The 576,716-nt window shown below is 39.1% G+C and overlaps 15 protein-coding genes and 2 long non-coding RNA genes across 41 annotated transcripts; 12 read left to right on the top strand and 5 right to left on the bottom strand.

The window, feature by feature from the left end:
• Positions 1-18,275: 18,275 nt before the first annotated feature.
• Positions 18,276-30,768, bottom strand: LOC310895533. Of its 2 annotated transcripts, none has more exons than XR_014580766.1 (4): positions 30,375-30,768; positions 20,269-21,945; positions 19,855-19,924; positions 18,276-19,436 (listed from the first exon to the last, which is right to left on the bottom strand). It is a non-coding gene; the product is annotated as an uncharacterized lncRNA (long non-coding RNA). The 2 variants fall into 2 exon arrangements; XR_014580767.1 differs by lacking the exon at positions 30,375-30,768 and adding an exon at positions 26,145-26,495.
• A 16,777-nt stretch (positions 30,769-47,545) lies between these two features.
• CDK6 (cyclin dependent kinase 6) lies at positions 47,546-190,748 on the top strand. 2 transcript variants are annotated; one of them, XM_083826929.1, is made up of 8 exons: positions 47,546-48,440; positions 50,331-50,822; positions 77,721-77,856; positions 103,490-103,657; positions 146,074-146,183; positions 170,278-170,328; positions 174,258-174,393; positions 176,908-190,748. In XM_083826929.1, the coding sequence occupies exons 2-8, from the start codon at positions 50,590-50,592 to the stop codon at positions 177,052-177,054; spliced, it is 981 nt and encodes a 326-aa protein (XP_083683055.1). In that variant the 5' UTR covers positions 47,546-48,440; positions 50,331-50,589; the 3' UTR covers positions 177,055-190,748. The 2 variants fall into 2 exon arrangements, with proteins under 2 accessions (XP_083683055.1, XP_083683056.1); XM_083826930.1 differs by lacking the exon at positions 47,546-48,440 and adding an exon at positions 48,462-48,570.
• Positions 190,749-195,985: 5,237 nt separating this feature from the next.
• Positions 195,986-212,234, top strand: FAM133B (family with sequence similarity 133 member B). The gene is made up of 11 exons (XM_083826934.1): positions 195,986-196,169; positions 199,643-199,740; positions 200,442-200,520; positions 203,409-203,483; positions 203,651-203,683; positions 204,097-204,165; positions 205,629-205,724; positions 206,352-206,399; positions 208,168-208,263; positions 209,018-209,065; positions 209,981-212,234. The coding sequence occupies exons 1-11, from the start codon at positions 196,146-196,148 to the stop codon at positions 210,065-210,067; spliced, it is 753 nt and encodes a 250-aa protein (XP_083683060.1). The 5' UTR covers positions 195,986-196,145; the 3' UTR covers positions 210,068-212,234.
• A 146-nt stretch (positions 212,235-212,380) lies between these two features.
• On the top strand, positions 212,381-220,087 carry CLXN (calaxin). Of its 2 annotated transcripts, XM_083826932.1 has the most exons (6): positions 212,381-213,123; positions 213,404-213,559; positions 215,035-215,139; positions 216,636-216,787; positions 218,451-218,555; positions 219,897-220,087. In XM_083826932.1, exons 1-6 carry the CDS (start codon positions 213,066-213,068, stop codon positions 219,945-219,947), a joined length of 627 nt encoding a protein of 208 aa, XP_083683058.1. In that variant the 5' UTR covers positions 212,381-213,065; the 3' UTR covers positions 219,948-220,087. The 2 variants fall into 2 exon arrangements, with proteins under 2 accessions (XP_083683058.1, XP_083683059.1); XM_083826933.1 differs by lacking the exon at positions 215,035-215,139.
• On the bottom strand, positions 220,036-223,384 carry RBM48 (RNA binding motif protein 48). 2 transcript variants are annotated; one of them, XM_083826926.1, is made up of 6 exons: positions 223,073-223,384; positions 222,408-222,598; positions 222,147-222,292; positions 221,069-221,395; positions 220,869-220,980; positions 220,083-220,389 (listed from the first exon to the last, which is right to left on the bottom strand). In XM_083826926.1, exons 1-5 carry the CDS (start codon positions 223,241-223,243, stop codon positions 220,907-220,909), a joined length of 909 nt encoding a protein of 302 aa, XP_083683052.1. In that variant the 5' UTR covers positions 223,244-223,384; the 3' UTR covers positions 220,083-220,389; positions 220,869-220,906. The 2 variants fall into 2 exon arrangements, with proteins under 2 accessions (XP_083683051.1, XP_083683052.1); XM_083826925.1 differs by having other exon boundaries at positions 220,036-220,389; positions 220,869-221,395.
• A 28-nt stretch (positions 223,385-223,412) lies between these two features.
• Positions 223,413-247,746, top strand: PEX1 (peroxisomal biogenesis factor 1). Of its 2 annotated transcripts, none has more exons than XM_083826923.1 (24): positions 223,413-223,680; positions 224,768-224,911; positions 226,747-226,830; positions 227,070-227,184; positions 227,274-228,046; positions 229,302-229,421; positions 230,876-230,999; positions 231,271-231,380; positions 232,399-232,499; positions 234,006-234,138; positions 234,853-234,949; positions 236,128-236,298; positions 236,790-236,944; positions 237,961-238,150; positions 238,370-238,539; positions 239,377-239,511; positions 240,027-240,091; positions 240,833-240,975; positions 241,054-241,157; positions 242,184-242,360; positions 244,055-244,285; positions 245,704-245,904; positions 246,196-246,326; positions 247,293-247,746. In XM_083826923.1, the coding sequence occupies exons 1-24, from the start codon at positions 223,552-223,554 to the stop codon at positions 247,375-247,377; spliced, it is 3,888 nt and encodes a 1,295-aa protein (XP_083683049.1). In that variant the 5' UTR covers positions 223,413-223,551; the 3' UTR covers positions 247,378-247,746. The 2 variants fall into 2 exon arrangements, with proteins under 2 accessions (XP_083683049.1, XP_083683050.1); XM_083826924.1 differs by having other exon boundaries at positions 238,373-238,539.
• Positions 247,747-252,323: 4,577 nt separating this feature from the next.
• On the top strand, positions 252,324-270,899 carry LOC310895555 (1-aminocyclopropane-1-carboxylate synthase-like protein 1; the record flags this gene model as incomplete). The annotated part of the gene is made up of 17 exons (XM_083827024.1): positions 252,324-252,335; positions 253,777-254,220; positions 254,292-254,411; positions 255,290-255,360; positions 256,185-256,254; positions 256,537-256,603; positions 258,015-258,112; positions 258,850-258,927; positions 261,740-261,840; positions 263,302-263,388; positions 264,583-264,628; positions 265,744-265,885; positions 265,984-266,126; positions 266,287-266,440; positions 267,183-269,043; positions 269,352-269,579; positions 270,354-270,899. 15 exons carry the CDS (start codon positions 252,324-252,326, stop codon positions 267,299-267,301), a joined length of 1,752 nt encoding a protein of 583 aa, XP_083683150.1. The 3' UTR covers positions 267,302-269,043; positions 269,352-269,579; positions 270,354-270,899.
• Positions 270,900-273,110: 2,211 nt separating this feature from the next.
• On the top strand, positions 273,111-282,787 carry LOC310895487 (uncharacterized protein). The gene is made up of 11 exons (XM_083826927.1): positions 273,111-273,315; positions 273,608-273,831; positions 274,192-274,482; positions 276,030-276,096; positions 277,091-277,144; positions 278,212-278,290; positions 279,201-279,238; positions 279,322-279,409; positions 280,349-280,435; positions 281,022-281,069; positions 282,163-282,787. Exons 2-11 carry the CDS (start codon positions 273,645-273,647, stop codon positions 282,343-282,345), a joined length of 1,122 nt encoding a protein of 373 aa, XP_083683053.1. The 5' UTR covers positions 273,111-273,315; positions 273,608-273,644; the 3' UTR covers positions 282,346-282,787.
• Positions 282,788-285,228: 2,441 nt separating this feature from the next.
• On the bottom strand, positions 285,229-289,333 carry GATAD1 (GATA zinc finger domain containing 1). The gene is made up of 5 exons (XM_083826931.1): positions 288,974-289,333; positions 288,762-288,887; positions 288,308-288,367; positions 286,243-286,426; positions 285,229-285,523 (listed from the first exon to the last, which is right to left on the bottom strand). Exons 1-5 carry the CDS (start codon positions 289,199-289,201, stop codon positions 285,333-285,335), a joined length of 789 nt encoding a protein of 262 aa, XP_083683057.1. The 5' UTR covers positions 289,202-289,333; the 3' UTR covers positions 285,229-285,332.
• A 534-nt stretch (positions 289,334-289,867) lies between these two features.
• LOC310895500 lies at positions 289,868-301,113 on the top strand. The gene is made up of 3 exons (XR_014580732.1): positions 289,868-290,152; positions 297,651-297,840; positions 298,242-301,113. It is a non-coding gene; the product is annotated as an uncharacterized lncRNA (long non-coding RNA).
• Positions 290,235-296,590, top strand: ERVW-1 (endogenous retrovirus group W member 1, envelope). Of its 2 annotated transcripts, XM_083826966.1 has the most exons (3): positions 290,235-290,986; positions 294,401-294,508; positions 295,344-296,590. In XM_083826966.1, exon 3 carries the CDS (start codon positions 295,469-295,471, stop codon positions 296,543-296,545), a length of 1,077 nt encoding a protein of 358 aa, XP_083683092.1. In that variant the 5' UTR covers positions 290,235-290,986; positions 294,401-294,508; positions 295,344-295,468; the 3' UTR covers positions 296,546-296,590. The 2 variants fall into 2 exon arrangements, with proteins under 2 accessions (XP_083683092.1, XP_083683091.1); XM_083826965.1 differs by having other exon boundaries at positions 294,401-296,590.
• Positions 301,114-302,189: 1,076 nt separating the features above from the next.
• ANKIB1 (ankyrin repeat and IBR domain containing 1) lies at positions 302,190-397,913 on the bottom strand. 5 transcript variants are annotated; one of them, XM_083826956.1, is made up of 21 exons: positions 397,598-397,913; positions 397,115-397,311; positions 367,227-367,492; positions 349,383-349,683; positions 341,158-341,340; positions 333,764-333,881; positions 330,561-330,769; positions 328,212-328,300; positions 326,634-326,778; positions 324,691-324,857; positions 320,562-320,650; positions 319,447-319,577; positions 314,532-314,666; positions 313,873-313,959; positions 313,713-313,779; positions 313,172-313,317; positions 311,359-311,537; positions 310,052-310,103; positions 306,868-306,979; positions 305,721-305,854; positions 302,190-305,390 (listed from the first exon to the last, which is right to left on the bottom strand). In XM_083826956.1, the coding sequence occupies exons 3-21, from the start codon at positions 367,412-367,414 to the stop codon at positions 304,638-304,640; spliced, it is 3,285 nt and encodes a 1,094-aa protein (XP_083683082.1). In that variant the 5' UTR covers positions 367,415-367,492; positions 397,115-397,311; positions 397,598-397,913; the 3' UTR covers positions 302,190-304,637. The 5 variants fall into 5 exon arrangements, with proteins under 5 accessions (XP_083683082.1, XP_083683083.1, XP_083683080.1 ...); XM_083826957.1 differs by lacking the exon at positions 397,115-397,311 and having other exon boundaries at positions 306,868-306,961; XM_083826954.1 differs by lacking the exon at positions 397,115-397,311 and having other exon boundaries at positions 397,598-397,912.
• LOC310895556 (uncharacterized protein) lies at positions 396,088-399,747 on the top strand (the record flags this gene model as incomplete). Its single annotated transcript, XM_083827025.1, has 4 exons — positions 396,088-396,120; positions 396,799-396,887; positions 397,302-398,054; positions 399,673-399,747. 4 exons carry the CDS (start codon positions 396,088-396,090, stop codon positions 399,704-399,706), a joined length of 909 nt encoding a protein of 302 aa, XP_083683151.1. The 3' UTR covers positions 399,707-399,747.
• Positions 398,065-420,296, top strand: KRIT1 (KRIT1 ankyrin repeat containing). Of its 3 annotated transcripts, none has more exons than XM_083826963.1 (18): positions 398,065-398,178; positions 399,675-399,746; positions 400,682-400,811; positions 401,266-401,425; positions 402,757-402,849; positions 403,730-403,859; positions 405,830-406,073; positions 406,372-406,487; positions 406,873-407,016; positions 408,063-408,219; positions 408,491-408,598; positions 410,274-410,430; positions 412,579-412,730; positions 413,382-413,548; positions 415,174-415,261; positions 416,977-417,183; positions 417,519-417,635; positions 420,163-420,296. In XM_083826963.1, exons 3-18 carry the CDS (start codon positions 400,710-400,712, stop codon positions 420,199-420,201), a joined length of 2,181 nt encoding a protein of 726 aa, XP_083683089.1. In that variant the 5' UTR covers positions 398,065-398,178; positions 399,675-399,746; positions 400,682-400,709; the 3' UTR covers positions 420,202-420,296. The 3 variants fall into 3 exon arrangements, with proteins under 3 accessions (XP_083683089.1, XP_083683087.1, XP_083683088.1); XM_083826961.1 differs by lacking the exon at positions 420,163-420,296 and adding an exon at positions 418,306-420,056 and having other exon boundaries at positions 398,067-398,178; XM_083826962.1 differs by lacking the exons at positions 398,065-398,178; positions 420,163-420,296 and adding exons at positions 398,571-398,643; positions 418,306-420,056.
• A 3,234-nt stretch (positions 420,297-423,530) lies between these two features.
• Positions 423,531-431,897, top strand: LRRD1 (leucine rich repeats and death domain containing 1; the record flags this gene model as incomplete). Of its 2 annotated transcripts, XM_083826959.1 has the most annotated exons (5): positions 423,531-425,327; positions 426,725-426,923; positions 428,351-428,512; positions 431,176-431,296; positions 431,518-431,897. In XM_083826959.1, the coding sequence occupies 5 exons, from the start codon at positions 423,531-423,533 to the stop codon at positions 431,696-431,698; spliced, it is 2,460 nt and encodes an 819-aa protein (XP_083683085.1). In that variant the 3' UTR covers positions 431,699-431,897. The 2 variants fall into 2 exon arrangements, with proteins under 2 accessions (XP_083683085.1, XP_083683086.1); XM_083826960.1 differs by lacking the exon at positions 431,518-431,897 and having other exon boundaries at positions 428,351-428,552.
• Positions 431,898-433,638: 1,741 nt separating this feature from the next.
• On the top strand, positions 433,639-443,922 carry CYP51A1 (cytochrome P450 family 51 subfamily A member 1). Its single transcript, XM_083826964.1, has 10 exons — positions 433,639-433,961; positions 434,183-434,281; positions 435,168-435,344; positions 437,768-437,894; positions 438,858-439,032; positions 439,174-439,293; positions 439,736-439,931; positions 440,490-440,585; positions 442,002-442,170; positions 442,836-443,922. The coding sequence occupies exons 1-10, from the start codon at positions 433,809-433,811 to the stop codon at positions 443,012-443,014; spliced, it is 1,491 nt and encodes a 496-aa protein (XP_083683090.1). The 5' UTR covers positions 433,639-433,808; the 3' UTR covers positions 443,015-443,922.
• Positions 443,923-444,352: 430 nt separating this feature from the next.
• AKAP9 (A-kinase anchoring protein 9) lies at positions 444,353-554,555 on the bottom strand. Of its 12 annotated transcripts, none has more exons than XM_083826935.1 (52): positions 554,451-554,555; positions 554,054-554,106; positions 531,262-531,516; positions 524,720-524,764; positions 517,705-517,758; positions 517,127-517,297; positions 514,483-514,638; positions 513,493-513,690; positions 510,297-512,729; positions 508,596-508,809; positions 507,683-507,762; positions 505,914-506,052; positions 505,405-505,502; positions 502,625-502,736; positions 501,946-502,144; positions 499,737-499,833; positions 498,981-499,073; positions 496,867-497,235; positions 495,686-495,910; positions 494,408-494,548; positions 493,747-493,850; positions 492,744-492,949; positions 485,020-485,231; positions 479,471-479,633; positions 476,502-476,714; positions 475,245-475,283; positions 473,812-474,044; positions 471,899-472,018; positions 468,785-468,961; positions 468,552-468,656; positions 467,973-468,125; positions 467,527-467,706; positions 464,044-465,132; positions 462,872-463,018; positions 461,984-462,484; positions 461,486-461,549; positions 460,597-460,715; positions 459,680-459,871; positions 458,581-458,772; positions 457,783-457,939; positions 456,812-457,031; positions 455,609-455,759; positions 454,028-454,696; positions 452,252-452,463; positions 451,245-451,353; positions 450,136-450,321; positions 449,395-449,595; positions 448,781-449,013; positions 447,664-447,749; positions 446,861-446,981; positions 445,570-445,709; positions 444,353-444,896 (listed from the first exon to the last, which is right to left on the bottom strand). In XM_083826935.1, the coding sequence occupies exons 2-52, from the start codon at positions 554,099-554,101 to the stop codon at positions 444,853-444,855; spliced, it is 11,865 nt and encodes a 3,954-aa protein (XP_083683061.1). In that variant the 5' UTR covers positions 554,102-554,106; positions 554,451-554,555; the 3' UTR covers positions 444,353-444,852. The 12 variants fall into 12 exon arrangements, with proteins under 12 accessions (XP_083683061.1, XP_083683065.1, XP_083683064.1 ...); XM_083826939.1 differs by lacking the exon at positions 554,451-554,555 and adding an exon at positions 554,223-554,241; XM_083826938.1 differs by lacking the exon at positions 554,451-554,555 and having other exon boundaries at positions 554,054-554,368.
• Positions 554,556-576,716: the final 22,161 nt, after the last annotated feature.

Consider the following 576,716-nt stretch of genomic DNA (forward strand, 5'->3'; position numbering starts at 1 on the left):
TCAAGATTTCTACCAAGATGGCCCAGGTTCTAATTATTTGTTGTAATTATTGTCCGAGAATCTCAGTCACTTGCTGGTGGAAAGATCATTTCCTCTCCAAAAACAGTTCCTTCTGCAATGATCTGCTCAGCTGCAGAGGACGATCTGCCAGCTGAAGTTCAGATTTTATTCATATGTGACACTGAGTAATTCTGAGCCCAGTTAAGTGATTGAACCAGTGGTTTAAGATTACTAATAAACGAGTAATAGGACATGAGTCACTTAGCATTGAGATAGGGACTAGAGAGAAAAAAAACACTGGGCAATAACATGTAAATATAATTCCAAACCACAAAGTGGGGAGATGGCACCTTTCTACCCTCCCACAAAATCCAACATCTGTTTTTCAGACTCTGCCCTCTGAAACTGCTGGGTCTGATTCCCTGAGTTGTTTATTCTAGCAGATAAATAGAAAGAATACAAGTTTGTAATTAAAATTTAATTTATATTCAAATGCATATCTGCTATTTGTGTACAGGTTTTCAACCAAAAAGCCGAAATGTGCATTTACTGCCACCATATGCAGTCCTAGTCACTGGATTCTTCTTAAATCACGGAGCAAAAAATTAAGTGGTTATTGTTGGATTCTCTGCAGTACAATGTGTCCAAAACTGCACTGAGATGATGTCAGAAAATGCTACATTTTTTCCCAATTATGAAATGAATTATGGGCAGCTAGCTCACTACAGACAATATTGTTAAAACAGCTATTTTGGCTGAGATGCTGTTGTCCAGCCAGAAAACACAGGTGCTTTGTTTTTAAGTATTTTTTTTCAAATGTTTCAAGGTTACATTGACCATCTCTTTCTCACTCTCTTCAGAATTTAAACAGTAAAAGTCCCATATGTTGAGAAATCTCTGAAGAATTCAAACTTCTGCTATTTCTCTTTTAAAAACAGATTAAAAGGAAATCTACAATGCTCAAACAACTGATAATATCCATGAGGACATGGGCGAATTTCCATCTGTTTAGAAAAATAGAACAGTGTTATTTAATCATTTTTGATTATTCCACTCTTTTTAGTGAGAAATTCGGGTCTATTTCACTCCGTTTTATTCACAAGCTCCTTAGGTGGGTGATACCAGTTTGTCAAAGCCTCCTTAGCTCTGTTCAGGCCACTGTCAAAGAGAAGGAGAGCAGAAGTTAGAGTTTTGACAGAGATGAACTCAATACTTACTCAAATGGTTTCAGGTCTGCAAACTCAACCAGGTTCCTAAAGTATCCTGTGCAGCCTTATTAAGTAAATTCAACTCAACAGAATTTCTTGTTATTTTTATTTTACATTATAAAAAAATCCTCAATTCACTTTCTGATAGCTTCAAATCGTCCTTAAATGGCACGGCTGACTTAGGCTGAGCAATTTGGGGAGTTCAGTTATCTCATCCAGTTATGTCATCCTGAATCATGTATTAGTAGAGTATTCAGGGAATAGAATTATTTTGTCTTCAACAGAGTCAAGTGCCCCCTGGTATCTCGCTAGGTAAGGAACACTGGGCCAAGTCCTCTGCTATTATTAAATCAGCACTGACCAGAATTTATTCTATGTCTCTGACCTGTCCCTGCTTATCATTAGCAATCACACCAACTATCAGAAGAAGAATGCAGGCAGAGATTTTCTTCTCTCTATTAGCAGATGGTGACAGCGGTAGATGTAGGCTACAGTCTGAGACAACATTCTCCTGCCTCACAGGGAACAAGAGACTAACACCTGCAGGGACAATAAAGGAAAAACAACTTCCAATTTCAGTGCTCTTCTGTCTTTTCTTTAATCCCTATTTAAAACATAAAGATTTCCAAAAAGTGCTCTATGACCCACAAGTGCTCCTCCAAAGAAAATGATGTCCTCGTTGCTGAATAATGCACAGGATTGAATTCCACTGCACCTGGCAAAAAGACTGTTCTGATCAATTAAGAGATACTGAACAGAAATGAGGCTGATTTTTGGTTGTCTTCTGCAGCCTTGCTTTAAAACAAATAAATAAATAAATAAATAAATAAATAAATTTAGTGAATTGTCTGGGTTTTCTTTCATAGCGTTGTTTTGCTTTGTTTTGTTTTGTTTCCCTTGATTCCAAGTTGTCTTTATATTTCCATAAAATTGTACTGTTAATAAAAATAACATTTAAAACTTCAGGTCATCCTCTCTCCATCTACCCATCCACCCAAACCTTACTGATTCCCATTTAATTCCTTGCAAGCAGCAACCCCCCCACTGTACTTACCACAGCTCATCCATCCCATTACAGTCACAAGTGAAGTCCAGCATCAGCCATGTAACCAACAAATATATGAAGGGAGGGGAACAACTTCTAATCTGAATTTTGCGCTAACAGTGAAATCCCAATCTTAGTAACATCTATGAGAGCTGGGGTCTAAAGCTGTGAATTTGCATAGTAAATGAATATATCAGATCTCAGTTTGTAGATAAATGCAGGACATTTTTCACATTTGCTCCAAACATGTAAACATGTTAAAAAAAAAAAAAATGTAAATCTCCTTTTAAAATAAGGACTTGGGTATCTGAATCCTACCCCCTGTATTTTTCCTGTTCTGAACATACCATATATTGTTCTAACTGACTAATAATGCAGTCAGCGATGGAATGAATGAATATTGGAGAGCTTTCAGATCCCACCCTGAAAATATGATGGCTGAAATAGATAGTCACTGGCAATGTTCCTCAAGGGGGCATTCTAATACATTATTTATACTCTTCACACAGGGTAAGAAATCCACTAGGGTATCAGTTCAAATATTCAAAGATCTTGTTTAAATGCAGAGTAATTTTTTGTTTACAAACAAAGTAAATTAGTGGGGAAAGAAAAAAAAAAAGAATAAACTGAAATTTTTAAATCCTTCAATAAAATACTTCTAAATACATAGAACCCGTACAATCAAAGCCCTAATACAGAAATTGTATTACTAGAAATTCATTCTCTTCAGACTTTGACAAAAAGAAAAACTGTGTGGCTTACTGGAATATAGATGTATCTCTAATGAGACTGAGTTGATTACAGATAAGGAAACAAACTGATACTTAGGGCATTATCTCTGGAGTTATACGGAAGAATAATTCTAAGGTACAGAAGATTACAGTGTTTATTTAAATTTGGTAGAATTTTCATGTCTAAAAAGAGATTAAAAATAAATTCAGAATGAGAGCATACCATAGAAAATAAGGGATGAAATTAAATCCAAGACAATCAGGAAAACTTCAGATTATATAGGATCACAGAAAATTATTAGCTGTACAAACTGGTGCTAATGGTTGTTCTTAAACAAATAAACAAACCAATGTTTGATGATGCATGTTTACAAGCTAAAATAAGAGTAGTTCTTTTTGAAGTAATTCTAAATACTGAAGATATATATGAGATATTTGCTTAAGTGAATATCCAGTGCCATTAATAAATGCAGACTCTGAACTACGGGTAAATAATCTGACAGTTTTGAAATGGTCCTCTTGAGCTTTTTTCATCTCAACCAAGTAGAATTAAATAACAGTTCTGTGAAATCGTGAAACAGATGTAAATATAATCGTTATAGGCAAAAATAAGGCACAACCCCTAACTGTTGGCTCTTTAGATCCTGAAGAGGCATTTTAATGAGTCAGCTAAAAGTTTGTCTTCTACATTTTGGAGTGGATACAGCATCTCATGGTGACTAGTTTCTCACAAGAGCTTCTTTCATAGGATCGGACTTCTATATAAACAGCATATTCATGTGTATCTATAAAGGGGATAACACTGAACCCTTTAGTCCATATAGAAGAACATGCCAAGAATATCACTTCCTCATTATCTTATTTTATATAACCATCTTTTACATATGCATTGAAATTAACTACAGGAAGTCAGCAATACACTTACAGCTGTAACCAAAAAGTGAACGTAGGATAAAAAGTGAATGGAGGCTAACAATCCTTGAGAAAGTAGAACAAACATTTCCCACAGAACTGGCTGGTTACAAATGAATTAGGCTGGACTGGACATTTTAGTAGTCTCCAGTACTTAAAGACATGAATTTCATCTAATCTTGAAGTAGTTTCTTGAAGGTATCTGGTTTTAAATTATTTTCTCAAAAATGATGAACAATTACTAAACTAAGTTGTCTTTACAGGAATGTAGTAAAAATAACAGGAACTGAGGAGGCAAAATGTATAGAGAGGTATCACCCACTTCTTAGAGGGATGAGCTCTCTCTTTCCATTTTATGGGACTGATTCCATTTTGCAAGAGATCTGTGCCTGTCTGATTTATATTATCCCAATGAAGCTTGTACTCATTTCAGAGCCTCATCATTGATTATCCTAAATGGAGAAATAGCATAAAACAGTTGAGGAGTCTTCTTGGGTGTTTGCACTAGACAGTGTGAATTACAGTGATAGGTTGCGTGCAAGAGAGAACTTCACCCTCTCTGATGCAGTAACAGTCTTCCAGGTGTGAAATATCAATGATGACTTCATATCGCATGAGTTGGAGATGCCAATGGGATGAGGTTCAACATGGCTAAGTGCTGGGTACTGCACTTTGGCCACAACAACCCCATGCAATGCTATAGGCCTGGGGCAGAGTGGCTCAAAAGCTGTGCAGTGGAAAAGGGGGTGTTGGCCAATGAACATGAGCCAGCAGTGTGCCCAGGTGGTCAAGAAGGCCAACAGCATCCTGGTTTGTACCAGGAACAGTGCAGCCAGCAGGACCAGGGAGCTGATTGTCCCCCTGTACTCAGCTCTGGTGAGGCCACACCTCGAGTCCTGTTTTCAGCTTTGGGCTCCTCACTACAAGAAGGACATCGAGGCCCTGGAGCGTGTCCAGAGAAGGGCTACGAAGCTGGTGAAGGGCCTGGAGCACAAGTCCTGTGAGGAGCGGCTGAGGGAACTGGGGTTGTTAGTCTGGAGAAGAGGAGGCTCGGGGTAGACCTCATTGCTCTCTACAACTGCCTGAAAGGAAGATGTGGGGAGCTGGGGGTCGGCCTCTTCTCACAGGTAGTTAGCGATATGACTAGAGGGAATGGCCTCAAGTTGCATCAGGGGAGGTTTAGTTTGTAAATGAGGAGACATTTCTTCTCAGAAAGAGCAGTCAGGCATTGGGACGGGTTGCCCAGGGAGGTGGTGGAGTCACCGTCCCTGGGGGTGTTCAAGGAAAGGTTGGATGTGGTGCTTAGGGACACGGTTTAGTGGGTGACATTCGTGATAGGGGGATGGTTGGATCAGATGATATTGGAGGCATTTTACAACCCTAATGATTCTATGATTTGATGCTTTTGCTTTATGTTTCTTTAACAAATTACCTTAGAGCGAAAATTTTCAGCAAAAGTAAAGTAGAATTTGTAAGACAGAAACCAAGTTCAGAAGCAGGCTTTTTAAGTTGAAACATGAGTCAGAACTGACCTAGTAACAAGACCCAAAGCTGTCATAGCCCCATTTACAGCTATCAAGGCACTCTGGCTGCCGAGATGAAAAAGTGACACTGCTCTACTTGCAAAAGGCAGAAATAACAATGAGTTACTTCTCATCTCTATCTTGTATATCTCTGTCTAGCATACCTCAGCATTTGCAGTTCTTATAGAATGAAACAAATAAGTTTATCTCCTTGCCTGCACTTAGGAAATTGTTATGAAGACTGAAATAATGAAAAGAGAGCTTAAAAGAAATAAAGTCTGGGGAAAACAGAGCTGGCTTTAGTCAGGATTTTTTTTAGCTTGCCCCTGAATTTGTCACCACATATGTGGTTAAAGAACATGAGCAGAGCAAACTGTCACTTCCCTCCTACCCACGTGTTGATGTCCTTTGCCTAGAAAGGGAAGGCTGGTGCTTTTCTGTGTCTTGCCCTAAAACAGCTTTAGTGCACAATTACATCATACACTCATACACTCAAAATGAAGAATGCAGAAGAACTCTAAGATCCTCTGCTAGACATAGCCATAGTACTATTGGAGAAGAAGCTTGTTCCTTTTTTTTTTTTTTTTTTTGGAATGTGCCAGGGCATACAATTTAGGCTAAAGTTCATTTTATTTAATATTAACCCAACTAAAAACTCATCCAAACTAGTTATCAAGCATGATTGTTCCCACATGCTTGAGACATCATACTGAAGTAGAGGAATTTCCTTGTGAAGGTGGTCACTTTTCTCCAGGGAGTCAAATGGTGCTTTGAATGCCCTCTTAAAACAGGCACATCACTTTAGATAGCCAAAATCAGATTAAATAAAACCTACCCACGATGCTTGAGACACAGACCAGCGAATCCAATAGAAACATTGAGGAAAACCAATAAAGTCAGCAGCACTGCTTAAATTTAAGCATCTGGCATAAGTTTCCATGGTTAATTTTAAAGGCAAGGCTGTTCAGCATCTTGCAGAACCATTCCTTGTTTTACACCTAAATCATATGTAAAAATGTAAGTACATGAATATTTATGTGCTGAAGAGAGATCAGGTCATAAAGACTTACGAGAATAAGTGCTGGAGCCCAGCTGTCAGAAACTCCTGCCGAGCAAACCATCTGTCTATAATCACATGTCTATCAGTTTTCTGTCTGTAATTGCATGTATCTGTCAGTGCCCCCCTCATCCTGAATGCAGACTTCAAAGCATTCAGGTTTTTTCCTGAAAAAAAGTTATCTTTTTCACCTTCCTCATTCTCTTCTTTTCCCCTCCTCATGTAACTGTCTACCTACCTTGATTACACTGGTTATGCACATAAACGGAGAATCTGCATTTATTCTAAGGAAAGAGTCTTTTGAAGATGACAAGACAACATTTATTGGTAGTGTGACATTTTTATGAACCAAATTGGACTTTCCTTCTGCTTACAAGGAAACTACTGAATGTCAGGTTCTAAGTGATTCTCTAGTATTCTGTTATCATTTTAATACTGCTTTATGGGTTCTCGGATTTACTTAAGTAAAATTGGGAAGGTACTAAATTAGTGCAACATAAAGGTGATCTAGGACATCTACAGTTGGTAGTAATTCATGTAATATACACCATTCCACTGCTGATGGGGGGCGGGGGAGGGGGGTGGTTACCTTATATAATTAGTATTAAGAGAAAACATGAAATGTAATCAAGTAAAATCCAACATATGCTGATTTATTGTAACTTAAAATATGCAATATGGAAGCAGGATCTTCCAAAGCCTTTTTCTTTTCGATCTAGTGATCTCTACCTTCCTCAATGAGAGCAGGCTGCATGCCTCTCCAGTACATCATTAATACAGCTGCCAGGGCCACAGAAAAAGCTGAGCTTGCACTATCTAGCATGTTTTCTCATTTTCTTGCCCAGTAGTAAGAAAGTGAGCTCAGTACTCACTTTCAGATCTCCCATGAGACTCATGCTGGCTTGCCCAACATCTCCTGGCTCTTAAAAGAAACTGAATTAAGCTCAGTTTCCTAATGATTTGTACTGAATTCATGCAGAGAAATCCCAGTATCTGCCACTTTAATTGGTTGCACCTTCCAAGAAACACAAAAAATGCCCTTCCTTCCTCTGATATAGATCTATGGCCTTGATAAGCTTTTTTAGTGACCTCCATAAGCCCATGAATGAAATAGCTAAAAATATTATTCTGTCTTTCTCAAGTAATATCTTCAACTTGGGCTTTTCCTCCTTGTTAGGGTAATGTGTCAACACTTCTAAGAGACATATGCTGAGAAGCCCAAGAATTGTGAAATATGAAAAAAAAAATTTGAAGATAAATCTAGTTCATGGGTGGAATAGCATTTAGCAGTGAAGCATAAGAAGGCAAATGAAAACTATAGTTATAGAATATTTTGTTTACAATGAAAAGCTGGAGGAAGTAGAGATCGGAGTTTTGAAATGTGGTAGTATGCTGAAAAATAGTTTTGTTAAAATGTTATATAGGGTTCATTCACTCTTGGAGCTGCACAACTCTACAGTCCTCCATGGGAAATCTCGGGCATGAGTTTTTGTTTTGTGCAATTAGAAAAGATTCCTGTCTTTCTACTCATTTATTCTAGAGAGAGAAGGAGGAGAGAAGATATTGTTTCATTCTTTACTTGGAGCTAGTCTTCAACAATTTGAACAGGGAAGTGAGTGCACTTGTTCCAAGTGATTTGCACGTTTACCCCACTTAAGTATTAAAAATAACGTTTTTAGAGCTAAGCATTGAAATACCAATCTGTGTGTTGAAAATCTTACAACCTCATGTAGGAGTGACAATGTAGACTTTACAGCTGAGTAAAAATTTTGTTGTTTTGTGATGAAGCTACAAAACCTGTCCCTGATTCTCTTTAAAAAAGAAAAAGAAAAAAAAAAAAAGGAAATGTCGATGAAAACACTTTATATGAGTTCCTGCAGCAGGAGCTTTTGGTTCCTGGAGCACACCTTCACCCTTGTAATGATAAAAATGTTAGGAATTAGAAAATGATAGACATGAATAAAATCTCAATTCTAAAAACTTTTGTTTGTCTGTTTGTTTGTTTTTTCCAAGAAGGCAATGGATGATGTCCTGAAGATCCTACGTATTAAACGTCTCAGAGAGCGGAATTGTGATGTAATTAACAACTTAGATAAAGAAGTCATTCATTTGTGTGTAAATGCATTCACAAATTGCCAAAAGATATGCTTGCTATCACTCCCCAGAGAATAATAACAGGGGATATTAATAAACCTATTCATGAATTTTCCATGTTGACTGTCTGAAAAATCATCTGTCAAAGTACCAAAATGGTCACATTGACCCCAGAGTACTACTTTAGATTTGGGTTGCATCAAAGGTTTTTAGTCAGAAATATAGTAAGTGGAAGTTGCTCATTTGAGTACATTGGTCTGGGTTGGTAGGACTCATCCTATCTTCATTCTACCACTTAAAAGCTAAGTGTCTAGTCTAAGCTCATCCTCAACACTTTCTCTACAGTGAGTGGAGGGAAACAAGCTTTTTGAATTGACTATAGATGCATGGCTGAGGCTAGACATAGCTCTGAAATGACTGAAGTTAGATATGATAAATTTAATCAGCTTATGCATGAGAGTTTCTTTTTCATGAGAGTTTTTTTTATTACTGCTACTCAGTGAGAAGAGGATCGCTTCATGTTTAGCAGTTTTATCTTATGAAGATTAGCCATTTTCACCCCATTCCTCCTACCCAGAAGAAAAACAGACAAAACCCTCAAAAGTGCCTGAGTAGCAGTATGAATAAAGAAGTATTCAGAATGTAAGGGGCTGTGCACAAATACTCCTTGCAGTATTCACTAGGCTCTGCTAATGTCTATGTGTACATAAACTGACTGCACTAGTCAGACTTTTCCATATTATGTTGTTAAAGTCCCTCAAGCCTCAAAGGTTGGGCTATCTCTGAGAAGCAAAAACATAGCTAAATTTCCATGCCTGTTTTTCAAGTTCTAATGCAGAGAAGATTGCCAGTGAATGTGTGGTAGCTGTGGTTTTTGTGATGTGGACACCTGCCCACTAGACCCTGAGCTGACACCCATCTTTCATTTTGCTGTTGTGTACTCCATAGATAGCTATCACTTTCAGTCAATGTTGCACTGTCCTATATACAAGTCTGTAACCTGGACCAGGAAGTCTTCACAGTCCTTTACATGTTCTCAGAGTGATAACTTCTTCCAGTCCATGAACACTTATAATAGCAAAGTGTTGTTCTGGGCGCTAAATGGATCTTAGGAAACTGAAAAACTGTATGTGCTCATTTGCAAAAGCATGTGTCTTAATTTAATTGTATTACTATTGTTTTGGCATTAAACCAAATTCTTAGTCTTTGTCTAGCCAGCAATCTGTATTTTTGTTACAAATAGATGGAAAATGCAAACCACATGAAATGAGATTCTGACAATCTTTATCTCTATTTTCAGATTAAACAGAGTAAATGTGCTTTGTCACTTACAAATTACATTGCAGTTCAGTTTAGGTTAGTGGAGAAACTATTATTTGCCAAAAGAGTGAAGGAAGATGACTAACACCCCACAAGCATGATATTTTTATTAATTGGACACTTTCTTCAAACAGTTTGCTTTTCTGAACCCTGGTGGTCCCAGATCTCCTTTGCATGTCCCCTTATTCCTTGCCCTCTCCATCCATGGAAAAACCTCAGAGTTTTTAAATGAGCTGCTTCAAATACTTCATGCTCAAATAGCTGGGTGGAAAAAAATGAGCCACTCTGAAGTGCTCTGAGAGCTGTGCTGCTCTAGGAGCAGCTGATTTAATATCTGCAGCTGCCACTAACAAACTGAAAACCGGCCTCCTTTGTAACTTCATTTTACTGTATGTTAAACCTCAACTGCAAATATGTGCATTTTAAATAATGTAAGTGCAATCTGATATGGCTGAGCAGCAGCATTTTATTGCCACTTTATCAGCCACAGTTCCTTTGAAGAGATTCTGGTAACCAAGAATATTTGCCATGTGAAAATGGCTATAATTGTTCACTTATTTAATCAAATACCAAAACAATGCATGTAATTGTATTGCCAGCGATATATTATTAACAAAACATTTTGTTGCTATGCAGTTCTTCCTGCCTTATTGATGGTTCTTTTCTATCTCAGATTAGCAGGAAGCCACACAAGCATACCTTATGTGTAGGGATCAACAAATTTAAAACCATAAATCGCCTAATTTCTTTATTAGAAATAGTGAATCTACTAGACAGACACATCTTCCTTACTATTATGTATTTCTTATTGACAGTCTTTTTCAGGGTGGCCTCTCAGGCATCATATTATACTGCAGGTAGGTCATCATGGGCTTTTGCAAAAGGTTCCAGACAGGAATGGATATTGTGTTTTCACTTCCCCCCATGATTTGACCATCATACTGAGGGGTTTCTATTGTAAACATCACAAGGGTAAAAGTGCATGTTTCTCTCAAATCTGGAACTATTGAGATAATTAAAAGAAAAATCCAGCCACACGGAGTATGGTCAGAAATCCCAAAGCCCAGTTTGAGCAGTCTCACCTCCAGCACAGCTGTCCAGTCTTATTCTCATAGAATCATAGAATCATAGAATATCCTGAGTTGGAAGGGACCCATAAGGATCATCAAGTTCAACTCCTGCCTCCACACAGGTCTACCCAAAAATTCAGACCATGTGACTAAGTGCACAGTCCAAACACTTCTTAAACTCCGACAGGCTTGGTGCAGTGACTACGTCCCTGGGGATCCTGTTCCAGTGTGCGACCACCTTCTCATTGAAGAACCTCTTCCTGATATCCAGCCTGAACCTCCCCTGCCTCAGCTTGACACCATTCCCGTGGGTCCTATCACTGGTGACTAAAGAGAATAGATTGGCGCCTGCTCCTCCACTCCCCCTCGTGAGGAAGCTGTAGACCATGATGAGGTCTCCCCTCAGCCTCCTCTTTTCCAGGCTCAACAGGCCAAGTGACCTCAGCCTCTCCTCATACGTCTTCTCCTCTAGGCCCTTCGCCATCTTCATAGCCCTCCTCTAGACACTCTCCAATGTCCTTTTTGTACTGTGGTGCCCAGAACTGCACACAGTACTCGAGATGAGGCCACACCAGTGCATAGCAGAGTGGGACAATCACTTCCCTCGACTGACTAGCAAACCCCAGGATACGGTTGGCCCTCCTGGTTGCCAGGGCACATATTCGCCACATTTTCAAATAACATTCCCTAGCACTTCAGGGAACGGAGAAGTAGCCCATAACCATATAAATGAAACATTTATTTTTCGTTACTCCTGTCACTGGAAAGTGACAACAATAATTGAGGGATTTACAGAGAAGGACCTTGTCCTGAGTAGACAGCAGACTGGAGTAGGTGTTCGTGTATGCTGGAGACTACATGCTAACAAGGCACATGAACATGGACTCGCCAGAAGAGGGAGAGTTGATTTTGTGGTCATTACCTTTCCGTTGTTACAGTTAACAGATAATTTCATCTCGTTTGTGGTAGTTTGTCATGAGAACATGTAGGCTGGCATGGGGAAGGCCTCTGCTCAGGCTAAGTTTTAGGGAAGGTTTAGGAATGAAGAACTGCTGGTACCCCATGGATTTTGAGAAGGAAGGTTGAATTCTATTCTAGATAAAACCAGGACAAAAGGACTGACAGAGATCTGACAAACTTTCTGACAACAAAGTAGGAAATCACTAGCATGGAGTGTGCTGGGAAGTGTGGAATTCCTCTTGGTGAAGGAAATAGCAGGTTAGACAACATCTTGCAGTGATGACACAAGTCTATCTGATACTGTTTTGAGGATTTTTTCTTTTTATAATTAATTAATAAATATTTTCCCAACAATAAAGAAAGCTGAATGTGAGGCTGTTTCCAGTCTGGATCCACCTCCGTCCTGTCTATGTAAGAAAAGAAGTTAGTGAAAGGGTGGGTTTTTTTGTACTTAATTCAAAGATATATCTTATTCTACAACAGTCAAGTGTTGATTGTAAGAAATCAAATATAAGGAAATAAGATTATTTTGGAGATTCATAAATGCATGTGATCCAAGAGACTGCCCACTCTTAAGCACAAATTTGAACTGTGTACAAATGTTTGGTTATATCCACTTCTGACTCTGTTATGACCTGCTTTCATATTACTTTGGAAGAGGCATACATTAGAAAGTAGGCAGAATATTTTTCTGACTTCTCTGTGGTATGGCTTTGTTTTTGGTCTGCCTAGAGAAGGACATACACATCATGAGTGTCTAGAACTCTGTACAGTGTTGGGAAAATGGGAAGAACCAGTTCACTGTTCAGATTTATTCTGAAAGTTCATTCTGTGTGCTCAGTTGGGCGTGTTTATTACTGCCTAATATCTGCCTGTGATTTCAAGTCATTGCTTCTGAGTGATGCTCATCACTGAATTTTGAATCCTATACAAAGACAACAAAGTAGACTGTCAATTCTTATTATGATTCATGTCACTCTAACTGAATAATTCAGTGAAACATAGCATAATCACATGAGGCAAGACATATGTCAGCAGAATGACATTTGTGAAAAACACAGGACAGACCCAGCTTTACCCTATTTTGGATCAGAGTGCTGGGGAAGCTTCCCTAGTTCCCTTAGTTTCCTGGTCCTCTTTCCCCAAGATAGAAAGCAAATTTGATTCATCACTCTCACCTGAGAGATGAGTTTAACAAGAGCCTGCAAATTTGCTTTTAGTTGTCTTTACCATTTTCTTGAGGCAGGCATGCGGCACACCTTTTCTTAAAGCTAACTTTGAACAGTGATAAAAGCAAAGAGGTCTCAGCAGCTTTCTTCCCTGTTTGTCTTTCCTTCCTGCCCACGGGTCACTCAGGGAAGATGTCAAAGGTGACAGCTTATACCAGTTGCTACTGGAATTTTGCAATTAAATATTTATAACATAGGTGATCATCTCTTTCATTTCCAAAATAGAAAATTACCATTCTGTTCCAAATTTCAGGACTCAAAAACTGGTGGGAGAATACTGCTGCCTGATTATTTTTGAATTGTGCAAGGGAACATATTTATATTTTAAAACATTTGTTTTATTATGAGCTGATGGCCTCTGTCTATGGTAGACATCCATCACAACTAAACATGAGGGTTGAGTATTTGTTTCCTAAGAGAAAATATGACTAAAGTGCAGGGTTTACTGATAAGAAATATATTGAGTCATTTGGAGTTATTTTCAATCTTTCATCTACCTCCCCCTTAGATGTATTTTTGATTTTTAAAAGGAAAAAATAGTTGGTATGTTAACACTAACAGGAAGTACTTAGGAAAACAGAGACTACAAGGGAGAAATTTGTAACTGAGAAAAAGTAGAGAAGTAAGGGTATTTGAAGTAATATAAAAGGCACAGTACCAAAGTCAGTCAAATAATACCATGAAGCCTCATGCATTTTTTATCTTCAACAGAATAAAAGAGAAAGGTGGGTAGATTTTTTCTTCCGTATCTTCACTGATTGAAACACACTCAAAATACAGAGCTGTTTTGGATATAGAAAAAAAAATACATGTTAAATTATTAAATGTTTAAATTAAATGTTAAAAGTATCAAATGGGCATAAAATTATAATGAGAATTTTTAAAATGTAAAGACAAAGCTCAAGTGACATATGGGGTGTAATTTCCACTAATGTTCAGTGGCTGACAGGTACCTACCTAGTATCTGTGCCTTCAGAAACATTCCATTAGTCCAATTTTTAATAGCACAAAGGGCAAAGGCAAAAGTCCACTGGGACACTGTGTTTGCACATTTATCTGCACAGTGTTCCCTGTTCATGGACACAACTATTTTCAATTTAAACTTCTTATGGGACTCTAGGTGAACTTGTAATTTAACTGCTCAGAATCTAGAAGCTTCCAACTAGACCTTTTGGTGACCTCTGCTTTCAAAATTTTATTCCCTAATTGAGGAAATTAATTAGACTACATTCAGTTTTGGAATTTAACAGCTTTTAAAAGCTACAAAAAGAAACTTGATTTCTTCACTTTAGCCAGCCTTCAGAAGCATTTATGTTTTAACATGTAGTTGTAGGGAGAGATAGTAGCTCCATGTTTGGTCAGGTTTTCATGTATGTAAGACTGTAGAGTTTAGTTTTGTGAAAGATGAATTCACTGTTTAAACTCTAGTCTATTAAGTTATAATATATTTTATAGCCTACCAGTTGAAAATTATAGCTGAAAAGAAATCCACATATTTCAAATATGGATCTCAGCTAATTTCAAGCCTTACAATATTAGAAAAGCAACTTGGGTGCTTCCTGCTGAGGTGCTGGGCTTTGTGGCAATAGATTAATCTCAACATCAATATAACAAGGAAAAGCAGAAAATAAAGTTTCAGTGCACAGCACTGCATACAATAAAGGAAAGAAGGGGTTGATTTATGAGGGAAAATTCCTGAATAAATAGAACAGGAAGGATGGACTTCATGTAAACCAAATGTAATCAGACTGCTGACACTAAAAGTAAAGAAGGTCAAATGGATTTTTTTTTAAGTTTAGATTGAAGGAAAGCTGGCAGGTGAGGAAGATCTTGGGATGCTGCATCCTCTAGATGTGAAGATATAAAACCCTGTATCCTTGAATAAAAGCTAGAACACAAGTTGATACAACGGAAGAAGGAAACAGTGAAGAACAAGTCTTGTTTAATCAGAGGATATAAAAACAGACAAGCAGGCTAACAAGAAATGTATGTTTGACATAAATGCTACAAGTCTAAAAATAACATAATTAACTGGAATAGCAAGTGATATGTGAGGATATTGAAATAACAGGTAATAGCCAGAAATGGGTGAAAATGATAAGATAGTGAAATATTGAGGGTGTAAGATAAGGTCTACCCCACCAGTCATCCAGCCCAGAGAGTGACAGTGGCTGTGACATGCCTTGTTAAAATGAAATTAAAATTGTAATCTAAAAGGGTACAATGTTTACATGTGTCATGGAGATTCTTTACTGGCCTCATATTGTAAGCTCAAGGTGAATGAATAATATCAATCCAAAGAGACTTTTAAACAGTCACATAAAAAACTCCACCCACACCCCAAAATGGTCCTATTTAAACAGACTATTAGAGATTTAAAGAGAGTAGTTGGTCCTTCAAAAAGTGTTCAGGTAAGAAAAATCTTCAAGTATGTAAGTTTCAACAAGTTAACTGCAAAGCTATAATAAGGCAGGCCAGATAATATTCTGAGGAATAACTGCAAGGTATAAGAACTACTAATATAAACTTTCTCAAACATATCAGAAAGAGGAAGCCTGTCAGATTTTGCCAATAGGTGTTAACAATTTAAAAGAAATGCTTGAGAAAGATTCATTGAGAAAGAGTCATTGCAAAGTTGCTAAATGAGTTATTGCATCGATATTCATCACAAAGATCTGTAAAGAGACTACACACAGCCTTTCTTTAGAAGTGAGTGAAGAGTCTGAGGCACTGTATCAAACTGATGTGTCAGCAGAGGAGGTTTCGAAGAAGTCTATCCAATAAACAGGAAAAAGACACCAGAAGCAGATGTTCTAAAGGAACTCAGATTTGAAGCTGCCAAGCTACGAGGCTTGCTATCTAGCTATGTCGTCATTCAAACAATACCAAAGGAACTAAAGTTGATCAATACTTTAATTTCTTAAGGGGGGTTACTAAATATTTGAACAACTGTTACTTCTATACCAGAAAAATGTTAAAAATCTATAAAAATATTGAATTAAAATATACTAGAAGAGATTAGAAAAGGTGTTAACATACATTTTGCAGGAAACATCATGCTACTCCAGGCTTTTGAAGATTTTTGTGTAACTCCATTTTAGGGAAGCACTGATGATTTGTACAGCCTCAATTTCCAAAAAGTTTTTGACAATATACCTCAATAGAAATGATTATAAATAACACTGGGAGGTCATTCCATCGATAAAAATGTAGTTAACAACCAAGGGACAAAGGTATGAGTAAGTAATTGGTTCTCACTACTTACAGAGTCTCTAGGCAGCTTGTGCTATGAAGAAGAAAAAAAGACAGCTCTCATTATATCAGTTAGTAAAGTAACTATGCACTAAAAACGTTACTAAAAAAGAGAAATCTTAGTTAATTTTGGATAGTTCCCTGAAGATATTGTTTCCATGCCTAACACTGCCCAAAGAGAAAGAGAGAGGGGGGGGGGAGAGAGAGAGAGAGAGTGCATGTTGGGAAAGAAAGCAAAAATAAAGCAGAAAACAACATTATGCTACTATATTATCATTTTGTGCCAAAACTGAGTATTGTTTGCAGTTCTGGAAAGCCTTTCCTAAAAGCGTGTGAAAGAGCAGCTAGAAGAGGCACAGGGATACATAACTAATGATCAGAGGTACAGAGGATTTCTGTACATGGAAGAATTGAACAGGTAAATATTTCTAGACCCAGAAAAGAACAATTTATGGAAGACAGAGTAGAAATTCAGAGGGTTGTAAAAGGAGAGGATGACTAGAAGTAATTGCTCACTATTTTATACCTCTCTCAAGAACAAAAAAACACCATATAAAATTATCAGACTAAAGGTTTAAAACAAACATCACACAGTTGATTGTCCAAGGACCCTTTAAGTAACAAAACTCTAAATGGTTTCAAAAAAGATTTACAGAAAATCTATGATGAAAAGACATTATGTGGCTCAGGAATTCCCCAAAACAGATTTCCAAAAGCAGTACTGCTGTGGATATTTTCCCATATTCGCTCATTTTTCTAATATTTCCCACATTTACCTTGGACCATAGGATTAGTGAGAACCAAAGTCCATATGTTTTGCCTTCAGGTTCTCCACACACCAGACCTGAGGTGTATATCCTTCATTGCCTCATATCTTTTGGGTTCTTGCTAGTGTCATTCTACAAAATCTATAAATTTGCAATATATTATCTTGAGTGGAAAATGAAAAAATGTCTCCAAAGTTACTGGCTACATTTCCAAAAAGGATATTGAGGCTTCCATTGTAAACTTGGGTTATACATTCTTTGGAGCAGTAACCACTTTCTGTTGCTATATGTTTCTTCCAGGTAGGGCACTTAATCCTGAGAAACAAGAAGGCACCGCATAATTTCTCAGGGTTCAGAGACATGTCTCTGTTCCTCCTGCTCCCAGATAACTGTGCAGTTATGAGTGTAGATCTCCAGGTGTTGGATCAGAGCTGTCTGTCTTCTTGTGTCATGGCCATCCTGCACAGCAACTCCAGATGTTGCCACCAATGCAGAAATGTGTAGAGACAAACCTAAAATAAGACGCTGTTCAGCATTAGCTTTTGTAAATCTAACATGAGCTTTTCCTCTTTTAACCAATCTAAACTTCCTCCAAGGGAGTATATTGTTCTGTTTTACTTTTGGCCTTCTTTGGGCTGACCTCCCCTAATTAAGCCAACCTATTGGAGAGCCAGCATCTTACGGCCTCCTAAGACATGCACAGCCAGAAAGTCATGTGTCTTTTCTGCTTGATCTGACCTCAAAATGAGAAGAAAAGGATTAAAAACAAGCAAATGCCTCTCTTAAGAGAGAAGGGAGAAAATCCAGCTGCTGGCAGGCAGACAGCAGCAGCCGAGCAGGAGCACGCTCCCCCTTGCCTTCGTCCTGGGCCCCTGCGTGAGCGCTCAGGGTGGTCCCCAGGGAGCTTGCAGGGACACCTCAGTCCACCAGACACACAGCAAAAGCTTTGTGATGCCAGGTGAATAACTGTTATGAGACTTAATGGTCATTTTTTAATCACCATCTGTGTCAAGGAATAGCAGGGAGAGACAGTTTAAATAATTAAATTGAGCCATGCAGCACTGAGAGAAGCTTAAATTACAGGACACCAAGTCTTGTATTAGAACTTTACCGAAGTGCATTAGAGAGAGTGTATTTCTAGCCACCTCTATACCAAGAAAAATCCAAATATAGACACAGTTATGTTGACTTAAATATGTCTTCTTTGATTTACTTATTCAAGCTGAGGAAGTGATATTAAATTTCTGAGTCAAAGCACCATTTTTACTGGAAGATTTTGCCAGCATGATTGTATGGATGTAGCCATGTTGGAGAGTGGGTCCAGCCTTTTTATTTATTTATCTATTTATTTTGAACTGTTAAATAGGCCTTTGGTATTGTACTTTCAATCACATCTTTCAGAAAAGACAGACACAGAAAAACAACCAAACAAAAAGCAAAACCAACCAAACAAAAAAGAACTCATTTCATGTAGATGCACCTGCTTCAGTGACTGATGAATTTCTTCCATCATTTTATCTCTACACATATTTTTATTGCAACAATGAATAATTCTTACAGAACAAAGTAAATTCTGGACTTGACAATGTATTTAAGAATATAAAGCCACTTAGAAGTTTACCTACTGATTATCCCACATACATATTTCAGTATTCCTTGAAATATGACAAGAAAAGATACAATATAGCTTTGCTTGAAATAAGACATCCAGTGTTTCAGACTGTTTCAAAACTATATTTCTTCTCCAGCAACAACGTGCTGTTGTGCCAACTCCTAAATAACCATAAATTTCTTTTTTATAAACCTTAATGAATACTTGGCCAAGATGCTGTAACTATTGGCTTCTACCTTTGAGCAGAAATGGAAAAAAAAGAAAAAAGCGCACACTGACTAAAATGGAAAAAAGATCACAGCAAAACCAATGTTGCATTTTGCATGTACTGTGAAGGAAACCTTGTTTTCGTGGTGTTGCAGTTTTCAGTGTTTTTAATCTTAAAGTGGCTGATCAATTTAAGGTAAGTGGCAGGCATTTGGCCTAGTTCCCAGGCTCTGCTTTCCTCCCAGAAAAGAAAGGATTCAGTCAGACACACAGACAAGGGGCATCATCGGTGGCTCTCACATTCCAAGCATTTTAACACAGATTAGGTTGGAATGGTTTTACTGTTTACTGAAATCTCCTAGGTGTTGCATTTTATCCCCCTCTGGCTGTGGTTATCCAGGTTGAGCTTCTCAGGTCAGGACCTCCATAAGAAAAATGGCTTGGAGAGCCTTGAAGGGAAATGCACAGCACAGGTCAAGACTCCTTATTAAAATGCAATTTCAGCAGCTTATTGGAAAATGTAAGTCCCCAGACAACAGGTAATTTAGCAGAGAACATTTTTCCTAAAGCTTGCAGCAAGGCAAGAGCTGTTTTACATGCATTCCAGAGGAAAAAGCGAAGATAATCTTCTTAACAAGGACAAAACCTCAGCACTTTTTGTGTCTGGATATAACCAGCAGATAATTAAGTGTTATTTTTAGCCTTTTTTTTCCTTTTAGGTGCAATAAAGTGTAGATTACAATGTCCAACAACTAATTCAAATTTGGCTTTACTATGTAATTGTAAAAATTTAATAGGTCTTTTTAAGAGACTATCTTCAAACAATAGCTTTTTATAAATATAAGCTGTATGTTTTAATATGCTTACCCATTTTGCAGACACTCGTGATGGATTTTCGGAGATACTAGGACAATAAATTAGCTCAGGCTTCCTGGAACTGAACAGTCACACAAGTGAGAGTTCACGCTATTTGTTTTCAATGGAGTTATCAAATGTGTGAGTGTGCACACTACTGCCATCAGAGCAGTGAGTGTGAGGCTACGAGAGTGTTGGTTGTTTTCTTAATGATAGCTTCGTAGTTTAAATAAGCCTTCCTCACCTCCCACCTCCCTCCCCATATTTTTTTCTGGTTAGTTATGCCTTTGAAATTAAATTGATCACCAGGTTGAAATGCCCAAAAGCAAACTGGTGGTTTGGAATATTTAAGCAGGATCAGAGCATAAAAAAATTGGGGGTGCACTTTTTGTTAACAAATTAAGACATTTTTTCAGATATACGTACTGTAGGCAATTTATAAAGAAGTTTCCCTTGAAAATGTCAGTCTTTCCATAGCTTGGTTTTTAATGACCCCTAATAACACATTTGAAGGCACTCTGTTCCTTGAATGATACATGGAAGAATAATGTTCCAGATGTATACATGAGCATGCATGTGCACGTCAGTGATTTGACTGAACTGAGCTGACCCTGCCCGCTGCCTCTGGAGTCCTGGCCCCACAGAAGCACTCTGGGAGGTATCAACACATTGCATCCAGGTGCCAGCGCCTTTCTGGAAATCATCATTACATGGTCAAAGACTACGTCATTAATGCCATTTCTCCTCAGTTCACTCTTTAAGAAGCAATCAGTAAATTCAACAGGGAAAGCTGCTCATTTAATCAAGCAAGTTAAACGACAAGTGGATACACTTGTAGTCTTAACTAAGAGCTGGCGAAGTGGTGCTGCAGTGAGACTTTGTGAAGGCTCGGAAGGCATCATAAGGCAGGGTATTGCTGGGGGGTGAGGAGCTGTGCCTGGTCCATGTGCACCGAGAGGCAGGGAAGGAGTTAACTGCGGTCCCGAGGAGGGGCAGGAAGCAGACCAGCTGTATGCAATTGCAGCTGCTGCTATAAAAAGGCTTTGCCTTAGAGGATAGGGAGTCACACCAGAAGGGAAGGAAATTTTTCTTGTGAGCTTAGTTCAGTTTTATAAGGGAAGGAAGTGGGTTCCTGATGGCTGGGTCTGGGGTCTCTGAAATTTGGAGGATCTTGCAAGTATCTGGCTGGTAAAGAGGATGTGACCCTTGTCGATGGCTCTTACTTGCTGCTACAGTTGTCCAGCCAGTATGCGTCTTAAACCTTCTTCAGAAAACTGTTTCTGTAAAGCTGCATGTGTGCATTTAGCAGGAAATTGTGGAATGAATGTTGTAAAAGATAATGTTGTATCTTATACTGATTTCTTTCTGTCTACCTCTCTGCAGAAGCCCGGCACTGGCTCTTCTGCAAGGGGAGCTCATTTTCTTATGGCACTGCTCTCATGAGGTCTGTGAAAGAGAACAAGGTGTAGGTAGGTCAGGAAGGGGTGTAAGATGCTGACTGGGTACATCTGTAGCAACAGCTCTCTCAGAACAAAGCTACCCTTGATAGAAGGGTTCAGCTGTAAAGGGAAGGAAGCATCTTCCTGACAGTCCTTGAGGAAATGACTTAACTCTTGAGGGGAAGAGAGCAGAAGGAAAAATCTGCTTTATACAGCCCAATAAATATTCTTGCACATACAGATATGGTTAAAAAACAGGTTTTACACTTGGCAATGATTTATTCCATGGGTTGCTGTTATCTTCCCCCTCACAACTTTTATATAAATTCTTCTATGATGGATAATCTCAGCTAAACGTGTCCTACTAGTACAAATACATTTCCTTGGGGTTTAAAAAAAAAAAAAAAAGGAATCTATTAAGATGTTATCAGAAACTAGATGAAAGGATTTCACCTATGTTTTTAAGGTGAAGGCATACACGCAGATTGAGCAAAAAGAATAGCAATAGATAAATAAAAGTCATTTCTAACCACAGCTTCTACAGCTGCCAGAAGTCTCCAGGTATAGCACATGGCGCACAACACCCTTGGCCATTCTTGGACTCTGGCTTTCTTCCGCTGCCTCTACAGGGTGGCTGGCTGTCTCCTGCTTTCCTTTGGCTAGTCTGTGGAAAACAGAGAGAGTTTTATTAACCAAGATTGCACTGCTCGGGAATGGCTCATAGCTTGCCAAGCTAATCATAGCAAAGTGTTGCAAGATTAGATTTGTCCTGGCTGGCTAAACCAGACTCCTATGAGACAGAAGGCAAAAAGAAATAGAAAATGAGTACGGTAAATAAGATTTCCTAGACAGGAACTAGGGAAAATTGTGCTGCAGAATACAAAAGAAGTAGCAAGGCTGATTATCATGAGTATTTGAGATCCTGTGACACAGGTAAATGAGAATATAATGGAGTTCAAAATGGATGAGCAATGGTATTTGCCTTTCACATTGCTTGGGTTGTAGGTGGTTGTCAGACACAACTTTCCCAGAGAGGTTTAAGGAAGTCTGAGCTTTCTCTTCCACCACGTATGACTGATCAGCAGGTAATTGTACCTGCTGTGTCTCATGAAATGGCCGTGGCTGAACCTGCTCAGACCAAGCCACATATTTTGGTAAACCTGGCTGGCTTTACAGAGTGCAGGGGAAGTCTCATTTTACAGGCATCATGAGTCCACATGTCATAGTGACCATTGTTTAAAGAGATGGAAGTCAGCAGCTGACTGGCAATTTCGGTTCCTTCTTTCTTCTAGCCCAGAACTTCAGATAAGGACCATTCAAAAGAGGTTGTGGAAGGAGACTCCTCTGTTGGTTTGCTTAGGGTTTGTCTACACAAAGCTCTTGCTATGCCTGAGTGATTCTCTGTGATGACCCTTGTAGGGTACAAGCAGATAACTAAGATGCTATGGTTTAGCAAGACATCGTTAATTAGTGAGACTGCTATACATTCAACATCAGTAGTCCTCATCTATCCTATAAAGTAAAATATGACTTATATTTTCTTAATTCTATTGTGTGCAGTCATATAGTTTAATTCTGGGCATGCAAAGAAATGTTCTTATTAAACTTATTCCTGCCCAAATTGTAAGAGTATCAGGAAAAATAATTTTGCCCTCAATGCACATCCTACTTTCATCAAAATTAACATGAAAGTGTGGACACCCTTGAGAATCTTTGCCTGTATCAAGATATATTACGGTATATATGCTCTTAATAACTGAGGTAGGAGGAGGCCTAAACTCTTGAAATGGTTTATTTATGTTTGTTTGTTTGTTTACACAAGCAGGCTATCCTGAGGCATGCAGCTGTCTTTGTAGACTGCATCTGAAGTTATAGGCTTGGTGAATGATATCAACAAAACAAACATTAGGTCAGACAGATGCTTTAGTGGTTTGGTTGACAGAATTGCAAAAGAATAGTAGCCAAAAGACTTCAATTTACTCCCCAGTTAGGTCATTTATTATTATTTATTTCTTACAAGAACATCATGATTAAAGAGACTCATCATTCAGATTATACAGTTCAGTCATTCATTTGAAGAAAGCCAAAAAATGGGATTGTTGATTGCTAATAACTGAGCTAATCTCCCAAGCTGTTGGCATGACAGACAGTATTCTTTCGACTTCAGCCAAAATTTTCAACAGTGAAATCCTATGAAAGTTCTCTTTCTTCAGAAAGCTTGGTAAGAGCAAAGCTCTCTGGACATCTGGGTCTCAGTCATTAAAGCAGAAGGTCGCTCACATCTTTACCAAGTTCCTATATTATTTCAAATTAGTGTGCAGCATCCCCCTCTAAGGTAAACTGGAATATAATAAACTGTTTGAAATCTATACCCATGTACTTGTTTAATAACCTAAAAAAATATTTTAACAATTGCATTCACTCTCACAAAGTCTCTGTGATTGGTCACAAATAATTATATCCATATTTAAACTTACATTTTTGGAACATAGGTGCCTCTTACAGGCAGTTTTCCATTAACTTCGTTTTAAGGCTATAAAGCCTGACATTTCTCATGCTCCAGGTCACAATGCACACTTTCATAGGAATCTATAAAATGTATGAGTAAGGTAGCTCTTAGAAACATATGTTGCTTTTCTGTGTATATAATGGTAAATTTTGAAAAAGGAGAAACTTTTAGTTTTTTCTAGCAGGAAAAACTCCTTTCTACTAGAAGGAGACTGGGGGCAAATAACAGTAAGTTCTTCAAATGCTCAGATGCTACAAAATAAACAAAATAGGCCAGGATATTTGTTGGATGACTTCCCCGCCAAAAACCTAAGAGAGTAACTGTTGACTTCAGATATTAGCTCTGCTCCGCTATAACCATACCACATATTGCATCAACTTTTCCAGACAAAATTTAGAAGCCAAATTTTAAGACTAATGTCATTAGCTTATCCATTTAATAAAGAATTCCCAAAAAGAAAATTTTAATCTAGGAAAAAAAAAAAAAGGAATAACAAGGAATTTCCTTAGAGAATTCACAAAATCTTCTGTAGATCCTGTCTTTATTTGTAGGTTCTATTCTCTTCTTTATTTTTTTTCTTTTTTCTTTATTTTTTTTTCTTTTTACTGTTTTCAGGCCTCTAGTTTAATATATAACTGATAGAAAGAAAGAGTAAGAGGAGGGAGAGAAAGAAAAGGAGTGAAAGAAAGGAAAAGGAAAAAAGAAAAAGTAAGAAAAAAGAGAGAAGAAAAAAGAAAAGAAAGAAGGAAGAAAGGAAGAGAGAGAGAAGTACTGTGGCTTGTAATTATTAAGACAGCTGATCCCACTGTTTCAACAGTTTCATTTAGTGGGTTCAGTTCATCCTCTATCTCGTTCAGTTAACATTAGCTAGGAAATTCACAAAGAAGTAACTACTGAGTGCCAAAAAATGACCTTGCTGAAGTTATTTTACAGACCAGTTTGGTAATATTTTCCTGCTATTTGTAGAGCAAACAGAATAGTATCTCTATGTTCACAGTTATTGAAAGAGGACAGCTAGCTTATGTGTTCCCACATTTACCTCCAATAAATTACAGATGCAGCTGCTGGCATCTGGGTATCTGATTCAATAATAGGTGTCTGAATCTGGAAGTTAGTTTCTGCTTGTTTTTTGTTCTTTTTTTTCTTTTTTTCCATTTTGGCCCTTCACTTATAACAGCAATAATCAGAAACCATTGACAAGTCTTTCCATTTTTTTTTGTGAGTCAGTTATTTTGTTAAGAAAGAAAGTTCTTCATAGTTTTTCCTACCGCAACGTATTGCAGATTTGTACAATGTACTTAACAGTCTGCTGGTGAACAAACTGATTTGTCAGTGAAAATTTCAGCATTGTCATGTGCTTTTTTTCTTGAAAGTTACAACCTATGGAATTTTTGAAAATGGATCATCTGTTGTGTGGTGTTGAGGTTTATCTAGCTGGCAACCCCTGGTCAGACTTTTTTGAAAATAATTGGAGAAAAAAAAAAGTTATGGGTAGCATAGATGAACAAAATCTTTTGTCCATGAATACAAGCATAAAGCTTTAGGACAGCATGTTAGTTTAAGGATTCCATTATATTATTCATAAGAGCATGGTTTAGTCTTCTAGACTTGTATTATTATATTCTGCCTAAATCTCCCTGTCACATCAATTAAATACGCCATTCTTTTCTACTTCTCACGCTGAAACTTTTATGTAGTGTTGTTGGTATAACTGTCATTGTTGCGTACAGGTGATTGACTTTGCCTGGTGGATGTAGTGATACTTGTCTGCAGCAAGCTTATAAAGCATTCAAGAGTCCTAAGGAATGAAATACTATGTGCATGCCAAATGCAAAACCTAACAATAGATTTTCATATATATGTTTGTATTTTCAGTCATTTTGGCATTCTGATGTTTTGAAAGGAGAAAATAGGTTCTACACGTGACATAAGGTATGTTTAAAACAAGGTACACACATGGAGCACATATCCAAAAGCAGTAATTGATTCTGCATCTCTTGATCTTTCTAAGTAGATACATCTAAATAGACGTTTTGCCCATAGAGCAAATTGCATGATAGTAAAACAAAAGGCATTACATTCAGCACAGCCTGAATGACATTTAATAGACTGTCATGTAGGTAGTGAGACTAAAAAAATGTGGCTTGTGCTGTCAGAGGTCAAACTAAATTGCTGTGCCTCATTCAGTCCCTGAAATCTGTAAAATATATTAAAGCCCAGCAGTGCACTAAGGGAAACAGAAAATGGTCAGAAGATAGGACAGTGACCCAATCTGAGCTTGGCTAAAAAGTCAGTATGTTGCAACTTCATTTTTACAATATGTCATGGCATTAAGGGTCAAGATATCTATTTACCTCTTCTTCTAAAGATGCAGCATTTCTTCCATAGTGTTCTCAGCAGTAACCACCAAAATATGTTTTTCCTTCAGCACCAGAGCTTGCAGTCTCACTTTCCAGTATTTTCCTATCTTAGTTGCAGACCCAGAATTTGTCAGCAGATATAAATTAAACAAATTGAGAAGTCAGGCAAAATATTTTATACAAATATCAGAGCAGAACATTCTAGAATAGTACTATTGGAAAAGTATGTTGAACAATAGTCTGAGCACATTTCATCCTGGAAGAAATTCTAGAGCAACCTAAAACATTTAGGTGATGTTACTCACTGTGGTTGGTAAGAAAGTGTAGCCTTAAGAAATCAAGTTGTGAAAAAGCTGAAATTTAAACAATATAAACAGTATACTCTTAAGAGTAGAAGTTGTGTCTGGAATCTTAAATGCTGCTGCATCACTGTTGTTGTATTATTACGCATGTTAAAAAATTATCTAAGAAAGGTTTTGGAGCAACAAGACTACGCAGCCTCATCACAGTTCTATGGAAACAGCAAAGTGCAAGTAAATATAATATAACCTGACAGGATGTGGACAGGTTATACATTTGTAGATAAAGACAACCCGAAAGATGTAATTTACATGGATTTCAAAAAGTTTTGATAAGAAATTAATAAGGAAGTCGAAAAATCATGCATCACTGGGCAAACAACTTGCATGGATTAAAAATTTGTTAAATGATAAAATCAAAGTAATAACAGGTGCTCTTCAAAGTGATAAAAAAATAATAGTAAGATATGCCAGGTGTGGCTATGGGCAAAGGTGTTATTTGAAGCACTTAGAACTCACGCCATGGAAGAGGAAGTAAATTTTAGGTTGGACAAGGTGGTATATTCAAAGACAAACACCAACTGGAAGAATAAGAGATGTTCGCTATTTCAAAAGTGTATTGGCTTTCCAAAGGGTTTGACAAAATATAAAGAAGGAAATAAAATAGGTTTGGTTTTCCAAGCCTGTTTGTTTTTGTTAAAACAAGATAGGCACAGAGGCACGGAAAAGCAGTATGGAGAGTGAGAAATTTCAGCTGCAATTTCTCATTCAGTTCTTGTACCATGGCTGATTTTTTGGATCAACATACGATGTCAACAAACCATCCTGTGTCTGCTCATAAACTTTGATTCTTTGTGAAAAATGACATTGAATTACATTACAGTGTATTTCTATTTAATGTCAGCAACTAATGTTAGCAATTTTCCTTCGGGTGTGGAGAGATTTTAAAAACAGTACTGCCTTACCTACTTTTGCAAGTGAAATGTGTCCATTATACAAGACAGAAGAAAAATATATATATGTATATACGCTCAGTTCTGGTAAGGTGTCCTTTGTGTGTCAAGTTACCTTTGCAGTCCTATAGTACAGAGTGAAAATATGGATAACATGGAGGCCAAATGGTCTCTGTTACACACAGAGCTTGTAAAGATTAATATGATTTTAATCCTAAAGAAAACAAAAAGTTGAAAGGCAGCTGACCACAATATTGACAATTCTCAGGGATTTCTTGACTTGCCAGCCCATCTGCTGTCCCCAGCTGTGCAACAGTAGATCAAAAAATAAAAATGACAAACGCAAAGGCAGTGAATTTCTGACAAAGAAAAGGAAATATTTCCTTCAGCAGTGTGAAGTCAGACTAGAATTTAACACTGCAGGGGGTTGTTGGAAAATGGCTGCAGTTGGATTTTAAGAAAGGCTTGCATTAGTTGTTTGTTCATTAACATTCGTAGCTATACAAGCCAACCCTGTGATAAGAGTGCTCAAACTTCCTGCCTCAGGGAATAGGAAATCAGGACTAAATCTCCCTGAATACATAGTTTTTGACAATGACAAACAATGCCTAGTTGGGAAGATGCTTAATTTAGTGCTTGCTGTCAAATCTAATGCTTTTCTGCCTTTAGTCCTGCCCTTGAGGCCAGCCCGCCTGTGTGAATCATTGCTGCACCAGCCCTCAGGGTTCCCCAGACTGGACTGGCTGTTACCCTGACCTGGGCCATGGACACCATCAGCTTGAAGTTCAGTTCTCAGAGTAATATCAAAGAGATGGGAATGTCTCTCTGAAAGGATGTAACAGAGTATGCAGGTGGGAGAGGAAGATCTAATAACCATCAAACGGTGCAATGTCTGCTTAATTTACTATCAGCTGTTTTAATATTCAAAGTCTTCTAAAACTATTATCATATAATTTTCTCCCTTCTCTCTCTTTCAGTTGTCCAGTCTGGATGGTTCTTCCACGTCATAACTGTAGTCCTCTTTCCCATTGCAAAAAACATCTCCAAAACACATCATCTCCTCTCTCCAGCTTCTAAAACTTTTGCCTGTGCCTACGATACACACATCCAATACCTTTTTTCATTGATTGTCAGCTGCTTTCTTTCAGTATTTTGTTTTCTCTTCAAATCTTCATTCTCCATACAAACTCTCTTCAGGATATTTTTTTATAGTCTAAAAGATCATTGCCAAAGGACTTCTTCCCACTTTCTCTGTTCAGCATGTCTCATCCCTGGACATGCATCTAGTTTCATTTTCCTCTGATGTTCGGTATCAGTAATAAATGTATACCTGCCTGCTGTGGGAAATTACAACTGAGACCTAGTCATCTAATGCTAACATCAAGTTTGACAGTTCTTACATTCCATCATCTCATAATGACTCAGAGGAAGGCATGTCACTTGGTTTGCCTAGGTAGGAAAACGTCCAAGTGTCTTTCTTCCTTTTCATCAGTTCTTTATCTGTAGATTCACATTTCCTATCATGAAATTAATTACTTTTGTCTTGAAACTGTGACTACTGATAGGTAGTAACTCAAGGAGTGTTGCTGCCATGAATATTTACCCATTATAGTCTTCTGCCTCCTCTTTATTTTCAGCTTTTAAACCATGTTAAAGCAGATAAAAGACTTTTTTTTTTTTCATGGAAACGATACTGAGTGTTGAGCACAGAGCAAAACATTCATGTGTTAACCCTTTGTTTTGGAGATGCCCATGCAAAGAACTCCAACACCCACCAACAGAAAAAAATCAGTTTGTGCCTCTGAAAAACAGCTGAGAAGAAGTAAGTGAAAGTGGATCACTGAGTGACTGGGCAGCCCCCGCCACTTGCAAGTCTCTAAGGGGTTCAAGGCTAGATGAGTCAGAGCACACTGATATCTGTTCAGAGCATTCTTCTGTAATAACCAAACTGCCTCACGATTGTTCTGCAGAAAAAAAAATTACTTGTTTGTTCCTCATACATTTAAACTTTTCATAGCAGGATCTCTGTTGTGCAGCACTGTGCTAGCTTATGGCACTACATAAATGATTATGTCCCCTGATAATATCCAGAGATGGAAAAAGAACAGAGATTTAATGGGGACCGAGCTGGCAGAGTGGAGTAGCTCATGCCCAGATAGAAGTTGTCTCTAGGGTCTGTATTCATTAAATGCCTTTGAGCTTGCATGAAACTACAAGTTGGAGGAAGTGAATTTGTGGCAGAGTTAGATGTAAACAATGTCAGTATTGTTGATAGTTTATGTGTTCCATATGATTCCACATGTCTGCAAGTCTATAATATCACAGTTTCACAAGTTGTTCACTGTGAAAATACTACATTGCACGCAAGTTCCCCCTGCAACTAAGTAAAGATACAGCAAATAGCAGCAGCAGAGAAAAAAAAAAAAAAGAAAAAAAAAAAACTTTTCTTACTCCTACTCACTAGATGTTCTTTATTTGTTGAATGAATTTACTATAATGTGAAGTTCACAGAAATTTCTATGCATTGCTCAGGGACACATTGTGAAATTTGGGTGATTAGGTCAGATACAACCTTACAGATAAAATCCAGCTGTTGAACACAATTTTACTGGGTCATCATGGAGCTGTTTGTAGCAGCAGCAGCGTTCTGCGGGCTGCTCCACGACTTCACGGGAGAGAAAAAGTGACCACTGTATTCTCAACTGAAGCAACAAAGTGCAGTAAGACATAGCACTGACATGTATCAGCAAGGTGATTGTTAACTGACAGAAGCTCTGTCTCTAATACAGCCCACAGCAGGCTTTTCTGTAGGAGCAGCCTCTTGCACTACGTATGTCCATACAGGTTTCTCATACGTGTTCAGAGTCAGCAGCAAAGCCTCAAGATGGTATTGGCCATCCCAAGGAATGGGTTTATTTTTGCAGGTTCTGCAGTCTTAGGTTAAGAAGCAGTCAGCGTGAATACTTACTCACCACAGCCAGAATAGATCCAGAATGAATGGTCTCTCAGTTCCCCATGAAAACGGTGGCAGAAGTAGAAGGATCTGGTTAGCAGGTCCCAACCTGAGCATTGCTCTGTGTACCGACAGCAAGGCTCGGGATTTGGTCATGTGCACATTCAGCATCTGGTACAGAGCCAAAAGCAAGCTTTGCCATGTAAAAGGCAGAATTGGTTAGGTTTCTGACATCTTAAAATTTGACCAATTTTGAACTAATCTACGTAGTCCCCACAAAAAGCATTTTCTTGACTCCAAGACTATACCACTGCCCGAACCCGTAACCTATTTGAAAGCCATGTAGATATGGAAACTTTTCAAACAAAATGAATGGTATTTTCACATGGTAGAAAATGTTAAGCATCCTAAAGATAAGGGAAACTCAAGCTGTCCCATGCTGCTATTCATAAAACAGTTGTTCAAAAAACAACAAAGCAGAGATCTTTAGGTCATAAAGTTAGATTTCTCCTTCAGAGGCATTGTGTATCTTATATATATATATATATATATAAAAGATACACAATATATATATAATACATATATTATATAATATATAATATATATAACACAATAATATATATATATTATTTCTTATTTTTTCAGAGCTTCTGTAATCCAGGAATAAACAATCAATTATTACAGCCCTGCTATATGTTATGATAGACATATTCTTGCATGGCTCTGTGCTGCAGTGGCAAATACAGGTTGAAGATGGTGAGTAAAAAGGTAGGTACTCATACTGTTTGAAGCTCAGGGATGAAACTCGTTTAAGTCAAAAACACGTTGCTCTCATACAGTTAATAGCAAGCAAATCAGGCAATGCAGAGGGAATTTGCAGTGAAAAGGATCCCTTTCAGTTTATATTTCATGGTTCTCTTTAAGGAGGGGTCCCCTCTCTTCTTTTATTTTTAAATCAATGTCTTTTACAGCAGTCATTGTGCTCCCAGTCCCCCCCACTGAAATGACAGGATGGGCTGCACTTTATCCCAGTGGGAGAGCAGCAGCCGGGAAGCTGAGTGGTGGGATATCTTTGTAAGGGCTTGGCAAGTCCGACCGGGACAAAAGTTCTCCAGCAGGTTCGAAAGATGGATTCGGCCACTATGGGGCCAAAACAAACTAATAAACATTGGCCAAATTGTTCTCTGGGTGTAAGCTATCTTTACTACGATAGAAGCCAGGCTGAATCTGGTACCTGATGGCTGGAAGTTCTGTCTCAAAATAATTGTGACCGGGTTTTCTGAGGTAGCCACAGCTCCTGCCCACTCCTCTGAGAGAGGGAATCACTCAGCGCTCCTGAAAACCCAGCCAGTGGTTAACTTTACGTTTTCCCACAGTATAAGATGTCTTTTAAAATGCTTTCTAAGGCACTTTTTTGATCCCTGTAAGATTTCTTAAATCTGGAAAGAGTTTCTGGTGGGAAAAAAAATGCAAGCTTGATCATTTAGCTGCTGGGTTAACTGGAAAAAATGAACAGAAAAACAAAACGATATATTATTACTGAAGTCTCTAACCCTCTTTCTGTACACATATCAAGTACTTTTATGAGAAAAAGAATGTCACACCCCAAACTTCAACTTTCCTCAAAAAAAGCCTATTTTCTGGCTAATATGGCCAGAGGAAACCAAAAAAAAAAAAAAAATTTGCATGCCCTGGGCCAAATATGCACCTGTGCACTGTTGTGGTGCCTATGCAATTCCCTCCTTGATATGACTAGGTTTTCAGTTGTGATTACATTTTTCAAGGAAAATAAATTTATTTCTGAATTCAGAGACCGTGTTTGCATCTTTTAGTTTTCAAGATAGTTTTTTATGTTCTATTGAAGACACCGTGAAAAAAAGACTTCTTTAAGCTAAAGAAATATTTCAGTCCCTGTACAGCTGTTACTGACAAATGAGTCACAGAAGCTGTAGAGGGATGCTGGGTTATTCATTCACTGCATCTAAATGAATTGAAATGCTTTACAACTAAAACATTCATCATATTTAATACATACCATACTGTACACTTACTAATAACTAGCAGAGCACTTTTTTGCTTTTTAAAATTTCTTTTGCCACCACACCTTAAAAATGCTAAACTTTCCTTGTCCTACTAATCCAGTTCTTTCCTCGGGCAAGAAAAGGGTTTCTCTTGGTTCTCCAATATCTCCTCTTTATTTCTTTGTGAACTAAAGTAATCACTGACCTAACAGGAATAAATATGATTCCAAGAACAGTGCTCATCAGAAAACTACTAGTCCGGAGCCAGAAGAGGGAGCCTAGAGAGCAAAATACTGTTCTTATTTGTTTGCCACCAACTTCAAGGATGCTTTTTTTTTTCTTCCTTTCTTTCTTTCCTCTTTTTTTCTTTTCTTTTCTTTTCTTTTCTTTTCTTTTCTTTTCTTTTCTTTTCTTTTCTTTTCTTTTCTTTTCTTTTCTTTTCTTTTCTTTTCTTTTCTTTTCTTTTCTTTTCTTTTCTTTTCTTTTCTTTTCTTTTCTTTTCTTTTTTTTTTTTTTAATAATTGTTCCACAATAGATCTGCATAAGGGCATAGAAATTAGAATAATAAGAATTGTCCTCCTCAAGTTTCACTGTTATGCAAAATATCATCAAAGAGCAGGATACATTGACCTTTGATCGTCAGACTTTGGAGAAGACACATACATGCCATAGTGCAGACCTCAGCTTTTTTTTTTTATTCTTATTTTTTGTGAATCTCAGCCATTCCATTCATTATACTCCCACTTTCTTTTGCATATGTTAGGAGGGAATAGATGGTATTTCTGGTCACAATCTTCATTTTCCCCAGTCTCACCTCCAAACCCTCATTATAGTAAGCTTTTGGTGCGTTTTTTTTCTCTCCTTCATTGTACTTTTCCTTATTTTGACCACTTTAAAAAATGGGAAAGGGTCCTCCCTGATGCTATCTGTTTGCTCATTTGTCCTGGTCCTGTTTTATTTGGATCATGGGAGCACTCTTGTAAGATGCACAGTTGTTCTACAGTCCCCAGCCATGAAGAGGAATTCTTTCAGCATCTCTGGATTCCATCAGAGCCACACAGGATGCCCTAAAGCTGTATTTGAGGCTTCAGAGCCACAGACTCAGTATTATTTTGTGTGCTGGGAGCCAATGTTCCCTCATAAGAAACAAGCATCTTTAGACAGACTCGATGTGAAGTTCACTAAAATCAGTTTTCCCTGTGGTTGGGACCATTAGGTCATCAATATCAATCAAACGTGAAGTAAAGGGAAAGAAGCAGCTGATGAAATCCACCCTGAATCCCTGATTCACAGCAATGAGAAGTACTTTTGTAAGTCCTGATAGGAACCAAAACCAAAGCGTTTCTTTTCATTCATTTATTTCCATGGACAACGGCTGAAGGTTGCCCGTAGAGGCTGTGGAGTCTCCATCCTCAGAGATATTCAAAAGCCTCCTGGACATGGCTCTGGGCAAGTGGCTCTGCATGGCCCTACTTGAATGGGGGCTGGCCATGAGCTATAAAGGTACCTTCAAACCTCAACCACTCTGTGATTCTATGGATATAATAAGAACCAACTTCAGTTTTTAGATGTAATTTAGATTTAATTGAAACCAAAAGGTAATTAAAGTTTTTCCTCTATTTATTTTGGTTTATGTTTTTTTACTATCTTGAAAAAAATGCTTTCAGCCTTGTTTTGATTTTTGTTTACTTTTAGTTTCTCTGTTTCTTAGTATTCTTAGATATCAGATCTCAGTATGGCACAAGAAAGATTCTCTGACAATATAACTTACTATCTGTCACGACATATGATACCAGCTGCAACAGGCATTCAGGTGGGAGACTCACCTTATGATTTAACCAAAAAAAAAATGCATTTACGAAGCTTTGTGTTTCAAATTACTGCAAAATTTTGTGCTACCATCAGATTTTGCAAGACTGTGTCCCATCACCAACTGTTACTCTGTATGTTTTGCTGAAAAAAGTCTGACTGAAGGAATTGCTTTCAGAAAAGTTTGGTTTCTACACTACTGACAAAAGACATGACCTGGGACCCTGTTGTTTAAAGGCCTGTTGTTTACCTGAGTTTGGTAAAGCGTCTTCCAATCAAAGTTATCAACAAAAATTAAATGATGCTAAACCTAACTGACATACATTATTATAATTCACACTTCCTGTAGAAATAGGTACAAATAAAAAGTGGTTCCTTTCTTGTAATAGATGGAGCCAACGTTTGAGTTGTACTCATTCCAACTCTTCCTGCAGTCAGTGGCTCTGCCCAAAATGTAGTCAGTATAGAATTTTGCCCATAGAGTGCTGGTATTCAACTACCTTTTTTTGGCACTCTTTGAGGTGAAGTATTTTTTCCTGTTTTCTAACATTAATCTCCCACCACTGGATAAAACGAACAAACTCAAAAAGAACGGAGAGTCCTGGGATTCATTTCAAAAGTTAGTTAGTGGAACTGGGAGCTAAAAGCAAGCCTTTGATAAGAAACAAACTATGCTGATTTAAAAGAACATTTAATATAATAGTATATTTCCTGTAATTCATAATCCCTACTTCCTCGAGTCTGAAGTATTCCTTTACCTTTTATAATTCTCATTCTTCCTTCTGGGGTTTGTGAAAGAAGATACCTTGTATCATTATTTCTCTTTAATTAAAATCAGAAACAGTCCAGAATGAAGAGATGCCTGGCAGGGTAAGGGAACAACACACGACGGAAGACTTCAGGCACAGGATCCCCGAGGCTACTCTGAATAACCTAATTTCAGGCATTTAAAATAACATATTTCAGTATATGCTTGGGTTTTAGAGTTATGACCAGATACATATTTTTTTTAAAGTTGTGTATTGTCAGCTCTGAAAGATTTTCAAATCTTTTTCTCTGTTTCAGCTACTTCTGCGCACTTCCAAAGCCTACTTCAATTAATTAGTACAGCCATACTTTTCTGAGGTGACAAGAAGGGTCTAGCCTTTGGCTTTCAACAGCCCTGTTTACCTCATCTCAGTCTGGTTATCTGGTCCATTTTTTCCTCATACCTTTGCCATGGATCTAGCTTTAACAGTGACAGGCTTTTAGCTACTGTGGCACAGATCTCCAGTGATTCTATTTCCAAGTGGAAGACAGTAAGTTGCTCAACTTCCATAAACTCATACAAACTCTGTCTCTTTTAAGAACGACCTATATTATTCTTTCTGCTAAAGGACTGAACAACTAAGAAAAAAAAAATCCAAACTCCAGTGCATGGGAAGATAAATATACTTCGTGTCAGTAATTTTTGTTGACCTTTTAGTACCACAGCAGGCATTCAAAATAATTCAAAATAAAAAAATAAGTTTCATTTTAGGTTCATACATTGGTTATTACCTTGCCCCAAAAGGCAGTTGTGTGCCTAATCTGATGTGTGTGGCACTGACAGCTTACTTTGCTGAGTCAAATTTCTTGTTGTGTAGCTGATAGGCGATAACTACAGTTACTGGTTTCATTCCCATGTTTTTTGTTCTGTGCTGAATCATTAGGTTAAAGAGTTGATATGCCAGTGTGTGGTGAGTCTGTAACAGCAATCCTAAATTTCCATTTTTCTAATTTGATGTTGGTGGCTGGTTTTTTGGTTTTTCAGTGTTGGTGAGGTTTTTTGTTGTGTTTTTGTGCATGTGTTTTTTTTTCGTTTTGTTTTGTTTTTCTGGATGATGAACACTAAATATTTCATTGATGGATAATAAGTTAAATAAGTAATATTTATCCTCAGATCTCTTTCTTTTGGTGCATGAATAAGTCCACAACCCATTATGGAGATATAAAACATGACTTTGGAAGCAAGAGCCTCAAGTTAGACATCTAAATAATAGACTCGTGGTTTTTTTTAAATCTTTAGAGTCCTGAAAAGCCTCTGAGTTCCCAGCAGCTCCCCTGGAAGGTCTTGCAATCTGCTGGATGGACTTTTGAAAACCAGGCCTCCCATTTGCATGCTTTTCTCCCTTGAACCTTAAATACTTTTTTTTAGAGGAGCTGTCACATCCCATACAAAAAGCTGTCGCTTTTGATGCATCCTGATGTCTGCAGATTTCTGCTGTTTCTCCCCTTATTATGTTAGTTCCTACTTAAAACCAAACCAAACAAATAAAATAAATAAAAAAAAAAAACAACTAAAACAATTTAGATATCATAACTATAAATGCAAATAACCCTACTAATTGACTGTTGTTTCATTCCTAAAGATTACTGAGCCTCTGTTGGTGGTTCAAGAGTTATCAACATTTTTTTACCTTCAGTGCATGGGAGTTCAGCTCCTCCTTGCAATGTGGGTCTCCCCAGAGCACAATTTTGTGGCAGGCTGAACCCAAACTCTTTAAGAATGAACTCTTTTACTCTAGCACATCAATGCTGGGCCCTGTGTAAAGTGAAAGAGTCTTTGACATGCTCAAGTAGCCTTTCCCTTTCTCTCTCCATGCCTCAGAAGGAGGTTTTACTTGTCATTATACTGCAGTTTCTGATAGCTGGGGATAATTTGTGTTTGGGGGATGAGAACACAACTCACATTCTGAAAAGCATGTGTATATGCTGGAGAAATGTTAAAACTGGAGCAAGACGCAAGCACTAAGAAAATAAGGAAGAAGGGTAAGGCAATAAAATACTTTTATTCAACAAGCCTACCATACAGCAAAATGGCAAAATGAGGGGGTGAAGGATGCAGCTGAATGCCTGCAGCCTCGCTGCCTCCTCTGCCAATGCCAGAACTTGGGAAAGCCATGGGCAGGCAGCTTTGCTCTCAGGGTCCTGCCCTCAGCCCTTCTGCTCCCGCTCTGTGGCTGGAGCAGCTGACACCTAACTCAATGTGGCAAAATTCAGTTTTCCTTCCACCTTGCACCAGTCTCTATTTTCCTATCCATACATTTTATGCAGTGGCTGTACTGAGTTTAGTGGCTTTGTGGGGCTTTGCAGTGTCTTTATAGAGTACATAGCTATGAAAGTTCATTGCTTGACCCTCAAAACTCACTACTTCTCTACCTAGAACCCCAAATCTAATAGTTTTCAGGTGTTCTCTGTTTTTTCCCAGTCCAGGGATTTATCTCAAATTTTTATTAACAGCATAGGGGGAACATTTACTGCTTCCTGTATATATAGCCAAGAGAAGCCAAGAGAAGAGGTCAGGGGATGCAATCTTTGATGATGTAAAGCACAGTAAGAAAAATCCAATTAGAAAAGCATCCGTCATCTGATCCCAACTATTTACAATGTTTTTAGAAGAGCAAAGAAAAAGATTCGGATTTTCCAAAGGAGAATGAACCTTGACAGAAGCAATATTTTCTGTGGTGACACATGACATTTTTTTCCTTCAGGAATGGGTATAACAGAAAAGGCAGTCTTATGCAGCATGCCTGTATTTTAGCCGCTCCACTTTCATGCAATAAAAAAAAAAAGTGAGAATTGCAAGAAGGTTCTTATCTTGCAATAAAATCCTTTAGATAATTAGCCTCTGATAAACAGTGTTTCAAGTGTGGGGAATTGCCCTAACTATAAGATAAGTATAAGAACACCTTCAGTTTTTAACTGCAACAATCTGGCTTTCTCTGAATGGCAGGTGTTATGGCAAAGCTGTTACTCACAACCGTTAAGAGCTTTCAAGGGCCGTGGAAACAATATGTAAACTTATACTTGGAAAGAAACCAGTCTAACTTCTGCCTTCTGATAGACTTATGAGAAGCCTATTGTTCTTGGTAGATTTTTTAAATTACTATCTTAATGACTTCTGTGCTACATTACATAGAACATTTCTGGAAATATCTTGTACTCAGACTGCAGCCCCAAACAGAAACCCGAATTACTGAATTCAGTGCACTTCAGTTTCGGCAGTAGGAGTGGGAGTTTTCAGGACTCTGATTATAAATCTGGACATTTAAATTCCTTGCAAGCTACATTTTGATGCATTAGGCTTTCCTGGAATCTGGCCATATATAAGAATAAACTGAAATATTCAGTCATAGAGTTAACATGGAGAAGTTCGTTTCTGAACTGTGCCAAAGGGTAGATCTATTAGGTGTTTCCAGTTGTGACATAAAAGCAGATCAGGGAAGTTTAATCAGTGAAGTAGACAGAAAGATTTCAATAAGAGCTGCTCTTACACCAGTAATAGAAAGGCTAGACGAAGAGGTCTATGCACATGTATTTCTTCTATTGCTTTCTGCTCTTGTTTGTGGTTTGTTTTTTTTTTCCCTAAATATTTATAAAATAAGTGCAGTAAATTTTGACATGGGCAAGATTTTAGAAAATCAAAAAAAAAGAAGAAAAAAAAAAAAGCTATGTTTGCCCGGAATTTGAAATTTCAGAAGTATGTCTAAGCCAATCTGCAGTGAAACACTACAGCAAGTCCCCGGGTCCAAGTCCAAGTCTATCTGTCCTGGTGGGAACAAGCCGCAGGTCCTGTCCAGCCCAGGAATCTGGGTTTACGTTCTGTGGGAAGCGTGGCAGAGAGATCAGGCGAAGGAGGGGGAAGAGGGAGCGGTACACACCCTGGTCTTGCCCCGACATGGAGCACGGCAGCACTCCCAGGTCTCTCAACTTAGAAGGAACCCCAGCATTCAGCGCAATCTTGTTCGTAATTTTGTCATTTATTAAATTTGATTTCAATATATTTATGTTATCGCAAAATACACAGATATGCAGTTCAACCCTCAGGTGATTTTTTTGCTTCTTAATGTCATCTCTTTTTCATACTTGGTGAGGTTTTGTCAGTGATGTTAGATCTTGTTCAGAGCAAAATATTTGAGCTGTGTGTGTACACGCATGTGCGCCTCTGTACACCCACGCTTGAAAGGTGATGCAATTTCTTATTAAAGTTTGGGATACTCTTAGCTAGGAAATGATAAGAAAGGATTTTACTTCGATATCATAAATTATGACAGTGCTCCTCTTGTAGGACCCTTCACCCTCTTCTTCCTGTGAAGCAGGAATAATGGACTCACAGTAGCAATGGTGAGGCTGGTGCATGCACCATTTCTTATTAGCTCAATCTAGTCTTGTGTATTGACAGGAGAGGCAAGGCTGGGAACTCAAACTTAAGATTTTTAATGCCTAGTTCTAGTCATCAGACAGCTTCCTTTATTTTGAAAAAGTTATAAAAGAGCAGGGAACCAATAGTACATTGCTTAAACTCTTCTCCAATGCATACATTATTAAACACTATCACAAACAGTGCTAGAAAGATCTTCGCTCTGATCCAGTGCAGCTGTTCCTATGTTTTTTAAAAGTTGGGTTTTGCCATTATCTGGTACCTGAAATGCCATGTTTATCTCTTCTGCTTGGTATAGAAATTTAAAATGTGACATCCTGACATCAATGTTCGCTTTTAATAACTACTGCACGTTGCTTGCACCAGGCATGAAAAGAAAATATTAATTTTCTAAACCAGCTTAAGGAGTGTATCTCTTGACGAAGGCCAGACTGCATTCTCAGAACTGACCATCCTATAATAGTGGTCGTGCTAGTAGGGAATATTGGCAGTCATCCATTGTACATAATGTAGTGCATAATTATATTTGATAGAAACTTTCTGGTATGTGTGGATAATAAACAGTTCATGTATTTATGAATCTGGAATGTTCCTAAAATGAGTTAGTGCATGCTCAACGTTAGTTTCCCAAGTCCTTTTCATACTGTAGTATTACATTACACTTACTAAACAGATTAAAATGTATTGCAGCCTTAAGGGATACATTATTCCTGTGGACAAGCAAGGGCATTTATGCAAGTAACATCGATTGATTTTAATAGAAGTTAGTTATGCACGTAAATCCATGTGCAATGAGATCACATTGTACTCTACAGAATACTGGCAGAGGTGCTTTCATCCTGAAAACACAGCAACCCACTTCTTGCAGAGTCTTTCTCTTGAAAGAGTGGACAGCAAAATTTTATAGCTGCTGTTGTTTACATGACTTTAGCATGCATTGCATTTTATGCCTGCCATAGAAATAATGAGGTGAAATAATGAGGTCTGCACAAACATGTGGTATAATAAAATCTACGAAGTAATGGTTTGGATTCTCTAGCGCTGTATTTCTAAGCCTATGTCATGGGCAATAGTAAAGTGTTTGCCAGAAGCCACCAGCCCCTGCCCAATGACTCTAGAGAGAGATGAAAAATCTACAGCAGCCTCCATTCCACTCAAAATGGCAGCTATTCCCTCAACATTAAATAGTTATCTCCTCATGGAGATAAGACTCATATAGTTGACTTTGTAGGCAGTGTAATACATACCACGACCTTATCTAATAAAGTTTCTAATTTAAAGTGCATGGGTATTTTAGATGGCGTGGTGGTTGGGTATATGGACATCACTGACCAGCATTAGCAACACTGTGCTTGTTTATGGCAGTTTACACACGAATGCCATCAGTGGATCACACATAGAGGTAAATTACACAGGCTGGATTAATTTCTTGTCATTCCAACTAAATGCTTGCTCTTAATTTTTCCCTTCTTTCTTATCCCAGCCTTCTAATCCATGGAGTTGTGTAAGGCAGACAGATTTCCTCTTTCCAAATTGTTGCTGTGTATTTACAAGCTAACTGTGATGACCCAGAGGTGGGTGTACTCATGTGACACACAGTGATCAGCATTAAACACTTGCTGTTAAATGCTAAAAAGCAATTAGCTACAGGCTTTCCATGTGCCCAGGCTCTTCCAGAATATATGAAGTTACTGCATTATCTGAAAAGTTCTGCCTTCTGTGACAGCTGTTGTTGATGCTTATAAAGTATCGTAGTCTGTACTCAGGAATGGTGTGTAATCATAAATGTATACTGCTAGATGGGAGATGATCCCAGAAAGACCTAGTCCATCCCAGTTCTCTGGAGCAGCATTAGATCATTCCCAGAAGATGTTTGCCTCTTGAAGTTGCCTGACCCTTGTCCTAGAATTCTTGTTCTTAACTCAATGCTTATCTTCAGAAAATGTATTCTGATTTCTAACATAGACCTGTAAATCAAGCCATTCAGTTCTTGATACAGATCAAGAAACAGCACAGATCTGATGGAGCTGGATAGACTCAGATAAATCAGTCACTGACACAGCACCAACTCTCAGTTATTTCTACGTGATAAAACGCAGCTTCCTAACGGGGGCTGCTGGATGGCAGCTGCTCTGTGTGCCCCCATCAGCTGATTGATATGACATGATGCTTCATTGGGGCTTTAGGGCAGCAGTTTCTTACCAGGTCCCAGAAGTTTTATACTACTCATTTCTTCTGCAGTCAAGTGTTGCATTATTTCAGTTTAATTCTTACTACATTTATTTTTTACTGACTGACACCAGAGGTTGTATGTGGCCCTGTTCCCATTCAATTTATTGGCTAAATGTTCATTAACTTATAGTGATATCATACCGGGCATGTTCCTCTCTTACACACTAATTTTTCTAGAACACTATGACAAATGTTGCTTCTTTTTATTAAGCAGGAATCAATATGCAATTTGTCTCTGCAATGTGACTGTACAGATGGCACACTAAGGTTCCCGGTGAACTGGTGATTTTCAGATCAAATTTACGGAATTCCCAAGTGAAACACATAAAAGGTTTACTGGCCACCCACCGAATAAGTGCCGTGTGGGCTTGGGGATAAGCTGGGCTCTTTCTGCATCACTGGAGGAAACATGCAATTGGAACATGTTTAAGAACTTGGTCCCTGCATTATCTGCATTCAAAGTCTGCTCCCTTTCTTTGTAACACTAACAGAATAAAAATGTATAAAATCTTTAATTAGTCACTGTTACCAACAGATAAGCTGTGTTTACTAGGGGTCAGATCAGCTGGGTAAAGTCATTTTTTCTGCGGCCAACTTTTCTGATCAGAGCTACCCTTTAAAATAAGTCATATTGTGAGTCATCTTTTAAGAGCTGAATGGCACAAGAAGTTCATGATTTTGGTGTGCAAATCAAACAGGGTTTTCTTTGGAAGCTTCTATGGACAACATCAGTTTTCACAGCTAAAGAGCTGGCTCTGTTTCTCTCCCATACCGAATGGCAAGCAGAGATTAAGAATAAGCATTCTAGAAAACATATGAAGAAAAAAAGATCTAACCATGCACCAAACATACACGCATAGGTATACACCTACTTATCTGAAGAAGATGTAAAAGCCAGTGAAACAAAGAGAACAGAAAGGAATAGGGAACTCTTACCCATGCCAAATATTACTCTAAAGAAGTGTAGAAGAGCGTAACGCCAGCAAGTGTTGACTGCAACTTTGGGAAAGCACAGGGAAGAAGCACTGTGTCCCTCAGTCACTGGCTCTTGCCAGCTACTGGGTGGCCGATACTTCTGCCCCTTCAAGCCCCCTTCCAAAATCTTAATCTTGGGGCCAAGACAGCCAGCCCTGGGATCAGCCCTCAGAGCTGGAAGGAGAGGACTGGCAGCATGGGACCACAGATGGGAGATGGCAGCAGCTCCTGCGGTGTCCCACCTCGAGCCGCGTGCCACGGGGTCCTGGGATGAGCTGGCAGTGCCCGCCTCAGCAGCCCCCGCTGGCTTGCTTCCCTGCTCTCACTCCTGCTAGGGACCTGATCGCCCACCAGCTTCCACCACAGCACAGCCCGGCTGCCAGTGCCTCAGCACCAAATCTGCCACCATAGAGCTGGCATGCCATGGGTGATCCCTGCCCTAGATCATAGGATCAGGGCTCCAGAAACCTCCTTCTTCTTGCTCTGTTGTTTTTTTGTTTGTCTGTTTGTTTTTGATTTGGTTTGGGTTGTGTTGGTTTTTGTTGTTTGTTTGTTCGTTTGTTTTTTGCCTGCTGATCTGCAGTGTGATTTTGCAATTTTGGGGAAATCTTTCCACTTCTCCCTCCTTCCATTTCCCTGGTCCAGACTGCAAGCTATATGGTACCAAGACTGCTTTGCAGTGTGATGCTGCACAGGGGGGAACTGCAAAAGAGGGTGCAAAGCTAAAGCTTTAAGGGAACAATGGAAACACAGTGAGCTGTTTTCTGGGGAAAAAATAATATATAAAGTATACATTTTGCCCTTGATCTTCCATTGCACAATAATCCCAAAAGTCAGCTTTCTGAAGAAAGATGATGAAGTTCTCTAGCTCCTAAAGAGCTGGCCAAGAAAATCTGCCTGGTGGATGCACTCAGGTACTTCCTTGGAAGATGCAGACACAGTGAGAGCAAGCCCGCTGTATTTGGAGGCATGCTTTTCACATGGCACGTTTCTTGGCCACTCCTGCGACTGGTAATTACTAAAGCATACACAAACAAATATGGGGAAATATGTGTATGCTTACATGCCTAACATCATGTTATGGTTCTTTGTACTGAGAAACAATAGCCCCACAGAATAGTTTATTACTGTAATAACGGAAAGATACAATTTGTAAAACATAAAATTATCTGCTATAAACAAAGGCTCTGACTGAAAGAAAAATAAACTAAAAAATCATACAGTAATTGGCTTAGATACCTTAATCACTGCCAATTATACAGTGGTTGCATACATTTTACATGGATTAGATAGTATTTTCTCTCACCTGAATTAGTTAAAACTTTATGATAATATTAATTCATTACTGTTGATTAATTATTTTCTGTAAATATGATTTACATTTCCTCTGTGTTCTTTTTCAACTATCTAAGAAGGTACATATGGAAAATACTTTAATATTTAGTATTGGAATGAATTCTTGGTGTTCAATTTTATCACATTTCTTATTATGCCTATGCAGCATTAAAAGTAGCCTAGAAGTATTTAGTATACATTTATAGTCCCTTTTCACACACAAATAGCACAGCTAATGGTAGGTGAAAACCATTATTCCCCAAGTTGAGTATGAGATGTGATATCTGAAATATGTTTTCAGGAATAATTATCTATGCAGTGTAAGTACTAGTTGTTTTGTTTATAAAACCTCTTTCAGCTTGCTAAAGGGAACTTCTAAAAAGCCTTAATTTATGCTACTATTTTCAAACAAATTCTGGCTTTTTCTAAATATTTGTATTCTGAAGAGCCGACTTATGTCTCTCCTGCAGTAGTTGGGCTCTCATCTGTTTAGGTGTTTTCTTGAGGATAAATGTCTAAAAAAATTGTTAAAAATCATGTCAACCCAGACTGACTATGCAAGCGAACAAACAAAACCTGTTGATAACACCATAACCAAAGCAAACTATTTTCCAAAACCTTTTTGAAAATATGTGCTTTGAACGGCAAGTTTCATGCTGGCTTGTAGAGAACACTTCTTGAAAGATCAAACTGTGAATCCCCAGCAGAACCTCAGCTGTTCCCGAAACACAGATAAAATACACAAAGCACAACAATGCAGTGTGTCTCATCCTTTTTGAAAGTCTTAGTGCATTCATCACACTTCTTGGTATTGCCTACTACCAGCTTCTTTTAATCAACTGCTTTATAGTCATTCTGGTAATTGCTCGTTACCCATTTCCATACCACTGGCTTATTCACTATTTCCAGCAAAACTTTACAGACCTTGTTTTTATGCTTATGATTTCTATACAGCATATAACATAATTTCACCTTTGTTTTTATGTGGTTTAATTGCAATTTATTTCCAATTCAAATAATACATTAGAATTTTCCTGGTTTAAGTGTAGTTTAGTGTGAGTTGTTTCTCTTTTTCAGTGTTATTCAAAAATATTAGAACTAAAAAGACTGGAATTGAAAAACAGTGAATAACATATTTTCACAACTAAAACTGATGGATGTAGAGAGAGATTTTAGATATACATTTCACTATACTTTCTCTTTAGATATACATTCCCAATTTTTGTTATTTTTTCTATTAAAAATAAAATAAAAAGAAAACTTTAGAATTAGGTAAGCTTAGAATTAGCAGCAAAGGTTATTCTGACTTCATTTCCTAACAATATTTAATGAACTTCTTAAAGCATTAGATTCTCAAAATATATGTAAATTGCTAAAAATGAAGATGTTTTAAATTATAAAGGAAATAAGGGATTTATTAATTTCTCTGTGGAAAAGCCTCCGTTGTTGATAAAATACAAAATATATACTTACCTATTCTAAATCAAAAATGTTAGAAGTAGTGTTTCTTTCATGAAAGCAAGGCATGAAACATGTTTAAAATGTTGTTATGAAAAGGGAGAAAGCCTTTATTTAAAGTACATTGTTTTGATGATTTCTAATGTTTATAAAATGGGTATTATTTGAAACATTGTCTTGACCCTGAGCTTTAAAACAAATGTAATAGATTTTATATTTTCTAAGAATCCCGACAATTCATGTAAGTAATTTCAACCTCTGCAACAAATTATTTGCAACATCATCCATTTTATCCGATGTTCATATTTAATTGTGTCTGGAAGTTTCTTCCAAAAATCACTTAACTTTTTAATAAAGAAAATTGAGAAAATCGTTGTAGGTCAGTCTAGAGGGTTTTGTGGCTTCTTTGAACTCTATACTTGGGACACAAAGTGGGTGGGGGGAAAGGAAAAAAATAGTGACATCATTTTTTGAAAAAGTCCCCGAAAAATCTTAGCGTGGTATCAAGACACATTAACTGTCTTGCACTTTTGTGCTTGAAATTCATTCCGTCTGGCAGAATGAGCATCATCGTCTCTCGTGGCAGTCCTGTTGGCTTCACCACCCAGATCTGCAGATAAAGTATTTCTGAAGGAGAGGAGCATTGCAGATACTGCCCAGAAAAATACAGGGAGAATATGGGCTGGAAGGCTAAGTTTGTGTTCAACAGTCTTAATTAACAGGATGGTAAGCCAGCACTTTTGAATACAGAGGTAAGTGTCAGGGGACTGGAGAAATCTCTCCCCCATGTTTGCCCTGAAGTGAGGCTGTACGTTTACCTCCCCAAAGGACTCGGTGTGCCCTTGCTCCCTTCTCAAGAAAGAAAGATACATCGAAGGAAAACATAAATATCACAATTCGAAGAAACAGCGAGGTAATGAAAGTGCTTGTGAACCTTTTCACATCTTTTAGGAAAAGACTTGACGTGTGTGTTTGAATCTTTGACACCTTTGCATCAAAAGGTTATGGGGTTTGCCATTAGCTTTGGCATCTTTTTCTGATAAGTCACGGACTTCGGAAGTCGTTGCGGAATTTCTGTGATTTTAAACAAAATACATTCTGAGCATAAATTAAGCTCTTGTGAAGTATGCCTGGTCTTCTGCAAGCCCCCACGTGGCACTGGCCTTTTCCTTGGAGGTGCCCATGGCTCCCGCTCCCTTTTTTCCCCAGGGGCACTCGGAGGAGGGTCCCCTCCTGCTCCCAGCCACCTGCCCCTCGCCTCTCCCCGGTGCTCTTTCTGAACCTCCAGGGGCAGAAGGGCACCAGGAGCTGAGGGTTCCAGGAGCTGAGAAGGGTTCGGAGCCAGAGCAGCATGTTTCATGTAAGCTCTGTGATTTCATACGTGTTTGCCAGCACTGAGAATCCAGACTGAGTAATTACATGCTTCTTTCTGCTATGAATTCTTTTTGTTTGTACAGTACTAGATCTATTATTTTTTAGTTTCTCGATCTCTAAACTGTATGGTGTACGATACCAAGCCCTCAACACACACTTTCGAGTTATAAACCCACTTAGTGAAATTACAATTCCCATTGTAAGAGGCGATGTGGCTCACTCTCTCCCAGTTAAACCACCGTAAAGGCTGACTCCGGAGCTGGGGGATGGCCACCCCTGAGGTCCCGAGAAGGATGTGCAGGGAGGTACCAGCCGGGAATTAGGCTCCCCACATGTGCGTTCAGCCCGAGACCCCCCCCCATGCAGACGGAGTAGACTGGCATCTGTTTTGTGATTTAATTTTTTTATTTTTTTTTTATTTCCTGCGGTGAATTGCACTATTTGTAGGAAGCAGCTCCGCACAAAGCTCCCCGCAGCAGAGCCGGCGGCGTGCTCGGAGCCCCCCCCCCGCCGCCCCCTGCCCCGGCGTCTCCGGGGGCAAGGACCTCGCCTCGGCGGGCGGCGTTGGGAGATGGGGGGGGGGAATCTTTCGTGGTGTTTCCCGAAACCATTCGTGGCTGCTGCTTTCCTTCCCTAGCCCCGTGGATAAAAAAATTAAAAAAATAAAAATATAAAAATATAAAAAGTCGGGTTTTCCCCAGGGCAAAAAAAAAATAATAATAATAATACAGAGGTTATTCTCGGGAAGGGGTGGGGGCACAAAAAAAAAGCCACCGGGAAGGGTAATTCTGTCCCAGCGCCGCCGAGCCCGAGGAGCGAGAGGGAGGCACCGAGCGGTGCCGCGCAGCGCCGAGCACGGCGGGGCCGGGCCGGGACCCCCCGGGGCGCCTCGCTCGGGGCCGGGCCCGGCCGCGGCGCTCGCGGCGACCCTTGCGGTATGCGGCCGCCTTTGGCAGAGGCACATGAAGGATTTCATTGAGTGTGAAGACAGAGAGCAGAGACAGAAAGCAGAAGGAGGCGGCTGCAGCCTTTGTAGTCGGGGAGGAATGCGGAAATGTTGAAGCACTATGTCAAACTTTTTTTGAAACGGGGTCAAGTCACATTCAGCCAGCGTGGGAAAGCAAGGGAAAAAAAAAAAAAAAAAAAGTTGAGGAGAGGGGAAAGGGAAAAAAAAAAAAAAAAAAAAAGCAAGCTGCCGCTATGCTCGCAGGCTGAGCAGAGGCCGGCAGAGCGAGCGGGGCGAGCAGCGCAGCCGGGGCACGGCAGCCCGAGGCCGGTGCCCGAGCCCCGCGGCGGGGCGGCTGCGGGCGCGTCGCAGCAGCGGCGGCGGCTCCCCGGGGGCCGCCGGCCGCGTTTATTTTTTAATTTTTTTTTTTTTTTTTTTCTTCGGCGTTTTCGTTTTCCCCGAGCAGCGTGGGGGCGGGAGGAGAGGGCTGGGGGACGAGTGGGAGCTGCCTTCTGCGCCAAGGTGCAGCCCGGCGGCGGCGGGAGGATGCGAGCCGAGGGCGGCCGGGCGGCGGAGCAGCAGCAGCAGCAGCAGCAGCAACACCAGCAGCAGCAGCAGCGGCAGGAGCAGCAGCAGCAGCAGCAGCAGCTACCTGTGTGGCCCGGGCGGCCGCTGCCGGGACCTGCCGGAGACATCGCCATGTGAAGGGGCAGACCCCGGGCCGGCTCTCCACCCCGCCTCGCTCAATGGGAGGTTTGTTTTAGGGAGGACTCACCCCCTCCCTTCCCAGCCACCCCCTTCCAACCCCCCCCCCCCCCCCCCACAAGGGCTGAGGATTATTTGGGGAGCTGGTGGCGGTGGAGGCGGCCGTGGCGCACAGCAGGTAACGCGGGGCGCCCATGTGCTCCGCACGGCCGGCCCGGCGCCCCGGCCCCCACGCCGCGCCCCCCCTCGCCCCCCCACGGACGCCTCCTTTCGGGGACCGTGGGTCGCCAAACCCCCCTCTCTCCCCCCCAAGGGGGCCGGTGTGGGGGGGCCGGCGGGGACGGGGGGCTGCCCACCCGGGGAGCCGGGGTGTGGGGGGGTCCCCTTGTCCCCCCCCCGAGAAGCGCAGCCCTCTCCCCCGGGGAGGGGGGAGGGAAGCGTGGGGACGCGGCTCCCCCGCGTGTCCCCGCCGCGTGTGGGGCGGCCGCGGAGGGCGAGCTGCGTGTCGCGGCCGGGGGGTGCGGAGCAGGGGAAGGGGACGGAGGTGAGGCGGGGGGCCCCTCCGTGGGGGGGGACACGAGCGGTAACTTTGCAGCGGGCTCCGCGGCCGCCCGGAGCCAGGCCCGCCGCCCCCGCGGCCACGCACACGCGCGACGCGGTGCCCGCCGCCGGGGGGCGCCTCGTGGCGGCGGCGGGGCGCGGCCGGGCCGGGGCCGGGGGCCGGGGGTCGCGGGCAGGTGTCCCCTCGCCGGGGGGCAGCGCCCGGGGAGCGGGGGTGCTCCGGAGGCCGCGGGGCAGGGCACGCCGCAGGGTGCGGAGGAGGGCACGGGGGGCTGTCCTGGGTTAGTGCTCGGTGGCTTCTGAAATGTGCAAGATCGGCGTGAAGGTGAAAAAAATGAGCGAAAATAGCTGTGGGTTCAAGGTAGGGGATGGCCGGCTGAAGTGTCCGGGGGACTTTGATCCTAGCACGGTAAAATAGGGTGTAGGGGAGGGTTGCAGCCCTCAAAGTGCTGATATAAATATATTAAAAAGGGGCAAGGAATAAAGGAGAGCGCTGACATGGAGCTGCTGTGAGGGGAGAGGGTTTGCCCCCAGTCGTGGTGTAGATGCGTGGATGAATCTGGATGCAGAGGGAAGCGGTTCTGCCCTCCCGCCTCGTGCACTAGGCAGCAGACCATGAGACCATGCTGTTCCTGAAGACCATCTTCCATCACGCACCCAGCCCCACAGCGATCAGCAAGGAACTGCCACTCGTGTGTCCCATGGCAGCAGCATCCACAGCTAAATCCCTTGCGTGATCACAAGTTTCATGAATGTACCGTAGCATACAATGCTCGGAAACATATTAGTATCATGTTATATATGTACGTATTTCTCCTCCCACGAGGCAGGAACTTGTCTCTTGCAATGTCTTCATGCGGTGCTTAGCACAGCGGAGAGCAGATCAAGGCTGGAACCTCTCAGGGCTATCACTTACAATAAGTCACAGTTACATGGCACGGGATGTATTTCAAGGACTCCTCTATGCGATGTCCAAGAAACCTTGGAGTCCCACATTCCTGCCATACGCTGCTGGACATAGCTTGCTGTCACATGTGTGTAGGTAACTCTGCCATCCACCTCCTCGGTGTCCCCCAGGGCCGCATTCAACCCTTTGCTCAGGAAAATCCCAGAGCACGTGGTTGCTCTGTGGCTGTGCGTTGTAGCTTTCTGGGCAGAGCACGATAACTACCCAGCATAGTATCAGCCGTGCAGCGATGTCAGCCCCTTGGCAGCCTGGTGGTTCACATCTTCCTTTGCACCACGTTTTTTGCTGTGCATGTAGTTGTCTACTTCATTAGCTTAATTTTGTCTGTTTTTAAACCGTGTGAAGTGATGAGGTAAACTAAAGCACAACGGCAACACTAACTCCCCTTTGTTGCTTGGTTGCTCCTCCAGATCTAACTGGCCTCACCCAGACAATGCTCCCAAAGACTGCATGATAATTTCTGGCAGCCGCAAGAGGAGGCACGTCGGGGTCCGTGCAGCAGAGGAACAGGACCGAGGGGCCGAGACCTTCCTCCTGCCCACGTGGCAGGGCTACCAGGTGCGTGGCAGACCCGCAGCGTGAGCCAAGTGCTAGCCTTCAGAAAGCCAGCAGGGACGGAGGGCCGCCCCGAGGCACCCTGGGCACGGGAGGAAGAGGAGCAGCGGCAGCATGGATAAGGACAGCACAAACCTGGCTGACCAGCAGTATGAGTGTGTGGCCGAGATCGGTGAAGGAGCCTACGGGAAGGTGTTCAAAGCCCGGGACTTGAAGAACGGAGGCCGCTTCGTGGCGCTGAAGCGGGTGCGGGTGCAGACCAGCGAGGAGGGGATGCCGCTGTCCACCATCCGAGAGGTGGCAGTTCTGAGGCACCTGGAGACGTTCGAGCACCCCAACGTGGTCAGGTGAGGGAGCGGGGCATGCGGCCTGCCCAGCGGGGTCCCCGTGTCGCTGTGTGCGTGAGGCGAGTTGGGGTACATACATGGACTGGGCACCAGTTTGGGTTTGTGGATGGAGCGAGCGCTCAGACGTGTACACGACGTGCGGTTTGAGGTTTCAGCAGGCCGTGGTGCTGCCTGCCAGACCTCACCTCATCCCTGTGCATTGCCTCCCACACACACAAACACCCATCTCCAGAGGCATAGGTGTGTGACTTAAGTGCTTGGGTGGATGGGCAAGGAGCCACACATACACTATTTCCTCAGGCGTGAGGGAGAATGAAAAAACCAACGACTCTTTTTGTCCCAGGTATTAGCTCTGCCAGCTGCAGCTGATCTTTAGCAGCCCTATTCATTATCAAAACGGCAATGATTATGAGAGTGTTAGTGGATTGTGCGTTTCACCTTTTTAGATGCTTTTATGGAGGTTGTTGATTATTACATTAAAGAGACGCAAGGGCCTAAGACTTCAAGCTTTCAGGAGGCCTCACAACTGAATGCTGTCTGACTGTTAGTAATTTCACCAAGTGCTGCTGATGGTGCTACCAAGAGTGCGGAAGGACAAAAGGCAGGCCTTACTCTCAAAACGGTGACAATGACAGCAGGATTTCCCTCCTGCTGGTAGCATAACCCTGAATAAATGCCCCGTGTTCTTGGGCAGGTTCGCCCAGTGTTAAGGCTGGCCCTGCCACGAGCTCTCACCTTGCTGTAGCTGGAAACCTCCAGCAGCCAGTTTGGTCAATAACCATTATTCTGGCTGGCACCTAGTGATGCCAGGGGCATAAATTTCAAAAGTGGGTGCATCCAAGTGTGGGCAACATATCACATCTGGTCACTGAATCAGGTGACTTGGTTTACAGAGGAGCACACCCAATCTCCTTTCTTGGCAATAGAGATAATTGAGAGTTCCTAAAATCTCTGAAATCCAGTTCAATAATTTTGGTGAGTAAGTATGGGTTTAGGTGCCCAGGTTTAGACATTTACATACTTGAAAATCATAAGCCTTTGTTTGGGAATAATTGGCTTTTGCCCCAAGTCGCATTTCAGACACAAGGGCTCGGGATGTGATGTGTCGGGGTGTTTGGGACATTGGCTGCACACCTACTTCCACAAACAAGCAGGGGAATGTAAGAAGCAGTTTCAAACACTCTTCTGAAACAGGAGGAATGCTATTTTAAAAGTCACCTCTGTTGTGCATATTTTTAATCTGTAGAGCAGATGAAGCTCTGAGTAGCACTTTGGAGTGGTTGAAATCGTGTCCTTGTAATGAGAGATTATTTGAAAATACTTGAATGCCTCAGTTCCATTACAGAAGATGGTAGAAGAGTTTGTAATCTACTGAGATTAAAGGTCTATTTTTATGTTATGTAAATATATTCAGAGAAGGAAATACTATAAATGAAGATCTGCAGTTTTATGCAGCTGACCTAGCGGTACTAAATGTCGGAACATATTTTGCTCACAAAAATGTTCATTGTTTGTGCATGCAGTCTGGAAACTGGTATCGTGGCCAGGTTAGTAAGTAAAAATAACGGCAAATGCATTGTCTGCATACTGGATTAGAAGGTACAACATTTTCAGAGCACTGGGATAGCCACGCAAATATTTGAGGTCAGATTTTTTGCGAAGGGGACATCTAGCTATCTTCTGAATTTTACAGGCAAGTAGCCCGAGACAAATGAGTGAGCAATGCAAATCTCATGTCAAATCTGTTATCTCTGAGTAAGGCGTGTGTGATCCATGAGTCGTTCAATGCAAACCAACAGTCATTCTGTGAGTCAAAATTTAGACACACTGCATGCAGTTGAGCCGCATATGACCTGTGCTGCTGAGCAAGCGTGGTTGTGGTGCTCTGGCATCAGCTGACAGCAGCAGCAGAAGCCACAGGCCACGTCTTGTCATGCCCAATGCAGATGGTAGGGTTGGGCTAGCCAGGGAAGACCATAAGGAGCTCAGCCCAGAGCTGTTCTGTCTGCGTGAAGTGGTGCTGAACGTGAAGAACGGTTTGGGAAGGAGAAGACCCAGCACTTGCTAGGTAAAGATGTAGCTCCATGGTTTTGTTGGTCACGGAGCCTCGACACAGGACCAGCTGAGCGACTGCAGCCTGGGATTGGCATGGCAGCCTTAGAGTCCCTTCCTTTAAAATCCTGAGAAGTGCTTAGTGTCAAAACTGGTTTCTAGTGCTTGGCACTGGGGATGGAAAGGAATTTTCTCCATAAAGTAGAAATGTCTAAATAGCATAGAATAATTTTAAACAAAAAAAATTGTCATATTTTTCCATGCTACTTCTTGCTAATTATGAGAGGTTTTGTTCCTCGTCCCTTCTATCCAAGTCTCTTGTTTCCATATTCATACCATGCGGTGATGCATTTGTCACAGCACAGTTGCTTTTACAGGAATTAGATAATGAAGTTAGATAAGACTTGATGGCAGAATAAAGCAGAAAGAGGTGCGAGATGAGAAGTGAAAGGAAGTCTAATCTTCAGCAGAAAAGTGATGGTAGTCTAAGTCTCTGGACTGTTAACTGTAAAGTGAATAAGGCCTGGTGGACTGACCAAAATTTTTGAAAGACTGTCAAAAATAGCATACAGAAAGGCATGGTAAAAATACAGTAAAAAGGATGATCGCTTTGCACTTAAAATATTCTCCTGTTCACATTTGCCCTTGTAGAAAGGTCAGGACACCTTAGGCTATTCCATTTACCTTCACAAAACAAAGCAAAAAATAGCCACTCTTCAAGAGTAAACGGTTGTGTGAATTGTTCTAAAATGAGGAATGTTGCATGAAATGTCCCTACTAACCAGGAGAATGATTAAGGTGCTCCTCTAGCTCACCTTTCAGATGGGAAGATGTAATGCTTTATTAAAACCTTACTGTATACAGTAGTTAAGTCTGGCAAAAATTGGTCCGGCGCTTATGTAGCTTAGTTCTGTTCTGTTTGGGAAGAAATGAAATATACGTAGACAAAGGACAGGCTTTGCCAGGAATAAATGACATATTAGATTCAGGAAATTCCTGTGTGTAAAACTGGGAGTATTCCCTGCTGTAATATATCTGTAGATTTTTTTCTTGTGATTATATTGCTAAATCCAGTAATATATTGTGTTCGTTTTATATCTCTCCTGCTGGTAATCAGATGAATAATTTTCCCCTAATGTTAATCATTCGTCAAACCATGAATTTGCACCCTAGGAAGGTGGTATACAAGACAGAATACTGTAATTCTTGCAGTGCTCATTTTCTAACACACGCACACACATATATTTAACAGTTTTAATAGTTTTAAACCATAAGCAAATAGAGCAAACCTGCAAAGCTGTATGGTTTTTGCTTCTTGGTTATTTTATTCTTTTTTTTGATAAATCTAACTTGGTATTTCTGTGGGTTAGTAAGTCTTCTATTTCAAAACAACCAAAACTATATTGAATATAGTCTATTAGAATATAATCTAATCTGGTCTGTTATGTCAAATGTAAGTGTCAGAAATCTTGCCATTCAGGATCGCAATTGCTGTATAATAAGGAAGGAATTCAAAATCTTATTTCTCTCCTTTCTGTTAACTTGCAGAATAGGTGGCCCAGATAATTGATTTATGTTCAACAGAATGATCCACCTAGCTGGGACTGTAACTTCATTCCTCAGACTTTTTAGTACATGGATAAGTGTGTGGGAAACCCGATAATTATGAGTAATTGGACAATTATCCCGTGTTCAAATTTTTATGTTGTTTTACATCCAATGAAATATAAATGACAGTGTAGACAGCACTCTGTGGTGCAGCAATACCATCATGTTGCTTTTTCTTGACGTTTGCAGTCCATGGTCCATGCCTCTTACCTCTTGGTTTGCACTTGAGTGCTTTATGGAGCCCATCGGCTGCTTCCCTTGGCAAGGACACATGAGCATGGAGGGACAAGGCTGGTGCATGCCTGACACCCCCATCCCTGTTTGCCCAGATGTAAAGACCATCACTTGACCTTGCTCAATGTTCCCAGAAGTGTGCAATGGCTTGGTGCTTAAAATTGCATTATACTAATATAGGAGGTGTCTTTTTCATAACAGTGTCTTAAAATTCCCCATCTAACCTGATGCAGAGAGCATTCAGAACGTACCTGAAAGAAGTCATCGATGCATAGCCAAGCTTTTGCAAGGCAATTTGAACTTGTAGTTGTTTTGCTTGTTTTGTTTGTCAAACTGAAATCATACCGGAACATACAGTGGGAGAGGAATTTCAAAATTCAGTAGTTAATTTTGTTTCTTTTTGCAGTTTATGGTAATGCTGATATTGGCTGCTGGCTTTATTACCATGCTGTTAAGAAGTTGAAAGGATGATGTTCTCAAAATCATTGAGATGTTTCATCCCGTGAAGTGTAATATTTCTATTTTAGGGGATGTTTGTCTCCAGTGAATTCTGCTTCCTTCCTTACTTCCTTTTTCTGCCAAGCTAATGTTAAACTTTTAGTATATGACATCATTCCTACAGATCAACAGCATGCAATACAATTTATTTTTGTGTAGTACCACTCCTATGGCATCTGACAGCCCTGAGGATAGAAAGAAGTGGATACTTTCACATTGCTAGGTACAGGGTTTATCTTGCATGCAGAAAGAGTAAAATAAGATGCAGAGATGGGGTGAAGCAAAAGAAACAGAACTGGAAACTTAGAAATTGCCAAGGTTAAAGGAATTAATGCAGCAGATTAGTCTCAACTGAGGTGGATGAGTAATGGGAAGGAAAAACTGAATGAGCCTCAGTTCAGTTTTAGACTAACACAAACAGGATGGTCTTCAAGGCAAGATGAGAAGACGGGAAATGCCTTGGCGAGAGAGAGACATTTCCAGGCTAGAGAGCAGCCAGAGATGTCCCTGCACTGTCCTGACCCAGCGAGGAGGACACCGCGACAGTGCTGGAGACAGAGGGACGGCTCACCCGGGGAAAGGGCTTCTCCGATGGCAAGAGGGCAAGGGGAACAATGTGGCTGATACTGAACAGGGTTTGACAGGAGGTAGGATTTGGAGAAGTTTCTTAAATTGGCAGAGGACATTGTGAAACGGCTGCACATGAATGCTGGCCTGTCATCATCTGTTTGCAGCCCTACAGTACACAGAATAAGGGAAAATCAGTGATATTCTTCCTGTCTATATGAATTGTTTATTAGTAATGGATGTGATGATTTAGTTTGAACACATGGCCTTCCAGAAACAGGACAAGATAAGAGCATGTCAGGAAGGAAGGGTTGAATATGGAAGAGCCTTTTAAGCCTTAGGAAATTCTCTGGAGTGAATACAAGCTTTCTTCAAAAAGTATTTTATCTTACTCTGAATCTAAGCTTTTTATAAAAAACATGTTTCCAGTCTTTGTGTGAGTAAATGTTAGTCATTTTAGATTACGTACAGCGCTCCCTTCCTTCTCTAAATCAGTGGAGGGTTGTATCTGTAATGTTCCTGGAGACCTAGTCTTGCTGGGTCCTGCCCAGGATGAAAAACCATCGCACCTCACCAAAACCGCTGCTGGTGCCAGCCTGCTATCGCCAGATAGAGGCATCCATCCCCTGGGTTCCTGGAGTGGGGTCCAGGAGTCAGTGCTGGCCACAACAGGGGCCAGGTAGATTGCCTGGGACTTTCAGGTTTGTGTCGTGATACCCTGGTGCCTGCTGAAATGTGGAAGAGGGTGCAAGTAGTGAGCCCTTTCCCGACGTTTGAAGGAGAGTAGGCTGTCGGCTGTGACTTAGCAAAGTACCAAGTGAGTCACTCAGGTACTCCCAGTGGGATTTAAGTAATTGTTCAAAGTTTAACAGATATGTAAGTACACTATCAAATAGAAAAAGATATGATATTAAATATGCACTGATTATTAAAATGCTTTTCTGGATAGAGTTCAGGCACAAAGCGGTGACTGGGACAGTATGCATAAGAATACAAGTCATACCTATTGATTCTTCTTCATATACTGCATTATTTCTAGAGATTTTTTTTCTCTTGGAAGTTAAAAAAAGTCATGCAGAATAAATAACATAATTATCCTGAAACAGCAGAGATGTTTTGTACAGCAACATGAATTTGGCATCAAGTGCTTAAGTTATTTGTCTTTGAGTTGCTTAGTAATTCTTAGTTGACTTAATTCTGCTCTGAAGTTTTAAAATTGTTTTACAAAACTTCATAACTCAAAGTAACATAGAAGTTGCTGTACCTTCCAAAACATTGCAGCTGTATATTAGAGCATTTGGGTTTTACGCTGTGTATGAAATCTAGTTGTTTTCCAGTTTTGCTGAACAAGTGGATTCTTAATGATCTAACAAATGATCATAAGATAACTGTGCCTGTATACAAAAGTCACCAAGCTACATGTTTTCATTCAAAAGAGAGGAAATTTCTCTTCATATATCAGTTCTACATGTATTTTTCATATATTCTGAAAAAAATATTTTAAAGTGCAAGTGCATTTAACAGCTCTATCTTTAAACTCTAAAGCATGTTACTAATAAGCAAGCTGCTTTGGAATTTTCCAAGGGGTGTGACATAACGGACTTTGATGTTTTCCATTTGGGAAACCTCTCTCGGGAGGGTTTAGATGAGAAGGTCATCAAAGAGTGGAAATGTGACAGTAGACTTCCATAACTGTTTCAAAATACCAATTGCATGCAAACTTTTGTATTAATTTTCCTGTTTATTTATTTACCCATATCCTTGGAAAATTTGTTCCATCCTTAGAAAATGTTCACAAGGAAATATTCCTTTAAATAATCTTTTTAAAATCAGGCCTTAAAATTTTAACAAGTCAGCTATGGGCAGAATGAAGAAGGTACTATATGAGTAACAAGAAACTTCTATATTATGCTTCAGATGTATTTTTAGGGTTTTAGAACAAGATGGATCTCTACACTAAGAAGCATCTCACATAATTTTAGGACCAGGTGATGTTTTCAGATACGTAAATACAGAATGTACTGGAATATGCCAATTTGCTGGTATTGGTAGAGTTGCCTTGGGGTGGATTTCCCATGACACACCTAGAAAACAATTTGCAAACAGCAAAATGTCACATACTGTTTTAAAAGCATTCGTATGAACACTAATATCACTCTGGATGATCACTAACAGGTAACTGATCTTCTCTAAGCAAAACAAAATAAAAAATAATTCAGATATGAATTGATCTTTGCAGGAATTTCCCATATTTAGTGACTGAAAACTCAGTTTTAACAAAGATGAATCATACTGAGTTTAAATGAAACCTATCAAGTTTGGGCTTTTGCAACATTAGTCAGTACAAAATGTTACGTGTTGTGATAGAGACAGAGAAAGGAAGTGAGAAATAGGATGGAAAAGTCTATGTGGTGTTTTTTCTCTCTCATGTGAAGTTTTGGCTAGGCATTTAATATCTGTTTGAAGCATGGTCACTACAATAAATCACCCAAGGTGGCGGTTGCTGTTTAACAATTTCAGAGAATTCCCTTCTCTCTGAAATCATTTAATTATAAACTGGAAATTTCAGTACTTTGTTCATTGTTTCTCAAGTGAGCATATTTCTGGGAGCTTTCTGTGAATGTAATTCCTAGCTGCACTGATGCTTTTGTTTCTCTTCATCTGTGGAGCCAGCGCTCTACTGTAAGGATAGAATTCTATCACTATTTTTTTTTTCACATTTGATGTGGTATTTTGCATACAGCTGCAGAGTAGACAGTTACCTTTGAAAAGAACATTTGGCTGGTTTAATTTGATTAGAGCAAACCACCTCAATCATTTCTGAACTAAGACCGTTTTCATTTTAACTTGGCAGTAGGAGTTGGGAATGTACTGGCGGTACTTAGATGTTTGGGGGAGTACCAGTTTGGATACACAGCTAACACTGAAATGAAACAAACCTAGAGGGCTTTGCCCACTCTGCCCCTTCCTCATGAAAAAGGAGGGTTGTGCAGCCAGTGAATATTGCATTTAACATTTACTTATTATGACAAGGGACTTTGAATGTTTCTACAGAAATTGAAAATCTTTAGCTGGCTAGAATGCATAGTCATACATTTAAAAATAAAATAAAATAAAATAAAATAAAATAAAATAAACAACACGTGATATTAAAAACAGATATAGGATATGAAAGTCTTCTATTTACAGCAAACTTAAAAATCCCTAGCAACAGTATTCTGAGTAAAGCTATAATAAAATCCAACATGCAAAATATGGTGGATTTCTCATAACTAAATTGTATCTCTTCTATTAAATCTTAACAAGATTCCTCCTGTCTGTCATTCTTTGGGCTTTGGGTTTTACTCATCTCATGATAAAAATACATTGTGATATTTTTTGTGTGTGTGCATGTTGCATGTTAAAGATTAAGTTAGATTATTCAGACTTACAGTATTCTGTATTATACATGATTTTTTGCTTTTCAGTTGCCCTCAGTGGTGATCAAATCATTTTCCTAGAAAAACCCTTGTGGCTGTCTAGGATATCAATGTGTCTCATAAGAAATGACAGCCCTTTAATAAATTATAGCTGGATGGCATTCTCCAGAAAAGAGGATTATGATCTTTAAGTGCTCTGACTAAGCAGTAGTAGATCATCATATACAGAATATGTTAATCAGAAGCTTACAGTTAAAGGAACATTCTCAGGTTATTCTTGTGTTTATGTTCTGAAAAAAAAAAAAAAGGTACATAGTTAAATGTTCATCCATATGAGCAGCCTAATGTTCAGCAGCAATGGGAGAATTGCATCCACATCTTACAGCCAACTCAAAAAGGCAGTTATAAATTTCAGGATTGAGTTTCTGCAGGTGAAGTTAATTTACACCAGCTCTGGTTGTTCAAATGATAAATTCCTAATGCTAAAATGAACAAATATATATTAGGACAGGAAGTCTGTGCAGAGGTGTCCCACCAAGTATGCACATTTGAGACTTTACTGATCAGATTTTAGAAGTCACAACTATGGATTTTATCAAACTGTCCTGCGGTATAAAAAGAATTGTTTCATTAGGAGTTTTTTTCACTTATACAGGCTCAGAGAGTTTCTCTTGGTCTGTTTCACTCCTCCTAGTGACATTCCCTTGGAGGACCACAGACAATTTCCTCTGCCCTTGTATGTACATTCTGAAATACTTGATTCCTATCTCTGGGTGGTCACCTAAGCAATTTTTACAATGTTGCACTTAGACCAGAACTCCAGGTTACATTGCAGATACAGTCATTTAAATGCTATGTACATTTCCTTACTTCAAGAGGAAATGCTTCTCTATCTACAATTCTGTCTGCTTTCTGATTGCTGTACATTGCATTGAAAGTTTATGTCTAGCTTGTTACTAGCTAGCACAGCACCAGAGCCTTTAATATTGATTTCTGTGTTTCTTCCAGACAGCGAAAGTTAAAGCCCTGCATTATTTTTCTCAGCTATTTTCTCAGTAGGTCATAAAGTGAGTCTCGTTTTGCTAATTTTATCTAGCATCACACTTTGTTTACATTTGTCATCTTTATGACATAGCGATTGAACAGCATCTGCAATTTTAATTAGTGTGTTGTTTATCCTTAGATAACCTTCTAGATCAATAATGGAGATAGGCCTACCCACCAATCTTTGTGGTTTCCTCTTAGACATCTCTAATCAATTTGTTGCCTTACTGTTTGTCTCTGCCTTATGTAAACTGCTGAGCAACAAGTTTTGTTCAAAGTAATAATACCCGTAACTCGATGGGTTTGAATCAATGACTCGAGTCTGTAAATCAGCATTAAATATCTCATTAGGCTCGGCATTCTTGGAAGGGCCTGGACAAGTCAGTACTTCTTGAGAAATGAATACCTGTATTTCTTCATTGCGCTGAGTCCCATTCATCACATTGCCTTTATGTTTGTAACTTCATTTAAAAAAAGGTAGAGAGTTGACTGGCACTATTTGCGTCTGTGCTGCTTATTGTTTGTTTTTTCTCTCCTTGTTTTTTAATGCTTTTTAATTTTCTTAGGTCCAGTTAAAACATCTGTCAGGGACATCAGTTAACCAAAAGCAAAGCTTTATGCACTAGTGAAAAAATATGAATTCCAAGAACTTGGAATTGAACTGTAGGAGAGCCAACAGACCACAGCAGTACAATAGCAGGAGAGTTGCACAGGACAGTCAGGTAACCTATTTGATTGAAAATGAAAGTATTTGTGGCTAAAGATAAAACCCAGATAGGTGAATAACACTGATGAGGGAGTCTCTTTAAAAGACATTTTAAGTATAATAGAATGTCCCAAACCAATAGGGTACTGCTATGTTTTTAAGAAAATACATATCAAAGACTGTTTGGTTTCCAGTAACCCAAAGTTCAGAGTGGACAAGTTAGTTCTACAGAAACAAAACTTACGTCATAAGGAGCAAACGTAAATGTCCTCTAGATCAGTGAAAGAATGTTGAGCTCATAATTCTTCAAGAAGTTTAAGTTTATTAAAGCAGTAATAAAGGACAATTTCAATGACTGTTCATAATAAAATGAACAAACAGGACAAGGTTTAAAGACAAAACTCACAAACTCCTTCAATGAAGTAGCTGTTCCTGGAGTACAAGGAAGAGAACACTCACTGTGTAGTCTGAAGCAACTTACAATAATTGGTTTAAGAAATTCTTATAGTCAAGGCAGAAAGTCACAGGAGCAACAATAATTAAATCTGATATTCTGGGGACAGGAATGATTCCCAAACTTGTTATAGTACCAATAGACTTCAGAACAAAGAGATTAAGAAACAGAAGGTAAGCAGAAATCCAACAGTTGAGAGAAAGGGTATGAAAATGCATGGATTTTGCATGGCAGGTACTTGAATAAAGATCTGTAGCTGCACATTTTGTCAGTTAGGACATTTACCTCTCCCTGGTGTGATGCTCCGTGCAGCTACTGGAAATCCTAGCTACTGCTTTGGATCTGTAGCCTCTTCTGGGTGCTACCGAGACACTTTAAACATAGATGTAACTCTTTGGTTCTGGTGTTTCTGCAAAGGGGTGGGTGGTATCGAAGGGAGGAACCAAACTTTCTCCTTCCTTTTCACGTCTCTGCTCCAGTATATCATGTTGGAAACACACAAGGTACACATAGCCACAAATTAAAAAAAAAAAAAAAATAGAACAGGAAAGCAAGGTAAGAATTGTGAGCGGACGTCTAACTTTAACCATCCAAATATTAAATGCATACTCCAACCTAGTCATGCATATTCTCTCCATGCTGAGTGCAGAGAGTGAATGTGCTTTCTGAGAGTAATTCATCCTACTCAGCCTCTGTACCTACCCTGGAGCAGAATAAATTGCCGTCTGGAAACTCCTTGCTCTCTCATGTTGACCACAGAGTCCAGGTGACTCACGCAGAGTGGACACCAACTGGAGCCTGCTGAAGCTACATGAGATACGTGACAGTCAAAAGTTTGAAGGTGGAAAGTGGAAACACGGGTAGGGATTTTGTACAGCAAATAAGAGAATTTACAAAAACAAATAGGAAATTGTTTTGTGGGTGGGGGATCAAAAATCTAGCATTGAAATCAGAGGACACTTGAACTGTCAAATTAGAGGAGAAATAAGAAGCAAGTATTACAGGGGACCTTAATTTTTTACTGAAGTTTGGTATATGTATTGTTGATAACGGTTTGTACAGGATGCTTTTTTATCAGTTAACAAAAATGATGTACTTCTAATAATAGAGGTTAGGTTTCTGTGAAATGTACTGACTTCAGACAATCTGCTTCTAGTTTGATCTTGGCATCAAAGTACTAAAGGGAACAGGATGTAGCTGGAATGGGTCATCATTGCCTGGTTACCTTGTACACAACTTTAAGCTCCAACAGAAGCCATTTTGGTCAAAAGCTGTTAATCTCTTACAAGAGGAAGAGTAGCTGAAGATGTGTGTTGGAATAATCCAGCCCACAAGTGGCTTGTGGCATGTTTCAGAGTCTTCTCAAATACAATTTTTCTTTCTTGTTTTTCCCATTTTCTTCTTTCTCACTCTGCCGTATTGGTCTGGTATGGGATTTGCCACTAAGTGGGCTAATTACCTCATTATTAATAACGTTCTGATGCTACACATAATTTTCCTTCATAATTACTTCAAATTCCTTTTGAGCAAATTATGTGATTGTACAATTGCAAGTAGTTGAAAAATTCTGGTGTTTAACCTGTGTTACACTCTAAATTATCCAAGACCTTTCTTGGGTTCTTGGAAAGCAGTGATACTATACCTTTATCTGTTGGAATAGTTTTTTGGAATTTCAAGTTTTATTTTTCCATAAACCTAAAACACACCAGCCCACATTGCTAGGTAATAGCTTGCAAAATTAAGATCAGCCTATTACGCTAACAGATTCTGCTTCGATGTTTTTGACCAGGTAAAAATGTTTTCTGTCAAGTGCCTGTTGGAGCTAGTTCTTTTATGGCTTGAGTCTCAAAGCTTGAAAACAGATTTATTTATTTTTTATTATGGAACTGCTAAGACAAAGTAATTGTCCTTATTTATAAGCTGCTCTGTTAAGCTGTTTGGTTACGTGTAATCGCATATGTGTGTATATGTGGCAAAGAAATACCATGAAAGATTCTACTGCATTTTTACCAGGAAGTTCAGAATTATTATTTTGTAACATGGATGAGGATTGTTAGACATGTAGAACTGCAGTTAGTTTTAAATCTGTGCCTTAAAAATGTCTGAGAAGTTTTCTTTTTTGAAGTTAAAAGAAAAAATTGAAAGGGAATGATGGCAAGCCAGACAACAAATCATCCCAAAAGCTAATTGTTTTTAAAAAGTTACATGACATTGAAAATTGAAACTTGGAACTAAAGTGCTGTCTCGCTCCTAAGCATAATAAAATAGTAGATTTTATTAAATGTATTCTGGAAAGTGTAAATAAAAATTATAGAGCCTGATGTGAGTGGCAAAGAGCCCAGGCAATATCCAAAAGAGTAAACATGTAATGGCTTAACCTAACTGGGGCACAGTCCACTCCAGCAAGCAACTGAGCAGGGGATGTCAATATTTAAAAGCAGCAGAACTAATTTTTGAAACAGATGGCTTTTTTTTCCTCCTGTGTGCAGTACAAATATATTTCTTAGATTTTAGGTAGCATTTTGATGATGGGATTATGTGTCTCATTTGAATATTGACCCTTTTATTATTTTTTAAATTCTTATAAATATACATCCACTTTGATCGCTCATCTTTCAAGTATGAAAATGCCAGCTTTAAATGGCATTATTTACGCAGTTGCAGAACTCATTTATCCCAGAATACATCATTTATACCAAAATATTGCAGTATTATCTTTTCAGCTTTTTAATGGAGGTTCTCTTTAAAAAGACTGTTGAGCTTTTGAAATAGGTTAATTGCAATTTGCTGAATGGGCATGATTATGGCTTTTCTATCATACTGATCACCAACATTTTCACAAGCCTAAAAAAGTGTTCGTTTGCAAGGCTTTGGAAAACCTAAATTTACATCACCTTTCTGTCTTCTGGAGTGAAACAGGGAGAATGCACAGCGTGTAGATCAGTAGCCATATATCGTACAGGCATTCATAGAAATGGAGACTACCGTGTCTTCCTGGGTTTAGCAACAAAAATGGTCTACTGTGTATATTTCTTCCAAATGGCCTTCGGTGGCAGATATTTCTCAGTGAAATATTTTTGTAATACAGACAGAGATTTTTATTTCAGGATATATAGATACCAGTTGTGATGTTTTAAACCCAAGAAATGCCTATATGAAAAGTAGGTAAAACAGAGATTTTGACTTCTCTTCCCAGAAAGTCACATCAATTCTGTGATAACTCAGAAGGCAGCTGAATGGGCCTTTATAAAAAATATGAACTAAGTCACTTCTAAGTGGAGACAGCTGGGGTCTATTTAATATCCTGTGTAAAATGGTCGGGTCAACTTCCTGGAATAACTTAGGAGTTTTATTTCATGAATATCCCAGTGCTGCAGGAACCTGAGGTGGCAGTGAGGCTCTTGAACTGAAATGTACCTCAAGGAAAAGCTCTGTGGCCATATCTGTGTATTTTGTATGGGACGGCAAGAAGCGTTTGGGAACCTGTTGTATCTGTGCATAAGTGTCTGTCGTGGGTGCTCATTAATGCAGGCAACTGGTCTCAGGTTTTTCTTCCAATCCTATATTTTTATGATTTAGGCATTAGAATACTAGTTGAAAAGCATCATGAAGTGACACTGGACAGGAAGTCCAGGGATTCACAAATATCCTGATGGCCCTAAGTACCTAGGTTATTCTGTAATTTGGGATGCTGGCTCCTAAATCATTTAAATTATCTTGACAGTTTCACAATGTCTTTTTTCCCCTTACAATTAATCCAGCCGTATCCTTGCTATCTAAGACTGTGCATTTCCTTAGTGTGTTCCCTGTATTTGTTCAATTTAACCACTCTGGACTCCTTAAGTTTCTAATCTAATATTATTTTGTAGCTCCTGCTATCCTATTGTATAAGGATGAAAAGATATTAGTCTTTGTAGACCAGTGCAGCTGGTAAGTGTTCACTCCCACCCTCCAAAAATGGCACAATATAGCAATTGATGTAACACAGCCCAGTGGCAACTTAATTATAAACCTCCAGTGCACTAAGTATGAAAATTCATGATAAAAACTGTACAAAAAGATAACATGTCCAGTATGGTTAGATACATCTCACAGCACGAAAATTTGGCCTTTCCTTGACTGCATATTTAAATAGAAGATAAATGGAAGCTTTAAATAAGAGATAAGAGAGAGATAGGAGCACACTATTGAAAGGGAGAGGATGAAGTCCTAACATGATGATTAGCTGATTTACTTCAGTTGGATAGAGATGGGAATTGTAATATATATACATATATATAGTCAGTGAAATAGGCCAGCTGACCAAGGCCAGAAAAGGCTTTTGTAGACTGTGCTGGGGGTGCCTGTGTGGTGTGTAATGGTGCCAGTTTGGTCACCTGTAGCAAGGCTCAGGACCATTGGTTATGGTGCAAGCTTCTGTGCTGGTTCAGAGAACAGAGGTAAATTTGATGGTCTAGGGCTTGGGCATGAGGTAGAGAAAATAATGAGGAACAGGAGGTTCTTCCTTTAGCCTTCCTTGTCTCTCAATATCTGCTTACAGTCTCTTGACTTATTTTTGGACTAAAAATAATTATATGAATAAAACAATTTGTATAGGGGCTGGAAATGGTCACAACAGTTTCCATCTATCGCAGTATTTTTCTGAAGTGGAAAAGGACAGATCGTGTAGGGAACGGTGTAGAGCAGGACAGAGCCGAAGGGATAATTTTCAGCAAATTAAAGCTCGGCAGTTTTGACGGACTCGCTTTATGATCATAAGTAATCCATGTCCACTCGTTTTCGAGTCCACGCAGCATTTGCAGGCAGATGTGAGGCAGCCCTGCCTCCTTCCCCAGCAGATGCCTACTTGCTCTGCCTGCGTGTTGAGCCAGCTGGAAGCTGCGTAGCCATGTTAGCTCTGCCGAGCCTCAGCCATTACGCTCTGCTGTCCTCACGTCTTCCTCAGCTCAGCCCGAGCTGACACGGGCTGTGTGGACGATGCAGAGCACACTCTTGTTTGCTTGCAGAAGTTACGTAGATGTGCCTTGTTTTCAACTGCCGAGACGTAAAAATGTTTTAGCGCTCCGGGAACCAGACCTTGTTTTGCAAGATTTATTATAGCTTGCTCGTTCCTTTCAGAAATGTGAAAGACATGTTGTTGCAAAACAACCAAAATATAGTTTTGTCATGTATTTACATCTGACATACACCATCATTTACAAAATGCTGAATTTATTTCTAAACTCTCCATGCATTGAAGTGTAAACCCTAATCTCATGCTGCTAAAAGACGCCCCAAAAGAAATAGTTGCCTTTGCCCCGAAGTAATAAAACAGTCAAATAAAATTTATTGCCAGCTCAAAATGCTACTAACACCTCATTTTCATTGCCAAACTCTGCAAATAATCTTTAATTTGTTTTCTTTTACATATGTGTGCAAGAGCTTAAAGGAAATACTTAAAAAGCTGTATGGTCTGTAGAATACTTCACTCAGCGTGCACTAATCTTTAAATGACTGGCTCACAGGATCATGTAAACTGGATGCTAAAGGAGGAAACATGTTTACTAGACAACTACCTGGGGAACTGGAGGAGAAAAGCACCTGAGAATCTTACAATTATGGATATTTGTAGTTTTCTTTGCATGTGTTATGAATTAATTTTAGAATAAGACGGCTTATTAGAGGAAATGGCATGACAGCCAAGGAGCCTGTATAGCCACGTGCGTATAGACTGTGTGTAAGTGGGATGCAAACCTCTCTAAGGAACAGAGCAGCCATGAAGCCCACACTTTTAAAAACCTAGTAAGATGCAGCACCTCAAATCCTGATGAAATGTGTAAGGAATTTGCATGCTAATGGAAATGAGGATCCCTTTTTATGTATCAAGTGTTTAAGAGCAATTGCCTCCTGGCTAAATTTATTAAGCCAGAAAAATCTTGTAAAATTTCTATTGAAGATTTATTAGTCCCATTTGTTTCTTTTCTGTACAACATGAATATTAAACTCAATCCTGCAAGTTTGTCACAGGTGAAACTCCCTTTCAAATTAAAGGAAATTCTGGCCCTGAGCCAAAGCCAGTTAAATACACGTACTAACTTCATGAAGTTTAGGTAGAGGCTCTTGTGTGCAGAGCTTTTTAGGATGGATCCCGGTCTGTGGAGCTTGAGTGAATAGGTTGGAGATGTTTTCAGTGCTGTTTTTTGACATCTCTCATTTTCTTATAAGTTCCTTGTTAAAAGCAATGTTTATAAACATCTACATAATCAATTGAACATAATCTGGAATCCCACCAACTAAAATTGCTCAATTATAGTTTTCCTGGGAAAGAGTCATGTCTCCTAAATTCAGTTGAATTCAAGTGTCTGGTCTGAATTAGTCATCTCAATGTCTTCCCTGGCAAACAGGGAGAGACAGTACCTACTCCTCTCCCAATTTATTCAAGGGCCAATGTGGCCCTTTCAGACTAACCACCGAAGTCCTGAACAGCTCCGTTATATGCCTTGTATCTCTTCCAGGGGAGCTGAGGAGAGAGCTCAACGCTCCACAAGCTCTGCTGGGCTGCCCACGAAGATGGGCATCTGTCTGATGATGGGTAGCCAAAGACAGCTACGTTGGATGGAGTTAGCTAGCATGCCTTAAATCTGACTGCCTCCCAAAAGATGAGACCAAACCCTGTTTATTTTTCTTACCTATGTGAGCAATTGCCACTTGTGCTCCCCTTCAAGTATTGCTGAAGTGAATAGAGGAATTTGCTTTCTCTTTACCTAACAATTTGCTTTGCATCACAGCACACAGGCTTCTTGGGGACAGACCTGGCATCAAAGCCTGACCAAAGTCACCCCTGAAATCAAGTGTAGACAAAAAGCACCAAGAACTGGGTCTCTATTTTTGCGTCTTTTAACCTCGTGCAGGACAAGCATGTGTGGAAATTAACACACAGCATCAAAAACACCCCTTGAATTTTCACTTGGTGTATTGCTGTATGTAGCAAATGGGTTTGCCACCCAACCGCCATGCTTGCCTTGGAAGCGGGTGGATATATCTGGTCCATTTTCAGGAAATTTTGAGCAGTGCAGCACCATTAGTTCTAGTGAATCCATAAACAGATTCTTTCAACAGATTTAGACATTTTTAAAGTTGTTTTCATGCAGTTTGAGTAAATGGTGGTAATTTGCGGTTTCCATTTGTAAGATAACAAGATCTGTTCATATCCATTTGTGTTTCCTAGTCCCCTAGGTAAAGACTGAGAAAGCGATGTGGTTCACAGTTGTATTCATTTCAAAAGTTAAGGAAAAACAAATATTGTGATGAACTGTTTGCAATAAATCATGAACATCGTTTTCGGAGAAGTATAGCCATATGAAAAAATTGCCTTGAGTCATAAATCTAATAAAGAAATTAAGAAGGAGAGACATTGGTACGGATAAGGGCATTGAGGTATAAGAGGGGGGCTCACTTGCAGCACCCTAGACTGCAGAATTATCTCTGCATGAGTAAGAAAAGCAAGATCAGGAACCACAGATAGCAACCATCATAGTAGATATGGGTGTAAATGGCATTAGGGGGTTACATTGCTCTCTGTCCAGGTAATGACTGTCTGAGTATAGGGTTCTGTAAGAAGTCTGCACCTGATTTCCCAGACTGGTGATTGTTTCATTCTCTTAGAAAGGATTTTCTTTGCTATAATATTGTCTTGAGAGGTAAGGACATTGTACTTAAGAAAAGATGCATAATAATAAACCCAGAATATAAATACCAGACATTACAGTGACCATTAAATATTTTAGTGTTTTACTCCTATATATACCAATTGCTTTCTTTTTAATACAAGGATATGCAGCATGTTGCATTAAAAAGATTATAGATTTCCTTAATAATTCCTTGAATATGTTAAAATACTATGATTCAAAGAACTGAAAAGAATTAATTTAGTTTTCAAAATAAGAGCTGTCATTACTAGTATTTACATGATTTATTTACTTTGCGTATATCAGTTTTGTCAACTTTAGCCAGTTTAGCCTTTTACTTTTCTTTAGGCTTTTTTCCCCTTCTATTTTACTACTCTTTTGCTTTTGCAATGGAGTTCACAGTATTGTTGAAGCATGAAAGTTTTCACTTTCTAAAAGTCAGTTCTTGATCCTGCTTTGAGAAATACAAACCATTCGGTCCCATCTCTTCATATGAAACTCTGTACAAATGTATTATCTTGAGAAGTCTTAGTGTGTCAGTGTCTCACAAATCACTACAACAACACTTTCTGAGGGTCTTAATCAAAACTGTGGCTACTGCCAGCAGAAGAACCACAACAAGGCATTTCGCACTTAGTGCTCACTCTGTCCCCTGCATCCTCCCCCCAGCTGCTGCCCATGCTGGTCCTTCTTCCTGGGAAGTGGCAGCAGCAGGGCTCGGGAATATTTGCAGCAGTTAGCATGCCCCCTCACCTGCTTTGTGCAGCAGCTTTGACAAGTAGCTTTGTCCTTCTCAAGTACTACCAGTCAAGCTGTGGTTACTTGTATTCCAGAGAGCTTGGCATGCACCTGAACATTAATTCACTTTCAGACAGAATATGAGTTTTGAGTCTAGCAACTATCCCTGAGCAGAGTTATGTCTGTAGAGTAACCTGGAGGCTGTTCTGGAATAGCAGTCCCTGAATCAATGGTAAGCATTAAAAAAGCACTCACCTTCTGTCATCTTCTACAGCACCTGCTTCTTGTTGTTTAGGTTTCCCAACACATCTCTGAAAAAGAAGAGCTTGGAATCAAATTTACATTAGATACACTTAAAGCTTAAAAAGCATTGGATAAAACACCTGTGATATTGCAAGGACATTGCTGTGATATTGCAAGGATTTAAAAAACTATGTGAGACAGTACACGGTATCAAACAGGACACTGGGTTTCATGCTGTGACTACTTTTTGTATCAAGTGGAGGGTTATTATTTCCTATGTTATTTTTGATATGTTGGCATCACCATTTAGTTAACTGTCTCAAGTGTAGATAGATTAGATTATTAAGCTACTGAAGAATAAATGATAATTTATGCAGCCATAAAATCTTCTGAAGATGAGTCGTTGGTTTTATTAAAGCCTAGAAAAGAAACGATCAACTTAGATTTAGATTCTGCATGTTTGGCATGAGCACAAATTCAAAACATAAACTGAAATGTGGAATTTGTAACAAGCAATTTGATTGCAAGCTACACATGAACTGGATTTTGTTGTTGCCCGTCTTGCACCAGGTACTGCTGGCAGCTCAGGGTAATTTCTGTGCTCCTTGCATTTGAATTAAACAAATTCAGTACTCAGGCATCGGTTTTATTTACATGTTAAGCAATTTAGAGAATGCAAAAAGGAATGCAACTACCCCTGGGGAAGGTACTCTACAGAAAATCTGAAACATTTATGAGGAGATGCACATGCACTGCCTATGAATTAGAGCATCTTTAATTTGTGCTCGAAACTGGAAGTTGATGGGGAGCCCTCGGCAATGTGTAGCAGCGCTGTGCATGACTGAAGGGCAGTGTACATTCGCGTGCTCCAGGATCACATGAGAGCACCACGAATAGGTCAGACAGCAATTGCTGATCTTAAAGAATCTGCCAGTGGCCGTCTTTGCAACAGGCCATGCTGTTCTTCTGATGTGGGGGAGACGTGGCTGTCCCCACGCAGAGATCCAGCCGTCTGTTTGGTACAGCAGTGCACAGGGCAAGCACAGGCATCAACAGGCTGCTATTTTCCCCAGATAATGGTAGTTGCTCAGCGTGTGGCCAGCTTGGATTTAAAATCAATTGCAATGAGATGAAGCTGCTAATTGACTGGTGAGGAGTAAGTATTTTGAAAAACTGGTGAATTGCAGGGCGAGTCCTGAAACTGAAGTTTGCTGCTAAGAACACTGAATCGCTGACCTTCACCAGATTCATTTCTGTTCCTTGACTATTAAAAATAATCTCCCTTCCCGAATAAGATGAACAAGAAATGGCAGTGTTAGGGCTAAAAAAGACAGCATTATGCTATAAACAAAGAGAGGTGTATAGAACATCTCGTCAAACACATTTTTCCCTGAAATAAAACTCTCAACAACTGAATATTTTAGTTACTTGGGTGGCATGGTGAGTAAACGTACTTGGCCCTTTCATCTTTTGGGCACAAATCTTGGCTTCTGTTGAAGACGAAAATGAGTTTTGGTGGTTTCATGGGAGCAGACATTTGTCTGCATCACAAAACCGTTCACGCTGGCACCACAACTCGCTGTAGCTCGAGTGGGGCCCAGCAAGGAGAGCAGGGGTGCTGCAGGTCAGGGCTGCAGGCAGCACGGAGCGTTGAAAGCTTGCCCAGGCAGCCCACACTATCGGACTTTAGCCAGTGCTATTTACTTCGCCTTCAAGAGCATCTATTTCTCTCTGTCACTTTCCCTGTCTCTCCTCCTCACACACACTTAAAGAACAAAAACATCTTTTATAGAGCTAAGCATTTTAAATAATTTTTCCAAGTCAGAAAGGCAGAGAGACTGGAAAAAATTACAGCACAAAGCTCAGCTTGCAGATGAACGATTGCCTTGTCATCCTAATATCCCCCTTCCTTCCCTTAAACCTCACTGCTGAGTGGGCTCTAAGCAGGGATGTTGGCTGGGCTCTGCTGGGGTAGGTCTCCAGGCGAGGATGTTCTGCTGCCCTGCTCTCATCATGGCATTCCTCCTTCGTGGCAGCTCTCTGCTCTGCGCGCAGCAGATAATGAATGAGTTGAAAACATTTATCTGCATGATATCTGTCTGTCCGAGATAAACTCGTTTATTTTATCTGATGTTATGTTCTGTCCTCTTCTGTTACGTGCCTGAAAGAGGTTTCTTCTGAGGAAAAGAAGAGATCCTGTTACTCTTTCCTGGGAGGGCAGCAGAGCAAGAAAAATGTTTGCTGCCTCCAAGAACTCACTAGAAATGCAGACAATAAGGATTTGAGACTCAGAGTTGCCATCAGCAGTGCCCAGATACCCCAGGTTGTTTTGGTTAATCAAGATTGATGCGGAACATCTGCCTGCTGCTGGATGGAGCTCATGGTGGGCTAGCGTACCGCGCTGCAGGCAGTGCTGTGCTGTCCCACCGCATGTCTCCAGCCCTGAGGTGGGTCAGCTGAGGGTGGTCTAAGTGTCCCTGCGTTGTTCTGCAGTCTGCCATCGAGGCATACCCCGTATCCCATGTATCAGTGCACATCAGTGCAGTGCAGCTGGCATGGCAAGCGCACTGAGAGGCCTCCTAAAGACCCCATACGCTTATGAAACGGGAACTTACGTCTTGCATTACTAAGTGTTTTTACAAATGTTATCACAGGAAAAAGCAAGAAAAAAAATAAAACCCACACTTAAAATATTAGATACTTTGAGTTTAGAGGCCCATTCATCTGCCTGTGCTCTTTTTGTCATCTAAAATTGCTTCACTAAAACTCCTCAGAGCGAGAAAAACGTACATCTGAAATATCGGCTTGCAAAGGCATGGAGGAGCAGGTGACTGCTGATGAGGCTGAGACAAAGCAGTGTGTCCTGAACAAAGAGAAAGAGCTCTGTCATACGTTTTAGAGTGTGAAGCTCTATTTCCTGTTTTGCTACGTGGGACATGGTTCTTGTAACGCACATGTTCCAGTTCACTTGCCCAGCTATTGTGTTCTTCATCTGAAATACAGCCCCTTTGTTACAATACATTTGGTATATGTGATTTCAAGTGAGGACTGTTTTCTGTTAGCGGAGAGTTTTCTTCTTCAAAAACCAGGCAGAAGGTAGCTAAACTTAAAAGTATGGGGAGAACTGGTCTTTTCAAGGAATACTTAGTTTAAGAAGTTGGGCTGAATGAAGGGCTTTCAGCTGGTCAGGAGCCAGGTCTTACAGACTGAGTGGCTTCCAAAGAACAGAAGCGTCTTAAGGCTGTTGCTGAAATTTGGACTCAAAGGATGCCTGACTGTCGTTCTTCAATGCATTTAGGTATGAGAGGCTGAACATTTTTGTGCCCTTGAAAATTATGGATTTATAGGATTAAACTGAGCCAAAGCCAGTGAAAGCAGAAGCTATTCAGGTTCCCCCCAGATATTTGCCAAAAAACCTCAATCATGACCTGTAATAGTCTTGGTATTCCAATCTTGTGGTGTTTGCATTTACGCTGTCAATCGTACATAAATTTTGTGATGGTTTTCTGTCATGTGGTAAATACCTTGTGGAGTTAGGCGAGACCACCAAACCTTTCTGTCTGAATCTTTGTCCAGACTTCTGAAACCTGGAAATGTCTTAAACTTTTCTCCTTCTCATAAATCAACAGCTCCAGTTCTCTTTCGTTGTCACACATAAACTAGGAAGTAACTCTTCCTGGGAAGAGACTGCTCCTAGGAAAATTATGGTAAATCCATGTTACTGAAACACTGTTGAGGGCTGGGACTGTTTTTTTGTTCAATGCTGTGAGTGACCAGCAAAGTAACAGGATCTTTGTTCATGTTGGATTAGTCCTACTGCAATAAAAATAACAATAAGCTCTTGGATGCTTTGGCAGCAAGTATTCCCTCTGGCTAATTTTCCAGTTGTACTTACTCATCTGTTTGAAAGTAGCCAAGGGAACTGATCTCCTACAGTTTTTCAGGTCTTACAGTCAGATCTCTTTTTTGGTATGTCTTGCAGGTGGCAAGTTTGATGTACCGGTGGTTTTGAACTCTATCATTGCTGCCTTGCTGCCTCAGTTTGCTCAGGAAAAAATGTGTGAAAATGGGTACCTTTATAGCAGCTCTCAGAGAATCTCAAAAGCAAATCTAGTAACATTGAAGGACTTTCTAGAAACTGTTAGCACATTAGTGTGGATCAGAATATATGCAGTGTTTTCAAAGAAACTGGAACACTACCTGTTCTCTGCTGAAAAAACTTGACATTCGGACTGCATATTGTAAAATAAAGATGAACTGAGATTGCATTTGTCAGGTTACGTGTAAGAAACAACAGAGACTTCAAGACGCATCATCAAGTTTTCTAGAAGAGCCTTTTGTAGGAAGGAAGGTACTCTCGTTATAGTAAGATCCTCTAGGCGCAAGGCATATGAAATAAAATAGACACAGATTTATAGCTGGTATGCTTTTTTACTTGAGTACAATTAACTTGAAAAAATGCATTAAAACACAGGTAGTCAGTAAGTGTCTGCTGAACAATGTGCTAGTTCAGATCGATGCATCAGGCAGTGTATGACTTCCAGCCAAACATCTTGTTAAATACTTGCAGGATTTCCCATAGCGGATCTTACTTTAATCAAATAATTCAATCGTTTCTTTTCTAAGTACAATAGAAGGGCTGGGCTTGTGTTTACAAAGTGTTCAGTATGGAAATCCTGTATTAATTGAGGTACATTTACTTCACTTAGGACAGTGTCCACATCGTAACTCTTTAAATAAAAGGCCTTTGGCTGTTGCCTGAGAGGCAGTGACATCCAAAACTGGCCCGTCACGTACAGAGAGTCATGAGGAAATGACCTGAAAGATGGATAGTGTAGACAGCAGGAGTATGCCTAACTAAAGGATGCAACTCTGTGAATGATTTTCTACAGTGGATGTAAAAGAATATAATTTATGAAAGGTAGTTTTATCCCTATGGACGCTATCAGGTGAAGAGGCTGTGTCTTTCTCAATCTATTTTCCAAATTGCACAGGCAATTCCAGATGTTGCCTTTTTGTAATACTGCAGATTCATATAAGCTGTGCTTTAAATTATTATCTTTCTAAGGCAGCAGCTGTGTTTTCTGTGAGTAAACATGATGTGCTTCCACCCAGCCTGGTGCAGGATCTGGAGTTTCTATTATTAACAGTAGAGCATTTAGAGTTTCACATAAAGGGTGTATAAAAGGGAAATATATTATTACTCAGTGATAGTATTATTACTCAGTAATAGCTGACTAAGACTGTACTCCTTAGACTTCCTAATTTTGCTATGCCAGTAAATGCCAGAATCAAAATAAGCCCGACACAGAAGAATTAAACACAGAATCAGCATTTCCTTCTGCAGTGAGTTGGAAGATACATTTTGCTTCTATATTCTATACAGTGAAATCTTTTTTTTTTCCTTTTTTTACTGAATTATAATTCTGCTATAGTTGAAAGGTAATTTTGCCAGTATATTAAATACCTGGCAAAAGAGGTGTTTTAGAACATTTTTAGGTAAATGTAGGTCAACACAAAGGAATCATACAGTTGGAAATATTTTCCAGTGTTTATGTTCAGATGTTCAGACCTGTCTGGCTCCTCTCTATTTGCATGTGTTGGGGTTATAGGCAGTCCGGCTACATTCCACATTGATTTATATAAATATATTACAGATTATTAACCTCCAGCCAAATACCAACAAATTTAACTTTTCAGGAAGACTTGTGACATTTCACAAAACTGATTTACTGTGTACAGGGCATCTACCTTCCATACATGCCACATGGAGAGAATCACAAAGAAGATACTATTTCTGTTTATGAGAAATGTGCTGTTGCAGTCACTAGTTTCCCATAATCATTTAGTAAATATTTGTTCATACGATGATTACAGATTAAGTACAGATAACATTTTTTTTAAAAGACGTAGGGTGATGGTCTCTTCATATCCTGTAACTCTAGTTCCCAAATTATTACTCACTGAAAAGATTCTTTAAGCTAAAAGGAATGTACATGCATCCCTTTTCAAAACATTGTGTCTAATAAACAATTTTTAAGTGTCTGCCTAAAGGTTATTTAGGAAATGCTTTTAAAATGGGTCCAGAACTGTAACATGTTAAATCTGTACCATCTCAAGTGAAGCATAATGCTGTCTTAAATTTTGGTTACAGTCTTCACAGGTAGCTATGCCAGTTCTTATCTTCCCTTGCCTTGTGAAATATTTTGATATTTAAGGTAAGAAGTAAAAACTCATTACAAAACATTTACCTCGTCTGTTTTTCAGATGACCTATTTTAAATGCAGTAACCCCAAAGCTTTGTGTGTGATTTGTTTTGTCTCCAGATCCTGCATAGAAAGTCCTTAGTCCTAGGACAAAGAACAAAAATATTACTTGATAAAATTATCAGAAATCCTGCACTTTCCACAAAGTAAGCAAACATTTATTCTAAGAGAATAAAAGATGCACATAATAAAACAGTATTGCTGCTATGACGTCGACCAAAATAAGAGGCAGTGTTAACAGAGTAGTAACAAATCACTACCTTTGACTTACTATCAATGATAGGTTCTTCAGTTTAACTGTATCTACTTCTTTCTCAATAACTGTATATATATATATTTAAATCTACTGTCACTTAATAAAAGTAACAATTGATTTTCTGCCTCACTTCAGAGGGAGAGGCAGTCTGATCTTTACAGTTTTAAAACTAACTGAATGCACACGTTAGTAAAGTATGTGAGCAGGGGACAGAGGATTTCCTGTTGTGATTTAGTGGAAGTGGGACTTCAAGGAGGGTAATGAAGATGATGGTCACTGGTATGACTATAGGTGAGAAGCACTGAAGGATGGGCAGGCATTTTTGCAAAAGATAAAAAAGAACAGTACGGTAGAAGAAGCGTAGAAGATGAGAGAAATCCTAATTTAAAAAAAAAAGAAAACAATAGAAAATAAGCTAATGAGATAGGAATGTGACATTATGAAGAGCTTTGGAAATGAGCTTGAATTTGATGTTTTGCAACAAGGTAAAATGATAAAGAAATTCCAGTAAAAGGATGATGGAAAATGATGAAGGATTTCTTAGCTGTGGCATTTTGTACTTTGTACATAAAGCTTTTTTTTCCAAGCTGTATCCTGACTCAGAAGGTATTCCTTGCTTCTGGAAACTTGCAGTAGTTGACACAAAAATTGTGTTTCCACCAAAGAAGATTTAATTCTGAACATAGGTAAAAGTGGACATGATAGTTATGTGGGAAGAAAATGAAGGTGCATGCAAGCACCCTGTATCTTTTTTTCTTCTCCTCATAAATGTTATTCATATTGGTTTTTGAAAAGCCGTGTGGTTGGTGCAGCATAGACTGTCGATAAATATCAAGTCATTTTCTGTGTTAAATTCAATTGCTCTGTCAACAAAATATTTTCTTTTCATGTAATTATTTTACTTTCATGAGCTGATGATTCTTACTACTTTATCCTATTTTAGAATCCCCACATGAAAGAGAGAGATGATATTATCAATGTATCAATAGTTATCTGATGAATCAAGAGCTCTTTGCTCTACCTTTGGAAAGTACTTTTTTTTTCATTCTCTATGCTATAAGAAATTTTAAAAGACCTGTGTGAGCTGCAAGGTATGTCTGTACTGGTTCCTTATACTCACCTCCTCTCTTCTTTGTCTTCTCTCAGATTGTTTGATGTGTGCACCGTGTCACGAACAGACAGAGAGACCAAGTTAACATTGGTGTTTGAACACGTGGACCAAGACTTGACTACTTACTTGGATAAAGTTCCAGAGCCTGGAGTGCCTACTGAAACTATAAAGGTATTTCAGAAGAAAGATGCTGGATACTCTTTCAGAAAATATAAGATAGGAAGGACACAGAGATAAATCATAAAGCCCTTACTCAGGCAAACTGCATTTTAATGGTGTAGGACTTATCAAAAGTGTAGGATCATATCAAAAGTGAGTAAAACCCAGCTTGGGACATGAGTTGCAATGCAACAATCTGTATTCACTAACTGAAGCATTCTCTTTGTAGAAATGTTGTACTTGTTTTTTTCTCTTTTAGATTTTAAATCCCCTGACTCTCTCCCATTTTACTGCAGTCCTACCAAATGTAGCATCTCAAATCATTAAGAATGATCTTTGCTCACAGCTATGGGCAGATCATTGCATTACTGTTTAGTCCAAGACTGCTTTAACCTTCCCTAGAAGGTGGCTGATAGAGTGCTGGATATTGTTAGAATTGTTAAGATAAATTCTATGTTTCTACTCCATTCTCTTTGCTTTCTGTTTCCCCAAGACAGTCCTTTCCTTGCATGTCCCTCTGACTAGAAAGGTATCTATACATCTCAAGAGCAGGGGATGTTCACCATGGACTTGTTGGGAGGGTGCTTGAGCTCATTCTCAGCAGAGGACAGAGGAAGTGCTCAAGGAAGGGGGTAGCATGACCAGTTGTAGAAAATGGAAAGTCTCTTAGGAACTGGAAGCATGCTCATGAAGTTTTCCATCATGTCATCTTATACTCTGCATCTGCAAGGGAGAACCTCTTCCCGAGATAGGAAGTGCTTGTATTACTGATACTAAAACATGTATTCCAACTCCTCTTTTCTCCTGGGAATTTCACAGTGAAGTGCTACATCAAGGAACATAGTTTGAAATGTTTGACAATATGTTTAGGCCTGGAAAAAGATGCAGAGGGATTGATGTTCCTACATTTTGACTACCTACCTAACAATTCTTTTGATTTTTCTTTTTCATGATGAGAGCTAATTTATGCTTTCAGAGAAGGATTGCCTTGCATTTGTATAAGTACTTTCTGGAGGTATGTTGTGTCTTCTTAGTCTGGCAAAAGTCCTGAGGGAGGAAAAGATGAGAAAAGAAAACATAAAAACCTGTCTGAAATTTAGTTGTTTTAATATTTTTTGTTAACAGCTTCAAACTTAGGAGTTGTTTGATCTTTCTGTATAAAATGAGACATAACACTGATAAAGATCTTTTCACTTGTATCAAAGTCACAAATGTATAACATCAGCCAGTTCCAGCAACTGTATTTTTTAAGCCACCCTGAGTGGATTAAAAAAAAAAAAAATTGAAAAAAATGTTACAACCTCAATTCAGTCCCAGCAGAAGACTGGAATGTACCTCTTGCATTTGAAGGGCTCTTTTATGTTAACACTTCTAGGGTTCTACAGCCTTCTAGGGCTTTGATGCTACCTAAGGAATCTGTATATCAAAGTACCTAACATGGTAACAGTAACATAAAAGGTAACTGACATCCTATCTTACTAAATGTATCAAAATAGATGGGAGCTGAATGACCGAGCCTCTGAAATTTCTTTGAAATATCTTCCAAGCAATGTTTCACATGAAGCAAATGGAAGAGGTGAGCACTGGATTGAAATGCTTCCAATTTTCTAAAATCCTGTTTTAAATTCACACTAGTAGATTGTAGTATGTATGCACAAATATGCATTTCATGGCAGTTTTATACTTGTGAAAGAAAATGTTGGTTTTACTTTTGAAAAGCAAGTGCTATTCTGCTGTTGTGTCATTTCTTGAATTCTGTTTAGGACAGGAATAAAAAAAGAGATCTAGTTAAATTAAATTGGACCTTGTTACTTTACTATTTACGTACCTCATCCTGAAAACACACAGTTTATGGAGGTACTTTTGCTGATAGTCTCTGAGGACTGATGACATGAGGAAGGTTCTCAGGGCTTATTCCTAATGCATTTCGATACCTTTCTAGTGATAATGTCTTTATGGATGTTTCTGGTGGACACTGAGGCAAAGCATAGTTCTCTTGGCTGCAGGGAAGTATTACCATTTTGCAGTAACTGAGCATTTAACCCAGAGAACATACATCGTTAAATGACTAATCTGACTTTTTATAGTTTGGCTTTTGAGGTTAATATGGATTTGTACTTCATTTATTTTCCAGAATTGCAGACAATTTGTGTAGAGTATTTCCCCTTACCACTAGCACAGTACAAAACAACTGCCAGTATTGTAAGACCATCTGTTAAAGTTCTGTGTGTGTCAGCAGCACAGAGGTACCAAACGAGCTGAGTAAGCTCTGGATAGTTTGAGTTGAAGGATCTAATATACTTCTTTGGCACCATGGTGTAAACTCAACAGTTATTAGTGGAACTTGAAAGACATAAAATTACTACGAGAGAAGTATCAATCCCAGAAGATCCTTTCTCTGTGAATTAACTATTACTATTACGTACCATTTGAGGGTGGGAGACTCAGCTTTTGCTGGTTTGGGGCATTCTGGGGTTTTTAGTTACTAACTGTCAAGGAATATACGGGACAACAGTAACACTTTAAAAATTTCTGTTATGTTTAGAAGATAGTAGTCAGACTGTAGCAGTTCAGGGAAGGTAACCACATAGATCATTTAAACACAACTAACTCTTTTGTCCTAATGCTGCTCAGCAATGTCTTTCCAATGTCTGCATCCCTTCAGCAGGAGTCCTTCAGCAGGAGTCACCCCAGAGGATATCTTAGGAACATATCCATTGGTACCCATAAAATGATGGAAGAGGGGCAGTTCCATTTTGAGGCATTACCTAGTAGCGGGACTGCTTATAGAGGATGCAGGGCAGACCTGCTCAGCTCCCCTCCCTGTCTCCAGAAGCATGAATTCCTATTTCTGTGGCTGTAGCTCCGAGTTATACGTTATTCTAGAAGAAGGTATTTTAATTCTTTTCTAATGAGGTACTTCCATTTTTCTATAATGGAGTGTTCTAGAGAGAGGAACAATGTGATCCCAAATGCTTGTGGACATGGCACTCACCTTTGAAAGAGAACTATGTTCGAGCCTTTAAACTAATTAATATGTCTTTAAATCCTGGATTATAGTCCTGCTTCCCATATTAGACCTAATTAATATTTATTCTGTATGGGATGAATCAGAATCAGCAATGACAACACCTTCCTCCTGTCCTGTCCTGTCCTGTCCTGTCCTGTCCTGTCCTGTCCTGTCCTGTCATCCTCTCCTCTCCTCTCCTCTCCTCTCCTCTCCTCTCCTCTCCTCTCCTCTCCTCTCCTCTCCTCTCCTCTCCTCTCCTCTCCTCTCCTCTCCTCTCCTCTCCTCTCCTCTCCTCTCCTCTCCTCTCCTCTCCTCTCCTCTCCTCTCCTCTCCTCTCTTCTGATCCTCTCCTCTTTCCTTCCTGGGATACTCTTTAACTTTAGGGCAGTTTCTTTGGAAATGGAAGGTATGAGTTCAGTTTCCTTAGGACACATCTGTTAGTCATGCATAGGTCTTTGGTAATGTTAATGCCATTAGCAGTTGAGAGAGATTTGGCTCATTAGGAAGTTTTGCTAGTTGACATAAGGCTTGTGAAAATGGGAATGACACATCTCTGCCACAGAATGGAGATCTTTTTATTTATTTTTTCAAAGGTTAACAGGCCACTAGAGCATTATGATGTGTTAGTCTTTGAGACTGAAGTGTGTTTAAGCTGGATGATCACATTTTGATACAATGCTTGCGACGCTGGTATGTGTTTTGGATCCCAAAGGATTTGGATATAGGTGTGGTTGTTATAACCCTAGTTATATTTTTAGTATGGAAATCACGGGCATGCAAATTAATTGAAGCATGTGCAGTTAAGCTTGGCATAGCTAACCTACTGCAATGTATATAACAATACAGAACTTTAAATTGCTATATCCATGTGATGATTTGGTATATAGAGTTAGGTGTTTTAGGCTTACTGGAGTTTTCTCCAGCCATCTGGCCAAGGAATCTGTACGAATGAGAGAGGATAACAAACTGTTAGCTAGTTTCTTTTTGATTTTAGTAGTGAACAAAGCTAACTTTGCTAGCTAATGTCATTGTAAGTAAACCAGTGGCTTGTAATAGTTTTCTTCATCAGAAAGATGAATAAATTGTAATTCAGAAGAAAATTGAAGAAAATGTAATTCATCAGAATTACACATGCTAACTGGGCTGTGTATGCTTTCAATCTGACAGTCAGCAGATAAGGGAACAGAACAAAGGTCTTTGGTATAGCAAGTGCATACATTATGTATTGTGGGGTGCTAGAAGACCAGGGAATGATCTACCCTCCTCTGTGATCTAAGAATCACCATGGCATTCACCACAGCCTGGAACAGGGCAGCCTGTAACAGGGACAGAACAGGATTTAAGGTGTATCCTTTTCTCTGGTGTTTACTGATTCCTCACTCAGCTGAATGGCTTTTGTGGATATTGTTTTTCTGTTTCTCCTATGCACAGGAAGCCTAGATCTCTATCTGATTCAGATATCCAGATTTTGCTATTTAGATGCTACTTAGACCGTACAGCAGTGAACCCCATTTCCTTTTGTGGATTTATCTGATAGTAGCCTATAAATCAAATTTTAAAATATTAACTCAGTCAGTTTTATGTCTTGGAACAAAAGTTGCTGTTACATCCCTGTGCTCTTCCTCTAACTTACGTTACCTGCTAGCAAACCAGGTGGGCTGGCCACGTCTTTGCAGGGCTCTTAGAATATTAATATGAAGATGTTACTTCTCAGAAAGCAAACCAGTGTTTGGTGTTGTGAGGTGAGTCATCAGCCATCTGCCACGGTTGTACCTCCTCAGTTGATCACGTATGAGATGTGCAGCAGATGTCACACAATCATGCAATTCTGAAAACAGCACAAGGTATTCCAGGAAAACAGATTCGCCAGCGCTGACACTCTTCAGAGTGAGGCTGTGTTTTACATCTAAATTAAAAGTCACTCCTTTACACGTAGCCGCACTAAAAAAGAGCTTACAACAATTAATAACAAAGATACTAAGGGAAGAGCTGTTCATAATTTTTTTTCCCAGCAGTATTTTTGTAGAAAAGAAAAAAAACAAAGCTTAGTGGGGAACTGAGAGCCCACAAATAATGGATCAGATCCCCAACTGATGCAGAGAGGTGTAAATCCATTAGCTTCAGTGAAACAATGGCAGTTTATGGCTGCTAAGGATCTTGTTCTTTGTGCAGTATTTTCCAACAAATTTTGTTCTGAAGCCATATTATGAATTAAAGAAGAATTGTGACCGTAAATAAATGGAAAACAAAATGACTGAGCTGTGTTGTTACCGTTGGTTAAATCTTTTTTTTTTTTTCTCTGTTATCCTACTGTCAGGGGTTGGACTGCTGCATGGAAGGGTAGCAAGAGAGAGAGCAGGTGCCCTGCACAAGTGGCAGCTCTGAAGGAACTACACCTTAAAAAGAGGATGTTCTCCAAATGGTGGTGGTGGTTCCCTCTCTTACAGGCGCTGTCATTTCTTTTCCATACTGCTGCTGCATGTCGAGACGCAGCCACGTCTCTGGTGCAGTTGTGGAGGGGGCAATGTACAGGCTGACCGAGGGGCTTGGTGGAGTCATGACTTGAATGAAGAGACTGCTCAGCGCAGGATGTTTTGAAATTTAATGTTGTGTCTGTCCAGTTACTTCCTTCACCTGGGCCATCTTACTGCCACATATTTTAATGATGGTGGAATTAAATATCCCCAAATCCCTACCACTTCCAAATTCAAATGCAAACACTTACAAACTGATGGTAGGGTATAGTTGTTTTTTTGTAATGCTGTAGCCCAAGACAGCCTAGACCTCCGTTGCTTGCAGACTGAGTGCTCACAAAAATGCGAGGCACTCCAATAATTCTAAATCACCCTGTCCTGAGCAGAGTGATTTAAAATCATTGGAGCACTTCACATTTTTTCGGTTGTTCCAGTTTGGAAAGCAGTCAAGCAACATTGTAGCATAATGCATGAAAGCAACCTGCCTGAAGTAATAATTTTAGTCTCTCGAAACAATGACACAATTACAAATTCTGTCACTGAAAAGACGTCTATCAAGGACTCTCTAAATAGACATCTCAACCTACTTTTCTTTTATGGTCCCAACTCTCAAGGCAGCAGCATGGTCCATTGTGGCTCTAAGGGATGCATCCTCCTTTGAAGTCAGAAGGAAGCCGGGGGGGCTTCATTGTTTTCCATAGATGGAGGGCCAGAAATCATCTTTATTCAGGAAGTCAAAGGGAATTAAGACATTGCAGAGATTCTGAACTGTGGTAAGGGATGGAGAGTCAGTCTTTGGTAGAAGAGCATTTCTAATGTAGTCGTTGCAGAATTGCAGCATTACGGGCCCTGGAAATGAAATGTTGCAATCAGCTCATTTAATTCCTCTTAATTTTGCAGAGCTGCACATTGATGTGATGAAAAAAAAAAGAAAGAAAGAAAAAAAAAAGCTTATGAGTCTACTGTTCTGGATTTCCTTGAGATGCTCTTGGATTATTAGTGACACTGGGTTTTTGCTATTGGAACATCAGTGTGGTAGCGACTGCTATGTGAAATGCTTTGATGACACTGAAAGAAAGAAAGGGAGCACGTGGTAGGAATAATGCTCAAGCAGATGTAAAAGTGGGGCTAGGCTGCCAGGCAGCGTGTCACAGACAGTGCCATTCTGTTCAGCAGCGAGCCAATGGCAGTTCCTAGGAGCGGGGAGGATTTTCAAGATGCTTTCCTTTGTCTCGTTGCGGTGTTGTGTGGTCGCAACTTGTTCTGCAAGTAAATTCTGCCTCGGTGATCAGCAGAAGTGTCACTCATGTTTTCAGAGTCTTCCTCTTCATCAAAGATGAGATGCTACAGTTAAAGTAATTAGGGGAAAGCTGTTGCAGCTCACAGTGTGCTTAAAGCAGCAGCAGAACAATAGACTGAAATGTTCAGATTTACTCATGTTCTAGAGTTTGCTTGCGAGCCATATGTTACTTTTGATAAGTAATTTGAAGGTCATACTGCAGCAGATGTGAGATAGACAGGAGACGTTCAAAGAGCTGTTATTGATTCGTACGGGGTAGATAGGAATCACTTTCTTAATAGCAGTTTCTGCACTAGCAAGAGGTCAGGGCCTTATGTTCTACATATGCACAAAGCTATACCTCACCCCAAAACAAGCAGACAGCACTGGGGAAGAGGAGACAGAATGGCACAAATTGTGATGAGGTAGGTATTTGGGAAACCTGACTTACATTTTATTTACTTGTTGAACCCCAGAATCTAATTGTTGAACTCAGCTGATCTGGGACTAGAAGCATTACTACAGGATACCTCTCCCTTCTTAGAGAACCCAAGTTATTACAGCTCAGATTCTCAGTACTAGATATTCACAAAGTATCTATATTTATTCATGGCAAATATACAGCTGTGGTGTAAAATAAATATTCAGAAGGTTGCCACAGACAATGCTTAGCTAGCAGAAGATAATACAGTAACCAAATAAATTGTTCCAAAACTCTCTTTTCCACCCAAGAGAAATTTAATACTCTTGCACTAACTGCGTGCACTGCTTTTATGCCAGTGAGTAGGCAGGTTATTGTATCAAACAGTAAAAATTAAGCATGTTACTTTAGTGGCACACTGATTTACTCAAGATATGTCGTGTTCATTTGTCTTCCTCCATGACAGATGTATTTAGCTTATGCCAGAAAATAAAGTCCCTGGCAGGGATTTTTTTTTTTTTTTTGACCTATTTTCCTATGTAGAACTTAAAATTAGCCTTAAGAATTTTTTAATTATTCATACACATAGGCATATATATATAGTTGCATAAATGCATATGTGCATATGTAATTATTGTACAAGCCCCCTAACATATATGCAGCAAAAAATGTTGCTATTTCAGCAACTGGGAGAAGAGGAAAGGGAAACTCGGTGATTGTCACTACCATGTAGGAAGTTCATGATCCAAAAATAGCTGTGGGCCAGACAAGTCCAGAATGAGAAACCCAGGTGCTTAGAGAAGAGTCAAAAGTACAATAGAAGAACACAGAAGGGGTGGCCCCACTCCCGTGCTTGGGAAGTAGTTCGGAGTATACCATACTTGTATGTATATACAAAAAGGCATGCTGCACACACACATACACACACGTATACACACGCATGTATACGCACACATGTATACAGATACAGATATCCACGTACACCTGCCGATTCCCAGAGTCCATCCCATAGGCCTCTGTTCCAGCGCACCGTCGGGTACAGCTGAGCTGCATGAGGGCTGTTGCATTAGGTAGGGAATAAAATGGATCCCAGCCGAGACTGCACCTCTCCCTCCTACTCGTGTGGGATCAGAGACCTGTGGAGAGCCCCTGTCCCACTCGCCTCTGCAGGTCCTGGAACAGACACAGTTCCTCCCTCTGCTTTCCATCCTGTGACCCTTGGGGACAAAACTGCAGAGAAGCACCAGCCGCTGCCGTCAGCCAGCAACATTCAGCTGCTGAAGCGACCAAAGCCAAAACTCCTGACACTCAAAGAACTTCTGGTGGTTTCAACTCAATGTTCTCTGCCCATGCTAATCCCATTTTCTAGTCCTTTCCTCCTTCCATCCTTCCCCTCCACCTGCGTTTTTTCACCTCATGTTCACTCTGTATTTACGCTGTATAACACTTGTTTGTTCTTTCCCTCCCTCCACATCTTTTATCTCCATCACTTTCCATTCCATTTCCCTTCTCCCCTCCTAACTGACTCTACTGCCATTAAGAAATAATACCATGGAACTGTCACACTGTTTCTCCACCTGGGGTCTGTCTTGTCCATTTTATTTGTGAGCTTTTAATGGAAGAGACTGTGTGAATACCCTTGACTGTACAGTGCCCACCATAATAGGTTGTCCTTTTTGGCTGGCCTTTACACAATACCATGTTAAACATGAGTCATGATAATCATACCCTACACCAGCATTATTCGACTAAAATTGTGCTTGTCCTCTGTTCTGCTCACCCCCCACCAAAGCCACACTTCACACATTTACACAACTGCTTCCTTTATGTATCAGTGCTCTGTAATCAGCGTGTGGTTCATGTTACAGTTTTCTCAGGTTTCAAAGTGAAATCAAATGAGCTTTCTTCCATTTTGAGAATATCCTTCTTTTTAAGAAGTCCAAACAAAGACACACATTATTAGTAAGTTCGCAAACAGCTGCCAAAAGACAGAAAATTAAGAATGGAAACACGAGTGAAATAACAGAAATACTGTTTGGTGTTTGCTCTTTGTGAGACAGCAAGGGAAAATATTTGGGGATTAAAATGATTAATTTATTTGTAGTTTTAATAAAGCAGATGTGGTTTTGTAATATTTGCCAATGTCAGTGCTCCAGAGCAGGACTATGGGGCAAATCCTTCTGTGGTATAGCTGTTGGCTTCTTAGGGTTACTCCAGGAGTGAGTGTGGTGCAATGCTATTAGCATCAGTTAGCAAGCAGCCTTTCATTTGTTTTCAAGTAAAGCATGAACAGTTTGCAATTAAGAAAGAGCAAATTACAAAGGCTTAAGCTCCTAGATCAAAATCTGTCCTTAATTTTTGGGCTGGAAGCCTTATCCAAAAACTCATAAACACTAGTATTTTAGGTTCTTTTTACTTCTCTGTTATTGTTACAGCCATATAGTACTACCACTTATGTCAGTATACACAAAACATCTAAAATCATGTTGGAATATATACCTGAGCCTTCTGGTTCAACTTCAGACCTTAAAAGAGAAACCCCAAAGGGAGCAGAGGCTCTGCTCCAGCAAAGCACTTAAGCTTCTGCTTAATTTTATGTAAACAGATTGCTCCAGCTTCGAAGAAGTGAGGTTGAAAGGCTGCAAATTGGAGGAGCTAACAGAGCAGGATCAGTTGTTATCCTTTTTTACTGACCTGATGAATTCCAAAGTTAGAGCAAAGAAGAAATGAAACTGTTGTTTCTGTAGTCTCAGATTAGTCATAAACATGTATTTTACTTGTATTTAAATGCTTTGTCAGATCAAGGAAGTTCCCTCAAAATGTACGTGTAAGCCAATAATCTTTGGAACCAGACTCCTGACTATTTACAAAAGTGTGTCATAGTTGGTCATCATAGTAAAATCACTCAGTAATGGAAAAGGGCTCTGCAGGATCATAGGTTTAACACAATGGCTTGCTTGTTTCTTGTTTTATTAATATCATAACTGTTCTGACCACAGAATTTACCCCATTTGCCTTTGCAAATCTTGACCCTTGAGAATACCCATTTAAAAGAAGCTGGTTTTTACCATTCTGACCAATGCCTAAACACCAGTGCACCATATCTTTATTAATGTTGAACAGTATCTTATACCATAAAGGGCCCATTGAAATGAGAGGATTGATTGCAAAGAAAGTTACTGCTCAACATTTTTCACTGTTGCTAAATATGTGACTTTACAAACAGCACCACTCAGTTTTTTAAATATTTGTAAGATGTCTAATTTCTTTGATCTATGCAATAGGAAGCATTGCATTGTAACTTTAAAATGCCAGAAATAATCAAGACATGTTATCCATCTTTTAAAAGCATTTCTTTTGCAAGCCAATAAATTCAGCTGCTGAATTTTTGTCCTTTGTTTTAGGATGTGACAGTTCTGTTGCATAACTACAATTAAGGAATCTCAGAAGGCTCCAAATGTTACAATATTCTGTGAATGCAAATGCAGAGTCAGTTTTCGTTCAGTTTTACAGCAGGGAAGGGGCACTGGAATGGCAGCATGTTGCCTTTTTTTAACATCTAATTTATGATTCATTCTAAAATATTCTTTCATTTGGAATTAACTTCAGATATTCCTGTTCTGACAAGTAGAGTAAATATTTTAGCAAGGACTTTTTAGAGAGAAATTTTGACAGTAACATACTCCTCCCTTAGTGTTACAAAGGAAATGCTTGCTATCCAAACCCCAACTCGGCATTTTAATGGAAATGGTTCCAAAAGAATACGTAGGATGTTACAAATGTAAAATGCATTTAATGAAAGAGTATACAGATGTCTTTCATGTATTTTAAATAAAAATGTCTAATTTGAGACTTGAGAAACTCAACAGTGATCTTTGAGCCATATGCTTGTTATTACAATAGTATGTTGTGTATAACTGTCATTCAGTGAGAAACAACACAGACCAAAAAGGAAAAGACATATAAAAACGTGAAGCTAAGGGAGGAGAGACCATCTTACAAAGCGTTTTTGATTACGTTTTTGCCTTGATCAGAATATATCCCTTTCTTGCTTTTTTGTTTGCTCACATAATTCCTACATATGTTTCTATAGGGTTTATTGAAGACATAGGAAAAGGAGAATAGAGGCCAAGCTGCGTGGGCTATAGTGAACCAAAACTGCAAAGAGATGCATACTTGACAGAGAGTTTAAAATAAAATTAAACCACAGTTTCTTTGCTTGGTTTCTGGAGCAGAAAGTCGCAAAACAAGCAGAAAACTTTTGGTTCTTGATGAAATGGTTAGTTTAGCTTCCTTACCTCAACTGCTCTGAGTATTTCAGACTTTAACCTTCATTTCAATGAAAAGAATTTAAACCTACTTCAAATTAGGCTTATGTCTGTAAAGCTGGGGCCTTGGAAAATGTTTCAGAAGTATCTTTAGCCTTATGTTTGCATTTCGTTCCCTTACAAATGTGGTGGAGGTAACCTTGATTTGCTAGTTAGTAGAGTCACGCTTTATTGTGACAGAAAACTAAGAACAGTCCTTCAGTGAAAATAACAAAGACCTACCCCATGGTGATTGATGAGAATGTTGTACAAGTGAAATGAGCTGGAAAGTCATCATCTTGTCTTTTCCTTTGCCACAGGAAAAGCATAACAGAGAGATTTCTTTTCTTCTGGTCCTGATAAGGAGTCTAACGAAGCATAAGGAGAGGTTACACAGCATGGAAATGTGTTACACCCAGCTGCTCACTAGCTTGCAAAGCTGCAGTAAATAATACAGTTGCTATTTAATAAACAAAAGAAAACAGAAGTCCTTTGATAGTGATCCCTAGCCTCTCTCATTTGTTCTTCTAAAGACACAGTTTGCTTCTTCTTAATTGACTGTCTTTTTGGAATAACATAGAGTTTGATATTGTGTTGTACGATTTGTAATGTTTTCTTTGTTGATAGGGAAAACAAAAGACATCTTTCTAGGGCCTGATTCAGCAAAGTACATGTGTATGTGCTCCAGGTTGTCTGGGTCGTAGCAAGCTTTATTCTCATAGCTTTTCCATGAATGGTTACAATGAAGATACACAGAAAGACGTGTAGTTTTCTTTTCCAAAATAGCTTAGGTAATCAATAGCATACTTTTTTTTTGCTTGTCACAAGTTACTGTCTGGAGATGTATTTGTCACAAGCTGCATTTGTCACGTGCATCCTTTGTGACATTTTGCTTTTAAAAGATACTGCTTCATGGATGCAGTTTGTTCCACTGATAAGCTCTTTTTACAAGTTAACTTGTACCGTAACTTTAGCTCTTTATGAAAAATCTCTTTGCTTAGAGTTTATTCTGTTTAGCATTTGGAGAGGGTGTTGTGCCTGTGAAACATTGGACACAACCTTCTTCCCTCCCAAGAAGACTGCTGACTCATGTTGTACCTTTCTTCCCCTTCCTCAGTCATAGAATGGCCGGGGTTGGAAGGGACCTCAAAGATCACCTAGTTCCAACCCCACTGCTGTGGGCAGGGATGCCACTCTCTAGATCAGGTTGCTCAGGGCCTCAAGCTTCACCCTTACCCCTCAAAACAGAGCCAGTTTCTGTCTGTTGTGCTAACATTACGAAGTAGGCTCATTGCTCTTTGTGTCACCAGAGATGAAGATGCCTCTTTTTTTAAGAACCAGTCAAGTGTTCAAAAGAAAACAAGGCCAGGTTAACACTAATTTACGCTAATGTAAATCAGTGTCAGTCTTCTCAGAACTGGAGGGGCTATGGCCTGTGGCACTTTGGAGAGACTCAGCAGATGTGTGGGACCATAACCCACCACTGCAGCCACTCCTGGGAGCATCAGCCTACCTTTTAGAAACAAAGACACGCTTTGAGCAAACACCCCAGGCGCATCACTGCCGTTTACCATTTGCTGTATCTGCAATCCAGCAATGAGCTGCAGAGGCATGCTAATAACTGGCATCTGCTGAAGTACCTTGCTTGCTAATCACCTGCCCATGGGAGGCAGCAACCCAAAAGATGAAGTAGGACCACAGAGCCTGAAAGTGAGTCCAGGAGAGGAAATGGCTGAGTGAATATGGGGTGCAGTGAAGGCATGAAGAGAAGGGTCAGAACAGGGGATGGGGCAGGAAAGAGCAACAAGTTGCAATAAGGGAGGAAAGAATGAAGTAAAGAAAAAGGTAGGAAGTCATCAAAGAAAGGAGACAGTAATAGACCCTGTAAGTGGAAGGGAATGGGCAGCCATTCCCCTCTTCTGGTGCTATGGGAAGTTACGCATGCTTTTGGTGAAAACAAAAGGCTTTGTGCACTTGCTTGACTCCTCTTGCAAAATCTCTTCTCTGTACTTTGTCTGTAGAATAAAGTGCCTGCCTGTTCCCCTTGTAAAGCTGTTGGTTCAAGAGCTATTGATTTTTTAATTTAGCGTTAATACAATTGCAAATTAATTGCTTCTGTAAATAGGGAGAACAACTCAAGTGGCTGAGTGCTCCCAAGAAACAATTCTGTTTTTCACTATGTTTGACTTAGGTGTGGTAAGGCATCAGTAAGATTCTCATCCTGGAGAATATTTTGACAGTTCATAAAATGCTGTAACACTATTGCAACTCTGTATGTACAATTCTTGGGTTGAGGCTCCTCATTAAGCTGGTTCCACTGTCCCCTTTCAGCTCTTCCTTGAAGACCACTTCCACCCATAACCTAAATCCAAGAAATCTTTTATTTTCTGTACATCCTTGGTTTTCTTGAAGGTTATTACACCTTTATAACTGAAAGCAAACTCTAAATCTTTGGATTCTTTTTGGAGTACTTAACAAACATTAACCAGTTAATCTTTGCAACACTCATGAAGTAGTTAACCATTATCCCTGAATTTATAATATGGAGCAACAGAGGAAGCAAAGTTAAATGAACTGCTGGGACTAGCAGTCAGTAATTGACCCCAGTGTTGAGCCGTTGTACAGCACTGAAGAGCATCATGATACTTCAGCCATGCGAGTGCAACAGAAGCAGAAAAAAATTATTGAAAAGTGGGTTTTTTAAAATGCACAACTCACCCTTATTTATCATGTATGCCCTGGAGAGGTTAGAAAGGGATTGTCTTCTTGCTTTCTTCTCTGTTAACGTCTTTAGTAAAACCATTATCTGTTTATTATGAGAGCATCTAACTCTAGGTGATTTGCTGTATTGCAATGTCTGGCGTCATGTTGGGACTTCTGTCTTAAACATCATCTACAATTTTCTGAAGGTCCTATTGATTCTAATAGGTTTGGGAGAATGGAAATATGGAAATACTAAAAAGCAGTGGGGCCAGTACAGGTGTTTGAAAACTGATTGATGTATGTGCCTTCACTGGGCTTTGGCCGAGTTTGATATGAGGCCATCTTCTTTGTCAGCTTTAAAGTACCGTGAATTAATATGCTGGATTTCTACACTTTTTGATGATGTTAGCAATCAAAATGAATTAGGCTCAAAGTCCAAACTCTGAAGTAACCCCAATTCCTAATTCACAAAATTTACTCAGCTATCCTGCCAGCCTGTTTTACAGTGCCTTGAGATCTTAAATATCTTTATATACCACAAAATACCTTTCTTTTACATATGAGGAAATGGAGCAGACCTGTGTTATACTAAGTTTAAACAAGTTTTCTGTTAAACAGAAAAGGCAGGACTGGGTTTATATCATTGAAGGAGCCATGGGAATTAGATGCTCAAGGTCTATGTATTTTAAATGTTTGGATTTTTAATCCTGTAGGATCTTATTAACCATTTTTTTCCCTTAGTTTTTAAAAAATATAACTTATTTTCTTGTCGTGCAGGTGTTTTGTAGAGAACATGTGCATTTTTAGTGGATTTTTTTTTCTTTTTTTAAAGAGAGAGAGAAATTAAAGAAGCAGTCTTGAGCCTTTTGTGTCTAGCCAAGGATTTGTTGGTTTTCAAAAAAGTCTTGGCTGAAATGTTCAAAGTTGCCTTGGGTGTAGGAGATCTGGTCATCCAAATCCCCTGGGATACTTCTAAAGTCCCGGCCTTTGTTGTTATGTATCAGTGTATAAACAAATCTCAGCCTTCTTGATGGCACACGGCGGACAAATCCAATGAGAATTTCCGCAGAAATGTCAGCAATGTTGCCAAGGTGTTGATAGACCAGTAGGGAGAGTAGTCTGTCATAAATCTCTATGTATTTACATAATTTGAATGCTCCTCTGGACCTGAATCCGTGTGATCTAAGCTGTTTGCACTTGATTTTAAGCATGCTTAGATGCTAGTCTTTGTTCTGAAGCTAGCCCTTGTTGTGCTCAGGTGATAATGTAGGACAGTCATCTCCCAGGGCCTTCCACATTATCTCCGGTGTTAGCTTAAGTTAGCAGTCCTCAGAAGATAGATTTACAGATTTACTCTTCTAGCAGACTTCACCTCCTGAGTCCGAAGCTGTTTGTAAAGCATTTTTCTTGATGTATATGCACAGCATTGTTTCAGCTTTCTAATCACTGACCAGCTGGCTTGTTAGTGAATAGAGCTGTGGGCCCCCTGCCATATTTCATGTGAGGTCTTGGCTGGGTGGCCAAGCAGGCAGCCTGCAGCCAGTGTCAAAGCAATTCAAGAGGTATTGGCACAGCAGTGTCCCCATTAATTTCTGCTTGTCACATGCTGTCATGCAAGTTACACCAGAGAGGAAATGACCGTTAAAAAAAAAAAAAAGTACGCTTGTGGCACTTGGTCCCCTCCAGACGTTATCCCCGAGGTTAAACAAGTGGATACAATTAGCTGCTATCCACAGACAGCTGCAGGGAAGGAGAAGCCGAGATCTGGGCCCCACAGCAACGTGTCTTTCCTGTTAGCGAGGAGTGTCAACTGTCAACATATGTCATATTTTTAACCCTTCCCAGAGTCTGAGTAGATTAAAAAGAGCTATTATGGCCAACAGCATCACGAAGGTGCTGGTAAATAGCTGCAGCACTGACTGAGCAGCATGCTCCACCAAGGAAGGGGTCTTGCTTGTTGGTATATTCCTTGTGAGGACAGGTGTGGAGGAGAATCGGCTCATCCGTGGTTGATAATTTACTGTCTGTAGACTCTGGCAGGGAGTGAGACAGTGATTTCTGTGCAACTCCTCCCAGAAGCATAATGAAGTTGTTGAAGGGAGCCTCATCCAGCTTTCCGAATTTTCTGGGTAGACTAATTTCTCTGATTACATCAGGAGAGCTTTCAGAAAGATTGCCACAAGTGACAACACACTTAGGATGTCCCAAAATACAACTTGGGAATGCAGAAGCAAAGTCTGCAAAGAGGAAATGGCGATGTCCCAAGATGAGAGAAGTGTATACTAAGCATATTAGAAGCAATCAAAAATCTTGTTTAAAAACTGAAAGCATTAAATTCTACTGAGAGGTGATAAAGAGAGGAGAGTACGTACAGTGCTCCAGATAGATTGACTTCAGCCAACTGGAAGTCTGCTATTTAGCCCAGAAGGAATAGACTCATAGCATCTGTTGCAAGAAAGCTGGCTTTTCTTGTTGCAAGTAGTTGAAATTATATGAAAGGTATTCTCCAAAATTCAAACTGCAATTCTGCCTGAGCTATCCAGCTTGTTCTGGTGTAGCACTTAGATACTAAATTTTGACTGAGGTCAGTCCCCAGACATGTGCCAGAAGAGTCAGAACTAATGCACACAAACTGCAGATGCTATTTCAAGTCATTTGTATTGGGCTTACCAATCAGGTGAGCCAGTAAAGAGTTTGGGGAATTTCTCGGTTTATTTTAGTTCTCATCACTTTTTCAGATGTTCTGAGGAATAAAAGAACAGAGTGGGTAAGAACTGTCAGACCATGATGCACTATGAGATATTACTGTATCCAATATAGTGTTATGAAAAGCTTGTAATAAAGTAATGTTAAAAGAAATTTCCCAGAAAACATTTGGGGATGTACAAAACTGTGATGATATCACCCAGAGACATGGGGAAAACTTCTGTTTGTTTACTTATCTAGGCTCAGATCTATAAATTCTGTTGAGATGTGCCTTTTATTCATTTTTCTACTGGATGCAAAGAGTAGAAAGGTTTGAACAGTAAAAAAGTTGTTAATCATAAAAATACATTCACCTGCTGTAAAAAAATTCATGTCCAAGACAGGTCTTGGTAATAGTGTCACATTTGCCAATTTCTATCAAATCAATAAAAGAAAATTCCTTTCTGTTCTCATATAATTTGGATGTATTTTCTCTTTAAAATACCAGTATCCAAGTAGGAAACATGTGTCTCATTTGCATGCCTGGTAGTTCCACCTTGATGGGAATTTTTGGTACACTGAATCACTGACAGTAAGTAGGCCAACAGTTATGTAGGTTTCCTTTCAGTCCTGCAAGTTCTTCTCATCAAATATGAATAATAGCAGCTGACACATTAAAACTTGAAAGATCTGTATTGCAAACTGACTTCTCAGGTGTTGAGCTATAAAATGAAAAAAATGAAGTGGAAAGGCTTATAGCCACTAAAATTAATTTTGTTCTGTCTGAAATGAAATGCATCCATATGTGTATATATATACATGAGTGTGTATATATATATATATATATGTATCCCACAGATGTTAAGTACAAATTCCATATTGAATTTGGTTTTTAGTTCACAACTACTGAGATCAGTATGAAAATCTGGCAGTATTAAAATACTGATAAAACAGACATGTATTAAAATTGACATTTTTAAAGTCCTGTAAAATAAAAATCCAGGCCTCCATTTTAAGGGAAGCCTCCAATGAGATTATACAAAACACTAAAATGTATACGTGCATGCATGTAGACAGACGTATACTTTTATGAGTAGGCATGTCTGCAGGGTTCTTCGTCATAAAAATTTTGTAATCCAGAAGTACTTGTTTGAACTGTGCTTTCTTTCTTATAGAAATGGTCTAAAATAGATTAGAAAGAGATATTATCAGAATATATTTTTAAATGTCTGTTAATCAACTCTGTTTTAAAGTATCTTTGATATGATTAAGATAATGTTACAATTGAAAAATAATTATGCAAATATTTACCTCATATTTTAAAATAAATTTAACTGGGATTTAATTTTCAACAAATTGTTTACTTTTAGGGTAGCAGTGTACTAAACACATTATTAGATCAATTCATTGCATGAACTTAGCAGGTATTAGTTCCCTTTTGCTATTCATACAGTAAATGAATTTGCTGTATTTTTCTTTCTGCACAGCATTTTATTCTGTGAACAGAAAATGAACATTTTATCTTGTAAAGTAGATGAATAAGACTAAGTGAACAGGTCATTTGGATTTATTTGTCTCTATCTGACAATGAACATACTAAAATTGAATATGCTTTGAAGTTCACAGTACTATCTAGTTAATTGGCAGGAATATCACAGTAGTATTGTCTTCTGAGGGACGACCTTTCCTATGTGAGTACTTCCATGGAAAGCAATAGGACTTCTCCGAGATAAAGTGTAACCCAGTCTAAGGATAAGTAGGAGATCTATACCCTGGGTTGAATATATTCAGGTGGATCATGGATGACTCTTGAGAGTCTATAATGTGGTTAGGTGAAGGCAAAGAGCTTAGCCTCCTCCTTCCCTTTCTGAATGCCCAGCAGGGAGACTGATCAGACTAGTTTTCTCCTGAGAGGAGAGATAAGGGAAAGGGCGCAAAGGCAGGGATCTGTGTCCCAGCCACTGCACCAGCTGCATGGAGAAGAGCATCCTGCAGCCCCACAGGCCATGACAAATTGCTTCACTGCCCCCACCATTGCAGTCACAGCGTTCTAGGTAGGCTGGTGTGATGGGTTGCCACACCAGAGTAAGGACAAGATTTAAAAAAGAAAATCACTGCATTTAACAGGGAGTCACTAAATTATTACTAATGCCTTTGGGATTCAGTGTAACAACATTAATCATGTCTTTTGCTATTCATGTATCTGTACTGTGTAATTCCTCAGGAATGCCATTGTTTTTTTGGCATTAATTAATGTTGACTGTTTGTTACAAAGTATAACCATAGAAGTGCTGTAATTATTCAGCTTCAAAAATAGGCCCCAGAGAATGTGAGAACTCTTTAAACTTTCATTCCAGCGTGTTTAAAAAACATCCTTTAAAATGAAAGCAATTTGGTGGTTGGGGGTTCTGTATAATCCTGTACTATACAAAGGAGGCCTCATCCTGCTGCTCCTCTGCTCAGAGAAGGTTTTGCTGTTCAGTGAGAGGCATTGAGCCTTTTCATCAGACTAGCCTGGCTGATTCATTACACTTTGCTGTCCAAAACTCGTCCCCTTTGTTTACACTTGCAGTTGTATCTTATGCAAACACTCCTACAGGAAATGTTCAGGATGAGTATCCCAACACCTGCCGTCCAAAATGGGGACATTCCATTCTGCTCTGCAAAAATACAAAAATGAGATACAAATAAATAGAATCTCTGGGTGAAAGATGCAGGTTGTTGTGCAGGTGCGTGAGATACTCCACAGAGGAGCAAGAGAACTGTTAGGAGATCCCAAAGGGTTGTGGTGTTTTACCAAATGTTAGCACAGAAATTGCACCGGAAAATGAAAATAGGCTGGGAAAAAAATTAAATAAGACTGTGCTTTAGGGTCTGTCTGTAGTTGACAAGGATCTGTACCATGTTGCTCTTATTTGGTAGTATGACCAAATATATTTATGGGCTTTCACAGACTTACTTTCTCTGGTCTTGGGAACTCATGTTGCTATGACTAAGGTTAATCTGGATAAATGCTTTTTCTTTCTTTACATACTAGTCAACAAGGAGGAAATGTGATCTTCACATAATGAGTAGCCATTCATATCTGTACGTTACCTATGCATGTGTTCTCTGAAGACATACTATTCTTGACGTTTTCTGTCAGTTGCATAGCCCTGTGTCCCCCTTCACAAAGACAAAATCGAGCATCTATAGCTTCACCACTGTGGTGGGTTAGCCTTGGCCAGCAGCCCAAATCCCACCCAGCCACTCATTACTCCCCCCCAGCCTCAGTGGGATGGGAGCATAAAAGAAAAAGAGCAGGAATGAGAAAACTTGTGGGCTGAGATGAGACAGGTAGATTGCTTACCAGTTGCCATCATGGGCAAAACAGACTTGCTTTGGTCTTAGTTTAGTGCTGATTAAAGTATTTAACCACTAATTCAGATAAGTGGGAAACAAAAAGGCAAACATTAAAACAACACTGTAAAACAGAACCTTCCCCCACCTGTTTCCAGGCCCCATATCACTCCTGATCCCTCTCCTGCCCCGAGTGCTGCAGCAGGGTGGGGTGTAGGGGCTTGCGGTCAGTCCCTAACAGCTCCTTCTGCTGCTCCTTCCTCCTTTTCACCTCCTTTCACCTTCCTCCTCACACTTTTCACCTGCTCCAGCGTGGGCCCTCTCCGTGGGCTACGTTTCCTTGAGGAATATCCACCTGCTCCAACACGGGTCCTCCGAGGGCTGCTGCTGTGCCGTGGAGCACTTCCTTCTCTTCCTCTCACCTTGGTGTTCCCTCTGTTGTTCTTCACTATTTTGTTCCCTTCTCCTCTCTCCCCCCAGCCCTTTCTGCCCTTTTTTAAATAATTTTTCCCAGAGACACCCCCAGCGTGGCTGAGGGGCTCAGAGGAGCCCTGTGGTGAGGCCACTGGAGGCGGCTTTGTCCAGCATGAGGCAGCCCCTGGCCTCTCCTCACAGAGGCCAGCCCCTGCTACTTTGACACCTGCACCCAAAACAACTACGCACTTTTAGTTTCCTTTGAGTAGATACTTGAATTATTTGGTCAACAGCCACGCCATCGTCCTCTTTTGGTTTAGGCAGGCAGAGCAAGGGCATCTCATGCAATTTAAGACAAAAGGTACTTAAGCTGAGAGCTGTCGGCTGTAAATTCTTGCACGTTAGACCCTTTTTTTCAGCAAGGAACCCATGAAGAGGTTTAAAATGTAGCAAGTCAAACTGCCCCAGCTTAAAAAAAAGCTGCAAAACCAAAAAGTGATGAAGATCCAACCCAGCAAAAAGGCAAATAGCTTCTAAAAGACAGTCTTCTGGAGGACAATCTGCTCCAGACTTAGGAGGTTATTTTCTTTTTTACCCCACACCAGTGCTCCAGATCTGTAGTTGCCACTATGCCTTTGACTGTGTGCTGTAGCCCAAACAGCATTTTGGGTGCTGCAGGTTGGGTGTTTTCAAGTTTGCCTGTGAGAGTTTCCTTACTACTCTCTGTGGTATATTTGGCCTAATAATGAAAAGAGGTAAAGATTATTTTGTTGTGTGAGTTCCCTGGAGACTCAATCTGGCCTTGGACAACAAGTTAACATGGGCAAGTGACACATATTATTACCTGGACGTCAAGGTGGTGTGATTCTTAAAGGATCAGAGTGGTTGGAAGGGACTTATGGATCAGAAGATGAAGAAAGCATAAGATCTAGAGAGGATAGGACAAGGAGGGGACAAAGTCTGTAGGAAATCAAGCCTTCCTGCTCCTCCAGCCAATGAGTCATGGGAAAGGAAAGCTGTGAAGTCCACCTCTGGCAGAGGGAGCAGCAGCAGCTGCTCAGCCTAACCCATGCCTGTCCCCACCCTCACTAGCACCAGGAGCTGACTGTGACCATAAATACACATATTTCTCTGTATTATTGAGACATGATATAATATGGCACTACTTGCAAAATTCATCGTAATTTAGTCCTAATATTCAATACATATCAAACTGAGGAATGCCATCACCAATGCCAAGTATGGTGGAACATGCAAAAGATGCTGTATTTCCATTGCAAATTTTGCTTCTGTTCCCATTATGAAGTTTTTACAAAATTGAAGCTACACTTTTGCCTTTAAGAAAAGTGTATTTGTTCATTACATCCCAAAATAGCTCAGTTTTCTGCTGAGTTACGGATAAATGTTTTAGGTTTCATAGACTGCGTTGAAAATGCAGCCTGAAATGGGAAAAAACATTTTAAGGCCGTGATTATCTGAAAGCAATCGCAGTGGAATAATGTATGTATCTTCAACTCAGGCAACAGCCATTGGAGGGTTTGTGATATTCTAATTATGGTAGAAACCTCTAAACTGAAATAACAGAAACTGGTGTCTGTTTGCAAATGTACATTATCCAAAGAATGTCTGACAGAAGTTAGAGCATGACTAGAAGTTAGAGCTTGGTCCTCAAATCTGCTAAGGAATGAATCTTCTTGTTCGTCAAGTAGAATTTATCATTTTTCAATTAACATTTGAAATATGATTTGAACTGCAATTCCAAAGTATTATGGTATGCCTAGGTACCAGAGAAAGTTTTTCAGACATTCAGACATTCAACAGCAGACATTCAACAGACTAATCCTTGATGCATGTGAAGACTCTCTTGTTGTTTCTAGATTTTGGTAATTGGGATAATGCTGGATAATCATCACCAGTAAAAAATGGATGTGTTTCCATCAAATTAGTGGAATTATCCTGATTTATTTAGGTAGTGATATGTCTTGTGCATGTTTACAGCCATTATCCAATAGGCTAGCAAAGGTTAGCATCTTGTGAAGTTAGTTACAGTATCAAAAAAAACCACATAGCCAAGACTGAGTTAGATATTTCTTGCAGGTAGTTGACTAAGAGTATGAAGTAATTTCCAAACCTGAGGCCTAATGGATTCTAGACGAAGCTTATGGACAGCACAAAGTTAATGATTCATTATGGATAAAAAAGTTTTTCCCTTTTGTTCATAATTTGTTAATACTCTTTTTAATAAATAATTTATGCAAAAAAATGTCAAATTCTGAGATGCACAATTTGATATTATGCTTTTAAAGCACATAATAATTAGACCTTCTCGTGTGATTTGTTTTTCTGCTCTTAGCTGAGAATTTAATAACAGGAGAATAATGAATCGCAAATAGCAAATGGTCTTTTTACATCAAAATGCCCTTCTTTGCACATGTGAATCTTTGGGCTGTTCCTCTATGATAGTTGTGAAATGAAATTTGTTCCTATGTATAATATTGAGTAACAAGGGATATCAAAAGAGCATAATCAACTATCCAGAATGAATAATAGAGAATAGCTTATATGGACTAAATCTGAATTTCCCAGAAGAGGAAATATAGCACTTTTTTCCCCAGTTTTTGTTCTTCATTTTTATACCTTCTTAATTTCAACTTTCCTGATCCACTTTTCTGCTGCACATCCCCTTTGGTGTGTGTGAACAGAGCTTCAATAAATGATATTCATCTTTCGAGTCCTGTGGGAGAAGAGAAAGAGATATGAGTTTCCATTTTCAAATATTTTCTTTTTTTTTTTCCACATGCTTGGATGAAAACTCTGAATTTAGAAACTGAAGACATTGCTTGCAACTTGCAACTAGCAGAGCAGAACTGCATCCACTGAGCTTGAGGAGGAAATATGAAACAAAAACAGCATGAGTCGTAGGAAAAAAAAATCTTGATATGTTTGGTAACTGCAGGAATGAGTTTACATTCTTGACAAATGAATAAGATCAAGAAATGTCACCAAAAAAAAGGGACTTGCCAGGGTCTAATGACTAATCCTTAAGTTCTTTCTTTTTTTCTTTTTTTTTTCTGGTAATATGTCTACCTAGGATAAAATATTTAGACCCGAATTCATTATGTACATACTTAAGATAACCACATGCTTAAATATCCTTAGCATGTACTTAGGTACCTCTTCAAGACTGATCCAAAGACTGTGGGATTTAATTAAAATTAAAATAGAACAGTATGACCTGATATAACATGTATTAATTCTACCGATGCCTAAAACCTGTATGGCTGTAGTCCTGGCTCTTCCACATATTTCTGAATTGCAAAGGGAAATCATATGAATTTGAGAGGATTCAATACCTTTTGTGCATTTGTTTTAGAGGAGCAAACCCTATTGTGCTAGTTATCAAAATGATCAGATCTCTGTTTTATCTGGGGAAGCCAAGGGAGCAAAAGGCATCAGACAGCAGGGAATGGAGAGCTCAGTTTACCACCATCCTTCAGAGGTGATTATAATTAATTAAATGTTGCTACAGCTTCCATAGTTTCATGGTAGTGTCTCCATCATCTGGATCTTCAAATCAAAACTCATCTCTGTATCAACAGTCCACTGTTACAATGTTTGGCAGAAAGAGGCTGTATATAGAAATGGTTGTGTTTTATCAGAGGTCAGATTAGAACTTTCAGCTTTAATATTTATGCGTTTTACAATACTTTCTGTAGAGATGATCGGGAGACATTACATGAAAGTAATAATTTTGTATTAAATTATATAGCAGTGCCAAATTGTATCTTAAAAATAAGTCTGGCTAAAGAAATATTATGAAGTTGAGTATTCTGAGTTCTTTTTAAATCCATTTGCAGATAGCATTCCTTTTAATAGTGTGCTTTGAGTATTTTCTTGAAAATGTGTAAGGTTTTTTCTGTTCCTATGATATGGTCATTAGAGGAGTCCATAGAAAGAACAAAAGTGCTGACTTCAGTTCATCCTTCTTCCCTTTTCTCATGTTTCATGCCACCCACCTTTTCAAGATAATTTTGATTGCTAGTAACAGGATTGGCAGACAGCCTACTGCGTGGCTTATGGAAAGCACATATGTCACCAGTAAACACAGGACTGAGTTTCACGAACTCAAGTCAAGTGCACAAGGAAAATAAACATTTTCTTTATCCCTTTTGATTTTTTACTTCTTGCAACATCCCCTTGTAACTGTCTGGCTTGCAAATACAATTTTCAAGTTGACAGTATCCTTCTAATTTGGAATTCTGGGGATTTCTAGTATTTAGCTTTGAGTCTGTTGGTTCATTCCTTTCACGTTACTAAGATTAATGTGAAATCATGAGTACAGAATAAATAGGTCCTTCAGCTGTGGAAATGTAATAAAAAATTGCATCACTATAATACAATAGAAAGCCAAATGAGAATAGTTACTTATGATTATTACACTGATTTAGTGCTAAACTTTGATCCAAAGGTAATTTCTGTCCTTTTCAGTACATTCTATAGAGCAGGTTTTACTAAGTGAACTTTTTCCCCCTCTATAACATTAAATTGTGACAAAACTGTCATTTAATTAGCTTTTCGGTTTGAAACAGATCCTGTGCCTATTGAAGTGAATGATAAGATTTCACTTCACCGGGGCAGGACAAAGCAGACACTTGTCAGATGCAAAAACCATAAGCTGCAATGTATTTTTCTTACTTGGACAGCATTCTTTCAAAGTTGTCCTGGGTTTTACAGACATGCTTTTGCTATTTAAGTGTGTTGACCAGCCTTTATACTTCTATCAATGAACCTCAACTAATTCAACTAGAAACAATACATTAACTTGATAAGTACACCTGTTCAAGTCAACTGGTTCTAGCAACATCCTGTGTGTTTTATATTAATAGGTGGTTTTATCTTCTGTGTACATATTCAGGTCAATACTTACTTAAATTAGTTTTGCAGATTATGGCAGGGAGTTTACTTGTTTGCCTTGTCTTGATAATTGCATATTGATTTCTTACTTATATTTAGGATATGATGCTTCAGCTGTTTCGGGGACTGGATTTTCTGCATTCACATCGTGTGGTGCATCGGGACCTGAAACCCCAAAATATCCTTGTAACCAGCAGCGGGCAGATAAAGTTAGCTGACTTTGGCCTTGCACGAATCTACAGTTTTCAGATGGCTCTTACCTCAGTGGTAAGTTTCTGGAGGCTTTTGTTTTTCTTTTAATGCAGCAGTATGCCTTAGTCTCTGTGGTCCTGTATTATAACTCTGCTTCTAAAACCATCTCTTCTAAGTTACTTGAGTCTGTAAAAACTATTGCTTTCCAACCCGGACTGACGTTGTTGTGGTTACTTTGTAAAAGTAATCGATTACTGATTACTAGTTCTAAATTAAATCATGACTGATTACTGAAGGATAGGTATGCACTAGTTTTCTGAAACCCCTAGTTCTCTGGGTCTTGCTTCTGTTGTGATGTTGGCTAGTTTTGCACACTAAACTGTAAACAGAGGGTGAAAAGTTAGCTATTTTATTTGCTGATGCTCATGTAGTCTTGCCTGAAAAAATATACAGATACTTTTGAAAATGCCACACTGACATGCCTCTGATTTTCCATCTCTGTGATTATGGATTCAATGCTTGGTCCCATATGCTAGCAAATGATTCCAAATAGAACTGTTCCTGGAGGCGGCTCAACTGGACCTGGCAGCCAAAATCACAGCCATTCCCCAAGCCAGCTGTTAAAGAGCACCTCCAGTATCTCTAGGTCCCCTGACACTGTTGCCTCTCTCCCAGGAGCTCTCCAGGTTGTCCTTGGCTCAGACCCAGAGCTCAGTCCCGGAAGGTCTGGCCTTCTCCTGCATTAATGCTGGTAGGAAAACTCTGCCAGCTCCTTGCTTTTTGACCCCATTTCCACACTTATTGGCCCTGCCTCCGGAACCAGCTGCCGTTAGCTTGGCACAGTACATCTGAGGTGTATTGAAGAGTAATGATGCTGCACACAGGTTGGGTGTCATTTGGTTTTGTTACTTGGTCATTATTATTTTTCTTTCCATTTTCTGAGTATCAAAACTGCCATGGCAGTATCGCTTGTGCTAAAGACAGGAAAGGAAGTGGCCAGCAGGTCGAGGGAAGTGATTGTGCCCCTGTACTCGGCTCTGGTGAGGCCGCACCTCGAGTACTGTGTTCAGTTTTGGGCCCCTCGCTACAGGAAGGACATGGACGTGCTCGAGCGAGTCCAGAGAAGGGCGACCAAGCTGGTGAGGGGTCTGGAGAACAAGTCTTACGAGGAGCGGCTGAGGGAGCTGGGCTTGTTCAGCCTGGAGAAGAGGAGGCTCAGGGGCGACCTCATCGCTCTCTACAGTTACCTGAAAGGAGGCTGTAGAGAGGTGGGGGTTGGTCTATTCTCCCACATGCCTGGTGACAGGACGAGGGGGAATGGGCTAAAGTTGCGACAGGGGAGTTTTAGGTTGGATGTTAGGAAGTACTTCTTTACCGAAAGGGTTATTAAGCATTGGAACGGGCTGCCCAGGGAGGTGGTGGAGTCACCATCCCTGGAGGTCTTTAAAAGACGTTTAGATGTAGAGCTTGGGGATATGGTTTAGTGGAGTACTTAGTGTTAGGTCGGAGGTTGGACTCGATGATCTTGAGGTCTCTTCCAACCTAGAAAAATCTGTGAATCTGTGAATCTGTGAAGTACTGCTGAGAAAGGAAACTGAAAGGAGTCCACTTTGCATTTTACGTTGTACCGTAGAAATTAGCCTGGCTCACATTGGTAAAAAGCAATCCATTGTTATTATTAGTTACTGTAAGAGTCTCATCACTGCTCTGTGAAGTAACAATGACATCCTGGGTTCTGGCTTCAGCATGACCGAAGGAAGGAAGCAACAGAAAACAGTATCAACATCTTGCTAAACATAGGAAAGTATTCTCTTCACATAAAGCATATGTAAACCTGTGTTTTAGGGTTGGGTTTTTTCATTGCCTGTAAGATGTAGCCTAATCCAAAGCTGAAAGAATCTCTCAGCTGAGGTCAGTGAAGATTGATCATGTTGTAACTCAAAACAGACCTTTGAGGAAAAGGAGAGAAGGGTTGTTCATGAATTGCTGTAATTTTTCATTTCCTGGTAGTCAGTCAGAAGCAGTAACAGCTTCAATGATTCTTTCTATTGATCCATAAAATTCTTTAATCTAAAACTGTGGAGTTCTCTAAGGCTGCCAGCAGGGTGTTTTGGAACAGGTCTGCATAACATGAGGAAAAAGCATCTACAAAACTGTGGAGACATTTGTCCATGATCATGTAGCCTGCATAGGGTCAAAGGTGTGTCAAAAGACTCAGAAATACAGTGCTGATACATACTGATATATTTACTAAGGCAAAACCAGACTAAGGCCAGCTTGTATGAGAACATTGCCAGAATTCCTATGTGAAAGATGCACATATGCTCAAGTACCTAACACTTGGGTGCTAGAAATGATGTTTCAAAACCCGCTCACTAGCACCCTTAGCACTGCTGTGAACAAGAGTTCTTTAGGCTGAGGTCGTCCACATGCAAGTTAGCACTGTGTTACCACAATCATGCAGTTATCATTGCAGATATGCTACAGAGTATTAAAATTGTTCAGCCACCAAGGCCAAATAAAGTGTATGGATGTGTAATAAAGTAAATAAAATAAATAAAAAAATAAAGTGTAATAAAGTGTAAGCCTGGATGCCTGGATAATGGCTTTCGCACCAAGAACTTACTCTACTATTATTTTCTTATTTATAAATAAAGGCTATGAGCAAAATCAGTGTGCCGATACAATTTTCATGCTGACAGCAGGCCTAAGAAAAATAATGTCTTTTTAAGTTAAAAATGTATTATTTTTGAACACCTAGTGCTTAACACCTTCAAAATCAACTGTTGTATATGTGTGTAGTAACCAAAGGGGACCCGTACTTGCAACGTGATAATGTACTGTGGTTTGAAATGTCAGTCTTCATTGCTCTTACAGAATGAGTAGTGGTTAGAAACTTACTAAATGTGTAGTAGCTGACCCAGTTAGGCCATGAGTTTTCCTTTTCTTAATGCAACTTTTATCTTTGGCTAGCTGCTTTGGTGTGCTGATGCTTTTTTTTCTTTCTTTCTTTCCTTTTTCCTCCCTTAAAATGCAATACAGATTTTTTTAATAGTAATAATAATAAAGTCTTCTGTTTTTGAAACATAAAGCAAAAGATATTCTTGACTTTATTGTTCCCCAAATGAAATCCAAATTGGAGCTCCTTGCCAGGCAGTGAGTAAATTTCAGCAGGATCAGATTTGTTTTGAAGTGTTTGCAGAAAAAACATTGCCTTATAAAAGAGAGCACATATCTAAACATATGTCAATTAATAAAAACTCCTAGCTTGCATGGATTTTCTGTGGAGTTTTATTGAAATACGATAGCGCAGACAGCCCAATGAGAAAAGGTGCATTGCATGTGCTATCACTGTGATCAATAGAAGGGTTCTGCAGCATTTCCTTCAGAAGAGAAGCTTACTGCAAGATAAACTACAAGAAACATCTTTTGAAGTATCAGATCATTCCCAAGATGCATCCTCATTCTTTGCTCACAAAGAAACTCTTCAGATGAGACAAAAAGAGCTTGCCATGAAAGTAATCCAGTAAAAACTGATCCAGCCCTGGTACTCTGGGTGCTGCAAGTGGTAACTTCAAAGCAGTCTCCCTCTGACAGCCAGTTATTTCTACAATAATGCCGAATCCTTCTGGCAGACCAGTCGTCTGGTCGTGCTGCTCTCATTTAAAGAGACCTCTTGGTACTTCCTTCAGTGAATGAATAAAAGATTCAAACTAATGTTACACATGCTTGGGGGGGGCAGGGTGGAGATCACTGCTCCCAGCTGTGGTCAGACTGAGAACTGATACAGGTCTGAAATAACAGCTTCTAGAGAAAGAATGAGGTCGGGGCAGGAGGGGGGGGCTCAGAGGGTGGATAACAGAGCACGCTTTCGGTTTCGTCCAAAGTTAGGCTCCTTTTCAAGCACTGGTCTTGGCCCTTGGGGAAATTTTGAATAGGCTTTGTGATAACAGAGAAGCTTCACAGGAAAGAAGAAGTGGATTGATGTGACTGCAAAATGTTAGAGTCTGATAGCAAAAGCTAATGAACTATCACTTTTTTTACTGGTCCAGAAAAATGGGCGCTTGGTTTTAACTTTCTCTCAACAAAGGAACAAGTGGCTGTCTTGAAAATTTGAAGTTACATCATGAAGGAGAAATAAACCATTTCTCTATTCTGTGTTGACTTCTAACTGCCTTAAAGAAAGGAAATGAAGCTGACTTGAGGCACAGCAGAATGCGGAGATAAGTGCACGCAGTCATGATCACAGCATCTAGGTGGAGCTGAGGATGTCCAGCCTTGAAATCGTGATGTGCCTTAAAGGACCTGAGTGAAACTGGCAAAACGTTAGTAACACATTCATAATACTTTCTTTGAAAACATGTGTGCTTTACCTTAGATGGCAGCAATACTGATGGTTTTTTCCCATGAAATGCAAACAAAATTGCTTTATGTCTTCCTTTTAAAAAAACAACAACTTGTTTTCAGATTTACTGAACGTCAGAAGGGAATCACAACACTTTCTCTGCTGATGCCCTAAATTGTTGAATACTAAGCTCAGCTAAATTGACAATTAAAAAGAGAAAACACAAAAAATCCCGCAGTTACTGTCAGTGAATAATTTTAGATTACGCTAGCATTTTATTTGAGTGTTTCTTCAGGATAAAAACTTTCCATCCATTTCCTGGCAGTCACTTCAGCACAAATGGTTTACATGTCACATCATGCAGGAACTTGGATTTCATTTTGTTGGTATAGTAGCAAGGGAGCATAAAATAATATTCACTAACTGGGCTTACTTTGTAAAAATAAATGTATAAATTAGTTACAGCAACAAAAACAACAACAAAAAAGATAGAAAAAAAGCTCTTCCAAAAAGGAATGAGTGCTTTCCTGTTTTCTGCCCACTGTTGCATTGTAAGATACTAATAAATGCCACCTGTTAGTAAATAATGTGAATGTAAACTCTCATCTGAGCTAATATGATAGTTAAGAGCTTGAAAACAGCATGAAGAAGTTTCTTTTGCTCTGGTTCATTTTTTTCTTTTTTCTTTTTTTTTCCCAGCTACTTTTTTATGGTACTATGCTTCCCAAAACCCAAATATTTATGTGTACGTAATATAGCCTGCATAGTCCATTCATCTGCTGGCTATGTTCCAGCAAACCTGAAGTCTGTTTTGATACAACTTTAACCTGAGATGCATTGGGTTAATGCCTTCATTGGGCCTGATTCAGCAATCCCTTTAAAACTCACAGTTAGCATCAAACAGAGGAGTAGAGCTATGGGAATTAATTAAGGACCAGCTTCTGGTAAATCAGAGGCAAAATCTGGGATGTGTTAAAGAGTGCCCTAATGGAATCAGTACAGTGACATTAGGCTTCATCTCATACAGAATTTGTTAAGAATATAAGTCTTCCTCCCTCAGACAGGTGGAATTGACTGCTTTGGTATGCACTGGGCCTTCACTGGTATGAGGAAGCACATCACCTTAGATCTGAGCCCCAGTCTTTAGTTCTTTCCTCATGGCACATTGCTCCAGTCCACCCAAATGTCCCTGAAAAGGAAAATGAGTCACAGCCAGCCAGCCAGAGGATCAAAATATGTGTTGTTGAGCTTGTGAGTGCTGTTGAAAGGTTGTGGTTATTTAGGAATGCACTACGATCAAATTGGTTGGCTTATTTAAGGAAAATCTGTCTTCCCTACTAATACAGAGCACTGCATAAAATGTCCATGTATCTGGCTTTGTGAAGAAATGAGTGGATTTCTCTGATATTTTAACATCTGGATAACTGAAGGAAGCTTTATTGCATCCTCCCAAACACCCTATAGGAAAGTTATTTCCATCACATAAAATGAGTCATTTATCTCCGGAGCCATCTTAAGAACAAAAATCATTATCGGCACATTGACAATAAAGTCTGCAGCTGACTGAAAACGTTTCAGTATATACTTACGTTGACTTCACTCAGATCAGACGTTCACTTAGAGAGCTCAGATTTATGTGAAAATAACAATGAACAAACAGATTCCTTAATGTAACAATATTATCAAAGGCAAATACAGAAATATAGGTGGACAAAGTTAGGAGATTAGAATAGAACTTGCTTTTGTTCAATGGAATAATGATGATGTAGGGTCGTTTTGAAAACTTACTAGTCTCACTTGTCTAGAAGAGCGCTCATAGTGAGACAGAGGATTTATGGTAAGGCTGTTATTTTTAGAAACACATCCTAGAGATACTATTCTAAGGATGCCATTTCACAGTCAGCATAAGTAGATGCAACAATTCTACAGCTGCAGAAAGAATGGTCCTGCTTTTGGCTATACGATTCCATCCCTTCCCTTGCATCTGCCTTTGTGGTCGTGCACTTGCAGTGTGACTGAAAATGAGCCCCATAAACAAGAGTTACTCATTTTCAGTTGGATTAGGGGATGCAAATCACTGCACGGCCACGTGAGTGAAAGCACTGACACAGGGCAGCGTGAGCAGAAGGACGGGGTCATCCACTCCATAGATACCACAGTCTTAGATTTGTTGGAGTCAGTTATGAAACCACATCTGAAGTCTTCAGCTGAGGACTCAAATAACTAAGCTAACTCAAAGGCGGAAATGTTTTTCAAAACCTCACAATTCACGCTGACTTACCCTGTTTTGAAGATGTTAGATGAACCAGTTACTGGTTCATTTAAGGCTCTTATGGTAACTGACTCTAAGAAAACTTCTAAGGGTATCTCTGTCGACGTTTGAAGTATTTTTTACCCCCAGGTGCCAAGGCCTGAGTTCAGGGCTCTATGCTGTTCCTCCACAGCTGATGCCACAGCTCACCCTTGAGACCTGCTAGGAATGCAGGGAATGCAATCCTCTGCTCTGATTCAGGCCCAGGTTTATCATGAACCATAAAAAGCCTATCTTTTAATCTTTCAAAGAAAGTAAATTATTTTACAGTAAACAATTAAATTGGCTCCACATGAGAATGCCTCCTGTGCCAAAAAGCTTCTTTACAGAGCTGCAACATTAGAATACATCTCGTGTGATTACAGAGTTTGTCCACACTGAGCTGAGCACGTTTTGTGGCCCAGCGGCTGCACCAGTGCAACCTTGCAGAATAAATGTGATGGCGGGAAAAAAAATAAATAATAATAATAAAAGTAATAAAAAATAAAAGGAGAAATGGTAGAATTCCTAGCACAATTCATATCAGAACAAAGGAGGTTTCTGCTGGGCTGCTGGAGCAAAGGTTTACTGTGCTCATTAACAAAGGATAATGTCCGACAGAGGATGCTTAGGAAGGAGAGTAAGAGTAAGTAACCAGCTTCCAGCAATCAGAAATGTAGCATTTTCCAGTGCTGGATATTCACTCTCAATGATTGTCTTTAATAATTGCTAAAGTACCCATCTTCTGTGATGTCATCTAATTCATTTTTGAACTTCTATTACTGGCTGCAGTTAACTTCTACACAGTAAGAAAAGCTGTTTATTTTGATATTTTATCATCTGATGCCTGATAATTTTACTTAGGTTCCTCTTAATTCTGCTTTTGTGAGGCATTCCCTTGCTACTTTGGGGTGAAATTTGGCTTTATTTTGCATCAGTGCAGTTCCCTTAGTGCAAGAAAACAAGTATTCAGTGTGAATAGGCCTTCAGATGTTGATGTGAAGGTAAAATTAAATGCTTTTTTCTTTTCTTGTCTCTTTTTTTTTTCTATTTTTTTTTCACTTAACAAGATTCTGTAGATATTGTTAGTAACAATGCTGACTTAAAGCATGCATTTTCTGCAGAGAAGGACCCGGGAGTCCTGGAGGACAGCAGGCTGACCACAAGTCAGCAATGTGCCCTTGTGGCCAAGAAGGCCACAGGTATCCTGGGCTGCATTGGGAAGTGCTGCCGGCAGGTCAAGGGAGGTGATCCTCCCCCTCTACTCAGCCCTGGTGAGGCCACACCTGGAGCATTGTGTCCAGTTCTGGGCTCCCCAGTACGAGAGGGACATCAAACTACTGGAGCGAGTCCAGAGGAGGGCTACGAAGATGATGAGAGGACTGGAGCACCTGTCATACGAGGACAGGCTGAGAGAGCTGGGCCTGTTTAGCCTGGAAAAGAGATCTTATCAATGTGTATAAATAACTTCAGGAAGGGTGTCAAGAGGATGGGGTCAGACTCTTTTCAGTGGAGTCTGGCAGCAGGACAAGAGGCAACGGGCACAAACCGAAACACAGGAACTTCTGGCTGAATATGAGGGGGCACTTCTTTACTGTGAGGGTGACAGAGCACTGGCACAGGGTGCCCAAAGAAGCCGTGGGGTCTCCTTCTCTGGAGATACTCAAAACCCACCTGGATGCCATCCCATGGAACGTGTGCTAGGTGATCCTGCTTGGCAGGGCTTGGACCAGGTGACCTCCAGAGGTCCCTTCCAACCTCAGCCGTTCTGCAATTCTGTGATTCTCTATATTATAAAAGAGCATCCTGCTATTGTCGAACTTGACTTCTGTTTTCAGACACAAAAATATGTGGTGCATTTCCCCCACCCAGTGATTTACATCTTCTTTGTACTATTTTTCTGTTGATTTAAGCGGGTCTGTTTTTACATCTACTCCCAGAGATAATTGAGTGGGTTGGATTGTAAAAACAATTTGATTGTTTGACAAGGTCTCTCCCTGTGTATTTACAAAACTGTTCCCACATAATTTCAAACCATCCTGAAACACTAAAACGCAGCCTCAGGTTATGCTCTTATCAGAGCACACAGGGTTAGCAGGCATGGGCCTGTCGGATACTTGAATGTGAGATGGCTGAAGGAAGAGGAGCAGAGAAAATAGCATACTCCCCTTCGAGCGTGTGCTATTCCAGAGTGAAGGCAGGCGTCTGTGCACTGCTGATGGAAATGCTCCTAGGGCTTTACATCTAATAAAAATGAGTCGCTGACATGTTTTGCAGGGAAATATCCATAAATTTTCTCTGTACACTGCCCAAAGTCCTGCTATAGAAGTTATTTCTAATTGAAAATTCCTTTGCACAGGTACACCAGAGGAAATTTCCCTTAGCCTAACAGTATTTAGCACTTGTCCAGTGTCACTGGTGTGGAATTCTAGAGCTCAAAATCAGAAGAGACATGAAATCATCCAGTCTTTTTCTGAGTCAGGCAAGATTGTTCTCTGTTATGTCATTTCTAATGTTTTGCCCATGTTAACTTTAAATGTGCCAAGAAATAGGGATTCCATCACTTCCCATGGGAGCCTGTTCCAAAACCTCTATATAATCACTCTCAGAAAGTTTCCTTGATGTCCAGCCTTCAATTTCCCATTCTTAATTTAACTCCATTATATTCTTTGTTATTGTATGCTGAATGGTAGCAGATGTCCAAAGCCTTGTATTTGGCTTCCTGCATTAGAGAAATCAATTACATATTGCTGTATACATTATTCCCCACAAAAAGTGAAAAGATAACTCACTTGCTAAACTGTATAATAGTCCTAGCTTATCCAGATTTCAGTAGAGTATAGGGCACCAGTTAATTAATCTGAATTTTCTCTAGACTTACTGTCTTTTAGAATCAAGTGGATAAATGCAGAGGAAAATATGTTACACTAAAAGAATTGTGAGCTAGAAGGTGATCTACCCCTTCTAACTGAAGGTGGTCAGCTTTGGGATCTAACAATAGCTTAGTAAGGAGCAACAAGGATCACAGGCAGCCTGTGAGTCACTGGTCTGATGCATGAAAAGAGCAAATGGAAATTTAGACTGTTACATGTAGGGTGCTTTATTACAGATGAGAAAATACTGATGCTACAACACAAATTACTTGAACAGACCTCGTCAAGAATACTGTGTGCTGTTTGTTTTCTCTGTGCCTCAGAAAAATGATCTGGGACAAAAACAGGCACAGGGAAGGATGGATTGCTGTCTACTGACCAAAAAAGGGGAGACACTGTTTTCTGTGAGACAAGAAGTAACACTGACTTAATTTAATAAATTAGTTACGACAGTAGATACAATTGGTATCTAAAATATCAGGAAGGAGACAGAGAGGGAGAACATGAGTAAAAGAACGAAGTTGGTATGCAAACTAGTTAGTGCGAAGTAGCATTAAATTAATTTAGTCAGGAAGTTAGGAAACAAGTAGTAAGATTCTGAAGTAGTACCCTACAGTAGGACCAGCACAGGCAAGTAATGTAACTTATTCTGAGACAGAGCTTATTGAATTTCTGTGATGCAGTTGGTTGTTCTTGATGACTGATTCTCTGTATTTGCCTCTTCAAGACATTATATGCATTATATAGTCAAATTTAACAGAGACACCCTTTGTGAGCTCCACCCCAAATGGAAACAGCTTTAAGCAGGTCAGATGGATTGGCTTAAATGTTAGGGTGAAATCATTTTGCAAAGACAAAAATGGTGAGCAACTTAGCTGTATTGTGATGAGCTAGAACAAATCATGTTCTATTTCATAGAACATAACAGAAGGGGGCTACCATTAAAATAAAGCCTAGCATGAGAGCGCAAAGAACTAAAATGAGATATAAAACAGAGAGACACTTCACCAAAGAAGCGAAAAAGCGACGTGGAAGTTTCCCAAGTAGGGGTGAAAGATGATCTGAAGGCAAAAATGGAATCTTTGTCAGGACAGCAAGCTGAGAAAGTCCAGATGGATTGGGAAGTCTGGTTGCAACGTTCCCCATCTGGAAAAGGAATGGATCTGGCAAGTCATATCAATGAATGACAAGCAACCTGACTGCTAAAAACCTGATCAGAAAAGCCTGGATAAAAGCAGGATGCCAGAAAAGCTTAGATAAACTTGGAACTGGCTAACAGAAATAACCTGCAACAAGGACTTGAACTGAAAAATCATCATGTGAAAGTAAGCAGAAACAGGCTACTGTGGAAGTAAAGTGAACACCTGGATGTGAAAATGAAGCAGACAGGAGACGCTGCGTGTCCTTTTTTTACTTAGTGTGCATCTTGCAAACTTACATTTTCCCAGCTCAAATAATACAAATGCCTACTGAATGAAAAGTAGGGGGAGCTGACTTTAGCATTGTGCCCTGTGTGGTGCAATGGTGAGAAAAAGGCACAGAAAGGAACATTTCTGGTAGCCTTTCTAGGTAGCCCAGCTCTGATGGTGCTCCAGAATTCATACTCAGCCTCAGCTATCTGCTATCAAGCCGTGATATACAAGTCAAGGACAGGTGTTTATCTGAGTGGGTTTGAATACTACCAAGAGCTAGAGGAAGAAGAGGGAGACCTGAGGACATTTTCATTCTTCTGACACAGAGACATGGAGACTGACAGGATACATTAGCAGTGATGGGAAATTACAGTCAAGGTAAAACAAAGAAGCCAAATACATGGTGGGGATCTGTGAGATTTACCTTGGACCTTGAATATTTCCCTTCTGAAAGAAATCAGATGATACAGCTGCCACAGAAACTGTTTATCTGAAACTCTAGCAGAAGAGTTCTGTGTTTAATAGGCAGAATGAAATAGGAAATAGTGATCCAATAAATTGCATTTGGATGCAACATATATGCAATTTCAGTTCCTCCAGACTGAAAGTAAGACCTTGCAGGTGCACACAGCAGCTTCAGTTTTTGTTTAGGTCAGACAGATGAACAGCAGTAGTAGAAACTGGGCTATTAATTTGTATAATTTGCTCTACAAAAAGTGTAGAAAGGCCATAAATTAGTTACTGGATGAGACATGCTAAAAAGTAGGAGATATGAAATAAAAATCTAATTGTTCTCAAGTGCACACGGAAGTTATTCATTGCAAAACTGGGAAAATTAAACTTGAAAACGGAGCATGTAGAATTCTAGTGCAAGACAGAACAGCTAAAGCAGTGGATGAGCTCATGATTGCTTTGGATTTTGCCATCTCTATTTCCTGTAGTGAATTCAAGGCAAAGTTGTTCTACATAGACAGTCTATGGAAATACCCTTCAAACTCGTGATTAACATGGAAGAAGTGATTTGTGGGCAATTGGTTTGCAGTCAGCAAGTTGTTCAGCTCTCCAGGGCAACTACGGAATGACAAAGATGTCTTAAAGTAGCTTTCCAGTTAGGAAAATCAAAAAGAATGACTGCATACTGTTTGAAGACACAGTACATATGTGATGTTGAAATTCAGATTGATCTGAAACTGAATATTCAGATTGATCAGGATCAGATCGTTTGCTGAGCCTGAGTGACAAATAGCAGAATATAAAAAGACAAACAAGCAAACAAGCAAAATCTAACTAGGCTTACAAAACATGAGCAGTGAAGCTAGTGATCATAGATATAGGAGAAAAAATCTCATGCAATAAAGGCAAACATAAATTTGTGTTGATTGTGTTCTGAGGTCATGCTGTAGATTTAAAAGAGGAATAACAGGAGTGGGAACTTTCTGCTTAGGAAGCAGGAGGGTTTGGTTTGGTTTGGTTTGGTTTTTTGATTTAGCAAAGATATAAGTTGCACCATGAGGGCTCCATGCAAGACTGTAACCATGGAAAACTGCCATCTAAACAGCTACCTTATTGTTGATCAAGAAGAAAGAAGAAATAATTTTTGGAGAAATATATAGACAGAGGTGTGCCTTCAGCTAGTTCTTGGGCTTTACTCTTAGCTCTGGTTCAGAAAAAAAAATGACAGTGCGTATTTAATATGGCTATTAACATCCAAAATTAATATCCTTACTTAAAAGTATTACTGTTTATTGCAATGAATAAATAGCACCCCTAATGTTGTTTCCACCTAGGCTGTTAGCAGTGGATCATGTCAAGCAGATCCAAAGGGCAGGTGAAAATGTACTAGCATACCCAAAAACATTTTGAGGCAGTTCAGAGCAAGAGGTCTCTGGCTGAGACAAATCGAGTGGCTAGTGGAAAAATCAGTCCACGGTCTTTCTTTCTCCTATGCTGCACTAGTTCATCTGCTGTGCTTAAGGTAAATGACCTCTTTTTGGAAGCAACTCAACATTTTTAACAGCCTTATTTTTAGCACAAATGATCTGAAAATACTTATGTTCTATTCTCCAGAACAGGAGGAAAAATGCCTAGTGGATAGTGAGTTGCTTCCAAAGGAGTTCTTTTACCTTGCACGCACAATCTGTGAATGCGGGGTTTTCCAATAATTACAAGAAAGTTGATGCTGTACAGATGTGTCAGCTCCACAGCCACTGTCACATGTATGCAGCATTCTGTTCCTGTTACTGAAAGTTTATTTATTCATTGATCAACATTGGAAAATGGTTTTAGATGAAAAGCGCTGTCAGTGGACAAAAGACCATGATGTCTTCATTTTCTTTGAAGGAAGTGGTTCTTCCAAGTTCTTCTTCTGTCTGTCCGTGTTTCAAAACCCTGTTTGGCTCATATTGAGCACAAATTCCAAAGCTTAAAGTTCCGTAGCAATATTGACACAGAAACACGACAGACTTAGAAGACAATGGTCTAGTAGTATAGAAAGAACTGTTTGGTATAGTACCACTCAGAAGACAAAACAACATCCACCATTTAGAGGTGCTTAAAGGCCTGCAGTATTTTCACTGTCATTTGTATGAGAAAAATTTAGAGGATAGGACAGAGTGTGTGCTTTTGGTGAAGTGAGCACAGCATTGTCTGGACTCACGAGGAATTCATTTTCAAAGAAACATGCATCCTCAGAAGATTTTTATTTTCTTCTTTCATACAGTTTACAGAAAGACAAACGTGTATGGGTTATCCACTGAGACAGCTGCAATGATCCCCTGTTCTCTTACAAGCTTCCCAGATGAGAGGATAGTGATATGCAAATTGAAAAGGCATTTGGCAGGTGGGATTTACTGTCACCTTTGAATAACACAAAGATGGTAGCAGATGGTAGTACTCTGGAAGTTAAAGCTTAGATACCGAATCAAAAATGAGTGGGGAGAAGCACTGGGTGATATCTATAAGTATCAGTGAAAGGAAGGGTCAGCTGTGCTGCCAAAACTGTTGCGCATATTGAGATTGGTAAACCCCTGCTCAAACTAAATGAAAAATTCTGCTCAGTGGAAGACATGGAGAAAATGGAAAGCAAGTGCAAGATATGCCATGGGTGCATGGGAAAGAAGTTTCTTCCCTTAAAAAAAAGATAGATCCAACTTGCTACAGTATTACTGGGAGTAGCAGCGAAGCACATGGCTTCTGTTGTGCTCAGACATCAGCATGGACTCGGGCCATCATACGGCATAGATCTGCAGGGATCGTGATACTCCTGACAGGAATCAGAGAGACTTGGAGTACTTGGTTGATGGATGAAACTATCCTAATTGGGAAGAGATCACATCTTTCTGAGGAAAAAATTATGATCATCTGTCATAAGTTAAAAATTCTCAGTGGCTTAAAGTGTTTGCAAAAGTTTTCAAAAAAGGGGGGTTGATACTTCCCCAGAGGGCTAGGAGAAAGTAGAGGGAAAAAATCAATACTGAGTAAATTCAGAGTTTAATAATGTCCAATGCTGACCTGAAAAAAATTGAGTGGTGAATAGGAAAAGTTCACCGATGTCCAGCCAGTCCCCTCTGAGCACCTAGCAGGTATGTGTACATGCTGCCAAAAGAAAGTTGAAAGAAACAGTAGTGATGCATTCCTGGTTAGGATAAAATTATGAAAGTGTGTCCCAGTGTTCCTCAGACAATCTTTTGCTTTTAAATCAAGAACCATTTCTTTGGTATCTCAGAGGAATAGTTGAAAGAAAATTGGACAAAGAAAGAAAAACTGTAAGGGGATTTGGATGGCTGCATGAATATCTCCTGATATAAAAATTCTGTAAGTGGGATTTATCTGATCAAATGTAGATGTCTACCTCTAAGCTAGTCAATGGAGCCTCATGGTAATCAAAGGAGATCTAATCAGTAAAATCAGTAAAATGAAGTGTGAGTTATCTCAGTTTAAAGAAAACATTAAGCATAGGTCAGATGAATCAGTCTCTAAAAGTACCTACTTCTTTCCATTGACTGTCAAGAGTGACCAGCTGAGATGTGAACATTTACATTGTAGTCAGATCTGAAGTCAGATGAGATGAATCCAGCCCATGTCGGGCCTGATACTGTTGCCGTCTGGGCTTTTTGCTTTCTGTTTGGGATGAGTCATAAAGAACATCACTTATCAAGAATTCCATCAAGATATGGGCAGAGCTGAGACAGTTCCCAGTGAAATGAAGTCTAACTGAAGCATAAAAGCAGAGGTATGTTTTGGATAAATCTGTAAAAGCAATTAAACACTTTTCTGGAATATATAGCTGAAATAATAAGAACCACCACCCAAAATACAAAACATATGCAAGGCCAGTTAGGAATCTAAGTTATGTGGGTGAGCAGGTTTGACAGAACTCTAAGTGGAAGTGCAGAAGAGCCAGTGGTGAGATGTCTGTGAGAGAGAGAAGCAATGGGAAGAACTGCAGAAGTACATACTCACACAAGTCACACACAGACATCAGTACAAATATATACAGCAAAATGGTGAGAAAGCTGAGACCTTCTGGCTGGAGTATTTGGAATAAGACCTAGAGGAAAACTATATCCTGCTGTTTTATTTCTTCAGGGACACGGGATTTTTACACCTTTTATAAAGCAAAACAAAGAAATACATGACTTCCATCATCCCTTCTTGTCAGTTTGCTCCTCCTCCCCTAGCCTCTAAGAAAAGTAATATGGGGGTTCCCTATACTAATTAAATTTTCAGGCAGAAGAGGCTATAAACTAGTGCAGCCTAAGGATGTTCCATCTTCAAATAACATAGAATGTTTTTTCTTCCACGTTGTATGTTGTTATACGTTGTTACATACATAGAAGAAAGATTTTGAGTGTGAGAAAATACAAGACCTAAGTCTGTGGGAGTCTTACTAACCCCAAAAGTAAGCTTGAAAATGAAAGCTATCAGGAGCTGCCAATATGTATCTTTGGGGCTACCATGAATCAGTTAAGACTTTACAGAGTGGTATGAGCTTCTCGTAATACCACTTAGGGTAATAGTTTTCAGAGAATAATAAAGTAATGTTTTTGAACCTGCTTGGAATACCAGTAACATTGAGATACAAACTAAGTGTGAGTTTGTATTAGCACTACTTCTACTGACTGGCTGTATGGAAAAGGCAAAGTAGCTGTTTAGTTCACTCTGGCATAAAGCCTGGCACTTTTTAGGGGACGGTGAGAAAAATTTTTAGCATTCTTACAGGGTTCACTGCAAAGTATAGAAAACAAGTAGTTTTTCCACAAAATGTTAAGACCATTCTTCATTAAAAAGAAAAATGGTTGTTCCACCATTTATTTTCAAGTGCTTTCTATTGGACGGTGTGACCGAGTTCTTCAAGGGCAAGAAAGGAGCAGGGCATAGATTTCATGCTAGAACTTAAAGAGTCATGTTAAAGGTTTTGCAATTACAGCGAAAAAGCAGATAGGAGAACCCGTGAATATTTTTTAATTTGGGGGGCTAGTTTTTAATGTGTTTCGTTTGAATCAAAGTATAATCAAACACACTTTTCCTTATTATTCTGTATTTTTAACCTGCTTCAGTGTGAGTACTTGAGTAAATTTGTTCTAATATTCACTAAGGGCAATATATATTTCTTCTCATGTTCATTAGGGGCAGTTCAGTTTTGACTACCTTGCAAATATATTACTGATCACTTCAAAGAAGACGCTTCCATCACTGGTACTGTAATTTCAATGACAGTATGTCTCAGAAAAATATTTAGCTGATGCTCTTCAACCCTGCTTTATTTGGAAATAGATTTGTCACGTTTTTCTTACATGTTCTGGCTCATGTTGCGTTTGAAAGGACAGAACCAATCAAGTCATTCTTAAAATGAAGAAAATTGCTAGAAAATTTGAAAATCATTGGGTGCAGTTTAATATGCCGGGTTGATCTGGATGCCGTATTACATTAAGAAAAAAATATATCTCAAAACATACTCTGTATAACATCTAAACTGAGAGGATCAGAAGTAGATGTGTATCTTCTTAATGTAATAGTATTTTCCTTAATTTTGTTTACATATTTATGTTCCGGCTCCATACAACGAAAAACAGCTTGGAAACATAGCTTAAAAATTGGGAACGCTCTCCTAGGCTATGTATTCTTACGGCTATTGCAGTGCATGATAATGGCCATGCACTTCAGCTGGTATGAATCAGCATGGCTTCAGTGGCCTAAGCTAAATTATAAGGTGAATAAAAGGGACCGTCTAAATCAGCGATGATTATTTTGCATTTGCTCTATTTTTATTTTCTATTTGAATGTTTTACTTGCCCTTTTGTTTCTCTTTCACTGTCTGATGCTGGTCACTTTTTAAAGAGACACTATTGCTTTGAAATGAATGGACCTATTTAAGTCCATAAAGACACAGCTGGCACTGTGTAGATTCAATGCTACTAAGCTATGGATAGATTTAAGTGATTTGTGACACTAAAGACATCCTGCACCTTATGTAATTTAAACTCCAGAATAATTAAATAAGGAGGGGCCTGTGCATGGTATCAGTTCGTGTGGGAAAATATGCTTCAGTGACTTACTGGCACTGGTTTTGGAATGTGGCATTTAAAAGTACCTTTTTACAGTGGGAAAGAATTTGGTCAAGAATAAACAGTCTGACCTTGTTAAATGGACCAAAGTCTGTGCATAACCTAGTTCCAGAAAACTAGTTTTTACCAGTTTGTGGGGGGGAAAAAAAATCTGTCTATAAAAAATGCAACTAAATTTTCTAGAGACAAAATGATGTACGTGGAACAGAGCCAAATAGATTGTCATTAAACTATGGACTTCTCTGGTTTGTGCAAAGTTGGCTATGAACTTAAAATATGGTTTGAAATGTATCAGAGGGCGTTAAAAGCAGACAGTGTCATACACTGCACGCAGATGAATTCAAGTTGTGTATAGAACTAGTCAATGATATTTGACGTACATCAAATCCACTTACAGATTATGATCAGTATCTGAAAATGTAAAAACCATGAATTTGCAGTAAAAATGAATTTATAGTACAAGCTAAGTTTTATACATGAAGCCTGTTATCTGCAGGCAGTCACTTGACTAGCAAAGATCCCTTTGATACAAAATAAAGACAAAAAAAAATGCAGAGCAAGAAAATTACTTCATTTTGATTTTAGCTTCAGATTTTGCTGAAGGTGAACTGACACACTGCTGTTGAATCTCCAGGGTATGAAATCCTAGCTTCAATGCAGTCAACGGAAAACATCCCTTTAATTTCACTGTAGCCAGGTTCTCATTCCAGGTTTTCATATTCTATTTGAAAAATATAGGTACTTTCTCTGAACAAGTACTCAAGCTGCTTTGGACAAGTAGAGTATACAGAGAGCAGTAATGACCTACGGAAATTGTATTTGATGTAAGAGACTGTCCAGCTCAGGGGATTTTATGACAGAGTTCCCACAGGTACTTTGCAGAATACAGACCCCTTTTCTTTTTCTAGTGTTAGTGCAATGGTGTCAAAATAACAAATTAAACTTTTCGAGGCCTTGCAGGTGATTCATTTTCAATGCACGAGTGAATGAAAAATCCTACAACAGTTCAAGAATATGAAGAAGCATTGAAAAGCATTGTTAATACTTCGAGTACATCATTTAAAAATTATAGTAACCCGGTGAGGTCCACTAACCCAACAATCAATGCTACATAAAAACAAAAAATGTATCCATAACTGCGGTTATCGGCAAAACTACTGAAATGGTAACATTAAATTAATTTATTATTAAATTAAATTTAAGCTAGATGGTGAAAAGTGCAACATTAAAAAGTAACATTAGATAAAACATTTGAAATATAGAAAAAAGAATGTTTGTGTCAGGTAAATACAGGTTAAAAATTAGAAAGTGTGCACATTATGTTTTGACAAGTTTGGATAAAGACTATGTATTAAGCCAGAAAAGAAGAAAGCCTCTCTCAATGTAAACACTTTTCAGATTTTTATAGTCAATGTAAACATCTTCTGAACTTAGCCTGAGTTTCCTGAATTCTGTCTCGCTCTACTTTGTGTTTGCAACATCAGCTATATATTTACCCTGCGGAGAGCTCTGGAGGCCCTAAAAGGGGTGGAGTTCCCACCCTGCTGTGAGGAGGCTCTGTGCAGATTCCGTCTACAGTCGCCTTCGACACATCGACTGTTGCACTGCTCCCCTGTCAAACCGTCTGGTCCCCTAGCTAAAAATGGGACTCATACCCTGCTAACTCTGAAGCTCACATTTATCCCCTTCTGCAGCCTTTGGACATTACCACAAGCTCACACAAAAGCAACAACAAAACCTTCAGCTGTTCTCAGAACGTTCAAGCGATGATTTTTTTTTTTCCAAAACTTTGTTGTTTTTTTTTCCGTATTCCATGTGTATATGTTCTCATTTCCCTTATATTCAGAGTAGAATGTGCCATCCAGATCTGTCCAATAGCTTCAGCCCTCACCTTTTTAAAGGGATTTTTTTTATCAAGAGTGGATTCACCAGGAAGGGATTAAACGGCTGTTGTTTCCACTTCTCTACATCGTTAGTGTGCGGAATAGTGTGCATATACCAGGTTGTCTGATTTACATTAGGTTCGTTATGTGAATAACACAATAGACAATAGCTGTAATTAAGCCCAGAAGTCTGAAAAGACAACATGATATGGGACAGACAATCATCTATCTGTTGGATCTAATATCTTCTTCTGAAGATTTCCTACGCGTCCTTTCACGTGTGTGACCCATTTGGAGCTGTGAGCACAAACCTCTTGATAATTCCTGGTGAGACACATGCTAAAATGGAGAAGGGAAGCCCTTTCATCCTGATGGAGCATTCATTTCAGGACTAAAATATCCTGCTCTGAACATTGCTTTGAGGATTTCACAGAACTAATCTGTCTGTGTAAGCACGTTGTCCAACTGGGGAGCTCAATAGAACTGTTATATCCTGCACTCTTTCACTATAGTGTTCAGGAAATTCTCCTTTGCATGGCTTGTATGTGTGTATATATGGAGCTGGGACAGTATTGACACTGCAAAGAATTCCCACATTTGGCCAGTGGAACTAAAGACAGTGGGCTGTAAAGATGAGGGAAGTTGTAGGACTATCCTATCAGGTGAAGCTCATTTAGAGAAAAGATGGATTTATGTTTTGACATCAGGAACGAACTTGCCTACAGCTAAGCTTTTGCTGTCATAATTCCCTCAGCAGAGATGATTCACTTTTAAGACCCCCTTGTCATGGACCAGAACATCACTGTGTTAAGGGCAAATTTCAAGCAAGATCTAGTTTTCTTTCATAGCCTTTTTTGAAGACATTTATAGCATTATATATTTATGGCCAAGCATTACATATTTCTACTGCCATGATATATTCCTAGTTAATACATTAATTTTTCTTATTAGTTCACAAAATGCTTCTAATCAAGGGTTTTAATTCTATCTCCTGTTCCTCAGAGGAAAGGAGATTTCTGGAAGATCTTATGTGAGTGTGTTACTCTCCTGAGACATTTGTAAGCATCCATGTGCAGTTATGTATATGGCTCTTCATTCTCGGGGTGTTATCCTATCAGGAATTCAATTTAAATACATGTAAATTAAACTACAGAGTTTTTACATTAGCATTCAAGCTTATTTGGTCAGGGAGTGAAAATGGGAAAGGAGTTTGGAATTGTAGGAGGAGCTTGACCTCTGTTGCATTGTAAGTGACTTGTCATAAGCATGCTGTAATAATTTTTAAAATTACACTATTCTGTCTAGTATAAAGCCCATCCTACCTCTTAGCATTTTGCTTAGCACACTTCCTAACATCTTTATTTCCTGCAAATACTGTATATTGGCACATCCATAGCATTATGTGTAGTGTAAATAGAGGGATCTAGGAGGAAAAGAAGCAAAAAGAAAGTGAGGAGGCATAAGACAGGGACAGTCAGTGCTTCAACAGGGAAAATGAGGCCAAACAAATACAATGACAAGGACTTTTTTGTTGTTGTTTTGTTTTGTTTTGTGGTGTTGTTTTTTTTTTTTCTATTATTATTATTTTGTGTTGCTTTGGGCCAAGGAGTGTTTGAGTTCACTTTTATTTCCAATTGCTGCTTTGCCTTCTGGACAGAAGATGCTACTTTTTTATAAGCAAACAGTTTAATTTGCCACATAGCTGAAATTCTTTCCTAGTGAATATGTGAAATATTATACCCCGAATTTGCAATTAATGTGACAAATGGCATCGGTTTTGTTCTATTCTTTGCTAAAGGTGCTTCACAGACAGAATCATTCCAACTCAATTATGTACTATTTTAAAACTAATTAAAAGACATTCCAGAAACTTTTTAAGTCCTGCCTTCATCTTGACTTGCTTCATTATCTTTGTGCCCATGTGGCCACAAAAAGAAAATCTTGTTGGTATTTTTCATTCCTCGGACGGGTTGATGCACAAACTAAGCAAAACCACTAATATCTACGTTGATCACTTGCAGACTCAACATGGCAGTTATACCTATTTAATAATAGAAAAATGAGTGAACTTCAGTAACATTTGTTCAGTTGCCACGGAAACCATAGGATACTTGACTGCCTTTGGACCCCCATCCTTTGATATGCCAAGTGATTTCTGTGAGTTTTTAATGTCCTCATCAGCTATTGAACCTGCAATCAAAATCAGACAACAAGAACTTAAATCCTGTGACTTGAAGACACGCAATTTCTATCTTAGTTTCATCTACTTGAATTACCACCTATTCCAGTGGGATTCCATTGAATGGGCTGCGGCAACGAAGATATAAACATGGAAATTTAGGCCCCAGCTCAGTGTGCTGCAATTAACTCTTATGGGGGAACCTTACCACCGGCATCAACAGATGCTTTCCTTAGCAATCAAATGTACTTGTTGGGTTGTGGGAGGCAAACGTTTGTATCATGTTAAAAAGTTCAGCATTAGTCTAACCTCAGCTGAAAAAAACGGCACTGGTTTTTAAGAAAAGAGCAGAATTGGCAAACCTAAGCCTGCACAGCCAAAATCCCATATGACACAGTATTTTGAGTCATAAGGTGACCTTAGTATGAAAAGCAGCTTCAATTAGATGTCTATTGTGTTTTCAAATATAGAAGAATGGCTTTGTGTTCAATGGATTGCCCCACTGATTAAGACAAGGAAGCAGATGCTGCAAGGGCATATAGCTGGAAAGAATTTCATTTCTCCGTTTTATTATAATTCAGAATATATTCAATGTATCAGAGCAATTAATACGTAAAAACCCACACAAGTATTATGACCATGAGAATTTCCCAATATTCATAGGTGCCGGTACCTATGCATAATGAAACTCCCAGCACCTTCCATGTCCCAAAAAAACAAGCAGAAAGGATGGGGGAGGGAGGAGAATCATGAAGGAAAGTCTTTTTATTTTCTTCTTTTCACGTGAAGGTTTATAATTAAAGGGGAAAGTAAATTAATTACATGAATATTAAAAGGTTACTCTTCTATTCTAACATTTGGTCACAAGTTGTCTAATGAAAAGGAATGCAGGCTGGAGGGCTGCCATGCCTTTGCTTCTTTCTGCAGAGGGCCACAGGCTGAAGCAGTGATTGTGCGTGACAGATTCTGGGAACAATGAGCCTGCGCACAGATCATCCAGATGGAGCATGCTTTTCTAAATTACACCAACAACAGGGTGGCCCACAGGCAAACAAAATAGTTAAACAATACATAATAAAGTTTTTATTTGGTATTTCCTGTGAGCCTCTGCCAGTTGCCAGGGAGTGTACTGTATTTTTCTTTTGCTGTATTAATTGTTGACCACAACTGGCAAAGACCCAAACTAGCAGGGACAGATAAGGGGGGGAAAATGGCATCTGGACACTAAAGCCTCAAGTGTACTGGGAAAAAAAAGCACAAAAAATTACAGCATATATCTGGAATTTTCCAACTAACGATGTGCGGATGTGGTAGCGCTAGGGAAAAAGAGCCAAACTGAGCCTGCTTTGTTCACTAAGAGAGGCCCCCCTGTAACATTCCTTTTAGCTGTGCATATTTTGGCTTCAGTTGTGCAGTTTTAACTATATACTGTGTATGGAGCAGTTCAGTTGTTGCTGCATGAATCTAATGATTTTGTTACAAGAAATAAAATGCTCTCAATGCGTATGCATTTTTGTTGTTGTGAGATGTTTAAATAGAGGCTGTGTTTTAAATGTTAAATTATAGGTGTTGAGTTTTCAGAGGGAAGAGGGAGAAAAATTCATTAAGTATAAGCCATCACTGCAACAGCTGCAAGGAGGAGACCCTCAGTAGCAGTGAATGCTGCCTTTTAAAACTCATCAATGAAATCAGTACTTACAGTTATCTGGTTTAGGGAAAAGCCCACAATATAGCATTAACACTTGGATAAAAACAGGAGGTTGCATAAACATGCTAGTTTGATACTGTTTTTCTATTTTCTTTGTCATTATAAACAGTTAAAGTATTGGCATCTTTCTAAGGAAGTTTTATACTCCTGATTCACTGTACACAGTATAGTAAGTGATTTTGCCAGTACTAGTACACAGCAAAGAAAATAAACAAGAACAGGTTGCTGTTATTCTCTTCTACAGTTAAAATAGCCTTGCAGATATTATTAGGCAGCCTCCCCAAGGAAGGTGAAAGTTGGTGTGAAGACTATCAATGTGTATACAGGTGAAAACCAACTGCATTAGGCAGCGACAGGGTTTGCAGCTACAGCAGGCCTGCAGTTCAATTGACAGGGAGCAAGTCCTTGATATGAGTTTAAATCGTCATATATTTATACTGCATTTTTGGATTTACTTGGACCATCTTCTAGTCACCAGCAGCCCTTGCTGCCACAGGCTTGTTTTCACTTCCCAACTCACATGCTCTTTCTGGCATTAAGTACTTTGTTTTTTTCTTTGTTTGTTTTTTTGGTTTTAGGGCAGAGATTTTTGTGATTGGTTTTAGCTGCAAAATATGGAAGTCATCTATTCCATTATTTCTTTTTATGTGTGCAGTTGTCTTCTGTAAAAAAAAAAAAAAAAAGGAAAAAAGAAAAAAAATATATAAAAAAGGAATTTATTCACTTGATACTATATTCTTTGCACAATGCTTATCAACAGGGCTGAACCTATGGATCACTAATGTAGGTTTCTTTAACTTGAGCTCACAGAGTATCTGGCTGTAGTGGATGACTGTCATAAATAGCTGATTAAACTAGGAGGCAGGACACATTGCCAGTGGATTTCCCAGATGTTTGTCCCCGTTCATCTTCCAACACACAACTACTGGTATGTTTTCCCCTTAAACCTGTTTTTCTACCTCTCCTCCAGCCCCACTGCCTTTCTCCACTAGATCTAACTCCCACCTCAAATCCTCTGTGGAGTCTGCTTTCCCTGGGCACCAGGGATGCCCCTCAGTCACCCCAGCTTTCAGCTTCAGGCCTTCCCCAGCAGTCCCTGTCTCCATGTGGAGTTTTTTTCCTGATCCCAGTCTCATATGCCTTGCTGGTCATTTTTCCTTCTTCTTCCCTCTGTAGCTCGTAGTCTTCTTTCTCAGTCAGTTTCGTTTACCCCATCTCTCCACACACACCCAGCCCTGATTGTTGTTAAACCCAACAAGGGGATGTCTTAGTCATCTCTTAATCTGGCTTTCATACGCTATTCCCCTAGTCTGTCCAGCTATTTTCATCTCTGTGGCTGAGTGCGATAGGTTCCCCTTCAAACACGGGATAGGGCATTTATAGCATAACAGGCTGTCTGCACAGTCAGAAGCTTGAGATGCCATGATGTCCCACTGAGCTCCCCGGAGCTGGCCTGAAGTGTGCTCATTCAAACCAAAACCTTCTGAAAGTGCAATAATTATGCACTAGTGCAAGTCCTTACTGAGCATGTGCTGGTTTTCAGATTTATGACATGGCCAAATTTGGAGGCAAGTTTTACAGGAGTGGCAGAGAGGCCAAGTTCTACAGCCTTTGTTCCAAAATGTGAGGGCACCAGAGCTTCTCAAAAACAAGGTCACCAGAATTTAAGATGTGAAAACCATGTATTTTGCCCTAGCCTCATTCACGGAAACCCCTGAACTACTTCAGCTGAAATATTCCAATAAAGCTGAGTATAAGCCAGAGAGATACAGCATGGAAAATATTATTGTAATCAGTGAAATTTTGGTGAAGTTATAAGATGCTGAATAGAGTAATCTTCAGTAATACGCCATGCTAGCAGCTTGAAAGTGTATATACATGCTGCTCATGATTGTTTTCCCTTACCATAAGGAATCTGGAGAGTTTTGAGAAAGTCTCAAAGAGTCTCTTTGTTTCCCTCAGTAGAAGCCAAGGTGCAAAATCACTTTTTTTTATTTATATATGTGCTATTCCCTATGCATGGACCCCTTCCACATACCCTTATAGCCAACTATTGTGTATTCTACCACATGTGTAAAATGATTCTTACTCACTTTAAAGACACTACACACTTCCAGTCCCTAATGGCATCTATAAATAAAACGAGTGCACAGTTGGGGATGTCAGCTGGTCACAAGCATTCACAGTAGTGTAAAAACACTGGTCATGAAAAAGATCAGATCTATGATAGAAATGAGTGTTGTTAAGTACTGATCACTGGCAGGCATGAGACTCCATTGAAGTCCCATTGAAGTCAGCGAAGTTCAAGAGCAGATCTATGCTTAGTACATAGCCATACCAATATCAAAATTGCTTTAGATATTGTCTTTTTCTCTCATTAAAATGAAAGTCGTAATTTTCATAAAATCATAGAATGGTTTTAGTTGGAAGGGACCTTAAAGACCATCCAGTTCCAACCCCCTGCTGTGGGCAGGGACACTTCCCACCAGACCAGGTTGCCCAAAGCCCCATCCAGCCTGGCCTTGAACACCTCCAGGGATGGGGCACCCACAGCTTCTCTGGGCAGCCTGTGCCAGTGCCTCACCACTCTCATAGTGAAGAATTTCCTCCTTATACCTAATTTAAACCTACCCTCTTTTATTTTGTAACCATTACCCCTTGTCCTGTCACACATGCCCTTGTAAAAAGTCCCTCCCCAGCTTTCCTGTAGGCCCTGTTTATATACTGGAAGGCCACCCCAGAGCCTTCACTTCTCCAGGCTGAACAACCCCTACTCTCTCAGCCTGGTAATATTTTTATTTTTTTCCATTCTCCACTCGGTCTGCATTTGTGCTTGGGATTGCCCCGGCCCAGGTGCAGGACCTTGCACTTGGCCTTGTTGAACTTCATGAGGTGGTCACGGGCCCACCTCTCAGTCTGCCCAGGTCCCTCTGGATGGCATCGCTTCCCTCCTGTGTGTTGATCGCACCGCAGAGCCTGGTGTCATCAGCAAACTTTCTGAGGGTGTACTCAATCCCACTGTCCATGTCACCAACAAAGATGTTAAACAGTGCCAGTCCCAGTACTGACCCCTGAGGAACACCACTCATCACTGATCGCCACCTGGGCATTGGGCCGCTGACCGCAACTTTTTGAGTGCGACCATCCAGCCAATTCCTTACTCACCAAGTGGCCCATCTGTCAAATCCACATCTCTCTAATTTAGAGACAAGGATGTCATGTGGGACAGTGTCAACCACTGCACAAGTCTGGGTAGCTGATTTTTTTGCAACCTAATGAGCTATTATTCAGCATAAAATATGTAACACTTCACTGGAAGTCAGATTAATAAGAATTTCCCATAAATGTACTGTTTTCTTGTCCAGCCTAAAACAAGGCAAATCTTTTAAACTTTGAAAAAAAAAGCTTATTTATAGATTAGTTATTATGGGAGTGGTAAGTAGTCTACTTCCTTGAGATGTAATTGATTAAAACTACTTTTGTACCTTACATGTGAGCTACAACACGTACATGACATTCCTGTGTACAGCATTTCCTGGTGAACTGTCATTTATCCCAAGTCCTAGAGACAGAAATGGTAAGATAGTTAAGAGGTCATCTGCAGTACCCTGCATTATTTTTCAGGCTGAAGATTATACCCGGAATTGTTTTAAGAAGTACTGAGTCTCCACATAATTGCTTTCAAGGCATATTGCCAGACTAACACTTCAATTATTCAGAAGAAGAAATAAAGGCCTCTTTTATTGTTGCTGATAACACCTTTCCTGCATCTGAAAAGATGTAAAATCCATTCTGTTTTTTCAATAGTTGTGCTGTTCGCTTCTGTTTTCCTTTTGCTGGGTTATGATAATAGATTATTTTATCCTTCTTCCTACTTCATTTCAAACAGGTTTCATTTTCAGATTTTCTTGCAGTAGCCCAAAACAAAACTATGTTTATCTGGTGTTTAAAGATGCTTTGTAAATAAAAAAGCTTAAGAAGGGGTCATTTAGACCCATGTTTTGTAAAAGCTTCATATTACAAAAACTAACTTGGGTCTAAATTCAGCATGAGAGTATCCTTCTAATAACAATCATACTGTCTACTCTTGTAAACATTTAGTTTCTGATCCCACAATCATTAATGATTTTAAACAGCAGTAACATAACCTCATGATATTAACAACAACCAAAAAAGCTAAAATAAATGTTCTTTTTTTCCCATTATAAAAAAAAATCTTTTTCCCTGCAGACTGCCATTTTCCAAGAAAAATAGATAGTATATGTTAAATGGAATTTTATATTCTCTAGAAAATATAGGGTATTTCTAATTTCTTGTCTCTAAACTACTTTTTAAAATAATAAAAATTAAAAACAAAGGCAGAAATGGATATACATGATTCCACTGTCTAATGATGTCTTCCTCTAACCACCCTAAGCTTCCTCTAAAATAAGTAGGAATTAAATATGTATTTGGAGTTAGGGTAGTGCTTTTATGGCCTGTCCAGTTGTGTGGGGTTTTTTTTGTTGTTTGAGTTTTTTGTTGTTGTTTCTTTAACACAGACTAATAACATTAGCTTTTTCGTGCATGACATTTTTGCCTCAGAGAAATAGGTGAGGTCCTATCGGCTTTTTGTGAACCTTCTGTGTACCTTTAAGTTTAACCCCTTGGACCATGCAGGATCATTAGGGACTTCTGATCTGCCCTTGTCCCAGAGCTGCATGCTCATGGGCCCGGTCTCTCTGCAGGAGCTCTAGCTTCTAGCTCTGCTTTTCTCTCCTCTCCTCCTCACCATCCATGGAGTCATACGATGAAGGATTTCCTGATGACTAGAGCATGTTATTTACATGAATTTCTCTGACAGTTCATTGAAAGGGGTATATACTGCCATCCCTATATGGCTGTTAATGCTGTGGAAGTTTTTTGGAGGTGACAGACACTCTTATTTCCTTGCAATGAATATGCAGGTAGATTTTTGCATGGAATGACTGCTTCTCAGTACAGATCTTTGCGAGGAAAAGGCACAGGCAAGCATCATCATGATGATGGGGAAACACATATAGACTATGAAACTGATTTTTCCAAGGCAATCTAGTCAACTGGTGGCAAGGCTGATGTTCTCACAAGGGCTCTTGGCTCCCTGTCTCAGACCATTAGAATACTTACACTAGCTCTTAAGTATTAGTTTCTATTTGATTTATTCTTCCTATTCAAGGATGGGTTACATATTGAGATAGACAGTTTAGAAGACCTTTTTTTCATGTCTATTTTTATCATTTTTATAAGGACTCTTCCTGGAGAGTTAGGATCCATGAGTGATTCACAGAGCAGCAAAAGGGACATGACTCAGGAGGAGACCTCCTGCTTGTATTTTTCATCCTCAGGCAAAACCTTTTAAAGCAGCAGATTTCCATTCCATACTGGGTGCTCCCTCGTGGTGTGTCTCCACCACACCAGTGGCAGTTCAGCCTGTTTTCGAGTATCATTCCTCCCCAGGAGTCTCGAGGAGGAGGGATTGCCACTAGTAGCAAACAATGCTGCTACTGATTGGTTAGGGAGAGCTAAAGCATTTCTGTGTAAATCGGATGTTTCCTTCTCTCCTGGAGGCTCAGCATGCCCCTGTTTCATGATCCTTGTGCCTATAAACTGATGTCCATTGCCTGAAGCTGGGAATGTTCACTTTGTAACATGCAGAGCACAGCAAAATCCAATTCTGCAGTATTAAAAATACATCTCAGCGCAGCAGCTCAGACAGCAAATGCAGAGTATGTATATTAGTGCACACTCCCTTAACCAGCCCTGAAATCAGAGTCTGTCAAACAGATGCCTGGAAGTGGATTTGGACTCTTAGAGAAAGTGTTTCCTGTCTTAGACCTTTCTGCACACAGTGTACAAGGGGTTAACAAGGGAGCTACTTTGCAAACAGAGGCAGAAGGTCATTGGCGGCAACAGCAAAGACTCCTACAGCCTGCCATGGAGAGCCTTTCACCCGGCATTTCCCACCCAGGGGATTGTAAACATTGGCTCGCGGCCATGGAGTCCTACTGAACTTCTCTTTACTTTCAGCATATACATTTATGCGTCTTAATGGACACTGAAGCACGGCAAGTGAGTCCTGCATGTGCAGAAGGAGAGAGGGAGCTTCTGTTCAAATTTAAGAGAGGAGGGAAAGAGCCATTACTCACGCTGGAATTTGAAAACATAGAGATATGCTTGTTCAGTGGTACTTCACATGTAACATAGCTGCTGTTCTCAGGCAAACTTTCTCAACTCACTGGAATGTGTAGAATGCTGTCACTTCATCAGAACCCAGAAGAGCTCTTTTATCTGCCATTTGTTAGTAACTAGCAATATTGTTCTTATCTCATTGTCCTTTAGCCTGATGCAGTGCCCTCAGACATGAGAACTTGTAACATGAAAGCACTCATTACCTTGAGCATTCCTTTTTGTATTGTCTGAAGCTTTTATCTCTCCAGATTAAATAAGATGCTTTGTATCAATTTTGAGAGAGATGAGTCATCTGTAAAAGGCTGTTCTGCAACATCATTTTCACAATAGAACATTTTACGTTTTTATAAGACTGTTACCACTCTGGAAGAGTCCTCAGCGATCCAGACTAAGATCTTTTTCACCCAACTGATCTATCCATAATTAATTTCCTAAAGGAATCTGGCTTCTTAAAAATAACAAAAAATAAGAATACAGACTTTAAGGTTAGAGCTGGGAAATAAAGCTTTGCATGTTCTAGTACTGGACCAACTGTAACATTCTGGTGTCCTGCTAAATCTTCATATTCTTAAGATCAGTTTAAGTCCTCTAGCACTTAGCAAGGGAAGAAAATTTCTTTGGGGTTCTTTAAAAAAATTGTGCTTCACTTTTTACTGCGAATCATAAGTTTTGGCCAATGGGTGGTGTATCAAGTAGCAAGGGAGGAGATGTTGCTTCCCTCTCCGCAGAACAAAACAGAGTGCCACCCTCTAGAGCTTTTCTGAGTACCATCTATTAGTCAGAGAGAGAGAATAAATTCTGCCTAGATCCAAGGTAGACTCCAGCCTGGTTAATGTAATTAATGCCTGACTTTATTTTTATCCAGCGTTGGTCTAATGTAAAATGCATACACATTCCAGAGAGCAGTATCCAGAAACTCGGCTCCTCGCCCCTTCCAGCTGATTGTCCTTAAGCACTCAGCTACTTTCAGACACAGTCTTGCCCCATGACTCATATACTCCTGGCAGAATAGTGACTTGGCTTCAGCAAAGGCAAGGAAAGAGCTGTCACCCAAAAAGCCCCTAGCCTAGTGGTCAAACTCTTTTCTTGGACATAGGAAGTGCCTGTTAAGTCCCCTTCAGGCTGTGTTTCCACTTTGAGATTAACATAATAACATCTGTAAAAGATGTTAATGTAGATGCAGACATATATTGCTTCCACTGCCGCTCCTAGTCGTGGGCTTCACTTAGATGGGACTCCATATGGACTTCTGTGGAGAACATCCAGGTATCTAGAATATCTGCCTGCCTAAACGTACATCACACAGTAGAGCTTCAGCTGAAACACAGGTGCTTGTTTCTGCTGTGAAGGTCTTTATAAATATGTGTGACCATCTACACTGAATACTCACAGACACTTTCAGATTAAGAAATGAATTTAATGAGCAACGATGTGTACACAACTCATAACCATGGAAAGTCAGTGGCTAGCGTCCAACATTTTGATGGGTCTGAAGCCTACAAAGATATTTAAATCTGATATTCTGACACCCTGAAGACTCCTCTTAGCCTTTCTGTCCTTTCTATCTAGTCCTTGACTTTGCCATGAAATTACAGGCCTACAGCTGGTCCTTGTCCTGCTGATATTTACTTCAAACCACAACTCATTTCTAATGATCTGTGACGCATTCATGTGTGTATAAACACATATACCTATCTGTCCGTTGCAGACAGTAAGTTCATCTTTTTTGTTTGTTTTTTGTTTTTGAAACCTTTACGGTTCCAAGCCTCTGTTTTCATTTATCCTTCCGCATTCATGTCAGCTGTCATAATAGGACTGAAGTTTGCACCCTTGTGAAGTAGTGAGGGCAGATGCATCCCCAAGAGGAGCTTCTACTGCAGAGAAGCTGCCTTGTTTGCAACCCTGGGTTCCCTTTGGGTTTTGCTGTAATATAGGAGGTTTAACTGTAAACTATTGCTTCACATGAGTATCATTGGCAGATGTTGCTCCACCAAACCTTTAATATCCTATCAGTGACACTGGTACTTTGCCTCCAGGCCCCTCCTTAAGCCATGCTAGAGCCTGTATCACTAGCAGCACAAGCTTCTACTTCCAACAGGGACATCGCTTCACCAGTCTTCTTTGGAGAAGGAGAGCTGTGTGGCTGCGTAACACTGCATCAGGTGCTATACGAGCTCCCACCATACCACACCATGCTGCTTGGGAAAGGTTACAGCTCTTGGTGCCACGGGTAAATGAGTGTTTCTCCTAGGAGTTGATGGGACATATCAACAAAGAGAGCCCAAAGTGACAACAATAATTTTTAACAAGAGTTGCTAAAATGTAGCCTCGTTATGGAAAAGTAATATGAGATTTCTCTTGTATACCAGCTTTGAAAATTACCCAGACCAATATCTTAATTGTAGATGTGCCAAAGACTACTCTTGTCCAAATCAGACTTTCAGTACAAAAGACATTTGGAGAAATATTTTCAGATTAATTGTGACTGAGTTTATTTTGCCCTTATTACACATTCTGGATGAAGGTTAGGTAAGCTCTTACTCAGCAGCTAACCTGCTGATGCACACGTCCTCTGCACACACTGCCAGATGCAAAGATAAAACTCTCTTACTTACATGCATGCACTGATTGTTATTTGCATCTTTACTTTCCTATACAGGTCTTGCCATTAACTCAAAGCACAGCAGTAGCTCATAAGTTTCATTCTCAACTGAATGGAGACTGTATCCTGTAGAAGTTGCTTGCACCAAGTTTCCCCTTCTATAAAGTCCCAAGCTGGAAAACTTTTTTTCATAAAAATCTATAACAATTCCAGTTCCTAGCAGAATTCTGTGTTAAGCTGTCACCCAGGGGTTACACGTGCCTGTAAATGGTTTGGATTCTTTCCGTCTTTTTGAAAGTGACTCATTTGTTCAGGCCATTTTTGGTGTTCATATTTCATTACAAATTTTAATGAGAAAAATGATTTTTTTAAATTCTACCTTCTTTCCATCTGGAAGTAGCCACAGAGTCTGCAGTAAAGCCTATCACCTAGATAACTGGCAGTATTTATTCTATTCTTTGAGACTGCATTTTGTTTGTGCATCATCTCCTTTTGTTAAAGATGGTTTGAAATAGAAGAGTACCCAAGCTCCATGGGAGAGAGGTCTGTGGTGGCCTTCATGGTTTTGCTTTATTTAGGTTTCTCTGTTGAGAACCAAAGCCTAACACAGTGCCCCAGGAAGTGGGGAGACTTTTTTCTATTAACCAGATTGGTTTTCTAGTAGCAGTGGAAAGCTGTTCTTCATTATAAAGCCAAACCCTAAGTGGCAAGGCTCGGATTCTCTAGTCTAGCCATGATGAACTCGGAAAGAGACCAGGCAGTCACAAGGGCATCTTCAGGAAATCTCAGCATCCCCTTTTCTTGGAGCCAACCATGGCTTGCTTCTTGGTACAAGCTAGAGCTACATGGTCTCATTCTCCCAGAGACTAGGCATAAGTGAGGTGAGAGACCAAAGAAAAGATGGATGCTACCCAGCTCAGTGGGAATATGGATGGTACAAGGTGAGTTGGTTTTGTGGCTACGTAAACACGTAGAGCAGAGCAAAGCAACTGGAACAAGGTTCAAGATCAGATACTAGAAATTGCAACCATTTCCTCAGCTAGCTAATGTCAACAGGTGACTGACATGAGTGGCAATGGGCCAGATTGCTGTGGCCAGATCCAGAACAAGACGTGCATTCCAAGGCACCCACGCAGGCTGCCATCTTTTTAAGGCTTTTTTTTTCTTTTGGTATTGTGCAAGGAATTCTTTCTTCTAGTAGGTGTTTGACTTAACAACATAAGAAATCAATGGTGTTTATTTCCTCCTGCCATTGTGTTTTTTTTCAGCTCTGAGGTGGATTATTAGAATTTCCTCTTTCAGCCTACAAATTTCATTTGATTATTGGATCTTGAAGCAGGACTGAAGAGTGGCCACTTTTTTTAAAGCCCATCACTCTCAATGCCTTTAAGTATCTCTGTATAAACTGCAATATCAAGATAGGCCTCATTGCATGCAAAGCTGACCACTTCTGTAAAAACCTGAGCCATCCCATATTCCATGGAAGGCTGCTCTGCACCTCAGAGATTAAGGCATCATGGTTTTGGTTTTAGTACATAGCAAGTATTGGCAAGTCTTTCTTACACTTCCATGGGCTCTGAACCAGGTATTGTGATGATACTGATGTTATTTTTGCTTCGTTATTTTTATATAGAGATAAAACACTTTTCAAGTGAAGTGTTAGGTATTCTCTAAGAAATGTTCTCTGTATGGTATCAGTACAGAATTCTATGAAATATTGTGCTTAATGGAAATATATTTCCTTGTATTATCTTTGAGATAAGTTCTGTGTTCTAACTAATGGGTGAAAATATTACATCATCTTAAGAGCCTTTTCCTTTCTAGTAGCTGTTTCACACAGCTGCTTAGTGCACAGAGACTCTTGAGGTAAAAGCCACTGAATGTAGGTAAAGTGTCTTCCGCAAGTATTTGTATATGCATGTATGATGTGCAAACGCACACACACATACACACACACAGACATACACATACACCTAACATGCAGTCATGCTCACAACGGATGTACCTAGAAATATTCTCCAGCACTGCCATCACACTTGGTTATGTGGTTCTTCCTAGAAATAAAAAAGCAAAATTCTGATCAGTTTTGTGTGTATAAACCATCAAAGAAATGAATGGTTTCTTTATATGTTAAGTTATCTCACAGTTGATGCTAAATCTTGCTTTCATCAAAGCACAAATGTTTTAACATAAAAAAGAAGAGCACACATTCTAAAATAACAACTTGGTAGTGCGTGGTATGTGTGATCAGGATTTTTCTCTTCTATAAATAGATGTTTTTTTCCTTGATCATTTAACTAATGAAATAGTGAGAACCATCTTTCCACTTTTCACAAAGCAGGTAATTAAGCTTGCCTCTAAAACTGATACAAATGTGAATAAAGAGATAAAACTGTTATTACCGTGTGCATTTCATAAGACCCATACGACTCAAAAAGATGTCATTTATATACATATTAATATATATATACAACTTTTAGTCAAGGAATGAATTACTTTCTAAAAGCCACCAGGGTAGTTTGGTTCATTTTTCTGTAAAAGGGAAACTATTTCAATGTGTCTATAAAAAGACAAAATACCATCTTTCTCTGAAAAAGAAACATTCTAACCAGCCATACCTATATCTATATCTGCAATGAAACTGGAAACTGGTTATATAGGAGTGGAGGAACCACTATTCAATAATGATAGAAATAATATAATAATAATAAATAATAATGATAATAACGATAATAACAATGATAATGATAATAATAATAATAAATAATAATTAATAATAATAATAATAATAATGTTCAGACTGATACTATCCCTGCGAACTAAAGCACATTGTATGATGTAGTCGTTATTACCTGTCTCCATTGCAGTTAGCAATAACATTAGGTCTTCAGAGATAGATTAAAGAGTCACAGGCTCTTTACAAACACAGAATGCTCAGTGAATCTTATAGGCACATTTATGGGAAAATTCATTAAGACAGTCCCCAGCAAATAAAGCAGGCACGCTCCTCTTCCACGCCAGGGATGAAAAATATGTTGAAGTCATTGTTCCAAGGCTAAAAAGCCCATGCTACCACCGCTTATCTTGGCCTTATCGCACCTTTTGGACAGGTGTGTTTTGGTAGGTTGCTGTGTGAGGTGCTGTAGGGTGCAATGAGACATCAACCCTCTGTCTTCCTCTTCCGTCCCTCCCTGCTCGCCCCATCCACACACCCCAGGCTACCCCTTCCCTTGTCTTCCAGGACCCCCCACACACAAACACAGAGTTTACCTCTATGAGGTGGGTGTGCTCTGCTGCTGCAGGGTTTTGGGGTGCCCCTAGTGGACATGGAGGAAGGGGAGGTGGGGAGCAGCCCCACTCCTGGAGCAGAGCAGCCAGGGACAGGGATGTGTGGGTGCAGGAGGGATGGAGGCAGGCATGCCCAGGCTGAAGGCCTGCCTGTGGGATGCAGAGCAGGGCCCGCCTGGGCTGCCTGGGCAGGCACCGAGCAGCACGCAGGGCAGCTGTCAGAGCCTGCAGTCCTGCAAAAGTGCCATCTCCTCCTTATATAGGGTCACCTACCTTCTAGATTGCCTCCTCTGCCCTGCCCCGTGCTGGTTGTCAATCACTATTCCAGACCGCAGGTGCTGAAACATGGTATTTTTTAATACTACATTGAATTCATATTAAATAATGCCACACTGTCAGACCAGCAAGGCATTTGTAAGCATTCTCATTTAAGACATTGCATTTCTTCTTCTGAGATTCTGTGGAGATTCAGCACATTTCTAGCAAGCAAGAGGGAAGTGCATTAGAGAGAGAGTCTGCAGTGGAGATTGAAGCCAGGCTTCAATCAATATGCAAGCCCCGATTTTAGCCATCTGTAATTCAGTTCTCTCCACTAGTCTGTGGTGAATGTGTCAGGCTTATTTACACAGCTGAGGAAAAATTTGCTACAAAGTTTGAAGAAAATTAGGCGAGTCATTTTAGACCCCCAGCCCTGGATAAGAAGCCATGCTGTAGCAGCTCCATCATGAAATTTTAAAGATTCCACTTGAAACCCTCCTGAGCAGTTTGAAGCAATAGAGAGGTTTTTTGTGATTTTGGGGCACCATGAAGCAACACTACAGAATTATATTCTGCATGCTGCCCCATGTATGTTACAATTACATTCACTTATTTTTACTCAAAAAAATAAAGGACAAAAATAAATGAAAAAGTAAAAGATTCCCCAAAGGTAATGTGAAAGCCCTATTAATGAGAATTGAACAAAATAACTGAGTTTAAAAGTTTTTTTAAAAGTTACACATAATCTTTCATGAGGCTGAATTGCTTTAAACAACAAAATGAGCCAGTGTCTAATGGCAAATATCTTGAACAAAATCAGCACCAAAAACAGTACAGTAGAAACCACAATCACAAAAGCAAAAGATTTGGAAGAACTTTATTTGGATTAAAGGATACTTTGTAAGAATTTAAGCATCCTGTTAATTGCTTTTGTGGAGTGATGTCTATGAAAGCTAATATCTTAAGAGGTTTTACAGGCCTCTTCAAAGTCCCTTCAGAAATAATTGGAGTAGAATTAATCACACCCAGCTTTAGATGTCTACAATGAAGATGTCTACATGCAGGCCAGTCAGCTAGATTCTCCTCACAGATAGCAAGCAGTTGCAGCATGTGTTCATTTGACCAGTACAACACACTCACTGTAAAATAAGTTGAATGGCACCCAGGGAATACCAGCTTCTTCCCTCTGACTGTAAAGGGAGTCTGTTTGACTGGCTCAGATGTAGATACCTAATGTTATGTGAGATGGATCCTCGTTCAGGTGCTACCTCGCTCTACTTTCTCTTTATGAGGACTCTACAAGCACTAGGCTACCTTATGTATTGGGAGATGAAGCAGAAAATATCTGAATAAACCTTTCCATCTATGAAGCAATAGTTATGGATATGGGATACAAGCAAAAGAAACACTACTCTCTCTTTTCATGATGTCCAATGTCTTTCATTGGTTTCTACATGCAAACTTTTGTGACCTTTTAAACCCCATGTTTGATCTTAGATCTGGCTGCATCCAGTTTTAACGGCCCAATTTTCTTCTGCTCTGTAAATGGGAGGGGAAATCAGCTTCACTGTGAGGCTCGACGTTACCCCTTTGGAGCAAAGCTGGGTGGGATGAGGAGTGGGCCATGATCCCCCAGCCCGTCACCCTCCCGGAGCCCCTCTGGTTCAGCGGAGATGAGGGAAGCATAGCAAAACGCCTTCTCTCTCGAGTGAAAGGAAGACCCGGGGCCACAGCGTGACTCACTGGCTGGTGGAATAAAGAGTGCCAGGAAACATTCGTGGGTACTGGAGCTCAATTGTCTATACTGTTAAATTATTAGAATGGTTCCTGGCACGGTTTTGAGTTATGCCAACTAGCCTTCCCCCAGACAGTTCCTAGGCAGTTAAGCATGGACCAGAGACCGTTCCCAATAAGCAGTTTGCATGCGGTCACCTTTTTTTGGAGGCTTGAGAATTTAGTAACATGGACATAGGCCACTCTGTGCCTGTTGGTCTCCGTGCCAAAGGAACATTTCCTGTCCCATTTAATTTCCCAGCACAGACATAGCCACTGTGTTACAGTCTGATCCCTGCTTTGTTCCTGTAGCTGTGCAACTGGGCATTGGTCTGTACTTAAAGTCTGTGGCAAACCGAAATGTAGTCTTTTGTGTCTATGTTACTCAACCCCATCCCTGAACCTCTGTTTGTCTTTGTCTTTTTTGAACTGTATGCTATTCAGACAGCAACTATATTTGGAATGGGCTGTGTAATGTGCAGATCCATTTAAATTAAGCAGTTATCCAGAAGTGAAAATCTGCTCTGTAAAGTAAATGGAAATTAAATGAGACAGACACGATGCCTAGATCCTGTGTTTGCACCACTAGTGAGCAGATATGTACCACTAATCTGATTTTACATCAGAAATAGGGATCATGAAGTGCAGGACTGAAACTCCTGGGGCTTAGGTGGTCCCAGATAGCAACGTCTGTCAGGTATAATAAGGCAGACAGCTTTCTTTGAAAATAAAGCTATCTTTCTTCTTCAGACTCTAAATGCAGCTTTCCCCTGACTTCTCACTGAGCACGTTTCCTTCTTCAGGGAGTCTGACACAGTGTTGGCACAATTTGGCAGATGTTCTTTCCTTTCTAGTGTCTCTCAGATATATGCTTCATTTAATTTCATCCTGATGTGGTGCCTAAACCTAGTGACATTAAAATGCTAAGAAGCAGTGATCTGCAGCTACTGATATTGTTTTTTTATCTGCTATCATTCCATCTTATCTGGGTAGTAAAAATATAAAATGTGCACTGGAAAAGGAGTATATCTGCTCCCTTTGGTCCCAGTGTGCAAATTTTTCTCAGTTTTTCAGTTTTCTTGTACATAGATTAATCCTTAGAAAATACAAATGTCATGGTATCCCCAGAACTGACAGAGCAGGGTGGAAAGCTAAAGGCAGCCTAAAGAGGGAACGGGAGCTAATTTGGCTTGAGCATTTGGAGACATTCAGAAGAAGAGGGGACAGGGTGTGAAATTCTGGAGAGCTTGGGGGTGCACAGGAGCAGGCGGGGAGTGTGACGGAAGGTGGAGCACGTGGGACGCAGCGGGTGTCAGGCCGTGTTCACCCGGGCATTTGCACATGAGCAGCACGGGGTTAGGCATGTTCGGTGACATCAGGGGGCCGCTGGCATGTGGCAGAAAGGCTGAGATGGGAGAGGAGCCGGGAGGTTGGGGGAGAGCTGAGAGGAACGTGGCTGTTGCACGAGAGGAGCTAAAGAGGCCGGGCAGGGTGAGGGGAAGGGAGGAGGAGGCAACGGAGGGAGGTTTATTAGATGAGAGGGCTAAAATGCAACGTGGTCACTGAAGCCTACAACCTCAGAGGTAGCTAGAAGTCTTACGCCACATTTAGGATCTCCATCAGCATGTAAGCGTGAACCCCTTTTCCTACAGCTTGAACACCAACAGTCACAGTGCGTGAGCGGCAGATTTTCAGGGCAGGCAGAATTTAAGTGAAATGTAACAAAGCAGAAGCATGGTTTTTTGATCCTAAAAGGGGGGCTTTATCATGAGCAAGTCTTGCAGGGAGAGCCTGTCTCACTGGTGGTGTGGCTTACCTAAGCAAAGCATTTTTTCACTCTAAGTCAGAACTGTGCTAAAGAGGAAGCGATGATCTAGTTGTTCAGCCACCATATCCTGTGTTCAGAATAATTTTCATTTCTACTTATCTGCAAATGTTAATGGAATGTCCACAAATATTTTTTTTGGTTTCTATGGTAAGAGAAAGAGAGTGTGAAACTGTGTGTCAAAACCACTGCATCATTTGCCTCATCCTGTGCTTTTCAGGAGAAGACCCTGAGCACCAGACGAGTCATCTGTGGCATTACGTGTGTGCAAAATGACATTTAGTAAATTTTGATCCCTTTCAAGTTCATGTTTCAGAACACAGGCTTGTACATTACAAACCATATGGGTTGCTTGATCACTTTTATAATTACCGTAACGACAGAGTATATCAAAACAGCTCCACACAGATTACTTCCCCTCTGACTACAAAAAGCCGAAAGGCACTGGCTGGAATTTAGCTGCGAGACTTTGGAAATAACTCTTTTTAAGGTTTAAGGTTTCCAAATTACTCAGAGACAGAATCTCCCATTGCCCCGCGTACACATGCGTGGAGCTCGGCGGCAGGGTGCAGGCGCTGGGGGAGCCGTGCCAGCACGCTGTCACGTGGGGGAAGCAGCAGACGCGCTGCGCGCTTCCGCGGCCTTCTGGAAACAGCCCTGCTCCCCCGAGCCTGAGGCCGGGGGCCTGCCGTGAGCTGCGATGCTCCTCTCAGGAAGGGGAAGGAAAAGAGCAGCCCCTTCCCTCGGAGCATTTCCCTGGGAAAGGGGCTTCAGCTCGGGGCGCACCTCGTCAGAAGCGCTCACCAAAATGTCTCGTAACCGTGCATCCCCCAGTCCTCTGCCTATGAGAAGTGCAGGGGGTTAATGTGTGGTGGAACTGGGGAAAATAAAACGTCTTTTCACTTTATGAGAAGAGCTGTGAGGGTCTCAAATGAAGATTCACTGGGATTGGTGATATTTCCAGAGATCCAGCGATCGCGCAGCTCGTGCTCCTGACACAGCACCCAGACACTGACAAATAACAATGGGCCGAAATTGTTATACCCGACTCCTGAAAGCAATGTTTCTTCAATAGGTTTTCCATCAGATTTCCTGAGAAAGTGCAAATCAGAGTTTGAGAGAGATATCTGCACCACGAAAAATATGTGTATATTTTATGAGGGATTCTCGCTGATTCAGATAGGCCAGTGCCTGTAAAAATCCCCTGACCTTAAGTTACATTTATCTTCTTTTCCCGAAGTGAATCTCTGAAGAAACTTTACTTTAATTTTATAGAGAGATTATATAGAGAGAAGTATTTTGGGAAAAGATTATTGATACGTTAACAAATTGGAAACAAGTCCAACAGAGTTAAATAATGCCCAGCTTCTACACAGGGATCTGTTTATGTGAACAGGTAGCTGGAAGTCAAGATTGCCAGTGCAGTACTTTGCACTGTGTTATTGAACTGTTTCAAAGACAAATTTTATGAATAGAGATCAAAGTGTTTAAGAGGACTGTTAGCAAATATGACCACTTGTGCAAATATCCATGAACCTCCCTTCAATAGCCTTTCAGTAGTTCCAAAGGCTGTCAGGGCATGTAATGATTGTAATAAATACTGTATTTGCTTTTGTTTCAGCTGGCTTTGACCAGCAAATTCGGCTGATTACTTCCATTGTTATTTTTGCTTAGAAGACAATTATATTGTTACCATTTAAAAATAAAACACTCTCCTTACACATTTCTGTGTATTGGTTTTCAAATCCAGAACTAGCTATCCTAGTTAACATACTTTTTAAAGTTATTTTCATGTTATCTTTGAACTTGTTTCTTTTCAGTAATATATATTTTTTTTTGCTTTGTTTTATGCTTCTTATGAATTTTCATGGATTTCTCATTTCTTAATGCTTCGTGCTAGTTGGAGAAAGAAACCACTAATTTTTGAGAACCTCTCTACCTGTAGATTAATACTGACAGAAATTTAAATTATAGCACACGCTAAGAATATATTGCCATTTAGCTGACAATCTGTTATGTCTGGATTATAACCGCAGTCAGGAGCAGAATACTCCTGTAGCTCCAAGATTAAATTCAAGCAACATAATAGGTCACACAGGACTGTAAGGAAGCTCCTTGTGTTCTTCTGTAAATAGACTGAAGATACAATCCGCCTCATAGGTATTTGGTCTACTTGTGGGAAACAAATGGATAAATATAAGCTGTCCCATCTCCGTTGTGGGTCCAATGTGCAGGACTCATCAAAGTACATTGGTGGAGTAGTGCCAGTAAAATTCCGACTGTGTCTCTACAATACATTGCAACACGACCAGCTGCCTTAAAGCAGGCGCTTTACATGTCAGATGTCCCTGGGAAAAGCTGTAATCATTTGGAAACCGATTGTGAGAGAAGTTGGTGCTGGTGTAACCAGCGGCATGTGGGCAGGGACGGTCACAAACTGTGAAGGTCAGGAACCTGCCAAGGGTCCCAGCACTGTGTTGGTTGGTTAAAACAATGACAATTTAAGGTATCTCCCTGTGCAAGGACACCACGCTGGGCAGCAATGGGCCTTTTGTAACGGGCAGCTGTGGGGAGGTTTTAACTTAATCTGCATCCAAATGATAAAATAATGAATTTCTTCAGTTCAATGTGAACAAAACTTCTGAGACAGGTAGGACATTTTTACCCAGGTTAGCCAGTAAACTTCAGTTAACCCCATTTCTTTTGGAAAACAAACAAACAAAAACTATCCAAACTATGAAGAGCATAGGATAAAGATTAGCTACACATTCTATTTTGTCCTGTAGGTAAACCCACAGTATTCCTTAACTTACTGGTTTCCAATTTTGCTGTCAACACCTAGGGGTCCATAAAAAGTGTTTAAGAAAAGCAGGCCTTGTTCAGCAGACTAACTAATGTTTGTTCCAAGGGGAGTCTGAAACTCTACTGGAAAATGTTTGGGGTCTGTAATTTGCAAAAGCTTCAAAGAGTTGTTCTGATAGTGTGCTGTGATATTGTGATACCACACCAATGCTGTACAATGACACTGTATTTTTGTTATGCTGTGAAATGCACTGTTCTGGAGAAGCGATCTCACTTCCTGACTCATCATCACTGCGGCTATAGATATGGAGATTTTTCCATACAGGACCATTTTCTATGCACTTGCCAAATCAGTTTGCCATAATCTGTGAGGTTTTGCAATTTGGATGAAACTAAATTGGATCTGTGTACAACAACATTTATAAGGTTGCAATTCTGTAACTAAGCATGCTCTATCTTACCTTCCTTTTTGTTTTACAGGTTGTTACTTTGTGGTATAGAGCGCCTGAAGTTTTGCTTCAGTCCAGCTATGCAACACCGGTTGATCTTTGGAGTGTTGGCTGCATATTTGCAGAAATGTTCCGTCGAAAGTAAGAAATGCTGTCATATTTTCTTCACTTTTTAATTTGAATTTAAAAAATGTGCAATGATTTCTGTTACAATATCTTAGACCGTGTTTATATTGAAAAGGACTGATAGGATGTTTCATTCACAGCACAGAACATAAGCACACGTTGCAAATTCATACTTTTCTCTGCCTTGGAGTCTTTCTTTGGGAATGAGAGTCTCCGTTAGCTCTTGATAAAGCCCAGATGAGCATCGTTGTATTCCTGTTACACCTGAATCCAAATGTAGATAAATAAGGCCTAGAGGGGCTGGTGATTGTTTTCAGTAAAGCTGCATTCTGGAAAGAATTTAGGCTGAGGAAGGCAGGTCCCACTGTTCAGCAGAGTCTTCTTGCTCTGGAGTTGTTGCGTTAGCCCATCAGTTGTTTGCTTGCAGTCCTCCTCCTCTCTTGGCATATCTGAAATCTTCAAAGTCACCATAAGGAGTTGATTCCTGGAAACAGAGAAACAGAGGTAGGAATTTTTGTAGAATAAGTTATTTTTCCAGGATGCAGGGTAACAGAGACAGTTAAATGTAATAAAATAATAACAATAGTAATAAAGACTTTTTTCTGATTCAATTAACCATCAGAACTGTTTTTGCTGTAAAATGTTACAGCTAGATAGAGTTGATTTGTGAATGTGAGAGGAATACATGTGTGCTGTCCTTTCCTTGTGGAAGGACAGTAAAATGGAGGTTGTACTATGTAGGATGTGGAAAGGAGCAACCCCACAAGAACCTTAGCAAGATAGACCTGTTTCAATATTAACCCAACGATACTCATTTTGGTTGAGCTTACTGGAAAAAAGTGTGATTGTCTAGATGATCTCTGTAGAGAAACTCTATATATTGTAACTCCTACACAGTGAGATCAAAGAACATACATAAAGAAAATAATACACTGTGTGGTCTAAAATCCAAAATCAATATAATTTACAAGAAGAAGCCATACTGCAATGATCTTGAGAGAGAACTACTTAAAAACAGCAGATTGAAATAAATTTCTGCAATGCGAAGCTCAAAATACTAATTGGAGTCTTGCAAAAGAACTTTGGGATTCCACTATTTATTAATGTTAGTATATGGAAAAATCATTTTTCTTGGGCTTCTTGCCTGGTCAAATGGCCTGGGTAGAATTAGTACACTCCACCCTCTATGTGTGTGACTCAGAAATGAGGTCAGAAAATGAGAGAAAAGAAGAATGTGGATTTTAGGAGGATCAATTAAGCCCTCCATTGCAATCTTTTAAAGATTTTTTAGTCTTATACCACATACTGCCAGGTTCACAATGGCATTAGGCCACTGATTTTTTTTTTCTGATTTAAGCATCAGAGTCAACAACTTCATTTTAGCATTTGTGAGAAGAATGATACAGGACAAACAGCTGAACATAGAACTTTATTATTTGTTCAAAACACCCATTTTTTTCTCATTTAATTTGTGGTATTCTGACAGATGAGAAATATTACCATATATTTATATATTACCATTACCAAATATTACCATATACTCAATATACTATACATTACTAAATTATTTTCATTTTTATTTTTGTGATGTGTGAGCCTCCATGACTCTCCAAATCACAAACCCCAACATAGTAAATTAAATTAGGGACGGTTATATTTTCTATTTGTTTACAAATACAAATATTACATTAATGTTACAAAATCAGAGATTTTTTTTAATGGAAATAAGATCTGACTTGAAGCAGAGTTTGATAAAACCATGACTTCTACTATTCCTGCCAAATGCAGGGTCAGTCTGACATTCTCAGCCCTAAATCTGGGAGACTGTCAAAAATTGTAGAAGTCAGGAATCTGCCAAGTCTGTATGTACTATGTTGTTTCATTGGAAACAATATGACTTTCACGTACTTCAGTATACAAGTGTGATTTGGAAGACTAATCTAAAGCTTCATTGCCATAAACCTACAATGAACAGCACTGAGCGCTATTTCTATGGACTGTTATACTGGGTTAATGTTGCAATACTCTGTATGATGTATATTGTCTTTCTGATTTTCTTCATGGATTGCAAAAGAAAGCCCATGTTACTGTGACCTTGGTAGCAATAAACTGTAAAATTTTGCAAACTCCATGGATTATTTCCAAAAGATTGAATAAATGGAACAGTTATTTCTGCTGGAAAATGGTAGTGCCCTTGGGTAATCACCCGTCTACATTTCTATCAGTGTTGATAGGATAAGCATATGACAGCGTAGCTAAAGCTTAGAAGTATGTGTTGGTTTGACACTGAAACAACCTTTTCTTTTTACTGTCTTACTTGTTTCCTTCTTTCCCTACTCCATTTTGCTTTCTCTTTGAAAGTTTTTAAAGCTCAGTTGTTTTTAAGAAATGTACTGAGACTGCTCTCGGCCTTTTCGTATCACAGATATTTCGCTGGAACTGATTTGGAAATAAAACACTATACCGCATCACAAAATGTATCAGAATGCCATTTATGCCAGGCAAGCATTCAAAAGTGCAAACATTTTTTAACTAGAATTTTTTACTAGAATTTACTAGAATACATTTTTGTAGGTAGTTGCAAATGCAGTCAGGGTTCTGTACTCTTGCACAAGTATGGGAGAGCGTTGAGCTCTGCATGAATCGTCTGGTGTCCCTATGTTTCTGATTACTATGTCCCTAAGTGGAAGACACCTCATTTAATTTCAACCACACTTAATCCAAACCAGTTTAAAACAAATGTCAGAAAGATAACTTTTCATAAAAAATAGATACAAAATATACAAAAGCATATATATAGGAATGCATAGACATAAATAAATAGATAAATAAATAAATAAATCTCTGTCTAGCTACACCCAGAGTAAATGTGAACATTTCTCTCATCTTGGCTTGTTCATCTAGCCAAACGACACTTCTCAGTTGAGAAGCAGGGTCCTGAAATCTGAGGTTTGTATAGTCGCAGCTATATTTAAAACTTGCACATTGTCATTATGGTGCAGATCTGTGGGCTTTTGTACTTTCATGTGTACATACTAGTGTCTTAGCCCATCAGGGTTTGTGGGCATGAAGAATGGGCACATGTGAATGCACAAAGACTATATCCTGAAACCCAGCTGCTGAGGAGAGCAGCCCCAAATAAAACCTTCCTTGCAAGTTTCTTTAAATGGTAGTTTCATTTTTTTTAATCTCACGTCTTGTCAAGTAGATTGCAGTCACTTATAGCCATATTTGGGTGGACTGTCCTTAGCTAACAAAAGTGTAAATGTATTAGTCACAGCAGCTCCTTTTTGATGATTTAAAAGCTAAGGTGCATTGATAACAATAACCAGTAAGGAAACCTGTGTGGTATGCCCTTGTGTGCTACAGTGCCACAGAATCCCTCACAGATACAGCTGGCAGCTGACAGAGGCCTGATGGCATCCTTTGGCACAATGGGAAGATAGGCAATTTTCATGTCTTGTCTCAGTCCAAACAGTACTGAGCCATTTGCAATAATCTCACATATATGTTTCTACAAAGTAATATGTTTAGGTAAAAATAAGAGTTAATTATAAAAAGATTTCACTATGAAACTGAGCATTTTCCTGGCCAGTAGGAAAGGCGCTTGTACTTCCTACTCAGCGGACAACCCATTAATGAGTAAGGCAAACATGGGAGTAGGCATTCACTTCTGTGTGGACACACAAAACTATTCCAGCTGGCTCAGGGACCGTGGGCAGCTCCAAAGCAGGAAGCTACGACCAGTGTTTTAGGGGAGGGCAGGACTGTCCCTCTCCTTGCTTGGATTAGGTAGTACTTAATCAAGGTGGGAGAGGGAAAGGGAAGAAGACAGGAATCTGAATCTGGGTGAAACAACCTAGTTCTTAGTGCATCCATATATGCCCAGTCTTCAGAATAACAATCCTGTGTGATTTCAATCCCGCATAGACTAGGGTGTTAGTATGTGTGTATTTGGAGTAATGAGTCAAATATCTATCTAGTAATTCCAGCTAGGCAAATGTAACTATAACATTGCATGAGCAACCAAATTTGCCTTTGTTTGTAGTAAATATAGAGCTAAAAATAATTAGAAAGAAAAAAATAGAAACAATAACAACAACAACAGCAAAAATAGGTTTCTGTAGTCAATGTAGTTATGTTCATAGCCAGTCAAGCTGAAGAAGTCTTGCATTTGAGAGTGAACAGTGTTGTGAATGCATGTGCGGTAATATTACAGGTATCAATTTGAACCCAAAACTTGAAAGACAGTCCTGTCCCCAAAAAATGTTCCTCCCCCCCAAACCAAAATTAAAACAGTATTATCTCAGTTCCCCTTGCTTCATCCAGCTGAGAGGGAAATTGATTCCATGCACATGGACTTCTTACTGAAACCATTCATGCACCAGCTCCATGGTGTTTTAATGAGCCTGCTGTTGGAAAGTTCATCAGTCCCAGAATTTCGTAAGCCACAAGATTGGCACAAATAGTATGAGGTTATTATTTATTCATTTTTAAATATTAAATCATGCTTTTAGCAGTTGTCTCATTTTTTCAGCTTACTCCACCAGCTCCTAATATATGTGAGACAGGCATTGCGTTGCCAACTATGTCTGAAAATTGTGGCAGTGGATAAAAGATGTGTGAGTCTACTAAAATACCTACAATGGTACAAGTTTCCTGGTGGGACCAAGCAGACATAGGAAAAGAAGCTATAAGCATAGAAGTCATCTTTTAATGGTGTAAATGTGCCCAATTAGAGGAGCTACATCATCGTATGCAGAAAAGCCATGAGTCCAGGACTTTGTTGCTCATGATAACACGTAGCAATGTGATACAGTCAAAGTCTACAGCCTCATCTTGTGATCATGCTGTGATATGGGCACTGGATTTGGGACCTACGGGCTCCCTTTAATCATAAACAAAACATTTAACTGGTTTTAAAAAGCTAGCAATGCGTTCATATTCATTCTTAGATACATTTTTTTTTTTACTGTATGGAATAGTTATAAAGAATCTTTCAAACAAAATGTAGTAGGTCTTTATTCCACTTTCCAAACAAGCCATAGGTTATTAGTAGAATTTGAAATCAGATCCATCGCATGTACTTCTTCTGTTTTGAATCCAGAACCAAATGCTATGACAGGTCTGTGGAAGAAGGTGGGTCCCCAGCTGCCCCTAGCCTCCATATCTACTTGTGAGCAACCAAAAAGCAGTCAGCTCTGCAACTGTTTTAGAGCATTAAGCTTTGTGGAATAAATATGGTTAAGTGGTTTCAGGAAAAAAAAAAAAAAAACAGCTGAGTGTAACAAGAACACCTGTTTTTGAGCTGTCTCCAAAAACTGAAGCTGGAAAGGAAAGTTTGAGCTTCTATTACTGAGTGAAAAGAAAAACTCTTTTAGATGGATCATGTGGTAAAGTCTTGGCTTCAATGAAATCATTGTTGAAATGAACCCTGACTTCAAAGAGGATTGTAACCTCTCTAAAAACAATTCAGTAGGACAGAGTGGCACAAAGAGTGGCAGAGCTAATCTCTGTTAATGTGTACAGTACAGCACTTAAGTACTTAGCCAGAGTGATCACTCTGCAAGATGGTGTTGCAAACTGGCAAGGAGAGGGTATTGCATGGGTTGTCCTGGCTTCCATGCTTTGCACTTCTTGCAGTGCTCATGTACAAGCTTTTACTTGTCTTGCCTGTGAAATAAACCTTGATAGGTGACTCCCAGGGACTGTGAGACTTTCATTCTAAATAAGAGTTGCAACGTGGGAGATGTGAGGAACTGTCAGTTGAACAGCTGAGGTTGGAATTCACAGTGCCTCCGCTGTGGTCTTTGTGAGATTGCATAGCAGAAGCAAAAGAGTGCATTCAAGCTAAATTTGCAAGAATTTAAACTATTTTGTTAGTATAATTATTGATATCTGTCTGCCAAAAGATGACCAAGACAAAATGTAATTTCAGAAGAAATCAGGCCATCGATATGTGAGCTACTGTATGCATGTCCTTACCCATAAGAGGAGGTACGTGTTCCCACTTGTTTCCAGTGGATAACTAAGTGATAACACATAACAGAGCTTACAGGTTTTCTGGTGCTTTGAATGGAACAGGTAGCTTTTAACTCAGAAGAAATCTGCAGTCCAGTTCATCCTGTAGGCTGTTCTTCTAACTAGCATCAGTTTCATCATGCACTCATTTGGTCTGAATTAGCTGTTCCTACAGGTGCTAATCTCTCACAGACATAGCCCTTTAAGGTTGCATTTTGAAAAAATTAGGTATACATCTGGCAACAGATGTTCAACAGCAGAAGCACAGTTTCTGAACTGCTTAAGCATGTTCTTCATCTGGAGAAAGAAGAAGTAGAGAGGACAGTGGGCTTGAGGAAAGTGGTTCATAGAAATTCTGCTATTGTAGAGAACTGCTTTGAAACTTGCAGTGCAGGGTCCTCTACTCTAAACATATTCCAGTTTAGTCATTCCTTGTGATTAGCTGCTTTGCTGTTGGATGGTCTTGAGGAACAGACAACGAATCTGTAACTTTATAAATGCATGCCGGCTGGAGGATTTATGTATGTTATGACACCCTCACTTCAAATTAAGTAACAGCATGTCATCACTTAAAAATGTTTTTCATTAATATTGTTCAATTACTCAAAGCATTCAGGGACTAGAAAGACTTGTTTAAAGTCTGTGATCAACAGTAAACTTTCATATATTGGAACAGTAGAAACAAAATACAACGCCACTTAATATGGAGCTTGTATGTGGTCCAGATTCTTGCCATAGCCCAAGTGTATTAGCGTAGGCAAAGATGTAACTGAAGGTAAGGTGGTTTGGAAAGGACCCGAAGGGAAAGACAGCGTATTGATATAACACACCATAGAGGAAACTCTCTCTCAAACTGGAATCAATGGATAAACTTAGACTGATATATGTAGGGTAGAAAATCACAGGAAAAAAGTTATCAGTTTATCTGACTGATAATAGTGAAGACTTCAGTGTTGTTTTACCTCTCTGTCCATGCAACAATAACACTGTGAACAAAGCCTGAAAAGAGAGATATTTATTTATCAATACTACCATGTCAGAATTTGTGACGGTCTATGACATGGTTTTGTCTCGTTTCAGATGCCTTTTAATTTTTGTCAGTGATTTTCCTGTGCTTCAGCATATCTAATCACTTAGTCCTCACTGTTTTTAAGTAGACACTGTAGCTATGCAACAATAGGAATATTTCATTTTGCCTACTAGGTCCTGTATTTCTCCATGTCATAAAGCTCCTACTTTTTTCAGGTCATAGTTTAACCAGTCCTTTTTGTGCTCTGTTTTTGTTTTCAACACATTTCAGAAATGCTTTTCAAAACCAGAGCGAAAAAAAGATCTGTAAGATATTTTCAAATCTTCTTTATGTAGGAGAAGGAAGAGAGAAGTGGAGGGATCAGAAAATAAATCCATGAAAGAGAAGGAAAAAAAAAAAGGAAAAACAGAATGAAAACACCTGGATATTTGGGAGGGAAGGAAAAACAAAACCAATACAGTAAGCAAAAAGCACCTGAGTAAATACAACTATGAATGCTGTTTACAACTCAGGGTTTGCCTAAAAACTGGCGAACATCTTAAATGTGACTTGAGAGAGAACTGTTCACTTTATCATGCAGCAATTTTAAACACAGACTTTGCAATCATATTATCAGGTGTTTTCCAGTAGACCTTAAACCAACGTATCTAGTGGACCAAGAGTTCAAAAGTGTAATCATCCACTTGTCTGCTTGCTCACAGTTAGATTTTGGTAGGAGCAAAATTCAAACAACTCTTTTTTTTTCTTTTTTCATTTTTGTCTTTATTTTAACAAGCAAAGGTGGATTTTGTAGCTTAGAACTGTAAAAGCTACAGAGCTTGATTTGCAGCCTTTGAACCAAGGTACTGTACAGTTCTGGCCTGAGTTTGTTTTTGCCATTTTTGGAAATTATCTTGTTTTGTTACAAGAATGATTTAAGTTGCAAGTGCCATTAAAGTTCACCACACTCCAGACCAACTGTACTGGGAGAAGGTTCATTCCTTGGAAAGATCTTGTCAGCATTCAAAATTCTGTGCTTTGCATTTTTCCTCCTTTATTCTTCTGCCATTCATGTACATATGGGTGTGTGGGAGGCTGATGGTTTTTCCAAACCAGACTTAATAAAATTGGATTTTTTCTTCCTCCCCAGATAGGTGGCCAGCCTATTACAGACATATTTTTCAAGCATTTCTTAAATTGAATGGACCCAAGCCACAATTTAGCTTAGTGACCTTAGTGATCTGGCGGAACAATGACATTTTGCTTAAGACTTTACTAACAAAGGAGGGCAGAAGACCGTACTTGTTCATGTTATTCCAGTTTTCTGATAAGCAGGATTGTTTTCTCTTTAATCCTAACTCCGCGGCAGAATTCCCCTTGGCTTTGGGCAGAGGACAAATGCACATTAATGGAGTGAAGGGCAAATAGAATAATACCTCTAATTATCAAGTACAAAATAGATACGAGTTTCCAAGACAGCATCACCCCATTAAAAATAAAATACCTCCTTGTTTTTCAGCTCACATTTTCCGTCAAGCCTTTTCTAGCTGATATCTTTCTAAGTGTCTACGGTTGGGCTGATTGATAGCCGTTAGTCAAATCCAGTAACTGTATGGGTCTGTGGTTGGAGATGAGTGGTAAGTGAGTGCGAGCCCATTCACTTGTGGTTTTCCTTCTAGTTTCCAGCCATGCCAGACTTTCAGTCAGAGGAATAGATCTGTTGGTGAGGGAAACGGTTGGTAAACCATAGAAACCAAAAACTGTCACTGCCCACGACAGAAAAACAGAAGGGTGCCCTGAGGAAGGGGTAAGAAGACCTGGGTGAGCTGTTAGCTGACGGAGCTTAATCTGACTGTTAAGCACAGGTGTGGGCCAGGCCCAGCCAGGCCCAGGCCAGGGCTGGGTGCTGCAAGGTGGCAGCCTGTGGCCACATGCCGCCCAGGCCCAGACGGAGCTCATGAGAGAGCTCCCCACCTGCAAAGCCTCCATGTGCAGGTGGCACAGCACTCATTTGAAAGTCTTCTGAACGTATCATCCTTAAAAAAAATACATATTCCTTAGAGGGGTGGCATTCTGGTCTGTGACAATCTGAACTAGCCTGACCAGAGGTCAAGGGAAAAGAGCTTGTGGCTAGGAGAAAGACCACAACATGTCAGTCATGATGTAGATATTTGGAAGCCCTTGGTATTAACATTGTGGCATTTGTAATGGTATTTGTAATGTAGTTTGTATTTGGAAAAATGTAATTTGCATTTGGAAATAAGGCTGGCGGCAAAACCACCTGCCTCCCTCCTGGCATTGTGCTGGGAGGTCAGTGAGTAGGTGCACCACCTCGGTGCACTCTGGAGTGTCGCAAAGATGAGTTCATTCCGGGAATAAGCCAGGACATCCCCAGCTGCAGGTGGCTTTCAGCAGTTCCTCCACCAGCCAAAGAAGAGGGTAGGCACAGAGCAATCTTACCAGTGCCCCTTCCTCTCGGCCCCAGAGAGGGACAGCCAGCTGTACGCAGCCCAAAGACTTTGCTTTTGAAAGGGTCTCCTGGCTCTTTCACACAGCTTCCCTCTTCAGGAACTTGGCTGCAAGAGGCTTTGCTTTTTGCCTAGAGTTTGGCTGGGGGAAGCTCTGTGTACTTCTGTTTGACTCGTAATAGAACTAAACATTGTTTTTATTTACTTTTCTCTTTCATAAGAAAATGGCTACAAAAAGGTATTTAAACTCCAAGTGGGTGTACAGGATCCTTTCCTGGACACTGGTGCATGTGAGAGAGGGGGAGAGAAAGACTAGATGTTAACTGTGGGTCTTGTTGCTGAGCTCCCAAGCATGGATTTTTTCCAAATCGAGTGTCTAGTCAGAAATCCTGATCTGGCCAACTTTACTGAATTTTATATATTCGACTGTCCACAAAGGAAGTCTAATAATTAGCTACTATCGGTCAGTTGTAAAAACAGCATGTAATGATTGAGAGGTATGTAGGAGAAATCTGTCTTGAATTTGTGTCTTTTCATTTGAAAAGCTTTGCACTAGCACTTCTCCGTATGTAGGTGCTCACCAAAGCTGTTAGACATCTTAAAGAGAAAAAGATGGAGAAGTGGAAAGTACACATAAAGGAACTGACAACAGAAGGATTTTAAAAACACCTACCGACAATAGAGCAAAACATAACAGCTTTCTGAAACTTTGTACTATTCTGTACCAAGGAAATAATAGTCTGTGAGAGGAGAGCTCTAAACATCAGAAGAAAGCAAGAGGAAATGTGATATTCAGATTTCTGAAAGACCATTTCTCCAAGGTAATGGCAGTGCCCAGAGGCAGCTCCCTGCTGCTGCCTTTGTGGAGACACTTACCTACGCCGCAAGGGTCAGACCACTGCAGAGGGCTTGCCAGCTGGTCTGGGAGTCTGCGCGTTGGCTGTGGTTGCAGATGTCAAAGACCTAGATAGAGGCCTAATCTGGGGAGGAAGGGAGGTGGACATGGCCTCTGCTGCATGTGCATGCTGAATGTCCCAGGGCAGCACACATGGCACCCACAGGTAGCTGGAGCCGCCTCCACCATCAGTCCTTGGGGCCCTGCTGTTGGCTGTGCGCTAAAAAACAGAGAAGGGGCATGGCAGGATGCAGCTCACACTTGTTCCTGTCCTGTCTTCCTCTGAAGCCAGAGTTTGCTTTGTGATATGAATACATGTTGTTGCCTTCCTTCTCAATTTTGTTTGCACAATGCCTGTGGCAGTGCCATCGCATTTGCTTGTGTACTACTCTGCTTGACCAGCTAACATGCTGTCCATATACAAGTAAGTCCACGCAAGACTCAACCACCGTGGTGCACTGACTCTGCTAGAGACTGCCAGGATTCAACAAGTCAAGAGCTCTTGATGTCAACATGTGACATGCCTGGCTGCCCTTTTGTGCTGGCTGCATGCTTCATTTTGCAGTCTGAGGAAACAAACAGCAGTCTGGCTATGCATGGTCAAACCATATGACTTCTTCCAGAAACTGATGCATAATGTGCCCTGCTTTCCTTTTATAGATGTCCGGAATGCGTACTGTCCAGAAGCAACTCTAAGACAATCTCTGATGCAGTATTTCTTCTTTTACTCAAATATTCTCCATAGCTTCTCTCATAACGTATCCAGGTTTGTCAGTAATAAGTGCTTTTGGAATACAGTAATTTGTCAAATGGGAGTTTCATCCAAGGGATTACTTCATTTCCAGTGATTTATTCTACTGGGCTAGAATAAATTGGCAGAAAGATTCAGTTACTATTGATTGTGACTGAGTCTGAATCAGTTACCTGAAGATAAATGACCTATTCAGCTGTATCATCCAGAATTTGACCAACTATTGTGAATTATCAGATCATTTTTATTAGATTACGTACACGAATCAGGTTTTCTTATTATGTCAGTACAGCATACACACCAGTCTATGCAACTGAATGATTTTTAAAGTGCTCTTTATATCCAAATAATTGGAGTGCAAGCTTTCAGCATCTAAAGAAGTACACATAGCGTGGGAGATTTTTCAGTAATGTTGCTATCTGTAACTGTTAAATTAAGCCTAATTGGCAGCAATGAATCATACTCAGCTGCTGTAAGAATGAAGATACTTGGTTACAACTAGATCACATCAAACCATTAGAAATTGTAGAGTATATTTACAAAGTCTGATCTCTATCCTAGCTGCGTATCCTTCCCACTGAGGCAAAGAAACAGGCATGCTTGCTTCTTTTCTGCCTTAGCATCGGTTTTCCTTTTCTGGAAAGTAATTGCAAAAAGAGAGGTTCATGTTGCTGATTTCCTGGATCTTTTAAGTGTTTGATGGTGAGGACACTTCTCTGGAAAGTGAGAGTGGAGTTTAAAGAGGACCCAGACAATTTAGTAAACTCTTATTTTTGGTAAACTCTCCAGCCAAGGTTGTATAAAAAGCAAGGCATAAAATGGTTTACTGTGGAAGGAGGCTTTTCCTCAGTTATTCACATACATCAGAAGAGGATTCTGGTTTTTGAATTCTGAGCAAATCAGCACTTAAAGACTTAAAATTCGTGTCTGAGCTTCTATTGCCTTTTTCCAGTGCTCTCAGCAGCTCCCGATATTTTTATAAATTCATTTTCAGAAATGATAGCCAACTCCATCTGGATCTTTGGGAACTCCTAGCAGAGGACATGAAAGTGGTGAATAACCTGCTGATATGTGGACTGAAAAGTTCAAGACATGGGGTGGCTCAAGTAGCTATGGGTGCTCAGTACCTCAGAGAATGAGGAAACATCAATTCTGTAAAGTTAGTTTTATGCTATTCCCATTAAAATAATGTCAAAAAACAATGGAGTTTTTCCAGTGGCAATACAGAAGCAAGGCTATGTCTCAGTAAAGGCAAAGCTCAAGAGAAAACAGCATAAAAATTGTCCGAAGATTCATCTGGGATACTTTGAAACACACACAAACCTACAGTGTGATGTACTTGTGTCTCATTTACTTGTGTAAATGCTACAATTGCATAGGAGAGGGTGGCATCTAAACAGTGTTCTCACCAGGAAGTACTTTTTTTTTTCTCTTTTATATAAGAAATTATCTTACTCTTTCTTCTGGTTGGGATTCAAGTAAGAAATAAAGATTTCATTTGAAATCGCTAATAAATGAATAGTACAAATTACAGCAGAGGTCTCAACAGATGACCTCAGATTACCATGCACTGTCATGAGCCAGTAAATGTAAAGCTCACAGCTTCTCCAGCCTGATTAGGAGAATATATTTTATGGAACAAAGTATTACTTAGAGCAAAATTATACCTAGAGCTAGTTTAACTGGCCCTTGAAAATTGTACAAATTCTCCCTGTATGGTTGCTATACATTCTTTCTACCTTTAATGCTTATCTCAGGTTTTTCAGCAGGTGTTTATTAATTCACTGTAAGTCAGCACAGCTGCTAAAACTTAAAGTATTTTTCCACACCATCCTTCTAATCCACTTTCACGTCTTTTGATGCTCAGTCTCTGCAGCTGGAGGAAAAAATCTGAAGTTGAAATTTCACCTCTGCTCACACAGTAGTTTACTGCTCAGCACTGAAAGTGTTTTCCCTGCCTTTCTTTTCTGAAGGATTGTAATCCCCTTTCAGAGATTCTTCTGGCCAAGAGTGTTTTATTACACTTGAAGGTGATGAGAGATATGAGGGTGGGGGGCAGTTCTTCTGATGTTTCAGGATTATCTGAAAAATTAGAGAGGCTTAGTGCAACAGGTGCCATTAACACCTAATACGGGGGCAACAAAAGTGATCATAGATCAAAACATGTACTCGCTGCCACACAGCAGCAGCTCCAGCCCAGCTGGAGAGAAAGCCCAAGGGTTTGCCTCTTAGCTGGTAATGCTTTCCCAGAGAAAAAAATACCTATTTCTTGGATTTTATTGATTGCATAAAACATTAATGTTTCACTTCAAATATGGAAACCTGATATCTAATAGATCTCTTTTCTGAAGTCCCAAAGAGTGCCAATGCACAGCCTCTGTTATCTCATTGTATCACCTTTGCCACTGTGCTGCTACCGATGACAGCAAAGATTTGGTCTTCTAGGCTTTTTTCCTGGTGCTTTTCTAGTTTACTCTTCCCAGCTCTATAATAAATTAAAAATAAATAAATAAATAAATAAATAAAAATTAGGCTAGTAATTTAGTCAAATAGATGTACCTTTTTATGTGTAACTCATAATGGTGGAACTAAAGCCTCACTTATACTGGTGTCCTTTTTCATGATTTTACGTTACATATTTAGAGTATCAGCTCTTCTATGTACAGGGTGTACTTTAGTCTATGAAGCTGTTTGCGTAGCATCATTGAGAAAGAAATGAAAGCCTGGAGAACCTGGGAAGACATACTTGGATGATAATTCGCTAAGTATCTTAGGGTAGACTGAATGTGTATTATACCTGTTCCTTTTGCATTTACTTTCTTCTTTGATATAGAAAAATCAGGGGTAGGTAGGAGTTGACTTCCCTGTAGGAGTTGACTTTCCTCATGCAGTAATTGTGCAATGCTTTTCAGCTGATACAAGAATAACACTGTTAGACATTTGGGTACAAAGAGTTTATTGCGTGAGAAATTGACCTAATGGCACAAAATCTTTTAGTTTAAAGGTTTACTGGGAAAGCAATCTGATTGAAAATATTTTCAGATTGTGAAAGAGGAATTGTATTTTAATTAGGGCCTCAGACTTGAAAATCTATTACATAACCCCTTGATTAAAACTAATTCCAGCATTAGAGGCACTCTCAGAGCAAAGTCCATTTTAAAAGGTTTTTTTAGACCAGTGTATACAGTAAATGCTAACTGCCAAGCTTTGCAGAATCATCTGAACGTTCACAGAAAACTCGTGAAACTATAAAAAATTAATTCTATATCTCTGAAAATTCTGATTTGTGTGGATTTCCACAATGAAATTTCATGCATGAATAAAGCAACAGATATTTCATGTAGGAGACTGCTTTTATTTCATTTGCATAACTGATGAAGACAAGGAACAGACTTAAACCCCTGTTGCTTACCTTGGGGTAGGTCCTTGGCTGTGATATAGATATTTAAAAAATACTTTTTTAAAATACAGCATTAAGGAGCACCTTCACACTCTGACTAAATTGTGTCACTTTGGAATGCTGTCTGCTAGATTTTTAAGTGAGAAGTAAGTTATGAGCTTAATGAAAGCAGTGGTGGAAAATAGCTCTGGCCTGCTCTGGAAGGAGGATTGAGATCTTTTCAAGGAAAATATGGGTAAATTTGTTCACAGGCATAAACCTCTGGAAGTGAGGGTTGTCTAGAGCTCTGCAAACACATGCTGCCTGTTCACAGCATTCTGCACAGAGATTTGCACCGTTGCTTATGTGAGTGAAGTGGAGAGGAAAGAGCTCTCGGCTCCTATCCATCCACGCAGGATAGCCTTTATCTAACCCATGGTTCAACTACTGCCCTCCAACTCTAAAACTCAGTTGCACAAGAGCGAAGAGGCACGGCAGTTTTAGAGTGTGCAAGTTTAAAAAGGGGATATGAAATAGATTCAACAGAGAGAATACAAAAAAAACAAATAAGTGTTCGTGGGAAGAGCATGAGCGGGTTGTATTTTTCATACCTCTAGTTCTTTCTGAAGGCTATAAAAATGCAGAAGCCTGCAGTTTGGTTGTACAATTAAACTTGAAACAGCTGAGTGACTAGAGAGATGTAATTTAACTGTGAATAGATGTAATTAATAGATATATAGATAGATATTTGTATTGATAGATGTAATTAATAGATGTAATTTAACAGTGGTGGGGTGAGTGTTTAACACACAAATGGTTAATTCAGATTGCTGGTAGAAGTGTCAGTACAAACAAGACGAATGCTTCTTTTTGCTCTCTGAGCAAAGACCACACATTTTTTGCCTTTCCCTTTCTCCAAGGCCAGTTGTATGCATATTTCAGAGCTTGCTTCAAATGTTGGGACAGTTTTCAAAATGCCACTGTTATATCATGCTCACTGAGCTGAGCTAACTGTTCAGTTATAAACCCTGATGAAATAACCTACAAATCTTCTGGAGAAGCAAAATGTCCACAGATAAGAGAGTTGTGACGTATGTGCTTAGGGAATAAGTGAAGGACGTTCAACCTATCAAGGCTCTTCCATTAAAAAAAATAATGATAATAAAGGAGAAAAAAAAAGGGGGGGGGGGGGGGGGAATGTGTTACAGGAGGAACGCTGAAGCAGTACTGAAGCGGTTCTTCCCAGGAACGAATGGGATCTGCCCATGTTAGAGCATATAATGACTGAAGATAATATCTACGCTAGCCTTTCTTATTTATTTATTTTAATCAGGCATGCTATATCCTTCTGTTGAAACTCCTTCTTTTTCTAACAAGATGCTGTGAAACCAGAGCATACTTACCCTGATCCTGGGGTCATTGATGGCTGTGGTAAAGCTCCCTTTTAAGCCAGTGATGGGGGAGAAGGCCCTCCTTTCTGCTCCAAGGCCACCTGGGACTTTGTAAGGCAACGCTTACACGGAAAGCATCAAGCAAATGTTAAGCCCCCAGAGTAAGATCTTTCTCTGCCAATTCCTAAAGGAGCTTTGAAGATGCTCATATTTTCTCTTATTTAAGCTCTTTATCTTTCTCTTTGCTGTATTTTTAATCAACAACTGAATCTATGCAACAGGTTGGTTCTGCTTTGGTCATAAAGCTGTACACTGTGGCTCTGTTTGGTTTCCCTCTTACTAATGTTTTCCTTTCAGTTATGCATTCAAAGGGAACGGGTATGTCTGCCTGCAAATTTCTTGTGAATCGAACACCTTTACAATCCTGGCTCTTACCAGGCTGCCAACCTGTATGTTAAAAATGCTCAGAAAATCCAACATCTCCGTGTAATGCAAACATTTGTAGCAAAACCATGCAAACTTCTAATAATGAAAACCCACACCACGGAATGGTGATCTGGTTAGCAATCTTAACCCAAAAATGCATTGACAAAATGATACCAGATCTTTTTTAGTGTGTTTTCTCTTACTAGCAACATTATTTTCTATTTTTCCTTTTTACCTCCTTTTGGACACCAATGGCTTGTAGCTTTGGACCTCTACATGGGTGGTGTCCTGGAGGCTCACTGAAATGAGTCTTTTCCTTGCTGGCTTGTATCTGCAAGTTCAGAAAGCAACTTGCTTTCTCAGCTTCTTAGGAAATAGACTGTATGTGCATTCGAGGGTCAGAATATTGTCTTTAGTTTTAGAATTCATTGCTTCATTTTAAATAGGAAGGGGGAGCACATTCAACACATTACAGCACTGGATGTTTGCAGCACCTTTTCAGAAACTGCCTGTTTTCCTTTTTCTGCCGTTGCCTATTGAGTAATACTCAAAAAGTTCATGAGAAACTTTAAAGAAAATAGTCATTATTGCAATTCTGTTGATGCATTAGATGTGATTCTAACAATAGTTTAATACTGATACAACCCAAATGATCGTAGAGATGTTATTCATGATTATGGTACTATCCTACTTGAAGAATGATAAATTTCAAGTAAAAAATGTTGGCTATTTAATTGAAAAACTTAAGATGTCTGATCCATTTTTTGTCAGATTCTACCTGAACAGTATTTTCTCAGTCCTAATGTGCAGCCATGTCATCTTTCTTTTTATATGTAGGAGACGTTTCTTAAGTTTCAAGTTTTAAGCAATTTGTGATCAAGTTCCACACAAAGTAACTTCTTCCTATGCAGTGTCTGGCACCCACCCACACAGATATATTATTAAAGGGAAAGAAGAGGGAGAAGTACAAAAAAATGTTACATTTAAAATGAGAACTCTGAATTGCACAACAGCTGAGGCAAGTCACTTGCGACTGGAAGTGGGTAACTGTCCAGAGCATGCAATGTTGTCAGCTGTGCCCTGTCTTCAGAATAAAGTTTTGTACCTTACCATATTCATGAAACCTATTGGAAAGGTCATCTTTAAATAGGGATATATGTATTTTCCTTATATCTTGCTTTAGTTTTTCTTTTCATGCCTGTACACACTTGTCCAGGGGATCTATCAAAGAGAACCAGTGGTGGGAATAAGAGTGAGGAATCATCTCAGCAATAATCCCTCTGAATAAAGGTTTCCACAGGACAGTCCCGATCATGTTATTTCTAGTCATCTCATCATTCAAGTTTTAGGTCTTACTTGTTTTTAATTCTAAAAATGAAAAATATTTTCTTCATAACAAGTAACTACAAATCTGACAAAATTATTTGTCAAGCTATTCACATTTTGTAATAAAAATGAAAAAGGAAAAGAAAAGAAGAAGAAAAAGAAGAAAAAGGAAAAAAAGAAAAAGAAGAGAAAGAAAACAGCAACAACAACAACAACAAAAGAGGATGAAGCAAAAGAAGAAAAAGAAAAAAGAAAAGGAAAGAAAAGAAAAAAAAACATTTAAATATATCTCTGAGTCACAGACTATGTAGCTTGGCAGGTTTCCCATGGCATGATCCAGGATTCCTTGGCACATGTTTCTTGGCTTTAGCTTTTTTAGTTTCTTCACCGTCACCTTGTTGCTCTTATTATACACACAGGCATACAAACTCCTAAACTTAATTACTACAACTTTTCCAACTTCAAAAATTCCCTGTGCCACTTTCATGCACTGCTGGTATAATCTTTCCCCTTGTATTTTTCTTTCCACTATGTCAAATTACCATGGTCTTTCTTTTACCAGCTTCCACAGCTTGTCTCTCTAATGCCTTCAAAGCAGCAGCTACCTGTTCTGAAATTGCTGCTCTTCTTCCCAGCACTTGTTGCTGCCTTTTCAGCCTTACTTGCTCAAAAAGCAAGTTGTATCTCTCCCATCCATGATGCTCTTTTGATTTTAGGGAGTTCTTTTATGACTTCATTTGGTATATCTGGATTGTCAATATACAGACTTTTCACCATGAATATTATACATGTTCAAGTCACTAATCAAGAGATTATCCTTCTTGTTTTTCCATGGTTGCAAGGATGGTGATCGGATTCCCAGCTGCTGTTTTCACCACACTAAGCTAATGGACTAGCAGACAGAATCCAGATAGATATTTTGGAAGTTATTTCTTACATATCTCGTTCTTACATATCTAGCCTTGGAGGCAATTGTACTGGCAAGAGTAGAATTGCCATAATAGCTCTGTAATGTTTTGGTTAGAAAAATAATTTCTTGACTGCTCTTTTCCCCTCCTCAATGCTGTTTTTCTTTACATGAGCTTTCTCCCACATATCCGTTTTATTGCATTTTAATCACTCAGTATCAGAATTTGAAAAAGTTTCCAATCAGAATTTCACTAATTGACTCAAAACGTCAGCCACTGACAAGAAACCTGCAGAACTATTTTCCTGTGCTTCGATGCATGTATTCTTATAGCTAGATTTTTATATTTTTTCACTTGTGGCTGCACTACAGAGTAGGCTAGAGCAGCATTTATCAACACCTTTAGTTCCAATCCCTATGAAAATTCTAACTTTTCTTACACTAAGTTATGGACTGTCTTTGTTTTGTGGACCACAGGCTGAAAATAAAGCCTAGAAGTAATGTGGTCAGTTTACAGTTAAACCTCATTTATCTCTGGGGTGTCATTGCATTGTCATTGTATACAATACTTTTAGAATTGCTTTGGCATGTTAGCAGAGTTGCACCAGGGAGAATTTTTTCACAGAGACTTGCTTAGCAAATGTTTATATCTCAGTTTTTACTGAGTAGCACAGACATGAAACACAGTGTCTATGAAATAAAGTACTCAACCTTTCAGGCACCCATCTCCAGTTCAGATAGATAGAATAATCAGTGAAGGGGAAAATCAGCATGAAACAACATGAACTGAGTATATTCCTTTGGAAGAGAGAAAAGAGCATAAAGTTGGTGAATGGTGAAATCTAATTTGTTCAGCTAAATGTAAGTATGAGAGCCTTTCAGCCAAAGGATTAGTGGTGTAAGTCTTTCTAAACTATAAGCAGATGCTAACATGTTGAGGATTTGTGGGGTTTTACATTGCAACCTTATGTCGTGATCCGTACTTTTATTTTTGAGTTATCACAGAATCACAGAATAGTTGAGGTTGGAAGGGACCTCTTGGAGGCCATCTGGCCCAAACCCCTGCTCAAGCAGAGACAACTGGAGCAGGGTGCCCAGGCCCATGTCCAGGTGGCTTTTGAAGATCTCCAATGAGGAAGACTCCACAGCCTCTCTGAGCAACCCGTGCCAGGGTTTCGTATTCTGCACAGTAAAGAAGTGCTTCCTGATGTTCAGGGGGAACCTCTTGTGTTTCAGCTTGTGCCCATTCCCTCTTGTCCTGTTGCTGGACACCATGAAAAAAGCCTGGCTCTGTCCTCTTTAAACCCTCCCTTCAGGTATTTGTATACATTGGTGAGATCCCCCTGAGCCTCCTCCTCTCCAGGCTGAACAGTCCCAGCTCTCCCAGCCTTTCCTCATAAGAGAGGTGCTCCAGCCCCTTCATCATCTTTGTGGTCCTTCACTGGACTCTCTCCAGTACTTCCTTGTCTCTCTTGTACTGGGGAGTCCAGAACTGGACCAAGCACTCCAGCATCTCGTCGGTGCTGAACAGAAGGCAAGGATCTCCTCCCCTGACCTGCTTGCAACAGTCCTCCTAGTGCAGCCCAGGAGTTACATCCTTCTTTGTGTTGGACTGTGATATAAAAAGGTAGATAGATTTATCCTCTGAAAACAGTCACAATGCAGACTCATAGCTAGTATCAATTTCATTGTGTAGGTGCATGTCCATTCTGTACCTCAGGATCTTGTTCCACTATAGCTCCTAGCTCTCAAAAGGACATGCTCGTTAACTCATTTATTTTATCAGGATAGGATAATATGATGTCTCCAGCTCATCTTCACAACTGTAGGCTAAGGGCACTCTGGTCCCAGATTAGAAATGAAAGGTTTTTTCCTCCAGTCAGTGGACAGCTTCTTTTCAGAGGCACTGGATAAAAGTCTAGCTCCAAGGAACTAGAGAAGGATTGGTCAAATACGATAGATACCTGTAGAGTCCCTGAAACATTTCCCGCCTCCCTTCTCCTTCTCCCCCCCCCCACCCACCCCCCAAAAAAAATCAAAAAAAAATCAGCAACCAACAAAAATAGGAACGTATGGGATCATGACAGCATTTGAGACTTTTTTGAACTAATAGGGAAATTAAATCTGCTTTTTGGTGCAGCGTAATTTTTTCTATCCCATATTCTTCCTTGTTCAGTTGTGGTTTTTTTGTAATAGCAATGGTGTTGGAGCCCTCAGAGCATGGATTTTGAAGTAAGCAAAGTCAGGGAAAAGTCAGAGTCAGTCAAAGTCAGTTGAGAGGATCAAGGAACCACACAGAAGCTAAGTGTATTCTCGTGTATAGCCCTTTCCTCCACTGGAATATCTCCTCTTTCCTGAGACACACATACACAGGTTTTAGGAGTTTGTTGAAGTCAGAGGACAAACACAGTTTCTGTCACAGGAGACAGAGCCAGGTCCATGCCTTTCTCTAGTAATAAAGAAGGAATTCAACAAAATCAATCTTTCAAAGTGTAACCAGTCCTACACAGATTATCATCACAGAGAGGAGAATATATCCCCAAGTAAGGACTTCTGGATTCAGCTTGCATAAATAAACCTCAGGGAGTGAGTGGGTGAGTGAGTCAAGTGAAAGACACAAAGAACAAAGGTGAGATTTTACATTTCTGTGGCTGCTGGGTATGCTCCCAGTTCAGTGGTACTGGGAGAGCTACCATCATCTACCTTTAAGAATAGCATTAAAAAATTATCAGCTTGAGGTGGAACTTGCCATACATGGTGTACTGGACTTGCAGTGCTGGCAACTCATTAGTAAAGACTAACTAGCGCCAAAATGTGAGATGAGCTCTTCATACAGCTGCTGATTAAGTGGATCTACTTCCCCAATCATCCGTCCAATATTCCAATTGAACTGCCAGCCAAAATTCATGAGGCAAATTTCATTACATTAGTGGTGCCTAGCCTAGAGTTGGCATTCTGCTGTAGTCATGATGGTGGGATGGATAGGAGTTTGAAAGATGAATTAATAATGCTTCATTATGATGAAATATCAAAGTATGTTGGAAGGTCACCTTGTGTTGTATAATTATATATTCAAAAGAACTTAAATTCCTTCTTCAGCCCTCAGTGAATCTGAGACAGCAGCAGCGATGGGAAAAACCTCTCTTAAAAATCCCAAGAATCATACTTGTTTTGGCATGACACTGCCTAAGGTGATTTGCGAACAAAGCTGACTTTGCCAAGCTTTCACATTAACACAAGGTTCAGCATACATTTTAAAACATTAAATCTGCTTTCCATTTGCATGGATAGGATTATTTGATTGTGTACGTTTTGTTAGTTTAAAAGGCCCCAATATTCTAATGCTACAGCCAAAATGAATTTCTCAGTAACTTTTCTTCTGAGTAACAAAGACTGTATATTCATAATTTTAAGAAGTCATTCAGAAAACTTCTCAGGTTGTCATATTGTCTGACTTTGGAAGATATGGAGTGTACCTGCTGCCACAAACAATACCTGGATTATAGCTACTGACCATCCTGAAAATCAGGCTCAAAACTGACAACAGAAGTAGATGCTCATATCTGAATGAAGTTTCTTTTTTTCTTTTTTCTTTTTTTCTTTTTTTCTTTTTTTTTTTTTGTAGAAGTCAGTATTGCCAAGTACCTCGAGACTTATAAAGTACAGAAGCCTCTGAGTTGAAACAGTCTTGTCAAAGAGGCTGCTGTTAGTAAATATCCTGTATATCTGAGAAGCAGTGTCTGCCATTATTTATCATTTATTCAGTCATAATAAATAAAGCCCTTGAACAGGCTACCACATTTTAGCCCATCAATTTAAAGCTGATGTCATATGGTTTCAAATTGGTCTTGATGAAATTGTCCTCTCAGTGTCCCTACCCGAAGCAGCTTGCAGTATAAATTGATAGGACATGACCTGGATGGCAACAAACATGGACGGACGCAAAATGCATCAACATGTGTTCCAGTTATTGCTTTGCTCTTTTTCTTGGTGGCACAGATTTCTGCAGACATTATTATGTCTAACTGAGACCTGTCACTGTTCACTGGATCTGCCTGGTATATTTGGTGTTGACCCACAGATAAGCAGTGACATGGAGCTCTACTGTCCGTGTGAGAGTTGCAAGACGTATGACGACCATTTCTCATAATTAACACATGGTTGGCAACAGGAGACCCAAATCATACAGCTGCTCCTGCATGTGGGCAATGAGAGGGGAAGGACCATATCCAGGTACTTCTTGGTGTCCCAGTGTAGATGGGAGAAGTCTTCTTTTGTAAAGTGTAAGATCTCTGGTTATCACAGCCTTTAAGGACCTTTTTCATAAAGAAGAAAAGGAGTATGCAGAGAGAGGCAGCAGAATTGACCTTTCTTCAGAATCAAAGCCTGAGAGTGAAAACATGGGCGTGTGCATTGTCTGTCAAGTCCTCATGGCTCCATTGACTAGTTTGGGAAGCTGTAACCGTAATTTACAGCTTGCGCTGTACTCCAAAAGAGAGGTATAGCCAGACTAGCAGTTGACCCAAGTTAATATTTCAGTTTGCAGCACGTCTGGACTGCATTTCTTGGAGTAATCTACCGTGTCTGACCACATCTTGTTGAATGAAAACGGTACACAGCATCTGGGGCCTGTTCTTCACAGGTGTCCTTAGTCTTGACTGGATCCTTAATCAGCCACCAGTAATCTGCTGGAATCTCTTGGGAGTTTAGACATAAAATTGCACTGTTCATTACATCTTACTGTACTCCAGGTAAACAAAGCAATACAACCATACAAATCTGAATTTCCTATTTTAGGCACTATGGGGTGATCGTATTTTGTAAATTAGAAGAGTAAAGATATTTTAAATTGCACTTTGAGAAGAAGACGTGTGTACCACTCTCTGAAAGCATTTTTAGTCACTGTGTTTTCTGAAAACTTTTGGAGATTCCACCTATTAATTTGTGTCTTTCCTGAATATATCTTTATTTATGCAGCAGAAGTATTCCTCTCCTTCAAGGTAAATTCTGTATCGCTTCACACTCCATTCTTTACAGACCTTCATAATTGCATTGTCATTTATTTGACCCTTTAAACTTAGGAGTGCATTTCTGATATACAGAGAATTTAATTTTGAATTTATACCATAATAACACATCCTTAATTTTATTATATTTTAATGAATTGCATGACATTCACTGTGTTTTTGTCTCTTGAAACAGCTGTTTAAGTATGTTCTTTATTATAATCAAAAATATTTTGTTAATGATATAATTCAAAGGGTAGTATTAGGTGAGAAAAGTTATTTCATTCACATTAAAGGACACAAATTCTCAAAAGTAGCATATTCAGATATGTTTCATCTGCCCTGTTTTTTATCAATTTTAGTAGGAACTTGAAAGGTACACTTACAGACTGGATAAAACATGAAGGCAAAAGAAGTGAGATCTCAGAAAAATAACGTTTTCACCCTACGTTGGCACCTGTCAATGGCAAATATAAATTTACATTAATTAAAGCAAGTCGTATCCTAAAAATATTTCTTTTTTCTTTCAGACCACTCTTCCGTGGAAATTCAGATGTTGATCAGCTAGGAAAAATCTTTGAGTAAGTAATATCTAGTTGCATTATGTCAATATCTGTTTAATATTGAAACACTGTGAGGTTTTTGACATGTTTTTAATGCAATAATGTGTCTAGAACAAAGTATTCCTAGAACATATTTCCTATTGCTACCCTATGCAACCTGATATTTCCGTGCATTCTGTGTTAGAGTGGGAGGAGGAAGCAACATGGAATATAGTTCTGCAGAACTAACAGCCATCAGCAGGAAGTTACAAGAAACTTCTGTTTTGGGCTTTTTAAATCTCTTAAACATATTGTGCATATACTATTCATGAAATTTCCCAAAGTTAGATTCAAGAGATTCTCTTCACTTATAACCAAAAAATATAGAGTTTTCATTTTTCAGTAATTTCTTTGTAGATTTCAGAAAACGTTAGAAACCTATAAGACTGTAATTAAACTGAAATGCTGAAGATGTTTACCAACAGCTTCTTCATGGAAAAGCCTTCTGTGCATAAGAAATAAGAAAGTAGCTATTAAAAATATTGCGTAGCCTGTTAAAATGTTTACCAGTCCAGATAACTGTGAGAACAGAAGGAATGTCAGCATACAATATGTTTTGTTGGAATTAACTAATTGGCTTTATTTTAAAACCATTTTAAAATTCTAGGAGTTTGTGTTTTTCTTCTTCATATACATAGAATATGTTGAGGAGTTGGAGAGGCTATGAAGTCTCTGATGTTTAAGAGAGATTAATTCTCTTCAAAAATATGTTCTTATTAAAAAAATAATAAAATGATTGATATTACCAATATGATAATTAAGTAGGAATATATCTTTCTTTTTCCTCATAAAAGCTCTTCAGAGCAAGGAATGGCTCTGAATTTATAAGAACTGTGTAAATTTAAGATCCGATGTACATGGCACGTCATTAGGAAATCAGACCCATCTACAGCTGGTCCCATGCTACAGCATGAGTGCTCATTTGCCTGAGTACCTCTGTCTTCCCTTTTATATGGAGGGGCTGCAGGGATCTAGGGATCTGCATGAAAGCAGAAACAGGGGGAGAGAGAAAAAAGGTTGAAACATTACTCTTTGAAACATATTTCAGAGACAAGATAGTAAAATTTCTAGGGAAAAGAGCTTAATTGGAATAAATAATGAATTTCTTTGTTTAGCCATGTTTCCAGTTCGCAAATCATAACAGATTTGTTTCTAAGGATTTTCATTATTTAATATGAGGTTCCTAAATTGCAGGTCTTGATTTCACACAGTTGACTTCCTTTTCCTGCATACCATACCAGTGTATGTGACTCACTTGCGTGGTTAATTTGTCATGCGCTGAATAGCTCTTCCTGCACAATCCAGAAAAATCAGTCCTTAAAGTTTACTTTTTCTTCTTCTGCCAAAGCTACTCTTTTAGTCCTACAAAGTTCTGCTTTATTAAATGAAGACAGTTTTGATACATGCGACATATTTTTAATAATAATAACAATAATAATAAAGACATAGCTGTGGTTTATTTAAAGGATTTTGATTTGTTTATTACATTTAAGGGGAAAAATCCAAATTAATTGGGATAGGATTAAATGCATAGCTGGTAGCAGCAACCTCCGATGGGATCTTTTCATCCCTAGGGGGCGAGATTACCTGTGCAGAAAAGAATTCATCAAGAAAAGAAAATGCTGTGCTAATTTTAGAATAAATTCCTTATTACACGTTTACTTAAAGAGAAAGTTTGCTTTTGTTTCTTTTTGTGCAGTTCTCCTTAAATAGTTCAAAAGTCTCTTGCTTGGGTTTGGGGGCGAGGGGGGGGTATGCTAAATAGTGTTTATTTTGTGTTTTCACAGCTGGAGAACCCCCTACAGTTAGGCATAGTTCTTGTAGGAGGATTGTTTCTTTCTACAGTAGTGAGTCATTCTCCAGACTAATTTGGACAGAAAGTAGTTTCAGGATTTTCATGCATGCTGGACTGATGTATTCTTTCAGATAATCGGGCTGTGGTCTACCTTTGTTTTACATGTGCGTTCTGATCTGCGTCAGGTAAAATTCCACTGCGTTTGAGGGTAAATCCCTAGGAGGTGGCCCAAAACAATTTCCTGCTTTTCCAGGACACCGTCAGCGTGTGGGATGTCCTCACAGATTTCAGGGTAAATGCCGCAATGGTGTGAGCAGACTTGTCTCTCATTGTGATCAATGGGAGTGGAAAGTACTCAGCATTTCTCAAGACCAGGCCTGAACCTTTGGCAGGAGGTGAAACTCATCCAAGATACTCCCAAACTTAGTCACTGAAATGGTAGTGCTACCAGACCAGAGTGAGGGCATCTACTCAGACATTCATTATTAAGAGTTTTGAATACTACGTGAGTGTGTAACTAAAAATATCTTTCCTTTCCACTCTTGGTCTTCTCCACCCTACCTGTCTGACAGGCTGCCTCCTCGTTTCTTTTTGTTAGTTTTGCCTGTGCCTGTGCTTATTCTGCCCTCTTCATGCTCTCTCATGCAAACATTAAAAAAATGGGACTAACCAAACACATTTGAATGGCAGGCTAAATGTCACGGTTATTCAAAATATTTAACTCTCCCATCCTCTTATGGTGCTATTTGTGTTACATTTAATACAGGTTCAGATCCTTGAACAGCTAATCACATAACTTTAACCACTGTGGCCAAGGGCATTGCCCCATACTCCTGACATACCTGTGGTTATAAAAAATAAAATAAAAAAATTAGGTTTTCATACAGTTTTAACTCATGTTTTCCCAAGAGCTGTGATGTTTTCTGATGTAGTAAAATGAAATTGTCCTGAGATTTTAATTGCTTTGCCCTTCTAGTCATGCTGTGTTGTTGTTTTTTTTTTAGCTGAGCCAAATTACAATCTAAAACCCAGGTAGATAGAGGTGTAGTAATTCCACCAAGTTCAGTGAGGTAACCTACGACTTACATCAAAGTTTTTGACCCTAGGCTTCACCCAGTCTTACCAACCTCAGTAAGAGAAAGGTCAATGCTGCTCCCTAGTGGCGTTGGGCTTAGTGCAGACCCAAGTATTTATGTTCCTTCTCCTCTTACCCTGTCAGCATTTCAATTAAAAATCTCAGCTTTACAGGCTGCAAAAATTGATTTTCCATAAAATCTGACAAGTATTGTGTGGTCTTTTCTAGAATTTCCATCAGAAATTGGCATCTCACCACTGCAAACATTAACATCAAACTAAAACATGAAATGTATGTGACATGATCCAACGTTAGAGGTTTACCTACTATTTCATTTATTTGGGTTTTGAAATCTTAGCATACTTATTTAATGAGTTTAAATACCTTCTATAATTTAAAGTAATAAAGACAGAAATGATAAAAATAAATTCAAATATTTTATTCAAGGGTAAAAAACAACTAAAATACAATGGAAAGTAAAGATATAAAGAACTAGAGTCCTGTGCCACTTCTGAACTGAGACTTTAAAACCTGTATTGTGAAGCAAATAAATTGTTTAACTTTAGGCAACAATTCCTGCACATAGCTTTGAAGCATTATGAAACATCCCTTTTATTGCCTTACCCTCATCTTGACCCATACTCTTCTCTCAGTCCCTATTCTTGTGAATAAAGGTCCTTGCATGCAATTCCCCTTTGAAACGTACTGCTTTTAATCATCCTGGAGTGACATATGTTGCACCATCCAGTCAAGAGCTGAGCAACTTTCTTCCAAAGCACTCAGCCTTTTTTCAACAAAAAGGCTCATAAAATTGAGACCTAGGCCAGAAAACTGTGCTGATGCTGGCCACAGAATGATTTCTACATTGAAGGCCTACACTCGTCACCCTCTATTCACAGTGATCAGTGCCTTACTGTACAACTAATCTCATTTAAACCAAAAGACTTACTCATAAAGTAAACTGCTACTCAGTATATTCAATACAAAGGGAAGACTGTGTAAATGTCCAGAGCTGACATTATGTTTTGCCTTTCACAGTGTAATTGGACTCCCAGAAGAAGAGGACTGGCCTAATGATGTTGCCCTTCCAAGAAATGCTTTCGCTTCCAGACCCGCACAACCTATTGAAAAATTTGTACCAGATATTGATGAACTGGGCAAAGACTTGCTTCTCGTGAGTTTCCATTTGTTGTTCTCCAAACCACGTGATTGATAGCTACATGCCAAGAAACATTTATATTTCCATTTAATGAGGTTATTAAAGAAAAACTCAAAAGCAAATAGGCAAATTCATGTAAATCTATGAAACATCAATACAAAGACACCACCTTTGACTCATGAGGTGTCAAAAGTGAGAATAGTTGGAGGCTAGGAAACTCTGTCAGGCAAGTACATGTTCAACATGTCTTTATACCATACCATATGCTTTGATCCTCCTTGCTGACTGCTGTTGTGTCACTGATTCAGCCATTCTTGTGGTATGAGCCTGACCTGAGTACAGAAACTGATCTACCATTTTTCATGGTATAGTGGGCCCAGTGCAAAGCAGAAAATAGGCTGTAGAAGCAGATTACATCTGCATGCGTTCTACAGAATGCTGAAAACTTGCGATTTGGAATTCACCAATTAATCATTGCCTCTTAAACATGGCAGGATTTAAAAGAAGCAAACAAATTGTGCTGGTAAAGCTGGTAAGATTGAATTTAATTAGATTATTTCCAACATTTCTATAGATATTTTAGAAACCTTGGCCCTCAAGTTCAGTCTTGGAATTGAATATTGAGAATGGCCTTGCCTCAGAGTTTGCCTTTTGCTGTGCTTGTTGAAATCTAGCTATATTTGTTCTCTGGAAGCCTTTGAAAGAACTTGGTTCACTTGAGCTCAGTAGAGTGGGGTCAGTGCAAATCTTGAAAGATTTGCTGCATGCCTTCAGCTGTTCCTAGCTCCAGCCAAAGTTATCTCTATATAACAGCAGATCATTCTCCACTGTCCTTATAACTACAGCTGTGGTAAAGTGGACTACATCTGGACACTTGAAATGATGGGAGAAATGCATCTTTTGTGCTTGAAGGCAGCTTGGGAATGAAAGCTAGACATGGGAAAATAACAAGATTTTGAGAACAACAAGGACTAAAGCATGTCAGTGAGCTCAGTGAGCTTGACACATGATGGGAGAGAAGAAGAGAAAAATACCTGTGCCTAGATGGTGAGGTGGGAAGTTGTTACTGTTAGGCAAAAAGATGAGAAGTGGGATCCACAAATAAAAGGGGACAGGAAGTCACTGAGTTAAATTTCAAGAATTAAATTATATAAATTCTGATACAAGAACAGAAAGTGAGAGCTGGATCTGTTAGACAAGGTTACTAGGAGGAAAACTATTTGGAGGTGAATCAAGGAAAGGAGAAGAACAAGGTATAAAACATAAGACTATGGGGAGATTTCTGAGCTGGCTGGACAAAGGCAGGGATACGGATCTTGAAAGACGGCAAGCAAAGTACAGCTAGGATGGAAAGGGAGAATTTCCAGTGGGAGGATATGAAAGCTTTTAGGAGGGGACCTTAGAATGGGAGTCTACCATCACCTGAACATAAACAGTGGAATTAGAATGAAAAGCAGGGAACAAAAATGTATCTGGAACAAGCAGGCAGGGGTTGGAACAAGGCAGAAAACATTTAATTTTAAGATCTGTCATCACTTTAGCACAGCTCTGAAATGACTGAATGAAATGCAGTTTAAGGTTGTCATTGCTCCTGTTACCTACAAAAAGTGAAATCCCCTAATTCCTTCCCAAAGGATGTATCTCTCTGGGAGTGTTTGACACACTGACCAGACCTGCTGATGTCATTATTGTGGCAGAAAGCCATGATCTAAAAGTTTCACCTCAGCAATAAGTCATGTGGATATTTAGTTATTAAAAGTCACTGCAAGAGTCCAAGACTGCAGCATGCCAGATCCTAAACAGACACAGAATAAACAAACAGTTAAAACTCAGATAACTAAATTACAAAACAACAATACTGTAACATGAAGTCAGTGAAAAATATAAGGAGACAATAGTACTGACCAGCATGAGGAGCAGAGCTTTCAGCACACTTACAGACTGGCATTGAAGAATTTTGAATGTTTCTTGAATTTTTCTTTTATTTCAGCATAATGGAAATGTTCTGGTTTTGTTTTTGTTTTTCCAAAAGATCTAGGAAAGCAAACACAAAACATTAACATACAAAGGGTATGAAGTCAAAGACCCAACACCTATAGAAACGTTGAGCTTAGGAATGAACATAAACCTTATAACACAGTCTGTGGGTTATACCCACAAAAGGTGAGTATGTTGAATACTGGGGGGGTTCAAAAGCCATTCATGAATAGTTGCTCCCTGCAGTCTGTGAGACACATATCCTGTGCATCTGAATTCAAGAAAATCTGAATTCTGGGATTGCCTAAACTATGAATATCTTAATTTTCTAACTTGGTGTTTTCTATTAGCTTTGAGGATGCTATACTGTAACCCGACCGCTTGTTTTGATATGCATGACCATCTTATCATGCAGCAACCACTGTGACCCTGTTGTGTCTCATACTGATCATAAATTGACAGTGACATGCATAAGTAATTGACAGTGACTTGCAATGTTTGCAATTATAACTTTACATTGTAGTTAAAATCAACTTCTTTTCATACTTACAGAAATGCTTAGCGTTCAATCCAGCCAAGAGAATATCTGCCTATGTTGCCCTGTCTCACCCATATTTCCATGATCTGGAGAAATGCAAGGAGAATCTGGACTCCCACATGTCATCCAGCCAAAACTCCAGTGAGGTGAATGCATCATAATGCTGACTGAAGATGAATCTATAAATGAACAAGACATGTAGCTGACAAGGCCACTGACCCATATAAACCACATAGCTGTTCGAGTGAAGATCATTATTTGGAGGTTTTAAACACCTATCTTTTATTTCGGGATTGTGATGTGCTTATCCAAGGAAACCAATCTAGTTTACTTTCATCAGAGCGATGCAAGGAACAGGGTTTTGACCTGCTCCCATTGCAGCTTTATGTTTGTTTTGTTTTTGTTTTGTTTATCTACCTGGGAAAACTCCAGACGAAGAGAAGCTGCTGACCAGTTTTGCTGCCATTTTATCATTTTAATATTGAATGCTGCCAGTGTGGAGTAGGATGATCAAGTCACTGCCAAAACATGATGCAATCTCTCTCTCTAGCTGCTGAAGCATGATTTGGTACTTTTATTATTATTATTATGTGATCTCTTAAAGTGATATTTAAAGAATGGCATTGAAATATCAGATCTCTGCAACCTGCAGTTAACTGATACCTACATTAATACATCCAGTTACTGTGCATCGTAGAATATATGCAGGTGCTTCCCCAGTTGAAAACTTGGATGGATTATTTTATCATTTAATTGCTCTATAAAAATAATAGTGATGATGGTGATCATAATAAATGTCTCAACTTTTAGTTTTTTTCATACACAAACAAGTTACTATCCAGTTAAGTTTGTGTGCATGTTTCAAAAGCAAGTCTTTTAAAGAAACTTACAGGATCCCATTCTTAAAGATCCATTCAATTTCCACATAGTTTATGTTGGAATACATGCACATTCTAGCCGATCATCTAACCCATCATTCCTTCCTGGAAACAGCTGCAGGCACATTTTCTCTATCTCGTTCTGAATTTTCTGATATGCAGCTCAAAGACATGAGCAGAGCCAATGAAAATGAATACAGGTTTGTGCCTTGAACTTGTTCTCATTATCAGCTGAAAAGGAACACAGACAAAATATTTCCAGATTAGAAGCAGAGAATCCTATACCTGTAAAGAAGTACAGGTGTTTATTTGTGCTGAATTGCATGCTGTGTACTGCGCTGCCTTACCTGCAACACCCCCCATGCATCACAAGTGCATGAACGTTACTGTCACAAAATCTCTCAGATGTCATTTATTAAGAAGACTTGTTTTCTATGCAGAAATGCATGAGCTTCTCTCCTAAACCACCATGTGGGTATACTGGCACATGCTTCTCCGCTAGGGCTAATGTGCCATTATTGAATGTCAAAATAACTGAGCAATTCACGTGTCTTTATAGCACAGTTATATTAAATATTACATTAATTTTTTTTATATTTAGTACTTTTACCTTAACTAAAATATATTTTCAGTATTTTAAAAAGAAACTTTTATTTTTTTAATACTGTACTGGGAAAAAAAAAGAAGTATTTTGAATCCATAAAAGCTGTTCCCTAGCATGAATTCAGTGCATTTACCTGGATATGACTTGGGGGGAAAATTGGTCCGAGTTAGCCCTTACCATGAATATATAAATACACACTATTGCAGTATAACTGATGATAAGTGAGGCAGCTAACTTTGCTTACTCCTATGATAGTCCGTTAGGCTACTGTCTTCTTCATCTCTACTTCATCTTGTCTAGCTACTGAGCCAGCGTCATACCCTTCCTCACAGCATGCTTGGCAGAAGCAGGTCCTGAGCACTGAGTTGAGCAATGTATTTTTTCCGGATCTGGCAAGGGAACCTGTAGCTGTCTCCCTGGCAGGCTTCTCAGACCTGTGACATACTGGCTGTTGTGGTGGACTTCACTGTTAACTCTGTTTCAGGTATCTGCACTGTCTGGGACATGGTCCATTGCTAAGAGAGTGAGTAGATCTTACCGGTCTCTTGGATAAAGCTTTTCTTTACTGTTAGACGCTTAACCATGCGACTTATGGTTAAATTATTCAAATAGAAGAGGTTTTAAATGGACCACTTGCATGCATGCATGCATGCATTGGCCTGTGCTTTCCTTCATGCCCAGAATGATACATACTCGAAACCTACCGGCATGAACAGGCAAGTTGCAAATTAGGCCTGGCAAGAGTGTGTACGAGGCATCCACACACAGAGATAATACAGATGCATAGCACAAGAATTTTGGAAGCTCTGCAAGTGGCAAGCTGAAGGCCAGGGAGCAGTCACAGCAGCTAACTCCTCTAATCTTGGCCTCGTTTCTGTCGTTCTCTCCTCTCCTACACCCGAAGAGAACGGCAAACCCACTGCACTGGTGTTGAACCAGCCCTATTCCTACATGGTTCGATGGACCCGAGTGTGAATAGGTTTTTGACATTCATGGGAAAAGATAGGCCAGAATGAATTTTTTATAACAATTTTAAAACACTAATTAGAACAAACAGAGCCAACGTTTAGGAGATTCTTGCCAGAGCAACAAATAGAAAAGTTTTCTACATGGTTTAGCACTTTTTAAAATATTCTGGATTTTACCTGCCACCAAGCTATCGTACATGTTATATCAGGGCATTCAGCTGGTGTGGCTTTCCAGCAGCTGTCAGGGAACTTTCCCAGAGCTCTCCAAGAGCTAACATAGGGTAAAAATGTGTGTGTTTGTGTGTGCGTGTGTGTGAGAGAGAGAGAGAGAGAGAGAGAGATTTCTGATTGTAAGCAAATTATTAGGGTGAAACAAAAAGAGGGAAGTGAACACTTTAAGCCAAAGGTTGCTTAGTGTGGGCCCAAGAACTAACGAGAATATGGAAATTGCAAGAAAGTAAACTACTGGAGCAGAATTTACCAATGCATGGTATCGGAAGTAGAGCTCAAGAGAGCAGCAGAGAAAAGCAGGAGCTGGCCTATGGAATCAGAAGCAGAGCCTCTGCAACGTGGTGCTGTATGTTGTCTAATATAGGATCAGGTTATAAGTGGGAGTATTCAGGAGAAAGATTGGAAGAGGTTGCATTAATTTTTGGTTCTGCGACATCCTTCCAGTGGGAATGGCAGCAAGAAAAAAGGAAATCTGTCTCGACAGGGTTAGGGTAAAGATCTTTTTTTCCCTTGTGGTAGCAAGGGACTGGATTCAAAGGCATAAGGACTTTTCAAATGACCTCCTTTTCAAAATCTTTTCAGGAAGAAATTCCAGTAGTCCTCTCTGACATGCCTTAGGCTTCATCTGATTCCCATTTTCCCTGCCAAGCCATGAGGCTTCACTTACACTAGTAAACTGAGGAGTCCTGTTCCCTGGCTGGGCAAAGTGCTGGCACTGGCTGAAAGCATGCTGGGAATCATGCTAATAATGAGACAGTACAGAGACAGCTGTGGGACTACTCAAGCCATGCCCTTGCTCTTTTTATTTCACTGGTATAGCTGTAGTCTTGAAGTTTCTGTACTCATTACTGCTGTATGTGTAGGATGTAGGAATTATACATGTGAAAAAATTGCTCCTTTTCACAGATATTCCAGACTGAGATGACAACTCTTCGTACACCCTTTAAATAACACTTTTGAGTGCAGTTCTTCACAATAACTATGCCCGTACGTATATGTTCTAGAGGACTGGTTCAACAGCAGCTGAAAAACACTGGCAAAAAATATATTAAAAGTAGGGTTAGTTGCTTAGCTCCTAAAACACCCACAAGCAGACTCTGTGCTCTACTCACTAGACAACAGGATGTTCTGAGTAACAGAAGGAGCAATTTCCATCTCCAACAAACGTTTTTTTTTTTTGTCACTGCTACATAATTCTGCAGGAAAAGCAGACCCAATAGCCAAGGAAAAACATCACCAAAGCCAGGTAGTGAAGTGCTAAGTGCTGAGCCATAGCAATATGCCTGGAGCAGCCGCTTTCTCTCTTCACCCAGTCCCCACACTCAGTCTAGCTCTCCAGTTCCTCTCTCTCAGCACCCATATGGAAACCAGATTTCAGTGACACTTGAAGGTGCTATTTCCAACAAGATTCTTACAAATTTTCAATAGCTACACAGTGCCAGTGTCCCTATGCCCCTGTTACTGAGTGTTGCTTATTTTAGTCCGTCAGCCCAGAAGGGATGATTTAAAAAGAATCTCTTTGTGCACCTCCTCGCTTAACCTTAGTTTTGTGTACACCTGTGTTGTCTTCTGTGTGACAAGTAAAATTCTAAAAATAGGCTTTGTGCATATTTCTGTGTAGGCTGTGCCCACACTCCATTGTTTTTTCAGCACATTAGTCTACTGTGGGAGACGTTAAGAGTACCTTTCCCTCTTGTTTCTCTGTTAAAACAGACCAAAAAATTAGGATATCATGTTTGCAAAACTTTGAAATTTGGTGCTACATGTATAGAGCCTTTCACATGCAAGAAAACAGCAAGTTATGGTATTTGAGCATGTCCTGCATGAGGGATGGTATCCAGCAATGTAACTTTTACATGGTTTTCATACTTGAAGGTCATTTTGGAGAATAAGACGGAAATACTGTGCCATGCTACTTTTCACAAGTTCACTCACTGTCTTTGAGAAGCACGTTTTATCATACAAAGGGATAATTCTCTCTGATATTAGAATCACAGAATCATTAAGGTTGGAAAAGACCTTCAAGATCATCTGGTCCAACCCTACCACCGATACCACCCACTAAACCATGTCCCTAAGCACCACATCCAACCTTTCCTTGAACACCCGTTCCAATGCCTGACTGCTCTTTCTGAGAAGAAATGTCTCCTAATTTCCAACCGCAACCTCCCCTGGCGCAACTTGCAGCCATTCCCTCTAGTTCTATCACTAGCTACCTGTGAGAAGAGGCCGACCCCCAGCTCCCCACACCTTCCTTTCAGGCAGTTGTAGAGACCAAGAAGGTCTCCCCTGGGCCTCCTTTTCTCCAGACTAAACAACCCCAGTTCCCTCAGCTGCCCCTCACAGGACTTGTGCTCCAGGCCCTTCACCAGCTTCGTAGTCCTTCTCTGGACATGCTCCAGGGCCTCGATGTCCTTCTTGTAGTGAGGGGCCCAAAGGTGAACGCAGTACTTGAGGTGCGGCCTCACCAGAGCTGAGTGCAGGGGGACGATCACCTCCCTGGTCCTGCTGGCTACGCTATTCCTGGCACAAGCCAGGATGCCGTTGGCCTTCTTGGCCACCCGGCCAATTTTATTATGGAAAATACAGAGAAAACATGCTGGTTTGGTCCTTCAGCCAACAAACTTGAGCACTTATCTGACTCACAACTGAAAACACATCAGTTGTTAAATATGTTTATGAATCATAAACCACACGGTTTGGTTTAAAAGTCAACATAAATTAATTATGTGCCATGTATAATACACAGCTGAATAATGAGGAAGTTTCTTCTAAGAACTCTGTTTTATAGAACCACTTTGTTAGTATTTTTTTCTTATGCAATAGTTTCAGGAATAGATGGATTTTTATGTACAATGTGAATTAGAAGATACTAGACTATTAGAGTGATCTGTTGTTTTATGCTTGAAGCTTGAACTGATCAGAAGCTTAGGAAACTAATGTATTTATTGTATTGCCTCAAAACTGCTTCTAAATAAGAAGAGCTTTCTTGATGTTAACAGGATTTCACTCTTCTCTTAATGTGTGATTTTGTTGACATTAGCATATTAGGAAAAAAAATGTTTTTCCAAACTGCAATTGTGGGAGAAAAATTAAGAAATTTATTTTTAAATTCACAGAAAATAGCACGTTATATACTGAAATCTTCAGTAACTGACTGTTCATAAGCTATCACTTCTTTTTGATTGCTAAGTATTAGAGTTATACAGATAATTTCCATGAGGAAAAAATTCAGAAACAATCTCTAGAAAAGTAAGTGGGATTTTATACACCTAATGATACCTACCAGGTTTCATTATCATATCCATTTTTTTAATGTTTGCAAATACAGTTGAGGTGTGCAAAAGTATGACTACAATTTGAACAATTTAACAAGCTGTGCAACTCAAATAGGAATTCTATCTGTGAGCTATTTATTTTATCTCTTTGTTTTGTGAATTGTTAAATAATGCCTGTAATATAATTCCAGTTTCTGGACCAAATCAGTAGCCATCAAATCCCAGTAACTTCTGTAAAACAATAAGCTTTTTCATTGATTTAAATGAACTAAGCCATTGAAATGAGAAAGATGTGGACATATGAACTGACAATTATACTTTTGGCAAGTGTTATTTATTCCCTTTAGTCTGAAGCTTCACATATATTGCATACAGATATGCAGTATATACATGACAGAAGAACCATAAAATACACTTAGGAATAGTGTGCACAAAAATGGCTCATTAAGTGCTTGCAGAAACTAGCTAAATATCATTCTTTTAGGTATAGTAAATGTTGTGTGTTTATCTTGCATGGGTACAGAAAGCAAGAGATTCTGATATGGCTATTTTGATACTTGGTGATCACGGTAGAGTAGATTGTTTCCAGAGAAGATCAGACAAAAGATACTGCCTTTAAAAAAACTGACATTAGTAAAGATGAAACAAAAAAAAAAAGATTCCAAGGAACTATTGGGAAGGTACTTCTGGGATAAGGGAAAAGGGGAGTATTTATAAAGTGAGAAATGTAAATACAAACAATGTGTATTAAATATGCATTGAAACTGATACTCTTTCACTGACTTCTCAAAGTTGATAGGGTTTTAAGGAAGAATCCAGGTATGAACTTATTCTAATTAGCATTTTAATGTTCATTTGCACTAAAGCTACCTATACTATTTGAAAGGAGAAGGGAAAGCAGGTAATGTTTACTTTGGTGATGTATACACAGATATGCTGTAAAGCTCTCAAGCTCACTGTCCATTTTTGAGCGTGCTATATTTGCATCCACACTATTTAGCTTTCTGCACCTTAAACCCAACCAGATGCCAGGCAAATTTTCTAATGTTTACACTGATACTTGCTCCCATTGACATGCTCATGTTAAGCCCAGCCAAGCAGCACTGTCTTTGCCACTAAATGGAAAATGAATTTTCACAAATATTTGATTGTCAGCTTCCTTCATGCAATTGCTTCTGAAGAGATTGTAATTAACAGACTGTAATATGCAACCTTTCCTCTTATTCCATGCTTCATACATTTGACATGTTATTAAATCGTCAGCCCTACCCTAATCATATATAATGTTATTAATCTTCCCAACACTTGTTACTGCTGCTGGCTATGCCCAGCACTCTGAGCTGCACAGTGTGCTGTTCCTGTAGATGCAGAATTAAGCTGTGTTCTGCTGTATGTTCCTGCCATGCATTAATGGTAGGAGGCAGCTACCATTTTCTAGTGACCTTTCTTCCTTTTATAAACCTTTGTGGGACTATTTGTTTGTTTATGTTCTTGAATGTTAGGATCTATTTTGAGTATCTAGACGAGAGAGGAAAATTGCAAAGTGCTGCAAAGATAGGAAAAATGGGTAGAGATAGGAGAATTCAGGACAATTTGGGAAAGTGAATTTGAATATGTGGAAAAGTTATGTATAAGTGTAGGGGGACGACTTTTTTCCATGTTTTTTTGTTTTCTCCTGTCATTCACTTTCAGAGGCCTAAGATGATAAAGCAATGCTCTTGCACGGGATTTTAGCTCCAGATCCTTAATGTGCTAACTCAAGTCATGAGTGCTGGTGCAGTTTTTCAAGACAGCAACAGCTGTATTTTTTAAATCAGATTTTGTGTAAGTGAGAGATTTTTCTATGTAGATATATTAAAAAAAAAAAAGGCTGTTGAGACAGCTTGAGAGCAGACTAATCTGGCCATACAGACACAGCCTGTAGTTCAGCTGCAGACATGAAGAATGTATCACTAAGGGCACCCAGTAGCGTGAAGTATCATTGTGCATTACAAGCTGACTCCTGCAGCAAATTGAAAATTCTTTGCCAATCCAAAATGGCATGTGTTTGAGCACTTGGATTTTAATGAGATTATCCACACGCAGATTTGGCTGGATCAGTCCAGGTGGTTCACTGCCTTGCAGGAGCAAGTCTGAGAGCCTGTTAGACACCCAGTGTAAGTGATGCTGCAGAACCGTCTGCCAGGGAAAAGGGAGTCTTTTCATCGGTTGTACAGCAGGAATGGAGCTTTCCAAGCTGCTGTGCCAGCCTCAGAGCTACCGTTAACTATTGTTGTGCCGCCTCCAGAAATAGGCAGCACAGAAATAGGGAGTACAAGGTCTGTGTAGGTTCAGTTCATGTGTATGGGTGACATGGCAAGTGATAGCACAGAGCGGCTTATTTTGGTCCTTCCATTAAATATGAGCAACTAGGCTTGGCACAGAGACAAATTTTGCAGTTCTAGGAATAGGAAGCCTTTAATTCTACACTGTACTTCTCTGGCATTGGTGATATATATATATAGTGGTAGATCACCCAGCAGCTTATCGACTCCTTTCCTTATTCCAGATCATCCTACTGTAACACCAAAAGTATACCTGGAGATCCTAGTCCTCAACAGCCTTTCAACACCCTGCTTCTTCTTACTGTGGCAACACTTGGTCACCTATCACTTGTAGCTGACCTTGCTCAGCCACTCAAAAACTGTGAGCTAAATTACTACCTTGTGATTCTGCAGCCCCCAAGTTTGCAGGCAGAGAGTGATGTCTTCTCTCATTTTCCCTTGCTTCTTATTAGTTGAGAGTTGATACAGAAGAATATGGCAAAGTGTTTGTTATTTTGACACTCTTTGGCTCAAGCAAAGACATGAGCAGGTGTAGATTAGATTGAACATAATGTGTTTGATCAGCCAAAACTATTTTGGATTCATAAGATTATTTAGTAAGTATAGAAGATGGCTGGACAACTGTCTGTGTATGTTTACAAGAGCAGCCAGTGATTCTTCTGTTACATGAAGTTTTTAAAGGATACATACAAGACTAACAATGCCAGCCTCCTTCTGCTCACCCCTTTCCCCTTCTTCCCAGAGATCACTGTTCCCAGGGAGATGTCTTCTCCCAGCATGAGTCACAGCACCTAGGAGAAAGACCTTCCCTGTATGAGGGTCCACAACTTTCAAGACGGCATGGGTGCATGCAGGCAATCAAGCTCATTCCTTTGCTCATGCTATGGCAGATATGAGTACAGAGCCTTGCCACAAGTACTAGGCACAGTCAGACCATGACCCCAATATATTCTCCTGAGAAAAAGTGTTTACAGGATCTGGAGGGGATAGTATGCTTACTGTTTCTATAACAGTGGACATTTTTGCGTTTTAAACAGTGGTAGAGTTAAGAACTCCCCTAGGAGACCTCTCTTACCTTCCTAAAGGATGACTGTGAACTCTGGGCATATGGTGGGAAAGGACAAAGTGCTTTACTCCAGGTGGATGATGACGTATCTCCAACAGCCACCCTTCAGAGTTCAAAATAAAGCCTGGGTCTACAGCCTGCTAGTTAAAGTGCTTTGCAATCCTTTTGCAGCAAGACCCAAAATCCATCAGGATTTTTTGCAGGGACTTTATCTTGGAGCCCCTTGCAACAAAGGGTGGGTGTAACTATGGGTTGGGACTACAATGAAAAGTACATCAGACTTTGGATGCTGGCAGGAAGTTTGCAGATGCATTGCTCTACAAGGTGGTTTATACAAGCTCAGTGGCAATGGGCTTATCCGAAGTACTGATTGCCATGCACATTTTGAACTGAAGATACCTATTGTAACATAATAGAAGAGCTGCAGCGTTATGAGATTAGAGGCTGAATGGATAGAAGTAGAACTGTGAGCAGCAGGGACTGCAGAGGTTGCTCCGTCCTTTCCTTTTTCGCCCTATATGTCAACCCAGTGGTTTTCCAGCTGTTTTCTTTTGTTGTGATTCACCTCCACCACCTCCATTGCCCTTCCTGTTGTGCATAATAAGTTGAATAGAAAAGCATTACTCTAGATTACTAGATCAAAACCAGAGTAGGTCAGCACTGTCTAAAAATCTGGATCATTCTCTGGTGGTTGGTATTAAATGTATCAATTGTCTCAGTTTAGATTCCAGCAAATAAAACCCAGTATCTGTGACACCTTCCTTATATTCAGCACCACTTAATAACCTTGCTGTCATTCTCTGCAGTGTTCAAAATCTCTTTTCCTAAAGATCGAACTTCCCTCCCACAACCCACATATAGTCACGACAATGTGGGCTAAAGAAGTTTACCTTACAGCAGTGCTTTTTGGTAAGGAATGAGAGCCAGTTCCCATGGAAAAGGGTCTAAACAAGTCTCAAGGAATCTTAGCCGTGCAGTCTTTTACAGGCAAAGCAGCCACTTCTGTTATAGCAAGAAGCTCATTTTAAAATACTTAAGAAAGAGAAAATATAAAGTCGCCTTTTATTTTTCTGATAGAATCTCTTTTCTACACAAAGCTCTATGTTTTTGGCACTGAAAGCAAGCCCACAGGCACCCATTTATTCTTTCCTTTCCAGTATTTAAGTCCTCTGTAAATTCTTTTCAAGCATTCAGATTAATGTATTTATGGTCCATTTCATTCCAACTCATTTAAGTGGTCTACTTCTGCCATTGAATCTTGTATGGGTTTTATTTTTCATGTAATATTTAGCTGCATTACTTTGAACAGCTTTAAAAGTATAATGTCTTTGAATGCTCTAGTTAAAGAGAAATTATACCTTCAAAATGATGTCTTAGGAGTTGAACGGTAAACTTTGGAAATGTTTATATTATAACTCCTGAAAGCACCACAGAGAGCTTTCGTCTGTATGTCTGTCTTCTACTTTCTGTGTAAGAGTGTATGTTCCTCACCAGCTTGATACTCTTCAGTCCGAAAGCCTGAGTATGCAAAGACGTGAATATGGTGCCTCACCCGAGCAGTCCCACAGAGCTGAGAGGGGCTACTCATATGACTAGAGTTGCTCACAACAGTATTTGCAGAAAAAGGCTTTCGTTTAGTGATCGGTTGTAGTTGTGGGGACACATGGTTAATAACAGCACCAAGACACCCAGAAATGGGGTCAGTGTTTATTGAAGATGTGGACGCATTTATCTGTGAGTTATTTGACATTAACCTAAATTATTGCTATTATAATTCAGTATATTATTTCTTATGAAAACACACTAGTCCTGTGAAAAGGTTAGTTGCCAAAAAATGTGTCGAGTCTTGCTGCTTAATTGTTTATTTGCATTTAGTATACATTTTGGCTGTTGAAGTGAAGCTAGTTTCATAGAGAGGCAGAAAGCTAGATCAGTCAAAAAAAAATTTAAATAAGCTTCATACTGTACCTTGAGTTCTGCAACTAGAATAGTATGTGTGTTCAGATGTAGTATTTTTTATGCTTTAGGGTATTTTTTGTTTGTTTAAATATGTAAAAGATTAAGCAGATTACTTTGAAATGCTATTGTAGAGCTAATTTTACAAATAGTGGGGGAATGTTGTCTGAAAAATTAAAATTAGAAAATATTACATAGGCTGCCTTTGGCTTTATTTTGTTTGTAGCAGTTCCAGCAGGTATCTGTCAATTCCAGACACTTAAACCAGGGGCCATGTTTGAGTAGCATCTTGTAACTGAAGTACATTTTGTGCAGCAATAAAATTGCCCATCTGGGCTTTAAAAAAGATGGTTGGCTATAAAAAAGCACAAAGGCAGCAAATTTAGATATTCTTTTGTGCATGGACAATTGCATGAAATAGGATTGGGGTGTCAAACTATTTTAAATCATTTAGTATAATTTACTCTCATTGTAACTCCACTGACTACAGTTAAATTAAACCAAGTATTTGACCCTTCAAGTCTACAAATTTCAGCATCAGGCAGCTCAGGTCTATATAAAGATATTTAAGCTTAGTAAATCAGCAAGAGTACTATATAAATGGTAATGCGTGACAAAAAATCTTAACTCTAGTAACATTATTTCTCTCAAAATTCCTATTCATTACTTTTGTATACAGAAGTTCGGAAGTGCACTTCTTAGTGGCATTGGGATATGTGGAGAAAAGCACGATGCTGGTACAGAAATGTATCAGAAATAAGATTCACTTCTCACTGCTCCAGACACTCCATGTGTGCCTTACTTACATGTTACAAATTCCACTGAAGTTAACAGAACTGTATAAAGTTAAGCCTGTTTGTAACCCTTACGGGATTCTTGTTTCAGAATCTGCAAGATATGTTACAGTCACAAAAGGCATTATTAAAACTTGTGCTTTCAGGTTTACGGAATACTATGAACAGTAAGGACAGTTTCTGAGACACTTCCAGAGTAACTTTATTAACTGATATTACATCAGGCCAACATCCATTAGGAAATCAAAATACACCTTGGTGCCTTTACTTCTTGACTTCTCAGTATGATTTACAAAAAAAAAAAAAAAAAAAATCAAAAAGTTAAAACAGCATCTAATGCTGTTTGGCTTCTTCTTTTTTGCTCTTTTGATTTTGCTTTTTGTAATATCATTTGCTCTGGAGATGTCTAGGACTTGATTATTCAAGGGAAACATGCAAAGCAGTTTCAAATATTTTTTTCTTAATTCACCTTAGATCACATACTTTGCTGGTGAAAATCAGCATAGTCCTGTTGACTTCTACAGCATTGTATCAGCTTACACCAGCGAACCAGCTGGCACCTAGAGTTTTAGCATTTCAAGTCACTTTACCTACATATGCAGTAGGATTTTATTTTGCAAGGTGGCAAGTTACCTAACAGTGCAAACTGTACTACCTAGACTACCATTGATACCTATTCACGGGACATGATTTCACTGTATCACTTCATACTTGAAATTCAAGATGTTCTTTTAATCAGGGTACAAACATGAAAAGGTGCGTGTGTTACTGTTTCTTTTAAAGGTGCATCATTATTTTTATTCTGTGTGCTTAATAATTACTATTCAGTGTTCTTTACATTCTTTTTGTTCAGCATTAAAATCACCTCTGTGTGAAATATAGTATGACCTACAGAGATACATAAAAGTGCAACAGTGATTTCTTGAATTGTTACTTAAATATGCTGGTTTACCTTTTGCTCATACATATTACATCAAGGGGCTACAACATGCAAACTGTGGTATATAAAAATATTGCACCATTGCTGTACATGAAATCTTGCAGCCTCTCTCCTCTTCTTGCACAGCTGCTGATTACCGTATACGCATTGGGAAAACTATGTTTCTGCTGTACAGAATGGCTGGGAAATAATGCAAACACTTTGGAAACTCTAGAGCTCTCTTTGCAAGCTTTCAGACAAAGCCCTTTGATCTAACTGCATGCCTGCTCTGTGTCCCAAATTTCACCCTATGAGGCTTTCTTCTTTAGGAACACCCTCAGCTGGGGCTACTTTACATCGACTGCATTGAAGTTCATCGGAGCATACTCTTTCAAGCATGCACCTTACCATATAACATATTCTTTAGCTTTTACAAGTTTGTAAAGATGGTGGACTGCAGAACTACTCATGTGTCAATACAGCAAAATTAAATTAAGGCACACAGAAGGTTATCAATGTTGTATTATATCAGAATTACAGTCCTTTGGAACTGAACGTTTTGCTGCTGGCAGTGCAAGAGAAGCAAAGTTGTGTATTTATTGTTGGGTGCTGAGGGTTCAGTATGAAAATCGATATAATAAAAATGTTCACGGTGTCAGGTTCTTTTTAGTTGTTCCCAAATTATTGGAAAGTAAAAAGGCAAGAAATTTGTTTTGTATTTAAAACTGCTTTCCTGAAGTTTACTTCACTTTTCGAGCTATATTTTTCTTTTATCTAAAAATGTAAAATGAATACAGATGCAGTAAGTATTGTATATTAAAGACAGAAAAATAGCAATGCTGTTTTATAGTTTTTCTGTTTACAAGTGTTTTTCTCAACACCCTGGGTATTACAGAAAATAAACAAACATACACACAAAACCAGACACACAAACATAAGCACATTCACACCCTTTCAAGCATCCCACGATACACCTTTAGTTTTATAAAAAATGTTATCTCGTTTGTCCTCATTTCTGAATTCTTTTCTTGCTTCCCTAGGATGAATTCCATAAAAAAAAATTAAGTGTTCACTTTTTCTGTCAAAGGTGTTAAATTGTTGCAATTGCTGTGAAGGCTATTCAGTTCAGCACTGTCTGTCTTTACTGAAATCTTCTTTTTTTAGACTAACTTTGCTAGGAAAATTGTGCTTTAATTAAGCAGTGGTGGCTCTCAGTCATTCATGAAATGCTTTATTTTTCCCGAATGTTACTCAATCCAACTGTTGCCCTAACGTGTGTGCTATTTGTGTCTTCCTAAAGATTCTGATATTTTCATCCATCTTTAGAGAACCCAAGCACACTTCCCTGGCTGAATGCTTTTTTTTTTTTTTGGTTGGCTACAAATATGACCGGTAACATTTCTGAGTACATAGAAATGGTAAAAGTACGTGTTTTGAGTCGAACACAAAAACAACACATCATCAAATTCTAAAACCAGAGGCATGTTTTCTGCCTTCACTCCTAACCAATCAAAAAAACCACCTCGGCAAAACAGCTCAAATAAAGCCTCGGTTTATTGCAAAGACCATTAGGCTCTCTTTAGAGCAGGATAAAAGCAGTTTCGACCAACGAGGCCTCAAATGACCCACCAGAATCTAAAAACCATTAGCTGAGACATCCAAACAGATTTCCACTTCTGGATGAAAGCTCGAGACAGAAATGACTGCAAAGCTAACCAGACCCCCAAACAACAAAGGATTTTTTAACTTAAAACCAAAATCTTGTACTGCCCCTAGAAACTGCAAGGAGCCGTGAAAGTCCCTAACACCTCTATACACTTCAGATACGATGCAACACTTAATAAAAACACCTTTACATCATGCGACATTCCAAATTAGCCTTTAAACACTTCATAAGAGGATGCAGAAGTAGTCCACCCAGAGACAGACACATCATGAGCCGCAGGGAGGCCTGTTGTCCCAGAGCAGTCACCGTCATGACCCCTGTCAGCTATGGCTAGTACACGCTGAAAAAAAGGGAAAAATCGCAGAAATTTTTGGCAGATTAAACAAGAGATGTACAGATCTGGATACTGTTCAATGTCTTATCTCACTGATAGCGCTCAGCTAGCCCAGGAGAAACCTTAGCAGTCTGTGGATAGCTGTGGAACACTCTTCCTACACGAATTTTCTTCCTAGCCCTCATCTGTGAGAGAGTGAACTATGTGAGACTCATAAAACTCAATTATGGAAAAGAAACAAAATTATAAGAAATCCATTAAGAAAAATACTACAGAGAAATAAGCACAAGCGTTACTCTTCTCATCAGTCACATAAATGGTCTGATCTCTTCGCCTCACAATTATCTAATGACACTAGGTACCACACGCTTGTTAGCACCACAGAAGCAAGCGTTCATTTTGAATTGCTTAAATGTGTTCTTTGTCTATCATGTCTGCCAACTACTGATGTGCAGCAAGATTTACAGTATCTGTATCCATCATTTTACACCTATCTGTTGTGTTGTTTTGAGTTGTGGGTTTGTTTGTTTGTTTGTGGTGTGTTGTTTTTTTTCTCCCTTCTGTATACAAAGGCCTCTTTCATGTATACATTTTGCTGGAGTTTGTTGCTCATGTCTTTGATGTATTTCCCGGGCATTGCAGACAGCTCACTGAGAACTTCTGCCTGATGTGTTTCTGAAGCAATCCTTACATTAGGATATACCGATTGCGCTCTGAGGAGCTGAAGCTCTCCCTTCCCTGCTGCATAATGCTGCAATTTTCCACAGTAAATTTTCTTCGCAACTGAGAAAATTTTCCTTGCAATTCTGGTGCATTCAGCTCCTCAGCTTTCTTCTAGCTCCTCAGAGCCTGCTTGTGGTAAATGGCTTCAAGTCACCAGTTCCCATGGGCTCAACATTTTTTCCAGTTATTGCCAGATAAATCAACCCAATCCGATCTGATCAACCGCAACGCTGTTTCAGAAACGAAACTCATTCGTGCTTTGTATGATTAAAGTACCAAGATGTGGTTACTTCTCTTCATTTTTACAACGCTGTATCTAACATGCAGTAATTCTTAATGGTAACCTTTAAAAAAAAGGACATTTGAAGTTCTGAGTGAGGAGGTGCCAGTAACTCTCAGTCTCCAAGCCCATGCATTAACCTAACATCAGTACTATGACATTCCTTTGCTTGCTAGACACACAGGTAGCTAATAAATGACGATTAAGTACTTTTCCCCCACTTTTTTTTCCTTTTTTTTTTTTGGCAAACAGAGCCCATTTCATTGAATCCTGTGCCAGGACAGGCTGCCATTTCATGACACCTTAGTGTATGCATCCACAGAAGAGAAAACAGAGAAGAGGTCACACCTGTAAGTGACCACCAGGTAGGTCAAGGGAAGGAGAAAAAAAAATAAAATAGACTCATATAGAATCATGGAATCATTAAGGTTGGAAAAGCCCTCCAAGATCATCTGGTCCAACCATCCCCCTACCACCAATGTCACCCACTAAACCATGTCCCTAAGCACCACGTCCAGCCTTTCCTTGAACACCCCCAGGGACGGTGACTCCACCACCTCCCTGGGCAACCCGTCCCAATGCCTGACTGCTCTTTCTGAGAAGAAATGTCTCCTAATTGTTTTAATTGTTGAAGAGTAGTGGTCTTTGTTCCATTCTTTGTTTTAACTGTTGAAGAATAGGGGCATGATGTTTCCATTTTTCCACTCACTCGCACAAGGGCTGGGGGATGGGAAAGAAGCACTCATGCAACCCCTGAGAATCGGCAAGAGTTCTTTATTGCCGGGACATCTTGCAGGTAAGCCTGCAGGATGTCCATGGTGTTTGGTGGCTCCAAGCTAATGCTTGGGATGGAGCCTGAGTGACAAGTAGGGAGCTTGCCAGGCACTCCTGCGACGCTGTTTGTGCTCTCTGATGGCAGAGAGCGAAGACATGCCAGGGTAGTCCCAGGTCTGATCTGGTGGAGGTGGACCCACTTCCATTGGTTCCTCCACCTCTTCTGGTGGATCCAGCTCCATGGGCTCCACAGTGTTTGGCAGAAGGACAAGCCAGTCCTTGCCCAGAACTCCCCAAATGGGATGCCTTCCATCAGGAATATTTTCAGGCCAGGGTGCCGAACCAGGACGTCATCCAGTTCCATGCCTAGGTCCCATGCCACAGTCCAGTTCGTTTCCATGAATGGTTTTGGCACTGCCATCTGTTTTACAGCCATGGCTGGGTCCCATGCTGTATTCTGGACGATAGGCACGCCTCTGCTCCACGCAGCTGTGTGGCTGATGCTCCTGCCTTTGCTCCACGTCACCACTGCACCAATGGTTAGGCCCAGGCCCCCTGTAGCTGTATGGCTGAGGGGGCGGCCTGTTCCCTGCGTTGTTGTGGTGCCAATGGTACAGCTTGTATGTGTCTGTGGGCTGCGCGCCAGAGGTCCTTCGAGCACTGGTGTCTCTTGTGCTGCTGGCACTATCTCTCTGCCCATGACACATCTCCTTCTTGTTAGCTGCATTCCTTCTTGGTGCTTCTTTGGACCGCATTGCTGCCCTCGCACACCAAGGAGGGCTGCCTCTCGCCTTGCTGCTTCTAGTCTCCTTCCTGCCACACAAGCTGGCTGTCAGAGGACCTAGTAGCTGAGCGAGTGGTGGGCCAGCAGAAGGGGTCCTGTTCTGTATGGTCCGGAGCAAAGGTCGGGCAGTGGTGGCCACTGTGACCTCAGCAAGCCTCTGTGGTGGAGTGGCCCATGCATGGCCAAAGATGGCTGTGTTTGGAGCGGCCTGGAAAATGCCCTCATGTGGAAGAAGGAGGAGGGTCGGGGGGGCTGAGGTCCCCTTTTCTGGGGCTGGCTGCCCCGGGCCATTTGGCTTGCCAGAGAGAAAGGCTGCCCATTGGCCACAGTGACTGCCCTCCACCTCCCATCCTGTGCCCTGGGTTTATTTTTAACACTGGTTTTTATGTAATTTCATTCTATTATTTACGGAAAAGAACAGAAGCAAGGTGCATCTTCAGCCCTAATTCCCATGTGTGCTTTGTGCTCTGAGTGAAGAATTTCTTCCTCAAATCACATCTAATCTAAATCTCCCCTCCATTTGTTCAATGCCATAATTCCTTGTTCCATCACTACACGCCCTGATAAAATCCCTCTCCAGCTTTCTTTTAGGCCACTTTTATGGGTTAGGTTAGGTGGCAAAACTGCAGGACCTTGCAAATTGCAGCCTTATCTACCTTGTTCCACATGTTCCACATGACGTTCTCCAGCTCAGGCTCTAGCCTCTCATCAGTGTAACACAGAATCATAGAAACATTAAGGTTGGAAAAGTCCTCCAAGATCACCTGGTCCAACCATCCCCCTACCACCAATGTCACCCACTGAACCATGTCCCTAAGCACCACGTCCAACCTTTCCTTGAATGCCCCCAGGGACGGTGACTCCACCACAGAATCACAGAATTGTAGGGGTTGGGAGGGACCTCAAGAGATCATCGGGTCCAAACCCCTGCCAAAGCAGGTTCACTAGAGCAGGCTGCCCAGGTAGGCGTCCTGACGGGCCTTGAGTATTTCTAGAGGAGACTCCACAACCTCCCTGAGCAGCCTGTTCCAGTGCTCCGTCACCCTCACCGTGAACAAGTTCTTTCGCATGTTGGTGCAGAACTTCCTGTGCTCCATTTTGTGACCGTAGCCTCTTGTCCTGTCCCCACAAACCACTGAAAATAGGTTGGCCAAATCCCTCTGTCTCCCACACTGAAGGCTGCCCACCTCCCTGGGCAATCCAATGCCTGACCGCTCTTTCTGAGAAGAAACGTCTCCTCATTTCCAACCTGAACCTCCCCTGAGACAACCTGAGGCCATTCCCTCTAGTCCCAACACCTCACGACGGCACCCTTTCCCCTCCTGGGACGTTTATTCCTGGCAGGAGGCGCAGCTCCCGCATCCTCCCATTTCCCTTCGCTTTAACCCTCAGCCCCCTCTCGAGAAGGTGCGGCAGCCGCCACCCCCGCTCCCCCCCCGCCTCGCCGCCCTCCCTCCGCGGCTGTCCCCGTCCCCGCCCGCCTCCAGGCGGCTCCGGCCTCGGTTAGCGCCCCGTGCCCGGCAGGGGGCGCTGCGCGGGCGCCGCCATCGCCGCCGCCCGGCGTTGGGTGGCTGCGCGGGGCCGAGCAGGGCCGGCTGCGGCGCGGCCTCCGTGGCACGGGGCAGGGGCCCGGGGCTGGGCTGGGCTGGGGCTGGGCGGCTGCCGGCGGCGCCATGGGGAAGCGGGACAACCGCGTGGTGAGTGCGAGCGGCGGGGGGCGGCGGCCGGCGGGCCGCGGGGCTCGGGCGGGGCCGCAGCGCTGCGGCGGGGCCCGCTCCGGGGGGGTACCGGCGGCACCGGGCGGCACCCGAGGGCTCGCCGGGAGCCGGGGAGGCCCCGGGACGCCCCCGGGCCGGGGGGCGGGCGCGGGGCCGCGGCCGGCGTGGCAGAGCCCGGTGCGATCCAGCGGGCGCCGTGCTGCGGGCGTGTTGTCAGCTGGGTCCCCGGGCGGCGGAGGGGCAGGCCTGGCCCCGATAAAAGCGCGGTGTCCCCGGGGGGACGGGCTGCACCCGGTGTGCTCATCGCCCCGCGGTGTGCCCGCACGCTCGGCGCGTATGCAGCCGAGCGAGTGAAATTAGGTTTACGCGGCACGCTGCTAACCCCGAGCCTGTGGTCAGAAGGCCGAAAATAGCCCCGGTTGCAGCGCCTAATTCCACGTTACTGCACTCCTGTCCGTCCCTTTCCTTTAAACTTGTTCCTGCCAGGTAGCCGTTCACCTTAGGCTCGTCTTTTACTTAGGCATTACAAGGCCCAAATGTACAATTAATGAGTTTTGTGATGAAAAATAAGTCACGAGACTTTTGTTTCTCCCTTTTCTTTGTTTCTAGTACGTGCTGTGAGTTTGTAGGCAGCTCTGTTCAGGCAGACGTCTGCTTATGTTGCAGGAACACCGTGTAGTAGGCGAGATGGACGTAAACACCACCCGGATGGCTAACTGAGTGCCTTTGGTTACCTTACTGAGGTGCCAAAATAATGGGGTCTGCAGGGAAAGAGCTGACAGTGTTAGACTGCGAGGCCTGGCCTGTGCCTAAAAGGCATTGCCCTCTTGTAACGTTTAGGGGTGTATTTGGGTGTCTACCTATTCTTCATTTTTTCAGTAGTACAATAGGGATGCACCTATCAATGCCAGCAAATCTCTACATTCCTATGAAACATGGCGTAATAAAGGTTCATTACACCATGATGGCTGATAGGCAAATTATGATATAGGGCCCCTTGCTTCTCTTGTGTGATTGTAGAGCTTTCCACCTATTACTTCATTCCCATGGCCCTTCCTAAAGCTGCTGTCATTTTGACTGTCTGGAGAAGGAAAATAAGATATTTTTTTCCCACCTGCAGGATACTTGCAAGGCAGTAATAGATTGTATTGCTTGCCCATAGAGTCCCAGCCAACTGTAGGTGCCCTGTGCTTTTCATGAGCATGAAAGCTATAAAACATCTTTTAATAACTGCTTGAGCAAACTGCCAGAAGAAGAAAATGGATGTGCAGACAAGCACTTTTCTTTGTGGAGGGTGTATTTCTGTACACTCTCTGGCTAGTGAAATTCAGTTTGGCAAGGTAGTATGAATACTTCTAAGAAATGTTTATTGGCAAAGTAATTATTCATAAATAAACTTGCTTGAACTCATAGGAACGTTTTAAGACCTACATTTCCAAATTGTGGAATATAGAGCAGTATTCAGTCATTATGCTGCTGGAAAGTTAAAAGAAAGAGTGCAACTGAATGGAGGAAGCTTGCTAGCTATCTATCAGGAATCAATTTGAGGAAGTAGAAAAGCAGAATTTGTCAGTTGTAGCCTCTTCTGCAGGTAGAGAGATTTGTTTTCATTTCAGGTTAGTTCAGGCAAGAAACCAACTAATTTTTATTTAAGAACAGCAAGAAAATCTTTTTAGGAGTAATAATTATGTAAGAAGCTAGAGCTTTCAGATACAAATGCCTGAATGGTAACCAAACAGAGTTGACTCAGTTTGCTCATTGTAGTAAGCCAAGTCATAAATTAAATTTGTCGTCTTTTCTACTGTTTCTAGTGCACTGAAATTATCGTTGTTTAATGAAAACAGTGTTGAAACACCACTTTCCTGCATTGCTAAAGGAACTCCTTTTCAACTCAGAAGAAGCTTAATTCAAGTGCAAGATTTCTACTCATTTATCGATTTGCAATACAATAAAACTCTTGAGTTAAAAATGTGAATGCACATCTTCAAGTGCTCTAACTACTTGAGTGCACACATCCACCTGGCTGCAAAAGAAGGTGCCGAGCTGAGATTAAACCAATCTAAATGGGCAAATGTTAGCATTTATTGGCCCGTGGTAGTTAACATTCTTGTGTGAATTTAAAAAAAAAAAAAAAAAAAAAAAAACCAGCCCCCCAAGAAGTGGCAGCAAATGTCATCCTTAGAGTTGTGAACTTGAGTAAAACAGGGCCCGCTTGAAAGGGTCCTTCTGGTTGCTTCAGCGCAGGCCACCCGAAGGACCTGACCCACACCAGCGTGGGCAGAGCTGCCCTCCAGCTCCCTCCCTGTCCCGGGACCAAACGTAGCCTGAACGCCCACAAGCCACCAGCCTGCTCGCCGTCCAGTCCCAAAATCCAGCGCTGCTGGGTCCACTGCTTCTGATGTGGGGAGAATAAAAGGGGTGGCAGTGGCCACACCGTGCTTCGGGGATGGGCAGAGAGCCTCGTCTGCAGGGTCCCTGTCTCATGTTGGGAGTGCGGAGTGAGTGAGGCTGGAGGCTGTATAATGCTAAGATCTCTTAAAAAGATGTATATACGCCTTTGATCTCAGATTGGGCAACTAAAGCTGGTCATTATTTTGACTATTTATTTTATCATCTCCAAACTGTGGACAGTAAGAGCAGTTTGTCTTGGGTTTTGCAAAAGTAATTGTGAAGCACTGGGATGCCATAGTGATAAAAGCCCAGGAGACAAGGGAAGATAGGTACTTTCACTTCACATGAACAAACTATTTTCAGCATAATAAAAAATGAGTAATTGTCAGTTAGCTTAGATTTCTTTCATTTATGGCTGAGATGGTGTATGGATTTTAAAAGGTTGTAGAAGGCGAACCTAGAAAATAAGGTTTTAAGAGTGAATGTGAAGAAAATGTGTGGGTCTGAAGGATGGAATACCTCATAAAATTGATATTTTTGCTGATGCCCTAAGTCTCAGAAGTTTCATATATGCATAATTGTAGCTGAGCACCACCACTCACTTGTTTTGGTGTTACAGCAAGGGTCTTGTGGGGTGTCGTCATTTTATCCAGAATGTATTGAATCTTTTGTCATCAGTTTTGAACAGAACTTCAAAGGCCTAAGTATCATCTGTTCCGTGGAGTAAGAGCTGAAATAAAATCACACTTTCCGTATCCCAAGGAAGAATATTTCAGCAATCATGATGCTGTACTCAGTTTGCAAAATGATTGCTCAGGGAGGGGAATTACAGTAAAGAACATGGTCTTTTTGTGGATGAGTTCGTTTTATCACAGCATAACTCAAACTGAAAGCTCTTTCCAGGGTCTTTCTGTCAGGCTGAATCAGCCTGATTTAGTTAAATAACGTATTTTTAGAAACAAGTCAGAATTGTTTTTCAGCGAGTGAGAAAAAGGTTGTGCAGAGATTTTGGTAACAGTGCAGCTGATGAATTCTGTATTTCTTCTTGTTTCATATTCAAGGCTTATATGAATCCCATAGCTATGGCCAGAGCACGAGGTCCTGCCCAAAATTCAGGACCAACAATACAAGACTACTTGAACAGGCCAAGACCAACATGGTAAGTGGCAATATTTGTCTGCCTGTTTGACCTTCTGAGTGCAAGATTTGTTCTCTGTTTTTGAGGTGACACAGTTAGCCTACCTCCTCCCCAGAATACACAATAATACATTTTGAAAGGTTCCTTGGCTCTGGCCAAAATGTTCTTTTCTAAATATGTATCCAGTCTCCTCTTTTAAAAATATGATTCCATTTTGAAATACATATTTCTCATTTGTCTTTAAATGTTTTGGCTACAGTTTCTCAGAAGAGGAAAATGTTGGTTATCTTACCTCTTTCATGAATACTAATCCCTAAAGCCTGCAGATATATTCAATCTTAAAACAAAGTAATCTCCAGAAAAAGATTTCACTAGTATATTCTTAGAACGTAGTCTACCATACCCAACAAAATTACTTTCAGGTATTATCAACAACTTGTTTTACGTTCAGTCCATTTTACCTCCTCTCATAATAAATTAGAGCACAATTTACCTAATTGCAAAGTTAGCTTTAGATCCTTCAGAGGGATTTAGCTACCATACTTAAATTATTACGATTAGGTTACCATACTCATAATATCTAAGGTGCTTTCATTCTTTTTTCTGTTGGAAGTTCAGCCAAAGCTAAACTTCAAAAAAAAACTTCAAAAAGTTAGACACTTTAGAAGGTATTTTTAATTGTGAAAATACAACAACTGTGATCTACTATCCTTTTTATGTAGGGAAGAAGTGAAAGAACAACTAGAAAAGAAAAAGAAAGGATCCAGGGCTTTGGCTGAGTTTGAAGAAAAGATGAACGAGGTTGGTAATGTTGTTAGGATGTTAATATTCAATCCGTCTTACATGCTGGTTTTCCTCCCTTATCATTAACACCACCGAGTACACATAACATTTCACTTCACACAACCTTGTAATGAATGAATGTTTTATTTTGTTTGTATTGAATATTAAGATTACCCCTTAACCAAGGAAGAGCTACTTGTGATTTAGAGAAACACTATTTTAAAAGTTTTGAGAAATATTGCTGAAGAAAATATGAACTTTATAAATGTTATTATAGCCAGACAAATGCGTGTGTTTACATTAGTAAATAAGACTCATGCATTTCCTAGTATGATAAACTAAAGTCTGTTGTGCTAATCTTCAGTTGTTTAAGGTCACACAATCCAAACACATTGGAAAGAGGTGTGTTACTGGAAACAGGCTCCTTTCTTTGACAAGGAATGTACGTGTGGTACTGATATGGGAGAAGGCACAAAGAATGGCCTTGAATACCCAAATAGGCCTATATAACGCTTCTTTCTCATCCTAAGTTGATTACATGCTGTGCTGGTTCCCTTCTTTGGAGCTATTGTCATACTTGTGTTCAGTATACAACTGGAGATCAGCATGCTGTGAGAAAGTTTCGTGTATAACTCTCGTTGTATACATCGGAAGAAATTGGTATATATCAGTTAAACACTTCTCTTCCCTTCTTGAATTCTGTTGTTTTGGGATAAGCTTCAAGCAGTAGTCGTCATGGTTGCTTGAGAGTTTCTGGTTGAAGTAGATAGTGCTCCTCCTCTGTTACTGAAAGGGCATGATACTTGTGCTCATTACACCTTTTTGCCTAAGAAGTTATGCCGATATTTGGAGGGTCGTAGAATCATCCAGGTTGGAAAAGACCTCTCAGATCATCTGGTCCAACCTTTAACCTAGCACTGTCAAGTCCACCATTAAACCATGTCACTAAGCACCACATCTACATGTTTTTTAAGACTTCTAGGGATGGTGACTCGACTACTTCCCTGGGCAGCCTGTTCCAGTACTTCACAACCCCTTCAGTGAAGAAATCTTTCCTAATATCCAACTTAAACCTCCCCTGGGGCAACTTAAGGCCATTTCCTCTCGTCTCTCTCCCCATGATCAAGCCTGCACACTTTCAACCTTATTTCCTCCTTCTCTTCTTTGCCAAGATCTGAATTCAAATTTAGAGTTTTCCTCAAATCTGGTATTGCTAGACACAAAGCGGTGTCAAAGATGGCTTGTCCTGCTTTATTCCCTGGGTCAGCAGGATCAGCTACACCAACAGACTCACAAGCACTCGCCTTTGCAGCTAACCACTTCCTCAGGTGAAACTGTACAGGTCATTTAATACATGTAAAGGAAGATGCTTCACTTGTCATACCATGATCATTATGTCAGGATAAATCCTTCCAATCAATACAGAGGTCACGGTCTGTATCCAGCTCCCAAAATTTGCAATAGATAATGTAGAAATGTTCGTATGATAAGTACTCTGTCAGCTGGTGAATATCAGTTTCAGAGGAGACTACTTGTTTTGTGCTCTGTGAGTTTTAGCTTGGTGAGTTTAATTTAGTATTTTATCATGTCCTTTTCCTGCTTTTTCCTTTCCCTTATTATAAAATAATTGACAGTGGCATGGTTAGAAGGTAGCAGCCTTTCAGCATGGCAGAAGGGTAGGAAGAGTTGCAGGGAATCACGAAGTGGCCATGAGTTCTTCCTAAAGCTCTTAAGCACAAATTTCTCAATGACAGAAAGGGTTACAAGTCTGTGAATGAGGTGCCATTTACTGACAGATGTTGTTCTTTTATGTACTTTAAAAAAAAAGCACAATCTGTTTATACTTAAGAGAGAATGTCTGCCGAAGAAAGTACAGGCTGTTGTCAGAGACTCTTCAGGTAGCTCCAGGTAGCTGTTAAGTCAAAGTACACAACCTGCTGCAATACCCTGTAGATTCTGCCTTGGATCATGGAAACGCATTACGTGCAGCACTGTATCCTGGCTAATCTGCCACGTCCTTCAGCAGCACCGTTTAGCTAATTCACAGGATGCTGACTCAGGGTTCTGTGTATCATATAGCATTGCACGTGTATAATTCTACTTAATTCCTAATATTTCTTTCCCTTCTTCACAATATGTGGGTTATCATTGCTTTGCCAATACAGTACCAGTACAGCTTAATTGGAAGGAAAGGAAGAATCAGAATAATAATAATAAAGAAGAGAACACATCTCTGACACAGGAAGCAGGAGTAGCAGATTGAAGCTAGCAGACTTGATGTGATGGGGTGTTAGATGTTTCAGAGCTCTTAAAAGAGGGATTTCAGGTAGACCTAGAGAGTTTGTGAGAGGTTGAAAAGAAGGAATCAAAGGAGACACTTATCCAGGCAGTGTGCTTGGCCTAACAAAAGTAAGAGCATTTCTATGAAGATGTACATAATAATTCAATATTCTAATCATTGTTGACACTGACAAGGCCCAGAACAGGCACTAGATAGAGACGTCCATGCATTGAATAGTGGCCAGCAGAATTTTTCTGGAAATTTTATTTCTGCTGATTTTAAAACTTAGACAAAACACACATATTTCTTGTAGGTTGTCCTACCTTGCTGAAGTGCTCTAGCAAGAACTGTGATACAAAGCCACAAATAGCAAAATTGATGACCTTCTCTTAAACCCAAGTAACTTGACCATGAATGTGAGAACTATGGTGATAATTGGATGAATATTAATCTTCTCTAACATCAAATGCATGATAACCTTGGTTAATACTATACGTTGTTTATTTTCTGTGGGTTTTATGAAAACTATAACTTAAGGTAAAGGACAAGATTTTGAAAAAGGTTTTTGAAAAAAGCTGTTGGAAATAATGGTCATGTGACTGTTTTTGTTTGGGTTTGTTTTCAGAATTGGAAGAAAGAACTGGAAAAACACAGGGAGAAATTACTGGGTGGAAATGAGAGTTCCTCCAAAAAGAAGGAGGTAAGTTATTTTCAGTTTAATACAGTTTGGAACTGGTTTTGTCATCAGTGCTGGCAATACAAAATGCCATAAATAGCTTTTGAAAGTCAGCATTAAATTACATAAACCTAAATGCGCAACAAAAGAATGTGATGCCAAAATAACATTCATTCTGTTCTATTTTTAAGAAAAAGAAAAAGGAAAAGAAGAAATCTAGTAGGGTGAGCAAAATTTTCAGTTTTCTGAGCTTTTTTGCTTTGGGATTGTTCCTATTTGTCACTTAAGTTGTCTTGGAAAGAGGGGGTATAGCTTTAACTTTGAATTTGGATGTTAAATTGCCTGTTTTTTCTTTGAGAGAGGTAGATTATTCTGTACAAGGAGAACTTTATTTCTGCTTAAAGAAATGTGGTTGGGGAGGGAAAGCATCAAATATATATTATAACATGAAAAATATTAGAAGTTACTTTTTACAATTTAAGAAAATCTATGTGAAGACCATGTTCTTGGAAGTAAAATTTTATTGGTAATACTTTGCAAATGAAGAGATTTTAGAGGTGTTTGGATGGACTATTACTTACTTACTGGACAAAATGCTGCATCTCACAAGCTTCACTTTTTGTTGTGTTTGGTCAAGTTGTCTTCATCTTCCTCTTCTTCATCAAGTTCTGATTCTTCCAGCAGTGAATCTGATTCAGAAGATGAGGTAAGAACTAAATTACCAGGATCTAACATGTTTTGTATTTTGCATTTGTATTGTTCTCAGCATGCTGGGGGGTTCATTGAAGAGTTTAATTGAGGAGTTGTGTTTTTTCTCGGCTGTTAAGAGAATTCCTCCATCATTCGTGGAGGAGGTACATGGCATTTCTGTTTTGAACGTGGAAGATGTGACTGAAAATGAGTAAACATTTTACCAAATAGATCACTGAAATGGTGGCCAATATTTGTTTAACGTTGAATATTGTTTACCGACTTGAACAGTCAGTAAAGTTACACTTACAAGAGTGGTACTATAATTCATTATAGAATGAAGGTAAGTAGTCATTTACTGCATGCATTAATCTGTTTTATCTTTTGAACCTGAGATTTATTGCATAATGATTAATTGGAAACCAGACTAATTCATGGCAATACTCTGAAGTGACTGTAGATTAAAACTGAGTAGGTCTACATACTTTTTGGAAGAGACACTTCTTGTCTGGAGATATTCTTTGCATCTAGTACAGTGTCAGCAGTTCTGAATTATGAAATCGTTGTTAACAGAACTAAGTTCTTCAATCAAGAAATGGAACATTAGCATTGACGTCTTTCTGTGAAAGCTTGCAAAGTATCACAAACGCTGCAGATGCTGAAAGAACTTCCATATGCAGTCTTTTTTGACATATGTGAACCAGTATTACCAGATGAAAAGCAAACAAAATGACTAACGTGGGATTAGACAGCAATCAGAATGAGGCTTTCAGGCTATCCTTTCTAGAAAAAGAGAAAAAGAAACAAAAAAAAAAGTAATGTATCAAACGGATAGGAAATTAATTGCACTGTGGAATATATTTTTTATGTCAAAGAATATTTCGTAAGAAAAAATGAATTAAATACCAGCTCACTCTTTTTCATGAGATTTACTTAACACAGGTTTTGGCAATATATTTTAGCATATTGATGGGTAGCTTGGCTTGCATAAAACTATTCAGTTTTGATGCATTTGGAACATATAATAAAGTTGTCAATTTTCGTTACATATCTGTTCAAGAAATTATTCATTAACACTATAAATTTTGACTGGCTGGCTTGTAATCTGGATCCGTTCCTGTGTTAACATTGAATTGTATCCTTTTTCAGTAGAATCCCCCCATCTAATCACAACAGTGCAAACATACCATTTTTACTAGTTTAGAAAAAATCTTGTTACAGCTAGTCTGGATCTATAGCACACATCTAAATGATAAATGGAATCTGGAGAACCTGAATTTTACAGCAGTTTACTCTTTTTTCAATGCAGAAGAATGATGAAGGAGTCATTGGTAGCATACTTTATTCCTCAATAGAATGTGATAATATGTAGGAATTTGATGTTCCCTATTCTTTACATTTAATGTAAGTCTTTAATAACTAGTGAAAATAAATTCAGGGTTGTCTTTTTTTTTTTTCCCCTAAAATATTCATGGATAGGATAAGAAGCAAGGGAAGAAAAAAAGGAAAAAGAAGTATCGCTCCTCACGGAAATCTTCAACAAGCTCAACTTCTGAATCTGAGTCAGACAGCAAGGTAAATAGCACATGTTACCCTCAGGAAGCTTTCCTGATCTGTATTATAAAGACAAATGTTTCTGACTTTTGCATTTCCTGATTTTTATCTTCTGTATTCAAAGTTGCGCATTCTTACTGTAGCTGAGCTGTGCTTGTGTCTTCCAGATGTGATCAGGAATGTATCTCTACTGACCACAATGTCTGGCAGAAAATACTTGATCTTTAGGAAATAAACATGTTATACCATCAATTTTTATCTATTTTTCTGAATTCAAACATATGCAGCTTTCGTGCTGCTCAAATGCTTACTTTTAATACTACATTAACACTTCAAAAAATTAAAATGTTCTCTGATGTTCTTGTCAGTATGCTATTTAATTGAACACCATCTGTGAAAATACAGATACTGCAGGGAATCAGTGGCCAGAATACTGCATTTCTAGTAAGTATCTGTGGGCTGAGTAGTTATTATAAAACATTAATATTAAATTAAAAGGTTTTTTTATACTTACTTGAAAGAAAGTAGACCAATGTACAAGCACAGGCTTACTGAATGAACAAAAAGGTGGAGAAGATATGCAAGGCAGTCTGTTTTTTTAGCATTTTTCTGTGTAAGTGGACAGTAATTGTTTTTCTTTCTATTTAGGACAGCACAAAAAAGAAGAGGTCAAAGGAAGATCATGAAAAAGAGAAGGTATAGTTTTACTTTTGAAATACTTGCATTGGAAAATCATTTTATGTACATAATAGATTTCTCTTTTTTTTTTCCCCTTTCCATTTTTTTTAATTGAATGCTTCAATTTACGCCTATTGAAATCTGTTGTCCAAAACTAGATAATCAGAAGGTATTCAGTGCCCCAAATTTGAGATAGACTTTTAGGTGGGTTCAACTCCTGCTTTAGTAATTGATGTCAGTGGAAACTGTTGGATCTGTTTTTGTCATGAAGCTAAATGAAGAAAGTATCTAATCTGCTGTAGTAGATTGTGGCATTGTAGTATTTGGGATTTATCTTTAACAGTCATATTGAGCTAAAAATACATATGATATTTCCATGGCATGCCTGGTAGGATACTGGTTTGATATTGCCAATCAAGTAACAAAAAGCAGAAGGTATTTAACATAAATGTAGTCATAATTATATATTTACTTATGTCGGCTTTGAAAAATTACAGAGAATTTTTTACTAGCTTAAGCAAAAATATTATTTCTGTTCTCTGAGCATGAAATCACTCCCTCCTTCCTCATACCTCACCCATTTTGTACACACATCTGAGGACTTTCCTTTTTCAATTATGTTGAATGCAAATAATCTCAATAACTTAAATTTTAGTTATTCCTGTGTGTAAACCAGTAGCTTTCAGTGTCTATCCTAGTCTTTCTTTCCAGTAACCTTTATTACCATGTTGCTCTCTGCTACTACAGATAACCATATTGGGTTTGATGTATAAAATCTCCTTTGCATAAGGGAAATGTGTTGATTTTTTTTTTCCCTTGCTCTGCTTCTATTTCACCACCAACTCCTTTTGAGTATCTTCTCTTCAAAGAGCAAGTGCCTGCTATAGCCCCTTAATCTTGGTTAAGGTGTATTGCTACTTACACACCTCTTCTGAAAGTAGAGTGCTTTGGGGGGCTAGAGATCTTACTGATCAGAAGATGCCCTCTCAGATGGGCTACATGATGTGTATTTTTCATGATTACTTCTAGGAAAGGATTATGGTATCTATAATAGACTAAACAGGATTGTTGAGTTGTGTGATTTCACCATTGAAAAAGATGATTAAGAAGAATTTTTACAGTTTCTGGCCTTAGAAATGGAATGGAAGAAAGTAGCTTCAGTGAATGGAATGGGAGAAAGTAGCCTGGTCCAGAGCAAAGCTGGACTAAGAAAGGGGAAGAAAATAAAAAAAGGTTTGTTGGAGCAAGCTCATGCAGCATCTAAATTATGAGCATTTGATTTATTATTTTGTTTGAGACTGCTCTTTAAATATGCTGAAATTATCTATGTAAAATGTTGAAGGTATAGTTGGCAGGGACGTGTTAGACACATGTAGGATGGAGCTTCTTTTATCAACATAAGCAAGAGTCTGAAGCTGCAGGGTTTGCACATATTGTGACACCTTCATTTACTCGGTACTATTTTAAAATGATGAAACGTTTTATTTTAAAATTCTTGCTCCTTCATGTGTTTTTATTTAAAATAAGAGACCATATTATACTATTTCTGTCACTGCTAAAAAGTTGCTCTATTTTGGTAACGAAAGAAAGCAATGCACGCAAAATGATTTTATTTCCACTAAAAGCATTTTAACAGTAGGGTAATTTGCTGATGACGAGTAATTAGTTTAAAGCATACAACATCTGAAAATATTTTAAAACTTAGAAATACTATTTCAATATAATTTTAAGTGGAAGTTTTATGAAATCTGAAGGGCCTAACTTAACTCACCAATACTTTATGTAGGATGGCAAAAATCACCACAGAAAAAGGAAGAAGGCAGATCGTGGTGACGGACCTTTATCATCAGAATCCTTATCAGAATCAGATCAGACAGAGGAGGTCAGTATGAAAGCTCAATTTGAGCTTACTAATTCACATGAGTAAATAAATAGCTTAGATTTAGTATGTTATTGAAACTGTTCTGCTCTGTACAGTTGACTTTAAGTGTGCAGCATGTTCAAAGTTATATTTTTCTCTATAATAAAAACTTACAGTAAGATTTGTTTAGTGCAGCTCCGACCACCTACAGGTTATTCTGAATTAATTTTCTTGAAACTTTTCAAGTTGTCATGGATACTTTAGAGTTTAATAAATTGAGCCTAAGTGGTGGGATATGCTTCACAAGATTTCTGTATAATATTAGGGTACAGACAAGAAAGATTCCAGGATTGCTACCTTTTCCATTGAAATAAAAAAATGTTGGACATAATAATTGTACTCTCAACCTTGTGTGTATCTACTTTCAGGATTTGTATTCCTGTAGAATTATAAAATGTTGAAAGGTTCCAATGTGATGTTGTCTTTCATTTGGAATTTCTACCAGGTTTTTAGCTTAATAATTTTAACTGTACATCTCCGCTGGCTTCTTATTCTGCTATATTTTAATAGCAGAATGTTCCCACATCAGATGTTTATGCTTATTCTAGAATCTAACATAGTCACTGTTTCTTCAGTGGTTACTGTTCATCATGTTCTACCACTGTTGTGCCATCACTCATTTATATGCAACAAAAGCTCAAACTTTCATATAAAACGGCATTTCCAAAGCTGTTGTCCCCTTACATCTGATTTTATTTATTTACGTGTTTTTTAGGTGCAAGCAAAAAAGAAGAAAAGCAATGAGGAAAAAGAGAAAGCAACAGCAAGTATCCTTCCTACTCATACTGTAGTTTTAGGATATAAATATTCTGTACCTGGTTAATTTACAATTTCACATTTTTCAGGAACACAAATGTTTTATAGAAAAAGTCATGTGAATCTAAATTCATCATTTCTCTCTTTATCTGCCGAAGTCACTTTTTCATCTGTGTAGTTAAGGGAAAAAAATGTCACTATTTTACCTTTTTAGACATGTATGACTTGAGATTTATTTAACATTTATTGCATCAAGTCAAAATATGTTTTACTCTGTACCACCCTAAAAGAAACACAAATTTCTGTACAATAAGAGGTGGTGTGGCAGTTTGCCATGTAGACATCAATGCTGTTCCTTTGTCGGAGTATTGTGTACAATTATTCCTTGGTAAACTTCTACCAGGCCATGAAAAGAGCCTTAGGACCCAATCTCTGCATCATCATAATACTAATATTTACTACACTGTAAATATTACAATTTATTATAATAAGCTATATATATCTGAGTTATATGTGTTATATATATGAGTTAATAATATATATGAGTTATATATATGTGAGTTACTGTTACATATAAGATGTCAAACACTTTATTATCTCAGAAATCTATAAAGCATTGAAAAATCATTTAAAATTTGAGGAAATATAATAGCATTGGTGCTGAGAGGTGTGAAATAGCCAGACCATGATGGAGATAAATTGAAAACTGCTCATAATAGTACAAATTATTGGATAAAATAGGAACTTTTCTTTTTATGGTTTCTCAATAGCCTTTTATATAAATCTCCTCTGAAATGTCATAGGTTTTTACAGAAACATCTTCTGAAACATCTTTGTAAACTGTGCTTTCTGTGCTGTCATTTTTCATTAGTGGAACTTAATAGATGGCAATTTTCTCATAACTTCCATTTTATTTTTTTAGGATAAAGCAAAAAAGAGAAAGAAGCACAAGAAGCATGGTAAAAAGAAGAAAAAGAAGGTTGCTGGTTCAAATTCAGATTCAGAGTAGTATTTAAAAAGCAAGACTATCAACAGAAGTGCAATGACTAAAGGAAACTTAAACTGTGAAATGATGACAAACTTTACCAAACTGCATGAGTTTTCCTGTGTTCTAGAAATATTCCTAATCTTTCAGTAGCCAGCCAGATGCAGCTGTGCTGGGGAAGACCATTGTTATTGCCTGCTGCTTAATACATGAGGTACAACTTTTATAAAATTCCAATAAGCAGTATTAGATGTTTGAAACAATATGAGGTGGTAGTCCAGCTGAGATGTAAAATATTGGAAAGTAAGAGTTAAACTTTTTAGATGCTGAAAGTAGTGTTTTAAAGCATTAGTAATAGTCTTTATTTGTAAATCAGGACAAATAAAATCCCAAGTTCATCTTGCAGGTTTATATTATACATAAACAATTACAAGCTGGTGTCTGCGAATGGCATTTACAAAATGGAAAATTAATGATAACATTTAAAATGCTGCCTTTGTAGTAATGTTTATCATCTGCCCCATTACCATCTTTATGCTTTTGAGAAAGGGAATGCTACCGTTTTGGCTAACTGAATAGGGTGCCTTTGCCTTTGATCCTTGCAAATCTCTGCTATTTTTAATCCATGCAGCATCTCTGATCCTAGGGAGAGCAGAACTATTGTCAGCAGTTCTGGGCTTCTGAGCATGTGCTTCTGCATTAAGCAAGAGCAATGACATTTTGCAGTATAACTGACATTCAAAGCCAGAAGAACTTTACCTCTGCTTCTTTGCAATAGCGATAGATCTGTGCTAGTAAATATGCATATTTCATTTAATGTAGTTTTGGTTTAGTTGAACACTTCTTGCAAACACTGGTAGCTTTTTTCCTTTGCATTATCTTTAGAGTTGTTTTGCATGATTTGTACCTTTTTTTAAATTAATGAAAATGCAGGTAATCATTTGTTGTAACCAGTTTATGAATTATGTTCCACAAGCAGAGTTTCATGTATGTATTTAGTTATAGTTAAGTTCATTGCTGTGTTTAAGTGCACACTTGCTGAAGATATTTAGCATGTAAAAAGCAGGGTTTTGATACCATAACAGCTTCATATTGAAGCTGATTTTACTCTAAGCAAGTTCAGTGGCAGACCTGTTATGTGATGCATCTTGTTAAGATTAAAAACAAAAAATACTGCCAGAATCTCATTAAAGATACTGTTTAAACAGTTTGTATTTATATTTTTGTACTTGAGGGCTACAGAATGTTGACCTAAATCATAAAGCTGTTTTACTTTAAATTAGTTGCTTTAGAAATTGAAAACACGCTTTTATAAATTAAATGTGCACGCATGAAAACACAAGCAACCATTTGATTTTAGTTTTCACATGAAATTCTCATTATTAGCTTCCACAAGTACCCATTGCTGGGCCTGCTCTTAGTCTTTAACAACTGCCCACCTATCCTGAATGGTCAACTAGAGATTATTTTAATGGTCCACTGCACAGGTGCTAACTTCTAACTTACCTCTGTTGCATACAATGTTTCAAATATTTTATTGCCAAGAATTTCAAGACCTTTGTTAATGGATAATTAGTCTGCAAATCGTAACTAAAAACTGGGGGAGAAAGATGATTTAGCATTGTCATTCAACAGTGAAATTGACTTTTCTAGTAAGTTCTTAGAAAAATACAAGTCTTGAATTGCAGCAGTGTCCTTCTAAAATATGCTAAATATTTTGATCAAGTATTTTATACTGCTGGGTTTGATGCTACTGATTCTAGACCCTGTTTTGTCAGTGAGGTTAAAATAAAGGCAGTGAATAGTAGGGGGTTGGTTTGCAGTTTTTATTTTGTTTTTGTTTTAAGTTGTGATGTTGCAGTTTTGGTAAAAGAACTTGTAATGAACCATATCATAAATGCTCTGCTCTGCGTGATACCTTATTTGACTTTTACACAACTACCTGCAACAGAAAGAAATAAAAAATGGGAATGAGGGCCCCAGCCTTCCAAATACATAAGCCGGTATGTCATTTTAATTGTCTGAATATAACTACTTGTTCTTGTCAACTGTGTGCTTCAAATACTGTTGCAAAGCTTTGGTAGTGGTGTAGCTACTTAAGGAGCTACAGGCTTTGTCAGTTCCCAGCAAAGCTGCTTTCATGTCAACAATGAAATGTTTCAGTTTTCAATACATTAGACAACCACATTGAGACTCCTCTTGCATCTTCTTTTTCTTGAAGAGTAAAGTCTGGTCGCAACATCTCAGCTTTCTAGATTTGTATACACTGAATATATCTGAGAAGGTAATGTTGGTTTCTAGTGGAGGCAGAGCACTTTGCTTGTTAGTTCTCCATCTAACTTGTAGTCACCAGCGCTGTGCAGAGACCTGCACTGGTGCAGCGGGGATGTTGAGGAGGGAGACTCGGAATGGGCCAGCATACGACACAGCCCAAAATCTAAACCTTTTCAGTAGAGAGTAAAGAAACGAAGCTTAAATGGCATGGCACCAGCCAACGTGAATGAATATTTTAAGTTTGAGCAGTGGGGAAAAAGTAGGGGGGGGAGGTTGTCCTGTATTGAAAGGGGTCAGCAGCTGCAGCTTTATGAGAAGGCGGCCCAGGCTATGATACCAGCGTGCAGCATTATAGCGTTGCAGCTGCAGCAGCCGGGCCGCCCTCCTGTACAAAACACACGTATTCAGAAAGTCGACAGCAGCTTCGTTTGGGTGTCACTTGTCCCGTACCATCGCTGGGGGGCTGGTGGCTGGAGGCGATGGGGGGAACACGGCCACCTCCTGCCTCCCCCCCCTGCTGTGCGCGCCCCCTACCCCGCCGACCCCGCGGTGGCGGTGCTAAGGGCTGGACGCCCGCGGGCCCTGCCGACCCCGGCCGGCTAGAGGCGGCACAGCCGGCCTTCATCGTCGCCCTGCCCTAGGGAGACAGGCGCTGAGGCGCTCCTGCAGCCATGCGCCGAAGCCCGGCCCCCAGCCATGTCGGGGCAAGGGCCGCCCCGCCCGGGTTGCCAGGGGAGCGCCCGCCGCCATGAGCGCCAAGCGGCTGCAGCAGCTGGTGGAGGCGCTGAGCCGCTCTGCCAGGCACTGTGAGTGTGCGGCCCGCGGCCGACCGCCGCCTCAGGGGCGTTTGCTGCCCCTCGGCGGCCCCCCCGTCGTCCCCCGTTAGTTTCTGGTCCCCCGAGGCCCTTTTGGTGGCCTTACGCGCTCCCATCCCTTAGGAGCAGCAAATGGCGGGGAGGGGGGCGGTTTGAGCATCGCTAGGACCAGGTGGATGTCTGAGGTGGCTGGGAGCTGTGACTTTCCTGGACACGCCGCCGTTTAACAGCTTAGGGTATAAAATAATGCTTTCTTGTTTCGGCTCGGCAGTTAATAAAAGTGAGGTGGAATGCCTCATCAAGCTCTTCGACACGTTGGTGACCGCGTCCGGCGACCGGTTTGGTGCAGTCGGCTTCGATCGCAACATGTTCAGAGATACCCTGCACAGGGCGTTCGGCATGACGGATGACATGGTTATGGACAGAGGTGAGATCAGTAGGCTTAAAAAGGTTGTAAAACTTTCATTTTTAGTCTTTGGGCAGCTGTTTTTGAATAGTGATCTCTAAAACAGTGCCCTTGAAGACTTTTCAGGTTATATTAAACTAATTCCCAACTGTTTTTTGATTCCTACAAGAATAGTGGATCCCTATGGCCAAGAAAACACCTTTGATCACTGTCAAAGTTGACAGAACATAAAAGTTTCATGTAGGCTGTTGCTACAGTAGTTCTAAGTGGTTGCCCAGTTGTGTGGGTTTAGTTGGCAGGGAGATAGAAGGGCCCCTACAGGAGGGGAAAAAATACATGGTAGACCCTATGAGCATGCCTGGACAAAATAGTGCCACATCACCCATGTAAGGATGGCAAAGGAAAAGTCATCATGCACAAGTGCTGCTGAGTAAAGGATACCTTTATTTCTGTACATAGAGTAGTTTTCCTGTAGTTTAGGATAGTTCACGCTCTCATACAAGGGAGATCTGTCAGAGAGGCAGCTGGGGTGCTAGCATTTGAATGCTTATAGCCCAGTCACCATTAGTGTTGTGACAGAAGAGGGCAGCATGGTGTCATTCTCCTCTTTCCTGCTGTGATTCACCAAGGAGTTAGTCATTGCAACTGGTGGCTGGATGGCTCTGTCTTAGAATTGAAGTCCCAGAAAAGTACTCCGCTAGAGTGGGTAACTTCTGAAGTAGAGGTGCTGTGAACGACACTGAAGGTACTAGTCAGACAGTAGAGGGAGATGAGGGTGATGAGCCAGCATAAATACTTGAAAATACAGAGATTAATGAAATGAGGGCCATATTTGCAGTTGATGAATGATCTCTGATGTATAGGTGTCTAGAAGATAATGTGAAGGAGGCACGAGTCTGCCATCCTTTTCAATCTCAGGTCTCCAAAAGAGACTCCTTGGTTCAACTTTCTCCAGCTCTCTAACAGGGGAGTATTTAAATGAAAATGCCATTTTATGCAAAAAGTCGTGTTTCGTGGAAAATGCACTACATGGACACATTCTTAATATTTTAATGCTTACAAAGAAAAGGTTGATTTCAGTTTGCAAAAGGAAGACTTTTTTTTTCCAGTTCCATTGGCTCCCCATGTAAAGGAGTAATTTATATCCTCTTCTGTATGCAAATAAGCCTTAATGTAAGGCATATTGGTTTATTTGGGTTTTATCTGCATGGAAGCATGCTTCCTGTAGTTATTAAAGTCCATAAAGTAACAGATCAAAGAAAATACATTATCCCAGCAGGATTCTGGAGTGAAAGATCAGTAGACAGAGCAGTGAAATCCTTTTTATTGTTATGGCTTAGACAGATTCAAGAAGGGTATTTGTACCTTGTTGAAAGCAGAAAAACATTTCCGAAAAAAAAAAAAAAGGTTTTATGTATTTTAACTCAATTTAAGAAAATACTCCTTTGTGTTTTCCTATTATTATAAATTTTAAATGTATCTAATACACTTCCCAGTGTTCCGCACTTTTGATAGAGACAATGATAGCTGCATCAGTGTGGAGGAATGGGTGGAAGGCTTATCAGTATTTCTTCGGGGGACATTGGAAGAAAGGATTAAATGTAAGGCTTATCTGCATAATAATATTTCGTAGTAATCATAGAATTTATGACTATTACACATCACTTCCACTATAATTTGTTAGTTACTCATAAAGAACTTAGTAATTGATGAGTTGTCTTCTGTCAAGCTCAATAAAAACTGAGTTCTGAAATAGTTTCTCTGAGACAGAGATTATTCTGTGTAAACAGCCACCTTATTTTGTTGCTGACAAAGAAAAGCTTGTTCTATTATATAGTTTTGAGAGAATACATGTTTTTGTATTCACACACAAAATCAGAAGTAAACAGATGTAGCACGAGGGTGGTGTTGGCTGAATAACAGTCTCCTCAAGCCAGCCAATATCTATGCCAGCATTCATTTACTTGCCCAATGGGGGGCACAGCAGCAGTTGCATTAATTCTAGCAGTTCTTCAGCTTGGAAACACAGATGGAAAAACTGTGAATCTGTTTGCAAGATGGTCTTGAGGACCTCCAGAGTAATGATGGAGAAAGAAGATAAGAGAAAAAAATAATGCAAGAACTCTAGATTTTAAGATTTAAAAAAAAAAAAAAAAAGGACTGGAGGTGGGAGGGAAGTATAATAGAAAAAGAAGAAGATGACAGCATTTATTTCCATAGTTTTCTGGCTGCAGCATCAGCCATCCATAATATGCTATATAATGTCATCATAAGGCATTGCTCTGGAAGGTGGCCTGGGATGTCACCCCGCTAGGAACAACCACAGGCTATAAAATATGCAGCCCTGCTGTAAGCACTCTAGGATACACTGCTGTGTGGTGGTACACAGTGTTGTTTGTCCTAAGTGTATGCCAGTACAATTTTTGACCACAGACAAAGTCTTTGCCTGGAAAAGAAAATAATCTGTGTCTCAAAACTGAAAAAATTTTGTTTTTTAAGTAAGTTTTGTGAACAACAGTAAAATTTATTATGGTCCTAGATTTCTGATTTTAGGGAGGCAGAAGCAATTAAAATAGAAATTAGGCAGATACTCATAGGGAAAATATTCCATTGTAGAGATTTTCTCTTTGCATTTAGAGATGCTTCAGTTGTCTTTTCTATGCCCGTACAACTCATTTTTTCCCTCTACTTTTCCAAACCAGTTTCTGAAATAACTAGGGTATGTTTCATAGGTTGAAAGCCTTTCCGATATAGACAGCTGGTCCTAGCCACTGGAAGACAGGCTTCTAAACCAAAACTTCATTTATATTCTAAAAAAACTACTCTTAGAGAAGTTAAGATCTGTACGTTAGTATGGTTTCTACAAACTGAAGGTTATTTATTATATATCTGAGCAGAAATAGATTTCAACTATAATGGGTAAGTAGGCAGTAACTGACCAGTATCACATGTGATACGTATATTTCATATAGAAATTGTATATGCTCAACACATATGCTGTACAACATACAGTTCATGTTTTCTGTCTTTAGGGAACAGCTTTAGTTATGTGTGATATAGTTTGTATGAACTTTAAATTGATTTATCTTTTGAAAAGACTGTTTTGAGGTTTATGACCTGAATGGTGACGGTTACATTTCAAGAGAGGAGATGTTTCAAATGCTGAAAAACAGCCTTCTCAAGCAACCATCAGAAGAAGATCCTGATGAGGGAATTAAGGACTTGGTAGACATAGCACTGAAGAAAATGGCAAGTACTTTCTCATTGTGATACTTGAGCATCTTCAAACATTCAGACCGTAAGAGCATTCTTACGAGGTAACAAACACTATCTGCTTTACAGTGGGATTCTGAGCCACAGAGTAAGTTACGTACCTATGATAAACGAGTCTACTAAGGAAAGCTAGAAGTATAATCCAGATCTAATGAGTCCCAGTCCAGTATCCTCACACAAAACTATTAGTTTATGTGAACGATTTATAAATTATATGTAAAAACTTGCACGTGTAACTGCACATGCACATGTGCATGGTCAAAAGAAAAGCCCAATCAAAAGCAGAAAATTCAGAGGCACAATCTGTATTTATTCCTGCGTTAGGCATCTGCAGTAGCATTATTATTAATTACATTTGTATTTTATCAGTTGAGTATGAAATGTCTTTGCTCAGTTGATATGCTCTATTAGAATAGTAACGTCAAGGGTAATTCATGTAACACCTGTCTTCCAGTGATTAATCTAGGATATCTGAATCAGCCAGGGGCTGTGTTTTACCATTTTCTTCAAATCAGATAAAACTTCCCTTCCAATGGTGTTGTTCAAAAAATCTTGCTTAAAACCAGATCTCCAATCCCAAATCCTTTTAATTTAACCCCATCTTTTCATTTCCCAAACTCACCCCTGTGAGGCACAGCCTCAGCTGAAGGGTTCCTCTTAGCTTTAGTTCTTGACAGTGCTGAGTCTGTCTCATGCAGAATACAAGATGACAGCAATTACTCATCTTTGGAGCACCTACATGCTCAGCTTCCTACAGGTTGCATCCCAAATGAATGTCATCACATTCTGGGTAGTTGGTAAGTAGATTACAAGAAGTCCAAGCCCAAGCAATACCCTCTAGACCTAATGAAATTCATACATGTAGAAAAATACCATAAACTAATCATGTACATATTCCTATTTCAGCTTTTCCATGAGAACTTCAGAAAGCTCCGATACATGCTAGAAGGTCCAGATCTGATTTGGCTGCTAGGCAGTTACCTGAGTAGGATATTACTGCCTACCTCACGTAACTAAACAAGTAATTATTAGCTAACCAGAAAGGCATTTGTGGAATCCATCACTCAAAGAACAAAAAACTTCTCTTTGACCTGTGCCTGTAGGTACAACTGCATTGTGATTAAGCATATATCCAGTCCCCTGACATATTTTCATGCTTAAAGGTATTTGTAGCGGACATGTTCATGGCCTGTGCTGAGGAAAGTAAAAGGTAAGAGTGTACCCAGGCAATTTTCCAGGCAATTCTCCATTTCTTTTAAGCAGACAGGGGCAGGCTGTCCTGTTCAGGACTTTTTCTCCTACTGTTACCTCTTTTTAAATCTCCCACTTTTATTTTATCCCAGTGCATCTGTGGTTGAGATTTGACTGTGAGATTCTCAGTTAAAGCTCTTCCCATGTTGGAAGTTTTGCCTTCTCTGGAATTCCGTTAGCAAAGCCGTAAAAGATGGTTGAACTTTCTCCATCTTTTATGGCTTAGGTAGAGGCTGATTACACAGATCTTGTCTGAGCAGAGATTGATGTCCCAGTGAAAATGATTTTTGCATACACTCAGAAAAATCCACGTGAATAAAACATTAGTTAAACAAAAAGAAAATTACTACAAGTAATCATCCTTTGCTAAAGAGTTCTCCTTTTGTAGGACTATGATCATGATGGCAAGCTTTCTTTTGCGGACTTTGAAAAAGCTGTCAGAGATGATAATCTTCTCTTGGAAGCCTTTGGACCATGTCTGCCAGACATAAAGGTACACCAGCCTTGGGTTTAAAAATATGTGCAAATAACTTCTATATAATTGTTAACCATATGTACGTATCATGGTATTCACTGTCGTTACATGGGGCCTGCTGAATTCAACTGATAAATGCTTCAGCTGTGAGATGCACATGTGCTGAGTTCACATCTGCCTTTCACAGGACAGATGTTTCCTTATACAGTCAGACTTTGGCACCAGAGAATGTAAAAAAAAAAAAATACTGTTACTTGGCACTTGTGTCTTCTGGGACAGCAATATAACGAATGATTCTTAGTAAGCATTCTCCCAGGCTAAGAAAATGAGACTATTCTCTTGGAAGAGTTTATCTGAAACCTCTTCAGGAACGCAGGTTTTATTTTTCTTTCTTCAGTGCTACTGACACTACTGCCATCAATATTTTGGGAGAGACTGGTAGCTTTCTGAAAAAAACTACCTTGGGAGTGTCATCTCAGACTGCAGCACTGGTATTCTTACATAAAGCCCAGGTGGATGGAGTTTATTAGCAATACATCTAATTCACTTCAGGGATTTTTTTCCCCCCATAAGATAGTAGTTTAGGACATGCTCGTTTACTCAGTAAGCCAAACTGAAGAGACCATTTCTAATCTACGGTAGTATTTTTTTCACTAATCTATCATTACCCTATTTAACTGCATTACATTTTTAAATACCAACAGTCACACCTTCATTAAGATGGAAAAACAGGATTTTGAAATACGTGCAATAATTCACAGAAACAGAAAAGTTCTGTAAAACTGTTGAAAACAAGGCAAGCTTTTATCTGCTGGAAACCTGTGTTTCCTTTCCTGCCAGCGTACCTACCAGGTAGGCTGGCCAGGAGAAAGGCATCTCACAGCCATGGTTGCAGGCTGAATTATCTCAGGCAACCTGCAAAGCAGCTGTTTTCAAAGTGCCAGATTCCTTCTGGCAGGCTGTCAGAAGACTTTCAATGACCCAATACTTTGATTTCTTTTTTACACCAATGAAAAGCTTTAGAAAAAGCTTCTGAATCAAATTTACGTTCACTAATTAGAATAGAAAAATAACTTGCTTTTTGTCGAAGTTGGTGATAAATCAGGTATACAGTTCAGGCCAGTCATGACAACAGGTGGAAGACAGCCTGATTCTTGCTTGCACTCTTTGCATCTTCTGTTCTACACCCTACCCAACTGTTACCTTTTTACTAGGTCTCTAGTTTTGTTGTTAAAAAGGCAACTTACATTCTTCTAAGCCCCCAAACCAATCAACAGAAGCATTACGTGAAGAAAGCTTGGAATTTTAGTCAACTGAAAACATTTTTTAAATTCTTTTTCTTTTTTAATTAAAAAACAGGGCAGTTTGGCATTTGAAAAGAAAACCTTCAAGGAAAATCGTAAACTGTAACACCATGTGGAATACTGTTGCAAAAATTCTCTTCTTCACCATTCTTCATGGTAGTATAGTAAAAATAAAAAGAACGCAAAACTATTGATTTCAATATTGCTTTATTGTAAAAAAAATTGAATAAATAGAATTTGCTTATATTAAACTGCCTAACCACATTTATTTTATTATGAGGTGCACAGGACAAGATTGCTACAGTATCATACTGCTTTGTTCATTCCAGAAAACAAACTGATACAGTTTTTAAGAGGGAATTGCTTGGAAATGCAATGTAAGTTCATTTTTTAATGTAAAAAAAAAGTATTTTAAGTTATATCCTTTATAAAAGGCTGTAGAAAGATGCTGCTAGCAGTATCTATATTCTTCTTCTCTGCTTTACAAGTGGCTTGGTGGAACTGTTGTCTGGGTTTTCCACAGGTGTTCTTGAAACAGACTCTGCTACCTAAATTGAAAAAAAAAGATTTCTAGTAAACTGTAACCATTCTTTTCTTTTAATGCTAGTTTTAGAGTAAGTCTGTGTCTTTAATATTGGAGTACGGGGAGGCATGTGTTATTAGAATCACACTTGTATTGACTTTTCTTGTAGAAAAGGGGGAAGAGTAACACCAAAGGCAGTATTAAACACAGCAGAGCTGAAACTCTTAGAAGTGTTGGCAATACCTTTAAAAAACAAACAAAAAACCACCTTTAACCACACACACAAACTTATTTCAGATGCTCAGTGATAGTTATTTTATCATCCCTCTCAATACCAGAGGTGTTTCAAAGTAAGGTTTGCTACACTTTTTGGACTTGGGTATTTGGGAAGATTGGGAAGAAAAGGGAAAGGACAGGGAAAATGTGTTTTGGCAAACATTTTAGAAATAGACTTCTTAAAGTCTGTGCTTGAAAATTTAATATCAGAACTTTAAGAATCCATACCTCTTTCAATTTATTTCGAATTAACGTAGCTGAAGTATTCAGTGAATCATCATCCATATCCACCTTAGGTATTTCTGGTAGCTGCGGGCCAATAACGACTTCAGTATTATCCCTGTTTGTTTCAATGAGGGCAAATTTGTTACCTTCTTCTCTCTTCCTCTTACGTTCCTGCAGGTGGGTTGTACGAGGCATAAACCTACCAATCCCACTGTCAGTTGCAGCTGTTCTTTGCTGAATTAAAGACGCAGGAGGACCATGCCCTCCTGGATGTACGTTTCGAGTTAGTGATGTGCTTTGACCAAAGCACCCAGAAGTTTCAGCACTGTGACTGTCATACTGGGGAAGTGTCAACAGGCTCTGATTCTGACTCCCAGAAGGATACCCCATGCTTTGGGATACCCCATGAGAACCTGGAAAGCAGGATGGATCCCAGTCACTAGTTGCACATGATCCTGAGGTACTCCACTGATGGCAGTATGCAGAGTCGGTCTTCTTAGGCCCCTCTATTTTCTTTAACACAAAGCAATCTTTAAAACAAAGAAAAAAAGCGGCTTCACTATTTTATGTCACCATTAGTTCCAACACATAAAAAGCAGCATTTAGCACAACGACAGAAGCAATAGCAGTGGTACTTCATTCCCTGACAACAATCTGTGATTCTTCTTTCTTAAGTGGCAGCTTAAGAAATATCCTCTTGCAATGATATCAAAGTACATAAGCACAAGAAAGAAGAAGCCCATGCCTGGCACTTGGCTTATTTTACAGCTTTCCCAGCCTTCAGTGCTGCTTGGGAACTCCACAGCACAATAGTCTAACCCATTCTTCTCATTCTTCCAGTGCCAAAATGCAAGCTAGAAAAGTTTGTGGTTTTTGTTTTTTGCCTTTTTTAAAGCTTCCATTATAGTCACCTTCCTTAGGAAATTATTTCTGGATATGCATGCCTGAAAAAGTTGGAACAAGGGTAGAAAAGTGATCCTAAGTTTTCCAGCACTGCCTGGAATTTCTGATAACATTTTGAAAAGAAAAGGAAACAATGAGGTTTTAAGCTTACGCATTTTTTATTTTTTGTATCAACTAAAACATAAAAGTTGCTTTCACAAAGATGGATACCTGGAAATAATTCAAAGATGTCTCCGTTCTGCTGCAGGCATACTTTAAATGCATCTTTTAAAACAGATGAAGACAAAGCATTTGCTTTAATGGGCACTTTTGTTTTTACCAAACCTACCCACCACTGAAAGGAGACATTAAGATTCTATATGAAACTTAAATACAAACCTCTTTGATTTGTTGCTTTTGCTATGTACTTTCTTCTGTCCTGCAACTTCTCCCTAGTTTCTTGGACTGTTTCAAATTCTGGAGCGTAGCACACATGCAGCAAACTACCAAAGAAACTTCGTTCATCCATTTTTTTCTTGGCCACCCTGAAGAGAATTAAATCATATCGGCAAAACTGAGAATTTTACTTCAACTGTCTAGAATCTAAATGAAGAGGGGGTAAAAAAATTAACAAAAGGCAGATATTGCTCCGTACCATACCTCGCACACTGGAGTTTTTGGAATTTTATAAGATAAACTTCAGTAAATTGCTCTGCTGGATATTCATCTAGAGCGTGATACTCTTCAATGGCACCATATAATGCAAATTGTTCCACTAATTCCCTCATAACACCTAACGCCGGAACTCCTTGTATTAGCAAATAACAAGATTCCAAGTTGATAGTATAAACCTGAAAGAAAGAAGTAGAGTATTCTGAAGTGTCCACATTTTTGCTTTACTGCAAAAGTAACGACTCAAGGGATTTATGTTGGCCGGTGCTCCTCAAATCCTGTCAGGAGGCTGAAAAGCCCTTTGTATTTTACTCTGCTCCTTGTACAAAGTCAGTCAGGAGCAGTAGGTTGGGACTTCGGCAGAAAAATAGGCGAGTGCCCAGCTACCTGGGACCGCTTCCTCACTGACAGGGCACAGAACTCGAGCTGCTTGCTCCGAATAAAAGTTAGAGCTGACGCTTCTCTGCCAGGCCAGAGTGCTGCCGTTCGGTAAGTAACAATTCATGAAGTCTCCGGCTGATTTCCTTTATTACGGCCTACACCGACCACAGGCGGCAGACGCGGACTGCAGGCACGCCAGAACCCCGGCGGCGCTGCAGGAGGCCCACGGTACCACCTCACCACCCCCTCGGCTACCCCGGCCCGGGTCCTACCTTCACGGCCCGCGGCCGCCGCCCCTCGCGGTACTTGGCGCGGGAGCCGCAGGCCGCCAGCTGCTCGTGGTGCCGGCACGCGCCGCCCGGGCCGTTACCGGTGCCGCCTCCCGCCGCCATCTTCTCGCCGCCCGGGCCTGTCCCGGTACCGGCGCCGCTGCCCGCCGCCATCTTCTCGCCCCAGCCGCCCGCGCAGCCAATCAGACGGCGTGCACAGCGGGCGCTCCCCTCTCATTGGCTCTCCCCGGGGCGGGACCTGTAGCGTCCATAAGGCGGAGGGAACGGGGCGGGGCGCTCGACGGAGGAGCCAATCAGATGAAGGCAACGAGCGCACGCCGCGCCCCGATTGGCCGGCGGCTGGCCGTACCATTGTCCCGGGGGCGGGGGGGGGGGAGGGGAGGGTCCTGCCCGCCGCAGCAGGCAGCCCCGCGCAGTGCGCCGGGTGGCGAGGCCCGGCCCGGCCCGGCCCGGCCGCCGCCATGTGGTGCAGCGGGAACCCCGCCGGGGGGGCGGCCGGAGCCGCCGCCGTGACGCTCGTCCTCAGCGGGACCCGGGACTGCTTCCTGCGCCTGCCGCCCGCGCTGGCCTCGCACCTCCGCCTGCAGCAGGTACGGGCCCGGCCGAGGGCAGAGCGCGGAGGATTCTGGGAGAACGTTCCCCCACCCCCCCGCGCTGCCGGCGAGGTCGCCATGGCGACGGGGCGGTGGCTGCTCCGTGGCCATGGCAACGGGGAGCCCCGCCCACCCCACCCCCGAGGCGCCCCTTGCGACGGGGCCCGGGCGACCCCGTAGCGGCGGCGCCCCAGGGTCGGGGCCGTGCGGCCGTCATGGCGGCCTCGGGGGGTGGGGGGCCAGGTGGCGGCTTGTGGGGCGCAGCGGGGGCCGAGCCGTGCCGCTTTTCGGCCCTGCTTTAGTGAGGCGCGGTCTTGGGGCGTCTCGCCGAGGGTTCTGCATCTTGGGCCGCGCGTTCTCCTTAATAAAATGATTGGAGTTTGCCTGTGAGCGCCGTCTTACGCTGTGTGGTGTCGTTTGTGTCCCTCAGTGCTGTGATTCTTACACCCATAACACATTCCTCAGCATTCACATGGGAACTGGGACGGTAAATGCAGGCAGAATCATAATTCTTGGCATGCATGGGTATTCCACTATGTGTTCATTGGGGCTCTTGTCACTCAGAGTCCCAGTTGCAGGAAGGGGTTCTTACTGTTTAAGTAACTTTTCACATGAAAACACAAGCAAAGCCTGTGTGCATCCATTACGCAACGAGCAGAAGTTAGGGATTAAGGGCTTGCTAGCAGGATAGACAGTCTGGAGAAAAAAAATCCCTAAGAACAGTGTTAAAGAGGAGAAATCCGGGGCGAATGTGGGGAGGGTGGGAGCAGCTCTGGTACAACATCTCCTGCAAGGTCACGCTAACCCTTCAGGGCCGAAAGACATGGCACAGAGGCAAAATTGCCAAGATTGGGAAAATCCTGCCCTTTGGCATAGTAAAAGAGAGTCAGGGAAGGGCAGGTACGTGTCGCAAGAAATCCAGCACACATGTTCGCTTCCCTCCTGCTGCGGTTTCTGGATGTCTGACAAATTCTCCATCAATAGAGAGGGGGAGAAAGGATGTAACTGCTTTAAAGTCTCGTAGCTTCATTCTGTACATAGTCAGTTATGGCATTAATTTATCTTATTTCTCTAAAACTGATAGGGCCAAGCTGTGAAAATATCCTGCGGTCATCAGCCTATATTTTTGAGCTGGATAGAAATGAGGCATCGAGGTCACCAGAGTGAAAACACTGCAGAGATTAACAGACATTTAGCAGAGAAACTTGGCATTGCAGCTGGAGATCAGGTTTGAAATGCAATCTTTTTCTTTTTTTTTCTTTTTTTTTTTTTTTAATAATACGTATCGTGCAAGATACCTGAAAAGGTAATAAGTTACAAATTAGCTATGACCTTCTTTACATGTATTTAGACAATTACTGCATTTAAATCTTCTCAGGAAAAAAGATAACCATCCGGAAACATCTCCACTGTGAAAAGATTTGCTTGTTAAATCGGTAACAACTACCTAAATTAAAGTAGGATAGGCCAATGGATAGGTTCTCACAGACTTGCAGGCACTGTTTGCAGTGCCATTAATTTTAGGAAAACATAAAGTAATTAAACAGGTTAGGAATTATAAGAATATTTTGCCTGGAGTTCCTGTCGTTTTTAAGTAATTATTGATAACATATTTCTTCTTGTCTGACTTATTTGGGCTTTTATTTTCATCCCTGTTTTCCCTTTCAACGTGTATCCTTGTGTCTTTTCTCTTTGAATGTGTATTTAAATTTGCTTCCTATTTCTTGTGTGTTGAATTTCTTGCTCTGATTTATTCTTTCATCAGAGAGAAGCTGGAGAGATGCCCAGGAAGCAGGCAAAGCTTTTTGTCATGGGACTGTTAATATTTCAATATCCCAAGATTTTTTTATATTAATAGGGAGAAAATTAAACATGAGTAGAAGAGTATTACTCTACACGGTGTTACTGTTTGGTATATTCATATATGCCAGTTCTCCTGTTGTAAATTTTATTCAGCGTAATAAAACAGTGGCTCAAAAGCAGTGTATTGTCTTACCTTGTTTACATTTTTTTAGCATATTCTGTCTAGAAATGATGCAACTATTTGTAGAACTGTAAGACTAACTAGTTCAGTGGCAAAGTAACTTTTGTTCTAATAATTAATAATCTTCAACAGGAAAAGAAAATTGGCAACAGAAACCTAAGAACACTCAACTCTTGCCTGGAAATAATTGTCTGTACAATTGATAGAATAATTGGAAACTTTTGTAATCTTTTTGGACTCAGAAAGTGTACGTTTGCTGTGTTTCATAATAATATGCTCTTCTATTTACCACATTGGAGAGAAAGAATGCCTGACAACTTTTGCCTCAAACTTGAGGACCTGCAGGAGTTTAAAATAGGTTGCTACTTTAATAAAAGCTGATCTGAAATAAATAAATATCAGAGGACAGAAATAGTTTTATCTCAAGGAAAAAATATTTAAAAATGCATGACATGATACTGTTTGAAAATTGTTACTTTCAGTCAAATGGAACATTTGGTAAAAACGAACTTTTGAAATGTATTTTGAGAAAGCATTAAACATATCTGTTTTCCCTAAGCCATGGTAGCTTTTACTGTTTTTCCTGATACACAGGACCTTAAATTGTTCTGTGGAAGTGGAGCTGCTTTCCGTGAAACCTTTCATAAAGAAGCTAGGTTTGGTTTTGTATTGTATTTTTTTCCTCAGTTCTTCAGCTGTTTTTTGCCTTACTTGAATTCATGCACAACTCAATGGATTTTTCATCAGTCTAGCTTCCAGGACATTAAAAAAAATATATAAATGGTTCTGTGATCAGTATGCGTTGAAAATTTGTTATCAGCTGATAAAGCTCTTGATGCTTTGCACATTCACTTCCATTCACAGCATGTTGATGTCCCCAGGCATGCCCAATGTAATGTCTCCAATACTTTGAACTTCCATCTTCTGCTTATGAATTACCTCATATCATTAAGGTGTATGTTCAAGGCAGTGAAAACATATAATGAAAGAGATGTCCGTTTTCTAGCTAAGTTAAAGATGGAGTCTTTATGTCTTTAAAAATAGAAGTTCAGTATTTCAAATGCTGTTACTTTTGCCAGGTATTCCTTGAACCCTGTTCCCATGTCTCCTCCTGTCAGCAAGTAGAAGTGGAACCACTCACAGCAGATGATTGGGAGATACTGGTAATAAAACCTTCCCTATTGTTCATGTCTTTTTCTTAGAGATAACAGAGACTGTAGACATTAGCAGTTTTTTCGTAATTCCCTACTCTTTTTCTGCCCCTAAGGAAATACTAAATGTGGTACATTTTCATTGTACTTTATATTTCTAATGTTGTATTAGAAAGAGACATGTAGTTTTTATCTTCAAACGTTCAAAATATATGTAGTATTTAATTTATAATTATATCACGTTTTCCCAGGAACTGCACGCTTCCTCTCTTGAAAGACATCTTCTTGACCAAATTCGAATAGTATTTCCAAAAGCCATCTTTCCTATATGGGTTGAACAGCACACTCACGTTTACATCAAAATTGGTAAGCAGCACTGAATGCTGATGTGGTACATTGAGAGAGCTGTTCTGCAAGAGTGGATGCATTCATTCATCTGTTCTGTTTGTACTCAGGTACACTTATGCCAGCAGCCCCCTATGGGAGATTAGAACCCTGCACGGAACTTCTGATACGCCCCAAAACACGTGAACTTGAAGAGAACATCACCAGCATGCCTTTCACGGAAAGTGACGTCTTGCTCAAAAGCTTTGTGAAAAATAACATGGAGCACGAAGAAACAGTAAAGGAGCCTTTAGCCAACCAACCTCACTTAAATCCAGGAGTCCCTGAACAGAGTAAGGCCGATGCAAATGTGACATTTGGCTCAAATGTTCTCCCAGATATGTGGAATTACATAGGGAGCATTTTCTCTCGTACACCTGAGCAGAAACAAAAGACTTTGTGTGATAAAGATGAAATGGGCACCTTCAAAGACAAGCTGCTGAACTTAATTCACATGGATTCCATTTTTAGAGTATGTCAGTCCCAGCCTCCCAGCGTACAGAATGCATCAGCCACTCATGCATTTCTGAAATACAATGCCATTCATATTTTTCCATGGAATTTAGAATTTATTGATTTGGAGCCAAATGCCGTAGTATCTTACGGGAAAATTAATGAGCTGCTTTCCCCAAGACAGCGTCATCAAGAAGCAAAGCAAAATCTGCCAGTTGAAAAGCAAAAACATTTGACTAGTCCGCAAGACAAAAATAATTCCGATTCTAATAGCAGTCAAGCATCCAGTGAGGGATCTGTTGTGCAGATCGTTTGGAACGGATTTGAAGACCTAAAGAGTGTCATAGAGTATGGCAACAGTGGGGAAACCCTACATGTTGGAAGAGTTTGGGTCAGTTTGAGCACACTATCTTCTGGGCTTTTTATTGGATATCTTCTACTGGATAACTGTGGAACTGGCTAGTTAGTATATAGTTTGGGGATATAGGCTTTGCGTTAAGCTCTCAAATATAGTACACTAGAATCAAATAATATCTCGTAGACCTATGCTTTGCTAAGACATCTAATTCTGTGTTACGCTACCATTATCTTCTGAGATATACAGCGTACTCTGGGTTTCTGTGTCCTTAGCATTTTTGCACCAAATGGGGAAAATACTTTAGTGTTGCTAGAGGTGCATATTTTCTTCAAATTCTGTTGGCAGCCACTGTATTCATGAGAACATGAAAGTATTTATTTACGTACATTCAGTAATGCATAACGAGGTGGGTTGTTGGTTTTGTTTCTTTGTTTTCCATTAGATATCACTTTAGAATATGCTTTGGACTCATGTGTCATCAAACTATAAAGTAATGGGATCATGTATCCTATTGGTAAATGATGTTAAGAAATGCTTTTATATACTGTTAAAGCTTTTATTAAAATCTTAAATTACTATCAAATAATTAGCTTTCATATCATTTAAACTATCTTAGTTTTTATACTGTATTTTGTAAGGTGGCCCAGTCCCAGTGCGTAGACACTGACATTTTGGCTTGTTCTGACAGAACTACAGCCTGCTTATATTCTTTTCTGGAAGCACGTACAGGATCAACAAAAACAGATCAAATGCACTCCAAATAACCGTTTGACTATTCCGGCATATTATACTCCTTAACATTTGCTTATTTTCATTGAGGCTGAGAAAAAAGTCTGCAGTGGTATTTACCACTAAAACTTTTGAGACACACAGCAAATTTCCAAATGCCAGCAACTGTTAAGTCTTTCAGGTTTAATAAACATTTATGAGATGTTTTTGATTTGGAAATATGTTTAAAATAACACAGAATGTTTGAAAAGCAGTTTCCTTTTTAAAGGGCAAACAAACTAGTACAACTTAAAGAAATTGGATTTCTCTGTACTGCAGATGTGCTTAGCTCTGCTCTGTATAATGGATTATTTATATCTACCTGCCCATGTAAAATTAATTGTAATCAGCAAATGAAAGGGTTTTGTGTTTGGTTTTGGTTGTTTTGTTTTTTTTTTTCCTTTACTAAAACATTCTTGCCACACTTTAAGAATACTGATACCATACTATGTATGCAATGTTATAACTGTTCTATTGTCTGATATTTCCTTTTTCTTTGCTTTTATTTCAAATGTTTTAGATTCCAGATGCACTGAGAAAAAAGCTACGTATCAATATACATTCAACAGTCCGAATTAAGTCAGTTGAATCTGTTCCTAAAATTCCTGTATCTCTTAGACTGCAACCCAGACAGAACTTAGTGAGTTGATATTCTTGGTCATGTATTTGTTCACATACTGGAAAAAAACTAATATTGCTCTGGTCAAGGCTGGTTTGGTTTGGTTTGGTTTGGTTTTGTAATGTTTATTTGTTTTTATTTGTTATAACAACAATAATCAATAATAATTTGCATCAGACTGCGTTTGCAGTACATGGTTCCAACCTAGCAAGTTTAAGTGTATTCATTTAAGCCCGTAAAAACAATAACAAAGAATCATAAATTAAAAGTGGAAATACCCATTTTTAATTTTTGTGGGAGAAGGCATGCATTTGCTCTTCAAATCTTGCAGCGGCCAGTGGATTTCCTAAGAAAGAATTGCAGTAAAATGATTGTAATTTTTAATGTGCTGCTTAGATTTTGATCTCCTTCTAATGCTAATTATTTTCCTAATGCTAAAGATTTAATTTTTGGGGGTTACATACTTAAATCTCCCTCATGTGTCTACTGAGTGAGCATCTGTGACAGTAAAAACATACTTAGCACCATTTTCATGGTCTGTCAGGTGTAGATCTGGAATGAAAAATATTTCGAAACGTACCACATGCTTGTTTCTCTGTGATACTGGCCTGATTATCTGTTATGTTAGCTGCTCCTCAAAACCTTAAATATGCCATTTCCCATCATAGCAGACCTTATGCATGGTTTATTCTTCATTCCCGATAGTCTTTTTTGTTTCTTACCTATAGAGGAATAGTTGAAATAAGTTTTTTTAAGATATACACCGGAGTTAAAATAAGCATTCTTTCAGTAATTTGCTAAAATCACACAAAGTATTTGTGTGTGCTTTTATATGTTTCCAATACAGTGCCCTCCCGTCCCCTTTTTAGACAGGAGTTATGCTTCTGTGATTAGGAACTCAGCTGAGATTCATATTCAATTTCTTTTCCTCTTCCATTTACCTAGGTGATCTGGGGTCAGTCGTGTGGTCTCTTTGCTTGCTTTTTGAAATTTGTTGTTGCCCCCATCAAGATGAGCCCAGGGTAGTCTGCATAGGAAGCAGGGTATACAAGAAAGAGAGGGGTGCAGTGAGCACCCAAAATAAGTCACAGGTCAATGTTGGTGCATAACTTAGGTGCCCTTTCAATCCTGGGAACTGAGTAGTGCTTTTTGATCTTGCAATACAAGACAAGTAAAACAAGACTATAAAACTCCTCCTTGCCTCACATCAGTGTTCCAAAGATAAAATCTTTAAAAGTGGCTGAAGAGTCAGCTGTTGCTCTAGCAGGGACTAGGCAGGTGCTTTCTGTAGAGCAGGTGATAGACATGGTGGTTGTTGGCAAAATGTTATTTTCCAAATAAATGAAACTTCATCTTCTTCCATATCTCTACTACCATAAGCAAAACAAACACTCCATGCATAGGAAGAAAAGAGTCTTACTTACTAACACCTTGTTTTGTTTTATTTTTCTTTTTCTCTACATATTCTTATGTAGCATAAAGATATACACGAAGATGATGTTAAATATGCTTTCAGTTCTTGGCTACAGGATTCTGCTACTGATGATCTTCCCTGGATAATGACTAGCACAGACTGTATACATCTGCATGTTAAGGAAGGTAAGGATAATACTGTCTCCAGCTGTAGCTGTCTTAACCGTCTCTTATGGATTTTACTTGGGCAATGCCTTTAATCTCTATATACAACATTTAATGTAACAGTTATCTCTTTACACTGAAAGTGTAAGCATGAATTACACTTTAATAATGATTATCCTTTTTTTCATTTTGGATTGTACTGTAGTATTTCAAAATATGTTAATGTTTTCTCTTGTGAGGAATAAAAGCTAAATTTGTCTGGAATTTTAGTAGCTGTTCCTTGTTTTTACAGGAATGGAGGAGTTTGTCCTTAGTGTAGTGCATCCTGCTCACATGGAAGAAAATAAGTCTGAGAATATTTTTATGCTGAGTCCCAGTTTGCTGCAAAAGACTACTATACAAGTAAATATCACATAGTATCAGGTACCAAGTAATTTAAATTGTTACATTTGGTTACAAATAAATTATATGTATCATATATTGTTTTCCCTTTTTAAATAAATAATGTCAGTCTGTTCATTAAATTGTATTTGCATTCTTTGTATGTTTCTTTTTAGCCTGAGGCATTGGTGAGACTTTTTTTAGTCTTTCTCAGAAAATTAAATATTTACTTAACATTAGGATTACTGTGTCCGTTGGTAATTCTGGTTGAGCAAATGCCCACGACTTCAGGATTATGTGTATAGTAGTGGGAAAATATTTTTTTCATTTTTAAGCTGATAAAGTTAAATTTTAGAAGAAACTTAAGGGGTCCCATTTGGCTGTTCAGAATATATTTTTTCTGCAAAACGTAGAACTCCTGTTCAACAGAAGTATAATGGGCTTTATTTGTATTGGTGGTAGAGAAGTAGAAGACTTCCACAAATCATGCTGGTGACTGGTATTAAGATGAAAGGACAATGTATATTCCTTAGTAGCACTGTGAGCTTTAAGCATCTACCAGCCTGTTCCTATCTGTGAACTTCTCTGTTAGCCCTGTTTGCCAGTTCAGCTTCTCATACTAGGTCCCTGGTAAACCAGGTCGAAAAATACGTTTGGATTAATAAAAAAAAAATTAAAAATAAAAAGCCAAGTGTTTTGTCAGGCTACTTTTCACCTAGATCAATTTCCTTGTGTGATTTACTGTCTTGCCTCACAAGGCTTGTGCCAGCATAACAAGGAAGGTACAGCAGAAGAATCAACGCTGCAGCTAGGGAAATTCGATGATGAGCTGCACAGTCTGGGATAAAGTGCACTTAGCCAAATATCTAATTGCAGTTTGTTACATCATTGTAAACACTGAACTGTATTTTGGAAATAGTTATATGTATGCCATTTTGCCAATGCGTCTTTCTTTCAGGCAAAATTACACCGAATCCAAAAAAGGCTAGTCAATTGTATACCCTTCTGTGTAAAGTATTAACATTTTCCTTTATTGTAGGTTCTTTTACATCCTCTAACTAGAAAAGCTGATGATGACAGCCAGCCACCTATGCGCGATACAGACAGGAGCCTTCCGTACCACAAACTAGACCATTTAGGGTGAGTTGTTTTCATAGTAGAAAACATGTGATTGAATGGAAATTAAAGAAAAAAGAATATTGGTGAAAATGCACTTTTTTTTTTAAAGTAAGCCAGATCTTAAAAAAACACCACTGCATCTTTTGGTATTTTGGCTTGTGTCAGGCTCAGCCCATATTCTTGTTTGTATAGATGTTTAGTTCTGTCCTCTGAGCAGTCTTACTGAAGTGAATACAAAACTTCAGACGACTTAAACTTACATGCTGAATAGGTCACCATGTCTGGCAATTGGATGGGAAGTCTCAGAACTCTGTAAATTTCAAAAGAAATACTGATAGTTCAGTGGCTCTTGGTGTGCTTCTAAGTGGTGTGAAGTAGACCTCTGTGTAGCATTAAGGAATACTGGAGCTGTTGGAGATTACTTTTTAATCTGGGGTTTCCAAAGGCAACCAGACTTACGTGTTGCAGTCTGTCTGTCAATCTGCTTCCCACAGTAACTTAAACCTATTTACATGTTTAACCAAAGTTAAGAAATGGGTATGGGTCTCAAAGAATTTTGTTCCTACAATTTTTATCAGAATTGACAGCTGTGGAGAAGAACTCAAAGCAGTAGTTGCACTGGTAAAAAGTGTAGTGTGAGCTCAACAGCTAGTCGGTTAACCTGCTTGGGGGCCTGGGTGCAGTTTGGAACTAGCCCTTGGACGCACTGGCTCTTTCACAGCCAGTAGCTAAGTGATGTATAAAGCTGTTTTAATTAGTACGAGGGAAGACGGTGGTACTGTGTAGCAAGCGAGGTAGGAATGGGGCAGAGGGGACATGAGAGACTTGGAGTATTGTGGTAGTATGCTATCGGCGTTGTAAAAGGCAACTGAGGGCTGGCAGAAAGGGGCCAGTGTGGCAGGGACATGATGTGGTAGGGTAGGGATGTTAGAAACCAGGCTTCATTTGTTCATTTCATTTTTCATGGTGCAACATTTCGGTTGAAGTTGAAATACAAAACTTAGAGCCTCGCTGTTTGTGGACCTGAAAGGTGTGTCAAAAGTCACAAAGATTTAGGACAGGTAAGGGGCAAAGATCTCTTCCAATGAGCTAAGTGCTGCTTTATTTCTGAGAAGGTGGAGTTCTTTGCCTCAGGTGTGCTCCATGTTTTACTATTTTGTTACATTCCTTAGTAAATTGTTACTCGGACTCTAAAATAGATGAAGCCCCAGAAGCTGAAGTCAGCTCTGTTGTCTGAGACCTACCTTCTGCTGGAGTGGCATAGCATGAGCAGATAACAGTTGCACAACAGGGATGTTCTGCAATGTGTGTTTGTGCCCTCTATGTTGCCCCTGCAGAATAAATGTTTTTACTGATGTAAAAAGAATTAAAAAATTCTTCACACTGGATTCTCTTTATCTTTTTGTTGAAAATGTGAACTGCTTCACATTGCCAACATTGTAACCTCACTGTACTGCTAGCTATTAATATTTACATCATGAGCACTGATGCTACCCTAGGCCATTTAATTGTTTCTTTGCCGTGCAGGGGAGTGGACAAATTAGGAACATCTTCCTTTGAACACATAAGCCACAGCCTTTTGGGTCGTCCTTTATCTCAAAAACTGGCTGGTATTGCTGTGGGACTGCGAAGTGGAGGGGTACTAATCACAGGAGGAAAGGTATGCACTTTACTACTCTCTACTTGCAAACCCTCCCAGAAAGTTTTCCATAGTTACAAAACTTTTCATTAGTTTTCTTTGATACCATGCAAACTCAAAGAATTAAAGAATAAGCTGAAAAATGAGCAGTCAGCTGAACAGAGCTAACATAGTAAAACATTTTATATATATATATAAATACATTCATGAAATATAAATGTATATATAATATAATATAATAAAGTAAAACTTTAAAGATTGCTAGCAATGCAATTTCAGTCTATTCCCATAGGTCATTAATATGCTTTGTGTTTATGGTATAACAGACACTTTCTGTCTCTTAAATATTTGAATGAAGGTAAGAACACAGTATTTGCTCTTATGTTCTAACATAAAATGACAGTGTAGTTGATACTCTTAAGTTTCCTGTTGCCTCTTGCAGTGATCCATTTAACACAATACCCCATAACAATAGATGCTTTAATGCTCAGCTCAGTGGAATCAGAATGTTAGCGGAGATATCCACCCTAAATTTGGCTTATACTTGTTTCAGTCCATGGCTTTGGTCTCTACCAAGTGATGCAGAGACAGAATAGCGATATACTTCTGGTGAGGATTAAAACTAAGGTGTGCCTAGCCTTCCCAGCTTCACTTGTGTATGCTCTGATAAAAACTCCACAAAAACAGGAGAAAATAGTTGTGTAACTTTATGTTAGCTCACATTTATTTTTGCAGGGAAGTGGAAAGTCAACACTAGCGAAGGCCATCTGCAAAGAAGCATTTGATAGACTGGATGCTCATGTAGAAGTGATTGATTGCAAAGCTTTAAGAGGTATGATAATAAGTGTTTCATTCTCAAATGTGCTGTGTGATGAAGAACCATAATAATTGAAATTACCATATTTAGTCTGTCTTATCTTTCAATTTTTATTGTTAATACTTTTGGAAGGAAATGAGATTCTTGAAGTTAAACAGTCTAATGAAAGTGTAACTGTCTTAAGCTTATTTTGCACTTAGCAGTTTCTGTCCCTCATACCACCACCAAATTGAAGCAGTGATTCCTTCTTTATTTCTAATTGTTCTAACAGAGGAAGAAGTTGCAAGTTGAACTGTGTGTTTTTTCAGCTGTGCTAGCTGGAACAAATATTATGTCAAACATCCTAAATGTTAAGGACTTCCTGTGTTACTCAGTGAAAGAAATGACATGAGCACCAAAGAAGAACTAAACAAACAAGCAGCTGAAGCCAGATTTATGCTGGCACGTGTACTACTCTAATGTTTGTTAGCAGTAGTCGTCTAATAGTCATGACTATAGGTGATGATGAATACTTGGTGATAAGGTGAATACATGGGTTTTTAGTGTTTAAAATAAGTGTATTGCCAAAGATGGAAGAGGACAAAAAAGGCTTTTTTAATCTTTCATTAATGGGCTTTCACCAATAGTCTTGGTGTTATGGACACAGAGGATAATGAACTGTATTGTTACAGAGGTTTTTTTGTGTTTTTTGGTTTTGATTATTTCTTTTACAGAGCCCTTATATTGCATGCCTATATTCTTTCTGCTTAAGTCCCTACTACGATCCTTTCTCCAGAGAAAAAGGGAAAGATCAGTAAAGAGTTAGGTCCTTCATGCTGAAAAATTCTTCAAATTGCAGGACTCTTCAGTAGCTAATTTAGGGTGCTGTTGACACTGCTCTGTATTTTAACTGTCTAGAAATTATACCTGTAGGTTCCTCTAGCGGTTGCTGAAAGATGATTAATCACATTTTAGGACAGAGTGATCCTTCTAGTACTTTTTTGATGGAACGTGTCGCCTACTTTCCTTACTGACTGCAGACTCTGGCTTAAACTAGATATCTGATTTGTAGGAGTGCAGTTAAGTTAGCTGAATCCAAACCATTGGAGTATTACCTGAGCAAGCTGTAAGTCAATCTGTTTTTTTTTTTGTTTGTTTGTTTGTTTGTTTTTTCCCTGGTATGTTTTGTCATTAAAACTGTATTTCTGTTTTAGGAAAAAGATTAGGAAACATAAGGAAAAATGTGGAAGAAGCTTTTTTAGAAGCATCATGGAGACAACCATCCATCCTTTTAATGGATGATCTTGATCAGGTTGTTGGAGTACCTTCCACACCAGAGCATGAGAACAGCCCTGAAACAATTCAAAGCAATAGACTTGCTTATGGTAAGATTGTACTACCTGTTTCTGGATGAAAATGTAATGCAGCTTAGAATTTCTGGCACCTGAATTGTACTGTCCTAGCTAGACACTTGTCTGGATCATTATTGCCTCTGGACCATGAGGTATGTTTGTAGAGCAGAGTTCATAGCACAGAAAAATCATGTTTAATATCCTGTGATAGATAGCATCAGTTACGTTGCAAATATAGCTTTTAAACAGCACTTCCAGTGAAGTTTTAGTTATGGAATGTACTGTCCTAGAAAAAATAATTATATTGTCCGGCTGTTTTGTTGTTGTTATTTTAGTTTTTGTTGGTGGTGGTTTTTATTTGTTTTTATTATTATTAAAGAAAAGCCTTTATAAATGGCGATAAAGCAAATATTCATTTGTTACGTTTTGTATGTGTTAATGCTACTACAGTAGAAATGTGTATTATCAAATACAGAGTCTTCCTGTTATTTTGCAATTCATGGAGCAATATGTTATCTGTTTAGTTTTGAAAGATCTGATAAAAGAAGTTATTTCCATGGGGAGTTTGATTGCATTCATTGCTACAAGTCAGTCTGAACATGCCCTACATCCTTCCCTGGTTTCAGCTCAAGGCACACACATATTTCAGTGCTTCCAATGTATCCAGTCTCCAGATCAGGTAAATTCAGGTATTTATTAATTTGGTTAATTTGCTCCCTCTAAATGTATGTCCCCTTGTTACCTGTAAAGGGATTTTAGAGGAACAGCTTTAAAAAACATGTGGATCAGTACAGTTAGGTAAATGAGATTAAACCGAAGTGTGTTTTTTACACTGCTCAGAGGAGTAAGTATATCCCTAAATGTTAATCAATTGAATTAAATGTTAAAATGTTATTAAAACGAAATATTAATTTTATGGGAAGGTTTGGGGTTATTTTTCTATGTGAATTATGTCCCTCCACTTTTAAATGTAGTCTTTTTTGGAAAAGTGAAAAGGAAAGAATAAACAGTATAACTTAATTGCAGGAGAAAGTAGACTGTTTGTACCTATGCGTATATATCCTAATGATATGAAATAGTCATGGCAACTCATTGGTATTTAGCACAAGTAGTTCCTGCCTGCTTGTCTTCTCTCATAGACAAGCAAATAAAAACTATCAAGGAAGCAGTTCTGCATTAGATACAATGTAGGTTTCTCCCACTTCTTGCAAGTCTGCATTTTTTTAATACTAATACATGAATAAGGAGGAAGTGTCAGTGGAAAAGTCAAGATCTTAAAAGATACCAAATTATCAGATGTATTTTATCTAGTGCAGTAGTTTTCACATTCAGTATAACCTGCATGTATCAGCGCAAAGGGAAAGATTTTTGTTTTCCTGTGAAACAGAAACAATGGGTGTAGTAAAACACTAGAATCTGAGGAGCAGGGGGTTGTTTCATTATTGTTGTTAGATTTAAGATAACTGCCAGGGTAAACATTTGAAGTCATAAAACCGGTGATTTTGTTGAAGTTCAGCTGAAGAACTGACTTTTGTTCATATTCATGTCTGCTCAGATTTTGTTATTTGAAGATTTGGTGATATCTAAAATGGTGAAGGAAATTTTAGTAACTCATATGTAATTGTTTTCTGAACTTCTAAAATCCACATAAACAGAAAAGTGAAAATGCACTTGTTGTACAATTCTATTTTTCAGAAGCAAAGATGTGAGCTGCTGTGTTCCATAATAAAAAATAAACTGAATTCTGATATCAAGAAGTTCTCTGATCTTGACCTCCAATATGTTGCAAAGGAAACAGAAGGTTTTGTTGCTAGAGATTTTACTGTGTTGGTTGACCGTGCCATTCATGCCTGTATTTCTAACCCGAATGCATTTCAAAATGATGGTATGTTCACAACAAAATCTAGATTTCATAGTCTAACTTCTGTTATCCACAACCTTTGAATAACACCCAAATAAAACACCAGATTTTGTTTCGTGTTTAAAATGTATTTGTTATCCACAACCTTTGAATAACACCCAAATAAAACACCAGATTTTGTTTCGTGTTTAAAATGTATTTGTTACTTATAGTGAGGATTTTTTTTTTCATTTTTCTGTAAAGCAGAAGTGAATCTCTCAACTGTGGATTTTCAGAAAGCTTTAAAAGATTTTACTCCATTAGCTCTGAGAAATGTCAACCTTCATAAGCCTAAAGACATTGGCTGGGACAGGATTGGTGGCTTAAAAGATGTGAAGCAAATACTTGTGGATACCATCATGTTACCTGCAAAGGTATGCAGTTCTTTTAAATAAGTTACTTGAATTTTATATATACTGTTAGTAGAATAAGAATTATTTTTAAGGTGCAACACAGTATTTGACAGAAATAAGGCAGGTATGATTTTAAGCTACTTTTGTAGCTTCTCACTCTTCAACTATCTTCAGCTACTGGAAAACTTTTTCACCTTCCCCTTCCCTCTCCCAAAAACAATAGGCAATGGCTTGTACTTTTCTCCAAATGAACTGTTGTTCTGGAATATTGCAGTATTACATCCCCTGCCTGACATATTCCTAGCATCTTCTTTTGTTACACACTTCTTTACAGGGACTTGTGCTTAGGTTCTCTGAAGATAACATTTCCAACTGTCGTCTTCTGTGCTTTTGCTAGAGGAGTGCCGTCTTCTGGGTGAATGCCAGTCCATCAATTTTCCCTTTTAATTTGGCCAACATTGTGATGAGCCATTCATTTCAGTCTTCAGAAAAATGACTGAACGTTTTTTCTTACAGTGGACAGAATCTTTTTGTCGTATACTTTATATAATTTGATCATACCAGTCAGTGATCAAAATACAAATTTAGAAGTGCTAGCATGGATGTTTTAAAACTCTGATACATCCCTATTCTGTCCTGTTTCTTCTTGTTAGAAGATGCCACTACTTGTAATTAAGAAGTCTAGGAACCCACTTCAGCCCCAAGTAAACTACAGCAGTCCAAATGAGCTCTTTTGATAATAAAGTGGATAAAAGAAATTAAAATTCTTTTTGAACAAAAATCCCCACTCATGAGATTTCAGTACACTACAGAATAATCACATATTTTAGAACGTGTCTTGTTGACATTCTTTTCCAGTATCCAGAATTATTTGCAAACCTACCTATACGACAGAGATCAGGAGTCTTGCTATATGGAGCACCTGGAACAGGAAAAACACTGTTAGCAGGAGTAGTTGCTCGAGAGAGTGGAATGAATTTCATAAGTGTCAAGGTAACAAGATTTTTAAGATCGGTATTTTGCCTTCACAACCGCATACTCATAATTATGTTGAGCTACTTCATTCAGTTAATAAAATTAAAGTAAGAAGCTTATTTAAAATACTGAATGCCTCTGGATATCCAAGCATCTGTCTGACTTTCTGGAGCTTCACAGTTCTATGACTGAGATTTTTTTGGTATAATTTTTCTTTAGGAAGACTAATAAAATTTAACTAGATATTCTTAATTTATTTACTTTTTTTTAAATAAAAAGATCCTGGATTCCACTAGACAATGAAGTTTGGCAATGCATTTTAATTATTTTCAAAATGCAATGTAAACTGTTACCTTGTGATACTCTAACGCGTTTTGTTATAGTAGAAAAATTGAAATAACTGCTTAAGAACAAATTGGAGTGCTGCCATTCTCTTGGTTAAAATAAAATTCACTCCAATATATTAAACTTATGCTGATGTTAAATTACACATTAAAAGAAACACATCATGAATATTCTTTTCTGTTTTTTAGGGACCAGAGCTACTCAGCAAATACATTGGAGCAAGTGAGCAAGCAGTTCGAGATATTTTTAACAGGTTGGCTTTGTAAAGATTTGTGATATTATCAGTAGATTTTATTGGTTGAAGCTCCATGAAATAATTTTGTTCTTGGAGAGCTATGGTGTCAAATCACAAAAGTATCTGAAATAAACAATTGTGTCAAACAAGATGGTCATGTTGAGTTTGCCAAGACCATTTTTAAGAACTTTTTTAGGAACAGTTTGGATCAAGAGTGCACTTTTGAAGCTGATTTCCCATTTCTCTACAGTGCTTTGGTTCACATCACAGATTTGTTGTGGAAAATAGGTGCTGAATTCCTTTCAGATAAGTCCAGGACATAGACTAGTGTACTCCAGCTAGTAATGAACATTCAGTAAACAGAATCAGACTTGACTTGGTATTGAGATTCTTAGTGCCGGTAGTTTTGTTTTTACAAATCTGTCCTTATTAAGCCTCACTGCTTACTAATGTAAAAATGAAGAAGGGAAGAAAAGAAAAGATATCCTTCATGTCCTTTGCTTCTTGTGTAGTTTACAATGTAGAGGCAGATATGTTTAAGCCAAGATGTCATCTGAAGTGACTGGATTTTAAAGCTTTCATGAGCTTTCATTAACACAGTTGAGTACTTAAGAAAGGAAAAAGCGAGTACAAGGTATGTCATAAAAATGAGCCGCAATCGCATAGAAATCCGATTCTTAAGAATCTCTAACTTCTGTGGGAAACCGGTTTTCTGTTCTCTGGCTACATTTAACTGGCTTTTGTTTGTTTGTTTTTAAGAGCTCAGGCAGCCAAGCCTTGCATTGTTTTCTTCGATGAGTTTGATTCTATTGCTCCTCGCCGAGGTCATGACAACACTGGAGTTACAGACCGGGTGGTTAACCAACTGTTGACTCAGTTAGACGGTGTGGAAGGCTTACAAGGTAATAATTCATCTGTGTGCCCCTTCATACACATAAGTTTAGCAAGTGTTAATGATATTTTTCTACACTTTCCTAAAGGAGTTTACGTCCTAGCTGCTACTAGTCGCCCAGATTTGATCGACCCTGCTTTGTTAAGGCCAGGTCGACTGGATAAGTGCCTGTACTGTCCACCTCCTGATCAGGTGAGAAAACAAAATGTTTTACATGACAGGCAGGGGAAAAAAAAATCAAACTACTGGTCTTTATTCTCCATTTCTTTATATTTTGTAGCATTTCATATCTGGCCAAAGTGGAGTTGCTTGCACAGCTCAAGTTATATATACAAATTCACTGTTTTTTAGTGCCAGTAAGTTAGTATAAAACTGGGAAAAGACTGTTTACCACTGTCTTAAGGATCAAATCGTATTCCAGTGGATTTAACTGATTCAAAAAAATAATGATTAAAAAATATCTTTAACAGGAAACTAGTCTGCAGAAAGGAATTGGCAGTAGGGTAGTGTTTATCATCTTCTGCATCATGCTATGAATTACAAATCCAATGGATCTGCTGTTTGCTTGAAGTGATGAACCATAGGCATTCACAACCCAACCCTTGATTATCTGATGTTTTCAGAGCAGTTTTGTTCTGAATCCAGACAATTCTACCATTCTTTACCCACAGTTAATTTAAATGTTCAAGTTCTTTTGAAGACAGATATGTCACTGGCCAGGGAGGGAATGATTCTCACTGGTTATAGTGGGTTTTGGATCAGGCCCTTAAGGCTGTACAACGTGTATCTTTGATTCCCCATGTTATCTTAAAAATTAGTGCTGTTCATTTTCAGATTAGTTGGAAAGTTTAACAAATGCCACATCATTTCATTCTATAAAGGTACACGAAGAAGATGTTCCTGTGCACTAAGATCCTAGATATTAGCTGGGTATTTAGAGAAATGTATTTCTCTGCACACTGTGTGTTTGGTACAGTTTCTTTTAGACTTGTCAGGGAAAAGTAGCAAAATTTATGCCTATATTTTAAAGATTGTTTACTACACAGTATGTCCAATATGTATTATCATTAGGGTAGTATTATCTGTTAAAAAAGGTAATTCCTTCCACAGATAGGAATGTGTTTGTAACAGGGGCAAAGCACTATTTAGAAGTCAGGAGAAAGAAAATATCAGGTTGCTTTATTGACAGTATTTTTTTTTTCCCCTCTCTTCTTACAGAGTTCACGCTATGAAATCTTAAAAGCTCTCAGTCATTCTCTGTCCTTGGCAAGCGATGTGGACTTTGAGTATCTGGCAGCAAAAACAGATCAGTTCACAGGAGCTGACCTAAAAGCTTTATTATACAATGCCCAGTTAGAGGCAATACATAATAGTTTAGGCTCAGGTTTAACACAGGTAAATAATACTGATATAGAAGACGTCTCTTTTTATTTTGATGTTGATATGTTTGAAAGAGTTAATTCTTTTCCTTTTTTTTTCTAAGCAAATTTGTTTAATAATATTTAGTTTTCCTGTATAGAGGATTAAAATCTTAATGTTTACTGTATCATGTGAGAATAATGTAACAAATTAGTTTAAATGCTTCTTAAAGACAACGTTTTTTGATTTTATGAGAAATGTTTAATATTAAAATTTATTTTAGCAATTTTTAGCAAAATTATTTAGCATTGTTATGAGGAATTGACTGACAAATCAAGGGCGTGGGGCTCTCATAGTTTTGGGGCATCTGGCAAATTCAGTTTTGAGCTGGCATATTTTGGGTGGTGGAGGAAGCAAGGAATTGGTAGGTTTTATGAAGTTGTTCTGACAAATTGAGTGTGATCTGAGTTTAGGGAGAAGTGGCGAGAGGGTAGTGATATCAGAAGGGGCCTCCTCTGTCTTACATTCCAGGCACCAGCTAACACCCATGTTTCCAAGGCACAGGATCCCACCCTTAGTTTTTATCCCTCATGTTACTGACAGGCCTCTTTCCTCTTTTAGCTTCCACTCAGCCACCTCCCCTCACATTTTTAATTCTGGCTGGGAAGGGCCAGGCATGGCTTCTCCTACTTGGAAGTCAAAAGGAGGTGTTGGGTCAGGGTCATAAAAGCAAGGAGAGCTCTCAGGTTCTTTTTGCACCAGATTTACCAGGCGATGGGGCTCTGAGTATCCAACTGTTAGCATTGGGAGGGATCTCCAGCATACCTTCCATAACAGTCCCTTCACTGTAGCATCAGCATGAGGAGAATATGAAATTAAGAGAAGAGGATAGAACACTAAAAGTAGGACAGCCCCCCACAGGCAGAGTGTCCTTACACTGCTCTCAGTTTTGCTGTTCCTTCGTATGGCTATTTCTAAACACTGTGCTGCTGACCTAAGTAGTTGTAGGCATACCTGATGATGATCCCCATCATTAAAAGGAGGCTGTTGTCTAAAGTAATAGTCTCCAGAGTAGCATGTGCAAGAAAATCCATTGATGGGGGGGGGGGGGGGGTATTAGAACTTAAATAGTACATGCGTATGATTTACAAATAAATATGCATATATTGGGTGAGGTGCTCTGACTTTTTTTATTGATAGGGGTGCACGATCAAAGAGTTTTTGCAGACACCAGTGTAAAGCACCAATTGCAATTTCTGTATCATTTAAAATGTGTTACCATGACTGAAGATGAGCAGAGTGATTAGGCACTGTAAAAGTAGACTCACCGCAGTCTCCCAGACCACTTTGCACAAGATACTAAGTTGCTTTGCAGGGAAGGGTCAAGCCAGAAATGATAGTTCTACGACAGAAAATGTACATGAAGTTTCCTGACACTTGCTGTTACTGAGTGGGCAAGACAGATCATAGCAAATAAATAAAACCTTAAGATTATTTCCTCTAAATACTGTTCTGCCATAAAGATGGAAAGTTGTGCTTAAAGGCATTGGATTTTCTTAGCCAAACATTTGGAATTCTACTTCCAGAGAAGGACGGATTGCTAGAAACAAATGCAAATCAATACTTTCATTTGGACTATACATTAAATATTTTAATGTATTTCAGCTTGCAATTAGCTGTGAGTTAATACTTCTAAATGTTCTGTTTTGTTTTGTTTTGTTTTCTCACAGGATTTTGGTTCTAGTTCTGATAGTGACTTCAGCCTGTCTTCCATGGTCTTTCTAAACCACAGCAGTGGCTCAGATGACTCAGCAGTAGATGGAGAAGCAGTGCTAGAGCAATCTCTTATTTCTTTAGACATGTCCGAGTTGATTCCTGAAGATCCAAGGTCCAACATGTATCGTCTTTATTTTGGAAGCTCTTATGAATCAGAACTAGGAAATGGAACTCCTTCAGAACTGGTAAATTACTCTCAATATTTTGAATTCTCTAAATATTATTGGTTGTGAAGCAGAAAAACTGAACCAGGCAAATGGTAGGGTTTTATAAACACAGTTATGTCTGCTTTGTCCTTGAAACTGTCTTCATCTAATACCTTGTGGTCCAGAGTATAAACCAAGACGGATGCCATCTAACAAAATACAGTATGGACTTCTCTACAACTTTTAAGCACTTTTGAATTGAAACCCCAAAATACTACTTAATGCTTTATAATCAGGCAAACTGTTTTCATACTAGGTCTTACTGTCTGATCTAAGGGCTTGTTGCCTTCCAAAGTTTATTACTAAAACAGCTTTTTAATTTTTTAAACTAAAAAAAAAAAAGGTTTTATCACTAAAAAATCACCATCTAGCTCTCATGATCATAAAAATCAGCAACTTTTCAGTTTCTGGTAGACCATTCATTAATGGAATAATCTGACCACAAGATTGTGTAAATAACAGGAGAAAATCTTAGCTTCCATTGTTGCTCTTAAGAATGGAATTCTTACTGCAGTGGAGAAACCGGCACATTCTGTGGCTAACTTGGAGGTAGGGTTCTGCTTAGGGGCAGAAGGCTGGCTGGTCTCACTTGGCTGCCAGGTAAGCAAAACAGAATATGCTCTCTCCAATCTCCTTATATTGAAGAGATGACTTCAGAGTTTGCATGTGATCCATTCATTTTGAGAATCTGTTGTAGAAATGTAATTACAGGTAGTTATCAAAGGTGTTAGAATCTTGTTTTCAAAACTGTCTTGCATTGATTCTTAAAGCCAAAAATAGCTTCTTCTGACATTGGAGAAGTAATTACTGACTGCTAAGCCTTGTAGGTTGCTTTTGTATTTGTTGTCTTGCGGTATAGATGACAGTGTTCCAGTAATGTATCGTTAGAGACTTAAATTTTCCTTTAACTGTGGAAACTCTTCAGTGGGGCTACAAAGACTTCAAGCTCTTAAAACAGTTGAACTTGAAAGTTGCATGTTTTATCCAGTGCACAGAAAATGTGGAGGTGATAAATATTTAAATTGTGAGTTATTCCAAAGCTAACTACAGAAACTTTCCCAGATTTCAGAACCACTGATTTTCATACATAAGTAAAACAATGGGTTTAGTAGACCTTTATTCTTTTTGACATAGGCCATTGCAAAACAATATAGATGTTTTCCAAAGATGAAGCAGTTTATTTTCAAACTTGTACTTTCCCCAAATATCTTGGCAAATTAACCTGAAACTTTCTGTGCAAAAAGTTGTGTGTGATACATTTTTAAGAGAAAGTTTTTGCTGGTGGAAGCAAGGTTATACTGAATTAAATTGGCTGGAAAATGAGCTAAATCTTAATGGCTGAGTTGCTCTTTTGGGTCTGTAATGAGTTAATGTATTTCTCCTTGTGATCAATTTAGAGCTCTTTGTGTTTGTCTGGACCAAACTCCATAAGTCACGATTTTACCAGCATGTCTCAAAGAGACACAGCATCATCGCAACTTTCAATGCTTAGAACAACCTCTCAAGAAGACTCCCTGGAAAATAATCAGGAGCAGCAAACAGAGCACCTGAGGACAGAAATCAGTGCTATCAGAGCCAGTTACAGAAGCAAGAACGGAGTATGGCAGTTTTGTTTATTATTTAGTCTTACATTTTTTCTCCCAACATTTCTTGGTATTCTAAAAAATAATTTCTGCAATAGCATTAAATATAATGTAACAAAAATAGCAAAGATAAATGATACCTAGCTTGAGGAAAACAAGCCAGATTTGTGTTATTAATATAGGGGGGAAATAAGTGATTTTATTTATAATATGTATTGAGGAGGTTCCAGAGTTACTGATATTCATGGCACTAGGTATTTGATCTTTGGTAATTTCTCATTGTTTATTCCTGGCTCTGTTTTCAAGGAGGACAGCACCTTTAATCAGTCCATGCCTGCCAAGAACACTTTGATTATTACTCAGTCCCATTTGATGACTGCACTTGAGGGTTTAAGACCATCCATTAGCCAAGATGACTGGAAGAATCTTACTGAACTGTAAGTATTTTTTTTTGTGCGTGTGAATTTATTTTTTTAATTGTGAATTCAGTGGAGATTTGGTGTTCTCATATTTCTTATTCATCAGAAACACAATAGTTATTTAATGTGGGGAATGGCAGAAGAGTGGAGTGGTTTCTGACAGCATTTTTTTTTTCAGAAATTCAGAAGTTACACATTGGGAAGGGGAAATTCTTTTACCAGTGCACTGTATTTTTGTTTGTTTGTTTTCATTAATGTAGGACCTAGAAATTCAATCACAAACCAGAAAAACCTTGTATTATGTTAAGAGCTATACCAGTACAAGAAGATTCTGATTCTGTAAGACTTAAAGCCAGGTCACCTCAAGTAGCAGTCCAGCATATTTTCAAATTGCTGGCGTTTGACTCAGTTGTGGCCTCTGTTAGCTCCAGTATTCAGGAAGAGGTATGTTGGTTTTGAGTCCTTGGCACGTGTGTTCCCACAGAAAAAATAATAATATGCAGAGGAGTAGATATAGTGAGAATGAAAATGTATCATCTCAGACTAGAAAATGACTGGAGTGAATAAGCTGGACGCTGGCATCAGGATGTTCGGTGATGGATGTGGAAATTGTTAAGGCATGTTCTGCCTCAGCTGATACATAGATAAGCAGATATTACAGCACAAGAAAGAGAGAAGGAAAGAAGGAGAATGAGGGATGCTCCCTAGGATCCAGTCCACTTCTGTTCCCCACCCCTGTGAGTCCTACACCCCCATATCCCTCAAAAAAAAAAAGAAAAAAAAAAAGCTGAGGAGAAAGCTTTCCGAGTCAGATTAGTGGTTGAAAATTCTAGTCTTGTAGGTCTGAGGAGATGTTCATTTGTCACATCAGTGAAAATATAAACAAACATCTGTAGTTCTGTGTTGCATTAATGTGCATCTGAAGAGGCATATGCAAACAAAATCGTTTCAGACTAATATGCTAATATCTTTTTCTGTTTTAAGGTACGAGGATTTTCAGAATCCCAAGAAGAAGAAAGGACAAGTTGGCTCAACATACAGACCAGGACAAAAAATGACTCTAGCTTAGTAACTTTTAATGTGCTTGTAATTACTAAACTGTAAATGGAAATGACAAATGTGAGCCTGATATTTAAATGATTACATCAGATTATTTATATTCATATGGATTTATTAATGCAGCAATTGAAGAAAAAATTATTTTCAGTTTACATGCTGTAAAATTATTTCACATTTTATTTTGAAGAAAATTGTCTTCCTGCAGATTAATATTAAATTTTTGAGAGAGCATTTGTTACGTTATGTCCAGTTGTTTATCACATAAAATTTTTAGTATTGCTTTTTATGAATATATGATTACCAAAAAAACTAATAATGATTTCCCTGTTTATTTCCTCATAACAATTACATCCTGTTTGAATAAACTATAATATCTAATGCAGGAAACATTTTGAAAACATTCTGTAAATGTTGTTCTGTAAATAGCAGCTGTTGGACGGCTTAGAGAAGGGTGATAGTTCAGATGTTTATTGGTAGACAACTACTCTAATACTTCCAGAACAATTGTAGCCATAAAAGAAAAATAGTAAGACAAACCAGTATAATTTTATCTTTGTCTTTTACCACTGTTAATTATTCAGAGGAATATCAAGTTGCATTTTGCAACTATATCTTCCTGACCCCATCTTTTATTCTTGGAGACTTCAGAAAAATCTCTGATGTTTGGAAGCTGTCTAATGTTACATCCTGAAGTTATTCACCACTGCTTTCTTACAATCAGGTTGTTTAAGAGTTGTCATTCTCAGCTGATAAGGAGGTGGACAGCAGGGGAAGGAAGCTTTCTTCCAGGAAAGGAAGAAAATTAGAGATGTTTCCCATAAGTCACTACATGTAACAGTTTATTTAATTCATTTATGTGTGTAATGCTCTGTCAGTAATGGTAAGAACACATAATATTGACCATATGATTATCCTTGTGACTGCTATATTTGTTACTGCCACTTACTATTTGTAGTTCCAGTGTTCAGTGCCAGCAAATAACCCAGAAAATATGTTACTTGTATGCTTATTCTTACATCCTGCTGCAGATAAGTCATAGCCTTGATATACTACAAGTCTTAGCTTGTAGCAGGTAATACCCCGGATCTTCTCATCTAGCTAAGCTATTGCTTCTTACTCATGCTCAACTCTTGCTTCAGTGGGTTTTGAAACTGAAAATCCTTATTGCATTACTACAAAGTAGTAATTTCTTTTCAATACCACTGTGTCATTAACACCATACTTACTTTTAAAAGCTGGCTATATATTTGCTTAATATTAGAGCCATATTCTAGATTACCTCAGTCTTGAGTTCATCTTTCCAATATAATGGTGTCATTCTTTTTTTTTCTGTTGTTTTGTTTTGTTTTTGTGTGTGTTTGTGTGTGTGTTAAAGTTTGTTTTAAATGGCCGTAGAGGTTAATACGAATACGAGTTGAACAACCTGCTGCAAAGGAGCATGTCAGATGCTCCATGCTGACTCACATTTGTACTGTGGTAAATGTAAGGTACTTGGAAGTAATTTATCTTGTAATGAAGGAGGGGCAAAAAAACATGGATATTGTTAATGAAGTACAGCAGCTGGAAAGCTGTAACTAGTTTCTCTGCTTGAGTTCTGTGTCAAAACTCGATCTTCATATATATATTTTATTTAATTTCCTTTTTGAGGTCCAATAGTTCATTTAGGGTATTTGTGGCCTTCGGGATGTAGTTTCTGTGTGCATCATCATCTTGTTATTCACCCAGTGATATTCTGAGCTTATTCAAAATATATATTTTTTTCTTCCTTGAGCTGCAAATTCCAAATAGTTTTTCATCTGTGACCTAAGGAAACACTGTATTATCTTCTGTTCAAATATGTGAATTTCAAAACTTCAGCCCAGTCAATTTTATTGACTAGTTCCTGTACAGTTGGGTACTAGTTCAGTACAGTACAATAATCTGTGGAATTATCTTCACACTTGGAATCACTTAAATAGTATACTATATTTCAGTGTCGAGTATTACATTGTAAAGTTAAAAAGGAAAGCATGCTTGGATTAAGCCATACGCTGAGCTCCTATCAGACCTCAGCCAAAATTAAATACCACGTTGCTGTGGAAAATGTTCTTAAAAAACAGGAAGCCACATTTCCAAATCTGCTTTCCAAATTTGCTCTCTTCTTTTCAAAGGAAGTAATTTCACCAGTGAGCTGAACTAACTCAGGTGTGTGTGTATCTGTTTGTGTGTATATACACGTGTGTATATGTGTATATACGTATGTGTGTATATATATATATATATGATATTACCCACAGCATCAGTCAAGGTTTTCTTTATATATTTCATATGTATATATTACATTAATATATTTGAGTGTATTTATGATTATTGTGTTAAATATATTGTATTCTATTATATTTATAATAGTATTTATAAATATTTAGAATATAAATAAAACCTTGACTGATGCTGTGGGTTTGATTCAGGAAAGCAGGTTGCTATTAATAGCTAGTTACGGTTGGTTAATTGTTGATTATATTCTGAAAAATATGAACGTTTCTTCTTAAAAGATAGTGAAGGACCTAAATGAATGATCTGTTATAGAGGCATGTAAATCCGTACAAACATTGTCTATGAAATATCGACTGGCCTGTGGAGGCCCTTTTCCCAAGTTCTGATATTAAGAAGTATCCCTAGAGTGAAAAGGGACAACAACAAAGCTTGTTTCCTGCTATGTAGGACAGCTGGGATTCAGCTGCAATGGATCATCAAGGTACATACCATGGGCAGGGCAGCCAAGCAGTCCATGTCCTGTACAAGCCTCTTGACCTGTTTTCCATAAAATCTCCTCCATTAAGTCACAAAACAAAACAAAACAAAAAAGGAAAAAAAAAAAAAAGGCACCCAAGCAGGGAGTAGTGCAGTGGTGGCAGTCACACTGTCATAAAATAATTTAACCAGTTATATGATCAACGGAGATGTATGTGATAATGGAAACTGGTTGGTGGGTTGGTTTTTATGAGCTCAGTGAAACTGGACTGAGACCAATAAGAAACAAATCACGTGGGCTCATTGCTTTTCTGTGACAATCCAAGTCAACGCTGTGTTAACCAGCAACCTAAAGCCAAACAGGTTCTCTGCCTCCCAGCTGGCGTCCTTCATCCTGACCTCCTCTAAGCGATACAGATTCCAGTTTTTCTGGGCATGTATTACAGGCAGTATAAATGGTTGATAACTCAGGGTAGCTTTTTCCTTTCACTCCGGTTACTGCTGACATTGTCAGCTGTCACTGACCTTTTCTCGATTGCCAGCCTGTATTCCCTCGTAGTAAAAGGGACTTCTGAAGAAACAAGTGATAAATATAGATATGAACACTTACCTCGTTTCTAACACACGAGGGACTATTTCACTTTGCTGATAGGACCTCCATGCCCACTAATCTCCCATGATTTTTCTCAAAAAGTGCTTAGGCAGCTTTGACTCTGAAAGAAATTTATGTTTGGAGCTATGTAGCTGATAATTTTTTCAGATACTGCCTTGGAAAAATGTACCTGTTTTGAAGTGATTCATAATTCCAGGCTGAGTCTGAGGAGAACTGACAAAAAGTCTGAAACAAATAACTTCAATGGGTGCTAACAGGTGTCTGTTTTGAAAGCAAGGTGTTGAAAGCAAGTTACTGGAAAAAGATGATCTACACGGGTCAGTTGAGCTAAATGCTGGTTTAGTCAGCGCAATTAACTACTGAAAGGCTCAGATGTCTGAATATTGAGGGAATTTGGTAATCCCCAGCGCTCAAAATCCACCAGACTTGCTTTTCCACCAACCGGGGACATTGAATAGCATCCGATGTGTTACTTTTTATTTACTTATTGTTACACTCTTCTACCCTGAATCATATCTGTTTTTTGCTGTACAACTTCTGTTGTACAATAAAAAATTCACAAGGTATTTATGATATAACTTTTAGTTCTTAAGGAATCAGACTTTGTTCCATTTCCAAAGGGAAAAAAAAAAAAAGAAAGAAAAAGTTTCCAAGTCCATTTGAAATGAATCTAAAAGATAAGCATTATCTACTGAGACTTAGATTACATTAGTGCCAGTGTTTCATAATAGGCAGCACCAGCTAGAGCTCTGTTTGTCAGTGTTTTAAGCATGACAATTAACAGCTTGGATACAACACTATTTATTTATTTATTTATTTTTTAGCTTACATGAGATGTGAAAAGCACTCTGGATTTTAGTTTGGCCAAACAAGCTTTCGTGTGGAACAATCCATATTTAATGTTATACAGGGAGTTTCTCCCTTCCCCTCTTCTGGCATCAAGCAAGGAAACAAAGTAAATTCCTTCAGTCCAAATGTAAATCTTTTAGAACATAATTTCAAAACAAAAGACTTGCATGAATTTCATTTTTTCACAGGATATCTTACTCAAATTAACAGATAAGTGAGTAATATAATGCATATAATATGAAACAATATATAGTTCATCCTTTTAATCTATAATCTATCATTTGTTACCTAACATTTCATAACTTCTAGTTATTACAAAAATAGAAAATGCTGTATATTGCATAAGGATCTGACTGTGTGTGTAGTACTTAATACCTCCTAATCTCCTATGGCATTTATATAGGAGGGCAGGACCCTTTTCAGGAAGCTAAGCTAGCAACCGTATGATCATGAGCAATGCAGAAACCTGGAGGAGATCAGAATAAGGAAATTTCTTGCATGAATTAGGCTGGTATTTGCAGCATTAATCCTATGGAATGAAGGGTGGAGACGCGACTATACATTGCCAAAGTGACACCTAGGAATTCACTCTTGCACAAATCATTGGGAATAGCCCTTTTATAGCTGCTGCTTGAGAAGCTCAGCCAGCAGGACTAAGGCCTTTCACATCAGCAGACCTTCAATACATTTTGTTACAGGGTTTTGTACAGTCCCTATTGCATTTGTATGCCCTTTCTTAAAACAGGCTGTCTCTTAGCGTGATCATGGCTTCAGCTGTAAGTGTGGGTTAAGTCACGTATTTGGCATTGGGAGCAGAAGGGAGATGGCAGCTTGGTCACAGTGATAATGTCTGACTTCAGTGCACGCTTGTAATATACAATATATTTAATGTTAATTAACTAATGCCCAGTTTTGCCTCAGGTGCAAAATTTTGAAACATCACTTTTATAATAAGAAATATTTTTTCAGTTTTTTAGCAAGTCATAGATCATTGCTCTGTTGTATTAACACAGGCACAATGTGACAAGCACTTCAGTTCTCCCATCCTAAAGCAGACCAAAGGGCAACAATCTGTATAGGTATACCAGAGTGAAAATCTGTGGGCTGATGGTTAGCAGTACTCTCTCAGTAATGCATCACAGAGGTCTAGGATAAAATACTTTCCGATCCTCGGATAGTAGCTGGCAAAGAAATGGTAAATCAGTTTACTGGTATTTAGGTCACAAGTGCAAGTCAGCCTAATGGAAATGAAGTGTGAAAAATTCCTCCTCCAAATCCCCTAGCAGCTGGCGGAGCTTTTGTGAGACTCCCAGGTATGTGCCTCCCAGTAACGTGGTACAGCAGCTCTGGGTATCGACTGCAGTTAGATAACCAGGGCAGATTTTGTAGCTCTTAAGAGCACTGTCTCACACTAGCGCCCCAAAATATTTGGTTTTAATAACTTGAATTAGTTGAAATGATTTAGTGAAGAATGGTACTTCAGGAAAAAGGTCGTTTTGGAACTGCTCTGTGCGAAAAGACGACCTCCTCTTCGTAGGTCACCTAACACCAGCTCGTAAGGTTCTGCAAGCAATGACAACTGCTGGACTTAGGCAAAGGTACAGCACCATGGAGCTGCTGGAGGAGTGGATGCTGGCATGAGGTACATGAAAGATTATTAAGGTCATACAGCTGTTGAGTGATTTCCTTTACTTTCAGAGAGTGGCAGCTTTTGGAATAAAAAGCAAAATATTTGAACTCTACCCCCACCCCCCATCTGTGTCACATTATACAATTCCAGCATAAGGATACCTAGGATCAGGACCATCCTTACGGTTTTGTGGGATTTTCTATTAGGAAGATATTCGGACCCTTCAGATGAACCATATGAGCTTCAGAGCTTTTCCCCATTTCTGTAATTACTGCCAAGTTTCAGGAAACTAAGTAAGTTATTTCTCAATATACATTGCCTTGACAATATGCAAGCATTGCGTTAAAGCACCGCTTGAAAAAGTTCCTGAGAGAACAACGTGACCTTGTTGAGCTACTACACAGGTACAGCAGGAGCTTTTTGGTGCGTTACGTTTTACTCTGTGCCAGCAGCTGACTCTCAGCCCATTTTCTGAGGCCGATTTCTCCAGGCGTTGAAACCCCGCCGATTTCCTACACGTCTGAAAGCCCCCTTTTAGTTCTGAAGTAAAATATCCCTAATTTTAAAAGCGCATTACACACGGACAGGGGAAAGCAGCACTCCGCCGTCCCCGCGGCGGGCTTCCTCTCCTTCCTACGGCTCCTGGGCCGAAGGTAACCTCGCTTTCCCCGCACCGGCACCGCTCTGCCCCTTCCCAGCTGAGCCTTCCCCCGGGCGGCCCTGATCCACAGGCCCCGGCCCAGGCCCGGCCGGCACCGCGGGGCTGGGGGCGGCTCCCGGCGGCGCGGGCGCGGGGCCGGGGCCGGGGGCGCGGGGCCCGGGGCGGGCGGAGGGCGGCGGCTCCCGGCCCGGCGGCGGCGAGCGCAGGAGCCCCTCGCCGGAGGATGAGCGGCGGCGGCTGCTCCCCGGCGGCCCCGAGCTCGGCCCTGTCGGGCCGCGGCGCCCGCATCGCCGGGGCCGCCCCGGGGCTGCTGGACGAGGCCTTCGCCCTCTACCTCGCCGACCCCTTCGACCGGCAGCGCAACCCTGAGGTGCGGGGAGCGGCCGCTGCGCCGCGGGCGGGCTCGTCCCCGGCGTCCCTCAACGGCTTCGTCTCTTCCAGGGCGTGCTGAACCTGGGGACCAGCGAGAACGCGCTTTGCTTTGATCTGATAGAGGAGAGAGTAAGTGCTGCTGCTGCTGCCTGCCGAGCTGCCTGCCGGCCCCTCTCGGGCCCTGTCCGGGTAACAGCCGAGCATGGAAGTCACCTGCAGGGCAGGACGCCAGAGTCGCCCCAGATTTGTTAATTCCAGTTTATCTGCTGGAAAGCGAGATGTTCTGGCTCACGTGCTAGCAAAGCTAAGCCCTAGTCGCCAGACCACCTTCTGCAGGGAGCTATTTACCTCTTGCTTCTCCTCGCTTGCACGTGGCAGAGCCTTCGCACTAGTGCAGCTGGCGGCACCCCTGCACTGCTGGCGGTGGAGGACTGTGCATAGACTCAGTGTCCGGCTTGGCTGGCCGATGAGTGGGCAGGGCTGGCAGCTGGAGAGGAGCATTTTCTCAGGAATAAACCAAAATCGATGCCACAATGAGTGTAAGACAGAGCCAGTTTTCAGGAGAGAGACCTGCTCTGAGAGCAAGGAAGACACTGCTGATAATACAGCTGCTTTTCTTCTTAACGCTTAGGGTTACTGCCACTGTTTTCTGCTTGTTGAGAAGCTAACCAAAGCCATGTGCATTAAAGGCTGATGTCATAAATACTGAAAGAATTGTCCGGGCTTTGATATACCTTAGACGTGGTTGCATAATCACTGAAATGCAGCTAGTATGCTTCTCCTCAGTGTGGTATTCAAGACTTGATTTAATATATGACAGAACAAACTGATAAATAATGCCTTCATTATTTTTTTCCTTTGTTTTGATGAGGATTTAATGTTGTTTTGCGATATCTTAAAAAAGAGAAATTCAAAGAATGAACATAATTTTACATCACTATTTTTTATATTCTCCATTTCCTTATTGTTATTGAACAATTGGGGGAAAAAAAAAAAAAGTACGGTACAGCAGAACAGAAACTCCCAAGAACACCATGTTCTACAGTGTCTCTCTTTCATGTAACTAGCTCACAAGACCTGACATGAATTATCTGGAGCCTGATCTCTTCCAGTATTCTGATGCACAAGGTATTAGAAGGTGAGAAGTTCATTTTCGCATTTTTGACACTGCTTGTGCTCAGCACTGGTTATGGCTCATGTGAAGTAAGGTGTGGTTTCATTCTTTGGGCAAGCCCAAAGGAGAGGTGTGTTAATTTTAGCTGCGTGCTGACAAGCTTTTTGTTTGCCTGGCTTTTTGTTCTGTTTTCCTCCCCGTCCTTACCGTGCCAAAAAACACTCGGATCTCCAAAAGTCAATGATCTGGTGTCTCACTGGAGTGCAAGAGAGCGTGTATTGACATTTTTTCCAGAGCTAGTGATGGGTTGCGCCTGGAAGGATGTGTTCTAGGCATAGTGAGGGGGAAACTGGAGCTCTGTGGGCTGTAAAGAGTAGAGGTGAGGTATCAGCTCCCTGAGGATCATCAGGAGCTCCACCATGGTCCTTGCTAGGGCTGAAAGCCTGTCTTGATCTAAAGATTCTCGTTTACTCAGGTTCCACTGCTTCTGGTGCCCAAACCCCTGGTCTTTCTCCAAAAACATATTCCACTTAGGCTCAAATATACTTCTTGATTTTCTTGTTTTTTCCAGTGTGCAGAAATAGTAGTTGAGTCACAGTCACTTTACTCAAGGTAGCAGATGGCTCCTGTGTCCTTCTGTCTCATGAAATGTGGCACGCTGGATAGCTGAGGAAGTTATATTATTTGATCTGTAGGAAATACAAAATATTGAAGGCTTTTATAACAGAATGAATTATGCATTTGCTCTTTTTTTTTTTTTTTGGTAAACTTCATTTTTCCGTGCATATTTTCTGCTTTTTTTCTGAGAAATATGTAATTACATAATTGACTTTAATTTTGTGTTTTAGCTTCAGAGAAGAAATTGCCAAATTTCTAACTGACTATGCCAGAGCTGCAAAAGAACTTACTCCAGAAAACGTAAGACAACTGCTTTATCTTTGCATCTTATTTTTCTGAAACTGGTAAAGATGAGTTAATCTGAACACAAATGTCTGTAACATACTACAGGAGAGATAAATGCCAGATTTGCAAAAGTCTTGGTAGTGTTAATTTTCCATTTGAAAAAGTGGTCACTGCCTAACAATCAAGCACTTCATATGATAAGTGTAGTATTGTTGCTTTTTCACTCTATTATTTTGAATTTAGGCTAAACAGGTGCAGATATTTTTGCTAAGGAAAGCTTGATGTACTTTTTTTCAGATAACTGTTATGAATGGCTGTTGCGCTGTTTTTGCTATTTTGTCAACAGTATTATGTGACCCCGGTGGTGAGTACAAACCTGATTATTTTTGTTTGAAAGCATTTAAAAGTGAATATTAAGAGTATTGTGACTTAGGACAGCCTGCTTTTATTATACTTGCCTGAATGAAGCAAGGTGTGACATTTGTTTGTCCCTAGCAGGGTGTCTTTGAATTAATGCTTTGGTTATTTCTAGAAGGGTGAAAAATGTTTGAGGTATCAGCAGACTTTCCGGAATACATTGCTTTCTGGAATACAATCTGTATTTTTTTGAGAAAAGCGTTACAGGAAGAGAAGGGGATGAAGAAAATGCAAAGTGTACTTTGAGAAGTTACGAGAAGAGGTGGGAACCATGATGAAGCTGGAGGGAGCAGGCACACAGGGAGGGAGGTGGACTGGGGTGAAATCAGGGACCCCCGAGAAAATTTGGGTAACTGGGTAAAGAAAGCACACAGAAGGAATTTGGGAAAGGGGAATGGAGCTGCAGCAAGGGAGGGCCTCCCAGTCAGGAGCAGCGGTGAAGGGAAGCAGAGGTGGGGACGGAAGGCAGGAGCAGAGGCACGGGCTGCAGCCTGCGGGCAGCAAGCAGACAGCAGGAGGACAGAGCCCTGCAGTGGAAAATTATTTCCTCTGTGGTCCGAAGTGAGGAAAGCTGAGTAGGTGTGTGGCACAGCAGGGAACAGGGAACATCCACAAAGACCTGCCAGAAAAGAAGGGTGACCAGGATGAGTAACTCCCGTGCTGTGCCCCCTTATAGCACCCTACTGTTGGACACCAGGAGCCCTTGACGAGATTGGGGAGCAATGTGATGCGGTTCAATGACTTCAGCGTAGGTGGTAAAATCGCATTAATACAGGCAGCACGCTCTGTCCTCTCTGAAACCCTCTTACCTGGGGCCTTTGCAATATTTTCAGAAGAACACCAGGCTGGGACTACTTACGAACATATAAAATGAGGAGGGGAATGAGCTCTGCAGAGCTGTAGGCTTCCTTGGTGCAAGATGGCACTCTGGCAACCAGGAAGTAGTTCAGGTTTGCAGCAGTTCCCGATGAAAAATTGACAGAACATTAACAAAATACCTAGAGTAAGATCATTATTTGTCTTTATTAATAAAATAAATAAATAAATGCATAAATAGCACAGCTAGTTGACTAGGTCCATTCCCTTTTACTTATACAACTTACATGACCAAATTTGTATCTGCTATTAAAATTGCTAAGGAAGAAGACTGTGAAACAATTCGGGTTGACTGACAAGTACTAGATTTTCCATTTTGTTTAAATATTATATATATTTTCCGTTTTGTTTAAATATTGCTTTAGGCCACAGTGCTTTGAGATTAAATGCTATGTCAAATTCCTAGACTGTCAATTTAGTCTACTAGAGTGTAACAACATTTCTCATGAGAAATGTTAATTTCATTTTTTAACTTTTTTTAGATGGATATCTTATTCCAGCTCCTTACTATGGTGGTATAAATTCAAAAATGTGGCTATATGGTGAACTACAGCCTGTTCATGTGCCCTTGTTCAGTGAGGTAACGTTTTGGCTATTTGTATACTTTAACAGACATTTCACAAGGAGCAGTCCAAAAAAAAAAAATGCAAGGGAATACAAGGGAAAAAACAGGCCCAGTCTATCACTTTTAGAGAGTGTCTGCCTTTTTTTTCAGACTGCAGCATGACAGGCTGGTGTGATCAGATGTGTAGGATTACATTTCTTCTGTATAAGGCAACTCTTATGTGTTGACATGCTGAATTATAATTTGTGAGCTCTAAATCTGTCATTGCTACTCAGAGTAAATTTGTTCAAAGGATTTTTTTTCCCTCTTTTCCCCTTATTGAAACATATATCTACTGCAGAAGGTGTGTGACACTGGTTCCCCTTTTGAAAGCTCAGTAACCCACGAGGCAAGTCAAAGAGGGGCAGTATGGTTTATAGGCCCAAATGATGCATTCAGAGAAAAAACAACAAACAAATAAAAACATGAGATTTCAAGTATGCAGGTTCTGTAAGTTGCTGATGGTGTAGTCTTGGGTATGTGCAACATTTAAAAACATAATAGTTGAGCTATATAGAAAAGACTGCTCTTAGTTTCATATTCTGAGCTGTTGTTTGAGCTGATGTTTTCCTCCTTGAACCAGTGCCATCAAAAACTTTTGTTTGTTTAACATTTTTGTTTTATGAAAGCCAGTATCAAGTATATTTTCACTAGGTGGGAGTGTTTCTTCAGTCTTCTTTTTTTTGTTCTTGCCGATTTTTTTTCTCCTGTAGGTGACTGATGAAGAAAGTCACCCTTTCCAGTTAACAGTTGAAAAATTGGAAGCTGCGTTACAGAGAGCTAAAAAGCAGGTAACAATAACAGTGATTTCTGATTTTTCGTATTTTCCTTATTTTGTAAGCAGCATATATTCTCAGTATCGAACCATTTGTACGTTTTCATCTGTGCAGATTTTCTGTCATGTGACTGGGGTGGGTCCAGCTCTAGCAACAGGAATTGAATTTATTTTTATAATCCGGGCAAAACGCAATAGCAAAATGCAGAGACACTCTTTGCTCTGTTTTATGAAGAACAGATCTTAATATATCTTTCAAGACCACGTCTCCTACTCAGCAGATTTCAGTGGAACTCCAAGTGTTGTAAAGAAGTTATTGTTCTGATCATAAGAAGAGAGAATATGCTACTGTAATGACCCATGCAGTTAATTAAAGAAAGATGTTGAATGTTCTTTTGAAGAAGGCTCTTCTGAGTTCCAGCTAGCAAAGAGGACTGAATACACTGTGCCACAGCATTGCGGGAAACTTGGTGGGGCCAGGGGGGCCGCCGCAGGACTTTTCTGCCACTAGAAAGGCTCCTTGGAAAATGTAGTTTTTCCAAAATTTAGGAAATATCATTAGTTCAAAATTCTTAGCATTTTTAGTCATTTTATTCCGACTGGGATTGCATAAATGAGGGTATTATTCATCATATTGCTTGTCATGTACATTTTTATTTTTTTAACTTTCTGTCTTTGAAACTGCTTTTCTTCTCTACAGAAATGGTTGGGGTTTTTGAGTGGCCACAAAACAGTGTTCACCAATATTTCAAGTTAAAATTTGTCCTGTTCTTAGTGTCTTGATATTCATAATCCACGAACTTCATGGAAAATTATAAATGTGCTTAACTATTGTGCTCTTCCTTGAAAAGATCCTGCGGAGGAAGCACAGGATGAATAGTAACACATTTTATCAAAGATGTGGTGACGGTGGTAGTGATGTTTAAAAAAGAGTAAGTGGGACAGACTTGTTATGTTCTCTTCCAAGATAGAAAATGAGGTTTAACAATAGATAAAGCATACAGGTACAGGTAGGGACACTTATAAAGGTCAATTAGAAATAAGGTCACGTATAGAAAAGTGGACATTTTGGATACACAGGAATGTGTGCATAGCTTTTTTTTTCTTTTTTTTTTTTTTAAGATCTCTCAAAGCTCTCCTAGTTAGCTAACTGCTTCATCAGCATGGTGCCTATGTTTAGACACCATCTGTATGTCTATGTCATCTGTCTGTGCCTTTGCCAGCCTGTGTGAGACTGAGCATGCAGATGCCTACCACTCGATCCTCGCCAGGGCGGTGAGCTAGCATCCATACTCTCCTACTGTGGCATGAGCTGTCTGGACGAGGTGCTGAATCGCAAAGCAGGTTCACTCTTTTGAGATCTGCAGATATTTGTCATCCTTCTAGAGCTGAAACTGTCCTCACAAATGTTCTCTCAAACATCTGTTTGGATACACGTAAAGTGACAAACAGCTGGGTGAACTAGACTGGAACAGCACTTGAGAATCTGCCATCCCACAGCAGCTGTTCCCAGGAACACTGATGCCTCACTCAGCATCTTCTGCTTAATACATGTCAGATGTCAAATATGCTAAACAGGCTATCCATGCAAGGAGTACTGGTGGAAAAGTGGTTTGTGCGTAGTATTTTCATCTTACTTTGTTTCCAATGAATTTCTTCCTGTAGCTGGAATCAAAGACAATAAACTGTAAGCTCATTTCTTGTTCGGTTCTTGTTCACAGTAACCATTCATGTTCAGACAAATTGCATGCAGGGGGGAAAACAAGTATCAGTGCTTCCGCCTAATTTAATTTTATCTCCTGGAGTTCTTCTGAAGCTGCTTAATGCAAATAATCTCCTTCGGAGAGACTTAGGATGGACTGAGAATTTGCAGTGTGTCAGGTTTTCTAAAAATCAAATAAGCTGAAACAAAAAATATTAATTTAACTATGAATTTGTTCCGTGTTGATACATTTGAAGTCTTGAAAGTTCCCACTGCAGCCATTACACTATTTGACTGCTTACAATAAAAATATATTTGCCATGTACAGCTTGTGTTAATATACGTTCCAGATACTTTAGCAAATAGGAAATAGATGATTTTCTGAAAATACCAGTAGGGTTAAAAACAATTCTTTATGTTTGTATTTGTAGTCTAATTTTCAATCAAGTGGGACTCTTCTTATTACACAGTAGAATATTTACAATCTCTAAGAATAGTTGAATAAAAAAGTTAACTTCTGTGGAGAGAGAATTTCCATTACAGAAATTCTACACAGTTGATAAATATAACTTAAAAAGTAGCTGTTTGCCCAAGACCCCCTTTGGTTGCTCTGAACATAGAACATCATGTAATTCAATTCTCAGTCTCTGATTTCTGCAGATTCTGTTACTTGTTTAAAGAAAAAAGCAACATTGAAAAGTTAATTACTTGGCAGGTTATTAGATGCCAAAGTCCAATTCTGTTCAGCTTCCCTAATGTTTATCTATAGTAACTTTGCTCAGTCTTGGTGAATTATTTTGGAAGTGTATCTATAGAACCAGTGTTAATTCCTGCAACATCATAATCTTGCCTGTTGGTATCAATGGGTGTTGCAAATGATCATTGATCTGATTTTCATTTACTAATAAACTATTTAGTATGGTCTCGGGGTTTTATTTGATAAATCACCAAATAAGGTCTGCAGCTGAAAGCTTAGTCTGTATGTTAATTATAACATGTAATTAAATAATTTTCCAACTGAAATAACTTTCCACTGAAGGATTGGAACACACTTACTCACTACATCCTCCCTAGCCTTCAGTTTGGTGTCTCTGGTGTCCCCAGCTACTGGTTTTTCTTTTCTCAGGGCATCCGGGTCAGAGCATTAATCCTGATCAACCCTCACAATCCCTTAGGGGACATTTACCCAGCACAGTTACTGAAGGAATGTCTAGAGTTTGCACACAGGTTTGAACCCCAGTGCTATTTGTTTGGTATTTAATTTTCCATTATGCAATATAGCAGTGTTGTGGTTTAACCCGGCTGGCAGCTAAACACCACACAGCCGTTCGCTCACCCTCCCCCCTCCCTCTCTGGGATGGGGGAGAGAAACGGGAAAGTGAAGCCTGTGAGTTGAGATAAAGACAGTTTATTAAGACAGGAAAATAATAATAACAATAATAATAATAATAGTGATAATGGTAATAGTATTAACAATAATAATGTGTAAGAAAACAAGTGATGCACAATGCAATTGCTCACCACCCGCTGACCGATGCCCAGCCTATCCCCGAGCAGCCGGCCCCCCCATCCCGGCCAGCCACCCCTATATATTGTTTAGCATGACGTCAGATGGTATGGAATACCCCTTTGGCCAGTTTGGGTCAGCTGTCCTGGGTCTGTCCCCTCCCAGCTCCTGCTGCACCCCCAGCCTGCTCGCTGGCAGGACAGAGCAAGAAGCCGAAAAGTCCTTGGCCTGGTGTAAACACTGCTCTGCAACAATTAAAACATCAGCATGTTATCAGCGCTCTTGTCATCCTAATCCAAAACATAGCACCCTACCAGCTACTATGAGCTACTTAACTCTGTCCTAACTGGAACCAGGACAAGCAGTGATGCAAAATCACCGTTGATGATCTCCTGTTCTTTGTACACGTTCTGAAGAGGTGGTGTGCAAGGTTCTGAGCGTGGCTTTTGTGTAACTATCCTTTTTGCTTGGCTTTTTTGGGAACACTAGAATAAATTGCTTAGGATGGAGTCCAACTGTTTGCTTCGGAATGAAATACTGTTGTATCTTTTCTCAGCATGACCCATGGATTTCAGGATGCAATCAGCATCACCTCCACTATTTGGGTGTTTAAAAGTGTTCTGCAATTTATTCAGTATTTCTAAACACACGCATGGCTTGTTAGTGTCGAGTATGACAACATGGCTTACCATTTACTGCTGCTTTCACATGAAAAGTGTATTAGAGAGTTATCTTAAGTGGATGAGAAGTCTTATTTTTTAATCTAACATCTGCATTTGGGCTCAAGTCTCACTAAACAAATTTTGCAGGGCAAAGGGATTTTATAATATATTGTTGTGTTCGCTTGAAGCTGTAAATAAGAGTTGGATGAGACCACAATATGCCTGAGAACCTTTGGATTGAACGTGCTGTTGGATTTTGTTTCAGATGTAGGGAATGTCATTGCTGCTGAGAAATATAGAATATGTATAGATAGATGTTGGTAATGAGCAAGTGCTCACAAAGTGTCTTGTGACCGTAAAACCTTGTGACCTCTCTGTAAAATTGGTATGGTGGATATAATAGCAAATAGGCATGCTTATGGTACTACATGGCAGTAGTTAAGTTTATATATATATATATATATATGCAAATAGATTTCCTTTGCATATGTTAACGTGCCTGTGTTTTTCTCTATATAGATACGAATTGCATGTAATAATGGATGAAATATACATGCTGTCTGTTTATGGTGATGTCACCTTTACCAGTGTTCTTAGCTTAGAAAGGTAAGTGTGATTTCTTAGCAGGGGTTAGAAGATATTTCATCCTGAATGGAACCTATGCCATTTTTTTCAAATTTCTGGTTAGCTAGTGTAACTGTTGTAGTTCTAACTCATATCCAAGTCTCTGTGACTTGATGAGACTAGTTAATCTAGGATCTTCGTCCTAGACTGACAGATGGCAGATCTCCTGCTTCCAGCTAATCTCCGTGGTATGGTAATAGTAATCAAAAAATATCAGAGCCCTTAATTATCTTGCCACTGCTTTTTTGTTATTGTTGTTGCCTGGCCTGAGTACAAGGTTCTCATTGCAGTGCTCAGAAGTTGCCTAAGGTTGTGCAAGTCACCCGCTATAATGAGCCTCCTTCCTGACAAGTATGCTGTTGGGTTCTTAGTTTCCTCTGACAGCTTATGAAAAGAGTAAAGATTTCAAGAATATTTAAACCGATTGGTATCCGATCAATAAAACTTCTTTCCCTGAAAGTATGTGATCGTCTTTGTATAACTGCATAAATCTCACACTGAGGGGAAATTTCCAAGTCCATCCAAATACAACCAAGCACAGGGAGCCACTGGGTATTGTCATCCACACAAGATCATGAACCATAAATAAAGCTTTAAAAACTGTTGTTTTTGTGAAAGTTCACCCAGCTTCCTTAGCCTGAAGAAGGGAGTTTCCAGCCTCAGGCCTATTTACACAAAGTTAAACAAAGCACAAAAAATATCTTCTTCAGTAATCCACTAAAGTGTATTTGTTTAGTTGTAAACACATGATCTAAAATGTTCACTTGTAAATACATGAGCTAAAATGTTCACGTCTCCTTTCCCTAGCCCGAAGTGCAGCAGAGTTGAGCAAAGAATTCCTCTCCAGCAAGAGCCACTTTGCATCCCCTATTGAAATACTGCTTTTGTTTTAATATTGGTGTGACTGTTGACTATGCAGTGGGATTTTGGGAATTGTAACTGGACTGTTATATCTTAGTGGAAATCCTTTTCTGTTATAAGAAGTCAATGCCTGAGCACTTAGGAGATCAGTGTCATAGGATAATATTTTGTTACAAGGACGCTGAAAAAAGCCATGTCACGTGAAAAGGTTATATACTAATTTTACTAAAAATGAATGATATTTTTACAAATTTAAACATTTTGCAAAGATCACATAACTTGTTCTTCTGTAACAAGTCCTCTTTTGTCATTCAGTTTACCAGATCCAGAACGTACTCATTTTATGTGGGGTTTTAGCAAGGTAGGTCAAAATATTATCTCTGTGTTTTAATTTATTTCAGCACAAAAATCAGTTGGCCTGTTTGAACATAAATTGTATTATAGATACAAAGGTGAGCTTTTCTTTGTTTATTAATTTGTTTTCTCCTTTGGTGTTCTAAAATTTGTTATAATTCAGAGTTTCTTATGAGCAAAAATTTCCATAGCCAGTCATTTGTTCTGCAGTCCTTTCAGGCTGGCATAGATGATGCCTCCAATTTTGTGTGGAGAATATTTTCAAGGATTTCATGTTGGAGGTGAACATTTGATGTACTACGTATAATCTGACATCTCCTACTACAGACAGGGATTCATTTGATACTTCAGTGGTTAGGCAGTGTTCTGGCTGTTTGTTTGTTTTGCTGTCATTTTTGGATGGAGCAGACTCCTGCACTGTACATTAAAATGATCATTTCTAGAAACGGCACAGTATGTCAGTATTTTTAACTTTAATCTTACCGCATATCCTATATTTCTTGGGCTTGATCTTTCATTCTCTGTGTGGCTAACAACTTTCTTGTCTTTAATGGGAATTCTGCTCAATGAGAAGCTAAATGCTAGATTCATAAATATTAAGCATCTTTCATCAGCGTTAATGCAGAGATACAGTAAGAGCTGGATTTTATAGATACTGTTTTCTACCAAGCTGGTAGTGCAGGCTAAGCAACTTGCAATAAGAGAATTCGGGATTTCATGCCTTGCACACTGAACCATATGGCTTCCTACTTAGGGACTCACTGAAAGTTTATATTAGTAACTATATGCTATTGCATCCTTACGTAGCTTTTGGAAACACTTCTGAACAGTGGCTGTTGCAGAACACAGACTTCCATAGGCACTATTGACAAAACTTATCCCAAATGTATTCCAAATTTATTCGCTGTATTTGCTTGTCTGTTCTCAGTAGTTTTTGGATTCTTACTGTGTTATCAAATATTATTGCAGGATAGGAAAGCTATTTGGCCAAACTGCTGATGGGCTAATATAGTTTTTTGAGATCTTTTTTCCTCTGTATCACAATGACTTTAAACATGGTGGCTTGATAAAGCACAAGCATAAAGTAAAAAATATACCTCTGTCTTCTTTTTGTCCTCAAAGGATTTTGGTATGAGTGGTATCAGAGTTGGAGTACTGTACACCAGAAATCATGAAATTCAGAAAGCTGTTAATCAGCTGGCTGTCTTCCATAGCTGTCCTGGACCTGTTCAGCATGTTCTCAGTCAATTCCTTAAAGACAGAGGTTAGCCACCCTAGAAATGTTTCCATTGAGCTGTTTTCATTTTGTTTTTCCGTTACAGAAGGAAGTAAAATAGGATTATATTTTTCTTGTTTTGATAGATTGGATGGATAATGTGTTTTTTCCCACCAATAAAAAGCGACTTAAGGAAGCACAGAATCTCCTAGTGGATGGACTTGCAGATATTGGAGTACCCGTGCTCAAAAGTTCAGGAGGACTCTATGTGTGGGCAGACTTCAGAAAAGTATGTGAGAAGCTTAGAAAGTGGTGGGGATGTGGAAGTTGGAAATGTGAAAATTACTTGTGTATGTTGTTACATGCTTTAATACCAGGTCCTGAAAAATCCTTTCAAATAATTTGTATACTTGTTCAATCTTTAATAGTATTTTTTTTTCTTCTTGTAGTTCTTAAAATCACAGACATTTGAAGCTGAACTCGAACTATGGCAGAAGCTCCTTGATAAAAAACTCCTGATTAGTCCTGGAAAAGCTTTTTGTTGTTATGAGCCTGGATGGTTTAGATTGGTTTTCTCCAATTCTGTAGATAAGATTTACTTATGTAAGTTGGTTTACTTCTAACATGTCATGTGATAGCATGCAAGTTCTGGGAGATGATAATATTACAATAATGAATTCAAATCTACTTGTCCCTTCTCAGGTTGTAAGGGTCATTTTATTATAGTTTGTAGGAAATGGGAAATACTATGTTGGCTCAGAGCATAGATTACAAAGCACTTCTGTTGGGTTATGTGAAACCTTTAAAATTCGCAAAATTTCATTTTAAGTTGTTTTTCCTATATCAGGAGTCAGGCAGTCAAATTCTTTGTCAAAGGCTCACTCCTCTTGAAGATTACCCTTTATATCAAGTGGGAATTCCCCAGCACCACAAATATTTATGTGACTCGTGGGATATGTAAAAAGTTATCCATCCTTTATGCTGTAAAATACTTTTTGAATGAATGCTGTATGTTTTTGGTAAAAGAGATGACTGGGAGGTAATTGGGAGCATTTAGAGTAATAGAAAAATGAAGGTTGAAAGAGAAATTGCAAGGAAAAGGGAAATCATCTACACCTTCCCCGTCAAAGCAGGGCTGGATGCCAAGATTTACTGGGGCCTTCTCCAGTCAAATTTTGGGACTGTCCAAAGGTGGAGAATAGAGAGCCACACTGAGCAACCTGTTCCTGTATTAATTTAGCCATTCTCATGGTGAATTTTCTTTCCCGTGTGTTTTTAGAGAACAAAAGAAAACATTTATTTAAGAGAAAAAAAGCTTGAACTGAGATGTTTTTTGGTTTCGCAGGTATTAAGAGACTTGAAGAAATGCTACACACCAATGATGCTGAACCATTTGCAAACAACGCATCCTCATTAACAAAATACTTAGAGCAAGTTCATTATTTGTCATTATTATTAAAATAAATACATAAATGCATAAATAGCACAGCTAGTTGACTAGGTCCATTCCCTTTTACTTATACAATTTCTATGACTACAGTAGGCCTTAGGATCCCAAGTGAACGTGATAGTTGTGCTCTTGATAGTAATATGGCCTTTGTCCTCTTCTTCATGGCATTTAAGCTTGGCAAGCTTACACTGTTCATGCTGAGAACATCAAGGTAAATAATCAGCAATAAAGTTTATAGAATCATAAAATAGCGGAGGTTGGAAGGCGCCTCTGGGCACCGTCCGGTCCAGAACCCCTGCATGGAGCAGGGTCAGCCTCCAGCAGGATGACCAGGACTGTGTCCACTTGGGTTCTGAATATCTCCTAGGACGAAGGCTTCGCAGCCTCCCTGAGCAGCCTTTCCCAGTGTGTGATCACCCTGAGAGTAAACAGGGTTTTTCTTATGTCTACAGAGTTTTCTTGTCTCCTTTTCTGCCCGTTGCCTCTTGGCACTGGATACCCTTAGAAGAGCCTGGCTCCATCTTCCCTATGCCCTCTTGTTGGGTATTCACAGAGAGTGGTGTTAGCCCCCCAAACCTTGTCTTCTCCAGGCAGGCTGAAGAGCCCCAGCCCGTGGCCTTTCCTCCTATGGCAGATGCTCCTGCCCCTTTGGCATCCCTGCGGCCCCCTGCTGGAATTATTCCAGTAGGCCCGTGTCTCCTTGTACTGGGAAACCCAGAGAACCATTCAGCCCGGAGAAGAGAAGGGTTGGGGGGGGGGGACTCATAAATGTATAAATACTGCAGAGAGGATGGAGCCAGGCTAGATAAGAAGATAAAAAAGATTTGTCAGAAAACTTGTTCTTCATCAGCAGTGAGGAAAAATCCCACCACATATCTCAGCCACTATAAGGATGCACTAGACCATACCCTTTGACTTCTGAGCTGTGTGCAAGTGATCCTGCTGGACTACTCAGGCATGTGCGTCTCGTTGCTTCTCAGTAGGTGTGTGTGAGTGCGTACAGTCTAGGAGAGAATTAGTGGGGGGTGGGTAAAACCAATCTCTTCAGAGATTTGTTAAATAGATTCCCCCCCGATGTCACACTGGCCTTTGTTACACTGTTTTCTAGAAGAGCACAAGACACTGTATTGTTGCTTCTAGTTCCAAACCAGCACTTGATCAGACAGAAATGTTGTTCGCTAAATACCAAGGTGAACTTGCGACGTCCTCATATCAAGGTCTCCACTTACCTATGGCTCATCTTGAGTCATTGCAAATAGACTAAGCTTGCCTTTACAGCCTATAGAGGAAGGGCATCACAATATAAATTCCCGTAATTATCCCATGGCACTTGTCACTAACAAGAGCCTGATATGGATACATTAATTTTTCAACATACCATTTCTGCTTATCTCAGCAAGGGAGTGAACAAGTCACAGCTGGGATCTGCAAACTTTGCGGGTAGGCAAGAAGCAGTTGCTTTTGGTTTTGTTTTGGCCAACATATCTGTGGCATCTATTTGCATTTCCTCCACAGTGTGCGATCGGTTTCATCAGAGTCAGTGATCGTAGAGAAGAGAAGGGCAGAAAACCTCAGGGCTTACCTAGCAGCAATCCCTTACTTAGCAGCTTAGAAACAAAGTCTAGGAACAAAGATCTAAGAAGGCAGCAAGTGTGAAACAGGAGGTGTTGGACTCGGCATCGTGGAAGGCTGCTTGCCTTGCTGCAGACACCGCACTGCCACCCCACCCTTGGCTGTAAGCAAGACATTAATAAAGGTAAGTTTTTCAAGAAGCTTTACTACCTGATATAGTTGCTTACCACCTCTTCTGATGTACTTCTGAATGTGTATTTAATTCTTAAACACGTATGCCACAACTACTGTGTGCAGTCAGACATCACAGCTAGCTCGTACATCCAGTGCAGAAGGGAGAGGTGCACGGAGATCACCCAGGTCTCCAAGCTAAAGGACTTGTCTTTGAGACAGGCTGGCAAAGCTTTCCCTTTGCCCCATTCGCTATGCTGTCTGCAGCTGATTGTCATTTTGAAGTTAATACCCACAAATTGTTTTGTCATATTTTGGAAGGTGTGAAATAGAGGGAAAAAACAGCACAGACAATGCAGTGTGAGAACTGTAAGAATGAAAGGCCTGAGTATCGGAAAAGAACTTGGACGGAGGAAGCCCCTAGGAAGCGAAATAATGAAGACCTCCTGACGTACTACCTACGTCTTCAGTATGCAAAAAAGAGATGTTTACGTGCAAACCAGAACACCAACTATTTCCCTCTGCTTCGTTCTGACTCCATAATTAGAGGTAGGTGGAAAATGCTTATGTATGCAAAGTCTCGCAATTTCAGAAATAAATATTCTATGACTAACAGGACAGGGTAGTTTTGCTTTAATTCTTAGTGGCTTGCAGAAATCTTGGCTTGGAAGATGGAAGATAGAGGTTCCCAAATCCCGCCGACATATTTCAGATCCATTGCCACAAGCTGCCTTAAAGCATGATTTTATCAAAGTGTGATCTTAGTAGAAAGAAAGGGATCATCAACTGTAAAAGACACTACGCAGATTGAAAAGGATTATCGGGGCTTTACCTCCTGAAGACAAAAATATGAATTCCTATTGATGTCACTTAGGGAAAGACTTGTGTTAAGAAAAAAGAAAAAAAAGTGTGTATTTTGAACCTGGGTCAGTTCTCAGAGCCAGCTTAAAACAAGGAACAATGATACTGATACAGAGAGAGGTGATGTTCTTCAGCAAAGATGTGGTCACAAGGACTATGAAGGCAGGTTGTGTGGGGGCAAGGCAGCAGGAACCTCTGCAAGCAGTTGTGCCCCTAAAGAAAACCTGAACAGCTTCCTGAGAAAAGAGGAATACTCCTTCTGTGCTCTCCCTGAATGGAAGAGTTCAGATGATTCTGAAGGAGCCCATGTTGCCATACAGAAGCAAACAGATGCTTAGGTTCACTGCTGTGAGTCAGAGAGAGGGCCAGCGCCCAGCATTGCAAAATTTTGTAGTTTTCATATAAAAACAGACTCTCTGTCCACTGCTGGGTTCCAATTATATTTATTTTTCCATTCAACAGACATGGAAGTACTTCAGGAGTTCATCAAGAAGTATGAACCACGTGGAGCCCGTTTTATCAAAGAAGAAGTTGTTATCATCAGTGAAGACTAAATAAAGTTCGCAAACCAAGATCATCAATGTACCCTTACTGCGATGGAGACTCAAACGAAGTGGATGTGCTTCCAGACGGTGGAGATGACCAATTTTAGTTACTTACATAAATTTGGAGAGACATACTTAAGTAGATAGGAGATGTACTAATTCCATCTGTGTGATAATTGATTAAAACTGTAATTTGGTTGTATAATCTTTCTAATCCAACAACTGTGGAGAGCAGGTAAAACTACAGTACTACAGCTACACATATTTTTGTTCCCACTACTGTAAGACGAGGAAGGACTTTGTTAATCAGTATATACAAAATACCAGTAACCGCAATAAATGCGTCCAGTCTGCATTTCCCTTCTCTTTCCAGCATTTCTTTTGGAGAAGAAAAGCTTGAACCGAGATGTGTTTTGCTTTCTCAGGTATTAAGAGACTTTAAGAAATGCTGCACACCGATGATGCCGAGCCAGTTGCAAACAACACATCCTTTCCTGCCAACACTTCATGCAATCCAAAAAGCATGCACTTCTTCTGGCAACCCTTCAAACACACCACGCGATGATGTCTCCCAGCTAAAAAATACACTTGTTTATTAAAATCATACATGCATTTAATGATTTGATGAAATTAATCACGTTTATGTTTACTAAAGGAGTGTGTGACTTCAGTATCTTCCTCTGTAACCTTGCGTAACAGTCTCGTTTTGCTGTGACTTGGCATTACTAAATTTGCAAGTGGACGTGCTAAAATGGACTTGAAGGAAACTGAGCCTCCTGGGTGTTCTGAAATTCGCCCCTGCTAAGTACAGTCCTCAGTTTTATTCCATTTCAAGTATGCTAATCGTCAGTGAAATCAGTAAGTCTTACATATATATTTGCACATTGTTGGATTATGGAATTTGGAACACACTGGCAAAAATTGGTACGCAGATTACTATATTCTAGGGACTCTATACGTTAATCAGGAGACTGAACATACTGATCAGGTGATATTTAAATTTTGTTAATTTTTTGTTGTAGCTGGCAAAATGTCTTTGTATATTCTTGGGATCATATGCATCTTACGACATCATATACATCTTTCTGTATACGCCTGCTAGTGAGGACTGTTTGAGAAAGCCTTCAGATTTTTGCCTTCCAGGCTCCCCTTCAGATTACATCTGTGTGCCTGTATTCACTGCAAACTATCAGCCTCTTCAACCATATTTTCATACATTAAATGCAATAAAACCTTGTTGATCTGTAACATATGCTCATTTGACAGAGTCAAAGGGAAATTATTTTTTCTTCTTCTTTTTCACTTTCTTTCACTTTCATTTCATTTTCTTTCTTTCTGTATTTCATTGAATAATTTGCAGAATTATTTCACAGTTTGCTGCATGATTTAGGTTTGGTGGGCAAAATCAGGAACTGCAGAATTAAGACACTGCTTCATTGGAGTGTGAGCGGGAGGATCCCAAGTGAACGTGATAGTTGTGCTCTTGATAGTAATATGGCCTTTGTCCTCTTCTTCATGGCATTTAAGCTTGACAAGCTTACACTGTTCATGCTGAGAACATCAAGGTAAATAATCAGCAATAAAGTTTATAGAATCATAAAATAGCGGAGGTTGGAAGGCGCCTCTGGGCACCGTCCGGTCCAGAACCCCTGCATGGAGCAGGGTCAGCCTCCAGCAGGATGACCAGGACTGTGTCCACTTGGGTTCTGAATATCTCCTAGGACGAAGGCTTCGCAGCCTCCCTGAGCAGCCTTTCCCAGTGTGTGATCACCCTGAGAGTAAACAGGGTTTTTCTTATGTCTACAGAGAGTTTTCTTGTCTCCTTTTCTGCCCGTTGCCTCTTGGCACTGGATACCCTTAGAAGAGCCTGGCTCCGTCTTCCCTATGCCCTCTTGTTGGGTATTTACAGAGAGTGGTGTTAGCCCCCCAAACCTTGTCTTCTCCAGGCAGGCTGAAGAGCCCCAGCCCGTGGCCTTTCCTCCTATGGCAGATGCTCCTGCCCCTTTGGCATCCCTGCGGCCCCCTGCTGGAATTATTCCAGTAGGCCCGTGTCTCCTTGTACTGGGAAACCCAGAGAACCATTCAGCCTGGAGAAGAGGAGGGGTGCTGGGGTGGTGGGAACTCCTAAATGCATAAATACTGCAAAGGTGGCTGCAGAGAGGATGGAGCCAGAATCCCCCCCAGTGTCACGCTGGCCTTTGTTACACTATTTTCTAGAAGAACACAAGACACTGCATTGTTGCTTCTGCATCAAAGTATTGCAAGGAATTTCCGAACCAGCCCTTGATCAGACAGAAATGTTCTTCACTAAATACTGAAGTGACCTTCCCACGTCCTCATATCAAGGTCTCCACTTATTCAAGGTGAGCCATAGGTCATTGCAAATGGACTAAGCTTGACTTTACAACCTACAGAGGAAGGACATCACAATATAAATTCCCGTAATTATCCCATGGCACTTGTCACTAGCAAGAGCCTGATATGGATACGTTAATTTTCAACATACCATTTCTGCTTACCTCAGCAAGGGAGTGAACAAGTCACAGCTGGGATCTGCAAACTTTGCAGGTAGGCAAGAAGCAGTTGCTTTTGGTTTTGTTTCTGTCTATGTACCTGCGTATTTCCATTTCCTCCACAGTGTGCGATCGGTTTCATCAGAGTCAGTGATCGTAGAGAAGAGAAGGGCAGAAAACCTCAGGGCTTACCTAGCAGCAATCCCTTACTTAGCAGCTTAGAAACAAAGTCTAGGAACAAAGATCTAAGAAGGCAGCAAGTGTGAAACAGGAGGTGTTGGACTCGGCATCGTGGAAGGCTGCTTGCCTTGCTGCAGACACCGCACTGCCACCCCACCCTTGGCTGTTAGCAAGACATTAATAAAGGTAAGTTTTTCAAGACGTTTTGCTTACTGCTTCTGCTGATGTCCTACTGAATGTGTATTTAATTCTTAAACACGTATACCACGACTACTGTGTGCAGTCAGACATCACAGCTAGCTCGTACATCCAGTGCAGAAGGGAGAGGTGCACGGAGATCACCCAGGTCTCCAAGCTAAAGGACTTGTCTTTGAGACAGGCTGGCAAAGCTTTCCCTTTGCCCCATTCGCTATGCTGTCTGCAGCTGATTGTCATTTTGAAGTTAATACCCACAAATTGTTTTGTCATATTTTGGAAGGTGGGAAATAGAGGGGAAAAACAACCCAGCACAGACAATGGATAGTTGGGATGGAAGGCATGAGTCAAGGAGAACTGGCTGGATGGAGCAAGCCCCTAAGAAACGAAATAATGAAGACCTCCTGACGTACTACTCACATCATCTTGATGCAAAAAAGAGATGTTTATGTGCAAAGCAGAACACCAACTATTTCCCTCTGCCTCGTTTTGGCTTCGTGATTAGAGGTAGGTGGAAAATGCTTAGTATGCAGAGTCTCATAATTTTGGAAATAAAAATTCTATGACTAACAGGAAAGGGTATTTTTGCTTTAATTCGTAGTGGCATGCGGAAATCTCGGCTTGGAAGATGGAAGATAGAGGTTCCCAAATCCTGCCGACATACTTCAGATCCATTGCCACAAGTTGCCTTAAAGCATGATTTTATCAAAGTGTGATCTTAGTAGAAAGAAAGGGATCATCAACTGTAGAAGACACTATGCAGAGAGTGGGCCAGCGCTCAGCATTGCAAAATTTTGTAGTTTTCATATAAAAACAGACTCTCTGTCCACAGCTGGGTTCATAATACTTTTATCTTTCTTTTAACAGACATCCAGGTATCTAAGGAGATCACCAGGAAACATGAATCAAATGGACGTTTTACTTGCAAAGAAGTTATTTTCATCGATGAACACACTGAATATTGCAGACCAGTGTCACCAGAGAACCGTAACCTCACCGATGCCACAAGCCTAGTGCAAGAACAGGGGAGACAAGCAGCAAGCAGAGGTACCATACAGTCCCAAAGCATAGACTTTAGTGTGCGTTCTGGAGACAGACCAACATCAAAATCTCCAGCTAGACGGGCTGAACCAACAGATTTGTGTCATCTCGCCAAAGGTAAGTGCCTCTGCCTGGGCAAGACAGAGGGAATTGCCAAGTACAAAATTCTGTTGTCAAGAGTTGCTTGATTCTGTGCTGAGCATGCACAAAGAACTATTAGTGGTATAATTGCAGAAGTATTTTTTGGCACGTCACGTCCATCGTTCCTAGAAGCGTTTGTCTGTAGGTGAGACACCTTCCACATGCGCTGCTTGGGCTCCTGCTGGCAGAGCTGTGGTCAGTGCCACGCAGTCAGCATGTGCACTTTTAGTCTTTTTTGCTTAGCCTTTGGTGGAAGGGGAGGCATACACCAAACAGCGAATCATTGCTGGTTAATGTTAAATCACTGCTAGTTAATGTTTCAGCTGGACTAGCCCCTTCCCCCTTATCATTATAGTATGAGTATATTCCAGACATATCCTTGGGCTGTGCTTCTCACCTAAAGTTTCCTAAGATCTTTAAATCCAACCCTCTTGTACCACTCTACTTTAGCTTGGATTTGCACACCCCTGCCTATGAAAATGAATGCCTCACATTTAAGGGCACTGAAGAAAATATAACTCATAAACTCAGTATCACTTATTTTCACATGTGGATTATTAGACCATGGGTCTTACTCAGGACAAAAGCACAGAAATATGTTTGTGAAATGGGTTTGCGTTCAGAAATCCTGTAACATCTCCCCCATGAGGAGTCAAATAGATGTCCTGTTTGAGTTACTGCCATAAGTTTGGAGAGAGAAACTCTGGTAGCTAAGAGATGTACCAATTCCATTTGTGTGATAATTGATTAAAACCGTAATTTGGTTGTATAATCTTTCTAATCCAATACCTGTGGAGAGCAGGTAAAACTACAGAACTACAGATACACATATTTTTGTTCTCTCTACTGTAAGATGAGGAAGGACTTTGTTAATCAGTATATACAAGATATCAGCAACCGCAATAAATGCGATCTTTATTCTGTGTAGAATATGCCTTGTAAAGTTTAAGACCAAAGTCTGCATTAACTCCAAGCAAGATTAGGAATGGATACCTGAGGCTGTTTCTAAAGTGCTGGGCCCAGCTCCTGATCTATGTGTGCATCGATGTTTTGATAGCATGGGACTGCCATGAACCATGGCAAGGTAGCTCGTGTTCAGCAGCAATAGGGGTAACCAGCCACCGTTCAGTATTAGCCCAAGCTGCCAATTTCTGAGTGACTAGTCAGCACTGAGCATATAATGAAAGTAAATAAAGGGCCTATAGCACCATTCTAAAGTTGCTGGCGAATCATCAGCCTTGTTAGGGACATACTGAAATGGGACGTGTGCCTTACAGCCACAGCTCTCTGTGTTGCTTGTACACCTGTGGGGAGGAATACCCACCCAGAGGTCCTGCCCCTTGGCATCTCCCCCAGGGTGCCTGATGGCTTTTTCATGGGGAAATCACAACAACAAAAAAAAAGAAAGGCAGAAACATTTCACTCTTTCTCCATGCATTCTTGGCATAGCATGGTTGTTTTACTCATGACTTTTATTGCATTGATGAAATACTGAAATGACATTGTCTACCTTGTCTCTCTAGATTTCAGCAAGAAAGTCTACTGGCTTGCAGCAGTTTGTCTCCTTGTAACTGTGGGAGTTCTGTGCTGGTAAGTCCGGGAGCTGTTCAATCCCTCACGCACCAGCATCTCTTGGCAGCATGTGTCATGGTTAAGCTAAGCTCTTGGCTGTCTGGGGGCCAGACAACAGCTGCTGCTTGGGTGCTCATAAGGGAAATAACAGGTAATGAGAGCTTCATGACAGCTGTGTCACAGCGAGTTACAGCATTATGTAATTTGTGCATTTGAGCAGTTTGGTGATCCCTCGGCCTCCTCCCAGCTCACTTCTCACAGGAACGTGGGCTTGGATTGACTCCTTTTTTTTGCAGTTAAAAGATGGAAATCCAGAAGTCGTCCAAGTCTTTGGCAGATTAAGCTAAGTAGTTAAAAAAGGAAAATAAGAGGGGCTGCTTTACACCCCAAATGCAATTGCAGTCAGCCTGATTTGCATGAATTGAGCAATACAGGCTGTTGCAGTGACTACCTCACCTCCTGTGTAGCAGGTAAGCAGCTCCTGGGGAAGTCCCTGGTGTTTTTTTGCAGGCTTCTGTAACATGAACTGTCACAGAACTAGTGTATTTACTGGTGAAGGTGGCATATAAGCAGAGAATGTAGCAACACAGGGGAAACAAGACTATCCACCACGTCTATTAAAGGGGCGTTTTCAATGTGAAGGGAAGGGAGGATCACTCTGTCTGCATAAACATTCTCATCTTCAGCGCATCGCCTCCAGACAGCACCAGAGATGATCACAGGCACAGACTTCTGAATCTGTTACTGCTTATTGCCGTTATTTGTCTGTTACTGCTCATCAACCACCTTTGCCATTTAAATTCCTCGCTCCGAGCTGTCCAAGAATTGTGGATGTGGAGACCTTGGTCTGAGGAGCATGCAAAGCAGGGTGAAGGAAGCAGCACTAAGCATAAATGACAGGGCTGTACTTATCCATTGACACTCTGACAATCGGTAGTGCTCCATGGACATGCTGAAATGCACATTTTGAGGCCTTGTAGGATGCTGTAACTACTGCTTTGTCTTTGCCCAGGACGAGGCTACGGCATCAGCTGGGGAATTACTACTGGCTTTCCCTCGTACTTATGTAAGTACCCAGAAATGAGGCACCGAGCTGCTGGTTCAGGTAAACACTATGAACTCTGAGAGATTATCATCAGTACCCCCCGGTATCCTGCTGCTTCTCTTCCTGCAGCATTTGGCTCTCTTTGTTGGTAGCGTTAAGGTATGAGGAGGAAATGAATCTCATTTCTTAACACTTCCTCTTCACATCTTCCACAAACTTTTTTCTTCACTGAAGGCTGGAAGTGCAATGTGGATTGTAAATAGATATCTACCTAGCGCTGTGTGCCGAAAACAGCCGGCTGCTGTAGCTTCTCTGCGAGCTCTGGGCCCCGCGCAGCCAGGCAGCTCCCACGGCTGCGCTTGGCCAGGTGCTGAGTGGAAGAGGAAGAAAACCTCACAGCTGCCTGGGGGCTGTCGGGTGGGGAGGGAAAAGCGGGGGTGCTCTTTCTGAGGCAGGATCCATGAACTGGGGCTCACGTCTGGCTTTTACACTGTAATGGGCTCAGGTCATGTCCAACCATGGGTGTCTGCAATGGGTGAGCTCTGCTCGTTGCACTCAGGTGTGTAGAGAGACACAAAAAGCAGAATAACATAAAGCCACTGGTTATGCTGATGTACTGCTTATCAAAAAGCTCATGGACGTACATCAAATCCTCTTTTGCAAAAGCATGGCCCTTGTGTTTCCCCTGATGCAGCCTTCTAATAAAAATCTTCAATGGTAATCACTTGGGCAAGTTAGGGGTAAATAATTGTTAAAGATGCACCCACAGTATTTTTCTGATGTGCCTACAGATATATGACAAATACCTGAGTGTTTGTTTATTTACTTGAATTGCAAGTATATAAGTAATGAGTCATTTCTCCATTTCAGTCAGTATGGCTTCCATAACTAAGACTTCATTTCAATAATATAAAAATATATCGAAGAAACAACTGAATATTTAGTGGATGAATTACTACGTATGAAATCCAAATGTTTTGCTTTCTGTAATTAAAGCTGTTACTTGTGCTTGTGCTTATTTGAACTATCAGTCACTAAAAATGTGTTCTTTGCTGCTTTTATTTATTTATTTATTTATTTTTATCCAGGATGTCTATTGCTACTGTTATCCTGAGTTCAGTTGTCAGCCTAATTATTTCAAAAAATGCCTTTTGCACTTGGACAGTGGTAAGTATATTGCTGAAGTCCATGATTTTTCCTTTTCAAGTTCTTTTATTTCTCATAATCAGACATGGAAGTGAAAATTCTCCTCAGGGAAAAAAAAAAATAGTTAAAATGTCTGCATAATTTCCATCATGGAATTTTTTTCCCATTCTGCAAGGCAATTGTTCTGAACAATACTCATTTCAAACAATTGGGAAAAAGATTATTTTCTTCCTGAAGGCAGGTGGAACTGCACCAAGGGCATACTCTAGATGTTCCATGCATTACTCAGTGTATTCTATATATATATATATATATATATATGGTGTATTTTAGCACTTGGCTAGATCTTTAGAACTAAAATTGCTTACAGATATGTCTGTTGGCTGGTCACAAAGCCCTGCAGCTTATCACAGGTCTGTAAATTCAGCAGTAGTGTATCCATTCACTGAAACAAGAATGAAACTTAACTAAATTTTGTCATGGATGTACAAAGTACAAGGGAGAGAATAATGAGTGAATAAGTCTTCTCTGAGCCAGTTTTGCAGGTCTTCCTTTTGTCCTTCATTTTCCTAATACGAGAAATTCTCGGAGAGTGACGTGGCTCTCAGAGGTCCCATCCTCTCAGCTACGTCTATAAGAAACTGACTGGGGAATGAGCCCCTCTTTCTGTGCTGCTGGTTGGTGTCCTGAACACAGAAAATCAGGACAGTGCCACTGTTCCAACACTCAGACATACAGTTATAATACCTTAATAACAGGCATTGCCTGAGGATCCAGCCTTCTTAGGGACCTTACCATCAGAATCCTGACCATTTAGGTTAGTTTTAGCACTTTGCACTTTAATCAAAAACTAAAATAAAAATATTTAGTATTTACTAAGTGGGGTTGTTCTCTTTCTCTTAAAAAAAAAATCTCCTTTTTATCTTTTTAGACAGTAACTGGAAGTGTAATAATTGGAATAATTTCAAAGTAAGTCCTTTAAGCATTTTTCTTTCACTATCGTACGTTCTACTTGGGCATTTTGAGGTAACAGATTGCTTCTTTTGTCTTAGTTTCTATGAAACAGTAACTATAATGCAAGTTGGAGGAATGACTGCATTTGCAACCCTGTTACTGTTTTTATTTGCTCTGAAGACAAATGTAAGTACTTTTAATGGATTAGGTAACAACAAATAATATAAAAGGGTCATTAAAATAATGACAATTTAGATCTGTTTTGGCTTTTTTGAGTCACTCAATTCCTAAAAGTTTTGTTTGCAATTCAAAAAAGAGCATAGCAATAGGACAAGAGGGAATGGCCTCAAGTTGCGCCAGGGAAGGTTCAGGTTGGAAATGAGGAGACATTTCTTCTCAGAAAGAGCAGTCAGGCATTGGGACGGGTTGCCCAGGGAGGTGGTGGAGTCACCGTCCCTGGGGGTGTTGGACGTGGAAAGCTTGGACGTGGTGCTTAGGGACATGGTTTAGTGGGTGACACTGGTGGTAGGGGGATGGTCGGACCAGATGGTCTTGGAGGGCTTTTCCTACCTTAATGGTTCTGTGATTCTATGAAAGTAAAAAAGAAAGAAAGCGGAGCAGTCTGTGCTGAAAACTGTGGCACTAATAGCACCAATCCTGCTCTCTCTGTCCCATCCTCATTCTTCAGTCTACAGGTTCCCTACTGTAAAGGCAAGAGAATTCAAAATTTAAACATGGAATGTATGTTATTTCAAAATAGCTTTTACCCATGAACGTATCACCATTTATCTGTTCCTTAGAGCCTCTCTCAGAAATGCTGATCATTATCAATAGGAAGGCAGTAGGAGCTGGAAGTCAGCTTAAGAGGTTAACAGAAACAGAATTAGAAATAAATTAAATCCATTTTGTAGAATTATTTAGTTTACTAACAGACCAGAAAAGGGAGCAAAAGCTTAAGTCAGCTGCAGTAATCTCAGGATTTGTCTTTATGCATGCCACTGGTGTTAGTTTATTAGTCACCCTCCTTGAAAAATATGTAATATTTGTTTTTTGGTTTTTTTTTGGTTCAAAAATGTGTTGATTAATTGCAACTAAAGACAGTTTTACTGTGCTTGGTGTCCTCAGAAACCCCTGACAAACATGGCCATATCAACCACTACAAGCACCCTGGGCACTGCTGGGGCAATCGTTTGTGTCCTTAGAAATTCATACGTAAGTAGTTTACTGGATGTGCACTTGCTGGATATACGGGCATGGGTTAGCCCATATTGTGCAGTACCTGTAATCACCCTGTCTGGCTAGGGTAGTATCAGTAGCTTTACATTGCAGCAAATAATATAAAACTGTTTCAATGCAGAGCTCCTTTTCTGTATTAGGGTAAGTCTGGCAAAAAAATATTTAGAAGGCAAGTTTAATGTTTTATCAGCTGATGAGTAGGTTTTTTTTTTATATATATCTATGATGTGATTTTTTTCCTGTTTTATTCCATAATGAATGGCAAGAGCAGCTGGCTAAAAAGGTACTAAAGTGCCTGTGGATTATCCAATAAAATAAACTGATGAGTTTTGTTTCTTCCCAAACCAAACAATTATGGATCACAGTTATGTAAATAACAGAAGTGGATTTACATCTGTTTCAGGTTAACTGCTACATCACTTATTGTTTTGTTTTTATTGTGTGGTCTGTTTTAGATTCCGTGCTGCTGTGGGTTCAAAAGCAGTAAGGGATGTCACTTTTACAGGTTTCTGGCTTTCACTTCATAGAGGCAATGCTCACAGGTCTTTACTCTTCCTTACAGGTGTTCCAGGCTATATACGCTCTATTTGGAATGCTGCTCTTTGCTACTGTAAGTAAATTTATAAGACCCACAAGTAAATCATTATCTCACTACAAACTCTTTTCTTCTGCTTAAGCAAAAACTTCATGTCCAGAGCAAGGTTTCCTAACCCTGCAGCCCATCCCCTCTCTGTGTGCCCTGCTATGTGATGTGAGGAGGTGCTGAGACCTGCATATTTGCAAAACTGGCTGCTTTTTAGGCCTATTCTATAGAAAGACAAACCCCTTCTCCAACAAATTTGCACAAGCTGCACTTCTTACTTGTCAAAATCTGGAAATATTTTGTTTTGCTGCTAAAGCACACAAGAGATTTCCAAACTACTTGCATCTCTCTGATGGCAGTAAAATGGCAAAAAGCTTTTCTATATACAAGGGCTGGTGATGTGGTCTGTTTCTTGGCTGTGGTGAGAGGAGGGTGTGCGTCCTCTGTACGTGTGAGTATTTGAGAAAACCAAGGGGTCTCCAGACAGACTGCAGTTTTAGAGCACCCCTGGCCTCCAATGAGAGGAGTGGTGTGGCGTGGTTTGCCCTCCAGCTTCACAGACACCTCCGTGGGCTGGAAGTTCATTATAGCATCCTTGTCACTCATGGGCAAGGAGCTGCATGGGAAAAGCCCAGAAACCAGGGAACCTGAGTGAAACTGAGGCAAGAAAAAGACTCATCCTTCAGACATGAGAAGGAAACACAACTTTCTTGCAAACTTGCTGCTGCCCTTGCTATGCTCAGGTTTCCTCTCCGAGTTTGTTTGGATTCTCCCCCAGTAACATCTTCTTTTACTCCTGAGACTCTTTCTCCACCTTGGGTTCTGAGTGGTCATTGTCTAAAAATAATTTTGCAGTCCTGAGGGTTCGACAACCAACTGTTGTCCCTGCTGGAGAAGGTTTAGGACCTCTTCATCATTAATTGGGAATTTCAGTCATTCTCTGAAACAAACTTCATACTCTAAATCAGACACTGACAGTTCTGCATATTGTCCCTTTATACAGAAATTTCTTGCCAAATAAGGCAGATGGCAAGGAAGTACTTTTCATTTGGTGTAATTTGTAGAAATTCCCAAAAGCAAAACCGATTGTAAGCATTGTTTTCTTCCCTTTTCTAACAAGGATCTGACGAGGACAGTAGCTGAGCTTGAAAGTCAACGGACAACCAACAAAAAAGTCAAAAAGTCAAAGCTTGAAAGTCAACCAACAAAAATGCAACGCTCCATGGACTATGCTGAGGCAGCACAAAGACTTGTCATATCTATTGCTATGATCTTCTTCTTCACTTTGCTATTAGTTGGTTGAATGCACAACAAAGCCGAGTATTTTGGCAAACTTCAGTTTCAGCGCAAGTCCTGTGTTACCCAAAGGAAGGTGCGTGACAGCTCATTCAGGCGTTCTGGCGAGGTGATTACGGGATGGATTTCCATATAATAAACTTCCTATAGATGAAAAAGTATCTTAATGTTACAGGATGTATTTTCATATAGTAATCTCCCTACAAATGAAAAATTATCTTAGGGTATTGTGTGAAAAAGTATTAACGAGGGGGTGGGCAGCTAAGTGTGGTATAATGTACTGTATATTTTGCTTTGCTCATGGGATGGTCTCACCGCAAGGCTTAGGGTCAGACTTATTAATTAATGAGTTATGTTGCATGTATTGCCAAAATTGCACCCAAATGAAAAGCTTTTGGGGGCTGCAGAGAAAGGAGGATGGAAAATATTTGAGGGGGTCACAATGGTTACTGTGAATATCTTTTAAGAGTTGTTATTTTTACTTTCTGATGCTAGGTAAGTTGAAAAACCAGCAAAACAGAAATCCAGACAAAGTGAGAGAAAGGAGAGGAAAAGTCAGGAGTGAGGGCACTTTAGGATTAATTACTGCACCATCCTGAACATGGGCACACATCTGAAATGTATGTAACAAGTTATATAAAAATTTGAGATTTAACTCTGTATTAGCATAATACTGCTAGTTTTGGAAAACTTGGAGCTATTGACAACATCCCCTAAATTCAGTGCCTATTCCCTTAAGGCTGACTATTCAGAGGCTACAAGCTGAAACAAATATATCTCATTCCTGTTGTCACAGGTACCACTGTATTAAAAGCGTTCAGTATCTGAGACTTTCAAAACATATTTCATTGCAAATCAAACCTTTTCTTGAAGTTAAAACAACTGTAATGCAGCTTTTATAGACTTTCACACAATATGCTAAAGTTGATTTGGGGCTTCTGAGTGCTGTAGTGTCCCGGTTTTAGCTGGGATAGAGTTAATTGTCTTGCTAGTAGCTGGTGTGGTGCTGCTCTGGATTTAGGATGAGAATAACGCTGGTAACACCCTGATGTTTTAGTTGTTGCAGAGCAGTGCTTCTCACACCGTCCTGCCAGCGAGGAGGCTGGGGATGCACCAGGAGCTGGGAGGGGACAGAACCAGGACAGCTGCCCCAGGCTGGCCAAAGGGGTGTCCCACACCAGGTGGCATCATGCTGAATAATACAGCTGTGGGGCTGGCCAGGGGAGCTGCTGTTGCTTGGGGACTGGCTGGGCATCGCTTGGCTGGTGGTGAGCAATTGCATCATGCATCACTTGTTTTGTATGTTCTTTTTGCTGCTGTTATTTTTCATTGTTTTTCTTTCTTACTAAGCTCTCCTTATTTAACCCATGAGTTCTTGCACTTTTCCGTTCTCTCCCCCATCCCGCTGTGGGGTGGGGAGAGAATGAACAAACATCTGTGGGGTGCTTAGCTGCCTGCTGGATTAAATCACAACGTAAGGTAACATCATATATTTAAATATATAAATAAATGTGAAAAGATTTATACATCTAAATTTAAGGGCAGTTATGTCTCCTATCCCTCACAGGCAGCAGGAACCAGTGACCACAGGGAATTCAGGCTACCTAAGCACACGTCATAGTGTTTCGAGCTGACTGGTTTGTAAAATGATTAGTACAGAAAATTTTGACGTTGGTATTTCAGTATTTGGTATTTTTCTGGTTCTACTATTTAAATATTTTCATTGGCATACTCAAGACTATCAATATATAGAAGTAGTCTTCATTTCCCTTTCCTTAGTAAATGTTTAATTTGAATTCAGATTTTTTTTTCTTACTAATTCATTGCAAAGATAGGAAAAAAAAACCACAGAAATAATAATGATGTGAAACTCAAATCATACATAATGTTAGCTTACTCAGGAAATGAAGATATATTTCTGCCATGAGGCCACCAGGATGGCACATCCAAGTAACAGTTTTTAAATCTGCATCCAGCTCTCCAAGAAATGCATCCCCCATAAAGTTTGTGTTAAACTTATTGTTAAGCTACATAGGCCCATGTGTTTTAGATTCAGCTGAACAAGAGGTGACTTTGTTAAGAGTACAGCCATGTGGATGATAGGTTTCAGTCTGAAGAAAAATCAAAGTGGATCTCTCTAGTGCAATAGAAAATTGTTTCTGCATCACTGATCAAGTTTACATTTTCTAGTGTTCATTTGAATCTACCCTTGTCTTATTTAAGGAATAACCAAAAATTGCAGAGTTAACTGAATAAACTTGGATGATGACAAGGCTGAGGGGAGGCCTCATGGCGGCCTGCAGCTCCCTCACGAGGGGAGCGGAGGGGCAGGCGCTGAGCTCTGCTCTCTGGGGACAGCGACAGGACCCGAGGGGACGGCATGGAGCTGGGACAGGGGAGGGTCAGGCTGGGTGTTAGGGAAAGGGTCTGCACCCAGAGGGTGGTCGGGCATGGGGACAGGCTCCCCAGGGCCCTGGTCACCGCACCGAGCCTGTAGGAGTTCAAGAAGCGTTTGGACAATGCTCTCAGACATATGGTTTAGTTTGGGGTGGTCCTGTGTGGAGCCAGGAGTTGGACGATGAGCCTTGTGGGGCCCTTCTGACTCAGGATAGTCTGTGATTACATGAAACAAGTGTGTAAAGTACTGGATGACTGAGAGTAGGTCTTGTAACTTATTTTCTGGGAAATCAGAAAGTAAGAACAGTGAAGGCATCATTCAGAAGTCAATTAATATGCTCACCCAAGTAGCAGGTAAGAAACTGGTTTTGTCCTAAAATGTGCAGTAATGACTAAAGAATAGAGCATGGAAATTACACACTGAATGGGGAAAAAAAAAAACTTACACTCTAAAGATGAGATGTATTTTAAAATAAATAAATACCATAATCCATAAAGTAAACAGAACACTTTATAATTTTTTAAACTTCTCATACGGTGTTTGCAGACCTGAGAATATACTGAAAATAACTGGTCCAAAATATTCCTTTAAAAAAGTTATAAATTATTTGTAACAGTTTCTTTAATGGAGATTGCAGGAGTAGGTCCCACATGAGTCCATATATATCCCTTCTCTGGTCTTGTAGGAACTGTAGGGAAGGGAGATGATCGAGATTTGAAGTATTCTGAAGGTGCATGACAAACAAATTCCAAATATTCCATCTTCCTTGGGAGATCTTCTTCTGGTCCTAGGAAAAAAATAATTTCCGAAGATAAAATTTAGAGGTACAGAATTGGAGAATTCTCAATGACATAATATGTAACAACAGTCAACACCACTTACAGGACGTGCCATTTCAAAAAGTGACTGTGTAGTACCTGAGGCTACACTGCCAGCAAGAAGCCTCTCTACTTTTGCTTGATTTTTTTCCCCGTTTGAAGAATTCAGTTAGTTGAGTGAAATGCGTTAGTTATTATATTCTAAAAGGATGCTATTTGTTGTCTGCCCATCAAAAGGGCTGCACTCAATTTATTAATATTTCACAGATAGTTGCAGAATGCCCTCTAGGCCAGTGCTTGCACACCATGTACTTCACATATCCAAGATGAAGATCAGCTAATTCTGGTCACTTCAAAGGAAACAGCTTGGACTAGCATATTAAGTTTGTGCTGTAATAACTTCGATTCTATCTGTGGAGTAGTAATTTGATCCTTAAAGTTGCAAGACTCTAATTGTGCCTGTGAGCACAAATGATCCAATAATCCCGCTTACTGTAGTAGCGCTACTCGCATACATAAGATAAATAAAAAAGGTCTTTCAAGTAGAGTAAATGCTTACAGGATTAGGGTCAAAATGTGAGAATTGCACAAATGACCATGACAAACTAAAATTTCACTTCAAAATTACAACTCTGCATTAGTCTAGACACTTTTAAGTAGTTGTATAAAGTGAAAACTTAGACCTTACCTATGATATAGGATGCAGGGTCGAAACAGTCTTTGGGGCTGGCTTGCGTAGGAATGAGCCAGGTTAGCGCAGCGCTCTTCTCACAGTATTGGTCCTGAATAAACCCACGGATCTGAGCATAGTATGTTTTTCCATCCTGCTCATCAACCACTGAAATAACATCTCCAATTTGATAGTACACACCCTAGAAGACACACAAATGATAATCAAATAAATCTGACTTCAGAAGCTTCACTCTGATCCTTGAGTATCTTCAGTATCAAGACCTCACACTGCCTCAAATTAACCCAGCTCTCGAGAGACAGCCTTAATTCAGCCACGTGCAAAAGACAGGGGGCATGAGCCGCAGTGCTCTCTCTCCTAAGCATTCATCAGCACCACTTGTGCCCAATCACACAGCATTTAGGAGTCTGAGTTCAGTCCCGGAATTGCTGTGAGACTACACAGGCAATTCCACATGGTCTCTGTCTGCCAAATGTTGCAGAAACCACCTGGCCTCACCTGTCCCCAAATAAACAGCTCTCAGCTGCTCTACATCCCCCTTCCCACCACTGCTATGCCTCCTCTCTGCTGAGCAGCCATGGTCTCATTCCGTCAGAAGGAGGAGAGTGTGATGCCACCTTCCACAAAAATTGCAGTGATTTCCCTGGGTGTGCCGGGAAAGCAGCTTTCCACATATGAAGTTCACCCACCCGCATGCAAAGGAGTCCCAAAACATTGATACACCTCATGCGACTGTTAAGGCCAGACCTTTACATGGTGCTCTTTAATGTGCATGATGCTGCACAGCAAAGGCAACATCCCTTCATGCCATAACGGTGTCAACACAATGCACTATCGAGACTAGAATAATGCACTATCGAGACTAGAATAGACCACCTCTGACTTGGAAGGGCCCCACAAGGATCAGAGTCCACCTCCTGGCTCCGCACAGGACCACCCAAAAACCAAACCAAACTCTGAGAATATTGACCAAACACTTCTTGAACTCAGTCACACTTGGTGCCGTGACCGCTTCCCTGGAGAGCCTGTTGCAGTGCCCAAGCGCCCTCTTAGTGAAGAACCTTTTCCTAACATCCAACCCGAGATTGCCAAGAATCATCCAGGAGGGCTATCTTTTTAAAATAAACAAAAAATAAACAAAAGACCACAATCTCCTTCTCAGCAATGCAACAAAGTATCAAAATAGAAATATTTAGGATAAAGATATCAGGTTAAATAAAACCTATTGACATAACTGTAAGGAATTTCTGACAAAAACAGAACTACACAATCAAAGACATCAATTCTCTTCTGAAGCAGTCAACAGCAAACAGAGATTCATCTGGGATGCAAGACATGAAGCATCAGGTCCCTTGAGAGTATAACCAAACTCAGTCCACCACTTTTCCTCCAGCTATGCAGGCTCCCACTGGCTATCCTGACCTTTTCTTTTGGGCAAAACACATTTCAGTTTGTTTGTTCCACTGGGAAACAAAAACAAATTTCAGAGCTTCAAAACTCTAACACCTTGGCCTCTCAAGCATGAACGTGAGAAGAAAGCTAGCTTCTGTTTTCACTGGATTAGTCCACACATCTCATTCCCTGGGTGTCTGAGACTGCTCAGACACAGCTCTGAAGCGGGAGCCGGTTCAGATGCCAGGCCAGTGCCACCCATCTCCTTTCTGTGCAATATTCTACAGGCCTGAGGTAGGGAACATCACACAAACTTAATCTTATATATATATGTATACATATACGCGCACACACACACACAGAGCTCATGCTCATGATCTCAGCATGGTGAAAGTTAAAAGTTTAAAAGCCTTGACTGCAATAATGACTAAGGAAATCAGATGCATCTTTTTGTTTGGTGAAGATACTGAGCCAATGATGGCTATGTAAGCTCTTGGGGTAAACTGCCTTACAGGTCTCAGTGGCAGAGCACAAAACTACACACGCTGCTGGGCAAGAAAGCACAGTTCTGTGACTATTTCCTTACAGCTTTCATTATTTGTGGTAACTTCTGAAACCAGAAATAGAAACAGCAAGACCCTTTTTGCAAACAAACCTGCACAAACCATACCTTGTAGAAGATTGACTCGGCTGTAATTATAGTGGATACGGACTCGGGAGCCTTGATGGGCTGGGGAAACAACACACAGGCGTTAGACGAAGAGCGCTGAAACAAAGCAGCCACCTCAGGTAACTCCAGCGTGGGTTTTGAGAAGGCAACATACTGATGGTATCTTAGAAGATTTGAAGACAGGGGAAATCAGCTGCAGACGTTTTGGAGCGTTTGTACTTTGCAAATGGAAACAAGTCTGGCAATTTTTAGGGAAGAAGCGAGGGTTAAAGGCCCTCACCCGTGGCCACCGGCTCCTGCCCACAGAGGGGCCTCCCCTCCAGCAGCCACCCAAACGGGACGGCCCTTAGGGCCGCTGGGGGCCAACCCGCGACCCCAACCAAACCCCAACCGCGTCCTGCCCGGGAGAAGCGGATCACGCCCCCCGCCCCCGGCCCCCCGCACCAACCCTTACGTTTTTTAACTTAAAAATGTGCCTCCTCCCCTTGCCTTTCGTGGAAACCTTCTTCTCGGCGGCGGGCGCGGACTTGTACTTGGTGTTCCTCAGCCGGGCGGAGCGCCGGTGGATCTCCTGCTTGCTCTGCGGGGAGGGACACCGCCGGCTGAAGGCACCCGAGGGCCGCCGCCGCCCCCCCCATCGCAGCGGCCCCTCCCGGCCGCCCTCACCTGCTTCCCCCCGCCGCCACCGCCACCACCCCCGCCCCCGCCGCCTCCCCCCCCGCCGCCGTTGCTGTGCTGGGCGGCGGCCGAGGTGGTGGCGAAGGCGGCGGGCCCCGGCGGGGCGGAGCGCGCCGTGCAGTTGTTGCACAGGATCTCGCCCTGGCCGCCCTTCTTCCACATGGAGGAGGACGTGCTGCGGCACACGCTGCACGTGGGCTTCAGCCCCAGCGGCATCCTGCGGCCCAGCGGCGGGGCCCGCGGCCCCTCGCAGCGCTGGTGAAGGGAACCGGGGAGCGCCGCAGCACCGCCGGGCCCGGCGCCGGCCCCTTCCCGCTGCCGGCGGATGTCGCTGCGGAGAGGCGAGGGGCGGCGGCAGGAGCCGGGCACCGGGCCCGGGGCCTGCCCTCTGCTGGCGGCCGGGCCCCGACACCCGCCCGCTGCCGCCGGGGGGCGGCCTGGCACGGCACGGCCCCGCCGCGGGGTTGGGGCCTCGGCGTGACCGGGCGGGAGCCGGGGGAAGCGGCTCCCTGCGTGCGTGTTTTGAAAGCCGTTTTCCTCAGAATCACAGAATCATTAAATTTCGAATAGACTTTCAAGATCATCTGGTCCAACCATCCCCCTACCACCAATATTACCACTAAACCACGTCCCTAAGCACCACGTCCAACCTTTCCTTAAACACCCCCAGGGACGGTGACCCAACCACCTCCCTGGGCAACCCATCCCAATGCCTGACTGCTCTTTCTGAGAAGAAATGTCTCCTCATTTCCAACCTGAACCTCCCCTGGCGCAACTTGCGGCCATTCCCTCTAGTCCTATCTCTAGTTACCTGTGAGAAGAGGCCGACCCCCAGCTCCCCACACCTTCCTTTCAGGTAGCTGAGAGAGCAATGAGGTCTCCCCTGAGCCTCCTCTTCTCCAGACCAACCCCAGTTCCCTCAGCTGCTCCTCATAAGAAACGTCAAGGCTTTCTGGGGAAAGAGCGACTGCAGAGCTGATCCTCCGTGTATGCCGGCTTCCATCTGCGTTCAGCCCACTGCCACACGGACCCTCAGACACGCACCAGATAATTTCCAAAGGGAACAAGTTGGTGTCTTCATGAAGCTGTGGCAGCTACATGCGGGAAGCCTGTTCCTCGATGGTTCCTCACTGAGGCAACTCACCTGGCCCAAACCATCCGGTACAGGTGATAAACCTGATAAGAACAAAAAATGCTACACACAATTGAAGATTTGCAGGCTCTTGGTGTCCATGCCTAGCCTTCACGCTTGTAAGAAATGGTCCAGCAATTCGTGCCACTAAGGGGTTTTGAAGGGTTAACATTGAGGCCTGGGTTTAGGCGCGAAAAGAACAAGGGATTTCTTCGGAGAAAAACTACTGACTTTGCACGGATGTGCAGTAACTTCTGATAGCCGGCCAAGAGACCACCAGATAAGGAGGAAGAATGAGAGCCTTCCTGTCTTCCTGTCTCCCTGGACCACCAGATAAGGAGGAAGAATGAGGGCCTTCCTGTCTCCCTGTTCGAGCAGCCCCTGAGAAAGTAACAGAGACTGATAAGCAGGCGACATCGGATTCGGGAAACCAATTATAATAACCTTGCCTCTTTTAGAAGTAGTAATAAATATGTATTAGCCTAGGAGTATAAAAAAGTAGATGCCTTACGTAACGGGTGTGCGTCCCGGTGGAGCAGAGACTCCCGGCGCACCCAGCGCTGTTTGCTTGCCTCTATTCGTTTAATAAATTGTAAACTCTGATTGTAATCCTATTTGGGACTCAGTCATTTATAACAATTGGGGGCTCGTCCGGGAGGGTCTTGGTTCCTGAATTCTGACTTGATCTAGGAGGGGCGCCCCCACCATTTGGTGGCTCCTGTTCGAGTCAGGTCGGGGCTAACACCATCCTGAACCTGAATAAGGGCAAGCAAAGATTTAGATTTTTTTATGAGCTCCCTTTGCCGGCTGCAGCACTATATTTTGCCCGTAATTCTGCGCGCGAAGATCCGAACGAAGACGACGGAGTCGTAAGTATTTAATGTGTATACCGTTCGGTTGGGTGGGTTTCGGTTGCCTGTGTGTGTGAGAGTGTGACTGAGACGGAACGTAGTTCCGAAGCGATTGTGGAGGTCTTCTAACCGCGGTTCCAATCTCCCGCGAGGGACTTGGCCGGTGAAGGACCGAAGCGATTCCTATAGGATTCGTGGGTGGGTGATAGGTCCTAAACCCCCTGCAAGACACTCTCACTAAGGCAACCAAGGGCTGTAGGAATTGCCACAGTAAAATTCCTAGATGGGTCAGACAAAATTGAAGACCCGGGACCAGAGAAAAGGGAGCAAATTACCAGACATACCACCAGAAAGTCCATTAGGGATAATGATTAGAAATTGGAACGATAGGGGCCCCAGAAAAGGAAAAAGCAAAGTAAAAATGATTCAGTATTGTATGATAGAATGGCCAAAGGAGCCTTTAAGACCACATGTCTTTTGGCCTATTTTCGGATCTTTTGAAGACTGGGTTTGCCAGGCTTTAAATCTACATGTTAACTCAAAGGAACCTTTTAGCCAGGAGGAAAGTGATTATGCAGGATTATGGATCAGGATCTCACGTCCTTTTCCAGCCTCAATATTTACACTAAAAGCAGACGAGAAGTTTGACGAAGAAGAGAACAAAAAAATAAAAAATAAAAAAAAAGGAAAAAGAAAAAGATGATGAATGGGAGTCATTGGATAACCTACCACCTCTATATCCTAACAATCCACCCCCGGTGGTGCATCTTGTAATCCTGTTTTGTTCTTAAATGTTTTGACTGTGTCAAGGAGGAAGGTGGGAGCATTATCTAAGTAACAGTTTAAAGGTTTGGGTATATTCGCGGTGGTGTTCGGTCAGTTTCCCAAGTATCGGGGGAGAGGGGCTGACTGATTATCAAAGTGGTAGAACGGAGAGTCACTTCTTTGGTGGTTCGGGCCTGAGCCCTAGGAATTTGGTAAGAAGGGGGAGAGCGAATTTATTTAGGCCTCAATACCTTTTTAAACCCCCATCTTGACGGATACACAGGAGTGATTCCTTGTTTTGTGTAGGCTTACTAACAAAGTGCATGAGAAAAATTAGCATTCGGCTTGAAATTCGGTCTTATTGAAATGTAAATTTTGTGGAAAAGGTGTTATTGTTTGTCTAGAAGACGGAAGGCTGAGTGCTTCAGGTGTTTTTCCGAAGTCCTGCGGATTTATGATTGGAATGGGGCTCATTAATAATCTGAAATAGTAAAGTTTGTATGTGGAAAGAAGAGTTTAATCCCAAAGAATTGGGACATTTGGGAAGAAGATTAGGAAAAGATAGTAAAAACCTGCAATAAAAAGGTTTGCGTGGAAATTGAAACAAGGGACAGTAAGTAATATAAATAAATAAAAGGGAATGGGAAATCAAGGAAAAGGGGAAAATCCAAAAAAAAGACGTCCTAAAAAAAAAAAAAAAAAAAAAAAAGCCTCCTTGGGTGCATATTGGCACATTGGAAGGATATTGTTAGAAATGGGGGCACAGAAAGCAAGAGGACTTTCACTAAGTATTGCAATCAATGGTGGCCACTATATAAACTAAATGGCCACTTTATGGATCAATCGACTATAACAGTGTCTTGCAATTAATGTTTTTGAGGAGAGAAGGAAAATAGGATGAAATGTTGTATAGTGATATGTTGTTTCAGCATCTTGGAGGGAAAAGGTTTGGAATTAAGTTGGCCCCTGACTGAGCCTTTGGTGTTGGCATTAGAAAAGTACGGGCTGGAGAAAGATGAAGGAAGTGTTAAAAGGGTTGTTGAAGGTGTTAAAGGCTGTGTGGCATGTAGTATTTAACAGAGCTGTTTGAAGTTGAATGAGCAGGGGAAGAGGATGTAGGAATGTTAATAGTTCCGCCTCAACCCGAGGCTGAGATCTCTAAATCGCGGTGTGAGCCCTCTGGGGCAGGGGGACCGTGATGGGTCCGAGAGAGTTGTCGTGGAAACAGAAAAGCAGCTAACTCTTGAAACAACCTGAGTTCCTGTGTGAGCTCAGATTGCCAATGGGACCGCTCAGGGAACTGTCAACGATTGCATTCCCCTGACCGACCCCCTCACTGAGACCCTAATCACCCCGGAAATTATGTAAATACCAAAATCTGGTTAAAATGGGAAACGAGAATCTGTTCCAACAAGGTCCAAAAGAAACCCCTATGGAATTTTTGAATTTTTGGACCAACTTTGAAATGCAATGAGAAAAAAAAATGGACCTGGCTTAAAAACAAACAAACAAACAAACAAACAAACAGAGGCAACTGGCTAACCTCTTTCCAGGGCAATCAGCCCCTGATATCAGAAAGAAATTGTCTTAGGCTGCAGGACAAACAACAGTCAGGAATGATGGGGACCTGGGGCATCTACCCTAGCAGGTCCACTAGTTGAAATAAAGCTAGGAAACGAAGACAGGCTTGAATTTTTTGTTGGTTATGGGAGCTTCTTTCTCTGTGTTAATTAGGCTGTAAATGTAATAGGAGCAACATATTCAGTGTTAAATAGTTTAAAAGGACGATTAGGAACTAAGACAACTACAATAATTGGAGCCACAGGGAAAGAGGAAGAATGGTCATTCTTACGACCCCTTGATTTGCGTTTTGGGGGTGAGGAACTAACCCATGAATTTTAGTATGTACCAGAATGCCCGATGCCACTCTTGGGACGGGATCTATTAGCCAAATTAGATGCAACAATAACCTTTGAGGATGGAGAATTAATAATGAAGGTACCTGAGTCCAAAGTAGGCCAAATCCTAATGATCAAAGATAAACCCTTTGTTAATATTCCAAGAGAAGTAGAAAATGCAGTTATAGCAACAGTACGGGAAACAGATGTACCAGGGAAGTCGAAACTGGCACAACTGGTAAAGGGTGGAATTAAAGGAAGGAGCCAAACCTGTTTGAATCAAACAATATCCACTTAAGATAGAAGCTAGGCACGGGAATAGTGAAAATTATTGACAAATTTCTCAAATATCAGATTCTGGAAGAATGTAAATCGGAATACAATACTCCAATTTTTCCAGTAAAGAAGCCGAATGGCGAGTATAGATCTGTACAAGATCTTAGAGCAGTAAATGAAATAACAAAGGATATTCACCCGGTAGTAGCTAATCCTTACACATTGTTAACATCTGTGAAAGAGAAATATAAATGGTTTACCGTGATAGATTTAAAGGATGCCTTCTTTTGCATACCTCTTGATAAAGATAGTAGAAAATTATTTGCCTTCAAATGGGAAAACGTATTGAAGTTTTTGGACCACATATGGTAACAACCGTTTTGGAACAAAGGGGGGGGGCACTGGTTATCACCCAGCCGGATGATGAAATATCAGGCAATACTAACTGAACAAGATGACATAACCTTGAAAACGACTAACCTGTTATATCCAGCAGTATTTCTAGGAACTGTTCCAGAAGAAGGACCATTGGAACACAATTGTGTGGAAATAATCGAACATACGCCAGCCGTGAATATTCGAAGGATGTACCCCTTGAAAGGTATTCAGTGGGAATACCACACTCCGTGGCACCCACAAAGCTCAGGGAAAGTAGAAAGGATGAATCAAACAATAAAACAACAATTGGCTAAGTTAATGATCGAGACACAGCTGCCCTGGACGAAATGCTTACCATTGGCACTTTTAAACATAAGAACTAAACCACACAGTGAGACTGGTTATCATCATATGAAATGTTATATGGTACGCCTTATTCTCAAGGGATGCCCCTAGGGAACAATGTAGTTGAGGATCATAGTATCCAGAAATACATAATTACCATTGGAAGGAGATTACAGGAGATAAGATAAATTGGGATGATGACTCAGACACCACCTTTAGGATTTGCTATTCATAAAATACAACCAGGAGACAAGGTCTTAATAAAAACCTGGAGAGAAGAATCATTGAACCCCCGATGGGAGGGACTGTACCTTGTTTTACTTACTACTGAAACAGCTGTGAGAACAGCAAGAAGGGGTTGGACCCACGCATCCAGAATAAAAGGACCAATAACTACCGAAGCCTGGAGGGTTGAGTCCACTCCTGGGGAACTGAAACTGAGACTAAAGAGGAACTGATATCCCAGCAATGAGGTTCTGCATGAATTAAGGGCACTGGATAAAGAGGACAAGTCTGAAGGGAGGAAAGGGAGAAGGCAAGACCGGGGTAGGACCCTCCACTGCGGCGTGTATGGTCTACCGAGGGAGGCAACCCCTATGGGTATTGACCGCCGAGTGAGAGTGCCTCGACCGGACTTCTCCCTCACCAAGATCAGTTTGTCCTGAGAAAAATAACATGAGAACCTTTTAAACCCATAATAAAATTGTGATTAGTTTTTCCAGGAGCTGGATCACCCTGAAGGGCTGAATGGTAACACAAGCTCTGAAAGCGGGCCCAACCCCATGATTGAAGGCGCTTCCCACACTCTCAAGATTGGACGGCGAAAAAGGCTTATAATATGACAGGTCGCCAAAGAGAACTGAATTGTGACTGTAAGTGGAAACCCAACGTGGGAGCTTGGAAGCGTGCATATACGAGTACAAACGGGGCAGACATTGTAACAGGACCACTCGGTAACAAGGACACTCTGTATTATCACGCCCCAAAGGGTAAAGATGGATGGAATGGTCCTTTTCCAAATGGGACATGGGCCCTAAAGGGACATTATTGGGTGTGTGGCAAACATGCTTACAAGAGGCTACCTGAAAATTGGTCGGGAGTATGCTATGTGGGGTACATAAGACCCTTGTTCTTTTTATTGTCACAGACACAAGGAGATCATTTAGGAATAAGATTATATGATGACCTGAACAGAGTGAAACGATCTATAGATACTTCCTTAACCGGGGGTAGTGCCCAAAAATGGGGAAAGGATGAATGGCCTCCTGAAAGAATCATACAGCATTATGGGCCAGCCACCTGGAACCCAAATGAGTTGATATCAGGAGCCCGAGAACCTATTTATAATTTGAACCGAATAATTAGGTTGCAAGCTATCCTCGAGGTTGTAACAAATCAAACAGCGACAGCCTTGGATCTTTTGGCTGACCAATCCACTCAAATGAGAAATGCTATATTCCAACATAGAATGGTCTTAGACTATTTACTAGCAGAAGAAGGGGGAGTATGTGGAAAACTGAACGATTCTAATTGTTGTCTACAGATTGATGATAATGGAAAAGTGGTCAAGCAGATAACAAAGGAAATTAGAAAGTTAGCCCACGTCCCAGTACAAACTTGGAAGGGTATGGATTGGGATTTCTTTTCATGGTTGCCTGGTGAACCATGGGTTAAAAGGATGCTGTTTTTATTTTTATGTGGTGTAATGACATTATTGTTTATACCTTGTATGATACCTTGCTTTACGTTGTTGATACGGCGAGTAATAAATAGCACCCAATTTGTGATGACTTCAGTGGAGAGAAAAGGTGACGTGTCGATAATGATGCTTAAGAAGTGGACACCCCGAGAACTGACTGATGAAATCCAATTGTTACTGACAAAGGTTGAAGGAGAGACACGAATTGATGATTAAAAAAAAAAAAAGGGAGGAATTGTAAGAAATGGTCCAGCAATTCGTGCCACTAAGGGGTTTTGAAGGGTTAACATTGAGGCCTGGGTTTAGGCGCGAAAAGAACAAGGGATTTCTTCGGAGAAAAACTACTGACTTTGCACGGATGTGCAGTAACTTCTGATAGCCGGCCAAGAGACCACCAGATAAGGAGGAAGAATGAGAGCCTTCCTGTCTTCCTGTCTCCCTGGACCACCAGATAAGGAGGAAGAATGAGGGCCTTCCTGTCTCCCTGTTCGAGCAGCCCCTGAGAAAGTAACAGAGACTGATAAGCAGGCGACATCGGATTCGGGAAACCAATTATAATAACCTTGCCTCTTTTAGAAGTAGTAATAAATATGTATTAGCCTAGGAGTATAAAAAAGTAGATGCCTTACGTAACGGGTGTGCGTCCCGGTGGAGCAGAGACTCCCGGCGCACCCAGCGCTGTTTGCTTGCCTCTATTCGTTTAATAAATTGTAAACTCTGATTGTAATCCTATTTGGGACTCAGTCATTTATAACACGCTTCATAGTTAGGTTTCATTTAAAGCTTCTTTGGTGCAAATTCAGTTGTTTTCTTTTCTCTCATTCTCAGTGGACATGAACAAATCTTCTCTAACTTTTATACATAGAGGAAATCATCCTGTTAAAATCAAATCATTCTTTTATGTAAAATAGAGGCTATTTCATCCAACAGTATTATAGTAACAATTGCATAATTAATAGACATAATTTACAGGGATCTTCTTGCCGATGCCCTGCGTGCATGCAGTGAGCGTGGGGTGGCTGGGGCACTCGGTTCCCCTTGTCACTGTCCCTGGGGCCTGCCTGGGCTGGCTCTGGCTCCGCAGCAGCTCTGCTTAACCACTTGCACTCCTCTCTTGCACACCAGTTTTGACTTTCTTGTCTCCAGGGCCTAAATCTGTTCCCTGTCTTGATTTAAATTCTATTTCACCGTCATCTCTTTTCAAGCCACCCACAGTCCTTGGGGTTGTTGTTTTTTTAAAGCTGCTTCTGTACTCCATCCCTTTGTAGTTTTATGTGATCTCACAGAGACCTTTGAACTGTTCCCCTCACTTTTCTTGCAGCTCCTGTCTGCCTGCCTTCCCAGCTGCCTGCCTCAGAAGCCCTCCAGCACTGGGGCTCTCTATCCCACAGCTGTTACCTTGCCAGAGCATCACCTGGCTGTGTAGGAACGGGGTAGGATGATGTCCATTTCCATTTTCTGTCCTAGGTAAACACCTAATCCTTTGCAAAGGATATTATTCTGTGCATTTGGTAAGTTACAGTTGTCTTTTATGTATGTATTTATTTATTTTTAATGCAGGCAGTAGCTGAAATGTTCTGATTTGAGATTTGCTGCATACCCAGCAGGTGCAGGGCTCTAGGGGGAAGGGGACCCAGGACTTCTTAAAAGTACCCGTCCCTAGGTTTCTCTCACTAGGATTTCAAGTTTGACAGTTCTGAGTATCCTCATTTGTTTCTAGATTCCCAGTAGAACTAGAATAGAACTAGATTCTCTTTGAAGCAGAAGCAGGTTCTAAGGCAGTCGTTAGGTTGTGGCCTGTAAGTTGTAAGTGCCTGATTTAGTTGAAGGATCTTGCAGCATCTAAACTCAGCTAAAGTTGCGGATTAAAACAATTTTCTTCTAATTAATGAATATTTCCACTTTATTTTAGCCTCAGTGAAAGAAAGGAGCGCTCCTGGCTAAGCTCTTTGGAGTCATCAGGACCCATCCTTGCCCTGAAGGACTTCCTATGTAAATAGCCAGGACAAAGAATTGGAGAAAACAAAACGTTGGCTCCACCTGGGGAAAGGGAGTGTCAACATTAGCAATGCACTGACAGCCACTGCAGGATCATTTCTTCTTGGGAGCTTTCAGGCAGGGTGATTATTAGAAGGAATGCATATCCACACATGCTCTGTGCATCTCCTGCTTAAGTAGTTTAATTGTTCTGCTGTAATTTGACGGCATTGCTTCCTCTTCGGTTCCTACTGCTATCCTGTGTCTGCTGGCTCATATCTGAAGAGTCCTTTATTACAGTTTTCCGTGTCATTCTTCCACAGCCAGCTGCAGAGGATGCACCTGGAGGGCTTCTCTAGAAAGTTTTGTGCTGCAGCTGCGTGTAATTTGTTATGAATCTGACTGACTGGTGTAGTTTGCATCTCCACCTGGTCCTGTACTCAGGTTCTGTGCTTGTTAGCTCTCTTGTGAGAAGAGCACGGTTTATTCTCATAGTTCCCATAGCTAAAAAGGATGCTATTCTTGGAATGTGTTGGACGATTAATACTCATATGAATAGCATGCATATATATTTGCAACTTCTAGGTCTTAATTCTTCATTCAACTGTGTGGTAAAGCCAAGAACCCCAAATTTTCTGAGGTCTTTGGACTTTTGTCCTGTAGGACATGGTGAGGTGAAGCGATGGCAGAGATAACACAATCACAGGGACTTTGCTCTTGAAAGGCATCTTAAATCTGTCTCTCAAACTACTTTATTTCTTTTCTAAAATGCTGCAGTGACACAAGAACAGCAAAAACACTAACAAAAGTTTGTGTTTCTGTGCAGGTAGGTACTGCTGATACCCGTAACTAGGGAAGTTCATTTTCTTAATGCATGTTTTTGTTACATGAATATTTTCATGTCTCCATTTCAAGCCAGTATGACAGCTGCAGGTCAACACTGACTTCTAAAGGCACAAATGCACATTCCCACTGTGCTTGTAAATCATCTTAGCTATGTAAACTTTCTCTTTATTTGATTAGTGAAAATACATAAAGGCGACCTACCGGTTGGACAATACACTCATACCAAGTGTAAAGCAAATTCAGTTGTTTACCATTGCCAGTATATTACTGCTTTATACTTAGATTCCAAAAATAAGATAGCTGTTTGTCCTGTTCAGTCAGCTGCGCTGAACGGGTTACTTGGGTTTATCATTGTATGTGTTTTTTGATGAGCTTCTCTGGGGCAGGCAACCCCTCTACCTACCTCCCGGCATACCCTCAGCTGCACTTTTTTGTCACTCTGTTACACTGACCAGGGCTGCAGTTTTGAATCCTGCCCTTGCAATTTCCCCATGAAAAGTTTTCAGATTATGGACAGAATAAAAGCCAATTCCAGAGCTAAATCAAAGGTTGCAAATGCCCGGTCTTTCAGTGTTCTGCCACCTAAGCTGCCAATGTGAATGTCCAAAATCGCTTGATGCAGCTGTGCACTATCTCTAATTTAAACCTCCATATATCTGTACAACACAGAATACAAAGAGAAACTCATGTTACAATCCAAACTAGTCTCCTGATAAAGGCCGTGTTCTAGATGGGGAAAACCTGGCTTTGAGACCCTACGTGAAATACCTTCTGATTGAGAACTCAGGGTCCCAAATACGAGTTTCCAGCTTCTTGATGGGTGCCTTAATTAGCAGGCTGTTGGAGTGACGTGCATGCATGCCTTGCAGTCGCACACTGCGTGCTGCTTGCTGTGTTAGCCCTGCCAGAAAGCACAGCCGTTCTGGAATCCTGAACACGGCAGGCCCACAGCGTAGTGTTGTGGCTTTTTATCTCACACTAGTCAAAGGATCTGCTGCAGCAGCCAACAAACAGAGCCTGAGCTTCACTGAAGTCCCGTGGGACTTCACTGTAGTACCTGGTTCTGATCTTGGTACCCGTGGCCCTTGGCATTCTTTGTGCCATCTTGCAATGACAAATGTGAGTACATGGGACAATTGTGAGTGCACTTCATTTTCCATCAAGCGTTACAGCACATTGCACAATTTGTTGGATTCTGCACCTAGTTCAGACTTGCCTTGGGTATTTTTCCAGAGTTTAGTCTGGGAGTTTTTCCTACAGTCTCTGTTTTGTTCCTTTTCTGGCTCTGTTAGCCAACTTAAACCTTTCTCTACGTTGCTATTACAATGGACTGTAGAACTATACTCATCCTTACTTGAGTCCAATCAAGTTTCTTCAGAGGTGAAATGGGAATTCTGTGCTGTGTTGGCACAGCAGAAGCTCAGTATTCAAACAAAACTTAGAAGGGCTGGCAAGTATGAAAACAGCAGTGTAATAGGAAATTATACGATGACATTTTCTTTACATAACAAATTGCTATTTGTTTCAGTGTAAAGATGTTTAATGTGAGACTACAGAGCAGAGTCAGACCATTTATGAAAAACGTTTTGTCCTTTGCTTTTTTTCAGCAGTAGCTACAAATAGTTTGTGCCCTATCTGGAACAGTGGTCTTGAGTAAGTCTATTCAAAGTGCACTCTGGTGTTACCTCACCCATTTATCTAACTTAAAGCTCTAACACTGTTTTAGAGATCTATGTGGCAGAAAGTGCAAAAATCCATTAAGACTGGCAGTGTATCAAGGGGAAGTTACTTCATCTAAATATCGTACACATATCATTGCATAATGCATGGACATTATATACACCATAAAGGTCTGCATCCTAAGTTTATTTCTGCACCATGTACATTGTGCTCTCTTTGTACACATTGAGTAAGTGTGGTTTTTACTTAGACCGTCACAGAATCTGTCAATTTCTTCTGCCTTCCAGGACAGAAATCATCTGAAATAATGGAGAATGGGGTAAACGGTAGCCAGGACTGCAGTGCTCAGTAACACTGTCTCTGTATGCTGAAAAAAAACAGAACAGGGATTTTAAATGGCTGTCTGCTGCTGTGCATTACACATTCTGTGTATAGATATCATAGAAAGATGGCCTCTAACTCCAGATGCCTGAACAGAAAATAAAGAAGGGGGTTAACTAGACTAATTTCCAAATAAGTCTATTTTTATTTTATTTTATTTTTTAAATTGCAGAGTGCAAGCATTTCTGCTATGGCATTCATCTAGTATTCTTTGCAATGGCATTAGTGAATTCTGGCTGGCTAATTAATATGACATTGCAGTTTGTATGTACCCCTAAAAATGACGCTGTTGCCCACGTGGACTGCCATGATAAAAAATGTAAACAGTAGGGTAGACAGCAAGACTGACTGCGGCATTTGCAGAAGTAAAAATGCTAACAGCAGAGTAAGACTTTTTTTTTTTTCACATAAAGTATTTTATAAATAAAATTGATCTGATAATATGAGCAGAAGGTGCAGTGGCCAAAATATAACTGATGAATAATTCGAATAATTATATTCAGTGTTGCTCATAGAAAAACACCTGGGTTCATAAATTGATAAATACTCCTTAAAGCCACTTTTATAAAGGTATATCATTCTTGTGTCATTAACAGTTCTTACGTAAAAAATAAAACTAAACAAAAACCACGACAAAATCTCCTGTCTTTCTCCAGTATCTTTGGGTGGATATGAAGTTTATACCGAACCTCTATCTGGTTATGTTAAATATTTTCTTGTTTGTATTCTATTTATCTGTATATTCATGCAAATGACTTAAAAGGAAAAAAATAAAAACACGCAAAAATCTTCTGCGTTTTGTATTTCACAGCAGAAAGGAGTTCTGTAAAGATCAAGACCTGCATAATTTTAAAATGACACCGTCCTGTCAACAACTACATTTAAGAGTTTCTTGGTGAGACGTAACCTTAGGTTATCTATGAAAAGTTGAGGGAAAAAGGTTTTGCAGTCTAAGATGAGATAAGACAGAACGGAATTAGTTTAAGTAATAAATGTTTAATCAAAGAATTTTACATATTATTAACAGCATTCATTTGGCCAAACATCTACATGGTTGTAGTATCCTACTTGTATATAAAGTGGGAATGTATCAAGTATAGACTATGAAAGTGCAAATAACAATTCAAGGTTAGAGTAATTTTTTACATTATAAAATTAACAGGTTTACAAAATAGTCTTGCCAAACTTTATTTTTGAATTGTAAAGTCAATGACTATGGTGCTAAAATAAGTACCAAGAAAATACAAATTTAATAGGCTAATTTCATGCTCATAAGAGTAACACAGAAACAATGGATATACTGCACAACCTAACCAAATTACAAAAACCAGAACCCACAAACTTCACTATCTTCACAGAGAGCACTCTTACATATCTTACTGTAGCTTTGCAAGACATCTCAATGCAATACACACAATCTTTGTGAGAATCTTTCTATCCAGAGATCACAATTCAAGGAAGCTATGTGAGTTAAACAACTTTCAGACCAATTCATGTTGATAGTTCATGAAGAACTGTTTTAGTTGAAGGACCTTATACCATAGAACGATTTAAAGTAGGTATTTTTCAAAGATGTCCAAGGGTTCATGATTATGCCAGAACAGGGCAGCTAGAAGAAAAGCTGGAAAATGATTCGAGACTACTCTATTCCTTTCTCTCTAGCAATGCTTGCAAAATGAACTAGGTTTTTATGGGGTAAGGGTAAAATATTCTTATTTCATTTTTTACTAATATGAACCATGTGACTGCAAGGTTCAAAAGCAGGATTTGCATGAATTCAATACACTCACTTGAACTCACAGTTATCAATACATAAACTTTGCTATCATGACACTTGCCTATACACACTCAGTAGTAATAAACTTTTATATCATATCAACAAATCTCTGGTAACAGTTAATCAGAACTTAAAATGGAGTGTATGTAATTTGCTCATGTTATGAGAAGTTTTGATTATATGTAATTAAAACAGCCATTTCGACAACTTAATCTAGTTGTAATTACATACTGTACCATTGTATCTCACTAACTGTAGATCGATGCTTTTAAGCAAATCTAAAACCAGTATTTTTTTTTTCCACGGTACAACAACTAGGAAGAGGGGTTTTAAGGTGTGTTTTTTGTTTTTAACACTAAACAGTAATCACACAGCAAATGAATATTGTGCAATTGAACAAATACCTAGCAGTGTTTTGTTTATGCAAAAACACTGATTGAACATTTAGTTATTTACTGTAAAGGCAAGGCCATGGGTGGTTGTATGGAGGTCTTTGCAATTAATAGCATAGTTACTCCAGAACAGACACGGAATTTGAATTACTTGTTTAACTGTGGCAACTATCCAGTTGGGTTAGGCAAAGGCACCGTAACATGTTGAGCAGAATCTGTTATCTGAACTTTAATTGTGGGACTGGCTAATATATGAAAATTCTGTATTCCTATATTTTTATAAAACGTTATCATTAAAAGTAATTGCACTATTAGTGCATAGAATGCTTTGTAGAATTATGAAAACAAAGAACTATGATTGCACTTCCATTAAAGTGTCTCTTAAAATACAGCATAGCTGTTGCTAACTGACTGTATTTTAATATTTAAAATAACTGTTTAACAGCAGCATTAGGTTTTATTAACTTAAGATACAGGCTACATTTAATTAAATGCAGTCACCATGGCAACACATGCCAGTTAAATTTAGAGAAGCAATGCTACCCAGTGGTTTCTTTCACTGCTAAGAATTGTGGGATTAGTTTGATAGAGTAACACTGCAGTGTTTTGTTAGGCTACCGCCAGCTCACTATTCACAGTTTGGCACGTTTGGACTGTAAATAGACATGAAAAAATCTTTGATTTTAATGTGAAAGAATATCCCCTAAAACTTGTTCCTGGAGCAGTACTAAAGAGAAGCATTAAATACCTCAGTTCACACTGCTAACAAAAAAATGAAAAATGAGTAAGAAAAAGTTATGGAAAACAAAACAAGCAAGCAAGCAAACAAACAAACAAGAATTGCTAAATGTTATTTTGGTGAAAGAATGAATTCTAAAAAAATGGAATAAACTATTTCTTAGGAAAACCAACCAAAATAATCAGTGTAAGCCTTTAATCTGTACTTTCAAGTTAAGGATCATCAACCTAAGGCTAAACAGATGCTGCATTGTATTAGGAATGTGGAATACAACCTACTTATTCCTTTTTCTTGAGAGCAAAAAGGCAAGTACTACCTAATTAAATGCAAAGGATATTCCTTGAAAGGTTCACATAATTACAAAGAACTACAATTCAAGAGAACCCCTAAATATCCGTCGTTACGTCAGTGGTTACAACTGAGCTGTAATTATGTGGATCAAAGCCTCCATAATGCTTACTCCACATACTGTACCATCTGTCTCCGCCATTCGGTTACTCCAGATTTCGGTTTTGTTCATACCAGATGCACATGTTCAATCCACTCACTTGAGGTTTGAGGAGTCTGACTTGAAGTGTCTCCCGAACCATCCAGGGTGCTTGCTCCTTCCCTGGCATTATCACCACTCGGTGAAACCGTTTCACCTGGAATAACATTTTCTTCAGAAGTGCTTTCTTCTGTTTGGGTTCCTCTGCCTTCGTTTTTGAGCGCATCCTCAAACAGTGCATGCTCTTCCTGAGGCTCCAACCCTATGTCTATAACATTTGGCTGCCCTCCTGACCTATCTTCAGTACTAGGTTGCTGTGAGTCCTCATCCACTTCTGTACTTGTTGAGGGGATCAGAGCAATACTCTGCGGGTTCATGTCGTGAAACCAGGCCATAATATTTCCAAGAAGATTTTCACTGGTATTGGGATCTTGGCTGCTGGAATCAGCATCGCTAGATGTCGAGTATAATCCACTTCTCGTATCGCTGCAGGGGTGTGAATGAAGACGATCAGCTGAAAAGGGATCACTGCCTGCGCCTAGTCTCATCAGGCTGTCACCAAGTTCTAACAGCTCAGAGCTGCTCAGCGCGGCTCTTGGGTTATCTATACTTATGGGAGCGGAGTCCAGTCTTGTAGGCAAAGAGGTACCTATTGCTCCTAAAGATGCCTCGTTATTTAGAAAGTCTCTGGTTTCTTCATCTATGGCCAAGCCTGATTCTTGTAATGATAACTGAATAGCTAGCAGGATGTTTGGGTCGTCCTCATCCAAAGAACTCAGAGCCTGTGGAAATACGTAAGGTTGCTTTCAGAATAAAACTTTCATCTTGTAACATATTTTGGATTAAAAGTAATTTGGCCTCAAATCTTAAATTCACAATTGATTGACATGTAATTTATCAGAATATTTTTTTTACTGATACAGTTGCCAACAATTTAAAAGCTGATGATTGTTTAGCAATTCTTACTGGTGTGAATATGTAATTTGTTGCCCTGGACTCTCCCTCTCTTGTTGAAGAATTAAGAAATTTTGCAGAGACAACGTGACACGGAAAAGCAGAGAAGAGGAAGGCAAGTAAAACAGAGAGAATGTAGAAGAGGTTAGTGGAGATACCTGAAGAGAATCCTGGTTTTCAGAGCGACTGACAGGGGTATAGTCATGAAGCGAAGAGCTGTGCAGAATACCCATAGAAGCTGAACTCACCATGGAAGTGCCATGTCTTCTGCTACTGCCACCTTCCTGAGTGTCTGTTTGGGCAATTGAAATAAATACATTTGAGGAACAAGTCAGAAAGCCTTCTCCACTACATTTACTGACAGAACCTCTTGCCTTACGTTAACATACGTTAACAGTATGCACTGTTGGTCACTAAAATATCCAAGTGTTTAATCAAATTCTAGTCCTCAAACTAACCAGACGGTTTTCCATTTTACTTGCAATAGGGAAGGATCAAAGTTCACCAATATTCTTTTTACTGTTTCTAAAATAAAGCATGTGTTTGTTTACTTCTCCTCTGAAAAAGACTTATTTTGTTTTTAAAGGACAAGCCACTGGGCTTAAGTTCATGAGACATGGAGAAGAGAATTTTTGCTGCATGGCTGAGCACACAAATGGAAGCTCTGAAGAAGCAGAGTCAGATTATGATTCGGATTTGAGCTATTTTGGTACTTTTGCAGAAGCTTCTGGCAGCTCGGAGAGACCCAGAGAGCCAAGTTACAGTGACCTTAGTGCACAACTAGCCATGGCACCGCTTGGAAGAGCAGCATGCTGGAAGTCATAGCCCGTGCCAACTTGTCTCCAGGCTGTCTTGGCCAGTACAGCAGTTTGTGAGCAGGGTTTTGTGATACAGCCTTATGGCTACCTTCCAGCAGTCCAGTAGCAGGGGAAATCTCATCTAGGCTCACAGCAGCAACTGGTCCTTTTAATTTGCATTGAAAGGCTGGTATATAGCTAAGACTGGCATATGAAATACGTGTTTTTCAAAGTTTCTTCAGAAAAACAAGCCTGCTGTAAATAGCTAAGGAATTGCTAGTGGGAAGATCAATGTATTTCCCTTTAAAAAGAGGAGCAGCCACAATGAAGTCAGCAACGCTTCTAAAATCACATAAAACAGTGCAACAATGAGTCTTAATGTTGTATTCTGGCAAGTATAACAATATATTTGAAACTTGTTTAAAATGCATCCATAGGAGAACACTGTGGTTGCTACTAAAAATTTCTGAAGTAGCAAGAGAATGAGCAGCCCCAGGCAGGACCATACCTAAGGTACTCTCACTGGGGTCATCAGGATCTGGAGTATTACTTAGCAGACTGTGCATGTCTCCACGTCGACGCTGCCTGTGCCTCCTCCGATACTGAAATTCAGCATATTCCTGCATAAACCAAAGGTTACAAAATACAGGGCAGCATGCAGTAATATTTTTCTGATGCGACGAGCACCACATTTTTATAAAAAATGTGTGATTTTATAGTTTTATTATAAAATCACCTGTTTTCAGAAAAATAAATTGCAAGTTATATCATGCAATGCTTAAAACAAAAACAAAAAAACAACAATCACCAGGTAATCCTAAATCTATAAAATAACGAATTAGCAACTAAAAATACTTGACGTTCCACCAATGTTTTAATACTTGCAATCTCCCTTTTTAAATAATTCCAAGTACCCTTCTTTTTGTTTAAAAACTTTGATGCCAAACGTTACACACACATACACACACACGCTTTTTTGTAAAAGTGTACCCACTGATTTTAGAACATAAAAGCAATTAATGTGAGTTAGACCAGTAGGTTATGTCAGGGTCCTGTTGCTAGCAATGGCCAGTAGAATGTAACTTCGGAAAAATACCAAAAACCAGCAGATATATACGGGCACTTGTTACACTTTTCCCAGGCTCCAGGACACTATAGCTCAGGAACTTCTTAGGCCATAGCTGACACTCTTCTACTGAGCAGTCTTCGATGGATTTTTATTCCATGAATTACAGATCTCCTATCTTTGCCTAACCTGAGCCGTTAATAAGTCACACCATACAGATTTGAACTGCCACAGACTGTATTTTCTCACGGTGTATGTATTTACCAAAGACAGTTTATATAACATTTATGGGAAAGACTAAGATCCCAAGGGTTAATTATCTTTATTCCTGGAAATAAATGTTTCCATGTCCATATCTTCACTAACATTAAGAGACTGATTTTATGCTTGAAGGCAAATTTCTAGATACGTTTTTTGGCTAGTACCTGAGTGTGTAGGTAAGATCTTTCACTAATCTCAGTAATTGATTTACCCAAGCGAAAAAAAAATATACGCGCAGGTACTTCCCTTCAGAGAAGAATACTGCTAATTTCCTCCCTAAAACCCATCTTGGCAAATCTTGAATCCAAAGGCTTCCTTTGGCCAAATGACTTGAGAACAATAGCATTACCATTAATGTTCCTTTCTTACACTAAGTCTACATCCCAGAATATCTCAATGTCTAAAATATCTAAAATTTAAATCAAGAAATGTCATTGCTCTTACACAATGACCTTATTAATTTTAATGATATTGTGATGGTATGTTGTCTTTCCATGAAGTGTTTCAGATCAAATTCTTATTCATAATGACACATACAAGCCAAAAAGATTTGTCACAAAATGATCAGTGTGGGAAGATTTTTGTCTATGTAAGAAGAAGATCCATGAAAATTGTAAGATCACAAAAATAACTGTACTGGATCAGATGAAAGGCCCATTTAGCCCAATATCCTGTCTTCAGCAGTGGTTAGTAGTAGGTGCTTGTTAGCCTATGGGACTTCCTAAATGGAAGGCAGACGTTGTTTCCCAAACAACAGAAAATGAAATCTTGATATGAAGCAATGTAAGTGAATTATTTAAAAGTATATATAATTGTATCACTATGAATCAGATAAGGAATAATGAGAAGTGGTCACTGAACATTAAGATTTTTTAGTCATACCAGATCTTATCTTTCATCCGTTCGAGATGAATTCGTGATGGATTGTACCAACAGCCCCTTAACTATACTTTTGGTTGCTTTTTAACGTGTTATATAGAGATCTTGATACCACTGCTAACATTTTATTTCTGATTACTTGTAACAATTTTGTACATGTGATCAAAAGACCTTTTATTTTGTTGTGTTGGAACTTCATGGTTTCACACAACGGCGTACAACACCCCACAATCTTTGCTAAAACCAGTAAGGTTATATTTTCTGTGATAACATGGTATGCACAGATGTTCTACTACTTGCCAGCAAAAGTACAGCTCTACATCAAAAATTTTGTATCGAAAATCACTAAAATAAACAAAGATGACCATTATTAATTCTACAAAATTCATTTAGCATAGGTGGTTGCAAGTATCTTTGATAGCTACGTAGCAAAGAAGCCAACTTGCATAATACAGTGCCACATTTAGGCAAATCATAAAAACTTGTAAGCAATCATCTAAGCATGACTGCCATGGCACCTGCTGCTAAACAGATTATCAACATACTGCTGATCAGCTTCTTCTCATAACCAGTTCCACTGATGATAATGGAATTATTTCAAAAGAAAGGAATAAAGGAACTAGGCAGGAGAAGCAAGTTGATCTTTTGTAGAGAAACAAGCTATTTTCTCACCAGCATGATGCTCACCAACAATAGCAAAGGAAATATATAGAAAAAGTACGTGGAGTTTTCCAGGATGCTTTAAAATCACTAGCTGAAAAGAAAACAGCAGCAAGGAAATGTTGAGATGAAGCTTCCTTCCTAAGTGAATGCTTTAATCTTTAATCTAATGTTCTCAAAATATTAAATAAAAATTAAGATGATGAAGAAAAGCTTTATAGGAAGCTTCTCACATTTTAGTGCAGAGTCTTGAACATTATATACTCTTTCCCATATATAGATGGTGAAATATTCATTTAAAAATTTTTAGTTTTCATTCTTGTTTTAAGTACCAGAAGTTTACCTAATTTGACTATGCAATTTCCATCCTACTTTAATACATAAAAGTAAAAAGAAACATTTCAAATGTTAAAATATTTGGGTGTATACCTGTATGTTTTTTGTAGGATTGTTACGGAAGGATGGAAATTTCTTAGACTTTCTCAAATTCTGCTGAAATAATATTGCATTGAAACTTAACCTACACAATTTCATATATTTATTAAGGTTTTCCAGCACATAGAAACCAGTTTATATATAATTCTAAAGCTGGTTATGTACTTGAAAAATGATGATGCCATCTTAAGTAACTATATCCATGTTAATGTTACTGCACAGTTAGCTATGCATATATTTCCTTCTATTGTGAAATAAATAATAAGGTAAGCTTAAACCAATTTGAAAAGCTTTAAATCAAAATAAGGAAGCTCTTCATGCAGACCACAGTCATACCTGTGTTTCTAGAAAATGCAGAAGTAACTTAAAGATTTAAAAAGAAATAGTTTACCTCAGGGGATGCAAATCCTAAATACTCCCAATCCCACGTTCCACCAGCAAAACTATAAAATTAAGAGATATACCATAAAACTCAGAGTTGGAACAAAGTAAGAACAGTATACATAGCTTCAAAACCTATCAACATATAAAACTGAGTGCAACTGTAACTCTCTTAAGTTAACAAGTCTTCTGCTCTAATTCTTACCTTAAAACTCATTTAGGAAGCTACAAAATTACAATAGAAGTGTTGACTATTCCAGAACTGCTTGATATTTCTATCAAATATTTATAGAATTTTGGAGCATTTCAAGTATTTAGTGACAATTTGGAAGGAAAAAAAAAAAGTGAAATGGAAGCTATGACATTTAATCATTAATGTATCACAAATGGGGAAGCAATTTAGGCTGCAAAGTACAGAGCAGTAATTCTCAAACACATTTTTCACAAAGGTTATTGTTTGGATAGCTGAAGTCAAAATACTGAGGGTGAAAATACATTTTCAAACTGTGTACTGTCCTCAGGGTATCCTGCGTAACTGCTGCTATGGGAGAGGTGGGTGGGGAGGATAATCCTTACAAGTAATTATGCCATGTAAATTCTTTGTCATGAAGTAGTAATTGAGTTTTCAAATTGATGCATATGTTAATGTATTTTTTTTAAATAAAACTTAGTTTTACATTTTTAATTTGACACCATGAAAGACAGAAGTGCATGGTTTAAAAAATAATTCCCACAAAACAGTAGTGAAACAATACTACCCAATTTGGTACATAACCTCTTTAAGGTTTTGTGTTTTTTTGTTGTTGTTCTTGTTTTTTGGTCTTTGTTTTCTTTTCATTTTGTGTTTTACTTAAATATTGATTTCAAATCACACTACTTATTTGCTAACCAGCTAACTATGCTGACTTACACCATGAACTTGGTTCTTCTGTAAGTGCTAATGAAGAAGTGAAAAAAACCCAAACAAACAACAATCCTCACCACCCCAGTGCTCAAAGACATTTCTTGCACTTGGCTTTTGACACAATTTTAAAAGCCAGGACAGGTTTCTCATTTGCAATTTCATCAACAAAAGGAAGGTGATTAACAGCACGTGAGTGCTGTAGGGTTTTACAGACCCTACAAATTAGGGTTTGTAAAAAAGTTGTAATTCCATAAGGATCAAATGACCAAGAAAATGTAACTATCTGGTGATTTATGACCACTAAGTTTATCAGCTCCACTTTACCTTGCTGTCAAAGAATGACAAGGGATTGACCCACTCTGACAGCTACCAAATTAACTTTTTTTAGTTGCAAAGTATTTTGTTTGGATTACCTGCGCCTGGGTGCTTCTGGTGAGTCTGCAGGAGCAACACCACGGGCTACAGAGGCCAAGAATTCTTGCCGCTTCTGCTGCACAAGACAAGCTGCACGGATGATTTTATGGCGAGGAGTCCGAAGGTAAGGCCTGTTCACTTTCTGTGCAAGGTCTTCAGTGACCATTTCTAGGTCTGTCTGCAGTAGTTAATAAATACAGAACAGAATACTTTTACAGTGAAACAAAAATCAGGCAGAACTCTACACCATAAGTACTGAATGGAATGATTTCCATTTTCATGAAAATACCATCCAGACAGAAGGTCCATCAGTTCTCTGAAACACTAACTCTCAAATAATTGTTAAAACTGAAGAAATGATAGAGATCCCCCTTAGCAAGATCACCTCTAATTGTTTGTTCTCTGCCTATCCATCTCTTCTTTCTTCTTTGATGCAGTTAACAGAGACAGGAATCAATTTTTTATTTGGTGTTCATTATGTTGTCTGGAACAACGACCTTGATTCATCAGTAAAGACTTTGAGGTGGATGATGACTAAGCCAGACCAAACTTGTCAGTGCATCCTTGGAAGCCTGCTCTATCAGGCCTGAAACTTTATCAGTTGCCCCAACTTCTCCATTGTGATTTGGGCCTGGCTCGAATACTACTCCGTATCATAGAATCATTAAGGTTGGAAAAGATTTCCAAGATCATCTGTTCCAACAAACCATGTCCCTAAGCACCACATCCAACCTTTCCTTGAACACCCCCAGGGATGGTGATGCCACCACCTTCCTGGGCAACCCGTTCCAGTGCCTGACTGCTCTTTCTGAGAAGAAATGTCTCCTCATTTCCAACCTGAACCTCCCTTGGTGCAACTTGAGACCATTCCCTCTAGTCCTATCACTAGTTATCTATCTGTGAGAAGAGGATGATCCCCAGCGCCCCACACCTTCCTTTCAGGTAGCTGTAGAAAGCAATGAAGTCTCCCCTGCGCCTCCTCTTCTCCAGACCAAACAACCCCAGTTCCCTCGGCCACTCCTCAAAGACCACTGTGGGCAGATACTTGAGCTTGTTACTCACTGGAGTTTGAGCATGTACCCCAGTTACTCCATGTGTAACAAGCCATTTGGGGTCTCCACCCCAAAATATCTGCCCTTCTAGCCTACCCCTTTATTGACCTGAATGTGCTCCTCCAGCTTGCAGTAGGGCTTCCCTGCACACATTCGTGCACTGAACATCTATTGGGGCCCTAAAGTAAAGAAAAGTAGGCAGCAGCCCCTGCAGCTGAAGCACCCCCACCCTCACCCCCCGGTTCTCTCACAGCTCTGCCCCTCACCCCCTCATCTGACACATTAGTAGGGAAAAACAGGAAACGGGAGCTACAGAAGAAGAAGACAAGTTGATGGAAGATCCTTCCTACCCCAGAATAACACCTGCCCTGATCCAGGCCTCCTCTGATGTAACTGTCTAGTTGCTGCTTTCTGGGGAGGGCTTCTTCTGGATTTGGGCTATGAAGCTTGCTCAAAGTGAGAATTCAGCTAAAATGTTATTTCAAAAGGAGGTTAACAGAAATGATTTTCCTTTTTTTCCCCTTCCACCCGTCCTTGCCCTTTTTATTCTACAGCCATGTGTTGTTTTTCATTCATCCTAAAATTGAACTAAAAGCTACTGTGTCATAGAGTATTAATTTTCCCTCTGCATTAATTTTCCAGACTTGTTTACAAATACTAAGTAAGTATATCAGTTTTACACTACAAAAATGGAAACAAGACACTGATAACTAACACTACCAATAAAAGAACAGAAAAGCAAACGATATGCATGTATTACCTGCATAAGTTCAAATATTTCTTTCTTTGTGCTTTTAGGCTCCAAAAAGAATCCATATGGATAAGAACACTTGAGAATGCGGCGAGTTTTTAGAAGCTCCTGTACTGCATCTTCGATGAATGTGGTATCAGGACAGCCTCCCTCAGCTGTAAGACGATACAACATTGTGAAAATATTTTCCTGCTGATGTCAGCATTTATTTTATTATAAGAGATTTCCACCAAAAATGTGCACATCAGCTAAATATTTTGCAGATAAACAGCAGCAGGTTCACCACAAGTATACCATGTTCTTACTATAAGAACTCAGCAGAGAATATTAACTTCTCTCTTACTAATGCTGCTTTCCCTGTGTCTTTGAAAGAAATATGATTTACTGAACATTTAGCTTTCATCCACTGCTTAGGAATTGTACTACTGGAGGGATCACATCACACAGCAGACTGATGTGAGCTCTATTCAAGAGGCTTAGCCGTAACACATTTGATTTGATTTCAGATCAAATTCGCAGTTCACAGCTATAACTGACAAATTCTACTTACTTCCGCTGAGAGCTCTACTCAACTGCTCCATCTTTTCTTTGGCTGTTTTTAGAAGGCGCTGTTCTAACTAGAACAAGAAAACAAATAAAATACAATAAGCTCATTATTTTGTGATGAATAAAATGGAAAAAAGAATGAGTAAAAATGATTTGAGCCATACCTGGTAGCTAAGTTCATGGTTCTTAAACCTTGTGTAATAGTGCATAAACCTATCCAGTTCTTGAAATCTTCTATGCTTCTTTTCGGCCTGGAAAATAATGGGAAAGGAAAACAAATCAAGACAAGTCTTATGGCTTAATTTAATAATCATCATTAGATATAATTACATAACTGTTTATACTTCCTCTACATGTAAAGCATTATATACATTGCTGACAAGTGATATGTATGAGAAGAGAGAAATGTAGTTTTTGGAATTCCCAAGCCTGCAAATACTGTAAGTGAGAGTCAACGCACTGTGTGTGTGCATACTATTTTTAAGCAGACTTTCCAAATGCCAAGATTCAAACGTGTCTTCTGTAATGCACAGTAGCTAATTACAGTACCAGCACACCCATTTCACAAAAGGAAACCATGGCACAGAGAAGTATATTGACTTGTCTAAAGTCAACCAGTGGTTGTTACCAAAGCCAAAAGAAGAACCAAATCTTATGCTTCTATCCACAAATAAGCAGTGTTTTCTTTCTGTCTTTTTGTTATATTTAAAATTATATTTTCCCAGTTAAAATTCTGGTTGGGAAGAATTTTGATTGAATTTACCCTAAACAGAAAGCTGCAGCCTTTGCACTATTTTTTTAAACAAACACTTTCATTTGTTACCTCTACTGTCATCTCCTTGGACTGTTCCTCGACATGTTGAATAACTTCATAGCGAGTACATCTGTAATAGCCTCCAGTAGAAGAGCTGTGCTTCTTCCATTCTTCTAAGCATATCCAGCAAAAGTCATATTTGCACTTCAGAAAAACATGGGGAAAAAAGAAAGAAGCTGATACATTGTAGGTCCAGAGTTATGCATCATTATTCTCTCCCATGAAAAAATGAATTAACATTATTCTGAGTGTACTTATACTTTAAATAGAATTTCTGAGGAGCCTCCTTCCTATTTTATGTACTGCAGAAGATCTTGGTTATAAAACCGTGGAAGTCGTAATTTTTATTCCTTGAATCCCAAGATTATGTTGGACCTACAAGTTAAGTTTTAAGTGGATGAAATAAAGCAAGCGATAAATAGATATGATTAGGCCTGTGGTTTTTTGTTGTTGTTCGTTTTTAAAAGTCCAATTTTTAAAATGACACAGGAACAGTTGATGATAAAGGGTGAATTTTCACAGATTTCCTGTCTCTAAGAGAGATGTGAAATTATCTGTAAGTTTAATTTCTAAATCATTAAAATGAAACAAATGATTTATACATGAATATGACTTTAACTGTAAAATGCTCAAAAAACCCTAATTACTTCGGTTACCAAAATGCAGTTCTTCAAGTGATCTTATCTGCATTTTCTTCAGTTGTTGGTTAATGAAAAATGTTCATGATTTTGCCTTTTCTTCCAAATTGGAAAGCAGTATTTTTTAGAATCCTGAATATTCTCCATACAGAGAAGAACAGTTTTTCACTCAATCCTAGTCTGCCTGTACAGTGATAAATATCAACAGTTCAAGAGGGATGCTTTTGAAATTTACTATTCTCATCTGCAGTCCTGCTGGTATCTTTATAGTGCAGTGAATGTGAAAGAAGTGTTATGATTTAGTATCTGCTGTAAGGTAGAAAGGGCACTTTAAACCTTAGAAGTGCATAACTAACTTTATTTAAGAAATTACAGAAAACATAAGCCTAAAGAAAACAGAAAGCTTAGGTGAAAAATGACTTTACCAATATTTTTTTTCACTTGTTTACTGAAAGAAATTCAAAATATGTGATTACTGGTATTTTAATCATGTGCTGTTCATGATGTAAAATATTAATAGCAACTACTAAAGCAAGAGAGAAAAAAAACACAACACAGAACACAAACTTTGAAGAGTGATTACTTCAAGTTAAGCCTTTTCTGCGTTTACTGAGTAGAAGGTTTTCAAAACAGGTAACACAAGAAGATATGCCTTATCCAGGCTGCTCTGCATTAAAGAAGGTCAAACTGTATTATTTTCAACTCAGCACTGAATTCTCAGCTAGTTTATTTCAAAATAATTGGAAGCTGTTTATGGATGGATGTGCAAAAGACTTTACGTCTTGTTATCCCTGTTCATTTTATCTGTTTAACAAATGAGCAAAGAAAAATTCTGAAAAATGGAAGCAAAAATGTATATTAATTAATAAATAAGAAGCCATTAACATTATTATTGGAATTCAGTAAATTAAGCCACATTTTCCCCTTCCAACTCAGATATCCTATGATTCTGTGAAATACTCCATACCTTATGTGTTCATAAGAAGTTGTTCAGTTAATTATATTACATGATGAAATTAAATCCAATTCCTGCATTGTACTTTTGCTAATTTTGTCTCACCAGTGATGTTGATTTTCTTCTAAAAAGCAATGCAAACTACAGTATTTCTTCTTGCTATTGTGCCGTACCTTTTCTTTAATATTTTTTTGAAGATGTTTGCTTCTACAAACTGGTAAGATGAGTGCTGAGAATGAAGTTTGCAAATAGTTGTATATAAAAGTCTTAACCGTATATCACAGCATTATCTGCCTATCTGTCAGAGACATTCATAAGAAGAAAAAAATTGTAGCAAAATTTTTAAAAAAACAGCATGAAGCAAGTTGTTCCACAACAAACAGAACTATTAAAGCTTCATTTCCTATTCATTTATATGTGTATACGCTCCTACTGCAATAATGCCACCTCTCTCAAATTATCTCCCTCCATGACCACTCCACCATATGTATCCTCTAATCTCTCACCACATCACCGAAAGCCTCCTCAATAACCTGAGGTTCACTCTCATTAAACATTCAAAAACGCGTCCATCTGTTCTGACTCATCTCCCAAAACCCTGAGCTCTGTTTTATTCGCCTTTATGATCAGCTAACCAGGCGGCAGCACTGGCTAGGCTTAACAACTGACACGTGCTGCCTGGCCACCGTCTGAGCCAAGCAGAAGAGGTAATTGCTGAGCAGGTAACTGCTGAGTAGGTATTTCAGCCTCTCTCTTGGGGGCAGTACAAATTAAGTCTCTGCACCACAGAGCTACCAAGTTTCATGAAATTTGCAGTGATTTAGCATCTGCAACTCCCCCTCCTCTGTCTGGTTCAAAGTACCCAGAAGGTTAAAAACTACTAGAGTTAGGGGAGTGAGAGACAGCAGGACTGCATGAGCCTTGTTACCTTAGAAACCAGGCTCATAAAACAGCACGGTGCCTGCTTAAATACAGAAATGGATTCTGTGACGAAACAGTACCGTCTCTACACCAAGGTACATGCTAGCTGGTAAGAGGCAGTCGCAGCTCTCTACTCATCACGTAGTAAGTAGGCTCGAGCAGAACTTACTGCAGGAAAGGCAGAGGCTTTGTAACAGGCCCTTCCTTCAGCGGAGGAAGAGACAAGCGAGGTGTCCGCAATATCTTGCATCTGAGCCCTGCAGTGATCCCGAGGATCCCCTTCCTTTACTTCCTCACCAGGCTGAGGGGAGGCTGCTTCTGTTTGCAGAGATTTCTCCACCACAAAGGGAAGCTGACTGATTTAAGGACACTTCAAGCTGTTCATAAGGAACGACATCAAAGGGGAATAGAATTGTGGTTGTCAGCCAGTGCCTCAGGATGGTACTAAATTAAATTATCTATATTCACCAGTGCTTAGCGGTCGAAGTCCTCTCAAGCCTTAAGCCATGCTTTCATTCTATTGAGGGGAGCTCAGTGACAACAACTGCTGTCAAATAACTGAAGAGGCTTTGTCACATCCTGAACATTTTGTTACACTGACTGAACATGAGCCTGCAATGTGCCCAGGTGGCAAAGAAGGCCAACAGCAGCCTGGCCTCTGTGAGGAACAGCATGGCCAGCAGGACTAGGGAAGGGATTTTCGCTCAGTACCCAGCGCTGGTGAGACCACACCTCGAGGACTGTGTTCAGCTCTGGGCCCCTCACTACAAAAACGACATTGAGTTGCTAAAGCCAGAGCAACAAAGCTGGTGAAGGGATTAGAAAACCAGACATATGAGGAATGTGGAAAGAAATGGGGCTGTTCAGTCTGAAGAAAAGGGGGCTGAGGGGAGACCTCATCGCTCTCTACAACTGCCTGAAAGGAGGTTGCAGCAAGGAGGGTCTCAGTCTCTTTTTCAGTTGAAAAGCGACAGGACATTAGGAAATGGCCTCAAGTTGCTCCAGGAGAGTTTAGCTTGGATATTAGGATGAATTTGTTAACAGAAAGAGTGGTTAGGCATTGGAATGGGCTGCCCAGTGTGGTGGTGGAGTCCTCATCCCTGGAGGTATCTGAGACGTGTGGATGTGGCACTTAGGGACGTGGTTTAGAGATGGACGTGGGAGTGTTAGGGGATGATTGGACTTGTTGATTTTAAGGGTCTTTTTTAACCTAAATGTTTCCATGATTCTACATCTCATATATGAATTGTTTAAATCTTGACATCAATACAATCCTTCTGCAAATAACTATTTCAAGCACTCTTATCTCTGTTTACAGTCTGGAAGACTTCAAATTGAGCTGAACAACATACCTTATTACACTTTTTAGTGCTATGGAATTTATGACCTCTTTTAAAAATTATTTAAGAAGAAAAAAAAGAACAGCAAACTTGGCATATACTGAAGTAGAACAGAATCTGTTCTCTGCTGCCGCAGACAAACTACACCAAAAAAAAAAAAACCAAACCCAATCCTCAGCTTGTATCACAGACAGAATACGTGATGATAATATAAAGAAAATAAGACCTGGATAGCAATGGAAAGTAACACATTTCCAGAAAAATGAAGAGAATTACTTTCTAAACCTCTTAGCTTTTTATTGGAAGCTAACTATGTCAAATATGTGCAACTTTCACATTTTCAATGATCATCCTCAAACAGGTATTAGCTATGGTTATATAAGATATTTCTGACATAGAGAAACAGTATGCTAAATATGCTGTTTTTAACTAATTTGATAGAAAAAGTGTTTTCAAATTACACTGTATTCATGGCAAAAATATTTTTTCTATTTCAGTAGCACTGTGCAAACTCATGACTAATTTTTTGGCTGCTGTCACCAATAAGTTTCTTTTGGTATTACTCTTTCCTGTCTTTTCATTCCTACTGATTAATTTGTGTTTACAGATTTCATTTAAACTTCTCTGTTTTGTTGCTATGTAGAGAAATAGTGCAAAAGAAAAATGCATGAAGGCAAAACATTCATTAGACCTTACCATTTCTTAAAATATATCATCTTCTGCCAATTGAAAGTGTTCATTCTCTTCTACATTATTAATGATGATTAAACTATCAATGATTTCTGTTCCCTTAAGTTTCATACTGTACTGCCAGTAATTGTCAGGTGTTTATGAAATCTTGATAATTACAGTCCTCACCTGCCAGCCAAAGAAATTTCACTAAATATGAAACATCTTCTAAATACATGTAACTCACAATTTGCAAATTATGTAATTCCTGCAACAGGTTCCATTAGATCTTAGACATGACATTTCAGAGGTTTTGGACTTCTGTGCTCCTGAAATGTATCTATGACACACACAACCTGAATTATGGTTTCAAAACAAATTATATGAAAGGTCGTTCTTACCTTTGCACATTGCATGTGGTTGCAGCCCTCATTCTTTTGAATTGGAGATTTGCAGTTGGCGCATGGTTTGGAGTTAGTTAGTAACCACAGACAGTTGGCAGCATCTTCATATGCCTCACTAACTCCCACAACTTTATGAGGGTGACAGGAGGATGTGAAGCATGCAAAAACAGACAAGTTGAAATTGTAGTTGTTTAATAACTTGTGAAAATCAGATTAGGAAAGATATGTGTTTACCTTTTTCTTGATAGAGTATTGTAATTCCTCGCTATATATATTTCTCACATATATATAAATATACACATCTACTCATTTGTACATAATAATCTTATACATATTATTTATGTATACTGTAGTATGTGTTATATATAGCATATATAATATATAAATGAGAAAAACATAGGAAAAAATGGCATTGTTTGACTAAGCATGGTGTAATCTGCGTCTATAACATTTTATACGCATTTCAGAATAATCTATGACATACTGTGGAAAGGCTCAACTGTGGTAACCAAGTTAAGATACTGTTTATTCAAGTTACTGTTTTTTTTTGTATGTTTGTTTCTGTTGACTGAGAAAACATCTATCCTGTGTAAACACAATCTTTGCTAGCTGTATCACTAACAGTTATTTAACATTAAGCCATTTCCCACGATTCCCTTGCAATACACCCTCAACCTTACCATTATCATCACTTGTTGCCTTTAAATAGTTTTAAAGCACACAAACAACTGCATGGAACACAATTCTAACAGAAGTGCAGACTGGGATAAGGATTTTAAATTGTCCAGCAAAAATAAAGTTATATTCAGTAAAAAATGAAAAAATGAAAAAATAATGAAGGAGGCTGTAAGAGGAAGGGAAAAAAAATCTATCTGAACCCCATGCAGATTTATGAAGAGAGAATAGGGAGGAATGGCTTAAGTCTGCCATTACTGCGTCCTCATATGCAGATAAAGCGTGAAGCTGCTCCTCATTCAGCAGTTTGCTTTTCTTTCTCTTCTTTATAGTATTTTTCAACCAATGTAAAGCTTTTACTTAATGCAACTAAAAAATCCCTCTAAAAATAGAAGAAACAACAAAATAATAAGAAGAATAAAAAAGGCACGACTTACGTTCTTCTGGTTTCATTTCAGATATTTTCTGTAGCCAATCCTTCCAGGTTTGGCAGTCACAAGGTTCATGTGCTTCACCAAGACATTCCCTGAAAATTAAGATGTATACACAATAACTATTCATTTAGAGATTTAGAATTAAAGTTGAAATTGGTTCAAGCTAAAAGGCCATGGAAACTTATCAAGGCACACTCAAACTTTAATTAAGTCAGGAAGATAAAAAGTCATCCAATTAACATTATTTTAAAATATTCTTAGACCACTTACTCACAAGCATAGATGACCATCATTAAAATTAATAAAGAATTTAAATGAGACAGGAAAGGGAAAGAGCTTTTTAAAATTACAACCTGAATTAAATCATCAGGTTTGCACTTTAAGTTATGACAAAATACTACTTTAGAGCCACAAAAAATGGTAGTACAGTTTCTATGATAAAGCTAAATTTCAACTCATAATAAAGAGATTATCCAAAACTAGGTAGTTTGCTATTGCTGAAATTCATTTTATGTAGTATTATTTGTACCTATGCAGTAGTAATAATTAATCTTTAACTAGATTCATGCTTTCAGTCTGGAACAAGATCCAAGCCCTTCAATCAGCTTTAAATGTTTATGGATTTTTGTTCTTTCCATCAGAGTCTCCAAATGAAATGGACAAAGTAGAGAAATGAGTCCCTTGAGCTTCTCTTGAGGTTAGCACTAGCTTTAAGGATGGCAATCACTACCATACAGCAGCAGATAAATGGCTTCCAGATGGTGCTTGGGTGTAGGTAGATACGTCAATATGGACTCTGGATTTGTAATGACTCCCTATTTTACTGGAGAGGTGGCACATAGCCTCAGACATCTGCCACATCAAACAAAAAAAAAATCAGATGGAGTAAATATCTGATGGGCGCCAGCTGCATCAGAACATATGCAAGTTTTCTGCAGATCAAATGGTGAACTGCTTTTTGCAGTGCAGATTCAGAAGCTAAATTAGTATCTCTCCGATTGCTCTTGTCCACATTTTAAGCAGGAATATCTGAACAAAGAAAGGATTAGGAGCACAGTTTTTAACCTTTTTTCCACTAGATAGTCTGCTATTTAACAAGCTTAAATTCACGACACAAGGAGCTCCATTTTGGAGATGCTTAAGATTCCGTAATTGGGAAAGATCTGTACAAGCATGAATAGCTAGTCTATAATAAGATAACCTCAGCACAGTTCAAAAACTGACACCTTTCACACCTGTGGGACAGTAGTACTCTTAAATCATTGATATCAAAAGAGTCCAGACCTCTCACACAGTATTTGTTCCCAGGAAGTACTGAAATTAGCAAAAAATAACTTTAACAAACTCAATTTTAAGTCAAAAGCTGATCAGTCAATCTACTACTGTGTGGGAAGGGAGAAGGAAGGGACTTTGATTTTCAAATATGTGAACTTTTAGACAGACTGATTTTTAGTCCTGTAGTCTGAAATATTTTCAGAACATGGAAAGTGGAAAATGAAACACCCTTTAGAGAATTTTAGAGAACATTTGGGAAATAGAACTGACATTTTCAACAATCCTACCATAAGGAATAAGCAAATATTTCAAGAATTGCACTGAGCCCCTTAGAAATCTTGAAAAATCTCAGTATAAATGAGAAATCCACACTTTTTACATTGTAAGACGGGAGCTCCCTAGTCTAACTTTGTTTCTATGAAAATATTTTATGGAATATTTTATCTCCTGAGAAGGTAAGACAGTCTTGAGTCTTTGAGAGACAGGAGTGAGGACTGATGGTGCAAAACTAAGTGTGCAGTGCCTGCTAAGATGATTTTCCAGAAGTGTCTGCTTGCTACAATTCCTTATGCTTCTGATACAGCATGAAGGGGTTCTAATATACAGAATCTCTCTGATAGATACAGATGTAGGATTCGTGCACCGTTTTCATTTGCACTACATTTAAGAGGCTCAGTGATTTTTCTGAAAGGGAATGGAATTTTATATTTGTCACAACAGATTAGATTCTGTTGAAGGTGTTGTTAGTGGCAGGTAATGAAAAATGAGTACATTCTAAGGAACTCCATTTTAAGAAGAACATTCCTACTTCTACGTTTTCTTGGCTTTATGAGCAGAAAGGCTATAGATCCCACAAATGGACATACCACACTGATATATCCTCACAGATTGTTCCTTACTACTTTACAGCAAGTGATTTATCTATGGGTTGGTTGGGGTTTTCTAATGTATAGATTCTGAAGAATCTCTTACTAACTGCAGTATAAATTGATACTGTAATGTCTAAGCTGTAGATTATTTGGGAAATCGTGCAGAACTGACAGAAGTACGGAAATGTGGGATGTGTTGATTGAACTTTAAAGATATAAAGCAAGCTCCCTTCAAGCATACAGTGATGATGAAGACCCTCTGAACTGAGAACACGCTTTCTTTTTCTCCAGAAGAGCTAATTTTATCATGCACAGTGTTTTGTACTATGAGACTAACACGACTGTCCTCAGCAAAACATTCTGTTTTATAGTACTGCAGAATGCTTCAGTTGCTAGCAGAACTTTCTTGCCATTGCTGAAAGTCTTCTTTCGTGGGGAGGAAAAAAAGGCCTTGGAAATACCTTCTTGAACATTTTGCTGATAGAATTGGGTCTTTTTTCAAGACCTTAAGTCATATTCACTTGTGCAGTATCTCAAAGCATTAACATAAAAAGAACATAAAGAAATATTATCAGGAAGCATAAAAAAGAAATTTCTCATAAAAATCAGGATCTCGGAGAACGTATTCATACTTAGAGGACATTGTAGGGAGCTAGTGTATTCAGCCGATGTTAAGGAAGAAGAGGCTGCCAATGTCTGAAAGACCGTGTCAGTATTACACTGAAGTGATCTCAAACTCTGTCCTTCAGGTCAACAGAAGGTTGATTCTGTTAGGACACCAGTACACAGAAGCAAGGATGAGAGGCTGGTACCTTCTTGTGGAATGGCACTAAGGTTTGTTATACGTTCACTGTTAAATCATTTTCTGGTTTGTTTTCACAGGATTTACTTCCTTCTGAGTTCTCCATCCGTTGTGAACAACTTGTTCCCAAGAAGTTCTGTTTTCCAGCTTTCCTGGTTGCTTCATTATGTCTACTTTCCTCTTGTTCCTTCTTCACTTCCATTCATATAAGGAAAGAACTAAAATTAGAATTATCTTTCATTAAGAGTCTTATGATATTTGGAATCAAGCACATTACTCAGGATCTCTTCTTCTTGTATCATGGTTTCAATTGAAAAATGAAAAGAAGGATTACATAGCTTGTCTAAATGTTTATACTTAAGTTGACCTTTTTTGATTTTCCAAAGCAAAAAGGACGTCCCACTACAACAGTCTTAAATCAGTCAACAGTCCTAAATTGCCAGTTTGATAATCTCAAGGAGCTAGGACAGGGCTTGCGCCAGATTTCAGAAAAATATCCCACCACTTTTTTGCTTTTGTTGATATTGTTCTTGCCCTTTCCCTGGAACTGCTGAAGACAGACGGCTCAGGCAATCTGAGGGATGTTTAAAATATATATATTTTAATGGCTTTTCTCTCCTTCTTGAGCTTGTATTCATCTTAAGACTTAATAAGAAAAAGTGCTGAAAAATGAAACAATGACAGTAGCGTTTCCAGCAAACAACTAGCTATGTAAGGAGCAAAAGATCCTTCACAGCTCTATTTAAGCTCCAGCTTTTCTGATGTGATTCCACCAAAATTCTGAAAGAGCCAAACTTTGCTCATTTTCTATGCTATAATTCAGAATGTGCCCTGTATCAGATATACTACAACTATCCAGAAGAGACACAAAAAATCTCTGTACCTATACTCCCACTCCCTAAAAAGAGAAAATCACAGCACTTCATGCCACTGCTTTGTATCAATTAGAACCAATAATTAACAAGACAATATTATAAACCTTTGCTCAAAGTTTGGTGCCCCAAAATACTGAAATGTTTGTGCACATGAGTTCATTTACTGCATGAATACAGAATACTACAGGCATATACCATCTCATATTATTTTTTGTTGCGTGCTTCATACTAAGTGGGTCTTTTAACTTTTTATTAATCCTTGGAATAGCAGTGGCAATGAGTTTATGTAGAGATAGGTTTCTAGTACTAACCAGCAGAAAAGATGTCCTTTTCCACAATCTACAGCAGGGGCTTTTAGCATAGGGAAGCTAAGTGTATCTGATCCTGTTGAATTTGACCCTTGTCTTGTTAGCCTTACGGCTCTTTCACAGCCTGGTATAGGACACCATTTAATAGCAGGATTATTTTCAACAAAGGCCTGAAAAAAGAGGAAAAAAGGAAAATATTTTAACATAAAAGATCAGATTTTATCATTGATATATCTGTCATCATAATCTTCCCTTGAAGGACCAAAGCCAAAAAGCATAGACAACCATAGCTACTTTGACAGGCTTTTTAAAATCGTTGTTAAAAGAGAATAATTTAATCTCCATTGAAAAAATAGTATTTCTTTGGGAAATAACAACAATACTCCAGACTTAGTATTATGCCAAGATCCAAATTTATATCCATCACAAAATGTTCAATGTGTGCAGGTCAAATTCTTTGTGATATGGCTAAGTGTAAACTTCCACTGTATATGCCCTGGCAATACATGTTAACAGAACTGACTCTTGTAGTTGAAACAATTAAAACCTTACTGATTAAAACAAAACCCACAACATAATCACCTGCAGTAAACTTGAAATCAGAACTAGACTAACTCAGAAAATTATTTCCAAACGTTTTATTAATGTACCAGGTCTTCTTTTGTAAAACTTATCAAGTAAATGAGGTAATAAAGGAACTTTCACTACTTCCCTTCAGAACTATGCTGATCACCAGCCACTTGAAATACGAAATCATGAAAAATAAATCAGAAAGGGTTGCAGTGAATCTATATCTGGCTGGTGGCCGGTCACTAGAGGTGTTCCAAAGGGTCAGTTGTAGGGCCAGTCCTGTTCCACATTTTTATCAGAGATCTGGATGCAAGAGTGGAATGCATCCTCAGCAAGTTTGCTGATGACACTAAACTGGGAGCTGAGCTACTGTTGACTCCCTGGAGGGACAAGAGGCCTTGCAGAGGGATCTAGAGAGACTGGAGCACTGGGCAGTCATCAGTGGCATGGAATTCAACAAGGGTAAATGCCGGGTGCTGCAGCTGGGACTGAGTGATGCCAGGGCCAGGCCCAGGCTGGCCGGCGAGTGGCTGGGGAGCAGCTCAGCAGAAAGGGACCTGGGGGTGCCGGTGGCAGCAGGCGCAGCGCGAGCCAGCAGCGTGCCCTGGCAGCCAGGAGGGCAAACCCCATTTTGGGGTGCCCTGAGCACAGCACAGCCAGCGGCCAGAAGAGGTGATCCTCCCTCCTGCTGCACTGAGCGTGGTGCAGCCCCACCTCAACTGCTGTGTGCGGGTCTGGGCTCCACCACAGAAAAGCATGTTCAGGGCCCTGACAGCACCCAGAGGGGGGCACCGAGACTGTAAGAGGGCTGGAAGGGCTGTCCTGTGAGGAGAGGCTGGGGACACCTGGGCTGTCTGGTGTGGAGAAGAGGAGGCCGAGGGGCAGCCTCATGGCTCTGGGCAGCCTCCCAAGGAGGGGAGGCACAGAGGGAGGTGCCGGCCTCTGCTCCCTGGTGAGCGATGGCAGGGTGCAGAAGGGCACAGAGCTGTGCCAGGGGAGGGCCAGGCTGGGCGTGAGGAGAAATGTCAGTGCCATGAGGGTGGTCACGCACCGGGACGGGCTTCCTGGAGAGGCGGGTGGTGCCCCGTGCCTGTCAGTGCTCAAGGGACAGTTGGACAATGCCCTCGGTGACACGCTTCAGCTTGTGGTCAGCCCTGAAGGCTGACTCGATGGTCTCTGAATGGTCTTCTTCCAACTGAACTGAACTGAACCAAACTGCTCTGTTCTGTTCCTTTCCGTTCGCATCGTACTGTGTAAGACTTCAAGGTTTGTATTTTAAACAACAGATATGTTGCAGCATTTCACATAGAAATTGTATGGTGTTTTTAATAAAATGAAACACATGTCAACAGTAGAAGAACAGTTTGATAATTTACCTTAATGTCAAATTGAAGGTATCTTTTGTCCATCTCCTTGGAAACCACACTTTCTATGATGTCTACAGGCACAAGCTGGAAACAATCATATGCTGGGCAAAAAATGTTGTGAGCTTCACCCTCCTGAATTTTCAGATTCAAAAATCTGCCAGAATTTTGTCAGTCAGTATTTGTGAATAAAAAGTAAAAATTAAAAGGCTGCTGAATACATTATACTAGGTTCATATATATACAAGTTAATAATTTTTTAAACAAAGAACAGAAAGTATCCATTTCAGCTCAGAAGAACTGTAGATTTGATGAACAGCATAATTAAAAAAAATAACACTGTCACAGTTCAGAAGTGAGCACCATCATAGCCTTGTGTGTTTGCAGTTTCCATCCTTGCCATTTATCAGATACTGCTATGCAATGTTTAATTAAACTGAGCATTACTTCTAACTTAAACAGAACATAGAAATGTAATTAATCTAGGAAATAATTAATTTTATGTGCAATTAATTTTTACAACTGTACTAGTCAAAATAGCTCTGCTCTTGGAAACAAGTTTCTAAACAGAGAACATTATAGTCCCTAACTACTAGAATGCAAGACAGAAAGAGCTCAGAAATCTGATGAAAACTGGACTTCAGCTCACAGTGCACAAGGATGCTTAGTTTAAAAGCTAGTACTTCTTTATTAATCTGATATCAAGGATGGTATCTATCTCATCTAGCTTTATTTATCTGAAGGATACGCATGTCTAAGTTAGTCATCTGGGATCCTTCAATAGTTAATGTAGAGAGACTTGCCATTTCAATCCATCTTAGATTCAGCTTAAAATGGGATAACTCAGACCTACCTATACCCTGCGTAACAGAAAGTGCTCATCTTTAACATAGGAGGAATGTGTTCATATAGATTAGTATAATCTGCAGTAGGACTAGCTGTGCTGATATGACAGTATAACAAGACACCGCAGTGGGACGGTTCAAGTACTACAGTCTCCTGACTGGGGAGATGAATAAAAGTGCACTGCATACAGATATAATTATTCCTGGGAAATATGATTAATATTTATACTAACATAATTGTCCATGCCTGAATTTTTTTTAATAGCATGACTATCTAGACTTAAAAAAAATTATGTAGTAATGAGAACATTACACCAACAGAGCATTTCAGCTAAAGCTACCCAGTTGTTAACATTCAATGTAAAAAAGCATTTTAATTGCTTTTCTGACTGAAAATGGATTTACAATGCCTAACTTCAGTGTGCTGAACTAAGAGATGGAATTAAGCATGTGCTTAACTCAGAAAGCGTGAACCCCAATGCCACCACCACGAACACACCGAGCAGATCAAAAGTAGGCTCATCTATGCACACGCATGCTTGAAACATCTTAGCTGCACTACAGCAAGCATTACAAAAGCCTAAATCAGTAGATGGTCACTTTGAATGACAACTTAAATATTTAATAGGATCAACACAGTAACTCTCTGATACTCAGGCAGTGCCTGTTTAATATCTCTGTCCTTCCCTCTTAAAAATAGGAAATACGAAACTTTCTCAAAATATATAAAAGTACATATACTCACGCCTCCCAGCATGCTCTGCAGAAGTCATGTCCGCAAGGCATATCCACTGGGTCTTCAAACACAGAAATATTACACATACAAATGTCACACTGTAGATGAAAAAATACTGATTAAGAAAAATCGTAAAGCTTTTCATATTGTTAGCAGGACACACTAATCTGGAAAATCTTCACAAAAATGAAAAGTACTCAATAGGGAGAAAAATCTAACTGTAGACAGAAAAAAAAAAAAGGTAGTTTAAGCTACAGAAATAGCTTAGAAATAGAAATGGGAAAGATTATGTATCTCTTTTTCTATACCTCCCTATCCAAACACCACATTTTGTGGTGCCTTCCGTCATGTCCTCCAGCTCAGCAAGTGCTTCATTGTGCAGAGCACTGAGACCTCAGTTCTGAGGGAAAATGGGACCTGATGTTTGCATCAGATTCACAGGCAGCCTGAAATGGAGTTTGGAAATCACAGAGGCTTCAGGAAACATTCAGCGTATCAAACAGTCAGGCCCAAATCAAGTAGGAACAATTTGGTTGTGCAACAGCAGCAACTATTTTAAGTAATAATCTACATAAATACTATTTTTAATACATTGAGGCTTTCAATCAAAATAAAGAATGAGTTAATCTACAAATGTTCCAACAGAAGACACCTCTGCTTAATTTTATCCTACTAGGTACTGTAGAAAAAATAACATTGAATACTGAGGCCCTTGCTATGAAAATATTTAACAGGGATAACATTACTCATTGCTTACAGTTAGGCATGAAGGTAAATGTTTCACATTCGCCAAAGAACATAAGTAGATTTTTATTTCCATTGGAACTAAGATTCCATGAAAACTTACTTCAACTTTCAATACATTAGATATTTTACACACACAGGACAATATTTCCAAAATATTAATTTGATATGTCACTTTTAAGAAGCACTTGTGTTACAGCCAAAACCAAACCAAACCAAAAATGTCTGCCTTTAAATGAAGGAATTTATTGCTGTTTCAGACATTTTAGCTAATTGTCTTGCTAAAATTAAGTATTTTAAAAGTTGACAATGCATCAAAACTGTTCCTTATTAAATTTGTATGTGTTTTCATTTTTTTTTTAAAACATAGCTGTGAAATAAGTAAGTTAATGAAGACTAGAGTTCAGAATATCAAGTATAGAATGGGTACCGGAACAGTTTTAATTATAAGATAGGATGCAAATGCAAAAACTGAAAGGAGCTTTACAGCTTGTGGTTTTATCTTATCTACTTTTATTTTTAATTTGCCTGCCAATATGAGTGGTTTTAGAAAAATATGTATTATTTCATAAACAACACTTTGAAAATATTATTTTGAAAGATTTTTGCAAAATTTTTAAACAAACAGAAATACTAAATGTGTAAATCTGGATCTGGATTTAGATATACAAAACCTAGAACAGCAATCACTATCCACCCTGCATTGCCAGCTTAAGGACCATAAAAAAAAAAAAAAAAAGCACAATGTAAAACCAAACACATCTTTCATTACACATTTTAATTAGGAAATATTCCTGGACAATATTTCACTGCTAATATAAGTAAATGTACAACAACAATATTCCATATAGCTTCTTTTTCAACATTTTGCAATTAAAGACATAAAAGGTTTCTATGCAGGAACACAAAATTTTTTATTTTGTATGTGATCTAGGGATGATCCATTTGCAAGACTGCATATAATATTCTAGAAAAAATGCTTAGGTCATGGAGCAAAAGTTTTATAATGTTGCAGCTGTGGATTATTAAAAAGAGAACTCTGTCTTCTAAAAGAACCACACTGATTTTAATGAAAGGCGCTTTCATATTTCAAATTTGCAATAGCCTTGTAAACTGCTTGAAGCAGCCCACACATAGTAAAAGTAATTATAAGCTTACAGTACACTAGTGGGCTGACATTTCAAAATGCAGACAAAGAGAATTTTGTTTTCCAAAGAAAAAATTTTCAAAAGGCAGGGTTCACAGCACTGAGTATATTCAGGGAAATGGATACAATGAAAGTGAACATCTTGAGAAGTATGAGACGAGAAGAGAAGCTCAAAAGAGCCAAATGTACTGATGCTATTGTGTTTGGATAAAATTCTGCTTTGTGAGTGACAGCCAAGGTGAAAACAGAGCCCCTTGTATCAGCCACATGCTCAATCATGTTATTATACAGAATGCGTAAGGTGTAAACTTCTTTGTTCCCCACTTTCGGGAAGAGAAACACCTTATATCTTTGCAAACGTATTTTCCGAATGAGATGACAATGCAGCTTTCCTGTCCACGGAGGTGTGCTATGTTTAGGTACACGCGCTTCTGCCCTGTGAGTTTCAGATCTATTTATAAACTTACCACAGCTGTCTCGATGTCTCCCGGTGATGGGCTGATTTCATCAGGGGAAGTCACAGAAGAGCGAGTAGTGCGGGGAGTTCGAGGAGAAGGCAGCGTATCCCACGCGTTGTAGCCGCTTGGAGGGGGAGTCGGCATCTGAACCCCTGAACGCTGGCAGCAGTTCTCCGGATTAGACATCCACGCTTCAAGCAACTTCTCCCTGTCCCAGTCTTCAATAATAAATATAAGCAAATATAAGCAAATATATATGGAAAACTTTCAATTTAAATTAAAAAAACACCTAATGAAATTAGCTTTATTGTCTATCTTAAAGCAAATACAGATCTTGCTTAATCATCGTTTGAAATGTTTTTGGTCACTGATCCCTAATATTAATACTAAAGACATCTTACAAATAGAATTTTTCCTATTAAAAATGATTTAAAGTTCTCATTTAAATACAAATCTATCAATTTCCTATATTGATTTGAATCTAAAGCCATCAACAGTACTCACAGATCAGATGAAGTACAATTTCAAGAGGAAAGAGAAATTTCCAAAATTGTTCCTATCAATTAAATATTTTTTTTGAAGTTTTTATTTGTTTGGTTGGTTTTAATCTTAGCTACTCACACTGGAAACTCATTTTTATAAACCAAAAGATCTGCATTGTTTTTATTGAATTTTATAATCTGTACAGGAAAAGATAAATAATATTCCTTTATCGTATAAATATTTAAAAAAAAGATGCATGTGTTCTAAGCACTGAACTTAGTAAGAATATCACCACTGTCAAATAATGATTGCTGCCTCAACTAAAATCTGCTCCCTCCTTCCTAATTTAAAAAGAAAACTGATCTGGACATGCTTTACTTATCTAAGCTAAACCATAGCTTGGGTTATTTTCATTTCATTTGTTCGCAGCCATGGAGCCTGAACATGTATACACTTCAGTAATTATAAATGTCATTAGTATTTTGCAAATTACCCTGACCTTATAACCTCTCAGAGGGATGCTTGCTGATGCTAAGATAGAGATAAAATTTGCCACACGTTTTCTTGAGCTCCTTTGCAGGGCACCTTTAAAACTAATCAGGGTAAATGCAGGGTACTAAATGGATTCCATTGTGTTTTCTTTACTAAATTATGAGTTTAATTAAAATATGAAATAGTTATATTTGCTGAATTGCCTCTCTTACATCCTGAAAACAATTGCTTTAGCATGAAATAGAAGAGAAACAGGAACAATGTTCAAAAAACATTTGTAGAAGAACTGAAAAGTTTTATTTATGACTGCCACAATAGCATTTTTTTTATCTTGGCGCTTACTCCACATACTTCTGTCTCTTAATTAAAAAAAGGCAAAAAAGCCCAACCCACGCTTAATTCTTGCAGCTTGGGTCAGTAAATTGATACAGTTCTATGATAAAAGAAAGCAAATCAGTTGGATTAAATATTACATCTGTAAACTACTAAAAGTAATACATAAGAACGATCTTTCCAAAAATTCAAGACATGCTTTTCACACATTAGGTGTGAATTAAGTCAAGATTTCACATTATTCTTTTATGAATTTCAAGACCAAATGCAAAAACATTGTGATTTGATATTTGGCGTTTCCCAATTGCCTCAAGCCTTGTAAATAGCTCAATTATTCCTTTTACTAGGCTAAACTGATTCTCTGCCTTCATTTCAAATAAAAATGAAAAAAATTTGTTTGAATAATTTCCAGTGTATGACCACAGCTACAGGCAAAATAGCTGACTTTCTCATGACTGCAAATCGTCTGTGATTTTTTCTCTACACTGGCCAGTGGCATTAAGTTACAGCTACCTCTCTAAAGCAACATCAGTAGCATGACCTTTGCAATGCAGACTGATTCCTTCTCAACTTTCAATTACTGCTCACTGGATGCTGGCAGACATTTCTGCACACTTTACAGCAACCTCACTGCTTTTGGACTTACTACGTACTGTGCTGCCAGTTTGAACAGTACTGCCATCATTTTCTTCTCCAGAGGTCTGCACAGGGTACAAAACATGCCTACCTCGTTAGTAAAATATTTAGTAATGTCTAGCCATAACGAAGTTTTCAGAGAATCCAAAATAGCATTCAAATATTGTGCATATTATAAATACCCTATAAGAATTAAACAAATAATCAACATTAAAAAACATATTAGACTGGCACTGAAATTCACTGGCATAAGTTCACGTTGGCCAAATTCTATGTTAAAGGGAACATTGCCTATCGAAAACAATTTAAAGGAGACACGTTTAAAGTACCATACCTACTCATGAAAATCTGCCAAGTTTTGTGGGTTTAAAATAATATTTTCATGTTTCACTTTTCCCATTCTTTTTTATTTTTACAGGGGATCCACAAAACTATCAGGCCACAAAAGCTTAATCCAGCAATACAGTGATGAGCATGGAAACCATTAACTGCCTGAGTAGTCCCTTTGGCATACAGCAACAATGCAGATGCTTCAGTAAGCATAAATTTGGAATTGCTGAATGAAAGCCTAAAGCTTCCACTGAGCTTCAGAGAGATACTGTTGTCTGGAGCAAACCCACTGAATTCAGTATCTGCCTATTCCGACAAACCCAGTTTAAATTACACAGCAAGGGCACAGACTGATTTCAGTGAAATTAAACTAGTTACAGATACACAAAGGGAAAAGTATACTGTGCATTAAACTAGTAACTGTAAAAATCCTTAAAAGGACACACGCTCATATGCTTTAAACCCTGAGGCAGTTTCCAAACATCTACTACAACGGTCAAACCGCTTTTGTTACAACAAAAAGTAAAAATAAAAATAATTTCTGATCTAGTTTTATACACAAATATGTAATGGCAGAAAATCATGACCTGACAAAAATGGGAAAAATGAACTTTGACTTTTTTGGTACATAAAACCATGGAAGTTCTACTTCTGTGTCTCTCACTAAAGTAGGAAAGCTCTATTTCTCCATTTCGCTTAAGTTCAAACATCTTCCATTGTAATTCCTGGTTTGAGTCACTTCCCTATCAACTTGCCTGCCTGCCTCAGTGCTTTTTGACGTACTGCAGATGAACTTCTTTCTGAAGCACTGTGTGAACTATGTCCTGGTATCTGATTAACCATTACTTTTCTTTGGGAATAAAAAGCGAACACACTCACAACTGAAATTTTGATTTTACTGAAAAGAAGTTTTTTTAGTCTTTAGGGTTTTGGATTACCATGTGCACGAAGAAGAGCTTCTGCAGTAAACAGTGGGGCTTGGAGCATGTCAGCAGATTCCACTATCAGCATATCCTTGAGCCTTCGCAGATCCTGAAGTCTTAGTCCCTCGTATGGCTTTGAGGAGAAGGAGAAAGATAATTTATGTCTGGTGGTACTTACCAGTTAGTCTCTAATTCCGTATTAAAATGAAAACATTCAAAGCACTGTTACAGACAATTATCTCGACTGTGAGGTAAGATGTGACAGAATTTATTTATCATGCAAACCGATGACCATGCAAAGCTATATGGAAACACTGTCATTCTGCAATATTTATGGAATTATCTTTGTACATTTCCAAATACAGAAGACAGTATTTCTGGAGTTATAATTGGAGGCCACGCTCCAATGCTGGACTAGCTTAACACAACTCTCTCTCTCAATCTCTCCCCTTCTCTCCCCACTCCTCTCAAAAAAGCTGGATTTTCACAGAATACAATTAAATTTTGAAGTGATTAAAACTCAGATATTGAGGCATTCATATGAGAATTCATGAGTAGATTTGAACTAAGTATCAGGATAACGTATGTTGCATACAGATCCTCTGACGTTATGCATGAATTGAGACGCATTAACTTTGAATTCATCTGGAGGAGGATACATTAAGACATTAAAAAGTAAGAAGTTTATGAAAGGATCAGGTACAGATCTTTTGAGGCAATACCCACTTTCACATAAGTAGAGAAGTCAGTATAAGATAGACCAGAAATGCAGTTAAGAGGCTGGGGATGAAGATATCAAAACTCTCTGAGAAATCGAGGCCATTCCCTTTTTATAGCATTAAAAAAGGTCAAATTCAAAAGACAAAAAGACAATAATTTTAGGATACTGAATTATTCCAGTCAAGATACTGGAGATGCATACACATGTTTTGCAGACTCATTTTTAAAAATAACAAAGGAAGAACATGACAGCAAGTCATATACCTGTTAGTTTTGATCAGGGAAAATGCCCAGAAGGTAGAAAAAGAAAAACAAGTGGGAGGACATGTAAAGAGAATGGATACAGAAGGGATTGTAAAAAACTTATATGGACTGGTTTAATTTAGATAAATGAAAGCAAACAAAAGATTTAAAGCATTTGATGTAACACTGATTTGTTACAGGACTAATTAGGAATTTGGCCACCAAATACCAACTGACTTCACCAATTTAGGGAGAAAGGACACAGAGCAGCAGTGATAGCTGATAACCACGGTTCAGACCATGCATCGTTATTATTTACTATTTCTATATTGATTCTAGGTAGAGAAGAGTCAAGGACCCTCCAGTGCTACATAATATGCACACACATGCATGTGTGCATACACACACAGAAGAAGCAGAAGACTGGTTCTGTCTTTGGAAGTTGACAGCCTAAGTAAAAGTCTACTGTGCACATAACCTTTTGAGGATAACAAGCAGAAGGCATAAAAGATGGGGAGAAATGGATACCCTGGACTTCTAAATGAATTTCTTCTTTTGAGACGTCTACTCTAAAAACGTAACATCCTTCCTACATTCTGGATATCATAATAAACTCTATAAAATGCATCTAAATGCATAACTGCATCTGTCTGTGACCAAGAGGTAGTCAGTAACATAAACTAGAACTTCTCGATGTTAGAGACTGGCAAGAGTAATGCTGCCACAAACCTACATTGGGTCCTTATCCTTTTTGAGAAAGCAAGAAGAGCTTAAGAGAAATGGACTGTGAGTGTCCTGACCTTTATCTTGATTGCCCAAGTCCAGGGAGTTTCTCTATGTCCTCCCATTGCTGATCATGCATGACACAGTAAAGGGCAATCTGAACGCTAATGGCTTGAATTGAAATAAATCCGGGCCACTTGATTCATAGCATGCTGGAATTTGACTGACCTACTTAATTTCTTACAAAAGAGATCATTTATAAAAACATGTCAGAGAGACAGGGATACAAACAGCTGGGTGCCTGAATGATTACAATTGCACGAATATGCTGCAAAAAAATGGAGCAATGAGTAAATTGTCTTGACAGTCTGAACTGCAATTTGAATTACAATTGTGAAATAAGTAGCTTTGTCAGCCCAACAGTCCTCACTTCTTGAAGAACACATATATCATAAAAAGACTTATCTTTTCTGTTAAACCTGCAACACAAATGCGTATTTTACGACCTTGTATTTTACCCTGAACTGCAGATATGTTCAAAATTATATTTAACTGATTGGTTCTAGGTCAAACATTGGCAATTATCTTCCTTGAGTAACAGACTATTATATTATCTCAGCTGGAGCATTCCACACAACCCAGCAGGGATTTTTGGATCCTGAAGTTTTTAAGAATCCTAATTTTATCTTTTTAAGCAATGAGAGAAAGATTTCTTAAGAATGTGTTTGAAACTTTAGATTTTTTTTTAATAAAATAACACATGAGCTCACAGAAGCCAAAAGAAAGGAAATTTTAGGCCGGCACTATTAAGTAGTTTATTCTGGAAATTCCAGAGTGAAGGCTTCATACAATCAGAACCCTTAAAAATGTTCTTGTCTACAAGACATAGTCTTGTGGAGACTTGTGAAGACATAGTCCTTAGTTATAAGGATGTATATTCTTTATATAATACCATAAAGATGGTTTTTTTTAGCTACTTAATTTATTTAGCTACTTCTACATTTATGACTTCTTTCTGCATTGCCATAAAGAATCTGGATTCCAGATCATGATGCTCAGAGACCTCCTTTAATATTTGTTTACGAGGCAGTTCTTTATTGATAATTGCTGTGAAAAATGCATTGCTCAGTATTAGCCTTATTTAACAGTGTAATGATTTTGGTATGTACTGTTTGGGTACTACTTTAACCCATTGTGAGCTTCTCATTACAGACTTCAACACTCATGTTCTCTCTAAGCCTTCTTTTTAACTACCTTCCTCTCAAAAATTTTATTTAGACATCATAAATTATATCATTTTTCCTACCAAAACAATTTTTAAGCAGAAGATCATTTTATCAGTTCATTTCAAAGTATTACTATTTCTTTCATCTTTAAAGTACCATTAAAGTAGACAAGGGCAAAGCCACTCTTTGCTACAGCATTGACTGTATAATTAAATGGTGTCAAATACACTTCATGTAAATATCCTCTTTTATGGGTGAATGGGATTCTATAGTTAATGGAGTAATACATTTAAAAATTTATCTATAGTTCATTTCATGCATTCAAGTAGACGTATATGTACTATATATGTATGTTTATATCTTAACTACCTACAGCCATATTCTCTTCTTTCACTTAATAAAACATTCTGTGTCTGTAAAGTACATTTTAATTGTTTTAAGGTAACTCTTGGTATTTATCATACTTGCATTATATATATATGGCATTAATTCTGGAAATGAGTAAACCATTCCAATTACCATAGGCTCAATAAATCTGTGATACACCACTACCAGTGTATTGCTACAGTATTCAGTGACAAGTAAGTAAAATGAACAAAGAAATTATATACTTTGCTATTACACAGTGTATTTTTCTGAGGCTGACAGAGAGCCAAAATTGTTCCGGATGACCTCCTCTGATCTACTGCTCATTCCCAGGTGTTTCTTATATAAGTTTTAAACACTGCATGATGTGATTGGAACGAAGGTGCTTGTTGTCTTCCAGGCATACATCATAAACACAATTATGCTTCTGTGCTAGAATAAACAGAAAACTAGAAGACGGTGCAAATAAAACAACCAAAATCTATGAAAGCAGTTTAAAAAATGATCAGTCTTGGTTTGTATTATTTACTGTAACTCCAATGAAATTTAAAAGATAAACTTACATTTTCTACAGACGTTAATTGTCTCTCACAGTTCATATGAGAATGTTCATTAACAAAACAGGAGAAAAGAATCAAGACAAAAAGTCATCTGACATATACTCCTGGCTTGTTTTCTACTAACCTTTCCACTGCCCACACAACATCATTGATGGATCTTTTTTTTCCTACAACTAACTACAGTGATGGAAGTCACTCTTTATAGTCTGTACTTAAAATACTTAGCACTTCCATTTTGTATAGGGAAATACAGATTATGCGTGTATTGGTACATTGCTTTTCTTCTATATTGCACTTTGTGGAAACATACCTAACAGAGTCATGTTTGTGTTTCTAAACGATTAGCACATGCTTGTTTAAATGGTTTTCTCCAATTTACTCATAAAAAATGCTTATCGTGTGCTAAATATGAAGCAAACTAGACATGTTGCTTAAAAAAATGTTTCAGGTATCACCATAGCGAAATGAGATTTTAAAAGGCTGGGTAATCATATGACAGAAATGGATTTTATTCAGAAACTCCACTGGATGGAGTAAACTGAAGTGCTGGAAGATGGATAGTTCTTTGCTGTCAGGCTATGAAACTTGAAATGTGAAAACTTGATCTGCTCAGTGATCTGTATTTCTTACAAGCTTGAGAACCTCTGTAATCTTAAAGAAAGGCATGTGCAAGTTATTTTTTCCACTGTTGCAAGTGTTTCAATTCTAAACATGAACACTCACATAATTCCTTAGTAATATTTCAATGCGAAGAACAACATGAGCTGTCTTAACATCAGAGACAACGCTTTTTTATTACTCTGAATGTACACACTTAATTCAATGACACTACACAGAGCACTACAAAAGTCTTTTGGTCTGTATGAAAAAGAGTGATTATTTTCTGCTGTAAACATGGCAGGTCTGGCAGGGAAGGTATTAGGTACTATCACTCCAGATTCTACTGTGTACATCATAAACACTGGAGCTAAGCTTCTTTGGCTGTTTTGCCTGGGAAGAAGTCCTGTTTGTCGTTTTCAAATGTTATATTTTTTCCTCTAACCTTCAATCAAGAGATGAATGACTTTGAAAATGCATTTTTTGGTGTTACAAATATTTGCTCTTTAAAAATTCAGTTTTCATGTTTCAGAAGGATGTTAAAGGACATCACTGAACAACTGTGACCTTGATGCTATGTTAAGAAAGCATTTTGCATACTCCCTTTCCTCAGTGTGTATTTTTTATTTTTAAAAATGAAATCAAGAGAAAGAAGTACAGGACCATCTCTGAGGGAAAAATTTGGGTAAGCATTCTGTGGAAGGATTTCAGACTACTCCTCATGCGCCATCAAGGTGACAGCTGCAGGCATCACTATAGCCAGCGAGAGCAACTTTCACTGCCTATCCCAGGCATTTCTCCCCATGCCTGGAGGATCCAGATGTATTCTCATTTGGATTGCAGTTCAGTGCCAGCCTTTCTAAGGCTGTTCTTATTTTTAATAATAATTTTTGGTGACTCCAAGGGATAAGATTGAAAGGTGAACTTCCTCTGGCTGCACGATCCTGGCATGTTTCTCGTGCTAGCACTTGTGCTGTTACAGCTACACAAGAAGACTGAGAACCTTTTGCACTGCAAAGTCACAAGGAAAGGGAAAGGAAAAAAGAGAGACTATGAAGGCTGAATTACTCTATGTGAAACCCCAAGACCATCAATCGGTGTAACAAATTCCATGCTGACATTTTTTGGCTTGCAAATCTTTAGGATACTTGGGAAGGCTGCCCTGGTATGTCAGATGGACCTAGGTCTGCAGGCCTGCCTTCACTTCAGTTCTCACGCTCAGCAACTTTGCTAGAGACAAGTCAAACAAGGAACAGAACTGTGTCTTTTAATTGTCTCAGTGAAGTGAACCCAAGTCAACATAATTACCTTTGTACTTTAGTCCCTTGTAACTAGAAGTCTTTAAGTTGATTTGGCTCTGAGTACCTGCCTTGAACAATCACGAGGCATTATTTTCTCTAGCTGAAAAGCTTGTTCAAGTGGTTCCTGATTTGCTCCACCCCTATCTGTAAGTTTACTATTCTCTTAGCTGTGTTACAGACCCAAGGTATACGTATAATGATAAAAATGATTCAGGTTAAATAAAACAATTACATATTACCACTCTCAAAGACTTTTTCTTCTTTTAAGCCAAATCATAGCTATGATGCAGCCAATAGCAAAACCATCCGAATTGTCCTATATATACAGTCAAAGGAGTGCTAAACTGCAATTGTGGCAGGAAACAGCAGCAGTCTTTTAAAGTGGCTTTTCCAACAAAGAAAATATAATTTCAAACTAGCTTCATATAATAAAAATAATTTCAAATGTAACTTCAACACTTTGGGTGTCTCTATAGGGGAGTGTTCAGAGAAACTAATGTCAGTTAATTACATTTGTTATTTCAATGCACAATTAAAGCATATTAAACCTCATCTCAAAACTTCTCATCTAGGAGTAAACAACTTAATTAAGCTTGTTTATATTTAAATTTATTCAAGAAAATTAGTCAGAAAATTAACTGAACAGTACAAAGACTCTTACTTTCACATAGAATTGACCTTGCCTGGCATTCTTCAGGAAAACAGCTGATGTGATCTGAACCTACTCCTATCCAAACCTGAATGATTTTTTTTTTTTTTAATTATCAGGCCATAAGTAGACTGAGCTAGTAAAATATACGTGCTACTTATGAAGGGAGGAGCCATACAGAAATCTATTGTCCTTAAATTTATGTAGATTTACTTCAAAATATTTACTGAATTGTGTAATTTATCTACATATTCTTATTTAGACTTTTAGTTAATTAAAATCTGATAGTGGATGGGGGAGGCAACTTTTGGTCAGAATCTTTTGGGTTAAGTTATCTTTAGTTACACTAGAAAATTTAGCAAATCACAGTCTGCTATAAGGCATAGCAGAATTCAAGCAAATTTGTGTGAGTTTTATATCTCCTCCAAAAACTGACTTCAAAATAACATATCCTGTTATTATCTATTTTCCTTACAAGTTCTGGTATGCAGTAGCTTCAGACATCGTGTTATAAAACAAGAAAGCAAATGCACTGTTTTGAAATCCCGTGCTACTCAGCTGTTTTTTGGTAACATTGAACCCAACATCAGTCTAGGAAGATCCATCAGAATGTTTTTCCTATTCTGTCCCACAGATTTTCTCCTTTTCAGAATTTCTCCTGTTCTCACTTTTCGACAGAAAGAGATCTTAAGAAATAAAAATCTGTAAAAACTTTGTTTTAGAGAGACTGTTTCCCAGCTTACTGGCCTCACTGCATTTCCTCTAGCCTCACAGCTTGCAACACATCCAAGAAAGTCCACGTAAATAAGCATAGGAGTAAAACTTCTCTTTAGATTTGACAATAGATTTGTTACTTTCTCTGAGCTTAACTTGAAAGGTATAAAGAGCTGTGTTAAAATCAAATGCTTTCCATATATACAGTACAAAGTAGAGTACCTGCTGAGTATTTCACAGAATTTTGTCACAGTGTAACTGCTACAAATATAAATGTGTAGAATACCACAAACTTAAAGTATTCTCTAACCTCTTTTTTGTCTAAAGCAGCATATTCAGCTTCAATGCTTTCAGCTTCGGGATCACGTGAAAATACCATTCGAGATTCCAGGTTAAGAGCCAGCTCTTTGTGGTGCTGTTTCTCTGCACAGTCACATGGGGTATCTTTATTTTCGTTTTCTGCAAACAAATCTCCACCGTGTTTTACTAGAAGCTGAAAAATAAAAAGTCAAGGTAAATAGTTATTAATCACCAGCTCTAATAGCACCCTGAAGAAATGGCATGTCATTCAAGAAGAGAATAAAAAAATATGAACAAGAAAACAGAAAAAAAGGGACAAATATAATAGCAATTGCCTTTGAGAAACAAAGATTCTGTCATGAAATAATTATTATCTAATCATTGGATAAAACATTAATTAACCACTGGATTATTAATAAATTAAATTATTATAACTGTTATTAAATAAATTACTGCTTGATTTCACATATAATTATACTGCAATTCCATGGAACCACAACAGCTCAGACATACATTACAAGGCCATGTTGTACAATACATCTCTGTTAGGGTTTGAATACTGAAGTTCTGCTGCTGGTAAGGTCAATGCTCCACAGAAAATGAGGGGCCTGAGTTCATCAAGCACGTGGCAAAATGAAGCTGCAGCCACCGTTAAATATTCGTTATACGTGGGTATAACTCCACCATTCTTCACAACACTGACCCGGTACAAAAAAGACAGGGATCTCCTGGAAAGAGTCCAGCGGAGGGCCACAAAGATGATAGGGGGCCTGGAGCATCTCCCCTATGAGGAAAGGCTGAGAGACCTGGGTCTGTTCAGCCTTGAGAAGAGAAGACTGAGAGGGGATCTTATCAATGTTTAAAAATACCTTCAGTGTGGGAGACAGGGGGGTTTGGCCAACCTCTTTTCAGTGGTTTGTGGGGACAGGACAAGGGGCAATGGCCAAAAAATGGAGCACAGGAAGTTCCGCACCAACATGCAAAAGAACTTCTTCACAGTGAGGGTGATGGAGCACTGGGACAGGCTGCCCAGGGAGGTTGTGGAGTCTCCTTCTCTGGAGATATTCAAGTCCTGTCTGGACGCCTACCTGGGCAGCCTGCTCTAGGGAACCTGCTTTGGCAGGGGGGTTGGACCCGATGATCTCTTGAGGTCCCTTCCAACTCCTACAATTCTCTGATTCTGTGACCCACTGGCGGTGACAGAACATGGGAGGATCCTTAGGTAAGAGGGAAGATGGGGCACCTGTTCACAGGTAGCTCTACCTGATTTTTGGGTACATGAGAAAAGGGAAATGAGGTAATGCTACCAAAAGCTAGAGCAACCGACCGCAAAACCAGCAGTGATTTTTCTACTGACATGTAAATGGTACTGTAAGCACACACGCTGGGTCACACTAAGCTTATCAGTGCTCAATACAGAACACAGCCTTATATAGCGCCCTTTCACCGGCCTTGACTGTCACCAGTAACCACCTAGAAATGGAGTTTCTAGCTAATAAACACTACTTGTGCTGCTCTCAGTATCTTGGCAAACTCATCTCCTGATATGCTGATCTAAGAAAGGACAGCAAACACCACAGATTTTAAAGGCCAAGAGTGGATCGTTTAGCTGATTTATTATGACATCTTTATAACAAATGCTAAACTTTTAATGATGGAGCGCTCAAGACAATCATTCGCTACTAAAATGATTCATCCTATGTCTAAATAAAACTAAAATCTATAAACATTATCTTGCTTTCAGACCATGATGGCTATAACAACTCTATTCTGTACTGCAAGGATATTTCAAAGCACAGGTTCTAATTTTTATACTTTTAGAAAATAAAAGGTCCACAAATGGATCTGTTCTCCACAAAACCTTTTGATTGTGATCAGTTACTTCTTACTTTTCAACATACTGTATTTCCTTATCTGTCACAGTAAAATACCTGGAATCATTCAGAGAATCACAGACACCTCCCACCAGACCAGGCTGCCCAGAGCCCCAACCAACCTGGCCTTGAACACTTCCAGGGATGGGGCATCCACAGCTTCTCTGGGCAGCCTGTGCTAGTGCCTCACCACCCTCTCAGTAAAGAATTTCTTTCTTATACCTAAAGCTACCCTTTTTCGGTGTAAAACCATTACCCCTTGTCCTGTCACTACACTCCTTGACATAATGTCTCTCCCCATCTTGTAGATTCTCTGAAAAAAAATCATATGCTCTCCAAAATAAAAAGTGAAACCAAAAATACTGAAAACTAGCACACTAACAAGATTTTGTTGAGTAGATATTAGCGTCATCAAGAATGACACCATGTTTTCTCTTCATAGCAGAGTATCGGGTAGAAATAAAGATAATATTGGGACAATTATCAAGATATCCAGCGTACAGGTACCTTGCAGTTTTTTTTGAACTTAACATTGCAAAAGCTTTAACTTCAGTTTCACATTCTATCTATACATTTTAAACTTTAACAGAAATTTACCTGAAGGAACTAAGACACCTTCTGAGGAAGAAAAATAACAAATAATCTTGAAAGAACACGCCACAGACCTATGCAGTTCAAGATCTAATTTGCAAAGTGAGGAACACGCGAATTGACAAGACGTTAAAAATGATACCATATTTCTTTGGTACCACTGTTAGAAAGGCTGGTGTCTGTTAAGAAATGAAAAGGAGACTAATAATTTAAATGATCCCATTAAGAATTTAGATAATAAAAAATGCCATTTAACACGCCAAATATGCTGTGATAGAGTGGAATATATCTGCATGAAATAAAATCTGTTCAGCATGAAGGTCAAGCCTTTTTTTTTTTTTTGTTCAGTATTTGGAGGTAAGCACATTAACTTTGCCCAACTTATCTTTAGCAATGTGTTCTGAACAGCTGTTCTGCTCTGAGAAGAAATGTAATGCATTTGAATGGAGAAGTATCAAGACTGCACATTTGATTATCAGCTCTGAACAACTCAACTAGTAGGTGGTTCACCCACAAGGCAGTATGTGGTTTTTTTTTTTCCATTTCCTTATGTGGGTATAGTGGGGATAGAAGTTACAAGGCTGGTGTTTTCCTGGAAAGTTATGGAAGAACAAGGAAACAATTAAAAATGAATGTTGATTTGAAGTGACAGTAACCATGCAAAACCAGGCAAGCAGTGGAGAAAAAAGGCAAAATGCAATCCTGGGATTCTAAGTTACCTTCAATTTATTGGAGAGAGGGAAAAAACATGTGGATTAGGAATTCAGTTTTCCATCTCTCTCTCTCTCTTTTTTTTTTGGTTAAGATTTTTAATTCTCAAATACTCTCAGGAATAAAGGGATCACTGTTAAATTCCTTCACTAAGCTCTGTTTCCTGCTTTTCATAATGTAGTGTTCCTGCTCATAATCCTGTTCCCGTTGAAGAAGTTAAAAGGACTACGGACAACACTGGAGGACTTAAAATATCTCATACACTAATCTTAGGATACAAGTTCCTCTATGCTATGGAAGGGCACCTAACGAAGTTTAAACCTGGGGGTTGAGTAGGATACTCGTTTCAGAAAACATGTTTCTGAAGTAGAAAACATGTAGTCCATGTATTGGGGCTACATAACTGAATCCAAATTCTGGCAAATAGCAGTCCATGTGGATTAGACTGTAAATTGTTCTTCCAAGACAAACTGAAAGCAAATCAGACTCACGATGGTTTAGTCAACTTAACACTACATATTGTAATAATAACATAAACCAGTTCATATGGTTAAATGTGGAACTAACAGTCTAATAACTGGCTTGATCTAATGAACAGACAGTTCAACAGACAGTGAGAAATAAAATGATAATTTGTGAAGAAACACAAAACATGAACTTTTGTGATGAGGTTAAAACCAATTGATTTTACAGGCTAGAGTTAAAAGTTGCAGCCCAGCTCCAGAACCCCAATTTACTCCACAGTGAGTGTGATTCCTTCCAAAATCATCGTCTATGTGGCTCTTAACTGTGTGAGCACAATTGCTTCATGCTCTTGAAATTTAATCTTTTGGATAACTGTGTCTACTTCTAATACCACTGTATAGCCCCATCTGGAGCCATAAAGGCAGAATGATTGAGGCAGATGATTCCTTGCTCCTTGTAAATCCCTTGTAAATCTGAAGTCTAAGTTACCTGGGGATCTCAAGTGTAAGTGTACTGGTAATAGCTACAAAAGACCAAGGAATAAGAGCTGCTCTAGAAAATGCAACTATTCTTTTTGAAGGATTTAACAGTATGGGTCCAACTGCTGGCAGTTTACAAATCAGTGTAATAGACAAAATATTTCACGAATATGAGTAAGCAAGCTCCTAAGTGCCAGAAATTAAACTATGTTGGAAACTGTTTGCTGAACGTTTCTTCTGTTTATCTCTTCATTACCAGATGCAACCATCCTTATGTCAAACCATTTCATGTGAGCTTTATTTTGTTTTCACTGACTTTGGCTTGAAGAGGTTGATGGGTGATAAATCCTGATATATCTCATTGTCTGATAGGACACACACATTCATCTTCTAAACAATAATGTTTAAAAACAAATGGATCTTCTTGGGGAAGGCTAGATAGAACAACTGTGATTGAAAATCTCTGTAGCTAGAATTTATCAGGCAGCTAGATTGAACAAGTGGTATTAAAAAACAGAATGAGAGAAAAGTACATGATCTTCTGCAATCCATAATTTTCTCTGTTTGTCCAATCTAAAAAAGAATTAAAAGTTGACAGTCAACTTAAAAGCAGTATTAACTTAGACCAAGGACACAACCTGATGCTTGTTTACAAATCAATTGCATCAAGAGGCACTATCACAGAATCATGGTTTGGGTTGGAAGAGACCTTAAAGATCACCCAGTTCCAAGCCCCCTGCCATGGGCAGGGACACCTCCCACCAGACCAGGTTGCCCAAAGCCCCATCCAGCCTGGCCTTGAGCACCTCCAGGGATGGGGCATCCACAGCTTCTCTGGGCAGCCTGTGCCAGGGTCTCACCACCCTCTGAGTAAAGAATTTCCTCCTAATGTCTAATCTAAACCTATCCTCTTTTAGTTTAAGGCCATTTCCCCTTGTCCTATCATTATCTACCCAAGTAAAGAGAGGAGACTTCTCCAGGCTGAACATCCCCAGCTCTCTCAGCCTTTCTTCATCGGAAGTCGGTCAAATAACCATACAAAGGAGGACTCAGTGTAGTTGACAGGAAGAGTCAGGCAATACCATTGTGTAATTCAGTTACTGTGTACATAATTAGCTGGATTTGAGTATAATTTAGCTAGAAAATACTGTGACCTGCCTCCCTGGTGAAACTCGGGACATGTGTAAGTAGGGAAGTGCTAGGGAAGTGCTGAAGACAAACTGCTAGCATGGAGCTTGCAGAGCAGTAACAACATGGAGCAGAGAAGAGAGAGGCCACAGGGGCAAGATTTATGCTGTGATACTGGAGGTTAAATAAAATAATCTAATAGCAGCACCCTCTTAACTCGTCTCATAACTAAGGGACCAGACAGCCAGAGGCTTACATTATAGCAAAGAAAACATCACAGGGAAGCAGTTTCCATTCATTAGAAGTTCAGAAAACTACATAGGAAAGATGATCTTTATACTAACAAAATGAAAAGCATGTTGGCTATATAAATAAAAAGACAGCTGGCTGAGCTTTTAAAGAAGGGACTAATGAAAAAACAGAAGATAAAGAACAACATACAGTTCAAGGTTGTGACAAATTTTAAATATTCAGATAGAATCTGGAAAACGTGATGGAATACAATCAATATAACAAAGTGATACCACTAGACAAATCATATGAGAATCACAGAGAAGTTCGCAGTGTTGGAATAGTGGTGCTATTTTTTTTTTTTTAAAGCTCACAGATAAATAAACTAGCTCTACCAACAAATATCAGAGAATTCCAATGGAATACAGTGCTGGACTTAAACAGAAAAAGCATTAATGATCACCTGACCAAAACTGCAACAAAAGTGGGATGCTAACAAAGAACAGGAATGCTACAAGGCCAGAGCACACAAAGGGAAACTTCAGACACCGAGTCTCCCAAATATACTGAGAAAATGCTGTGCTAATATATAATGTGTAAATTAATTTTTCAGACTCCATAAACGACTGAATCATCGACAAACTAGTTAGTCAACACGAGAGGAGAAGCAACTCCTGACTGTCCAGAGTAATGTGCAAGACCTGATTCAAAATGTTACTGTCAAAGAACCACTCAATAACAATTCCCAAAATGTACTTAGAGCCAATGTCCTTGCCAAAGCAAAAAAAAAAGACAAATGATCCACTGTCTAATTTCAAAAAGTGGTACTGAATAAAAGTGCAGAAAATTTCTAGAGACATTAGAAGAATCTGTCAAGGTAGATTAGCAGGACAGATTCATACAGGAAATAGGAAGCTGAAGTTGTTTCCAGATGAAGAAAATGTAAAGAACAGTCTGGAAAAGGTGAATGTAAAAACACAATGAATAAGGCTAATAATGGTTTTGAACAATGTGCCAAGTGCCGAACAATTCAGAATAAATCATTTCAAAACCATACAGTGAACGTGTCTGTAAAGTTGATCGCTGCACAAAGTGCAAAAGGAATCTCAAATAACGCAAAGCAGAAACGTGATAAGAATTGCTGGAATCCTGCTTCTCTGTGGACGTACCACGTAGGTCCCTATGCTTTATGAAGGACACCAGTCAAAGTCTGTTTCCAACTGAAGTCCCAGCACAAGTGGTTCTAGAACAAATCAATAAACCAAATACTAATGAATCTTCAGGACCAGATGGTATTTATTCCTGAATCATAATGGAACTTAAATAGGAAATTTCTGAACTATTTATTATAATATGCAACCTATTGCTTACAGCTGTCATGGTACAAGATTAGAAGGTGGTAAAAGTAACACTAATACTAATAATAGCACCACAGAAAATCAGGAAAGTACAGAACAGTACATCTGTGGTAGCTTGATAAAGTAAACTGACAGAAAATTCAATCACAAGCATTACTGATAGATATCTGGACAAATATGAAATAATGAGGAAAATACAGCTTTCTTTGAAGGAAGTTACGTACAACTAATTTATTAGATGTCTCTGAAGGAGTCAAAAACATGCGGGTAAGAAAAAGCTGTTTGATGCAGTCTATGTACAGACCTCCAGATAGTTCACCAAAAACATTTAAGAAAAGTAGACAAGCATGGAAAGCTGTTTGACCAAAGAAATAACTTGTTACAAGGCAAGAAAACAGGGAAAATGTCACTTTTTACTGCAGAGAGAGATGACCAGTGAAGTCCCACCAGTGCTGAGACCTGCCTGTTTAAGATGTGCAGAAGTATCTAGAAAAGCAGGCGAATGAAGTGATAAACTCTGCTGACGATGCTAAGTTAACAAATGAAGAGCAGTTCCAGTAAACATGAAGTTATGTACAGCAGGAAAATAACCTGCATTTTGCATACAAATGCTGAGCTCTAAACTAATCATTACCATTCCAAATACGAACCTTGATGTTATAATAGACAGTCCTATGAAAATGTTAGCTGTTTTTGAAAATGTTAGATGTCTGTTCTTGTGTTCTTTAAATTAAATTACCAGCATAATTAAATACTAGTTCTCATTATTTGGTATAGTTTAAAAATAAATTTGATGGGAGTCCTTCAAAGTTGTTATGATTCCCAATTACTCATTGCTGCCCACTACTTTCACAAACATTAAAGTAATTTTTAATTTATAAAAAGGTAATTATATTGGAGTATGTTTAATTATATTGAAGTATGCTAGCACAGTTGTATGGCATCCTATAAAAAAACTGGGCACTCTAAATTAAAGACAACAAACCTGTTCTAGAAACATGGACAGCCAGCATTAAAACTCTAATTTTCTTTCAGGAAGTTATTTCACTTCTCTTTACACATACAGGTATGCCTCTGTTTAATTTTAAAGCTATTTCTCCAATGTTAGTGTCTTGTAATTATTTCCAACTTTTATAAACCTATGTGAGTCTATATTGTGCTGAAGAGTTTATGTCATAAATTTAACACGTATATAATTCATTTTTTCCATTGTCTGCTACGCAGTGTATGTTCTGGGCTGCTTATCTTCGTCATTTTTTCAATTAAAGAAAAATAGAATTAAAAAGTTAATTCAGCATACATTTCAGTTTTTTTTTCTTGAAATAGCTTTGTGAAACACTCTGCAAGTAATTTACTAATAGCAGTTATACAAACTCATGATTATATATCAATTTTTACCTCGACGCAGGTTTTCATCCCTGAGGCAGCAGCATAGTGCAAAGGTGTATTTTTTTTGTTATCAACAGCATCAATAGCTGCTCGTTCATATTGTCCTTCATCCAGCTTTGCTCCCTTCCATTTCAAGATCATTTGCAGACAATCTGCTCTCCTGCAGTCATCTTCTGAGGGTCTGGTCAGGCGAGGATGAAGAGCTCCTTCCGAGATCATGATCTGAGGTCCCATACACAGTAAGTGCATAGATGTCTCATTGTGCACGTTCCGTTTATTTGGGTTGCCATCTCTCACAAAAAGGAAAGTTCTGCAAGAAGGGGGAAATAAAGAGAAGTAATTAGCACACAATTCCACACATTTTCGTGAAGTGGGAAGTGTCTACTATGACAGCTCTTTTTAATTCTTGACAATTTTTGATTAGCTGTGTGAGAGATTAACATTAATATATAATTACTACTGGATATGTCTACTGCTAACATGTAGAAGTACAAAAAAAAGGTCATTCATTACTCTATGTGGTGTTCACAAGTTGCTTTATTTACCCATTTAATTCTTCCCAAAGACTACAAGCTGTTTTTATTTTCATTTTTGGGAAAGCTCTGGTTAGAACACCGGTTAGAACCTGGTTAGTCCATGTGCACTTAAGAAAAGTTGGGGAAGTGTTTCACATCCACAGGCGTGAGTACTTTCTGCTCTCCTTCAATTCTCTTAGGAGTCTATAGCCAAGATTAGGATGAATTAGCGAAATATCAAAAGCGCATTTGATTACTTTGTCCATTTGTGACAAATTTTAGTTGGCCAGGTTTATTCTAAAACTCTGTGTTGTATTGCAATAAATGTTATTAAGTCACAAGACTGATGAAACAGATCATTTCTTTTTCTACTCTGTGTCCTTAATAGCAGTGCATTTGGTAATAAACTAATTGAGAATGCTAGAGTACCTTCTTAAAAATTCATTCTTCTTCCCCGTAGTCAGATATAAAGGCAATATTTACTATTTCTTGAAAATATAAAATACTTTTTCTGCCAGCACTGCATGCATTGAGTAAAGACACTATTTGCTTTCTCATTCTAGAGTATATGAAAGTGCAATATAATGCAAATATGCCCACCTACGCAGATGACAGAGGCTGGCAAGAATTAAGGTCTTTTCTTGGAATGTTTTAGAGGCAGTTCAAAGTGGACAATTAACTATAGCAGCAAAAAGGGTCAGCTGAGGAATGAAAGGGAAAGAACAGACTGATTCCTGGAATTGCAGATCTAATTCCTGACAGCTCCTGTGGCCACGCAGCTTTCTGCTGCATCTTGCCAGCAACGAACTATAGAAGTCACAATCCAGTTCTGAAATGGAAGAACTAAGACATGCTGTACATGGCCCATGAAACCAAACTTGCTTTAGCCTTTTGAGGTATATGCTATTAATATAATAAACGTTAAAATAATAATATATTAAGATAGTAACATTTTCCTTAAAGGAGGGTGTGTGGTAGGAAATGTCAGGGAAGAAAGACTGTCTCTTTATAAGTGGCAACGGGAATCCTGTAGGAGGTACAAAAAGAAAGCAAGGTACTAGGTAGGACTGGGGCTGGGGGGAAAGCTACGATGAAAGAGGTTCACATGAAGATAGGAAGGATGGCTCACGAGAGGTAAGCTCACGCTAGATCAGAAGCATGGCATGTACATTCAAGAAGTCACTGCAGAAACACGTGTGCTGCTCCCACACGGCCCCTCACACATAAAGCCAGCGGAGCTCCCTATTCATCCCCTCTTCCGGCTCTGCCCTGCCTCCTAGCATTTTTCAAGAATGAAAAAAAAAGTCATTCTGGAATCCTTAAGTCAATACAGGGCACCAGTTTCCACCGTCCCTGCCCTCACCCCTCAGACTAATTGAAAATAGTTCCGATCACTTTCTGTTCAAAACAGGCAGCTCAGCCAGCCAAAGGCAGGCACTGCCTAAATACAAAATCAGACTATCGATCTTGGTGAACAGCAGAGCTCAGAAGAACTTGATAACCAAACTGACAAAAGAAAACAGAGGCAGTTTAACATTTTCATAGCTTTTTTCAAAGATTCTCCCAACCAGTTTATGATGACTGACATCACTGCTAACCACCGAAGCCTAAAAAATAATTCCTTAGTTCCTATAACAACTTAAAAGTAATCTTTATACTGATCTTAAACAATTTATTGCAATTATTAGTCTATTTAAACTTCTGAATCCACAAATAAACTATTTCAGGCAGAGACAAAAATGGAAAATCGAAGCACATATAACAGCAAAAACCTTTTGGCCCACAGACTGCATGTATTAATTAATTATAACTGTGGGTCCATATGGAAAAATGCACAAAAGCAATACAGCAACAATTAAATTGGATCTAACTGTAAGATTTGCATGTGAAGTCATTTACAACTAATAAAACAAGATGACAACGTTCACATGTCCCACACAATAGTTAAGTTTTACTATCTTCTGTTCAGTATGGAGTTCTCCAACAATAAATGTACCTCACCATCTTTTCACCCCAGCAGGCATTATGTGGCATGCCTTTCTCTCTTTAGGAGCTCTCCCATGCTTTGGGAGGACAAAGGATAATCCTGAAATTATTTTATTAATAAAGGAAGAGGCTATATAGGATGGGTGTGGGACTTCCCTCTCACAAATTACTGAAAACAGACTGGATTTAGTATTTCACTGTAAAAACGTAGGTACTGTTTATCTGGTCTTACAGGGGAAGGATGTCCTGACAATAGCCCTGTGGTCTGCTGATTTTCTCTCCTTTCTTCCCTTTGAAAATCTCTGAACATTTTGAGTTCAAAAAGAAATTTGCTACTAAAATACTTTTCTTTTAAAGAAGCGGTAACAAAGTATTCAGATGAAAAGAACTTCAGAAATACAAAGTCGTGTCCTCTATAAGCTTACAGTTCCTCACCACAGCCTTGCCACACACCACTTGGCAGAAATCGTAGGAGGTCTTCAACATCAGGACGTCTCTGACAATCCTTCTTTAATTTCTCCTTTTCAACTTACATTTTCTGATTCCTAAGCCTAAATTCTGTTCACCAAACCAGCATCAGAAATGGGCCACATCTCTACGTAGACCACTCTGTGCAGATAGCCTACAAGATAAACCAATGGGGGCTGGCCCACATGTGGCTAATCTTGAATGATTTTTCCCCTTCTTGTTTGATTTTCCTTCCGTTCCAATTACTGTAATTGCAGAATAAAATAAACAACCAAACAAGGAACACACACACACACAAAACCATTGTATTTGTTTATTATAAGAACAGCTTCAATCTCATCAAACTTCAGGTAAGCCTGAAGAAAGAGCTATAAATTTGTATTTCTATATCACAGATTTGCATGTGTTCTCTAAAACTGATGATGCATTGTGGTTTTACCAAATCTTTGTGATAAAACAAGGTCATGCTCTTCTGGAAGTCCTTGAGAAGTAAAAGCTGTGCTATCACCCCAGTCATCACTGGACTTTGTATGCCATCCATCGCATCCCATTTTCTTGAAGATGCTGACATACATGTTCACCACTTCACTTGCCTGTTTCATTATATGCTTTTTAGCTATATGACTGTATGTTAAAGGATGTGTACCTGGTCACACTATGGGGGAAAAACACAGAGCGCCCATGAGACTAAGCACTACAGAGTAATAACAGCTTTTGTGCATCTTCACTTACTGTTTTTGAGTCTGTATCATTGAAATATATTTTATTTAAATTAGCAATGCAAGTTACAAAAAATTCACAGAGTTCAGAAATATTAGCCATCAGTATTAAAGAAATTGGGTTAGTCTCCTCAACCTAATCACCTAAAATATATACTGTGTTCAAAACCATAATCTAATTTTTGAGCTAACCACTGAAATGGTTCCAATTAGCTCACAATACTTTGAAATAAAAAGTAGATTTAGAGATGAGGTTTTGCAGAACACTTAAAAATTTCAAAATAACTAAAATGAAAGGTTTTTCAAATCCCTCTAGAACACATTGAAATTTGCTTTGTGTGCTTTGAAATCCATTTTTCACTTTTTTTAGTGTATTATATAGAAAATAAGACATTATTCTGAAGGAATACTTTGTGAGAATACGTAACACTGCCAAGTAACGTCTCAGAACTAAATTTCCACGTAACATTATGATATTATGAAAAGTTTTGATATAGAATGGTTCCCTTGTTTTCCAATAAAACATATCAAGAGAGACTAGTCTTACAATAACCAGCAAAGCATGTATTGATGTTTTTTATTTTCAGGTCAGGATACTTATGCTGGCATTGTAAATTTCAGTATTAAAACTTCTTAAAGATAATGTTTCCCTTTCTGCAGCTAGACTCATTCAGCTGTTCTCCATCTTACAGTTTACAGCTGTCTTCAATAAGCCACATCAATGTTAAAACTACTTGTACCTTTTCTCTAGGAGTTTGTGCTGAAATAGCTAATAGATCGTTTTAAAAAGCCTTACTTTGGCAGCAAAAATGATCCTTAGAGAAATCTCTCTCATTACATTATAGCAGACATGGTAGATGCATTTGTTATGAAATATGAATATGGTGAATTTAAGATTAAAGATCTTAGTGAGAGAGAGACAGCCTATTTTGTGTGCTTGCTTGTTTTCAGATGAAAGGGATTTAGCAATACAGGCAAAATGCTTCACAACAAATTACATGAAATGACAAGACTAACTGGTATCAAATGGTATCCAAAATAAAGTATACCATTTCCTTGTCTGAATAAGCTTTGTGTAGTTTGAAATAAGAAGTGGAAAGAATGAAATGACAGAAGGAGAGAGAGATTAGAAAGATGGGAGCAGGGAAAGAAATGAATGAAGGAAAAGGAAAAAAGAACTCAGTGATGAATGATGAGATGAATTGTATGGAAGGCAATTAGATATGAGAATGGTAGATGTTTCAGATATGAGGATTTGCAGGTACCCATTGTAAAACCTGCTTACAGAAAACACAAGGCTAAATCTAAGTCCTCTTGGTCTCTGTGAGATGTAACTTTGGAGACTCACTAAACTGAATTTTTCTAGTTCTTTTGCAATAAAATCTGTTTTACAGTATTACAATACACTAGTATATTTTCTTCTGTTAACTTCCTTCTACAATTCATTTTTATTTTTACTTCAAGTAAAGATCACCTCAGCTTAGCCTTCAATGTATTTTTAAACTGCTGTATGAACAAAGAAGTATAAAGTTGTTCATTTTTTAGTTCATACTCCTTAAGTCCTGGCTGGGGCATTGTCAAATAAAGATTAAATAAAGTTGTTTTTCTTTTAACATTACTGTTCCCTTCTACTACTACCCATGGAAGTTATTAACCACAGGTCTCCTAATGGTCCATCCCCAAACCCCTGCATCTTCCTTATGAAACAAACAAACAAACAAAAACAACAAAGATCACTGCCCTAGGAAAAAACAAACAGCAGCTACAGATGGTAAAAACTTCCTGTCTGCCTCCGTTTTCACTGGTTTTAAAAATTAGATAACTCTTTCACATTCAAGTCAGTAGCCCTAGCTATTTTTACCTGGAGTCCAGATCTAACAAACAATTTCTAAGCCTCTTTGTAACACAAGGTTTGTAAAGGTAGCAGGCACCTTCGAATTAGAAGCATGAGGAGTGACGATTAGATATACAGGAATGAGCAGATAAGAAAGCTTTATAAAGATGGGGTCAGATCCCCTCTGCAACCACTACGGTGGGCTGCGGTAGGGTGCGAGGATACCCAAATGGCAGCTGCTCTGCCGAAGCCCTCAGCAGGATTTCCTGAGGACAAGCACCCGAGGCAGTGTTTAGGCTAAAGGCTTTACCTGGTACAAAGGCCTCATGGCCCGCTAGCGGCACGAAGCCAACAGAAACAATTCAGTACTGCATGGCGGGTGGACTTTCCCTTCCCATCAAGTGAAACTTTATTTTGTTTCAAAGTTTGAACTCAGTCTGCCTAACATGCTAGACGGCTGCAATTAGACCCACATAGTTCAAATGTCAGGAGCGTCTTCTGGGTATTCGTTAACCACATCTCCTCCTCCCACTTCAAGGTGCTTTATATCCAACATGCTGACTCTGCTACTTCTTTAATTCAAAGCAAAATGTCACTTTAAAATTCAGTGAAGAACTGTCTGTGATTTCTGTATTGCACTGAGCCAGGCCTTTAGCTTTTCTAATTACCAGGCGGCCTTCATTGTCACCTCCCAAGCCAGACGAAGTTTCTCAAGGATCTTTAGCTATCTAATCATTACCGTTTAGAGTTGACAACACTACAATGTACATTGCTGTTTTCTGTTTTTATTTAGCGCTTTATCATCACTTACATTCCATGCTGTGATATTTTAAAGCATGTGATTCACTCCTGAATCAGGTTACAATGCATTGATTTCAGAATAGCACAATGTTTCTGTGGTGACCTGCAAAAGCTGTAAAGAACACTCTTTTTCTTACAAAACACACTTAAAACTTATTAAAAACTTACAATATTTCTCTCAACAACTCTACCAAAGTTCTATATAATAATCCCAAGCTATGGGGATTTTTAGAATGACTATATGCTGCAAGCTATTAGTTTTCCATTACTAAGATTTATGTGGGTAACCTTTGTAGAAGACTCAAATGCTGCATGGATTCAAATTCTCTCTCATAACTTGAGGTAGGTGTTTCACCTTATACGTATTCTCTGAAAATTGTCTTACACTGAATTTCTGCATAAAAACAGAACTTCAAGGCTGTCAAGCCAGTTCCCCTTTTTAAAACTAAAACTTCTGACTAAAGAGTTAATTTAAAAGGCAGCTTTACTAGTGAGTAACTATTGCTATAAATTTCTTCCACCATAAAATTAAGCTTCAGGGAGAAGCACAATAAAACTCTTGTTTTAAGAAGTTATTGAATAGAATCATACAATCATTCAGGTTAAAAAAGACCTTAAGATCATCAAGTCCAACCATCGCCCTAAAACAAGAAGTGTCTAAGTCCTGCCTGCTTGCAGAGTCTCTGTTCTTAAATAAATAGAAAGGTACCTTTCTGTATTAAACAAATGATAAAAAGACCTAGGATGGATTTAATTCTTTTAAACTGTCATTGCATTGTTTTACTATCACTTCATAGCACAAAGAACATTCCGACTCAAGTAAGTCTTTACTCAAGGTAGACTTTCAAACCCTGCAGCAAGAAATATTAGCATTTTTTCTTCCAAATCTATAAAACCTCCCTAGAAAGCCATTCCCTTGCCTAAGATCAACATCTGCCCTTCTGTCAAAGCTATCTGGTAAAAAAACTATCCAATCATCTCTAAACATGTTGAAATCTTCAGTAAGAATCATCCACTGCAGGCAGCTCTCAAATGCTCACTTAAAATATACAATAAAACTTCTAGAACAAATTTGTGTTTTTTTGTAAACAACACTGGTGTAGGGAAAAAAATAGTTTTGATTACTGTTCTCCTTGTTTGTTGTTTACCTTCTGTGTCTCATGAATGGGTGTGACAAACACCAGAGCTAGCAAAGGCAACCAGTACCTCACTCTGGATATACAAATAGGCTTCAATAGGCCCCAGCATCCCTCTTTTCCTCATCTTAATTTCGTCCAAAAATCAAAGGGACAACTCTTCAGTCTAAGGGGGATTCAAACCAAAGCTGAATACAGGGCTTACAGTTCAGAGAAGACGACTAACATCCCCAAACGGGTGAATTAATACATTTTGTATCAACAAGTTCATTATTTGGCAGGGTCCCATTTTTACCGATGGTATTTGGTGTGTAAGACTTTCAAAGAGCAGTGCTGTAGACCCTTGTGATTTGGCTCATAACTTCAGAGGTATAAAGAACTACATTTTGCCTGGAAATGTACTGGTAGAGTGAAAAAATGTATTGCTTATGGGAAATACCACTTAACCACAAGGCAGTCAGACTTTACTCTAGTTACAGCTTCCAGATTTTGCTTCAAGCTGTAGCTCTTTGCAGAATCCAAACTTGAGGTGACAGAAGCATGAAAAAAGTGTTGAAAAAAGTGGCAAAAAAGAAATGGCTGTAACATTTACACCTACTACTATCCGTATTTGCAGAAAAGCAACAACAGACTCAAGATCTTCGGGCTGTGAACTTGAATAATAAACAACTGACACATTCCCTCATTCTGGGAAACATCAACACGACCATTTCTTCAGGTTTTACTAAAAGGGTGATGAAAACAGCTACATTTATGATCTGTTTCTCTACACAATGCTACATATTTATACCTATTAATAGCTATATATGTATGTATACACACATATATACAAATATGCATATAAAAACATATGAAAATGTATCTATGTGCAGAAAAACAAAACCAAAATAAAAACCAAAAAAGTAAAATGAAATTATACAGGTAGTTCTGATAGCTGGAGACCAAAACAAGCCTGAATCTGTGACAGTGAAACTTGCTGATTTTGATGCAAGGTACTTACGTATACTATATAAACTACGCAGCAAATTGCACTACTTTATGCAATACAAGGAAACTTTATGGAACCTTTATGCAAGGTATTAGAAGAGGTACAGCAACAAGGAAAACTCATCTGCATAGGATTCCTTTTCACAACATACCCTCTAGTCCTTGAGTTAACTAGTCCACCTTCCTATTAAAAAAGTTACACTGCAAACTCCAGTGAAAGCATAAACTTACAGCTAACAGCTTTTTGAGCACTAAGAGAAGTATGCCTAAGCCATATACTGAAAAGCCAAGCCCTTTTACTCAGTAATTTAAGAATCTCATGTAATGAATTAAATCATAGTTATTGAATCATTCAGCTTCCAACACAATAGGTCGATACTGATGCATTAAAACCTTGAATAATCACCGTTATTTCATTACCTTGAAGTACTTCCCCCCTAAAATGTACTATAACAAACAACTGTAGTGTTCTAGGAAGCACTTGATTATTATTTTTTTTTAATCATGACTGACAGCTGTGTAGAAGCATGGGTTAGTTTAAATAGTGTTGTGAAAAATATTATTATTTGCCTACGCAGCCTCAACTAGTACAATAATTATTTCTTTTTATTAATTATTTTTTATTCATTCTGTGGTAGTAGAAAATTCTTTATTACTTGCAGGTACTTCTCTGTTTCATCAACTCTTAAGCTTCTCCTACAGCCCAAGAATCTGCAAGCAGTAAAAAAAAAAAAAAATAAAAAAAAAAGGGTAGGAGACAGTATTTCTATTCTAAGATAAAGAATCTGCTGACAGATCATTAAAGTCTGCCTATTTATCAAACAAAACCAAAACCAAAATACTGTGGGACTACTACCCCGACTTTTTATAAGCCGTAAATTCAACTGGCCCCTTGCCTAAGAACTGTTATGAGCATTGCCAGAATTCCTGTAAACATTAGTAATATCCTGCTAAAAAAGGAGCAAGGTTAAACCAGGAGCAATCTGGGCTAATGACAAAACATAGGAAGCAGTGGAGAGGCTGTCAAGGACACTGTTCTCCCCTGCTGATGGAGGTCTGTGAAGAGCTAATTCTTCATTCTGAAATTTGAAGTCTTCACAAACATTTTAAGATCTCTTATGTCAAGGACTCCACTCTGGCCCCAGATTCTGTATTTTTCCTAAACAGAAATGCCTTCCATTTTTTCCCGTTCCTATGACTCTTATCAAGTACAGTACATCTGGCAAAATGAATTAAATCCACTTCCTGAGTACTCAAACAATTTCTGCAGATTTTCATAGATAAATGTTAATTTGAGGATCAAGTCCAGACTATGGTGCATATGAATCATATCTTAGAGCAATCTAAGGTTCAAATGGAAATCTTTGCCAACATTTGCTCCTCTGGGCCAGTTTCACTTATGGGCTTAATGTAATGTTCAATGCAAAAATACTGCCTAGAACTCAAGCACAGTGTTCAATCTCTCTTAAACTGGCTCAAAAAAGCCTCACAATCTTTTTCACAGCATTGCTGCAATTTCACCTATTGCCTCCCCAGACAGCTTGTTTCCAACAGACTATTAAAGTGATTAAAGGTAGGTCAGCACCTGGACCTGAGTCCAGCTTGGGATTGACTCACGTTGACATAGCAACCCATCACCTAAAGACCTCTAAGAAAGGTCTTACGCAGATATGCATCATCAAAGAACTTGCTATTTTATTTACTAAAAAGATGCAAGTATCTTGAAAAGTTTGTTTCGGTGGTTTTGTGTCAGCTATTAGGACTGAGTATGAACTTCTGTAAGTAACAACCTTTGGCTTGGTAGAACACAGAAGACATAGAGGGACAACGTGCAGGAGTGTCCAAGGGACACAATGGAATTGCAGAGCACAGATCCAAATATACTCTACACTAAAAGCAAGAAACACAAAACTTGGTTAATCCTTATAGTTGTTATGCTGTGGGACAAAAAAAATCATGCTTTATGTATGGTTCTACAGCCTGTCAGAAGGAACAGCAGCACCAAAACAGAATTAAACCATTCCTGATGCAAAAAGGTGTCAACAACATCCTTAAGTTACCCTTAACTGGAGAATGATTGGATTTTGTTCTGGAGTGCTTTGAGCTTGTTCTGTTGTTGGGCAATTAGGAATGCTGCTTCCATGATCCACTGAAAAGCACTTCTGGCTTTTATTTCAATAATCTAAGTGAGATTTCAAAAGAAAAAGAGCTGCATGCCAAATTAGAAGCGGCTTCCACTGGAACTGGCTACTTACCAGCAACTTTTGTGACTAAATGTCTTCTGTGATGCAAAAGCTGTATGATTTTCATCTTCCTCTGGCCCTTAATGCTATACGTTTCTTCAGAGTTAGAATCAATTCCCTAACTTAGGTGTGATCCTCTCAGCCTTCCTTCCAAATGCCTCCTTTGATCCCATTTTTCCAAAAAGACTATCCACACAGAATGATCTTCCCAGGTGATTGTGAGATTCTTTTTATATTGGTTTTAAACAAATGCCAGATGAAATAATAAGCATGAAACTACCGAGGATTGGGTTCATCTTCACCATTTAAACATGCAACTTCGTATTTCTGCACACAGACTGTTATCTTCATATCAGCTTGTAAATCACCTTGCAGTGTATGACATCTAGTGTCGACATTATTTATGTGGCAAAAATGATGACATTACACAATTACTAATGGGCCTTCTAGCAGTTCTATTCTTTTTCTTTCTTAAAGACTATGAATGTAAGACAGAGATTGTCTCATCTTCCTCTCTCGCTTCCTCCCTCCAGAAAAACCCTTTCAATCTGTACATTGCTTGATCTTTAATGATACCAACAGAAGACACTTTTTATTCTTCTTAAATGTCTCAATGAAATAATTTTATTTAAATTGAAAAATATATAATTTTTAAAAATTGATTCATCTACAGTTTTTATATATAATGTCACTGAATGTGTTAGCTGGATATTGCATTTAGCTGTAAGAGCTAATTATTTCTGACAGATTTCAGTTTATCGGAAACTGCAAGTCTCCCGGCCACTATTCCTGTACCTACTGAGTCAGTAGATCTCTCTGCTGAGGAAGCCACTTGTGCCTCCAGCTCCAGGGTGAGGTTAAGCCATTTGACACAATGAATGATTCAGCAGGTACCAATCAACATGACAGTCACAAACTCTACCTGGTAACAAAGTCAGTTGAAATAAAGATTCAGTCCTCCTGACTGATAAGGACCAAAGCTGTGCTTTATTCCTTTACAACTCAAATATAATTTTACTTTGCCTGTGGTCAAATAGTCACAGTGTTCTGCTAAGGAGAACAGACAACACAGAATAAAAAAATCTTTAACAGCATACTGCATTGATGTATCTCATCTTTCCAATCACAAACATTGAGATCTTATTTTTGCAGTATCTGATTTTCAAGGAAAGGAAAAGGACAATGCAGGGAATAGATGGCAATTTTAATAACAACATTTGAACAGTCTTTAAACATGTGCAGGAAACAGCACCGCAACCCAAGGTTTCTGGTATTATAAAGGCTGCAGAAAAACCTAGTAGCAAGGAGAAACAACAACTAAGCACACTCAACAGTAGAACCTGTAACAAGCACCACACATATTCAACATACTAAGATTAAAATAATCAGAAATCAGACAGGAAAAGGTCTTTTTTTAAGAGCCAGAAACATAGCAGCTGACTAGCATTTGAGCTTTACTTGTAGGCCAGACTACTATTAATATTAAGTCTGCCTGCTGTTGTGTATGGATTTTTGTGTTTTGGATGAAGGATGAGAACAATGCTGGTAACACACTGATGTAGTTGTTGCTGGCAGTGCTCACCCAGAGCCGAGGCCTCTCCTGCTCCGCGCGCTGCCCAGCCAGCGAGGGGCTGGGGGTGCACCGGGAGCTGGGAGGGGACACAGCCGGGACAGCTGGCCCAGGCTGCCCAAAGGGGTGTCCCACCCACCCCACGGGGCGTCAGGCTCGGCAATAACAGCTGGGGAGAGGAGGAGGAATTGGGGGGACGTTTGGAGCAATGGCACTTGTCTTCCCAAGAAACCGTTGTGCGTGATAGGCCCTGCTTTCCTGGGAGCGACTGACACCTGCCTGCCGATAGGAGGGAGCAAGCAAACTCCTTGCTTTGCTGTGCTTGCACACGCAGCTTCTGCTTTACCTCATAAATTGTATCTCAGCCCATGATTTCTTGCACTTTTACCTTCCCCGTTCTCTCCCCCATCCCACCTGGGGAGAGCAAGTGAGCGGCCGTGTGGTGCTGAGCTGCCTGCCGGGTTAGGCCACAGCACCTCTCCATTTGAGAAGTCGTGCTCTGAAATACAGGCTGCACAGACCTCCCTCCAATGTATCCAAAACTAGTTTTCAACATGACTGCAAAAGGAATAACAACCAACAAAAACTGGCATGGGAAGTCCCGAATGTGCTGTAAACAATGCAATGCTCCCTCCGATGTCAACTGATTTTCTGTCAACTTTATCCTATGCAGCATATTGGTGGTCTCAACAGACTTTCTCTGATGACATTATAATTGCCTAGAACAGTCCTTATTGAAATCTCTTAAGTAGCTATAAAAGCTAGATTAGTTAAGACAAGGCTGTAGCATGCATTGACCTGAAATACCCAAAGCTGCACATTTATTTAACATATCAGGAAATTGCAGCTGAGAATCCACTGCTATTTGATCTGCTCTAATTCTACTGCAGTGAAAAATACTTCCCAAATCCTAGCAGTGAAACAAGAAATACTTCCTATAGCCAGGTCCTGGACACATCTACCAATGTTTCTCTCCAGCTTGTTTAGTTAAGCATTAAATGTAAGAGTTCCTTTACCATTATCACTCTTAGGCAGGTGTCAAGTGTTTAAAAAAAAAGTGACTTTTTTCCAGTTTCAGGATTCACCCCAATTTCCACATTCTTTTGTAACGGGAAATCTTTACTTTTGCTGTTCTAGAAAAAATCAGCTTCACAAGCCCTTTCTGTCCCCCCCACAGCCTCATGTTTCTGCCACCTTCTCTCCCCTCCATCTTCAGCCCAGGACCAGCAGTAACTGCTACAAACAAGCCACTTTGGGCTTGGATACTCACAAAGTGCTCAGATGTAGCAGTATGAAGGGTATGTTGAAAAAACATCTGTCACGGATTCAAAAAGCTTCCGAGTAAAACTACAACACCGAAAGTCACACCACAACATACCTTGCAGAATTACAGGTTGTCTAAGAAGGTTTTTCCTTTCAACCATGAGTAGTTTCCTCATGATTTCTAGGCAACTGTCTCAGCCACCCCCTGGAAAAACCTATGCTGATGTCTTATTTCAGGAGTGGTTTGCCACCAGCCAGACACTGGTGGATACCTTTCCAAACTGATAGCAGTTCTTTGAAGCTGAGCAGTCAGGTGATCCCAAATGTACCTTGGGTTTGGGGGAAAAAAGCCTGAGGGCATCTGAGGTACTTGATCATCCGAAGACTGAATTTTCTAAAGAAAATAAATCCCCTGTGTGCTCTTGCTCTGTAATATTTTTATACCCATTTACTAAATGAAATTTAAACTATCCTCTCGAACAGGAATCTTCTGTCAAGACTTTCATTCATAGGGGATTGTGATAAATGTTAATGTAGAATAGGATCAATTTGTCTGTCGTACAAAGCTCTCAAAATCAATCTGAGTATTACTCATCTTTTATTACTTCTTGACGTTTCTGATGGTTATGTAACCTTTTATTTTACTTCCCCAAGTCTTACCTATCATTCATGGAAGACTACCTGTTTATTAGCTTGCAATGAACACAATCTGAATAGTGAGATCAATACAATTTTGTAACACAGATGACATTTCTGATCCAGATCTATTAACAGCCAAGGCAAACTTCTCTGAAAGTCAATGCTGAATTCAAGTACCGACAGCTGATGTCCATAGACTGTAACAGAAAATCACTTAGTAAATGACACTCGAATTGTTCCCATGATATTTACAATACAGTCCAAGAAAGTAAACTTGAAACTTTTAGTTCTTTGCTTCCAAAATGGAAAGCAACCTTTTTTTTTTTTTTTTTTCTGGAGAGACTTTCTGGCAGCTTAAGAGAGGCAAGGTGCTGTGGCTCCATGTCCCTGGGTCCGGCCAGTGGAGAGGCTGAGTGTATACCCCCAGCAGGAACACACACAACCTTACACGTGCAATATGGTACATGACGGTCCACGGCGGTCCACATGGACAGAAACACTCAGCATGCACATGACCACAAGCGGCAACTGTTGGCCCTCGTTCTGTTCCGCTCTCTAGGTGAGCAGGCTGAAAGGTCCAAAAGTGGGAAAAATATACATCTAAAGTCAGGACAGACAGCAGCGATCAGGCACAGGGCATAGCCAAATACACGGACCAGCCACCTGTTTACACATCCTGACTGGGCAGAGAAAGTGCGACAGCTCTCGGCCACTGGGAACTGCTGAACTACACAGCTTCTGGCAACTTCAAGCAGTACTTCGAACGTTCTCGTTCGTGCTAATTAGCCACGAGCAGCAGATTTTGGTTTTTAAACATTAAAAGCTTGGTAAAACAAAGTGATCTGTGAGGTAAACATTGTATCGGGCTGCAGACTGAACAAAAGTTACATATTAACTGAATGCCTTACTATTTTCCATCTTTCTAACATTTCTAATATATCAGAGCTTTCTGTGATACTCATGAGAAATTATCACAGATACAGTCTGAGTATTTTAATACATTCTTGCTGAATCTTGGAAAGAGAAAAGAAATTGGTGGCAAATTTTCAAAGTTATATCAATATGTGTGAGGCTAGAGTTTGATTATACACTAAATACAGTTTCTGGACTGTAAAAGCTGGATGAAAAGCACAACAGCTGGATGACTCAGATTGCTGACCTGGTGTAAAACAACTACGTGGTTCAAAATGGTTGAGAAATTTTTGTCTGCGTAAGTTTCTGCCTGGAGAGTTCATAATGGATTATATAAGGTTTGATCAGATCAGGAGTTTTGCTTCATGACCCTTTAACATCTTCTCCAGTTTCTTTGTCTTCTCCTCCGAGATGACTATACCAGGTTGTCCTCAGCTCCCTTTCATTGCAAACTCAGTGCCCGTGCTTTCACCGAGTCTTTGGGCAGTCGCCAATAGCCATACAACAGGGATTTTGTCCCTTTGTTTTAGTACTGGGCAACAGACCTGTCAGGTTATTGCTGAACATCCCAGAACATCTCTCTTAATATATTGTGTTATTCAAAAGGTGTACTGACAACTGCATCGCGTTACTCTATTTTGAGAAATTTTCATCTAATGAATGTGGAGATGTTTGTTCATATCTACCTACAATAATACAAATATCAGCCTATGAAGAAAAACTGAATGGTATGGTACACAAAATACTGTCTAGAGTTTGAACTACAAGTCACTGTCACTACGGGTTCACAAATATTTAAAACATTCCATAAAGAAATATATATACAACATTACAGTATTATGGGCATCCCATAATTGCAAATCTCTGTCAAAACACATACAGACTAAAGTTTAATTATTTTTAGATACTGTACCTCACCTGTAAATCAAAGCATTCATTTCAATATTCAATTTATTTAATCTCTACCATATCCAGGACTTTCTGTATCAAAGGGAGGAGGCTTAACTGGGAATCACTTGTGGCCTTTCTACTATCAACTTTGCAAACAGGTACAGTATAAGTATGATATTTATTCACCCTTACTATTTCTTTCAGATAAAAGGGTAAAATTGTTCTCTAGTACGCATCACTAATGGGTTTTGAACAAAGCCATTACAAAGACAGATGAAAAGTGTTAAAAAAAAAAATCAACAAATTACTCAGCAAAAGTGACAATTCCAAAAGTCCAGGTTTTCATTAGCAGATTCTAGCAAATACGGTTACTTTCACCATTTACTAGCAAAAAACGTTTTGCAAATCACGGTCACAAACTACAAAAAGGAATGATTCTTTTGATTATTTGTTTGTAACATGCACAAAATAAAACTGCATTGTCCTGTGAGACTTAAATTCTAAAGGTCCCATGTAGCTAGTAGTAAATGTCATTTCTAAATTACTAATTATTTTTAAGGCAAAGCAGTTATTCTAGATCTCATCATAACGGCGAAATATGAATTAACTAATGGACTGCTCAGCAGACAGTAATTATGACTCCATTTCTTTCCGTTTATGCAAACAATTTCATGTTTCCTTTCAAAGAGATTGTATTTTCTTAAACTGAGAGAAACAACCTGTAAATTGCAGAGAAAAAAAATCACAGAAAATGTAAATAAAATCTGAATGCTATTTTAAATTAGGTTTATCTAAAAAAAATGGGGGAAAAGGAACATTTTGGCATGTTAGGAAATAAAAAAATGATTCAGTGGTGAAACAAAAACATCAGTTAAACGGGGGAGAAGAGAAAAACATAGCAAAAAATCAAGGCAGATGAGAAGTTATAAAGTATAACAAATTATTAGATGAATCTAAAACACTGAGGAAAAAAATATGGTGTCAGGCCTGGTTAGTAGCTAGTCGAGTTCCTCAGCATATGAGAGACAACACAAACTTGAATACCACAGGCCCAGTAGTAGATATAAACACAGAAATAAAAAGAATATTGACAGTAGTACAGTTCAGTATATATTTATATTCTATTTCCTAATATAAATAAGAGGCTATTTATGAAATTCTCTCTAACTCATTACCTACTGAAGAAGAGGTTTAGCAATGTCTACTTGGAATTAGATTCATGAAACACTAGACCGGAACAGCTTGTACCTGTGATCTCTGGACATGGATAAGATGCCTAACTCTTTGATGTTAATCTTTAATTGATCTTAGAGCACTGGCAAAAATACAGAAGAATGGAAGTAGCTAACATTACGGATTGCTGTATGTGTGAACTGCAGCAGTAATAAATTTATTCATTATCGTGATATTCATGTTTGCTACTATTATCCAAAATGGAAGAATAAAAGCTGCCTGTTTATTCTTTAACACAAGAATAAACATCTTGTCCCATCTGGAAGTCTATCCAATCAGTACGGTATCAATTAGGTATGATACAAACAGATCATTTTAAAACAGGAAAACACATCAAGAATGGTGGAATAGTCATTATTTTTAAAAAAAACAACCAACAACCGTGGTGTTCAGGAAGCAAACTAAAACTGTCCAAGATTAATGAAGAAGGAACAAATACACCAAAAATAAAATTAACACCTGTTATAGCAGCCTGGGATTATAGACTAACTTGCATGTTTTCTATTACTATTTGAAAATGTTACAAATTCTGTCTGCAACACACATACATATGTACATATATATACACACACATAAGATATTTATAACTCGGCTAAATCTCTTGTATTTCTTAGATCAGTTATTAATACAAAAATAAAACACTGAATTATACTCACCCCAGGATACGGTTCATTCCATGCCTAGCAGCATAATGTAGTGGAGTATTGTGCTGGTAAGTTTCTCCATAAGAAGTATTTGGGTCAAGAGTTTCTTTTAGTTGAGGGTTGCTCTCATATATTTGGCAGGCCAGATTTTCATCTCCGTTTATAAGAGCTTTGCGGAATTTGGTAGTTGTATTTCCCATGTTGCTATTCTAGCTATCAATGGCACTTTTTCCTTTCCCCTTCATCCACTTGCGAGGTTCTGTAACATGCTTCACAGCCTAAAAAGACAAGCAGTATTTCAGTTATTCTGTAAAGCACCCTTTGCTAGATGAATTCACCTGAAACTACAGCACTGTAAGCGTGCACATGAAGATTACTTAGGGCCTGTAAATTCTGCTCGTTAATTGATGAAGTCCTTATAGATAGACATACACGAATTCCCAATTCTTCATGGATTATTTCCCTGTTAAATATTTTAACTACATAGACTCTTGAAACATACAGAAAATAAAAAGATGGTCAATATCCATCTGTATTAGCAGACAAGGATGAATTTCCATGAAAGAGAAGTCAATTAGAGATTAGAACAGATTTCAAATCATAGCAGAAACAAAGTCAAATCCTTAAACAAGGAGGTAAAATTCTTCAAAAGTATGCACGAAATCAGACCTGAGTTAACTGTTACTTAAAGAACATCAAGTAAAAATGTGCTTAAAGTACCTACGCACATGTTGGTGGGTGTAAGCAGCAGGTTTTTGCGCCAGCAAGACCGGTACACACAAGCACAGGATTTATTATCATAAAATCATTATGGCCCCATCTTAACAGTACTGCTAAGCAGATTCTTAAAAATGTTAACCCTGTTTGAAAAATGACGCTTACAGACCAACAGTGGATGGGTCCATACAACGCCAGGCATTATAATGGCACCAGCCAACAGCACCTTACAAGAACTTCAGAGAACTGCCAGCTGCCCTGTTCCCCTGCCTCTCACCTTTATCTGATGTAGGGGACCAGCAGGTAGTTATAGGAAGCCTGGGCAGCCAGAGCATCCCAGCTCAGCTCAGCTCATGAGATGGGACAGCAGAGGCTCACCAGGTCGTGCAGTCTGAAAGAGCACACTGTGTTTTGTGTCAGAGGGACAGAGGGGGGACTCAGCACCAGGCTGCAGCTGGTAGCACAGTGAACCTTCCAGGAGGTCTCTTTTGTGCAGAGTCACCCCATGCACGCTGCTCCATGCCAGATCCTTCCCCCCCACAACACGCCCTCTGGGATCCAAATATGCCAGGCACAGCAGGTTAGGAAACTGAAATTGATTGTGTTTGGTACCTACAATCAGGCAGGGCAGGAGCCTCTATGTGCCCAGTACCTTACGTTCTGCTGGTTGGGACCATCTCAGACTTCCCTATTTGCTCTCCAGCACAGTTACTGGTGCCCAGACCACCTTGTAGACATAACAAGCAGAGGAATGCAAGGAGTCTGCTGTTGCAGAAAGTCTCAGAGAATCAGGATGTATATATCATCCACATGAAAAAGATTTGGGGAAACTCTGGGGAACAGCTGCAATGCACTTTTGTTCCCACAGAGCAATCCTTTCATGAGCTGCTTCGGCTTACTGTGAACCTGCAAGTCACATTAATTGCAAGAGTAACAACGTGCAGGACTGAGCATGCTTGCACACTGTTACTTTTCATCCCAGTCTTCCTACAGCTTTGCTCAGGCCCCATTCTGCATGGGATGCTGCTGGCTGGACCCTGCGCCATCCCTTCTCTGCAGCCCCACTCACAGGTCATTTGGTGAAGAGGAGGGAAAACTTTTCATCCTGGTATCACCAGTGCACGTCCCTCAGTTTGAGCCACTCTAGAAGGAGCACAGTGCCCTTGGCGGCCTCCACTTTCATCCCCTTTTCCTTCAAAACTGTGGCGAAGCAATCCTTTTTTTGGAGTTATGTCCTACTGCTTGATGCCACTGTGGGACGAGAGATCTGCTAAGCCAGCTAACTCAGCACGCTGAGCGCAGCGCCTCTGTCCTCCCCTGCCAGAGCCAAGCAACTGCGTTAATCAGCTGCACGCTTCTCGTAATAACAGAGAAGTAGGTACCCCAAAAGCAGATGCACACCCTGTTATAAACACAAACCAAAGCCCAGATTCTTGAATTCTGCAGCATTTTGTGTCTTTTTGTTGTCCCTGTATTTTAAGATATAAGCATGCCCCGATACTATGTTCATACTCTTTAAGAAGGCTCCTGCATGTTCACATTACCACATCACAGCCTTCAGCGCTTTAGATTAATGTGCTTCCAGACATACCAATAGCTGCATTAGTGTAAATATTCAATAGCTGTAGGCTTTAATGAAATAGTGTGCAAAACCATGAAAACATCTTTACCCTTTTCAATAAACCAGCAGTTCATATTTCTCTCTACATAAAACAAAATAAATAATGTCTAATACCTTCAGCAGCTGGGATCTCAAAAATAACTTGAAAGAATGACTTTCAGTCAAGCAGTCAAGTTTGTTAATAAGAAAAGTTTACGCTATTATATTATCCATTAATCCCCTATCCACCACCAATAGCTCTTGAGGCCATAAACAAAATGAGACAAGAACAAATGCCTGAAAGATATCACATTACTCAAATCTTCATGAAAATCAATAATGCAGATCCCACTAGTGCCCTCAATGACCAAAAAAGCACAAAAACTTCTCCCATCGTCTGAAATTAGAAGGTAAGAGCATCAGTTGCTGCGCACTTATTTCTGGCAATTAGCACATGGCCAGCTTGCGTCAGCTGCAGCACACCTCCTGCCCCACACATTAAACAAACCTGGCGATGGCTGAGAGGGGGTGCTAGGAGCCTAAGGAGATCAGATGGTGCCCTCGGGGAACCTGAGAAGAAGATGGGGCAGGGTGATTCTGCTGAGAAGCTGAAGCAGAATTCTGTGTATTTAGGCAGAGGTCTGTGAGTGCATGGGAGAACTGAGGGTCTGTGGAGGGTGGCTCTAGAGAAATTAAGAGCTCAAGTTAGTGCAGTGCAGAACCTGTAAATTTCATTAGTTCCACTGCACGCTGAATGACCTATTTATTTTTTGATAGAGTATGGATATATTAGATGGTAGCACAGTGTTCAGGAATGAATAATAAAAGAAGTAAGTGCATTGCCCAAAATATTATGTACATTACCATAACATCTGGGAGTTTTAGGAACATGCAGCATGTACTGCAAAACAGTGACATCTGCTTCCCTAAAAAAAAACCCTACATACAGCCTATGTGCACAATAAAGGGCTATACACTATACAGACATGATACAGCAAGGTGAATGAAGAAAAACAGTAAAATACTGCTCTACATAACACTCTCCAAATCTTTAGATTCTCAGAGTCAAAGGAAAGGGAGAATTTTAAGTAGGATTATAAAGCAGAGCAACGATGTGGCTTTGAACAGACGCAAGTGCAACTTCTTCTATAAGTAAGAATCAGCATAGAGGTATTGAAAATTTAGCAAATGGCTAATTAACTATAATCATCACGTTATCAAAAGAAAATGAAGGATGATAGAATGGGGATAGTCCAGGAAAGCACTTCAGGTGAAGGCAAACAGCTTGTATTTGATGTGATAGCAAGAAACCAATCTCTGGAAGAAAGCAAGGAGAGAAGTGACGGGGTCAAAACTAATCTAGGAAACAATTTCCTATTTAAAATACAGGATGCTATAAATTGTGCTAACGCCTTTCACCTTCACACAGCATCCATAAGGCGATTCATCTTTCTCACTCTTAGCCTATTATGCCTCAGTAATTCGGTGGGTCACACTGCAGTTTTCTTTTCTGGATTAGCCATTGCCCGTGCCAGGAGAAATGCAGAAAGACGGGTGAAGCTGCCTCTGCACATTGCCCTAACAGCGGGCTCCCAGCACCTTGGGAAGTCCAGAAGAAACCAAGACCCGACAGCTGCTGCCTCCCTCAAGCTGCCAGAGCTGCCGAGTGCCCTGCTGTAAAACGTCCGAGGTCTGCCGGTTGTGTCGTCTGACAGGTCTACCAGAGACTAAAGAAGCCTACTTCAGCTGAAGGAGAAAAAGGACAAAATGTGAGCTGTTGCAACAAACTTCTGGATCTGACAATGGCTGAGAGGGGCCCAGGCTGCCTTCTTTGTGTTTTTCTTTTTCTTCTTTTTTTTTTTTTTATATTCCATTAAGGGCTTCCCATCCATTAGGTGCTCTCCGAGGACAGTGAGCTAACAAGGCCGGTGCTGGAACCAGGCAGTGATTCATCAGAGAGGAGACTTGGTTTGCTCTTTCAACCCTCCGTTTCGTGCGTCTGAAGGTGACGGGCATATGACACACACATTTCCTCTTTAAAGAGAAAGAGAAGATGGGCCTGGAAGGTCCAGCCAGGCCACAGCCGCAGGGACTTGGGGGCTCCCACGGGCTGAATACTGGGGTGGCTGACGCTGCCTCAGCAGCTGCCAGGCTGCTATTGCTGGAGTCTGCTGTCAGTGTCACTGTTCTTGCTTTGGTGCTTACATAAACTTTTAGGCTATTTTCTTAATGTGACGTGTTATAAAAACACTGCAGAATAACAAAAAGGACAACAGGAAAATGGCAGTCTTCAAATATTTCATCTGAATAAAACGGGACTCGAAGAGAATTTTACAAGACAAAGACGAGATATTTGTTTGGTAGGCAGACCTATTTGCAAATTTTCAAGTTCTGTGATAACAAAAGGGCTGTATCATAGCCATTATTGTAACCTTGTAATATTTATTACAACAACAAATATCACTACGACCTTTTATACCAAAGAATACAGGAAAAACAGTTAGCAAACACAGCATTTAGTATCCCCCTACTATTTCAGAATTTCAAACATCAACAACCACACTCATTCAAACTTAGCGACTGTCTTTACTACTCTACCATTCCCCAATAAAAGTTCCAGGTTAACCATAAAGCCAAAATCCTGTTTGCACAAACCGCCTTAAAGTCAAAGGAAAGATTCCCATAAACTCCGTCAGGAGCATCACAGTTCTCTGCTTTGGCAATAAGCAGTAAAACTTCTACGGACTTATTAGCAACACCGCTAAAAGCAGCACTTTGATATCACAGCTCTATAAATATTTAACAAAGAGATGGATACTCCCACAGGAGCCTGAAGACGAAGCACAAGATGAAAAAAGAGTGAATACCGAAAGACTTGGGTAGATCAAGGTACAAATGAGATTTTGAGAGCAGTCGCACCAGCTTCCCAATTGCTATTGATTTTTTCATGGGTATCATCATAGATGTGAGTTTGAAGAAGGACGACTGTAATGGCTTAAAAGGATTTTAGAAATAGTCCTCCCTTGAAGTAGTGCCACAGTGCTTGCTAGAAATTTGTAACAAATGGTAAAATATCGTACAAGAGGGACCAGACAACTATTTTTGAAGCCTCCTATTTCTAACACTCATTTTGGAATCATGTATTCAGCACGAGTCTTTCATGAGATGACATACCTCCCTACATTTACATTTGAATTGCTTTAATACTGAAGCAAAATTTCTCGCTGAATGTAGCACTAGCATGTGATCGTACAGCAGCCGTTTCCTATCTTGGGAGATAGGAAAAGGAAAGGGAGACATACTGTACTACACAGTACTGCTCAGTAAATCTAAAGAAAACGTTATATATTTCTTGCACAAAAAAAAATCTTTTATCTATATGATGAGCAAAGATCATCAATAGAACCAATCATCATTTGCAACTGTTACTTTGCAGTGTAACACTTCTTAATTCCAAAAAGTTTGAATACAATTTGTTGATTCAAAAACGAGTATTTCTTACTCAAAAAAAGTATTTTTTCACGTAAACTGTAAGAAAACTATTGTGGAATGAATAGTAAGCCAAGCTGAAAGAAAAAAGACATTACGTAGCCTCTAACAATTATATCTTAACACTATCAAAATGAAGTTTTGATATTGGTATATAATGTGGTTTTTATACCCTTGCAAAGACAACTGCTAACAAATTGCCTACACAAAAAGGAGAAAGAAAAAAGATATCAAAACAACCTTTCTTCCAAAAGTACCTTGCTTTTGTTGAAAATATAAAATATTTTACTGCATTCTAAATGCATCTTCTGTTCTAAGCACAGTTAGCTCAAAAGGTAACTATTTTATTTGCTTTGGATACTGCAGTTAAACAGTTCATTTTTATAAGGTGAGTTTATAAAATATTTACTGCAGAGTCTGTCCTGCATTACAAATCATAATTAATTGCAGAAGGGAATCATGCACAGCTTCATGTTTTAGGAGAAAAGCCTACTAACCTGGTACATTTAGGAATGTTGCGCCATGATGAATTACAATCTTCACTACTGGGATGGACTAACACAAATGAAGCAAGTCAAAAGTTATGTTCCGTAATTCTCAGAATACTAAGTCCTCTCAAACAAGAAAAAGCCCTGTTGATTTCTTCTATTCGTTCCTGGCCCTATCCTCTGTCCATGAAGTAAAGAGAACAGTGCCAAAATACATTCACTTTATCAAGAGGACAGAATTTAAAAAAAAGCACGCAAACATGGATACTTACTTTAGTATAGCTGGCAGATATGTCTATAATTAAGATATAGTAGAAAATGTTAGATTAAAGCTAATTTTTACTAGTTTCTAGTAAAGATGTAAGATTTACCAAACTTGAATTACTAAGCAAAAATTTCTCTTGCTGGACATCTGCTTCTGGAGGAATATTTCTGCACAATTAAGTAACAAGTATGCTAGCAAAGCCTGAGAATCAAGTTATGGAAAAGGGATAGTTTTTTGAATCTTTTTAAGCTAATACAACTTACTTTCTTGTTGTTGTGGTGGTGTTTTTTTTTAATTGCTTTTGTTTGTTTTGTTATTCTTGTCATTTTTTAAATTGAAATAAGATATATTCTAAGGTTTGTGCCAAAAGATCTGAAGTCATCACCATGAAATAATGAAAGCATCTCATCCACTTTAAGCCTTCTGAACGGAGCTTGACATTGTCAAATTCAGTGTTATGTTTTACATGTCCAAGTATAGACCAAAAAATGAAACTAAAATACCAATGTAGAGAATTATACACAAATATAGCATTGGTTAGCCTTAGTAGAAAAATAACCAATATACATTCTTTTTGTTTCAAACACTAAGGTTGAAAAGTGGCATTAATGTTGAGAATTTACTTGGATAAAATATAGTGCAGGGTTGTGGAGGAATTATTTCCTCATTATATGTTTGTAGGATAGAGAGTCTAGCAACCCATGTTACAATCGTCTGCTGGCTAACGTGCCCACAACTAGAAGGCTTAAAGCTATTGCTAAACTCAGTAATTTGAGACTTTGGCTCACTGACTCAGGCACAAAGACTTTGATCCAGGTGGAGGATTTCCTTTCTTACACACTTCTTTTGCCTGCCTCCAACTCCAGTTTGCAGAGAAAACAGACTTTTAAGCATGGCTCTGGTTTCCTCTGCCTTGATACACTGACAGTGATGCCATAGGGACAGATGCAGCAGACTAGAAGCAGTTATCAGTTCATGATAAAAAAATAAAAATAAAAACGACAATCTAGTGGCATAACTTAAAACGTGCAGCTGTTTCTATATAACCTTTTCTTTTCTTTTCTTTTCTTTTTTAAGGGAGCAGCAATTCGGTATAATGGAACAAAAGACTTAACCATTCTATAGCTGTGCACTGAAGTACGCAATAGTCTAACGTGCAATTGCAGATTATTTCATATTCATTTCAGGGCACTATGTCTTTAGAAAGTTATTTAAAAAACAACAATAAAATCTGCAAAGTTCTCTGAAGTCCAGATAAAATTTTGGAGTTGTTCCCAGTGCAACATTCTGTCAAGGCCTTAATAATCTGATTTAATTTGCTGTAGCTTTAGTTACTGATACAAGAGATATGTTCTCCTTTATGGCCTTTTCAGGCTCCAGTCATAAAACACAGCAGAACTCTTTTCAGGGTAGCTTTCCACTCCTCAGATTAAACAGACTAACCAAACCTTAAATAATATAAAATACCTGCTTCTCACATAATACTGACACTACTGCCCTAAGACCTCCTCTATCTGCGTCAGAAGGTGAAGAAGCATAGCAAGAAAGGCTTGACTTCTTTTTTTTAAGAGTAAGACAAGCTGCATGCAGACGTGCTTGATAGCTGTGGCATTGTAATCTCGAGCACACTTTAGTATAAAAAACTCACTACAGACTGCCCAACCTACTAAAATATCTGAAAACACGTCTGCCACAGCACGTAAGATACTGTTAGCTGAATAAATGTCTACAGAAGTGACTTCTCTGCCACAGGTCAGTGCAGGTAACACCAGTTTCGCATCAAGCACTGGACCCAAGCACTAGATGCCAAAGTGAACAAATATCACCCAGCCTCCTGTGTAAAGAAGCACAGGCAGCCGTGACTCACCCAACAGTCAGCATCGGTGATAAACTGAAGAATAAGAACCGGAGACTGGCAGCTTCCTTTAGCAGTGCCATTTCTTTCACATTGGCAGCACGAGAACCCCATCCTGTGTAATGCTTTGCTGCTGCATTTCTCCTTAATCACATACGCTGTGGCTGCTGCGCCAGCTGGGATTTGCAAAAAGGACTCAAATACATTTTATTTAACTGTAAGGTAAGCAATGACCCAGCTCGGTTCAGTTAGAGATGAATGTCTGTCACCTCCAACAGACAAAAAGTACAGGGTAAAACGGCCGCTGAGAGTGACAAGGTAAAGGTTTACAGGGGAATGGACGGGTGGAACGGACACGGTGGCATTGTCAGCAGCAAAAATCCCAAAGAAACGCGTGGATTCCTATCAGGCTGACCTGCTTAGAAAAACTGAGGATAAAGAAAACCAGTTCTGGGCAATTGTGCCAGGAAAAGGAGCAGGAACGAAGACAGCAACACAAAATTGGCTATAGAAAAACCTACAGGGAACTTGATTAACCAGCCTAAATGGGGTGCAATGTGCCTTGACCCTGCCTTGACGGAGTTCAGGATGTATTTTTCAACTATGCTTGCTCAGCTTAACACAATTTAAAAGCCTTGTTAAGATTCAGGTGAACAGGTTTGAAACTGCACTGTAACCTAAAGAGAACCCTCTGGAGAGCCTTTGTTATAAACCGCCCAGCTAAAAGCTTTAATGTTAACACAGTTTTCAGTCGCATTAAACTGATACAATTGAAATCCAAACTTTTTGGCATAAAATGTCCAGGCATATCTACGGAGAGCAAAAATAAAGAGCCTGGCTACACAGGGCTGCTCAGGATCAGAATCATCCACAGCAAAATCTGAAAAAAGTCTCATACATTGAAAAACCTTAACATGTTCCTGAAGCACAAACCTCTCAGTTCGATGAAGCTTTCTCATAGTTAAGAGCATCAGCTGGGAGGGTCGTGCTGCAGCTGTACCTCGTAAACAGGCAACAGGCCTGGATGGTGGATCTCAAAAAGTAAGAAGTTAGTATATGAGGTAAGTCAACTGCAATCAGGCTGTACATAGTTGGCATTGTTCCACTACTTTCTAAAAACACACAGTTGCATTTTGCAGGAATAATAAATATCTGAAGTCAGTGCATTTCAACCCCAAAATTACTGCTTTTATGAACAGCGATAAATCACTTTATTAAAGTAAAAAGTTAAAAAGGTGAGCAAACAAGTAAAACTAGATTTTCAACGTAGAGACTCCCAAAATACCATCCTGTATCTTAAGTTGTTCGAGTAAAGCAATAAGCACAGAATCCTACCGCTGACTCCGGACTCGTAACTTAGATCCAGCATTTGGTCTGTAGGCTGCTGATAGTCAGCAGCTCACAAGTTTTGAATAACCTAACCAACCCTTACCTTAGTTTGTCTATTCTTACAGCCCCAGTAACTGAAAGCACTGAAAAGAATATCATGCAGCATTTCAAGGAATATGCAAGGCATGAAAAGTTCCCTGTTGTCACATAAGTAACATGACAGAGTGACAGAGCACATCTCTACTTGGTGCGTTATGATTATTTCATAAAGATCTACAGGTTGAAACTTTTTAAAACACACTCTGCATTAAGGAAATATCTCTTCCTATGCTATTCAAGTGGGCGGTGAGGAAAGCATGTTAAGCTGTTGGAGGAAGATGACAAACAACATTCACAAAATTACTGGACTAGAAACAAACGTGCACACACTTTTATTGTTTCCTGGAAGCATTCTTACATGCTGGCTTTGTTCTCTATAAAGCTAAGAGACAATGTGACCTCGCTGATCTCCCAAAGATATCGTGATTTTTTTCAGATGAATGAACAAATCAATTTCCTTTTAACAAAGAGGTAATTTAACTGGTCAGCACTCCTTCAAAGCAACACATTCATTTAAGGTCTAAACACAGAGTCCGGGAGATCATTGTGTGTCTAAAATGAGACAGACTCCCACAGCAAAACACAGTTTCTATACAATATTTCAGAAGTGTTTTACGACATTTCTGAGATGCAACTTTAGGAACTATTTAACTGTTTTGAGTCTAAGAAGCACACATCCTGTTTGCCAAGGCTGCGAGATCCCAGGATCTCACAAGAGCATCACTGCCACGAACTCGTCACTCAGGTAACCACAGAGACAAGAACCATCACCTGCACCTTACGCATGCCCCCAAATTAGCAGACTTGCAACTGCTGCAGTTCTGATAAAATATTTAATATACCCACGGGCAAAATTCTGACTCTGGCAAGGAAATGGCAAAAGACGTATTGGATCTAATCTAACATTAATTTACACTATTCTGTGATTAAACACGTATTTTTAACTTTTGCCAGAAAGCCTATGCTGAAATATTGGGCTGTTTATTCCACTGCATACAAATTGTTTGAACATTTATATAAAGGCTACGGATAACAAATGTAATTATGGCACGTCACTTACAGTTTATATTTATGAAGATTATTCTTGACTCGAGTATGATTGCAATGAAACACAACGTTGTTGCACGACAAAGATTTTTGGTTTCAAGATTAATATTGAACCAAAGAAAACAGTGAGAAAGAGAATAAAGTTATTTTCAAAAAAAAAAAAAGACAACCCTGAGTTTGAATCAGCTCTGCTGTTAACAAAATCAACATACCTAGTGACTGGCCTAGACACTGATGCAATACTAACGACTGCTGTTCTTAGTAGAATACTCTAGTGACTTTCACAGTGTAAGGCAAGGAGTGGAGGAAAGAGAAATACAAGTTGCCAGAGTCCCTCATTGTGCAAAATCATTGTGCATTTGTCACCAAAACTGCATGAAATGGATTGGAGTTACAGTGACTTAATGCTACAAAGATTTTCAAGAACCAGTCTAAAAAATGTATTTTGTTTTAGCCAAGTCATAAAATCTGTACGACTTTACTTGAAAAGATCTGCAGCTATTTACTTGGAGCTTCCAAATGAAGTAACTGTACAGACAGCGGGATGATAAAAAAGCTAACTGTGTTTGGTGGTTAGGAGAACTTTCTCTGTGACTGCTTCCCAGAGTCACACCAAAGCTAGGCAGAGAGGACAGGAGCAGCTCTGCCATTTCTCCTGTGCTCTCGCTAGCACCCAAAGAAAGGGGTGGGAAAAGAGGCAGGAGTAACAAGCCTGGCTGGATTGCCAGGAGGAAGAAAAATGAAGGAAATGAGGGAAAATAGTCTGCAGACTTGGAGGGTGGAAAGAAAAACAGAAAGGAGAAAGGACGCTAGGACATCTTTATCATCCATGGACCACTGCAATGGATGCTAAGTGAGGCAAAACAAATAGGTGTTCATTTAAACTGATGGACATAGGGGCACACAAGAGTAGGTGAATTATGGTTGTTCTGTAAAAACATTCCTTATTCTGGCATTTTTCATTTCTAAGAAATGACTGAGACCACGTAAGTCTCTTGAAATGATTTCTACTTTGTTGAAACTTTCTCAAGCAGTATGTGCCTACGCGACTTGCCAATAGAGTACTGCAGCCAGGACAATGAGGTTTCCTTCAGGAACAAAAAGAGAGCACGGAAGGAACTCAAGCTGACAGTAATCCTGCTGTAACCCTACTCAGTATTGTCGTGAGGGTTTTTGCTTATTTATCCTTTATAATTCAGCCAGAGCATGATTCTCAGTCATCTTTTTGAACACAACAAGTCAAAAAAGCGTCATCTAATTGTGAACTGTACTCTTGTATCTGCATCTGTTGTGTAAATGTACTCAATAACTACACACACTTTACATCTTTTGTAAGTTGTCCAAACTCAAACAGAGCATACTCTTACCATTATTCAGTTTTTCTGAAGCATACTGTTGTTTTTATGCCTCTGAAATGATTTAGAGCCATAGAAACTGCAGGACACTGTCTAAACAACTGAACGGAGTTGCCTCTTTCCACAGTTTATGACATTTGCGTTGTCCAGAACACTGAAGCACCATCACTTATTCACAGACTTCAAGCTTCTTCCAGTGAATTATTTTTCATAATTTCATTGCCAGAATATACATCCCAAACCCAGTGACGCAGAGAAGTGAGCTTTGCCCTTCGAATTAGCAAACTAGTTGCTCAAACTACTCTCCTTGAAGCATAAACAAACCATTAATATTATTACTTCTCTTGACAACTAAGCTTAAGAAAAATGCATGTTACACTGTGCTTTAAAATTAGTATTTATTTTAAATATTTGAGCCATAAGCAAAAAAAAACCCAGATGTTCTATGGCAGAAATAAAATTATTTTAATTTCACTTTCTCTATATTCTTCTCGTAGCCAAGATTGCCGAAGCTTGGATTGTTGGACGTTGAGTTTTCCTCTCCTTCCTTCCTGGCACACACTTTAGCTCACATGCACAGAGAACCTTAGTGAATGCAGACCCCACTCTTTTCTTAGCATTCTTTTAAAAGTCCTGATAGATTTGTCCTACAAAACTGTGTTACAGTCTTCCTTAAACAGCAAAACTTTGACATAGAACCTGTTTTTTTTAATTCTAAACCACAACATTCAAGTTACCAGATCCTTACATCTTGTTCCTACTGGAACATTTCACTACTGCATCCACTGTTTCAATTTCTTATTGCTCCTGAAAACAAAAACCTCTCTGTTTGTGCAGAAATGTGTCATAACAATAAAAGAGCATCTGTGCACCCATAAATCCAACTGCATTTATACTGATTAATGCTAACTGGTTTGCAGTAGGTTTTCATCTTAAATTATTGCAATAGAAAGTAGATACTGTAGAAAGGCAGGAAAGGTTTTGTTTTATTGGTTTAGCACGCCGGCAACATCATACCATGCTTCACTAAGCAGCCTATATAATCAAATTGTTCTTCCTTCAGCCAAAGTCTTTTAAAAAAATCACTTCCTCCCCAGTGCAGTAATTTAACAGCAACTTCCATGAGTTTGGATTAAAGGACATCAAGGCATCTCTTTAGACACCATCCTACAGTTGCTGTAAAAGCCAAGAGAAGGCAGAAGGCAGGCACGAAGGCTGCTCAAAGGTACCCAGGGCAGCGTGAAGATACAATCTTGACCAAATGTAATGATCTGAAAAAGTATCAAATCAATTGAATGTTTGACCAAGGTAAAAGGCTACACAGCACAGCAACAGATAAGATGCACAGCAACAATTTCTGGAAGAAAACTACTGCCCATGAATTACATGAAAGAATCCAAGATTTTTCACAGAAGAAAGAACCAGCTCTCAGATACTGATAAACGAAGGCTCCTTGAGTACAGAAAGGTCTCCTGTCACTGTGCTTGCCAAGATCAAGATTTACGTACCGAGAAAGGATCAGGATGGTGCTGATCTTCCAGTGGAATCCCAGATATCTTCTCCAGGGGGATTCTCTGGATCTAACACCAGAATGAGTTAAAAAGATGCTGCAGACCTGCAGGAATTGTGTTCCTCAGTTTCAGGTACTTTCTTCTAAATACTAAATTGAAACCATTTTCCTGGATCAACATCTCAGATGTTGATACAACTCAGTATCTTCCTGACAGCACTCAGTCCTACATGTCACAGAAGAAGTTGTAAAAAGCTTAATTAGCTTTTTTTGTTAGCAATCTGCTAAGAGAAGAAATGTCTTTAGTCCAACAATTAAGAGATGGACCATGTCCTGAAATGAGGATTCTTCATCATACAGATTTACTCATGAATGTTCTTATTGTCTGCATCACAATGTCCAATGCTGCAGAAATTATAATAGATTCTTGGAGCCAATGTGTTCTTGAGATAATGAGTTCAATTGATATTCAATGTGGAAACCTGATTACCTGATTTTTACAGCCAACTAAGAAATTAAAAACTTTAACGAGCTTTTTGTAGCTACATTACTAAGTTTAAAAAATATATGATTTACAAAATTATTTTTTTAATGGCGTGTCTAATAAAAGATTTGAAGGTACTATAACAGAAATTAAAAATTACTGTAGGTCTGACAAAGACTGGTAAGAGTCCTTTGCAGTTTTGGAACTTGTTTCACACTGTTTGAAAAAAAATCCTCAAAAATAAAAGCAAACTTTGCTAAGGAATAAATATCCAGAATTCTAAATAGAAGAAAAACTAGTTTATTCCTACCTTAAAATAATCCTATCTCTAACAGCAATACTATTTCAAGACATTAGCTTAAAGCAAGCTGATTTTATTTATGAATACTATTAATGACAACTAGACTAATCCTTCAATTCCAACAATCTCATTTATTTTCTACTGCTTAGATGTCAACATTTTATTGACCAACACATTTTATTGCATGGCTTTCATGAAACAGCATTATGTTTGCATTGCAGCAAAATTTCTATTGGTTTTCCATATGAATATTCTTCAAAAATATGAAACCAAACAGAAGATGTATAACATTAGTTAAGAGTTTTCCGTTACCAACGTATGCGTTTTTCTTTCCAAATATTAAAAACATAGTTGTAATAATGGCTGTACCGGATCAGACACTTCTCATCTAGTATCTTGTCCCAGAAAGTTGCCAGCAGAATACACTACCGAAAAGTATAAAAACTGGGCAAGCATGAACTGGTATTTTTTTTCTGCAATACTCTCCCAGTCTTCTGCAATTTAGCACTTGATGAATGCATAAGCCAGATGTGCTGTGTCTATATTAATAAGCTGCAGTGCATTTTTCTTCCATTAATTTGTTGAAAAAGTCCCTGAAACCATGGAAATTTTTACCAGTCACAGCATCCTGAAATTTCACAGCTTAACCATTCATTGTGAAGAAACGTCTTTCTGTTTTTAACCTGACACTTGTTAAATTTCATCTTCACTGTCTACAAGAACTGAGAGGTAGACAGCAAAAAAATCTTCCCGTACTTACTCTCTCCACTTGTGATTTTAGAGCTTACTATTACATTGCCTGCTACAAGTGATCGACCTGTCATATCAACCTTTTTAGAGGTTACTCTTACAGATCGATTAATCCAATTCTTATGGAATGGATTCCGTGTGACTTTTACGGTCTTTTCTGCTGTTTCTGATCTTTTCTCAATGCAACTAAAATGTTTTTGAGTTAGGAGACCAGAAGCTGTATACAACATGCAAAACACATGGACTTACACAGTGGTGGCATGATCTGTACTCTTTCAGCATGTGATTTCCTTTTTGGGCTGGTACTAAGCACTGAGCTGATTTTCCTCAGAGATATTTATTACAACTTCAAGATCTGGTTCTTGAGTGGTAATCTTTAAGATAACCACTTTGTATATAAATTTAGATTTTTTTTTCCAGCCGTGTGAATCTTTCACATTTGCCTATACTGAATTTCACGTACTAAATTTTTACTATTCCGACTAATGAGATTATTTTACGGTTGTCATTGTTTGTAGCATTGTCTAGAGAATAGAGTCTTACCACTTCCCATCTTTTCCAGATCACTTATCCGTACATTAAACAGCATACCACTGATCTATTTGGGACTCTGTCAATAACCTTCAGCCACTGTGAAGACTGCCTATTTATTCCTATCTTTTAACCAGCTACTTCTCCATGGAAAGGACCCTCCTTCTTTCATAGAATCACAGAACAGTTTGGGTTGGAAGGGACCTTACAGACCACCCAGTCTCCAACCCCCTGCCATGGGCAGGGACACCTCCCACTAGAGGCGGGTTGCTCCAAGCCCCATCCAGCCTTGCCTGGAACACTTCCCCACAGCTATTTGAATTCTTTAAGACTTTTAAGCAAGGAACCATGTCAAATGTCTTTTGGAAATCCAACTGGCGAATAACAACCACATTGTTAACTTTTTCAAAGGATTTTGCGAAGTTTGTGGGACCTGACTTTCCTTTACGATGATTGCCGGCTGTTCCTCAGGATGTCGTACTTGTCCATGTGTCTGCTAATTTGGTCAACTATCACATCATTTCTACTAATACCCCAGGTACAGATGTCAGGCTTACACATCTGCTGCTCCGCGCCTGCCTTGGAATCTTTTAAAATTGCCATCACTTTAACTAACCTCCAGTAATCCAGCACTGAGGTAGCTTTTAGGAGAGAGTTTAAATGTGACAAAATGTAGTTTTTTGCACAATTTTAATTACATCAAGTATACCAAAGAAAACCATATTCATACTGAGAAAAATAACCCGAAACGGAGTCTACACAGCTTTTCCACAAGAGCTAAGACAGATTGACAGTTCTGAGATCAGACCTACAAAATTAGACCCTAGCTCTTATCATCACATAAGTACATCGCACTTTGGCAAACGACACATTATGAAGAGAGGGTGTCTACGCCAATCTCCTTTTACCTTGCTTGATTCAGCCAGAACACAGGAAATCTGTAAAGCCTATCTTTGAGGCTTATTTCTTAAGATGAAAGAGTGGCAGTCTGTCTTTTAACAATGTTGAATTTCTTTAGACTTCCCTCCCCACCTGCTCATGAAAGACTTATCTCATTGAGAGATGCTGAATTATCAAGGAAATATTGTAGCCAGACGTACGACAAACAATGCAAACTGCTAAGAGAGGAAATTTAGCAGACTGTGTTTGTTGTAAAGCAGGTGTATGAAGAAGGATATCAGACAGTAACAAGATGTCCCAGGAGTCCTCAGAGAGGAAGCTACCTACTGGGGAACAACCAGGAATACAGTAATGTCCCACACCGGCAGAGGAAGCTGACAGATACAAGGCGGTACAGTATTACTGAGGAAAATCTTACTCTGGGAAGGTGGTATAAGCCACCTCAACGCCCTTCTACATACACCATATCTCCTACATACAGTGACCACAGAGCACTAAGCAATGGATTTCAGATACTCTCACTGGGGCACCAGATGAAAGAGGAAAGCACAAGCTGCCTAGCGTGTTTTTTCTCCTCCTCTCATGTTTATGGTATCACATACTCAGGCCTTGCTTCTCCTTACTACTCTACTCCACAGCAACAACAAATACAAGGAAACTTGCCAAAAAACTGCCCCTCTCTCCAGAACTTCCTGCTCTCCTGTTGCCTGTAAACCTCGCCACTCCTCTTACCACCCTTCTCCACATCTTGTTTGCTGGGGAAGAACAAGGAGGCACCTCCTCATCGGGCCAAAGCAAATCTGAAATATTTTACTGGAGGCTTCCCAATACAGAGGAGAATATTCCTCTCTGCAGAAACAGATTTAAGCATTCAACAGTAATTATACAGCCTAATATACCAGCCAGGAAATACTTTACTTTTTATCCTTTAAACCAGAACACTACAATCTAAAAAGGGAATCATTATAAAAAGATTTAGATTGTAATGTGACTGTTATGCTGAATCCCCATATAAGTAGATCACCTGAGGTAACAGATGTAAGCCTGTTTGGGATCAGATTGCTAACGGTCATACAGTACTCAGTACTGCCTTTTTTTTGTCCCCAGCACTAGCCTTTGGCTTGCTACCCTGTAGCCAAGATCATCACATGCTCACCCACTAATTTGTCTTTGTGGACTGCCTCTTTTTGCAGCCAGGTGCTGTGCCAGGAAGCACATATTCTGAAAAGCAGCATTCACTGGATTCATATACCCTTTGCTTCTAATACTGCTTGCCCTCGAGCCCATCTATTATCAGAATATACTATGTGGAGTTAACACAGCGCAGGCTCTGTTCATTACTGACTCTGCTGGTTGCACATCTCCTCCACGCGCTTCCCAGGGCTGCGAGGAATGGACGATCGACCATGCAGGCACAGCTAGCTTGACGGTGGATTTGTACTTCTGGTCAGCGGAAGTGACTTCTAGGACCTCCAGGTCACTTATTTGCTGCTACGTTCAACACAGAGGTCCCGCAGCAGAGAAAGATCCAGGTCACCCTCCTGATCTGGGAGGTGTCAGTGATACTGCGCAGGAGGTTCCTCGCCAAGGCTATTTCTGAACGCCGCTCACCGAGAAAGTCACAGAGGACATCTGCACGTGGGTTCCCCCAACGTGCTGGTGCTGCGGGCAGGACAGACGTCCCATGCTGCCACCCTCACAGCCAGGCACAGCCTCATGCAAGGGAAGCCCTCGATGTCTGCCAAACGTGGCTGCAGAGCAGACCCCACAGCCAAAGGAGGCGCGCGGCCTCCCCTCCGAGCTACCTGAGGCGATGCGACCGGGCCTGCTCCTGCGAGAGAGCAGCTTCCCAACATCAGTCACGTCACCCTGCCGCCCTTTTGGCTTGACCAGCCTATTCGTCTTCCTCTAAAGGCTGGCAAAGCTGTCCTTAAGCAACCTGATCTGGTGCTAGGAAAAATTCAGTTATCGATCCAGCATTTGCTAGGTTCAGGTAGAACTGGTATTTGGCTGTGTGAAAGTGAGACAGAAACGCACTGCGGTAAGGCTCAAGAATGTAGAGCTTGTTAGAAGAAGAATCCTACTGCCAGTTTTATTCCCCACATCTGTGGGAGCAAAAGCAAGCAGGGGGAGATGAGGCGTTGGCCAAGGGGAACCAGCTGTGCTAGCTTCAGCAGCTCTTAGAGTTGTGATGCTCAGGAATCCCTCGGTGATTACTGTAAGAAAAACCTGCTACAGTGCTAAAGTAACACACAGACTTATTTAAGAATGGTTCTCCCTGCTCCTGAGGTAAAAGGGACCACACGAGACAAAAAAAAAAAATCAAATAAAATCATATTTCTTTTCCCCTACACTTCGTGTTCCTGTCTTGGGTAGTTCTTCTCTCCCCCGTCCAATTCCCTGTTACAGCTGCCCAGATCGATGTACGACCTCTCCCAGGCTTCCCTGAAAGCTTCAGAAATTATAAAGTCATTTTTATTGTCATTATGAAGCCTGCATTTAGCAAGCTGGAAATCTGCCTCCATTATCTTTTTATGATGCTAATGTCGCTTGAGAAACTTAGACTGTAGTTTCTAAAGTGGTTTTAATTGACACCAGAGCTGATCTTGCCCTTTCTGTTTCTGGTCCAGCCTTTCTATTCACCCATATTCCCACACTTTCCCTAGTTTTGTACTGGCATGTGCCTTTGGAACCGCACAGAGAAGCAGAACAGTAACTCAGAGCAGTTCTCTGGTTTTGATTTTCTTCCTAGATGCTGATGGCCCAAAGGGCCAGACCACGGCAGCAGTTATAGGGCGGCAGGGTTACTTATACCAGTGCGCACTGCAAAAAAATGGAGTGCTTTCAAAACAGTGTTGATTCAAACTGAAGCGCGGACAGAAGCAGAAACACCAGTGGAGTGCGAACTGTGCAAAACCAACAGTAGGTCTGTGTGCTGGAGGCAAGGCAGGAGTACAACAGCCCCGCTGTAGCGATCAAAGCAAATTTTCAGGAAATTTCTCTCGCAGCCCAGCATTATTTTATCAGCTGTGAGACCCAGACAGCGGCAGTGCCTTCAGAAGGGACGGCGTGTGGAGCACGAACTGAAGGATGTGGCTGTTGGAGTGGGAAACTGCAGACAGGGAGCAGGCATCACGGCACCAGAGGCAGCACTTGCTGCTGTGCCCAAGCTTGGCAGCAGCCACACTGAGCCAGGAACAAAGCATTATTGGGGTACAGGCTCCCACAGAACCACTGACACAGCAGCCACTCCAGACCTTTCCAATACCTCAGCAGAACTGGTACCTGCCTCTGGGGCCAGCTGTAATCTCACTGTGCAAAACAAGGGATGACGGTCAATAGCAGCAGCAGATGCTGTTCCATTGCCTGGCCCTAGGCAAGCGAAACCTAGGTGGAAATACAACTAAAATAAGCGTCCAACAGGCAGGGAAGGCATGCAGCTAAGCATGCGCTTACCAGAGGGCAAACACATCCAAGTCAGAAAGCAGGAATGGGGCAAGAAGGCCCTGGGGAGAAGTGTTTGCTGCAGCTGCCAGAGGCCCAGCAGGGGCCCAGTAGGGCTCTGGTGAGAACAAGCTCTACCGACCTGGCTGAACAAACACAACCTTAAAGAGAGAGAAGAAAAGAAAGTCTAACATAGCCCCTGTCCACTTGCGTTAGGAATGGGTAATGTTTAACACCAGACAGCAATCCCTTCTGTCCCTCGCATACTGCATACACTGTCAGACCATATTTTGTTAGAGATTTACAACATGCTTGGGCACAACCCATGGATATGATTTTCAAATGCTGGTGGAGGTGCAGAAACAAAGGTATCTATCAATAGGGTCTACATATTTACTAGAGGATTTTAGTCTTAAGGTCTTCTGAAAATTCCAAACACAAATAGCTTTAAAAATCCAGCCTAGTGTCACCCTAGATGCAACACCCTGCATAGCAAGAAGCATGTTCCAGTTGTGTTAAACTGCTCTCTAGAAGATTCAGAAGGGGGAAAATAGCAATAGACAAGAAGTGAAAGAAGTAGAACACCATTTGTATTATAGTAAAAGCAAATGGGTCCTCTGAAACAAAAAGCCTAACAGCTTGAGGAACAGCCACGATGAACAATATCCGGTAACAAAAATACCCATCTGTAAAGAGGTGAAATAGTTAAAAAAAAGAAAAAAAGACTGCCTTTTCACATGGTGGTTTGTATGAAAACTTCTTTAATACTGGGTAGTCTACAGCCTGTTGGAGGATGCGTTGCGTTGCAGCAGAACGGAGTGAGGCTTCAATTTTAAGAATGCAACATATTTTAATACAAAGAGAAACAATTCTTCATTAGAGGTATCCTTGGCTGCAGGGAATCAGGGCCACACCACTTCCTGTGTGCCCCTAGTTACAGATGCTTGGATACGATGTTTGGCTGCTGGGTGAGCAGTTTGCAAAGGACAGGAGGAATCAAACAACTCCAGTAAGCAGACAGGCAGTCCTGGGGAAAGTAAAGCATACAACAGCTAAAGCAAGGCGTGATTTGGGGTAGGCTTTCTGTCTTCAGGAATGCGACAAGATTTATTTTCACAGTAAGCCATGGGTAATGTGGAATATTTTTTTGTCCAAAGTTCATACTGAGGTTTTAAAGTTTCAGAAAGAAGCTTTTTCCCAACTCCATTTAGCACTGATCCAGTCTGCTTTTATCTGAACGTCATTATTACTCTGAAGAAGCTAAAAGACATCCAGAAAATAGTGTCTTGTTTTCTTAGAAACCATGTAATTCATACAGAAGTTACAACCAGGAAATCCATGATTTGGGGATTCTGAATTTCCTCCCTAACAAAGATAAATTATTTTGATACTCATGAATAGCTGCTACAATTGGGATCCTATGTATATCTGCAAAAAAATAAAGGACATGGTTGTTAGTAACTCTTTAAGGCTACCCTAACACCACAAGCTGCAAAACTGAAGTGAACGCAATACACTTTTAAGGCTTGTGACTAATTTAAGGAGAACCTTTACTCATTCTCTTCCTAGAGACCCATATGACTAGGTAAACCAGAACTGGTGGGTGGGGGGAGTTAACCAGTCACCTCCTTAAAGATTCATTTTAAAAACTCGTTTTCCTTACTGATTCCTCACTCATACATAGAATAGACATACATACAGAAAAGTCAATGTGATTTCTGAATTGAGCTCAGCTAAACTGAACTTAAAGGGTATTCCTACGAAACAAAGGCCAAATCAGCAGGCACTACATAGTGCCTTTACAATAAAATTATGTGGCAGTTTTACTCAGGTTTAGTTTACATTTTAATAACATGCAGGGTAACAGAGTCCAAAACTTTCATGTTATCTTCTTTTATTTAAACATCACAACAAATAATTCTAGATTAGAACATGCTGTCTAACTCCCATTCCAGCCAAATGAATTTAACTTTCTATTCTGTTATTAAGCAAATGGGTATAAACCTCAGGCTGCTTTGCTTATGAGAGGGCATATTTCATTAGTGACATGTGATATCCAAAGCTATAAACTAATAACTTCAAACCTTTGACTATACAGAATTCAGGTTTCCTTAAAGGACACATTTTGAACTTTATAGTCAAATTTACTTGAGTTAATCATATTGTTCTCTCCTACAAAGCTCCACAGCCCTCTGGGTCACGCATGTCAGCTGGGCTAGGACCAGTTGCAAGCAGAGAAAACAGTCGGTTGTGCAACCACACCATCTGATACGAGCAGGCACTTATATTAATTGGTGCCAGTGGGCAGTCAGAACACCAGAGCCAATAACCCATGCTACCTTGCACAACAGCATGCGCCAGAAGCTATATCTTTTTATACAGGAATGCACAGAAATCCATAAGACAGTCAACAACGTGTATATATACATGCACTGTTTGCAGTAGATGCCTCAAAACTATGAGCGACACCTTCAGAAAACTGACTATATTCCCCTTAGCCTTCTCTGAGCACCGAAGACAGCCAGCTCTCCCCGCTTCTCTTTTACATTATGTGCTCCTGTTGCCTAATCACGTCGGTCGTCTTCCTATGGACCTGCTCTCCTATACTGTGGAGCCCCAAAGCAGACACTGTTTCGGATGCAGTCACACTAACGCCAAGCAGACAGAAATAATCTCTTCACTCAGCTCCCAACTTCGTTCTCCCCAAGTAAAGGCACTCTGCTGACTCATGCTCAACTTGGTGTCCACCAGGAAAGCAACGTTATTTGCTTCAAAGTTGCTTCCCAGCCATAGGTTCCCAGCTTCTGCTATTTCACAGGGTTATTCTGTTTTAATTTTCAGACTCTGTTGAACTTCACGAGGCTTTTGCCCGGCCATTTCCTCACCTGCCCCGCAGCACACGCAACTCTGTGTCACCCAGCAGCCTGCTGAGGGTGCGTTCCATCGCATCATCCAGGCCATTAACAACGATTACAAATGCAAAACTGTACTATTTCATCTGACAAATACTAATTATTCTGTCCTGAACAAGGTAAAGGACTTCCAAGTAGTTACATTTTAACTAATGAACAGGTTGGTAACTATGAGATTACAAAGAACTCCAATTCACTAACCACCAAACAAAGCCTCTTTCATTGTCCACAGCTTGGTTTTGTTGTTGTTTTTGTTTTAAAACATACAGTTCGCTTGGGATTTTTTGCTTTTTAAACATACAGTTTGCACTTCGTGGCTCACTGAAATGGCTCCGATTGCAGATATCCTCTCCAACATCCTTCTAAACTAAGTACCTAAAGTATCTGTGACAATGACTTTCCAGAAGTCAGGGAAAAGGCCCTAAATTGAGAGCCACCGTACAGTTGTACTGCAACGGGTAATGCCTCAGCGCACATGCCTCCATGCACAAGCTTTTACAGAACCAAGTAACTCCAGTTCGTTCACAAAGGACGCTTTATCTTAGAGCTGTATACAACTTACAGTGCTGCACAGACCTGCACTGCTTGATAATTCTGTAGTGTATAATTCTGGTAATTCTGTAGTGTAACTACTTCTGGAGAATAGAGGTGCCTTCCTTTCTGAAGGACCACACGTTCTGCTGTCACTAGACCTGCTATATAACTCTCTCAAGAGCTGAGCTTTAAAACATCAAAACTCTCACCTTACGGTTAGAGATAATGGTTCCATCAGTCCGTAAGTTCCTAAAACTGTTCAAGCATATAATCTGCATTATTAGCACAGCTGGAACTTTGGAAACAGTTTAATAGCTGTACACTTCTGCAGTTTCTCCAAGATACTGATAAAATTCGCCATTTTGATAGAGCAACACCACATCTTCTGGGCTCTACTCTGCCAGGACATTTCTACATACCTATCTGGAGTCCTTTCACCTAATAGAGAGTTAACTGGAGATTAATATTTCCTTGTCTCCCAGCTGCTTAGTGAAATAAAACTGCAGAGCCACCTGGATTTAACAACAACAAAAAAATCCTGAAAAAGTAACAATTCTGCAAATCTACACACAGGCAAGGAAAAGGAATTAAGAAAAATGAATCCTCCAAAGGAAAATTATATTGCCATAGAATTTTGAGGTTGCTACTGTTGAAACTAAGTCCCAATGTACATACAGCCTTACATATATCAAATTTTATATTTTACTCATACAATACCTAATAAAAATATAACAAAAACACACAATGGGATACTTCAGCAATACAGCACAAATACCAAACTGAGTATCAGTACAGAGAAGAGTTCACTAATAAATTACAACTGCCCTAAAATCCCTGTTCTTCAGTCTATGATTTTTTTTGACAATCACTTAAGACAGAACCAGTATTTAATATAATGGCAGTGCAAAAAAAAAAGTATACACCATGATTATTTTTCACCATTTTTTCAGCAATTTCTGCACAAGAAATATTACAATATTTGTCATTATCTGTGTTTCATCTGTACATTCTAAAAAATATACAACTGCTTTTTAACACAGTAAGATTGAGTTTCTACACAACAGCTTTGATATAAATGTACCATTTCAAGCTTTGCCTTCAAAATTCCTTTTGGAAGTCCATTTAGCAGTGAATGAATGGTAAACACAGCTCAAACTAACAAGTGTAACAAACACAATTTTCTCCACTAAGTTATTTCATTTCTAGTAATTCCAGATCGGGATCAAAACCAGCTGCACACGAACAGGACATGGTGTTCCTACAGCCACTTAATGTATCCACTATACGGATGAGCAGGGCCTGATTTTACAGCAAAACTATACTTACAAGCTAGAAAAATCTAATTCTTTCCTATGCTGAATTCCAATAAATATGTCATTAGTATATGCAGTTAACATTATACGTTAACTTTAAGTGTATTTTCCCAGTAACAGATCTGAAACCTCTAAAGTTGTATCTTCCTCAAAGCGTCTTTCACTTCAAAAAAGGTCACCAAAACTCCTATAGGATAGGACTTTTTTTTTCAAGTCAGGACATTACGATAATTATCACAGAATTAAACCGAAAAAAGAATTTTCACTCTTAGCCATAATCATTCTTTTACCGCTTTTGAACTGAGTTATCTCACAGGTTACCTCTAGCTGACATCACCTATCAGAGAGGGATTTAGAATCAAACCAAGTCCAAACAAAATGGTGTTTTGCTTTACACAACCTTGAATTCTATGTGAATTACAGATGCACCTTAATTCAGGTTGGTAGTCACATACACTAATAAAATGAAGTCAAGAGGGTAAGTTTGTATGTTACAGCTTTGCTTCACAGTCTAAGACTACGTGCCTCCCTTTACATTTGCATCTACCATGAACCGTTTATAATTTCTCTTTGTGCAGAAGCGGCAGTTCACTGATACTACTCAAAAAAAAACCCTCAACACAACAGAATGAAGGTGCCATACATAAAAAGGTGTCACCCACCCAATTAGCTTCACGAGAGAGAGGCATCAGGTGAGAACAACAGCACGCACCAGCCCCTACCACAGCAGATGATGCTGGAGACAATCACGGCTCCATAAAAACACTCTGCAGGAGCACGACAGAGCCATGCACCACATCAGAAGCCATTCACGCTGTCAACAGAAGAAACTGACCTTTGCTTCGAGAGGTCTAGGACAATAAAGAACAACGCAATAATAGGAAAAATAATGTGAAAAGATGGACAGCAGAAAATCAAGGAAAATAAGGACAAATAGTCAAAAGAAACCACACAAATAAATACAGGGGATACACCAACACAACACGAAGGTAGAGCAGCTACTACAAGATGCGGCAGAAACATTGCATGGAAAAGAAATAACACAAACTTCAACAGCAGCAGCTATTATGTTCAAGGATACAAACAAACTTCTTACTACAAATTATACTTCTGTTAACTTGCCATAGGCAGAAAATGATTTAAATGTAAGTTTCAGGAGCATTATCTTAAGAAAAAAATTGCCTCCATGAAATGTGTTTTAGGACTTTCAGTTAATCCTGAATTTGAAAATAAGCAATGGACTTTTTCTTCAGGATTTATCATCTTCCTCTCTCTGATATTGGCTCCTGGAAAAACAAACAAACAAAAAGCCAGCAACAAAACACTTGTATTTTAGAACCTAGTCCACATTTCACAAAATTAGCCCCAAATTACAAAGATTTCTTAAAGTAGGGGGTATCCAAGCCGTGGCTTACTTGGTTGCTTAATTCAGAAAGTAAGGCACAACCAACTGGTCTGAGAGCAAAACAACTCTCTTCTGGTTACTTTGGTTTTCAAAGCTTACTGTCTAGTTACTAAAAAATTGAGATATATAAACTGACTTGTATTGCATACAGTCTTGCAGATGGTCCAGAAATCAATTATTCTTGATCTTTTCCTCTAACTAAAGCTATGTGTTTTTTTCAGAACACTAAAACGTCAAAGGGTTATGTCTTTGCATTTGACCATCAACTGTAAATACAAATTCAGATCATTCCAAACCTGCAACTTACTCCAAATACCACAGTGACTTGGAAATGCCTAGACTGTATTTTTCACTGCAGCCTTTATTATAAAGCAAGGACTAAGTGGTTCACAGCAGTTTAAAAATACTCCCTTAAAATGAATATACACCATTTGGCCACCATCTGACAGCCCTTATTCCACGGACTTTTTGGTGAGTGCTGTACTTCTGAAAGTCTTTTTGCTTTATTTACTCATATGTTTCTAGAGTGCTATTTTCACAATGAAAGTCCACGTCAAAATTGAAAACCTCTTTCTGTTGTTATTAAAGAAGGGAAAATCCCCAAGAAATTTAATAAAGTTTTTTTTTGCCAGTACAGAAGCCTGTACGTAAGAACTGTTTTATACCTAACCTTACTCCTAGAGAATTTGCTTCAGTTTGAAACAAAGCCTCTCAGCTTTCTTGTCAGGAAAGGGCTGGACAAGAAAAGTTACCGAGGAACTTGACAGGCGCTGTTGTGCAGCTGCTCCGGAAAGCCTCCCCAGCTGGGAAGGATCTCAGGCATTCAGCACAGAGGTCCTCCTATTTCACTGTAGTAATCCATTTACAACCTGTTATTGTATTTTTACTCCAATTATCCTTTAACATTCAAAGTCCAGCATTAATGTGCTTTAAAATACAAACCAAAACAAAACCACTATATCAAAATCTCTCTTGAGCAACATCAACAAAATATGTTAGAGAAAATTCAAGGATAATAGCATTACTAAAAATTTGTTCTAGGTCAAAAGAAGCATTTGTCTTAGCTAAAAATACTTATATGGCAATTCTCTTGTTTGCAAAACAGGAGAGCTAAGGATATAAATATACATGAATTTGAAATTTTAATCTTTATACTGCATGTTCGCAAGTTCTGATAATTATTTTTCATTACTGAAAACAAGAGCACCAGAATAGAGTTTGAAATAGCAAAGGACTCCCTCAGACCACCTCTGGACACCAGCAGGAGAAAACCCCAGCTGCCTGTACATAGTCACTTGTTTCTCGTTGCTTTCATAGTTCGTTTTAAAGTACAGGAGTCTAAAAACAAAGAAGCAGAAAGCAAGGACTGTATTGTTAAAAGTGCATGAATGGTAAAGGAAATTTGGAAAACCTTAAAAAAAGAATAACTATTATCTATTCTTCCCCACTTTGACTCTGGACTAATTAACTGAAGATACTCAGCTACCACTGTACTTACTTGTATAGCACTCCGCCCTGACTACTCTTTGGAATAAGACATAAATAGACACACACACACACACAAACACAAATTAAGACAGGTTGGAATGCAAAACATACTGTTTTACTGATACTGAAGAACACAACGTAATAATCCTCCGAGGAAAATGGCAAACAGACTATTTTTACTAGTTTCACTTTAAATCTGGAAGATGTTTAGAGGTTCTGAAGAAAACTAGTAGTTTAAGCATTAGGTAGACTGCTTGGGCTTAAACTGTTAATGCGATGTAATCTTGCATGAAATATTCTGTGCCCCCCAAAATTACATGTATATGTAATTCACTTGCAGTGTATTTGGGAGGGAGAAGGGAAGCAGTAAAAATCTTGTCCGATGATGACAGCTTTCAGAACATAACCTTCTCTGTCATTTTGAACGTTTCACAATTTCTACAGGTCTGCTCTTCAAGCAGAACAGAAGATCTCTCTTTGCTATCTATCATCAATTACTGTACAGTAGCAGCATTAGAAACATAACTGGTTCAGCACACACATGTGTAAACTCCAGACTTCCAGTCTGTCTGTTCACTGGTAAGGAGTCACCTTAGCAAAGGTGACAAAATTCCAACAATCACAACACCAGAAAGCAACTTTGAGAATTCAGATTTCAAGATGAAGTTAATTTACCACTCAGGTAACGGAGACTACGTGAAATGTAAACAGCAAATTTGGAAAAGAAAACCAACCAAACAAAAAACAAACAGAAAAAATCACATACATACAAAACCACAAAACAAACAAAATAATTTAAAAGAAAAAAATCACCACAAACCCTGCTAGCCAAACTAGTCAACAACCGATAAACAAAGCTCTATAACTGAAACAACAACAATTAATTCAGTGCTAATCAATCACAGCAGAGGTGTCATGGCCTAACGGGTGAGAAACTGCTCAGGACACATTAAATCAGCCGTAGTGTTAACAAGCTCTCACGTGAGACTTGACAACATTGTCTAAAACCATTTTAAAAAGTTGTTCCACTGAACCAAAGCTGACTGGTGCAGCAGGCATGGTAGTTGTTTCCTTTAACTTTCGGGAGCAGGTAATCCTGACAGAAATATCTGACAAACAGAAGTAAACTTGCATGCAATATATACGTGCATCTTGGAAGCTCCACGTTCTTCCAGTAAGCCTCACCAGACAATTATATAAGTACATACCTCGTCCTGGCTAGATGTATGCGGCAAACCACATGTAAGAATGAGAAAAAGGGCTGTGTAGGTCTTACTTATATCTTGCTTAATTTTTCTCTTTTGGCTACTGATTAAACTCACTATAAATCATTCCACTTTTTTTTCTCTTTTTCAAATTATTTTCATTCCTAATATTCTACTGATGCATATACAAAGAGAGAGCATCACCAACATTATTTAGCTTATTACTTGCTTTCTAGTAGTATTTTTACTCAGGAATAATACAACAAAGAAAGAAGTATTTTATTAAAGGCTAAACTAAATTTGTTGAAGTGCGAATTGCTTGAGCATAAGATCACCAAGTCCTGGAATTAAAGTTTCCAGAAGCCTCTTTGGTAATTTGGTCTCTTATTCGCAAGAACAGCCGCTCACACTTTCTACATCCATTAAAAAAAAAAGACTTTTTTTTAAAATCCTGTAATAAATTCTACAATTTCACTTCTGTGCATACCTCAAGTGCACAAGCCACATGTTAGAAGTTGAAAAACGCTGTCACTTTCTGTATGAATAACCCCTTTTTCTTTTAGGGGAAGAAGAGTACTTTCCTGCGTACCGAAAAGAAATTGAAGAGAAATGAACACGCTACGCTTCACATTTTAAAATTACAGAGATGGAAGTAAGGATAAAGCAGACATACGGGCAGGAAAGACTTCAGCCTTTCAGCCTCTCGTTACTGCTAGGCGCTGCAGCTAATGACTCCCTCGGAAGCCGTCTCTCTCTCTACAAAGCGAAAGAAGTTAGGGCACGTCTACGGATGCTGCGTCCACAACCAAAACTCAGCACCGCTCAGTAACGAAGGCAGGGGCCGTGCAAACTGCCGAAGAGGCAGCACGAGTGCCTCACCTCGCAGAGCCCGGCTCCGCGACGCCTCAGCGCGCCGCTCAGCCTCCAGCCCCGCGCCGGGCTGAGCTGTCACCCATCACCCAGGTTCCTCACGTTTCACAGCCACCGGATCGCCAGCACGCGCTCAGACGCGCCTCACAGAGCGACCCTGCTACTCACATAAAGCAGCTACCGTATCAACGCTTAGGTTTCTTTTTCTGGAAATAAAACAAAGTGAAATTAAGACACGAGACCTCGAGCTTTCGCCGAGGGGAGGCTGCTCGCGGCCGGTCCCGGCGGCTGGCAGCGGGGCAGCGCCCACCGCGGGGCCGGGGCCACCTCGGGCGGCCCCCGCCCGGCCCCCGGCCGCCCGTTCTCCTCCGCACGCCGGCGCTGCCTCCCCGCCGGACCCCGAGGGACCCCCCCCGGGTTGCGGGGGGGGGGAGCTCCGGGCTGTGCCTCGCCTCGCCCCCCGAGCCCTGCCGGGCGCCGCGGGGCACTCACCGGCTGCTCGCGGCGGCTCCCCCCGGCCCTTCCCGGCGGCCGCCGCCCAGCGCCTCCATTTGCTCGGCGGCCGCCGCTCTCTCGCCCTCGTCGCCCCCTTTCCGCGCTCCGGTCTACGGCGCCCTCCGGGGCTCCGGGAGCGGCCGGGCTCCCTCGGCGCGGGCAGGGCGCTGCGGGTGCGGGTGCCGCCGCCTCGCTCCCCTTTGTTCGGCGGCGCTACCGGGGCCTCCGGCTCAGCGGCTCCCCGCCCGGCGGCAGCAGCACCTCATGCTCCCGGCCGCCCTCCTCCTCCTCCTCCTCCTCCTCCTTCTCCTCCTCCTCCCCTCCTTCTCTCTCCGCCCGCGGCCGACGCCCGGCGAAGGCAGCAGCAGCAGCCCTTCAGGCCGCCGACCCGGAAACTCATGGGCGGCCGGGGCCCGCGGGGCTCCGACGGGAAGCGGATCCACCGGGCCGGGGAAGGGAAGGGAGGGAAGGAAGGGAAGGAGGAGCGGGGAGGAGCCGGGGCGGAGCGCGGCGGGGCGCGTCTGCGGCACCCAGCGAGGATGCGCCGGGGGAGGCGGCCGCCGGCGGCACCGAGGAAGGCAAGGGAGGGAGTGAGCGGGGCCCAGGGGTCCCCCCGAGGGATACCCGCTTCGGGGTGGTCTCTGGAGGGGCCCGGGGCTCGGCCGGGGAGGAGCTGGGAAGTTTGGGGCGGCCCCGGCCGTGGGGCGCTGCCCGGGAGCCGGGCGGAGGAGGCCGAGGGCGGGAGCGGGGCGCGGGGCTGCCGGCCCGGAGGAAGGCGGGGGCACAGCCCTGCCACAGAGCCCGGGGTGCTGAGGGGAGGGGAGGGAAAGGGAGGGTGCTGCCCGGAGCAGGAGCGGTCATGTCGTGTGCTGCTTCGTGCCCAACTGCTGGTGAGGGGCCTGGGACACAAGTCCTGTGAGGAGCGGCTGAGGGAACTGGGGTTGTTTAGTCTGGAGAAGAGGAGGCTCGGGGGAGACCTCATTGCTCTCTACAACTGCCTGAAAGGAAGGTGTGGGGAGCTGGGGGTCGGCCTCTTCTCACAGGTAACTAGTGATAGGACTAGAGGGAATGGCCTCAAGTTGTGTCAGGGGAGGTTCAGGTTGGAAGTTAGGAGACATTTCTTCTCAGCAAGAGCAGTCAGGCATTGGGACGGGTTGTCCAGGGAGGTGGTGGAGTCACCGTCCCTGGGGGTGTTCAAGGAAGGGTTGGACGTGGTGCTTAGGGACATGGTTTAGTGGGTGACATTGGTGGTAGAGGGATGGTTGGACCAGATGATCTTGGAGGTCTTTGCCAACCTTAATGATTCTGTGATTCATGTGGGAGAGGAAGTGCAGCTTCAGTCACCTCTTTGCAGCTTGGTAGAAACCACCTCAGGGGTGCACTTCGGGCCTCTTCCTTTGGGAGGTCAGATGAGTGAAGCACACTTCAGCGGGGGTGTGAGGGAGTGGGGAAGGGCCAGCAGCCCTGGAGGGATCTGGTTGGAGCATGTTCTTCAGAGCCCACATCTGCTGGGACGCGTATGCATTACAGCCGTCAGGGTCTGGTTAGGATCGAGTCACTGGTGGTGTCTTCTGAAAGTTGCTGTTGTCATATCCTCCATCTTCACCCTCTGTTTTTGTTTTCTGAAGTCACGTGGCAGCTCTCAGAGCTATTCGTTTCCCAAAATCATCGTCCTCACTCTGGATTGAGCTCAGAGCAGCCTCCTTGCGAGCAAATCCGCCTGTTGCCCACACACCAGCCCACCCGGGTGGCCCAGCCAGGGCCACACAGGTTCCCTCTCCCCACGCTTATGACCCAAACCCAACGTACTCCAGTGCATGTAAGGACACCCAGACACCATGCCTTGCCCAGCTGCCTGCAAGGGATGTGTGTTTCTTGTTCCTTTAAATCTCATGGGTTAGTGCATTGCTTATTTGATGTTTCTGGAAGCTACTGCAATGCCAATCCGTATTTAGGTACTTCTTTCCCGATAAACTCAAGTGCCACCGTAACATCAGCAAACTAATGCAGTTGTCTTAACTGAAGGTGAAAGTGTGTGTGCTGTTGTTTATGTATGTTTTCAATATATTTTCAGGTAGTCTGATCCCAGCAGAAATATTGGACTAAAGGCATGGGAATCTGAAGACCTCTGTTTCTCCTAGAAAAGGTGAAGAAGATGTAAACAGTAATGTTAAAAATCTTTGTGAAAATATTAATCTGCAAATAGCATGTGGACTGAAAGGAGGTTCACATGCAAATTAAGAAAATGATCATCTGAAAAGTGCTCATGGCCAGACATGACAGGCTCTCTTGAATCTAATCTATGAAGTGATTTTGTTAGCCCTAAGAGGCTTTCCCAGTCATTTTTGTAAGATTTTGTAATTACAGGAGTTGTCACTTTAGGTTGAATTGATGCATAAGCAAAATTTTGTATTAAATCAAATTTGAGACCTCTGTTCACTTTTTGCTAAAACTGAAGACGTATTGCTTCAAGAAGCTGTGTTTGAATGGATTGTGGCTCAGTTTACAATCCTGCTAAAGGAAAAAAAATCCATATTATAGCTTATTTTTATCAGCTCTGTTACTTGGACTGTAGTCAAGACTATTTTACTTCATATTGGGAGAAATAAAAGGAAAGGGTTCAAGGGTTTTTCCTGAAATCCCTGTGTAACTGATAGAAATACAGTACTTTGTGACAGCATCTTTTGTGAATTACCACGCTTGTAACTTTAAAATGTTTTTTGTTTTCAGTGTCCTAAAATTCTTTGGCCTTGTGTCTGGCTTGCAAAATGTGAAGAGTTATTTACAAATTGGAAAAATGTTTACTGTAAATGTGGTTTAGAGAACAAGATTATTCATATAAAATCTATGTAACGTAAGATTTTCCCCATTCTCTTATTTTTGTCTTTGATATTATTTCATGAACAGTAAGCAGAAGTATAGTAACCATTGGTATTTCTCCAGCTAAAGAGAAAACGAATAATAAATTAATAACACAAAGAATCAGTGGACATAATCGTTGCATACTGGTGTTTAGTGTGCTGTTGGATTTGTTTTTAATATCAACTGAATCTTTACTTCCTGTTTATTCATTATTTCCAGGGATAAGATTAAAAAAGCAGGAGGAGAGATGGGAAACCCAGAAAACATTGGAGATGCATATGTTGCTGTGATTCGTCCAAAAAATACTGCTAGCCTGAACTCTCGGGAATATCGAGCTAAATCCTATGAAGTAAAACTTTAAGATTTTTTCTTTATTAACATTTAAAAATAATGTGTAATAATAAATACTTAATAATACAGCAGGAAAGAAAATCTGACAGTAAGATTGCTTAAATAACATACGTGCATGTCACATACCTACTGTGTGTCGCACCGTCATTAGACGATTTGAGCACTTTACGGTTGTGTAATTTCCTTGTCTTTCATTTCACATCAGGGCCTTTTACCCTGTGGGCTGCTTAGTACAAGGGAGCAGCCTTGTCTTTTTATCTTTAACCTTATTGTTTTGGAGGTCATTCTGACTTCACTATCCTGCTCCACCAGATTCAATATTAATGAATTTGGTTAGTGCTTTTACTGTGATGTGATAAATCTAAAACAAACAAACAAACAAAAAACACCCAGTTGTTGTATACTTGTGTAAGTTGTGCTTAAACCCCTTTTGTTTCATTACTGTTTGAAAGATTTTGCTGCTCGAAGTTCCCATTGAAGGTCAAAAGAAAAAAAGAAAGAAAGTTTTGCTGGAAACTAAACTGCAGGGAAGCACTGAGATAACCCAGAGCATCTTGGATTACGTATTAGAAGCCACCAAACCAATATCACCAGCCAATCAGGGTATTAAAGGTAAAAATATTTTACTCTGATTTATTGTTGATAGCTCTATAAAATAGTTTAAAATTTAAATGGATGCAGGGAGGTCATACAAGAGCGTGAAATTAAAAAAAAAAAAAGAAGGTACGTTTTGAGTTACGTCAAAAACCACTGCACAGCTAAAACCTTTCATTTACCATTGTCTCCCGTTACCTTCCAAGTCCATAAAATGCTTACTAAAAGATTCTTAAGTGAAACTTTGCCTGTTTGTTCTACTACTTCACCTCAAATTGAGATTTATGGCTAAACTTCTGGCAAAGCAGATTGAAGTAGCTTTTTTAACCTTGGTCTGATCTGATGCCAGCATTGTATAAGAGATCCAATATCTACGTGAAAAAACGTGGCATAACCGTATCAGTTACGATTATAATTTGATTGGTACGTTTTCGTTTTTATTACTGTGACATAGCTGGTCCAGCAAGTGACCTTGCATTTGTGCTGACAAAAATTGGTTTAGTCAGCTTATTTAATTTCCAGGTTGGTATAAACTATACTGACTAAAGCACTTTTTTTTTTTTTCGCTGTGTACCTCATCTCTGTTTTGTAAGTAAGGTTACACTGGGAAGGTTGTCAGTGCAGACAAGACAATAAATATAGTGCTAACAGTTTGGAAAAACTGGTTGCACGGTGAAATGGTGTAGGTGGCAATAGGTGGAGTTGGATGGACTTAACAAAGGTAGTGAAGCAGGAAACATGAAATAACTTAAGAGCATTAATACACATTGAGGGATGCCTAGCAAAAGCAAAAACTCTCCATTTTTTACATAGTTTGGAGAGTTTTTAATTGATTCAGGAACCATGCATTAATATGCACAGTTCAGTGTAGCCTCTGCTAAAATATGCAACTGCGGTCAGAAGAGCAAACAAAATGCTAGATTCTGTAAGGGCGGAAGGGAGGATAACACAGAAAATACTGTCCTACCACTACATGAATCATGCTAACCTGAAATATTGCATGCAGCTGCGCTTTCCCATTTCAGAAGGAATCTTATTTAACTTAAAGATAAGTGGTTAAGGGGCTGAATGCTACCTGAATAATTAAAGGCATAGAAAAGTTACTGTGAAACAAGGTGTACAGTCTGTCATTTTTCAGGCTAATGAGTATATACATATCTATGTTCTTTGTTTTGTGTATTTATTTAGATTTTCTAACCTTGCTTTAGATTATAGCTAATAATAAGTGATTTTTTCTTCCTAGAAATTAGGAAGGATGGGTCTGGTAAGCATGCTGTTGGCCAACTCTGGATTGTTTTGTTTTCTTGATCAATTAATTGGGTTTTGTTTGTTTTTTAATACTGTACTAGGGAAGCGTGTAGTGTTAATGAAGAAGTTTCCTCTTGATGGAGAGAAGACAGGCCAGGAGGCATCACTTTACATCGTTCCAACCGTCGTGAAAGGTAACGCTAAACATAATTTCTGAAGTTGCATTTGTTTTAGTAGAAGTTCAGCTGAGGATTTAAGAATTCTTATGAATACACTGTATGTCTGTTTTGTATTTAAACATTAAAAAGCTAGGTTTGCATGGAAACCTCTGTCTGAACACTTTAAAACTTGAAAATGTTGCATGAAGGCATGGGAAGAACGTGTTTTTAATGGATTGCATTTATTTCTGTAACTATAGCACACTTTCACTTATGGATTTAAGCTGTATTTGTTCACTTAATGCATATGTTTTGAACTGTAATCATCTCCTTTAAACTCGCTGAATGCAATTGCAAATAAGACATCCAGACTATTCAGTTCAGTGGTGTTTACTCAGAGAAGAATGCTTAGTGAATTCTGTAAGCAGTCTTGTTTGATGTGGAATGGTGAAGAAGTTCTTTAGAAGGCTAAGTAAACTGCTTGTCGGGAAAGTTTTTAAAAACAAGCCTGAAATAAGTGTCTGTGTGCCTTTGGTGAAACTCCTTTTTTGTTTTTGTGATAGGCCTTAAGGATAAAAACTATCAAATAAATAAATACCATTATGGAGTTACCAATAGCATCAAATACTTCTTCAGTTCCTAAGGCCTATTCTTTTTTTCTGGCAACAGCATACATTTAATATTAATGTAATGAAGATGATCACAGTGATGGTGTAGTAACTGAACACGTTAAGGTTTTTAAGGCTAGTCTGTTGAGTTGTAAATTGTTATGTAAGGATTGTATGTAATTTCTATCGATTATTGTATGGGAAAAGTTCAGCTACTCTCAGTTGGTTGGGAACATGTAACTACAAAGGGTGCAGAAGGGAAAACAAGATTGTTTTCTTTGAGTCTTCAGAGTATGCTTCCTTTTCAGATAATACAAAATATGCATACAGTCCGGGATGTCCCGTGTTCTACTGTTTACAAGACATCATGAGGGTCTGCAGTGAATCCAGCACCCACTTTGCTACACTTACTGCAAGAATGTTAATTGCCTTGGACAAGTAAGAAATGCCATAATTAAAAGTACAGTAAAATAGAAGAGAAGAAAATTTGGAGATGTCGCAAATAATTTTTACATCATTCTTGTGAATAAAAAGAAAATCATAGTTATATCAGGTTGCTTTCTTCATGTTTATCAGAATCTAAAACCATGACAACAGATTTCTAAATCTTTTTCAAAATGTTTTTGTAAACTGAGAAACAGTGTGCTTGTTTAAATCAAGTGGCTTCTTGGAAGTCCTTGCTTACAATGAATGTTTTATAAAATCGCATAAAATACTAATATTTAATCTTCTATAAATGACATAAATGTTATCAATAAGTATTTGCAAGACTGCAGTGGAAATATCTTATTAATTTTATATCATTTAGATTTGCCTTTAGAAACACTGAAGCGCATCTCTCCCAGCTATACAAGTTTATTTGCAGTAGTGAATTAAGTTTCAGAAAGGTGATTAGTCGTTTAGCCAGATTTATAGGAGTTTGAAACTTGAACATGTGAGCAGTTTTTTTTACATTTAATGTACCCGTAACAAAGAAATACCAGACATACTTATGTATGAACTTATTTGCAGAAGTAAGTCTTTTGAGCTGTAGGTTAATGAGGCCTTTAATAGGAAATAGGAAAACATCATGTCTGTGAGCACCTTTTTGTGCCACACATAAATAAAGTTAGGTGAAGCTCTTGGCTGATGCAAAAAAATAATAATAATAATAATAATTACAGGCTACTGCCTGGCAAGGTTCTGTGTGTAGTTTTTGTGCAGTTCATTAGTATTTCTGTGTATACCATTATGCCAGATTTTATATTTATTTGTTAATTTATGCCTTCAGATTCTAAGCTCTGCTTAAAATGCGTCACCAGCCTTACAGCTGTTAGAGGAACTTCAGAAGTATAATAGAAAAGAGTTTATATTGATTATTCTCTATGGAGGTAGTCTGAAATAACACTTTAATATGGTAGTTTGAACCTTTCAAATTAATCTATCAACTGAAATTACCTGAAAATACCCTCAGATAGTCAAGAGGGTGTTTAGAGTCCAATGACCACAATTTTTAAGTCCTTCCTTGCAGCAGGACTGTGAGTAAGTGAAAGGAACATAGCTTTTGCAGCACATGATAGATTGGATCTGGGACTTAAAAATCCAGGCTTAAGAGTGTGCCCTGAAATGCAAGCCACATTCTTAGACATGGTTCTGGGACAGGCAAGACCAAATGATCCTGTCAGTGGATCTTTCATTCCAAAGTGTGTATTTCTTCTACATTTCTGGGTAAGTCATTAGAAAGAATTCGTTGTATTCTAGCGAAGTATGAGTTTATTTCAAGATTTTGAGAAAGAATGTGTGGAAACGTAAATGCAAACCTGACTTTAGACCTTTATTTAAAATGTGTCCTGTTCCACATGGCCCCAAAGCACTTCTATATTGTCAGAAGGAGTCCACTTAAAACAGAATAATCTTCAGCAAAGCTATGTGAAAAAGCAGGTGGTACCCTACATGAAGGAGAATTAGCAGTTTCTAAGCTACCAAAGGAAGCTTAAGTCTGCGTACATAGTGAAACTTCAGCTCACACTTTAAACAAATTGCTTTAAGTTTCAAAATGAGTATGCTGAGAGTAGTAACACTGGTGAACTGAAAGTAAATGAAACGATAACTTGTTGGTGTGGTTAAGTGTTTTGGCTATAACCTTTGCTACCTTTACTGTAGATCTTAATTTCCTTTTCTTTGAGAGGTTGCATCTGCCGGAAACGTGTTTGAGCAAACACGTTTGCTTAACTATATTCTGTTAAAAAAATAATTTGGGGGGAGTAATTTAGTGCGATAAAATTCTGTGCACATTATAATTATTTTTTTTTTTTTTAATATGTGGTTATCATACATACAACCCCTAATCAAACAAGATAATGGGCAGGCATGACCAAAATATTTCTTTTCTACCTGAAAATGAATTACTTGCTCATTCTCTTCTGCAGGTGGCTGGATGAACGGCATACCCAGTCTCATTCCATCCCAGCTTTATTCAGACCATCTCCTCTTGAGAGAATTAAAACAAACGTAATAAACCCTGCCTATGCTATAGAACCTGGTCAAACAGAGAGCTCATTACACATGGGTTATACTGCCTTGGAAATAAAGAGTAAAATGTTGGCATTGGAGAAAGCGGATATGTGTATCTATAATCCCTTGTTTGGGTCTGACCTTCAATATACCAATAGGGTAAGTATGGTATTTTCATTTTATATTTGTGAAACATATGTACATTTTCATTTTCAGCTCATTCAATTATTTTATATGAGCATGCGTTATGTTTTAAGATGATCAGATTTCTTTGTTGCACGCTTACTGCCAAATAGGTTTTAAAATCCACACGCTTGAACATGAGTCTCTTTAGTTATAAAATGTCACTATCATAAATTTGGTTCCAGGAGAATACTTGGGTTGGATGGGGGATTGTTTAACCAAATTTCAGTAAGACTTTTTTTTTTTCAGTTGTGTTTAAATTATGTCTTCACAGGTCGACAAAGTGGTAATAAATCCATACTTTGGCCTTGGAGCCCCAGACTATTCAAAAATTCAGATTCCTAAAAGAGAAAAGTGGCAACGTAGCATGAGCAGTGTCACAGAGGACAAGTATTACCTTACATTTCTTTTTCTTTAATAGATAATTTTGCTTTATTAAATTACAGTAGTACTTGGTAGACTCAGTCAGAATGATGTTCTCTTTAAGGCTTCACTGTACAAACGCCAATTTAAAAAAATCTATTTGAAGTCTCTAAGTACTGAAACACAACAATTAAAGGATGGGTCAAGGAAGTTTTAAATTGCAAACATTAGGGAAGCATTTCTTAGCATAATGAATACAGCTGCGGCTTGGCTACTGCATGACTAAAATACTAGTTGTACAAATACTGACACATTTTAGCTGCATGAGCTGTAGGTCTGAAGTTTGTCCTGAGTTAGTCATTGAAATATTACTGAACTGTGTTTTCCTTCTGCTTTCCCTTTAATTTAATAGGGAACACCAGTGGGTAGATGATTTCCCTCTTCATCGGAGTGCTTGTGAAGGCGATTCTGATTTACTAAGCCACCTTCTGGATAAAAAGTTTTCTGTTAATCAGTTAGACAGTGACCACTGGGCACCTATCCACTATGCATGCTGGTGAGTCAGTTCAGTGTATTTTTGCAAATGAAGTGCATTCTTGCTGTAACAATTCTTCAGCACTAAGTATCCGTGTAATTCATCATGCAGACTCAAAAATGAGAAAAAAAACACCTAGATTTTTATAGTTGACTCTAATAAATATTAGTGTTAACCTTTTGAAGAGAAATACTGCTTCAGGTTTGGAGATAATTGCTATCTGAATGGTTTCAGAGACCAGGTACGGATACCATATCATCAAACACTCATCTATTGTTCCTATATCTGTCCTGAAGCACCTGTTTTAATTGCTGTGTCTGGTTTAGTGTGGTAACTTTTGCAGTCTTTACTGGTTAAAGGCTGCAAGTAGTTTTATACAGCAATAGCAAGTGTTGGTGATGGTCATGCTTTGAGCAGGAAGCTGACTTAGGTGATCTCCAGATGCCAGCTTGTCTGATTCTGTAATTCTGTGATGATTTTAGTCTATAATTCCTTCAAAGCTTTTGTCAGTTGTTGTACAAATGCTTTTGTTTTGTCTTTAGGCAAGTTAGTCTTCTGTATTTATAATAGTGTCTGATGACCTGAAGAACATGAATATCAAGCTTGGTTGTTTGAAAACAAACAAAAACCTTATTTGACTTTTAGTGTTTCTCAGAAAATTTACATGAACAGCATACACCAGATTTACCAATTACCAGTGTGAGGTTTAGGTGTTCTCAGGAGACATCTGCATGACAGTCAGAAGCTTTAATGTGATTCTCACAAAGATTTTTTTGCGGGCAAGGCTGAGCCCTGTTTTTGGCGTGACTGCATTGCTACAGCTACCCAAATTTCATTTAAAGCAAGGTTGGGTGTGTCTGTAATGAATCCAATAAACAGTTACTAGACTGTACCAAATAAGTGTAGAACTGATGCTAGTTTCCACAAATTTATTAATGTTCCCCTGTCTTTGGTGTCATTGCAGAGTTAAACTCCTGAGCACAGCAATGTACTTTTTCATATTTAGGAGTATCCGAAAAAGATTGTTGTTTACACTTGTGTCTGTTCTGTTTTTAATCTGTCTGCAGGTATGGAAAAGTTGAAGCCACTCGGATGCTGTTGGAGAAAGGGAAATGCAATCCAAACCTTTTGAATGGCCAGCTTAGCTCTCCTCTGCATTTTGCTGCTGGAGGTGGACATGCGGAAATAGTACAAATTTTACTGAATCATCCAGAAATTGACAGAGTAAGTTCTGTTTGTGTACAGAAATAGCAGTTTAACATCCCCTTTCTAGGTTGTGCATGTGAAATACTTTGTGTCCAGATCACAATGTGTGATCCCACTGAGAGATTGCAAAAAAAAAAAAAGGTTAAATATTTTTCATCAGTTCTGCTTTTCCCATTCTATATCAATTAAATGTTAAACCCTAGGATCGAGGATCTTGATAATCTTGAAAATATGTGTTTACTCATCTCCAGTCAAAACAAAGTATTTTCATGTTTCTGTTTGTTTGTAGCACATTACTGATCAACAAGGAAGGTCTCCACTGAACGTCTGTGAAGAGAACAAACAAAATGAATGGGAAGAAACTGCAAAACTGCTGAAGGAAGCCATAAATAAACCTGTATGCATTTATTTTCTAAATAGTTTAAAGTTTATATTTAATTTACACATAGGCTTGTGGAAGAGCTAGGCCCACTTGTAGCCGTTACTGGAAACGTGCAGTATACTTAGATTGTTAGCGTAAATATTGACAAACTAGCATTTTGCCTCTTTAATTTCTTCTGTGAATATTTATGGCTTGTAAGACTTTAAATGTGATTATTTCATTTATTTGTAGGAGCATCACATCAACTATTGATCCCATGTCTACTTTTGATGATACAACCATTATTTTCCTTTATGCCTTATCAACTTATGTGCTGATAAACAGGGACACTCAAGCTGCTTAAATGTAGACTTCTACAAAATAGGCTTTACATTGCTTAGTCAGTGCAGGCTTCCTCAGCAGTCAATGGAGTTCTAGCTGGGAGAGTAAATAAAATTTACAATGCAATTCCTGTCATCCTAAAGTAGATTTAGAGTTAGCCAAATGATTTAACAGCACTTGTTTCTTTCCTTTGACTTGAGATTTAATTTTTATCTCTGTAAGTAGGTGACAGTAAACCTCTTGAAAATTTTTGAAGATGTTTTAAGGTAACTTCATTTCACTCTAGATGAGTGAAAGTTTACGTCCAAAATAATTAATGAATTGACCACCTTTATTCTAAGGGTGTTATTATATAGTTGATCAAGTGGGAACTGTGTGTCTAATGACTCTGAAAGACTAATGCACACATTTTTAGTAGATTTCGGGATTTCAGAGCATAGTAGGTGATCCTGTGTCATCCCTTACTGCTATTGAATTAATACATTACAATTAAAACACAAAAATTACTGCAATAGGATTCATAGTATCTATTGCAGTCAGAATAGACTGATGCTTTACATTCTGGCCTCGTTTTCAGTCATTTGTCATTTTCAAAGGCATTAATCTTCTTGAGTAAGTTTTTAGGATTTATGTCTCAGTTCTTGAGGACTGAATAGATTCGAGGAGGGGAAATAGCAAAATCTTGCAACATTTTATCCAAGAAGCTGAAACACTGAACTTGTTGGAGAGATGAATACAAGATGTTTCATTACTTGGTATGACTTGTGTGTGTATATATATCAATATGCTTTAAGCACCTGATATAAGTTTAAGTCTCTCAGAAAGCACACTGCGCCCACACATAAATCATTGAAAGCTATAGGAATTCTGAAAGGGGAAAATGATTTATTTTTAGTAAAATTATTGAAGGGCTAAAAGATCTTAGTGAGATTGTATTCTTATTGTGCTGGGGTCTGTGTAAAGGATAGTGCTTTCCTCCTGAAAAATTAATGTTTTTTGGATTAGACAATTGGTGAGAATAATTCATATCCTGCTGGTAATAGTGAGGTAGTCATCTCAAGATATGCTTAGGCGGTTGAGCTCAAATCCCTTTTCCTGTAAGAGTTCGAGCCCAAACTTGAAGTTCTTGCTTGCCTTCGAGTTAAACAGAAGCGAACTCCTCAAAATATCAGTAGAACCTATCTTGTAGTTACTGTGGTAAAAAAAACACATTATAAGAAGTTTCATGGGACATGAAACACAGTTTTCTTAAACAAAAATATGAAGAAGTTGTGTAGTGTGATTTTTCTCAACAGTGTCAAGCACCGACAGAAGTAATTTTTACAAGTTTATGTTAAAGAATTAAACATAATGTTGTTTGTTTATGTAGTATGAAAAGGCGCGGATTTATCGTATGGATGGGTCATACCGCTCTGTTGAGCTGAAACACGGAAACAATACCACTGTACAGCAGATAATGGAAGGGATGCGTTTGTCTCAAGAAACTCAGCAATACTTCACTATCTGGATCTGTTCTGAGAACCTCAGTAAGTGACAAGGAAGTTAGTTATACTTGAGAGTTTATCATAGGTTTTTTGTTTGCCTTTAAAAAAAAAATGAGTATTTTCTTAAGAAAATAGGAAACATGGTCCCTGACAGTTTTGTAATACTCTGTATCAGTTTCTTAAAAAACGTGTTTAGGGATTAATTTATATCTAGGCTGTCTGTTAACATGCTTTGCCCCTGCTGGAGACTCTGTGATCCTTACAGGTGTCATTCTTTATATATTTTGCTTAAGGAGTGAGACAAAATTTTCTGTTTCCTCTGCTTAAGCTTTCCTGCAGTAGATCAGCTCCTAGCCTTTACAGCCCGATGTCTCCAAACCATGCTTTCAGAGCTACAGAGAACTTCTTCATTTTACCCACCATTTTGGCTATCTCCAGTAGGTCTGACTCTGTCACTGTGGCACCTAAAATGTATTTCATCTCAGAAGATGAGCCCATTCCAGATTGCCTTTCTCTTATATGGCACCTTTGCTGTTGTAGTCCATGCTGCTAACTTATCCCTGTGTTAGCGGTACTTTTCTTCCTAGAGTTTATGAAATTGGATGCATGTAGTTCTTTCTACCAATCTAATAAAAAGCATATTATAGTTGTAGTTTGAGATACATGGCCAAAGATGAACAGAACTACAAAAAAAGTCAATGACTGTGATTGTATTTTATTAGAAAACATGGAAAACCGTACTGCTGCAACAATATAGCTGTGAGACACGTTATAACAGTATTTACAAAACACAGTTCAGGTCCAGTGGGATACTGTGTTGACGGTACTGTTAATACAGAAGCCTTGTGTTCAAACTTATATTTATTGATGTCATTATTCTACTGCTTTAGCACTGTTGCATTGTTACTTTTTTAAAAATCTATAAGCCTTGTAGTTGTATGCAGTCTGGCTACTGTAACCCGCATTTGAATGTAATACCTGGAACAGAAAGGATCATAGAATCAGAGAATGGTTTGGGTTGGAAGGGACCGTTAAAGATCATCTAGTCCAGTCCCTCTGCTGTAGACAGGGAAGAAGTGTTTGAGTATTTAAGTCTTGCTGCCTTTTCTAAGCATGTATATCATGTTTTACTTAAATCATAGAAGTACTACCCTTGCATTTGAGGGGAAATGTTTGCTGATACATTGTTTGTTTACAAAGAAGTAATTCTGTAGGTATTTAGCCTAAGTTTGAAAATGAATCAGCTTCTGATATATAATCCTTTAAACAACTAATGACAAGTTTTAAAAATATATTTCTTGCAGTTTGTTGCATGCAATTGTAAAGACCACATAGTCTCTTTCTATATAGGAAGGACAATGTTTTTCTGTGTTTGAATGTAGGGGGGGTAAGTTGAGTGAATAGATTATCCTCAGTGAAAACATGTTCCACTATAATAGGTCCTTTGAATTTTTACATATAATGTAAAATGTCACAACGTAGAAGTTAGGGCAGTGACGATAAAACAAATACAGTTCTGGTTCCTCGCTACTAGAAAACAGCCAAACAGTAATCACAAAGACAGGCAGGACAAGTGAATGAGCACAGCTGAAGGTATGGACTCCTGTATATAGAAGGACTGTAGCTGGAAGCTCTGCATTTATTTCTCATATCTGATACAGATGAGAGAACATGTAAATTTGAATTATTGTAGCCTGATATTTCACAGATTTAAAAAAAGAATGTCTGTAGTGAAAGGTTTATGGATTATATCTCTGAAAATAGCAAGTATGTTTGCAAGATAAGCTGTATCTGTATTTTTCCGTCAAAATCAGACTTTTGGACTTTGTCCCATAATAATTATTGTGATTTATTTAATACGTCTGCTTGCTTTCTGGATTCCCTTTACTTGTGGTTTTATGGTCCATCTTGCTATTCCATTAGGTTTTTAAATACAAGTTCACTCTTGGGAAGCTGAAAACAGCAAAGGTTCATCATTAGTGCTTTTATTAAGTATACGCCAAGAGTTTTGTCAATAAATCTGTATTTTCAAAGCCTTTTATATATAGCAGTTTAGAAAGCATGGAAAAACTGTTATTGAGTCCTCAGTTTCAGATACTCTGTTTTTGGCACAGCATTTAATCATCCATATATGTATTTGCTGGGTTATTGGTTTTGTTTATTTATAAACAAAAACCTGGTATTTTCTAGGCCTCCAACTGAAGCCATATCACAAGCCTTTGCAGCATATTCGAGACTGGCCTGAAATATTCACTGAACTGACAAATCTGGATCCTCAGAGGGAAACTTCACAGCTTTTCCTGAGAAGGGATGTGAGACTTCCACTGGAAATAGAAAAAAAGGTCTGCACATAGAAGTGATAGCATGATACCATGGCCTGAATCAGGACACCTCGAACATCAACACTCAGTGTGTTCAGTGACTGTAGTAATTTCCATACTTACTTAAACCAGATCTCTCCTCTCCTTCCGTTTTCTGTAAGAGTTTGTCTTCAAGTTCTGTCCTATGCCTGCTCAACATTCACTCAGACTGTCTCTGAATTTCTCACCTTCTTAACTGTTTGGTTTATTGTAAGTCCATGTGCCCCAGTCTCTGTTTGTCATGCACATAATAATAACCTGCCCTGTTTTCTTTCTTTTCCTCATATTGTGTTCTATCCAATATTTAATTGGTCAATTTCAGTGGGATTATTCAAATATATTCAAAATGGATTGGGGGAGGGCAGGGGAGGAGGATACGTATCAGTATTTCTGTGAACCTTTTGATTGGGCATGGTATGCGAGTCACCTTTAATTTGTAAATGCGTTAGATCAGTGAAGTCTTGAATTAAGCCAATGAAAATAATTGCCATTTTTACCATTACAAAGCATTACTAAAAGGCACATTTCAAGCAGGATCACACCTTTGTGTTCTATTTCTGAATCAGTGAGAAATTTATTTACTGTTTCTAAGCTCATTTTGTTTTACCAAGAAACCACTTTTTTTTTAAACAGATTGAGGATCCATTGGCTATTCTTATTCTTTTTGATGAAGCCAGATACAATTTACTGAAAGGTTTCTATACATCACCTGATGCCAAGCTGATCACACTGGCAAGTCTGCTCCTACAAATAGTCTATGGAAATTATGAGAGCAAGAAACATAAACAGGGCTTTCTGAAGTAAGTATGTGCATTTAAAACTTCAAATTTTGTTTTTCAATGACATATTTTAGATAGTTCCACTTATTATGAAACTCTCACATTTTAGGTATAGCATTATTTATTATTCTTCTCCATCACTGAGCTCTAGTTCAGAGTGACCACATAACCCTCGTAGCATTAACAGAAGTTAGACGTGGTGTCTGAAAAACACGCTAATTTTACTTATTGCAGTCCCAGGCAGAAGGATGGAGGTTCTGTATTCTGCAAGTCTGAGCTGAGATACAGTAATATGAAAATGTATAGCAGTATTCATGCAGTGAAGGGTTTTGACAGGATGGAGACTGGACTGTGCGGAAGGAATTCCTTACTATGTCCAGATCGACCAAGTTCTGGGACTGGCTTTCCTCCCTCTTTTGGAGGGGGTGTGGAGAGACCATGGAGAGAGTTATTTCTGTTCACGTTTGCATGTGAAATGCTACACCAGATTGGTCAGCAAGGCTCTGCCAGATGGTGCTTTTCTCTCCCCTTCTTTTCACTTGACTGTGGAGCTGTGGCTGAGCTCTTCTGGGATGTTTTTTTTTTTCCTCCCACGTACATTCCTCCAGTGGTACCTGAGCACATCAGGATTTCGCTCTTCTGCTGTGTGAACCTTCACTCCACCCCCCACCATCTCCACCCCAGCTCATTCATATAACAGCAGCTGTGCTGTCCTGGGAGGTTACTATACTTCTCGTCTCTTCTCATTCACAGCAGCAGCTGAGCTGTGTTGGCTTGCTTTTCTTGGTTATGTACTCCACCATCAGTAAATCAGGTGCATTTTTTTGCTGCAGTTATACTGATGCAAGTGTGAGCTGCCTCTGAAAGGGCCGGCTGTACTGCCTCACTTGCACGTTCCTTTCTCTGCCTTCTGTTAGGTATAGGGGCTGTACCTGTACAGAGTAAGGAGCTCACTGAGCAGAAAACCAGCAGTGACCTGGATACATTGTCCTGTGCGGAGTTTCTGTTTCGTGGTGCAGTTATGGACAAATATAGTGTAAAAGGGATGCAACCTATATTAATAGTGCATGAAAGCCAACTAGGCTTTTACGCCTTCCTTTTAGTGTTTGTTGCCTCTCTTTAAAACAGAACTTTCTATAGATAGCTCATAATACGAGAGTGAAGCTATTTAATTTTCATGTGGAGATGAACAGGCCTAGCTACTGTTGGTACTGACCGCAGCACTGAAGGGAAGAGTGCCTATAAGCTGTCATCCTTACCAAGTTATGTGATTTTTCTGGTTTAAGTGACTGTCCCTATATAATTTTGGCTACCAAACTGGAAACCACCAAACTGGTCTGTAATCAAGTAAGAGTCGTGTTCTGCTGCTAGCATTTCCTGCCCCTGCCATGTCCATAATGCGTGACACAGAGCGGCTAACACAAAGCTCTGTCAGCTGCATTGCCATTAACTGAGAATTGCACTTCATTTTAGGAAGCCCTAGCTTCGATTTCAGGATAGCTTCCTGCCTGATGAGGCAAGGTAGAGTGGGAGCTGACTGTCTAGCTCTGTGTATGTGGCTTGAAGATGCAAGCTGGCAGACGTTGTTCTGAATCCTTACTTTGTTTAGTGAAGGAAAACTTTTTTCTGCTTTGTTTTTCTTGTAGTGAAGAAAATCTTAAATCCATAGTGCCAATCACTAAACTGAAGAGTAAAGCTCCTCATTGGACAAACAGGATACTTCATGAATACAAGGTAGGTCAAATAGCAAAATTCTTGAAAATCCTGTCTTAAACATATATTTGACTGATTGTCAGTTAATGGACAAAAATTCTTGTATATAAAGCTGGAAACGTGTATGTTCTGAATTTTTAGTATGGGTTGTTGGAAAACTATTTCTTGTACAGTTACAGCTGTGTTGTTTCTTAAAAGTAAATATAATTTTGTCATCTGTTCATTTCCCCTCAGTGTTATCTTTCCATTGGGGGATGTTGCCAATTGCGGTGGACATGTAGAAAATCTACGCTGATTTGTATTTTCACATCTTCTTGCAGTGACAGATCCATAAACTCCTTTGTGCCAATGTAACTTGTATGTTAGGGACGTTAGTGGTACTGGTTCACAAACTGCACCGACTAGGGTAGTTCATTTAGCAAAACTTTTAAATGTGGACTTGGGCTACTTCTGTAGAAGACATCTAACTTCGGGCTGTGAATTCCAAACTGGGTCAGACACACCTGAAAATTAAGTTAGCGAACTTCATAACAAATTGTGGAAGTGAGGTGTGACAGGGAGAATTGTACCAGCTGACATGCATCACTTCCAGTAGCTGACAGGAAACTGCAGAGGCACACAGGGAATGTTTTCAGGGCTTGCCACACTTCCTTTGAGATGAGGTTACTCAATCATAAACTTTCTCCTGGTGCCGACACCTTTTCTGTCAGAAACCAGCAGATCATTCCTTGTCTTTATAATACAGATGAAGAAGGGGGTGATGATGGTTTTTCTAAGCCTGTGGTATAGAAGAGGGCACAGCAGAGTATTCTCTACTCTTTCTTTTATCAGATAATACGTAGAGTGAGCACAGCTTTCTAGGCTTCTGTTCTTTGGCCATTATTTTTGGGTGCAAGAGAAGGGGAAAGGAGCTGCAATCTTTGCTCCAAAGATATTCACGTATTTTACATTTTAAAAATAGCTGTGTAGAATTCAGATAAACAGTAATGCAGGGTGTGGAACCAAAGAGGTTGGTGCCACCCACCACACCCACAATTATGGCCCCCTAGTTGCTAAAGACTTGTGTTCCGTCTTGGCCCTGTGCCTTCTCATGTGTGGCCCAGACAAATTTTTGTTTCAGAAATGTTTTTTAGTTTCAGAACTCACAAAGCTATTTCCCCTTTTTCTATTTAGGGTGCTTTACACCAGTATATTCTGAGGTGGGAGCGCATTCTAGCAACCCTTTGTTGTAACTGTTTCACATTTCTGAAGAGGAAGGAAACAGCAGGAGCATGTCTCACTCTGAGTGAGGGCTCTGCTGAAGAAAACAAAGCTGTGCCTTCTTTTGTTTAAAAAACAGAAAATCCACACTGTGTTGGGGGAGGTACTTGCTCATCTGAACATGCCTTGGAACCCTCAAATGAGGAATGCTTAGGGTTTTTTGGATTTTACGTATTTAGCGCCTGACAAGTCCAATGTACTTCTGAAAGAGGGAAAATTGTGGGGACCTGCAGTGCTCAGGCGTCTGTGGTTAAGATTTTTTGATGCTCATACAGGCACCTGCTTTCTGCCTCAGTCTGTTTTGGCATCTGAGCCTTTCTGTGACTCCAGGGTTTAATTTAGGTGCAGGAGAATGGTTGCTGGGAAAGCACTTTGGGAATACTAGTTTAGTGGGAATTCCACTAAACTGGATTTTCTTCAAATAATCACAATTATTTGGGAAGACTTGTTGATTGCCATTGTTCTTCTATTTCTAGAACCTCAGCACCAGTGAAGGTGTAAGCAAAGAGATGCATCACCTTCAGCGCATGTTTTTGCAGAATTGCTGGGAAATTCCTACTTACGGAGCAGCTTTTTTCACAGGGCAGATATTCACCAAAGCAAGTTCAAGTAGCCATAAAGTCATCAAAGTGTACGTAGGAGTCAATGTGAAAGGGCTGCATCTCCTCAACATGGAAACAAAGGTCAGCTTAAGTGATCTGCCAATAAAAGCTGCTAAGTTTAATTCTGTTCTCTTAAATTCTCTGTGCTACTTGCTACTTTCTACTATTTTTTACTAGTCTCTTTTCACATCTGACTTGACTGTGAACGTTTCCAAGATTCTGAAGTCTTCAAAAGGCACTACTAATAGAAAGCCTCGTATTTTTCCACTTGACTACTTTATAAGCTACAACTAGATAATGGAACATACTGTTTCACTTAGGTAGAATCCTATCTCAAGTAAGGAAAAGTAAGGAAAATTCAGTTTGTAAGTATGGAGGGTATTTTCTGAGTGACGGTTTACTGCATTTCATTGTAGGCTTTACTCCTCAGCCTAAAGTATGGTTGCTTTATGTGGCAGTTAGGAGATGGAGATACATGTTTTCAAATACACAGTCTGGAAAACAAAATGAGCTTTATTGTGCATACCAAACAGGTAAGCATTGTCATTTTTCATCCTCTATGTATGTTAAATTATTTTTCCTAGACTTCTCTTTTGAGATTGCCTACGCTTGTCCTGTATAAAAGAAGCTCCAACCAAGTCCCCACAAAAATGATTTTCAAATGAGAACTCTTGTTAACATTTCAGAATATTTGCTTGTTTTCCTAGCATATGAAACCTTTAGGGTTCAAAATATGTAAAAATACATCTGCAGTTATTAGGGACTAGAATTTTTATAATGGAAAGTGTTTGTTGCATGCACCCAATCTCTTAGACTCCAAGGACAATTTCAAATATGACAAGAATCACGGACTTAGAGCTGGTAACTTTTCTATCAAAACTAGTGGAGTTTGGGATTGGATAGTATTAGTGATAATATGTCATGTTAAAATGTGTTGCAACAGAACTACAGCTTTGAGTGTCATGTGTACTTTGACAGTAGTTGCCTTTTGATTCTTAAGAATGGATAGAGGAGATGAAGTGATTTAATGTTTTGAAAAATACTTTCTGATTTATGAGGAAAACTTAGTTCTTGTTTTTCATTTTTTTTCTAAAATGATGTAATTTCTAACATTTTTATATACTTACATTTGCCATATATTTGTATTGTTTGTGTCATTGATCTGAAATGCTGATTAGAATTTAATTGTATGCCCTTGTACAGGCAGGTCTCGTTGTAAAACTTCTGATGAAATTAAATGGCCAGTTAATGCCAAGTGAAAGAAATGAATGATGGAAAAATTATGAAACAGCATCTTATGGCTAAGCAAAAAAACAATTCTCATCCTAACAGAAGACTTCCATGTACATGAGTTTTACACAATAGAAAAGTCAATTTGTACAGTTGTTTTTTTAACTTTGTACAGAAGCTGCATGGTTTATTTTTTTAAAAAACTATACAACATATCTATTATTTTTATAAATATTTTTGTTTTGCATATAAGCTATTGTAGAGCTTGAGGTAAACCAATAAAGCTAGTAAAATGTGAATTTTGGTCAGATGAGAGTGAATAAAGAATCATTCTTGATTCTTGATTGTTGGACGAGAATGAATCTGGGAACTTTTGTTCCCAGAGGATTATGGGACTGCTGGTGCCATTAAGCAAGTCTCAGTTAACCTATTTACCTTTCCTGTCTTTCTGTGGAACATCAAGGAGGTTGTATATGTTTTAGTATTTGTAGACAAACTTTATTTTTAAAATACTGTTGATAAGTATGCCTAGAATCCTTTGACCAACTACTTTTGATAAACTCTTTATTTTTTATTTGGTTTCTGACAAATGTTATAGCTGGCTTTATTTTTACTCTTTCTCATACTTTGTAGTCAAATTTATTCTAAAATACTGCATGAGGATGTCAAAAGGGAAATACTTTGAATCTACAAAAGCCATATTAAATGTTTAGCATGCTTGTTATAGGAAAACTGGATTTTTACTTTTGCTGTGCAATATAAAATTTTGTATGTGAAGGAGAGGGAGATACAGATTTATAAATCTTATTCAGAAGTCTTCAGAAAGTTTAATAAATCTTACCCTGGATTGCAATACATATGCAGTAACAAAAGCTCATATAGGATGTACTGAGTTATTTCTGTTAAACTCATTCTCCTACTCATTACTTATTTCAGTTTCTTGAAACCACAAGGAGTGCAGGATGCAGGAATGAATATACTTTATGTAACAGTTACAGTTTTATAATGCAACAATACAGTTTATAAGCATTCTTGCTCTTTGCAGAGTTAGGACTGGGTCTTAACATGTTGGGTCCTAAGTGTAAGGTTGAATGCTATGGAGTCTGAAACATGTCGTTGTACCTTAAAATAGTATTCATTACACATCTTTAAAAATCCTAGTTGCATTTTGGGGTTTTAAGTGCACTTGACTATTTCTTCCATGTAAACTGCATGCTAAAACAGTGTGCAATATTTTGTAAAGTAACTTACAGACAAGTGGCTTTTTTTGTTGTTTTTTAAAGTGAAGATTAAAACAAGTGTTAGGAACTGTGTTGTTTTATAATGCCTTTACTAGTACCTTACTACTAGTAAGTACATTTTAAGAAATTAACATCTTAAAAAAAAGTGAACAGGAGACTTCATTTGTTATCTTCTTAGAAAGCTATGCTTTAAAACTGAAACTTCACTGTCATAAAGAACAGTAAATCTTCATGGATGGTTATCTTTTATTTAAGGTAAATAATGCAACAGTTAGGTCCATCATAGTGTGTCCTTGCTATCACGGGGCACTGGTATCAGAAGTACTTTTCCATACACAGCACTTTGTTACAAAACTAGAGGAAGAATGTTAAGATGTGTGTTACAGTCACATATTTAACAACAGTATTAATATGCCTTAATGCTGTATAGTTCTTTCTGCTAAGATTCTTATTTATTACTACTTAATAAATTGTTTACAACAAGTCAGCTTTGTTGGTTTTATATTATTGCTACCAGCATGGAAGTACCATCAAATGTCTCACCAAGCAAGTCCTACTACTTTACAAAACATTTTTTTTTTTTAAACAGGCTTACCTTTGCAAGTTTTGTAGGGTGATCATGAGATAGGATCACAGGAAGGGTTCCGTGGTGACTACAAATTAAGGCACACAAAGCACCTTGCTGTGCACCTTGGATACAACTTGGGCATTGATTGGAAAAACTGGAAACTCTTAGTCCTGGCAAACTCAAACGCTGCAGATGCTACATACTGAGGAAGTTTTTGAGGACTGAGACCCCAGCCATGCTGTCCAGGTAGGCTTCTGGCAGCTGGGTACAGAGCAGTTGTCACCGGGTTGCTGTGACAAGGAAGGCAAGTGCTGTCCTTTTGTCTAGAACTGGGAAATGTGAAACAGGAGCGGAGAGAAATCTGATGTTGTAGAGACAGACTGCTAGTAACGGTCCTTGGATCATACCAAACAAAAAATGGAAAAAGAGCTGCAAGAACGGTGAGTCTAAAAATTAAATAACTCCTGCTTACAAAGGTTTAGGTTATCTATGACAGTTTCTCTAACAAGCATTTTTAAATCAATAACCATATAGTCAATAAAGCAAAGACTTGATGGAATATTCCAGCGAGGCTGAGTAAGATGCAATTGTAGTTGAAAATCTGAACCATGAAAAACAGGCACATTTTTACCAAGTGGGATAATTAATCGTTAGACTACCCCGCTGCCACGTTGGGTTTTTCCTCCCTTTCAGTGTGGGCCTCACTGCAAGATAGGACTGGCCCAGGTCTAGCCAAGGATGCCTTTTGCTGTGCAGAAGCCTTACGTGTATGACTGGATGTTGGCTGAATCGCTGCGAACCTCAAATTACCCATGGAATGGTTCCCGGCCTTAAATTAAAGGGCTGTCTTAATGGGTCAAGCCCCTGTTTTGTCCTGAGACCATGTGAGGAGGGACATGGGGCTGCGAGCAGCACCCTGTGGTCTCCCAGTGCAGCGGCCGCCATTTCCAGCCTTTCTTACAGAACACAAGTCCTGTGAGGAGCGGCTGAGGGAACTGGGGTTGTTGTGTCTGGAGAAGAGGAGGCCCAGGGGAGACCTCATTGCTCTCTACAACTGCCTGAAAGGAAGGTGTGGGGAGCTGGGGGTCGGCCTCTTCTCACAGGTAACTAGTGATAGGACTAGAGGGAATGGCCTCAAGTTGTGTCAGGGGAGGCTGAGGTTGGAAGTTAGGAGACATTTCTTCTCAGCAAGAGCAGTCAGGCATTGGGACGGGTTGCCCAGGGAGGTGGTGGAGTCACCGTCCCTGGGGGTGTTCAAGGAAAGCTTGGACGTGGTGCTTAGGGACGTGGTTTAGTGGGTGACATTGGTGGTAGGGGGGTGGTTGGGCCAGATATCTGGGAGGTCTCCTCCAACCGCACGGACCCCACGACTCCAGCATTCCCTCAGCGCCCTCCCGCGGCCCGCCTGCACAAGGCTCCTCGGAGCGCGGCGCGAGGCGCGGTTGTTGCCGCGGCAACCGCCGGGCGCCCTGAGGGGAGCGGCGGCGGCCGGGACCGGCACCGGGACCGGGGCTGGACCCAGTGCGGCGGTGGCTGAGGTGGGCTGGGACAAGGAGGGCCGGGCCGGGCCGGGCCGGGCCGAGGAGCCGCTCGGGTTCAAGGGCTGCTCCTGCCCCTGCGGGGAAGGCAGCGCTCGGGCGGGAGGAGGCCTCGGTGCTGAGGGGAGCCCCTCAGGCAGCCCCCGCGTCCTCCTCTTGCTGCTTTGGTGACGGGGAAAAGTCACGCTAAAAAGACAAGGGATTCCCTCCTGTCACTTACAGCCAGGTATGCTTTAGAAAATGGGCTGTTGCTTGAAAAAAAATAATAAATACAGGCTCAGCCGTGGTGATGTACATGGTTTGCAAAGGTTCCTCTTGACGTTAAAACTTCATAGTAACACGGAGTAAGGCTATTATAATTTTGTACAACTGTACCCCCTCAGCAGAAAGACCCATGTTAAAGGAACGAGGGAAGAATGTAAATCTGTTGGAGGAACTCATGTCTGAAGCCTTCCAAAGCAGGATGGTGCAGATCTGCCTGTGAGGGGGGAGGAGGAGACTGACTGATGATGATGATGAGCGCCTTTGGTTTGCCAGGCGGCAGTCAGGTGAGGGGGGGAAATGCTGCTTGTGGTGGTGCATCACCAACAGGAGAATGAAGGCCGAAAGCAGTAATTAGCAGTCTGAGGCAGGACAAACATGCAAGGAGAGCTCTAGAGAGCTGTGGAGTGGACACAGCTGAGCCATGTCTGAGCCTCTGCTGTCAGGGGACATCCTGTGCTGTGCAGGTGAACCACAAGGACCCTGTGTGGAAAGCAGAGTATTGCATCTCTTACCCTTGTCGAAGGTTTCTCAAAATACACTTTAGGGTTAATGTGTGTCCCTACAGACTGAAATAACCCAATCTCATCCACTGTTGTTTATCATGAAAAATGAAGAACTGTTCAGAACTATGTCTAACGTAGCAGTAAGTATCTGTGGTAGTGACGACTGCCTTATGAAACAGAATCAAAACAATTTCAGTAACAGCTTTTTTATTTAATGAGGTAGGTGTGGATTTCAAGACTTATATATCACACATCCATTAAATCCACATCCATATTTAGGTAAGCAATTCTTTCTGCTCGAGGCCTATTATGTTTCTTATTTGTTCGTGATGTCAAGGAGCTTAAAAGTAAAAGTTACATTTACAATGTAAGCATTTTAATAAAGTAATGGTATTATTGCATATTCAGCATTTTAAAACCATTTTGATTTTAAAACCAGTTTGATGTTTAAGTGTAGACTTAGCCTAAATTATGGGTCCTGTTTCTTAAAAGATGTATTATATATATTTTAACCATGAGATGCTACTAACCTAAATATTGTATATAGGCAAAGAAACATCTCAAAGATTCTTAAATTAAAAACTGCATTTAATGAGTCTGTTGATTCCATGAAATCTCTAGCAACAAACGACACAGTTGTGACATACATTTTATGATCTGTAGTGTTGTATAGAAAAACAAGGTATTATATTAAAGTAACAAGCAGTGCAGTAAAATAATTTCCTATTTTGGGTAAACAAAGAAGTGGGAAAGTTCACAAATATGTAAAAAAAAATCTAGATTTTTATTAAGTTCTTATACAATTGCTAGCTCAATCTGCCAATGTCAAAACATTTATTATTCCATATAGACTTCATGCTTACACTTTGGTTTCTTAAAAAATAGCAGTAAGAATCAATTGCCAATCCAGAAGAAGAACCAACGTCTCGGGAGAAAGAAGAAGATTAAATTCCACATAGTCTAAATACAGAAGGATTAAACAAAAACTTTCATGCAATTCCTGACAATGATAGACAGGAAGACCTGTTGAATTCAGCAGAGAGTCCTGAAGCAGCTGCCCCAACCGTGAAAAGTTAGAGTTGAAATGTCACATGAAGTTCCTAAAGCAGATCAGGAAAGCCGTAAAATGACGGAAAATGAATCAAAAAGTGATATACCTGGAAAAAAGCATGAATATGAATCCTCAGCTGAGAGAAATGCTTCCACAGTGCCTCAGGGTGTCCCTGAAGCAGGTGTGAGGAAGCTCACGTTTGCATCAGATACAAATGACACCGGGGAACTGAACCAAGAGCTTTCAGAAGCTGTCAATGCAGATGCCAGATCAGACACATTATCATCAGCAGAGAATCCTGAAAGTGCTGAAAAAGGATCAACATTTTTGATGCCTGAAGAAAAAGATGAGAATTTTACACTTAGACTAAATGATAAAGGACTCCAGGATACGCCTCTGCTCACTTTTGAAAGCCAAAATTTGAAACGCTTGTTCTTACACAACAATGAACTAAAAACACTACATTTAAATGTAGGAAATCTAACTAATCTGGAGATCCTGTTACTTGAAAGAAATAGACTGACGTGTTTGCCACCAGAAATATCATTTCTTCATAAATTAACAGTATTGAATGTCAGTCACAACCAGTTACTGTATCTCCCTAAAGAATTTTCAAAGCTTGTAAATCTTAAGGAACTTTTTCTCAATCACAACAACATGGACGAATTTCCTTTTGCACTGAGAAGCCTTGAAACATTAGAGCTTGCTGGGAACAAGCTGAAAACTTTGCCAGATGCCATGGCTGACATGGAAAAATTGAAGGTATTCAACATTGATTCCAATCACTTCTCAATATTTCCAAGGGTTCTCTGCTACCTTCCTAATCTAGTAAAACTCAGCATATGTCAGAACTCGATTCAGAGTTTACCAAAGGATATTAAAGAGCTCAAGAAACTAGAAGAATTTTCAATTAGTAACAATAAGCTTATATTTTTGCCTGTGCAGTTTTTCCAGTTAACAAAACTGAAAGAACTCAGAGCTGATGATAACAAACTGGAGTTTCTTTCAGATAAAGTGGAGAATTTAAGAGAACTTAGGTTTCTGAACCTTGCAAAAAATTTGTTCAAAAGCCTTACAGATAATCTTTGCAACTGTACCATGTTGAAACATCTCATTATACACGATAATCAGTTAACCCAGCTCCCTGCTAATATCCACAGACTTAGAAATCTAAAGGAGTTTTCTGTAAGTAGGAATCAGCTGGACTCACTGGATGAGCAAGTATCCTATTTAAAAGACCTCTCCAAGATAGAGCTTTCAGGAAATGCATTGACACACATTCCTGTTGAATTAAAAGATTGCATACAGATAACCAAAGCTGACCTCAGCTATAATAAGCTCTCTCAGTTTCCAAATGCATTGTGCGCGCTATTTGATCTTAAATACTTAAATCTTAGTGGCAACTCTATTTCAGAAATAATACCTGGGATTTCCGACATTAAAGATTTGGAGCATCTAGAATTAAACAAAAATAAACTGTCCTCATTTTCTGCGTGCTTGTGCAGCCTTACAAAACTAGTTTACTTGGATTTAAGTGAGAATGAAATCAGTAACATACCAGCAGTGGTATCTGAGATGAAGGCTCTCCGGGTGCTGCTTTTACACCATAACAAGTTTGACTCATTTCCTGAAGAGCTGTGTACTTTAAAGTTTTTAAAAGCACTTGACATTTCAAATAATCAGATAAAGACTATTCCTTTAAAAATCAGCAATCTGGAAGCGATCAAAGACTTAAATGTATCAGACAACCAGTTTGCATCTTTTCCTTCTGAAATATGTCATCTGTCCTCACTGGAGAAATTGACCCTGTCTCAAATGCATGGGTTGAAGGTAAGAGGTCATTTCCTTTAGGTAAGAAAACTCACAGATTGTCATGCTGCAGAATTATTATAAAGACACTTTCTCCTAACACAGGCTAAAGCTCCTGTGTTTGAAGACACCTAGAGTAAACATAGAGGGAAATGTATTTATCTATTTTTAATATCAGAACTGGACAGAAATCTATTAGGATGCACATTTATTTAGAATTATTAGATAGGAACCTTACTTTATATGGTGTTATTTAGGTATATCTTGAAGTGATATTTTGATAATCAAGACAGACCTGAAGTAAACCGTATATTCCTTATTCTTCTAGTACTGGTACAAATTGCTCTATTTGCCATCCCAGTGGATGCTAAGAGACAAAATGACTAGCTAGAATTTGGTAGATAAGCCTGCCTCCAGGATTCCTCTCTGTAAAATGAACAAATCCTTCCAACTTGTATCAAACGTCTTAACATTAGAAGTGCATTGAAGTTTGACTAATTGAAACAAGAAAAACTATATTGCTTCTCTGATTGCTTGTAGCACAGATAATTGCTTCACATTTCTAAAATCCAAAGTTATTTTTTTTTTATACTAAGGAATGAGGCAGGAAAAAAAAACCCCTCCTGAGGAAATCTAAACCTGTCTGACCTGTCTTCTGATTAAAAAAGCAGATAGCGGTTGTCATAAATAAAATGGCACTGTGCTAGCATTGCCAGTTGAAAGTAAACATCTTTCTAAAGCAAACACTGATACACACAGTCCTTGGCTCACTCATTTCAAAAGTTAAGCATTTTAATCTCTCCTTTCACCAGAATTTGCAAAATCAGCATTTCAGAAAAGACTCAGATTTCTTTGTATGATTTCAAGTGTGGTTATGATGTCTACCAAGGGCTTACCTTCTTCAGAGACGAGAGCAAAAGGTCTGTGAGCTTACGTTCATTTCTCAGGGAGCTGTAGGTCTAGTTTCGACAGTATCTGGAGAACAGTTAAAGTTCCTAGGAGGAAAATAAAAATTAGGAAAGACCAAGGTAAGAACCAAATGGAAGAAAAATATGTTTCATACCCAAGAGGCTGAAAAAACCATTTGTGTGTTCTGAGAGGGTAAAAGTTTTCATTAATGAGTTATTAATGATAACAATGCCCAAAAGAATTTCTCCTGAAGCTCCTGCTATGGAGGCATGTTTTTTTATTGCCATCTATTATTGTGTCTAGAAGTTTTGCTGCAAAATTTTGTGCTCAGCATCCGTATTCTTCTTGGAAAATACTAAATTAGCTTCCACTAGAATTGAAGTTTAGAAGCTTTTATTGTTGGAATTAAATTATGGGATGTAATTTTGCCTGCAGGAAAGTTACCTTTCTAACTTTTCACATAAGAGAAATCATATCAAAATAAATGAATTGTCTTCTTTCTCTATCAGTTAACTCAAATTCCAGAGGAGCTATCTAAACTGGTTTGCCTCCGGGAGCTTGACATATCCCATAATGCATTAAAGGAAATGCCAGACAGCATAGGGGAACTGGAATATTTGGTCCATTTAATTGCAAATAATAATGATATCAGCCAGCTCCCCAAGTCTATTACATCGCTAAGAAATCTCCAGCACCTTGATCTGAGTGGTAAGTAGCAGGCATTCGATCCATTAGTGGCATTTAAGCACTGAACTGTGCCCCTGATGAGTATAAACATATCACGAGATGAGAAGGTGATGAAACAACTGAGAGAAATACAGCTTTCTATTTTTTTTATGTATGCTGCTGTTACCTGCCATGGCTTCTAACCAAGTATCTTTTAACACAGCTGTGAACCTTCCGTAACCCCCCTCTGAAACCTTCTTAAGGGGCATGATTTTTGCAGGTGCGATCATCAGGCAGATAAAGGCCTGACATACACAGAGCACCAATCACTACAAAATTTATTCTGCAGGGACCTACCATTTTTAGGACTGACATTATTCTGTTGCAAAGAACGTTTATCTTTGTGTTCAGATTTCTAACTGGTAGTGCTGGTATAATACAGTCTGTTGTCCTTTTCCTGTGTGGAGGATTTACTGGGTTGTCAAGTGACTGTTAAAAATGCTAGGACAAAAAGATGGGCATGAAGCAGAGCCCTGCGCAGTGTGTTATCTCAGGTATATCTCAGCTGCATCAACACAGCTTCCATGTTCCACCCTGTGTTTGCTCACTGCAGGCTGAAACTCATGGCTCAGCACACTGTCACGTAGAGACAGGAGCTCCTGCCTTGTTAGCCTGGGAAGCTGCATGGTCAGCATTAGCTGAAATATCCCTGGAAATGATCCCTTCCTGCCTAGCTGCTGTGCTTTACAGGCAGCTGGGGTGCTTTGGGAATTTATTCAGATGTTTTCTGACTGATACCATTTAAAATCCTATGGACCGAGGACACGTTTTATACACTGCTATAAGCCAGGCTTGCAGTTTTGAATTCATCTTTTATTGCTATGATATATTGTCCTTCCTCCATGTCTCTTCACTTACTTTTCTACTGCATTATGCTGATAGTGACTCCTTTTTGTAACATTTTGCTTAACCCCATTTCTGCTTGCCTCTTTGCTTGTTTCCATCCGTCTCTGCCTTTGTTGCCCAGATTTCTCATTACTGAACTTTCTAGCTCTCCCTTCATTTTCTTCCCCTGTATTTGTCACTCTCATTTTTACAGCTACTTGTAACTTTTTACTTTCTGTGCATCAGCTGATTTCCTTTCTTTCCTTCATTTCTCCCCGAAGAATAATTTTCATAATGCCAGCGTTAACTTCTACAAGATTCTCTCTCAGTTTCACAGTGTAGTAGGCCATCAGGCCAGTATAGTAGACCATGAAATCAGAGAAGGAAATCCTTAATTTTATTGCTATTTCAGTCAAATCCCCAAACTGTAAATTCTCTGAGGCAAAATTTGTCTTCCCTTATGTTTATGCAATGCTGAGTTCATAATTAAAACTAAAAAAAAAAATCTCTTCCCTGACGTGTCCCAAGCTTCTTTAGATGAATGCACTGCAGATGTAATTAAGTATGCCTGTGTACTTCAACAGAAAATCGACTGAAATCTTTGCCTGCTGGTCTTCATCACCTTCATTTGCTGAAAGATATAAACTTTGATGGAAATTTTCTGTTTGAGCCACTGAAAGACCTGTGTAGAGGAAAGCAACTGCATCCCATTCTGTGCTATCTGGAAAGTGCCAATGAAAGAGATGGTATGTTAAGAAGAAATAGAGGTACCTCTGTGCGTTAAAGGTAACTGCTGTAGGAGCTGTCGAAACTCCACTTAGCTGTTTTCAGAAGGCAGTATTGTTACTGGTTCTGGTTCTGTTCCTCGCTGATTTTTGTTAGTATCAGCAATATTGGAATTATGATTAATGTTCGTGTGCTTCCTTTGCAGGCATCATTTAGACAGAGAAATCACCAAGAATTTATTTGTTATTATTGTATGGGGGGTTGCATGAGGTCACTGATAAGAAACCTGTAGTTTAAGAGCAAGGATTCTATTATTGCATTAGGACTCTTCAGAAATGGAAGCTGACAGCCAAAAACGGAAATTGGGGTCTTGGCCTTTGTATTCAGACCAGAAAGCCAAACACAGCTAAATGAAATACGCAAGCTTGAAGTTACATCAGTTCTGTGCATCCAGAGGGCTGATTTGTATTGAGAGTAGAATAGCATCTTACTCCTTTCTTACCTTCTCTAGCTCTTTTTCTGCTCTTGAGAATGCAAAATCTCAGTATCTATCTATATCCTGACTTCCCTATGGCCTGCCCACACGTCATTAACTATAAAACACCGAAGGCGTACCAGATGTTATCCCAGTGCTACTAAGGATTTTGACATCAAAATATAATTTTAGTGGTTAAGATTTACCAAAACAGAAAATGTTGGCTAACACGGTTGCTCAAATGTTTTTAAAAAAGAGAACTCACAACTCAAACCTAGAAAGCAGTGACCAGGAAAAAAAAAAAAAGATAAAGGAGAGAAAACACAGCCAAACCTTCAAAGCCAGAGAAGACAGAAGAGGGTATTGACAGACAGAAGACTAAAACCAAACAGAGACATTACTGTAACTGAGGTGGGCATGTTTCCACAGCCTGAGGGCTCAGATGCCTCACCTGGGATGAAGGCTGCGATAGGGTCCTCCTGAGGAGGAGGCTCAGGGAAGGTGCTGCCAAAGCACAGGAAGGAAGTGTTGGTGTGTGCTTTCCAGATTCCTTGTGCATCTCAGCCAGGAGGCACTGCCTACCTGCTGCTCTACTCCTGGGTCAGCCTTACGCCTCTGAGAGGCAGCCCTGTGCTCCCAGTCATTGCAGATGGTGATTCTGGATGGTGGACTGTATTCCAGTAGATCCTCAAGCAGAGACTCCTTTTTTGCCTGGCTGGCACAGGGGAAGCCATCCATGCCTCTGTCCGTGGACTCTGGAGGCATAGGTAATAAGTATGTAAATTATTGACAGAGCCCAGAGATAGAGAATATGCTATGCTTTTGCCAGTGATTGTCCTCCCCAGACATCTTCCCTAGACCAAACTGTGTATGAGAACACTTAGCCTAGACTTTTTCTATGGAGACCATGTCCAGGTGCTTGTTTGGAGAAGGTGGAACGTCAGATCCTGTGGGTGTCCTGACACCCAGGGGACATGGCATCACCTCTAATGACCTGTGTATTTCTGTAGTCTCCTGTAACCGAGAGGTAGAAGGGAACCATGCAAGCACAGGCAAAAGAAAACTTGGACATTTTATAACGTGCGTAAGGAAGTAGGGTACAATAGTAATAGGGAAGTAGGAATAGTAATAGGGCTTCCCTCCTGTGCCCTTGTAGCCACCTCTAAGTGGTCAGTTCACTGAGAATGTTCCTCTGTTCCATGTGCTACCCAAGAAGCTGGTTGTGAGTTTGGAGATCAGCAGTGAAGCGTCAGTGGCTGTGCACTATGTGGCCAACGACAGTGGTCCAGATCTACTTTGTATCTGGAATCACCCAGTGCGGCATGACACAGACTTTACTGACCGTGGTGGGTTGCCCGGTCCATCTTCACCTACTGAGAGTTCCTGCTGCAGGAGAAGCTTTCATGCATTCCTCCCATCCAAGGAACGGCAGCCTTTATGCTGCATTCTATGGATAGGCCATTCCAAAAGAAATTATCTGGGTATTACTGCCCTGCTATTATCCCTGGCTCTGGAGGTTGCCCACAGGAAGGATGGAGTGCTGCCTGTTCCCTTATTCCTCACTGATTTTGCTGAGCTGCGTGGTCCTTTCATAACTTGATGAAGATCAAAGAGAAAAGAATATTGCCAACTACTGCCTCCTCACTTTATGCAGTGTAAATGCAATGAACTCTAATCCTGTCAGGTGTAACACTTGTTTTCAGTCACATAAGGGAGAGAAAATTTTTTACTCTTAGCATATACGAGCTGTTCAGATACACACAGTTGCTTTGGCAATCTGGTTCGCTCTTGACTGGTGGTGAGCTGAGCTGTGAGGCAGATGAGTACTGTAAAAAGTGTTCTCGGTGCTGTACCTCCCCACCCTGCTATTCTCATAACTCAGGCTGCTTCAAACTGAAGAAAATGAAAAGCACCCATAACGTGGCAGTGACCAAAACCAGTGTGCTGGAGCCTTACAACCCTTCTGGCTGAAGGCAGGGCCTCCCTGAGATGAGGAGTATTCAATTTCCCCGCCCCCAGCAGGGTTATGAGGGAGAGATGATGATGATGATGATGATGATACATCCTCCAGGATGGTGACATCACCTTGGAAAATGATGTTTGGTATTAAAAAAACCCCGAAGCAGGTAAACAGCATTTACAAAACATGTTAGACAAGATATGCAATTTTATTTAATTAGCAATACTGCTTTATATGTTTCTATTTAGAGAAGATACTGCGTAAGATGATAGAAGTGATTGCTGACAACGTTGCTTCTGAAGATTTTGAATTTTTCTGTCAGAAACTGCAACTTCGTCAGGCTGACATCAAGTCTCTGGAAAATACCAGGTTAGTTACAGGTAGTTGTAACAGTATCTTGTTGGTTTTCCTTCCCATTTCCCTTGTCATTACTATTTTACGAAGTTAATACACAGTATTTTGATTAAAGAATTCGTGGTACATTTTCTGTTAAATACAGAGTAGATATATCTATGTAAAATTTAGTAAATATCTACAAATCTCTTTTTTTTTTCCTCAGACATTTACTTCATAACTTCTTTTCCTAACAGGACTCTTAAGCTGAAGGAGAAAATCATCAAGGCACTGGACATTTGGATCAGTGAAAACCAAGACCTCACTTATGCTGAAATGGTAGATAAACTGATCAGAATACTAGTAATGACAGGCATGTGTGATCTAACCAACAAAGTGAAAGCTTTAAAACTCTATTCACAAATGGTGAAATTCTAAACAAGGAACGTACAAAGAGTACTTATGAACAGAACAAAGGCATGTGTTGCCACTCTTTTTATCCCTGAAATTATTTTCACTTTGATCGTACCATATCATGAGAACTCAGCCTGTTTTTAGAAAGTCATTCATGATTTTGTATTAGCTTGTCTAATCTTTTAAAGATTGCTTGTGCAAAAAAATAAAAATCAAAAATGCACCTCTTTGATTTCCAAAGTGGTCGTTTTGTTAAAAAATGTACTTAAACTTATGAAAACGTTAGTAGATCTCGAATCTATTACATCAAGTTGTTTTATTCAGTGCTGTGAAATTCCCATCTTAAATTATTGAATAATGTTTATAAACAGAAAAAAAATGTTCATGGTTTTAGCATGTTGCTTGCAACAAATTTTAGTGTTCTCCGAGGCTGTATGAAAATACAGTGAGCATTCTGAGCATCTTTCTAGCTTACTTTTTAGAGCAGGAAGAAGTAGGCTGTTTCCCAGTAATTGCAGCATACAGGAGGTTTGTGTTTGGAAACAGGGAATTGGGAGTCCAGAAGGATAACGTGTTGCCTTAATGGATATAATGGAAAGGCTGCTATAGGTACATCAGTGATAAAAAGAACAGGGAAATTGTGGGCCCTCTCCAGAAGGAAACAGGAGACCTGGTCACCCAATGACTTTTTTGCCTCAGTCTTCACAGGCAAGAGCTCAGCCACATAGCCCAACCTGCAGAAGGCCAAGGCAGGGACTGGGAGAATGAAGAACTGCCCATGTAGGAGACCAGGTTTGAGACCTGATAAGGAACCTAAAGGCGCACAAGTCCATGGGACGTGACGAGATACATCCACGGGTCCATGAGGGAACTGGCAGACGTAGTTGCTACTGTCCATCATATTTGAGAAGCTGTGGCAGTCTGGTGAAGTTCCGACTGAGTGGAAGAGGGAAAACGTAACCCCCTTTTTTGAAAAGGGAAAATGGAAGACCCAGGGAACTACAGGCCAGTCAGTCTCACCTCTGTGCCCAGCAAGATCATGGAGCAGATCCCCCTGGAAACTTTGCTAAGGCACGTGGAAAAATATACTCAAAATATCAGCCTGACCTGACCTCTGGCTGTGTAAGGCCAGATGCCCTGCCTTCCTATCATTTGGTAATGACCGCTAGCCCTCAGGTTGTTCTTGCGACTTTCCGGTGCCCTTTCATCTTGTGCTGAAACTTCTGGCTCACAGTCCTCCGTATCCTTACCTGTCCTACCTTCTGCTTCTGGTCACCTTTCTGGACTTTTTTTTTCCCTACATTTTAAAAATTACACCCTTTTCCTGCTGCTCTGCTCTGGAGAGGTGATGTTTACCCCTTCATCCTCAAGTGGCAGGATCAGCCGGTGGCAGCGCCACGAGGGTGCAGGGAAGCCTTCTGAGCACAGGCCCGCAGAGAAAGCACCTCTTCGGGACCCAGCACACGAAGCGCGCTTCCCTCGTCCCGTGGCTTGTCCCTTTTTCAGGGCCGATGGTCAGATCTCGGTGCGGGGGGCGCCTCCAGTGCTGCCCTCGGGCCGTGCCGGTGCCCCTCCTTGGTGAGCCGCGCTCTGGGCCGCCCGTCTCCCCTACTGCTGCTGCTTCAGGCGCAGCTCCCGCGGAGAGGCACCAAGGCACAACCCCGCAGAGCTGCTGCCCGAGCTCCCCGCCGCCCGAGCGCCCACGCGGGGCCCGAAATTAACCGCTGGTGCCGTGGGGCAGCGTCCCGGCCCCTCAGCTCCGCGGGGCTCCCCTCAGGCAACGCCCGCCCCCACAGACAAGGCCACCCTCCCCCCCGGCGCCATTTCGCGCACCGCCCCCTCCTCCCTGCCCCCGTCCCCGCCTCCCCGCCAGCCGCCCAATGGCGCCCGCGGCAGCCCTGCAGACGCCGTCACCCCGTGCCGCGCGGGCCGCCATTGGCCCGGCCGGCGGCAGGCGTCACATGGGCAGAGATCAGCCCAGCGCGGGGGGGGCGGGCCTCGACACCTCCCCCCCGCCCCCCCCCGCCCCACCCGCGGCGCGCGGGCGGCCGTTGGCCGTGAGGCGGCGGCGGTTACCGGTGAGGCGGCGGTTATCCGTGAGGCGCCCGGCCGGCCGGCCGTTACCCGTGAGGCGATGCTGAGCCTGCTGGAGGTCGGCGGCTCGCTGCTGGAGCGGGTGGCCGTCGGCAACCCCCTGTCCCTGGCGCTGGCCGCCTCCGCCTTCGCCCTCAGCCTGGGCTACCTGCTGCAGCTGGGCTACCGGCGGCACGTCGGCTCCGAGCAGCGGGTGCGAGCCGCGAGGGGGACCGGGGAAGGAGGTGGTGGAGGCCGGCCGGGAGAGGGCCCAACGCAGCCGGGGGGGCCTGGGGGGGCTGCCCGGGGACGGCTGCGGAGGGGGGCGGTGGCGCCGGGTGCTTCGGGCCAGCTGCGGGCGCCCCGCCTGTCTTCAGAGACATCTCATCAGTCTCTGAAGAAAATTCAGTATTTACTTTTCTCTTTCTTCCTCAGAAATACCCACCCTATATTTCATCAAACATCCCTTTCCTTGGGCATGCGATAGCATTTGGAAAAAGTCCCATTGAGTTTCTGGAAAACGCTTACGACAAGGTAGGTTTTCTTACATGAATGGCTCAGTGTGTGCTGAAATGCTTTTGTGTATTTATTAAGTTCTGTTTAAAAACTGTTCAGTCTCTCTTACTGCCTTGAAGATGGAATGGAGCATGCACAGTAGGCTGTGGTTTCTTCAGACTGTTGAATTAAATTGTAGTTGAATCACAAATTAATTGAAAATCCATTTTCATGATGTTATTTTTTGCATTAACAGGGAACTTCTAAGCTCACTCTTTCCTAATATGCTGACTGCCTCTGTAGGTGATTTTATGACTCTTAAGGTGCTCAGCAATGTTAAAAGGGCTGGTGCATAAAACCTTGGTGATTTAAACAGCCCAAAAGAAAGGGTCTAAGGCAGTAGAGCCTTTATTCCAATAAAGTCAGATGTATTGATATGTTTCAGATTGTCTAAAACTTTCTGGAGTCATAAGCTTAAATCTTAGCTTGGTTAGCTTGGAGAAAGACAAGTTTAGTATGTGAGCATCTGTTAGAGTTGACATTTAATGTTTAAAATCTTATTTGCTCTTAATTATCAGTGCATAACTCCAAATCCGGATTTTTTCCAAGACAGCATTTGTAGGTTACTGGAGGCTGCTGCATGTCTTGTAGTCTTTCTGCCAGTTCTCATGGTATCACTTTTTTCCCTGATTTTTTTTTAAACGTAATGGTTTTACAGTTTGCAAGGTGACACGTTAGTTATATCACTAATAAGTCTATTGAGAGAAGAATTTAAATATGGTTTAAAATATTTCTATCTTTATTAGATCTCTAACTGTTTCTTAGAGGAATAATGATTTGTAGAAGCTTGTACATAAAGAGAAAATGATTGCATGATTCATGTTCCTACTTTTTTTAAAATAAACTGTTACTTCTTTCCTCCTAGTATGGACCTGTGTTCAGTTTCACGATGGTTGGCAAGACATTTACCTACTTGCTGGGTAGTGATGCAGCTGCACTGCTCTTCAATAGCAAAAATGAAGACCTGAATGCAGAGGATGTATACTCTCGGTTGACGACACCTGTTTTTGGAAAGGGAGTTGCTTATGATGTCCCTAATGCGGTATGTATTTTACGTATAAAACGAGAAGAAAGCTAGGAGAATTAAATTCTGACTAGACGGCTGTGAATGCTTGGCTCGGTGTGCTGGTGTTTGCTGTTCCTGTGCAATCCTGGCAGAAGGCAGGGTGCAGTTGTACTTTCACTTGGATGATCGAGCCTGAGCACGTTATTTACTACCTGACCGTTTGTTAGTCTGGAAGTATTTTTAGTTTTAGAAACCACCGAATCCCACCATAGAGGAAAACTGGTAGATGGTCTTTATTCTTTTCCTTCCCTTAGACATGTCACTGACCACAGTTTCCTTTGTGAGCAATTGGGTCTTCCTTCCGAGAGAGCTTTGAGTGCTAGTTTCTCATTCATGTCAAATTATTACTCCTGCATATAGATTTGGCATGGCAATTGGCACCACGAGGTTTGTCTTGCTAGGACCAAAATCAGGCTGTGTGTGTTTGCAGAGGGCAGTCTGCCTGGGTCTGGCAGGAAGGTCGCTGTGTCATGTGCCATGGTTTCCGAGCTAAGTGCTGGCTGTTGCCTTGCCTCTGTGTGTGGCTGGTAGTGCTGGACAGATGTAAGCTGCAGAATCTGCTTCTCGTGGGAGAGACTTGCTCCGCTGGCAGTCTGTTCGGCGTGTGGTGACATCGCGGTCTGTTGTGCAACTGGGCAGGCTCGTAGCAGAGGCAGCCCTGTGTCCACCACCTACTGCTCTGTTCTGAGATAAGGTCCCTAGGCTTACACAAAGGGTGTGCTCAAGCTCTGCTTTAGTCAGGAGACTTATCTTAGCACCCAGTAAGCCTTGCGAGCCTGTTATAAGTCTCCTTCATTCATACCTTTGGTAGTGGAAGGACTTCTCCTTTTATATTTCTGACAATTAAGTTTTTTCAGAAAATCACCTGGGCTACTTTTTTTCCATGGCTGGGCGATGCAGGGATTTTGCTGTTGGCACGCACTGATTAACCCTAGAGACACGTTCCCCTGTATGAAGCTAACAAGGTAGCATGGCTGGTTGTGCCCGGAGTGCATTTTGCTACAGCTGAACAATTTTTTTTGTGTAGTGCTACTGCTGTGGCTTGATGTCAGACATCTGGGAAGGTGTTTGGAGGGCTGTTCAGACCTTCGTTGGGCATCCTGCCAATGGTGGGTCATCCAGGACTTTCTTTTAGGGCCCCCTTCTCTCTGCTGAAGCTGCTTAGTCTCCTCCTCCTCAGTCTGACAGGGGCTTCCAGTCCTGCTTTAGAAGAACCACCCCTTACAGTTGACTGCTTGTTTGAATGTAATTAGGACTCTTTGAAAGGAAGTTCCTTGTTTACCAGTAATTCTGGTAATTAGGTTTGTCAGTCTGCGTTATCAGTTCACGTTCCCTCTGTCTCCTCCCTCCAGGCCTTGTGCTGGTGGTTTCTCTTGGAGCGGCACTGCGATGACACAGGGTGTGCTCCCTGACTAGTGCCATCCATCGTGTGGGACAGTGCCACCTCGCTGTGGGGCAAAACGCGCCTGTCCCCTGCTCTGCTGCGCGTGTGCCCCTGGCAGAGTGCTTCCAGCAGCCCAACTGCCTTCTGGAAACGGAAGTTCCTAGGAAGTGACCTTTCTTTTTATGCCTTCTTTTTCGTAAATAACTTTAGAGTGCATGGAGAGCCCTTTGTGGGACGGCAGTCTTTGGTCAGTTGTCCCCGGTGTAGTGCAGCTCTGTAGGACAGATGCTCTAATCCATACTCGGGGCTTCAAAATTATTTGAATAACTTTGAGTCCCATTGACCCACTGAATGGTTCCCACGTGGTAGTGAGCTTTTTACCGGTAGGTTTATTAGCTGTGAGTCCATATGCAGAAAAAAGAGAAGGTGAGAGGGACGTGAAGGTTACCGTGTCCCGAGGAAATGGCTTGCTTCGTGCTTCTGGGTCAGCCTTTGTGGGCAGTGACATCCTGGGGCCTTGTAAAGGAGCGGCGTGTCCCTGGAGCAGAGGTGCGGCGGTTCTGCACGAGGGAAGGGGAAGCGAGGAGGCTGCACACCAAGGAACACAGACTGAACCCAAACGCTGCAGGCATGGGTCTGATCAGCTACGTGTCTATGTATGTCGGTGATAATCAGGTACATGAAGCGCATTCCATATTTCTCTGGACTCTCTTGAGTGCTTCAGCGCTAATGCTTAACAAAGAAAATGTTTTATTTTCTGTTTTGGCACTGTACAAGAGAGAATTGTTGATCCCTTCAGCTAGTACTTTGCTTGGATGTTACTAAACTTTTGCTTGAAAAACAAACAAAAAAAAAAGGTGAAAAATGGAATATTACCTATTGCTTCAAATTTGGGTATCTGTTGTACCCTATGAACCAAATCTCTTTTTTACTCTTTTATGTTGTAATGCAAATAATATGAAGCTGTTAGTGATGATCCTTGTTCTGATTGCTTCTTCTGTTTTGATTCCCCTAGGTATTTTTGGAACAGAAGAAGATGCTCAAAACTGGGCTAAATATCGCCCAGTTTAAGCAGCATGTATCTGTGATCGAAGAAGAAACAAGGGAGTATTTCAAAGCATGGGGAGGGAGTGGAGAAAAAAGTAAGCAAGATCAGCTGCATTTTTACTTGGATTTTCTGGGAAGGAATGAAGGTCGATGCAGGGTATAACAGTATGTTTTGGGGAATGATTTACTGCAATATTAAATTACAAATGATGTAGACAAAACTGTACTGAACATCAGAAGAAATAAGGAAAATGCAGTTCTTGTTTAATCAAATCTAAGGCTATTGGAGAGTGAAGCTGCTCAGAAAAATCATTGACGGGCCTTAGGGACTGTTCTACTTGTGCTTTCTTGGTCTGTCAATAGTGAGCATACCTGTCGCTGGCTGCATCATGCTGGATTTGCATGGTACCAGTCACTTCAGTGTGACTGTTTCTTAGCCCTTTTGAAAAGATACTGTGTGACCTCCCGTAGTGTCTGTAAGAGATCTTAGCTTCTGATCACCTGCGCTGCAGCTGTGGAAGTGACACTGTTAGGTTGGGAGCTGAGTGGAATTCTTCTAATTCCCACCTGTCTTTCCATGTCTGCTAGACATAGCCCATCAGTACTCTTGCAAGCCCACTGTGGCACACTGGTGTCAGAAATAGGTAACAATGATTCAATGAGCAGCAAAACTAGCTGTGTGCCCATGGATTTGGATATCAAGTATAAGTTTTTGTGTGGCTTCTTTTGTTAAGGATTAGACTTGTGCTGTGTTGTTTACTTGGGAAGCATTGATAGCTTTCCTAGAAAAAAAATCTAGAAAAATACCTCTAGAAAAAAGTTGTTGAAATCAAGTGATCTAATTTAAAAGCTATTAGATGAGAGAGACCTGATGAAAATCACAGAAATTTAAAATCACATACTTCATTCCAGGGAAAGCAAGCTAAAACTATTTAAAAAATATTATGTATTCAGTTATTTATTGTCTTCTCCAAAATACAAATAAGTAGTAGCCTGTAAACCGTAACATCTTGCCTAAAATACATCTTCAGTAACGCTTCTTTCAAATCTTTCCTCAGATCTGTTTGAAGCCCTTTCGGAACTTATCATTTTGACAGCAAGTCATTGCCTACATGGCAAGGAAATAAGAAGCCTGCTGAACGAGAAGGTGGCGCAGCTCTACGCCGATTTGGATGGGGGCTTCACGCACGCTGCCTGGCTGCTGCCCGGCTGGCTGCCTCTGCCGAGCTTCAGGTACCAGAAATGAGACTGAAGCAATTGAAGCATTTTATCCAAACCCCTTTGTTCCCATCTTCCAGACATCCCAGTAAATCCTTACTAAGGATTTAGTGTTACTTCTTACAAAGTTGCTAACAGATGTGTTTTGAATCGCAGACGTCGAGATCGAGCACACAAAGAGATAAAGAATATTTTCTACAAGGTTATCCAGAAACGTCAGAATTCTGAGGAAAAGGAGGATGACATGCTCCAAACGCTACTGGATGCTTCATACAAGTAAGCAAAGGGGTTGAAGACTTGTCATTTAAGAAAAGTGTATATATAGAGAGAAGCAAATAGATATTTTACTTCAGGTTTGAGCTGTTTAGTTTAAAACTGTCTACCAAACAATAAGAAAGATGTTTTTTGTAGTTGCCAGCAATTGATCCTAGCTGTCTTCCTAAAAAGTTTACTTAGAGATGCTGACTTAGACTTCTCAGACTTTCAGCAACATCTGGCTGTGCAGGCGTGATTTTCTTCAGGGCTCCCAGGGAGTCTGCCTCCCCTGTTCTCCCTTTTCCCTCCTGCTAGATCTTCAGCTGCTGCATTTAGGGTGGACAACGCAGGAGGAGGAGGACGAAGTAGATTAGAAGAAATTGTAAACACTGCTGTAACTGGAATCCTGATGAAGTGAAGCTTTAACTTGACACCCTTTAACCCCTTAACGCCCCTCTAACAGGGATGGCCGCCCGCTGACAGATGACGAGATAGCTGGGATGCTTATTGGGTTGCTCCTGGCAGGGCAGCACACGTCCTCCACCACCAGTGCCTGGCTTGGCTTCTTCATAGCCAGAGACAAATCGATACAGGAGCAGTGCTATGCAGAACAGAAAGCGGTTTGTGGAGATGACTTGCCACCATTAACTTATGACCAGGTCTGTATGTTATGTTATTCCTGAGGGATATTGTTAAACTTCTAGATTTTCATTTTTAAAAAAAAAGTCAAATATAGTCATGTACTTTGTGTTAGAATCGTGATCAGTGACAAGCAGTCAGTGATAACGCTGTTTCCCAATATGTCTCCTGTGTCTCTTTGAGTAACTTTTCAGTCTGCTGCTATTTTTTATCAGCATTGACTAAGGAAACTGCACTTACTACAAGCGCTTTTCAAAACATTTGCTGCATAGAGCAGGAAGATCCTCATATCCCTACTGAGGAACTGGATGTGGTGTTATTTCTTTTAGTCAGGCATCAGAAAGCACTCGTGAGACAAATCGGTCAGATAAGACAGGAACTGATGGCACTGGTCAGAGCGCTTTAATTCCTTGCCTTAAATGAATCAAAGGAAAAATTGTCAGGGTAGCAAATGAAGCACATGTAAATATGAGCTGCTTGTTCTTTGATTTGGTTATTTATTTGTTCTTAAATGGTGTAAAATACCCTTTTTGTGCAAGTGGGTATATCTTGATGCATCGTTTACTTTATCTTTGCAGCTCAAAGATCTCTCTTTGCTGGATCGCTGTCTGAAAGAAACTTTAAGGCTCAGACCTCCTATAATGACCATGATGAGGATGGCCAAAACTCCCCAGGTGAGCTCGCCTGTTGGCTCTCGCTTTGCTTTGGGAGAACAGGGCTGGAAGAGGCCGGGTGGGAGGTGTCTCACTGGACAGAAGGAAAAATGGGAGCGTGTATTGCGGGCTGTAAGGGTCTGATGGCTTCTGGGTTGTACCCGTGGGAGTGTAGCCGGAGCTGATTGTGGGAAGAGAGTGCTGCTTGGTGCCTGTGAACTTCACAGGAATACTGGTGTCCAGGTTTCTGGGCAGTCGAGGTGTTGATGACCTGTAGGGATTAGGGGGCCACCGAGGTGGTCTGGGGCTGGATGGGTTTTGTTCAGCCTGGAGGAGGGAGGGCTCTGAGTGGCCCTGCAACAGCCACCCAGTACCTGCGAGAAGGTGGCTGACAGGTTGGAGCTGGGCACCTCACTGACATGTGCAGTGGGACAAAATAGGTGAGGTCCCACAGGGATGGAAGGAAACGTTGTTAGGATGAGTAAGGGGTGGAGTAGAGGCTGTGGCACCTCCCTCCTTAGTGGGTTTCCCGACCGGCTGGGCAAAGCCCTGTACAGCCTGCTCTGCGCCGGTCCCTCCCCGCTCCAAGGACAAGGGCAGCGAGCCAGCAGTGACCACAGGACGCCGTGCAGTGAGGTAAATGCCTGCTGCAAGTCTGGCACTTAACGGCCCCAGTCTCACAGGAGTCTCAGCTTGAGTGAGAAGTCACAGACCCTGGTGCTCTGCTGGTTGTCTTCAGTTTGTTGCTTTGTTTGTATCCTTCAGATAGACCCCAGGATGCCACTGGCCTTCTTGGCTGCAAGGGCGCAGTGCTGGCTCATGGTCTTGCATCTGTAGAGCCCACAAGAGCTGTAGGCTGTCTCTAGGTTTTAAGCTTTAAAAAAAATCTGGAAAGGTACACTTCAGGATAATGCGAGCTAAAATCTAGATAAACTGAAATCAAAACAAGCAAACAAAACCCTACTAAGGCATAGTTGTTATCTCTGAAGACAGGCAGAAGTGAGCTGAGTACACTGCTAAGTTGCAGGATACCTAATAACCTAGACTCAGGTGTACAGTAAGTCAGTCCTGGTCCCACACCTCACTGAGCTGGAGGAAGGTGTAGCCCCTCCTTCCCCTCTTACTCAGCAGAACTGATCCTTTCTTTTCACTGTCGTTCTTGCTTGGGATCTTAATCTATAAATGGCAGCCCCAAGCCTTGTGGTTTGCCAGGTATTTTAAATAGCTATCTTGGAAAAATTTGGCTTGCTCTTACATAACAATACAAGCTAGGCAAATCTGAAATAAAATTTGCTGTGCTGCATTGATTTCAAACTGACTTAGCCAAAATCTCTTCCGAGATTTGAGTCCTGTGATTACAGAACTTAAGGTAATGCTCTCAAAAGAAAAAAAGAGAGAAATGTGGTGATGTGTGGGGTCTTGTCTCTTCCCTCCTAGACTGTTGCTGGCTACAGTATTCCCCCCGGCCACCAGGTCTGTGTATCTCCCACTGTCAACCACCGCCTGAGGGACTCGTGGAAAGATGCGCTGGACTTCAAGCCTGACCGCTACCTTCAGGATAACCCAGCAGCAGGGGAGAAGTTCGCGTACGTTCCCTTTGGCGCTGGTGAGTAACTGCGTGTGGTGAGGAAACAATGTGCTTCCTGGAGTGAGTACGTACACCTTGTGCTCGCTGTCCCACAGCATCTCCCAGTGCTGTGGTAGCTGAGGAGATTTTTTTCTTTCGTTTGCTGCCTGGAAGTTTTCTTACTGTGAAAGTGCTGCTAACAGAATGAAGGCGATAGTTCTCCATTAGGCATAGTTGCATAAGTGACTCAGAGGAGCAATTGAAAAAAGAAATCTTTGTTACTATGTTGCATTTGAGTTTATTCAAGTCTTTTAAAGTCAAGGTAAAAAATTCATAATATGAAGTCATTTTAAGGCAGAGAGAGAAGTCTATGTAGATATGCATAACTGCCCAAACAGCTTGCAGATAAGACCACAGTATGGGTATAGTCAATGCTCTTTTTTTTGAATTTTACAAACTCTTCCTCAGCGTTGCATAAGTTAATGCATTTTGGTGAAAACAGCACAATCTCTTTGCATAAACCACAGTATTTTGAGTGAAAGCTTAAGAAAACAAGACTTTCATAAATGACATAAGTACATTTGCAGGCTCAGAGCCTGATTGCTTCTTTTTAAACAATTACAGTCCACAGAAAACTTCTGAAGTTAATTTGTCAAAGGTGATGTAACTACACATTCTAATTGCTTTTGTGGCTTTCCTCCTAGGCCGTCATCGCTGTATTGGAGAAAACTTTGCTTATGTCCAGATCAAGACGATTTGGTCTACCTTGCTTCGTTTGTATGAATTTGACCTCATCAATGACTATTTTCCAACTGTCAATTACACAACAATGATACATACACCCAATAACCCCATTATCAGATACAAGAGGAGGTCTCTGTAAAGCCTGGAGCTCAAACAGTAAGTTGTGTAAACTAACAGACTTGTGAGTAAAATTGTAACAAAGTGAAGGCAAATGGAAACTGTTGCTTCTACTGTAGGAGAGCAACAGTAATCTGCCACCTGCAGTGCCTCTACAGCTGTTTCATTTGTTTTCCCACACAAGTTAATGCTGCTGTGTATGACTGCTTGTTCTATCACCTTCTTGCTGCATTTTTTGAAAGAGAAACTGTCTTCTATGTGTGTTACACAAGGTGCATGCGACTCCCTTTAAGGTGAAGAAATGAGTTACTTCTACCAACCAAAATCTTTGCTTCTGAAAAATAATTGAAAATAATTTTTACCCAGCTACTGAGGGGTGAAACTCTGTACCGTGCCCTGTATCCCATTACTGTGACTAGTGGGTACAAGGTACCAACGGGGCAGGCACTTGCTTGGTGTCCTACTGCAAACAGAATCACGTCAAAGTCTGCCTGGGGGCTTGGCTGATTTGTGAAAGTGCCCACGTAATTATTTAAAACAAAAAATGTGACTAGACAGCTGAGTGGGAGGCAGACCACAACCATATTGGTAGAAAAGTCTTCTGTAAATCAACACGCTAAGTTAAATGTCTAACTTGAATGGGTTGTAAAAGAGGTTTGGAAAGCAACAACTAATTTGCTTAAAACAAATAATTCTGAGAGATAATCATCTCTGAAAGCATGATGTAAATATGAAAGTAACAATAGGCTGGCCACCTTCCCTTTGTAAATAACATGCTCGTGTGTAGAAGGGCCGTTAATTAAGTTAAATGTCTGACTGTTTCCCTTTGTACTGCATTATGCAGGATTCTTACACGGTGTTTGGTTCATGAGTGGTGATAAATGGTCATGAGCTCCAGCTCGGGAGTTTTGAATTAAATTTATAAAGAAACTGCTTGTGGAAGTTTTTTCTCTGCTCAACCTTGTCTCTTTTGGAAAGATTTTCTAAGTGAATCTATTCTTACAAGAAAGAAATGAGTGCGTTAACGTTAATCATGCAGACCTTTGCTCCCCCAGTCCCACCTCCCTCCCCTGCCCCTTTCATCCCTGCTCCCTGCAGCAAGGGCTTGCCCAGTCCCCTGTTCCTAACGCAGGTGTAATTGTTACAAAGCCTCTGATGGAGGAGCGCATCTTCCCTTCCAGCCCTGTCTCAGAAGCCAAGCTTACCCTTGTCCTCTCTTCTAGCAAGCAGCAGTGCTTTTGGAGTCTGAGAAAAGTGACGATGCAGCTGCCAAAACAGGAGCACAGGTGGCAGCAAGGTGTTCTACATGAAGCAGGGAGCGGTTCTTCAATGATAAGAACTTTCACAGAGTAGAACACAGTTAAAAGCATGAAGTCATCTTTATTTCAGTACTTTGACAAAATACCCATAAAATTCAAAACTTCTACCATTACAAAAATAGGTCTCTACAAGTGATATTCTGTCTGCACTGCCAGTAGCAAATATTACGGGAGTCGTGTAACTTCAGTAGCCTTGCCAGAAAAAGTGCAAGTGAACTTCTCCGAATGTAGCTCAATTTCCTTAGTACACCAGTTTCATCTTCGCACCCTTTTGATAAATACACACTTCATAAGTTAATCATTTAAATTAGCATTCCACAATATACATGTAATTTAATGATTTTTTTTGCATGACCACAAAGTGCCTATATACATAAATCCCAGTCTGCAGGGGTGTGCTGGGATGGAGCTACGCCCAGGCGCAGCGCTGTGTTCTGTTGGTCCCACACTATACATGTTGTACAGAAGCACAGAAGGAGCACGGGTTTGCAGAAGGCAGCCCACTGCCATCACTGTGAGCGATGGAGGTGGTGGAAAGGTATTACCTTCTCATAGAAGTGTGCAGCTGAGTGTACGAAGTCGAACCTGCAAGGCAGAGAATGATTTTAATTGCAGTACTTGGAGTAAGTAGGTGAGGTGACACGTTACTCAGATAAGCAAGCTTGAGAGATTTTTTTATGCAGGCAATCACTTAAGAACAAAGCTTCCTCAAATGATGGATTTTATGCTGAAGTAAGACTAGTGCAGTAACTGCCCCAGATCACCAAGTTTCATAAATTATGCCCCAGTGATCTGGCAATTTCCTTGATGCATTCCTTTTACAGCACCCAAAATTATCATCTATGGAACAAGATGGCTGTAACCTCTCTAATCAAAGTGGTACAGAGAAGTTTCCCTTGCACGCCAACTCCCAGTCTTTTGGGTATATTTTTTTCCATCCAGCTTAAACTCTTAAAAAGATGCCAACTGAATCCTTGGCGCGCATTTCTTAGACACCAGGGAAACCGAACATGTTACCGATAAACTCCAAATCTGTAATTAAAGCACACTTTCAGACCTCCCTTCCAAGAATTTAATAATTTTCTTTTTACTGTGCTGCTTTCCCTAATACAGAATAACCTCCGGTTTAAGGCAGAAAAAGCCTGAAATTGAAGCCGTTTATAACACATCCCACAGAAGCAGCACACACTTGTTGTTCTACCTTGCAACTCTGCCATGCGTTCCGCAGGAGCCCCATGAGGAGCACCTGAGCCCTCACCTGACTGCACGCTTCCCAGTCGCCTCTGCAGTGCCTCCAGCCGGTTGATATAGTCTGTTAGCGCTCTTTCGGGATCATAGTTCTGCAGCTGAGAACAGGCGAATGAGACTGGGTTCAAATCGGCATGCATACTGTGGAACCTAGGGCCAGAAGGACACACGTGTTTTTAAAAACCAGAACGTCAAATAATAAAGTGTCAGCAGACATAGCAGAATGCTGTAAGCAGAGATACCTACCGACTGCACGTCTGCTACCTTACCCACAGAGTACTACCTCCCTACCATTTACTGCCCGAGCCCTCAGACTGCCTCCCCCACTGAAACCGCCTTTCCCGGCTGCCTTTTCTTTCTACTGCACCTGATTTGTTCCTGCACTTCTCTGGGACAAAGACTGCAAAATCCTACTGAGACTGCAGCAGAAGCTGTAGGAGATTTTCTATTAAGAAGCTTGCGTGAAGGAGGACACGGCCATCTTTACAGGACTCTGGCTTTCTTCAGTACTTTCTATAAGTAAAAGTCCAGAATAGCTAAAATATACATAAATATACATATAGATGTAATGTATACAGATGTAAATCATTATGGGTGCCACAAACTAAGATTACAAACATTGAGGCGGTTTATATAAAAAATGAAGGACCAAAATGGCTCGAATCCAATCTGCTTTACTAGTTTTACTAGCTCAGAGCCCACAGCTCCACAAGAAGTTATCCAATGCTGACGACACTCTTAAAAAACTCACCTCTGGTGAAAAATAACTGATTTCACTGGCACCAGAATCACTGATACCTCTGGTATCACAGCTCTGGTTTAAACCAAAAGGGTTTAAACAAGAACAAGCAGCGGAGCTAACGAGCAGCTTCCAACCACGGTCTGGCCATGAGGCCACAGTAATTCGTCCCAGCCCACAGTGCCCAGCGCCACGGTGAGCTGCCCGGCCTGGCCCTGCTTCTCCCCCCTCCTCTGGCTGAGCGTGCCTGCGGCGGCGCCTCCCCGCGCCACCACCCGCTGCCACCCTTGGTCGCAGAGGTGAGGCTGCGCAGGTGCAGATCTGCAACAGTTCCACCCAGGGAACGGGACAGAAAACAGGCAGCAGAAGTCTGCGAGCTTTGGCTTTGATCAGGTGACAAGTAAAAAAGCAAATCAAAGGCCTGAGGTGCAACTTGCTATGTTTCCTGAGGAAAAAAATAAGATCTGTCATCAAAGTTTACAAACCTTATCAGTCAGCACTGAGACATTCATTTAGTTAAATGGTGTTCTGGCAGAGAATAAGAATCTGAAAGAAAACTTACTTATGCTGGAAGTTTATAGGAGATCTGGGAGGCTCCATGTCTGATCGAGACCTACAGGAATGTCTTTGCTCTCCATAAAGATCCATGCCACCAGAGAATGAATCGGGCCGTAATTCATTACCTAAACCCATAAAAAACATCGTCTTGAAACCTGAAAAAAACAAACCCCCAAAGCAATACCTTTTGCACTTCACTGGGGATTTTAAATGCAAGTTTTCTTTTTGTGTATCACACACTAAAAAAGGTGTTTAACAAAATGTAGACATTTGTTAAAACTAGATAAAACTAGAAAACCAGAGGTGAAATCCTAGCCTGATGTTAATGACAGAACTCTCACAGACTGAGCAGAACAGGAAAAAAAAACACTGCTGCTACCAAAAAAGACAAACAGAAAACCTTATTTCCCAAACTTTAAGCTATAACGAGAAGACAGACTTTTGTTCTTGGGAAAAGGCCAGGGAGGACAGTTCCAGAGGCTCTGCTGGCCCTGACTGTGGCTCTGCCAGGGACTTGCAGCCGCTTCCTCATCTGTCCCTTTCCTCAGCACTCCCTCTCAGAGCTGGGGGTGCAGATCTCTTGAGAGAAACTCCCTGATGCATTATACAGACTAGTGGTTGTTCTAGGTGTGGAAACTATCAGAAACCTGAGAAACAGGTTAGTCCAAGCAACTATAGCAAAAGGAAGGGGGCACAGCAGCCCATTCATTCCAGATGAGGAAAAGGCAAATTAAAAACCATCTTCATTAAGCAGCAGCATAACTTATTAATAGCATTTTTTTCAATCTTTACTGGACTACAATTTACCTGTGTTCTGGCTAAAGACATCCCTATTGATACTCAGTATACCAGAACCCGTAACTCTGTGCCATCGACGAACCAAGAACTTCATTCTGGAATTGAAAAACAAAATAAAAAAAGAAAACAAACTCAAAACTTCAGGCTAAATGAAACAGTCGTTAAAAAAAGTCTGCTTGTTATATTCTACAAGACAGACAGAAGAGTTCCTTGAATAGCAAGCAAAATTAACACATAGGCATTTAAAACCTGACAATTAAGTAGAAAGCTTCCTTTTACACATTCCCAGAGCCTCAGCAAATGATCTGTTGCCAAAATCTGCTTTCAGTTTCACCTCTGCCATTCCAGTGATTCCAGACGTACTACATAAGTCAAAGTGGACACGAAATGGGTCAAGCTACTGAAGAGCAGGGCATCGGCATTTTAAAATTGTACTAAATAAACTTTTTGCCCTGTCACATCCCCAAAATTGTACCAGCAGAGTGTTATGAGCAAAAGTCCCACTTACAGTAGGCATATGAATAGTTCCTAGAATTTATACTACGTACAAACTTCAGATCAATAGCAAGCAGAAATACTTGGGAGTTCAAACCTTTGTGAATGAGGTTTATTAGCAGCACAGCAGTGCCATGACAGTAATAGCCTTCACTTGTTCCTCCTCATCTATTCCTGTTCCTCCTCAGCCTGAGGCCTCAAAGGACAACACAGCTGGATAAAATTAGTTCATCAATCTGTATTATGCTTACGTGTAAGAATTTAACTGTTAAAGGAAATTAAGCTGCAGAAAATACCTTTGTAAATGAGTGCACACTCTAGAATTGCAACTAATTATCTTTCTAAAATTATGACCGTATCCAATATGTTCTGTCTTTGATTATCAGATACAGAGCCATGAGTATTTCAACTAGAATCAGACTGCTCAGTACCTCAGACAGCTTATTTCTGTTACAGAATTTACCCCTGCTCTGCTCAACTTGTCATCCTACAGAGTACCTACTACATTCGTGACTACCAAAAATGTACAGCTGACACAGGGTGGAACACGAGAAGTTATAGATTCTGTATATATGAAAATGATGAAAATGCACAGCCACAACTGCTCAGAACTTCCCTTCCTCCAGTTTACCTTGAAATCGCAATGGACACTCTGACCGCAGAACGAAACCTTGTAAAACCCTTTGAATGATGAGTGATGATTTCCAGGTCTGTGTAGCAAGGCTGTCCGCCCATTCGTGCAATGAGGGCCAGCGTGGCTTCTTCACACTCCTGGAATCCACCTAGTAACAGCAGCAAGTATTTTTTCTGATATATGAGAGCCTTCCGAAAGCTCTCTGCTCGTAGGTATTTGCCATAAATTCTCTGAAAGATGAAACACAGAAGAAGAACCATCAGTCTTAGGACTTTTAACGTTGTTACTCCTACAGCATTGCTGGGATTATGCATTTCTTGCTATCATGGAGAAGACCACACTACAGCTCACGCACGCTGAATATAGCTTCATAATTTGAGGACCACTTGAGCAGCAAGGAATGGAGCATGCACAAAATGACAACACAGGTGCTTGCTTAGCATTCTTGGGGAGAAAAGCTAACAGAGTTATGTATGTGAGGATAAGAACTTAAAATCTGAATTTAATCTGTTCACTTAGAATAAACAGAGTGAACTAAGTTACAAATAGGCCCAAACCAAAAAGAAAAATACCCAGTCAGAGTTATTATGCAAGCAACAAAGTTTTCCTACCCTTAAAATAACATTTTCAGAATCTGATCCCAGTTCTCTGAGGAAAGCTTCGCTCCTGATTTCTGCTCTCAACTTGGACAGCTCTGCATCTGCTTGTTTCAAAGACTTCTGCAGTGATAGCTTTTCTCTGTTCCAATTTTCCTTCTCAGAGGCAACAAGGGTATCGATATTAACTCCAAGATCTGATGAGTGTCTAGAAGACTGAAGGGGAAAGAAATTGAATTTGAGCCACACAGTTTGGAAAAGCCTGAGCTATGTCATTCTAGTCATTGGTTTAGTTGAGAGTTCATTAAATTACTGAGAAAAAGCTACTGACTGAAGGGATCTGAGGTCATACTGGCATCCTAACACCTCAGATACAGTGAGTTTTGGAGCCTGTTCAACATCCTAGAAAAATATAGCCACTCCAAAAAATGTTAAAAAATAATCCCTCTTGTTGAACCATACCAGCCTCATGATCTTGAAGCTACCAGGATCTATTTGCTGCTCGTCTGGGTGAATAAATACAAACCAAAGTAAGAAGCATTTTGAATTCAGCAAGACAAAGGTGGTTAAAATCACAAAGTGTACATTAAACAGTGAGTCAGGATGTCTAGACCATAGGGCAAGAATATCTCACAGCCATTTACTCTGCAGGAAGAAAGTCAAGAAAGTCAGATAGCTTGAGCATTAGGGTAATCTCACAGCATGTCACTTTCATGCCTATATATACTTCATGAATTAGTGCCACTAAAGACATACATAGTCTCCAGAAGTTTGTCTGTGCTGATATCTCCTCAGTTCTTCCTCCAGTTTCATAACAGCATTCCTCAAATTATTCTTTTCCTCACTCAGCCTGCTGACAAAGCCTGTCAGCTCAGCATTTTGTCGCAGCAGCCGTTCAGTCAATGAGCTAGACGGAGTTCCTGGTGGCAGCGTGAGCTTTAGCTAGAAGGAAAAAAGAAAACCAAACAATTTTCATTACATTTGTGTTGCCAACTTGGAAATAACTTTTGCTTGCAGTAAAAATCCTTTTGTGGATAATGGCAATAACTTTGTCATAACTTATACAGAGAAAACAGAAGTGTACATGAAATCGAGAGGTTAATGCGACTTTTTCTTCTATGCTCACCGTGTATGTAACAGCAGGATGTTTTCATGCAAGTTCAACTATTCCAACTGTAACAACATGCAAAGCTTTTTTTTCCTTTTCTTTTTCTTTTTTTTTTTTTTTTTTAAATTTTGCTTAGATTTATCTAACTTAAAGGAAGGAAAGACCCAAAGCTTTTTACAAATCGCGTTGAATACACTTGCTTAAAATGCAGGTAAGGACCCAGCCAAGCTGAGTTAATATCAAATATTGCTGAAATCTTTGTAACAGGTTACCTCAGTTCATGTTTTATACAAGTGCACACTGCTCAGTTTCTGACTGCCTTTCCTTTGGTAATTACAGGGCAATTAAAGTAAATGTGTTGTACCAACACAATATAGTAAATGTTGACTTTAATATCAGAAAGTACTAAGAATAGCTTCCTCAGCAAAAGAAATATTGCTGAAAACGTATTTTAATAAAGAAAAGCTAGGAGATTCAAAAGAAAATTAGGAGATTCAAAAATTAGTAATTATAAAGGGAAAGTCTTAATTTGAAGTTTGAAGATTTGGTTTTAAGATAATTAAAATTAAAGAAAATAATAATAAAAGGAATAGGGGGAGGTTTACACTTCACCAGCTCCAAAGCAGCATACTGACTAGAGGAGATTTTCCGCCATGAATTACAGAGCTGGATAGCCACAGATTTAATTACTTGCTGCTTTCCACTCACATCTCATCATCCAAAATCTCCCACTGAAGTTGTAACATTGCACTCTCACCTCTTCCAGATAGGACAATCCAGGTAGTTTCTGCAGCTCTGAAATAACTTCTTCAATAGCATTCTGTATTGCAATGAAGTCTTGATCATCTGCTGTTTCAAACTGCAATCTGAAATTACATCGAGAGTCAGCAGCACGCATGGTCTAACAGCACAAAGCCGGACTAACGCAGCAGCCACACCGTGTGTCAGTAAGCACACACTGGACCTTTAGCAAATCCTGTCAGCAGAGTTACCAGAGAGATGTCAGCGTAATCAAATCATTCAGGGACCCTCAGGTATTTAAATTAAATTGGCTCAAATGCATAATGAATTTGCATTGAAGAATTTTACTAATTCTGAGAAGAGAATATTCTACATGAAGAACATTTAGAGATACAACTTATCTGTTGTATCCATTCGAGATAAATCTTAGGGTATTTTTAAGACATAATCCATTTCATTTTACCCAAATGTTTCAGAATAAATGTTTAATATTAAATCACCATCACAGCTACTGAAAAAAAATAAAAATCTCCTACACTATTTTTTTTTCCATAAGGAGACAGTATCCCAAGCAAATAAGAATTAAGATCCACTTCACTTGACTACAAAATATAACTGGGGGGGTGGGGGTGTGTGTGTGACATGACAACTAGGGAGATATATCCATAGCAGTGATTCCCATATTCTTCCCCTTACACAGTGATTTTTTAGTTACTGAATTGTTTTGAAACAATCTTTTGCCTACACCATAACCACATAAATCTCATCATTTTGCAGAGAAAGAAGACAATTTTGTTGGAACTTATAAAGGACCATGTTAAACATGAAAGAGTTAACAAAGCACTTGGCAATCTGATCCTGTCTTACATCAGCACATCAAGTAAAAATAAGCATGTACTATAAACATAGAAAAACAGAAAAATTAGTTAGGCTTATAGTATGTGAACTATGATTAAAACCTGATATATCAGCTTGCTGGCTGCTGTTAACAAACAAAAACAAATAGCTGAAGACTGGTCTAACCTGCTAGCAGCTTTTCGAGCCAACTTCTTCAGCTTTGGAGATGCATTTTGCAGCTTTTGTCTGACATTTTCCAGAATTTCCGTAGCTGCAGACAGGTCTCCTCCTCCTCCTCCTGTCAGCGTGGGGTAGGTTGATCCATTTGTCTCAGCTCCTTCCATTTTTTGCTGGAGAACCCAATTTCTCGTTCTCTCATTGGGTGTATCCCAAGTAGTCTGTACATAGATATATACACATTTCAAATGCGTGTATACTGCTTTAAAATAAAAATAACAAATCTGAAACACACTCATAATTAAAGAACACAAAATTCTGAGACTGAAAGGAGTGCAGTGTGACTACACTACTGCAGTGTATCTTTACAACTGTTTGTTGTGAAAGGTACAGTGTGATGCCTTTCCTGATTAAGATCTAGCAGTCACTGATCTAGAGTGTGAAGCCATTCAGTACACTCAGCTGGTAAGAAGCCACCCAGCCTTTCATTTTTTTCCATCATCATTTCCTTTACCAATTGGGCCTGGAACTTGGGCAATGGTGCCCAGATGTTTTTGGGACCAATTCACAGTCAGAGAAATAGGACTGGAAATGCCCACTATGGTCACGAGTCACAGATATTTTACTACAGTGTGGTACCAATGAGAAAAACCAACAAACAAAACCCAGTCAGGGTTCTACAGATGTCCCAGGAAGCAGCAGGAGATTCACTGTTTGGTACTCCAGGCAGATCCTGGAAAGCAGATCACACTGAGGCAGGAAAAAGCCCCAGGAGCCACCGCCAACTTGATCCAAGGGAAAGTTGTTCCCTGACCACGCTGCTGGCAGTTACCTCTGAGCGGGACAGCAACGTGTACGAACTGAGAGCGGCAGGAAGCCTGATGCTATCAGGGGTGTCAACACATTCAACATCCTGCCTCTAGCTGTGATAGTTTCCAGTGCTTCAGAAGAGTAAACACAGTAGCCAAATTAGGTGAAGACAAAAACGTCCTCCTTTCTCCGCAGACAAACAGCTGCTTAAGGGGAAGCAATGATTCCAGGGTAGGCAAACAACATGCTCAGCAAAGAGGCAAGTCTCCAGCCAACCACCTCCTTTGGGACTATCTACAGATCACTCACGGACCATCACTTATCTCTTACAGGGAAGTTTCTTAAGTTTTAAAAGTCATTAAAAAACCATTATAGAACCGCCCAAACCTATTATGAGGAAGAAAATCTTACAGCCAGCAGTGGTTCCAACTTTCAGTCAACTAAAAATTAGGCTAAATTCTGAAAGTAGTTTTTCACCTTGATTTCTTGTTTCTGTTTTGCTTGCTGACATATACATATTCATGCATAGGCTTGTTTGACTACATGCTCATTTAATTATTGCAATTGTTGGGAGATCACTTTTTGCTGTTTCAAAGACCACTTGTGGTTTATGAACTAAGGATTAAGAACACTGATCTGGTGCATTCCTGAGCTCATCCATGAGACTGGGTGGGGGAAATATTAGTCTTCTACTACACTAAAATACAAAGCATGTGTATACAGTCAGATGCGTTTCTCCTGCTCACCCTCCTCCTTACACATCTCTAGAGCTTCGTTCTCAGAGGACATGCGTGAACAGATTTACTATTCCAAACTAGACTGCTTTCCCTTTCTCTGATGCCTCTACTTTGGCATATGCAATCTGCAGGCTACTTTATAGATCAAAGGCACAGATAAACAAAACTAATTGAACAACAGAATTAAAAGCAAAATAGCACAGTTTGGTACCACACATCGCTCTCAGTGCTACTGTACCTCATTTTGATTGTGGCTTGGTGTTCTTTCAGTTTCCTTTTTTCCTTCACTCTCCTGCTTTTTGATCTGCAATTCTTGGATTACTTCCTGTAACTTCTTTGTCTCATTCTCTAATTTATAAATCTCTTGCTCCTTCTGTCCAAGTTGCCACTGAAGGTCTTCTACTTTGGACTCCAGTTCATGAAGTTTTTTCTGTGCTGCTATGTTAGCATCTTGTTCTGCTTGCAATGCTTTCCTCTGGATTTGCCTTTCTTTTTCCATTTGCTGACTCACTTGCACAGATTCTAGTTTGTACTTCTCCATCTCACTTACTAACTCCACTATACGGTCGTGCTTTTCATCCATTTGTTTTTGTAGTTCTTTAAGTAATTCCTCAGATGGATTAGGTGTTCCAGCTTGCCCCTTATCTTCAGCACTTTGAAGCTGAGCACATAGCTCTTTTTCCCTTTCCAGGGCACTGCTTATTTCAAGAGCTCGAACCTTCTCTGATTCAAGAAGCACCTGCAACTCAGAATTACGGCCTCGTTCACGTGACAGCTGGGCAGCACTGAGTGCTTCTTGGGATTCAATTTTCTGTTGCAGCTCACTTGACAGTTGTTTCTCTTGTTCCAAAAGTTTATTTAACTGCAAGTTCTTTTGTTTTTGATCTTCAAGTGAAAATTTTAAGTCCTTCCATAAGAAACAGAAGAAAAAAATATTAAATCAGTGTGTGAACCTTGCATTACCTTCTGCAAATTGCAAATATGCTAGCTCTGCACACTTTGTTTTTAATGGGTTTTGCAGTTCACAAATTAATGTCAATACTATGAATATGCTTGATGTTAAAGATGTATTACAGGTGCCTTTACTCTAAAACCAGATCATCCTATAAAACAAGAAAATTTGTAATGCACCTTTTTATAAGATACAAGCAGCTATAGTTTAAGAAAGCTACAGTTTAAGCAGCTGAAGTTTAAGAAAACTAACTCATTTTACCTTCTAAAACTGTGACAGTGAATTTCCAAGTTAAGATTTCAAGATGCAAATAAATCTACGCTGTTGAAGTGACTGCTTTTTTGTCTTAATAATGTGTTAGGATACTTGCTCTCTCCCTCACTACATCAGATACTGCAGAAGTACCAAGGAACTTATCAGTGTATTTTCTCCTAAAGTAAACTCCCTAGTGTGGTTTTTATGAGGTGAGACTGCAGGCTTTTAAAACGGAGACAAACGACTGATTTCTTCAAATGACATTCTAAAATAACACTACTTATGCGTTAGGTTGTGGGGGGTGCTACTTGTAGCCATGTGAGCAGTGTCCTGTCCCCTGGAATAGCTGAGGGCTATTATCAAGAGTAGAATATTTACAGATATAAAAGTCCTATTGATTTAAATGGCCTTTTACTTTCCTTTTTTTTTTTTTTTTTTGCCACACAGCTTCTATACATCTTTCTTCAACTCTAAATGATACAATACTGTTGTTCAAGACCAGAACATGGAGTACACATTGGACTGAAATTTAAGTCAAGATTAAATGTTGACCAAAATAATATTTATATGCTCCTTTTCCTTCCATAATCCCAAATGACCTGGAACATTTACCTCAAGCTCTTCTCTTCGTCTTTCCTCGCTGCGTTCCATTTTAGCTTTTTCTTTTTCCAAAGCCCACTGTAGCTCTCTTGATTTCTTCTGTTCGCCAGCCATTGTATCCTTGAGAATATCTAGCTCAGCTGCTTTTTCTTTAACTTCAGTCCTAAGAAAGAAATGGGCAATCTTTACATTAGACCATGGCTTTCATGCTACCACAGTAATAGCAGTTACTTGATACTTCATTTTATGAACTGAGAACACTGCTCATGTAGTAGTGTAAAAATGAAAAGCCTATTTAGAAAAACAAGCTAATTCAAACATCAAAAAGAGCTGCATGGCTCAAAAATGACAGAAAAAGTGTGTCCGTACTCCTAACTTTGTAGCTGCTGTTCTCCATGAATTGGTGGCTCAGAGGTAGCTAGTGTTCAACTTAATCCAACCATTGGCCAAAATTTGAAAGGATGCAAACCAACATCTTGCTGCCACATATCTCAAAGGATTTTTCTTTTTGGGGGTTGGGTGAATCTATGCCCCGAATTTGCACTTTTCTGCAAATTAGCAATTTTTTATTTTCAAAACAATAAAAAAAGGCAAAAGAACCTTGCTCCTGATGGCCAGTAACGGTTAGAAGGCAATCTATAAGGCAACATAAATTTGAACTTTCTCTTAATTGGTTATTACTGACCTGAATGTTAAAATACTGTATACAGGCACACCAATGTACTGAAGACTTTAATAGTAATAGCTTTCCTGGGTGCCAAATATTTTGCCTGGTACCTCTGCTGTTGGCCATAACAAAGTAACATTTCAAGTCGTATGAATTTCATATTAAAGTACTTGCTAAGTCATCTCGACTCTGCAATTTTGTCTCCATGTTCCATTTTAGAAGCAAAAAAAAAACTTTAATAAATATGGTGCTATGGTGCACTTATTAGTTTGTATACAGCAGTGTAACGTGTCAAAATAATAAAAAAAATATTAAGAAGTCATTGAATCAAACTATGAATCAGATCATGTTAATCTATAGAATTTTTCTTCTTTGTCCAATGGAACAGAAGTCTATTTTCTGTTAGGCATGCTCTACAGAAAAACTGAGATGCAGTTACATTACATGAGATCAACTTCCTTAATAAAATCATTATTATGACTTGGGGTGACAACAGACAAATATCATCTTCACTGTCAGCACTGAAAGGCTGACACTGAAAGCCATACCTGATGGTTTCTAGGTCCTTGAAGTGCTTGTGCTGTGCTTTCAGGGTTGTTTCAAGCTCTAGTTTGGCTTGTGCAAGTTCATTCTTCAGCTCAGCACCCATCATTCTCTCTGAATTCAGCTGTTCCTGAAGCTCAGCTGCTCTGTCCTTCACACTCCGGAGCTCCACTTGCATTTCAAGTATTTGTGACTGCTTCTGCTGCATGTTATACTCCAGCATTTCTAATGGGAGCATCATTAACAAGGAAATCAGTCTAGTATCAAACATCACCACTCATTTGGGTCAAGATTCCCTTAGCACAAAGAACGACCACAAAGCTACCACTAGCAGTGATATTAAAAAAAATAAAATTCTTCCAATAGTGGGGTGAAAGGGGTGAATAGTGGGGTGAAAAAACCATATCATTTCACTGGAATACATTTCATACTTTCCAAGAAATCACTTCAACTGTTAAACTTATTTAAAAACTGCATGCACAACCATATCACTATTTATTGTTTTGATTATGACCAACACAAAGTTAGGTATGTATGTATATTTTTGACCAAATATTTGTGACAGAACACTGAAAGCATTTTCAGACTAAGTTTAAAATATATTTGTTCTCTGAACATTTTGTTGCCCATTCTAACTGCTTCTGAATTTACTCATTATCATTGACTATCCGACTTTCATAATTTCCAAGCTGTTGAACCTAAACACTGAAGCACAGAAAATAACTTTAAAATACAAACTCGATTTTTATAGCAATTGAAATTACTTCATGTCACTTTTAATTTGATACAAGTCCTAACAACACACACTATATTTTATTTTTTGAAGATTACTCCGATTAGACTGAAAAAGATGAGAAGTAAGCATACTCAGAATATAAGTTGAGCATCAAAATCAGAGAGCAAAAATGTCAACAGTTCTCCACCTTAAACTATATGAGTACTGGCAAGGAAACATGTAGAAATCGACATAAATTACCATATAAATCACCTTGGCTTTTTGTATCAATTTCTTGTTCTCTCTTTGGATTACTTTTCATAGTGTTCATCTGAGCATGCAATACTTGAATCTCCATTAGCAAACTTCTTCTGTCGGCATGCTGAAGACAGTCCATTGCTGCTCTCTGATTAGTAGCCTAGGAGGATTGAAAACATACTTGAAAGTAGAACTCCAGATTTTGTTAGAATATCTATGGTGTGGGTATAAAATTTAATGATATATTCACAGTGCATATATATTCAAAACATTTTCAATTAAGTCATGATTAACACAGTATTACAACACTAGAAAGAATTATCTTTTGAAAATTATTTATTTATTTATTACTCTTCTAGGCATCAAAATAATAGAATCAGAAGAGCTATCAGTTTTTTGGCAAATTATGATTTTCCTCACTAATCCTTCCATGTCCCAAAGAAGGTAAACGACCTCTCTCCGCCCCACAGCAACCTTATATCTTACTCTTCTTATAACTTTCCTCATATATATAAGCTACCTTTTCTCTCACACAGTATAACATAATTAATTTAATGAAATCACGTTCAGGACAACTATTTTTAATTCAAATTTATCTGTGAAGGTTGTACTTTTTTCTATAGCTTGTGTATCCAAAAACTTTTCTTTGTAAAGAATTCTCTTCTTTCTACAAGACATACTTTTTTTCACCCATTTGATGTCACAGCTACTATTATACATATATTTTTCAGTGATATATACATTAAAAATTCAAGAACTAACAGACATAAACAAATCTTAACATAAAAATACTTTAGTCACCTGCTCTTGTAGTCTGTGCTCTAACTGATTCATCAATATCACTGTATCTCTTGTGCCCGCAAGTTCCGCAAGTTCAGTTTGAAACACAGCAAGAAGAACATTCTGTTCCCTCACAAAAACCTGTTGAATGGCACGCAGGAGTTCTCCTCGCCAGTCTGAGTCGCCTTCAGGAGATTCTGAACTTGCATAAATCTACAACAGAATATAATGCCAATTTAAGCATTTAGCAGAACTGAAAGATTACACCAGGAACAGATGTTATCATTTATGCAAAGTGTGCATTTTCAGTGGAATATTGAGCATCTCTTACATATCTTTCATTCATACAAATAGATACATTTATTGCTCACATTGATTTCTTCTGCATGCACAAATGCTCAACTTCATGAAAATTGTACCTGCATTTTAGATGGGAATACTTTAGTTTTTATAAATGAAAACTTAGCCCCATATATTTATTATACATGTTATTGTATCACACTATCCCACTATCATTTTAATTTTCGTAATGTTGCATGTATGTACCTTCTGTTTCTAGACTCTTACAGAGCTATACGGTAGTGGGCAGATACTGTGTATGAATATTTAATTTTATAATAATTTCAAGTTAATCTCTGCAGTGCAATCCCTCCCCCCCCCCCCCATTTGCATGTTGAAGAAAATGCAGAAGAGATGCAAGCTACCAACATATAACCAAAAGTCTACAGGTTTGCAAGTCCCAATAAGTCTTAACTGATTACTGATTACTGATTAATATTAAATTTTGGTTTATATTTTAAGCAATTACTTTTTTTTCCTCTTTTTTCTCACTACAGTATCGTTTTAATAGTTACTGGAAACATGCTTTCAAAATAGAATTATTTTTAAAAGGTAGTTCTATACAGTCAAAAGCGATCAATGCACAGAAGAACAAATGCAAACTGTAATTAAAGGTGTATCTTATTAACAGAAAGTGCAACATGCAGTTTCACTGCATATTTCTGAAATCTTGCCTTGTAGTAATGTATTTACAGTGTTTAAAGCTGAATTATCAATGTGCTTTACATAAGGTTCCTATAAATTATTTTTGATTTAGAAAGCCTCATGATATTGTTTGTACCTCAGTGTCTCTATGAAGCTGCATTTTTGAAATCAGGTCTTTCAAAGATGAAATTGTGCTTAGAAAAGCTTTCCTTTCTTCAAGCCAAGAATCTGGTCCTTGCTTAAGAGGTGACATCTCTCTTTCACCATATGGAAATTCAGTGAGAGACAGCACCTGTACACCTTCATGATGGACTGCTCTCAGCAAACCCTACAATAAATACGAAAAGAAATAGGTGGTGTCAATTTTAACAATAATGGTATTTCATACGTATTGGAATACCAGTACTTTCTGTATTGATCTGTATAAGGAAACTACTTATGTTTCCTCATATCAATAACAGAAATCTCACTCAGTTCTACATTAGACAAGCAGTGGAACAAAGTTCTGTATAGCTTCCAGGCAACTTTCCAATTCATTTTTTGACATTACCATTAAGCTAGGTATTTGTTGAAAAAGGGTCACCTTTTTGTCTCCCCCCAATATAATTAAAAGCACGATATCCTTATTGTTTATAATACACAAATTAATTTTCTTTCGTAATATAGATATTATTCTACACCTATAATTATAGAACCTATATAATTGTGTAATAGATTATCACGGCGTTATTGTTAATACATAAGAAATACAACAAATTATAATAAGAGTTAAATTTTTCATATCTTCATAACTGAGAACAAGTCTACAGCTACCGCTCATGTTTAACAATCTAACATGAAATTCTGAGAAAGATTCCATGTTAAATGAAATGGTATATCACTGTGTATCAAATGAAATGTGTATTACTTCTAAACATTTTAAAATGTATTTAAATAGCAAACACTTTACAAATCATCTAAAAGGCTCGCTACTCAATAATCAAGCAGTAACTAAGCTTAGCTTTTTGTACTATCACTCTTGTTCCACAGTGAAAATGATCAGCTCTATTTTACCTGAATTTTTTGAGGAAGTAAATCCGCTGAAGTTTCACCTTCATCTATTCCTTCTGATATTGTGTCAGATCCCTGGGTCTGAGCAAGATACATTCCTTGACTCCAGTCTGAACTGGAGTCTAAAATAAAAGGAGAGAAAAACATTAAAGCAGGACTACTGTGAAACTTTGAAGAACAGACATCAAAAAAATATTTTTTTTCATTTTGTTATAACAGGAGGTTGCATGTCACCGCAGTCAATTCTAAGCCTGAAGACTACCTGTTTCATAGTTTTTCTTTTTCAGTTTCAAAGCAGTGACAGCAAAAAAAAAAAAACCACAAAACAACAAACCAAACAACAAACAAAAGCCTAAAAACCCCTCCAAAACGTGAAACTTTAAAATCCTAGTTTACTTTTAAAAGAAAACAACTTATTTGCACAAATGCATCTGCTATATTACCCTTCTTAATATGCTTAGTCTTTGCCTATTAAAAGGATCGTATTAATAATTTCTACTGTTGACTGACAGCCAGTACTTGTCATCATCTCTCATTGCCAGGGAGTTGTAGCTTTGAATTCATCAAGACACGATGAAGCTATGCTGAAGAGATGCTGCAAAACGTAAGAATATAGAAACTCCAACTGGAAGAAAAAAATTAGCATCTGATACCTTGACTCAACACATCTCCAATCGGGTCAATTGTGTCACTTTTGTTCTGTAACAGTTCAATAAGAAATGGTATGCTCTGATTTTTTTTTTTTAAGTGTGATAGTGTTCTGCTTTGATATTGAGAGTAGTTTCTTTTGTTCCTTACAACACAAACTCTTCAACAGTAAACTTACTACTAAAAAAGAAAATTTAATTTACAGTAGTGACCATCTGAAATCTAAAAAAAACGAGCTTCTTACCACTAGAACCTCCATCTCTAGCTTGATATGGTGGAGAATGCACTAATCCAGAAATTGGGATACCCTATATTTAGAAAAGAGAACAGTCAAATCTTGAATCACCCTACACCCACTCCCAGTAAGGGTGCTAATTCTCAGGGGTATGGAATTACATGAGTGTTTCTTTTTAGTTTCCCGTGCAACAAAAGTAATCAATATGGAGACTAGAAAGATGGTGTTCAATAGTGTGACCTACACTTGTCCCTGATTCACAGAGCAGGCCACGTTCAAGACAGTAGCACACAGAAGCATCTGATAGTCAAGCAGATTCCCAAACTTAAGTTGCTGAGGAAGTGGTTCAAAATCTCTCCCTAAGCCATGGAAACATCAGAACACTTAAAGCCTTTATATTAATGAGGATTAATGGTGGTTCACACTTAGACTTAAAATGGGAATTTCTGTAGCAGGAGCAAAAGCAGAAAACAAGGTAGTTCAATGAACATAAAATAGGATACACACCTCTTTAGCTCGCAGAGTCTCTATGACTTCCTTTAAAGCATTACATTCATCAGTTAATACTTGGACTGCAACAAACTTGTCTCTTTTTAATGCTTCAGATTCAGAGATATGCCTTGTCTCCATGTCCATGATTTCAGCAGCATGGAGTTCTTGCATTTGGTCAATTTTTTCATTAAATTCTCTTATGATCTCTGCAATCTCTTCTGAAGAGCATCCACTTTGCAAGTCAATTTGAATTTCTGCATTTTTAACAAGCGTTGGTGAAGTTTCAATATAGCTGTTCATCTCCACGTTCTTGTCTGTCTGTGAAGATGCGCTTTTGCTAATCTGAGTAGACCCACTCAACAAATCACACATTATTTCTGCATCTTTTTTGCTTTCAGTTTTTGCCATTTCCTTGTCCTTTCTCACATAATTTGCAAGCTTCTCTTCTACTTGAACTAGCTTCTCTTTGACTTTGCACAGATCTTCCTGAAGATGTACCAGACTTGCTTCTTTTACCTGTAAATATGGAGAATCTGAATTGCAGTCATGAAATACCTAGAAATATGCAAAATCTAAACAATTGTGAAATCTATACAAATTGCAACTCAGTTTAGTCCTATTTTGAAGTGGCTATGACACACGGTAACAAGTCTCATCTCTGAGAAATACAGCTCTAGGTCCACTGTTGCATTATAGTGGCTTGTAAAACTCTCTACCTTGGCATTAAATGTTGCTTAGGTCTACAGCATCAGCTCTATTCCACTGACAGTAGGTACTGAGTAATCATTTTTCTTAGTGGCATGCTCAGCTAAAGATTTAAGAAAATCCAGCAAGCATAAACGCTATTATAAATCCTGTATAATCATTTGCTTTAAATACATTATAGAACAATCTGGTTCTTACAGATAGTTGTTGTTGAAGTTTTTCTGCCTCTTCTCTGTAACTGCTCAGTTCTTCCTTAGCAGCAGCTGCCTCTTCTTTAACTTTCTCTAGTTCAAGTTCATTACTAAGTACATTTTCTTTCTGACTTTCCATGAGGTGTTCTCCTATCTACATGGTAGGACAAGATATGGAAAATGGTTAAAAAAGAAATATCTTACAAAGAAGCACTGATCACTTTCACATTGATTTACTAAAGCCACAAATGAAAACACCCTTAGGGAAAACAAATGTATGTTACTTAGCTTAACACATCCTCTAAAAATTAATACCAAAAGATCATTTTCCTAGTTTAACTCCCACAAACTGGTTATATGTGGGAGAAAAAAAACCATCTTCTTACAGCTTACTGCAAGCAGAAATGGGCTAGACCATCCAGAAAGCATGAGGAGGAAGGTCAACAGCCATGGGAAATGATGTCTGATAATATTATTGAATTGAGAAGTACGACATTCATTCAATCTGCATTTTGATGAAAGGTCTTTGAACCCTTCCTGGTCCAGCACTGGGTTTCATGATCTCTTTGAACTTAGGAGTTTCATCAACCAAGCCCATGTTTTTTTTAATTAAAAGCTGCTATCAGGCACAGACAACTGTGAAAGTTTTAAATTCAGAAGCAACATAACCTGTAGTGAACGGAAATCAGGACGAATGTACATTGGTAAAAGCTACCAATGGGAAATATATTTGGAATCAAGGCAGGAAAGCAAGCAAAAGTAAACCAGAATTAAAGTGTACATAAACAAAAATGTTCAGACAAATTGCCATCACTCCCTTATCCATTCTGAACCTTCTCCTAGAAGGTTTTATCATTTTGATTTTTGTCTCTCTACCTCCTTACCATAATTCATTCCATTATATGTCAATTGAAAGTAAGAATACAAAAACACATGATCAAAATTCAAAATCAATTAATGAAAAATGGAAATTGATAATAGAGTTCACTTAAAATAGCATCTTTTTCTTCTTTGCAACCCCTTTGCAACCCCTTCTTTGCAATAACAGAGAAATGAAGATCTACCCCACATAGCAGAAAACTATTGCTAGTTTCGTTAAGATGTTTTTCATTCATTATAGTTCATACAGAAAAACTGATTTTAGTGAAAACAAGACAAAAGAAAATTGCTTATAATTACCAGATTTATCTGTGTTCCTTCTTGCTTAATGTATTTCTGAATCTCTCTTCTGTGTTTCTCTTGAACCTCTTCTAGTAATTGCTGAAGCTCTAATAGTCTTTCTTCTTTCAATTTAGCTTCCTTTTGTGAAATTTTTACATTTTCTTTTTCTAGCTCCAAGTTATGATTTACCTTTGCCAGCTGGTCCTCCATCTCACTAAGCTTCTGTGTTAATAGTGATAATTTTGATTCCATCTCATTTTCAGTTATACTACTCAAACCCTCCGTTCGGGGATTCTTGCTTGCTTCCTTGACATGTTTTGAAGCTTCCTGAATTTCCTGCATGAATTTCCCTTGCTCTTGAACTGCATTTAGCTGAACCTGACTCACAAGAGCAGCTGCAACTTTTTCCACTAGTGTTTTCTCTAGTTCTACTATCTTATCTTTAAGTGCTTCTCTTTCAGCTCTGCCTTGCTCTTTCAGGTCTTTTATTTTACTGTAGGATTGGCACAGTTCTGAATCTTTTTCCTTAATGCATGCCTGAAGCTGCTGCAGTTGTACCTCCATCTTGCTAATGGTGACCCTTGTATTTTCATCTGAAGACCTGAGCTGGGTTTGATCTGGCAATTCTATCATCTCACTTGAGCCTTCATCCACTTTCTCAGTTTTCCAATTGCTCCTGTCTTCTGTTTTTTCCTTGTCACTTTTCATCAGTGCACATTTATACTTCTCTGTTACTCCTTCATGTTCTTTTTTTAACATGTTTATTTCTTGCTTTAGCTGGTTCATTTCTAACTTAGTTTTCTCAAGCTCATTCTTTGTTCGAGATGCCTCTACAGTAATATTTTCTACTTGCTTCTCCAAAGCTTCTTTTTCTGCTATAACTGTTTCAAGTGTATGTTTCAGACTGTCAGCATCCTCATGAAAAGCAGCACTGTCTGCAGGTATTTTTTGTTCAATGTTTGCCAGTTCCTGCTGAAGCTTGTCAATTACATCGTTCAGCTGCTCTATTTCCTCATCATTTTTTTTCTTTACACGTTCTTGATCACTTTTCAGACATTCTACCTGGGCTTCAAGCTCCCGTATATGCTCATTTTGCTCTTCAAGAACCTGAAAAAATAAAGAATAAAAATATTAGTAATGGGTAATTATTAAACTTTCTGTAAAATCCAGTTCCAGAACTTCATGGCAACAGTTTAATCACAATTTGCAATGTCTTGTAAAAGAAAGTATGTCACCAGTGAACTTCGTGATGAGATGTCTCTTGTAAAGCTCTATGAGAATCAAGATATCTTCACACAGGATTAATAAAGTAGCCTGTGAACTCTATATGTAGGTGTGAAAGTATCAAATGAAGTGAAAGCATTCATAATACTCAGAGGTATGCTGAATACAACCGGTTACCAGATTCCAATAGAATAAGTTTTGCAAAATTCGTTAAAAAATCTGCTTGTTAAATTGCAGTGGGAGTAACATCTCATTAGAGCGTAGAAGAATACTGAAAAATCATTTAGAATGTCATAATAAAGACAGACCAGATTACAAGTAGCAAGAATCTAAGAAATTAAGTGGATATATTAAGAGAATGTCTAGGTATCTGAAATGAACAGTGCTTATACACTGGAAAGGAAAAAAGCAGAAGGAACAGTGTCAAGAATATTCTGAAAGGGAGAGTATAGAATGAAATCACTTATGATACCTTATGGTACCTAAAATAGCTAAGAACAGTAAAAGTTTTTTTTTGTTTTTTTTTTTACAGATATTATGAAGGAAAAAAAAAGATGACAACTAAATTTATTACTAAAATAGCTGTGCTTTTCCCTTTATCTCTCAGCATTTCATTAGGTTTAGTTAGTTATGTAATAAAGTGACTTTGTAATAGTTATAACGTGTTTAAGAATAAATGAAAAAAACAACCACATAAAACAGAAGGGCTAATTTGCAAACCAAGAATGTGTTTTTAAAAATCCAGAGACCGAAGGAAGCTCAAAACCACTAAAGAAAATGTGAACAAGGCATTGGTTTTCAGAAGAAAAGAGCAGTGATCCTGCTGACTGCAATCCAGTGAGTGTAACAGTTTCTGTTCTTCATAACATAATGGTGTAAAGGGCCACATAAGGCAAATACAGCAATTAAAAGAAAAGCACTTTGTGGCATGAAGATATATACAGGATTAGGAAAGGGATTAATTAAGGATGATCTAGTCCTTTTTTAATGCTGATATCATAATCAAGCCAACAGTAATTATTTAATGTCCTGGAAAATAGGACTGAGTAAGAAGATGAAATTAAGAAAATGGAACTTCACACTACAGGAAGAGAACCAATCATTAAAATGAATTATAGCTAAATCCTGGGTATTTTCCTCTAGACAAGGAACGTAATGGTCATTGTATAAAGCAGAATCATTCTAGATTCTTGAAACATGATCTTTCCTAAATTCAATTCAAAGTTTTGTCATTATTCACTGAGGTTCATTACAAGTAAAAATAGCACAGGAAAAACGTGGTGAAATTATCCAGCTCAGTCAGAGCTCTATTCACTAAGACACATTGAATTCCCTGAAAATGTTCTGGTAAACATTCAGCTACTGAGGGGTAGCAGAACTTTGATTCTTATCTTACTTTATAATATGGGCATTGGAAAAAAAGCCTGGGGACTAAAAAAAATTGATGTTTAAAATGGTAAGAATGCAAAATTTTTCCACTGAAGAGAGCCAATATTTTTTCTACAAAACTTGAGATTGGAGGCCTGTTTCTGCTATCACTTATATCAACACAAAATATGCAGTATATCCATTAAAATCAAATGCATTAAATCTGTATAAAATAGAAGCAAGCCATTAGAAGATGAAGCTTATTTTTATAAAAATATATAATTGAAAAAGTAAGAAAAATACAGGTGTTAAGTCTTAGTAAATAAGCTAAGAATGAATCTGTTTCTTTCTTGCTCTTATTTATTTATTTATTTTAAATAGAGCACAGCACACTGTTTGCACATCCATCACATTTCAAACTGGATTGGATGTATGTCATCATACACTGGTATGACATCAAAGTATTTACATAAACTTACAAAAATAAACTGCTAAAAACACCTGTAAGTACAGGTCCAGCAGGTGTCACTGAAACATAACACTGTGAGTAAGTCATTGCAGGGAAGATGATACAATGAATGATGAAATTCAGTTCAGCTACCTACATATTACTATGTTCAGAAGTATTAGAAGAATAAAGAATGAAGAATTTAAGACAGAAATTGAAGGAGAAATAAGGGAGAAAAATAAAGAGAAAGCAAGTAAAAAGTATCCATAGTAAAAAAAATGAGACAGAAGAGGAAAAAGAGAATAGCATTAAAGCACTTTTGGATACTGAAGCATTCTCATTTTTATATTAAAGCAGCAACAGAAGATACTGTGATTGATGGAGGGGAGGGAGATTTATTGTTAATATTAAAGCTAGCAACGTAACATGGGACTCTGAAAAAAGATTTCAAAAGTATGTACTTTGTTGTCAGTTGTGCCTTCAAGTTGCTGTTGCAGTTTTGCAATTTGTTCATGAAGATGATCTATTTCCTGCTCCTTTTCTTGCATGATGTGAGTGAGTCTCCCAGCCACTAAATGATGGTCCTTTATGGTGGCATCCTCAGATTTCTGCATAGCTAGTCCCAGTATTTCCATTTCATCCTACCAAAAACCAAACCAAAATAAAACAAAAACAACCCCAAACCATTTATAGCTGTACATAACATTTTCTGCATATTCTAGTATGAGTAAGGTACAGGAGGAACAAACTGCATGGAATGAGAATTAATTATGAGTTTTTTAGTATTTTGCAAGCTGAACTGCAAAATGCTCAAGAACAAGAAAATATGGTATCTTCGCATTTTCTAATAATTTGTTTCTGGGGAGAAAAGAATATAATGCCGTAGGCTTCCCTGTTACACTATTACCTTAAACAATTTGTTTTCTTGTTCAAGTTCTTGCAAGTGTGTAGTGGATTCCTTTCGCTGAATTTCTAGTTGCATGTGCAATTGCTGAACTTCTTCATTTTTATTTTCTAGCTCCTCTCGAAACTGCTCCAGCTGTTCTTCAAGGTTTGTGACCTGTTTCCAAAACAAATGGTAAAAAAGGAATAGACAGCCATACGAAAAATTAAATGCCATAATTTTCAAGTGTAATGTTAACTGTAAACCAGTGTGGTAGGGAGAAACAACAGAATGTGTTGTTCTGAGTGACATTCTGAGTCTTTAAACTGAATGAAATTTTAAACCCATTAAAAATCAGCTGAAATTACTATGAACTCTTTCTTCACTGGGCCGCATTTTGATTCCAGAAACACCCTCTGCTTAGATAACTCATAAGCATTAACAGAGATGATAACAATTATCATGGCTCAGAAGAGGCGTTTTATCTGTTTAAAAAATTTATCTGTATAGTTCTCTATACTCAACAGAAAGCAAAAACTATCAGTCAAAAATATCAGACTGATATTATCATAGGAAACGTGGAACATTGCACAGATATCTTACCTCCTTCTCCTTTCTGTCCACAGCTTCTCGTTCAGCTTGTAGTTGTATTTCAAGAGGTAATTCTCCCTTTACTATAATGGTGCCAAATTGTTTCCTTTCCTCCACCTTTAAAAATAAATCAAATTTAGTAACATTACTTGCTTAATAATAAACAAATCAAAAGGATTTGTTTATTATTGTTCTTGAAAAAAAAAAAAGGAGTAAACACATGGTAATTTTAGACCAAGAAATACCTTTTGCAAGTTGTCTGCACTGATAATTAAGGCTTGTTCCAGTTCTCTTATTCTGCATTCTAATTTCTCAATTTCTTCATTTCGTTCTTGCACATCTCGCTGAAGTTGCTCTTTAGAAAGCAAAAGCTCACTGCATTTGTCTGTTTTTTCTTTTAGATGGTTGGTTAACTGTTCAACCTAATGACAATATGGCAAGAAGATAAATATATTGTAGTAGATTAGGAGGGTTTGCTAGCAATACTAACAGCACTCATTTTTTATCGAGGAAAAAAAATCCTTTTTTTTAATGTAATGAAAATCCTCCTGTTTAGGTGAAACAGAATGCACAATCAGGATATTGTAGTGCTATATCCAACAAATACATATTCAAAGAAGTCACATGTTCTGCGCTATACCACCTGCTCTCTAGATCTGTGTCTTTCCAATGCCTTCATGCCATCTAGTCATTAAAAGGCAAAATAGCATGGCATCCTTATGCAGTGCACTATCAAGATATTTCTAACATCTAACATCTTATGCACATAAGTCTATAGGGCCCAATGTGATTCATCCCAGGGTATTCGAAGAGCTGGCTGATGTCATTGCAAGACATTTCTCAATTATTTTTCTGTGGTCTTGGGAATCTGGAGAAGTCCCAGTCAACTAGAAGCTGGCAAATGTGTTGTCCCACTTTTCAAGCAGGGTAAGAAAGAAGACCCTAGTAACTACAGGTCAGTCAGTCTCGCTTCAATGCCTAGTAAAATTATGGAGATTATTCTGGGAGTTACTGAAAAACACTCGAAAGACAATGCAGTCACTGATCATAACCAATGTGGGTTCATGAGGGCAAACTCCTGTTTAACTAACTTAATTTGCTTTTGTGACAAGGTTACCCACCTAGTTGACCAAGAAAACCAGCAGGCATGATCTTTTTGGATTTCAGCACAGCTTTTGATACTATTTCTCACAGTATCCTTCTGGACAAAATGTCCAGCATACAGCTATATAAATACCTAATATGATGGGTGAACAATATGCTGATGGGTTGGGCTCAAAGGGTTATAGTAAATGGGGTTACATCATGCTGGCAGCCAATCATTAGTAGGGCTCCGTTTTAGGGACAGTTCTCTTTTATGTTTTTATAAATGGTCTGGATGCAAGACTCAAATGCACGCTAATTAAGTTTGCAGATGATACTAAATAAGGAGATGTCATCAAATCTCTCAAGGGCAGAGAGAGGCCTTGCAGAGAGAGCTTGACAAATTAAAGGGCTGGGCAATCACCAATTGTATGAAATTTAAAAAAAAGCAAGTGCCAGATTCCATAGGTGGGCCTGGGTAATCCTAAATGCACAGACTGGAGGATGAGAGGCTGGAGAAGCAGCCCCATGGAAAGGGATCTGGGGGTTCTGTTTGATGGGAAGTTGAACATGAGGCAGCAGTGTGCCCTGGCAGCAAAGACGGCCAACTGTACCCTGGGTGCATCAGGCACAGCACGGCTAGCTGGTCGAGGGAGGGGACTGTCCTGCTCTGTTCTGTGCTGGTGCAGCCTCACCATGAGCACTGTGTGCAGTCTTGGGCACCACAATATGAGAAGGACATAAAACTATTAGAGAGTGTCCAAAGGAGGGCTGCAGAGATGGTGAAGGGTCTGGAGGGGAAGATGTATGAGCAGCGGCTGAGGTCCCTTGGTTTGTTCAGCCCAGCGCAGAGCAGGCTGAGGGGAGGCCTCATGGCGGCCTGCAGCTCCCTCACGAGGGGAGCGGAGGGGCAGGCGCTGAGCTCTGCTCTCTGGGGACAGCGACAGGACCCGAGGGGACGGCATGGAGCTGGGACAGGGGAGGGTCAGGCTGGGTGTGAGGGAAAGATTCTGCACCCAGAGGGTGGTCGGGCACGGGGACAGGCTCCCTAGGGAAGCAGTTACAGCACCGAGCCTGCAAGAGTTCAAGAAGCGTTTGGACAGCGCTCTCAGCTATTTGGTTTGGTTTTGGGTGGTCCTGTGTGGAACCAGGAGTTGGACTTAATGATCCTTGTGGATCCTTTCTAATTCAGGATATTCTGTGATTTTATGATTCTATGATCTAAGGATGGAATATCCTGAACCCTAAGGTGAAGATGTTGTTTACTACTTCGAGGAGTATCATAGTATTAAAAAATCCATGACAAAATGATTTGAAATAAGGAGTTGGTTAGTGACATAGATACATGTTACAGCTCACTGGGTCCTTAATATTGAAGAGGATTGCTATACTTTAGTCTGAAGGAAAAAGACATTTTGTTTTCCTGCTGGGTTTGTTAAATAGGACCGAACAGATGTGATGGATTATATCATTTCACTTTATACAGGAGACAAAGCATCCAAAGAACGCACCCTAAATCTCAGTAGATCATGCTTGTGGCTCAGAAACAATGTATTTAAGAGTAACTGAAGTTGCAGAGATAGGAACTTGCAGCATAGCTGGGGAGTTTCAAGTGTGCACAGAGAGCACTACTACATCTCATGTGCTTCAACCTTGGTAATTCAATTCCTTCAGCCATGCACCTGTGCTATGAAAAATGTTGTCACAAAACAATTTAAGAACATATTAAATTGCTAAAGTAGTCCTGACTGTTTCTGCAGGCTTTTGAAAACAGAATAAACTTTCTAAATTAAGATATATAAAAGATATGAAGTCTCCATATGTCTATTATTAAAAACAAACAATCCCAATAAATCCCAAAACAGGTTCAGCCCTGTCCTCCAGCACTTTCATCTTTACAGATATACTTTCCTGACTTATAAATGGATGCAGATTAGGTACACCATAAAATAGGTTACAGTCATAGAATCATAAAGTCATTTAGGTTGGAAAAGACCCCCAAGATCATCAAGTGCAACCGGTAACCTAGCACTGCCAAATCCACCCCTAAGCACCACATCCACACATCTTTTGAATACCTCTGGAAATGGTGACCCAACCACCTCCCCAGATAGCCTGCTCCAATGCCCCACATCCCCTTCAGCAGAGAATTCCTTCCTAATATTCAACTTAAACCTCACCTGGTGCAACTTGAGGCCATTTCCTCTTGTCCTACAAACAGCCAGTTGTCATTTTGTCATATATATTCACTGAGTATAAGTCATAAAGTGTCTTACCTCCCTACTTTGATGTTCATTGACAGGCTGACTCCTTTGTGGAACCTTCAGCTGTTGTTCCAGCTTCTGTATCTCTTGCTGGAACACATCCCTCTCATGTTCTCTGTCAACAGCTTGCTCCTGAAAGTTAAGGAATCATGTGGACACACCATTTGATTTTAAAATCTATCTAAACTAAGTATATTATTACTTCTTACTTCTGTTAAGATGAGGCTGGAAACAGTATGCCAATGTTTTTGATGTAGCAGAACCTCATGCAACTATGATTTTAAAAAGTTCTTTAAGACTTCATAATTCATACCTCAAAAATGAAGACAGCATAGGTACAGCCAGTATTATTTCACAAAAGCGACAGTCTTTGTTTCTTCTGTGCCAGGTACACCACACAAATAAGCCATTATTTAATGATTTTTCTGACTTAATGTTTGTCTTTGATACATGTAGCACAAATGTAAATTACGAATAGGAATTAATTCTATATTAATATTGATGAAAAGCCAACAGGAAAAAAAACAACAAACACTGAAACAAACAAAACAAAAACGCTAAGATTATAAATATTTAAAAATTGTTTGAATTTTGCATTTCAGTTTCTCTTCTGACCAATTTCGGTTGCTATATCCTACTCTGACATTTGTGGAATATTTTTATTTAGGAAATAATACACAAGTGGTAGCATCCACTGAAGGATCCCCTTAGAAGTCTGTCTGGTTTTACAAAGTGACATTATCAGATGCATTAAAGTAAACTGGCTGAAGTATCTGATAAAAAGAGGAATGCTTCTGCCAAGCAACAAAACATTTTGCAGAAATCCAGCAAACTGGAATAAAACATCAGCCTTGACAAGTTGCAGATTTTAAGTTAAAAAATAATTAAAATCATCTGCTGTTTCAGGGCAAACAGAAGAATTCTAATTCTGCTATTAAAAAAATGACTACTCATCTTAGTAGTTCCTAATTCTCCAGTTCATGTTATTGATAATCCTCCAAAATACTGAGTTTATGAATATGATGCTTGTAGTAAGAATTTTAAATTCTGAATCTTGTCTTATTATGAAACACTTGTTTCAGTGTAAAAAAAAGCCTTGTACCTGAAGAAAATGAAATAAGGCAAACACAATTGTACTAGGAAGTATCTGGAGAAGATCTTTTCTTTAATACTGCTTAGTAATAGTGCAGAGGTAGTGTTACAGTGTTTATTGAGTATGAAATTATTCCACCTTACTAGTTACTAAAGAGTTGACTGAGAAGGCACAGAAATAATAGTATAAGACACTTAGTAGGAAAAAATGGGAAAAGAAGGAGGCAGGATGATGCGGTTTGCTGAAAAATAGGTAGTGTTTAGAACAGAATTGCTGAGACAGGCTGTAGGCAAGAAGAAACACTGTACATTAAAGAGGCAATTGCCACTGTAAATATGGACTGGCTGGGAGGTGTAGCTTAATAACTACAGAGAGATTCTTAGAAAAGAAATGAAAGTAGTCTATAAAAGAAATTTGGAAAAATTACATTTTCATTTTCCAAGCACAACTGAAGCTGACTACTTAATTCCAAAAGACCTCACCAAAACTCCCAACTGTTATAAAACATGGAAATTCCACAAAGATTGTTACAAATGAAATCCCAAAAATGTATTTTTCCTCATTAATTCCAGAAGTTTCTCATTATTTTAAACAAAATTTAGGAAGCCTGCTACCTTTTACTTAAAAATGCAGAACAGTCCTAAGTAAACATCTCAGTCAAACTTTTAGCTTTTAAACCATGTTACATTCTTGGACTGCAACCTATAGTTCTGTTACCATCACGTGTTTCTAGGTATTTGCTCAAAGTCTGAAAATATGAGCATTTGCTGCTGAAGCAAACCTCAGCATGTGCCCACCCACCTTCAAGAAACAAGCCTTCTACCATACTTACATCAAGAAATTTTCTTGTTTTCTCAAGTTGCTTCTCCAAAGCCTGGTTTTGCTGCCTTAAGTCCATTAGTTCTGCATTTTTTTCTTGCTCTAGCTCGATAAAACGGTTCACTTGCTCTTCCAAGTCTATTTCCAAGACTTTCACTTGCTTCTGAAGGTCATCGTACTCTTTTTCAGCTTGACGCTGTACTTCGATTTTTTCTTTCATTAGCTTTTCTGTTTCCTCCAGTAATTCTGGTTATAATAAAATCATCATACACTGCCTTTAGACACGAATAGTTAAAGTTATGAAGAAAAACCACTCCCCAAGGTTGTATGTATCCATGCTGTAGTCTGCAGAAGGACATGAACTGGTTTGGGTTTTTACTATTTTTTTTTATTTTTTTTATTTTTAAGAAAATGTATTTTCTTCTGAGAAATAATCAAGAGAACCACTAGAGCAAATTCATACCAGAAGTACTATCCTTTAGATAGTCTTCAGAGAACCGCTAGTGAAGTGGTATCAGATCATTTCCCCATTCAAGTTCCATATAAATTAAAAAGTCCTTGCATAAGTGGCACAGAAAATAAAAATGCATTGATTTAAACTACAGCTAATCAGCAAAAGGGTTAACAATAATGTACAGGAAACCCAATCCTCTTCTCTTCATTATCATGATTAAAATCAATCCCCTCCCACTCCTTGTCATTTAATGTGGTGCATATAAATAATTTGAAGAAAATTCTGAAACACTTAGCAAGGTTGCCAGGCAGAGGGGGAAATTACTGACCCATAACTGGACCTTTGTAAAGTCAATGACTGCATGCACAATTTTGATTCCTCATGAAAGTGCTGGCACATATATAGTAAAGCCCCAAACCACTCTATTAAGATTCTTAAGCCACAGCCCATTGAATACATGTTAACTAACCGTTAAGGCATCCCTTGAGGTAAAATCCAAACTGTAAAGTGCAATTACATTTGGAGAATCTTTAAACCACGATTGATAATTAGACAGAATACAATTTACTTTCACTAGAAGAAAACCCTTTAGACACCATCATCTTACATCATATTTAACCAATTCTCTTTTTTGGGTAACTATTATATGTCAATATAACACAGCATTTAGTTATCATAATGAATGACTTCACTATATTTGGAAATAAAAAAAAAAACATACAAAAATATCCCTGCAATACCACCTAAGTATATGTAATTCATAGGTGAATAAGATGATGGTTATTCATGAATTTGCTTATTATGCTTGGAAATTGTAGAAATGTTGTTAGCGAAACATAAAATTGAGTATGAAATACAACATCAAAGCTGCAGGCCAGTAAGAATTACAAGTAATGTCAGTAAGCCAAAAGCCCAATAATCCTGATTAACAATGTCAGTACGTTTAAATCTTCCACCCAGTTACAGATTGGCCATGCAACATACAAACACACCTGCTTGGGAAGCTGCATCGACTGCAGCATCTACTAGGCCTAGGAGAATAGAGAGAGAGAGAGAGAAAACAAAAAAAGAAGCAAAGTAATTCACATGCCAGCTATAGTTTTCTTGTGGTGCAACAACGTAAGAGAAAATGAAGCCAAAGAAAGTGTGGCATTTAATGACAAAGTTGTTGAGATAACTTAGGGAATGTGGTAGGTTATTCTGGTATGCATGATATAAGTACCTAAACATACATTTATAGACTTGTTTACAGTTGTTATACATTATAGTAACTTTAAAATACTTAGAAATATAAAGCATAAAACTTAACTGGAGTTATATGCAAGGATCATCTTTCCTATAAAGTAGCAAGCAACTGGCTGTTCTTAAAATTGCACTATTACACAAAATGCATACAGTTGCAAAAACAATTTACCAAACCAGCAACATTATAAATCACCACAAACTTTTAAACATAAAATAAAATGCTAACTTAATGTAAGCACTGCAATCCTCAAAAGAGCAGTACTTAAACACCATTGTCCTAATTTTCTTCCTCTCTCAAATATTAACTTATTAGTTTAAGGAAGAATTAAAGGACACATTTACTTCATCAAAGCAAATACTTTTATTCCTGAGTAAGCAGTTAGTTAGGTGAAACTGACATAATACTTATCTGAAACTCCCACCATCACTTTTTTTTTTTTTTTTAATTTCTGTATTTTACTTTCTGGAGAATTGAGTAAGCAACTTTCATTAGTGGTAACAGCTTTTCCTTATTATGCAACTCCTGTGCCACTCTTATTCAACAGAGAAATTTGTTAAAAAAGCACATCTACAGTGCCTAAAGTAAGTATGGACATCACGTTCAATCATATTCAAGTAGGTAAACTTGCTTGTGTCTCTAGAAGTCTGTTTGGAAACTATTTAGATGAGTATTTTTGTACACAGGTGTCAGCTTTGAGATACTGCATCTCCAGCAATAATATAAATAAAAGCAAATTTTCATAGGTATCAAGTTTTTGCTGACTTCAAGAGCAACTGTGATTGCTCAGCCCTTCTGAAAATTCAGTCTTTTTTTGTTCAAATATCAAGAAAAAGTTATCTTGCTAGCGTTCGGCACCAGGTATGAAAATATCATATTTTGTCACTTCGCATTTTTATTAATGATTAAACAGAGAAAAGAAATCTAAACAATTTCACCAAGATTACTTATTGTCTTATTTCAAAATATAAGAAAATCTCATAGAAAGACTGTGAGAAATACGTACGCTGCTCTACTGGCCCCGCATCTGCTCTCATGGCATCCTTCTGTCTGGCAAGTAATTCCTTTTCTTCCTGGATCTGCTGCTGCTCAGCCTCTAACTCCTGCAATTTGTTACCTGTACGGAGTAGTTCTTGCTCAAGATGGTCAATTACATCTATTTTTTCCTGGAGCTGTTTTTCCAGAAATGCTTTTTCATCTGCATAACCATCAATGAGGCCTGTAGAACATCAATTTTTGGGTAGATTTAATAAGAATTTGAACTTTTTGCACGGTCAAGTCACCACAGTAATCTCATGTGAATGCACATACACATTAGATACTCAGCACTTGAGAAATTCTGCTCCTGTTTTCTTAGCTGATGAACAAACAATAAAAATAATAGCACATGGCAAAATATAAAAATTGGAAAATAGTGAAAGAGTGTACATAGGAATCTGAAGAGGAGCTCTGGTTTAGCTTGATGAATGATATTAAGGCAGTAAGAAATGGCACCACATTGGAATGATACAGAGTGAGCACAAAGCTAAATTCTTAGGAAAAAAACAAGCAAACAAACAAAAACCAACAAACCAAAACAAAACTAAATTTCCTTGAGGGCTGTATAAACTAACCTAAGATACTATAATGGTATAGGCCTCTGCATGAATGAGAAGTTTCACACCAGTACTTTCAGAAACATCTAACCATAGAACACAAGAGACGTTATTAATGTGCAACAGAAAGCACTAAATATATAGCGCACTCTAGAGAGGTGTGTTCTGTCTTGTCTGATGCTGATGGTTCTAGAGGACATACAGGACATCAGTCTTACAAAGCCAAAACTTTCTCAGCTAGAGACACAACCCTATCTTAGAGGTTTCTTAGTACTAAACACGAAGAATCTATGTAGTATTTTTTCCAATACTAAAGTAAGCTTTGTCAGTATGAAGCTAGTCTCGAAATAGTATTAACATGGATTTAACCCTGGCTTGAGAATATAGGAAAACTAAAGATGCTTCCATTGGTTGTCTGTGCAGACGATGTAAAACCTCTGTATGCACTTACATCCACATCAGATGAAAGCTGTCAAGAAGGAAATTAAGTAATAGTGGACTTTGCACATACTGGCTGCGAAGCACAGGCCTGGTCCCATGCATATCTATCATGCACTGTGGGCCAGTCTGTTTTTTCAGACTCGGATTCAAAGTGCAGAGGCGCATAGGTGGACTAACTGTTGAAAAAAAGATAGTAAACTAGAACCACAGAATCATCTAGGTCGGAAAAGATCTTCAAGAATATCAAGTCTTACGGTAAACCTGACCTACTGAATCCCATCAATAAATACCTCCTAGGATGGAGACTCTGCCACTTCCCTCAGCAGCCCAATACAAAGGCTGAGAAACAACATTAAAAGCATTTCAAAAATTGAGACAATACCAATTCTAGTAGTTACTTCCACTGTAACAGCTGACGTTCACAATGAGTACTTAGCAGACTGGAAGCTGAGAGGGCATTCCCAGGTTAAACGGAGTGCCCACATCCAACAAAAAGGTAGGAACAAAGAAAAAAGTCTAGTAGGATCACCTGTGTTACAGTATTTGCTCCTGCTTTTTTTTCTCTCTTTCAAAGACATGTAATGAAAGTTGTCAGAGTTCAGTGAACAAATTGGCATTAGCTTTTCTATCACATTCCTTAGATATGTCATATCTGATGCCACTAACACACCAGAGGTTTGAAAATGTCTCAGCTGCAGCAGTTTTTGTGATAAGAAAGAAATGATCACAAATGACACGTTTTATCTCAAGAGAAGACAGAGTACCATCAGATGTATAATGAACTAAGACGTTGTTTTGCATGCTTATCTAAGGAATTTGATAATGGAATGTAGTTTGGCTTTGTAAGAGTATGCTCACAGCTCGGTTCAATGAGCAGGAAAAATTAAATCGGGAGTTCTACCGCATTTTTGTTTTGTTATATCAACATATAAAAAGGCGCCTGTCATTTAGAAGTGAGTTAATTTCAGAAGTTCTCTGAAAAAAACGTTGAAAAAAGATTTAATGAATTCAGGAGTTATAGAGCATTAAAGCAATCAGAGGGAAAAATTAGCTGATTTTCTGCAAAAGACTGAACTGTATTAAGTCTCTGCACGTGATATAAATCTTAAAAGTAACAAGTTTAAATGTACAATATATCTACTGAGGCCTGAAACTAAAATCAAGTTCTGTCTCTTATAATTCAGAACTCATGATGAACTATCAACACAGCCAGTAAGTCAAGTCTTATAACTTTGCTAGACATTGCTATTGCTATCATTAAATTTAAATACCAGTTAAAACTTCTTGAAGATTTCCACTTTGTACGCTTCCAAGATTTTTTTCCAAATAAAACGTTATCAGATCAAAATCAGATAAAAAAACAGATTGCAAGGCATAGCTTCATAGTTCTCACTAGATCTTTGCCTTTAATATACTTTCTTTCCTAGCAAAAATATATACTTGCCCTACATTGCATTACATCTGTAAACCCAAAATACCATAACAGGCTGCCCAGAGAGGTTATGGACATTCAAAACTTGACTGGACATAGTTTTGGGAAGCCTACTCTAGCAGACTCTGCTCTGACCAGGGGGTTGGACTAGATGACGTGGCTTCCCAACTCAACCATGATTCTATGATTCTAAGTTGTTAATATTTAAGTTTGTCTGCACGTAACAAAATAAATCAAAATTGAGGATAACAACATATCCAAGCTATTATTTTTAATAATAAGTGGTTTTAATAATAAGTGATAAAAAAAATAGTGAGACAAAGTTGGGGAAACAGAATCACAGAGTGGTTGAGGCTGAAAGGGACCTCTAGAGAACATCTTGTCCATAACTACCCAGAAAGTTAGTAAGTTTGCTAAGAAAAAGCTTGCTAAGAAATTGTTCCAGTTTGCGTTTTCTTTACCTAATTAATAGGTTAGTGAGTTCAACAGCTCAAAGAAGTTACTCACCTTCAGCTTTACTAAGCTCCAAAGCCAACTGCTCTCTGGCTTTGGTTTCTTCATTAAGATGCTCTTGCAGTTCCTCCTGATACCTGATAAACTCTGTGGACTCTTGTTGCTTTTTGAAGGATTCTCGCATGAGTTCTGTCTGGGTAATTTTAGCATGTTCAAGCTACCACAGGAGAAAATTACACAAATTTAGACAGATTAAAGATTTTATGATAAATAGCCATTCTATTGCTCACATTTAACTGTTAACTAACAGTGGCTAACATACAGAGTAATGAGATTCTGCATAACTTCACTGGACATTTGATAAGATCTTTACTGAACACATATTTACAGACTGCAATAGGAAGACAGATTCAGTACAAAAGCCTAAGCAAATAGACAGCTCTCAGAACAGTGAACTGAATGAGCCACCTGGCCAACTCTGAGTCTTTGTTCCGGTGACTCCTGCTTTATGAGTTTACACTAGATTCACCTTTATTTACGCGAGTTTCTTACTAAATATGCATATGAGTGAGCTGCCATGCACCATATGCTTGGAATGGCTAAATATATTGCATAAAACTGGCAGAAGTTTTGATATAAATTGACATGTGTTTCATCTCTTTCTTTCCTACACACGAAGATAAATGAGGACATCAAGAAAATGTGAATATTGAATACATTGCACCTTTCAACCAAAAAGGCAGTAAAGCAATGCTTCTTCCAACTGTGTTCACCTAGCAGAATCATTCAGGATTTTCTTTTTTTCCTTCTCTGCTCATGTGATTAGCACATAATGTCTACTACCACAGATGTAGTGTAATCTCACTGAGTCAGTCACCTAGACAACTGGAAAACCAGGACTAAAATACACAAAAGTGTATACTTAGGGCCCAGTTTAGACACACCCAAAGTGATAGTTTCAAAAAAGAATTAAAATAAAAACTACAAAAGCAAAATAGTTAATTAATAATTAATGCTATAATTATTGATTACACAAGGTGTTCACCTAACACAACACCAAACTGGAGTCAATTACCAAGAAGACTCACACTTCTCAACTGCCAGCATTTACAGCCTACATCCATGTCTTGGAGAGACACAAATACAAACTGACAGAGCTGAATGGGGTATGAGTTCTTAGTTTGAATACCAGACACACCAAGAGAACATTTCAACTTCAGAAAATGAAGTAACATTTCCCACTCCCCTCTCTTTTTTTTTTTTCTCCTCTTTAATATCATAGTTATTGGCAAATATTTGTAAGAGTTAACTTTTGTGGCTTTGCTACAGTTTCTATTGAACATATTATATCTCTCAATTTCTTTTAAAAATTATGGCTTTGTCACCATCTCCAGCTAAGTTCATGAGTACAATTAACATGCTTTAAAATCCCTGAAAAAGGTGTTCGGAATGCTTTATAGAAAATTACACATAAAATTACCCATTTATAAATAAAAATTAATTCAAATAAAATGGAAAAGAACATCTGAATAATCAATACATTCTCTTTTATAGTACACTGTATTTAATGACTTGATTTGTTTTCTAGAGCATTCCTTTTCAGATGGACATCATCACCTTGAACAAGAGTATTCTGACAAGAATTAAAAAACAGTATAAATACTTCAGGTGAATATCTGCACTGAATGAAAATATTTTTAAGAACAGAGTAAGAAGACTGTAATTGTAGATTTTGAAATTCTGTATGAAAGCCCCATCTCAGTTAAAGGAGAACATATGATAGATTTACCGTCCATAGACAACCATAAAAATGGCTTACTCAAATGCATTAAATGCACTCAAAGGCAACTCCAGCCAAAACTCAAATAAAAACTGTTCACCAGCTCTTTTCAGTAATAAAATCTCAAGGTATTATTCAAAATTTCAGAGGACAAAATAAAAAAGAAAAGCAAATGAACATAATCTTTCAGGTATAAACATTTCTTTATGACCACTGGAAGCATTAGCAAGCTTGTGCCAGGTAACGTTACTAGTTAGTGCATGAAAGCTACAAAGGAAAAAAATGTGACTGCAGTGCCCTCCCTTTCTTCTTAAATTGTTTTTACAGAGAAAAAAAATGTAATAAGTATAATTGAAGTACCTTAAAAATAAATCTCAAATCTATATAAATCAATATACTTCTGTCTGCTAAATTTATTTTGTTAGTAAAGAACATGGAGAATTGTATAACTAAAGATGTTTCAGTGCCCATTAAAATTGCCTAGGAGAAATGCCTGTCAGTAGTACACAGTTTAACAATAAGGAGACAAGTTTACACCATTTCCACTGCATTCTCTTCTATTTAAGCAAGTTAAAATATTTTTTTAAAAACAACTTTTATACTTACTGAGTAGGGAGGTGTAGGCAAGGAGATTTTAGACACGACTTTTAAAATGTGCCCGTTTTTTTTGTGTCTGAAGTGAAAAACTGAAGTATTTACAACTACAGAATTATTCTCATCCAAGTGTTCAGTGAAAGGAAAAGGATATGGTAAAGGCACACGAGATTCAACCTCATACGCATCTTCTTCTTGGCCTTCTGTCCACAAGCTACTAAAGAGATTAGATGTCCAGTAGGTGCGGTAAGAATCCATTCCCCAAAATACTGCTGTTACTGTCTTCTCAACCGTCACGTAGGTATTTTGCACTATCTAAGCTGGCTTTAGAAGTTTCTAAGAGCAATTTGTAACAGAACACACACGTTTGACAATCTGACGTATCAGTACTGTCAGTGACAAACCTACTCAGGATCGCCAGGAAGCCTCAGATCTCACACTCAGGCAGAATAATTCAGGAGCACAGTAATCCAAAAGAGAGACAGGTGCACGATAACTTCATGTGGTCACTCCTAAAAATCCTTCTTAGAGAAGTTTCACGTGAAAAAGCACCACAAGTCTTCCAATAGCAGCTGGCAGGTAATATCCAAGGCACGGAAGTGTAATTTTGTTTTACCTGAATGGGTGTACTGCAGTAGACATACAAGCTAGCACAGAACAAAAAATAAGATTTTCCACCTCCACTACAGCAAGTGAAAGAGAAATACAGAGATGTCACTGCTTGCCTTCATTCTCGTTCTTTGCGTTAATTCAACAGGAAGAGCTTTCTCAAACTCACCTGGTTTAAAGGTTTCCTGTTAGTATCTCCCAACCGAAAGCGAGCATGGGAGGGGCGTGATTTATTTACCTACACGTAACACCAGCAGGTGGAATTTGAATTAGTGCACCCACTGAATGCCCTGCCTGAAAGGAGCCACACTGTGCTTCAGGTCTGAAAGTGTGTGTTCAGACAGGTCTCAAATAGTTCTTTGAAGATTTTGCCAAGTTTCTCTCACTCTTTTAAGTCGATTTTAAGAAATATGTACGTGCCCGTACGCACAATACAGCTGATTAAGAGGACAGGTTAAAAATCTTTTCTGTCTGTGATTTTAGGTTATTTTCTCCATTCTGCACTATTTTATGAAGTATTCATTTTCTGTATGTTTAAAACTAATTGTAGTCACCTTTGGTATATACAGGAACTGTATATAATTTAGTAACCCCAGAACAGACATTGCAAAGCAATGAATTCTTGCAGAATACCTCTATAGGACAGCTAGAAATTATGTCCAGATTTATACTAAATACTGTAAGAAAACGTGTGAAGAGATCAACAATTTATTTACTTAAAAAAACAAATACAACCTTCAGGGATAAATCCGTATTTGTCTACTTCATTCTCATAGTAAAAAAAGTGCGTGTATGTGTTTGAGCGAAAACAGAACTGTTGCTGGTATTAGTAAAGTCTGCTACAAAGCTACGAAGAGAAAATTAATTTTCCTGATCAACTGACAAATACAAATAAGCTGCTTAGAATATACTGATTACTTTTGCTGCTACTGTGAGACATAAGTACTTAATATAGAAACATCACTCATGAAAATAAAATAAATTAGGTTTATGTATAAAACTACTGCTTTTAAACATCAGAAGCAAAATATTCTGAAGAAAGAAGCACCAACTGGAATAAATGTCAGTACTTCTGTAAGTTGCAGCATGAATTCTTAATTGCTGCAACACTTTGAAGTTGTTTTTGTCTGCATCATCTGCTCTTTAAATGCAAGATGATGCAAGATTTCCCAGTGATGTCTAACAGTATTTTTAAGGACTACATATATTAGAGCTTCTGTATCCTTTTTCAGTATTATGTAATGCTGGGACTTAAGCTAAAAAACAAACAACCCAACAAGAAAACCACCTCAAAACACCAAAAATCTCTATTTAACTGAACTTATGCTTAAACAGAAGAGATCTACTATTGAAGAAGAAATCAGTTTGAAAATGAATGCACTGCAGAAACTGATTTACAAGATCCATCAGACTCCTTGCTTTAGTAAACTGTAGTGCGGGGGGGGCAGAGTGAAACTTGCATTTAAATTATTTCAACTTCATTAAGTCACAAGTTAGCCTTTTATCTTTTTTCCTTAAAAAAAAAAAAAAGAGTACCAACTTAATTTTGAAGCATTTTTCAAAAGCAACAAATACTTAAATGCCCTTAACTTTTAAAGTATTAGACAGCTGAATTTTCATATTACTTTCATCACTACAGCTTTTTTCTCCTTCATTTCCAGTAGTCATGATTTACATATTTTACACCCTGAGACAAGAAAGCAACAACTTTTAAATAATATCACTATTAGGTTAACTAACAAACGGGTCTGTAGCATAAAACACAGTTGCCTTTGAATTCTAGTCTGAAGTAAATTAAAGAGCTGACTTTGAAGACTGAGTTCTTCAAGAGACAGTGACTTAAAAATAATAGTGAAATACCAAAATTTACTTAGGGTACATTCAAATTGAGATATACATCATCTGAAAGTTAAGCACCTGGTATAAGCAGTGTGATTCAAAGTATCTGAGCTAGGTACATAACTCCCAATTCAACTAATAGAGAAGTACTCCAGAGAAAAATTAAAATCCCACTATGCAAATTCCCCCTACAGCAAAGAGGGAGTACCCATACACTGCCTCATCTTTGGAGGCTATTCATGAACCACGTACCTCCCTGTACACACCAGAAGGCTAGAGTGCAGACTCCTCTTCTGATAGCAAGGCAGGTATGTGCTTAACTTGCCACGTTTAAATCATAGTTGGAAGAAATAGTAGGAGAGCTCCATCTTTTTGCTGAGCCAATTGATTAAAATGTCTGTCAAGAGAATTGGGCCCAATTCCCTTCAAACCTCCCTCTTCACACGGGCCAGCTCAGTGTGTTCTGACACCTCCCGTCTCATCTCTGGATCACGGTAGAATGCAGATGACAAGTATGAGGAATGAAAGAGTGCCCTAGATTGATATACTCGTCTAAATTCAGGCATCCTTTGTAGTTCTAGTCCAATTCACAGTGTGAATCTACATTCATCAGTATGGTAATGCTGGAGCAGACTTTTTTTGGTTTAGGCACCTGAAGCCTAAACTGTTTCAGCTTTCAAAAGGAGCCTATAGTTTTTAGGCTTATAAGAATACATTTATGAGGAAAATGAAGAAAAAAAAAGACACAAAATCAAAACACATTATTATTAGATCATGCTACCTGATTCGAAGTTTCATTGATAGCTTCCAGAAGCTTTTCAACAGCCGCCTGTAGTCGAGAACTGATATTCATCACTAGTTCTTCATTTTCAGGGTCTAATTCCATTCCACTTTCTGCAAGATGTTGGCTCAGCAGTCCTTCATCTGTTGCTCCTGACCACAGGTTAATATCATCGTCTCCCATGCTGCTACCATGATATGAGGAACAGGACTCTGGAAAAATGATAGTTATGTTTTCCATAGACTCTTAGAACCTCAATACATGAAAAACTATGTTGGAGTTACGATTAGAAAGACAAGTCATAGTGATAAAAATATCTGTATTGATCACAAAGACTGAATGGGAAATATTACATACTAAAATTTTCACAAACAAGCTACACAATATGTTAAACAAAAACAAGCAGAAGGCAGAAAGAAAATGAGATATTAACAGAATATTTTAGACATCCTCTCAGTATGCTTTTGGGCTCAAAAAAAGTTCTCTCTTTTTGCTCTCACCTTGCAAACCTTTGTTCCTCTCAGTAACCCTTAATCTTTGGAGTAACTTGCAGTAATGACTTGCCTGGTCTTTAAAAGTAAGACCAGGTAAAGAAAACCCAGACCAGTCACTGTTGGTTAGTGTGCTATAACAGACAATTCGTTCAAGTTAGTAATTCAAAAACACAGGCTCAAGTGAATAAATGGAATGACACACATGTAATTCAACTTCTCAGGACAAAGACCAGATACAGAACATCAACAATCAGCATTATCATTAGTGGCCTGAAAACTAATTAAAATGGGTAGCTGAACAAAGCAAGTACAATGCAGGGGAACAGTTGCTGTCCCAACTAATTGGCAACATGGCATCTTCCTACTCTCAGTCTTCTAAGCTGATTCACTTTAAGGGCATTTATCTATTTTGTTTGAAAAGCAGGAAGCACAAAATTTGCCAATGGTATGGAACTGACAGCAATTCATCTAGAAAACAGTAGATTTGCTAAATTTAGAATTCAGGGTTGCATTTAAGCCAGACAAGTGAAAGCACACTCCTGTTTTAAAATCACACTTTCAGTGTGAAATCATATAGTAACAAATCACAACAGTAGATGGCTATTGGTGATGCAATGTTTTAAAAATGAAGAAGTGCTGTGTCGTAAGACTGTTATATTTGAAATGCCATAAATAAATGTTACTGTGGAAAATTTTGTAAATGTTTATTTTCACAAAGTATTTTTAAAATATCTTTTATATATATATATATTCATATATATACTTACACAGTTGGGTGTTTATTCTCAAGTTTTTCTCCCCCCAAAATACTTTTTTTCTTTTTTGGAAACAGTGGTATGCCTACATGAGTTAAGATCAGTCAATGCCTGTTAAGCAATGAAGTCACAATACTAGGTTATCTTTGAATTTAAGTTCCTGGTTACTCCATGAATTGTGACAGCTGAACTGGAACAGTTTGTTTAGCTACAGAAATTCAGATGAAATTATAATAGGTCAATTTTATAAATTGCCTTTAAAAACGTAGATAGCACTTTTGTGTGACACAATTACCTTATAATGCTCGTCTTAAACAGGCATGCAAATAACATCAGAAATGCAAGTTTTCTTGTTGATGTTGTTTGAACCCACCATGAAAGTTCTAGTTTTCTTTTTTTTTTTTTCTCTTTTAACAAGTTGCAACATGATTGACCATCTGGTTGACTTACTGTTAGGCAGCTGCATACATCCTGATAATAACACATTTATGCATTTATTTCATTATGGATGCAGATGATACATGACCCACATACAACAAACTAATCTACACCAAATTTAATTTAGAAAGGTTTAGTTTTGTTTACTTTTATCTTATAATTGAGAAGACTTTTTAAATGCAGACGTATTTAATATTTTTTTTTCTTCAAGCTATATCATTACTGTTTCATACCTCCTTTTAGATATGTGGGATATAACTTTACAAAATCTTTTCACACTCCAAATTAAAAAAAGAAACAACAACAACAAAAAAAAAACCAGAAAACTCACTATATACATTATTGGAATTAAGAATCATGGCACCTTTCATCTATGCAGGATTTAAAAGCACTTTTGAGTACTGCACTTTGGAACTTCAGTCCTAAACTACTGTAGTGGAGTCACCCCAGCAGAGGCTGGCCGTCATTTTCTGCCAGCACACTAATCAACCTTTGTAGTGGGTTTGAGGAGAATAAAGTCTTTCTCATAACACTGTAATATTCCAAGACCCTGCAATGTAAGGATGGCTGCAAAATGAACAATTTCATATTTTTCATTGAACAGCATTCTGATTTCTCAGCACCCAAACTTAGAGGACTCTGGGTGTCTCAATCCATCAATGCCAATGCAGAAGCTTTAATATCCTCAGAGTAGAAACGACCATCATTTCAGATGGACATCTGGTAGCATAAGTATTTCCAAATGCGGTGTCAAAGTATTTGTTATAGTCTGAGTTGAGGGAAAACGTTCCCTACTGAGCTACCAACACACTACACTTACTGTAAGACCCTGATGCTCTTGGGAGGTCACTCATCTTAAGTACTGACCACGTAAGACCCTGCTTAGCTCCAGAGATCTCACAACATAAAAGTATGGACACAGCACAGTAGCACAGCTATGAATAAGATAAATAAAACAACAACATATTAGAAAATGCACAATCTAGTTCTATCCTAATGGAGCACAAATTATCTGTGTAACATACCTGCATTACATTTCAGCTTCTATTTCTTAGGTAAATTTAAAAAAATCCTTTAAAATTTCAATTTCCCTACCTAAAAAACGTACTGGCTTTAAAGACAGGCAAACTTTGAATACATTTACAAATGTGGGCAAAGTTTGGCACTGAAAAGTGAATCTTAATGTACACAACTTTAACCCAGTCTAAAACTCATGTTCTATAACCCTTATATTTCTCTGAATTATTTGGTTGATAGGTATATCTGAATTGTGCAATGATGAGTGTAACTCAAATACAAAAATAAACATTATACAAAATAACTGCAGAAATTTGCAGTCTGTTGCAAGATCATCTGAACTTCTGGCTGCCTGGAAACCTGTAGAGAAAAATCTAAAAACATCAATGACTGCTCAGAATGTCATTCAAAGCCAGGTTTGGAATATGTCTAGTACACTAATAGCATCACTAATATTATTATTTCTTCAGAAGAGTGCAATTCAGCCTCCAACAAGTAACAATATTTTAAACTCTTCTCTTACTTATATCAATTCATTTGTAATTTGCTACCATTTCTTCTAGATATATACAAAATGAACCTATGTTAAAGTCTAAAGTTGTTCTATGAAAAATCCTACAATGGAACATCATAATTTCCCTGAAATAGCTATAAAAAAAAAGAGGAAGGAAAAGGAGAGTTGTCATCTGAAGTATAATTTGGTATGTGGAAACTTCACACCTTTCAAAAAAGGAAAGAATATCAAATACACTCAAAACTGCAATAATTTTGTTTATACTGTGGGGTTGGCAACTCAAGTAGAAAGAAATCAATGACATGATAAATGTAGACACCTGTAATGTAATTTCTATTAAGTGTCACTCTAAGAACAGGAAGTTCAGCATCTCGTAACTGCAAAGTGAAAGTCTCTGCATTTTTTCTCACTGAAAATGGTCTTAGTACACCAAAGTGTTATGGCACAGCGTATTTCCAGAAAAGTTTCAGTGGCGGAAGCAGGAAAAAGAAAGGTTAAATCTGATTAACCCCCATGGCAGTTGAATACCTAACCCCCATTTGTACTAACCCTTACAATGACAGTCAGCACCATCACTGCTCCAAGCATTACAACCAAATTCTCCTTCCCCAAATTCTTTTTTTCCATTGACACAAAATAATAATTAGAATGTAACCAGCACAAATAAAAGTGCCATTTGCTACTGAAAAGTGTTAATTGTAACGAAAAATAAAAGGTTTACAGTTTTTCCTTTGCCACAAAGTTTGTACTTCAGCATGTCAGATGTCATAGCCACTAGATCTTACGAAAAGACATACAGTGCTCACTCAGAAGTTTCAGATACAGATGTTGTTTATAAGCTGCCAACTGACATTTATGGAGCAATACCTATTTCATTTGAGACATATTTTGTGTCACTTTAAGCTAATGCCTCAGTTTATTTCCGTGATTCCACCAAGGAACTGTGCTCAGGGGTTACAAGTTGAACACAAACAGAAACTTGGTATTGTGACAGTTCAATGAATGTAACTAGTCATTACCTTGTTCCTGGTGCAAGGGAACAAGGAGCCCAGGAAGTAGGTGAGAGGGTTTCATGTTCAAGGGATGCCATAACCACACAGGCAACGTGCATTACTGCAGCCCCTCTACCCGAGGTAATCCATCTAAAGGGCTCTATCATGGTGATTCCTGGCCCAAATCTCCCTCTGCAATTAACTCACGGGATTTTTTTGCACAAGTGCTGTTCACTTCAAGTTATATGTTTTATGACTGAAATTTGAACTTTGCTCTTTGTGCTACAAATAAAATCTTGTGTTAGCCCATACCCTAGACAAGGTCTCAGATAAACCTCTATATGCTCTATAAATGAGGTTATGGTTATAAGCATGTGACCTTAATGATTCAGCTTTGTAAAATGTAGAAACAAGTCAGCAGAAATACTAGTCTGAGCTTTGCCTGTCAATAAATATGGATTAAGTTCGGAAGGTCAGAGAGAATACACTTCACTGAACACATTTTTTCTATTCTGTTACCAGATTTTTATTGGTACAAATTTATTCCTACAAATTACCTAAGTGAGTAAAAAGAAAGTTCTGTTTTGTCAGACACTGGAAAATACAGTAACAAGCACAGATTACAATATAGAAGAAGTATATATCTATTTCTTTCTTCCAGAAAACAATGGTAAAATATCTTAGAAGATTATGTTCTTTCAGACCATTCTATGGGAGTATAAGAAATGAGTAGCAACAGTCCTGTTGCTGAAAACACTAGGAGAATTTGTCTTCTATTTCTGTTTGAAGCAGGTTTGAATACATCAGCTGATGAAACAGTACAATCACTACTAGGGCTGTCTGACCCTAGTGGCAGAACTATGCACACAGCAAGGATGCTGCTGTATTTTGAAAGAAATTAAAAACAAACAAACAAAAAACAACCACCCACCCACCAACCAACCAACCAGAACTGTCAATCCTACATCTGAAATCAACGACAAACTATGAATTCACCCATTATAACCACTGCAACTTTGGATCTTCATTAATCCTTACTCTCTCCTTTGTTTTTTCATTTTTATATGATTATTTCCGAACATAAAAAAGAACACTGAAATAAAAAACTGGTATGTGGAGAGCTGCTATGCCAATACAGCTCTGTGCTAAGGGGACATTACAGTAACACATGAATTACTTTGTTAAAGAGTAGTAGATCCTTAATTGCCTCTTCACAAAACACTCCAATGACAAATACAGGAGATAAAACAGTCGATCTTCATCTCTAGTGGAAGTCAATACATTTCCATTTTATTTAAGAGAGTACTCTTTCATCAGAAAACTTTGTAAGAACAGGGTCTGTAGTACATTTAGATAACAGTATTACTAAACTTAGGCATAATTTCAAATTTTATCCACCCAAAATACCAAATAAAGGTAGTCTTCTGTGTTCTCCCACATATATGTAATGCAAATAGTCCCTCCCTGTTAAGAATTGTTAATGACAGTAATTAGTGACAAGTAAACACATGGTGGTGCAGAAGCAGGCAAAAAGCGACTGCATGTTTTGTGTATTGTGCATGACTGCGCAGAGCAAGCACATATGAAAGCAGCAAAATGCAGTAACAACGTATTAGCAATTTGCACATAGAGTTATGTATGTTTTTCTGAAAACGGAACAATATTCTCAGCAAATGAGAATGATGGAGAAAAGCAAGTGTATGTTCTATGAATAGGCAGGATATATCTATGAACTAGATTCAGTGAACACACTAGGCAATAACAGAATAAATATAACTGTGATGGCCTGTAATCACTTGCCTCATAATGGGAACACGTTTTTATTTCTTAGAGCAATGTATGTTTTGAAAATCTCAATGCTTTTTACACTATATAGTGACAACATGTAGAATATGAAGAATATTTATAAATTACTGTTTTCAATATAGAAAACTGATTTAAAATGCAATTTACACAAAGACTACCTCATGATGCAAAGGGAGGTGATAAACTTTGAGGCCAGTTATTGCTACTTTTACCACTTGGCTAAGGGACAGTGTGGAAGATAGCTAGTAGTGTTTCAAGACACTTACTCTGAACTGCTTCAACGTATGCAAACTCTACCCCCTTCATTTCCCACCCCAAAGTAAAATGCAAAAATATTTCATTTTGAATGAAGTGATTCCTTCAATTCTAGTACCTGGACAAGTACCAAAAATTTAGGCCAGAACCTTAGTTACCAAAGCTAAAATGTGGAGAAAAAATGTAAAGCCTCAAAAGTTATCAAAAAAGTATGCTAATTTTCCCTCACAATTAAATACAGTCAAACACGCAGAAAATAGAAGTTATGAGGCTTTGGGGTGAAACACCAGTACCATAAAACCATGAAGGTGCTGTTAACTGAAAAACTTCAAGAGTCCTTAGACTGCAGCTGTATACATTCCACTGCAGATAACCTGCGGAGAAATTGACCGGTAGAGCTGCCACTGTGGTACAAGTCATACATCCTTTTTTAACTTGCCCCATGTCTTAAAGGTATAAGGAATCAGCGGTATTTAATGATCTATGTTTTGAATGAAAGAGTTTACTAAAGTTCATCTTTGTTTACTATTTGTATGATTACTCTGTAGTATATATTTTCTTAATACTGAAAAGTAGTACTTAGTTCTTTTTTGCATTCGCAATAGTTAAAATTCCAGACAAAAACAGATGCATGATGTGTTTTAGTCTGAACTGATCTGTTGCATGTTGCCTGCCCTTAAGACCCAGGACAAACATACACATCTTTGCACTAGCTCCTTGTACCATGGGTTCCTAAATGGCAATATGACAGAGCTCCTATTCTTGCCCAAAAGAGAAATGAACAGACGCTACCTTAGCATAATCATAGCAAATTAAGCAATGCCTGGGAAAGTTCTTAGGCACCAGTAAGCAATTACCTACACTGTTAAAATGCTCCTTTAGGCTCATGCCAACTAGCACTCCTCCAAACAGTTGATGGGCACGGCTTGGGAGTTAGAAAGTTCCTGAAACTGTTTCCAAAAGTCTGTTTGCATGCAACCACCCTCTTTGGGAGGTTAAGAAAGGCCGCAAGCATAAATACAGGCTGTCCCATGCCAGCTGGTCTCAGTGACCAGTAACATCCCTATGTACGCTACGGGTACTAGTAGAGGTACATGCTTTGACACTAGCTTCCATTCCCCGTGTATACGGAGTGTTAAGTTGATGTAAGATTCCATGGAACTATATTTCATTCTCTTTCTCTTTTCCCCCTTTGACAGGAACATATTTTTATATTTCTCCCTTTCCCATTCTGTTGCAGGCTTTGCAAAAGTCATGTCTGGGTCATATCCAAAACCAACTCCTGAAATGCTGTCTCTTAGGAAGAGATATCATATGTATTCAAATGACTGATAGTAAAAAATAAATAAATATTATTTTTAATTAAAAACTTCAAAATGAAGGGTAGTTAAATATCAGAAAGAAAGCATGCAAATGCTACTTGTTATGAAACAGAAAACCATACTATAAGTACCTTTTTCATATCCCACACGGACACAAGGTTTTACTGACTCCTCTGGGTCTGCGTCCCATCCAGCTGGTTTGGAAGGCTGCACTTTCCCAGACCTATCCAGTAACCCAACTATATGGCGACCAATTGTCTCCTCCGTGGCCACAGTCGTCTTCACAACTTCTAAAAGAATCTTCATGAGTTTCTGATTAGCCTTCTGAAAACCATGCCTGCAGGACAGAAATTAATCAGACCTTTGATTTTCCCCTGCTTTCAAAGTGTGTTTTATCCCTTACACACCACTGCAACCAGGAAAAAATTGCAACTGAATTGGTAAAGTCAAGATTTCTTTTTTAAGACTAAAAAACGCATAACATACATAAATATCAAAAAGCACATTTGTGCTAAAACTCTTTTTTTTTTTTTTTTTTTACAAAATATATGTAAAAAGAAACTATTTATCCTTTTATCAAGATTTTACATTATCTTGGTATTTTTTCTAGTTTTTCTTTTAAAATAGCCAGAGGTCCACCTTTGTATTCATTAAATATCCTCAAATATTATAAATATAAATATTTCTCAAATTGGTATTTACCCATTAAATACCCCCTCTTACTCTTTTCTCAGTGTGACAATTAGATTGTTCATCTACATAGATCACAAAAGTTACAGAATATTCAAAATGTATTATCAAATACAATTATATTCATATAAGTTTAGTTCATATATGTACAATATGTTACTTTACACATCTGTATAAATGACATAATTCTATGTACTTATGTCATATGAAAGAGTAAAACAGACTAAAATTTGGTTCATCCTCTATGCCATTATAAAATTATGTTTTATAAAACATAAGATTTGATTTCATCTTAAGTATGTGAACTTAGAAATATGGTTACCTAGAATCAAAAATTATCATGAAGTTCTGTCAGAATAAAGCTTATAAATATGATTAACTTAACAGCAAGAATATCACAATTTTTCTTTAAATAATATTTTTTTAACTAACAGTTCTAAGCACCTTTCTTTAGAAAGAAGATCTGGAGATGTTTCGTCAGGCTTTCTTCCTCCATCTTTATCCACCGAGATTTGCTCTCTCACGTCATTTTGGTTTTCATTTTCATTCTGAGCAAGTTTTTGCAGAGGGAGAGAAGACAAAATAGAGAGAAATCCTGTCATGCCAGGAACAACATATTCTTCCGATAAGCAGTAAAATATGAAATTTAAAACTAAAATCAGTTGTGTTTTGTTAATAATACTTTTGCGTGAAATCACAAATCAAGAAATACTTTTCCTACGTGGAAAAATTAAACTAAACCAAACAAAAACCAAAACAGGAAGTCCAAGGCAGGGCTTATTAGAAAGAACTTTGTTATGCTGATTAAACAGTCTGTGCTTGCTGTTGCTATAGCAATATGAATATGTGAGTCTACCTGAGCAAACAGCTATATTAATAATCCCCACCTACAAGTTGTTTAACTTGCTTCCGACTACCTGAAGTAAAAAAAAAACACATTATGTTTACCAGTACCTTAAACTCTACAAGTTCTTAAACCTGCTCAAACCAAGAAGTACCCAACATCTTTTAGGAAAGTATATTACATGAAAAACTTTTTCAGCAAAACCAGATCTTACCAGTTTTATATGCCACAGATGCCAAGACAGTCAAAGTCCACACTTACCTCAGTTTGTGTGCTGTTGTTTTGTAGCTCACGGAATTGCCTCTCTTTTCCAGGTAAGGAATGTTGCTTTAATGATTCCAGTTCTTCTAAAAGAATTCTCTCTCTCTCTGCAGCCAGGCTGTCATTCTCCATTGAGACACGCTAAGAAAGAAGTGTTACAGAGGCACACACTGGGTTTTTAGGCTTCTGAGTATTAGTGAGTCCTGTCACTTCTAATTTTTTTACGTATTTTGCACAATGAAAATTCAGTCCACTTCTTTAAATGGGTATAAAGACATTGCAAGCTTTCTAAAACTGAAATACGGCTAGTAAATTCTTTTGGTATTTTATAGCTTGTTTAAGGTTTTCATAGAGTTTGGACCCTCATCATGAAATATGGTGAATATGGTGGTCATAATGTAAACTGAAAGTTTAACTTCCAAAGGTTACATGCCATAGTACATACATTTTGCACAACAGAGAGTAAAAGATGAAAAGTTATTTTTTTAAAAAGCCTACACACATTCTTTCAGAATTGCTAGAAGAGTCGATGGCTTAAACATGATGCACAAATTTCTATGCAGTTCTTATGCATAAACATCCTTGACATGAAAAAAGTAATCAGAACTTATGCTGCTGGCATTTCTCTAACTGATTTTTCACCAGTTTCAGGAATTTGCTAGCCTGGACAAAAGATGCAGTTGCAATTGGCAAAGGGATAAAGGAGAAACAATGTATAAATCAAAAGAAAGGATTGTCAGGATAAATGATAGAAAGATGCTACAAAGCACCTAAGAGAAACAGACACCTGACACTGCCGGAGAAGAGCCAGCCAACTAGAAAGCAAGTGACTTGCTCTCTAGATTCCCAAGCTCTTTTAGCCCAAACTTAAGCAGAACAGTTTGGGTAAGGTCTGAAGGAACCCAAGTTCCACTCCACAGTGAAATCAAAGAATTTTAGAATTCATTGATTACTATTTCCATATGCAAATATACATTGTTGAAATTAAATCAGAGCAAGGCAAATTTTTCTGAATTCTGTTTACTCTGCCTTTCAATTTGGCTTCAAGGGTTTGAAGAGAAGCCTGTAAGTGATGTTATTTTGAAGACTTAATTACTAAGATAAATTAATGAGTTCCAGTACACACAAACATATATGTATTTGCACACATGCACATGCATGCATATATTAAATGTGTGTGTCTCTTAATAGATACACAAGTATAAATAAACATAAATCTGAGTGGTGAAGCTTCTTCATTAAATCATTGTTAACTCACTGTGCCAGGCACCATATTACCTCAGCTAATTGCACTTTAAGACTCTCAAGCTCTGCTAAGAGTTGCTCTTGATTTTCTTTTTGACGTTCCATTTGCTGCATATGCCCTTGCCTCAGTAATTCCGTTGCCTGCTGATGTTCCTGATACTGCCGTACTAGCTCCTGTCGCATGTCTTCCAAACGCTCCTCATACAACAACAGCTGATTCGATGTTTCTGTGGCTGATGCTGTTACCACATTGTCGCGCTGAAATATTGGAACTATTTTAGCATTTCATGTTCAAAGACAGTTTCTAGAAAATATTTCAATATATTTTAAAAATACTTTCACATATTAAAATAGCTGTTACTAAAGCATTATCGTGGTGCCTGTTGCTTGAAAGGTCCAGGTTCTCCACTTAAAAAGACAAGCTTTTCAAAATGCCTCTTAGCTCACAGGAGTGAGTGAGTGTGTGAGTATGTGTATATACTGCAACAGAAGTTTGAGAGAACAGTATCATACAAAACAGGAACATTACAATTCCTGATACAGTCACTATCAAGATATAGTCACTATCAATACAAGACTAGAATATTCAGCTGTTTCACAAATTTGAAGGTGTAATTTTTGCTTTAGTTAGTGCCAAATTCAATAAAAAAATTAACTAGGATTAAATCGTAGAGTCAAAATTTATGACTGCTTTTTACCATATTTATCCAAGACCTTACCCCTGCCCCCATGTTTCTGAAGTGCTAAACATTAGATATATACTTTACGTATTACTTTTACAACTTTCTTCTTCAGCTGATATCCTTTATTACAAGGGAATCAAACTTTTCAAACAAAACTTTTAATCTGTCCCATGCATAAGTACTAGAAAATAACTTAGTTTAAAAAGTCTTTATAGAACTTATTGCTTGCAATACAGTTTCACCACAAAATAGAATAATGTTTTCCTTTAACCACGGTTATATTCCTTTCCTCATGGCATAGCGTAATGCTATGACAATGAAGTAGAACATCGGAAAGAAGGTAGATAATTGAGACCTAAAGTTACCATCCCTTTTAAAGGGAAAGGGAAACTTTTCAATTGAATTTTGAATTTTCATCTTAATTTCTTTTTTTGATGTCTTCCCATTGAAATGGAACTACAAATCCATTTGAATGATAATTCAAATACTTTGTTACATTTTTTAAAAAACAAACAAACAAAAAACACTTACCAATATTTCTTCCGACATATGCCCTTTGACATGGGAGAAAAGTTCTTCAGAAATCACTGATTCTTGAGTGGTCTGTCCTAACACATAACCAGACTTGTTATTAGAACAAAGATGTTTTCCAAGTAAGTTCATCTCACCAGATTCTTCAGTGAGCTCTTTGCAAAGTGATTTCAATTCTTCTTCAGGCTTACTACCCCTTTCTGTTGCTTTAAGGGGACTGTCAACCTCTTCTTCATTACACTCCTTTTTAATTTCAAAATGCTTTCCCTGTTGATGTGCAATTTGCGCTTGTGTTTCTTCTTTCTTCTGCCTAGCAATTCTTGATAATTCACTCTGTTTGGCAAATGCTACGCTCATTGACACAATTACCTGAATAAATACAAGAAATATGTATTAATTTATACTCTGCAGTGTACTAAATTATACTTTGTAGTATTTCCTATTGATGAAGAAATCTCACTGCTTACCATCAGTAATATAAATAGAATACTAAAAGTTCCGAACTATGATTTTACCATTTTTTTAAAACAGAATTTAGAAAGGTAAGGGAATATAGATACCTTGTCAATATCATGAACAGTCACATCTTAAAATACAGACATGCTGTGTTTAAAGTGGTCTAACAAACTGTGATGCTATTTTCAATTAAAATATAATATATAGCAGGAAATTATGTAGTTCCCTTAAAAAAAATAGCCTAGATTCTACAAGGTGACTCCGAAAAGTCCTGGTATATTGTTCTAAGATATTGTTTTAAGTCCAGCCATGCTTAGCTTCCTCTATCTATCCAAGTATCATCCATAAATATTTCACTGACATTGAACTTCGGGGAAGCAGTGCCATGTGCTTGATATTCAGTGCAGGTATTTAATTCCTTAGAAAGAAACTTCTACAGGCATTAAATAGCTGCAGTTGCAGTTACAACAGGTTGGTAACTTTTGCATTGCTAAGCATCTCCTTCTAATACAAATAAACCCCTTTTCTAATCAAGTGAGTAGTTGTTTGCTAGATTTAGAACAGAGACAGTAAAAATGTGTAATAAATACAGAAGTGTTACACTTGAAAACAAAAACACACACACGCATACAAAAAACAACACAAAACAACAAAACTTACTCTTCCTTCCCAATCTTGTCTTTTGACCTTGAAACCCTCCATAACAAAATACAAGCCAATCATGCACTTTATTTCCCCATTTCCCATAAAGATGGATTTTCTTGGCAGCAGATGAGACTGATGGAACATTTACTCCAGCAATTTCGATTACTTACATTAATGTCATCCTCATTAATAACTGGCTATAACATCTTTCTTAACTCTGATAACAAACCTTTTGACAAAGTATTCCTTTTTTTTTCTTCCAATTTTTAACTTATGTTAATTTGATTCACCTGTTTTGTGACCTGCCATGTTAATGTCATAAACACATAAAAAGCAGAGAGAATTCTTCATTCCACAAAGAAATGAAAATGTTTTTGGAAGTCAATTAATAAGTAAATCCACTAATGGTTTAGTATACTCTTATAAATAAAGCCTAAAAGTTAATTCTCATGTTTCAGAGAAAGTCACCAGATCCAATAAAAAAATACACATTTTACACAGCACATGAAAATACACAATGAAATATGATCAGAAAATAATGTGAAACTGTTAACTGTAACTCCTTTTGAACCTGAGCATTTGTTAATCCTAAAGCAGCAAGAAATCCACCCTCTACGTCTCTAGGTTCACTAAATAAGTTCTGGTAGTGAGTATGGTTCCACGTTGTCTTATTTCATTGAAGTTTTAAAAGAGAATAAATACCACCACCACTTTGCCTATGAACGGACATTCTAACAGAATTATGAATAGTACATTAATTGAAGGACCATATGGTTACAAAAGAAAAGGTATGAAACTAGGCACTACAGGAATGAACTTATATCCCACAATGAAAAAAAAAACAACAAAATGTTTCAGCAAGTTTGTTAACAAGACTTTCATATTCAAAATCAGAACAAAACAATTCTTTGCTAAAAAAATAAACTGTATACAATATGGTAATTGTCAGGAACAGCAAATGAAAGTGACAGCATTTTTAAACATATTTTAAAGTAACAGAATAAAAGTAATACCTTTGCTATTTCTTCTTCTAATCTTTCTTGGTACTGCTTTTCTAGCAATTGAACAACATCCAGATCATTTTTCATTTCAATTTCACTAGCAAGCTGTAAGAAAAAAAAGAAATCTCAGATCATGTATTTGTACTTTCATTTCATAGATTTTAAAGGTTTGAAGAGATTTTTTTCCCTCAATTAGTTCACATTTATTTCTTTTAAATCACGTACTTTTGAATTATAACATACAAGAACTGGGTAAAGGACTTTGCCTCATTTCTGCACCAAAATTAATTTTTAAAGTTGAGTTTGAAACAACTGATCTTCCAGCACTATTTGAATTGTCAAAATGCAAAGAAAACAAGAGAGAAACTACAGGACCACAATAGAAAATAGTGTCGCTGCTTTTCAAATGCAGAATTTTGGAGTCAGCCTCCTAGAGCAGGAATGGAGTCTTTTCCATTTGCGTTTGGCTTCTACGATCTTTGGAAACATTTTTCCCCCAAAAATATAATGCATCTATACTTAAAAAGTACTATCATTTCACTTAAATCACTCTTCTTCTGTAACTAGTCTTTAAAGGAAAGTCAGAATATTATATATTATTCTATTTTCTCTAACGTGGTCTGTAGAGCACAATATTAAGACAATTATTTTATTGCTAACAAATACTAGCCTGTATTTCAATTTCATCTGAGAACCCAAAGCATCTAAATTATATTGGCAGTATAATGTCTGGCAGTTATAGAATAAGTATTGACAGTTATATGATACCTCCATTGCTACATCTGCTCTTTGCTGATGAAGATTTTCAGTGCACTTCACTTTTCTGAAGACCTCTTTTAGCTTCATTTGTGAATCTGTGGATATACTAAAAAGGTAAAAGAAACAGGGAGCCAGGGTTAAAATAAATTCAGTCTTTCAATATACATTATTTTTTCCTCTATTCAAATATGTACACATACAAATATACTATGCATCATACATATTCAAAGACTGAATATTCAATAACTGCAAATACTTTTTTCACAACACACCTTTCCCCATGTCATTAATTTCATATACTTGACTTTATAATTCATCTGCCTTCCATACACTAGCTCTTTCAAACTAACGCTTAGCATCAGTTTTGCCAACCACCACACAAACAAGTCTTTCACAGCTTCTTGAGAATATTTTGTGCTTGGTGACTTGCCACGATTAAGATGAATACTACAGTGCCTGTTTGAATCATTAGGATATGATTCCTCACTGATATGACTAAGTAAGAAAAGGCATACACATGAAAGTAGTATGAAATACGATTCATTTTACATTTAGATATCAACATGCTGAAATATATTCAGAGACTTTTTCCCCCTAACAAGACTGCCCTATATATTGCCTGCTGCAAATGAGTAAAAACAAAACAAAACACAACCACACACCACTGTTCCCCTTTCACTACATTTTGAAAGACTTAACAGAAATACACTGCCAAAATGATAAGATACAGTACCAAACTACCTAGAAAACCCCCTGCTCTAGTCTTTGTGATCTGCCACCACAAAGAAAAAATACCTTGCTAAAAGACAGGGAGCAAAACAGATCCTTAGAAAGTAACTGTTATCTGTGAGACTTACAGTCTTTACCAACACTAGGATTTTAGAGAAACTATCAAGGTTTTCTTTCGCTCAAATCTGAGAGCTGGTTTAGATTATCCTGAAATGGGAGTCCAGAAAAAAAATTATAAACCTTGTGACATTTTAGCTACCAAAAAAAAAAAAAAAAAGTAATCCATTATTTTTAGCATTCATATTTAATTTGATGAATGAAGACCAAAAATATATTTTAAGGAATGAAAGGAATACTGTTTAAAAGATAGAAAAACACAGATGGCTGTGATTAAATAATAAGGGTGAAACAGCTGTTTGGGTTATGATGGGTCACAGTTGAAGAAAAATAATTTTATCTCAATTTCTTTCAACCTCTAAGGATTTATCTCACCACAGTCCTTTCTGCTTTTTGAAAGAGTACTGTTGTAAGTGTATCAAACACTACACAATTTCTAGAAACATATAAACAATTCCTCCCCTCCGCCCCCCCCAGGTAACATCTCTCATTGCTACTGTGTCTATTCATTTCCCCTCTACAGTTGGGCACCAGTCTGTCTACTAAACCCTGACAGTTCTCCCTCAAGTAAGGGAGAGTAAGGGAAATGAAAAACAAACACTGAATGGATTTGGAGTGTAGCAAATGAAACTAAATGAAGAACAGGAATCCAGAGAGGACACTGAATAGACAACAATGAAAAGCACCCACCACACCTTGAACACATCCAATGAGTCAGTGAAAGAATCAGCAACCAACCAAAAACAGGCTTCACAGTTGTCAGGATTCCCCTAAGAAACTCCCACCTCTTTCAGCCTTGCGTGGCCATACTGGCCAGGGCCAGGAAGAGGTTGATGTGCAATGTCCCATGCCTCATGACTTAGTGAAAGACAAAATCCATTAAGTGCACTGCAATCTTTTCACAAATATTAGCTACACATTCTAAAAAATCATTGATTCCATGGAACTACACTACGTGAGGCATCCCTCAATGTCAAGTTTGTTGTCTGGAGTTTCAAGGTGGGTGGTGGTCGGTTGAGTTGATCGGTTGTCGGTTGATGGTTTGAAATCATGTCTGAAAAGCTCACATACATGAAGGGACATTTATACATTATTCTAACTAACAGATCTTCCTTTATTACCTATAAAAATGTGATACTATATGTTTAACAAGATTTCATAATTCTAAATGCTGCACTACCTTGTTTGTAATGTTTGTCGTTTCTTGGTAGTATTCAACATCTCTCAAAAGAATAAAAGAATGAGAGCAATGTGTTTATAAAGAATTTCACAAATTTTAAAGTAAAACACACAGCTTTACATGAACGGTTACTTGGAACACTTCTGGTTGAATGTTGTACAAAGTTATAAGCATTAAAGGACTGATTAATACCTCGTGTAGTCAGAGGATACCCCAGTACTCCGAAGCTTATCCTGCAAATGAGCAATTTCTGTCATGTACCTCTCTTCACTTTCTTTCAGCTGTTGTTGGAAATAGGACCTGAGGTACTCCACTTCTTGAGCATGTTGTTCTTCAAGTTGTGTTTTAATGTTCTCTATCTCCTTCCAACAGTACTCATGAATTTTAGGATCTACATGTAGGTTATTTGAATAGGGAAAGGGAGGGAAAATAATTAAATTACAATAATATAAATTCATCTCCCTCCCAAACTATTACAAGTGATGGAACTGAAGAATTGCAGCAGTTAAAAGTTTCTCCTCGTACCATATCAATTACTTTGTCACAATCAATAACTTAGTCTTCCATTTTGCAAAATTAAATAAAACCTTCATCTTCCATTATTTGATAAGGGTAAAAGAAACTCTTACCAGTGAAAAACTGGTAAAGACCAAACCAAAGCTGCTTAATAGAACATTTTAGAGATTAAAGATTTTAGAGATTAAAGAAAATCATACTTATGTAAAATCTGCAAAAATCTCTTAAGCTTCAAGATGCTGTAAACTATGAGTCAGTTAAATTTTAAAGTTGGTCTCTCTCTGACACTCTCTGCCCCTGCCCTGCCCCCCTTTTGAATATACATACATTAAAACCAGTATATGCATCTTTTTACCCATTAGACCCTGTGAAGGGGCCTGAAGACATTCCTTTCTTGTTTCCAGATGGTTAGGTTCCTCTTCTTTCCTTCTCTCAGGTTCCAAAGATGATAACCATGGTTCTTTGACCTAAGAAATAAATAAATAAAAAGGACAACTTGCACAGAGATAATGCAAAAATATTAACCTTATTTATAAACATATAAGACAGGTTGGTGGCCAATACATGAAAGAATGTAACTGGCCTAACAAATACATTTCATTTTACAGCCTGAATAATCAAGAACCCATTTATAACTAGTTGATCAGCCTGTCTAGAATGTCCACTATTAATCTCAAACTCTTCTCCCTGCATATAAACTGTTAGGCCATAATTCTTCTGGTTCCAGACACACGCACACATGCACACTGTTGTGCACTTGGGGCACAACAACCCCATGCAACGCTACAGGCTGGGGGAAGAGTGGCTGGAAAGCTGCCCAGTGGAAAAGGACCTGGGGTTATCGGTTGTCAGCTGGCTGAATATGAGCCAGCAGTGTGCCCAGGGGGCCAAGAAGGCCAACGGTGTCCTGCCTTGTATCAGGAATAGGGTAGCCAGCAGCACCAAGGAGGTGAGCTCTGGTGAGGCCGCACCTCGAGCACTGTGTTCAGTTTTGGGCCCCCCACTACAAGAAGGACATCGAGGCCCTGGGGCACGTCCAGAGAAGGGCTACGAAGCTGGTGAAGGGCCTGGAACACAAGTCCTGTGAGAAGCGCCTGAGGGAACTGGGGTTGTTAGTCTGGAGAAGAGGAGGCCCAGGGGAGACCTTAGCAAGTTGACAGTTATCTTAAATGAGGTGAGGTAGAGATCGGTCTCTTCTCCCAGGCACCAAGAGATAAGACAAAGGGAAAAAGGCCTCAAGTTGCACCAGGGGAGGTTTAGGTTGGATGTTTGGAGAAATTTATTTGCTGAAAGGTTTGTGTGGCATTGGAAGAGGCTGCCCAGGAAGTGGCTGAGTCACCATCCCCAGAGGTCTTCAAGGAACGTGTAGATTTAGAACTTAATAGCACAGTTAGTCCATAGTGGTGGACTTTGGTACTCTGTTAAAGGTTGGACTAGATGATCTTAGAGGTCTTTTCCAACCTGAATGATTCTGGGATTCTATAATATATATTTTAACATGTATGTCCATCAATACACATTACCTACAACAATCTTTAGATATAACTAGAGTACCTTATTTAATACATCAAAGTACCTAACTCCAAATTTACTGATAAGATTTGTCTTCCAGATTCCCAGCCCCCTGAGAGCAGTGTAAAAGTTTGAAGCAAGACAGGCTTACCTGGAGGAGGATGAGGTTAGGGAACGTTTAAACAAATTGGATGTGAGCAATTTGATTGGGACTAATGGAATGCACCAGCGAGTGCTGGGGGAACTGATCTATGTCACTGCAAGGTCATTTTTGATTATCTTTCAGCAGCCACAGTGACTGGGGGAGGTTTCTGAAGACTTAAAAGCAAATGTCACTCCTACATTCAAGAGGAGAAAGAAGGAAGATGAGGAACTACAGGCCAGTCAGGCTCATTTTGATCTCCGGAAAGGTGATGAAGCAAATCATTCTGGAAACCACTTCTAAACACACAAAGCCAGAAAGATACTCCACTTGGGAGCATGGATTTATGAAAGGGAAATCATGCTTGACCAACTTGTCTACACTGCCTCCCACTAAATGCCCACAGACAAATCAATGAGGAATGGGGATGGTCAGGCAGACTGAACACAGGCTGAACAACTGGGCTTAAAAGGTTGTGACTGGTGTCATGAAGTCCAGATGGAAGGCAATCACTAGTGTACCTAATGGGTCGCTACTGGGGCTAATACTGTTTAAACTTTTCAGTAACATCCTTGATGATGGGACAGAGCACACCCTCAGCAGGTTTGCAGACTATACAAAATTGTGAGGATTGGTTGATACACCATATGGTTGTGCTACCATTCAGTGAGACCTCAACAGGCTAGACAGAGACATTGGCTGAAAGGAGCCTCATAAATTTCAGCAGAGAGAAATGCAAGGTCCTGTGCCTGGAGAGGAATAACCCCTCTGCACCAGGAACATGCAGGGGACTGACCAGCTAGAAAGTGGCTTTGGAACAAGGGACCTGGGGGCCTTGGTGTATAGCAAGTCGGACAGAAGCCAGAAATGTTCCATTACAACAAGAGTCCAACAGCCCCTTGGACTGCATTAGAGAGTTGCCGTCAGGATGAGGGAGGTGATCCTTTCTCTTTACTCAGCTTGTGAAACACATCTGGAAAGCTGGGTCCAGTGCTGTGCTATCTAGTATGAGAGAAGGGGTGAGTCCAGATACAAACTAGGTGAGTAGAAGCAAAAAAAATAATTAAAAAAAAAAAATCTCATGAGGAGATGGGGCTTGACGTAACGGTCTTACAAGGAAAGTCTGAGAGAGCTGGGTAGCCTGGAGAAGAGAAGGTTGTCCAATGAGGCTGCGTAGCCTCCAGCCTTGGAGACACTCAAAACCCCAAAACTTAAGTCTTAGGCAGCCTAGTCTAGCTAAGTCTGCTTTGTGCAGGGATTGGAATAGACAATCTCCAGAGGTGCCTTCCAACCTCAGCCAATCTACACTTCTGTCACATAGGCAGCAGCCTACTCCATTTTATCTAACCATGGCACTGCTATGCCACTCAACCAGGATGCATAAACGCAATTTCAAATACATTCTTTCCCTGATCCAGGAGGAATTCATGCAAGAGAGACAACTCAAAGGCCTATACGCTCCAACATCATAAAAAGTGTACCTGTTTACAATCCTTCATCAACTGTGTTTGAAGTGCTGTCAGCCTACTATATTCTTCCATTATCTTGTGCAGAAGTGCTTCCATATGTTCTTGCAAAGCTAAATTACATAGATGATCAGGAAATTAACAAAAGTTGAAATTGAACATTCAAGCATAAATTTTAATACAATGTATTGTTCACAAGTTCTTCACTGAAGACTTATCCAATAAGCATTACATAGTGATAGCACCTCCAAGTTTTAGAATACACTTTTATGTAGTGTTGATTTTTTTTTGTATGTCTGCCTGCTTCTTCTACAGAAGAAGAAAAAAATAATCACTTTTTTCAACAATTTCCACTATAATGAAAACAGCACAAGAAAATACAAGAAAGGTTGTTCAGAATAGTGAGGAAATCTATAAAGCAGCTATTTAGGCACATGAAATAGCACCTGAACAACTAATGGTATAATTGTCAGTCTTGAATTTTAATTTTTTTTTAAACCAATATGATAGTAGAATGACATTACCGTGAGCCTGACCTCTGTGTCTTGGTAATTCTACATTCAGTTTTTCTTTCTCATCAGCAGGTCTATGGAAAATATCTTGTTCCCTATGATCAGATTCTATAACAGTTGAAGATTGTTCATTCCAGTTATCACACAAATCCTGCAAAATGAATGAAACAAAGAAAAAAAATGAAGAATTGTTTATTAATGTAGCAGTGATAATTCACAGAGAAAAATGGTGACAAGAAATTATTATTTTATATTATCTTCTGTAAAAATGATGGCATAAGATGTTCCTAGACAACCTTTAAAACTCCTGGTAAAAGAAACATGTATGAAAAGACTTTCCAGCTAAAACATAAATATGTATATTTTGGCACAGCCATTTAAGTTCATGCTTTTAAGTATTAAAATTTTGCATAGTAAGGTTTCCTTTATCAATGCTGAAAGAAAATTTACATTGTAAATGCTTCTTGCTTGTAAATTTTGTAATTGTAAATTGTTTCTTTCTCATTGTAAATGTTTCTTTCTGGTTAACTGCAGTTTTACTTGGAAAAAGGATTCCCTATGGCAGAAATTTATATCTTCTCAGAGCTTACCATTCATCTTGTTGTTAAATATTCAGTAAATGTAATGGCAGCAGAAAAATGCAAGCAAATCATAAAAAGAATGCCTCACATTTGTTGGTTCTATGTGGCCAGCAAAATAGCCACCATATTTACAAAGAGTAGGTGAACAGAAAATTTATGTATTTGCTTTCAGAAGATATATGATACTTGAAGAGAAACTTAGCCTGCCCAAGGCAAATGATGGGATTCCTTATATAAACATTTTGGAATCAAAAGACACTAAATTCAATTTACAAAAATAAAATCGTAATTTTTCCAAAAGTTCAACGTGGAATCGTATAGTTTGACAGTGTTCTTCCTAGCTCTGAAATAATGCCAAAGAATTTCATCCACCTGCTACTTTCTGTGAGCTGTCATGAAGTCCTGCTTAATCCCCATCATGGTGGCTCTCAAGTAGAATAATTCCACTAACTCTGATATCCACTTTTCAAAAAAGGTGTTGAAAATATGCCAGCAAAGAAAGAAAAGAAATCCCACCAAACACAACAACTGAATGTATTAATGATTAGAAAATTGTGGCATATAGTGTTTATGAATATAGCTTAATTTATCCAGAAATAAGTAGTCTTCAAAAAATATATGGCAAAATAGCGTCATTAGTGGCTGATACTAGAATACAGACTAAAAACAATCCTGAATTTTTGATCATAATATTTAGCTACTGAAAACAATATAGACAGCAATTCTGATGTACTTCTAAAACACTTGAAGTCTTTGAAAGATATTCTGCAGCTAAGAAATGACTTATTGTTGATATGAGAGGGTGATGTCCTTTGTGTTAACATGTGTGATGTCTGACAGCTATTTAGTCAAAAAACTTACAGTCTAAAACTTTTTTCCAAAGGCAAATATACTTGGCAAATATAATTAGCAGATAAAAAAAAAAAAAAAACAACAAAAAAAAGGAAGATTAAGAGACAAGGACATGAAATAGTTTAGAAAAAAAAGCAAAAACCCTTGCAACCTTATTTTAGAAGATCAGTCTGTATCTAGAGATCAAGGCAAAGAGAAGAGCTGCAAAGAAAACCTGTTGAAGATGATGCAAAAAGCAGGGTCAGCTAGAGCAGGCTAAAGATGCAGAAAAACATGGTGACTCACTGTACACATAATTCTTCATTTACAAAAGTTCCATTTAAAAAAAGGCTTTTTGTTAAGTCTTACCTGTGTGAGCCTAGAACATTCCACAGTTACAGCTTCATTCAGCTTTTCTATAAGTTTCTGAGTAGACGTGACTTCATCATCTATGAACACAAATTATTGATATTATTTTTAAATACTTGATACACAACAATTTTTCAAAGGCCTAATTCCCTGCGTCAGTGAGACTACCTCCTCTTAGAAATGCACAGTTTTTTGTTCCCTCTTTCTTGTTCCATCACAGAGATAGATTCAATTATTAGAGTAAAACTGCATGTTCAACAGGAATAAGGGATAAGAAATGGCTTCATGTGTCAGTGAGCTCTAGAAAGATCAAACTTTACTTAAATATACTGGGGGGCAAAGAAGTTATTATGCCAAAAATATCACAAAAGGGCATATCATGGAGTGACAGAAAATGTAGTGATGGAAAAGCAACGAGATAACATAAAAGCTGACTGAGGCAGAAATGCAAAGAACAATATTCCTGAAAGTTGTATCAAAGAAGCTTACTTAATGGGGGCAGGAAGCCAAAGCAGAAATTGAATGAAAGAAGCTAAAAAATATTTTGTTAATGCATTTGTTTAATATTGTAGTAAGGAATTCAAACTGATAGATGAATCTATCATATAGTTCTTTGGAATTAATTGACATAATACGAATTATGAGCTATACAGCAAAACGTGAGCTGCAATACTTTCCATTCCTTTTCTCTCTCCCTCTCTTGCTATGTATACACACACATTTTATTTTTTAAGTAAGCAACAGACTAATTATAATGGGGAAATAATTTGGCACAAAACCACTTCAAAATGTTCTATAAAAATAATTTGTTGTACAGCTACATACACTTCCCCCCAGATTCCTGTGCTTTTTTTTCTATTAAAGATACTATTTTTCATTCCAAGAGCTTTTCTCCTGTAATTTTGGTCGTTACCTGCTTGCTGAATTTTCAAGGTCTGGAGCTCCAGCTGATGCATTTTTTTAAGATCATTCATCTCTTGTAGATGACTATGTGCAAGCTCCTCTTTAAGACTGCAAAGTGCACTCTCTTTTTCTGCTTTCAGGTACTCACGAACCTGATCTACATGAGCTGAATAAACCAGGGACAGGCAAATGCGCTGTGCTTCCATCTGTAGCTGTAAATCAGTCTTTGAATAAAAACAGACATTTTACAAAGAGTAAGAAACAAGAAAACAAGAAATGTCCAGTCTTTGTGAATTTCAGGAATTAATATGTTGAATGGAATGTTGCATATATGTTACACATTAAATAAAAGTTTAAATATACACATTTTAAAAACTTAAATCATAACAAAATAGTAAGACACTTCTTTAACTTAAAATAAAATAAACAAACTAAATGACAAAACACAATATTCTTCAGTTTCTGCCTTTGGAAAAACAGCTGCAAGCACAATGACCTTTAAACATTGCACTTAATATTGAGAACACATATCCTTACAGTTACCATATGGTTGGGAATTTGAATGCTTCAGATCATCTCAGTGCAGACTATGTTCTATGGAGTCATTACAGCAAATTACATTTGCAAACTGTATTTTTGTCTTTTGAGGCACTTTATTTTCAGGGGTGGATAGGTGCCAAAGAGGACACTGTCTGCTTACTGATTTCCAATGAAACTTCCCTGAAGAGAGGCATCTTAAATAGCACACACATCAACCAGATGAGAATTTGCTCAATCTATCTGTGGGCATGGGCAAATTTAAAATAAATAAATAAATAAATAACTGAACTAAGTAGGCCCTGCCTTGAGTAGGGTTTGGACCAGATAACCTCCAGATGTCTCTTCCAAATTACATTATTCTGTGACTCAAAAAAAGCCTTGAGTGTCTGAAAAATAGCTTCTGCTACTATGGATATTGGTGATGTTAATTGCCTTGGGAAACAAATTCCCAAATAACTTCAACTGCTTCAGCAAGACTGACTACCAGTGCTTGAAGATTAAAAACAGGTATCACACAGAAAACATTGCCTTTACATTTGTTGAATTCTCAGATGACTGAGGACCAGAGTACTTTGACTTAACTGAATACCAAACTTCGGATCAGTTAAGACCATCTTCCCATGTCCTTTAGAAATCCGCATCTCTTCTTACACTCACATCCAAGAAGTGATAACCACACATACACAAAAATTTTGATAGTGGAATATTAGTATTTCATAAGTTTGGTAAAAGATGACTGTAGAAGTAAAGAGTCTCATTCTCTCCTTATACTGTTTACCTGAGAATTTACAGTACTGAAAATCTAATCCCAGAGGAAACAATGTGTCCTGCATAAATTTTCATCTCAAGTAATTAAGGTAAATGCTATATCAAAAGATGAAGTGCTCTAGATGTCTTCTCCTCCTTACTTTTTTGTTGTTGATGATTTAATTAAATGCAAACAAAGGGTATTTCTTTCACTGAAAAATAGCATCCTTTTACACGTTGACTATGGCTACAAGGTCTGGTCATTCATGCAATCACTTTCAACCATTGGCCGCTTTCTGCCACTCACCCATCACAATGCAAATGCACTTTAAAGCAGCTAAAAGGAAAAATATGATACAAATATCCAAGGGCAAGCTCCTAGAAATTTTTGTAGGTAGGTTCTTTACAGTTTTATGTAACATACCTGTTCTGATTTTAATGTATTCACTTGCTGCTGAAGATTATTATTTTCACTCTGTGTACTGGCTATTAGCGATGTTTCATCTGGCAGCCTGTCTGTCATCTCATGCAAATGTTCTACAAGAGATGGCTGCTCTGGTTTCAACATTTGCTGAATTTCCTTTCCTTTTGTTACCTGATGACTGGTATCTTTACCTGAACCCAGATTTTCTCTTACATTGACTTCATTGCTAGGCCCAGATGTTTTAGTTCTATTCTCAGATGCTGGAGTAGCAGTCTTTACGGCTTTTCCTTTAAAGCATTTTGTCTTAGGTCCAGTACTACTAATACTTCCTCTCTGAGCATGGCTAATTATATCTTCTAGTTCTTTACATTTTGCTAGAACTTGTTCTTTCTCATCTTTTAAGGATTTAACTTCTTCATTTAAACAACAAATTTCACTGTGCTTTGACTTTAACTGTTCAGAAAGATCAGAAAGTCTAAGGGATAATTCCAGGTTCTCACGTTGGGTAACCTCAAGCTTTTCCATAAGTTCTGTCGCATCTTTCTCAACAACTTCTCCAGTCTCAAGTGTGTCTGCCCTGGACATCTTTTCTTTACTCCCTTCAAAACCAGCAGTTCTAGTTTTAAATACAACTGGTCTATTGCTTTGCAAGTGCTGAAGTTCTTCGCTCAAAGCTTTGAGTTTGACTTTATATTCAGCTTCCTGCTTAGTATTGTTCTCTTCTAACTCAATTTTTGCCTTCAGAAGGCTTGCACACTCTTTCTGCAGCTTTTTATAATTAGCTTCAAGTTCTTTCTCAGTAGACAAAAATGCACTCTTCTGCCTTTCAGTATCCTCTTGGAGTTGATTGTTTTGTTTTTTGAGTTGCTCATTTTCAGCAATCAGATTTTCTATTCTTTTTTGCACATCCACATTTTCTGACTTAGAACTAATACTGTCATTAACAATGTCACTTGCTTCAGAGACTACCAACATGTTTTTTAGTTTCTCTTCCAGAGTTTTGTTTTCCCCCTGAAGAAGGTTATTTTGTGTTTCAAGTTCTGAACATTTGTTTTGAAGGCTATCTTCTGTCTCCCTCATTTGTTTCTGCATCAATTCAGTTTTAAGCTGCAGCTCTTGAATTTCTTGTTCAAGAGTACCTTTTTCTTTTTCTTCTTGCCTAAGCACTTCAATTTCCTTCTGCAGCTCATGAATTTGAAGGGTCATTTCTTCAGATTTAGAATTTACAATAGACTGCTGTAAATCTTTTAATTTTGAAATCTCTAATATCAACTGATTTTGCTTTGTGATTAAGTTGTCCTTTTCAAGCTGCATGACTTCTATCTTTTGACTCATTTCTTTTTGTATACCATCTACCTGCTGTTTATGGTGCATATTCAAGTTATCTTTAAGGCTTTCCATGTTCACCATGTGCTCTTTTTGCAAGTCTTCTTTAAGTTTGGAAAGTTCCTCTTCATGACTAAACAGAAGCTTTGTCCTCAGTCTCTCTAATTCTGCTTCTTGAGACTCTGCCATCCTGTCTAAAACTGCATCCTTCTCCCGTTCAAGCATTTCAAGTTTTATTTTGTAATTTGTAACTTCTGCGTCATGTTTTAATTCCAATTCCTTCCTAAATTCAGAGGCAGAAGCCAGCTGAGTTTTTAGATCTTCAATCACAAACTGGTATTTTTCAGCTTCATTCAACCTACATTCCATATCCATTATAGTTTGTTTGGCTCTTTGAACCTGCTCTCTTGAAAAGTTCAGTTCTTGGAAAAGATCTTCAATTTTAGTTTGTTGAAGAGACTTCTCTGCTGAAATTACTTCCATCTGTTGTGACAATTCTTGCTTTATTTTTTCCCTTTCATTATCAGCATCTTGCAACTTCACATTCAATTCATTAATTTTAATATTCATTAAATGCATTTGATCTTTATTAACATTATCATTCAAACACAGACTTGAAGTTTTCTCCAATTCTACTTTTTGTTGTGAAAGACGCTGTTCAATTTCCATTGCATGTTGCTTAATTAATTCTTGCTTCATTTGGACAATCTGTTGGCCATGCATTTCGTCTAATTCAGCCTGAAGTTGTGCCAGTCTCCTTTGTGTTTCCAATTCCATTCTTTGCACAATGTCAGCCTCGGTCTGGCTGTCTTTATAACATCGTTTCTGCAGTTCTTCCACAGTCCCCATTAATTGTTTTATTTCATCAGAACATTGTCTTTCTTTCTGTTTGTAGGTGGTAAGTTCAACTCTCATGTTACTTATCTCCTGGTTCTTTAGTGAAATCTGTTCTTTTAATTCTTCGTGTAATTTACTGACATCTGATAATTTTTCCTTAAGCTGAAATGAATTTTTTTCTTCTTCTCCAAGTTTTGCTTCCAGCTCTTCAACTAATGCTTCTTTTTCTTGTAGTCTACTCATATCTTCACCCTCGTTTTTGTGCTTTTCCTTAAAAATGAGCAAAAACATTTTTATTTTTAGTTCATTTCCTAAACACATTAGAACATTTATACATTTAGCTATTTAAACACAATGCCTTTCTTGAGAATATCATAGAATAATGATCATTTATAAAAACTAAATAAGTTATTTCTTGCCCTCTTTTGGAGGTTTTCTGTACATTTGGGATATGTGACTTCTCCCCTTTGCTCTCCAAAGGAGAGAAAAAATCACAACAAAAATTATTTCCTTTTTTTTTCTAGTTGTTCTCTGATATTTCAGAAGATATTTGGCACAATCTACTGAAAACTTTGTATTTTCTCACTTTTAATGACCTTTTTTTTTTTTATTTTAAGTACTTCTAAGAAGTCTACCATTATGGACAATATAAAATGTACGTGAAGAAATTCTTTCCTCAAGACAGAAAAGGTTGTTCAGGCAGGTTCTTATTTTTTATCTAACAAAATGATATCACTTTATAAAGACATTCTAATTTTCAGGATAGTTTCATCAATTGAAAATATTTCTGCAATTTTAAAAAAAATGATGAATAATATTGACATAAGCACCTCAGCTCTAAATTATATGCATATTATGCATTTAATATCAACAGATAAGTCAACACGTGGTCTTACACAGATTTAAAAACTGTGTATGCATTACATGCAGCACACTCATAATCCGTGCTCTGAGCCTTACATTTCAAAGGAACTACAAAATCATAAAAAGAAACATGAATAACAAAAGAGATATTTTCTAATAAGGAACATACCACTTCATATGTTTTGATTTTATCATGAAGATGTGCAATCTGCACTTGAAATTCTTCATTCTTCTTCTGGTAATTCTTCAGCAGACATTCTTGTTCTTCTAGCTGTTGTTGATGTGAGAGTATCTGTTGCTTGGCTTGTAATAAATCAGCAGCTGTGCAACTATGGCTGGTGTTCCTTAGGGCTTCACTTGCCTGTAACTTACATGTTAAAAACAAACAAACAAACAAACAAACAAATGTATGAAATGTTTCAGAAACAGCTTGCACTACAGAAAGAGACAGCTATGGTCTTCAATTTTATGTTCCACTTCACAAGCACAGACAATCACAAAATTCTATAACTTCTCCTAGGAGGAACTGAAATACTGCTATTTTGTTGGAAGACTGATAAATAAAAAATATTTAAAATTAAATTGTTTTATGGTGAGCTAATACAGTACAGCAGTGTCTCAGAAAAATCTCTAAATAGTAAGATGAACTAGTTGTAATTACTGGTTCACGAATCCAATTTTAATTAATTAGCTAGGTAATTAAGAACACCACAAGAGGCAGATTTTATCCAAAAATACAGGGCTGAAGCATGAAATGGTGGCCCACCAAACTGATGGCTTGCTGTTTTGATTGGAAAGGTAACTCTTTGGATTTCAGCCCAAATCTTTGAGAACAGTAATTACATGAGTGTTTTTCTCCCTAAGATAATTGCCATCATACAGTATTTATCAGCAGCTATCACTACACATTAGGAAAGAAAACAGACTAATCTCTATTGTTTTATAGTGAATTAGTACAATAAACCAGCTACTATAATGATAACTGTAGGACTGTTAAATTGACTGCAGATAATATACAGGTCCCTATACCAAGGGACCAAATCTTCAAAAATGCAAAAGCATAAAATTCTGCATTTCTGCAGGAAGCAGCTATTTACAGATCCTCCAAAGTGACATGAGTTTTCAAACCCAAATAAGCATTGTTAGTGCTGTAACTTACGTGCTGAAACTGAATTTGCAGTTTTTGGCTTTGTTCTGTAAGCTCCAAAAACTCCCTCATAGTTTCATCCTTTTCTTTCCGTGCTTGCTGTAGGTTAGTAGTGAGCTGAGTGATAATATCATCTCTTTTTTTGATAGCAGCTTCAAATTCTTGCAGCTACAAAAAAATAAAATTTAAACAATTAATACACATCAAAGCCACAGACAGAAAAAATACTAACTTGTTCTAGTTAAACAGGAATACGTGCTCCCTAACATCTCTTAAAAAGATGTCACGCAGACATACTGGAAAATTTGTTTTCACAAACTCTTATTTGTAAGCATTTCAGTGACATTTTTTGTCTTCATACAACAGTGTACAAGTTCTCCATAAATATACTTATCAAAAAAACAAAATCGGAACTTTTAAGAAGATTAAATATAGAATTTGCTTTTAAACTAAAGAGTGTGGCCATGTAAACCATACCATCATGATAGAAGTCAGGATACCCAATTATAAAGCATCAGCAATTTTGTCCAACTATTCTTGTCCACACATTTTTCACACAATAAATGCAAGTTACGTCACCTGTCACAAAGTGCAATAAATTGCATTGATTATATTAAAGGTATATAATAGACACTGTGTGGTAACTTACATTGCAGACCTTATTCATAACAACATAAAAAATCAGCTCAGGTTGCAAAACTGATGCAGTGTATTTCACAGGTTCACCTTCTATAATTTGTGATGATAAAAAAAAAAATGAGAAAAGGACAGAAAAAAATTCCTTTGCAGTGGTGTTTTTTTTTTTTTTTTTGGTAAGATAACATTAGCCAGAAGTCCTATAATACTAATTGGGACTATATTCACGTGCAAATACATAAAATCAATATGCTATTCACTTTAAAGTCACTTTGTTGATTTGAACTCATTCAAAGCTAGTACATGCTTCATCTCTACATATTGGACATTTCTAAAACCATCAGTCACCTTCTGTAACTGTTTTGTTTACTATGCTCTCAAAAAGAAGTTTCTCCAGGTTACATGCTGATTACTGAAGTAAAATGATAATGCTTTCAGAAAAAGATTACTGATTTAGAGGATAGGGATATTATTCAGTGGGACATAAAAAGCAAGAGGCCCTTAAACATGCCAACCTGTGCAAAGAATTTGAGGAAATTCTTTTAAAGTTCTTTTCAGAACACTACAGTGAGCTCCTATTTTAAAAATATGGACCTAGTAGAAATACTAGATGCTTGTTATAATAAAGAAAAATAGGAACAGATCAGACACTTAAGTGTGTCATATCTTTCCTTTTGCATTTGTTCAATGAAATTGAGTAAGTAAATTTATCTATTCAAATCCACACACTTTTGTGTGTTCCTTTTCAACTTTTTTGCTCAAGCGTTTTCTTTAACAAACAGGCAGAACTACCACACACAACACATCTGCTGTATCCTCCGTTTTTACAATTCTTTCCTCTTTTGAAAAATAAACCATATGCATTCCTCAGCTGAGATATTATGCACTGTACCATTATCATAAAGAATATGCTGCAGCTAAAAAATATTTTAAGTATTATTGTACTGCAGCATGTTTTAATAGATTTTGATTTATTTTTAAAATAGTAATCATAGTCATTTAGAAACGCAAATATTTTCACTTTAAACAGTAGTCACAACTGCTTGAAAATAAAACTATATTATGTTCTTTATTATGCTATGACTATTATGTTTAGCACAATGGATGTAAGACACCGTAATTAGAAGGTAAACTTGTCTTAAAGTGCAACACCAGAGATTCACCAACAGACAAAGCAATGATAAACCACCTCCCTCCAAGGCAACCAATCCAAGATCACTGGTAATGGAAAACATAACATCCATTTTCACAGATAAAGTACAAATGGAAAAAGCAAAGAATTATAACTGTGCAGTAACAATGAAGGTGAAAATGACTGAATTTTAAAACAATTTTCATATTCTATAGCTCTTTGCAAAACAAAGAAAAGCATACAGTGACATGGTCTGTACCCAAATGAAAAGAAAGAGACAAGTAAGACATAGTGCTTGTTCTAACTGGAAGTATTTAATATTCTTTACAACCTAACTTTATATTTGAATGGTATTTCTAAATTAAGAAATACTTCGCTGTAATCCCAAATTACTGTAAACCCAAATTATAATCCTGGCACAGTTGCCTTGTATTTCAGACTGTGAAATATCAGTGAATTTCGGGTATACAAATACCTTTCTGGTTTGAGGCCCAACTTAGTAATATCATTCCTTAGGACGTAAAACCTGATTTTTTTTTGGATATTTTAGAAACAAGAAGGTATAAAACAAATGCAGTCTTTGCACAACTAAAGAAGAATTAGGACTTTTCTCGAAGAAAATCATCTCTCCATTCCTGATTTGAAGAAAGTCACTGCAAAGAACATTGAAACTTTACTCACAAAATAGAGAAAAAGGACACACAATGGAAATGCCATTCAAATAAATAGAGCGCGTGGTATGTGATTAAAAGAAATTATACATAATTCCATATAACATGCTGACTGCATTCTGAACAACTGTAATTAAGCGTGAACTCTTTCAGGTGATATTCTGCATTTCTGCATGTAACCAAGTAGTAAGTAGAAAGCAACATAAGGTAATTATACCTGTTGCAATCCTTCTGTACCATATGCTGCCCTCATTTCTTCTAGCTCTCTGTTTAGTTCTTCAATCTCTTGTTGTTTCCCAGCCAATTCATTCACCATCACCTCTAGTTGCATCTCAGAGTGCTGCATTCCATGTTCTGAACAAATCTCTCCAACTCCAAATTCTTCTTCCTAAATCAATCCAAGTTCCTTAACATGCCATGTTTATGCTTTATCAAGATAAGCAAACTCAAATATCAAATTCTGTATCAAATGCCACCTTAGAACATTAACATATAATACAGCATTGAGGATCTTATTACCTTGGTAACTTCTTTTGTTAGTATAATTCACACCTCAAAAACACTGACATAAAGCATTTCTGCAAGTCTTGCCTTATATTAGCCTTAATACAAGCAGTAAGATGTTTTTTATTTTAAGTTTAAAGATAAACTGTATTTATATATCAAGCAATGCAGATACAGAGCACAGCATGCAAAACAAAGTATTAGTCAACAGCACAACTTTTGTTTGAAACAAATTGTTTGAGGTTTTTAGTATTCATTATTAGTATTACAATTCAATTTGCAATACTGTACCCTGATTAAGTCTGCAGGTATAGCTGTTCTTGTCACAAAACTGCAACCATTTACCTGTATAAAGACAATTTCTAAATACATTATTTGAAATAAACCTTGATTCCTATTTTTGATTTGTTTGAAATCTTTGATTCCTGCAGACCCACATAAATTCTTATGCCACAAAAAATTATTTCATTTGAAATACAAAATAGCTTTTTAGAAAATAAATTGCATCAAAGTCTGCACAGGTAACAGATAAACCCCACAAATTACAAAAATAGATATTATTGTCTAAAACCAAAAAAGGTATTAGAAATGTAATCATCTGGAGAAAACAAAGGAATTCAGATCTAAAGGTCAATGCAAAGCTTTACACAGTAAATGATTAAAATGCAGCAATACTCCATTTTAGATTATGTTTAATATTTCTATATATTACTAAACATAGTCGTTTCCAAAAGATATTTATACACCCCAAGATCTACTATTTCTAGAAGTATTCAGTATCTCTATAGCAGATGAAAGACAGTATTATAGACTGATGTTCACAATCCAGAGGAATTTCTTAAGATTAAAAAGGAGCAGAAATTATCCATTTAACATAAGACATTTGAAAACTTCCTCTTTCACTCACCTAACACTGCAACCCCTGTCAGCTTCCATGAGAATTTTGGTTCTACAGACCACAAAAACCAATAATAATGAATTTCCAAAAGGTAAGCACAAGCCAAAGTTATAGGTTAAAAATAAAATAAAATAATAATAAAAAAAATTGAGATAAAAAGAACACACTATGTATTTGTGAGAAATCACAAGACAGACATGCAGGCTTTTAAACCAGCAGACAAATGTTTTATAATGAGAAAGCAAGACGAGCTGTATTTCCTCTCAGAGCTCTTTATCACGTCAGAGCCTGAAACAAAAATAATAGTACTAGAGATGGAAAGGTACCATATCAGATCCAAATACTGTGTTTACATCAAAAAAGCAGCTATATAGTTCTGAGATCTGCTATAGTTAAGATCAGGCCTTCTTTACCAAAAACTATCATGTCTGAGCAAATCAGTAAGTTACTCGACATGGAAGCATACTGTTATAAATGGGATCAATATAGTTATCAAGTTCTGAATAACCTTGCATCAGACATGAATTTGCAGAGCTGACATACTGCCACTTCAATTCCTGACTTCCTCAGTGAAAAGGAAGACACCACAGAGAGATTACTACCTTATTTCAGAAAGAATAAATAAAATTGCAGCAAACATCAGTCCAGTAAGCTCACAAAGGCACTGCACATCATTTGTGTATTGCCAGATGTTTGCTCTGCATTCAGCCACACAAGTGTCTACACAGTGCCTAGCACCAGTGTCTTTATTTGGACTCTGGCTCATGTCCCAGATTAATAACCCTACTAGTTTAATAGAAGCTATTATGAAATAATGATTTTCCTTCTGTTTAACTGTTATTTTATTTAGGCTTAATTGCTAAGGACGTAGTGTATGATTCTTGCAAACTGCCACACAGGGCACCCTTCTCTTCCTATGGATCCTTTCAGTGTGGAACAATCAGTGACTCTTTGATGCTTTATAACAAGAGCTGCTAGGACAGACATAAAAGCCTCATCTCTTTAGATGTTCCAGACGCTTTAGCAGCTGAGATTTCTACAAAAAGATCTTATAAAAGGGATTTTGGCACACACATTCCAAACAACTGTCTGGAACTTTGGAAATCCCCCTTCATTAAACAGAAGCCTAGCTCTTAGATACCACATACTAACACCTCAGTCCATTCTGTTTCTCATCCCGTACCTCCTCTTTTCAAATGTCTTATGCCTTCTTGCAAAGTGCAAGTTGAAACACGACAACAATCTGCACCGTAATCTATCAGAAAATCACCATGCCAGAACGCTCTCCCGGCAGCAGCCATGTGAACAACCTGGCAACATGAGGCAGGACAGAAATCCTGCTGCATCAGACCAGACTGATTGCTGTGGCTGGATATTAGTTTCAAGAATCTGAAACCAAAATTATTTTTTCACTCATCTGCAGACTGTAGTCCAGATACCAACTTCAGTGTTAAAGACACCTACATGAGGCCTATCGGACTCGTGTGTGTCGTCTCCTGGGCCCAGTGGTTTACTTGTACAGAGCTCTTCTGCAGGCCCATACTATTGATGTAGACTATTATTATTTCTTCTTTTAAAGCTTTGCAATTCACCTTTAACACTGAAATTGCCTTATGCCTTACTGTTTTATGATGTGCTTAGTTATATACCCCAGCATACAATTAAACATTTAAAGAAGCAATCAAACTACATAAGATAAGACAATGGAAGATAATGGGAGCAAGGAGTAACAAACACTCTGAATATAACTGCTTAAACAATTAACCACAAAGCAAGAAAAAATGCAATTTTACAGCACATTAGCTACTCAGGAGCAACTGTTTGGGTGAATATAAGACATGAAACCAGTGACGGTTACGGAAGTTCATCAAAGTATGCTCTAACTCTCTTGAGTTTTCTTCCTTGCTTGTATTATCAAAATAATTCACATAATATTTACTATTATTAATGTATTGGCTAAAAACAAAGGTATAATTTATACCACATCAGTAATACATATGCTTAGACAAGTGAAGGCAAGCTTCTTCCCCCAAAATACAAGAGAAAACCAACCTTCACGACTAAGTAAGGTAGCAATTTATGATAACTGCCACCAGAGGTCAGGATTAAATTTATGAAAACACTGCATTTTACTACAGGTTCATCACCCTCTCCCCCTCCGTGCTCCTTAGACCTAGGAATACTTGAAACTGTACCTCAGAAATACTGGGCAGTTACACATAACATACTGTTACTGCTAACATTAATGTCAGTACTACAGAGACTTCCCTTTATATATTGCAAACTCGTGCTCAACATGAATCAATGCTTACTGTTCAGTCATTGATAAATGTAAAAATACTCTAATACAGGAAAACAAAATAACCTATTATAGGCTGGCAAACAGAATTATAGTTTTAAAAAAAGTGCACTGATTTGGTAGTAGAAACATGCAGAAGTGTCTGGAATAGATTAACGTTTTTACCTCATAGTTTTAGTGTTTTCTTTTTCTTGTGCGTTTTGGACACCCAATTCACTTACAGACATTAATACTTTGGCTTTCAACACTGCTTGACTGTGCTCTTAGGAACATTTAGCCTTTCCTCAGTTTTCTAGTTATGTCACAATTGACTATATGGAACTTAGCTAATATTAGCAATTAGGACAATTGGGGAAAATCATTTTTTTTTTAAACTCCGTGAATGAAAACCATTTTCAGTTTCTGATGAAAATAATTACAATCATATGGTATAACTAAGTCTAATAACTTCTGAAGAATAACAATTGTCAGCCTTTAAAAATACTACAGTTTAAGATGTTTTACAAAAAGAATCTTCTAAGACAAGAATACTGATATAAACATTTACTGATTCCTTCAGTTTTTATTAGAAAACTCCTTATGACCCTGTGTCTAATTAGTCTATCAAAGAATGAAATACTTATTACTGAATTTTATCCAAAACCCCAAGAAAAGTGGATGACGAATTAAAAATATATAGCTTATTTTACCAACTATAAAAAGTAAATGATTTAAAACCTATTTCACTTTGAAGCGTGACAGTCTCCACTTCAATGTAATTTCTGACAAAAACCACTAAAGAGAATACAGATGTGCTAAAAAAAAATAGGAGAAAGATGGATGAACAATCCTATATTTGTACAAATGTGTGGTTTCTTAGAATTCCAAAAAGGAGGTCAGGTATCTGAAACAAAAGTAAGCTCACAATTTGACACAACTTCGTAATTATGCTATTATATATAAAATTTAACTTATTCTCATGTATCTCACCTGAAAAGTGCTCTGATTGTTTTATTTAAAGGATGGTCATGAATGTAAACAAAGCTTTTCATGATAGAAGTAATGTAACAGCTGATATGAAACACATTGAAAATTCAGTGTAATTCCTAAATATAGGTATTCTTAAATATGTTATTTCCTCATTGCAGATACCAACCAATTGCATTAAATTAAATTAAAAACAGCTTATTAAGGTAGTAACTCTCACCACTTCAATTTGCTCTTCACCAGACCCAGTACTACTTCACTACTCACAAGTTTTGTGTTGCCTACTTCTGTTTTAGAAAAGAAGTCTCACAGAGGAAAAAAAGTTGTTTTGGAGGGATGAGAATACAAAGTGCCTGGAAAAGCATTTTGCAGGAAATCTTTTTTTGTTTGTTTGTTTGTTTTTAAAGGCACATTCAGAAAGCAGTCTGGTTGTAATTCTATTGTCTTTAGTATCTAAGAATTTGATCCCTAATATACTCTGTAGGCACCTATGGAAATCTTTGAAGAATGAAGCTGGGTAAAAATTATGTCATATTAAAGTGTTTAGATGTGATAAGTCAACTAATACTAATAATAAAACACTAAAAACATTTCCGCATGCTAGAACATATCTGCAATTATCATAAGGCATTATGCCATATCTTTTCTGTCTCCTTCTGCAAAGATATGTTTGCTTGAGCTTTCGCCATCAATTTCCAACACTGCTTCTACAACCTCAGCAGCGATCAAATTTTCTTAGTCACATTCCATTATATATATATATATATTCATAATACCTCACCTGTAAAGATATATAAGCATCAATGCCATTGTCAACTTTTTTCAAAGGTTCATTCTGCACATATTGCATATTCCATTTTACAGTAATCACATACCATGGTGATGCATATATTCTAAAACACTGCAGTAAGGTCACAGCAGTTGTTCAATAGTAGAGTTATTTCACTCTCAATGGCAAACAGTATGCACATGCTGCCCTATCTTCTTACCATACATAATACAAACTCAAAAATTCTTTTTGTTCTTTCTTTAATTCCTTGGAAACTATGCGAAAATAATGCATATTTTATCTGTGAGAAATATTACATCTTTAATCTGACTTTTTCCCCACGTGGAGTTTGCACATCTGCACCTATCCCTCTCTATTTTTTCTTTCTTTCTTTCATTTACAGCACTTTGAAGCTGCTGGCCTGGAATCTTCAATTCTAAAGGTGCCTGACTTGGATATATATATATATATATATATATATATATTAAATTTGCATTACAACAAACATAGCATAAGAATGATTACAATTGATCAGACCAAGGGTCCATTTGGTTCAATATTCTGTATATGAAAGTAACCAATAATGAATGTGAAGGAATGTTTTCACTGCACTCCCAAGTGTCTTCTCCTAACACACCAGAAGAAAGTGAGGGTGCTTATAAACAAGGACAGGAAGAAGAAATGGGAGAGAAAGATTCAAACTGGGGAAGAGAGGGACAGTAAAAGGACTCCAACTAAAAAGACAAAATCTGTGGGGGAAACTGTAACTGGGATTTGATGAGAGGCTGGAAAGAAACAGTACTGCTTTCATCTAGGACAAGTTGAGCTGAACATTAGGAAGACACAGACATAAGAGGAGGAAGTAAAGAATAGTTTTTCAAGGGAGAGAGAATAAAAAACAACAACAAAAAAAGCTTAGATGAAGTTGAAAAGGCTGGAAAAAGAATCTGGGCTTAGGAATGACTAAGGAAAAGGAAGACCAGAAAGGTGCTATAAGAATGAGCTAAGAAACCAAGCAAGTGGAAAATGGGGAAGGACAAGGAGAAGGGAAAAGATTAATAGAAACTGTTACAGGGAAAGTAAGAAACTCTTCATGAAAAAGCTCAGGAACAGAAAACATACAGGAGTTGGTCAAAAGAACAGACTGGGAGAAGAAGTGATGAAGACAAAGCCTTAAAGCTGAGAAGGAGAAACAGAGGTCCTCCCAGTTTTCAGGGCATGCCTAGACTGTCCATTGTGGCAATGATTTTACTTTTAGGCCATACAGTGTGCCAGGTCAGGGACGCATTGTCTGGTGTGTGCGTTCCCTTAGAGCTCACAATAAGTGTTTATAATACTAGTATGGAACAAATAGTTATTCTAAGGTGTGGTAGCCTTCTCTTAGAAAGGCTGAATTAAAGGAGGCACAGTAAATATTCTAAACCAAATTTACTTCAGCAATGGAGGCATGTTTGATTACTTGATCTCCTCTTACTTAGCCAAGCTTAAGATTCTGGGGTGTGTTTTACAGAAGTGCTTAGCACAGAGAGCTGCAAACCAAAACAGCTACCGTTTGAGATGTGAAGAACTTGTTTTTTTAAACTACTAACTATTTTTACAACAGATCCTCCATGGCTATTTTGTGCACTCATGTTCTTGTCCCTCAGCTAAATATGAGGTAGTTCACCCATTACGAACATAGTTAACTGTTTCATTTGTCAAGACCAAATTTCCACATAGCCTACTTCCCTCTTAAGCGACAGATATGAGTAGTGGATGCCAATGTGTGGTGGGCAACTCTGTCCAGCAGCTAAGGCCCAACGCAGTCACTTGCTCACTCCCCCACCAGCAGGATGGGGTTAGGATCAGAAAGGCAAAAGCAAGAAAAAATCATGGGTTGAGATAAGAATAGTTCAGTAAGTATAGGAAAAACAAACGAACACACACCAACCAAGTGATGCAAAGGCAATCACTCACCACCTACCAGCAGCAGAGTGATGACCAGCCAGTGCCTGAGCAACAGCTACTTTGGAACTCATTAAAACATAATCAACTCATTAAATAATTTTCAAAAGAAAATGTGTAGGAATTATGCACAACCATAACTCCAATAGTAACACAAATCAGTACTATGACCAGAATGGTGACATTGTTACAACAGTTCATAAATCTATCATATTATCAATTACAGCAGCCATCCCATTATGTAGTTGACACAATGCTTGCTTTAATGGTACATGAATCATACCAGTAATGACAAGCAACAGCTTTGTCTATAACATCACGTGTTATTTCCTTCTTCCTCTTTTTGGAAAACAGTGCACACCATTTCAATAAACGTGTAAAAGAAAAAGTTAAAAGAAAAGTTAGAAAGGAAGTGTTTCTTCAGTCTTACCTCAGAACTGTAATCTTCTACAGTAGTGGAAATTTCACTTTCCGGCTAAAACAAAATATTAAAATATTTACAATGATGGAATTCTAAAAATATTAAACAAGACATATGCCATCTCTCTCTGAGAATGTAGACAGTATTAAAAAATGTAACAGGTATCCATGAATGTGATTAGAATATATACAGCAAAGGCTACCTTCACTTCCTTGAAATTCCAGCTTTAAATAAAAACAAATACTTTGCTTAAAATCAGGAAAAACCACATTGTTACTTATTTTCCTAATGCAGATAACAAGCATGTGGCCATATCATCCTATACTTTTTAGTGGGAACCATATAGTTCTCCATCATACTTTAGTTGTGCGTTATCTAATAGCATAAATAATCTTTTAAAACTATTTGCTTCAATCTTCAAAACAATCAAGATTTGTTTTTTGTCTGTTAATACCAAGTATTTTTGCCAAGAAATTTATTTGAAGGTCACTACAGATAGATGGCCAAATGAACTCAAGTTCAATGGATGTGTCTTCTGTACTAAGGGGTTAATCCACACTCGGCTAAAAATCCATTAAAAACACTTAAATCCTATGAGCTCACACATCAGCCTCTGCCACTGTAAGACTTTTGTGTTATTCTTTTGCTGTCACAATCAATTACAAGTAGTCAACATTTTAGAGGTACACATCTTGCCCTCCAAGCAACTATGCTCTCTCTCAAGACCTGATCAACCGTAATTAAAAATCCAGCTCCTTCCATTATTAAGCCATCCACCCTCTATGCTTCAATTATTCTTTGGTCAACCGAAGTAATTAGATTTTACATAGCTCATCTGTCTGAACCACACGGGTCCAGTTTAAAAGGAAATAATTCAAAAAATTTCATATATACACATATTGTTAGCAACACATCATTTGATAGGACAATGCCAATAAAGCTATTCATCAGTTCTCCCATTAATTTATGAGATTTGAAATAGCGGTCTGTTTCACTACGACTTCAGGTTGTTAATTTGCACTTATTCTACCACTTATGCCACACAGCATTTTCTTGGTACAAACAGCTAAACTCTTCTGGCAAGATGTTTTTTATTTTTATTTATTAGTTTCTTCACTGATAACATGGTTGATGGTTAAAATACACTGAAGAGACATTACAAAGGCCCTTTATAGCCAACTATCTCTATCATCTATGCAGCTAGTACCTTAATGATAACACACAAGACCTAAGTACTTTTCAGAAAATCAGAAATACTTTCATCTATGAACATTATTCAGAGGAACTTACTGCAAGATAATACAAAAAAAGGAGGTAATCTGCCTACAAAAAACAGGATGTCCATTTTCTTGTTTCTATATGCTGTTTGTTAAGCATTGTTCAGAAGATATGTTCTTTCGTACTGGCTGTCCAACATTATCACAGGACTCAGAAAAGAACTCAAATACTAAATTGGTCACAAGAAAGAGAAGTGGTTATGTTCCTTTGAAAACTTTCATGGATGATAGTAAAAGTCTTTTTTCTTTAAAAAAAGAACGGCTATCCAGTACTAACATATTGCAATTGCAATGGATGAGTACTAAGGGGAGAGAACCAAGACTATCCATGGAACAAAATTCTACCTAAATTATTGACTTTATAAAATGACTTCATTGTAAACTGTTATACAAACATAACTACAAAATTCTAGATTCATTTTTGAACATGGATTAATTAGCGCGCAGAAGAGAAAACAAGCTTATTTTAGCTTTGTCAGTTTGCAAGAAAATTATAATTAACAGTAAAGTAGCAATCAAAATTTTGCTGCATTTTCTGATTTATAAGCTTCTGGCAGTCTATAATAATGTAGCTTCCAGTTTTTACAGAGTACGATAAATTTATAGGAGCATTATTAATTAAATATGGCCTTAGTCGTGTAGGAAGAAAAGCAACAACTTCTGTATGAAGACAAAAATTTGTCGGTGGAACTATTAATCTCTCCTTTGTTCTCCCTGTGTAAGGTTGTTGTTATATACAAAAGTATATGGTTGAGCTAACAGTTTCCAGTAGTGATAACTGAGGATCAAGCCTAACTACTATTGCTCTCCCAAAACTAATTCAACTGCATACTTTAACTTTCCATTGAGTTAACTCTACATAGTCTAACATTTTTTTTTTCCTCAAATGAGAATGTATATTGAACATTCAGCTATTGCTAAAAAAAATGCATTATTAAATATGACTACCCTGTTTCTCATAGAATCATGCAATGGTTTGGGTTGGAAGGGATGTTAAAGATCACCCAGTTCCAACCCCCTGCCATGGGCAGGGACACCGCCCACCAAACCAGGTTGCCCAAAGCCCCATCCAGCCTGGCCTTGAACACCTCCAGGGATGGGGCATTCACAGCTTCTCCGGGCAACTTGTGCCAATGCCAGGTTTACCCCTCCCCTAGTAAATAATTTATTTCAAATATCTAATCTAAATCTCCCCTCTTTTACTTTAAAGCCCCTTGTCCTATCACTCACTCCAACAGCTCCATGTCCTTGTGCTGGGGGCCCCAGAGCTGAACGCAGTGCTCCAGGTGGGGTCTCACAAGAGCAGAGCAGAGGGGTAGAATCACCTCTCTCAACCTGCTGGCCGCACTTCTTTAGATCCTGTATTTGTGCTTGGGATTGCCCTGTCCCAGGTGCAGGACCTGGCACTTGGATGCCCTGTTCTAAGATTTCAAAGCACTGAAACAAGAGCATGAATAATTCCTAAGTACTTAAATAGTATCTAGGTATTCAAGTAATAATTCACCACAGTTCTGTTTCATTTATTTCTCTCTCAGAAGACCATCTCCTTGCCTGTCAAAGCTGAGGGACTAACTAACAATTGGAGTAAGTTATGGAAACGAAACAATGAACCTGGAGCTCTAGCCTTTACCATCTACTTGAATAAACAGTTACGCTATTCTAGAACTACTACCCAACAGATTTGTCCTGTGAAAAACAAAAGACGAGTTAGTAATCCAACTGTAATCAATTAGCAGGTATTCTTCATCACAGAACTTTGAACTTTTCTTTTTTAAGAAGCTTTGTTTAATAGCTTTTACTACTCAGGTGACTCAAGGACAATTTTACTGTGCCATAGGTTAATTTCTTTTGCTCTCCTGGCACTGGTACGTTCTTGCAAATCAGTCTGGTCTGCTACATCATTTAAAGAAGTTGATATAATCAATTATTTACCCTGGAACTGGCTTTTCTTTTTTTTCCATTTTATTTGCAGAAATAAGTGCAATCCTAAAACCAAGAGTTTCACTGATCCCGTTTATTTCCTGAATTGTCTCTTTATTTTCTTATTTTATGATCTTTATTTCTATATATAAAAGGACATTATAAATCTCAAGACCAAAAGATTCTTGCAACAGAATAAAGACAAAAAAAAAAGGCAACTAGAAACTCAATATAAAAGCATTTAACGTGCTGCAAGTTCAGACCCAGAGACTTAACCAAGAAGTACCAACTGGGATTTCTCCAACAAATCTAGTAAATAAACTATTCCTCAGACATAGGATGGAAAACCTTACAGAAATTACAGGTAAATTAAGACAGATGGTAAAATGGAATGGACAAGAAGGATACAACAAAAAGAGTTTTTCCCTAGAGTTCTTTAATTAGTTCCTGTAGTTTTTGTGATTGCAGGCAGATGGAGGAACTGATACTTAAGTGAGAAAAAAAAAAAAAAGGAAAGAACTTAGTTGATGAAAAGCGATGACTGCAAAAAATAACTTTTATTCTCTAAACAGACTTTTGCCCTCTGTGAAAAGGAGTCATCTAACTTCGGATGAGGAATAAGCTCCAATAGGAGTACCTCTAGTTCACTTTCCGTTATTGATACCAAGTAAGAGAGCTCTTGGTGATTTACATTTGGGCATACTAATTCCACTGGGGACTAAAAATTCATAGGAGAAAAGTTGCAGGAAGATAAACTTCTTCCCACGTAACTACCAGAACAGAGCCCAGCCTTGACTTCTAGACAGATACGCAGTGTGGTCAGATGTTTGGAGTCTGTTTTGTGGCACAAAAAGAACAATTCCAAATATGAATTCTAGTAAAAGGTGAAGTAAGTAAATTGAATTGAAATTTACCTAGAAAGTAATCCTACATAATGCCTCCAGTAATCTTGCCTTACTCTCCTGACACAGCAGCCTATAAAGATTTAACATTGGGTGAAAAAGCAAACAGCTCAAAGAAGCTGTCTTTAATTCTCCACTGCAGGGATTAGCCTGAAACTGCCTGTTACATTGGCTGCCATTTCAACTAAGCAAGCTCTAATCCAATTACTGTAATACAAGCTCACTGTCCAAAGCATTGCACTTATAAGACTAAAAACAGTAAATTATCAGATTCACTAAGTCTATTTCAGATTTTTTCCTCTTCTATTAATACTGCACAGATAGAGACTTTAGCAACTATCTTTCAATTCCAAAATAACAATTACTTATTTAAATGAATAAGCAGGCCATAAACAACATGTAGCAAAGAAAAATGTTCTCCCAGTTGGGAGCAACTTATTTTACTGGAAGTGAATACTGTTTCAGAAATCAGTAAGTCATGAGCAATTCAGCACAGACAAGTTACAAGTGAAAAGTAATCACCATGCTTATTCTTTTAAAGGTACATTTATAAAACAAACCAAACCAAGCTAAGCATCTTCATATTTAGCTATTTTAACATAATAGAAGTTGATTTGGGCTTTTTTCATTCAAGCCAAAATAAGCCAGACATCAGAAAAATAATGTCCGATCTTAAGAACGTGTCTGTGTGTGTAATCTTTTGCAACTGCAGCATAATTTCTTCAAATGTAAAACCATAACCATCTCGTACTGTTAATATTCAGAAGCCAACATAGGCTACTAGGAGCAACCTGGTCTAATTAGACCTGCTTTGAGCATAGGATTGGACTATATGACCACGTAGGTCCCTTGGAGCCTGAACTATTCTATGATTTTGTACTTTACCCCATTTCTCCAGCTGCAGTAGAAATATGTATGATGACTGAGGGTGTGTATGCATGTTCCCAGACAATACTGGTAATCGTGAGGTACTTCAAAGTATATTTGGTTAAGAAGTTTTCTTCAGACAGTTCTCATACGTACGTAGACTATAGTACTGGCAAAACAATGGTTGAAGCGTTTCCCTCTCGATAGCTCTCTGCCCTCACAGTCCTCTCTCCTTAGCTGTAGATAAGCTGCCCCATTTCATTTCTTCCATCCTCACGAAGTACATACACCTTTCTCTTTTTCTTAAAAGACAAAGAAGTCTCCCCTTTACCAATGCAAACAGTCATTCTGGTAATAAATGCTCTTTTAAAATTTTATTACCTCCTCAAGGAGAAGCCATGAATGGAACAGACGGTTTCACTAAATTACTACAGATAGTTCTGAAGCCCTGACATGAACTTTCTAAGAATGAAAGCCTTCATTTTAAAAGGCAGATATCTATGAAGTTCAATATATCTAGTGTACTGCTATCCTGTAGGCTTAAAATCATAAAATAAATTCATCAATTACTTCACAAGTTTTTATTCACATGTGGTTTAGTCTACCGCTTTCTCCCCTATGGTAACCTTTTCTTTTCCTTTTCCTTTTTTGTTTTTAATTGATGAACGTAAGAAAATTTTTTAAAGTGTCTATTACTTCTTGGCTAATGGAAAGGAGATAATGGAGCCAAAATAGTTAGAAATGGTCCAACCTAGCAAAGGGCTGATAAATCAAAACGCAGAGCTATCATCTGTACTGCCTATCTCAGAAAAGACTGCACTCACATGTAGAAAACTGGGGATCTGAACTGAGCTGATTTCAAAGTGACACTCGCGTCCTTTCAGAGTCACTGCTTTCAAGAATGCAATAACCTATTTTGTAAATAGCATCAGCATCTCTTGGCCCTAGATACATATTGGGAACAATATATTATGTTATGTGAATTCACGTCCCCTCAGAGCTGACCTGGGCTGTCAGTGTGTATCACACAGGGCATCTTACTACCTTCCCAGAGCATGTACTTTCAACCACTAGCAAGCAGGATTATACTTCATCAAGCAGTAAAAGTAGAGTATCTGTTTATTAGTCTCTTAAGCCATCCAGCTCTAAGTAGTGTTTTCTAAATTCGTTTGTCCTCCTCATTAACCAGAAAGCCTCAAATTACATTATGAATACAAGAAAGATGCTTAGCTTTGCATTTTGTTGTAGCCATGGCTGCAGCGATCAAAAATCCACAGCAATTTGAAAACTTTTAATAAAACAAAATGCATAAAATGAAGCGATAATATAAAACCATTTTTTGCCCATTTAGGGAGCACAGCAGTACCAACAAACTTTCTGTAATCTACAGGACATTGAGTACCACACAAAACATGATGACAGCAGGCAATCAGAAAATACCTTCTCTGGACATTAAGGACAGAAAGCAGAGGGAAGGAAATAATATCTACAGCCTCATATAACTCCTTTATTTCCATTCTCAAATTTAATAAATTATTTTAAGCCCAAATTTTAATTTACAGTTTACAACCTGAGACAAACTTACCTCAGTGGTGTAAGTCTGGCTGTGTGTGATAATTTCTCCACTATGCAAAGTCCTCATAACAGCAAACTCAGCAGTTGCAGCTGCTCCCCTTCGGCTGCTGCACGTGAATGTTTCATCACCTCGAGATCGATCAATATCAATCCCATCTTGTATTGATTCTTCATCTTTGATGCTTGCTGTTTTCCTTTTCTTTTTCTGCTTCTTTGACGCATTCTGACCATCAGTTTGTGCTTTCCGCTGCCTAAATTGGGCAAGCTGTACAGAAGACAAAATCTTGTTAAAGGTGAAAGTTTTCCACTTTATTACTAATGATATCCTCTATAAAGGCTCACCAGCTGCTCTACATAAAGCTTCAAACTAATCACTAACAAAATGTTTGAAGTTAATGCTGCATATCTCAAGCTACATTCCGATTATTTTTTGTTCACATTGTTTTATTTCTCTGAAGTTTTTTCTTTTCTATTTTTTAAAGCAATCTATCTATTACTCTTATTCCTTTTAGGATTCATATCAGCCAGTTACCGTTTCACAGACGGAAACCTAGAAATCAAAACATCCAAAGGTAAAGGTACCAATGTGATGAAATTACTATAATCATTATAGTAGCAAATATCTCAAAATTTATAGGAATTACTTCTGTTTTTTAGACCAGAAGCAGATAAAAGCAAACCTTTCTTCCACCAGGTATCAAATAAAGTTGTTTTTTTAATTTTATGTTAGAACTTAAAAAAGCACCTAAAAGTACTGGAAACATCACAAAGAAATAGCAAAATACATAATAAGGGAACAGTCTGAAAACAGACAGCGAGCAAATTACAAGGTACACTACCTTGTAGCAAAACATGCTGATGAACAAAAAGTCACAGGTGAGCCAGACACACGGTTGAAAAACCAATTAGTATATAAGCTATTCAAATACTGTAAGACACTGCCTTTTGAAGAGCTTATTACTTTTAATCACTTCATAGTGGTTTACACAAGAAAATCCATTTAAAATATCTTTTTTTCTTAAGAAGAACAGAGTTTCTGTTCAAATAAGAAAAACAAGCATGGCAGGTTTTACCAATTAAAATTCAAAATTAAATAGATCCTACCAATAAAATCTGGTAACAGACACGAGTATTTTCCAAATAAAAAGTCCAACGATTATTTAGTGCTAGAGTATGTTTTGTAAATGTAACTCCATAGTACATGCAGAGCATGCAAAGAAAGACCTTAAAGCTTAAACTCCTTTTTACATCAATTCATACCCAACTATAATGTATTTTGACAAATCTGCTGGAATTTAAAGAAGAATCTACAGTATAGATGTTTGCTCATGATATTCACCACTCGAGAAAGCCAGGTTTCCATTCAGCCTCTTCAGCACCACTCGGGCCAAGCCGGACACAAGGAGCGCCTTCCCCAGACACCGCTCTGCTACCACGTCAGCTTGCACTGCTCTGGAGCTCCCGTTTGGCCTCAGGAGAGCCGGGAGGCCATAATCGAAATAAACGGGTCGCTTGCAGATCAGGTCTGACTTCTGGCTAGTTTATGCTTTTACTTGCTTACTCCGTGGGTTTCTTCAGCCTCCTCTCCAGCCTTAGGACAACTGACAGCTCAGCATATGGCTCCTGCTCTGTTTACAGAGGACCTGAAGATTTGCTGAGCCAAATATGCTCACCTACGTATTTAATACTCGCTTCCTCTCTAATTAGTTCAACTTCATGAGGGTTTTTTTTCTATTTTTAAAATCTGTACCTTTCATTATTCCACAGGAACTTATTCAAGTTTAGAAACTTCACAAATTCTAAACAGAAAAAGGGAAAGTTTCCTCCTGACTTCAAAGCTTAAGGACAAAAAGATGCATAGATGTAGCTTCTCAAAAGTAGGACTGGTGAATGTTACAGATCTACCTCCTGAAAACATTACTATGTTCTCCTAAAAGACTAAATTTACCTCAAAAAAAAAAAAAGTTTTTGATTTATAACCCCCGACAAGGTTGCCCAAATACCACACAGAAATAAAACAGAATCTGAATTTAAGCTGATTGCTTTTATTTATTTATAAATAAACAATAAAAGACACGTTGTGCCACTAATCAAGAACTCTCTTTCTCAACTTGATTAACTTTCTACCACAGAAGGTTTCAAGTTAAAGCAGCCTTACAGTCTTTATTTGTCTACAAAACTGGATGTGTATCTCAAGGACAATTGAATTACTCCACATCTCCCCTCACTTACTTTGAATATTTCAGCTGAAGCACCTGGGGTACACCATCACTTTAGCTTTTAAATGCTGATGTCCTCCAAGTGGCAGGAAAGCAGAGGAGAATCAACTGCTGCTAGGAACTAAATGCTCTTGGGAAAGAAGGGCACTAACCTGCAGAGTGGTGGGGATTAGTTGTTTAAACCATGCCAATTACGATAGCTGAATAAATAAATAATGCTGTTCTTTTAATTATAGCAGTAAAATGACTATCTTCAGCACATGCTGACCCTTGGTAAGTGTGCCAGGAATCTACATTGTTGGGATGTGCTGTACTTGTTTGATTTTGAATATGGTCTGACTGAACTAGTTTGAGTGGAGAAATGAATGTTAAAATAAAATTTGTCTCAGTGTGCAAAATTTAATGTTTCTCCTTAAACACTAAATATATAAAATATCTGAAAAAAAGCAGCAACACGCAATCACTGCCCACATATCAGCACAAGAAAATACTGAATAAAATTCAGGAAATTATAAAATATTACATCTATAAAACATAAATAGCTACATTTTTATTTGATATAGATGGAAGTCTTTAAAACAGAAACACTTCAAGTCCCATTTACAACTGCTTGTTGCCTTATGATTGCTTGTGACTCCTTAATGTTCTCATACCATGCACCAGATTCAGGTCATCACATTTGCAGAGCTGCTGCAGTTAACAAGAACTGAAATTGCACATTGCCTCTGAAGAAGGCTGCTATGAAGAAAGGTAAATAATATTTGCTGTATTTATTGTTTAAAAAACAACTGACAATTGCTAAATAAGTTTATAGATAGCACATCCTGTACAAGCATTGTTATATGGTTATACCTCATGTACCTGCAAACAACCATTACTGCTTTGAATTGTAATTTACCAACATCAAACGCTTGTCTCAGATTCAGTGCTGCATACACACCTTTCACACCTTTAACAGAAGGAGCAGGGTCTGCTCATCTGTCACAAGTCTTAAGTACAAAACCTCTACTTTTTTTTAAACAAACAAACAAACTTATTTATAAAGAAGTATAGAAGGATGAGCTATGAACTTACAGACTGGAATCAAAAAAGCACCTCAAAAAAGCTGCTATGGGCAAGTAATTTTCCTGTTTTCCTTTTTACACTGTACAGTAGAAGCATGAGGAGAGAGCTACATCGTGGCCTTGCATATCTACTATCATTTTGAAAGATGTTCCAGATACCACTTAAACCTCAGCTGAATGTGATAAACTCACAGAAGGGGACTTGTCCTTGGTCAGAAGTTCTCAGTCTGGTATCCTGAGAAACGTATCGTGTTGGACTACATCTCCTTTGGACCACTCGGTGTAAGAAGACAAGAACTTCTGAATCTTGCTGTCTACAGCTCAGAGTAGTGGTTAATGGCTCAAAGTCAAATTGGCAGCCAGGCACAAGTGGAGTTTCCCGGGGTTCAATACTTGGTCTTATGTTGGTCATTACCTTTATAGATAATCTGGATGATGAAATTGAATGCACCTTAAGCGAGTTCATGGATGACATAAAACTGGAGGAAAGACAGATACCCCAGAAGGAAGTGCCACCAAACAGAGAGACCTCAACAGGATGAAAGACAAAGCCAACAAGAACTGTAGGAGGTTTAAGAAAGATAAACATCAAGTCCTGCACCTGGGATGTAATTATGGCAATAAGAGTCTGGGAACTGACTGGTCTGGCACGTAGCTCTCCTAAAGACAACCTGGGAGTCCCTGTGGAGAGCAAGTTAAACATAAGCCACCAAAACACCCTTGCAACAATGCAGAGAAACCCCTTTGAAATGGCTACTGCCAGTAGCAAATGACGAAGACAAGAATACAACTGTCTGTACACTAATTTCAGGACTAAAGTTGCTGTGTGGCCCCACAAAATCCTGTTTCGTAAAACAGAATTTGATAGCAATACCACCATTTGTTATTATAGAACATGATCTCACAATAAAAAGGAAAAATGCCAAGAGAAACCAACAAACAACTCCTAGACATGAACTTTTGATGTAAACATTGCACTTAACAGCAGAGAGGGTATCTTAAGCCTTCTATCTAGCAGCCTGAAATTCTCCAGCAGAGCAGTATCTGCAACTAAGCGCGTGGAGGGCAGGCAAAACTGAAACAGCATTCTTTGGCAGGTGTTGCCTGGGACTCGCCAAAAGAAAAGAGCCACAAATTTGACTGAGAAAGTGGCATTTATTCTGTGAATGTGGTGAACACTGAAGAGTCTGCTCTGCACTGCATCCGAACATATAACATGCATTGCAGCAAGCTGTGTCATACAAATGACAACCACCGTATGTCCCAGAATCAAGATGACTCTCACTGCGAGTGCAAGACGACAGCCAGGCACACTGTGAGACCCACTGGAGATCACAAATGGACCTTTGGTTGAAAGGCTCTGGCTTTTCCAGTTGTGATGCTCTGAATCCTCATCACCAAATGCTAATGAGAGAAAACTTCTGAATGATTACTGAAAAAGTGAAGCCAAAATATTTGGAATATGACTGACTGCTGTTTCATCTTAAAACATGAAGAAATAATTTAAGGTTCATCTGCCCTCATAATAGGTCACAACTTCCCTTCACCACAGGTAAGCAATTAGTGCTACAAAGACAATGCCACAGAAAGGTCAAAAAGCAGAGAGCTGGGTTGGGATTATGAAGTGTAGATAAATCCCATGAAGTCTTAGATGTCTTGCAAGCCAAGGACAAACCAGAAAGGCCAATCTGAATTTGAATTTCAGGTATCATTCAGAAGCTGGAGATCTGCTCTGGTTCAAGTCTCAAGTTATTCATTTATTCAGGGAACAGTGGAATAGATAAACGCCTACTTTGAGAGAGCCCTCTCACCTGTGAGCTGACTTTACTATTCCAATATACAGTAACATGTTTATGGCAGCTAACAAGAGGCCCTAAAAAGGGATAAGGAAGACAGTCTGGGAGATGACAACAAGGAGATGTAGGCAGTAGGGCCTCACCTAGGCTGTTAAAAACTCATTGCCTATTCGGCCACATTTGTAAAAGCATGACAGTCTGCCCCTGAAGGCGTTGAATGGGATAACCGGTAACTGTATCAGAGAAGAAAGTGGTACTTTATTATTTTTTGGTCATATTTGCAACAGACCTAAGCACTGAAGGTTGCATTGCAAAAGCACTCGCTCATGAAGGATAGGCAAGTTTACAGTGCTGCCTACAGACTCCCGGTTCCTGATGCCTATACTAAGGAAAGAATGACTGGGAGTGAGATGAATGAAAAATAAGCAAATACAGAGGATGAATAAACTTCTTTCTAGTGGTTGGTTTAAAGTCACCCAAAAAATCTTTGACTTATTCTATTCTTCTGATCAACTAGCAGGAGAGTATCATAACTCTTTCCAATTCCTGAGATAAAAACCTACAGAAAGAAGGTAACTGAGCAAGCAACTTAAAATTATGTTAAAGATTTATATCGCATAGCTGGAATTCCAATAATTGTACTGTTAGTATAGAATTAATGCTCTTTGTAAGTTTCAATCTGGTAATCTTCTGAGGCAAATGAAGCTTTAGTTTATTTGTTCCTTTCAACAGATGCTGAATTTACTAAATGGGAAAGGTTAGGCTGAATGAAGAAGAAAATAATCACCCAGGAATGAGGTATTTCCATTCATTTCCATTTGTATGCTGCATTCAGTCAGATTTACCCAACTAACAAGTGCAAGACCTTAAAATGTCTTCTTACAGACTTAAGTGGTTCACGAGCATTAGAGGACGCCAGTAAGACTCTGAAAATTTACAAAAGAAGTGTCACAGCCTGTACCTAAATATAAGCTTGAGTCTTTCAGCTCCAGAGACAGCTGTTCATTTGCAGTACCCTGCACAAAGCCAGCGGGACCACCACAACTTACAGTTATAGCCAAAGTACCACGGAGGACAACTCACAATAGCGAGAGGAACAGCAGGTAGAGTAATTCTCTCCATCTTTTTAGCAGTCTGTATTCAGTCAGACAGTACTGTTGCCAGTGCTAATAATCAAGGGCACTGAACTCAAATGAACCCCTCCAGATGGCTCCATGAGCTGGAAAGCCTCCGAATTAGTGTGGTTCTGATCTGGTCTGGTCTCCTCTGTCCCAAGAATCTAAATAGGAACAGACCGAGGAGCAGCTAAGTTAATTACTGCTGGGTTATTTTCTGGGTAAGCAATGAAAGTTAAGTGTATGAAAATGCTCTCAAGGCAGGTTACAATGGCAGAGACCCATGTGCACCAAGCACGTTTCAGTGCTGGATTGCTATGGAAAAAGTCCAATTAAAAGAAATTGCCCACTTGGTCTCTTTACTAACCTACTACTACATACATGTTGGTTTTTATATTGCTCCTATCAGCTTTTTATTGTTCTTGTACTGAGTGCTATATAACTGCCTTGACTTGAAACAGAGGGTGAAAAAACCTCCGACCTGCTTGGGTCCTGTACTTCCCAAAGTGAAGAGGAAATAAGAAGATCGGGCCAAGCTGTCACTGACAAAATGAGAGGGAAATAGAAAGCTTGTTTCGCGTTGCTCTAAAAAGCACAGATCACGTGTGTAAGAGGCCTGAAACACACAGGATGTCTTTGCAGGCACTGGGAGTTGAGATAAAGCAGAGCCCCTCTCACTCCAGAGAGGGAGATGACCAGTCGGGTGCCCTCTCAAAAGGCACGCTGTGTCCTATGCTTCTGACCAGTTTCAAAGGGTCAGTAATAATGGGCAGGGAAAGGGAACCACAGAGGAGGTTACACACCGACAGCAACACACTCCTTTTGTTCCACAAGGTTGACGCATAACACCAGCTTTAATAAAAAACTGGATTCTGAAGCTTTCTTCAGCCAGGCTGAAATAACAATGGCATAGGGACAAACTCAGTCCTCAATGTCCTACAACCTTTGAAACAATGTCTGGAGGGGAGGTGGGGAAAGAGAAGGAATTATCACATTGTTAACACAGAAAATTTTTCTGCCCTCAGCAAGGAAATTTTTTTCTACCTCCTCCCTTAAGACTTTTTAAAAGTTATCCAGCTTGCCCAAGCCAAGAAATCCCCGGTCAGAGCTAAAATCTGGTAAAATAAATTTTAACAAAGGAGACTCAAATGTTTCAGTCACATTTTATTCTTACAAAAGAACAAGAAAAAAAAGTTTTATTGCTTACTTTGTTACACTGCTTGTCTCCAACACGAGTCATATAATTTTCTCACAAACTTTTTGAAGTCAAACTTAAAAACTTCACTGTCTTGCCATACCATGTGTTCAGCATGCATTCACACCTCATGACAGTGTTTTGAAAATCTTCACCCATCAGATAGGTTTGGATATCAACTCTTGAAAATGAATTTTAATATGAAGATTTTGGATACTCTAAAAGCATGAGTTGCTTTCCATAGAGTTACTCTACTGTTCTTTGGACTGTGTGAAGTTGGTATTTCAGAGCCCTGCAGAAACAAAACCATCAATATAAATTCTAAGGCCCTAACCAACCTTAGGTGTTATTGCAGTCTTCAGACGAGTCGCAGAACCTAGTCACTGGCTGTACCATTGCAAAGATTTTCTATATGTCACCACGTTTATGACCACACACAAACCCAGTGTACTTCAGCAATGTAATAAATAATATGTGCTAGCTGCTAGCAAGCCACAGCCCGACTGGCCCCAGCTCCCCGGGGTGTGCTGGTATCCACATACAGCTCCAGTCAGCTACGGCAGCCATTCGAGGACAGTAAGTGCGCTACAGCATAGGGCCCTAAACGAGATGTAAATCTAGATGAGGGTCAATTAGCTAAAACAGTTGCTGATTTAAAAGTGTAGGTGACAGCCTCCTGAACAGAAGGCAAATGAGAATGTCTACGTGCTACAAAAGTATTAAAATTATGCACTAGCTTCCAATTTTATGACCTTTTTTTTCCTGTTTTCTTTTTTACTGTGTTTGATTCAACAAAATTACAATGTCAGGCTTTACGCTTATTGCAGTTAACTTCTATAAGCCCAGTGCAGTCAATTGAATGATAACCAGGATTAATTCAACTTGCTCTCAACTACAGAGCAGTACTTTGTGTTCACAATAAATTATTTAATCAGGGTGTACAAGTGAATACCATATGGCACAGGAACGGGAAATAAAGAACAAAGCAATGGACATTCACAGGTAACAAGTTTCAACTGGGCTTCCAAAGAAAACTTGTGTTACTGCACAGTAGCAACGGAAGGAACAAATATAGGCATCAAATAATTAATTCATTCAGAACTTGAATTTTTGGAAAGCAGCACAGTCAGACACATCAGTAAGCACATTGCCTCTAACACTAAAAAAATAATTATCAACAATCTGAGCATTGCTTATGTAGTTACTTCTTAGAACAACTGGTTTAGCACCTGTTCGTTAACAAGCATATACTTACATCAACTATTTAACTATATATAGTTAAATCAGCTGCTGGAGACTCATTTGATTAATCCCTTGGAATTCCTTCAGGATAACAATTTATTTTCAGAAAACAATTGCTGTGCTGTAACAGGTTAGGCATTTACGCCTGTTCATTCAGGTCAAGAGAAAAGTCTTACAGAATAGGAATAGTCTAAAAAGCATCCAGGACAATCTCGTTACTAAATACTACAAGCTGGTAGTATCTTTTTGGCTTACTGGCTTTACTTTTGGCTAGTAGTAGCCAAAAAGATAGTAAATCTCTTTCTCAGTAATTTTCTTCGCATGCTGCCCATCCACAAAAAATAAGCTTAGGAAAACATTCTTAGACCACTACGTGGTAAAAAACTGAGTCTACTCCCTGAGCCCTAAGTAAGGCTAAACAGAAATGTACGTTTCTATGATGATAGATGGAAAGAGAGGTTTCCTCCAGGTAAGAATGTACTGCACAGAATGTACCATTTCACAAAGTACCACTGAAACACTCCTGACTTAGTGGAAGAACATCCTTCATTAACAGCAAGAGAAAGACTTGATACTGTCCAACCTGATGAACAGGACACAACAACTTTAAAAAGTTACTAATATGACAAAATAACATTGATAACTTAAAGAAATTACTTGAAAGCAAATATTCAACTATGCAAAAGCTGGGCACAGAAGCCTTTTATATTGTATTAACAAAGTATTTAAATGGTTGGCTCCAAAATCCCATGCTATAAGCTTAGGGATTAAAATAAAAAAAACATATAGAGAGTAGTTAACATATGATATTTACATAATGCAATTTAAAAAGAACTGTACAAATGTTTTCTCAAATTCAGAAACATACAAAAAAAAATCACAATCTATGGCCATCTGTGCTTGCCAGTTAGAAGCCAGCTATAAAAATACAAAAGTATGCGAAAGCGACAGTTGCCAGTATCGCCACACAGTGCTTGTCCATCAAATTACTGGCAACCGCAAGTTATATTTGTGACACAGACACTGCTTACTAATTGTCTAATGCATTTAAGAGTTAAGGCTGACATTTTACATTTTTGTAAAGATTGGTCTTTAATAGTACAAAAACAGCAGACGTAAAGCTTCATGAAGTAGTGATTCTCATGTTTCTATGTATAGGATCCTAAATACGAACTACTTACATGGGATTTGACTTCAGACCAGTACTGTGAAATGCATGAAATATGTGATATGCTTAGCAGTAACAAACATGCTTAGAAAGACTGAGCATGGTGTTGGCAAGAGTCAGAACTTCTTCAGATTTGAATAGTAACACAGGCAGATTCACAGGTGTGTAATAACAGAAGACAAATTTCCTCAAAGTATTCTTTCTTTTTAAAGAATAACAAAATGATTGACTCTTCTCTATAGACAAATGGCATCTATAATGCTAGCAATAAGCATCCTATAAAAGACTGTAAGGAACAGAAAAATGACAAGCATTGATTTACCAAGCATTAGATACACAAGTTCCTCTAGATAACGGGGAGATAAATACGGCCAGCTGCATTGCTCCCTGAGCACTGCCCATTTTGCACACACGGACAGGTTCTGTTGGAAAGAACTGTTGGAAAAATAAGCTAAATCAATATCACCTCTACATCCACATAAACTTCAGGCTGGTAGTTCTTTACATTAGAATACTTGACTTAGTAACTTTGTTTTAATTTCATTCTTAATGTAATAGATTAAATATTTTAAAAGAAATCAGTGCATATACTACTAGATCACCTTTATTTCCTAAGAGATGATATTACTCTAACCACTACAAGTCCCTATTTTAGGAAGTATTACCCTATTATAACCAATTGTAACTGACCAGTTTACTTAAATGTGTCACACTGCTGAGGTTTAAACACACTCTCCCCTGCCAGATGTGCAAACCAGATGAGCTACAATCCTGAGCAACCACCCCAACCGTGAAGCTGGCTCTGCTGTGAGCAGGGTTAGACCAGACTACCTCCAGCAGTCTCACCCAACCCCAAATATTCTATCATTCCACGAATCTAAGGCAGGTCAAATAATGTATTTTAACGTTGATTTATTCTTACCATTGAATACAATTATTACTTCAGAAAGTTAAGAAGAATCTAATTGTAGGCTATACAAAATTGCACAAGTGACAGTCATTAAATATGCTGGTGTTTGTTAAAAAAAAAAAAGCACACATTTCTACAAAAGAAGAACTTCAATGTAGATGCGGAAGCAGGGTGCTGGTGGAAATCTTTTCACAAAGGACTTGACCTTTAGCCATCAAACATACAGAGCCTATCTGCATGAGGGAATCATGCTAGCCTCCTGGAAAACTCATCGCCGGCACAGAATATGGACAGCCTGTCTTTGCAGATATAGCACATACTGTAGTATTCTGTATTTCTAGCTCCAGTTTCTGGAAAACGGTAACATTGTCTCTCCCTTCCCTGACTTCAAATCAGATCACACAATATCACATTTGTTTTAAAGCCATGAAGGATCCCATAAACTACTGTTACATCCTAGTATCAACATGGAAACTTGAAATTCTTCCTTCTTCCCACTGGGAAAGCATGCGAGCTTTCCTCTACCATCTTCCACCCCGCTTCAGTTTGATGTCAGCCCACTTCTCCACACTGTCCAGGTCTCTCTGAAAACACGTCCTGTGCTTCAGTTCATTAACTGCTCTCTGTAACTTGGCACCATTCCTGAACTTGCTGAAGGCACACTCCTTCCTGTTCTCCAGTTATTAATAAGAACATCAATCAGGACTGGCCTCAGATTCAGCAGGCGAGGAACACTACTGGCCACCAGCTGGACCTTGTCTTAGCCCTCTGAGCACAGCAGTCCCAACAATTTTCTACCCACCTTGCAGTCCACCTACTCAAGCCACCTATCAACAGGTTGGTTACAAAAACCTTGTAAAAGATCATATCAGATGCTTTCCTAAGGTCAAGATAAACAACATCCACCATTCCTTCCCTGTCCATTTAGCCACTGTAGAACTCCTTGCTGAGAATCAATGTGTTCATTGGAGAAGACAATTAATTTGCCCTTGATAAACTCCCATCACTTTCTTGTCCTTCATGTGCCTGAACATGGCTTCCAGAGGGATCTGCTCCATAATCATCCCAAAGACCACAGCTAGGCTGATATCCCTACAGCTCCCCACATCCTCCTTCTTGCAGATGGGTTTGATTTTTCCCCCCTTTCCTCCTGCTTATTTAGATTCTCATAATCACCATGATGTTTCAAAGACAGCAGGGAATAGCTTTGCAACAATAGCAGATAGCTCCTGTCAGTATGCTTCTATACATCACATTCAATCCCATAAATTTTTGTAGATCAGATTTGCTTAAGCGGTTCCTTCTATATCACACATAATACTTCATCCCCTCCAATTCTGCCATTAGACTCAGGGAGCCAGAAAGCCCAAGGACAGTCCTCATCATTAGAGATGAGGAAGACCTTGAATATTGCTTACACATCCCTTTGTAACCAGGTTTGTCAAGATTATTTTGAATTCTAAGCTTTTCAGTGTGTGCCACCCACTTCGGTTTAGCGCTGTATACACACAGCCCTGCATTCTTTCCACAGCCAATAATGAAGACAGAGTGACACAGCCCCCTGAAAGATTCTGCTTGAAAGACCACCCACCTTGAGATAAAGACATTAAAACAAAAATAATCCTAAGAGCAATTTTTCATTTAGCTGTAACCACCAAATGATGACCTTATCTACATCAAGTCTTCAGTTAGTTTATAAGATCAGATCAGTGTCAAAAAGTCTTAACACCACATTGACTCTCAGCAAGGAGTTCTGTCTGAATCAGCCCCAGAGAGGCACTCTCTTATCAACAATTGCACAGATCCCCAAGGACGGTAATATTGAATTTGGACTAAATATCAATTCATTTACACCAGCCTGTTTCCTTTAAGAAACAATCTTTTCCAGTGCTTTCCAGTGCTTTGAGACCTTCTGATGAGTAGAAGCAGAGTCTTGCTGATGACTACAGCCTTGGTTATGGTTTATCAAACCTCATTGTAGTTTCCAGGGAGTCAGGGAAGGAGGGAATCAGCTGTTTCTCACAAATCATGAATACTGTTTAGAAATCTACATGAAACACAAACAAAACACACCTGACTGTTTTGAAGACAAATACAGTCAGGCAATTGCTCCTTCTTGTGGGATATCCCAATCAATACACCATTCCTTCAGCTCACACAATTCATTCTTCCAAAATGTATTCTACATAGTCAACTGCATATTCTAACTAATTAACTTAAAAGACAACCATACCTTGAGTGTAGTGCTTTAAAGATGCAGAGAGACTGAGGCACCTAAGGACATGCACAGAAAGAATCTGTTTCTAAAGAGGCTTTGTCCAGACTTCTCAATGAGCTAATGCAAGAAAACTTAAATCACAGAAGCATTTGTCATTTCTTGTTTGTGTTGATGCTGCAAGAAAGGGGCTGTAGCACGCTGCATATTTTTCCTGACCTGCAGGACTCCTGCACCTCACAGCAGTACACGTTCTTCTTTTCTCCTGCACTCTAACATTTAGTCTACACACTAAAGGAGGAAGAAGAATTTATTAGAGCTTGGCTGAAAAGGACGGGAGGGAACACTTATTGCAAAAAACATCAATTATTGATTTACTTTGAGTAAATATCTACTGCTTATATTACCCCGAATCTTGTAAATTCAGCTTTTTTCCTCCTAAGAGAAATATATATATATATATATAATAGCAAAAAACTTTTTGCATTGATGTAGAATGCATCTAGCTTTTTTTCCCCCTCTACTTCACGTTTAATTATCTCTCTGATATAGATAATTTTTTTTAAAGATCAAAAGCCAAGCAAACTAATTTAAAGGTAGAGTATATAAAAGAATAGAATAAAGCACAGTAAGACCTGCATAATTTTGCTCACATTTACTTTCTCATTAAGAAATCTGAAAGAAAAAGGCACCTTTAGCACAAACAGACAATGTCTAAGTATGTCTTTATTGATAACCAACACAAGCTTATCAGCTTTTTCAAGCTGACCAGCAACATGAAATTGATACCGAATTTGAGAGGTTACATCCTTGGCAACAAGACAATCAGCTTCACAGCTACAGAGCAGCAGTTTAAATTCTGTTCAAGCTAACCAAGTAGTAACAGAGACTTCTTACTAATAAACATAAGTGATGCGACGACATCCAACCAGTTACAGAAAGCAATCTTTTCACCAAGATAAGGGTTGAGATTTTCAAAACAGTCTGGAGAATTTAGATAAATTTTTTAGAAAGATATTGGAAGAAGTTCTGGCCACCTGTGCGCTCTAACTCCCGGTAGAAACTAAATAAAGTTTCAATTCTTCATTTTAAAATAAATTAAGGTTCTGTTTCTTCTTTTTTAACAAATTGTAAAATACTTAGAACAAGTCCCACTCAGCTGCACTTCATCATTTCCCCCCCTTGTTTATATTAGTTTTATATGAATTCATACCATGTGGCACGTCTGGTACTGAATGGACAGAGTGAGAATATAGCCCCCAAACACAGTAGGTTTGTGAGAGACAGCTCTGCGAGGAGCCGAGCAGATGTAAGGGAGGAACCAACTGCATGAATTTCATGCTCAGTATGCAAGACTTGACAGGCTTGTATTATTTTGACAGGCTTGTATTATTATTCATTTATTTATTTATTTTACACACACACTGTTGAATCGTGAGAGAAAACGTGGGCTCACAAAGGCATTGATATTGCTCACAAGATTCCAGACTATTTGTCTATGGACTTGGCTTTTTTTTTTTTTTTTTTAAGTGAAATTGAGTTCTTAGAATATATTCCAAGTAACAAAGAAAATCTAGGAAACTCACCCCCCTTTGAAGAGTCTTGTATCAAGTTTTCCATTCTCTCTTTAAAACACACCAAACTACACTAGCTGTCACAATATACTAACAAATATATGAAGACAAGGTTTTCTTAAAAGACAAATATCTACCATTACCTTTTAAAGGAAAATATACTTTCTCAATGTATGGTACTAACGTTAAGTCAGTTGCCTCACTTAGACAACATAAACGGGTTTAGGAACATTTATATATTTTTCTGCTGTTTTGTGGCTGGACACAGGAGACTTCCTCACAGTGAAGTAAAAGTTCAAGGATGAGTAAAAGCTTCAGAAAACAAAACTAGCATAAAGAGAGAACCATTTCTGTTATTTCACAGCTTACCAGTAAAATCAGCTCTTTTGCAACTTACTCTGCTCATTCTCTGTAATACTCATTTTATAAATATTTGCACAGACACATACTCAGTCCCAGAATCCCATCTCCTCTGCCTCTTCAGCTCTGCGAATCTCCTTGGTTCTTTAGCTCAGGATCGTAGTTTTAGAGATATGCTGTAATTTTGCCCTTGCAGTACAGTTTTCATCAAGTGCATGTTCTCCCCTGGAAATATCACCAAATGGTATACAACCTCTTTAAAATTATTATTTCTTATTGTGGAGAGTCTTAAAATTTCACCAAGTTTTGAGGTTTAGGAGCATGGTCCACAAGACTATCACCTCTTTGTTTTGTGATGAGGCAACATCTTCGGGTTATTACAATTGTGGCTTGCTTGCTTCCCCCCACGTTCCTGAGTTTGGTGTTTGGTTTCCAGACTCTCACGCTCTTCTGCCCAGCTGACAACTACTGAATGTGTTCTACCTGCAAGCTTCTGGGGGTCTCTTTATGGAAGAGGGGAAAGCAGAAAGGCTGACTCCATACTTCTAAAAAAAAAAAGAATTTTAAGGAAACTTACAATTTTTATGCATACTTCCCTCCTTTTTCTACTGGCTGTAGGAAAGAGTTTACAACATCATGTGTTGGCCTCTCAAAAAAAAATGTGGAAAATGCAGATTAAAAATTCTTTTAAGAAACAGGAAAAGAAGAGCCATCAACACAATATGACATGCCAGCACTTTGCAGTCAACATGCAAGCACTTCATCATGATAGATTTTAAGATCTATTTGCTTTGTTTCAATAGCAAAAGACTGCAATTATCAGATGGGTTTTACTGAACTGTGATCCCGTGTCTTTGCAAATTTGAAGTGTCACATCAACTGGTACTAGTAACTAAATGATTTCCAAACCAAATACATAAAAAAATACATTGAAATCTCTAGCTGTGGGGCAGAGATTTAAGACAGCCCCTTCAGCTCATAAAGTAGGATTCCCAAAGATTACGTTGCTAGTACATAACCTTATATTGCAAATAAGGCAAATTAACAAAGTCGAACCTACTTCAGACGCCTTTTTTCTTTTGTCCTCATTTTTATCATATTTTTCACTATTATGAAGAGTAGGATGTTATAGTAACCATATGTTAATCTGTAATTAATATCTCTGTAAACGAATATTTAAAAGCACCTACCTGTTAGGGTATTTCCTGTTGGGGAAAAAAAAAAAAACCAACAAAAAACCCAACCAACACCACACAGGGGTTTTTGGTAAAATCTACATATGTCAAAAGGCCTTACTTCCCTTGAAATATCAGATGTACTTTATAGAAAGCACTTTAGGAAGAATTTGTGGTCCTGACAATCATGCTTATTTCCAAACCAGTATAAACAAACAAACTTGTCTAGACACTGTTCTACCAAGAGAAACAAATGTTGCAGTCAACTCTGTTTTGCTTTTGCAACACCCCTACTAAGAAAATAAGCAATTGGAAAGCAGACCATAACAACAAGGGAGAGACTAGTACCAAAATGAAGAAAGTCTTGATTAGAAGAAAAAAGCAAGCTTGTGCATTTTTTTTTCCTGTAATTCCTTCTTTTTACACATGAAGCAGCAAGAAAATACTTGAAATTGCCTTTTTACAATGTAATTTCTTGTTTCATAGTGCTTCTAACAATACTGTGCTGTCTATTTCTCAATTTTTGTGAAATTCACTGGGCATCCTGAATTAATGACCAATTTTCTCTAAACTAGGTATAGAACAAAGGTTATTTTGAAGAGCTATTTATTTGTATCCTCAGAACAAAGCAAATAATACTTCAAACTTACTCTACCTTGCATCACTACTACAAGGAGACAGCTAGTTTAGAGCTCTGAATAAAAGGTATAGTGACAATAACATTTAAAATAAACAACCAAGCCCTGTATCAAAAGCTAGGATAGATCTCTGGAGTGAGTGAAATGGGGCTCAAACCTGGGAAATAAAAGAAAAATTGAGAATATGCCTAGGAAAAGGAAGAATCCTAGTAATGCCAACTAAAAAAAGGAGCTCTAGTCCAAGATTTCAATTCAAGTCCTATTTTTATGAGGACCCAATAAAGTCCAGAAGAAACTTGAACACAATGGAGAAAAATTAAACTTATTTTTTCTTCTTAAAAAAAAAAAAAAAGAAAAAAGATCACTGAGAAGACTGCAGAGAGCAGGTAGCTCTATTATCCAAGTGAACAATTAAGTTCTATTAAAAAACCTAGTCATACCATTTTTTTTCTGCTAGTAGAAGTAAAATTCACATCTTGAAGACAGTTTCACAGATTACCTTTCAGCTTGATATCTCATTCAAGCTTATTCATCATCCCAGCAGCAATAAATTATCCAAAATGCATTTACATCTCAGATGTACACAAATCTTTTCCATGATAAAACGCAGAGATATCATCCACCGTGACAAACAAAAAAATGAAGTCACACACAGCAAAGTAACACCTTGGTTTTTGTTCCTCTCTCACCTCTTGGCAATTTCTGCCCTCTCTGCTTTTACTCAAGAGCTTTAAAACAAGACATTTTCTCTCCAGGTAACATTCAGTCCTTGTATCTGTGGTTCTCTGCGACGCAAAAATCAGTCCTTAAGCTTACCCACGTTCATAATCAAAATACACAGAGGCAATTCTCCTGCTATACCACCTCCTACTATTTGCATTTACAATTGACAGAGATGCAAAGGTGAGAAGCAGATTAAAGTAAAAGATTAAGAGGAATGAGGAAGTGCAAATTCAGAAGGACCTCGGAGGAAAATTATCTTTGCAACATAAAAGAGGAATGCCTAGGAATTCGGCAGGATCCTCGTAGGTTTGTGAGGACCTTCATGTGTAAGAAAAAGGTTGCCCTCAACTAAAGCATCTTAAAGCCCTTGTCTTTGCTATAGCACTTTTTCACAGCTTCTCTGCACCCTCCTGCTTCTTTACAGATCCACCCACATCTGTTGAGCCAAAGCTCACCCACAACTTTCCAGGTGGCTCCAGAGATAGCCTAGGCTCTCCTACAGTTTCTTCCCCTCTTGTCCGATAATAAGTACACAGCTCCTTCACGTACAGATCTAGCCCAGCACCATTCCCATTCAGCCCATAAAGCTGCTCTCCTCCACAGTTTATAAAAAGGGAGAGTAATGCCAACGGCTTTTTGGTGAAATTAGCACCTTAAGATATGGTTGAATATGATTTCTTATTTTAAGAGAAAAGCAGAATAAAGAAACGTGGACTGAAAAGGAAATTCTTCCTTCCAGGATTCTGCTTAATTGCTTTTGGTTCAAGTTATTAGAAGCAGACAGACCATAAACAAAATGAATAGTCTGCACCTGAAAGCAAAAGGCAGCATGTTAGGAGGCCAGCTCTTTACTGAAATGTAAGGTTTAAATGTATTTAATTTGTCTTCCGTGATGGAAAGCTCACGGTAACCAGTAAAACACTGCCTTTTTTCCCTCCTCCTGTAAATGACAGGGAATTTTAAAGGGCTGTGTTTTACAAACACAATCTGTATGTTAAGTTCTTCTGGTAAATTAGACCTTTAATCACTGTGGTGCGTAATCATTCCATGTTTTGCTTAAGTCTTAATTAAAATAAAAAATTAATAATAATAATGAACAGCTTCTCTGAGAAATCCAAAATTTCTCTATCTGAAGAGCTCAGAGATGAGGATGTAAAATCTTTTTTTGCCCTCAAGAGAGTAATGTATAAAAAAGCAAACAGCAGACATTTTCAGACACTCAAGCAATGCTGTTTTAATTATGCACATCATTCTCATCTTCAGCCACCTGAAATATTCACACGCATGACCAGAAGACAAAATATGCAATTATTTCCTTTTACTATTCAATTTGTGAAGATAACTTGTCAAATTAGTTACACAACCTGTATTACTTGTCCACTGAGTGCCACCAGCACTTCCCAAACAAACTTCACCGTTCCGTCTGCTCAGTGATTCACTGGCATAGATCAAAAGCAGTCACACTGCTTATTCTGCACTCAAATATTTAACTGCACCAGACAGTTCCTTATTTCTTAGGGTTCTTCAACAATTACATGGTTTATTCAAACACCGCAGCAAGAACGTATTATAAATATATACGGAACTCTTGAAAATAAAAGCATTAAATAATGTATTTCTAACATTAGAAGCGAAATCCTAGACAAACTCAGAGAATTTACAAAGTAAATGAGTGTCTTTCCCTCACCCACCCCTTCCTACACTGAAAAAACATACAGCTGGGGAGCATATTGTTTCTACTCCCCCTTCAGTATTGTAAAATGGACCCTTCTCCAAAACTTGCTGTTGATAGCTTCGCATCTCTTAGTTTTACCAGTTGTAATCGCTGTGCGTTTCATTGCGCTGCAGAAGTATGTAGTGAGAATGCTTCTGTCAAATTGCAAGACAGTCTGCCTTCATATATAATTATATATTAAATATAAAATAAAACCATAATATTAAAAACAAATGATTGCCCAAATAGCTACTTTCTCACAAGGGAACCTGAGTCCCTGACATGTTCATTCCAAAGCTAGCAAACTACTGCTTATTGATTTGGAACTTGATCAAAATAGTGCAACATCCCAACAAGAAAGACAGATACTAAGCTGCTAAATAAGTACATAAAATCAACAAACTCAGCTACCATAAGCAGTATCCTCTTCAATGTTACATGAGATTTCCAAGCAAACTGATACACACAGGCATGCACGCACAGCATGCACACACAAACACCACACTGACCACCATCCTCTCTTGTCCTTTGCAAAATCAGGTGTATCTACACTATTTCAGGCCATCAACAATATTCGAGAATCTCTTAAGCAAGGCACATAACGTTATCTAATCGATTTCTAACTTCACTGTATTTTGGGGCACCAATCAACTTGACAGCACGCATCTGTATCTCTGTTGCTGGCACATCTTCGCTCTTCCACCTTCTACCACAGTCAGCCCTGTTTCCCTCAACCAGCCGGTCTGACAAACACCTTTCCTGGATTCAGGCAAACGCTTTTCTTCCTCCAACATAATCAGTTCAGGATCCAAGGCAAAGAAATCCACAGAGAGACCATTTTAATGGGTAAGGGAAACAGACATTTATTGAGGCCGGGTTAATATCCACTGCATTTATCTTGTGGCAAAGGACAATGGATGACTACAGATCTGGAAAAGGCAGCATGTAATTTCCTAGGTTTGACTCCACGTCTCCCTTGCTTTTGTGGGTTTGTAAGAGACAGGACAGCAATGCATGCTGCAACCATTTCATAACAAAGGATTGGTGTAGTCTCAAAAAGTCAGAAGGTACACACGGATGTTGGTGAGCCTATCAAGAGCTTACTCCATTTTCCAGGTGATGTACTGGGGAAGTTGAGCCCTGTTCTGACAGCCTGGAGTACACTTAGCACCATTCGGTCAAGGTAAGATTCACAACGCAGCTTCTTATTTCCAAAAATACTACAAGAGGACTGAAAAGAAACTGCCATTGCAGAAAACGTATTTGTAATAAGCTTCTCTGTAGATTTGTGTAGGGAGACAGCATCTTAAGAAGACATCAAGAAAAACAAAGTTCACACAGAACCAAATTTTACAGCTGCTACCCAACACCATGATCAGAAAATAACCACACTATTGCTTTACTGGAAGCTCATATTGCTTAAAACACACATAGTGAGACCTGGCACTACATTTAGAGGAAAAAAGGCCTAAGAATCCAAGTATCTTTTTAGAATAACAACTTCACTGTTAGCAGTGTACCTACCACCTTCACTGCACCTACTAGACTCTTACTGGCATCCCTATTAACAACTTTCATTCCACAGTTTATGTAGTGTCTTATTTAAAATTTATACTGTCATGGAAGAAGCATCAAGGTATCTGAAGTATAGCAATGCCTGTGCTTTTAGCACAGCAACAACACATACTTTATTATGTTTTTCCAGCTATTTAAACAACATTCAGTGGTTAGGCTGTAAAGTTTTTTGGACGCTTGTTGCTGTGGTTTGCAGAAAAATATTCAATGGAGCCAAGCAATTTTGGGAGGCATACTGATCATGCTGCTGTGAATGTGCTTGTATCCTTGAAAAAGAGAAAGGCAGCTGCAGGAGCAACTCCTACTTCCATTCTCTGCTAACACAATTTCTTCTTTTCTGCCTTTAGCAGTGACACTTGTCACTGGAAGACTGAGACCTAGTCTCCACAGTACAACACATTTAATTACACTATTCATGTGGGGGAAAAAAAGAAAGAAAAGAGGGAGAAGGGTATAGAGAATGCCAGTGAAATCTGAAATACTAACACTGCTTTTACAGTCCCTTGTCATGTAAAACACATATAGCTTTAAAGAGTTACAACGACTTTAACCACAAGGGAAGTTTAAAAGCACAGAACATTAAAGTCTTCAGGGATATATTTATAAGAACATCCACACATTTCAGTCAGAAAAGGCTAGAAGAAGTGCAACAGCATTGATGGTGTTCCTACTTAACAGTAAGTTAGTAAAACGTGCACATGTCTTTTCTGAAAGCTAGCAGGAATGCAACAGCTTCCTTCTTGAGCCCCAACTTCTGGTTCGCTTTTTAGAAATTGCCACTAATTTTCTGTGTTCATACCAAGCCAACAGGAACAGAAAAATGTAAGTTCTCTTGATAAATTATTCACTGTGGTTTGTAGTATTAGTAAATTTACTCCATCCATTTTCTTTGTGAACTACTTTCAAGTATTCTGCAGCAGAATTAATTTGTCAACCCGGGTGCAGCCAAACACAAGGCTGCCAGCACTACCGACCTGTCCCGGTACCTTTCAGTAGCGCCACGGTACGTTTCCTGCCCATGGCTGGGAGGTTGGAATTAGATGATCTTTGAGGTGCCTTCCAAATCATTCCGTGATTGCATGACTTTAATGATGCATAAACACCATTCTTGCTATAAGCATGTAAGAACGCCCTATATAAACCATCTACAAGAGTTTGCCACTGTACCTTTTGAACAGTGTTTCAAAAGAAACAGACACAAACCAAGAGTTACAAAGTTTTTATGTAACACAGCCTAACACTTCCCTGCCCAACTACATTCTCTCTTCGATGGACTACATAAGCAGGACGATGATGCTATTTCATGGTTTTATCTTTAGCTTGCCTTTTTGTTGCTTTTACCGCTGGTGACCACTGCCAAGCTGCGCGTGTCTCCTCAGTGCGGATTACAGGCTTACAGCGCTGCGAACCCTGCCACTGAGCAGCGACTGCTGGAAGGAACCAGACAATAGCTGGCATCAAAACGCCCCCTCTAACCTCACCTTACCACGGATGCCGTTAATTCCCTCGTCTCCCTGACCTCACCAAGGCTCTCTCTGAGGGCAACAGGAGGTTCCTGCAGTGTGGGGTGGCCCCATGTGCGGCCCGTGAGGCCAGCACCTGTGGAGCCAAGCCAAACCGAACCAGGACAAGCCAAGCCGAGTTGGTGCAAGGCTGTGGGCTGGCCTCGGACCCCGACAGCCAGCGGGCAGTGACAGCTGCCTGGTGCTGGTGTTATACCCCTCATAATTCAATAACCACTGGGAGCCCGTAATCCCCCCTCCTGAGAGGCATTAGTAGCACGCTGAGACGCAGCTGCCGGCTCCGCAAACCTCCGGGAAGGTTCACAGGGAGTCTCCTCGGCTTTAAAGGCTCGGGGGCGAGGCGGCGAGGAGCCGGGCTCTCCTCCCGCCCCGCCGCGGCCACCTGTGGCGCTCCCCGCGACGTGGCCGTCCCCGGCCGCCGGCTGGCACGGAGAGGGAGGGGGGCCCGGGGCAGCACAAAGCGCACCCCGCCCCCGAGGCTTTGTTCGCCGCGGGTCCCCGCCGAGCCGAGCCGAGCCGGGCCGGGTCCCCCGCCACAGCCACCGGCCCCGTCCCCTCCGCCTCCCCGCCCCCGCCCCGCCGCAGCCGCCCCCTACCTTGGCTTTCCCAGCCTCCAGCTTCTTCAGCCGCTCCTCGTCCTCCATGGCGCCTGTGCGGGGAGAGCGGAGCGTTACCGGCGGCGGGAGGCGGGCCCGCTCCGCCCTCAGCCGGGGCGCACAGCCTGCCTGGGCTGTCCCGTCCCGTGTCGTCCCTTCCCAAACCCGCCTCACGGCGACGGCAGCGGCCGCGCAGAGGCCACCGGCGCCGCCATCTTCATCTCCACGTAAACACGCGGCCGGGGAAAGTGACGTGGGGACCGCCCGCTCCTCCTCCCGCCGCCATCCCTCCTTCTTCCCTTCCCTTCCCTTCCCTTCCCTTCCCTTCCCTTCCCTTCCCTTCCCTTCCCGGCCGGGTTTCGCCCCCCTGGCAGCCAGTCCCGGGCCCTGCGGGGACCTGACAGCCGCCTCTGCCCCGCACAGCCGCGGGCACCGCTGAGGGAGGTGGCGGAGGCACCGGCCCAGCCCCTCCTCGGAGGGGGGAAAGGCGGGGGGCTTCCTCGTCTCACACCTCAGAACACCGTTGGAAAGGCGCCTGTTATTTGGCGTCGCTTTAATACAAAATTTTGAGTTAACAATACCCGAGTTCTGCGGGTCTGCTGCCCTCCGCTGCCTCGCAGCCCAACCCCTGTGGCTGCGATGCTCATTTTGGCAGTTTCGATTGTCTAAGTGTTGAGCCTACACCTGGCTCCAGCCTCGTGCAGCGCGGATATAAACCTTGGAAATACAAGAACAAGCTTTTTGAGTGCGTGTCACATTGTGTAGGGATGACAACAAAGGATGTGTAGTCCCCTGTTTAAATTAATAACGCGCTCGTCGTGTCAGCGAAGTTGCAATAGTGCTTTAATCACAATGGGAATTTGGCACACAGCAATTAAATGCAAATACAATTCTATACCTCATCCTTCGATACAAAGCAATATTCTTTGTATTACTTAATTATTACTGGTTATTGTCTACTAAATGTGTGCCTTGCATGGCTGATAGCAAATTTGCACTGGGTGTTCATGGTGCGCTTTTCCTTTCAGTTACCCACGAAGTCGGTTCCATTTCTGGTGGTGTGATGAATGGCACCGGTTTACACATTCCTGTCAAGCCTTTTTTGGTTGGTGTCTAGCAGCTGCATGTGAACAAACACGTGCTTTATTCTGCATTTGGAATCAGACTGCTTTAATAAATGCAAAATCCAAAATCTTTCTGAATATATTTAGATCTCAGCCCTGCTGATCTTTTTAACACAATTCACCTTTTCCACTTTCCACTGAATATATATGTATTTAAAAATAAAGTATATGTGTTCATTTAGTACATGTTCTTTCTTTACTTGAGCTTTCCAGCAAAGACCAGACACACTCCAAAAAATGCCGAAAGAAAATAATATTTGCACAATGTTACCAAGCGCGACCAAGATGAAAAAATATTAGGGCTCCTAGCAGCAAATTACTGTGCCCAGATTACTGCCCAAGTAAACTAAACCTACAATCAGAAATGTTTAAGAATTACCCTCCTAAAATATATAGTGTTTCACGGAAAAAATGAAATAATCTGCCAACAGATCAGTAGATGTACTGCGTGTTGGTGCATTTAAAAAATGATGTCCCCAACCTTCAGTTGAAAAGGAAATGAATACCATTAATGTCATAAAAGGAAAACACCAGCCATGGCAGGGAATTACAAACATCTGCACTATCCTTTGTTCCATATTTGAAATAAGCATCTGTTTCAGTTAAAGTTCTCAGACTGCTGTTTCACTACAGGAAAAGCATGTTAAAGAAAAAAGAAAAAAAAACCAGCACATGAAAATGAAATTAAGAATTAATTAAAGGGGAAACATTTTCATAGAAATACAAATTTGAGTTCTTCCCTTAAATAGTGTTCTGAAGTTAGTAAAATAAAGCACTGTATGCAAAGTCCCTACAAATGTAATTTTTATTTTTCCAAGCAATTCCAAAGGCCCAGAGACCCCTGAGGGAAAATTAGATCACCTTTTCGATATAAATGACATTCCTCTTGGGAGATGGAGGCCACCATCACAGAACTACCTGTTAGGTGTCAGTGAAATTTCACACATGCATGACACTATGATACTAATTTCTTTATCAGTAAACATCCCATTTATAAGATAATTACAAACTCCCTAAATCCCATAATTAAATGGGTTACGTTAATGCTAAGGATTGATGGGCCTAATTTTCCTCTCACAGGCTTATATCCATGTAATTCTAATGGATTTTAGTAAAATGCTTAATTCATGACAATGAAAGGCATGAAATGCAGACTGACGAACTATAATAGAGTACTGTGGAAATTACTACTGGGTAAAATATCCCAGGGAATAATATTTCCAGATTCTCTCAACATTAAAAGAACTGTTTTTTCTCTTTTAGGACAAAAAAAACAAAAACAAAAACAAAAAAACCCACAACCATGCTGTGTAATTTCCTATTTCAGCTGTGTTAAAATTCCTATTTTACTATTAATAATAGGCTCGCAATTCTGGAATGCACAACTTTCTAATAAGTGCTTTAAAATACTGAATAACTTTCTAACACTTATTGAATTTACACAAGCTGAACTTGTAAACTGCTTTTAGCATTAGCATTTGTGAAGTGAACCAGAGTAATGAAGTAAAAATATAGATCAGATATTCTCCAAAATAGGCATGACTGGTATTTTGGCCCAGGCTTATTTTTATATACAAATATATAGATTATTGGAAATGTTTTTTAAAAAACTGCTCTGAACTAACTTTGAATATGCGACCTAATTTTTAGTTATGTTGCTCTGTAAACAATGACAAAGGTCATTTACCTATAGCATTTTCCTCTAACAATGAAACTCTTCCTCCTTCCTGTCCATTCTGTTTGTTTTATTCACTGTTCCGTGAAGATATGCCTGGTGATGCTCATAGGATCACTTCAGTGGACTGCAAAGCCAAAAGATGAAGCCTATGGACGATGTCTGATAAAAATCACACAGTTCTAGTTAGGAAATTCCAATTTTGTCATTGTTCCTTGAAGCTAAAATCAGAGAGGGCTATCAGATTAGTATGTGCTGCTAATAGATCACATGTGTAAATAAGATGTAAAAATTACAAAATATCACACACCTAAATGGATAACACAAGCTCTAACAACAATTAAGAAGCTCAGATATTCTGTATTTTCAAGCATCAAAATTATCAGCAATTACCACTTAATAACAAGACTGCCCAAATCTAATTTATTTCATTCAACAACAAAAAAACCCACAGAAGTCTCCTACCTGAACTATCTAAGATTCCCCAAACCAGCTTGTAAAAACATCAGTCAAATATTTTCCTAACACCAACACAATAACCATCTCACTTTACATTTCTGAAGAGAGCTACAAATCGCTACTTATAAATGCCTACATTTGGTTGTCATAATGTGGTAAAGGAGTAGTTCTCCTAGTAGTGGATATGCAGCCTCTGATACACAGCCCAACAGTTCTGCTGTGACACCAGATCTGCTGTGCAAAACCTACCTGACAGGATAATGCTTTCAATTATAGAGAACATTAAATGGATTGAGTGATGTGAAAATAAGAGACACCTCCTTCTGAAAGATGACCCTGCCAAAGGTTTTATTTGCTCAGGACATGCATCTGCTTTCACTGAATGTAATTAAGAGTTCTATGGCTGATTTTACGGGTACTGAGACAGAGCCTCAGTGCTCGCCTGTCACAGTGCTTACAAACCAAAATGATTTGGCTCCACCTCACCGTAAGCTTGAACAAAGAATGTGAGGTTGAGTTAATGACTATCTTACCTCTGCCTTTGCCACAGTCTGCTGTGCCACCTCTGTCCCCTACCTCTGCAGCTGCACCGCGCATCATTTGCGCTGCAGTTTCCCGTAGCGCTGGGGCTGCCTTGTTGTCATGGCTGCCGCAGGCAGGTGATTTAGGCAGAATGTTGAACTTCATGATTTCAGGGACCCACTGTAGGTACTGCTGAGGGAGGTTTACAAAATTAATTTGCTGTTATCAAGTGCAAGTCAACTCAGATTTCAGGTCAAACTTGGCCTATTGTCTGTCTGCATGTTACATAAACATTTTGTAAGAACTTGGTCACTGTCACCTCAGGGGTGTTTGAGGTATGTTATTTGTTAGAAATACCTTGAACTGTCTTAGGAACAGACAAGTATTCTCTCCCTCAAAGCAGAGCACAAAAAATGCCATTATAAACAAAATAGTGAAGCTTGGTGGTTAACAAAGAGAAGAGACAGATATGCAAGGAAAACATCTTAAAGAGTATTTTTTGTTGTTGTTGTTTGTTTTTGTTTTGCTTTGCTTTTTCTTTCCTTTTGAGAATCATTGTAGAAGCATGGCTATATAAAAATAATCAAACAGGGCGACTGATGAATGTACATAGAATAAAGGTCTCATGTAACAGACCAAATTTCTATTCTTTTGCATATATATTTTTAATGAAAAAGTGAAAATGAAAGCCTATGAAAATGCATGGGCACTGAGGTGCCCAAGTTCCAATATATGGAGAAACAGTTACTAAAAAAATGCAATTTAAAAATCATATCAGCAGTTAAGTTGGACAAATTTATATTAACCATTGCAACCAATGCCACACCAGAAGTCTGGGTTTAGTCACTTCTCAGCATGTGATTGTTTGTTTCTTTGTTTTTTGTTGTAAATTAAATGAAGTTTTATTGACTTTTATTATAACAGGTGACAGAAGACATCAGATACTAGAAACTTCCCCACAGATACGTGATCCAGGCAGTCATTCAATACATGCATAAAGTCGGCTTGCTAACATGCTTCCGTCACACAGAGTCAAGTCCAACACGCAAATATGCTTTTCTTGTTTCCAAGCAAACATTTTTCTTCTGCTGAAAAGAGAGTAAAATAACTCATACAAAAGTTATCAAGCACAGGCCTCTTGTGATATTACAATAATACATACCTCCTGGAGATGCATGTCCTTGTTTTCTGAATCCTGGAGTAGTACAGCTTATAGTTTGACATATTGTAAACTCCACATATCTTTTTTAGGCATATCTGAGCCTATTCCTTAACATATAATTAATTAAGAAAACTACTTCCACATTTGGTTCCTGTTCTCATGCAAATAGTGTAGCTAAAAAGAGACAAGACTCTAGCTAAGAAGTTTTGTGAGATGAATAATTTATTCTGCATAATATACCAAGGAAGGTAATTTAAGTAAACTTGTAACTAATACAACTAATTAATTAAGTGACCCAAAAGCATCACATTGACATTTGAGATATGCATGAAAGGTTAACTTTTTGCCACAAATCAGTTATTTGTATCGGATATAATGTAGAGCTGCTATTACAGAATCATGGAATGGTTGAGGTTGGAAGGACCTCTGGAAGTCACCTGGTCCAACCCCCCCACCCCTGCTCAAGCAGGGCCACCCAGAGATGGCTGTTCAGGACCATGTCCAGGTGGTTTCTGAATATATCCAAGGACGGAGTCTCCACCACCTCTCTGGGCAACCTGTGCCAGTGTTTGGTCACCTGCACATTAAATAAGAGCTTTCTGATGTTCATATGGAACCTGGGCCCCCCTAAATGATTAGAAGACAGGAACGCCTCTCCTATGAAGTGAGGCTGAGAGATGTGGTATTGTTTAGCCTGGAGAAGGGCAGGCTCCATGGAGGCCTTAGTGTGGCTAGCCTTTCAATACTTAGAGGGGGCTTGTAAGATAGATGGATAGAAACTTTTTTTCAGGGACAAGGGGTAATGGTTTTAAACTAAGAAAGGGTAGGATTACATTAGACATTAGGAAGAAATTCTTTACTATGTGGGTGGTGAGGCACTGGAACAGGTTGCCCAGAGAAGCTGGGCCCTGTCCCTAGAAATGCTCAAGTCAGGTTGGATGGGGCTTTGAGCAACTTAATCTAATAGAATGTTTCCCTGCCCACACCTGGGGAAGGAGGGTGGAGCTAGGTGATCTTTAAGGTCCTTTCCAACACCAAACATGCTGTGATTCTATGGTTCTAAGATTCTATAACCTCATGTTTCTGTTTGTTCTCATAGCCTCCTGTCCTGTTACTGGGCACCACTGAAAAGAGCCTGGCTCCATCTTCCTTTCACTCTTTCGTCAGGCTTTTATACGCATTGATGAGTTCCACCTGAGCCTTCCCTTCTCCTCGCTAGTCAGCTCCAGTTCTCAGCCTTTCCTTGTAGGAGAGGTGCTCTAGTCATTTCTTCATCTTTGTGGCCCTTTGTTAGACTCTCTTCAGAAGCTCTATGTGTCTCTTGTACTGAGAGCCCAGAACTGGACACAGTACTCCAAAGTGTGTCCTCTCCTGTGCTGAATAGAGGGGAAGGATCACTTGCTTAGATCTGGCAGTACTCAGCCTATTGCAGCGTAGGATACCATTAGCATGTGTTACTACAGTACACATATTTCTTTAAAACTGAAGTCACAATTGTCCAAATTTGCATAAAAGTACAGAATATGGTTCTCTTATACCTATTACATACAAAAATATAAAATATTATTTTCTTCCTCCGTCTGTATTTTGTATGCTCAACTATTATTCATGAAACCCCATTTAAAATGTGGAGGATTTTACAAATTTAACACGTCTATGAGTTTCAAAACAAGAGAAACTATCAATTTACCAGTGCAAATACTAGCTTACTTTTCAAACATATTTGGACTGTTCATCTGACAGATAAGCATTCCTTGTTCTTTGCAGAAATTCAAGAAATTCCAGCAGTATCTGAGATGAAGTACTCCATGCACCAGAACTTGCACCATGATTACAAAGTCTGAATAAGCTATAGCTTCCTAACTATTTTAATAAAATATTTGGGTACTAAAATGGAGTTGTGTCACTCGTATTTTAGCAAGTCTCAGATACATTAAAAGTGTAATTACTTTCATAATGAGAATTAGTGCCAAATCATTGTATCATGCCGGGGGCCATGCCTTTTTTTTTTTTTTTTCCATATTATTTATGGGGAAAAGAGCTGGCATGCTAGGTAATCCCATAATAACTGGTAAGTACAGTGAATTTCCTGAGGCTTAATGTTGATACTTGTGAGGAAATCTTGTTCCACTGCCTTAAATAAAGAGTGTCCCAGACTCAGCAGAGCCAGGAGAAATGTGCAGCACTTCCAATGGCTGTGTCTACCTCACTGCCAGCCCGGCAAAAAGATTTATTATTGAACTGCTGTGAAAACATGCTGGGTGCCCTGCAAATATCGACAGACCTAATGCACCAGGCCAGTGCGCCATTAGGTGTGTCGGTGTGTCTCTGTATGTGTGTCTCTGTGTGTGGGTGTCTCCGTGTGTGGGTGTTTAAGATACACAAAATTCGGGGATGTTTTATCTTATACTGCCATCTCCTGGCAAACGTCTCAGCTACAAGTAAAGAAGTTTACAAAACGGGCCTGCCAGGGGGCAGCACTGCGAATGGCCGCTTCATCGCGTGATGGCGGCTTCTGCCCGTCGGCCTCTACCTGTCGTGGCGGCCCGTGGAGGAAGACAGGTTTCCCCAACGGGCCTGTCACACTGGGGGTGTCGGGCATCCGCATTTTATCTTACATTTAGGGGCTGTGGAGAGTTAGGTGAAAACCCTGGCCCGTGGTTTCTGGTTAGTGCATGTGGCTTGTACAGAGTGAGGTGAGAGCAGGTCCTTGGAGGGCTTTGATACAAGGTTGTAAAAAGGTGTGTGCTACGCATACCCACACACACTCCTCATGTAGGGTACATCTTGTGTGCAGGCACAAGGAACAAGGAGAAATGGGAAAAATCTATTATTCTGTACCTTTTATGAGAATGGCAGCAGGCATGAGTACCTTCCTACGGCCAGCCCATATGTTGGTGAGGTGAAGAGGGCCGCACTGAAGTGGCCACTCCACATCTGCAATCATCCAGATCTAGTCTGTATCATTTTTCTTCATGTTTAGAGTATAACTTAGTGTGAGCAGAGTAAAGCACTTAGTAGACCTCTGTCACAGATAAGGGTAAAGCTTGGGAAGCTTGTTTTAGGGGAGGAAGAAGCTAGTGCAGGATCCTGCTTCTTTCAGCTGGCCACAATGAATCACAGAATCATGGAATCATCTAGGTTGGAAGAGACTTCCAAGATCACCTAATCCAACCTCTGACCTAACACTAACAAGTCCTCCACTAAACCATATCACTAAGCTCTAGATCTAAATGTCTTTTAAAGACCTCCAGGGATGGTGACTCAACCACTTCCCTGGGCAGCCCATTCCAATGCCTAACAAACCTTTCAGTAAAGACATTCTTCCTAATATCCAACCTAAACCTCCCGTGGTGCAACTTTAGCCCATTCCCCCCTTGTCCTGTCACCGGGCACGTGGGAGAATAGACCAACCCCCACCTCGCTACAGCCTCCTTTAAGGTACTTATAGAGCGCAATAGGGTCACCCCTGAGCCTCCTCTTCTCCAGACTGAACAACCCCAGCTCCCTCAGCCGTTCCTCTTAAGACTTGTTCTCCAGATCCCTCACCAGCTTCGTTGCCCTTCTCTGGACTCGCTGGAGCCCCTCGATATCCTTCTTGTAGTGAGGGGCCCAAAACTGAACACAGTACTTGAGGTGCGGCCTCAGTAGAGCCAAGTACAGGGGGGCAGTCACTTCCCTAGTCCTGCTGGCCACACTGTTTCTTATACAAGCCAGGATGCTGTTGGCCTCTTTGGCCACCTGAGCACACTGCTGGCTCATATTCAGCCAACTATCAACCAATACTCCCAGGTCCTTCTCTGCCAGGCAACTTTCCAACCACTCATCTCCCAGCCTGTAGCTCTGCTTGGGGTTGTTGTGCCCCAGGTGCAGGACCCGGCACTTGGCCTTGTTGAATTTCATGCAGTTGGCCTGAGCTCATTGGTCCAGCCTAACCAGATCCTCCTGCAGAGCCTTCCTGCCCTCGAGCAGATCAACACATGCACCTAACTTGGTGTCGTCTGCAAACTTACTGAGGGTGCACTCTATCCCTCATCCAGATCATCGATAAAAGTATTGAAGAGAACTGGCCCTAGTACTGAGCCATGGGGGACTCCACTAGTGACCGGTCTCCAACTGGATTTAACTCCATTAACCACGACTCCTTGGGCCCAGCTATCCAGTCAGTTTTTAACCCAGCAAAGCGTATGCCAGTCCAAGCCATGAGCAGCCAGTTTCTTGAGGAGAATGCTGTATTTTTCTACAAATACACAATGAAAGAACCTTGAGTGCTTTTCCATTTATTTTACTCAGCGTTTGGAGGAACAGACTGCAACAATTCTGAAGATGTAAGGATGATTTTTAGCTGGGCTGTCGTGAGCAGGGTTTACACTTCTGACAACTACGTATTAAAAAAATTTCTGATGTAGAGAGCTATGCAGTACTGGTTAGCTAGCAAAAGTGTAGAGTAAGCAGTGCAGAACTTCAGGAGTGAAGGGAGAGAACAATGCCTAATCAGTGCCAGAACTTGAATTATATTTGCTAAAGGAGTAGTCTCAATCAGGCTTTTCCAGGATATTGCATCACCTTGCATTCTTTGTTGCCTGTTTCAGGAAATGTCAGAAGCTTCTGAGGTCTGAAGAGGCTCCTTACAAGCCCTTGGGTGCCTGTGGAGCTAGAGGTGGTGTGTGGTACTTTGTGATCAAGCAAAGCCACAGGTTTAGTGCTGCCAATGGTGGGGAAATTCACTGAAATGTACTGAGAGCTTACTAACTTGAGTAGCCCTGACACTGCTTTCATCAGCGAGTTAAGTAACCTGTTCTGGGTGTTCTGTTTTTTTTTTTTTCTTCAGTAGTGGCTAGACAGGGATTGATGCATGCATGATTCTACTACTGGAAGAAAATGAATGTGTTGTTTTCATGCACTCAAGCGGTCACAGGGGACTGTTAATTCTTTTCAGTCTGAATTCACTTACGTGGCTTAACTATGTGAATGTTCAGTGCCATAAGTATTACTTAGCAGTGTTTGAATTGTACCCAACTTGATATGGTTTTGAACGAAAAGGCTTGTGGAGAATTAAAGAATTCTTCGTTGTTATTGTTTATAAGTGGCCTTGTATTACTTTGCTGGGAGCACAAGCTCCTGTCCTCTCTGTCTCATGAGCAAAAGGTTACTTTCAATACAGTAGAAGAAAACTGGAAAGTGAATCAGCTTGCTCTAAAGTAAACACCTACTGGATAGTCACCTAGACTTGACCCTAAATTTGATCTCCACCAACTCTAATCATATATAGCTAGCTAGCTACACTTAGATTTCTGTACTGAGGTGTGTTTATCATGAACTGAAGTCTTTGCTAAATTGTTGATATGACACTTGTGGGAAAGAAGTAGCTTCTCAGTTTTCTGTTAATGTTACTGCAGTGCCTGGTTTGTGGTTCACAGTCTCTGTGTTTGCTGCCAATTATTTCAAAACATGGGATTAGATTTTATTTTATTTATTTTTTTAACTAAAAATCACTGCTTTTTGAAACACAGGAGTATTGCCAGCTCTTAATTTTGAGAGGTCCAAATCCATTCTCTTACTCAGAAGCCTATTCTGTAGCTTTTGAGATTTTTATCATTTGTAGCTTGCCTTACGGACATATTCAGCAAGTATATTTTGTACAGTTCTTAAAAAAGCATGAAAAAGCCCACTTTCAGTAAATAGGACAAAGGTTCTATTAACTTCAGCAGGCTTTTCTGTCACTGGCTGAGAGAGTGTGCTGAGATTTAAGACTTCCAACCTGATTTTTGGCACTAGGAGAGTGATGTCGTTTCCTGAGTTGTGTAACCATGCTGGAAAATTCAAAAAAAGGAGATTTTTAAATAACCAACTTTATTTGAAAGTCTGAGAAATGACACGTTATGCTGAAACATACAGTAAATTCTAAATTAAAAAATACTTTTAAACAGTGACAAGAAACTCTGAAAAGGTGTGCTTTTTACATCACAGGTAATTTCTAACTTATTGCCATAACAAGATTTTGTAAAGTGATTAATCCTTATAAAATAAAATATATCTTTCTTGTAACCGTGAAACAAAGGTGTTGTGAACCAGAAACAGGTGTTGTGATATCCCACTCTTACTGAAAAAAAACCACCTCCTTTGGAATAAGATTTTTGGATATACAACAGCCAGATACTGTCATTCCAGGACAGCCTCTCAAACATTTGTTTAGAAAGTGTATATAAGGCATATCTGGCAAGTATTGCAGGGACAACTTTTATGGGAAATTCTGGATGACATTTTAGTGGTCATAACTTATACTGGTTCTCAGGACTATATGCATGAAGCTGGGTACACTGAGACTCTCAGGTCATCCAGAGTTGGAAAAGTGTAAGACTCAGTTCATGTTGAACTATTCCTTCTCTGAGGGCTGGAGATTCTATTTTACTTTTCTTACAAGCTCTGAGTCTTTACTGTAACTTAATTTGGCTGCATGACAATATCAAACATCCATATATTTTCTTTTCAATTTTGAAGTACAAATGGTCTTTTCAATAGTTTGTGTTACTAATAACTTACAAGATTTAGTTTAAGCCATTTGTTTAAAATAATTGCTTGCCTTTTCTTATTTTGGTTAGATTTTTTTTTCTCTTTATAGCTAATTTAAACGAGCAAGCAAGACCAGAACTCTTAGGAGATTCTTAGTTTTGTTTTTAATTTGTGTGTATAATGGTTTTTATATATTATTTTTCTTTTTCCTCACCTTCAGATGAGGAACTGTGCAAGACGAGCATTATAAGGGTGTGTATAGCTTTTAATTCCAATGGCAATCAGAGGACTGGCTGATATACATGAAGAATACATTGCTTATATAACATGAATGATTTTTAACTGTTAGATTTTCTTTGGGGGCTGCATTCAGACTAGTGCCTTCTGTGTCTTCAGAAAGAAGAATAGTGGTGGTGCATAATCACATGAAGAGCAAGGTGGCATGCGCTAGAGTGGTCCAAGTGGTAAGACAACAGCCATCTGGCGTTCTTAGGAAGCTGATCACAATAAGAGCCCTGAAGACCAGTAATACACTCATTACCATCATAACCTAAATTAACCATAGGTCATCCTATAAGTCTCTTGAAAACACTGGGAAAAAGTTTAATGTGGGTAATATGAAAATTAAAAAGGCTATGTAAGGTTTCCTAGAATTCTTTCTTCAGTTTGGTATTTACAACAATGTAGAAGAAAAAGAATACTGGTTTTTGCTTCCTTGGGTTGATACCTGAAAATCTTTGTGACAAGTTGAACAAATATTTAGAAGCAGAGTAGAACTGAATAGGTAGATGCCATGCCTTCTTCATGAGGTTGCCTGTATGCAGTGAAAACCAAATGGCTTTTTGAAGACCATTTCTAGAAAAGCCTTAGTCCTCTTATGGAGCAGAAAGTAAGTAATAGCTAGCATTGACTTTCTCAAGACATCTTTCAAAGAGAACAACCGAGAACTGTTGACTCTTCTCCCTGGCTGTATGGCTGACATTTTAAACATACATAATGAGCACAATGAAAGAACTTTTAACAGATGTCAGGTGGAAACTACCTTCGCTTGGTTGTATTGAAAGAGATCTGGAAAACCTATTCTTGACTATCTGCAAGTTGTTTTTCTTTCATCCAGAAATGTCAGTTATAAAGTATGTTGTTTCTTACAGTTAAAAATCTACATTAAACTTACAACAGTAAACTCTCATATTCGGTGTACAAGTGCAATGCACAGCTGGATGAATGAACTGGAAAATCTTGTTTATAACTGAAATTTCTGTAAACGGCAATCCTGTTTTAATTAAAAGGAGTTTTGAATCTAAACTAAAAATGTTACATTTTGATTAATCAGATATAGCTATTACTCAAGGGTAGAGAACCTATTGTGTGAGATTTCCTTCAACATATTTTGTAATTAAAAAAATGAAAGTTTTTTTTATATATATATTGGTTTGAACTGTAAGCAAATCTTCTGACATTGGTGACTACAAGAAGCTTCCAATACTTGATCTGTCAAATGTGAAGGTAGCAGATCCCAAGAGATGTACTGATGTGCTTCTGGTGAGGTTTTGAATGTAATCAGTGATGATACAGCATGTAACGAATGACTGGAAGAAGTGTAAGAAAAATCCTGGAGGGTACATTTTGATTGCAAGGGGAGTAAAACGGAGTGTAAGTATAGATCATTTGATGATTCCAGTTATGTGAACCAGAGGGGGAAATGGGAATGAGGAAGGAGAAGAGCGTTAATTTATTAGATCCTGTGGAACTGGAGAAACGTACTAAGTAGGGAAAGGGCTTCTTGTAAATGACACAAGCTTGCTGGCATCATGAGTTTTATGAAAATTATGTAAATTAACTTCAGTTAAGCTAATTGCTAAGGTGTATTCAGGCAAAGTGAACTATTTGTCATTATAACTTTTCTGTTAGGAATTTGGTTGAAAGCATTTCTGATGCCAGTTTACAAATTGGGTCATTTCACTGGAGTAATATTTTTGATCTTATCATAGATGACCAAGATACAGAAACTAGTGTTTCTGAGACATACTTTAAAAAATCTGCTTATGTGAATGAAGTCCTGGCACTGGTGTTCAAACCAGACTGTAGAAACCTCTGCTTTAAACTCCCTATTAAACCTTATCTAAGTAACATAATCCTAACAGGATGGGCAGCTTTCCATGCAGTAGGCAATGAGGGAGCTGAGAACTGTATTGCCTGTAACCCCAGTGTCTTGCAGACAGTTTCATTAAATGCTACAGAAGAGTCTTGGTGGGAGGTTTGTTAAATACTTCAAGGAGGTCCCATTTATAAACAAACAAAAAAGTGATGTGGTGCCCCTAAAATATAAAAAGGGGTAAATTTGTTTTTCAGTTGCATTTTTTTCCTACCATAAAATTACATGGGCTTTAGATACATACATATACCTGTGTGTCTTCAGATCATACAACCAGTCTTTTGTCTTTTTTCTGGGTAACAGTGAGTTTCCATTACTTTGTTTCCTTATTTTTGGGAACAGTGCGTAGTCTAAAAACACTTATCCTGGGTCAGAAATGTAGGCACAATGTAATTCAATATTGAAGTTGTGTGAATGCAGGTTTTTCAGTTTACCTTTGTTACTGAATATTTAGTATTTCTAAATATAATTTTAATTTCAAATTAACAAGAAAGACATTGTCCTTTTTTAACTTTCTTCCATGGTTATGTTTTTGTAACTGTTTCAGTTTGTTCGGAATGTCTATGGAGATTGCCTGGAAGGCTTGATCCTGACGCCTGTAAAAAAGAAAGGCTGAGTCGGGTTGTCTTTGTCTTTTTGCACAAATCTTAGCTTCATTTTTGTCTTTACTTTGGTTGAAAAGCTGCTACAGTTGGAAGGTTGGCTCTTCTTTACAGCAGGAAATGAGAGTGCAATATATATATGTATATATGTATTTGTCTAGCTATTAGTGTTTAAAAGGATGGATGATATAAGAGAAAATCAATGCACATCCCTCAAAATGAATAGAATTAACCTGCTTTTAAAATCCAAGGTAAGTGGTATTTACAGTTGGTGTATTATTAAGATGGCCTTCCAGTAGTTTGAAGAGATTAGTTTTATTTCTCTTAGTGTTATTGTCCAGTAACTAAAAAAAGTGGAGATCCTAGGGATCTGCAGTGAAACGTGCAAATGCGGTGACTGTGTGAATACTTTATGTCCATTTGTACAATGCATTTGATTTTCTTTATGGTGAGCACAGAAGTTATCAAGAAAAGTTAGTATAAGCAGCACTTTTAAGATAGTGTAAAATAGTAAGAGGAATAGCTCTAATAACTACTGTAGATTAATGGTTGAAAACCGATACTCCAAAATGTCAAGCTGCATATGTATTCCTTGGCTCTGAGAGAAACTACAGTAAATGCTGCTTTTAAAGAGAGTTTCTCTGACTGCCAACGGAAGAACTGTAACACATTTATAGGGAGTAAAAATTGGAATGAAACATGCCGGAGTAGAACAGCAATTACTTCCTTTTTACCAGTGGGAGAGAATGAATACAATAAATCATTAGGACAATAATGGGAGGTATGTTTGAAAGATGGGATAGTTATTAGAAGTTATAATTTAATTAAATGATAAATTACAAATAATGAGAAGTTTGTGTGTAATACACTCCAACCCAGAATTTCCATTAAGGAGTACGTATTTTCTTCCTATTTAAGTAATAGAGAGGGTAAAACAAAAACTCCTAATTTCTTTTTTATTAATGTGTATGTGAAAGCAGAAATTTTATGAAGGCAAACTATAGCAGTAGTACCTGTTCAAAGGAAAAATGACTGACCGTTGGTTACTAGGGTTACTATAAAGAGTAAAGCTCACTTGAATTTGAACATTAGTAGTAGAGTAGAAGGTAGAATCCTTCAGGAAATAATTGATACGACATTATATATATATATATACAATATTATATTTCAGCTAATTACTGTACCTATGAGATAGGAAGTTCAAAGCAGTCACGACCTGTCTTGGTAAGAAAAGATAACTGATTAGATGCTTCTGATTATAAATTCAGAACACATATCTCTGTAAATGCTCATCTTTCCTTACTTTATACCCTGTGTGACCATAGGCAGCACAGGTATGAACTCTTCAATACTACTAAGATGGTAGCTATTTTAAGGACTGGAACAAACTGTGGCAATATGTTGCTGGCACATCCAAGGAAAAAGTGGTGTGATATAGGGAGAGGTGGTGAGGGAGTAAGAATTGCATTGTTGTTAAAGAAGTTGCAACGTGAATAACGAGAAGGATCTATATAGGCCCAGCTTGTTAAGCTCACTCTGCCTCAGAATTGTCAAGGATAAAATAAAAAAAAACACTATAAAACCCCTTTTATTTTATTGAAGAATAATTTTCCCATATTACAACCAGCCAGATCTGGTAAGTGGAAGTGTTCCCTTTCAACTGAGAAGAAATTTCTGGAGGAAAATAATTTCCTATCATGGTTCCTAAAGCAACGGGGTTTGAAGGAAACATCTGGACTCTGAGGTAAATCAGAGCAAAAGGTACACATGACAAGAAAGTGCTATGTTTCATCTATAGTTTATATATATTTTTAAATAATTCCTTGCTTATAGAAAACAGCTTGAAAAAGAGTTGGATATAGCATGGATTTTTTTTTCTGTACTAGTAAAGGAAGTTCATTGGCCAAACTTGTCGGCTCTGCCTGTTATTTGACAGATTTTTTTTTGTCACTGTGAAAGATAAGTAACCAACCACTTCTAAATATAGAAAAACACGTTATTAGTTACTGGTAAAAGGTGCTGTTGCAGAAAAAGATATTTCTATGTCTTATAGAACAGCTGAGGTACGGCAAATTACCCAAGTCATATAGAATGTAAGTTATGTAGTGTGTGTTTTTTTTCAAAGACTATATACAGCATATACAATTGTTGGGCCAAGGCCAATGGGATGAGGTTCAACAAGGCCAAGTGCCGGGTCCTGCACTTGGGGCACAACAACCCCATGCAACACTACAGGCAGGGGGAAGAGTGGCTGGAAAGCTGCCTGGCAGAAAGGGACCTGGGGGTATTGGTTGATAGCTGGCAGAATATGAGCCAGCAGTGTGCTCAGGTAGCCAAGAAGGCCAACAGCATCCTGGCTTGTATCAGAAGTATCATGGCCAGCAGGACAAGGGCAGTGATTGTCCCTCTGTACTTGGCTCTGGTGAGGTTGTATGTTGTGTATGGTGTCCAGTACTGAGTTTCTGTGCATTCTGTGGGAGGTTACTGAAGACAGAAATGCTTGTTATAGTTTGGTTGCTTCTGTAAACTAGATATACTAGCTTTCAGTATAGTTTACATGCTGACCTGGGCTAGTCTTTGGACTTGCTCCTATTTGTTGAAGTTTCAGTATTTACTAAGCCTCTTACATTCCTGATGCTCTGGTAATGCGGTAACAGGGGTAATTAAAGAGAGATCTGTCTTATGACTGTGCCAGGACAGTACCCTTGGCCTTATTGCACTGCATAGTGGGAGGTCATGTCTGAATTACTCACAAGTAGGTGCTACAAAATTGTATTAATGCTGTAGAGACTGCCAGTAGAGAGCACGTTCTTCATATAAATTTTTTTCTAATGGATGTCAATTTTTGTTTATTTCTTTAAAGTTGCATGATGCCAATAAATTATGCTAGAGATTCTGTTGACAAGCAAGTGTGCTTAGTGAACTGCAAAATCAGACAAATCCATTAACTGAAAGCCTGCCCTTTATGAACCTAGAGAGAAGGTACTGAACAGGCCCCATTCTAGTCAATCTCATACTGGAGTTTGAAATTTTTGAACCGACTGAAACAAAGCAGTTGGATTAGAGATGCTGAGAGCAGAGCGATTCAGTCCCTGTGCCCATTTAGGCCTTCCGTAGTGTGTTCATATATGGAAAGAGTGCGGTTATGAGCAACTGGAGTACAAAAGCCCTCTGGTATCAATAGGCTTAGGTCAGTCAGAAGGCTCCAATGTACCATACAGAGAGGCATAAGTAGTGAGAACCTTTTGCTTAAATAATTCCCTCAGAAGGGAAATGATCATTTCACTTCACTTTCTTTTTCTTCCCTCTCCCCACACTAGAAACAATAATAATAATAATAAAAATAAATAAAAAGAAACAAATAATCTCCATTTCACTAAATAACAGATGTGCTAAGCAGACAGTGATTGCTGTAAGAAGTTGAGAGTAGAATCCATGTAAAAAGGAAAGTCCAAATTTCCTCAGTCATATAAATGCACGGTTGGCTTCCCCCAGCCACAGTATGAAATAAGAAAAGGAAACGTTAAGAAGAGCCCCAGGTAGAGTGGGCCAACTGAAAGGATATTATTTGCAAATACATCTTGGAAAGGAATGAGAGCCTAGTTTAAGACATCACTGGGATAGGATTTCGTTATCTGAGAGAGGACCTCGAAAAAGAAGTTGCAGCAGTAGTAGAGATACAGATCTAGCTTCCCTTAAGAAGCCTGCATACAAGTTGACATCCAGAGGAACAGGCAAAAAAGGTTCTAGATTAGCTGAGATACTGGCAGCCAGGACAAATTGAGCAGAAGCCTCTATTAAATGGCTCCTGCCACAGATGACTAAAAGTCTGAGGGATAAAGGAATTCCAAATATTTTATGTTGTAAAGCTGAAACCTGGCACGCAAATCCTATGTTTATGGTATCTTTGTAAAGACTTCTAATCATTAATGCTAGTTTTCTGAGATGAAGGAGGCAGAGAAAGAACTGCTAAAAGCCTCCCACAATGGCTCTTTTGTATGCAAAGCCAAGATGGCATTTAAAAACTTTCTTTGGCAGTCAAAATAAAAATTGCTTTAGGCTTTTGATGCCATATTTATTTTTGTGCATGCCATTTGCTCCCTTGAAAATTATTTGTTTTAAAAGTTGTTTCACTTGGAAGAAGCCTGGGACAGGAGAGGAATTGCCACCAGCTGGAGTTTTTCTATAGCTGTACAAGAAGCTGCAAAGTACTATTTTGCCTTCTGGAACTCGCTGCTGACAAATTTAATGAAGTTGTGTTAGTCTGCATGACTTCCAAGGGAAGGATGGCATCTTCAGCTGAGAGGATTGGATGTGCACTTTTAGATAGACTCATGCTGTTTCTATCATTAAGTGTAGCTTCCTGGAACAGGGCAAATATTTCACAAAAATGAGACCACTGTCCCAAAGAATTTACAACCTGAGGTCCTTTGATAAGATGTAATACGTTACGGCAACAAGCAAGAAGGAGAGAATGGGGTGAGGAAGGAATACGTGATAAAAGGTGGGATTCCTATTGAGCTCCATTTTTCTGTTAAGCTGCTGAAATGCACGTTTAAGAGAAAATACAGGGCACACTTTTGATTCATTTAGCACAGGTATTGTAGGAGAAAGAATTTTCATGACTGGTTTGAAGCAGAAATCACCAGTGTTGAGAGAGTATGGCACTGTGAGTTTCTCACACATAAGGGGAAATGAGGCACTTAATGACCCTCACTCATTAAATACAAATGGTGCAAATTCATTCCTGATACAGATTGGAGCAACTCAGCTGGCTTTCATGGCACAGTATGCATAAGTAAGCTGATGTGGCTCAGTGTTGCAACTGTCATTATTAAAAAAGAAACTAACTACAGATTTTTTGAACGATAATGGTAAAATTATTGGCTCTTTAATCTCCTTGTAGGTGAAACTTTCTTGAAGCTATGAGAACAGCAGTGCATGTTTTGTTCACTTGCTGTGTGGAACTCATTGCAGGTTCTTGGTTTATAGTCTTAATCTTCTTTCCTGATTTCCTACTTCTCTGCTCTGCCTCATTTGTGCAGACCACCAGACTACACCCACTGTCATGTTTAAGGGAATTTCTTGCGATGTGATTCTTACAATTTGGCTCTGCTTTTCCTCACTGTCAGAAGCCTCTTTTTCTGCCATTTTGTTTTATAAATGGATTCCCTACATTCAGCTTCCTTCTTGATTGTTTAGTTGATTTCTTGAAAATAAGACAGCAAAAACTCATGGTTAACAGCTGAGTCCATCTTAAATTTAGGCCACTTTTTCATTTATAAGAAGAAGTTGAAAAAAAATCTCAGTGGTTTCTGGCAACAGAGCAGCACATGAAGTTCCCTCTGTTCTTTTGCAAAGGGAAACCTCTAAGTACAAAAAAACCTTTATTGATCATTACTCACTTAATTGTGATTTGAAATGACATATTTACAGCTTCTTGACTGAAATCCTTCTCTAGAAACCAGGTATTTGAAGTTTCTTCTGCTAATTTGAATGATGCTGATGCGACAAGCAGGTCACAACCTAGTTGCCTTATTTTGAGCTGTCTGAGGCCGAGGACTAAAGAGCAAGAGAGAGACTTCAGAACTGTAGGTATTAAAAAAGTTATGAAAGTAGACTCCTTAGACATCCCTTGTGGATCCTAAGAAATCTTTCCACTGTCAGGACACAAAATAACTTGCAAAGATGAAAAATGAAAAGGCACCTTATTCTCTTTACTTTGTTTTAATTTCTGTATCTTGTGATGTGCACAGCTCAGTGAAGCTCTGGGTCCTGGTTCCAGTATGTAAGTGTGTGACAAAACTTGGATTCCTGTCAAATTTAAGAGTGTAGGTTTTTCTATAATAGAGCCAACCCACATCCTGTCTTTTACAGTAGCTGGTACCCTGTATGATTGTGTTAGATGGTTATGAAAGAACTTGGCTAAAGCTGGTCACACACTTTGTAGTTTGCTCAATAGATGGTCAAACTATTATTGATTGGTTTATGCCCTTTATGACTGGCCAGGATAATTTCTAAAATATTAGTTCTTTCTAGCGTTAATGGTACATCTCATACGCCTCTCACAATTTTGATTTAAACAAGAGTACCTCTGCTAAAGGAATGTCAACACACTTGCAAGTCCTTTTTTTCCTAGTATTTTGTTTCACCAGTAACGATTTCTTCTTTATGCCATCTACTAATTGCTGATAATATACTAAAAATCACAGCAAACATTTATAGTTTTTACTAAGCAAAAAATAAATATCTACCCAGTTTGTTTTGTACCTCAGCTCAGTGTCAGCCTACCCATTACTCCTGAGCCCCTTGGACATGTCAAGGCCTATTCCTGCAGGCATCCTAACTATGCTCATTCTCAAGTCTTCTGCTGTGCTCTCTGTCTCTTTCTGCCCTGCTCTGTATTAATTCATTCCCTTTGCACAGCTGTGAGAACAAACAGGAGAACGGAAAGAAAAGGGCGACTCTGCTGAATTCTTTTTTAGCAAAAAGCATTATCTTCACATGAAAGTCTTGCCAAAATGGGCAGAGGGACCTTCCTCCTTGTGCTAGGGGCAAGGACTACGTGCTTCTCAAGGAGACTGAGATAGAGGACATGGGGTGTGCTGCTGTGTAAGCAGATGAGAATCAAGATGAACACGCTGTTGATCTGTATTTGGTTTGCTTTTCCGTGGGGGAAGGCAGTGTATGATTATACTGATAAAAGTTTGAATCATAGTGCATGCATATTAAAGGGCTGAATTAAGTTCCCTGGAGAATTTTAGTTTCTACATTTCTCAGTGTCTCAGTGCTTGACTGTGCACCTTTAAGTATGGTTTCCTGGCAGCTTTTTGTGTAAACTTCAGAAGTAAATGCCACAAATGTACTAGTGAAATGCAGTAGAATTTACTCTCTGTGGATTAATACTGAAAAATCACAACTTAAAGTGTCTTAAATTTTATTTCTGTAAAAAAATGTATCTCAGTTAAATCAAATTTATGTTCATTTTCATAAGGTCTTTGTCTAACTGGCCTTTCTGCTCTTCGCAGCTAGATGGGGTAAGTGCAACACTAAAATTCAGTCTGAAGAGCAGCTCTGAATTACAAAACCAGCGAGAAGCTAATGAAAAGTTCAATGGTATATATCATATATGACTACACAGAGATGTTCAGTCATCTTTAGGTAAAAACATGCTCTGCTGTAATTTCTGGCAATTAGTTAAACAAGATGCAACTTAAAATTTGTTTTTATTAATATTAAATGATTTTACAACTTCACTGCAGCCTTCATATCCATCATGGGTTATACCTAAACTATCCAGCATGTTTCCTAGGCATTGTGTGTGCCTGTGTAATTGATGTGTAGGGTTATATATGAAATTTGAAGGGTTGGAGAGCATTGTTATTTCATAAAACAAATGAATCAATTGAGGGAAAAGAGATTTTTTTTTTCTTTTTTTTTTTTTTCCTGAAATATTTATCCTTCAAGACCAGTTCATGAAAGTAACCACTAGATAATCATCTGTCTTGCTGGTTTCCTGCCCAATTGTTAGGAATTTTTTTTAACTGCATTTTTTTTTTCTTAAACCATGGACGGCTGAGCCCTCATCTGTCTCTTCTGCCACTTAGTTCTTAAAACATTGCAATGAAAGCATGGCAAGGTTTTTGAGAATAAAATGCTTTTTAATCACAAAACCTTGGCAGCTAAGGAAGCGCAAAAGTTGGATGCTTAAAAAATGTTAAATAGATCCAGCTGAAATTTTTAACTTTGCGAAGTTGAAAATATCCATAGATTTTATATCTAGAAGATACAGAGCCATACATTTTCTATCACTTAGGCCATGATAATCACATATAATCTATAATAATTACCATAGAATTTCATCCAGTAATTCCTTTGTTAATCTCAGCAGTTTTGCTGCTGAACTAGCTACACATGGGGAGCTGGGGAATGGAAAGAGCCCTCAACTAACTCGAGCTCCTCTGGGAATCTATGGCAGAGCTGGCAGTTAAAGCTAGATCTCATGAATCACAGGTCAATTTTGTACAAAAAAATCAATTTTCTGTAGTTAGCACAATAAGGCACCGCCTTTTGTCAGTGAACATTTTACCTGCATAAAGATTATTGCCAAACCATGGTAAATGTCTTCAGTGGAGTCCAGTTCAGAAAAGCTACGGATTTGCAGAGTGCCACAGAACTGCTTCGTCATATTGTCTACACTGACTTGAGCTGGGCTTTGGAGGACTTCTGTGGTCCTGCCTCTGTGGAAGGTGGCTCTAGCAGTTTTGCTTCATTTTTGTTCTTGCTAGATAACTGGGCAGTAAACTATTAATGATTTTTCTGCTTTATTATATAGTAAATTACATTTTCAAAGTGTGATATGAAGGTTCATATACCATATCAGCACTCCTGTTATGTCAGTATAGTGGATGAAAGTGTATTATAGAATATTCTTAAAGACCTCTGAATTTC

Source organism: Anser anser (genome assembly GCF_964211835.1).
Source record: "Anser anser genome assembly, chromosome: 2".
Taxonomy (NCBI): domain Eukaryota; kingdom Metazoa; phylum Chordata; class Aves; order Anseriformes; family Anatidae; genus Anser; species Anser anser.

Excerpts from the sequence above, each read along its gene's own strand:
- ANKIB1 (XM_083826956.1), bottom strand. The coding sequence starts at position 367,414 with ATGGGAAATACAACTACCAAATTCCGCAAAGCTCTTATAAACGGAGAT. Across the intron at positions 306,980-310,051 it reads TAGGATTTGCATCCCCTGAG|GAATATGCTGAATTTCAGTA; the intron begins GTAAACTATTTC and ends TGGTTTATGCAG. Across the intron at positions 305,391-305,720 it reads AAAACCAGGATTCTCTTCAG|GCTCTGAGTTCTTTGGATGA; the intron begins GTATCTCCACTA and ends GTATTTCCACAG.
- CDK6 (XM_083826929.1), top strand. The coding sequence starts at position 50,590 with ATGGATAAGGACAGCACAAACCTGGCTGACCAGCAGTATGAGTGTGTG. Across the intron at positions 77,857-103,489 it reads TGCCTACTGAAACTATAAAG|GATATGATGCTTCAGCTGTT; the intron begins GTATTTCAGAAG and ends ACTTATATTTAG. Across the intron at positions 170,329-174,257 it reads CAGCTAGGAAAAATCTTTGA|TGTAATTGGACTCCCAGAAG; the intron begins GTAAGTAATATC and ends TGCCTTTCACAG.
- LOC310895487 (XM_083826927.1), top strand. The coding sequence starts at position 273,645 with ATGGATAGTTGGGATGGAAGGCATGAGTCAAGGAGAACTGGCTGGATG. Across the intron at positions 274,483-276,029 it reads TTTGTGTCATCTCGCCAAAG|ATTTCAGCAAGAAAGTCTAC; the intron begins GTAAGTGCCTCT and ends TTGTCTCTCTAG. Across the intron at positions 280,436-281,021 it reads GTGTCCTTAGAAATTCATAC|GTGTTCCAGGCTATATACGC; the intron begins GTAAGTAGTTTA and ends TCTTCCTTACAG.
- RBM48 (XM_083826925.1), bottom strand. The coding sequence starts at position 223,243 with ATGGCGGCGGGCAGCGGCGCCGGTACCGGGACAGGCCCGGGCGGCGAG. Across the intron at positions 221,396-222,146 it reads AAAAGCAACAAATCAAAGAG|ATTGCTTTGTGTTAAAGAAA; the intron begins GTTTGTATTTAA and ends TTTGTTTTAAAG. Across the intron at positions 220,390-220,868 it reads TTCGAAATAAATTGAAAGAG|GTAGCAGAGTCTGTTTCAAG; the intron begins GTATGGATTCTT and ends TTTTCAATTTAG.
- FAM133B (XM_083826934.1), top strand. The coding sequence starts at position 196,146 with ATGGGGAAGCGGGACAACCGCGTG. Across the intron at positions 204,166-205,628 it reads AATCTGATTCAGAAGATGAG|GATAAGAAGCAAGGGAAGAA; the intron begins GTAAGAACTAAA and ends ATTCATGGATAG. Across the intron at positions 206,400-208,167 it reads AAGATCATGAAAAAGAGAAG|GATGGCAAAAATCACCACAG; the intron begins GTATAGTTTTAC and ends TACTTTATGTAG.
- CYP51A1 (XM_083826964.1), top strand. The coding sequence starts at position 433,809 with ATGCTGAGCCTGCTGGAGGTCGGCGGCTCGCTGCTGGAGCGGGTGGCC. Across the intron at positions 435,345-437,767 it reads CTTATGATGTCCCTAATGCG|GTATTTTTGGAACAGAAGAA; the intron begins GTATGTATTTTA and ends TGATTCCCCTAG. Across the intron at positions 437,895-438,857 it reads GGGAGGGAGTGGAGAAAAAA|ATCTGTTTGAAGCCCTTTCG; the intron begins GTAAGCAAGATC and ends ATCTTTCCTCAG.
- GATAD1 (XM_083826931.1), bottom strand. The coding sequence starts at position 289,201 with ATGCCGCTGGGGCTGAAGCCCACGTGCAGCGTGTGCCGCAGCACGTCC. Across the intron at positions 288,888-288,973 it reads GTGGCGGCGGGGGGAAGCAG|AGCAAGCAGGAGATCCACCG; the intron begins GTGAGGGCGGCC and ends CCCTCCCCGCAG. Across the intron at positions 288,368-288,761 it reads ACATTTTTAAGTTAAAAAAC|CCCATCAAGGCTCCCGAGTC; the intron begins GTAAGGGTTGGT and ends TTGTTTCCCCAG.
- CLXN (XM_083826932.1), top strand. The coding sequence starts at position 213,066 with ATGAGCGCCAAGCGGCTGCAGCAGCTGGTGGAGGCGCTGAGCCGCTCT. Across the intron at positions 213,560-215,034 it reads TGACATGGTTATGGACAGAG|TGTTCCGCACTTTTGATAGA; the intron begins GTGAGATCAGTA and ends TACACTTCCCAG. Across the intron at positions 216,788-218,450 it reads ACATAGCACTGAAGAAAATG|GACTATGATCATGATGGCAA; the intron begins GCAAGTACTTTC and ends CTCCTTTTGTAG.
- KRIT1 (XM_083826961.1), top strand. The coding sequence starts at position 400,710 with ATGGGAAACCCAGAAAACATTGGAGATGCATATGTTGCTGTGATTCGT. Across the intron at positions 408,220-408,490 it reads ATCATCCAGAAATTGACAGA|CACATTACTGATCAACAAGG; the intron begins GTAAGTTCTGTT and ends GTTTGTTTGTAG. Across the intron at positions 417,636-418,305 it reads TTATTGTGCATACCAAACAG|GCAGGTCTCGTTGTAAAACT; the intron begins GTAAGCATTGTC and ends GCCCTTGTACAG.
- AKAP9 (XM_083826935.1), bottom strand. The coding sequence starts at position 554,101 with ATGGAGGACGAGGAGCGGCTGAAGAAGCTGGAGGCTGGGAAAGCCAAG. Across the intron at positions 472,019-473,811 it reads AAACAAGAAAATTTCTTGAT|GAGCAAGCTGTTGACAGAGA; the intron begins GTAAGTATGGTA and ends CTTAACTTTCAG. Across the intron at positions 452,464-454,027 it reads CAAGCCACAATCAAAATGAG|ACTACTTGGGATACACCCAA; the intron begins GTACAGTAGCAC and ends ATCTATGTACAG.
- ERVW-1 (XM_083826965.1), top strand. The coding sequence starts at position 295,469 with ATGACAGGTCGCCAAAGAGAACTGAATTGTGACTGTAAGTGGAAACCC.
- PEX1 (XM_083826923.1), top strand. The coding sequence starts at position 223,552 with ATGTGGTGCAGCGGGAACCCCGCCGGGGGGGCGGCCGGAGCCGCCGCC. Across the intron at positions 227,185-227,273 it reads TCACGTTTACATCAAAATTG|GTACACTTATGCCAGCAGCC; the intron begins GTAAGCAGCACT and ends GTTTGTACTCAG. Across the intron at positions 228,047-229,301 it reads TACATGTTGGAAGAGTTTGG|ATTCCAGATGCACTGAGAAA; the intron begins GTCAGTTTGAGC and ends CAAATGTTTTAG.